This window comes from Psittacula echo (assembly GCF_963264785.1).
Source record: "Psittacula echo genome assembly, chromosome: 13".
NCBI classification, from domain to species: Eukaryota; Metazoa; Chordata; class Aves; order Psittaciformes; family Psittacidae; genus Psittacula; species Psittacula echo.
The window spans coordinates 4,867,360-5,420,789 of NC_137749.1; the positions used below are offsets into that span (position 1 = coordinate 4,867,360).

Genomic DNA, 553,430 nt, shown 5'->3' on the forward strand with positions numbered 1-553,430 from the left:
TGCTGGCTGAAACATTCGGATCCTGGATGCCGTTTGGGTAGAAGTCTCACCAGTGCCAGTGTTGTCTGTAGCCTCTCTGACACGTGCCCCATGAAACCTGCCTCTGAGTTCCAGCCTTGGTGACAGTTCTTGTGATGTTTGGTCACCCTTTGAAGCTCCTGATGGGGACAGCCACTGTCCCCACACTCAGCTCTTAGTTTAATCTTGTCCACAGCATCTCTTGGGGTGTTTCAAAGGGCCTCGTAGGCAGGATTATTCAGGCAGTGCGTGTAGATACTGGAACATGAAGGCTGGGATCTGAGCACTGATACATTTGTCTGGCTCCATCCTTCTACTGTCGCCAACCTCTATTCAGTTGTCCCTGCCCATGGCAGGGGGGTTGGAACTAGATGATCTTAAGGTCCTTTCCAACCTTAACTATTCTATGATTCTATGATCCTTGCTGCTGTGTTGGTCTCTCCTGTATAGCTCTGCCCTGGACACTGCCTGTAAGTGCTTTCACACAGGGTTCTAACTCTACATCTGTGCTGTGTTCGGAAAGCTTGCAGTAGGGTAAATAAAACCCATCTACCTCCAGTGCCCTGTTGCATGCATGTTTAACTCTGCTGAGCTCAAAGGGTGGCAGAGGCTAAGTGCACCTGCAGTGCACATCCAACAAGCTCTGTCAATTCCAGGAGAAAGCCATGCATCATGTAGGAGGTGAGGTAATAAAGTGATGCGGGAGACCATAGTGCAAGAAACATGCCACTGCTTGGAAATACTTCAGAATTTTTCCAGAAATGATTCTGAAATCTTGCTCTGTCCTTCTTGTTGTATACAAAGTAGTATTAGAATATGGTTTCAATGACTCTTGCAAGCAGAAATGAGAGTCCTACATCACTGATCACTTCCAGATTTACTTGGAAATATGAGAAACCTTTATTTCTGATTTGAGGATCACAACTACAGCACTGCCTTGTGCCATTAATGGGGAAAACTCGCAGGTTTACCAAAACACCCCAAGTCTTGCATATGATTTTCATAGATGTATACTATCACTTATATTTTTATCATCATGTACAATAAATACCAAACTTTGCTATTGTCTTCACTGCACTGCATTCAAAGGGAAGGCTGAACATGCAGCAGCATAGTGGGGTTCCCCCTTTCCTATCTCATAAAAGCAGAGAACTTGCCCAAACTGAGTAGCAGAACACTGCAGGCATGCAGGGAGGGCTGCTCTTGGAGAATGATTCTGTTGTGTTTAGTAACCAAGACAGAAAGGGAACAGCCAAATGCTCAGTCCCTCAAATCCCCAAGGTAAATCTGCTGCTGAAAGCTTTGTTCTACAGTTTATTGCCACAACTCCCTGTGTGGCAAATATTATACTGGGGTTTGTTTCCTTTTGTATTATAAATAGCTGTAAAGTAAGAATGGAAAACATTGGCAGTTAAAGGAGAAACAACTTTATGGATAAAATAGATGGTGTGTTGTTGGTCATGTCGGTATTAGCTTAATTATTGTGCAAGTCCTTTCTGAAAGGGATTGTAGAGCAATCTGCTATCATAAAGAAGATTAATTTCTGTAGTGGCAGTTCTACACGGTCTTTCTTAAATCACTTCTGGTGCATTAGGTAATAGAAGTAAAGCAGTGGTTTGTCTAAAGGTATAATTCTCCTTGATGAAGCTTCCTCAGTAAGTGCCTTTTGAATCTGACTTGGCTTGCATTTAAGACCATCATGAATGAAAAATGTCTGCCTTGAACCAAAACTTTGAATAAAACAAAAGCTGTTTGGGAAAGTTCTGTTCATTGTAAACCTGAAGGTTTTGAAACTCTCCAGCATGTAACAAGTGGCTAGCATGACACAGTATGGGTTTGGATAGGTTCTGTGCAGCAGGTGAATGCTTTAGGGTTGATTGCGGTTTTATTACTCTATGGGTGTTTTATTTGTTTAGTCTTTAGGGATCTCTGATGGTTCAGGCAGCGGATGCGCTTGTGGAGTCCTTGAGCAGCTCTGGCTTGTGCTGTTCTACTCTATCATGACTGCTATGCCCAGGAGCCACCTCCTTGGAAAGGATGCTGGTGGATGGTTAGGGATACGCATGGGAGGAAAGCTTTTCCCAGAGAGGTTGTTGCAGAATTAAGAAGGCTTGAGGGGAGGCAGGCAGGCAGCTCCCCTGCTGCTTCTCATAATAAAACAAAACACAGAGGAGTAGGAAGGGGTTTTGATCATGTTTTCCTCCTCTGCAGGATTTAAAGGTCTCTAACAAGTTGGCAGATGTTAGTGGAAGTCACTTTCCTGTGGCTTCAGGAAGAATCTAGACCTCCCTGTGAAGTCCTAATCACAGGACTGACCTTCTCAGAGGAAAACAGATACTGTAGAGGGCAGCCAGGGGTATGGGTCTGCCAGCTCTGACCCTGCTTCAGTCTGGTCTCATGCTTTACACCAAAGAGAGTCTATATAACATTCAACCAGCCAAAGATGTGAAAGCTTTATAATTAGATAGGCAGAGCACATCCTCTGTGAAGAGACTGCCACTTTGCCTGGTGTGAGCTGCCGTGCTCTCGAGCTGCTGGAGCAGCCAAAGTCACCGATCTGAATGGTGGAGGTGACAAGGAAGAGCATCAAATGCTGAGAATAGGTCTTGGTCTGTGCCTGCCTGCTCCCCTCTGAACACAACCTCTGCCCGGCCATGGGAGATCACTTGTGTAAATAGGGCAGAGCTACGTGGGGCTACTTAGGCTCAATCCCACCAAGATCAGGAGAGTTTGGGCTTGGCTGATGTGACCCACTACTGTTTTCTACCCAGTATTCCTCAGCCTTGCTCGTGCTCAACTCCCTCTTGGTAGTTGTGAGAGCTCTGCCATAGCAAACGCACCACAGATGTGATACCTGAGACCAAGCTTTGCCTTTACTGTGCATTTATCTCCAGGGTTGTAGCCTTGTGTCATGGTCAGCCTAGTCTCAGTTTCAGTTTCTGCTATGCAAAGATGCTTGTACTAGGGGCTTTAAAACAGAGAAGTTCATTAAATAGCATAAAAGGCAACTGTTTGTCCTCTTTAAAATGAAGGGAAACTGAGGCCGAGATACAAAATGACTTTACTCAGCATTGGATGATCCAGAGCTGCTGCAGGATAAGGGGGTGTGCCTGGTTCCTGTGCCCTCTCCGTATGCCTTGAGCAATGCTGCCTCTGGCTGCAAAAATGTGTTTGGATTCCTGTGGCTGGCCTAGAGCAAAATGTCTTTACAACATGTGCAGGTGATCCCTATGAATGTATTTTCACTGAGCAATACCCTCAGGTTCAGCTGCTGAATGACTCCATCTAATCAGAAGACCTCTTCCTTCTCCTCCCCACCTGAGAGTCTCTTCAGCAAGATTACTGCCACAGCAATTCTGCTTTCTGTCACAGAGGCTTCACTGTGCCATAAAACTGACACCTTCTGTGGTACGTGTGTGTTTCTGACACAGATACTTACTCAGCCCCACAGGGCCAGCCTCATTTCCCAGCTTCAAAGAATCGTCTGCTCTCTCCTTCATACATCATCACCAGCAATGCACAGATATTAATAAAACACAGACGGACAGAATGATGATCGTTGGTTATGTCAAGTAAATGTAAATGGGTTTCTCTCTTTGGTAAATCACACCCGGCAGGCTTATTTCATAACTTATGCTGACTCCCTGGGACGGGAAGGTTGTGACTAACAGCTGTTGTTTTTACACAGTGACTCGCCTTGGCTGGAGGAGAACAAAGGCAGATGAATGTAATGTGATTTGTGGAGTCGCTTAGCGGAGGCTTGTCAGATGGAGCCATCTAAAGCCCAGTGATACAAGTGGGCCCTTTGCTGGGTTGTCACCAACAGGAGCTTTTTGTATTGTCAGGCTCAGCTCCTACTTTGGAGGGAGCAGCATGTATTCCCCCTGTAAATGGCATCAGAGGCATGTATTGAAATAAACACCAAGGCTTTGATTAAGGAGGTAGCTCTATCTTGTAGGAGATAGAAAACACATTGCAAGTCGCTTGCAGAAGGCTGCCTGGTACCGAGTGAGGCAGATTTGTTTGATGCTTGTCTCAGGAGGCCAAGGAGAGGGGTACCGCAGCTCCATGCTCTCTGAGCCCACAGGGAGGCCCATCCTCTGCAGTTGTGTCGGCTGGGTTGAGTGTTTGCATTTGACTTCAATTTTAGGTTGAGTCTTTAAAAAGAAAACCTGAACCTAGTGGGCATCCAGGATAATCGGAAGTAAAGCACAACCTTATTCACATGAATAGTCTGCCTGAGTTGTTCTGAGTTCCCAGGAGGTTATTTTTGTTGTAAAGTATTTAACAAACGAAAATGCAAATTGCAACAAAACCAGGAACAGGAGCTTTCAGGAACTCATGTTAAATAATCACTTTGCCTCTTGTCTGAGCATTAAACAAACCACTGTTCCTTCCCAGAAGCATCCTGCCCTTCTCCATTCCCTCTAAGCATTTCTTGTATTCACTAATAATTCCTTTTCCCATATTATTTTCCTCTCCATGGCTGGCATGATGTACAGTCATCTTCACTGATGTACAGTTGTCTTCACTGAGGCCAGCTGTTGACAAGCTCAGAGTATCTCTTGGCTGTGCTAAACTCGAGGGAGCTCTCATGTCCAGCTGCCTGCTGGAGGAATGCTGCTGGGGTCAGACCTAGGTGCTCAGCTCACTGCCAGTGCTTCAGGTTTGGTGAAGCTGGTGATGCACGCTCCTTGCTCAAAGCTTCTCTTTCATGCTCATTTGCCTCAAGCAGCTCTAACAGCACCTTTTGCTCTGCCCCATTGTTTCATTAGGTAGTAACAAGCCATCCAGGCACTTGAGTTGGAGACTTTGACACTCGAATTGTTTCAGTGGTAAACTCTTTCCTGCACAAGAGGCTTGTTGCCATCAAAGCTTCTTGTAAACACTCTTGGTAATTACAGCTGTATAAAGCTGACTAAATTTTCTGCTTCACATACTGATGGCCTTAAAAATTAGGAAGGAAAACAACTGCTAGGGAGCTAAGAAGTTGCTTTCTAAAGCTCCGGCATGTCCTACAGCTAGTTGGTAAGGCTAGTAATTCAGTTCTAGTTTTCACTCACTGACCAAACTGAATAGTTAGGTGGCCATCCATCTCACTAAAAAAAGTCTGCTGTAGGTTCATCATTTGGTCTGTGTTTTGTGGTGTGAAATGCCCTAGTAAACTTCCCCTTGTTTAAACTAAGAACATTGAAAAGCAATGCTATTATTTTGATGTAGATTTTGATCCCCAAAACTCTGAATGCCTTTGTCTTTTGTAATGGTATCTGTTGGATGGTGGCTTTCCAGAAGGAGAGGTCTCAAACCTGTAGAGAGGTTGCTTTGCAGAATGCGACCTGGCAGATTTCTAGCTTGAGGAAGACCCTTCTCCTCTTGTGCCCTGAGTGAAACCAGGCTTACCTTCTGCTTATAAAGAAAGAGAAATCCCATCCCTCTCCCAGGTCTGCACTTAAAATCACAGTGGATTATTTGCTCTCAGTAAACATTTAATGTAGAGTTAACTTGATTTGCAGGGAGGAGATCTCAAGGCATAGAGCACAGTGTGTTTAAATGGTGCATAGAGTCATTGCAGCTCTCCTTGAGCACTCAAGCTCCAGAGTATGACACTGCTAACCCTGGAGAAGGATTACATTAAGGCATGTTGCTTTCAGACTGAATACTGTCTTGACAAAAGCATCCTCCGAAAGCAGACAATAGGTGTGTTATGTATTCAGGCTTGTGAAACGGAAGAGAAGGTAAAGAGAGCTCTTAACTATTGTGCCTAGGATGATGGGGAAAAGCATGGACTTCAAGACTGCTCTTGATTAAGAGCTCAAACCCAGAGAGCCCACTCAGAATATTTGAGTGGTTCCCCTTTTATTTCAGCACCAGCTCTGAGCAGCAGCAATGGAGGCAGCTGAGTGGAAGACTTAACTGAGCTTTCACTTCTGAGCTGTTCCCCAAGAGGAGAGGAAACTCTCGGCAAGGTGACAGCAGAGTGGGAGCTCATGGTGCGGCTGCACATCTCCGTGATTAATAGTGCTCTGCGATTTGAAGAGCTGTCAAGCAAGTACCTCTTGCTTCTGCTAGAACTCGGTGTTTAAATAGGGCTTCTTGCTGTCAGTGTTCCTGAGCTTATTTGGTATTCAAGGATGCAAAGAGGAACATAAATAATTTGATATTCATACTGACAACTTGAGGCACTGCCATAGCCCCTATTTCAACAATGTAATGGACAGTATGTTATCTCATAATGTGTTTTGAGATCAGAGCTGATTTAAAGGTTATTCATCCTGGGACAAATTATGCTGTAATTGAATTTATCTTGCATATATCTATTCAAGGAAACATAACTACAGTTTAAGGAAGAAAAATACATCAAGAAGCTAAATTTTTATTACCAGTTTGTATAAAAGATACAAATTATTCCAACATCCTTCCTCCACTGAGCTGTATTATTTGCTGCATAATTGAAGTCCAGACTGGAAAATAGAGACTTCTTTCAGCAGATAAAGCTCTACACCTTTAACTCAAAGGATAGCTGAAGATGATAGTGGGGTGAAGCAGCACAGAACATGGAAATAATCAGGTAAATGTAAAATGAATTAGAAAGTAGCTGCCTAGGGTTTAATGGAAAAAGAAATGTTCAGCTGTGAAACATGAAAGCAGAGCTATAGCATCCCCAGCCTGTGAAATGGGAGTTAATGCACTTACTGGGGCAAATGGGTACATGGTAACTCCTGCCCCTGTTAGCTGGCTAGGGCTCGAAGAAGCTCTTATTCAGATTAACACATGGTGATAGAGCATGTAAGAAGCCAGTGACTTGAGAGTTGTGTCCCAGGGCTACTCGTAACCAGCCTGTGCTCCCTCCAGGGTGTGCAGTCTCCCAAATGAGATGGCCTGGAAATGGAGCAAGAAGGGATGTTGGAGTGTGTTGTCCATCCTTGGCAAGTACAGCAGCACACGGCAGCAGTGGAGCAAAGCTCTCCCCCTTGGGCATCTCTGGATGCTTGCTTGACTGCAATGTGTTTAGTGGAGTGAAAGGGGTGAAGTGACAGGCCCAGGACCTTATAATAAGTAAGCCTGGGACAAAGCCAAAGCTGGAAGGTAGGAACAGGCAGCACATGCAGTAGCTTCCAGTTGCTGGATTTGCACAGAGATGCCCATGGTTTCCTTCCAGAAGCTTCCGCAAGCCCTGGCTGTGCTGTTTTCCTACAGTGGCCAAACCTCAGCTTGGACCAGGGGGCTTCTGCTTGTGAGTCCTGGCAAGTGGCTCAGGGGATACAGGAGGATGTCCTCGTGGGTACAGCACTGTCCTGCAGCTTCTTGGGGGGCAGTTTCAGAGCATCTCGCTTTGAGGCTTCACACGTGGGACTTCTAGAGCATAGATAGATAATGTTGAAAAACACTGAGGATGAATTGGATGTCATTGCCATGTCCAGATTATCTCAACAAGCTGTTTTGAAAGGGAAGATTGCCTTTAGCTGACCAAAACGCTCCTGAATGGGGATCTCTGTATCTTGGTTTCCTTGCCCAAATACTGCAATTTTGGTACGGGGAAAAGAATTCATTTATCTCTGAGATAACAAATTTTAGGCTAAATTTTAGCCAGATGGTTCAGAAAACAGCTGAGAGATTATAGCCCCCAAACCAGGCTTTTAATAGGAATTATAAATCGCTATAACGCTGCCACTAGCACTGTTCTAACAATGGAAGAATTATTTCCCTCATTCATTTCCCCATTCCTTATTATTTATCTTCCTGTTCTTCATTATGTATGTTGTTTCACCTCTCCTGCTGCTTGGTACATCAGAGGGAAGGATTTGAGCCTTAGAGAGTCTCAGGAGCAGCAGAATCTCATGTTTTGCTTAAAAGTTTTCTTCAAAACTCATCTTTAACTTAACAAAAATACCCCGAAGGATGCATCACCCTGGGATGTTGTGCATCAGATTTGCACCAGTACCAGCAAAAAGGTTCCTTGAATGGTCTTGGTGGCACCAGCCTTGCTCATTACATTGGAAGTTACTTGTTTCTGGAAATCTGCAGCCTTGTGGGTTTACTCTGGCTTCTGGAATTCTCCTTGCTGGGAGATCAGTCTCCATGTCCCCAAGTCCTGCTCTAAAACTGACCATGGGACAGTCGGGTTCTTCTCAAAGGGTTTTTAATAGCTTTTTTTAAAGCAGCACTCCAGCAAAATATTTATTCTCCGAGAGCTTCCCCAGCCTGAAGTGATTGCACAAGCATTGAGTGTTATTTCAATGGCACTTGAGCACAGTCAATATTTGGGCTCTTCAAGAAAAAACCCAGCAGCCTGAGCGATGCTTACACACAGGTTGGGAAGAGCAAGTCTGCTGTTTGTCCTCTGTATTCAGGGATGCTCCCTGGTGAGGCTTTTACCTTTAAGGCAGTCACTATGAAAATGAAGTGTCTTGAAAAATCCCAGCTCTGGGAGGCTTTTAGCTCCTCAGAGGTAATAAAAAGGCAAATAGATGGCAGAGCAGCCAGCGGTCCTATGAGAAACCTGCCTCTCATTCTGTGTTCCTGGGGCTGAGCCCTGAGAGGGGGACTCAGAGTTAAGGATTCCCCAGGCATAGGCTGGGGATGTGCAGGGGGAGGAGGAAGGGCAGGGAGCACTAAGAAGGGGTCTAGGGGAGCTGGCTTGTGTTGTTCATCTTCCTCCAAGCTTTCTAGGTGATCTGGGCAAATGATATACCCCCTTGAGTTCTGTATGTCATGTTAATACGGTGTCTGCTGTCTCACAGGCCTGTCTGGATGTGTCTGGTTAGGTTATGTGCTTATACAAGGTCAAGAACAGCAGGATCCTTTATTCCTGATCTTAGGCTTGAAGATGGTGATGAGTTGGGGGGGAGCTGAGTCTTGCTGCACTGCCCCACCAAGTGCTGTTACCTGCTTAGAAATGGTGGTATTCTGCTAATGTGTGACTTTCCTTGCCAGCTTAGGTTTAACCATGCTCATATCCTCGCCCTGATCAGGCTGCCTTTCTTTGTTTTACTTCTGATAGAATCTGTGATTGCAGTGTCGTGGCTATAAATGATGCAAGCGGAGTATGCATGGGTGAAGTCTAGGCTTTGCTTTAACTGGGGGGAAAAGAGTAATCTATCTTTTTGCTTACATACATTGATTCAGTTAAAAATTCCAGGATACTGGGAGTCAATCAATTGGCTGAATTGGTCTTGTGCCACTGGTGAAGCTCAGGAGTCCACCAACCTCTATGTGTTTGCAAACAACCTTTCCAATATTACATAAAATAGCTTTCCAGTCTAATGCATCATTGCCTCTGGATGACCATGAACTCCCAAAGCACACCCAAAGCCCAGATGATTGTTAATATTTTAACACATGAATTAGTTCCACGAGCATCTGCCTTGTCTATGTCCCTTCAGGTGACTGCAGCACTCAGCTTTGCTTCATGGTTCTCACACCTTCACATGAAGCACTGCACAGCATAGCTGTCAAGCAAGAGGTAGAGAAGCAAATGCATTGACATACAGAGTAGAGCTGGAAAATCAGCTTGATGGAAAACAAAAGGAGAATACCCCTTGGTATAATAATATTTGCTAGTGGCTAAGCAGTTCTCACCTGAGCCGCCCTGAGGGGAAATGAAGTTTGATTTCCCAGCTGGAAAATTTCACTCTAATGTCAGCAAAGGGAAACAACTGTGAGAAGGGAGAATGTATTTCCTTCAAATGCTTACTAATGTGCAGATAGCGGACTAACAGCAGTGACTCCTGCTCAGGTTTTTACTTGAATTCTTCATGTGAAGGAATGGATGTTGCTGAAACTCAGTCACAGCTGCATCTTGGTCTGTGGCTGCTGTGTAACCTTCAAGGACACTGAGACAGAGGCAGTGAGAAAGCAGTTACTTTCTGAATTAGAGTTGAGGTGAGTGGTGAATTGCTCAATGGTTCATCATGGAGAAGCTGCAAGATGTGTGTGAGTAGATTGAGGCCTTTCTGCAATGGGGACTAGGGGAGGAAGGAGAATATCCAGCTTATGCTGAGTACAGGCTTTTATGCAGTTGTACCACATTGGTATGGGGAGATGAGGCCGCTGTCACTCAAATGTGTAGAATTGTGCGAAGCTGGAAACAAGACAAAATACAAATAAAGCAGTGGGTTTGGTCACTCCCAAACCCAGTCTCAGGTTTGAGACTCCTCCATCAGAGATATTATTGTTTTGAGGAGATCCCTAATAGACAGAAGGATGGGATAAGGGTAATGGTTCTCTTCCTTCCTGAAATGCTTCATCTCTCCGTGCCGCTTAAAATGGGCTGGAAGCAATGGCTGGCTATGGCTGCAGACCCCCCCGCCTGGTTCTCCTGCACAGCAATAAGAGCTCTCAAGCAGCAGCCTGCTGGGTCACAACAACAGGTTCAAATTCAGTAGATAGGAATTGGTGGCAGTAAGATAAACCTCTCTGGCACCCTGGTGAGGGCCTGCAGGGTGCTGGCTGCGTGCAGAGCCACCCACAGGACTTCAGACTTCTTTTCCTTCCATGCTGGGGTGCTAAAGAGGCTGGGAGGTTGAGCTTGAAATAATGCCACTGCTGACATGAGAGTTGGAGTTCAAAGGCAGATTTGCCCAGTGACAAGGCATCGGCCTGAAGGTGTTACTTTATCTTGCTTCATTACATGAACAGAATTCAGTTGATTTTATTGAAGAAAAAGCAGTAGCAGAACAAACGGGCGTTTTCTAATACCATTTGAACCTGCCATCTATTTTAATTTCAGCTCATGCCAACAGTGATGGCTTAATTGTAACTGTCAGCCTCTCAGCAGACAGTCACTTCACTTTGCTCACTATAAACAGATCTATTTTAAACCCTGGCAACTAGGGGCAAACATCTCTAAAATGTCTAGAGCTGGGCAGACGCCTCAGCCAGTCTTTCCCTCCCCTCTGTAAATGGCACTGAGCACAGCTCTGGCTTCGCTCAAATCACTTTTGTGCTCTCTTCCCACGGATGCTCTAGTTTTGTTGCTGGCACATACAGGGCTTTTCGTGGGTGTAGGGAAATGTTAATATGAAGTGAAGTGTTTTTCTTTCATGCCTGTCCCTGAGCATCCAACCTCCATCAGAACTGGATGAAAAATGGCTAAAAATGTTCATCTGCCTCCCTTTTCCCCATGTGTTTCCCTGCGGTAGATAGGAAGCATTACCAAGACTACTATAACTTCAATAAAGCTCAAGGGAAAGCAAATCACTGCATTTCTCCAGCACTACGCCATTTCCCACATTCAGAAAAAAATCCCCAAAGCCACCCCAAAACCATTTCCTCATCCCAAAACTTTTTTCCTTTCCCTCCTTATACCTTAAGAAACCCAAGAGATCTGCCTACAGCAAAGTGCAGGGGCTGCAGCCTAACTCCTGTGAATGAGATGGTGCCTCTGCTCCTTATGGTTCAGTTTGGGTTTTCTGTGGTCAGACCTTTTGCTTTGCAGGTACCCGAGCAGTCAGGCAGTCTCTGAGGCAATTTCCATGTGCCCTCTCACAGAATAGGGAGTAGGAAGGGCTCATGGGCTGGGTGAGCACACACAGGACAGTTAGGGACCATAGCAGCCTCCCAGTATCTGAAGGGGGCCTACAAGGATGCTGGGGAGGGACTATTCATTAGGGACTGTAGTGACAGGACAAGGGGTAACGGGTTCAAACTTAAACAGGGGAAGTTTAGATTGGATCTAAGGAAGAAATTCTTTACTGAGAGGGTGGTGAGGCACTGGAATGGGTTGCCCAGGGAGGTTGTGAGTGCTCCATCCTTGGCGGTGTTCAAGGCCAGGTTGGATGAGGCCTTGGGTGGCATGGTTTAGTGTGAGGTGTCCCTGCTCATGGCAGGGGGGTTGGAACTGGATGATCTTAAGGTTTTTTCCAACCCTAACTATTCTATGATTTACCACTGCCTGTCTTTAACTGCTTGTATCTGCAGTTGGTCTGTATCTTTAGATTTCATTTCACATGCACATTTTAAATTGCTACATGTCTAAGGAAAGCAGACAAAAGGGTTCTTTGCCTGCCAGAGACATGAATCACATCAGGAAAGAGAGAATAATAAAATATTATTTAATATACTGCAATAGACACAGCAGATGTTTAACTTTCAATAAAAATGACCCCATATCATTTTATTAACTTCAGGGATGCATTAGTCTTCTCTTCAAAAGGCTGAAGAAAATGTATCTATTGTACCAAAAATTAGAGAGGAAATTGAAGGAAGATGTCATCATGGCATGTTTTCCCCACTACACAGTCTGTAGGACTGAGTGATGCAGTAGCACAGTTTTAATTAGAGGCAGCTCCTGTCAAGTCTTACTCGTATGTGCAATTTGAACCCCAAATCAGCCACCTCTTCCAAAACCATGAAAATCAGGCTGCTGGATTCAGCAAATATTAACTGCTGACAAACCATGTGAAGTGTCTTAGAAGGTCTCTGGTGTACGTGCAGGCAGGCACACTATGTGCATGGGCATACATAGTTAAGACCGCATATTCCAGTGATAGCTAAGAGTAGCCTCCATTGACAGCCAGCTGCTGTCTTGAGTGTGGACATTTGTAAGAGTTAACACCATGTAGAATCTTCGGTTTATGTCCTGTCTCCTTCTAGTACAGCAGAAGGAGATACTGGACTGCATTGGTTGGTGTTTGAGAGCAGTACTTCTTCCCTGCTCAGTTGGGTTCACTGTGTTGGTCAGATAACACTGACTGTGAGCATGAACTCCCACTGACATCTGAGGCTTGTTGAAAGAACTGATGGAGGTGGCAGCCTCTAGGAAGCTCCAAACATGGGCTTTGGGGTCACAAGTACCCCTCCTGTAAAAATTAAGCAAACACTTGTTTGCAGGATCAGGACCTGATCTCACATCCATAAGGGATAAATGTCTTGCTTTAACTGTATCAACACCAGGCTTCTGCTTCAGAAAGCTTCAAGTTGAAGATGAGGTGAAATTATTTTTTCAAGCTATTCCAAGTGCTTTTCTCAGGCTTTGGAGTGTGTTTTGATGTCTTCTGCTTTCACTTCAAAAGGCTTTTTGACCACATTCCAGCTTGACATCCTTATACAAATATGTGAAGTGTTTCAGCAATACGAGTGCTTTGTGAAGCTATTCTAAATTGTCATAGGACTTCATGCTTTTATATTGATTTGGGACAGTTTTGGATCACGTAGAATGATTTCATAACATCAGAGATCATCGGATTTGATGAGTTGGAATTTAGCGATGATGAGCATTGTGGACATGCATAATATAAGTTCGGAAAATATTAGACTCTTAAAATCTGCAGTAGCATCACTGACAGGCTTTGCCTACTGCCCTCCGCTGTTCCTGGGCTACGTTAGTAGCTGCAAATGATATTAGACCACTACCCAAGTGAAGTGTGGGCTGAAGACAGCAAAGAGGGGAGAGCTGTAAAGGTTAAACTACCACGATTCAAGTCTATTGAAACAGAACTTGAGTTCTTCTCTAGACTTCCAGCAGCTGTTTAGTTTCCCTAGACTGCAGAAGTGCTTTAAAATTCATGGGTTTGCTTATTTTCTGGTGTAATCATTCTCTACATTGACCCTTTCAGCTCAGAAACAAGACTGAATTGCAGCACAAACAAGGTTACTACCTGTCTGTTGAGCTCTTGTCAGTAGTTACAGGAGGGCTCTCAGCCTGCCCTCTGTGTGATTGGATACAGTGAAAAGAATACTTGCAGTGCAAGGGGAAAGTTTGTGTTCAGTTACATTGCTTCACAATTGGGAGATTAAAATGCAATTAGCAGGGCCTCAGTAGGTGATCACGGGGTTGACAGAGGTAGCTCTCTAAGCTCTCCTTCTCTCCTTCGTACTAAAATGCTTTTCTCATTTAAATTAATCCAGTTTAAAACTTGTAAAACTGGTAGTCCATACAGAGTAAGTATCAATAGGAGGAGTTCACGTAAAACAGCTACTGCCAGACTAATCCTCTAGATGTGCTCCTAGATATTGGCCATTGTAGGCAATCCCCAGCACAAGCTCCTACTCCATCTTTTAGGACTACTCTCTCTACTTCTTACTTCTAGTCTGATTTAGACTAGGTTTTCAGGCATTGATTTAAGATTTGAGCACCGTGCTCAGATCTACTGCTAATTGTCACAGAGAACCTCTGCATCATCATATCCAAACAACCTCCTAAGTAATTTGTCATTGTAGTTTGACCTTTGAAGGATGGGACAGAGCAGAGGTATAACCCAGTGGCCCCTGATTCCCATCACTACTTAACTCACAAAGCTAAGGTTCTATATTGGAATAGAAGTTATTTTTATGATCTGCGTTGCCCAGACTCTACACAAATAATTACCATAACAAGGAGTTGTGTTATCTACAGCAGGAAGAGAAGGCAGGTATAACAGTGTAACATGACCACTGCAGGGTTATACCTCATTGTAACTGTAGGGAGGAAAAAAAAGCCCAAACATTACCTGTATTATCTGGTAGCACCAATTTAAACTAAACCAAAGCATGGCCAGTCATTTGTGCACCTTTCGCAGTGCAGCCCTGTGGAAGTATCTCCAAAGGATTTTAATGTAGCAACAAACAGCGACGAACTTACAAGATGCAGTAATACTCATTAATTTTAAAGCCACTCACCTTTTAATTAAGTATGATGTTGTAAAATCTCGGGTTACAGCTGAGATCGCTTCTGCTGCTTTTATTCAACCTTTTTTCTGCCATTTTAAGTAATTTACCTCTTACAGTCCTTGTGCTGTATTTACAAGCAGAGGAACACCTGGTTCGTGTTTCAGAGTTATGCCTTTGAGGTGGAATGTCTGCTGTTTGACAGTAATCATCTGCTTCCCTTTAGTTCTTCGGGCTTTTACATAGAAACATTTGGGTTGTTTTGAACTCGGTTCTAGACAAATCAAGATTAAATTTATCAACTCTTAAACTGGAGGTTGCAGCATCTAGAAGCTTCTTTTCTATGCAAAACAGATGAAATACACAAGCAGCTTATTTCATCCAGACTAGTCTGCAGGGTTTCAGGCCTTCAGAAATGCAACCTTTTGAAATACTTTCTTCAGGCTTTTACGCTTCAGGACAGATGTCTCAAAACATATTTGCACAAGATGCCATACAAATGAAGAGCATTTGTCTGAGTGAGCCTAAATGGCAATCCTCAGGTCTTGTTCCAACTAACCCTACAAATGGAGCCCCCACAGAGGATCACTTGTCCAATCACAGAAATCTCTAATTACTTGGAAGAGAAGGGGAATGGCGCCCTCCCTGCCTTATCCCAGGAGCTCTAGTCTCAAACCCAGGCTACCACCTCTAGTCATAAACTGACCTAACACTGTACTGCTTCCAAGGTCAGTGCCAGCTGATGGGCAGAGGCAGCAGGAATCCACATCAGTGATTTTTGTAAAGTAAGTGAATTGAATTCCTTCCATCAGTGACTTCTGATACAGTACTAAATTCTGCATTAAAACCCTAGGAAATTTTGGGACTCTTACCAAAACCCACATTTCTTTTAATTGTAATGAGCTGACAGGAGGTTATCATCAATAATGTCTTCAGAAACAAGCAGAAAAATTCCTGATGCTTCACATAACAGCAATACTGGGATTTGCTGAAGTCAATGAGGACATTTGCATTTATCCAGCCAAGAGCTCAATGTGGGGTGTATTTGTTATTGTGAAAGCATACTGAGTCATCAAGCTGTCAAGGAGCTTCACTGACATAATGTTACACTGGAATAGTCATTTAAAAGAAGTAAATATAACTTCACTAATAGAAATGTGTTATTAGCACAGCTTTACTTTTTAAGCCTCCAAATACAATAGCCAAGACAGTGCTCCGCAGCCATCCCCCTCCTTCAGGTAATTTTCTAATGTGGCAGAAAAAAGCACCTCTCCCAAATGTATGGACAAAGCCAGAAAGGGAAGTATCAGTTCTGTTGCAACAGGCCATGAAGGATGCTTGACACCATATTTTGACCGACTGCTTTCCATTTTCTGACTACCACCCTTCTCTCCAGAGGTCACAGTGTCAGGAATTGAGGGGATAGAGCTCATCAAATGCTTGGGACATCCTTCAAAGGAAAAACAAAGAATTTAAATGTAAAGTTTCTCTTCACAGGAGTTGCTAGGATCTCACTCCTGTTCCTTGGCTCCAGAATTACTGCAATTCCATTATCCTCTGCCTAGCTACAAGCAGGAGGAAAGCTCGCTTCAACGTCTGCCAACGTGTCATTTTAATTATTTCACTTTATGTCCTTAATCCAGATTTTCCTGTGCAGGGTACTGCTTTGCTAGACAGCATTAGGAAGTTGTGCTTTAATTCTGGATCACTTTAACTAAGTTCTAAAATGTGAAATTAATTAATGGCGATCCTTCCCCACATTTTAATTATTGCAGTGGTGGCAGAGCAATTTGCCTAAAACCTGGGGCTATACAGCAGCCCTTAGTATCTTCTCCCTCAAGCCCCTTCATCCTCTGAGGAGAGCACTGCTCTTCACAGATGTTTAGTTTGCAGACTAGCAGTTTACAGCATCTTTGCCTAGCAGTAGTCACTTGTCATTATGATCATGTTAATAGTTATCACTATTTAAATATGCTAGTCATTTTGTGTTGATACATGGTATTGACTGGTTTCCACAGCTACAGCAGATAGACCTTGGTGTCTCCTGAAAGTTCAGAGCCAAGAGAAAACTATTCTTGAAAAGGTTAGGGGATAGGTAGGAAGAGATTGTGATGTACAGCATTAGATGTGGAGAAATAGTTATGTCTATCTCACAGCTTTCAGAAACATGTTCTCTGTTTGAAGTTCTATCTTCAAAAGCCTAAGCAATATTTACCTTGCTTTTCCTTGTTCATTAAAGTGTTCTATTCCCTCCCAAAAGTGATCTATGGACTCTGTTGTATCACTAAATCTCATTGCTGACTAATGCTTCTTAGTATGGGGGATGAGAAATCTTACCAGTCAAATACGGTAGCTGTGCACCAAAGGAGTACAGTATTGAAGTGTCTACCCTGCAGTCTCAAAGTGCCTGCAGTTTGCATAGACTAGACCTAAGACTGCTGTTTGGACGCTGATAATATGTACTGTTATCTGCTCTGCAGCTGCAAAGCCAGCCAAGGATCATCTGTACCAACCTGTGCTGTAGCTCTTTGTCTGTGTCTAGCTAGCTCAGGACTGTCTATGGAAAGTGCAGTCACAGCTCAGCTACCCACAGACATTCCTTCCACTAAAGGGCATCCATTAATGTTATGTATTTTGAACTTACTGTAGGAGAATGTCCTGATAAAGAAAGCATGCTTAAGAAGGATTAAAAAACCCCCAACATATAAGGGAGTATAGAGTCAAAGAATGGAAACAAAAGCAAGTTTTCATCATTCAGGATATAAAGTAGCCACTTAAACTTTCTAGTTTCTTCTGTTCTGGTGATTCCTCAATATGCTAGGTTATTTTACCTCCTTTTTCAAGCATTACTACAACCACTGGGAGACTGAACTTAGTGGGATGGATTGTAATTAATTCCCAGTTCCATTCTTGTAAAAGTGTAACGTTTTTCATCCCTCTTTATGATCTTTTACGTCCAACAGACTGTAGGTTAGAGATCACAAGTCATTTGCAAACCACTGTAAGTGGATCCAATTACTATGTAACTAGGTTTTGACAACTCTTCTTTCCACTGACTTACAGAACAAAACCTATGTTGTGAATACTGTAATGGAAAAGTTAATTCCAATATGGATAAGACTATTAAACCATGCTGTGTATATGACATGAAAAAACAGCCAACAGCCCGATTATATGAACTGTCACTAGGCAATCTTGACTGAAAGTACTGTTTATTGCTATTCTGAACTTCGTGCTACTTGGAGCAAGGTGTTTATTTACATACTTACTGTTGTGTAGCTTCTGACCTTAGTTCTCCTCTCTGTTCTTTCACTGCAGTTACATCCTTGCTCTGGAAGGCCAGCAAGTGCCATGCTCTCAGGTATGTGCATTATTCCTCCAGCAGCACTGAGCATTGGTCTACAAATTCTCTCCTTCCTCAGAAATGAATCTGCATCTCAAACTCTTGACTGTTACTGACTTGTAACAGGGTAAAAGATACTTGCCCAAATGTTGAGTGGACTAACATAGTATTAGTTATCTTTTTCCTTTAACAGTTTCACTAAAGTTTGCCTGCACAGACTGCCATGGCTACTATTAGACACCTCATTTCTTATAGTCATGTGCAGATTACTCTCCATTCTTCATTAAACTCAGTTTTAACTATAATTGGCAGACCCATCTCAGATGGAAAATCTATTAATTTTGCTGAAAAATGTTAAATCTTGGGGGGGAAAAAATAATGCAATGAATTAAGTTCAGTTACTGCAATAGGGATAAGTAAACAGGGACCAGAGGTGGTAACTTCTAACACCAGAAGCAATATTACTCCTGGAGGTTCCTTCCTTCTAAGGCAAGGACACTTTTAAAAGCAAGATCTTCATACAACTAGCAGAATAACTTCATGGACACAACCCAGTTCCCTCCTGTGATTATATACGCCTTAGAAGTGAATTAAATAAACATGAAACACTACAGCTTCATCCCTCTATCATAAGTGCCTGACTGAAAAAGCATACATAGAAATTATTTAGTCCCTGTATGTTCCTTATGCAGCTTATACAATCTTAATATTTTTAGCTGGTTATAAATGGGATATTCCAGAAATATAGCAGATGGAGCTCTTAAAGTTAGAAAAGGAAATCAGCTTTTCCTCATATGAGATACTACTTACTTACTTCTTTTTATATAGTATGATTTGAAACTGAAATAACTGAAAAAAAAAAAAAATGCAATAGCTAAATAGCATCTACACTGATTTACCTTGGTAAAGACAGGACAGCTTGCATTCAGCTAAGTTATCTGACAAAACTAATAGGATGACAGTGTACACTTAGAAATCTAATGACATTCCACTATATATTTAGGAAATAAAGGCTAAAGAAGTAAATAATATAATTTTATCCACCTAGAAACAAAGGGTCAAAAGTCACAGCATGGAACTTCATTTTATTTTGTAAACTCATTAAAAAGATGTCCATGTACAAAACCAAGATATTTTAACAATGTAAATGCAGACAAAGGAAATGATAAAAATTCAACACATTAATAAAAAGTTGAGTTTTTATTTTCTTTCTGCATAATTCCCTGCATCTTCCATACCATCTGCACACAATCTTAAGTACAATTGTTAGAATCATTAAAATTCAAGAGGCTGAACATAAAAACCATTTGCTCCGCTATAGGAATGTGTTGCTGAAAGATACAAACCCTGTAGCATGTTAGCTAGAAGTAAGACACAAGACTGAAGAACTGGCTGAAAGGCTTCTAAATTGTTATTGTGTATTCATCTTCTGAGAATTCAATCTCAGTTTTCTTCTGCAAATATTTATATATTCCTTAGGGAAATAACAGCATTAGATTGAACAGGGGTTTTTCAAAAGATGTTTGTTTCCATATTATCCTAATACATCTACTGCAGATCCAAAAAATAAAAGTGCTCCTGAAGTAAAACCACTTCAGTCCAAACAAGTGCTTCATTGTGCACTAAAAGTCACAGCCAGTTATATGACAAGCTACTGTGGCATATAATTCAGGCTTCAGTATTGGATACTTTCGGCTGCAAGTTTGGACTTAAATCCTTGAGACAGTGCCAGTGAAAGGTCAATTATAAAACTTAATTTCTTTTTAATCTGAACTAATCTGCAATTTAATTTGTCCCTGTTTCTCCTCCAAAAATGACTCTCAGGATTGAAAATTTATTCTTGTAACCACTACTTGAGGTTTATTAAAATGCTTTCATTCTTGTGTCTTCAATGTAGGCTTGAGACTGTTGAGTGTTCCTCTAGATCCACTGTTCTTCACTAAGCAGAGTTTTTCAGTCAGGAACAATTCATATCACGAGTCCTTCTATTCAATTTCCATTGTAAGTGTCCTGGCTTCCAGGAGTTTAGTAATCTCACGATTAACAAAGAGCAACTTGAATGCCTAGGCTAGAGTAAATACACTTCTGAGATCTGTGTTTGTTCTCTGCCACATCATAGTGGTAGTGCAAGAAACCAGCCCCGCCAACATAAGGCACTTACTGATGTTACATGAGAGGGGGGCAAGGGAGAGAACTCTTGTAACATGCAAGTCTAGTAAGAGTCTCACTGGAGAAAACCAGGGTATTGCAGACGCAGGGTGCACTGCCACTTCACTATGAGCTTCTGTAATAGTCTGCTCTGTAACAGATATCAGATCCTCCCATTGGCAGCCACTTCATTAATCTTTGATTTTTGATGATCATATTTCACAGAAACAATAAGGAAAAGCAAGAGAGTTGCTCCTTGGATAGCAGCCAGCAGAAAGAAGTAATAGTTTAATTGGCAGCCATTAATATTACCTAGAAAGAAAAAGATTGATACAGATTATACAAATTAAAATGTCAATCCCTTCAAGCTTAACTAGTGAAGACTTTGGCAAAACAAAACCAAATCACATCTCCATCTGACAGCACAGTTTAATTTTTAATTACCCAGAGCAAAAGATGGAACTTCAGAGGAAGACGTGCACAGTACAGGGATTGCTTTCGTTTGTGCTTCAATGCCTCAAACCAGGCAATGTCCCTGAAGATGCTGATATGCTCTTACTGCAGTATTTCTTACAATAAATTGCTGGAAGCTTGTCCTACCACTGTAAGACCTTTGTGCAAACAAAGACTATATACATGTAACAGTGGGTATGCTTCATGAAAGTCAACAATTTTAAGGGCTAATAAGTTAATAATCTTCCTTTCTTCCCCCTCTGCCATTTTTTTTTAAAGTCTGGTTTCTTATGCTGCAAACTTGCAATGCCTTGACTTCAGATAAACCTCAACGTGTATTTTCATATATGATTTACTTCATAATGGTAAGCAATAAAGATCACTTGTCAATTTTTGAGAAGATGCCAGATTTCAAATGCAGAAAAAAAGAAAACATCCCTGTGCTGTGGCCAAATGGACTAGAAAAAAAATTGCTGTAAAAAAAGCTCTGGATCCAAGATGGAAGCAAAATCACGGTGACAGAGATGAGTAATGTAAAGCCTTTACCATCTTTTCTAGATGTGCTTTTAAGGAGCCTGGAGAAAACAGTGCAGTGACAAGGCTTTAATGGCAAAAAAGGAAGTCCCTTCTGTTTTACAGCATAACTGAAACAGGTAAATGTATGATTTCTTTTTTTGTACTATGTATACTAGAGTCTCCTCCAGCACCCTTTTCACCACTACTATATGGTCCTTCTGCATCTGGAGGCCTATACTTCCCTTCTCTGCTAAGTCAAAATAAGAACAAAAAGTTGAATGTTTTAAAGGGAAAAAAGTTTGGCAATTCTGTAGATATAAAGAAAGCAATTACTGAGATGTTGTCTAAGCCTTCTTTTAGGACAGAGTTTAGAATTCATGAAAATACACATGGCTTTTTTTTTGGTTCAATTCACCTTTGACACTCCCTCAAAGTTGTTACAGTGATTTGTACCAGATTAAATAATGTTAAATTAAGAAAGCTCATTGCTCAAATATTATTCCTCTGTTAAGCAATATGCACTAACTATTGCTGTACTTCCAAGAGCAATGTATTGTGGCTCATTTCCAACATGCCACATAAGCCACAGCCAATTGGACCATTATGATTATCAAAAAGGTTAGAGTAAAAACAGTGAAGTATACATTGATCTTAACGAGCTGTTCATGCAGCATGCTTATAACTGTTAAGATTAAATTACTTTAATTACTGAAACTTAAGATCCAATTAAATGAACTTACAATAAAATGCAGAAAACAGTCTTTCCTTGACATTTAAAATACAATATACATGTGAATCTCCATCTCAATAGCAGCCGTGTTTAAAGAGTAGTAATTATCCTTTACAAGATGGGATATTAAGCCCATGAAATCTCAGTTTTTGTCAGAGAAATAACAGTCATTTCAATGGCAGCAACCAACACAGCAGTGCCAGCAGAGAGTGAACTTTCTCAGCAGAGGTGAGGCAGGCAGTTACCTCATATGGTATCACAAGTTAGCATAAAAAGCAGAAACTTGGTGCATGTGACTGTAGGTATTTTACAGCATCTAAAGTGTCCTGGGTTCAGCTGCAGCAGTTATTCTCCTTCTTAGTAGCTGGTGCAGTGCTGTGTTTTTGACTTTAGCTTGAGAACGATGCTGATAACACACCCATGCTTTTAGTTGTTACTAAGTAATGTTTATTCTGATCAAGGACTTTTTCAGTCTCATGCTCTGCCAGTGAGGACGGGCACAGGAAGCGGGGAGGAAGCAGAGACAGAACACCTGACCAAACTAGCCAAAGGGGTATTCCATACCACAGCACATCATGCCCAGTATATAAACTGTGTGAATTTGATAGCTTTCAATAATGCTCTACCAAATGAAAAATTAGTGATTAACAGTTAAACCAGTAGCTACTACAGATACTACAGATCAAAATCACCCACTGAGTTCTTCAGTCTTGAGCCAGATGAATACAGCTGCTGAGAGGGCTCGATTGTATGCTGAGTCTTTGCACTACGAAAGGTAGAAATACCCAGTTCTGACAGCTGTCCAAAGGACAATCCAGTGAGCTTATTCAAAACAGATGACCAGCAAGTCATGAAAGGTAACATCTTCCAGTTCTAGCCAAATCTGGATATATTTACCACAACCTAAATATCTTACAGAGAAAAAATTTGGTACTGTCTTCTCTTAGGTTGCTTCAGAAAACAAAGGCAAGAGGCTAAAAAAGCAACAACAAATATCACACTTATTAATTTGTATGAAATTCTATCCTCCTATTGAGCCCTTATTAACTGAATTATCTCTACACAGAATTGCAGAAGAAGATGCTCCTCTGATTTTGGGATTGACTGGGAATTTGGGAAAAAAAAAAGTCTCTATGAGATTTATTTTTCATTTGGTGAGGACACTTCCATAAAGTTAAGGCTACCTGTCACCTTTTGCAGATTTTTTTAAAGAGTAACTTACAAACAAAAGATGGCAATTTGAGGCATATGTACTGTTCCAGACAACATTACTTTGCAGTAGCATGCAAATCCTGTTTAAATGGCAAATTCTTTCATACCAAATTTAAAGTAAGCTTAGGCTGCGCTTTTAAGCGCTGTATATAGAATAGGTCTAGCATACATTTTAAGAGCTTTTTACACTCCTCCTGTTGGAAGTAATTAGCCCAGTGATGATGGGATTTTTCTGGAATTCCCAAGGTGCCACCTCCTGGTGCCAATATTTATTTTTAACTTTAACTGGCAATACAAAGCAGATTGGACTTTAAGACTATAAATAGCTAGCAGACAGAATGACCTCATGGTAATTTTGATGAGGTCTCTTGAAACTAGGAGGCTGAATAATCACTAAGAGAGATGGGTACATTTTACTCCCCATAACCGCAGAAAGTAATTTCAGTACTTTATACCAAATATATTCTCCTTCCACACAGAAATTAAGTATTTTTTACTAAAATACAAAAGTTTCTAAGTAATTTCTAGTGATGAAATACAGTAACAGCTGAGCAGGTAATTGACAGGCCTTAGCGAGGCAAAATACTTAATGCATCTTTCCCATGCTTTCATGAGGGCAATGTGGCATTTGGCATAGTCACAATTACTTCGTACTTGTATGTAAAACGAAATTTTATCTTTAACAAAACAGTAAACAAATGTATGTTTTTTTTAAATAAGAACTGCGCCAAGACTCAACAGTTCCACATGCTTGATGCTTAACTGCTTGTGAAGGAAGCCTCCTACTTGATAGACTATGAATTCACTGAAAATAACTTACCAAAGTCTGTGTGATTACTCATCCAGCCAATTTCTTTAATAGACACTAGTGCCAACAAGCCAGAGCCAACAAATGATCCAATCCCCGAGAAGAAAAAAAACAGCCCCATGATGGCACTCTGCATAGATTTGGGAGCAGCTGAATATGCAAATTCTAGACCTGTATTAAAAGATAAAAAATGCTTATTAGAAGATCTAAGAAACACTAGTGGCTTGTTCTCGTTTAGTGCCACAGAAATTGCAGCTGTATACTACTTGTGGTACCTTAAAGACCTAAAACCAACCTTAGATATCAGGAGACAGGGAATAGAGGTAGTGAATCTCTGTCAATTCCCTCTAATTGTTTTATGAACCCTGTTAAAAGTCATCAATGTATCAACCTATTAAACAGACAACATTTAAGACATTCACTTTGATTTTATTATTAGATGTGTAAAACCAAAAAATCTTCTGAGGCAACATATTCTTTTTTCTGTCCAAAATTATCCTCAAATTCATTAGACTAACTCTAACCTGGCAAATTCCATGTTCCCCGTTTCACTTGTTTCTATACTGCCTATATGATGTGCAGTATTTACAAAGCACACAACATTCCCTGCTGAGAACAAAGTACTCAGGAACTGAAGGGTCACTCTTGCACTGACCACAAGCATTTATTTCTCACAGACTCAGTGTCTGTATCTCTGAATGTGCAGACAGAAATTAAACGTAGCTGGAAAAGCAGTAATTAGTTTTAATTTAGTTTTGATCTAGAACTCTCCAAGCTCATTGCTTGCTACCCTGTTCTTTTTAAGACGTGTAGATATGGGATTTCAACATTAAATTGTCCTTATTCAAATTTCAACCAATAAAACCAAGAAAAACATACCAGTGACATCAGTGTGGAAAATCTGTGCTACTGAATTTGAGTACCAACAGAATACACTGGGTTAGGCTCTGCCTTGCAAAGACTAATGCCCATGATTAACTCTCCTTCTTAGAATAATATTCCTGTCAAAACTCAAATGGGATTATTCTCAAGAGACAATCATACACATTCTTTGCAGAGCCTTTTCTGACAGGTGAAATGCTTGTTTCAAAACAGTCTGCTTCATACTGAAAATTAATGCTACCTCATAATCATTTTTCTTGCCAAAGAGAGCATTATAGACCTGAAAATGGCACAAACCTTATGTCTTGCATAATAAAGGTATGCTTTATTTACATCATTACTTGGTATTTGACTTCTACTACTCCAGACAGAGTTTAATAGAAATACAGTAGCATTTCCTTTCAAGAAAAGGCTTGACGTTTCAAGATAGTGCCTGTTATGAGGGAGGAGCTTTGTTCTTCTGAAAGAAACAGAACTATATTCTCACTTATCTGACATTCTGCACTGACACCTGAGAAATCTCCGATAACCAACACACTGCTTCTCTTTTCTTTTGCAAAACACATTATCATGGGCCAACAGCAACCTATCTCTGATTCTAGAAGGGAACTGAAACATTCTTCATGCAACTCGGTTGTGTGGGTTCCTGTAAATTCAAACCATAACAAGAGAATCGCCTCAGTGATGGAGAGACATCTGCAAACAGAACATGGGGGAGGGCAAAAGTACACTTATTTTGGGAATTAAAAACTCGAAGTTTTCTTTCTAGGCTTTGCCACTAATCTAACAATTCAGATTTTTCAAGGCTAATCTCACTTAAAGAGAAAACAAGTATAATACTTTCCAGATACAGTAGCTTGGTTTTTAACCTCCTGTTAAGCTATCATAGCTGCCACAAGTCTCCAAAGGATCGGTCATGTTTTGGTCATGAGGCTTTTTATACAGTCTGTACAAGTTATCTCAAGTGTATCACATAAAAGGATCTGGCCCATTTCTTCTCTTATTTCACACATCTACTGGATGCAAGTGTTACTGCTAGAAAAAGATCTTAAGACACAAAACAAAACCAAAATGGGTTTAACACTATGCACTTTTTGCAACAAAATAAGGCATGTTTCTAAGCCTGAATAATGTTTCCAGCAACCTTAATATTTAATCTGGCATAAGGAACATAAAATCTTCTCTTTGCCTTCAGAGATATTTTTTCCTGCTGGCAGCCATTGATAACAATTTCATGCTACCTCAAACAAGCAGTTTTGTAATGAAACCCTCCAGTTGGTGTTGTCATGTGCGATTACAATTCCCAGTTAAATAAGGATCCTTTAAGAGGATCGACAGAATAATACAAAAGATTAATGCAATGTGTGTCATCTTTTTAAAGGTACCTCAAGTGTAACTAATGTGGCTTAATAAGAATATGCTTAGGCTTACAGTAAACAAGTGATATTTAGTCCCTTTTTATTCACAATAAACATTTCCAAATTACTATAGTTTTGTTACCATTAACACTTTGCTTATTTTAAAGCTGAATTTCATAGCACAATACATACCTTTATCAACTTTTTAATATCAATTTGGTAAAGTATACTCTTAGGTCTTGAGAGGCATTCTTAAAGATACTAAGAATTCAGTTTAGATAACAATCAGAAAGCAGATAAAAAAGCTTTGTAAAACAAATCAAATGAAAGAATAATAAAGCAATTAAGATCTGCACAGAATGGCTGGTTTAATGAAAAAGAGAAGCATCTGCATTTCCTATCATTGACCAACAGGTTTTGAAGTGAAAAAGCTCCTGGTACAGACCCAGTAACTGCATAACAGCAGAATGTTCACCTAGAATAGTGTGAGCCTTAAAGGCTTCTCATGAAGAAGTCCACTAAAGCAGCTGAAAAAAAATCAAAAAACAACCCTCTATTTGGGGTTCAACAACCAGGGACTGCATCAGGTCCTTGACCCTTCCACAACCTGCAGATAGGTTTGTTATTTTCTCCTTGCAAACACCTGTGAACTAGTAACAGTGCCTGACAGAGAAACTAGAATACATATCCTCTATTAAAGGATACCTGTTGACTGCACTGCTAAAGCATACTTTCCATTGAAGAATCTAAAGTGTGTAGCACCTTGGGTCATAATGTGCTTTAAAGATCATGAACTCTCCCCTTTATCTTTAAAGATAAATATATCTAAAGATATCTATCTTTTAAAGATAATGAACTAATGATAGGTGTTTATTGAAGCAAATTAATTCAATGACTTATCTATACATCACTGGCAGCAGGTGGAGAGTGGTGGAAACCAGAGACCCTTATCAGACATCAGACTCTTACCTCAGACCTTCAGCCATTCGACACTTACCCATTCATCTACAATGCTGACTACTGCAGTACAAGAAGTGAACTGCATTTCAGTTGGTGCAATCCAGTAAGACCTTATGTCCAAATCTTATGTTTACTATCATTAGGCAGTTTGTGTGAGGTGCTGGTTTCCAGGTACATGCTATGTGCAAGCAGAGAGCTAACTGCATTCACATTGTAAATGGGACACTCCCAAAACCAACCTGGTGGGAGACATCAACCTACCCTTCACCAGAAAGGGAAGGGTACACTAGTGATGCATTTGAATGCACATCACAAAACTACAAATATGCACAAGGCAAAGCCATATCAAAAACCCAATTCCTCCAACATACTAAATAACTAAGGTAGAGTTTAATATGTGATAGATATAACTCTTCCCATCACATGAAATCACAGGCCGGACAGCTGGTAGAAAAGCTTAGAGCTTTTTTTTGTTTCCTTAGATAGGAAAAAAACCAAGCCCACATTTTCACTTGCTGAGCAATCCAACCACCTTGTTTTATTTCCTAACAACTGTGATGGCAGTAGAACATGTGTAACCAGAAACTCAGAGTGGAGGTTCTCTGTTCCACTAAGAGGGGAACAAATGGGCCATGTGACAGCTGGGGCTACCGCCAGCAAGAGCTTACAGAATTAGAGAATCTCATTTTAACCCACTGTGCTTGCCCAGTGTGAGGAATGAAAGTAACCTCCTGCAGGGGAAATGAAACCAGGAAATTCTGTCATAAGGAATCGAAGAAAAAGAGCTATATGTAACGCCAGTTTGAACTGATGATCTTCAAAGTTCAATACTCTCAAACAGTATTTCAACACATTAACTATAGTTAAGCAAATACTAAATGATTTTTAAATCAAGACTCTGGAAGAGTTCCAATATATGCAGGTAGCTCTGCAATTCTCTTTAAGTAGTATCAGAGTAGCTACTTCTATGATCATGGAAGGTTTCTGTTACTGGTAACCAAGCATTGCTTCCAAGCACTAGATACAGAAACACTGTGCTAAGAGATTCACGGTAGATTTTCACTTGTTTAACTATAGTAAACCAGTGTTAGGCATACCACAGTGACAACAGATATGTTGTCTGTGCTTTCCTCCTCTAATGAGCCCTGCATGTATATGAAACAGAGCAGAAAATAAGATTTTATAGTCCTCTTCACCCTCTCCTCCCACTTCACTTTCCGTTTAAAAATCAATATGATCACACAGCTGTTCACTGCATCACACAGAACAGTATTAAGAAATATTTCTTGCATTTGTTCAAGAAAGGGAGGATTTGAACAGTGTTTCAGGTTGCCCAATATCACACTGAAGGACTAAAACAGCTCCAGAAAAAAACTGATCTATAAATAAAGCAGATAAAACTGTATAAAAAATAGCTACTTCATTACTAATGTTCACCAAAAAAATTTAGATAGAAGTTATGTAACACTCAATCAGAGATGTAAAAAGTCAAGTAACATGAATTTAAGCTGGTGATAAACCTTTCTAAAGATGGCTTATTTCTTCCTTCTTCCCCTCAGAAAGGTGTTCCCACTTACTGATTGTCTTTCTGAAGGTGAGCTCAGTTTTAAACCAAAAAAATTACAAAGCACAAATTTTATTTGTAACAGAGGAAGATTCAGAGGAGACAATACTGCATTAAAACTATTTTTTAAAATACGATGTTGAAAGAGTATATTGTTTTCTATTAGGGTTTGCAAATATCTTGTGCTAACTGGATGACACATGAATATTGTAAGTGTTGCTCTTCTTGAAATTCAGCCTTGATAACATACTCTCATAAAAGCCAATTTTCAAATGTGAAAGACAATAGTTTGCTTTGACACTTCTATTAAGTTATATTGTATAATATTGTATTTGGGAACATTAGAGCTTATTTATAGTGATTTGAGAAGGAAATATTTATTTTCTAAGAATCCATCATTTATGATAGATATGAAAGCAGCTTTAAACCACACAAAGACTCTTACCTGCTATACTTGCAAATATTTCACTGAATCCAATCAGCACATATTGAGGAATCTGCCACCATATTGGCATATCTGCAGCATGGTATGTAACATTTCCAATTGTCTGATTAATTGTTTTAACCTTTACAATTTTCAGTCTGTTGCCTTCCAGAATTCCTACATGAAAGGGGGGGGGGGAAAAAGAATGACCTAAGATGCAAACCTTGTTTCTTCATATTAAGAATTAAATGAGGATTCAGTCCTGCATTGCAATTACAAATTATAAAATAGGAATATGTATTTCCTTATTTCCTAACATAAAGCATTTCAGACTACTTTTGCTATTGATTTTCCAAAACATACAGTTCTTCTGCCACAGAATTAGTGATTACATTCTTACTCAGTAGCGATAATTATACAAATACTTAACCCTTTTCCAGATGGATTAGCTGAGAGCTCTCTCATATGAACTATGTTGGGTTTTTTAAAGGCAATCTCATTTTCACAAACTACTGCTCTGCAGTATTGAACCATTGCTTCTGCCACCATAGTATTAATAATTTAGAAACCATTTCACTTATCTAAATAGCTACACTAGTTCTGTAGAACTATGGAAACCCTCTGTGAATATGACCATGACAGTTATCATCCCAAGTGATCCAAAAGCTCATTAAAGCTTGATTTACAAGCAATTCTTTGCATAGGAAGTACTTCATACAAAATGAAAAATAGGTACTATAGATGGTAAAATATAACCATTTTTAGCTAACAACAGTTTAGAGTAGAAAGTGAGTATCAAATAATGCTGTAGAGGTTTTGTTGAAGTTGCCCACATTAAGGGATCTGCCTCACTGTTATATAAAATGCACAGAAACTTCCTGCTTCACCCAAAAAGAACATCTATAAAAGAACTTTCAATATCCTTGGAAATAAGGTGGATTTATTCATTGCCAATTCAGAGGAGCAACACCGAGTCAATGACACTACTTCCTACAGAACATGTTACACACATGGTGTCCTATTTAGTGCCTGTCAGTTTTGGTCTCTTTCTACTTGAGCCAAGATCTGACCTAATTTGGGGCACAAAATATCACTCCTGTTACCAAAAAAAAAAACCCAAACCACTGTACAAGGCTTAGATGACAGACACACTGCTTCATGGGTATCATACCATATACAAGTGATTACATCTGCTTCCTCACTTCAAGCTTTTCTTTCCTAGAAGCAGCCAAAGGATGACATAGATATTTAGTGGGATGTTGGCTGAACCTATTGACAGCACTTTTCATATAAACAAGCACAATCATTTTCTAACACACAACGTAATATCTGTTCTCCTGTTTATTCTCAAATCTGTGACATACAAACCTTGAGGGGGCCAGCCAGGTCACTGTCTCTGCTAAGTGACAGTGTTTCAAGGGAAATTGCTAATACTTGCAAAAAACACCTCATACCATGACATGAAGTTTCTTTATTAGCCCTGGTCATGGCAAGAGACCCAAGCTTTGAAGAAAGAATGAGGCAAGCTCCCTATAGCCCCCATGTATAGTCTATAGGTGAGGCCATAACTAAACAAGAAGTTCTAGAAATTGTTTGCTTAAAGATAACATTGTATTTCATCATTTTGGGGAGTTGGAGCCAGAGCTCTGAAAACCAGACTGAGGAAGCACACATTAAAAAGGGACTTACAGTACTTAGAAAAAGACGGAAAGCTGCATTTTTATAACTCGTGTTTGTTCATTCATAGCAGTTCAGAATCGATTCAACTTGAAATCTCACAACAGCTCTACAGTCTGATCTTCTGAAACACGAGTTGTACAGGGAAAACATGTTAGACTGACTCAAGTTTGTTTAAATATTACCTTGAGGCCCTTAAGGAGTGTTTTCTTAACACAGAGTGTTTTTCAGGTAAAGGCTGTTCTGAACTTAATACCTCTTAGTGCCAGGCCACCACTTTTTCCTCTGACTTCCACACTTTTTAGGTGACCACTTATACATCTTAAGTATCTTTTAGTTCTTCAGCCACCTCAGTGCCCTCTGAACTATGAAGAACTGATTTAATTAAAGTAAAGCTGGCTTTCTTTATGTTTTGGTTTTAATAGAGCTGTCAAACATTTTAGAGTGGAACTTAATTAAAACGTAAACAAAGCAATGCAATCAGCTAAGAACTTGGATGTAATTCTGTGCATATGCATTCAACACAAAAATCACTGCATCTCAAAATGATCCTTAATGTGCTTGATACTCTTCACAACATACGCAGATTTAGGAGGCATTTAGCCACATATGAGCATAACTTCGCAATACCAAACTTTGCCATAAATTACCTTCAAAGTCAAGTACTTCGGAATCCAGAATCTATTGATTCTTTCTCACACTTTGATAGACAAACTTCAAGTTTAATCTTATGGTTTTAGTAGTTAAAGGGATTTTAAGGTCTTGCTGTAATTGTTTAAACTCTATAAATGAAGTAGATTTTCCAGTTGAATAACCTTAAATACTGCTGCTTAGAATTTACGATAAAATGCATGAAGCACTGGCAGATGTTCATTAAATCTAATCAGTTTTATTCTCACAGTTTAGAAGATATTTAAAATAATCTAAACAACCTAATAGGCAGCCTAGGTAGTGTCCACAATTAATGTCAGTTAGATAAGTTAAAATGGAAATATGGCATAAACAAATTAAGATACTTCCAAGATTGCAAGTTCAGATATTACCATCTTCATACATTTAAGATTTTAATCAGTATCTCTCTCTCCAAGGCAAAAATGGTAGGAAGTAATGTTTTATTTTATGAATATGAAAATATGGCTTCTATAAATACACTTATAAAAATTTTATGAAACACAAACCAACAGAAGCATTCCACCTTGCTAGAAATAAAAAGAGTTTCCTAGGGCCCAAATTTGTCACAACTCAAGCTCTTAAACTCCTGTTATGATGAAGTGATGTTAAGTTACTCGAAAAGGTTAAACTTTGCAACCAGACTGCAGGTAACCACTCAAAGAATTCATCTTCTCAGATTCTATGTGGAAGAGTCAGGAGGGGATGAAACCAACAAAAGTATGAGTTACATTTGTAGGTGAGTAGAAAACAAGGTGGCATTTGAAATTTTGAAGAATTCTGCTATATGAACACATTCCCCAAATCAGCAATCATAGCTTCAGATGCTTTTCTTTCCCAGTACTAATAAAGACATACTGCTGGTTTTGCATTCACTTATATGTGAGCCAGCAGGTTCTATTTAAGGAGCTGACATTTAACTGTTTTACATCATCTTCTTTTGCTGGTAGCAGTGTCCTAAGTAATATGGAATAAGAGAAACATTCTTATTTTAAAGTTTAAATGACTTTGCTTTAAGAACTTTCCTTGCCTACATAGAAAGTGACCTTGGCCTAATAAGATAATTATCTCTCTTATTGAGAGAAATCTTAATAGCCATATAAAATGTCCCTCTCTCTAAAATATAGAAGATTACAAGTGCTGAAATTAATTTATTTAATGCTATAATGCTTTATCAATATGTTCATTACAGTGATACTAGGTGAAGGCTATAGGTTCTATGAAGCATTGCTCAGTTCCACATCAGCAGTGCTTAACAACTTTAAATCATCTCAAAAGCAGCTGATTTATGGTTTGAACGGAGTTGCCATCTTTTTCCTCTCATGCTATAGCTAAGCTATTTTACACTACAGTAATTCCTAAACATTAGGGAATATTAAAGTAAGGGAGAAAAAAACCTAAAATGTAAGGAAACTCTTGTTCAGCCATAACCTAACTTTATTATTTCAGATACAGGGAAAGGATTTTAGGTAAAACTTCTCTTTTTTAATACTCGGAAGTCAGATTGTATGAAGGAACATAATTATTTCTGAACTAATTTGTTTTTCAGATTAAATAAATTTTCAACTTAAAGATAGATTTTTAATGAATCAGAAAACATGGACTTCCATAATACCATGAAGTTTAATTTAAGATGACTAACAGCCTTATAAACACTGGACACTTTGTTCAGGCACTGATCATGAAGCTAAGGATTTGTTGAGAAAATATGGTCAGAAACCAAACAGTTCTTTCCTACCAAGCATACCAGAAACTAACACTATATGTGAAAACCTTACCAAACAAGTTGGTTTTAAAAGGTATGCTCAAAGTCTACTTCAGGCAGGAAAAGTGGTCCAATTCTATCACAAACATTCAAAACAGTTTAGTAAGTCCTTGGGTAAAATCTTTTTCATTGTGAGAAATATATCCATGCAGTTCCATTTAACTATCCCATGAAAAAGAATTCTGAATAATCTTAAAGATTCACAAAGGTTTTTTTTCTTGCAAATAGCTGAAAAAAATAACTATGTAAGTAGATCTCTAAAGTTGTTTTCTTACCTGCAGCAAATGCAGAACACATTACAAAGAACATTCCAACTGCAATCCTCTTCAGTGAGGATGGAAGCAAGCCATTCCTCTTTAAAATGGGGTCCACCAATTTGTCTTTTAAGGGTATTAGGATCAGAATAAGCACTGCATCAAACATAGTCAACCAGGCTGCTGGAAACTGAAAGGATAGATGACTTAAGTTAGGAATATCATACTTCAATGATTGATTTTTACTATTATTTTTTACAAAAGAAAAATATTTTTTATGGAACACTGAGAGCCAAAATAACCTGCAGTGACAGACATTGTGAAAAGAAAAATGTGTGTAAAAGCTGAGAAAAACAAATCAGTTATATAGGTTTTCATTTAATATGGCAGTTCACGATTCTGTTAGCTCAGAAGCACAAATGATTCCTCACCATAGTAACTCCAACCGTACTGCATATTCTCACTTCCAAGACGCACCTTGAGCTGTGCTGAGGTGGGTGGGTGTTGGGGCTGTTGTTTTGGGGTTTTTTTGTTGGGGGGGGGGGGGGGGGGGGCGCGAGGAAAGGTGCAAGAGCTTTCCATTAGAACTGAACAACATCAACTATTCAGAGTGAAAAGGTTCTTTTCACAAATGCAAGCAATACTGCACATCGGAAAATGAGGAATAAGGACTGGGCAGATGAAGAGTACTCTGAGAAAACAAGATGTAGAACTTGATTTTTGCAAAGGATTTTTTATAAGATTTCTAAGTTTCGGAAGGCCCATATTTTACAACCTTACTCTGAGTTAATTTTCATTAAAGCAAAAGTTAACTAAAACTACATGAATTCCTTTTGAAAGAAGAGACAGCCATTAGCATTACTGCAACATCCGAGTTTTTCTGCAAACATCCTGAAATACATTCACTGAAAAAAAACTACTATCCTTTGGGAGCTTTTCTGCCATTAAGACTGTTTTTAGCCATAGAAAACCTGTCTGAGGAATGGCTGATTGTGCCACTCAAATCTAGTAAACAAAATTGTGCAATTATTTAAATGAATACACCCCAAGATACATCTTTAAAAGCACTCAAAGTCAACATTAATGGCACACAAGTCAGGAACTGATTTAATGCAATTAAATAGTCCCCACTGTTTTGCTTCCAGTGATATATTCCAGTTTGACAGAATTAAACTTTTTTTCTGCTTCAGTCACGAGACGTATTTAATAGCTAGGTTCTGTAGATCTATTATTAGGCTTAGAACTTTCAGAAATATGCCACAGAATAGTAGAAACAGAGTTTTACTAATGGAATACAAAATTCAATTAAAATTAAATTACACTTGTCAAACAAATAATATGGTAGAATACATGCATCCTTTCTCATTTGCAAGAATCAGTAATTGACAGTAAGATTCCCGTCTGCATGAATGAGACAATTTCTACCAAGCTTAATAATATTTAGCATCTGTTCAGAGATAACAAGCCGACAGTACAGGAAGATTTATAAACATGTTCTGGTTTGGGGCTATTTTTTATATTGCATTTAGAACATTGTGATACTGTACTGTGCATTGCACTGACTCCGTGACCCAAAACACAAGCGCTGCTTGATCTATGTGTTTCAGATGCATTCAGTTTTTGGCACTAAACTGTTTCCGTGTGTATGGAAGCTCAAGGTTAAGACAGATAAATACTTTTCTAGAGATTATCCAGGATGACCAAGGGGCCTGTGGCAACCCAAAGCTACAGCTAGAGTAACTGAAGCAGACAGCCACATTCCCTTAAGGCTGCAAATCTCAACCACTGCAAGTATCTCAAAAACCCAAGCCCTCAGCCACTAACACAGTGTGGGCATGTATCTCTCATTGGAGATGAGAACCCTATTTCACTGAGTGGTTGTAGTCACTCCAGCACGGCTGACATGTTGACAAACTGCAAAAATATGAGTTAGCAAAATATGAACCTTTAGATCTTCATAAGCTAAGCATGACTTGGCACTTTCACAGGAGTCTGCACCAAGAGCAGGAAGTCCTTGACTGACACCAAGCCATGTCCATATTCAGCTTTGTCAAAAGCTTCAACTAGCATTAGAGCATATGAGGACACTTTTAGCACCCTCTGCATGCAGACATGTTGCAACAGCCACTAAACGTACTATTGCTTTCTTGCTCTGCATTACAGTTGTCATTGCAATTCTCCAAGGCACCCAGACAAATGCTTTCTGGTTCACAGTCTGCAAACCCCAAGAAGTGGGTAATGATGGTAGAATATGAATTGATGAATGGTACAATGATGATGGTAGAACTGAATTCATCCTAACCTCTCTTTAGTGTTTTCCAGGCATTTCGAGATCATGCATTTGAAAATGGGAGTAATAAGCTCATTTGGCTATATAAAAATATTCAGCAGTTTGCCACACAAGGTTACATACATTGCTTAGCCATCTTCACTTACTTTGGAAAATGCACAGTGAATTCTGCTGAGTAAGTAAAATTCTTGCTTATTTTAAAATATTCAGCAAAACTTCAAACCTGTCAGTTTCCCTCCCTCTCCCATTCACCTTTTTGTTTGCTTCAAATACCACACTAACCTTAACCTCTGTAACAGTTTGTACAAAGACTGATTTGTGTGATTGGAGTCAAGGACGTAGGAATTTTTTGCCCTTGCTGAATGTGGTAAGAAAGAAGAGAAATACCAAATGCCTCTGGCACTGCTGCATTTCATACAATCGATCACTTGGGTTTGTGGTTCTTTGGTGTTTTGGAGTTGTTTTTTTTTGTTTAAAAATCTATGTTTTTCCATTTTCTACTCTATCACGAGCCTGCAAATTAAAAGGGCATACACATATATCACTCTTTTCATAGCAAGAGGAAAGATATTAGTAAATATACTTGATTAATATTGGGCAGAGGTACCTAAAAGAGCTTAAAGAAAACCTAGACCTGATAAGGTACAAAGCTACTCAGGTAAAACATTATATTACCACTCCTTTATTATCTCCAAACACTTCCGTTTGGAGAAACCAAACTAGTCAGAATTGCTTTCAAAGATACTGCCTACATAATATAGGCTGCAAGTCAGCATCCTTCAAGTAGACCACATACAAGGGAAGACAGCAAAAATCAAATTAAACTTATTATTGACTTCTACTGTTAATGCTGTTAAACCATGGCAAAGTATTTCAAAATAAACCAAGAAGAGCAACATAACTGATGCACTGCAGAAAAAGGAGCCAGTCACTCTTATGCAAGATAGAAAATCATGGTTTAGAAGTATCAAGACAGACCAAGATTATTGTTCCATTACGCTTGTATCGAATTCTGCATACCCTAAGTAAACACTAAAACCAGGTAACTGACTTTTAAAGACATACTTTCAAGTTAGAAAAAGTGGCTACACGGCATGAGTGGTATTTTAGTCTTGTCAGCAAAAACCATAAAAGCCATTATTTTTCTGAACTAATGCCAATACAACACTCTACTTACAAATATTGAAAACAATTCTAATGCCCAAAAACGTGATGGGAAAGGCTCAGTTTGATAACCAAAGTTCCACGTTCATTTCGATACAATAAATATTCAGACTGGCAATGGGACTCTGAAGTCCTGTGTCCACTTTGTTAGAAGAAAGAAAAGCCACTTCTGTAGTGAAACTGACAGTGTTCCAACAAGACAGTCACATGTTTCATAATAACAGAAAAAACCCTAAGAGTTATCTTAAATGCAAGCAATAAATAAATATGAAAAGAACAAAATCGATTACATATCAACGTAAATGTGCTAACCTGTATTAAAGTAGAATTAGGTATATACTAAAAAAAACCCAATTACCTTGAAGGTAATCCTTAAAATTGATGCAACTAAAGCAGAAGCCTCAGATTAATTAGATTTTTTTTAAAAAGAGAATATCTTATGCTTAAATGAACATGCAACTCAAAACCAGCAAAACTGAACCTTGAAGGGAAAGTGGCAATGGCCTTCTGTGCCCAAAAGCTATGCAACAAAAGCTACACAAACTGAGAACTCAGCTGAAGAAACTGACCTTAGATCCTTTTGTTGATGCATTTAACTGAGGAAGTGTCAGACTACTCTTTATTTTTTTTAACTATGTAAAAGTAACTAACTAGCAGTGGGTTGGTTTAGAAGTCTTACTTAATCACCTACTTTACCACTAGCTTCCATTAAGCCTTCAGCTATGATTCAAAGCAGTTCAGTTTTCAAGCAAGTTCAAACAAAAATAAAGTACAAGCTTTTTTTTTTTTAGGATCTCCAAGGAGACTGAAGCCATTCTGTATTATTGATATTAATTTAAAATAAAAGAAACTGATCTTTAAGGTCAGTTCAACCCAAACTCTATGATTCTAAACTTAATTTTAAAAGAGTTTCCAGTAAGCCTGTTAATACATTTATACTTTGTTTTTAATTCTCAGTACCATTTCTGCAATTACGTGATGCCAGCCTTTCTTGAAATATACTGATCGAACAACTACCTTCAATATGCTCAACTGATTCAAGGTAAAGTGAATTAATATTAATTGAACAATATAAAGTTACAAATGTATTCAGTTCTGAATTTGCAAATAATAATGTTTCAGTTAAATATGGGTATTCCCACCGAGTCTGTATGAATGCTTTTGTACTACTAGCAACTGTGAAAATTTAGGGCACTTAGATTTAAAAGCTTTCTTCAGAGATCATACTTTGTTTACTGAAGGCCAAAGACACTCTTAATTGAAGCAGTGAAAGTAATCTGAATACATACAGAATAGGATGGTGTGAAATTCATATACTGGTAGGTATGCCAAAATCCCTGTACTATGTGTCATGTTTCTAAATACCCAATAGCTGTGGTCATTGATTAGCCACTACTTAGTCACTACTTTAACTTCATGGAATTTTTGTACAATACTGTTTTGCATTTCAACTAAAGAAACTTCTCACTGTTTTGCCAGCTTACCGTATGAATAGAGTTGGTGTCATTTGATATTTCAGGAATTTTCAGATGGAGACTTTGCAATACATATGTTGTCTGCATCTAGTAGTAGGAAATATGAGATTACTTGGAGAAGGACTACTGAGAGCAAGATATTTTTACATTTTAATCATTAACAAAGATGATAACAGAGGTAAAGTGCTACTATAGCAAAACAAAAAGAATTAGTGTTAGAACCTGGCAAGATTTTTTTAACCTCTACATTTATTTTTACTAAAAGCAAAGAATCATTCATGTCATTTTAAAAACAACTTCTGTGTATTTTTCTACCAAAACATATTTGCTATCCCAATTTCTCTTACTAAGACAGAAGAGACAGAGAGGAATTAATTAAAATGAAATCTGAACCACTTACCCTGACCTGTCTGAATAAGCTACATGATGAAACACAGCTCAAATATTTGAGACATATTAAATTGAACAACTGTTAGTTTTAAATATAATTTTATTTTCTTTTTTATTATCGAGTAAAAATACTTTTTGAAAGTATTCTTAGCAGCCATTTTTCATCTCTTAACTTCAGGATGAGTTTCATATTTATGAGAGCCCCCAGAGAAACGTGAAATTAGATGCTTTGGCATACTGGTAAGCCAATATAGCTTTCCACAATTTCATCTAGCAAATAAAAAAGATCAGAAGCTATCATCACATAGCATTATTTTTGCTAATATAACATTATTAAAATGACTCCTGAGATGCAATCCCAGATGTGTGAAAGACAAGTAGTTAACATTATTGAACACATGGGTGTTAAACAAGTCAAACTGCCAATACCAGAGTACCGAGAAATCTTCTTCGATACTCATCTTCTTTAGAATCACTGCTACTGAATGCTAAGTGTAAATAAACCTTACAGAACAGTTTCCCCGCAAAAGCTTTTGTGTGTATCCTCCAGGTAACTGCTCAGGGGGGTAATTTTCAGAAAGGAGTTAGATTTATAAAACAGAACTGCAACTGCCAAGAGATCTTTCAAATGCAACTGAGAGGAGGAAGTTATGGCCCTTAAATTATGGTTTTAGACATATAAAATAAAAATGTAATTATTTGGAAATACTCACTTGAAAATATACTGTCCAGTAAGGTATTAAAGCCAAAAAGACAGGGATAATCTTGACAAGAGCTTTCACATCTTCTACTTTATCTTCTCTGAATGGGCCCCCATGAGACAGCTTGGCCATCTCAAACAGGCTTTGCTTGCGAGGTTGCTGAAGTACTCCCTGGCTTTCGCTTTTGAAAAGAATTTGAAACGTTCAGTTAAGCAGTAACAAAACCTCAATATCTCATTATAAAAAGGTCACACATTTCCAAAAAATATTACTTGTGTAAGTTACATTAGAACAACTATACCAGAATGGATCATCAGCAGGTGAAAGCATCAGCTGAAAACTTCTATTATAAAGATATCTTTATTTCTGATCCTCACACCACCATGCATGAATAACTGGTACTGCAAATTCAGAACTTAAGAACAGTATCACAAAATACAGATCATTCTAATTAATGGAATTGTTTTGTATTCTGAAGGCCAACAGTATTCCATGGCCTTCTTAAGAGTGGGGTAACCATTTGGAAAGCAAAATGTCAGTAGACATTTTGGCTGTCCATCAAGCCACTTTGACTATTAAATGCAGATTATAGTGTTTTTAAATCAGAACTCATCCCATAAACATATCTAAGCAGAGAAGAAAGTTAACTAATGCTTAAAGGCAGCTTGCTTAGGTTACGTTACGCTTTCAGAAACTCTGATCTGGCAAGCCATAGCATTCAATTGAAAACAGCAGACTTGACCTTGCAGCACGCAGATCCAGTGATCTCAAGATGTGGCCCTCTCTCACTCCAGAAAGTATCTCCAGGACTCACATTTTCCAGTTCCACTTCTCAAAGCAAAATTGCATATTCCTGTGTATTCCCTAGTGTGACTTCCTGCCATCCAGTTTGAACTAACTAGTTCCAACTCTTAGGTGGATTCACTGAATCCAAACTATACAAAAGAGCTCAATACACACCTATTAGTTGAATGTTCCACATGTCTCTTTCTTGAGCAACAAGAATATGCAAGAATTTTAAACATGTCTGTGAAGGCACTACCATCAGGTGGTTTTGTGATGAAGAAACTCTGACCACATAAAAAAACCATGAATGAAATCCCAATGCAAACTGTTGGAATACTGTAGCCGATAACAAAGCTCACGTTCTGTTGAATGTATGCAATGCCTCCCAGAGACAGAATAGCTCCCAAATTAATGCTCCAGTAAAACCAATTAAAAAATCTTCTTGTGGCTTCTGGACCCCGATCTTTGACCTGGAAAAGATTAAAAAAAAAAGTCACTCACTTTTTGAAGAAGATGAAGCCTGTTTATTAGATTCCATCAAGTTCAATGCACAAAAGAGTTCAGGTTTAATTTAGAGTCATACTGAAATCATTTAAGTGTTTTGGGCTTAGCACGATACTTGATGAAATTACACCTTACTGAGCTACCCCATTATATCAGTAACCTACTGCTAGAAGTTTAGCATAGGGATAAAATAAGCCATATAATACTGTAGCTTCCCCATTAAGGCCATTATTATTTCTGCTGCATTGTCTCTCATTTGGCCATTTCTCTAGACAAAGCTCACTCAGATTAACATCCTATAGTCCACAGAAGTTGAAATAACTATCTTTTTTGGTAAAAAAAGTTAACCTACCTAAAAATTAATTATTAGCATTGTAAAAATTGCTTCTCAACTTGCCGTAACCAATAACCATATTCCATTTTCTAAGCCTCAAATGAATGCTTGGTAATTAAAGCACAAATTTAAACTTTAGCACAGTCCTAATGCCTCTCATCAGAACATAAACTGAAGACTTGCCAGTCTGACATTTAAAACCTAAATAAATAAATTTGGATTGCTTGAGGTGTCACAAAGTCCCAGTAAATCCTTATCCTTCTATTAAGTCAGCACTGTTCATAGTGCTGTTTTCCTGCTTGGAGCTCTCAATGTCTCTCAAGTGAAAGTAAAGACCTCCCTGGCTTACAAAACCATCCTGTAGTGTTCACTATCACTCTTTATTCTGTAGTGCCTACTGTAAGTCGCCTATGTTTTGTGATTAAGTCACGGGAACCTAACATCACTCATAAGATGCGATGTAAGAAAAATCATGCAAGTTACAATTTGAAAGACATTAAAAAGATCAACTAGTCTGTAGAAGAATTCATAATACTCTATTTGTCACTATTTTATGACTGAAAGGCCATTAATAGTGACTAGCAAGTCAGTGCTATGCACCAGTCCTGCTGAGTCAGTTGTTCTTGATTTCTAATTGCAAGTTTCCCTTCCTCATTTGCCAGATCTTCAAAAGACCTGTGTTTAGTTTGCAATATGAAAAGCAGGCTATGCCTTGAAATAAGTTTTTAATGTTGTCAGTTCTGATTTACAGCTTCAGGTTTCTCAGTGGTGCATAAACTCATCTGTATCATTTAACCATGCCTAACAAAAGAAACATTAAAGCATCTACTCCTATGCATAGTTAATAGCATTGTTAGGCATTCAGATAAGCCTGCTAGCATGTCAGATACAATCTTGGAGCCTCAACCCAAGAAATTCTGCATTTCCAGTTTCAACTTGGTACTCATCTCCTAATTTTAACAGTCAGCACGTGCAGTAGTGTATCAAACTAGGAATTCCTTCTGAACCCCAGATATTAGAAAACTATTACATTGTAAACACAGTGCTCTAAGTTACATAGAGTTAACAATCTATTTTATGAAGTTTCCATTTCTTCACTATAAAATCTTAGTTCTCTTATAATTTCTGCAAGGAGGATGACTTCCCATCCTCCCTCTTACAAATGACCTTGCTCACATCTATGTGAAGAAAAGCTATGAGATGAAAGCAAACTTTAATACAGGTAAGAACAGGACAAGTACAGCATGATGCTTTCATCAAGTTTTATCCCTGCCTCCAAACATTAGCTTATGAGAAACCTCCTGAACCAAAGATGGCTTCCATTACGTAACAAACACAGTAGATCACCTCTCCATGAACTTGTCCATCCCGCCGCTGAACACAGGTAATACCCTGTGGTAAAAAGTTCCCCAGCTAATTACGCAGTGAGAAGAACCACCTCCATTTGTCTGTTTTGAACCTGCCTTGTACTAGCCTCACTCATTTTACCTAGTTCCAGGAAACAAAAAAAGACAGCTGAGCTTTATCCCATCCCTGATCCATTTCTGCCTCTCTCCCTGATCATTATTTCCACAAACCACTGTCACATCTTCCTTCTAGCTGCCTTTTCAGAGATAGGAAGTTGTAGACTGTTTCGTGATCCCTTGCATGGAAACTAATGACCATGTGTGTGGCCATTCTGTGAAGTTTTCTTCTCCATGTCCAGTATCCTTTTTGAAACAGTGACCAAAAAAGAACGCAATGCTCAAAGGACAGACACATTGTCTGTCTTTCTTACAAAGAATAGAATCCATTTTCTGCTTCCTTATCAAAGTATATATACACACTAAAAACCACATCATAGCCACATCTGAAATGCCACTACGACATTTCATTGACAAACATTACTAAATTAATAAAATTTACACTGAATTAGCCAGTGGAATATCCTGTCAAAGTGGCAGAACTATGAAGTCTTACCAAAACCAAAAGACACAGTACAGTTAAAAGGCAATCCTTGTAGCTCCTTCCAAACATCACATGAGCCACATAAAATAGGAGCTGTATTGCATTTACAGTGAACTACTCAAAAATTCCCCCGCTGGGCTATTACTTGAGCTGTGTGACAGCACAAAATAGATCAGTCTACTCTTCATAAACAGACACTATATTCTAATAAGGGACCAAGAAGAAAACAATGCCACAATTTTATCAAGGATAAGTATTTTTCACAAAACAGCAGGAATTCTCCTTTTCCCCCTTATGCTTGCATTGTTTTCAATCACTCAAGCACAAAGAAAAATCTATCACTCCCTCTGCTCAATTTCATCTGTGCTCAAGCATAGCAGCACTAGCATTGTGGTACCAGCATCACCAGCTTCATTGTTTTCTTAATATCCTACCAGCAACCGCAGTAGGAAAATGATGCACATTACTGGCATAAGTATGGATTGGGTCCCGGATCGAATCTGTCCTGTAGGCTAAGGGTTCCACATCCCTATACTGAAAGTCAAAATAGGTATGTTTGAAAGATTCTGTACCCATCACAACACAAGGTATGGAAAAGGTCACCTTCTTAGATTTACCATGTTTCACTCAAACTCCTTACAACAGGAAAATACAAATACTAGCCAAATGCCATGGCTAGAGTGCAAGGTCTCCTATCACAGCACAAAAACCCTGCAGTAGAACTCTCCAAAGGTGCCCTGACTGAAATGAACATTAGCACATATCTAACACACACAATTTATTTGCTCTAGGTAACATGCTGCTTTGCAAATGAGCTGACATTCAGACATTCTGCACAGAATTTACCAGTGATGGACAGCTGTCACTTATTTAGTCAACTCCCACTGGAAAATATCCAGTCCTGAGTCTCCAGTTCACTGTTCTGCATTCTTCAAACCTTACACAGCTGTTTTCCCTAGTAAATGGGATAGCACATCATTCCCCAAGAACAATAAGAAACAAGCCAGTAGTGCTTCTGCATCCATAAAAATACAGAATGACCTCTTGTACCATACAAGGAGCACCCCAATTGCCCTAATTTTTCCTTAGACCAAATTTTAATTATTAAAAACATCACTCCCAAACCCTTCAAAAATTAAACAAAAAACTCACACCAAAACCCTCCAACAACAAAGAAATGAAGGAAATGAGCAGCTCTAAACATTCTAGCAGCAGCTGCTCTGCTGGTCTTTGGCCACATGACAATGCTGCCTGCATTCAGGTGGGCCTCTAAAGAGGAAATAAAATAATCTTGCTACTTTCAAGATATCTACCATAACTTTTGCAAAAGAAAATCTAACCTGACTCTTATTTTTCTAGTGTCAAAGAGGTGTTTTATTTGATCTGAGAACTATCCTTTACATGTAGTTAATCCAGGTGCAGAAAGAAAAGCACAATGACATTCTGAGTTTCATAACTGGGACCTATGCAGCACTGCAATTCAAAATAGTAAAGAAATAGTTCTCAAAATAAAAATTTCTAATACATAACATATATCAGACTGATTATGGCCAGATAAGAGGTAATTTCAAACACAGTTTTCATGATAAAGAATCCTGAGTGCCTGGAACACTGTTATGGGAATTGTGTAGTCATTAGGTTATTTACAGCCACTGTCAGCAGAGGACACATCAGCTGCATAACTCTGCACTGCAGCACTAAACTCATTTAGGATATAAGGTTAACATCTTACAGTCAGAACAAAATTTTAAACGCAACTAGAACAAAGAGAGAGGAGAGTAATTAGATCTTTAGTTCTGACACCTGATGAAATGTCATTACAGATATCTAACCAACGGCAACTTCCACAGCACAGCTGTCCCTGAGGTTAATACTTAGACCTCATTCTGACTTAGAAGAAAGATGATCCCTTGCTGAATTACCCCTCCCCTGGATTTTTAAACAGCAACACCTTTCTTAGGAGATGATCCAAAGCAGTTTGTATGCCTTGCAACCAAAAATATTATAAAGCTCAAACATTATGATTCTATTAGATTCTCCAGATTTTTATGCAAAGAGGCATGCATCTATATGAGCACCATGTCTTCTCCATAGTTCTCATTAGATGCTTTGCTTTGTCACAAAGTAGTTTCCTAGCTCTCTAAGGCAGTTTCAAAGAAATGGTCATTCACAGGATTTCTCATTTTTGCCACAGCTAGTGACTATCTGGTGCCTACCATTCCACTGCGACGTTTGATTTGGCGTCATCTGCTAATGATCTCAAGTATTTCCTAAACCACAACATTTCAGAGTTCCAGTATGTCATAATCTTCCTTCTCTCCCTCTTCACATCACAACAAATCCGAAGCTATGACCTCCTGTTTGACTCACATAAAAGGAAAAAGATTAGAAGTTACTGACATTAGCAGTTTCTGCAATCAACTGACAGTCACAAGTGACAAATGTAACAAAAAACCCCAAACTTATCCCGGCCAGCTATGTGAACAGCCACACAACAGGGCAAGGATGAAAACATAGAAGCCTGCCCTTGTCCTTAGCACACTAAAGGAAGCACAATAACAGTTTTCCACAGTCAAATTCTCACTTAGAGAATTCTGACCACCTAATCCATCATTACAGACACCAGTTAGTCTTTGAGAGTATCCGGAGAGAACTCAGTACCAGAGCTGCTACATAATTTCAGATTTTTATACTAAAATTTGGCTAGTCCACATTTAAAGTCTGCTTCCTGTCACTAATGTCACATCTGTTCTGCTTCTGCTGGAAATAGAAACAAATTAGTACTGCCCATGTGAGTGCCACAACTGCAGTTTTTAAACTGTTACCTACAGTCTTAGATGGTTGCAGTCTCCCAGGAAGTTCAACAACAAAGTAACTTGCAGTTAGTGATGTTCAATTCTTTATACAAGGTCCTGCATCCTTCCCCAGAGGCTGGAAAATCTAAGCTCTACAAGGAAATGCTGAAAAATCACTCTAAAGCCATCTTTCCACCAGTAATTTCCAACAGCACTCTGTGTCTGGTGATGCTACTGCAACAACAATGGTTTTAGCAAAGATAAATTTTTTAAGGTTATGGACTGACAGATTAGTGAATGTGGTCCAATTCATAAAGAAGATATAATGTGGGTTAAAACTAGCATCTCTAATCACTGTAATCCCAAAACATTGGTTTATAATTACTTCAATTATTATAGCTGATACTAGATCAGAAGCCTACTACTAATGTCAGTTTCACTGCTAAAGCTAAACCAGCTTTCACAATAATGAGGGATAATCATATTGTTTCCTAAGTACAGAAAGTCACAAACTGCTACATAGAACAGGAAGTGACAGCAAAACACTGGCACTTAAAAGGGGAACTGGAAAGTGCCAGGTTATACACATCACATGATTATAAACACTATTCTGAGAACCATCAGTTCAGATTTAGACCAGTATGACAGATCAATCTGAACTTCTAGAGAAACGGCTCTTATTTATAAACACAGTTAAAGTAAAGCTGGTCTGTGCCTAGTTTGCAGCCACTGTTATTTTGTTAACCTGACTGGGAAAAGTTACTCTATACTAAGCCTACTTAGTCACTTGTAACAGCACTTCTAAAAGTATCCATTTAACAGAAGTTAAGAAACTATATCCTTCTAACTTTAGAGGAAAACAAATATTGGAATTCAGTTCCTAATTTCCACAAAGTGATTCTTTTCTTCTAAAGAAAAACATCCTCATTATATTTGGGCTCAAATTATACATCGTACATTAAAACTAGAAAAAATTACATTGTAATTTTTAAGAGATCTGCAAACAGTATAACTTACAATATCTGAAAGTTGGTTCATGTCAGATAAACAACATTATATACAATTCATATTTTCGTTTGGTATTTAAGGGAAAGAGGACAAATCTCATCAGCATGTGTCCAGCCAAAACACATTTGCATTGTATTCTGGCCTCCCAAGAACGTGACTCTGGAAGACAGATTTTGTTCTCAGCAATACGTATCCATTTACCCAGCGGTTTGCTGCATTTCCATGCATGGAGAAGGCACCCAAGAGGGCCCAAAACTGCACAACAATGTAAGTGGTATGCTGTAACATATTTAATAATAGATAAGTCAGAAAACCAGAGAAGGGGAAAAAATTCAGTCTTTGGCAGAGCTCTACTGATTATTATGAACCAGAAAGGAGTATTTCTTTTGCTTCACCATACATAAATCACTGTGAATTATCTGCAACCCTATCCAAAACCTGCTTTCTGTGAAATCCTGGGGGGAAAGCCTTTAGAAAATCCAGCTACAACAGCTACACTTCCATTGGCAATGGTTCTTCTTTTGCTCTGTTCCTGCCATTATTTATCTCTTATATTTAACATTCACAAAGTGTTCTGGGGATAAGCAGTCAGCTTTGAAAAACACCTTACAAGATAAAGTCATATTAAAGCTATTTCACTTGATGGGCTCATGCTGGCTTAAACAGAACCAGCACACTGGGGACACACAATCCTAGGCTATAATAATGTTTTACATTTATATACTGCCTTTCACCCAGAGCTCCAGTATTTATAATATATCAAATGCCAAAGAATTACAGATGTAAACTACAAATTAGATAATAGAGGTATGTTTGGCAAAGATCCTGTGGTAGATTCTACCTGTCACAAAGACTTCCATGGCATTTCTCATACCTGCTCTAACCAGAACTTAATGAGCCATTAACATACCCACAACTGTATAAAGGTATTTTCCTTGCCTTGTCACCAAGAACAGTTTGGTTAGAAAAGCGGTTGGTCTCCAACCATCTGAAATTCTCAACTTGTAAAGCTGAAATTATACTCCAACATCCACTACCTTAGCAGAAGATTGTAAAATGAGTAAGTTTATATATATATATACACAACAGTGCATTCCAATAGATATTTAATTATGAGCTGTCTCTTAAATGTTTTCTGTAAAGCCACTTGGTTCTGTGGTGATGATCCAATGAATGACATCAGTGAAATGATGATCTGAATAAGGTCGTTTGACAGGACATGTCCTTATGAGAAGAGCTCAGGTAATATGTTTACCATGTTGAGAGCACCTTCCCATTCACCATGTGGTGCAGTATCATCCTGCACAAAAATATCACTCAAGGGCAGTGCAGTACACAGAGAATGTCTAAAGTATAAAAAACCGTTCTCTAGCCTTCACTTATCAGAGGATGATCACTTATCAGGATGATATCTGACCACTGCCATCAAGGCCTGTGTTATCCTTGTCAAAAGCTAAAATATGTATCAGATATTCCACCTGATGAACTCCAAGCTCAAATTAACTCCACAGTCAAGGATGCAGACAATCCACTTAATGGCCATTAATTATTCAACCCAACTCCTCAAGATAGTGATGGCTTAACCAAACCAGGTACCACATGTAAGGCAGGGCTACAAGGAAACCAAAAAGTCATTAAGAGGATCAGACACCACAGCCACCAAAATTGCATCAAACGGTACAACAGCTTACGTTACACGGGGAACAAAGCTGCATGATCTGATATCTTCTGAGACTTAACACCTACTGAGATGTACATCAGTAGGCGCACCAGCCACCCCACCAAGGTAAGCCCATCTACATGACTGACAGCCATCTCCTGGTTCAGATCTGCACCCACACACAATTTGGCAGCTGCCAAATAATACTTGACCTGGTCTGCCCCGAAAGGGGTGATGTTGGCCTTGACTGACCCGACGCCCAGCCCCACGAGTATCAGTCCGATGAAGGTGGCTGTGGCACAGTAGCGGGTGGCTCCCACCTGGGAGCAAGGCGTCATGGTGGCGTTGGCGGCCGGAGAGGAGCAGTTCTCTACAGGGAACAGGGGGATGTCCCCACAGAGGCCCTGGCGGGTGTGCGGTGCAGCGATGACGGGGAAGGCCAGCATGCCCAGCAGGTAGAGTGCCATGCTGAGCAGGATGGTGCCAAACTTGCCTAGGAGGGCATCAGCCAACCATCCACCGAAAGGTGACACCAGGTAGGTGATGCCCATGAAAAGCAGCAGGGCCTGGCTGGCTTGGGCACCCTCCCAGCCGTAGGGAGGCCCGTTGAGGAACAGCACCAGGTTGGAGGTGATGCCGTAGAAGGCCACTCGCTCCAGCAGCTCGGCCAGCAACACGGCAGCGCAGGCCAAGCGCCGCCCATGAAAGGCGCTGCTCGCCGCCCGGCTGCGCTCCGCGCTGCTCAGCAAAGGGCTACGCTCGCTCGGCTCGGCCTCCTCCATAGCAGCGCCTCAGTCCCGACCCCGCCGCGCACCCACCAAACGCCCCGGCCCGCCCCGAGGGCACTTCACCGCGGCCGCACGGCGGGGCCCGGCACGGCCCACCCGCACGGGGAACGGCGCGTCACCATTGGCTGAGGGCTCCGTCACTCCGCTGGCAGCGCCGTCACGTGGGCGGCTGAGCTACAGGGAGTGGCTGATGAGGCGAGAAGGGGCGGGGTTAGCTGGGGGGCGGGATGGGGAGGACCGGAAGTTGTGGGGTGGGTCCGCCCGGAGGTACCGGCGGTGGGGGAATCCCGGGTCGGGGGCTTGGTGAGCGGTGCGTTCAGTGCCGGGCCGGGCATTGGTTACAGCTGTGGCGGGCGGAGCTGCACCGGGGAATGGAGGTGACAGCCTTGCACCTGCAAGGTTCCCCTCGCCGCTTGCATTAGGTGGTAAAGAGAGCGGGGAGAGGAAAAATGATTTTATGGTTATTTCCTGCGTTAGTTCAGGCTGGGAATGACATTTTAGGCATTAACTGGAGCTGGGTGAGACTTTATTAATGGCACAGGTTCAGTGCTGGCTTCCATGAGAGCCCTCCTTTTCTGCTTAGGTTTATCCAGCAATAACAATGACAGCGAAAGTAAAACGCGGTTTGTTTCCCTACTTTGCTTCTCAGTCGGAAAAGCAACAGCGAGGAGTGTTCCTTTAAAAAGTCCATCCTGCAGAAAAAACGCAAATGTGCCTTGTTAGTGACTCTTTTGCCCGCGTTACACTGCCCCTGATAAATGAAGCATGCACACGTCTGTGCTTGGAGCTGCTCTGTGGGTACTCGTCCCACTAGACAGGAGAGCACCAGCTGGATGTGTGTCCTACATTTGGTGTTTGAGGTGAGGTATATCTGAGGTGTACCTGCAGTAATAATACGTCATAAGTACATGTGGAGAATGAAGACTGATTTGAATGGAACAAAGTGCATGATTAAAATGAGAAAACATAAATTAGTGGTTGCACAATCAAGGCACTAAGATGTTCTTTTGAGCCACTGTCACGTATGTTGAGGTAAAGGTCATGAAAGTACATAATTGTCTTCAACAGTGGATCATAAAGTCATATTTTGGCCAGAACAAAGTGGGAAAGATACTCTTGGTTGTGTGTTTTCAATGAAAAAAAAAGTAAATCGATTGCCGTCATATAGTTACACCCAACATGTGCGTATGAACATTTTTGCAGCAGCGTTGGTAATTGAGCAAGCAATGCTTGTAAAAGTCAATATTAATTTAATGATGGACCTTCATAAATAACATATGCCATTAAAATGACTCATTAAATGTATTTACTCTCAAGTAGTTAATTTTTGTGACATAGGACAATAAGGAAAATGCAGCTAGCTGTACAGATCACATTTTGTGAACTGTAACGTGACCGTTCTGTCATTTAAAAGAGTACATGTCAACTTTGCCCAGCTTAATGCAGTATATCAGTTGTGCTTACATTTTCTAAGGGGTCTAATAGTATTCGCTAGAGACTACAAAGTAATTTGGCACACTTTGTATTATTGTTTGTTTCAATATGTGCAGATCATAGAATAGTTAGGGTTGGAAAGGACCTTAAGATACCACATTCTAGAGGCCCTTCATAATTTAACTTCGTGAGTGGAGCGAGATTTTTATACTGGACTACCCAACAACTGTTACAAACACCTAGCAATTCTGAGTGGTATTTGAAATGTACATTATAAAATGTTATTTAAATCTTCAGGTACTGAGAAAGTAGGTGTTCTTAACTGAAATTCATAAGCTACTGTTAGAACCCAAACATTATTTCTGGAAGTACAGCAGCTTCAGGAAGGTGGGTTTAAATTTTCCTCTAAACAAGAACACTTAGGTACAGGATATGTAAAACTTATTCATTAAGATATATCCGTGACTCTTTTCTTTGAATACAATGAATGCACTTATGTCTATATAGTGATGCATTAGCGCATACACATGTTTTCAGGGACACAACAATACTTAATGCTGCAAAGCATTTTTACCTTTTTTCAGTCAAGGTCTATATAGCGTGAAAACCAGAGTCACCATAAATAGTAATAAAATGTTAAGACCTCTTTGAATGTTTCCCTTATTTCCTCTTTATTTCCCAGATGACTGGTTAAGTTTCCTCATTTGTCTCATGGAGCAGGCCTTGTTTTACTTTTGCATTTTTGTCTTTTTTATGTCACACGCTAAATGTGCTGGATAGCTGTTGTCTGGTTTTACAGCTAGCAGTGGTGAAAAGTTACAATGGCCAAGCTCTCTGTAATTAGGTCTCTCTTGCAGATATCAAAACCGCAGCTTCCTTTTAACCCAAAACATGTCTTTCTGAGCATCATCACGTATCCTGCTTTAGGTCATGCAGCTAGGAAATGTCCCTGTTTTGGATGATGTAGGCTGTTTTAGGTACAGGGCAAGGTATGTTTCTTGGTTGGCATGTACGCTGCCAACTTTGGTGCCATGCAGCGGATGGCAGCTGGATGAGCTACATTGTATGTGTGAGATCTTAGAACCAGAAGGAGCATCTGTTGGGACAGCATTTAGAGTGGCAGTGTATCAGGAGACTGAAAGCTGCATCAGCTTCATGCAGTAATGTGATACATTACAGCTCTGTTAAACTGACAGTTGTGCAGCAGTGATGACTGGTGCTAAATTTGAGGGTGGTAAGTGCTCTCAAAAGCTTGAATATGCTTCATATAGTCCACTTCCAGTGAAACAAACTGCAAAGCTAGAATCCTGACTGGACTGACAAAAGCTCTCTAAATTTCAGCTGAGCTGTGATTTCATGCCAGTAATGCTTTTGAAAATGGTCATGAAAATAGCTTGGTCCTGCCTACCCTTAAATTAGTATTTATACAAGATTTGTTGCTCCTTTAAGTTGTAACCATTCTTTTTAGCCTGGGTAGAGTTTAAAATGGTCTGAACAATGTTGTGCTGGATTATTTCTAAGTGATAACTCAGTGAGATGCAGATAGTTGAACATAGCTCTGCAGCGTGAAGACCCATTAGCAAAACGTAGGCCAGTGTACCAAAATGCTTACAATTTGCCAGAATATACTCAAATATATATCTTTATCACTTCTAAACCCTCAGTTCCTGCAGTCATTCTCAGAGATCCACATGAGTTATTTGAAGAAGTACTAATTTTCAAATTATTAACTTTAAAAGCCTTTCTCTGTATCTGGCACATTTTCCTCCCTCTACCTGACACTGAGACTTGGAGGAATGACTAAGCCACAGTACACAGGCAGTGCAGTTTGTAGACCACCCTTCCTACAGCCTTGGGGAAACATAAGCATCCATGTGGCCCTGTAGTGAATTCCATCAGGAAACCAGACCAGGTTATGAGTATACAAGCAGAAAAGTGAGTTTTCTGTTAGATCACGCCCTCCTTCTCATCTGTCTCCCTGCCACAAATGTCCTGCATGTATTCTCCATGTTTGCACAAGATACTGACTCAAATTCAAGACCATATCTACAGTCAGCCACCTGGCCCCTATCAGTCTCCCAACAGACTCCCTCAACTCAATGCTGGTGCCTGCTGCTGCACTCATCTGGTCTTTGCTGCTCGCTGTGTTCCCAATTGGGGTTTATCCTGAAGACTGGCTTGGTAATTTGGATACAGTTTTCTCCCTCCTGAGTTCAGGCTCTTCCTTTTTTATTTCTGCCTGCTGCTCTGGAACCTGAGGTTCTTCACCAAACCTCTCCCTTGGACTTACACACCTTTGGATCTTCATTATATGGCCTTCCTGACATTTAGTGTGGTCTTTGACCATCCCATTGCCTTGTTCTTTAGACTAGCAATTCCTCTGGCTTTTCTACTTGTTGGCATCTTACCCACAATTAGTATTTTCCCCATTCCTGCACATAATATGAACCACCTCCATCTTGGGAGACACATGGCAACTGCAGTGTTGCCTGAGGAGATGGTGGCTGAGACCGACCCTCTCCTCATGTTCTCTCTGGAGGCCTTTAAATTAAGGCTCCCCTGAAGCCGTACTTTGAGCCCATCATCTGTGCCGCTAAATGAAAATACACAGCGCTATTTACAGGTAAGGGGTTGGCACAGGACCGGCCGGGGCGCGGCCATCCCCTCCCCAGAAGGGTCCTGCCACCCTCAGGGCGGGCCGGGGCTGCGGAAGGTGGCACCCTGGCCCCGCGGCGCGGTTTCCGGGAGGCTGCGGGACCGCGTCCAGGCAGTCGGCAGGTGAGGGGGCGGCGGCGCTGCCCATCAGTGAGGTGGCTCCCGCCGGGCGGACAGGAGGGGCCGCTATGAGGCTGCTCTTGCTGGCGTGCCTCCGAGCGCGGACGGGCAACGCGACCACCGCGGCCCGGATACAGTAAGTGTCGCCCGTCACCCGCTCGCGATGCGATGGGATCGGAGATCCCGCTACCTGGCCTCCCGCTGCCTGCTCTTACCCCTTGGAATCCTCGCCACTGCTCCTGTCTGCGCTGCCCGCTCCTCAGCGAGCCGGCGGGGAGGGCTGGGGGCGGTTCCACCGCACGTTGAAGCTGTCGCAGCCCTCCCTGGCGGGCAGAGGGGGCTTCGGGCTGGTGCGGTGGGGCTGGGGTCCGCGGGTAGCGGGGGTCATGCGTCCGCCATTCGCTGACCCCGCTGGCGCACGGAGGCCGCGTCTCGCCTCAGCTGTGGGGATGGCTGGCGGGGGTCTGTGTGAGGGCCGCGGCCAGCGCTGAAGCAGGGCCCCTCCAAGAGTGTCGGCCGGGGCCTGCAGGCTGGAGGGGTGTCGGGGGCGGCCCCCGATGAGTCTTTGCTGTGGCTAAGCCTGGGCAACGTGTCCCCCTTTGACCCCGTTACTGGGGAGTAAGGGAGAGGGGGAGCTGAGGGGTTGCCCCACAAAAAATACCCCAGAACCAAACCGAAGTTGATTCTGCTCAGAGCAGGTTTTGGGCACAAGAGTCGGTTGCGTTTGCAGGGTGGCCCAGGCTCACAAGCCAAGAGCAGAGGTCCCCTCACTGGCCGCCCCACAGAGTCCCTGTAGAGTCGGTGTTAGTGGAGCAGCGGGTTTTTCGAAGAGGTGCCTGCTTTGGGGAATACCCAGGATGAGATGAGAGGTCAATGCGAAGAACAGGAGGCTCTAGGAGCTATGATGAGGTGTCTGAACTGAAGCCGTCCTTTAGCAGTAGTTGTACAAGAGCTACTCCAGTCAGCGCCCTTGCTGTGGGGATTCCACATGCGGCTCCACTGGGGGTTATGGACACGAATCTGTAGTGCTTTGGAGTAGTTTGGACTAACAGAACTGCATAAATATTCTTAATGTCCCTATTTGACTTTTTCTAGGACAGCTGGGAAAAGGATGTGGCTGACTGCATTTCTGAGGGCTTTGCTGTGCATGGGAGTGTTGTTTAAAAGAAATACAATGAAAATTAAAATGTTTCAGAATGGTTTTTGCCTTCTGAGGCATGAAATAAGGACTTTGTTGCTTTTTACCTGTTTGAGTCATCCACAGTTTAGTTGTTTCTCTTAGGATCCACTTTCTAGGGTAGCCTTCTTGTAGTAAAGTTTTCCCTGACCTCAGTCTGCATAGTGTCATGTTTTTAATGTTATGCATTCAAAATAGTCCTCTGATGTTAAGTTTTTGCACTAGTTGTGTCCTACCAAGTTCAGACTTAGATTTGTGCAGGGCTACTGCTTTGTGTAAGATAATGGTAGAACATACCTGCTGCCCCATGTCGGTCACCCAGGTGTTGAAGGTTTAAAGCAAATGGAGCATAAAGACCAGATAAAGCTGAAGTTTTCTGAATTTTTCAGTTAGCAAATAAGTATTAATAAACAATAAGTATTAATAAGATGTTGAGATAAAACAAATATGTTATGTTTATAACACATTTTTATACTTGTGCATACCAGAACAGAGTTCTGTGTGGTGGTTTGTGTGGCATTCTGCATTTCCTTTCATCTCTTACTTTTTGCTGTCACTGGATAATACAAAAGTAGTTATTCTTGGGGACATCAATGCTCATTCTTCCTCCATAAGGTTATTTCTTGTACCTTTATAAGTAAATATTCACTTCATCTTCCACTTGTGGAAAGTCAGACAAACATTTAGACTGTGGAGCCGTTCTGAGATCATCTAGGGGAGAGCAGGTTTTGCATTATTTCTAGTTAAGCTAAGCCTGAGTAACACAGAAAAACAGATGTCCACATATTATTTCAAATAGTTTTTCAGTTACACTGGAATGGATTGTGATCATGTAAGCATACTCTATCAAGGTATAGTGGTTTAGCAAGGTGCCCTTATGTGAATCATAGTAATGAGCACTTTTGGTTAACCTTCTCCAGCTGTGACTCCTGCATGGTGGCCTGAGATAATGTATTTTAGTATGAAAGATTTGGTGAGATGCAACAGCTCAGTTGGCAGATGGTTTAACATATTATCATGTTAATGCAATCATTTTCAGCTACGTGAACACATCTGCAGAGATCTGTGTAGAGTATATCAACTTGCTTTAGCATCTTCTTGCTTTATAGGCATACTGTGTACAAAGTGGATGCTGCTTTCACATACACCTTCAAACAGAAAGAAAATGAGTGAAAAGTCAGTTTAGTTCATGTTCACAATAAAGGTGGATAAAGGATTCTACCAGAAATAGTGTTTGAAAGTCAGTAATTTGTCATGTTCAGTTGCTATCTTATCACCTACCATAAGTACTGTTTGTCATAATAATATAAATGAGCTTCTTCAGGAAAAAGAAAGAAGTCTGATGAGGCAAGCAAGTAAAGAGTATTAGTTAGGAATTAAGTCCATTTTCCTGACTAAAAGGCTAGTCAAGGCACAGCTATCACTAAAACCATCCAACTCAGATACTTCCATCTAATACTGGTTTTCTTAAGACTTTATGCCATATAAAAATAATATATAAATTTTTCATTAGATTCTGTGATTCTGTATATGGCCAAAGGTCTGTGGAATGTCACTTCTTATACTAATCTGCCTTGCCTAAGGTTCATATGGTAACCTTTGTAGCATATGTGATAGTGCATTGAAAATATATATTTCAGTTAATATTGGGCTTCAGTTGTATCTGAGCACATGCTTATGAATGTGTTTGTTCACCTTTTTTTTAACTTTTGGTTAAGTATAAATGAAACAATGAAGGTGTCTTCAGGTTGGACATTTGCCAGCATAAATTTGTGGTTTAATATCACTGGGTATACCATGTTTATGATATTACAGCTGTTCCTATAAGTGCTTCATCTTTTCGTAAAGAAAATACTAATTTCCTGAGTTTAAATTAACTGGTGACAAAACTGACCAGAATCTAATTTGGCTAGAAATCAGCTTGCTAAAACAAGTGATATAATGAATGCACTGTGGGCTTTATTCCTGTATTGGTGTGCATAATCTTTAATCATCTTAAAAACTATGAGCAATGAGTAGAGAATAAAACACTAAGCAAAAGTCTTTGGTTAGGCTGTCATTCTTCAGCCTAAGAAATGAGATCAAAGACGGTGTTAGGAAAGAAAGCAAATGAATCTTCTCTGCCCCTTGAAATGTTCTGTTCATCTTCTATTATTTGGTAGTAAGGAGGAATAGAAATCTTGAATTAATTGGTTAATTAAAAAGATTTAGATTAAGCATTTTGTCAATAATTAAATATTTTTTGGAGAGAGAGAGAGATGGTTTCAGTTCCCATTTGAAATGGGAGAGTTGATAGAGCCATTCGGTAAATCTCCAGGTAATCAACTGCAAAAGAATTAAACCCACAAATTCAATAATGCTATTTGCAATTATTTTTCAGCTTAGACATTTATTGGAGTAATTCTGAGCAGCAGCTTTTCTTCTGTTTAGTCTTACCCTATCTGCCACCATTAAAATCATACAGAAGAGCAGTTGTACAGCAGGAGATCCTCCTCTGTTCGTGGTAGATTACAAGAGGTGTTTCACCTACTTACGTCAATTTGCATAGGTGCTGTGCAAATTTAATCCTGCTGTTGTTTGGCCATTCCCAGAGCAGGCAGCTGCAAGGCAGGCATTCATCCTGCACCTTTGGAACTGAGATGCAGTCATTTACATGGCCTGCACTTGATGTATGTTGCATCCCAAAATGTTTTACATGGCTAGACCTATTTATAAGGCAGGAATAAACTTTGCAGAGTTAGTTGGTCCTTCCAAAGGACAGTTACTGACTTCAGAAGGATTCTCTTCCTATTTTCACTCATGTTTTAATTTCTGTTCTTATTCATGGTGGATTTTATTCATACTTCATTCATGCCAACCATTTCTCTGTGTTGTTTAAGGGAGGAGGAATTTGAGAGAGAAATAAAATGAAGAATGCTTTGCTTTAACAAGTAAGAAAAAAGAGAATTTGTAATGCAAACAGAAGATCGAGCAGGATTTCAAGGTTTTCTTGCAATTTGATCAACTTCAGTGGGAATTGTGAGTATTCAGCTATGGCTGAGTTTCAGAAAGGCAGTGGAAGTGACTCTGCTCACTTAATAAGTTTTGAATTGGGCTCTATAGATTAGCAGTAGTTGATGCATAGCTGCTTTACAGAACAGGCAGCCTAGGGAAAAGAGATAAGTAATATTTTTGGATTAAGCCTATTCTGTGCCATTCAAGATGTGTCAGTGCCTACCAGGAACTTTTTGGAAATCAAACATTCTTTTTCTGCAAGTAATTCCATTGAAATACTGGTTGAAAATTAGAACATAAATGTTTCTGAGAGGAACACATCACAGAAAATGAAGGAAGTTTCAAAACTACAGTACTTTAGAAGTAAACATACTTCTTTGTGTCTTAGCTTCAGCCATGCTATGTTTGGAACTATAAAACTGCTTCTGTATATGAAGACCTGTGAACTGCAGATTCAGGTTGAAGCTTGGTTATAAAACATCATGTGGTATTTCATCGTCGTGTTAGAGAAAAATGTTTTTCTATAAAAATCTTTAATGAAGTGAAAACATGTCAGAAAATGGTTGTACCTTTTGGCAGTATCTCTCTGCAGATGGTATAGATCCAGAGCAGACAGAAGTCTCACTTACAAGCCTCATGGTTTCCAAAGAGTTTAAAAAATATAACAAAATATATTGATTCCATGAAAATTAAAATCTGTGGAGCTGGGAAATATTTTGTTCATTGTGCACATTTGTATATGTATCACAGTGTAAGCAGTGACTAATATAATGTACTCTAAGAAATGACCTTTCAAACTTATGAATGACTGAAGTTTTCCCTGTTTGGTTACTTCCTAGTAGAACACCCAAAATCTGGAACTTCATTTTTGAAACGTTATTATCCCTAAGCAGTGGTATTGGCTTCCATGAGAGTTTCAGTAGGAAGGATAAGGCAGAGCAAGGCAAATTCTGTATCAAGCAATAATCAGTGGTTGGTAAGACACTTGGAAATTTATCTACCACATACAAAAACTGTGATGGAGAGAAAATGTGGCCATGAGATTTAGCATTTTCAGTGTTATCTTAGATTCACAGACAGCAGGAGACTGTGAATGTTCATTTTTATTTTTCGTTCAGAAAGTATTTGTTTATGAAATGGCAAAATAATGTGAATACATAGTTTGCCAGGAGGAGAAAAGATGGGTAATGTATCTCTTATGTCTTGGCTTGATTCAGGGACATCTGTGACTTTGCAGACAGATCAGCCTTCAAAAAAAATCTGCAGTAACTTTGCAGCACCCTCTTATCATGTTTCTTGATAACAGCATATGTGTGAAAATCTTTTTTTATTATAAAGATGAAAAGTCATTTAGCAAATATGAAAATATCGCTGCAAATTTCAGTACTTAAATACTGCCCAGTAACTCTGCTTCCATGCACATATATTTCCATATATGCATAATCCGAAGCCTGTGACTGATCATGTTGAGCTCAACAGTATGTTTGAGATTAAAGCCTCTTTACATCTGGGAATTTGAATGATTCTGGGAATAATTTGATATTTTTTTCCTTGTTAAGCTATATGCAAATTTTTTACATGCTCCTGAGTCATTATGCATAGAAAAAAAGTTGAAGTAATAGAGGTAAAACACAATTTGTGAGTCTTGGAATACTTGAGGGAGTCCCCTTCTATTTACTGCAGAAACAGCTGCCATTCAGCTGTGAGATTTGGAGCTGTGGAAACTGTGGAGGAAAGAAGTAGTATTCATTCCTAGTATATTAAAAAAGATGCTTTAGATCAACATTCCTAGCTGAGTTTCTTGATTCCCAATGTCCTGAGAGAGTTATTTTCAAATTAATTGTAATATGCAAACATATTGCTTGTACATGATAGTGATTTATGGTAATTGCAGTACTGATGGGGAAAGAAATCTTTTAGACTATTTAATGAGCACCTGTGAAATTATGGAATACATGCATGAGCATCCCAACTATTTGCCCAAGAGAGTTTCTTTCCACAGCTGTGAGATTTGGGCATCATTATTTAGTTATAAATTGAGAGCCTCTTCCAAAAAGCAAGCAGGTACTTGGAACAAGTTCATGGGACAGCTGATATAAGTAATTGCTCAACAGTGTAAATAAGGAACTTACAATCTGGCTGTACTTTATTATTTACTAGTACTTATTATAATTTATTGGTCTTGTTTAAAATGGTGAAGTTAAAAGTAAAATGAGTTTCTTTTTAGAATAAGGAAGAAATACAGCACCATATGTTGTGCCAATGGAGCTCTGTCTGATATAGTGCTAATACATTCCTTCCAAGGCCTCTAGACATTTTACAACATTTTTAGCACCAATTTCTGCAGTAATGACTAACTTCTGCAGGACAGAAAATTACATTCCTTGGGAGGATATGAAATGATCAAGAAATGAAACAGCGACATTATCCAAGAAGCTATTGAGTTAGTAGGATTTTAATGCCAGAACAATTAATACGCTATGAGAAATAAATCAACTGGAACAATATGTAATAAGCAGAAAGCATTCTTGTGTTCTTTTTATAATACTGAAAATGTAAACAGTACATGTCAGCAGATACAATGTGCTAGTTTTTATCAAAATATGGATTTTCTCAGAAATGTGGGTTTGATCAATGAAAACATTGATAAATGACACTGGTTTCAGTGGGAGGAATTGTGAGCCTGAGTATAAAAGAAAAGGGTAAAACAAAGCTCACAAAAATGCCTGAAGTAAAGCTCCCTGTAGTCAATCAGTTTCTTGACTTTGACAGTCTTTGAATCAATGTTTTAATATTAGGAATCATAAGGATGAATAGGTAAGCTAAGGAGGTGTGGAGGTGTGGTGTTGTTGGTTTGGGTGTTTGTTTTGTTTTATGTTTTTTCTTTGTTAGCACTTGAGATGTTTAAAAAATACTGTGAAAATGTGTAATTACTTTTGTGTGGGTTTTTTTCTTGTACTTCAATTATCCTGTGCCTTTTTTACAAATGGGTAAATTAGGACAAGAAGCAATTAAAGCCGCAATCAAACAAAAAGGGGATACAATTTTAACTCTCCAGTTTTATTTAGGTATTCATTTATTTGCATATTCTGTGTTTTCAGTAGCATTGATCAGTTGGATGTATTTGTGCTATGTTCACTCGGTGGCCTTTCTACAGAACAAGAATCTAAGACAAGGATCTAACACACTCCCTTCAAAAGGAGTCTTTTCAGCATATTAAGCAGAAGCTCAATCAGGAAAGATCCTGATTGTACTTCATTTCTGCTAATTTCCAGAGGTGATGCTGTAGGCTTGGACTTTAAAATGGATGCAGATTGTGTTGCTTGGAAGTGTGCCTGTGGCTTCACAATGCTGAAGGTAATAAATGTTTTCCAGTAAAAAAAACACAACCTTGTGAATCGCTCCATGGTTGCTTGAACAAAATGAGTATAAATGTGCATGTCAGACCAAAATTATTAAGGAAAAACATTTTTATTAGGCTTATTTTATATATTAGCATGCCTACAATGTTAATAGTATCTTTTTTTGTTCTTTTTGCATTTGTTCCGATAATGAAGGAATCATCTACATGCTGCAGGTCACATCTGTGTTCTTAAAGATGCTTTCATGTATGAAAGTCAAACTGAAATAGCAAACCTAATCTCCACAGACAAGTTTGATGGAGCCCTGGCCATTCATCTTTATAAAGGAGGCAGACTTCTGCAAGGTAATCCTCTTTCTATTTTGCAATAAAAATACCTCTTAAGAAGGTACTGAAAGAGAAGAAAATGAATAGTTATAAATGGTTATAAATGTATAAACCCACACAGACTGTAGTTATTCTGTTTATCCACTTAAACAAATGTTCAGAAATGCTGAAAATCTTTCTCTGTGGGAGATCTGATCCAGGGAGGAGAGAACTAAATAAATGTACTTTTAAAGCACATAATGCATTTTATAATTAAGTACTTTAACTACATTAAGATAAGAGAATTATATTAACATTAAGATATTTTCAGAGTGTTCCTTCAGAGGATAATGGCTTGGCTAAGTATAGTTGAGGTCAAATAGAAAGTATAGAGTCTAATTTGATTTTTCTACTCAAAAAAGAGTCAGGGTTTTTTGGACATGAAATAACTTTGAGATGTTGTTCATGCCAGCTAAACTATAGGAGACAGGGTGTTACCAGAAAGCTAATAAAATTTTCTGTTGTGTCTAGCCACATAGCGCAAAATTTTAGCCTGACATTAGTGGTACACTAGAAGCCCTGGCTTTCAAAATTACAGGCAGACACCTACTGAAATTGCAGGTGTGGATCCGTTTTTGATATCATCTCTGTATTGTACAAATCTATTCACTTGGACAAAGACAAGTAATTTGATACTTTCATCAGATCTCAGTAGAAGTTCTGTTGTGCTGGTTTTCAGACTTAAGAAGTCCGCCTGCAATTTGTGCTGGTAGGTTTTTAGAAAGCCTGAATTATTACATCTGGCATGCTTGTGTATCTTGTGTTACAATGAAGCTCTGCTTCCGGTAGGGACCCTAGAATACAAATAAAGTAAGTAATTCTCCAAGATGATCTCTGCTAACATATGCATTAAGATTTCTCTTGTTGGAATATAGAGATGATTGGTTTTGTGACAAGATCTAGAATTGTTTTGGAAGATGCTTATGGAAGGTCTGAGAACTCCCTCTTTTTTTTTTTTTTTTTTTTTTTTTTTTTTTTTTTTTTTGCTAAGGAATAAAAAAAGAAGGTTGGATTTTAAATGTTTCCTGTAAAGCTGTATTGCAGTTTTGACTTGCATAGCGTTGGCCAAGTGCTGTTGCTATTAGCTTTTCAAAATTGCAAGTAACCTGCAAAGCTTGATACTTGAATGATTTACAAAAGCTCAGTAATTTAAATGAATCACAATCACACTGTTCGAAAAAGCATCTGCAATAATTGAAAGAAAAATAAAAAGAAATCTGAAAAGCAAGGCAGTAAATAATATGATAGCTGGGATGATCCTAGTAAAAGTTATTGTAGACTTCTTGGAGGGAAAAAGTGATTCGAAGGACATTCCTGTTTCATGGAATATGTGTTTTTCCATACCCTCTATATGATGAATTAGCTTAAAGAAATTCAGTGATTAGAGCCCTACTGCCATTACTACCATACTACCAATCTTTTGGGCCTTATTCTGGAAACTTTGTTTACATGATTGGGGAGGTATGATCAACACATGTAATGGATGACAGTAGTTATTTACTTGTTTTATTTATTAGAGAGACAAAGTATTACAGAAAGTCAGCCTCTTGAAGATTAATGCTGTGGTGCTTTCTTACAAACCTTAAATTAAACCTAAATACTTGCAAACATCAGAGTATAATATCTAAAAATGCCTAAGAAAGTCTTTAAGTAGCCAGAATGGCAATGAGTCTTTCGTTCTTTTTGTTTCTTTCATTTAGTAATGAAGCAATTAGCAATGCTAATAAACCCTCATCTTAAAGCTCACCTAATTTTCAAATATAAATGGGAAACATAGAGTACCTTTTCTATTTTTATCAACATATTTATTATGTTCCTCATTTGCTTTAAGATTTCTTTATATGCTTGATTTTAACCATTAATTTTAATCATGAATTATAAGAGCTCATTGAATTTAACTTATCATTTCTCTCCAGCCCCTTAAGACACTGTGGATATTTATAGAAAGTGTCACTGATAGTTTCCACAGTCATGAACATTCAAGGTCATTTATATTATCTCTCAAAAGGAAGAAGAAGAACCTGCACCAACAGAGCAACCCCTCATGCCTGGTTGTTGGTCCAGTGCTGAGGATAGTGTTGTCTACTGAGTCCCTGATCTCTCTCCCCTTCCATCCGATAGCAAAAGTGAAAAAACAAAGCACATTTTCTGCCTTTCTTGATACACAGTTTCTAGTGGCAGTATGGTCTAACTGCCTGTTCTTGTTCCCAATCAGAATGAAACCTTGGCTTCATCTGTAAAAACTCAGAGGTCTGCAAAATCCACAAAACTGGTCATCTTAATGACAGGTTTTGTAGGCTGCCTTACTGGAGACTGCTTCCTTTGCAAAACTGCAGTCCTGTTTGGAATTTAAAACAATGTTCTGCATGTAGTAATTAGCCACCAGGAGGCTGTTATTTATTAGCTTAATGTGGTGTAAAACTGACCGCTTAATTGGTTTCAGTGCTGAAACAATCAACAGTAAACATTATTGTCTGTTATCTTGATTAGTTTAAGGCGAGAACATTACTGGTGACTTGTCAGTTACTAAAAATTACTTGACTTGAAAAGAAATACTATTAGAAAGGAGTATCTTGCACTACTATTGGCTTTTCTGTTTTCCTCTTAAGTAATCTTTGGCCATGTCTATGTAAGTCTAGCAACTGTTAAGCATAGAACTGCTACACTACCTGTTCTGGTGGCTTTACCCTTACACAAATATGAATTTATTCTGATGCCATGGATCAAAACTAGACTTTTACCAGACAGCATACACCACAAGGATATGTATGATTTTGTTGATACTCTGAAATTTGAATGTTGATAAGGTCTTGTGCAGAATGTCTCATAGTCAATATGACTTCCTCTGTTCATACTCTTCTGAGCACTGTAAGGCATTGTAAAACAACTGCCTAACTTGGGTGATCACAGAGGGTCTTGGAACAACCAATTGTAAGCACAGATCCATCTTCTGGGATGGAATTAGGAAAAACAGTGGGTTTGTTGCGGGTTCACATATACTGCCTTATTTAATTTGGTGGCCTTTTCCAGTGGTGCAGATCCATCTATGTTTTTTGTAGCAGTAAAATCGGCTTCAGAAGTCAGTATTTAAAAAAAAAAAAAAATAAAAATAATCAATAACCAGCTTTGCAGGATGGTTACCCAAACCCCTCTATTGGAATGCTTGAGGAGGCAGTGAATGAGTGGCTGAGGCTAGATACCTGTGACCAAACCTTACAATACTTTATCTTATTAAAATGTGAATAGCATTTAAAATATATATGCTGTTTGGTGGGCTGCCAAGAAACTAATTGATTGGTTTTACTAAGCATGGCAAAGGCAAAGAAGTGTCTCATAGAGACACAGCAGATAATAGCTGTGAAAGTGCGTAATTGATCTATAGGGTTTTTTCAGTGCCCAAGCCATAAAAGTTCAAGTTTATCCAGGTTTCCTTTTCAAAGGCTTTTGCTTACATAAGTGGTACAGTATTATCAATATACTCTTATACTTTTAATGTTCCTGTCTAATTGTTGCCACTATATGATCATAAGTCCTTTCCAACCCAAACCATTGTATGATTATATGTTTCTATGTCGGTCAACTTTACATTGTAGTCATTGCTTTGCAGGTAGCAAAATTCCTTTTGGAATCATCTTTGGTGGGACAGATGTAAATGAAGATGTCAAATGTGAAGAGAAACATCGGGTAATGGGAGCAGTGCTAGAAGAAGCCAGGTAAAACCATGTGTGGAAAGTTTACGACAAGAAATTGCATTTTTGCAATGGCAGATCTTCTTTTTCATAAAACATAGTCTGAATGCAGTCTGTTCATTTTATATTTCCTTGTATTTGTCCGTGTAAGAGTTGGCAGAGATATTGCTGAAACTTGGTCTCTTGGGTTGTGAATTTTCAAAGAGACTCAAATTCCATTAAAAGCTAATGAAATATGTGCTCTTACTAACTAATCCTGTGCTTTGCCTACTGAATTCTGTTTTGTAGAATAATAGAACTATGCATGTGATGACGATATAAAATTCTAAGGCAGGTAAAAGAAAAGAGAGTAACAGCAGAAATAGTTAACCTGGGGTTTGGTAGCATATCGCTCTGTAGAATAATCTGCTTTATGGGTAGAAGTTATAAAGGCAGCCTTTGATGGTTAGTATAACTCAACAATGTAGCAGCTTGACTGTGGCTTATTTGACATATTTGTAATGGATACAATCTTATGAAATCAAGTTTAGATTTCTCACCAAAATTATTTTAGGCTATTTATATTTGCAGAGATTTAGGTAAAGAAATGCACATCTAAATATCTGAAACAATATTCACACAGTTCTCATTTGTACAGAACTATCGTGGCCATGAAGTGACTGATATTTGGTATTTAAATAGTGAATCTTTAGTAGTGGAGGTGGTTAATGGTGAGTTAGTGGTGGAGGTCTGATTATTTAAATAGCAAATATTTATTAGTGGTGGAGGTATGAATATTGTCATTAAATCTTATTGTAGTAATAGAAGCCTAAACGAGGTAAGACCCTGTTTGCCAAGGCCCTGTGCCGGAAGTGCTAAATGTTGCACCAAGTTGTTTCTTTTTCTTTTTAAACCTTTGCTTCTTAGTAAATTCTGGTTTATATTACATATATTCAAACATATAAAACATTCTGTATTGGAATTAACATTTTATGCACATACAGACCAAGGTGCTCAGCACACTTAAGTGAGATAACAACTAAAAATAACTGATGTTTGTCCTGTTCATCACAGAATCAAACCTCTTTCTTGGAGGCCTGGCATTTAGCTTGTTGACAGAATGCTTGATAAAAAAGCAGATGACTTGCATACAAAGAGTTTCTGTTCTTTTTTTTTCCCCCATGATAATGTGATCCTTTCTCTAGATACATGAACAAAGAAGCAGACTGAAAAATGTCTTTAAGCAAATTCTCTCAATTTTTTAGGTGACTTGACAAGGGACTATTTACAGGGTGTTTTAAAGTCCATAAAATTTCTAGTGACATGTCTGTGTAGTCATTGAATGTAGTTCAAGAAATCAGAGAAAGTGATTAAGAACCAAAAAGCATTACTCATTGTTTCAACATCTCCAGAAAGAAGTGTCCTTTTCCTTGCCTTCAGCGGTGTTTGATCATGTCCATGTTTGGCCAGTAAGCCCTTTTCTCATTGGAAACTAAAGCATTTTACATATGTAAAGATTCCAGTGGATGACATTAAGAAATAGTTTAAGTCTTATTGAGATTGAGGCCAATGTTACCATTTTATGTGTAGCCAGCATAATAGCTCACCGATGGCAGTGATGGCGCTACTGCTACCTCTCTTACTCTCTTTTTCCTTTCTCTTGCTTGTGGCTGTGTGATCCACTCTTCCTTGTGCCAGGACTGGACTGCTTTATGAGCAGGTTTAACTCACTAAATGGTGTAAAATTGGCTTTTTTTTTTTCTGGGTTAGTTTTCTACCCCTTTAATAAGAAAAGTCAGCTTGTGGAAGGATACGAGAAGGATGTCTTCTTGGTGGCAGTAAGTTGCTACAGCAGGTCACTCAGCTTCATGGACTGTACTGTGCCTGAGCCTCTGACTTGAGTATTCTGAAGAGTCATCACTCCAGAATTGAGCTCTACATAAGCAAAGGGGTCTCTGAGTGTACAAGGTGAGATAAAATTTAAGCATCTGGAACATCTTATTAAATCCAGTGGTACTGCTTGCATATTTACTTTAGGAGAACTTAAATACTTTGCTGAACAGCGCTTGATCAGGATACTATCTCTGTTCATTCTAGGTAAGACAGATAATTACAGTGGGTCAGATGCAGCAGTATGGATTTTAGTTTATGTTAGCAATGAGGAAACGCATACTGAATCTGCAGCAGGCTTGTATCTCATAGTTTTACCTTTGCCAATAGCACTATATGTTCTAGCTGTTATTAGCTAGCTTAACACTGGCATAGATATAGTCTTCTGTCTATTGTGCCCTATAAAATATGGTAGGTAAACAGATTTTAAAGACAGCACTTAATCACACTTATTGAGAAATCATTAGGACATGTTCTTACGTCTTAGCATGACTTGTAGTTGGAAAACAACTTAAGGACCCATTCAAGACAAAGTTTATATACTTGTTTGCTTTTGTTATCAGATAATCAGAAGTTATTCATTAAACAGGTCTGAAGGAAGAGAAAAAAAGGTATCTAATGTGTCAGCTAAATTTCAGCACTGTGCAAAATGAAAAGTATATAAAACCAGAATCTCTGAGTGCCAATTTGATCCAGTTCTGTGTTTAAAATATGATCTGTCACAAGTATAACTAATATACCTGTGCAAAAACTGCTTTACTGAATGTTTGGGGTTTTTTAATGATAATTAAGTTAGGAACTTGAAGTATAGCTTAGTAGCAGGGATTGCCCATGATGTTTCAGAATACATTACTGCATCTTTATTCAGTTGATAATATTTTCTCTGCTACAGGAAAAGTAATTCAGTTTTCTAGAACTTATTCTGATTGTACCTCTTACCCAGTATTATCACTAGTATTATTCATTGCATAGCTGCTAAATGAAACATTGATTTTATTTTTTTTTTCTTTATTGATTGCAGGGTTCTGAGGAGACAGTATCATGAATTGTAGATTACTTATCCAGTACAATATACCATCACATTCCATAAAACAAAGTATTGAACATTGTCTAGCTTTATGAGTGTTTCATTTTTAATCAAATTTCTCTAAAGGGTAGTTATACTCCTGTAAGGGTATTTTTTTTTTCTGTGGAACAGTTTTATAGACTTAGGAGCAACAGAGTATTTTCTGCTTGTTAATGCAGTGTATTGAAAGTGTAATTGCAAAAACTGGAAGAGGAGTATGTGCAACTTGACAAAACAAACATTTGCAAAGGCTTTAATAACCTTAAAGCTGTTAAGGTGTACATATGAAATTCATTGTAGTACCATAAAGCAGATACTACAAAACAAATGTATGGGAATAAGGCTTGGAATAAGGTTTGTTTCAACAAACAAAAGTAGAAGTTATAATTCAGTATTTATGTGACTTCTAATGAATGATTGTGATTTCATGTCCCCAAATTATAATGTCTCCAATAGAAAAGCACTGCTCTGGTTGTGACTCAGCAATGTGCTTCATCTCTAGCCATTGAAGTGTCATAGGGTCATAGTCATAGGGCCGGCTCAGGACAGAAACATTATGTCTATGAAAAATAAACACCAAATCAGAAGTGTAATATGTGATAACCTCTGTTTTATATTCAATATCTATAAAAGCAGTAAAAAAAAAAAAGAAACTCTGCTTAGCAGGCATTTTATGTCTCTCATGAAGGAGGCGTTCAAACAGTCCTATTCCACAGTACTGATAGTCTTCAAAAATGGTCCCATTTGTGGTTCCAGTTAACACTAAAATACCATTTAAGAAAAGTCAAAGTATGTGTTGATATTTCATCACAACTTAAAACCTACATTAAAGCCCAGCATGTTCTTAAGATCTCTTCTGAACAGGGAATCTTTATTAACTCTGACTCCATAAAAATATCTCGTATGACTTCTTGGTATTAGACCAAGCTCCCATTAAGCATAACTTGTTTATCTAGATTGCTTAAAAATCTGACTTTTGTGGCTAAAGTCTGTCTGTGCTGAGAAACCCCAAAATAAAATCTGCTGCTTTTAAATGTTGTCTGATGTAACTTTTCCATTATGTGAAATGATAGTGTGCCATGTCCATTTCATAAAGGCACGTAAGTAGAAGTCCAGCTGAGCCATTATAAACAGCCATAAGACAAAAAGTGGAGGTAAGGTTGGGAATTAAAATTCTCTTTTTGCTGCCAGATGACAACTCTAGTCATTAAGTTATTCAAGTATACTTTGGTTTGCTTGTTCATACGTTGGTGTTATCGTTTATATATTATTACAGAGGAGGAGTAGATGGTGTTAATATACTGTTCTACAATGCTTTCATTTAAAGGGCCTTCTCATATCAAAGAAGAGTCTTAAGGTGAGAACAGTCAAAGTGCCCTTCTATGAGTATTGTGTCTGGCTAGGTTAACGGTTTCCTTGCTTGAAATGATGACTGTGGTAACTCTAATTTCTGGGCACTGAATTCTTCCCTATTTATTATAGAAGAATATCAGGCATTTAACTCAGCACTGTAAATTTCATCTGCACTGCAGGTGCATAACATTCAGAGCTACGGAACTGAGTGTCCCAAGCCTGTGAGATTTCGGAGCTGAAGCTCAATCACTGGGTCATCTTCTTTTTTAGTTTAATTAATTCTGGTGTTTTTCCTGAAGAATAACATTTTTGTCTCTCAAATGTTTGTTACTCATTGACAGCTTTGACTACTTAGAAAGAAGGAGAGAACTTTGGGGAAAGGTTTAAAAAAAAAAAATCATCTACCCATTTGAATTAAACTCAATTGCAGTGAGTTGCAAACCGTGGGGCTGGGTATTGTCAAACAACAATAGTATGAAAGTAACTGGACTTAAGATCCCTTCTTACCTCTCTTCCTGATTGGGAAGAGTGCCAGTGCAGCTTGTAATGATGTAGAAACAGGAAATGCTAGCTCACTACTGCAGCTGTACATATTAAATAAATGGGGGTATGTTCCTATTAAATGGGTTTTCTCTTACTTTAAGTAATCCTCACTTTAACTCCCAAGAGCTCTAAGTTGGAAAGCCTGAAGGATACTGTTTGTTTCACCAGTATTTTCTGGTAAAACAAATAGAAAGCCTGCTTTCCTGTCTTGCATCTATAATAATGCTCTTTGTTCTTACAAAGATTTTTTCTGAAGTAATTTCCTGGTTTTATGTTTAAACACTTTAAGCAGATGTTTCCTACTATTTTTGTCCATTTAACTAGGTTTGCAGTGGCTTTCACAGTGAAAATGAAGGAACTGGCAGCAGCAGAGTGGGTATGTTTACATGATGATGGTGATGCTTATAGTATTAGTAACTATGCATTCTCCTAAAATGTTTTCTAAATAATGCTAGAGAATTGCAATAATCTTCATATTCTTTATTCCTGTTTTTCCTTTCAGAGAAAGCATTTCATATTTATGTACTTCGACAGGTCAAATAGATCTGGCATTTAGAAGCTGTTTAGTATTTGAAAAGAGTATACAGCAGTTCAGGAAATGTTTCTCTCTAACATTTAAAACTAATCATTGCTGCTGTTATTGAGATTCTCCTGATGCCATCCATACGCATATATTGTTTCTTTTTGCATCATTTAATAAACTCTGTGTTGCTAAAATTGCAGTAAACAGCTTTACTTACAAGAAAGAATTAGGAAGAATAATTTGAAAATACTTGTTTTGTCAACACTGGAAATAGAATGAACTTTTTAAAGTGAAATCCAGAGGTAGAACTGAAGTTATGCTAAGCCCAGCAGTATGTGATATACATCCCTGTTGACCAGGCCTTGAGAAATATGTAGCACATAAATAACTTTGTTAAAACTCATCTCTCCTTCTGAAAACTAAATGAAATACACTGTGCTGAACGGTACATGGCAAAAACACTGTATAAAATTATTTTCATCCAATAGTATAGTGGTTAAATACATTTGGCAATGTTTTTGGAGGAGATCATTTAGCCAGGAAAGGACTGGGAGTAATAATGGTTTGTTCAGTTTCTCTTAATTTAGTAGGTACCATTACATCTGCTGTATTGCAAGTCAACTTCAGAGATTCAGTGCAATTATTTTAGTATCTGATGCTCCTGTTTGAAAACAGACTGGGTCAACATTTTCACCCCTGCATGGTTAAGTTGATGGCAGACTGCCAGTGGGGAAAATTGAGACAAAGCCTTGAAGTAGGCAGTGCTCAGTCCTGGTTTCTGAAGACAATAGTGTCAGGCTGCACAGTGACCTCTGAAAAACTCCACACCAGGCAGCAGGGCTGATTTAGCTTGCTAGTCCTGCTGATTTTCTGTGCAAGGTTAGCTTTCTAACTAACTTCTTAGCTAAAAACTTGTGGTGGATCATAGAGAACTTCAGTGAGCACCAGATCCAGTGAAGGGCAAGCAATGACTATTTGGCTGACAGTAAGGGGCAACACACTGGGATAAAAACAACAAAGCAGGACGACCCTCTTGCAGCTGCCACCAGTTGTTAGCGCCACTCACCTCATCTTATGAAACATCAGCTAAAGGGGATCAATAAATGCAAGAAGTAGAAACTAACTGCTTGGTATCTCTGCAGTTCTAACTTGCATTATAATACAAACTCATTAATACACCCTTGCCAAAAAAACCCAAAATCACTTAGAGTGGAGCTTGTACAACAGTTCAAATTAATTTTCAATACGTTGTTTCAGCATGAGTTGACTAATTTTTTTTTCAGTCTGTTTGCGTTAGAAGGATAGCTGAGCAGACATAGGATCTGGTATTTACATTACAAATACAACTTGGTTTTAATAATTACTAACATTAACTTCATGATGGGTAAACATGAAAGGCTCTGGTTCTGTTGTAGGTCTTATGGCAGAAAAAGACAAAGTAACAGAGTATGAGGAGGAAAAACAAACTTGGACTTCAAAATTCCTTTGAAATCACCACCTCAAATGTTTTTAAGTATTTTGATTGTTTTTTTACCTAAACACGTTTGTGCTCTGGGCCTATTCTCAGTGTTTTGGAGAAGGTCTGTAGTAGACTGGGAATTGGAGGCAAGTCTGTCAAGTCCTAAACTGAAATACCAGCAGCTGATCTGTATCTTAAATGCTGCGGCTTGTGTTGTTTTTCTCGCTGTTATCTTCATGTAAAGGGTGAAAGCAAACGCCACACATTTACTTTCAAACAGTGAAGATAAGAATACATCTTTCCTTACTGAGGTCACAGAATATTAACACTTTTTATATAGTAACTCACACTAATCTGAACTGCATTATTTCTCTAATGTGTGCTTTATTTGTTAGATGGTCAATTAAGAATTTAAATTATGAACATGTAAGCAATTTCACTGTGCTCAAGGGCTGTATCTTCTGAAAAATTCTTTTCTATTACATTGGATAAATTATCTTTAATTATGAACTATATAATGCAGTATTTATAATGTTCTGTATTCCAGGTAAGTTTGAAATACTGTAAAAGACCTTGTGCTTACGGTCAGTGTTTTATTTCAGCAGTGTGAAACCGGTGCATAAGGATTGGAAGGTTCAATATAATTAAAAAAAAATTAAGCAATAGCATTAATTGAAATTCTTACAAGAATATAGTTCAAAACTGAAACATTCCAGGTTATATTTAGCAAATCTATTGGAGATTACACCAGCTGAGTAATACCTTCCTTAGCATACTCCTTTACAGACATTACAACCAGTGCTTTTTAGAGCAACTAGCACAAAGCTTTGCCCAAATACTGTGAGCTCAAAAAACCTCTGCTTGTTTGCTGGGGAGTGGTGGCATTGGGTTTTTTGACTTTGGGTTTCTTGTGTTTTTGTTGTTACATGTAGAACGTTCCCAAGGATACTTTGATGTTTTTGTGGAAAAGATATATTCCACAAATTCATTATTTGAGTTGTAGAAAGAGACTGAAATATGAACTTGCTATTTAATCACCTAAATGAAATAACTAGCTTAGTAGCACTTTGGGAGTAGCTTTGGAAGTTATAAGTAATTACTTCTTTTAAAATAGCTATTTTAAAATAATTTCTTATGCAATTTTTATTTGGGGATATTCTGCAATAACTGCTACTGGACAGTTTTCCTGTGTGAACAAGTCCACATATATTTGTCAGCAATTTCTGAAAAGTTTAGAGGTAAATGTGGTTTGTTTCATGCCTAATGTGTATAAAATTCTATTATGGATAAATGTAGACTGTGGTTTCAAAACCAGCTATAATTTTTTGGGAAGTAGGGCTGTTCTGTAGTTGCAAATCTTTCTATTCTAGGGCAATATTTTAATTTCCTATGCAATAAACAGTTAATGATTTTGATGAAGGATACAGAGATAAATTAAAAATACATTTGCACAACTTTGTAATTGTGTTAATTGCAAAATTGATTCATTGATACTCTAAATGTTCATTGTAAATGTAACTTGCATTGCTGACTGTTGGCTTTTGGTGTAAATGAAGTGTATCTCTCTAATTGTCTATTTTGATTTTTAATAGTCAAAAGAAAACCACACTGATATGCATTGTGTTATACCAGTTGGGGTTTTTTGAAGATTGATATTTTATGGTGAACTAAGAAAGTTACTTTTCTTCTCCTTCTCTTTAAAGCCAGATGCTAGGAAGAAAATATATGTCCAAACTCAAGGTGAGAGTTTTGAAATGTTGACTAAGGCATTCAGTTTATTAGTTTATTTTTACAAAAGAAATATTTTGCTGAAATGGGTATGGTATTTGAAGTCCTAATTCCACTGAAGTTGAGCTTTTTGCCATTTACATTAATTGAGGCAGTATTGCAGTCTCTTAGCCTAAATTTTCAGCTCTTTTCATTCTTTTTTTAAAAAAGCTTTACCAGATTCCTTACAGTAGGAGTCTGAAAGATAAGGTAACATCTAAGGTAATACTGAGCTTTCTTCAAAGTATATGGAAGTTCTGATGCAGTATGATTATTCTCTGAAACTAAATTCCTTTTGATGCTTTGAGTTCCCAGCATAATGATGCCCAACAAGTATCTTATTCAAAATACTTGGGTAGTCTAGGAACACTCAACTCAGTGTTTTAGATGTGATTGATCTACAGATTCCAAAGCTCATTTGGTATATTTAATTTTCAAAGAAAATAAAATTGTTTTCAGAACTATTATGTTGAAAAGCTCATTATGAGGTCTGTTTAGTCCATATTTTGTCTATATTTAAGACCATTGGGAGGTAATAGCTAAGATATTTAAAAAATAATAGTTTCATTAGTAAAATAATTGATCTTTAATGTGAGGCAAACCAAATAAATTAACATTCAGTTTAAATTAATATTTATTTAATTTTATATCATTTTAATTTGCTATCTTTGCCTTATGTTAAGGATTTGGGTCTCAGCTGACCTGCATCTGTTTTGGAATAATATGCCCCCTCAGATAATACTATTGCCTATATAGATTTTAAAAGGCCAATATGGCAAGGTATAAGTGAGCTTAATTCCCTGGATTGCTAAAGAATTTCATGCGCTGTGTGATTGAGCGAAATTTTCAATTGAATTTCAGCCTGATGACTACAGAAGGATTGTGCAGGCAACCTGACTCTGTTGGGATGGGGAAAGTTTGAGATGAAAACAGCTGTGTATGGAATTCAGTATGCTTGACAGAAATACTGATTTCTCAGGGCAACACTTCGAGAGCCATAGTTCAGCCATCCAGGGACCAAATAAACATGTTGTGTTTCTTGTTTTGTCTACCCAGGAATTAAGACTACACCCAAGGAAACATTTGACTGGTATAGATTTCTACAAAATGCAGGTAAAACTCACATTTTTTCTGTGCTCACCATATTTATTCTCAGTAGATGTTAATGATGAAAGAAATTTATAATGTGAAGGGCAACTGATTAGGTTGTAAAATGACTTAATGATAAAAGTGAAAAAATCTTCTATTAGATTCAGGCAGAATATCAGTCAGATTAGTCTGGTTAGTAAACTACATAGGCTGTCTCCACATTTCTGGTCTGAATAGCACCAAAAGATAAAATCATTATGACGTATGGGTCACTGTCTCTTAGAAAGTAAGTTAGACTGAAGCACCAACACCTGAGCAGCATGCTGTGCCTTAAAGTTTTGTGATAGAAGCTCTGGATGTCTTTTGCAGAAGAGCAGGTGAGGCAAAGAAGTGATGAAGAAAGGAAATACGTGTTGATGTTTTAATATATGGTCTTGACCTAGAGCCTATTTCTATTTTCACCAAAGTAACAGCATGTAAGGCAGATGACCTAATTTAAAGACACCTGGTCTTGGCAATGCTTTAATTGTTCCAGATGCCTTTTCCCAAAAGAAGAATTCGTAGGCATTTTACTGTGGTAAAAATATTTCAATATTATATTCATCAATCTGATCTCTGATAGTACAGCTGTTCCCTCTGTTACAAATGAATCCTTACTTGTCAATTGCTTTATCACATCAGTAAATGCGTGCCATTATTCAAAACTGATGCCACTTTTAAGCTGAGCTTGTGCCATTATTTTGTTCTCAGTAAATCACAGCACACAAGCACAGCACCACTAAGATTAATAATTTTCTGAAGTGAAAAGATTTGTCACTTGCTAGCACAGCCTCAGTGTTGATTTGATCTCATGTCCAACCACTTTATGATTAAAATATCAGTCAACAGATTGAAGAGGGGGAAGCTCCCCCTAGAGTGCATTTCATCTAATGTATTAGAAACAGTATTTTGCCTAAAGTGTACTAATGCAAAAGTGCAAAATAATTCATAATGTACATGAAAAGCAAACTAAAATGTGACTCTGACATCTGTGCCTGTTAAGTAATCACTTGAAAACTGGAATTAAATCTTTCAATATTATTTTTTATGACTGTTTCATCTCATCTTAGCAGTTTTGTCTCTATCCATGTGGCAGTCTACAATTTCCACTTCTTTTAATATTGCCCAAGGAGGTAGGTTTTTTGGCTGTACCAGTTAGGAGTCAGAGTGGATGACTCCTAATTGGAGTTTATAAGGATTTTCAATTGAATTGCTTTTCTGGGTATTTCCAGTTTCAAAGTCTTAAAAATTCTACTAAACTTGGAGCCATCAGTAGAAAACCATCAAAAATAGAAGGCAGTTTTGCTCAGAAGAATATGATTTTAATAGTGTGGGCTTGCACAATGAAGTGCACTTGAAAGGATTCCTAGCTTTCGTGCAGATAAAGCTGTCCAATCTTGTTCACCTTATGGCTTTTATGACTTTTTTTTTTTTTAAAGGCTTTTTTCATGAAGTTCTATTCCATATTTAAAAGACATTTAATGATTTTTGTGGGAAATATTTAAGCAGATAATTCTGGCCTGTATCTTTAGTAGTGTCCTTGAAAATTTTTCAAATTCAGGATTCCAAGGACTGAATGTAAAGAAACAGGACATGCTTCTACAATGCAAATTATAATACATTTGAGGCATGAGTGTTGAACATCCTTGGTGATCAGACCATACATTGTCAGGTTATTTAAAATAAAATAGGCTCTTCAGAATGTTTCAAGACCTTCTTCATAGAGCAGACTTCTTATGAATATTCTTTGTACTGATTTTTATTTTTTTTTTAGTCATAGAACAGCCTTAACATCTGACTCATGTTAAATATAACCAGTACATAAATAGTTTCTTTAAGTCAGTGTAATGGCTTCAGAAAGAATTTAATGGTAAATTTAAGTGAATTGCAGACTACATCTAATACATTTCATTGTGGCAGGCTTCCCCCCACCTCCAGCCCCCAAATGTGAATGATACTAAACCAAAAGCCAAGAAATCTCAGCTTTTTGTACATTTCATCTCATAGTTTGGATTGCTAAAGTAAATAGTAATAGCTTAACAGAAACTGAAGCAGTGCTGTGAAATGTTATTGTTACCGGTACAGTACAATCTTAGTACAAAAATCATGGAGTTAGTATTTTTTCACAGTCTCAGTAGCAGACTTGAGAGTTGCAGAGGTGATGTTTGTGTAGTGTTCATGTGCTAGCTGTTAGCTGCTATATTCAGTAGCTGGCTGTTAAAACATTTATTGACTAAATCTACAAAAACAGTGTTTAATCTGCATTCTGATTAACAGTCAGCTTCATAGTTTGTCCTATGAGGATGAGAGACTGTAGTCAAACCCGAAAGTTGAACCAAGTGCAGATTTCAACACAGACTTCCAAGAAGACAATGTTTTCAGTATATTTAGTAACTCAGGCTGTTTAGGGTAGTGTTGCAGCCTGTGTCAGTCTGGAGGTCAGACCAGATGATCAAAATGTTTTTCTCTGACCTTGTAATACAGGAATTTGTAATACAACACAGTCAGTTTTGTTACCCATTGTTACCCATGCCTATTTAGACTTGAGAGAGACAATGAAAGTTCAGGCTTTTGCTGTAAATTGATTGACAAAAAATTACAAGACAGGCTGAGTAGATGCTAAAACTGGGACTGATCTTCTCTAACAATTTAGCTGAGGGATTGAGTTTAGCTACTTGAGATCACAGGCAGGTTTGATGTCATCATACTGTGATGAAAGGCTCCTTTTGATTTTAGTGGAGTGTGGCTGAAGCTTGTGAGATGTAAAACCTAATAAACACTTAAGACATCATGTGATTAGAAGATGTAGATAGCTAATAACATCTATGCTAATGAACTGAGAAAGCTCTTTTACCCAACAGATAAGACTAAAAACTGGTTTCCTGGAAGGTGACATAGAATCACAGGATCAGATGCTTACTGCACTGTCAAACAAGACATGCAGTGTACATTTGTAGTTTGATTTTTTTCCTCTCGGATAGTATCAGCTTCCTAGCATGGCTATTTTCAGAGCTTGAAAAGTTTACATAATCTATAATAATACAGACAGGGTTTTACAGAGGTGTTATGTTTTCCTAAAGCTATGCTGGAAATAAAGAACCACGTAAGAAAAATTAAATAGTGAAAGTTTGTGCAGATATATAGTTGACCATAGAAATAATATCATAGCAGCAGTAAGCTGTGTTCCCCAGCAGATCTGAAAGCATAGAGCATTTTTGTTGTCTGATCTGTTAGAATTAATGAGAAACACGGGAGAAGAAGGATTTCTGGAGAATTTTGCAGTCGGATTTCTCTGCATTAGTATCCTGCCCCTGGAAGTTAACAGGTTCATATAATTTCTGTTGTCTTCAGAAACATCTCAGCAATTCACTTATTCAGTTATTCACTGTTGAACGTGAATGGCAGGATAAACGCTTTGGATACAGTTATTACCTTCACTTCTCCTTAATTTCTACAAAACAAATTGTAAAATAAAAGCTCAACTTCATAAAATGGTAATAAATGTTCAAGATCTGCAGGTGGCTAAGTGTATTTCTGAAATAAGACCTAATTAGGCTAATAGTTGTTGAAGTTCTGTGTCATCAGTAACTTCAATTAAGGAAACCATGTCAAACAAGTTGGAAAACTTGGCTGGTCTGGGCAGCTTGTTTTTAATAGTTGGCTTGTGAAAGAGACACAAAGTCAGACTCTTGATGCCAAGAGACTTAAAGAACCAATGATGGTATTTCTGTTGTTTGTAGGGAGATGAACGTGAAACATAACTACGAATGGAAAGATTTAGAGTATCAAAAATACATGCCAGCTTCTTTACCTCTCAGCAAGGTAATGCTTGATATTTCTTGCTCAGAGGCTTGCAGCTTTTCAGGAAGATTAAGGATTTGCAGTAATACATTTATTTTTACTGTACGTCTGTGATTACTACATTTTTTTTCCCTGGTAGTACCAAGGGGAGTGGAGTTAAATGAATTTATTCTTTCAGAATATGGTTAGATAACACTTCTACTTATTCTTGCCTTTCTTAGAAAAACAGCGTCCTTACTAATGTTGCAGAAATGATTTGGGGTTTTTCATTACTTGTGTTCATGTTTTGCTATCCTGGCATCAAAGTACAGATTTTAATAAAAGCCAAAGTATAAACTAGCATAGTGTGTCATAACAGTAAAATAGTTGATGTGACAAACAGTTAAACAGTTTCAGATAAGGAACAAACTAGGAGACAGTGAAATCTTAAATAGCAAACTGCTTATTTCCAGTGTTGCATTATGAAAACATTTACCACGTTTCACATACTCCATTCTCTCATTCTGTCCTGCAACTGAAGACCTCAAAACAGTTTACCAAAAGTTAAACCCAGTGCTGTTACTCCATGCTTGCAGATGATGGGTAAGTCTAGATGGATAAGTCTAGATTTGACAGACTTTTTCTAGGCCATGCCATGACTCAGTCATTGCCAGCAGGAGAACATGAATCCTGAGTATTAATCACATTTTATCTATTCACCACTATATTTTGTGCCAGGTTCCAATACGATCAACAAATACATTGGAACAGCACTAGGATACCCTTTTGATCATGCAATTCCTTTCTGAAATTTGACGTGCTAAAACTACATTGCTGTATTTCAATTTTGAGCAGCATAATACCACCTCTGCTCCATCATGAAAAAGGAGTTGCATGACCGTGGGAGTTCCGTGTCAGTTTTAATCTTCCGCTGTGCCTGTCTCATTTCAGCTCACCTGCAGTTCATTTATTACCATCCCCATGGTTCTGTATGGCATATGAGGACAGCATAACATCAAGTTGATGAGAGGATTGAGTTTTCATAACCCCATCGATCTCTGTTCTTGTTTTGACCTCTCACATATTGCTAAATAGGTGCCCTGCAGGCTCAAGACTAGCTGTGGCCAATGTGCAGCTGGTTTTTATAGATAAAGCCAATGTAACAAATCAGACTACAGCCATAGACAAGTACTGACAATGCATGTTTAAAGGAACATCTCTTACCAGCATTAAACAATTGTTTTTGACACTGAAGGAGATGTTGATTACAGTGGCAAGACTTGACTTGCATTTAGTGTGTAGTGATTCTGAAGGATGGCTGGAAAACATGGACCATGCAGTCTTTCTCTTTTTTTATTACCAGTGATTATGTACAAATCTTTCCATTTTGTATTTTCTTTGCAAAGCATGCAGAAGGATGTATGAACTATGAGAAAATGAAGCACAGTGTGGGGTTTCAAATCTTTGCTTTTGTAACACTAACAGAAATAGGAGAAACAGACACAAGCTTCTTTTTTTGTTATTCCGGTGTTTGCATATCAAACAAGATAGAGTCATAGTGAATGTATCAGAAGAACGAATCACTTGATTGTGCCATATTAATGTATTTTCATTTCAGAACTGAATCACACGAGGCAGTAATGTATGAAGTAGCCTATCTGGGAAAGGCAGAATGGTAGCAAAAATTCACATATCAAAGTCTTGTTTAACCTCTAGGAAAAAGAAAAACTGTCTTCTCTCGAATATCAGGTTTCATCCAGCTGATGGCTATAGCTGGTAGAGGCAACTACTGCAGTTATTCTCTTCATATGTTTCCCTCGTCAGTCTTCTTGTGAGGACAAAGCATACTAAAATGGTTGTTCTCTTGTACAAATGATTGTGTCCTTTTTTCACAGCAGGTGTGCTAGCAAGGCTTCAGGAAGCAACAGGTTGGAAAACAAGGCATTGTCTTGATGTGTGCATTTAACCATTTTCAATAAATGAGCAGAAAGCTAATAAGATATGCAAGTGCTGCTGAAGTTTGATCTTAAGTAGAAAGAGAATGAGTAAACTCCCAGCACTAAACAGTGGCAGTGATGTGCTGGGAAGGCAGTCTTCTCAGAATGTCTTTATATGCTTCTAAGTGGATTGAGTGGGGAAAGTCTGCCTGCAAAAATGAACTAGGTGATGACTAAGATGTAAAACATACAATAAAATAAAACCACCTAATTCTTACTTCACTAAATTGGATTGCAAAAGCAAACCTAGCTCTTCTATGATACGTTTTAGAAATGCCATCCAGTTTCTGGAACAGTGTATCCAGTATCTGCTATTTTGGAGAAAAGTACATAGAGTTTTGTGATAAAGTAGTGCTTTGTAAAGTTGCATGAAGGGGGTGGTCTGCAGTGAGAGTTCCAGGTTGTGAATGTATTTTCAAAATAACTGTCAGATGAGTGGACTATTTTCATTAATAAATACTATTTTAGGTAATTTCAGTAGTGAAATAATAGGATTCTTGCTGATGAGATGCTCGGGATAAGTACCTATAAATGCCACATGAACTGAATGGCAATATCCAAATTACAAAGTACAATTGCCATCTGTGGGGCCAGTTTCTGTTTTCTGTTTTGAGTTAAGGTTTTTGTACAGGGAGCAGAATGGCAGTCAGTACTGCACAGAATTGGTCTCTTAGGGCTTTTCATTGTCACAACACATTCAGCCCTTATCTAGTAAGATGAAAAGACTGAAAGCTGTAAGATAGAAACAGAAAGATGTTAAGAGAAAAAAGTTTATTTCAAGTGTAGTTAATATTGATTAGGTATCCCTGCCTGTAGCAGGGCGGTTGGAACTAGATGATCTTTAAGGTCCCTTACAACCCAAACCTGTTTATGATTTTGTGATTCTACGATTAGGGTACTGTCATATTGAAAGTACAGTAATTCTATAGTCTGTGTGAGAACAGGAAGACCTGTTTTCTCGCTACTTTCTAACTTTTCAGTGCTAACTCTAAGGTTGTTCCAAAATAGCCAGAGCAGAACATTGATAGGTGGGAGTTCATGATGTAAAATGAATATTTGTGCCATATGGATAGGTAAAATGTGATCTGAATTTTTATGACACTTTCTAGTAATTCGTTTTGTGTGATTTATGTTGTAAATTGAAACCAGTGCCCCATGTCTTAAAAACAAACTGTTAATGGTCCATTGCACCAGAAGAATGGCTTTTTTAATCCAGATGTTTGTGTATTAGAAATTACAAATTATTTCTTGGTCCAATAGCCAGAAAAATATTACTTACCATGTCTGCTGCAGCTGCTCTCGACAACTCAAGCTGTTTAAGTTAAATGAAATAGACTCAATAATGAACCCTGTGACAGGGAACATTTAGAAGTCTCTGAAATGAATTTTAATTTTAAAAGCAATAACATTTGAGTATGTAATAAGTCTTTTGATTCTCCCTCTCCCACAAAATACAGGTTTGATGCAGAACTCCTGTTAATCCAGTTCCTTGGCATGAGGGGAGATATTCCTGGCATATGTCTTCCAGGGTCTGACCCTGCCATTAAGTTACACAACACCGTAAGGAAACGTAAGCTGCTATCTAGTTTGAGTGATCTTAAATTACAAACTGCATCAGTTCAGTGATGCTGTGTAAGCAGCTGAGTTATTCCTGCAGCTGGTGAAAAATGGAAGGGAAAGGGAGGAGGAGACCTCAGGGAAGGGAGCTCGGTAGTGTTCAGCAGCAGCGGGTCACTGTGTCACCACAGCTGTCCTTGCGGCCTTCTGGGTAATCATAAATCTCACAGACAGTCATTCTGACCATACAGCACATCCCTCCTGGTACCTATGTGACATAGCCCTGTGTGGGACCCATGCATTAATGTCCCACAAACAGCCTGCTGATGATGAGCAGCAGTTTGCTGCTCCTTGTTGAACTGCCTAATGTTAGATAATAAGTGTCATCTATCCTTGCCATGAGCTCAATAAATAGGTGAACTGAAGGACAGCAAACTGATTTGTTTAGTACAGTAAATCAAATGTGAACATTCCAGCCTTCTAGTGTTTATTAAATTATGTTGTTGTTATGTGTGTTCATTCAGCAATTTGTGGATTATATTGTTTTATTATAAACACATTTTATAAGTTCATCACATAGTGACCCTTCTCCAGAAGTGTGTTCTGAATTAATTGTGCTGTCATAGAGCCCATGGCAACTGCAGTATCGTACATCAGACCTTCTTTTTCTAATATAGCCTACAAAATTATTTTCTGTGGGTTGTTGCTGTGTATTTACAAGATTTTTAATGTTAAAAACTTGCATGTTGAGGTTTTTTTCCCCAAAAATCATTTTTCATTTGTGTTTCTTAGCAATGAGGTTAGTATAAATGCTTTTCAATAATGTAACTTACAGTTAACTATTCTGTAGCAGTGCTGGCATATTAGGGATAGATACCTATGGGACATTTACCTGATCTTCTGTAATAAAAAGTGTTAGATTAAGAGGTCTAATCCCTGCAGCCATTGATTAACTAAACCTCTCAATATCGTTGAAATAGGTGGTGAGTTATTATATGGATGCAATTTTATGCTTCTTATGAAACACACGGGTTTGTATGGTTGCCTAGTCAGTCAAAGCTGGGTTCTGGTGTTCCAGCATAACAGCCATCTTTTTTTTTTTTGTCCAAATCCTGCGCATTGCCTCTGGAAGTGAACTTATGTGCCCTGTAAAATGATGCGCATGATTAAGTTCTGCACTAAGTTGATCTGAGGATTGATGCAACAGCAAGAAACAGAGGGAATAATAAGGAAGATTTTTCAGAATCTACCCTGTTACTGTTTTTACCGCTGTATGTGCTCATTCATGAAACAATTTGGAGTGTTCAGCTTTTTTATCTGCATTTGGACTATTAAAATTATTTGTTGCAGGTATTCCTACAGATACAGGCAGTTTACATGTTTTTCTCTTGATATGTGGACTTCGAAGAGTCAAAGACCCTCTGTATTTAGTAGATGTCTTTTCAGGTAGGTACTGGCTATTTGAATACCCTTGTTTTGTTACTGGATTCAGATGTGTTTCTTCTAATGTTTATAAGCTTGGCATAAGTTGTTTTATTCATTGCAGAAAACTTCGTAATATATTTGCATTTAAAAAAAGAAATGCTCTTGTAACCACTGATGTGTTCAACACATTTTTTCTGTAGTGCGTCTTTTCCAGCCTGCTGGGAATAATAAACCATCAAAATCAAAGCAATATTTGATTGTACTTGCTGGTAAAACGGGTTTGCTGTTACATATAATATTAATGGAAAACAAAAGATGAGTTCACCTCCTTCAAAATAACTTCTTTATCTTCCTGTCACATGGCTGTTACACTGATTTGCATGTGTGCTAATTAGTATCACTGAAGTTACAAGCAAATTTTACCACCCATTATTATGACTCCACACTGTAAATTAGGCTGAAGTTTTCTCATAGTCACATAGATGAATGTTTTGCCAGGTTCTGTTTATCTGTAAAAGGCTCAGGTATTCCAAGTTGGAAATTCAGCCTCTACTGTTCAGCTTACTTTTATAAGCCTTTATCACCTTGTGACACTTACTTAGTAACAAATTATGGTTTATTAAAGTAATTGAATTTGTTCTATTTTGGTATTGAAAAAGCAGCAGATTTCTCTTGTGCATATAACTGAGTATTTATTGTGATGGCTGGAGTTGCTTCTACATGTACCTTTACATAGAAGAAAATTCAAATAATTTTGTCTCAGCAGCCACAGCCACTGCATTATTTAGAGCATTGTTCTCTTGAGATGATTCAAATTTAATATCTGAGCTTAGTTAAATAACCCTTGAATCATAAGAGATTGCATGAAGTAGAAATGCTAAATGCTAACTTTCCGATATGCTAATCATTGGAATTCTGAGGAGTAATATGAGGGCTGAGTGAGAGCATGGCACCCATTCAGTCTTCTAAGGAGTAATATAATATTTGCTTAGTTCTTCTTTGTTCATGCAGCTGTTTGCATTGATTTCAGAGAAATAATTAAAAATTAATAATTTTGATTAATAAAAAAAATTTTCTTCTTCTGATTTAGATTGGCACAGAAAGGAACCCAGCATCCACCTGGGCATAATTGGACCTGCAGTAAGTTGTTGTAATTTTTATTTATTTGTATTTTATCCCTAAATACCTCTGTTTACTCACATCTGAGATACTGCAATAATTCTTCCAAACCGCAGTAATTCTTTCCAAACTGAACCTAAGGCAGAGGCCTTCTAACTGTTGCAGAGATACGCAAGTACAAACCTAGCACTTGTAAAGGCAGGCTATTCACAACAGGTCTAAACTATGGAAATGGAAGAAATTCCAGTGCTTGGACTTGCCAAGTTCAGAGTTCTGCTATCAGCTGATAGGCTCCCTCACTCAGCATCTGCATTGCAAGAGGGAAAGCAGCCAAGAGGATTTTTCTAAGAGGATATGCACTGAGGTAGCCCAGCTCCATTCAGGCAGGTTTTTATTAATGCAGACTGTTACCAGGAGCTCTAAAAGAGTTTACAGCAGGTGTAGATTTTGTTTACATACACTGATTGTATTTTTTGTTTGTTTAGAAGGCTTGGGCTAATTTTGTAAAAATCATTTGCAGCTGGATTACTACAGTCGCTGTCTAGCTCACACGTGTGACATGATAATGCCATTAGTCTATTATGGTCTCTTAGAACAAAATGTTTTGTGTTCCATTTGACTGCAGAAAGAACTTTTGAATATAAAAAGTATCAAAATATTTGGATTCTAATACTGTTGTGGGTTTATATACCTGTGGGATAGTACAAAATTGTTTAGTGTATCAGAAAGTACTAAAAATGTGAACTCTTTCAAATAAAATAGGCTTATTTCAATATGAATCATTTATAAATGAGCCTATCAAATATTTTGAAAGGCAACAGTTGTCATCTAGAAGATTTTTTTAGCAGGTATTGTTAATGAGGACTTTTAATACTCTGAAGGTGCTATCAGATGCTCATTATCCTTGTTCTTACATCTTTTGTTCATGTGGAGGATTGCATCTTTGTTCCTTTCCATTTAGATTTTGATGCCATTTCTGGTAGTCTCAATTTGTACACAGTTAACAGTTGTCAGCAGGTGCAAAATGATCTTAGGTTTCTGTCTGACACCAGAGAGCAAGAACAGAGCTTGGGCTGACAAAATTGGTGAAGTCTGTTTCACAATTAGAACCTGAGTGCATTAAGGCCTGGGATACAGGTACCTGAGAGGGAAGGTGGTGCTGACTAAAATAAATAAAATCAGAAACTGAGTTGTTCTTGTATATTCACATCTCAGATTAAGCTTAGAGTTGGTATCATTCCTTTAAATGAATTATATGTATTTTAGCAAAAGTGCTGGCTAATATTAATGTGAGACTTCATTTTTTCCCTGCAAGTCATAGAGATCTTGTTTAACAAATCTAGGTTTGCTTTTTGTGAAGCACTAGCTGCTAAAAGGGATTAAAATAATGACTATCACAGTCATTATTATGAATTGATCTGTAAATTGGTGAGAGAGAGGAGGAAAGATGCCTCAGAGCCACCAAAGTGCTTCTCCTAATTCTGTGCAAAATCATGTTCATTCCCACTGCTTCCCATAGCCTTGCATAGGGACCAGGTGGAGCTGCAGGGAGACTGTCCTGCTGTTTCTGCTTCTAGTATGTTGCCTATGCCAAGGGAGCATACTTTAAACTAAGAAAACTAATGGCAGGACTTCTCAAAAGAAATACACGTGTACTAAATATATAGCCATAGCAGAAGTCTTGAGAAGGCAGCCTGTAGCCTCAATTTAACCAGTGGAAAGGTATGAGTAGGCAGCAGTGTCATACCAAACAAACTCTAGCTGATGCTAAAAGGGTACTAAAAGCTTCACTGTTGCATCTGGGTAATGTGTTCTTGTCCCTCCAAGTCTCCTCTCTGATTCATCTTCACATGAGCCTGTAAACTTGTAGGCAGTCTGTTTTGTATGAAAATAAATAGAATCTGAATTGGCAAATAAGAACTATTTTTCTATTTTCTCATTCAGTTTCATTCTTTGTATATTTTGGGACACAGGTTTTTCTTCTTAAAAGTTGTTTTTTGCATTTTTATCTGCATTTTTTTTCCATGCTAAAACACAAGATGATGTGGAAGTGAACTGGTGTGGAAGGCAAATCTAGAGCAGGTGTAATGAAGCTGAGCTATAAATCAAAAGATGCACTTGCTGCCTCCAGTGAGGATTCTAAACATTTTAGTCGTCTTTTTACATTTGCTTCACTTCTTCATAAGCTAACATCTTTACAGTAAGCTACCAGAAATAACCCTGTAGCAGTGCATAGGCAGGATCAAGGAGTGAACCTCCTCAAAACAGTTTATAACATATTTCTGCAGTAGTACTAAAATATTGCTAAAGGACAAAAATAAATCTCAGCTCTATTGGTATTTATCTGTACTCTTCTTATTCATGTTGCTGCTCAAACTACAAAATCTTAGAAAATAACAGTACCATTATCTGTGAAGCAAGTCATGTTTATTGTAGATATGAAAAAACCCAAACATTAAGTTTATAATAATTAAGAATATAAAGAACGAAGGCACACACGCTATTTTGTGCTTTGCTTCCATAAGATTATAGCCTTTCAGTGCATTTACCGTGCACAGTTGTCACAAATGGTGCAATCTAAATCATGTTGCAGGATTGGTTCCTGTATAGTGTAAGATTTTTAGCATTTTTCTTCTCTTCCAGTTTTCTTTTTGTCCATTTCTATAATGAAATTCAAAACAGTGGCTGATTTTCAGCAGCTCCATATCCCAAGAATAGAATCTTATGAAACTTTAAAAAAGTTAAGGCCACAAAAATTACCGTCAGCATGCAACCTCTGGAAGGCCATTTTGTACTCACTTTGTAATTCTTAACCATTCTTGTGGACAGTACAGAATATTGCTATGTTTGTAATGCTACTGTATTCCATTGACAGCTATTTTTCCTCTGTCCAACTTCTTTTCATACCTACTGAGCAAGTTTTAGTGGAATAACTTGCCTCCACAGATGGTGAGACCTGTCCGATCATGTAGCCTGTCTCTTTATAATGGATTGCTGTTACCTACTCTGTTTTGTGGGCTAGTTCTAAAATGAGCCAGCTATTGACACAACTTACCTAAGCAACTAGAGGAAGTCGAACTTCCTAACTAGATAACCTGCTCCAGAATATCCTAGAGCACAATAACTGGGAAAACCAGTGAGGAGACAAAGAGACAATTTCAAATTCTTTAGCCTGCTGAGGACTACGAAATTCTGCCAGGTACATCCTGCCTTAAGTGTTACACTCACAGATGTTTTAAAAGGTAAGATGGCAACTCTTCTAACCCTTTGTTTGCTCGTTCTGCAAGAAAAACTTCCTGAAAATGACAGGTTCGTTAGAAATGGTGAAATGAGCCGTTCCAGTATCTTAAAGAGGTTATATATTTTTCTTTTAGACCCAAAGTTTTGTTAATTTAGATCCTAGTTCCCAAATTGTTTCAGCTGAATTAAAATTGGGGAAAAAATAAAAAAGCCAGAAGACATTGAATTTCCTTAGGCATTTGGCGTATGGAAAAGATGATGTAGAATGGTTGAGTTTAGTATGTTTGCAAGGATCTTATGTTTCTGGTGCAATCGCTGAAGCCAGATTGTGTAGCATCGCAGACAATACTTGTGTTTTCAGTTGTAGGCAAATCTTGGTCTTGCTGAGCCTATTCCAAGTAATCGATCAGATAAGAATTGTAATGTGGTGTCACCTGCTGCTGTGAATAAAGTGATTCCTCTCACAGTGATGCTGTCAAAACCTCACAATCCAGAGTAATTGAGCAAATTCTTCCTAGCTGTATTGAATATGGTTGCAGATACAGCTTTTCACTCTTTAGTACTCTGGATGATATTCTGACAGAACTTTAAATGTACTAATACCTATTTTTCCCTTCAAAGTCTAGAGTCATCCCAGCATTCTAATGAGTACGTTTCTGGACCATTGCTTCTGTCTGAGTTAATTCTTACATGGCAGCAATTTAATATAGCGTGTTTATAGACGATTTCCTAGCTTTTGATAATGGTAGGCTCTGTGCTTAACAGACACCTTCATCTTTGTGCAGGGTTTGATTTGTGACTTTCTGCACTATCAAACATGTCTCAGATATTTCTTTGCCTGTCAGCAGAGTAGAACTTCTCTAACAGTGTATCTGGTCCTGCTAGGTATGGTTTCTTGCCATGTGCCCACTCCCCTTTCCATGTATCAATTTACCTAATTTCTTCTGATATTCGTACAACACAGGTTGCTTTCCTCTGATCTTTGCTAAACTGATGAAATTTGCAGCTCCTTAAAGGCTCTTCCTCTGGATGGATGGTATTTTAACAAAAGTTGATAGGTAACTGATGATCATATTTGCCTGCTACGTGGACAGGTAATAACATAAAATGTGCCAACAAACACTCTACCTGTAGAAGAACTGGATCATGGAGGCGTTTTGAGTAGAAGTAATGTTCTTTTAGTTCCAGTACCTTTTTCTGAGACTATGCTAAGTTCCTAGGCATCCTGCCATAGTGTGTTGGCTTTGGAAGCATTCACATCTTTTAAGTGCATTTCCAATTTACCAAACAGCTTATGTTGCATCTAATTTCTGTTATATTGAGCCTGTGGTTAGATAACTGTGCCCCCTCAAGTTCCTAAATGTAACTCAGGGGATCACTTCTTTTAAGTCATTGGTACACCCATCCTGAAAGTAATACTTTATTTGAATTCTCATATTCAGGCCAAATTTCTTGGAATATTTACCAATAGAAGAATACAGCTTAAAGGACTGTTCTGTGTATGAGGCAGACGGCAGTTTCTTGGCTTCCACTGAAGTAGATGGGATAGAAATTAATATCTTGCAATATTAATATCACAGGCTGTAGTTTTCTTGTCTTTTTAAGGGTAGAAGAGCAAAAGACCATATACCACTGCTCATTATATCACTTGCAAGTATTCCATTGATTTTAATGGAAACAGAGTATAGGTTCTCATGAGAGGACCTCAGCATCACAATAGCACTTTGGAGAAAATGCTGAAAAGGTATTTGTACAGAAATACCAATTGTGAAGTTCAATGTGAAATATCCAAGGAACCTGTGACGTGACATACTAGCTTAGTGGATAGATCTATATAATGCCCTGTCATCAGTATCAGCAAAGAGTACTTGATTTTCTCCCCTGCTGTTACCAAAAGTGCTTTCCTAAGTAGTAATGCAGGCCTCTTATTTCTTGCATTCCTTAGTGCAAGAGTGATTGACTTGAATCGTTTAATTTATAAAGCCTTGTCTTCATGAAATAATTGATCTTCTGTTCAAAAAACACAATCATCATTATAAAAAAAATTCTGACTTTTTCCAAAGGTTTTCTAAAATGCTTTGTTAGTGTTCTTCATATTAGAATGTGAAAAAAACCCCAAAACAAAATGTAAGCATGCATTAAAAAACGCAAGCCATGTTGTTCCCAGTACTTAACAACTGCTGCATCCTGTGTAAGCTATCATAAATGAATTAATATAATCAGTCAGCCTTAAAAGCAAAAAAAAAAAATCTAGTTCTTTTCTTCATGTCTAGTTAAGGGTTTTCAACTTCTGTTTATTTCTTTTAATCATGTTAAATGATAATAGCAGCCATAGCTAAGCTTTGCAAATAAACCTGCTGGAGTTAATTGCTCAGCTTAGACAACATTTTAATAACTCTGACATACCGTCATGTTAGACTGTATTTTAGGGTTTTGTGTTTGTTAATTTTCAAACAAATGGCTCTGTCAGTGCATAACATCTATCTGCCTGTCTCAGTTTACATGTGGATTGCTTCCTGTATTAACTAAAGCCTGAAAAAATCCCTGTTCTTCCTCGCTTTGCTTACTCCATACATAAAATGACTTGCTTACTCCATACATAAAGTGACAAAGAATTGCTTGCACATCAGTGCATTGTTCCTTACTTAGACAGTAAGTTGTCAAATCGGTCATTTGAATCGTGTTAGCCTTAGCAGAGTCATCTGAAAACAGTCATTCATGTTAAATAGATCTAGCACTAATTGCAACCTGCAGCCAGAGAGATGTCATGGGAGAAGAAAGGGAACCTCCTCTTCTGACAGCAGCCCAAAGCTATGCTGCATTAGAGAAGTCATTTAAAGGTTTAGAGTGGAGTAGTCAATTCATGCTCTGCTATGCTGTGCACTCACCCCCCTAGCTGGGTATTCTGAGTGTCAATTACTCACAAGAGTGCTTGTCTGAAGAGTCAAATGTAACCACCAAGTTACGGATCTATGGTAGGATTTCAAAGCTCAGCATATTCATATCTTTAACTATTTTAGTAAAACGTGCTAAAATTTATTTTTCCTTTCTGGGTATTTCAAACATATGCTATAGTGCTAAAGTAGTGCCATATACCTTTGTGTGTATTCCTTCCTAGGTCGATCCCCTTTTTACCAGTGAAGTTAAAGAAAAGGTTAAAAGGTAAGAAGTTAATGCTAAGCCTTCTGTCTGCTCCAAATGAAGGCACTTGGCTGACTAGCACATGACAATCATGTGTTTAAATGCTCTTTCATAAATACAAATGAACATACATGCACAACTCTCTATGGCTAACAAAGGTGTTCTAATTACTTGGCATGTAATGTTCTCATACTAGATATTCCATACATTTTAAATTTTAGAATAACCAGTAGATCTCATGCTTTGTATTTAATCACATGTGGTTTAGTGTGATTTATATTTGTTATGCTTTTGAGTCTTTTCCTTTCTTTCATCCTGGCTTCTGCAAGATTCTGCATGCTTGCTCTTGGTGGGTGAATGAGTAGCTGGACAAGATAACCCTGTACAGCTTATTCTGTCCCTAGTTTATATGCTTCCTGATTGAAGGATATAAATGTTAGAGAAATTAGATCTTTGTGTGTGTCTGCAGAACTCAGAATTGCCAGAGTTGAACAGAACAACCATGTAATATCTGATTCTATCTGATAATAAAATCTGCGTAAGATTTGTGGTTTTCAATTGAAATTTTCCATTGAAGCAAATATAATGATTTTTGTTTTCTATCAGGTTATTCATGGGAAACATGACTCCTGCAATCATGCATTTGTACTCCAGTTGATACAGTTATCTATAGAAGCTGGATGTTAATACACAATCAGAAAAGCAATGTTTAACAAAGTCTGCTTGACAGGGAGTTAGCCTTAATGTCAATGCACTTGTGTTTCCATCTGGCTTAGTGATCTCATGTTGAGGTTAATGAGGCAGGAGCAGGCTCGTCAAGTGGAGGAGATGCTGGCTTTTCAGACATGATCACCAGTCTTAAAGATCTCATTCACTCTATCTGAGACTACACCCGTAGTTACCATCTTTTTTTAACACTTCACCCTTGATTCAATTGGCCTTGATTAATCAGAGGAACATGAAACAGTACAAATGTAACCAGTCAGAATAGAAAAGTGCTTATAATGAAAGTGGAAGCAGAAGAGATCTTTCAGAACCACATTCCATCCCCCAAAACCAGCAGCTGAAAAGTCAGCATCTCCTGCAGTTGACCATTCTGATTGTGCTCCATTTCTTAAGTATTTAAACTGTGTGTAAGTATTTAAGTCTCTGCATGCATCCTCCCTATATTGCACAAATTCTTTAAGGGAAAATCACACCCCTATCCACTGAACTCAGCTGCTTCATTTAAGTACTTAAAGTGGTTAACAGAACAAGGTGTAATTGATCAACACTAAAACTCAAGAACAACAGGTGATGAAGTGACTGGTAGCAGTGTATACTGTAGTGAATTTATAACCACATTTATCAATACAAAACTAACCAGAACATGGTGAAGTGGCAAGTGAATCTTAACACCAGAACCAAGCCTGAATTGCTTTGACCACCTTCCATCACTGCCATAAGTTGTAGGAAAAATTGTTAGAGCAGGTTCTTAGCAGGAGTCCTATTTGTGTGCATTTTATTTCTAGGGCACCTGGCGTACATTTATTACAGGAGATGCCCCAAGATGATCTTCATGCTGCTATGAAAAGGTGCTTTGCTGTGGTGAACAGCTCCATTTCAGAGGGGATGTCTGCTGCAATTCTGGAGGTAATTGCATCTTGGCGGTAAGGTTTTTCCATGAGGTTGCAGTGAATCTGAAATTGCCTTTTATCACTGGAAATGTGTGTCAACATTTTATGTCCATGTTTCAAAGCTAGGGAACACAAAGCTAAAATATTTATTTCTGCAAGTGTTAGTAATTAAGGTTTTCTTCTCTTGAACTGACAGGTTTTTTTGCTTTATTTATTTTTTAAATGACAATGTAATTTTATTAATCCTGTTAAATTAACAAGACAGACCTGAGATAGAAGAACCATTCTGATCTACTGGGGTTGTCATTCATTATTCTTGATTCCACATATACTTCCTTATAATGGTGCTAGAATAGACTTTCATTTATTCTTACATCCTTTCAAAAAAGCAATCTAAGATAAGATCTGTGTTTGGTTATTTAATTCTGAAATGATTAATGAATGAATGACACACTCAATTTTTTTGCCATCAGTATTGAAAATTAATAACAGGTATATTTCATACCTGTCAAAGTAGGGTGCTGCTTAGTATCAAATGCTTCCTAGGAAAAAAATACATGTACTGAAAATGGAAGTTATTTGGGCAGACACCTTTTACTATTCCATTTTTTTTGGTGACTGCTGAATGTTGGTTTGTGATGATCTCAGAAGACCACAGAAACTACTACGTGATTTGTATTAATGACTCTCCTATTTCTAATAAGTAATCACATACTGTATTTCAAGCATGCTTTTCTTCCACATGTCTGAAAGTCCTCATAAGTAAGACCGAAGTGAGCACTGTAATAATTAACTATTAATTGGGAATTTATCATGGAAGTTGTGTAATGGGGATAAAACCAGCTGGTATGCTTTCAGAAGCATAAGCATGCTACTTCAGGTGCACACGGGTTACAAGCAAATGAGTTACCAATTGCAGGTGCAAACTGAAATCTTGCATTATAGTAAGGGGAGTTCAGCAGACATGACATAGGTGTTGTGAGACAATATCTCCAGTCCCAAGCAAAGTCAGGTCTTCAGTTACTACTTGAGAGACTACCTAAAGCTTGCGTTTTTTAGTACCTCAGACTTGTCTGATTTCTTCTGAAGTTACAAGGGGTTTGGTATTGTATGTCTGTTTACTAGACAGTTGTACAGTGGGATTTGATGACATGCTTATAAAATATCCTACTGTAAAAATCCCTCTCTCAAAGGAAGTGTCAGTCTAGTAAAGTCAAGCCCCTGCTTCAGATGGCCAGCACTAGGAAGAGCCATCTGTTAAGTTCTTGTTAAATTAATAAGGCAGAAAACTGTATATAAAAATCTTCTGATCCTAGGCTGGAAATAACATCTTGCTTGAATTTGGAAATACTACTTTCATTCTCTTGAAAGTTCAAAATTTAACAAGGTCATCAATCTGTAAACAACAGTATTTTAGTATGAGATAAATATATAATAGATAAAAGAGATAAATATATAATCATATCTATTTCGACCTGCCTTAAGGTATGAAATCACTAGAAGCCATAACTAATTACTTTGTCATCTAGTACTGATATCTCGGAGATTTTGCCGTAACTGATCTATTTTCTGTTTGGCATTTGAAGAAAAGAAAACAAGCATTATAGCAAGTATTTAAAATACATCTCTTCATCAGAAAGCTCAGGAGTTCTGCATGTTCCTGGGCATGTGATGGTGAAAAAGGCACTACTACTGGAAAAGCTTGTATGTTCTCTATATAGTTGGTAAGAACAAGATTTAGATTCCAGCACCATTTCATTGGAGTACTTTTCCTGTGCTCTAAAGACTATTCCAACTGTTATAAAAATTATTAGATTGTTAGGCTTTTACAAAGGAAAAAAAAAAAGGCAATTAAAAAAAATAATCATAGAAAAGGAAGATGGCCAGACTTTATTCTGCTGTAGGGCAAAATCCAGTCTTAGACCTCATGTGAAGTTCAGGCCTAGTAGTTTGGAATATAAGTGTAGCACACTATAAAAATAAAAAGAAATAGAAATGAAGGGATTTTATAGAGCAGTAAAATTGAAGAGGGGCCAACAAAAAGATGCGTAGGCTAGGAGGAAGGGAATGAGGGACAGTCCAGACAAAGTAGTAAATAAAACCTGTATTTACTCTATAAGCTTTATACTGCTGTTTAGAAATGCTTATTGGATAAACATGCTTCCAAAGCTGAAATTTACATCCTGCGTCCTTCTGAAACAGCATTAAAACACATTTGCAGTCAGAATAATGTAACAAAACAGATGGCCAATGGACTAAATTGTTATTTTATGCTATTATTTGTGGAACCTAGGTCAGTAAATTATACATATTTTCAACAATGTAAATTATTCTTTTTATTGCTTAAAAATAGAATAAGTATCTAAATTAAATTCTAAGCCACTTCATGCAGTAATTATTTACAGCCCAATCCATTTGTTTAAAGCTAGCTGGTATAAAGGCCCCTCATCTCATGTATTTGGCCATCTGTTCTGTCTTTCAGTACCTATAATTCATTGGTACCTATGTGTTTTGGGACCTGAAAGCTTCCTTATGAAGCAGTTACCGCCTTCCAACTCTATGAGACAGAACAAATGTCTTTCCCTTTAGAGTTCAGAAATTACAGACAATTAAATATAAACTTAGCGATCAACTTCAATGAATCATCAACTATTCAGCATTCAGAAATAGAAGTGAATGAACATATCTTGAATACATCTTTTTTAAGTGTGTGCTACAGTCCAATCTAAACTTCACTACAGCAATACTGTGCCAGCCTATGCAACCACGCTGTTAGATACAGTCCAACACAGAACTGCCTCAGGCCATTCACACCCATACTTGATGTTCACTATCTATGTGCACAGTGTCCACTATCCACTGACATGCTGACTCCAAACTCTCCTCTGTCTTGCAGGTAACTGTTCTTGGGGATAGTAGCACTTTCAGCCATCAGCTCTCATGTGGTTGTGTTGTGGGTTTTGTGTTTTCTTCCTTCTTTCCTTGTTCCTGGTGCTCTTTCCCTTGAATGGACAATTGCTTGTTTGGAAAGTAGTCAGACCTGAAATACTCTTACAGTTTTGTAAAAGGAGAGATCCAGAGAGGTGAGGAGAAGGCCTTAGGCAGGTGACAGTGACCACTGCCACTGTCAAGCTCTTAATTTTCAGTTCAGACGTTCAAAAAAATGTCTACATTCCCAGTTCATTGAACGTGTACGAATGAGGTCAAGAGCCAGCACACTGAACACAAGGGCATTTAAGCTTGTCAACAGAAAGGTCTGAAAAAAAGGTGACTCAGACATTCTGTTTTGGAAGATGTTGATGCTTCTGAGGTAACCCCGTGTTAGGGCTGTGGTTGGGTAATGAGAGCCAAAAGCCATGTCCTTGGTCTGCAGACTGAAAATCTGCCAGGCAGAGTGGGGCACCGATCTCTCTCATTTCCTGGGTGAACTTCAAAGTTCTGTGAACTTTACCGATAAGTACATACTGTCATCATATTGTTTTTGTAAATCTACCTTTGGAAAACAGATTTGTTTAATAGTGAAGTCAGAGCAAATGACAAAATAATTGCATTTCCTCTCACATAAAGACTTTTGGTTTTTAGTTTTAAAAACCCTGCATCTCAACAGCTCTAGACACTTAAATTCAGAAATCTGGTCTGTAGTTTTTATATTTCTCATTTATTTAATCTGGGTTGTGTTCACTTAATTAATCTATTTGTCTGAATTGCCTCCAGCTGACCCAGTAGTTTCTGATACAAAGAGTAGGTTATTTCATGAAGTGTTGTTATTTTTAGTGCTAACTAGTGCAAAGCAGATGTTTGTTCCAGAAGGACTATAGGATTTCTATGTCCAGAGTATATTCATCTGCAGTGGTGATTCAAACAGTGTTTCTCTTAGATATTTTAAGCTATTAAGACATGTTGCTAAGTCTCAGAAGTCCCTCACTGTTCTAAACATAAATGGTTCTATACTTTATCAGCCAGGGTCTTTTTGTCTTCAGTTTTGTCTGAGCTATAAAATCCCATGCTTTTCTCCTTGGAGCTTTGTTTTCTTACTATGTAGATTGAAGCAAAATTGCTAGCCATCCAGGAGTGTAATGACAGTAATTAAAAATGCATTCACTTCGAAGTGACAGGGAATTGGTATGAAACAGACTGAAGATTTGGGGGAGTGAATTTGTTTCTTGTTTGACACTGTGATAATTGTACAATACGAGTTTTTGCGGTTTTACAGTCAGTGCATCTCAAGACTTCCAAATTCATCAATAGTAATTAAAGTTTCAGATCAGGATATGCATGAGTAACAGAGCTGAATGGCCAGGGTTTGCACACGAGTTACTTCAAAATCTAAGCTGTATATTTTAAAGTTGCTAGGCATTAGGGTGCTTGGAAGTGATTTATTAGCTGTGCTACCTCTCTGCTCCTGATTATGCAGGCAACCTGAAATGCTATCATGTTAAGATCCCACACTTCTTTTCCTTTTTTTTATGCATATGCATAAATGCACACATACATATGCGTACAAATAAATGAATAAACACATCAAGCAACCACCCTGTAATTTCTGTGGAATCAAATCCTGCTTCTTCAGATGTATTCCTTGGTCTGTGAGGAGTCCTGTAGCAACAGCTTTGTAGATAATATGTTTTGAAAGAGTAATGTGTTCTGAAAGCATAACCTTTTCTCTCCTCTCCTTGGCATAGTTCAGTCAGAAGCTGCATCACTGCATACTTCCATGCAGTCCCTGAATGCTCAAAGTCCAAGACAGGCTATAGTCACAGATGCTGTCAAAAGAAAAACTCTTTCCACAGTCCTATATGACCCCTAGGAATCAGAACTGAGGAGAAGGAGCCAGGCGATTTCCACGGTCACCTTCACTGTCGTTGAGCTGCCCACCTCTGTCCAGTTCTGCACATGTTACAGAAAACCTGTGGAAAAAAAAAGTGGTTTAATGGAACAAGGGAGCAGATACTTTGTTGGGGAGAAGTGGCTTTTTGTGCTATGAACTAATCTTCTCATCTATGCATAATAACGGTAGGAGTTACAGTGACAACCTTTCATCTGAACTTTCATTTTATCCTCTTCAAGCCTGTAACATGTCAGGAGCTTTGAATGGGAAACAAACTGCATACTTTCAGATGGAAAAGCATAAACCATGAAGCAGCTATTCATTGACTTTCTGGATTGATAATATGTTCAAAGTTACAGTACTAACAAAAGGATAAACAAAATATTTCAGAGAAGTTCCATATAGGAGATCACCTTAGACATGGTAGCTTTCAACTAAAAATCGGGAGAGATGGGAAAGAAAGAAATTTGTTGTTTCTGCCTTTCATTTTAAAGTTATCATCATTTACATCTCAGAATCCCTGAATCCTAATAAACTGTTCTTTCCTCTTTCTGTGTTCCTCTAGGCAATGGATTTAAATATTCCAGTGCTGGCAAGGAACATTCCTGGGAATGCAGCAATAATAAAACATAAGGAAACAGGACTGCTATTTTCAAATCCTCAGGTAAGAAAACAACAAATCCTTAGACCTTTCCCTTCCAAAGCTTAGGTTCATTTTCCATGTTTGTGTTTGGAAACTTGGCTTTTCCTCTCAGCAGTTTTTTCTCTGATTCTCCTAAAATCCTGTGTTAGACTGCCTTTCTTTGCATTCACTTTGCAATTCACTAAACTTTGACTAGGTGTCAGCCTTGCTGAATGTGTGCCTCGCCTGTGCTGCTATACAGTGTGCCATCTGAGTTGGGGCACTTCAGGTTTGAAGGTTCCATAAGCCTTCCAACCCTGGAAGAGATGTTATATTGTGTCACAGTTCCATTTAAGTAGTAACTGAAATACAAACTCGTATTTGACAAGCAGTTACTAACCAAAAGAGAACTAAGAGCCTGAAGTTTTAGATAATACATTATCTCTAATTTCTAGCAGTAAGTGTTAATATAAAGGACTATTAGGTTCAAGATATTGCTTGGTCAGAAAATAATTAATGATTAAAATCAAGTAAAGGGTTAGAATGGAGTTTCTGTGAAGATAAGTGAGAGTGGGGAGAGGGAACACTACCCATATTTAAATGCTGGAAATTTTCATTTTCCTGCATTATGGCTTTGCTGTTACACATGCATTTTTATCCAACTCAAGACTAAAAAAGCCCTTACTAGAATAGTCCATTTGTAAAGTAGAAAATGTATCATATTTATTTACTTTATGGAGTGTGTGTGCGGTTAATGCCTCCTGTTAAGTTGTGCTTCAGGAAGGTGAATTCTCTCAGTTAATTTTGAGGGCTTTTTAATAGAAAAATTCTATTGTTTGCTTGGGTTTTTTGGTTTGTTTTTATGGGATAGTCAATGTTTCCAATAGCTTCTAGGAAGAAAAAATTTGTTAACATCTGAAATTTTTTCCTCTTCTTGCAATATCCTTTGGAAATGGGATACTTCCAGGCTAGTGGAGGCTGAGATATAAAGCTATTTATAAAAGCCTTTGTATTCCCTGCAAAAGCCCATTGACTTCCATATGCTTCTTCAAAACTTGACGGATATATGATCATGTTGAACACACAGACTGATAGCTTCCTCGATACGTATTCTCATATGTTCTGTTGGTTCCCTCAATATGCTGGTTACATTTGGCTTGTAATTCAAATATATTATTCATACCATACCCAATTAGCTTCATCATACATCCTTGTAAGAAGCCTCTTTTGCAATCTCCAAGTGTCCTACATTCCAAGTGTTTCTTTGGAATCCACGATCAATTAAAAATACGCTATATATTTCCTTACTTGGAGGAAAGTGCAAATTTAAATACAGAAGTAGACCCAGTGACATCAGTGGCTCTGCACAAATGGCTAAGGACTTCCTTTTATATCAGAACTAGAGTCACAGGCTGTAAATATGTCTAGAATACTGTAAGCTTAGTTTATATAAGCCCCTTCTGTCTGAGTTCCCTTCTCTGCAACATGCTATAGCAAAGATCAGAAACTCCCCTATTCTGCTTTTTGATCCCCCTTTTGGTGTTATTCTATCTCAGAAGTCCACAGAATCTTTTTTACATGAAGGTGGTGACTTGCCTTACCATATTCATACTCATAGGTAATATTTGTATTGGAATCACTAATGTTTGTGCAGATAGATAACCTATCTTGGAAAGTAATATTCTTCTTTTCTGTAAAACATCAATTGTATCTCATTTAGTAAAAGTCCTTTTATCCTGTCACTGGTGTCAAATACAGTATAAACTATCAAAGTTTGCAAATGGGTCAGGAAAGTACTTGTTTACAACGGTAATACTCTTAACTCCGCTGCAGAGTTGTTGAAAACTTACTTTCTTCTTGCAGCGATGAGCTCAGAATGCCAATCATCATCACTCATGGTTTTAAAGTAACCATTTACTCTTGTTCCTTATCTCCCCAAACCATATCAAATACAATTTTTAAATGACTGGACATAGTCTATCATGGGTTGAGAGTTATATTAGATCAAAGAAATGTGATTAAGTTAAAACACAGTTTCAAAGTAGGTTTCATATTTTCACTGTTGTAAGAAGGAACAGTTTGCCCATGGCACTTTGGATACTGCCTTAGAAGATTCAGTTGACAACAGGGAGCAGAAAACATATATCCTGGTAAGAAGTTTTGTGGGGTTTGTTACTCTGATTATTTTGACCTCTTAAGTATCTGGTAAAGTATTTTGTGCTGTAACCTCAATCGCATCAGGTTAGTTAGGGGAAAAAGTCTTTAATCATATAGGGAGATTACTGCTGTGTTCAGGTGTTTGTGAAAGTCTCTCTGACTTGAGGAATCTGGACCACCAAGGATTAGAAAATGTCAAAGAAATTTTCATTGCTAAGTAAGTTTAGTGGATCCTGTCTGGTTGTATCATACCTCAAGAGTAGAAAGCACTCCTTATTTTCAAGTCATTACTGATCTGGGGAGGGAAAGCTTTACAATAAAGTTAGCTTAGATATGAGCAATTGTGTATGGTCTGTGGACTGTCTTATCTGTCTTATCTTTTGAAAGCTAAGAGGGATACAAAATTACCATTATACAATGAGAATTGTTTTAAATTGTGAATGCTGATGGTTTTCTTCTTTTGTTCTTGCTGAAAGTGAGCATTTGCGGCTTACAGAGATGTAGGAAATTCTGTGCATGACTGTTGTTATCATTATCCATTTGCATTTATGCTGAGGCTACTTGACTGGAAATAGAGAAAGCCTTGCCAGTCACTGAAGACAATACTTGCATAGAAACAGTTAATGGAGAAGTGAAAGCTATGAAACGTTTTGTCCTTGATACTAACTCATGACTTTTAAATCATGGTTTGATCCTGCCATTACTTGAATTTGCAAGTTTATGGAATATTTGACACTGAGTTAATAGGACCTGAAATAAAAAAATAAGTAAGAGATAAGAATAGGGCAATAAATAATGCAAAACCACGCTAAAAGGAAGACAGAGTTATTCAGCATTCTAAGTTTCAAAATTACATGTTCAGCATCTGTAAAAGCTCACAGAAGGAGCTAAATAAACAGAAGGAGGTAAATAAATTTCAAAGCCAATAAGAGAGGTGAAGCACCAACCAAGTTTGAGAGAGAGTGGGTCCTGGAAAGACTTGTGTTAACTGAGACAACTTTTGAAGTGGTAAGAGGGAAACACAGCTCAGCTGAGCACGGGCACCAATACATTGAACGTACATTACTCTCCTCTGCCAAACATGGGTCAGTGCCATTGCCACCAGGGCTTCAAGCCGGAATATTGCCCAAGTTTTTAGAGCTTTTAACCTTCACACTGAATAGACTAATTTGCAGTTTCTGGCAGTGCCAGCAATCGCTGTTTATACTCCCCTAGAAATACTGGCCCATTGCCCTGTGAAGTACACAGATGGGCCAGCTAACTTCTGAGCTGTGCCTGCCACTGGGTAGATCTGTCGCTATTCTGAATTTACATCTGGCGTTTGCCTTCCCTCGGGTGATTCTCTGTTGTTTAAGAATCATGTTCCTTTATCTGCTGAAGCTGATATGAAATGGTTTAATTGCACAGTTACTTTCATTACATAAATAATATATTAACCATGCATCTTATTTTCATGATGTGTGAGCTGCAGTTCCGATGTAGTTCTCATGGTAGTTGAAGGAATAGTCATTCTTTTTACTCAGTGCACTCACTTTCTAGCTTTATTTCCCAGATACCTGTATATCTGCATCTCTGCAAAATATTATACAGAATTTCTTTTAGGTACTATGTAGAGAAGCTGACATTTTCTTTAAAGATGGTAGGTCAGTTTAGCAGGAAAAAAAATGTATTAGGGATGCTGTTGTTGAAAAATGCTTGTGTTTGAAGTGAAGTACTAGACATAGAAAGGGCACATGTAGTAACTGTTCTGGAGGTACACAAGATGACCTTCTCTCCTGTTTGTTCCGCGTTGTGGCTAACTACTGAGGTTCAGCTTTTACAGTGTTTTTCTGTCACATGTGAAGTAATAATACTGATTTCTGTATGTGAATAAAAGGCTTACTACAAATATGGATGTCCCTCAATAGTAAATTAGCATGCGTATCACCTCTTTCATTCTGGTTGCTGAAGTGCATACCCTTATGTTTGGTAATTGGAAAGTCAGTGATGAATTTTTCCCCTCTTTCAGCAGGAGTGAAGGTTACTTCACATCTACAATAAAATATGAGAACACACAAAGTTTTGTGCATTATCACTTGCACAAATTCAGCAGAGCAGCTGACAGAGACGTGTTACCCACTGTAAATAGTTTGTGTATCATAAGCTTCTAGAAAAGAAAAATTGAATGTTCAATTTTCTGAAAAAGCCCTGAGTTCTGAATGTCTGCATTCTGCACATAGGACCTTCAGACTTACCACAAAACTGCAACTGAAATGCAAGTCAGTTGTAGTTAAGGGAGACACCTGAAAAATGAAGTTACTGCTTTCTAAAGCTGAACATCCAAAACAAGCTAAGCCAGCTGTTCAAACGGTACGAGGCAAAACCCAGATAAGTCAAAGTGAATCTTCCCACTGGCTTCCAGTCAGATTGCAAGTGACTTGTAGGTGGTCACATAAGTAGAGATAAAGCTAAGAAGTCCTTATTCTCTGCTTCCTGGTATTTTTCCTTTTGGTTTTTCTCCCTTCTGCAGTTTCTCAACTTTATGCTTTGGACTCAGTTTGGCATTTTCCTGAAATTATCTCCAGCACTAAATATTGTAACTGTGAATAAGGATCTAATTTCTTCTATCATTTACATGTTTCCAAGTTTTTGTCCTCTATATCCACATTTTAAAAGAATGCTAATAGGAGTACCTGTCAAGAAATGTTACATTGCTGCTTCTGTTCTTAGGTAATTTACATAGATTATTTTTAAACATTACTTTAAATAAAATCCTCCACAGGAACATAAAATTAAAGTTGGAATGTAGTTCAGTGTGAACAGTATTTATTACTGTGATTATATAGGCAATTGGATGAAGCCAGCATAAGTCATGTCTTTCCCACCTTGCCTGCTCTGTATTCTTGGCAGATATGGAGGAAGGAAAAGAGGAGAAAAATGTGGCTCTAAAGCTGGAGTCAGTGGCTGTATCTGCACTGTCTGAGAGAAGCAGCCTCAGGGTACTTACTGGACCAGCCTTACTTAGTATTTTTAGGGTAAGAATCACAGGAAACTGGATAACTCCCTCTTTGGGCCATGTGAGCTCCAAGGGAGAAACTGAATATAGAATCATAGAAGAGTTAGGGTTGGAAAGGACCTTAAGATCATCTAGTTCCAACCCCCCTGCCATGGGCAGGGACACCTCACACTAAACCATGGCACCCAAGGCCTCATCCAACCTGGCCTTGAACACCACCAAGGATGGAGCACTCACAACCTCCCTGGGCAACCCATTCCAGTGCCTCACCACCCTCTCAGTAAAGAATTTCTTCCTTAGATCCAATCTAAACTTCCCCTGTTTAAGTTTGAACCCATTACCCCTTGTCCTGTCACTACAGTCCCTGATGAATAGTCCCTCCCCAGCATCCTTGTAGGCCCCCTTCAGATACTGGAAGGCTGCTATGAGGTCTCCATGCAGCCTTCTCTTCTCCAGGCTGAACAGCCCCAACTTTCTCAGCCTGTCTTCATACGGGAGGTGCTCCAGTCCCCTGATCATCCTCGTGGCCCTCCTCTGTACTTGTTCCAACAGTTCCATGTCCTTCTTATGTTGAGGACACCAGAACTGCACACAATACTCCAAGTGAGGTCTCATGAGAGCAAAGCAGAGGGGCAGGATCACCTCCTTCGACCTGCTGGTCACACTCCTCTTGATGCAGCCCAGGATGCGGTTGGCTTTCTGGGCTGCGAGCGCACACTGAAGCCGGCTCATGCTCATTTTCTCATCGACCAACACCCCCTGATTAAATGAGCACATACCTGAACACCAAGGTAATTGTGGATGGAAAGCGGGCTGGATGTGAAGCATGTGGTCCTCCTGGCTAGTCCAAAGGCTGACTTGTCAGTGCTGTGTGGACACAGCAAAAACTGCAAGCAGTACTGTAAAATAAGGGGTTGTTAAGACACATGTATGAAAATCTTTCTAATACCTAGTTACAAACCTTTCTGACTATTCAAATTTGATGGCAGTGATGCATATATTGATAGTTTGTCTTGTCAGTGAGAGCCAAAGCAATGATTATAACATGTTTAATGTGATTTAACATACCAGCGTTTCCCAGGGGTCACTTTATAGCTATGTATTATGCATAGCCATCACTTGCATTACAACAGTGAAATTGATTCTGTGGTAACCAAAGATTTCTATCCGTGTATGTGTTTATATACACTGTGTACTTAGGTTTTTGAGTATAGCTTAGTAGTTAACCTAGTGTTGATATGTAACTCTGGTCTTGTTTGTGATAATGCCTTTCACAGCCAATAGACTGTGTAAATAACATACCTCTTTCTCCCGTCCTTTTTGTCCCCCGCATCCCTGTGCACTGATCTTCACTACCAATTGTGTAGTAATGCATTATCTTAATTTTCCATTGACACAATAACTGTCCGCTTTTCTGAGCTGAACCAAGACACAATTCTGCAAAGATCTGAGCACATTTATAATCAAGCTAAAGTATTGGAAGTTGTCTCTTGATAGAAAATTAGACCAACTGCTCAGAACAGATTAGTTCAGACATCAGATCTTCTTTCACATGTTTGAAGTTCACAGCTGCTCTTCCTAGAACTAAATTAATTAGAGTAGCAGAGGAGCAGGCAAAGGAAGAGCTGTAATATGTTAGGTCTAGTATTTTGGCCAGTACAGTTAAAGGAAATTAATATATTTTATTGCAGAGCTTGTTTTGCTAACTGTGTCTGTAAGTGCCCAGATGCATCTGCTCCAGAAGAGCCTGTTGCTGCCTGCCTGTGCTTATATTCATACTGTAATTATGTTTATGTTGGTTTTTAGTCTTACCATAAAACTAGCTAAAGATGTCACAGTAGCAGTGAGATACAAGTTCAGCTGAGCTGAGATCAAACGCCTGTTGCCAGTTGTCCTCTGTGCAGGAGACCAGATGAATTATTTAATTTATAATCAGCCTGGTTTTCTAACACTTGGGCAGGCAAACAATTTTTGAGTCATTAAATTTGTTGCTCTCATTTGTCTTAATGCTCTTGGGATTGTCTGTGATTTTAAATGTCTTAGTTGGTGGGCTGTGTAAAATGATATACAGAATAATTATTTATTGATCACTGTTTATAAATAAACTATGATACTTGACCTTGAAAAATTCATTTGAACAGCTTCATGTATTGGCTCACAGTTGAAGAGCTTTACTGAAATCACAGCCGATATGGGTACAAGCTAGTCCAGTATCAGAACTTTCTTTATCTTTTTTAGGAGTTTGTTGTGCTGTCCAGGAGTTTGATGAATGACCCCATTATGGAAAAAGAAATTGTAACAAAAGCCAAAGACTACATGAAGAAACATCATTCGTGGGAAAGTGAAAGAAAAGCCTATGAGAACCTTGTCCTAAGACTCCAGTGAATTGCAAGACCACAATTGATACCCACCGGTCTATGTAAAGCACTGTAATGGAGGATGTACAATTAGATTTGGGTTTCTCTTGTTTTCTTTTTTGAAGAGATAATAAGACATGCATTAATACTCTGTTCAAACATACCAACATCACAAGATTTGTCTGCTATTCAAACTCAGAATTTATCTAATTCAGCACACTGTCTCTAGTTTACCAGTTCATCACAGACCAGTATCATTTTGTAAGATCACATAGGAGAAGTATACTCTTTGAGCACAGTTTTTATTGTCGTAAGGCCTCAAAGGGAAGATTTCTTGTATACAGTGGAGCACACCACCACATAGAGCCTACATGACTGTTCTAATCATACTGCATCCTAACCAAACTGCAGCGTCAGTTTTCTTTCCAGTTATACCAATCCGAATGTATTTAGGCACATCTGACATGCACATATATGTTCAGAAAGCCAAGATTAGTTATATAAGCAGAGTATAAAATTATTAGGATGAAAACTTTCTTAAGACTGAAAGATCAACATTTCTATTGACTGAATAATGATCTGCAGTCATATAATGACTGCATAATTGCCAAAAAGCAAACAAGAGTGTTGCTGCTTGAGAAGAGTGAGTATAGGGCATGTTTTGTACTGCCCTCTGGGTACCTGAACTGCTCTCAGGTTAGCTGATGTGACCAAACTATCCTGTGCCTGCCTTTTCTCTTGGGACCAGAACAGGAAGGCTGGCACAGCACCTGCAGCTTTACATGGCTTCAGATTCCAGAACTGCACAGCACTGCCTACAGCAGCAAGACGTGCTCGCATACAGAGATGCTTTGTTATATGAACTACCTCTTAGTTTGCCAGTTTTGTTGGTGCCTCTGTGATTTATTCATTTACTAAAAGATTTATGAGAATGTGAAAAGGGAATCGGTGAGGGGGGTATTTTCAATTTACTATGTATTTTGGTACTGTTTGTTCTCATCTGTGGCTTTCAGGATATATTGCAATATACTGTAGCAGGCTATTTTAAAGTGAGACTTACCTGGGTTTGAAGTCCATACTAATCATTCCTTCCAGCTTGGTGCTTCTGGACAGATCTTTGCATCTCTAATTGGTCAAAGGATTTACATTTACAGAAAACAAACAGAAAAGGTCGTATTTTTAACTACTTGTTATTAGGAAACTATTTGCTTTGTATAGGCTTGATCCTGCCCCCAATGAAAACCAGTGAGATGTTTCCTACTGATGTAATGGCTGTTTTATCAGACTCTTCTTTGTAATAATGAAGTCCGCTGTGTATTTTAAGCTTTTCTCTTTATTTTCGATGTTTTTCAACTGTTGGGACAGTAAAAAAAAAAAAAAAAAAAAAAAAGGCAATTTGAATGTCATATATTGACTTCTCCAAAATCTCCCCCACCTTTTATTGTAATGGACTTATGCTCAGCATTGTCTTCAATAACACAGTCCCTCAAGGGCAAATCTGGCCTGGCTTCAAATCCAAGCATTGCTACACTCCCTTTTGAGCACAATTTTCCTGAATATTTCTGGCGTATCCTTTGGCATGCTGGGATGTAAGAACCTGTGCGCTAGTTCTCAGGTTAAAAGCCACCAGCCAACATCTACCATTGAACAATTGCTAAGCCTGCAGCTGAATCAGCCTGTTGGGTTTTCCCTGCTGTCTCAGAAGGAGCTGTGTTTCTTCGGACATCTCCATTACCAGTGACTATTGAGGCCTCTTGTGGGATGGCAGTGTCTCAGTTGGCCACTATATACTGAAGGAGGAACCCCAATGATACGGATTTTCAGCATGATGTATGTGGTATGGAACTGTAACAGGCAATAAAAAAACCCAAAATCCTATTTAGAGCCAACTGAGCTGACCGCAGGGAGTCCTGTTCCTCTCAAAACATCTCCTCTCAGAAGATCGCTGCCACTGTATCTCTGATACTGGTTTTGATCCTTAGCCTCCTTCCACCCAGAAGACAATCAAGTATTGGCTGTCTTCTGAAAACTACAAATTGTTAAAAAAAACCCAAACCAAATACATAATGTGTTACAGAAGTCTAAGCATTGAGCTAATGGTAAATTATCAGTCATAGTAATGATTAGAAAGCTTTTTCTAAAGCATGATACATTTATAACCAACCTTCAAGCAATTCAATACATTGATCTGGAATTTGTGCTATTTCCAGCAAAACAAAACATGTTCAAGTGAGAAATTCTGCTACACCCTCAGAATGTAATTAACATATGATTTTTCAGGCTGTATTTAATCTATAAATACAAAATCTGCATCTGGGAAACAGCATGCTCATTTGCATGTGATAACCATCACAGAAGCACAAACAACCCTTCTGCCATATATGCATTTAGGGAAAAAAAAATAGAAAACAACCAAAATAGTGGTGAGCTCAGCCCTCAGGACTGTTTCATAGTCATCAAATGAGGCAGCGTTCATCAATCAAGGGCATTCAGCTTTGATATCATTTATCACTGGGCTTGTGTTCTGCAACGTGAAGCCTGTCTATTAAGGCTAAGAGGTTGGGGCAACAACTGCTAGGGAATTTCATTGCAATAAATTGCTATTGAATTTATGTTTTAGATTTCATCCACTCTTATGTTCCAGGTCCATAAATATTCAATGAGATTTGCAAGTCCTTGTAAAATAAGTATTAGACCCATGCAAGCAATTTTAGGTATATCTTTCAAGCAACTTCATTCAAATAGTTTTATATGTAAGAATAATCCTTTTATTATCCTGCAGCCCTAATTATGGTATTTATCCTTCCCCTTCAAAGCCCCATTTCTTACCCTAGCAGCTTTTTAAGCAAGGCACAGCTTCATGAGCTACAGATCCAAAAATAGCACTTGGCCTGTTTACATGAAAAACCTGCATTGTGCATTTACCCTTGGCTAATTCTGTATTTCAGGACCTTAAAATGTAATGTTAATTAATCCAATTACATGGATTTTATTTTGCAATTAATTCTGCCATTGAATTCGGAGGAACTGAATGAAAGCAGTGGACCTGTCCAATGGGTACTACTATGCTGTTCCCTTTCTTGGCACAAGTACTTTAGAAGTGGAGACAATTTGGTAGTGTGTGGCAAAACCCAACTAGAGCCTGGGGAGTGTGGAATGATAGCTTCCTGAAGGGGGATTTCATTTTAATTAGCCCTAAAGCAGATATATTCCAGCTTTTAGAGGTTGTTTCTACTTTCCCATTACAGCCATAACCAGTGTGTGTGCTAGTTACACTGATACTGTGTTAAGTCTTCCCATTTCAGCCTGCTCCCAGGCAAAAAGTTGCTGTTGGCTTAAACCAGCAAGGATTTACCAGCTACCAGCTTCACAGCCTTGGCTCTGCTGTTCTCCCTTCCTTGGCTTCTGCACTAACAGGCAACTGCTCTTACTCATTGCAGAGGGCCTCGGTGGGAAGCAAAAAGCACTGGAGGAAGGAACCTGAGTATGACTGTGGCCGTGAGGATATTACTATTTCAATGTTCTAGAAAAGACTATATCAGAGCAGTCTGAGCTCCAAAAATAATTCAAATGATGTGGTACTTTAAGCATCAAATTTTAAATTCGTCTTTGAACACAACAGAAGTTGACTTACCACAGTTACTGGGGGTGCCAAGGACTGCAGGACTCATCCATGTTCAGCCATGGTCATTTTGGTAGCTTGGCTCGGTCAACAGCTTAATTCATCCTTCTGGGATGCGACCTGCAATCTGACCACTGTGATTTCACTTTCTAACAGAACCTCAGTGCTCCAAATCAGCAAAGGCAGTTGCTTGGTGATCTCAGGGAAAAAGTTTTGATGTTTTGCTATTAACTTTCTTGACATATCAGGACTTAAAACAACTGTCAAAAGAAAATGTTAAATAATATATTGGAAGATTTCAAAGTATTTGTGCTCCTTCTGAAAATCATTTACCATCAACTCTTCCTGAGTATTAAGCAATCCAAACATCTACAAATGATACCTTTATGTTTAATGAATACACAAGTAGCTCAGTCTGCTGTTTTCAATGTATTTTCTCCTGTCTCTATTGGGCTCATAACCCATTCTGTCCCTTTCTTCCCTCAGCCTATTTAATCCTTTGGTCAACAACCATTCCACATGGAAATAAAGGAAAAGTTTTGTCAAAGGCTTGTCAGAGGAGATGGGTGCTTCCATGTGGAAATCAATCATTTAGTGGCTCGGTGGGATCTGAGCTTTTTCTTTTCTTCATTAAGTTGTCTAAAGTAATTTCATCACTCCATGATTTATTTCAGTTCCACCTCCACTGTCTGCTTGGTCCAAGTCCAGTTGCTTTAACGTTTGAAACTTAAACCCCATATAAGAGCAGGCCTCTGCAGCCCTGCACATGCCCCAGTATTCTTGGAGGCCACAGGTAGCTTTAATTCTACCTGACATAGCCAAAGGAAAGCGTTGATCTTCCAAACTCTTAATTACATTTAGAATTTTAGAGTAAAGGGTGTATTATTAAAACAAAGGCCACCAATAGAAGAGCAAACTATAAGATACAAAAAAACTATTACATTCTCTAAAGGGCTGGATAACTTTTATGTGCACTTTAATCCTCTTTAAATGAACTATATTTTCATCAAGTAACTATTCCATGTCATTCCTATGATATCTAATTCTAGGTATTAAATATTGAGGGTACTTGAAACTTCTCCTCCTTTCCAAAAATGTAGGGCAGCACTTATTTTGTCCAGCATTTGTTTTGTCTGAAATACGATTCTAGAAATTCATTTCCCCTAGAGCATTACCAATAAGCTAATTTAAACCATTTGTTTAAAAATAAACAATACATTTTGTTAACAACAGCAGAAAACATCTGCTTACTGAGAAATCATAGATGTGGACCCCAACCTGAAACACCCCCACAGCACCCTTTAACCCTTCCTACTCCAGAAGCAAGTCATATCACCTCTTTCATGACATTTTAGCATTCTTCTCACATTGCAATTTCCATTCTTGTGTACTTCAGCACAAATCTCCTTAAGTCCAGCTACAACTGTAACCTTGCTAGATAGAGGTCACTTATTTCATTTGTCTGATTCAATCAAGTTACATCAGGCATTGAAACGAAATGCCCCTGTGCTGCTTCAAAAATTAATCCCTGCCGTTGAGACGCTGCACTGTTATTTTAGTGGCTTTAATGAAGTGAAATGAGTTAGGGAATCTTTAATTTAACTGGAGTAATATATCAAAAGCTTATATGCTTGGAGCGTGGCCTTTGCTAGCCCTTACAGCCACCTAGCTTCTTTCCACATTTTTCTTTAAAAGATACATTCAAGTATGCAGTCACCTGAAGTCACATCTAAAAGATATGATTTCCTGCTTAACGTGTACAAGTCACATCTAAAAGATATGATTTCCTGCTTAAGTGGGTCCTTGCAGCATCCACTGCGATGCATGCCCAGGTTAATCCCTATGCTTACCCACACTTGTTAGCACTAGTACTCAGTGTTTTGAGGAGGGAGGAGGCTGCAGGCTCTGTCTATGGCTTTTAGGCACAAGGCTGTTCTGGTCTGCCAATACCATTGGTAGTAACGATTGGCTCTACAGCCTCTGTTTACATACCCGTTATAATCCAGCAATGCCACCAGTTATTTGAAGAGCAAGGTAAGGCTGTCAAGGTAACACACTCTACCAAAGTAGTAATGTTTTCAAATATTGGTATAAAATATTAGCACTTCAGTCCCTGTTTAGAAATCAACCACTGAATTCAGACTGTGACACCGATGTGGCACCACCTCTCACTCCTCAAACAGCATCAGCAGCTGTTAGGTCACAAGGTGCTATCTGACATGAATAAAGGCATTAAAGGCTGTCTCACACTTCATAATGTGGTTTAAAATAAGTTTGTCTTGGCCAGATATTAGTGACAATATGGCTATTTATGAGCTGCAATGCAAGCCAAAGCAGCAGCATCTTCTTCTGTATGAAAGTAGAGCAAAGTAACAGGCAACGGGAAATTTAATAACCGTTTTCTGGAATAGGAGAACATTAGTATTACATGTTCTGAATATTCATCATCTTTTAATACCATTTCACTCTCTTTTGATCTCAGTATGACCCTAGTAATGATTCTGCTCTGAACAGGTTTAGTGTCCTTCACAAAGCCTGTAGCTCATCTCCAGTTTTTTATTTACTGTTTCTTACTGATTACATCTCTTCTTGTTGTAGCTTTGGGAAATGCTCCGAAGTGTCCCCAGAGTATTGTGCATCTAGTTACCTAGTGCAGCTTCCATCCTTTTTAGTTACTTTTCTGTAGCTTAATGAGATCATTCTTCTATCCCCTCCACTCTTAAAACATTTATCCCTGCATGTTCTTTGTTTGAATAAGACATCAGGATGTGTTTAAGGAGAAGTCTCCCAGCCATCACTGTCAAGTAACAGTGTTCTACACTGAAGCTACCTCTGTCCTTTCATTCTACTGCCTGCTGAGCTCTCATTTTGCCAGAAGACAGCTCTACAGCAGGATGGAGTCACCCGACTCAGCTCAAATGTGGGATACCCTTGGCAGCAGCAGCCCAGCACACAGGGCACTGTGCACTGCTGAGACACGGGAGCTGTAGACATGCCTGTGGACATACAGGGAAATGGGAAAGTCAGCACAGCAGAAATACAAGTGTGTCCTCAACCCTTTTCTCTGCTAAGCAACAGAAGCTTTGCAGGATTATTACTGATGTCATTCAAGAAGTTTGCATTTGTTTTGAGGATAACAAGAAGAGCAATTCATAGAACTCCCTGCTCCAGCAGGTGAGAATGAAAAACAAGGACTTGGGGATTTTCCCACCCTTAAGAAGTACTATTTAGACTCTTGCTCTGTGAGGCTGGGGTCTCCTGATGCCTGATGTGCCAGTGATGTACACACAGCAGCTCAGCTAAAGGAAGAGAGACAAATGCTTACCCTGCCTACAAAGAAATGAGCGGAGGCAATCTCGAATCCATGGAAAAGAAATAATTACTCAGCAGGGGAATTTCTGCATGAAGACAAATAGTCAGGAACTGATTTCCTCTAAGCTACTTTATGGGTAGCAAGATTAATCTCCCCTTCATACGAGGATCTCATAAATATAGAAAACTATTTTTCCACATTTCCTTTATGGTCAGTGGAGAGTCCAGGCCTCATCAAAACTACAGTTCATCAACACAACCTTAGGTGAGGGTGATCCGCCTACAGCAGACATTTGTCTCCACTGGGTGAGACCTTTCCAACACCCCCAGCTCAGTAAGGTAAATTCCACCCCAGATTCAGGTGCCACCTTTCTCACAAGGGGCTGGCACTGGAGGACAGCATCTTTTTAGAAAAACACCTGAAAAGAGGAGCCACAAGAAACAGATACCATGGAAGGGAGAAAGCTCTTGAAGACGTGTGAACTCTGCAGGTACAGCAGCATCCCGCACATGCGGTATGTGCAGGGTTGCTGGCAGATGGGACATTCTGTCCATTACAACAGCAGTGAAACTGGCTACAAATACCTCTGAGCTTCCCCTGATCACCCTGTTACACCTGGGTAGGGTGTAACACAGGGGTACAGCTGTTCTGATGACAGATGTACCTGGAAGAGCATCTGTCCAGTGAACACAGCTACAGACAACAAGCAGAACAAGTGTTCCCCAGGATTTATTCACTGCTCAATTTGCTATTTTGCCCTCAATAGTATTTTGTTTCTTTGACACTAATTTTTCTGTATTTAAATACATCTAAAACTACTAACAAATGTATCATTTCTGCTATAACATTTGGGGAAGGGAATGTAATTATTTTATAAAATTATATAAAAGTAAACAACAGGTAACTGTCCTTTAATTGAAGGAAAGTTTGGTTCCTGAATCACAGCAAACCAGGTTCGTGCTTTAAGCTAAGACACCACCAATGGCTTGATCTCAAATCCCACAGAAACCTGCATCCACTGTTAGCTTTGTGCACTGCAGGTGTGTAAGAGTCAGAACATGTCTACACCTTCCTAAGGTGTTGCACTGATGTAAATTGTGTTCCAGCACCACTACAGATGTCACACAAATAACATGCATACAAGGACTTCCAATAATGTGTCTTGGTACTGGAGGATTTCCAGAAAGATAGAAACTTAATCACGGGAAGCAAAAAAAAAAAACCCAAACAGAAGGCCTTTAGATGCAGCAGGTACTTTTGTGATGCTCTTTCAGAAGCTGTCACATAATACAGATGCTGTTCTCCCCAGCATCTTTGTAGTTTTGCCTGTAAATTCATGTCTCCCTGTTCCCGTCTATTTTTGGTAAGGCCAAAAGTCCCCCAGAGCACTATAATTACCTCTGTCAGAGATGTCAGAAGAGTTTACAGCTGAAGTAGGTGTTTTCCTGGAACAGGAGAACCAGGTACACCTCATGTGTGCTGGGGAGGTACTAAAAATCGAGTTGCTGCCACACCACTTTCAGGGGCAGACTTGGGAATATGGCTGTACTAGACAGTGAGACTTCTGTAGCGCGTCTGCTTTGGAAAATCAGAGAAAATAAGTCATATCATCCCTCTGGGCTTGAACTGTGAGCCATTAAAGACTGCACAAGATTAAATCATTTTAAATAAAACCTTGCTTCATCTGTTGGGACTAAAAACAGACGAGCCCCTTAATACAAATGCAATAATTGAGGATACACTGGTGATGTTTTCCCTGCTTTCCCCCTCTTTGTTTATTGCCAGGTCTCCCTACAACATTCCAGAGTTAGAAACTCTCTTCCTAATACTGTGAAATAAGTGAGCTCTTACTTTTAACAAGAAAAGTCAAATTTTGTTACGGCAACGTTAAAATTCAGTTGCATCAAGCTTTATGCGTAACTGAGTATCCATCCACCTAAGTAGTGAAAACTACAGTTTCAACAACACATCAATTGGCAGTATCTTGTTAAGAAATGTAAAACCACCCAAACCACATTATTAGAGAGAGTAAGCTTTGCAAAGGCTTTTCAGAAGGACACTAATGGCTTAGACCTTGAGTTCAGATTTGGGGAATGCAAGAATATCAAATCTTTTGTGTGTGTCTTTGATCCGAGGCACCAGGGCCTCAGGGCATTCCCATCTCCCACTAATTTTATTAACAATATTGGCTGTGCAGTACATCTCAGAAGCCAGACCTTTTGTGTCATAAATTGGGCACTCAACACTTACTACTGCTTTAAAACTGGGGTTTTTAACTGTTCCATCCCTCTAGTTCTCCTGTATTTTTCAGGCCAACAGAAAACACAGATAAATCCAGATTTTGCAGAAAAAAAGCAGCTGTGACAAGTGCATTGTCATGTACTTGTGACAAAACTCATCACGTAACCTCAGAGCAAAAGACTTCATCTCTGGCCATGGATACCCCAACTTCCTCTGTGGAACAGGGGATAGCTGTGGGCTGATACAAAAGCTGCCAGTACCCATTCACAGGGGAAGCAGATTAACACCCTAAGCCACCAAATAATTTCCATTGTGTATATATATATGCAACTGCATGAGCAAAATACCCATGTTTTGCTGTGCATTATGCTCCATTATTTTTGAATACAATGGTTTCCCTTGGCATTAGTACTAAATGAATGGTAAGTTCATTTCAGCTGAAAGACTAAACAAACAAGCACTAACAATGAGAATAAATCAGATTGCTGCAGCACTTTCAAGAAGCTGGTAAAAATAGTATTTTAATCAAATAACTCAGCCATAACTGCCATGAACTGCTGGGGAGGTTAAGGCTCTAGCTCAGTATTCTAGTAAGAAAACACACAGAATTATTCAAACCACACAATTTCATTGCCACTGCTTGACTTGGATTTAAAGCAGAAGATGGCAGGCCGAGTTCCCATCCCCCAACACTGCCAAGTTGAAGCCACCAACAGAACAAAGGTTAATGGAATATTCTGACAGATGAGACATTTAAAAGGGAATTGCAATGTTGCATAGGAATTACTGTGGCCAGGCTGGGGTGGATACCTTCAAAATAAAGGATTGGGGGGGGGGGGGCGGTATTTTGGTGTACTCCAAAATGAGGCATAAGGCCACAGGACTCTGGACTAGTGCTTGTGAGGTGAGAGTTCAGCATGCAGTGGCCACGCTTGCACAGAGGCGACTGCTCCTCTACAGTGGGAATACTGCGAGATGAGTAACGGGAAAGTCTGAGCTGCTCAAACAGAGCGATGCTGAAAATCAAAGCGAACGCTGCAGATGACGCCATTCAGGTGTGCTCTGGTGTGGCTGAAGTTAGAATGTGGCTCTGAAGGATTTAGCATTCAGTGGACTCTGGGAACAGCACTTCAATGAACTCTGTCAGGCCTCTTCATGGGCAATGTACAGTTTGAAACATATTCTCAGTTAACACCAGTGAAATGAGAAACAACGTGACTGCAGTCTGTGCACCCATGTCAGATTAAAACCAGTCCCTAGCTTGCCTTAGACATAACATAGTTCCTGTTCAAAGGAATTAGAGCTGAACAGAGCTGAGAACATTATTTTTAACCTTTTTCCTACAGAGAGCCTTACCCAGAGACTGCCAGATTATGTTTTGAGACCAAAAGACAATCATCTTATTCAAACTTAGGCACAGATCTTCTGAGTTCCCACATCCAGCCCAGCAGCAGCACCCAAACCAGAACCGCACTTCCAGAAAAGCATCTAAAAAGCCAGCATAAGCCTGCTGCAATCCTGGGTGACCTGTTCCTTCACGGCAAGAAACTTGTTTCTGGTTCTAAGTATGTACAGCTACAGCTCCATAGCCTGACGGTCACATCTTTGCCTATGGATTAAAGAGTCTCTTCAAATTTATCTTCACCACCTAAGTACTTCAGGGTTATGATCAAAGCACCACATAAGCTCCCTTTGATACATGGCATGGACTGCACTCCTTGACTCTCTCTCTTGCTCTAAGGACTTTTTCAACCTTTTAATATTCCCCTCTCTGAATCCTCTCCAGTTCTCAGTGGCTGAAGTGAAGAGGAAGATCAAGTCCCACACTTGTGAACATGTTTCACTTCTCTTTTTTGCTACCCAATACTAACACAGGGGTGTTGTCAGAGGCCTCTTAAACCTAGCAGCCTGAACGCTTTACTAGAAAACATCTGATGCTAACTCAGACTAACACCAAACTTACCAAAAGGATATGGTTAATAAAACCTACTTTGTGGATGTCAGCATAGAGTTAGAGGTTGATAACAGTGATGACAGCTCTGGCTTCAGAGGTAAAAAAGGACTAAACCATCAACTGTCTCAGTAAAAAAAGAAAGAAAAGGACACACTAATGCAATAGTGTTTGCTCAATAGACAGCAGTTGAAAGTGTTGCACTTTTCTGTAATACTGAGAATATTCCTCAAGTTCAACTGCCCTGCAACTGAAGCAGGTATTTATAATGAAACAAAACAGTCAGCAGGAAATCTATCACCAGTGCTGCTCAGCTGCTTTCCACTGCTCTGCCCACCCTCACCAGAGGGCCCTGCCTGGGCTGGGGTTCAGCTGTGCCCCACACACTGCCCCAGCCCCTGCTCCGTCTCTCACAGCCCAACCTGGAATAAAAATCATCCCCACTTTCCTCTCTCTGCCTCCACAGGCCAGTTTGTCACAGCACAGCGCAGCAGGGTCGGGAGCTGCAGGAACAGATGTGTGCTGCACCGGTGCCTTGAAGCAGGTGGATGGATGAGATGCTCTCAGCATAAATCAGCACGATCACAGCTCAGTGAGGATGAACACAGCGTCTGCAGCTGCACTGGCTCAGGAAAGCCATGGAGCCCAGAGAAACATGTAAGAAAACAGGTTCATCCCTGTGGAGCTGACACCTTCCTCACTGTGCTGGCACTCGCCCTGTGCCCAGCTCTGATGGCTGCAGACTGAAACTGTGTGTGACGGGGGTTTGCATGTTAGCTTCCTGCAGTGATAAGTACTGCCGGGGAGAAGGGTATATGCCCATGATATTATTGTTTCCCTGCCTTTTGTCCCATTAGGAACCTGTAGGTCTTGCTTGGAAGTGGGTGTGCACATCAGTACAGCCGGTGCCAGGTTGAGACGTGACATGACGCCAGCCATGATACAGCTCAATGGGTTTAATAAACCAAGTGGTTGCTATATGGTAATATTGTATATACCAAAAATTAGAATTCATCTGTCACTGGAGTAATTAAAATAATTGTCACTGGAGGAAAAAGCTCTGTGGAATATTGCTCCATATTGACTTTGATGGGAAACTACTTCTGCAACTGATAAATCAGGAGCTGACATTTGTGCCACGAACCTCTGCTTTCCAGTAAGATCTTTAATTGACTTCTCCATAAAGATTATGAATGACTTGAAAACTGGTTTATGTGCAGCCAGTGGTCTTTTACTCTTCCACACCAAGTATTTAAATGTCAATCTATTAACAAGTTGTCCATTGGGAACAAGGCCGCCCTTGGAGGCTGGGAGCTCAGGCTGTGTTCCTTATTAGCCCTTTCCTAGTCCCTCTATGGTAATTTAACCTAAAGTAAACCAACATGTGGATGATTAATTCACATACAAAAAGCGTATCACTGTAGTTTTGATTACCCACCTCTATTATTTCCTCCAGAAATACTTAATTTGAACAGTTGCAAACGAAGCCTTTTGAGTCCAGTTTTACATAATTAAGGTTATTTAAATGGCAAAAAACCTACAATCCTCCAAAATGTTATGGAACAATTCCCGTAAGACTTTCCCCAAAACTAAGCATTTTATTTTATATTGAATATTCATTTCCATAAGGAAAAAATTAAGAAAAACCAACCCCAACGCAAGACTTCATGCTTTGTGTGTAGCTGTATCAGCAGCTGGGCCAACCTGCCTCCTGCATTTTGATGCTTCATGCAGCTCCTGAGCTCACATCTGATAGCAACCGATATGGTTAAAGGAAGGAACAAAAAACCAGGTGGAAATTATTACTGCCTTGCTCTGCCTTGGCACCGCATGTAAAAGCAACTGTGATCATGTCAGATTCCCCTGAATACACAGCACGAGATCCTGAAACATCTCCATTAAGAGAAGTGAAATGCAACAGCAGCCTCCAAAACAATGCAAGAGAAACCCTAAGATGCTTTTCTATACTGTCACATACTAGTTAGAGGTCCTAAAGTGATCAGGGCCCCCCAGCCCTTGCAAGGAGAGGGTCTCTAGTATATAGCATCCACACTGTCATCCCTGAGCTGATCCCAAACAGAGCTGCCACTGACCACCAAGCCAGCGCGGCCATCCAGCCGGGCACAACTTCCAGAGGACTTAGGACAAGGCAAGTCCAGGCCCCTCCTGCCAGCTGACAGAATCCTCACACCACCAAGATGACAAATAATCAACAAGAACCTCTGACAGGAGCTGCTGGTAATGACTTGTTTCCTGTCTCTTGTTTCCTAAAAAGCTGTCCCAGCCTCTTGAGTAAATGCAACCAGTGAATCAACACACAAGGGCCAGGTATGAACCGTGCTCTATATTTAGGGGCAAATACAGTCTAAACAGCCAAATAATCATGCTCCTTTCTCAACACATACAGAATTTATGGTCACTGCAATATTTCAGCACGCTACTTTCTGAAGGAGGAGCGGGCTGCAGAGCAATTAGGATGAAAAAGAGTTCTGGCTGCCTTTGGCTCCATGGCTCTCATCTGTCACAGAAGGAAATATATATGCTGCTGCAGAAAGCCTGCATTAAAAGGCTGGGAGGAGAACATGCACCCCCAGCTGCTGGGTGTTGCAGTGGCCACAAGCTTCTCTGCAGTGCCAAAACCAGATACAGAAATGACAGGCTTTTATTAGTGCTGCTATCACAAAAAGTAATAATCAAGTTTTTACCTTGCCCATCACAATTGGTTCTGTCTGCCTCACATTTACAGAAGTTGTCCCAAAGGTTCTGAAGTACATTGTATGAAGCAGTTCCTTTTGGTCTGGCCTAAGGTTTCCTCACCTCTGTGGCTCCTGCTTGAGACCTACTGGCTTAACTGCTACATGAGTACAAAGTCTGACTCCTCTACTGCAGCTCTTTACATCCAGGGATAGTCCAAGAAAGCCTATTCTCCAGCTGTAAAACAATAGCTACTTGTTTCTAATTCACCAAGATCTAAAGTTACCTCCAGATTACTATTTATTTTCCACTGCAGACAAATACATACCTTTCCTTGGGTATTCTGGCTTTGGATGTTAACAGCAAAGATAAATATAAGGACAAATAGGTGAAACCTAATATCTGTTTATATACAAGGGGTAAACATAGAACTAGTTCTGTTTCTCCAATAAACTTAACTATGTACCTAAAATGGAAAGCATGTGTGGTTGCAGAGCCACAGCCTAATCTGGAGCCACAGTTCACTCCTGAGTGTCCTGGCCAAGGCAATCCTCCAGGCACCACCACAGGATCCATGGACCCAATACGTATTTATTTGCTGGTGGTGGTTTTTTATTCACTTCTTTTTCTTTGGACAACCATGCACAGAAGTGAGACTCCAATTCTCTGCAGAAGTTATCAAGTTTCCCCTTTCAGAATAACTGCTGGGGCAGCTGGAGACCACTGCCTTTATTGTGCTTTAATGACAAGGTGAATGGGTAGAGCTTGGAGGAGAAGGAAGGACATAATCATGTAAAACTGCTCAAAATGTAGCCAAACAGCAAGTGTAGGGGAGCCTTTATGCCTTTGAAAGCTAAGCATTGCACGGGCTGCTCTTATGAGAAGGCAGGACAGAAATCCCTGTTAAAAAATAACCTGGGAAGAACTGCAGCTCCATTGTACACAACTCATCTTTCCAAAATCCATCCTGCTCACTGCAAACTTGGAACTGCTGAGCCAACTCTACCCCTTCCCCTGGAGCAATCTGCACACCATAGCTGGGAGGAAAGCTCCCCAACATCCCTGGCAGCCCCCACAAACCCTGCAGTGCCAGGATAACAGCAGGCCAAGTGACCGGGAAGGCCAGGTTACATTAGTCCTGCCTCTGCTATGAACAAAAGAACTCATGAGACTGATCCCTTACCTCTATGACAACAGAGTGATGAGAGGGCTGCAGTTCTCCTTTCAGTGCTAGTAAACAGGTATGTATATATCCTGTCTTCCTCTGCATATCCACACCCTGTCTGTAAAGCTATGTGTTTTTTTCTTTGCCCAACTTAATTATCCTGAGTATTTACTGCCCATATCTACTACCCACAAATGATGTGTTTCAAGCTAGTTGTACTCTTTGGGGGGAGGAAAGGAGAAGGGAGGGGATCCTGAGATCAATAAGTCAGGTTAAGTAATTCACAGCTATCCGTTTTTATAGAAAACAAGTCTATTCCCCACCTCCCCACACACCATATCATTGTTGCTACATTATCTGTATGAGCCAGGCATTGGCAAGGAGGCTGGGAGAAAAAACTGACAGGACATTGTAAGAGAATTTAATGAAGTGGCTTCAAATATTGTATCAAAATAAATGAAGTGAATAATGCAAGAGCTCATTCCAGGTCCCTTCTACAACAATAACTATTGTGTGAGCAGCACATCTGAGGAGATGGGGATGGATGGATGAATACAAAGGTGACACTCCAGCACATTACAGAGCAGGGAACAATGGGCAGCCTGAATTGTGATATTTAATTTCAGTAATTCTTTGAGTCCAGACACTCAGGGAGAAAATACCAGGTGGTAAAGGAGGAGGAGGAGGAATTACTAGCCTTTCTGATCTTACTTAACTATTTTGCTTCTGCTTAGGATGGAGGAAGAGGGCTGATTGCACGCCTGCCTCTTTGAACCCCCATGCGAGGCTATTGTGTGTCAAGCAGCTTGGTGACAGCCATCAGCAAGCAGAGCTGCTGGCCTCCCATGAGGAGGACATTCGCTTGGCACTTCCACTCAAATTACCTGCCTTTTATTAAGCATATATGCAACAGCATGCAACAGGAATGGCCCAGAGCCAGGACACTTGGTCCCAGCTCCAGCAGCAACCACTGGCCTTGTCTTCAGCCCTGATCCTGCTGTGGATTCGGTTCAGAGCATCTTCTGGACTTGGCAGCACTTGCAGCTGCACTCAGCAGACACCTTGGAGCTTGGCATGGAAAAGCCCTGCTAGGACCCCGCTTCTGCAAATGTGGCTGCTTATTCACGTCCACCTGATGGTACAGGGGGAACAATCCCCTTTAGTATGTGTACTTGTGAGGTAGGGACCTCTATTTGGACTCAGAAGCAAGGACAAGGATTCACACACTGGCAGATTACCTATTCCCAAATTACTGTGCTTTCCTGTCACTGTCAATAGCGAGGGAACACTTGATATTCCCTGGCTGTTTGCAAAATACCTTTTTATTTCCTCTCTTTACATGAAAAATCCTTCACACTGGTACCACCTTTCTGGGAATGGCACTGAGCACTCAGGTAATGAACAGTGCTGACAATAACGCTCTTGGTCAAGCTTCGTTTAAGCCCTGTCCCTGCACTCTAACACTGGCTCTGTAAGAGGCTCCGCACTGTTCTCATCTGGGTGCAGGGGCGCAGTCAGTAACACGGCAGCACCTTTCTGCAGAGGTCATGGGAGCACCACACTGCCAGCAACCAGGAGCAACACATTCCTACCAGCAGTGACAGCAGAGGCTCATTGGGGAATCAGCAGCAAAAGCCATTACAACTGTTACCTTTGCTTGTAAACACTCCCTGTGCCTCTGTTCTCATTTTGTCTGACTATTCCCTGTAGGTCTGGCAGAGAGAAAGCAAACAGTTGGCACCTACCCCTTCCTGCCCCCCAGCTCTGCCACCCACAGCATCCTTCCCTCCTGGGTTAGACAGATCCTGCACCCATCAGTGTTGTCCATCAAGCCTCTCCTAACCCAATTGCAATTCACTGACAGCTTTACTTGCAAATTCCCTCTCTGCACAGCTCATGCTAAGAACCTTAATATTCCTGCAGATTCAGAAAGGGGATTTCCAACAAGCATTAGGAAAATTAAACTTCTCAAGAGCTGTCTCAATCTGACAAGCTATTTCTAGCTCTTCAAAGTACGGTAAGTGAAAATATTAAAATGGGGGATGGGGAAGTGGTAGTAAGCAATTGATGAATTACAGCTAGAAATGAGGGCAGCATAAGTCTATTTCACACATATATAAGGCACACATACGTATATATACACACACACATATACACGAATATGCATTAAGGCTTCCTGCTACCTTATAACAGAAAATTATAATCTCCCACCCTTTGCTTCCACACAAAGCCAAAGCAGCAGATAACACTAATGAGTGGGGCATTCCCAGGCTGTTTACACCTCATGAAGCCCAGAAATGGCAGGTCTTATTGCTGTTCTCTTCCCCACAAAATACACACCATGCCCAGCTAAGTTCTCTTTGCTCCTTTTTCCCCCTCCCTTCCCCTTTCTCTTTTCCATCCCCTACAGAGCTTTCAAGCCTACACCCCAAACAGAGAAGCTGTTTATAGCCCAGGCCATTGCTGGGTGAGAAGCTGAACCAGGTTTTCAAGATGTAAGGGTGTGACTCTGAAGGAGGAGAGGGTGATGCTATGTTTTTAGGAGGAATAAAGCAGCATAATTTAGCTGGTACCAAGTTTTTCTGCACCCTGGAATGGCTCTTGCTGCAAAACCTTGACATTTCCCCTGGTTTAAGGCCTGATTTGAGTCATGGTGCTTAGCTTGTCTGTCTGTCTGCTCTCCCTCTCTGCTGCCACTTTGCAGCAATTACCCCCAGTAGCCTCACAAATCATATTAAAATTGGGCTAGAAGAGCATCCTCTTCAATTACAGCCCCTCATCACAGGTGCTTTAGGAGTAGGGGACACAGGTTCTGTACTAGACCAGGGGACAAAGCAATTAGAAAAGCTGATTAAAATCCTATTGCTCTTTAGGGGCTGGTGTGATTGTGTGAGGGCTGTGCCGTGCGATGGAAAAAACCTTTCTGAGCTCACAGCCTGACAAAAATGCCGCTTCAGCTCTATGAACTGGTCTTGCAACAGACACATTGAGTGCTGTGTTAAAGCTACAGTCAAGGATATGCAGAGAGCTGGGTACAGAGCTAGATCTGATCAATACTGGGGATTTTTCAGCATTACAAAATATCTTGCGTTAAGACATGCAGCCTGATACTGTGTAAGGGAGAAACACAAAAGGGACTTATGTGACCTTGGTATCCTGACTGGCGGAACAGAAGGGAATGCCAAACACTAAGAGCAATGCTATTGATTAGACCTGAGAGGAAGAACTGGTGAAAGAAAGCAGTAAAAAGTTATTAATGGCAGAGAGGAGCACAGTGATTTGGGTTTTTGGCTTGCTGACAACAGGATATCAAATGGGTGCCCCCAGTCAGTGAGACAAAGGATTTGCTGGAGAAACAGGGAGGCTTGAGATGCATCTGTACTGGTGGGAGAATCCCATCAGGAGCAGAGCACACGGATACAGATTATCCTGGGGGAACAAGCACCCCAGGAGCATCTGGGGCACCAGCAACATTGCTCTCCCCCAAGGAGCACAGCCCCATTGTGCAGCAATGCAGGCAGCGCATGGTCCTGCAGCCTTTAAGCAAGCAATCCAGAAGGTGCAACAGAGAAAGCAGAGGCACACGGATTATCAGTACAAGAAGAACTAAAGCTCTTGGGGACCTGTCTAGAGCCTGCTGTTAAGCTCACACAACTCTACTGATACCCAGTGAGATACCCAACAGCTTGGGCGGCCACAGGCAAAGGTAGGTGGTGATACCTATCAGATCTGCAATGGGACCTCATGGCATAGCATAGGGTAGAAGAAGGGATCATCAGAGGAACTTCTGACTTTGATGGCTCCCTGAAAGGAAGTTGCTCTATGCTAGGCTACTGAGCATCACCATGCAGGGATGCAGCTGAAGCTCTCAGGACCAGCTCCTCACACTGGCCTCTATGAGAAGGCTGAGATACAAACACACAAGAGCAGATGGGGGATAAGCTGCAGTGAAAATCTGCCACTGGACAGCCTTCTGCTGAAGGCAGCTGGCCACATCCAGTGTGTGCTTAGATAAGCACTGCTCATGGAGAATGTAGTCCCTTTACTCCCATCCTTATTTCTCCTCCATTCTGTTCATCTGTGCTTACAGAGTTCAATAAAATGTTGAAAATGGGACTCTTAGTCATCTTTGCAGGCTTCTATCATCAAGGCTGAGAAGTAAAGCTCTTTGGATTGTGTTTTAGGTCATTAATATGTTAACTGACTGTAGTAAGCTCTAATTTAATTATCAGGAATGAAAGTCTGAACATGAATAACCAAATTCCTCATTACAACTAAAAACTGCAGCTTTCTGTTGCTGGTAATACTGGTTTGAGTACTCAGGTACCAAATATCAAGCCACTGTCAGCGTGCCAGCACAGCATCAATCAGAGTTAGAGAAGCATCTGTGACTGCAGAAGGGAAATGCAACAGGAGGCCTCATTTGCACCCACTGAAACAAGGAACAAGTTAAGTTCTGGAAGACATTGCAAACAACTGTGGTTAAGTACTGAACGTGTGCTTCCAGGCTCCAGGGGCTGTTTTAAGGAGGTAGATGCAGAAACTTGTCGTATGTAATTTACCAGCCACCTTTATAATGTGACAGGAATTTCTTAATGAGCATTGGCAGTACATACAAACAGAGCAGCAGTGCTGCTTCTCCAGCCATTAATGTTACATACGTGGGCTGCTTAATTTGCTGCTTCTCACAGAGCTGTCGCAGGAAGCCTGCATAATGAAGGATTTGTTGACAGAGGTCTTCATATCAAATCAGCAAAAAGATAGAAAATGATCCAGTTTTAGGCATACTTGCTTGATTCATGTAACCTTGGCCCTCCTAACACTCCTGATTATGGGCATGATGTACCAGGCATTCTGCTTTTCTCAGGCCCTTACTGTTGCAACTTTTGAACTTCATCTGCTAAAGCTTTCACCAAGAAGCCAAGCAGCATACTCACTAATTTCACAGGAAAGAGGCATTATCTATGCCTGAGGAAGATGATGGCTGTTGGAGACCAAACATACATTCAGAAAGGTGTTCAAATATGTGCCTGTTGCCAAGTGCTCAAGCAGACCATCCTGAGAGTTTTCTAACAGTAAGAAGTAAACTGGAAACAGAACAGAAATCCTATCTCCTCAGCACTTTGTAAGTGATACCCTGACTTGTTTCAGACCTCTCTTCTACCTGTACCCAAGAGGCAGCTCATTCTGGGGCCAGACATGGCAGTCCTACTACTCCTGTGTGGGGAGCTCAGGTTGGCACGGTCTAACTCTCCTGCAAGACATAGGCCTCTCCTGCTTCAAACAGGTACATTATCTTGTGTATTTCTGATAGTGTGGGATGGGAGTATCACAGAACTGATTTTATATTGTAGCTGCACTACAGGTAGCATCACTACAGTACCCTAATGCTGTGCATGGACAGGATATGGTACTACAATAAACACATAGAAATAGGTGACAGAGCTCCTGGGCTTTCAAGGACTAAATAAACTCATCTCAGAGGTCTTTTTTTCACATTTGAGGCATTTTCTAAACACATCATTTGACAGCAATAGCTCCTTGCCTGAGTTAATTCCTCAGTGATGCCTACTGGACTTTGCTTGATCAATACATACAGGAGTCCAACTGACACTCTCTTAAATGACACATGAAAAACTTCTCTAAGTTATAGTACCCGAGTCCTTCAGCTCTTGCTAAGGATCTTTCACAATGAAGCAGCCCCACAGACCACAGGGGAATGACAGCAGAGAGTCTTAGAGAAGCTGAATATATAGAACCAAATTAAAGTGTCTCCTGTGTGCTCATTTCATTTACATCTCATTCATTATGGAAACAATGTGTGAAAGTAGATTCTAGAGCTAATGAGTGCAGGCTGCACATCGATTTAATACCTATTCCACTTTTTCAAGTCACTTACCTCCATAGAACTCTAGTTCCAAAGTAATTATTTAGCTGCATTGCTCAGACTTTGAATTCACTGGTGTATTAATGCAGCTTGCTCTAAACCACTATATATTTAAGACTGCTGAAGGGGAAGCTCTTAAAACGAAGGAAGACAGGAAAGAACCAGCTTACCTGATTTATAGGACAATTGAGTTTCTACTCCAGATTGTATTCATGCATAACATCTCTAAAACAAAGGAGCCAAATTGCATCAGATACATTTGCTGTTGTTAACATGCCTGTATCAGTCTATCAGTCTAGCTACTCACATGGAAAGAGACTCAAACATGAAAATAAAGAGACAACTGCAAAAAGAAAAAGGAAAAGTAATTAATAACACTTACAGGAGACTTCTTCCTGTCAGCAGGGCTCTTTATCAGGCTCAAGAGATAGCCCATGGGAACCACAGCTGCAAACTGTTACATGTAAGCACCATCTAAATACCATCACTGCTTTTATAATGGGGAACAGAAGTTAGCCTCCTTCATTTGCCAATGGAATTCTTGCCTGAAACACAATCTTTTCCTTCTTGAGATGTCCCAGAAGCTCTCACTTAAAAGTATGGACTCTGTACTGTAAGAAAAGTGAATATATGCAAACACCCCCATCAACAGATGATAGGTAGATACATACATACAAAAATCTCTATAGGAAGTTGATTTATTCTGCTATTAGCAGATTGATTAAAAATGTTTGCTGGCATGTAGATGGCCACAATTCACTCTGGCTTCTCCTTGAGTAGAGCTCAGGATCCTGTTCAGTGACTGATACATTAAAGGATGAGGGGGGAGAGATGCCTCTTCCTAGTTTTGTTAGAGATTGCCTATGGTACTTTGAGCAAATCACTTAACCTTTGTGTTCTCTGTGTCAATAAGGAATCTGCCCTGCTCAGAGCACTCTGAGATCTATGGACAAAGAGCACTGTAAATACTATGTATTATTTATAGTATTGCCCTATGGATAATAGCAAGCTACAGCTGCTAGAGACAGCAGGGACCTCTGAGCAAGCAAAACGGCATAAATCTGAATGTCAGTATCCTTAGCATTGTAGCTGCCGGCTGTTTTGTCCTAGGAGAACATTTTGGTGGTTTGTGCTACCAGATGAACTTGCTGTTAGTTCCTCATGTTCCCCAAAGCTAACACAGAAATCTGGATTTACCATAGCAGCTCATTGGTAAAGCAATTCTGACAGCCTGCTCCCAGCATGGCTTGTACCTGCTCTTTCCAAAGGAGAAAGATTGGCCATGCAGTGATGCTTCTGCAAGACAACCTTGCACGCACGCACGCATCAGACTGCCAGCTGAGATTTGGCCACTTCTACCCTGACCTCCACATTGCTTAGGGGAAGTCTCTGTGAACACAATGTAGTGATGTGTAAAAAGCACCCAAAATAGCTCCGGAATTGGAGGCAAGTGGGCTGGAATACTGCTGAACCTGCTGGGAGGCTGCAGTGCTTTGCTACAGCACTAAGGCTGCTTCCCTCACCTGAGAGCTCATCCAGAGCTAGAGTGGGCCCTGCACTGTGCTGTCCTCACTGCCGTGCTTTGTCCTTGAGCTTGCATAGCACTGAGTAATCCAGGCCTTGGCGAGAGGTGCTGAAAGAAAGCAAAGACCATCTGATGTGCAAGTATTGATCTCCAAACTTTTGGGTACATTTGCCCTATTTACACCAACTTACTCTATTAAATTTGTCATCAAAGGCATTTAGCCAAATATGGATCTTCCCAATAGCACCAAACCCAGAAACTCACATATCAGGCTTTCAGGCTACAAATATGCATGTGGATTTATTTGCAAATAGTTTCAAATCTTGGAAGGGTGACTCAGTGCAAACACATTTGTAGCACAACATGTTGTTCAAGTTATACCTTCTCCCCCCAACACTGCACAATGTAAAACGTTGTGACTAGATTGTGCCATGAACCTTAATTCACCGATTCATCAAAGGACAAGTCTCCATACTGCTTCCAGTCTCTTTCAGGGTAAATGTTCTGACAGTGAAAAGAAAAAGATGTTCAGAATAGAAAAAAAAAATGAAGCCACTAAAATGCAAATTTTATTCACAGTTGGCATGTTTATAAATATATATATATATTACATTCTTACAATCTACAGTACATTCTATATATAGAGGGATTCAATCTAAGTGCTTGTGGGAGGGTGGGTGTGTATTAAACTGAGCAACCTAGATTCAATGACAGGAGACTTAATAATAAAAGGAGGGCAAGGGCTCACTTTGGAAAATAAAGGGAAACTTCATTTTAGTTAGTGCTTTGGCACGTTGCCACTGGTCACTGAAGACTGCTTTTGGACCTCACAAAAATGTCATGGTTTTAGGGCTGGAGGGCACATCGGATTCAAAGAGTAATCACTGAAATCCCACCATATGTACATCCTTATCAGAGGAAAGCAAAAGATAATCATCACCTCTGGGAGAAACAAATGTTATCTACCAAGTTTAGCTGTTCAGGCTTCAGTGTTGAATGTGCAGCACTCCTCTGTGCCCTTTGAGTGCCCTCTAAATGTGCTGAGCAGGGGTCTAAAGAAGCATGAACAAAGAGAACAGAACAACCGGCCCTCTCCCAGGGAAGGGGATGGACAACGAGGCAATTGCTGTTGGTGTTCGAGTTCAGCACAAGCTACACTTAACCCAAGATAGTGGCCAACTTTGGTAAATGACAGCATGTAAAGCAAGTACCAGCGTGGTACGAAGATGTCTGTGCTTGGCAAGCACACACTGTGGAGAAGCGAGTGTGCATGGAAGGGAAGGAGGAAAACCACATGCTTCCAAAGTTGACTGATGCTAGTAAGTGCCCTCAGGGTAACAGATGGGGAGTGCTCCAGGGAAATGGCTGGGAATACAAATCTGAAACAGGACAATCAAATAAAGTGGGCTTCTAAAAATAGCTTGTTCTCTCAAACTTTCCAAAACAGACCTTCCTTTATATGAGTGATATTCTGAGTATAGATAACATCTTCTATTTTACAAATTAAGAAATACTGAAAATTGGCTGGCAAAGTTTATTACCTTGGCATCTACTTAAAAAGAGAGTTTCAGTTTTAACTGTATATGTGTATCCATTCTCAGTGCTTGGGAGGCAAACATGCTGGTTTGTAAACAGCCCAGTTACTCCTTTTCCCCCTCCAGATTCTTTGGAAATTCCTGACTTTTCAGCTCTGGGAGCTGCTCTGCTCACACTGTTGGATTTTTTGTCAGCTTTAAATTCATGTTCTTGGATGGCCATTCTCTGCATGTGGCTTGACTGACATACTCTCTTTGTGGATCTATTTATTCTGAGACCAATCTTTTGCTTTTAACCAAAGCTTGCAATATTGAACAGCAGACCTGTGTGAACTGGAGTTTGTTATATTTATTGATTTCCTGGGAAAGCTCAGAGAATGAGACAGTATTATTTTGCTAAGGTTTGTTTTTTCATGTTACCATGCATCAAAAACCCCCACACATCTCTCACTTCCATCTCTGAGCACAGAGAAGACTTGCATTTTAAGAACTGTCCAAGATCTCTGCTCTCCCAGTTGCTTTTGGGTGGCTTCTTGGGGCTCCAGTGAGTTATTATCCACCAGCTGATTCGTGTTATCAATACAACATTTTGCCCCACTACCCAAAATTAAAGGCAGAAGGTGAGTGAAAAACAAACAAACAAAACAAACAAAAAGAGTCTTTTGTGTCTCACTACACATTTTCATGTAATCGCTCCATATAGTTTTTAAGTTCTTTGCACTCCCCCAGGTCCATGTCCTGGCAGACCCATTTAATGTCATCCTCACTACTCATCAAGACTGAGTTGACAGTTGGACACCCATCATCAGAGGAGATGGTGGTAAAGGTGGTGAATTTAACCCGTTTCCTCTTAGAGGTAGGAGAAGCAGTTGGTTCACTTTTCTGTTCTTTCCCTTCAGTGAATGTGGATTCAGTAGATCTGAAAGATTGTCCATTAATATTTTTGGTGGCATTTGTGTTGAGGAGATATTTGCTCTCTTCATAGTCCACTCCTCTGTCAATGGCTGTGATATGTTCATCTTGTTGGGATGAGAAATTTATGTGGTTCTCCAGAAGTTCTGTCCTGTTGCTCAGCCCAACCCAGTCATGGGAGTGGCTCATGCCTTCTTGCTCTTCAAAGGGAACTTGTTTGTTTCTGTACTTCAGAGCAAAAGTGACACAATTAATAAGGAAAACCAGAATTGCCAGGCAAAAGACTCCCAGGAGAGCATACATCCCTATCTCCAGGTCACTGAGACCCCTAGGTGTCTGGACTAGGTCATTTTCCTCCAAGTCTCCATTGCTTCTTGGCAAATCCACCTGTGCAGGGAAGCTCGTGAAGTCTATTGGGATGTTCTGCAGATGGCTGTCATCATCCAGGAGGCTTTCTCTGTCTTCTTTTTTACTTAGAATAGACCTTTGAGTGGTGGTTCCTTTGCCTTGCTCATGGCCCATTGAGGAGCTGTAATACTGGCCATCTCGTTCCTGAGAAGTAGTTTTCTGACGCCGGTCACTGGCATGATTTTCGAAGTGGACAACAGCACCTCTGTGTTTACTGTCACTGATGTTAGGGTTGGCATCACTCTGGCCAAACTTGACTTTGATGCTACCACTTCCAACAGCTAGGATGCTCTTTCTTTTGGATTTCTGGCATGATTCACTGATCACCATCTCTACCTTCACCAGTGTCCCCTGGCCTTCTGTCTCAGCAGCAATCACAGGCCACTTGAATTTGGGGTCATGGTGAACGGAGACCACCTTCTCATCCAGAGATGTAGCTGACAAGGAGAAGTCTTTGGAGTCATAAATATCCAGAGGCATGACAGATCCATCACTGAACTGGATCCAGCAGCTGATGGCTGCTTCCTATAATATATAAAACAAATATATGCATACCCAGAATAAACATCAAGGGAAATATGTTCTGTCCTGGTCTATTCCCTCCTCCTCACAAGATCCATATACCACTTATAACTAGAAAAGAAATAAAAAGGGAGAGCAGTAAAATTAATATCTTGCCAAGATGTGAAGAGAAATGCTAGCTTAAAACACTCATTGATAATAAGATTTGTTTCCCCAAAGGTGCTTAAAGGAGCTGTATCCCCTGGGCTCTGCAGAGTCTACTTCAGCACCATAATAAATTGCATGTCAGAAAGCATTACCAGTGACTGAGATCATTTACTATTGTATATTCAAATGAAAAAAAAAATTACATTATTTCTAAACTGCTTAAAATACAAAGTCTCCTCTTATTACATACAACACATGTTAAAAAATACCTAATATAGCAAGTACGTCCATGTATGGCTCCATACCTGCAGTCCTTGATTTTTGTCTCTTGAATTAAATAAGCCTTTTGTACAAGCAGAGGAAACCAACCTTTAGGAAATAGCCAGGGTAATTTTCACGCTCGTTAGCAATTAAAAGCAATATCATAATGAGGTTTAATCTTGTGTCACCAATGCAGGCTGTGTATTTCAGAGTGCGTGGAGGCTTACTGAGTCTAAGTGGGTCAGACCTGAGTACTAATTGCCTGTTGCACGTGTGTAATGGTGCAGCATTCCTGGGAACCTTGACTTTTGGTTGCTAACTTGAAACATTTTAAAGGATTCTTAGATCTCAGGAAACAAGTGCTCACCCATTTCTGAAAATCAGATCCCATAAGGGCTCTCACAAGGCCATCAAAATGGCCATTCAAAATTGACATATATACAGAGAATAAATATATAGTATTGTCTTTTAAATTGTTTCTAGCACATAGTCATTCACCTGTTCAGATCATGGAGAATAAGCCTCCAGTCTTTTGGGATTGTATCGTGCATAATCTATTGGCCTGATTCTGAAATCCTTACAGCCACAAAGCCCCCCATGCTTCAGTGGGAGATTTGCTTCTGTCTCTATTTCAGGACAGAGCCCTAAGACTTTGCTGACACTGTTATAAATCCCAGCTTTGTGTTTATTAATCTTTGGATGTTTCTTGAAGGCTGCAGAGAATTTGTGTCATCAACTTTCATCCTCCCACTGTGTTGCTTAAACCTGCATAATCATTTAATAATTTTGCTTTGCTTTGGTTATAGGGATTGTGCTTGGAAAATCATTTACTAAGCAATGGAAGGAATCAGATGCCTTTCAAAATGAAGTCGGTCCCTGAAGGGTGTAAGGCGCACATCTTCCTCGCTGGTGTAATTCTGATCCAAGGTTGTTCTGAGGTACCCCTGCATCTAGAAAGGGATTCATCTACACTCCATTTCTGGGAGCTGAAATGTCAGTTCTGGGCAGCTTACAGGTACTAAATGCCATCAACCCCAGCTTTTGGGCTGATTTCAAGGTATTTTGTTTAACTCCCCCATGTCAGCATTGGATTAGCTCATTCATCTTATTTCTAGCTGCCTGGCATTGATTTTTTAACTCCCTGGAAGACTATGGGAGCCTGATTTTTATCACCCTATAAAGACAGCAGGTCTGCATTATTTCTCACCCTGCTTCCCAAGGATAAGACCCTATGATGAATTAAAGCATCTCAACAGTTGGCCAGATTTCAAATGTGCATGTCATGATCATTTACCTTTAAAGCTCAGAACATGTTTAAGTGTTAAGAGCCCAGTGCATCCTTGATGTACGTCCCAGACTGATGGATTTGGGTTGGAAAAAGAAGTTAAAATTTCAAGTGTAGGCAGAAGCACAAAGACAAATATCAAGCAGGGACTGATGGGGACATTTCAAAGTCCAAAAGCCCTTGGTGACTGTTGGCTCCCTAGTAAAGGAATTAAGAATTACAGGGGAAAAAAAATAGTTTATGAAATCACAAATCAGGAAATGAGTCAATGATGCTGATTCATATTCTAGTAACAGGTTGGAATGAAAGGGATGTTCCCCAACTTCTTAAAATGCTCACAAAACGTAACTAATAGAGTTTGCCATAAGGCATTACACTTCCTTACTTAAAGATGGACTTAAAGGATTGATTTGGATACCTGTGGTGGGAGGCTGAACTTGTCAACCTAGCTGCCTGTATGTCATGTGATCTAGTAGATGTTGGATGGGTCAGAAAGGGGGTGTGTGTAAGGAGACTGCTGTTGCTTAATTATGACACATTGAGTTTCATGCGTTATTTATAGGATGCAGCCATGACAGATGGGGGATGCCTGTTTGTTGACTGGGGTTGTTTAGACATACTGCCATTTTTCTGAGATCTTTGTTTTTCTGTAAGGGCACCTGGTGGCCTTAAATAAAAAGTGCTCATAAGGAAAATGTTTTATTAGCACAGTATTAATAAAAATCTGCTTGATTCCATCAGCTTGTAATGTCAGATATATTGAACCAGAGCGGTGTCCTCCCACAGCACAATACATGTGGGCAATAGTACCTGCTTCGGAGACTGGAGCAGCTCTTGTGCTACTGCAGTAGCAAAGATGGCCTTATTGCTTCCTGGACTGAGCTGCAGAGAAAGTGACAATCCAGTCACCAGCTGCACTCCCAGGTCAGTTATTGTCACCTTCTCATCCAGAACTGTCACTGTCTTCTCAGCCAAGATAGCATCTGAGAGGGGGGACAGTATCTGAAAAGAAGAATCAAAGTCAGCAACAGCCATTTTGCATAGCACCAAGCAAACCAGCTACACAGAGCTGCTGTAATACACATAACTGGTATTTATGTTAATGGGTAGAATTACTCTTAGCAGACAGACATTATTAAAATATGATTAAAAAATGACTAGTCATATTTTGTAACCCTTCTGCAATAATAGGGTGCTTATAACAGCTTTTACCAGCTTAATTGTAATCAGCTATTCCATTCGCCTCTGCAATATGCTAACCACATCTGCTTCAGATGTATTAACTATTTGTAAATGTAATCTTTATGTGAAATGCAATTATTTTATAAGTGATTGTAGGTTTAGGTAGCATACATATAATGCAATCTACAGATTTATATAAAATTCATTGAATAAATGACATTTATTTCTATCCTATAGAAATAAAGGCTAATCTATTGCTGCAATAACCACTCATGGTATTGTAATCAAAAACGGCAGAGAAAACTTGTTTTGGTTAAAAAAAATGTGCAGGGAGATCAGTGCACCCGATACCAGACATGCAAAGATGCTCATTAGGAAGCCAGTTGAATTTAATGATCCATACAAGGTACCACGCATATTTGAAGCAGTTTACAAGAAGCATTCTTTGAATGTAACTTGCTTTCAGGTTTTTTCCCCTCAGATTTTTCTCTCCACAGCTTTATGTGAATCTGCTGGAGCACTGAAGTCCTAGAGCTTTAGAAAGTCATTCGGAAAATCTTAACAGATTTTGCAGACAGTCAAAAATCTCATATCTCATTTCTCCAGCCCTGACAACCTCCGTTACTGACAGTGCGATGGTTGTTTTCTGGTTTGACAGTTGGAGATGATGAGCGTGTTTGGAGAGTTAGATTTTCTTTCCCTGTTCCAGTGCTTGTTAACACGTTTTCTACTTTGTAACCTCTCTCTTATTTTTAATTAATCTCTCTTATTTTTTCCTTCTCTTCTGGCACTCCCTTTTCTAGGCTACTATTTCTCTCCACAGCATGTGAAAAGCTGCCAATGAGATGATGCATAGGTGAGTTACTATGCATCATAGTAACTCATTATGAGTGTTACTTCAGACATAACACCCATATGCCTGTGAGTTACTCCAGAGTGGGGACACTAAGGTACAGCCACATATACAGTGGTACTTACAGGCCACAGTGTAAGCCATACTGGCTGAAACTGATGAAGCTAAATCTGTACCCCTGGAGAACATAACATAGTTGTCACTCTCAGTGTTCTGAACATCATTGTAGAAGCGCCAATGATTATTATTGCTTTGTGCATATTCTGAAAAATACCCCATCGTTTATATTCTGTAACACATGCCTTGATCGTGCCAGGTGTGCAGCGATTTGATCCAAGGGAACTTATATTCCAGTCTCAGATCCTCAACCAGCACTAGTTAATTTGTATCTTACCTTTGCTCTGTCAATGTAGGCTTTGAAAAGACTGAGTTGTTTCACCAGGTGCACTGTGATAGCCCATAAACTAGCTCCAGGTTCAGAAACACCCTTAGACAAAATTAACCAGAACTTCAATCTACATTACTTTGGGGCACAAGATAAAAGAAAACCATCTCTTTGAGTCCCAGTCCTTGCTGCAATTCTGCTCCATTCTGTTGCTAATGCAAGAAGCTGCTGTACACCTCAGCTCCCAAGGTGGCGGGTTAATGGAGGAAAAGGGGTAAGTAATTAATTTTCCCTACCTGAATCGTCGTCATTCCAAGCTCCTGCCCAATCAAAACCTGTCCATCCTGCAGCGTAGCGATTCTTGGCTCCTCCACCTGCATGAAGTCACTCACCAGGTCGGTAATGTCAATCTGCCAGTCAGAACCCAGTAAATAGTTCAGCTGGCCACCAGGGTCTGAGGCTTCAGCTACAAACTGCGTGAGGACTCGCACCATTGCATGCTGGTACTGAAGAGCGCAGCCTCTTCCCTTGCGTTCATCCTCTTCTTCATCATCGCTGTCCCTGGCTGGTCTGGAAGGACACCACAAATGAAAAAGTAATTTGAACTGGTGCTGGGAGTTGCTTCAACAAGGGGCCCTTGCCCCTTTGGGTTGCTCTGCTGAAGCTGCTTCCTTCACAGTGCATTTGTGAAGTCAGCTAGGTTCCCCCACTTTAATCCTATTTTCCTTGTTCATAACTGAGACCTCCAGGCTGCCTAGATCTCCAAAACAGCTGCTGAAATCACCAACTGCCCTGCTAACTTTGGCACCATACTGTCCTCTCCAAATATCTCTCAGTATTTTCTATATTAAGTCCTTACTTTCAGGACCTTTCCACTTTTTTTCTTTCTGGATCTTTTCATAAACATCTTTGTGTTGCCATGGGAATCTCCTCTTCCTGTGTGCCATTCAGGTTGAAATCATGTCTCCATCAAGATCCCCGTCTCTTTGCTGTGATATTAACAGAACCCTGGTAATAAATGACGTCTTCATAGGTAGGTGGGAATAGCAAGTACCTACTTTATCAATTTGTTCCTAATAACACTGACAATAGACACAAACAATCTAGATCTGCCTACGTCCATCCTCTGCCTTGTCATTCACAAACCACTGACCTGTGGGCATGAATAGAATCTTTAAAGCTCTAGTTACCAATGTCCTGACTCCGAGACACTGATCAGTGCCACTGGACCTTACAGTTATATGAAACAAGTATGTACTAGTTGTGACAATTGACAATGAATAAATTAAATGGCAGGACCTGTGAACCAGGCTGCAGAATGACCAGCCTTGCCAGAACTGGTCCTTGTTGATGTCTTCCTGCTGCCTCATGGCCAATCCTGCCTAACTTGACCAACTGGCTCTTCCCATCCTAATCACTAGCACTACACAAGGAAATTGATTTCCAATGTAGGATCATACAACCTGCATCTTCATTTCCCTCATAAGGCCACTGCAGGAGCCTATTGAATAAATGTCTGCTTGACCTTCAAATTTACACCGGAATTGCATTAATGCCAAATAAGCATGTTCAGATCCACTGGCCCTGACAGGACTTTGGCAAGTGTACATTCCAGAATGAACATCCTCTAATGAAACCTACCTCTTATTGGAGATGATGGGGACTCTCCACCCCTTGATCTGATTTAGTTCTGTGTCAGAGACCTCTATCTGCAGCGGGAGACGAGGAACCCAGACTGTCATTTCTAAAGGGGCACTCAGATGCTGGTAAGTGAAATTAACTATGACATTCACTTTGCCTTTCATTTCCTTCCCATTGACAAAGACATAGTCACATCTGTCAGAAACCTGAAGAAAGGAGAAAGAATAAGAAATCAGTGACTCTCTTCACAAATTATAAAGTACACCACATGCTGGGAAAGTGAGTGGGAGAAAGAGAAAGGATACAGGTTTAAAGTAGTTCCAAGTTCAGAGGACATCTAGGAAAAACAAAAAAGGTGACTGGCATGACCCCTTAACAGCCTGTATAATCTCGCATCATTTTAAAAGGCAGGCTTTTTCTGCTATAAACATTTTCTAGTTTAATTTAAGATAAAAGAACAGCTTCATTCTGTTCTTAATTCCCACTCCAACACTAGGGTAGTCCTCTCCCCACGGCTCAGACTCTACTATCCTCCTCCTCCTCTACTTTGCGTGCAGCCCAAAAAATACCACATACCCGTGGGGAGGAACAGACAACTGCCCGTATACAAAACTGAGTAGGGATCAGATTTTTCTAGTCAACCCCAAATTGAGACAAAAGGTTCTTCAGGAATCTCATTACATGTGCCAGGGCATGGGCTGGTCACATCAATGAAAAACCAATCACAGGGAAGAACTCACTGATGCCCGGTGTTTACTGGTGCCAAACACCACCTCAGCTGCAAGCCTGACACAAGTCTTACACAATGTTCTGCTCAAGCTGGTCCTGATGTCATTTTATTTATTACCTGCAGTTTTGGACATCAATATTGTCAAGAGTTACTAAATCTCACTCAAGCAATTTAGCAGCTATTGCAAAGATCTAGGCGAGCTGACAGGACCTGTTCATTACATCTGGTTAAAATATATGAGTAAATGTACACGTCTAATAATTTATTAACTACCACTTTACCGTGCTGATGATCTGAAGGAATGATCTATTAAAACTCTGAACTCTTTTCACAATCCATTACCATCCAGACCTTCTATTCCATTCTGTAGATGTATTTAATATTTCTAACTCCAGAATGCATAGTCTCATCCCCATCAGAATTTAATGCCATTTTCTCCTTTTCTGTTTGAATGCTAAATGAATTTAAATCATATTTAAATATCACCAGCTTTCATAGGATAATTTGCATTCCTAATATTATTATCTTTAAACAACAACCCCCTTTACAGACAGATCCACAGCAAATCCATTTCCATCCTTGCTTGTCTGAGCACAGGTTATGTTCCAGAAAAGGTTATCATGACTCTTGCAATGTCTTTCTTGCAAGTAATGGCTGTTCTAAGGTCAATATCTTATAGTAGCCATTGGTTTCAGCAGGAAGGTAAGGAGTTTATTCACAGACAGAATTATGGTTTTGGGGATTTTCTCATGTTTAGCATGTTTTACATTAGCTCTTAACAGCTCCTGTGAGGATCCAATCTCATTGTGTTGCACAGAAATAAAACCTAGTTGCTGTCAAAAAAGCCTCAGAGCATGGGGCTGTGCAATGCAGGGAAAGGACCTCACAGCAGGCAGCTGAGGACAGACAAATCCTGCTCCAGCTGGGGCCTGTGGCATTGCTGTGATACCCAATTCATCATAGTGTTCATCCAAACTGGCCTGAGCTGAGGAAGAAGAGACTCTGCAAAACTCCAAGAGAAGCTTCATAAGCATAAGGCATAAGCACTTTTCCCTTCTGGGAGCAGCATGTCTGGGCAGCAGCAAGAGAGCAGACATTATTCATGCATCCTTGCAGAAGGCACACTAATTTTAAGTGTAGTCTTTTCAGGGTGAGAACGACATCATACTTCCCACCTGCACGGTCTAACAGTCTGTCTGATGGGCAGGAAGTCAGAAAACCTTCAGCCAGTACTTGGTACATTTTCTCCTTCTCCCACCCCATGGGGTACCTTGGTAAGTGGAGATCATCTATTCCTTGCTGGCACTGCATTTTTCCCTGTTGCCTTTTTGCATTTTAAGTGCCCTCCTCAGACCAGACAACTCTCCAATGCACCAATAGCCCCTGCCTACTGCTTCCTACCTCTCCTGTTCCACTGGGATGCCAGTGAGAATTAAAACTGGGCAGAGCCTCAAAGTGCTGATTCCCACCTGAGAGGCAACAGATCAAACATGGAGGCAAAGTGGCTCTGAGGAAAACATTTTGCCTGGGAGCTGATTGCCCTGAGGTCCTTCACCTGTCTCTGTGCTCTGCAAGCTGCACCATACCTACAAGTGAATGGCCTGAAGACAGGGATTTACTTTAATGGTGCGTGGAGCCAGGTAATAGCTTTCAGTGTGACTTCCTCATCACCTCTGCTTCCAGCTAGCAACACCTCATATTCTTGAATATTAGCTAGTTAACACATCAGGCAATTAAATGTCTGCATGGGTGATCAACCTAGGACTGAAACCATCTCCTAGTGATTTGAGGCAACAAATATTGTTTTCATTTTTGCAGTATGAAAACCATAGTTGGGGGATGTTTCCAAACACCGCAGAGAAGAGGGCTGAGCCCATGGGAGCCCTCTCCCAAACATACCCCTTCAGCCTCCCCTGCAGGTCTCTGCTCTGCACTGAGCAGTGGCTTTTAATGCACCCATAGATAGCACAGGAGGGATTTGGCTGTTGTTTTTATTAGACTCTGTGTGTGTGAAAAGGAGCATATAGGGACTGGAAAAAGGCTGAGACTCTCCCATGTAACAGAGGTAATTGCTGTATTATGCTAGCAAGAGATGGGAATCAGACTCTCAGATTTTAAATTCATTAAAGCTCAAGCAACAGCAAGAGAAAGAAAATTTGGCAGGCAAACAGATCTCAGTTCCAATTTTATCAGGGTATACTACAGAAAAAGAGAGTTAAAAAAAGAATCCATCCCTGAAAACCTACTATATGAATGATTCAATAAATACCATGACCTTGTGCTTTCAGGATTATGATTTATAAAACAAACTGATGGTCAGGAAAAGAATGACTACACTTGGGATACCCATTTCTTCTGCTTTCCTTTCTGTAACTGGAGATGGCAACAACTATGAGCTCATTCGGTTCCCAGCCAGCCCTTCACTCTTTGAATGAATAAGCATCACTGTTCACTGCAGTTTGCATGCAGTCCTAACAGAGGAACAACAAAACATGGTGCAGAGTACAGTACATTCTCGTAAATCAGGCCAGGACATTCAGAAACAGGTCATCAATAGAAAGGCAGATTAGCCATGTACGTGTTACTACAGACACATCCAAACAATCCATCTTCCAGCACAACAGAAAGACTAAGATGTAAAGAAATAAAACTGAGTTTCTCCATCTCCTTTGAGTTTTCTAAGCTGTTTGTTGGAAATGAGTGAATATTTAGTGAAATGAGTTTGGTGAGACTCAGCTGAGCCTCTGCAGGACGGATCTGCACATGAGCACAGACCATCCATCCATCACAGCTCAGCAGCTGGCAATCTCTGGGCAGTCCTCAGGGCTGACACAGGCGGAGAGAGTGATGGGCTCCCCTTCACACACCTTCTCCATGTTAATGTTGATGCGGGCAGCACAAACAAGCTTCTGCTGCCACTGCCTTTTCTGAGCCCACATTTCCTTTTCAACCTGTAATGGATTTCAATTCCTTGCTATGTCAAGCAGCTCCTTTTCTTTAGTGTTAATTCTCATAAACAGCCTTTAAATACCAGCCCTCCTCTCTGCTCTCCAGTCCTTGCTTTCCACGCCTCACCACACACAACAGCAACGGCTGTGGTTCAACTTTATTAAACGCATGAATGGAGCCACTGCACATACCCTTGGATGTGTGTGTGAGCCAAAGAGAGGACCTGCACTAAATCAACAACAGCTCCCCGACAGCGAGCTATTAAGGGAATTATGGGGTTGCAAAAGCTTGGTCTCCACAGTGACAGATTTCAGAAAACTATTAAACACATTATAAAATGCAAGAGGGGAACTACGAAGGGCTGGAGGAAGGTGGATGACTGTGGGGAAAAACAATTTGTTTTCTTTCCAAAATCCAGCAATCCCACCTATATCTCCTTTTCCTTTCCTTCTGCCTTTGAGTATTGGTATCTCAGGGATGGCAACTCAGTTTTCAGTGAAGGTGACAAGGGTTCAAGAGTGAAAGAGCAGATTTTCCTTTACTGCTAATGTAGTGCTGGGATACACCTCTGTGTTGTGATCACTATAATTCAAGGGCATTATAATGCCAGTAAGCCCTTCTGGTGCTCTGCTCCCTTGCTGAAGCCTTTCTGGGCTTTCTGTCACCTGAGCTTTTCACACAACGAAGCTGAGCTGACTGCCATTAATTAAGGGAAGCTGTACTCAGTGCTCACAAGATGCTCCAGAAATCCTCTCAATACAGGGGACTTTTATCTCTTGAGGGAACCGGGATTTGAATGGCTTTTTTTGGGGCATGAACTTGGTAGGTCATAAAAGTGCTTTGGGTTTCATTTGGCTCCTGCAGCTCCACCTCTTTTTTGGTGAACAACTCAGACAGCTTTCTCTGAGTCACATACACGTATCTCATCTCCCTGCACCAGGGCAGCAGAGGGCAGAGGCCCATTCCTTACTGCCAGCACAGCACAGAATTAAGAATTAGATTTCTAAGTGCACCATGTCTGTATCGAACACGTGGCTTCTGGCAAGCTGGGTGTCGAGTTCAATCATCACTGCTAAAGAATGTGCAAAGTGGAGTATTTCAAATGAGCTCAGCATTGCATTTAATTCAAACCCTTAGTCCTATTGTCAGAAGCGGGAACAGAGTTAACTCACTGCTGCCTCTTTCCACAAAATCCTTGCTGTAAATTCCTTCAGCAACTTTCTACATGGGGTACCCCAAAACTGAGCCCAAAACTCAGCTGATCACCCTGCAACTGTGAAAATGATGTGGCTGTGTCACTTTAACACAGGATTGTTTCCTTGGCAAATACTGACCAGAAAAGAAGGCGGGCATTGCTGGTCCAAGGCATATTTTTATAATATAAAACTTTTTTTTAATAAAATACTTGTTTATAATAAAACTTTTAAATGTTTACTTTTAAAGCCTGTTTGTGTTATTTGAAAAGAAGTCAGCTCTGTCCTTTAAAGCATCCCACATTCTGTACGTTCTTCAGGTGTGATCACAAGCAAGAGAAATTAGTTTTTATTGATTTCTCTTATTTTATTTCACTGTTTGCTAGACTATCTGTGGAACAAAACACTAAATGCTTTGAAGTCTTGTACAGCAGGACTTCAGCCAGCCTAGTCACAAAAGGGAAAGAAGCAAAAAGGCCCCTCATAAATCACACACAACCCCTATCCCACTGACCTCCTGGCATCCAGTTCTCCAGTGAACATTATTCCCATCCCTTTCCTGAAAGGATTTTACTGCTTTTCCCATTACCCTTTTGCAGACGCTGTATATGGTAGATATGAATCTGTGCGGCTGACTATTCCTTTGGTCCCATAAACCCATGTTAGCTCTGGGCTGAATAGAATCCAAAGATCTAATGGGAGGGAGGGTACATCATAACTCCCAGAAGAGGTACCCAGCATTTCACTGTTAGCTCTCAGAAATAGCTTTAATAGTCTTTTCACACCACATTATCATCATTAAATTCCCATGGGATAATGGTAAAACCCTCACAGGAAACTGCTTTTCTGCTACAGTAATTCTGTAGAGCTCGTACAAAGTCACAGCTAATAAGTCTTTGAAAATAAGGTGCACCTAGAGCAGTTCTGGTTTAGGCATTTCAAGGGTGGCCTATTAGGAAAGTGTCTGATATTTCCATGTAAAATCTGTATTTCAGAAACACTCTGGGACTCTGGTCCCCTGTGCATGTTCTGTAAGTGATCCTTCCTCCATACAAGCATTCTTGCTTTATAATATACACTTCAAACAAAGCCCTGCCACCTTGGCAAGCTCATGGGATCTCCTCTGATTTAGCACTGCACACATTTTCCTTGGTCTACCAGCATAAATGGTGATATTTAGTAATGTAAGTTATGTTAATGAGCCCTGCCTAAATCACTGCTGTCAGAAGAAGAATGGGGGAGTCTCTTATAACCATTAAAATTGAATGAGGAGGGAAATAAATAAGCAAAACCAGCTCATTTGAGCTATAAAAGACTCCAGAACACAAGCTGTGTACCAAGGTACAAAAGGATGAGGCCATTATTAGCTCTATAAGTCACTTATAAATGACTCTGGGGAGGCGGAGTCACCTTTAATCACCCGAGCTTAACCCGCAGTGCTGGAGTGAGATTCGTTACTGTGATAACTGAATCCAGCCTGAAATGATGCAAGGCAGAGATAAATTACTATAACAAAGAAGCAACGCAGGGGGTAGATCAGCCCTAAGCCCACTATATGTTCCAAAAAGTGACCTCAGATTCTGTGAGGACCCCGAGTTTGAGAAATCTCTGTCCTCAGACCTGATGGCAGCAGCAGAGCCATTAACTACTCTGAATGCTGCTGGAATTAGGAACAACCACTGAACAGCTGCTTTTGAGGAATAATTAAAGCACCTCCTGTGTTGCAGAGAAAAGAAGATTTTGACTTTCTCCCCCAGGAAGAAACAGTAAAGGAAATGGATATTGCATCAAGTTTAGGGATGCTCTTCCCATTCCTCAGTCAGTGACTTGTATGTTCAGCAGTGTGAACATCTCAAGCCAGGCTGCTCCACAGCTGCTGAAAGGAGAATGACTTGTCTTGAACCCTAATGATTGGATTCCAGACAGACTTTAAATCTAGCATCACCATGACAGCTTTCCCCATGTGGGGGGATGTACACTGTATAAGGTCTTCTTAATTTTAAATATTTTGAATTTTGACTGTAAGTATTGAAGTATCTGCCAAAATAGTTGCTAAATGATAAGCTACGTTCACAAGGCTTTATACCTCATTATCCCTTTATACTGGTTCTCTGCTCTGTGCAGAAAGGTTGTGCCTCCTTTAGAGGTGACAAGTGACACACCTGAACTCTACAGAGTAAGAAAAACCAGAGGGTGCTCTCAGATTTGAAAGTCCTCACCTTCAAAGAGTCCACACTTTCCTGCAGTGTTTTTCCTAATGCAGCATGACACCAAAAAATGCTGCGATCCACATCTGTATCTGCTTTTTGACTCAGAGACAAACATCTCCCTTAGTTTCTAAGGGTCTTAAGAGCTTATTTTCTATTAGGCATCTCCATAGTGTCATCATGGAAACACACCTAGCACTGCTCCAGAGGAAGTCCAGCAATAAATAGATATTAGCAGAGACCTGTGCAAATGGAAAATGTTTTTTTACTGCTCTTATACACCTGAAGCACATCATAGTGGATACTGATTAAGAGAACTCTGATACAAATTGATTTATATGAAATTCTTTAGTTTGTTCTATAGCTTTGTGGCAAACATCAATATATTACTCTCAGCAAAATGCACCTGAGTGCAATATGCAATGGCATGTTTTAAAAGGATTTACAGTTCTGGTCAAACATTCAATTCTAGCTGCAAGTTTAATACTTACTTTGTGAAGTTACGGATCTGATCACAACACAGCGTGTTGGTGTTACCAACTGAGAAATCCCCTCATTGAAAATCTCTCTTCAGGAATCACTTTTTGGTTTTTTTAGATCTAGATTTGGTGCATAAGATTTTGGTGGATTTTTCCCTTCCATATAGCTTTTGCACTCATTTCCACAGTAAGAACAGTTAAATTTATCTCTATGCAGTGGATCTGCACAGAATCCATACATTTGTCAAGGATGTAGTAAGAGAAGAGCAGTTGCCACGCAGCCATTTATGGAGACATCACTAAACCCCCTTACACACCATGCCTAAGTACCTGCCTAAGTAATAACTGCAGTCTGGAAAGAGCTTCATCCTTGTCCCCAGTCTGCTGCAATGCACAGGACAGCCAGGAGCCACCTGGGATTATGGGTTCCCAGAGCACATGGGACTCTCCTATGGGACAGGCAGTAGATGAGGAGGATGTATGCTTCATTTCACGAGGGCTTTCAAGACACCTACATTTGGTTTCATTTTTGGGTCACGAAATGCGTTTTCATTTCAATTTCAAATGATTAAAATTATGTAAAGATACCATAACATCAAGAAAAAATGTTATTTTAAAATGAAAAATCAAAAAATTTCATTTTGGAAATGTCAAAACAAGATGTTTCTTTGACACAACAGGAACCTGCTAGCATCCTTTTCTTCCCTTTTCTGTCAGAGATTAAATTCCTGGGAAATCAGCATAATTTCATGAAGCTGTTTTACAGAGCTACAAATCTGACTGAATATATTGTGCCAAATTTTCCCCAATAAGCCATAATCAACTGGGGCCACAAATCAAAACAAAACCTTCACAATGAAACTCTGCTCAATTAAAATCCAATCATATGAAATCTGGAGTACCTTTAGCGCAATGAATAGTGCTATTCTCATCTGCAGAAAGGAAAGTAAAGGCACAGAACAGGCTTTCTCAAAGTCTGGGATTAATTCCCAACTCCATCACACACTTACTAGATGACTGTGTGCAATTTATTGAGATCCATATTCTCAAGGATATTGAAGTGTTATCTCCCACTAAACTCAAGGGGAGTTTGGCAGTTAAATCTCTTTAAGAATCTGGGCTTTAATCTTCCTTTGATGTATCTGTAAAATGAGGATACTATCCCCTTGTTTTACAGCGATTTTGCAAAGCGTAATCTAAAGGAAACAAGAGCGAGCTCAGGTGCTAGGGTTACACAAGTACATCTTTCTCTTGCTTGGAATTTGCCTGTAGTTAGAGGACAGTCCTTCACTTTTTTCACCTGCACCAGCACTCGATCACAGCCACACCAAGGGCACAATACAGTTCTGTGGGATGTGGTGTTAAGGGTGAAGCTGTGTCCCTGGCAAGCAGGCAATGCAAAGAGAAATCAAATGGCTCCATTCACCCCTACAGTTCTCCACTCCTTTTGCTGCTATGGCCATCCCTCATTTGCTGTTGGCTAGGCTGCAATTCCTGCTTTCCTGCTGGAAAAGGAAGCTGGTGACTTCCTGTCCACCTGCTGCTCTTGATGTTCAGCAAGCGGTGTTCCTGCCAGCACAGGATAAGCAAAAGAATGAGAGATGGCTTTGGTGTCTGTGCCTCTAAGTCAGTGAGACATGGGAATGTCAGCACTGTCATGCAGGAGAGCTTTAGACAGGCAAGTACTGTTTGACAAGTAGCCAGAAAGCCGCTGGACTCAACCCACCACATCGTGCTTTAGATTTTAGAAGCCACGATTGTTTGTAATGAATGTGTCAACACTTCCTTGCCGATGCTAATTAAGCTACATCTCCCTGTTTCTCGATCAGAAAACCACATGCACTCTGTAACACTCACTGTATCACTCACTGCATCACTCACTGCAGGCATCCAAGCAAAGAGAGAGAAGAACGATGAACACATCCAGTACCCAAAGCTTTTTATTACTAAACTAAGAATGGCATTTCTCCCCTCCTTCCAGGAAAGCTTAAAAAGGAGTAACGACAATAGAACAACTCTGCCTCACACTCAGGAAAAGAAAGGAGATACACAGGCTGCTTGTTTGTGGGTAATAAATACCTGACTTCCAAGCAAAGCAGAGCAGATCAATAATGTGACAAATCAGACAGACTAAACACTGTAACCACGCTGCACAGGGGATGGTCAGTCTTCCTTATTTGTCAGAACCAGTCAGTGAAGCAATGCTGGAGAGAGAAAGGTAATTGAGAGCACACAGCTTGAAACAGCCTGTTCCAAGGGCTGCTCATACCGCATGCCAAACCTGCACCTTTGGGAGCAGCTGGGAGGAAAACAGACAGAACTGTGTGCACCACGAATCTGACCGAACTCACAGGAAGGCAAGGTATTCTCCCAGGGCACCTGGGACCTGAAGAACCTCAGGAGATGCTGAATCTCCACAAATGCAAAAAGGACTGGCAAAGGAATGCTGTCAGTGCCAGTGTGAAGCAGTCCCACCTTTCCCCAGCATTCCCAGCACGCTGGAACACTCCAGAATCAAAACACTAATGTCAGCCCTAGACTGTAAAACGAAAGAACCAGCAGCATTAACCTGCAGTCAGTAACTTTGATTTTGTCTATAATTACCATGTCAGTAAAACTAGGTGTGCAAAGCATCTAATTGTCATATCTAGGACATTTTATACTCCCCTTGTCTACAGGAAACTAGAATCCCTGCCAACTCTTTTCTGTTCCACAAGCAATACCACCTGCAATTCAGCTGAAGTCATGATTATCTCATTCACAAATGGCCAAAAATATTTATATTGGCTACCATTATACTGATTTTACACTGCTTTGTCCTATATTAAGCAACAAATCTATATTTGCATGAATTTACCAGGTACGTGTTTTATTCCCTTATATGCTGATCACAGAAGGTGTGTAATTCTCTCTGGCATCCACCAGGTTATTCCTCAGTGAGGCATGGTTTCAGCAATGTGGAGATCACTCCCTTTTGATAATCACCAAATCCAGCATACTGTAGCAACACTCTACAGTCAGAGACGAGACCCCCTGTACCCAGTGATGTTCCCTTCATACAGCTCTTACGGTATCTAACCAAGGCAGGGAATCAGACTTGTATTTATTGTTTGAGATAGAGAGCTGAATCACACAGAGATCAGAACACATGCCTAAGGTTTCCCAGTACATGTGTGACCCAGCCCAGAAATGATTCCCAAAATCCTGGGCTCTCCTACCACAGTGCCCTGTTACTCCAAACCAGGGTAGACTCTGCTGTGGTAATGAGGAGTTCCCCTGACCCCACTAGCTGTGAGAGCTCCACACTTTTGCTATTGGCACACACACTGCTGCCACCCTCTTGGCATCTTCCTGTGGCTCAGCAGCTGTGGTACCTTTTATCTTTTGGGGTGATACCCTTGCAGGATCATCACATAAGCAGATGTAAGGATTGGACTGTCTGAATCTCTGCAATATTTGCTTAATACAGTATTTCCATTGGCTATGTTGAATTTTCTCTTTTGGCACCGCCATCACATACATTACAATTATGTTAACAATCCTGTCTTTCTAAAGAACTCCTGGTTTTCTCTTCATTACCCTGAAACACATTTCCAGTAATTTCTCATCTATCCTTACCAGGTCATTTTTGATATATTATACAAGTGCAAAGGAGAGCGCTCCTTCACCAGCAAATTCAAATGACTGTTACATATACACTGCTTTTGAGGGTGTAGGTGGGATGGAAGTGAAGTATGCATGATGTGCCGAGTAGCGTGTACCGCAGCTCCTTTGCACACCCTGCTGCACAGTGTAAGATCCCAGGGCTGGGCAAGCTCTGTGCTTCAGCTCCCCTGGTTCAGACTGGGCTCCTAACTCAGGAGGCCCCCAGCTCAATTCCCAAATCTGAGCACTAATGGCCACTGAAAGTCACTTATCACCTACAAAACATTCATATCTTATTCTGAGATTTGTATCTGTTACTCAGAATTGAGAACACGGCATGATGTAACACTGACTCCAATTAAATGTATTTTCTCTCTGTTAGAAAAAATAAGATCCTCTTTTATAGGGTTTTCATAATTTTACGGAAAACAACTAAAAAACTAGAAAATGAATAAAATATAGAAGTTCTTTCCGATCAACTGAAGCTAAATGAAACTACCACCCTTATTGTGGTTTTAAGTGTGACTGCTATGAAACTTGCTGCTAGTTTGGTCCAGCAAAGAGAAGAGACATAAAAAAGCCAGCTTAAAATACATTTTCTTTAAGGCTATAAGAGAAATGTAAATCTTTATAGACCATTTTTGACTTCTAAACTAGTTAGAAAAAGTCACTGGGCTGATATATTCTCTGCCTCCTTGGATTCACTCATCTTTCATCTCCATCACTGCACTGCAGGCTGGAAGCACTGCTTTTTTTTTTTGATAACATTCTCATTTTTCCAGTTTCCAAGAAATCTCTAGACAGGGATTGTCAGTTCTAATTATGCAGCTCGTGGTGCAGCGACAGGTGGTTACTGGAGACTCAGAAATGACACTTTGACACTTGCAAATGGATTATAAAGTTTGGCCTGTGTTCTCAACAAAAACAGCCATAAAGGAAGGACAGCAGGAGAGTGGTGAAGGCTACTGCATGGGACTGGGAAGACCTGGTTCTGTTGGTTCCTCTACCAATACCACATGTGCAAGGTGCACCTGCACTATGGGCATGCCAGTCCTCAAGCTGGGAGATCTATAGAGACTTACAACATATCTAACCAGCTGAGCACTAAAAGCAATAGTATGTATGCACAGTGCTGTGGCCACGATTTAGCTCTGTACCTTGTTCCATAGAGTACAGCACTGGGTAGACTCACTAGCGTGGGCATCTCTGTGCCACAGGCCATGGTATGCCATAGACGTTGCAGGCATGTCATGTCTCTAGCCCTCCAGCAACAAATTCGATTTGCATGGTCAAGGATTCAGTCTGTAGTAGAGTCATTTACCATCCATTAAGTGGAGACAATGGCACTTTTCTATTACATAGGACAATCTTTGTGCTTGGAGCATTCAAGATGCAATATTTCTGCCGAAGGATTTCATCCAAACCTCAGACTTTACTCTGACTCTGGTAAGCTTTCATTCTGGCATAAAAGGGCCAGGACTTCTGCCCTCAGACAAGAAGTGTCCTGCTCTTCTAATTTCTTTCCAAAAGAGTTACGGGTTATACATAAATTTTAATTAGGGACACCACTGAGAACTGATCTGACCTAAGCCATGTATGAGACCAGACCTCTGCAGACTTGAAGGAGGTGAGAGCCACACAGAAGTGAACGAAAAGACCCTGCAGTGAGAAGAGAATACCAAGATGAAAGGAGAGGAATTTGAACTCTTCAGTGCTCTCAGATTTCAGTGTCCCACAAGCACAGATCTGCAGGCAACTTCAGTCTAGCCATGTCTCAGCTAGTACTTAATAGAACAATGACTTATTGCTGCTGAAATTACCTGTGTAACTTAGACACCATCCTGAGCAAGGGCACTGCATTTCAGTCACTCCAACGCAGGGAAAAGGAGATTACATGTGTTTAGCAATGGCAGGCTTTAGAGCTACAGGAACAAAGAGATTTCAATCTTGGTAACAGGATGACTTCAAAGAGTCTTAAAGATCCAGTTCTCTTTCTGATACTGAGTTTGTACAGGCAAAGCCTAGTTCTGTTCCTCTGGCAAGTATCCAGACATCCACCATTACCACTTAGAGGAAAAAAGGAGAAATCTGTTGCAATATACATACACTCACGCATGCATGCCAGGCTCTGGAAAGTTGGCCAGCACCTTGCAGTGACTGGAGAAAATAACGAAATAGCAAAGCATGAAAAATTTCTCAAAGAGACCTAAGCCTTTTTAAGCCAAAAATCACTTGCAGAGAAGCATATATCTAAGCAGGACTATGCCCCAACAGCAGAGCAGCAGCCATAATAAACAAATGCCAGATGAAAGCTGGCATCAAGCAACATGGGCATGCCAAAATGCCAGGGAATGTTTTCCAAACAACACTTGCTGTCAAAGTGACTGCAAAGTTTGTATTGGAACGGGAGCATCCTTCCCAACTGGAGCAGTGGGCTGAGTGCTGAGCAATGAGGGGATTTCTGCCCTCACTTGACTCACTAACACAACCGTCTCTTTCTCCAGTTGCCTATTTCTGGAGAACTGAAGATAAATGAGTTCCCAAGCTGGACTGCAGAATGGCTGTGAGCTCTTCACCCCTCACACTAGTAAGCTGTGACACATTCAGGTCAGACTGTGACCATACTTGCATGAGTTGCAGATGACTGGCATGGCAAGGGGGGTCACTGCCTGATACACTTGCTTTTAACAAACTCCTCTCTGCACTTTGCTTGTTATCAACCAAGATCTAGACAGGGCTGTCTGCCCTTTTGCCCTCTGCTTAGGGACTTGCTCTCCTTGCACTCATTTAAGAAAGATGTCACACTCTCAATGCCTTCTGACTTCCTTTTAAAGGGGAAACAGCATTGAATCAAGTGGTGCATGCATACGTGTGTGTATGCATGTGTGAGTGCTTAAGTACACAAGGCCAAAGCAGGGAACAGGACAGGTGTGATCCTGGCATTCCCAAGTATTCCACAGACTGTGTAGCAGTGCTGCTTCCATCAGGCTAAAAGGAAAGTGTCACCTTCATCATTCTAACATGTCTCCCACCATCTGCAACCACCACTGCTACTGACGCTTACCTTTCATTTTACATCTCTAAACAAGCCCCTTGTGATGGCGCAGATCTAAACCCATGCTCCTCCAGTGTCTCTCTGGGGACAGAAATAATCCAAAACCACTTGCTCCCCACTGTGAACAAAGGTCATTATTTTGACAAATTAGTTAAATCTCTCTCAGTCAGCAATGATGACCCTGAATTATTTAGCATGCATCTGTCTTCTTGCTTACAAAAAAGACCTGTAAAGCAATAAGTGTATTTCCCTTGAACCACTTCTTAAAGGTGTAAGACAGTCTGGATTCACTCCAATGCCCCTTGAAGTCAATGGGAGTCTTTCAGTTAATTTTCATTTAATTAATTTAATTAAATTTACAGATGATGCCAAACTGGGAGGGGCTGTAAGTACACTGAAGAACATCTTTAGAATTCAAAATGATCTTAATAGAGTAGAAAATGGTTTGAAATAAATAGATGCAATTCAAGGAAGGTAAGAGCAAAGTATAAAGCTGGATAAAAAAATCTGAATAAAATACAGGTGGGGAAATATGGGAGAAAGGAAACACGTATTTCATCTTTGTTCCTCAGATTCAATATTGATCACAAAAGCAAGAATAAGTCCTGTTATACTAGAAAATATATTTTGCTCACTAACAGACAGAACAATGCAACCCATATGAAAGCCACCACTGAAAGCTCCTCTGAACTTCTAGACAGGAGACAAAAGCAGACTGTGGTGCTTGGCACCCTTTCTGATGATCTGGAGTGAACTACGGTCTTTGTAGCAACGTAATTTATGTTGCTAGAATGCACTTAAATAAGTCTGCAGTGCACAAAGTAAACTTTTTTCCATACTTTCTTCTTTCCTTGTAAGATGTGATAAAATGCTAAATATATTATCCTCACCTGTATTTACAGCAACAACAGTGACAATTTACGTCACTTTGTGAAGTGTTCTGATGTGCAAGACAAGCCATTGTCTAAAAATTGACTGCATTTCATTAAACCCAGAAAATTCAAGGAAAAAACATATTAAAAAGATGGGACAAAGGCATTCAGCTTTCCTCATACAGCTAAACAAAAGCCTGATTTAGGACAAGGTAAATTACTACAGCTCCATACTTTCATTTCCGTGTCTCTTCTTTTGTACAGTCAAATAAAATAATAATAACAATGGTGATAATGATGAACATTTTATATTCAAACTCTTACTATTATCTAATACTGTCTCAGCATTTGCAAAGAATATATCTCCCAATAACACATTGTAAAGCACACCACTGTGAAGTCTCAGTGCCTCTGTATGCACTTTTTTCATAAAAATACTTGTTTATATGGTATAGTTATCATTATGCTCTTTGTGCAAATGAAGGAATGAAATGGTTAAAAGTTTTCCCATGGTCACAAAGTGCTGGGGAATCTGCAAATGTTATCTGGGGCTAGAAATGAAGTCTCATTACTCTGAGGTTTGATAATAATCAACAACAAAAATACAGAATCATAGAATAGTTAGGGTTGGAAAGGACCTTAAGATCATCCAGTTCCAAACCCCCTGTCATGGCCAGGGACACCTCACACTAAACCATGGCACCCAAGGCCTCATCCAACCTGGCCTTGAACACCACCAAGGATGGAGCACTCACAACCTCCCTGGGCAACCCATTCCAGTGCCTCACCACCCTCTCAGTAAAGAATTTCTTCCTTAGATCCAATCTAAACTTCCCCTGTTTAAGTTTGAACCCGTTACCCCTTGTCCTGTCACTACAGTCCCTGATGAAGAGTCCCTCCCCAGCATCCTTGTAGGCCCCCTTCAGATACTTGAAGGCTGCTATGAGGTCTCCACGCAGCCTTCTCTTCTCCAGGCTGAACAGCCCCAACTTTCTTAGCCTCTCTTCATACGGGAGGTGCTCCAGTCCCCTGATCATCCTCGTGGCCCTCCTCTGGACTTGTTCCAACAGTTCCATGTCCTTCTTATGTTAAGCACACCAGAACTGCACACAATACTGCAAGTGAGGTCTCACAAGAGCAGAGTAGAGGGGCAGGATCACCTCCTTCGACCTGCTGGTCACGCTCCTCTTGATGCAGCCCAGGATACGGTTGCTTTCTGGGCTGTGAGCGCACACAGAAGCTGGCTCATGCTCATTTTCTCATCAACCAACACCCCCAAGTCCTTTTCTGCAGGGCTGCTCTGAATCTCTTCTCTGCCCAACCTGTAGCTGTGCCTGGGATTGCTCCGACCCAGGTGTAGGACCTTGCACTTGGCATGGTTAAACTTCATAAGGTTGGCATCAGCCCACCTCACAAGCATGTCAAGGTCCCTCTGGATGGCATCCCTTCCCTCCAGTGTATCAACTGAACCACACACTTGGCATGAATAGAAAAGCCAGGCCTGAAACTATTCCCTCTCACAGACATATTCTAGAAAAAATAATGACACAAAAAGCACACTCACTGAATGGATACAGGTCTAGGTGAGGACTGAAGAGGTGCAGTTTCTGCTTCACCTCTGCCATTTGACCTCATGAAAAGTTTGTTTTCTGCCCATTTTGTTCATTCAATGATGTTTTATTCACAGCAGTTCAGATTGTGACACGACTGATAGGGAACTGGAGCTCCTGGTCATTGAGACTCCATGCTCTTGGGAGATGTAGGTGTCATAACACAAATGTACTAAAAGAGACAATAATAAACATGGAAAGAGCAAATGTCTGTCTTGTGTATATAGCCCTTACAACGCAGAAGAGAACAGACATGTAAGATTCAGGCTATGATGTGCCTGGGGCTAATAGCAAAGCAAAGTCAGTTCTTAAAACATACTCAGGGACAGCATAAGATTAGAAAAACTTAAACTTTTCCCACCATAATGAAAGAGAAAGCCAAATTGTGCTCTAGCTCTCAACCTGTCAGCCCCATTGCAGCTAATGGGGTTACATGGCAGAGCAGCCTAGGTGCCATTTGGCCTGTAAGTGAAAAGCAGTTGATCTTGCTGCTAACCTGAGACTACAGTTCCTCTGAGCTTCCTTCCACTTTCAAAGAAATGACAAGAGAAACACATTCAATAAAAGATTTCAAGAGCTGGTTTCAGTGAGGATGGGAAATCAAAGGTGGAGGATAATTTGAAAGCATTTTGTAAGATTTTAGCTGCTTGTTCCCCATTGACTCTGATGGGATTCATGCTGCTTTGATCTTCCAAACGCTTTCACACTCTCTCCATCTGACAAGCACCCATACCATCTATCTGTTTACTGTTAAATCAAGGTGAGCCCTGAACTTTGATTTCAGAACTATCTTCAAACAGAAAAGAAGAAAGAATAGCCAGATTATGGAAGAGACCCCATCTGAAAGTATATAACCCTGTTGTATTGACACATCTTACATATTCTCAGTGTTTAGGAATTGATGATGTTAATAACAAAGCTGCATAACTGATCCAGAAGCTCCTGCGAAGCTGCATTTCATGTGAAGATACTAGGGTATAGAAGCTACAGGAAAGAGCAGGCATGGGTCTGTGTACTCTGTACCTGTATTTCTTCCAGCAAACTCCTATTTAAAGCCTATGATGAACTCTGGACAGTTAACGGAAGAGCTGTACCAGTCAGCAGCTTGTCTCTCCCAGCACAGTTTGAGAGAAGCAGAGCAGCTCCGTGCATGCATTCTCCATGCATACAGGCAGCAAAGACATGAAGAGGAAAACAGAGGAAGCCATGATGAAATCTTTAATCTGGATTTGGCCTAGTAATTGAACAATGGTCTAATTAGTTAGCAAAATCTTCCGAATTCACATAACAGTGCTTGGATTTCAAGGACACTAGATGGACTTCGGTGCTGAGGTCCCAAATGATCAGGTACGGATATCAAATTCTGCTAGTTCATGCTGAAAATCCCTCTCTGGAAACCAGGCTTACACTACAAAGGATGGATGACTACTCATGTGTCTAATTCATTACAGATTTTACACTCAGAGGCATAAGCGAGGGACTTCAGAACACCAGGATTTGCACCAAGTTCTGCAGTACCCTGGATTGACCTGCATCTCCTTTCAACAGATATATTCACCTCCAGAGAAACACTTATGAAAACATGGAACAGAATTGTCGAGCAGCTGCTTCACTTGCTCTTGCAGTGCTTAGAGACATGTTACACCTTCTCTAGTCCCTGAAAGAGTACCTGCTGTTACTCACACAGGAGCTGGCAGAAATGAACCCTCTAAAATAAAAGATCTCCCGAAAATAGCACATAGGGGAGTGGAAAGGGGAATGAGCAGAATTTGACAGTCAGTTATTGTTATTAATTTGAATGAGGCAGGAGATGGAGCCTTAGTCCTAGACTGTCTCTCATTCTGCTACAAATCACACAAACACACAGCCACAAGCCTAAGACCACTCAAAATATACAACAAAGCTGAGGCACCAACTCCTCTTTCTTGACTCTCATGTCTAAGTAAGCTCAGAATCAGGCCAGACCCATCAGACCAGGGTATGCTGACTGCTCCCAAAAGCAGTGCTTCCAGAAGTACTACCACAGCACCAGCTAAGCATCAGCACTTACCTTTGCAGATACTGCTCTCAGGAGAGGAATAAAGCTTGCAAGAAAGTGCATCTCATGAGGCTGGTGCTTTTTAGTTCGGCAACAAGTGCCTACATTTGTGAACTGTGTTAGAGGTTTGAGTCCCTCATATAGACCTACATGGAGGAGCAGAGCTGTTCTGCTCACTTTTTAGCAGGATGCTAAGATGACTTTTCTTCTTAAGCTTAAGAAATCCACCAGGAGGCTGAGTGGAGCAGTTTTTATAACAAGGCTCTTCAGGAATTCCAGTTAGGTGGATATGTGTTTCACTTCTTTACAGGGTATGCAAGTGATAAGACAGTGCAGCCTGTCAGATCTTCTCTGCCATTTCACAGCCACACTTGCTCTTTTATAAAGACCTCATGGCCAAAACCCAGCAACACTCATGTATTTAGTGTCGCTGCTGTGCCAGATATACTCAGTCTTTAGTGCTTCACTTATGCTAATCTGCAAGTCCCCTGCATAAACATGCCCTGGCCCACCTTTCAGGCACCAAGAGCAGCCAGGCAGCTGCACCCTCTCCTCTTGGTTTCCAGACAATGTGAACGAACTGGACAGCTCAACTGTATGGAAAGTTCCTTGGAAAAATGTATGTAATTAATGCCAAGCTCTTGGCATAGCGAGCTGGCAGGAGCTCGCTCTGGTTTTATCCCTCATACTCACCAGTGGGATGAGAAGACAGCTGATGACAAGGGCTAAATATTGCTGCGATTGAGCCCAACCTGGTGCATTATTCCGGCTGCTCGTAACCTTACATGTTTTATTTAGAACAGACTATGCTTGCTAATCACGCACTTGTCACTGTGGCTTCAAAGCAGCAGATTGCAAGGTTCGTTGGTGTCCTGTCACTCTCTTCCTATTTCCTGATGGAAACCCAACTGTGCCATCACTCAGTGCACCCAACTTCAAGATCTACCATATATCTGATGACTGACACTCATCCATTCCCAGGGAAGGTAAGACTGGGAAAGAGGGTGCACTTTGTGTGGTACAGCACTGAATGGGCTCCACAAAGCCTTTTGAACTTCTCCAAGAATTACCTGTTGTGAGATTTTCAGGTAACTTATTAAATTCCTTATTTCCCCTCAGGTCAGTAAGGGTTGTCTGCCTCAGGAAGATGATATGAGGCACTTGCTAAGATTATCCTCACCATGCAAAATCATGCTATAGAAAGAGAAAAGCTGATTACAGGATATGTACAGTTCCTCCTTGGGCTCTTCCTTGCTGTGTCTCACCCAGTCTCTGTGTATGCATGTGTGTATTTCAGTGCATTGAGATACAGCAGTTAAGAAGAGGTCTCCTAATCCTTTTCATTTGTTTGAAAAGCAGGACTCCATAGAATGGAGGGAGAAGGAAAATGAAGTGCGATATTTCCAGCAGAACTATGATTGATGCAAAATCTCAGTGTGTAGTTATTCATGCCTAGAGGACTGCTTGGGATGAAACTGCACTTCAAACTTGTTGGTTCCACAGGTTTTTTTGCATAAAGCAGTACTAAAAAAGAGTCGTTCTATCACCCTCAGAAACTGAGAGGAGATCTCAGCACAGTTTCATCTGGATCTTTGAGCCTTCTTCCCTCAGACATGTGCAGACAAGGGAGATTTTAGGTTTCTTTGCACTTATAGATGGATATGTGCGAAACCTGAAAGGCTTTCACTAGCTAAAATAAATCTTGCCACATTAGCAGACACTTAGATGGAGACATCACTCACATGGCATCTGTGTCTGTCCTACCTGCTTTTTATGTACAAAAAAACATCCACAGAATTAGCCTGGCCAACTCATTTCACAGAGAGTGCTTTCTTCCAGATACTTATAGCTGGCTAGCATGTAAATGTTGCTATCTAGGCTCTTTGAATTACAACAATTTTTCTCATTCCCATACCTACTTGTAAATCTTCCGACAAAATTTACGGGCACAGATAACTTTCCAATGGATCAATGTGAGCTTCTTCCTCTTTTGCACAACTTCTTAATAGACTGTGTGTACTGCAGCTGCACGTTCCCTTGTAATATGTTACTCTTCATGCAATTTTAAAGTTCATCTAGTTTTAGTAAATCTGGCTGTTTCAGCTAACAGTTGTGCAGCCTTAGGGATTTTTATCAGACGAGCAGATGATCTTTTTAACACCTTCAGTTTCTGGCTTTCATATCTTTCATTAAATCTATCTCCCTTTCATGATTTATATTTATGCCAATGCCCAATTCTATTACAACTCTCTCTTCTGCTTTCTCAATTTCATCTATTACTCTTTTTTGGTCTATAATATAATTTCAGTGGCTAACACATGGACTGTCACTTCACATTTATGATCTGAAACATGAATGTGCATTATTACTTTATTTTTATGAAAATCCATGATAACTAATGCACTGATAAAATTTCTACCAAGCAGCTTTATGTTCAGTTTCATGATATCTAGCCTCTAACCTCCTTCTCTCCAAACAAACTTTTACATCCATATTTACATATTGAGATGATTACAGTTCTTTTATCTCCCTGTCCCAATGAATTCAGAAGCTTATAATGGATTTAGGCGGGAGTTTAATTAGAAACTGCTCTTTTCTGCATTTCAGGCTACATTTCAAGTGAAAGAGAAAAATATGACTCTAACAAATAAAACACTTGATGTAACTTCCCAAAAGGCCAAGGCTAGCTAGGTAAGTATTTAGTGGAACAGACAAGTGTACAGTGGGAGATCATGGTGGTGCCCCATTCCCTAGGAAGCTGGCATTCATTTTATACTGCTGTATATCTTTGTAAGAACACCACTTTCAGCAGTTTCCCTCTGGTTAACAATGACACCAGTGCAGGCAGAACTGGATTATTTTCAGCAGGTTTTTTCTTTATTTTCCTTCTTTGATGAGCAGGGAGGATCTCCAGGTATCCTCAGAGATAGACTCTTTGGCCCGCCTGCACTCCTGTCTTGCTATGGAGAGGAAAGAAAACATATGAGGGTTTTCCACTTACACATAACTAAACTGCTCACTGCAGTGTCAGCTTCTGATGGAAGAGCCAAGCTGGGGTTGTTCACAGGATGAGAAAACATACCAAACTCCAAAAAAGCTTGCTGGAGTGATCATCTCATTATGACTTAGCTCATTAAAACTCATTAAAAATTAGGGCAGCCCTGAAGCAACCATAAAATCTGCTAGCAGCAAACTGGTCTGCAAAGGGACTAGATTCCAGAAGACATAAACATGCTTCTCAGTTCCAACTTGTGTGCTGCAGGTACTAGGTGGGTCTGAACAGAAGGCTTTGCATCTAAAGGGAAACGTAGTGATAGCTGAGTAATAAGTCTGAGGATTCAGCAAAATTTTCTATTCTTACTGCAGCTGGCTGGTGGATGAGAGTGTTTCTGCTTTTGGGTTGGTGGACATCACCTGACTGCTGCCAGATCTTGCCAGAGGTAGTTCAGATTTCACCCTAATCATGCACTTAAACTCATCTCTTGAATTATATTTTCCAGTGAAACTTGAAGTTGAGTGCTCAACTCCCACTAGACTACACCAGGTCAGTGACCTTAAATCACACTGAAAACCTCAGCCTTACAATCAAGTTGTTTTTCTAATCCTTTCACTAACCAAAAAATAAATGACAGACCAGACAAAGCTAAGTATTACTAAATCTGGGGATAGCCATTGTAAAATAAGGAACGATTTATGGCTCTAAAGGATTGACATCATCTTGACATCAACCTCTGGCAAAAGTATATGATTAAAAATAATTGTTTAAACTAGAAGTTTGTAAATCACTTCACCCTTGACAGTGTGTAAAGCAGGTAACTCATCTTTTGCTGATATCTGAATGGGAAAGAGACCAAGACTCTTCCACGATGTATCCTCCCTCCAACAGCACAATACCAGATTATTTCTGTATTTGTTTCCTGTGCTGTTGAGTGAAGGAAGTCCTCACCCAGTTAATGTGCTTCTGGGATCATCTTCAAATGTGCCCTAGTAATTTCTGATTTATCTTTTCTCCAGTTTTTCTGTGTTGGGCACACTTTATGACATTTAATGTCTCATTTTATGCACTCAGTTTTCTCAAAGCCTCAACAGCAACAGAACAACCACCCAGTCCATGCGAAAATTCTTGTCCGTAATTAGCCCTGCTGGAGATCAGATGATAGCTGTCAGATCTGGAGACTAAGAAGTACAGGACAAGGTTACTCATACCTACGTACAGCTTTCCTTGCAGCCTGAGCTCCAAAGACATAAATAACAGTGAACACAGCCCAGCTTAATCTATTTAGAACACAGCAGGAGATGAGATTAGACACACACATTGTTTAACCTGGGAACAAAGGGCAGAATTTGGAAAGCTACTTGTCAAGGTGTCTTCAAAAATTAGTGTAGTTCATACAACTGTATTGCCAGAGGGGCTGTTTCTTCTCCTGTCTGCAGGCCTGTGTGAAATCCTTGTGATGAAATTCTCAGCCCTAGGGAAACAGTTGCTTTCAAGATTTGTTACAAGCTTGAAACTCAGCTCAGCATCATCAAAATGTGTGAAGAACTTTCAAGGAAACATGGGCTGACTTATGGCTATGGCACTGAAACAGCTAAAATTGGCTCTGGCTGATCTTTGCTTTCAGCATCAAGCTGATGCCAAACTAAACCATCCAGGGATAGTGAGAGCTGTGCTTAGACACAAAAAAATTTCCCAGTAAGGAACAGACTTTCTCTTCTCTTCATCAAATAAAGAGGACAGCATTTCCATTAACTGCACTCGGTTAACTGCAGATTTTCAGCAGTAGAAATCAGATCTAATCATTACAAAAATTGTATGTGTGCATGTGAGACTGGGCCTGATTTTTTCTGTTAGTGACAGTCAAGTGCAATTAATCCAGTGCTTACAGATGATGCCTAAAACGTAGTTCAGTACACATTCATTGTGCCTTTAGATGCTAAGTCACCAGGGCAAATGATACTTTCCTTCATTACTGAAGTTTCATTCTTCCCTCTCTGGCTGTTAGTGGAATGAAATGGAGCATGTAATGGAACGTCATGTTCATAGGTTTCATATTGGTATCAGCTCCAGGTCTGCACAAAATCTCAAACCCTACAACAGCTTTTCTCATACTCAGAAATGCTGAAAAAAATTGCTGAATCCTGAAGTCTAAAGAAGGTGCCCTAAATTTACTCAAACAAAACCCCTTTACAGTTGCAAAATAATTACCTGCTTGCAAATAATCTGGTTATTTTAATAGTTATTATATGGAAGAGATTATATAAATTGACAGAAAATATCAGCTTTCTATAATACCCACCTACTCTAAATACACACACTTTCAACTAAAATTGAAGAGCCATTAAGGCCAGTTTTTATAGGTGCTTAGGTTTCTAATTCCCAATTAAATTAGTTGGATTTGAACTCCTAAACAGCTTCAGAAATCAGGCTTACCATCCAATAACCAGTTAAACAAGACAATGCTGTAAAACAAGGCTGAAACAGGAAAGTTGTTCAGCATTCCTAGGGGTAGCTGATGTGGGAAAAATAATAGCACTAATGTCTCCTACAAACAGACGTAATACCCCAGCCCCAGCCTTAGAAAAGGCAGAAGACCAGATCCTGTCACGTGTGTACAGCGTGAGAACTATTATAGATAACTATTTTTGATAACAAACTGGACTCGGATAACTCTTTGTATTCTGACATCTCAAAGCAACTTTCAGATGTGTTTTACTTGTTTATCTTCTTAAGCTCTTGGAAATCCTTCAGAAGTATTACATCAATTTTGTAAGTAACAGCAGAGAGAGCAAGTAAATGGGTAGCCAAAAGTCATCACGAGAAACCAGGGAAGTGCTGAGAGCACAAGCCAGGACTACACTGCACTTGATAGAATGAAACAACACAAAAACATCTGCCTCAAAACATGCTCATTCTGAGCTATTTAAGGATAGCAATTTGTAAGATTTGATTATGCCACACCGAAAACATCTCTGGAAAAGAATAAATTGGTCTCTTATGAGATATATTTGTTTTGCCCAAGCTTACCTAGCTCTGCAAGTGGAAGTTGAGCACTTCTGCAAATGTTAAATGAGGAACTGTAGGATCTGGACATGCAGCAAATGGTGCTTATAAGACATTAGGGTACCACTAGATACTTTGTTGTCTCAAAGCTTTCAGAAAAGATTAGAAATGGGGCTGACATAAGGCGGCTAAAAACTGGCAACCCAAAGGGTAAGTAAGGGCAGAAACATAGAGAAAAATATTTAAGATGCAGCAAGCACAGAAAAATAGCAAGAGCAGCAGCAACAGCTGGAGAGCACAGCTGGAGAGCCACTACAGAAGAACCGCAGGAGGACTGAGAGATGAGGCTGAGTTGAAAAGATGGGTGGGGTGGGTACCATTAGCTGAATGTTAGCAACAACAGTAGCTAACAGACAAGAACTGAAGAGAGAAGCCTATCCAAAGATGGACAAATCATCTCCCATGTACTGTCTTTACATTCATTTTCCTGCACATATATGGAAGGGAAGAGAGACATGAAAACCTGCTCTGTGGATAGAGATGTTTCATCATTAGAACTGTAGCAGGACATTGATGTCTAAATGCCTGAATCTAGAAGTGCTCTGGACTGCACTCACAAATTCAAGTATCACTCTCCATGGTTTCAAAGGGAACTGTTCACCCTCTAGATCTGTGTCTGCATTTCTTTACTCCTATTAATTAATGCTTGGTAAATAGTAAGCATGGTTACCTGCCTAAAGCAGAATAGAAAAGTATTTGTGATTCAACCACAAAGGTCTGAAACTTACCTTGCCTAAGTCAATTCATTTAGCCTGTGGCCTGATGCACAAAGTTCTTGCCATTTAAGCTTCAGGCAAAGAGGATTACATGCTTGCCTCAACAAGGGCCTAGAAAGTAATGCAATATGGTTCAGACAGTGGATGAAAGGGAAGAAATCTTCAGTCAGCAGACCTGCATGGACTCTTTTACATAAGAAATCTGGAAATATTTCTAAATCCTTACTCAGCCACTAATATTTTATCATGACAGTAATTTTTATGTGCTGTGATTAAGTTAAATTTAACAGGAGTGCTTCCTTAAGAGTCTGCCTCTGTCCTAGTTAATGTATATTAGTAACAATTGTAATGCTGATAGCACATTTTATATAAAGATCTCAAAGCATTTTTCAAGGATTTAGTATTAATGCTCTCTATCTGTCAAGGTAATTCAGAACCATTATACATCTTTTGTATACGTCTATGCTGAGACAGATCAAACAAATGACATGCCAATGTTCACAATAGCACATCGATGTCACAGCTGAAAGCATACGCCAGAGCTCCCACTATAACCAGCACATTTCAACGCAGTGTCTGAAAACCCATCCAATAGGTTATCCAACTGTTATCCTATTTTATTAAGACAGAGGCAAATGAAATGAAAATCAAGTGTCACACACTGTATGCAGGCTGAGTCCTTATTATAACCTGTAATGCCTAAATCCCAACCCAGGTTTAACCACTAGACCATATCTCTTCTCTTCATTACCACTGAAGAAGAGAGAACAGGCCATGATTACAGTCATGGGATCTAAGTGTATTTAAATCAGCTGAAAATATCTTGTCACATATATTTTTGTTTTAATAAGACCATTCCCTTCCATAGCTAATACAATATTGGAATAGTCTCCCAAATGATAAGCAAAAGCAAAGTCATTTTGTGGCTGAGACATCCAGAATTACATCCACCTGTACCTCAGGCATCCAGAAAAATCCTAAATTGGTCTGAGAAGACAGTAATTTATATGGCATATTGTAACTTTCCACTGCATGGTAACAAAGCAACACAGAATTTTATGTCACGATCTGGAGGCTGGCTTACAGCAGGCACAAAGAGCTATAAATACCACATCTTCTAAAAGGAAGTGGCAGACGGTCACTGAAACTGAAGAACCCAAACAGTTTTAAAGCTAAAGGGATCTTCTGAAGAGAAATAATCACAACTTACAATGATTAATGCAAGTTTTGGAGACAGGTGCTATTGGATGTTGTGAGCCCAATTTAGCTTTCATTTCTATCAGTGTGACATCATGTGTTTCAATAATGCACTGCTGGCTTAGCCCAGTGGAATAAAGAATTAATTTCCCTTTGTATTCAGCTTGTCTGTTCCTTACTTCCTTGGCACATTTTTTCTAGCAATCAACCAATCTCTTTCCTTTGAGATAATGGAACACTTCTCAACACTGGCAGTAAAACTCCCAATCCCCTTTGGAAGGCAAGGTGGTTTTGACATTCCTACATTGGTATCTTTCACTGTACAAATCTGACACTCAGAAATGGGGTGAGCCACTTGGAATATCTTCACAACAGCTCCTGAGCATATTCACTGGGGGGATTCATAGCCACAGGGCCAGGTAAGCCTTTTACGTAGACGGTAATGATGCGACAGCATGAGAATGCCTGTGCAAAACCGTAATCCACATGTCATTTAAGCAACTACATAAGAGAAAGAATCACTCCTGACCATTTCTCACCCTCAGCTACTGATCCTACTCTGATGTCACTTCTTTCCCAGTGCTGGCACAAGCGTTGTGAGCATGTGAAATGAATTCAGTGAGGGAGCAGGGAGCCGAGCAGGCAGACAGCTCATCCACAGGAAAAAAGAAGCAGTAGCAAAAGGACAGATTAATTTTCATTCAGCTGCACTCACGGCCAGCAGAAAGACAGGGGTGGCTGCTCCATGTTAGTTCCTTTGAAACAGTCACAGATTTGCACCTTAGCAATGGTTTAACACATTAGGGACATTCATCAGCCCCTTTTGGGTTTGTCAAATGATCAAATCTGCCCACTCAGATCTCCTTTGGCATTACTGACTGGATATTGTTTAGATTTTGCTTTATTCTTTTTATGAATATAGACATATTCCTCCTAATAAAGGAACAGAAATACCCGAAGAAAAAAGCGATTATCATTCCTGCCTCTACAAGAACACATATTCTTTCCCATTAAGCACAAAGAGACAGATTTCTCGATATCTTCCGTATAATTTTGAGGAAGCCTCCAATCAGGAATTATTTGGGTTTTTTTCTGTTACAGAAAAGTTCTATATCTTATAAGCTTATAGGCTTGCATAAATACAAAGAAACTGTAGACAGCAGCAACGGTAGCAGTCACAGAATCACAGAATATTAGGAATTGGAAGGGACCTCAAAAGATCATCTAGTCCAATCCCCCTGCCGGAGCAGGAACACCTAGATGAGGTTACACAGGAAGGCGTCCAGGCGAGTTTTAAATGTCTCCAGAGAAGGAGACTCCACAACCTCCCTGGGCAGCCTGTTCCAGTGTTCCGTCACCCTCACTGAGAAGAAGTTTCTTCTCAAGTTTAAGTGGAACCTCTTGTGTTCCAGTTTGAGCCCATTACCCCTCGTCTTACCATTGGTTGTCACCGAGAAGAGCCTGGCTCCATCCTTGTGACACTCACCCTTTATATATTTCTAAACATTAATGAGGTCACCCCTCAGTCTCCTCTTTTCCAAGCTAAAGAGACCCAGCTCCCTCAGCCTTTCCTCATAAGGGAGATGCTCCACTCCCTTAATCATTTTTGTCACCCTGCGTTGGACTCTCTCCAGCAGGTCCCTGTCCTTCTTGAACTGAGGGGCCCAGAACTGGACACAATATTCCAGATGTGGTCTCACCAGGGCAGAGTAGAGAGGAAGGAGAACCTCTCTCGACCTACTGACCACCCCCCTTCTAATACACCCCAGGATGCCATTGGCCTTCTTGGCCACAAGGGCACAGTGTTGGCTCATGGTCATCCTCCTATCAACCAGGACCCCCAGGTCCCTTTCCCCTTCACTGCTTTCTAACTGGGATTTTCAGTATGGATGATTACAAAAAGGCAAACAACTCCACAAAAACCTTGTTACTTGTCAAGATTCACATCCAAATTGTGAATTAGCAGTACAAAAAAGCAACAAACCCAGTAACTTCAACAGCTTTAGGTAAGTTTCAGTCGATTGCTGGGACATGTGGGACTGTTATATCAGTTCTACACTCAGAACTCTCCTTTGCTATGTCTGCTCTTCATTTCAGAAAGAGAATAAAACTGGTCCCACTCCCTTTATAACCAACACTAACAGCACATGCACTGACAATTATTATTACAACTTCTAATTTAGATACCACATTTTCCTGAGTTTTTGCTGTCTCCTGATTGCTAGAGCAGTTGAAAGAAGTATTTTGTTCTTCACAGTTGCTTCATTGTAAGGTGAAAAGTTCAGAAAGACTCTGATGTCAGGAATACTGAAACTGAGTTGAAATGACAGGACATGATTTCATCATTTTCTATCAGAATGAAATGTTTGGACATTGCAGAAAATAAAAACATCCATTTGCTGACTTAAATCAAATGTTTGTTTCAAGACAGATCAAAATTATTTGGGATGGAAGAAGGTAGTTCAGCTGGTGAGAGAAAACACATTATAATGTGGAAAATCATGGCATGAACTTCATCTTCACTGAGCCCTCAAGGCAGAGATTTATTTTCCCATTACAAAATTCAGCCCTACACAACCATATTCTAGGTAAGTGCTCAATCTAGGCAAAATACCATTTGCTGATGGGAAAGTATTTTCTTTGATATCATTCAACAAACTATGCTGATTACATCTGGCTTTTCCTTCTATGTGTGTCTTCCGAACCCTGAGCAAACAAAACCCATGTGACAACTTCACTTGAATGTGATGTTGCACATTCTGGTTAGCTGGTTTGATAGATTATTGCTTCTGAAACAGGGGCTTGCTCTTGCTCACTCTTTGTCTCTCACTTTGCTTTGCCCCACTGCAGGATGCTTTCTCCTCCTGTCCTCCCGTCGCCAAATCACTAGAGCAAGCACCAGGGAAGGGTGACTACTTGGCTTCCCCCTTTGACTAGCTGAGCTGTTCAACTCCATCAGGCCATAACATACATCTCCAATCACTCTCCGCTGGGCTTAAACTCCAGAGATCACAGGAAAACTGTGATTCTTCATACTCTCTTGTGTATCTTTGCAGTACCTCCATTTTGGGGCCCTATGCCTTTGACCTGCTGTGAGGGTTTTCTTTTCCAGTTAAAAGCTGCAACTGAAAACTTGTGTAATCACATGCATCTAAGAATGTGTTGTAAAAAGAATATCAAATGGACTGCCACTAGCAATATGATTGTGAAATCAGCAGCACTGGAACTGTCAAGGCTAAACTAAGGAGCAGATAAAACCCTGAACTCAGTTATCTCCTTTTGATTTTTTACTCTGTCACTCCACTAATTGTAGAAGAATTCAACTTTTCCCTGAAGTGTAAGTAAGAAAAGAAACCAGTGTAAGGAAGAAAAGAAACAGCTGCTAAAAGTTTAATGTTTTAAAACACTGTCTGCTTCAGGCTATTTTAAATGCTCTGACACTTCAGTTTTCGTAAAGTCTGTCACTTGTTTAAAAAGAAGGCATTTTGCCACTGATAAAACCACACTAAGCGTTACTGAAAGATTTATTAGCCTGCAGTAATATTTTACAAGTTGCCAGGTGCATTGTTATCCCCTCCAATAGAGTCCAAAGTGAACAGAACAAAGTGGGTACCAACCCTTTGCTCCATCAGCAGTAGCATCCTATCATGTAGGAGCAATCTGGCTTTGCAACTCTACAGCTGCTTGATAAACAGCAAGCAGGGATAAAACATCACTGCTTCACTCCTCACGCAAAGCCAGAAAGATGAGATGCTGCAGAGGACAAGCAAAAATGCCTGCCAATTGTCCCAGAGCCAGAACTGGTTGTAGAGCTTTGGGAAATGGAAATTCAGAAGGAGAAGCCACACCATAACATCCTGTACAACCCCATGGCTCGCCATTAAGTCCCAGGTTGTGCAAGAGATACCAGAAGTCACAACTCTCCTTTCACTTCTTCTGTCCCAGGTGTTTGCTTGTAATACAGACAGAAGTTAGTACATTTGCCTCCCGTTTGCACCTTTATCTGAGATCTAAGAAAGGAACACGATGTTCTAGAAGGAAATAAGCTAAAGGTATTTTGTTAGAAAATTACACAATTTTGGATAACACACAGATTTTGAATGGAATCCTCTACAAAATACACAATGTATTACATAAAAGAGGCAGAGAAACTGTATCCCGTTCCCAGTGTTGGCACCATTCACTATGTTACTTCTGGCAAGTGGCTTCTGGAGAGAGCTGAGAATAATTGGAATTTTTAGTTAACTGATCAAACAAAATGAACCTAAAGGAGTTTTCATTTCAGGGCAACAAAAATGCAGATTTTCAATTAATTTATCAAATTGGAAACCCAAAGCATTGGAAAGTGTTGCTTTGGAGACTTTTAGGCTTGGTTGAGCCTTGAAAACAAAAGCCATTTTGGATGGGAATGTCTTTTCAAAATGACAGAATAAAAGATGTTGATTTTTCCTCTCTCCTCATTTTTGATTCAAATCATCTTGAGAATTTGAGCCATTTTAACTCAGCAAAAAAGTCTGCTGACCAATCTCTTTTCCATGAGATCAGTAGGTGTTTTACATGTACTTCAATGTTCAGAATCCCTTCACAGCACTTTGAAATTCTCACTTTAACTTTTCTGTGTCTTGGATTTCTCATTTGTGAAACAGAGCCCACACCATGCCTCCATGGGTTTTTTTGGTATGGTTACTCTGTCATGATGGACCAAATAATTTCAGATAATGATTTGTCAATAAAAATATTGTGTCAATGGACTAAATTCTGTCCTGACTTATTGAACCAAGTCTGGCAGGAAACAAGTTAGTGCAGAGTTTGGCCCAGCTCTTTAAAGATCTTTGAAGTCTCAGATGAAAGAACTGAGTAATAAATGTGGTCCCTGAAAAGAAAAGAAAAATGAGGTATCCTCATGCTGCAAGGAAAATGAGCTTAAACTCATCATTAATCAACACCAAGGAAACAGGAATAAAAGCTAAGCCACGAAGACGTAATCAATCTGTTAGATGCTACATGACAGATGCATTGAAAAACAGCAATGGGAAAGACACAAAGAAATTTAATCTTTCTTTGTATTTCAATGGGCATCTTAAGCAGACTTTTTCTTCCGTTTTCTATTCACTACTCTAACGTCCAGAGAACAGAAACTCTAATTACTGTTGCATGCTGAAGGCTGGCCAGTAATTATGTATCTTTATCTTCATTAGATGTCTGTGAATAAGGCTTGAAGTGAAACCGAGCAGGTAAACTGGAAACTCTGAGACACATTTTCAATTAAGAGCTCCCTTTAAACTCAAGTTAATGCTGCTCAAACCTGCCTTCCTGCTGCAGAGCAGTGAACTCTAGGGGTTGTTTGCAGAAGCCCAGAACATCTTGATCTCTGACTAATGATTTCCTGTTTTGACATAGGGCCTACCATTAGCATCATTGTGCAATGATAAGCACACAAGCCTCTATTGGTATATTCATGTACTTACAATCAATGTTAGCTATTCACTTCAGCAGTATTACAACTTTAATTTCTTTGCCAGGGTTAGAGTTGAGCATATTTATCCTACAGATTGTTGTAGATTTATATCAGACAAACCCGTTGCACAAACATCCGATGAACATGCCAAATAATTCTGATAAAACTCCAGAAAACAAACCTGATTTTTAAAATATCTTCCAAATGATGTATGTGCTTTCAAATTCTTTTTATACAGTTAAAAAGTTAGCTAATGAGTGAGTTAGTGAGTGAAGACTTAGTCTATTAACTTCCACAGAGAAGACAAGGACCCCAATTAATTTCTTTCTGGTTTTAAACCTAGATTCAATCTAAGAGTTTGCTATACTTGGCTGATTTATCAGGTTCAAAAGGGCTTCATAGAAGCAAAAAAAATGTCTCTTTTAAGACAGCTAGACAGACACATTTAATCAGAAAATCCCAACATGGTGCCTGTTCAGAGAAATAGAAACCCTGAGCAGATTCTAAAAGGGAAACATAAAAAATGCTGGACTTTGAAATTGCTTGGGTTCATCTTGTGTATGAGAAATTATCATGAAGAAATTACTTGAAGCAAGTCCAGTGAGCGTAAAAAGTATATTTGGGCAAAAAACCCCATCTGTATAGACAGCGCAAGAAAGATCATTTAAACCTGTAGTGAGCTCTATTCTTCAATTACCCTGCTCAAAGTTATCACTCCTGTGACATGAAGTTACTAAACCTGTATGTATGTCTTAACCCCCCAAACAGTTTCCCTTATGACAGTAACAACCAAGCACCTACACCCATCTTTGCCTATAAAAGCAAAAAGTGGTCACTAGGAAGAATCTCTTTCAGGTGATGGGGCCCAGAGAGGCTTGCTTTGAAGCTGAACACTACCCTCAGCTGTTTGAATTCAAATTAAAATGAATTATCATAGCAAGGAGAAAGCTTAGCAATCCAGCCAGCTTCAGGCTAAGGCAAATTTCACAAAGGCCAAGTCCTCAGTATGGTGCAGTTCACAAAAACTAATGGGATAACAGGGATTTCCAGCAGCTGCAGGGGCAGCCTGTAGTATTTGTAATGGCTTTGCAACATGCTGGTTATGTTAAAAAACATTCCATTTTAACTTTTATGTAGCCATGTCTCTCACTTCCTCTTCTCAAGTGACAGCCCCAGATGAGTTTGTGAAAAGATAAAAGCTGCCGTAGACAAGCCAACATTTCTGTCACTATCCTGGAATACTTTCTACCACATCTCCCACAGTCACCACTGCTGACCATGTCCTTCCACTACCATTAAGGTGTGTTAACCATTAACCAAGCTGAGTAGGAATATGCAGGACTTCTTACAAGCTTTGAGTAGCAATATTGTTACAAGTTGAAAGTTCCAAGAAGCAGCAACCTTCCTGAGGATCCAGTCTGCCCTTATGATTTCAGTACTGGAAAGGCTCTTGAAGACACTCTGGCAAGCTCTCTCCTCAACACTGACTAGGAATGTACATACTCTGAGTCAGAACTAAGATCAGCAGTATCTTATTGTCTGTCATTTATATTTCAAGGAAGTTTAGTCTATAGTGCTGTTGTACAGAGTAAATCTACTGGTCAAATGTCTTATCCAAAGTTCCCAGTCCAGGACTGGCAGTCAACGTGTCTCCTGTGACACATCCTAGGAGCAACTGTGATCAAAGAAAATTCCAAATTTGAAGCTAATGCTGTTTTCAATACAGTGATGGGTCAGGACCATGAAAAGACCCAAACTTTGAGCCAGACAACTCCTGTTCCAATGTGAACATCTAGAACATCAGCTGACAACATTCCTACACAGCCCATATAGCTGAAAACTAAAAGGCAAAGGTAGAGTGAATCCAAAAATACTTTAAAAGTGGGAAGTGACAGACAATTCCAAGTATTTGGCATGCAGGATGAAAAATGTGTGATTTTGTGTTTGCTTTATTGCTCCACCGAACCAATCTGTACCTAACAGTGATAATAAACCTTCATCTTCCAGCAGTAGAACAGTTAGGAAGATGAAAGAACTTGTCACATTAGAGAACAGCACTGGTTTGCAGGGCCTCTGTCTTTGTGTAATGGAGCAGAGCAGTATGATCCTACCTTAATGACATCTTCATCTGATGATCTGCACTCCACAGATTCCAGAAGATCAGTCACAGTGCCATCATCTTCCACGGAGATCACTTTGACAGGGACAGCCACTGTTTTGCCAGTCAGAATAGCTGTATTCAGGATCTCTGCTTCCTAAGAGACAAGAATAAAAGCCTCTTTGGTTAATCTTTGTTGCTATTAATTCACTAGTACCACCTAGATTCAAATTCACTTTAATTTCTAATGGCTATGCCAAACACCGTTCCAAGCACAGCAGGCAGGAAAGAAAAATTTCCTTCCTTCAATTCCTGAACCAAACTCCCAGTTCTGATTCAGGCCTGTTAAGGTATTTGTCATGCCCTAATTGCTATTTCATGAATGCTTATCAAGTATCAGAGAAACCAAACGTTGGAGGAATGACCCTGCACCACATAAACAAGATGCATCTTGCATCTAGCAATAGTGAAATCTCCATCCTGAGCAGCTCACTAATAACTTCAATGATCACACAAAATTCATGTCTTAAGTCTTGCTGTTTTACCCACAAAACTGTTTTCAGAAAAGTTTTCTAAAAATATTGAAATTCTGTGACACTATTGGACACATAATGTCAATGTTTAGACCAAGAAATCCTGTGTAATTGTTAGGGAACAAGTTTGGTTTGGGAATTAGGGAACTGGTTTAAGACTGCCACCATTTCAGTTAAATGGGAATCAGGCCCTGATCAGGTTTTCTAGGATTATCCTGGCTCTTGCTGGCTAATGGTGGGCAAGCACTTGTTCACAACCATTTCTTTACCTGTAAATGACTCTTATGCAAAACCATGCTCTCCAAAAAAACAAGGATGCTGAGAATCATTTAAACAAAATGAGCTCTGCTGTGACCTGTGTCTCTGGTACATCATTGTTGTGATGGTTATTGCAAAATACATTCCTTCTATTTGATTTATCACTTCTAACTTAAAAGCATTGAGCTCTGATTATATGAAGATCATGAGACCGAACAGTGCTCTCAGGCACCTGGGTGGCACATCAGTCTCACACAGCAGATACCACTGGCTTGTACCAAGATACACAGAGTGCACAAATTGGTGCCTGAATTCTTCGTCTCCTAATCGCAAGATGCCGCTCATTCCTGGAAGGGTCTCTGAGCTACTTAGAACTGTGCCTGTGAACCATGGACTATCCCATAGAACAAGAAGCTCTTGACTTCAGTTGGTTCTTGTGAAATAAAAGCTTCCAAAGCCCTCCAAGTGCTAACTCCTCATTATCTAAATAGCTCACGCTAGGAGCTCTGAGGCTGACCTTATTTTACTCGTGGAAGACAACAAAGGAGGAGGTTGAAACCAAGTTACCAGGAGAAGACGACTCCCCCTACTGCCTCGTGGGCTAAAGAGAAGCTGAGATTTCCCTCATGTAAAGGACACATCAAAAAGACCTTTTCCTATTACTTAAAGAAACAGAGGCACTTTATCCAGACTCAAAGCAATATTTAAAAAAAAAAAAAAAAAGAAAGGAAAAGGGGTCTTTTGACAGCTGCTTTGCTAAAGTTGCCCCATCCTCAACATGATTTTTAGGGGAGGGTGAAATGAGATTTCACAAAAAAAGAGAGCATAAGAAGAAAATCCTCTCCCTCTCTCAGCACAAAAGCCCTTCAGACATTTTGATATCATAATTCATACAAAGGTGAGAATATCTGCCTGTACCATAAAGCCCTTCTGTCTTTAGTGCACATTTGTTCCCAGTATGAACTGAGATCTCAGGAAGATTTGCAATTAAGTTTCCAGGTTCTTTTATTTGTTTCTCATCTGGGCTTTGTAGCAAAGTTACTGCATGCAGGATATTTAGATACTTCTGCCACTCTCCTTTAGGCTCCACAGAGCTGCAAATAGGAGCAGCTTCAGCTTAACAGAACAAGTGCTATTATGCATTCACTATAATTACAGAATCCTAGCATTAGGTCCTGATTTTGATGACATTTGAGCATGAATCTCATTTCATTGGGACTATCTGAGGCCATACCACATGCCTAGCTACTAACACCTTGTACTAAGCTGAAAAAACCTGCTCTCCCATGCAGGAACAGCTTTCTTCCTCCACTGACACATTACAGTATGACCCTTGCAATTATTTTATAATGCAATGGGAAGTCTAATAATCAAGCCTTTGAAACAGTGTGATTAATGAGGTCTGCTTACCAAAGGCAAATGTAATTTCCCCTGGTAAGAGCTAGTAACTGAGAACGGCTCTCACAAGCTCCATGAATTTCTTTCAAGTTTCTGAATTTTCCAAGTGCTAGTTTTGGATATTCATAATACAGACTGCAGTCTAACACACCAGTTTCCTGCCATTTTACGGCAACACATGCAAAACCAGGCTACTTAGGCCATCTGCTGCTTCACCACCGTTACCGTCCTTTCCTTCTCTGCTACCTTCTAAAAGCATGTGCACAGCACATCTAATCTGCAGGCAATTCTGCATGTCCAGAGTCACAGCTCGCTTCAAAACTCAGTAACACGGTCTCAGGTCCTGCCTCAGAGCTTTCTATCTGGGGCTGCAGTCTGGCAGATCTGTGCTTTACCCAATTGTGTGAGTAATCCCAATTACTTTAATAACAATACTTAAATGCAAGAAGATGAGTGTATTCATACTTGATTCTAAGGCAAGGCAGCAAATTTATACGTTGTTTCTATCCAAAGTCAAAGGTTCCAAATTCAAAGTTTTGTAGTTTTTGTCTGTTCTACATCTATGTTCAGAAGCAGAGCGCTGCCAGAAGTGTGCACAGTCCTTATTACATGTGACAGCACTGCTGATTCTTAGGCAGCCATAAAATTCTCCAAACCAGGCTTTGTCCCCTCTGTCCCCAAAAGAAATGAGGGCCGTGGGGGGCAAGAAGCAATGCCTGGAGGTCATACAAATTTCCTGACTTCCTATCAGCAAGTACTTGTTCAGTCTTAGGAAAACAAATCCACCCAATACCTCTTTACAGTAAAAGAAGGGGAAAGCGAGCTGGTGATGGTCCAAAGGTGTGCTAACCTACACAAGAATAACTGAGCTGTGCATTCTGTTTGCAGTACCTTTGCATCTATGGATGTGGAGGATGATTTCTTTAGGCACCTGGTTTGCATCCCACCCTTCAACATTGAGGCATAATAACCATTTACACCTATTTACACAGCAGGAGCAGAGTAAAACACTTCTTCAGCCATTTGTTTAATAGCTAGAAAGGGCTTAGTGTTCCCCTGCTGAATCCATATAAAAATTATTTCATTTTCAGAGAACAAACATGATACTTATTTAGCTACACAGAGATTTACAGTTCAGAGTCTCAGTATGTAAATGCTATAAATCTGTATAGTTACTAATTTAAAAGTGTTGCTTTTTGCTGCTTAAGAGATAAAGGAATCTTCTGAAGAAATATTATGTTCTTTATCCATAACTAACACAGATTATAGGAGATACGATGTCGGGGCACTGCAAGATGGGAATAGCTATGCTTTTGCAAAGCTATAGCCAAATATTCTATCAGCCAGAAGCTGATAGAATAGCCCGGGCATGACGTGCTGTGGTATGGAATACCTCTTTGGCTAGTTTGGGTCAGGCGTCCTGTCCCTGCTTCCTCCCGGCCCCTCCTCCTCCCTGGCAGAGCATGAGACTCACAAAGTCCTTGGTCAGTCTAAACATCAGTTGTTATCAGCTCTTCCCAGGCCAAAAGTCAAAAACACAGTGCTGCACCAGCTACTAAGAAGGAGAAAAACTGACTGCTACTGCTGAACCCAGGACACCTGAGCAGTTATTAAAAAGATGCTGAACTTTCTCTAACTATTATGTAGCATATCTCTGTAATTCGATCCTCCCAAGTACTAAAATGAAATAAGAATCAGCGAAAAACATTTTTCTCCATGTAACAGAAATGGAAGCTCAGGTAATATTTATTCTAATATTGCTACCACGTTGAAAAAATAGTAATAGTTTAAAGAAGATTCTGGAGTGAGTGTTCCTTACTTACTGAAGAGATTCATATTAAATAACTGAGCATATTAAGCCCTCCAGCAGAAACATATTCAGAAGATGTACACAGTAAGCATCTATTTAAGTAGAAATGCAGAAGTGAATACCTATTATTTTTTTCAATTTTAATTTGTAGCTTCCCTGCAATTTAATTTCCCTTTGGACATATTTTGCCTTATAATTCCTGTGGTAAAAGAAAGGACTTTAACAATATCTTTACAAATCTTAAGGAATTTCTTTTTCTCCCCTTAGTTCTCTCTGCATTTACACAATATTTCCTAATGTTTGTATTAATAATGACATTTAAAAGAAAAAATACACGACTAACTCATGCTTAGCTCTGGGGCCCCAAAAAGACAAAGGAAAGTTTAGTACTAGCTGTTCGCACCCTTTTCCAAAAGCATTTTAGCATGATTCCACATCAGATAATTGGTAAATTAATTAGGAATAAGCATACTGAAACTTTGAAATCTTAGACAAGTGATACAAAGGATTAACTGCCCATTTATAATCCTTTAGACATAAACCATTGATTGAGTCTGGATCCAGCCACACCTAAATTCTCCTCTGAGGAGGAGTTCAGAACACAAGGGGTCCTTTCTGAACCTCATGACTCAAGAGGAGGGTGTCCCTGACAGTTTTGCCTGGCCTTGCTCTCTATGCAGTCAATAGTTAAGTGTATTTTGCTGTTGGACCTTGTTAAACCATTCTTGCATTTACCATTGAACTTTGTTATCTCACTGTCTTATCTCAATAAAATATATTTTTGCTTCTTTCTTGCGAGTGAAGTGCATCACTCCATCTGCAACACTCATACCCTTCAGAAGTACTTGCCCTACTACAATACACAAGGAATATGTATTAAAAAGTCCCCACAACACTGTAATACATGTTCTATAGCACACAGATCTCCAGTTACATTTTTTTATTGCAGTAGTGGAATGTATTTTTGCAGGTAAAATATCTAACTTGTAAAATAAAGCATGGTACTTGTTTTCAATAGGAATATGGCTTTTGGGTTTACTATGCACAGGCTGCAATCGGAAAGGGAACAAAATGCTCACTGAAATCTCCTGAAGTCCAGGGCATGCCATCAAATGGGAATGAATGGCTGCTTGAAAATCCATCCCATTTGGCAGTCATTAATATGTTCCATTTTACTATATTTTTTTTCTTTTCTATTAATCAGCCTGTAGAGCATTATTCCAGAGCACCACCTTGAATCCTTCTACTATTTATTTGAAAAAGACCCAGACTTTCTTCCCCTTCAGCTAGCAGCCATCTTATTTATATCAGAGAATCCATGCTTCAGTCATGCATAACTAATTTCAAATCTTATTTAGCATCAAGTCTCAGAATTAAGAAGCTAAGTGACAGCTGTTTAATTAACTCCTTAAGCTGATTAGAAAGCATTACAGAAATCCCCCCAAGGAAGACTTTATAACTGTCAAGAGAGCCTAAGGCCATGTTAATGCTTCTGTTTAAATTTAGTAAGCTTCTAAACCAATAAAGTCCAAACGCCTGACATCCTCATGGATGTGGTCAAATTCAGCTTTTTTCCTCATGTTGCCACTGCAAGGACAAGGAACAAAAATAACAACATAGAAGGGATTTGAAAAGGCAGAAAGCAGCAGCTGAACAATAAAGCAAGTAGATGCATCTCTGAAGGAGCTGCTGTGAGTTCACACCATCCTTACTCAGTTATACTGGATTAGTACCCCATGCTGGAGTAAAGCTGAGCTTGCACCTTCAATGCAGAGTCATCTCCCAGCTTCTGGTTGTGAGTACAAGGGTTTGTTCATGGGTTCTTTAAACTTAAATCCACCTTTAATGATAAGATTATGGCAGCAGAAATACAAGTTTTAGAAGCAGCTGGTGGGGCTAGATACATGGTGGTCCAGAGAAGCTGAAAATGCTCCAAAGCAGATTTCCTTGGTTGTAGAACATTACTGTCAGCTCTGAGCTTGCAAACAGCTTGAAATAAATAAAATTTAATTGTAATTTCTTTATTTGCCCTGTGGTTTCCAAGCCTTTAGGATGCCCTAAAAAAAAAAAAAGAAACGAAAAATTGTCTGCAATTCTTCTGGGTCTAAAAGAATAAAGGAACTGTGGCCAGAAATAACACAAAATGATTTGTGAGGCCTTTACCATACACTGAAGAATTGCAAGTACAAGTTGAAATACTGCAAAAGTATGAGAAATGATGGTGAAGCCTTAATGCAAAAATGTGAAAAGACAGACATGAACTTCAAAGTTAGCTGTTTAATGTGTGCACCCTCAACTGTGCAGAGTGAAATGTGAAGTCACTGGGAATGGGAGAGAGGAGAGAGATATGAAAGCAAATTAATCACGTTTAAATTAAGCACTTGCTACTTAATCAGTTTCCTTTTTCCTTGGTACAGGCAAGAGAGCTGCACAATCAGATGTGCTGACACAGGGTTAAAAAGGACCATCAACAGAACCCCAAATGTGTGTTTCTCTGCATAGATATACCTGCTGACTCCTAGTCTTTCACACAGCTTGTAGGGAGGCAAAAACTGATTTTTGTTTTAATAGCAAAATGTGACTGCAAACCCACTGTTTAGAAAGTAATGGGTGGCACAGTAAGTGTCTCAATATATATTTCTTTCTTTCTTCTTCAGTCTGTGATCCCTTGAAAAGCTCAGGCTGCCATGGAATGAGGTGAACTCACCTCTAGCCACGCTCTTGCTCCTCCTCCACTGAGGCACAGTCAGTGCTTATGGAGTGAGCAGATCTGGCAAGGGTGAGCAGTGAAACGAAAGCACATACATATACAAAGCACAGCAATCACAAATTTCCAGTTAAAAACAGAGAAAAGCCAATGGCTGTATTTTGCTGTAAGGAAAAAGCAACATGGGATAATCACAGTGACTATCTACTCCTCCTACTGTCACACATGAAGCATTCAGGAAAAAATATCTAATTATATTTAATCTGAGAGTTAACTTTTGCAAAGCCTTTTAGCTATTTTATATTTTTACTAATGAACTTTCATCTCTGTATAGATAGAATCTAGCACTGCTAAGTTTGAGGAGGAGGAAAGAAGAGCTAACTACTTAAGACATTGTTGTGTGTAGTAAATAGGGGAGAAGGGACAAATAACAGGCAGGTGTTGCAAAGGAAAAATGGGATCATTAATAAGTTGACCAGCAGTGAGAGGTCTCTCATTACACAGACAATGATATTCAGTATAAAGCTCAAGAAGGAGAGAAACACATCTTAGAAGCAAAATCGAGGTGCTGCTGTATCTGCCTCAGTGAAGTGAGACTGCTGCTCAGGCTTGTTTCACATCTGTATGGTGTTACAATTAGGCAATCCTGGCTTGCAGACACTGCCTGCTATTGTGGTCCATAACTTAAAGTGATGAAAAAGCCAGGAAATAAATCATCTCACACCAAGGGAGAGAAAAATGTCTTTGCCTGTTTTGCCTCTTTTCCCTGCCTTTGTCTGTCTCATGTATCCGGATGGGCATTGCTCAAAACAGGGATCTTTTTTGGGCATTTGTGCAGTGTCCAGTTCACAGTTCAGAGCTGAGCTCAAGCTGCTGGACCAGTAACAAGAGGTAACGGTTTTCTTTAAAGTGAAACAGCAAGCACACAACAAATGCAAGAGCAAAGTCGGAGTGAAAACATTGCCCCTGTTTTCGGTGCAAGCTGTTCTTTACAGCCCTGCTGCTGCGATAATGGCACACAAGGTTTAAACGCTTTGTGCAGTGACTTCCCGAAGCAGAGGTGTGTAATTTTAAGCCTGTACTTTCTTTTAAGGATTTCTGGGAGCCAGCACCACACACACAAACTATCTAGAGAGGGTAATGAGCTATTTAGCAACGGGCAGTTTGTAACATTACCAGTAAGCTACCCAAACCATATTGGATTTCCTTGATGCTCAGATAGCTGAGGAACCAAGTCCTCCCATGTGAGTTCACTTTCTTTTAGCTGTAGAGTCAATGCAAATTCTAATTTGTTTTAGGTTTAAAGTCCCTTTAACGCTTTGATGTCTAACATTTAGGAGTTATGTTAGCATACTTTCGGCAAGTCCTTTAATGCTTTGATGTCTAACATTTAGGAGTTGTGTTAGCATACTTTTGGCAAGTTCTCCTTTGGTGCTTTGGTGGTTTGCAGCACTAAGTAGGCTACCATGAACCCAGGAAGCTCTCATGTACGTTCTCAATTTATCAAAGTCAGAGAGCTATAAGTCTGTGAATTGTCAGGCTGCGGTTCTTCAGAGAAATTGCTAATTAATTCACAGGCTCCAAACTGTAACTCCATGAAGGTGCGTGTGCATACGTGATTTTGGTCTCTAGACAGACTGCTTTAGCTGATAATCAACAAGGTTTGCTCTTAAAGGCAAACAAACAAACAAACAAACTCGTGGAAGAGTTCTTTGCTTTTCCTAAGCAGGCTGCTTTTAGACATCATTGCAGGAGGGAAAGGCACGCCTCATTGTCAAAGGAAGACCTTTCAGAGAAGCAGAGATGGGAGATCTGGCCCAAGGTACATGGATACGCTGTGTCTGATGCTGCTGAATTGCTGAGACTGGAGAGACTGGTAGGGACATGTCATGCAAAATTAGCTAAACCCAATCAGAATTTCACACATGCGGTCAGTATCTCAGCTCCTGGATTGATGTGCCAGCATGAAGGTTCTTTTGATGCTCAGGCCTGCAGTTAGAAAGCCTAATGCAGAGGTTTGGTGCCTGCAGGGGTTGTGGAGCTCTGTAAGGGGTGGACTATGGGATGTGATGTAGGAATTTCCAGCAACAAAATGAAAGCTCTAGGATATCACTTCAAAGAAAAGATGCCAACGAGACTCTAGCAATGCAATTTAGCAGAGCAAATATTTGGTGCGACGTGTAGCAGAGCCAGAATGACTGGGGTCAAAGTGACTGAAACAGCTTTGCTTTCATGGAGAGAAGTATGAAAAATCCCAAAACAAATCACTGCCTTGCATAATACATTGAGGTTTTAATTCTTCTTCTTTCTGCTGTCACTCCCAGGCTGTACTATGAGCTGCACATGAATCCTCCCCATCTTCCACATCATGCTGTGAGCTCAGTGGTCTGAAGGGAATACTAAGGGACACGGTTGGGGAACCCTGTCTGCATCTGCCATACAGCTCCTTGGGGCCTGGCCAACACGGAGCAGATTAGAGCAACCCTTGGGATGCAGAAGTATCCAGCAGAGATATTTGTCAGGGTTTTTTTCTGTCATTCTCTGCTTCCCAGAGCCAGACAGCAACAAAATCTGCATTCTTTCCTGCCTGCACACCCTGCTCCTCTCACCTCCTGTGGACACTGCTGCCCCTAGGGTGGGTGACCAGCAGGGCTCTGTGCCACCAGGCCCTCCCTCCTGCCCCAGTCCTCACTGTCTGCTCTGGCCACAATCACAGTTCAGCACTCTTACAGCCAGCAAGTGACAAGATGAAAGAGCAGAGTCTGGGAAGGGTGGGAGACAGGACTGGGAAGGAATTTGAGACAGATAACAGGGAAAGGAGTGAGAAAAGAGGGGGACTCACAGTTTCTCCAGGGCAGGTTAGCCCCTGGCTAAAAAAAATACAGGTAAAGTACTGTCCCCTTGTTAAAGGGCTTGGCAAAATAAAGTACAGGTACCCGGTGTTTCAGTGGATGCTAGGCACAGCTGAAGAGTGAAGCTGTTTTAGGAGAGACCTCCCTGCTCACACACGCTGTTCTCATACTCTGTTATCTGCTCCCTTCCTCCCACATAATCACACATGGGATGAAGCCTGCTTCTGCACTGAAGGGAATTACCGATACTCTAGATTAGGAACGCACAAGTGACAATGATCACAGCAGCTTCCTTGGAAAAATATTTCTCAGTACGTATCACAGAGGTGTAAATGATGTGTCTTTATGGTACTGAGGAACAAGCTTTCTGTAAAAGGCTGTGTGGGAATCAGGCCCCACCAGAGTCACCTGAAATAAGCAAACCAGACTGAATAAAAGGAGAGCCCATGTTTTATTTTCTGACTGAGTTTAGATTTTCTACTCTTTTACTATCAAACAAATTGACACCCGAAAGCAACTTCAGTATCATCCTGTAATGTGTGATGATGCACCTGCTGAGGTGTGCCTGCCAGTGCTTTGTGCAGTTTTGTTCCTATATTGAAACCCTCCTGTGAAATATTCCATTATATTCATGTATCAAACTACCCCCAGGGCCTGTCTTGGTGACTCCCGTTTCCTTTATTGGCCAGATGTTTGCACTGACCCATCTGAAGCCTGGCTGACGTGGGCAGAGGAGCAGATGCAGCCATCCTTATTCTGGATCTCAACAGAAGCATTCCCTCCTCTGCTGCTTGCCAAGCACCAAGCACACAGCATCTTCAGTCTTGTGGACTTGAGAATCAACACAACTCAGGCACACAATACAAATACCTCATTTTCACCTCAAAGCCCATGACGTTTTTGCCCCACCCTCGCTATATGCTTTATTATCTCCAACAATTTTCCCAGCTTCTAATGTCTACGAGCCAGCTCTGTCGCCAGCACATCTGTACTTTTACCCAGCACACCTGCAGAGCTAGTTACTTCACAACCTTTTTTAATATTCAGCTCTCCCATAGGGACTACAGGATGTTGCAAGTCTTCAACAGACAGGTTTGTTCCTCTCCTCCCATCTCTCACAACTTCAGTTTAATTCTGTGAGGTCAAGCAAGACCTGTCAGCAGAACAGGTAAATCAAGGTGCACATATGGCATTTATAAATATATATAGAGATCCAAGTCCCTCCACGTCTACAAAGTACTTCTCCGACAGGGAATCCATTTAGCACCATCTATCACAGCAACAATCCTCACACATTTATCAACTCTGACTTGGTTTCTCCCATCATTTTAAAAGTTCTGCTGTCACCCCTGCAGTTTTCCAGAGGCAAAGCCTCAGAAGCAGTAAGGTCAGAACAGCTGCCCAAGCCACCACAGTGCCAGCTGCAAAGCCAGGAGCATCTCTGGAGCTCTTGGCATTCCACTCCCTTTGCTGCACATGGAAAACCCCGATAGTAACACAGATGATGTACCAAGCACAGTGGGCAGGTAAGGAGAAAACGATGCAGTGACAGTGAGAAAAAAGCAGATTTGAAGGATGAAGTCTGTCCCAATGTGGTAGTTACTGTAAGCTCCCATGGCAGAGACAGAGAGCAAGGACCAAACTATTTTTTCAGACTTCTAAAGAAATAAAGAGGTTTGTAAGGAATAAGAGAAGTCATGTTCTCCTGGTCACTGTGTGGAGGAGAAGCTATTAAGTTGCCTATTCCAAAGTTTCCTTCCAGATTGGCCTTGGTAGTTTTCATAGCACATTCATATTTAGTAATGTCAAGCAATAAGCAGTCTGAGCTAAATTGGGATCATCGCAGGGGCCTGGAAACCTGCCCCAGAACCAAAAATTCATTCATGAGCAGACTAAGGGCGAGCAGCAGGGAAGCCTGCAGCTATCGGGCTCTGCTGGGTCAGTAATTTGCTCTTCATTTGAACTTTAAACAGATACACAAAAATAAACATGAGAGACATTCAGAAAAAATTTGATGTTCCAGCTCCCATATGGCAAATGGGGACAAAGTCTGCTGTGATACATGTGATCATGACCTTCGTGAGGACGTCATGATGCCCAGGACAGAATTGGGGTCACAGTATGTCCTTAGAAAAAATCCCTGACAGGGACTTGGTGAGGATGCTGGTCCCTGTCTGCAGCACCTGCAAAGGCTGCACCCTCCTGCCACTGTGGGTACACTCATCCCTTCGCTGGGTCACACCATGTGTTGACACTGCAATTCTAGGAGCAAAAGTAAGCAAGTGCCTTTTATCCACACATACCTTTATAGTTATAAGACTGCCATGTCTACAGGTGAAGAGCCCAAAACTGCATCTCTTCACTTTTGATCTTGGTAAAGATACATATATATATATTCATATGACACAGCAACCAAGCTTTTATTTCCAAACCCTTCCCCAGTTATAAGTTCCATGCCCATAAAGGTATTTGGTGCCTGGATTTTAGTGGCACTACTGATTTAAACTTTTTCTGTGTGATTAGCCTGTGACAACTGCTGCCAGACCCTCTGCAGATAAAAATGGGTGCAGTGTTGCTGATCTTATACATACTGACCCATACATTAATTTTCCTTGCCATATATAGAGGCTATAGAACAGGGCACTATAAGAATCTGAACGAAGACAGAATATTTTTAGGTCTGATGAAGTAGGCAGAGATAGAAAGTAGTGAGCCCACAAGCTCTGCCTTGATCATTTATCCTTCGCAGATTTGTGACAAATTGTTTTTTCTGCATGAATCTGAACTGATAAGAGATTTACATGAGTAGTTAAAAAGTAATACCAACTGGGAAATAAAATCCCTAACAGCACCACAGAAAAGCAATAAACTTAAGAAGTGGTTAGACAAGACAGAAGAGTGATCAGAAATGCTTTGCAATAGAAAAGAATTAATAACAGAGAAAAAGAGCGGTTGGACACTTGTAAAGCTGGTTGTGTCAGGCTGAAATCAGAAAATCCAAAAAGCCATTAGAAAAAAGACATGAAGAGTCTTGTAATAATATCCCGGGGAACATGCATGCTGTTGATTCAATGCCTTTAAGACTATATTGTACATTCTGCAACTGTTGCAAATCAGTGCAGCAAATCAGTGCAACAAATGCATCTGGGATGATTGGTAGAGAACTTATGTTAGTGTCAGTCCAATGTCCTCAAAGAAATAAATCTGGACTTGACATCAAATTACATATTTTGTACCCAGGACATCTGAAGTATTTTCCTAATCTGATGTATGCAGAGATCTGTATCCACTAATTCTTCTGATGTTACTCCCAGAGTAACAGCTTCCTTTTCTTCCTTCAGATTCTTCTCAAGTATGAGAAAAAAAATCATACGGATGAAGTGCTAGTCACTCCATCATGATTATGAAGTTGTGAACCTGAACAGTTCTAGGCTGCAACACCCACACTGACAATAAATGCTGTTATTTGTAGTGTTAGATAGCTGCACAGGAGGCTGTTTTCAGGGTCAGGCATCTAGAAGGGACTGGGACTCATATTGTATGGTGATTTCAATAGCAAAATTCTCACTGGTTTCAATGAGTGTAACCCTGACGACTAACAGATCATCTGTCTTACTGTGATATGATATTCCAAAATCTTAACCAAATGCAAGTACAAGTATCTCAAGGTTCTGGCCTTTTTGTGCGAATCTGAAAATTAAGAAAAAGAAGCATCAGGAAGGAGTGCTTTCCAGATAACATGTTCGAAGGCAAGCTTACTGTTAGGAAGGAAGGGGAAGGAACACAGCCTTTTAAGATTATAAAGCTCTTGTCTGACAAATAACTGCCTCCAGATGCCAACACTGAGCCTGGTGTGACCATTTATCACCTGTTACCAGCTATATAAGCTGCCTCCAGACACTGGCTCCTGCAGGAGCCACACTGATAAACGGCTGCAGTAGGCTCAGTACTGGCTTGTGACAAGCTTATTTATGGGGTTAAAAAGAATAAAATCTTTAGATGACAGCAATAAAAGCCTGGTTCTTCTTCAAGGTGCTGCCAGACACATGGGACTGAAACAATCTGACTTTTGCCTTCATTTGCTTAGGTTTTCCTGTTTGTTTGGAATTTACTACAAGCCAAGGGCCCTGCAGCCAAAAGCTGCACAAAGCTCCTGACCTACCTTGATAAAATGACAGTTTTGCTCAACAAAAGCCTGTTTCCAAGAATCAGAATTCCTGTGATGGCTTGCAGTGACTTTAGTGAGATCTAGTCTGAGCTGCATTCATAGCTTATCAGTGGTTAGATGGTAACCACAATATCGCCATCATTCAATGCTTCTTTTATGCCTTTCTGCTTTTTACATTAGGAATTCCCCTCACTGTCCCCAGCATTTCAACTCCCTCTTCAAAAAAGCAAATAATAATTTTTGCTTTCCCTCTCTAACCTTTAATTTTTTACTGTTCATGTCTAGGAGAACTAAGAAGGGCCCCAAAAGGGCTAAAAAGGTAATACAAGAAAAAAGGCTACAAGTGAGATCCATGGGATGATCAGTGGTCTGGTGAAAGGGAGCCAAGACCAGAGAGTCATAGTCTTGCATCACAAAAGAGGAAAATTACCAGATGGCAGAGCTCAAAACAAACAGAAGATGATTTTTTTCCACATAATGTAGCTAATAATGAAATTCCTTGCCACAGAAAACAGGAATGTTTGAATGGATTAAGCTCCATTGCAATTTAAAAGCAATCAGATAAGTTAATGAAAGAAGGAAACAGATCACACTTCCAAATCACAAACATGCTGAGCTACACACCCTTGAAAGCAGCTTCTTTCACTCTTACATCATTCCCATGGCATCTGCTATCAGCCCCTGTTGCACATGGGGAAACTCTTTGTCCTTAGCCAGTGTGATTCTCTAGATAGAAACAGTACTCTATTTACTGCAACTGAAGTTTAAAAGCAGAGTTAAATTCCCAGATACGCAGATTTGTTCATCTATTGTCCTGCTTTCAGGGACTCATTTTACAGACAGACTTGAAGAATTGTATTGGTTAATGTAATGGATTTTGGCGTTAGTGGAAAATACAAGTCCTCAATATCAAATATTAAATTATTCCTGATTAATTCTTTTATAGGCTTGGACTTGCAACTGATTTAAAACTTCTGAATAATTACTTCTATTATAACGGTGGCTTTGATTTTTAATTAACTGTACAAAGTTTCTCATTCAAATCTAATATTACCTCTGTTAATACCATCAACTCCCTGTTTAGAGATTTTGTTCATATTAAACTGTGATGCTCAGACCTTAAAGTCTGCTTTTCCACAACTCTGTGAACAGATTCCATATGAGCCTTACTTATTCTACATCATCATCTACAAAAATGCTGTCTCCAGTATCCTGAACACTGCTGTCTGACAAGTAACCCCATTCTCTTAGTACTACTGCTCCCACATCACCTCATTTAATTCACATGATTCCCCAATACTAATTCTATGGCCATTTTTCATCTCCTGATTTTCAGCTACTTCACTGAAACTACTGACAATGTTTAAGTTAGGACATGCACAGAGTTTCATCTTTTACTGGGGACAAGAACTTCATCTCTCTTCCTGACTAATAAAAATCTGGAATAGCTATCTCTACAGTACTTTATGATTATGCTGAGATAATGAATGATGCTGATACAGTGTATGATGACTGTATGTGTATGATGACTTTATTTTTGTTCTCTCTGGCCAGAGAGAAGCCTCTCCTGCAAGAAGCTTTATGATTAAAAATACCAATAACCTATTGACTATGTCTCTTTGGGAGCAGATGAGTGTTTAACCACACTGCATCTGCAGCAGCATCACACATTTGTTGCAAGGTTACTGGACAAGCCAAAGCACATTCTCAAACTTGTGTGCCATTGCTCACCTAAACCCATATTTACAGACCTAATTAAGTGACTTTACTCCATTAAAATTCAATACAAGTGAGCTGCCTTGTAATTGTATGCTGACCACTTCCAGTGACCAGGCTCCTTATAATTCAGAGTCTGGATATGAATTTAGGTGGCATACTTGAACCATTTACATCAGAATTTGATCCTTGCTTTGAAAATGTCAGTTTTTACTTTAGCTTCCTTGTAATTAGACTCACATTTTCCTATGGAGAGAGGATATTGACAGTACTTACAAACACCCTTTAAATCTTTGTTTGGATAAAGGGGTGAGACACAGCATGTAAAATGAAAAGTGCCAGCATCACTTTGCAAACTATCACATTGTGACAAATAGATGTAATCTTGCGTTTTTAAAACCCATGCCCTTGTTGTGTTTTAGGGATCCCTTGAAGTCTCTGTTATTTTGTGCATTTTCTGCCTGCCTACAGTCAGTGTGACAGTAGCATCCCTGCCAGACATCGCTGTTATTTCTAGAACAGCTTGCAGGGTGACCCAGAGCTCTTTTATCTTGGGGGTCAAGCACACCCCTCAGTGCTTCCAATCACAACAGGCCAGTAATGAGGATCTGAACTGAGTCTTGGATGATCATCAGCCATCTGACAATTTGTTTCACCACTGCAGCACGACCAGAGTGGCTATACAGGAGGCACATGTCTCTGTCCAACACACGTGGGTCTTATACCACCCTACACACCTGCTCTGACACAGGCTACCATCTCTTCCAGCCAGAAGCTAAACAGTCTCTGCAGAACTCCAAAAGCCGGTGATGGTCAGTTCTCACAAATGCTAAAGAATTTCTGAGAACACATGAAGATCTGGCAAGATTTCTAGAGATTTTGAAGCTTTCAACTATTTTTCCATTAGGATTCCTGAAGGAGTTCAACTGAGAACCAAAAGCTTTGCAGAAAAACATTTTAAAACAAAAACGAAGACAGAATGATGTGCTGCTGCTCTACTGGCTGGCACCTCATTGAACTGAGATGGGGAACATCAGGCCTCAAGCTGTGCCCTGGTTCTGCCCAGTCACTGAGCTGCCTCTGCACCTGCCTGCACCCAGAGAAAAGATGCTATAACTTATTTCAATTTATGTTAACTTCCAATTACGTTAACAAAAACAAGAAAATGGAGCCTAAGAACTCAATTATGTTGTGCTTGAGGAAATATGGAAATAACCGTGAGCTGCTGCATTTAACAGACTTTTTGAAATGAAATTATTTGTATTCAAGTAAGTGCAAAACCAATGATCATTTCTGGTTTTGATCAACTCAGCCTGTTCTTTGGGGAAATTAATTCGATGCTCTGGGTGTAAACAGTCTTTCAAAGTGCTTACCGTAGAGCAATGTTTTCCTCCTGCTCTCCTTCGCACCAGAGCAATTTTCAAACCATTCCCGTAGATAACACAAATGAAAAAGAAAGACCACTTCATCAGGAGAACCAGAAATTGCAATCAGAGAAGTAATACTTAACATAGAATTTAATCTGTATTCACATCATCTCCTAGTCTTTTCCAGGGCGTGTGTGGGTGGCATGCAGAGACTTTAAGCAGGAACAGGTATATTTATGATTGCTAAAGAATACAAGTAGACGTGCAGCAGCTTTAGACAAAAGATGGTTTGTTAAGCTACACCACCAGACCTATGAGAAAGCAAACATCAGTGTGAGAAGCTCAATCACAATGAACAGATATCAACTATTTCTAATTAAGTCACAGTGACAAAGCATTTAAATCTACTAGTACTGGTACTATCCTACCAGAACTTTGTACCAGGTCAAGATGAAGTACATTTAATGCCCTCTCAGGGAGTGCTGTTCAAAGAGGAAGGGACGTTCATATTGGAAATGGATGTTTCTGAAAGCTGGCCATGATGAACGCTGGAGCTGAGCTTTGCTTCCTTGCAAGTAGAATGAATCTCACAAAATATTTCCATGTGCTGCAACGTGCAGAAGTGACAGCTGTAGTTAGAGCAGCATCATGCCAGAGGTTAGATGAGGCATTTTGCTCATGACTCCAGCCCCAGCATGCTGACAAGAACATTTCATCAGGTCCATAGCAATTCAGAGGACATGGGGATGAAAACCTCACTGTTTGTGACTTAGACAAGAAGCCATGAATCTGATATCCCTGCTGGGAAAGGGAGAAACATGAGCCAAGGATGGATGGCAGTGAATGAGCAGGCAGAGCTGAAGCCTGGGAGCACTTTTTCAGCAGAAGCTACAGGATCACAGTTTTATGTTATTGACTGTGAAATAGGCACACAATACACCTTCCCCAAGGAATGCAAACCCTGGCTGCGACAGCCCTCCCCTCTCCTGCTTCTCAGCCCCTGTGCTGATTGTTTGGTCCTGCTAAGACAGCAGAGAGTCAAGTGCATTTTAAGGGGACAATTTTCTGCTGACTTAGCTGAAATGGCTCAGCTTTGGGTCTGATGAGTGCTGAGCCACCAGACAGGACAGGATGGCATGGAGATTCCTCATCAAGATGGCCAGGGAGGCACTGAGCAGTTAAATGACAAGAGCAGCTTGAAGAGAAACAGGAAGAGACACCCGAGCACTCGTATGAACTCTGAAGTGCTCACCACCACCTCAGCACATCCCCATCTCCAAAACAGGTTCAGGATTGCCCAGCTCTTCCCTTTGCTAGACGAGGGGCCTAAGGAGGATGAAATAGGCCATTTCCTGCCCATCTTTAACTTCCAGAAAAGAAGACAGAGTGGAATCTGAACTTCAGCCTCTCCCATGTATAACAGGAGGACTTAATTTTCTTCTTAGCTGGTCTGTGATGCCCTGAATTATCAGTGTCAATATCCTCGTTCATCTTCCTTCATTTTCCTTCCATTCCTTCTGTAATTGCTTGGGAATAATAAGTGCTGCCAACACAGAGATCATTATTAACCCTAGGCAAAATGTGCATTGGAAGACCACAAATCTTAATTCTTGGCTTGTTACCATAGTTATACCTAAGAGGTGACACTTGAACGCTGCCTTCGAGCTCTAAGTAAATGACAACTGATGAAGAATGAAAGAATCAGAAAATGAAATGACAGCATTTGAAGAAGGGCAAGCACATTCATGGTAAAAACTTCAGAAATTAAGGTCTCACTATCAATTTCTACAAACAACTTGTCATCGCCCTGCCTAAACAGATCTGATAAGAGTATGGGCCTCCTGAACTGGCGGAGTAGGATTTTCAGAGCTCCTCATTTTGAGAAGGAAAACAGTACAGAACAGTTTTCCCTGATGCACTTGAAATTTTATTAATTCAACAAGAAACACAGACCCAATTCCGAAACTTATTTCCACAGTGATAATAGTAACACGGTGATAATAATAAGCACAGTGATAATAATGCACACTAAGGGTGTTTTTGTTCATGTGTACAGTCCTCTACCTCTGTTAATGTAAGAGATCTAAGATTTTAGATTAGTGAGTAGAGCTTGCTTTACAAATCCACAGGTCTTCAAACCCATCTCTAGAAGTCATTCAAAGGTATTAATCCTCTTGATTTTCATTAAAATGGCAATAAACTGCAAGGAATGTGTCTTAGTGATAAAACACATAATATCTGTGTTGTGAATTTTTACAGCTGGTGGAGAAGGGTGCTAAGCTTGACAAAGGGTTTTTTTCCTCTCTGTGTTCCACAGTTGAATTAAATGAGTGCTAACTAAAGCATGTCAGAACCAGGACTTAGATTAATCTGAGCACAACCACTGTCACTCAGTCTGCACCCTCTTTTCAGGTGTGACATATGTCACTTCTGTATTGTCATGGAGTGTTTCAAGCTAGACGAGACCCGAATTTCTAAAAATGAATAGGAAAGAAACTTTGAAATCAGATACATTATTTAAAATATATTCCTAGCATGGAATAGATGACCAGGCTCTGAAAGGCTCACAAATTCCCTATTCAGAATATGGAAGCTGCTGGATTATCTGTATTTGAAGGACATTTTTTTCCCCTTTTCTTTATATTTTTTAATTTTTAAAATTAAAGCTAAGGAAAACCAAAGAATGTATCAGGAAAGTATGTCTCCTTTCACCTAACATCACCCTTCTTTTTGATGTTCCCAATTTCCCTGTCTCCTGTCTTCTCCCCACACAAACCAATCAGTCTCCTGGGTTTCTGAGGTGCATCTCAGTCTCTCACTTCAAGATTTTAACATTCAAAAACATGAGTAGGAACAACTTACTTGAGTTCCAGATAAATCAGTCTGGAAGCCATGCGACCCTACTACTGACAGAGTTCACCTTGTATGCTCAAGGAGGTTAGATCCGCATCCTAGGAAGTTTGTATTCTGCACAGATTCACATTCCATTATTGAGCAGGTCTTTTACACCGTGTCTTACAGGAAAAAACATGGATGTAAAAAATCTGAAAAGCCAACCTGTCAATCTAGGCCCAGGGTGTTCATTTTTTTGGATAGCTTTCAAGGACATTTACTATAAATCTGTGAAAAGAGAGCTACTTACAGGTCTGGGATTTATAGAAAGTGCTGCCTATTTGTGCTCTGTCTTTTGTCAATAGCGTTGAGATTTGCAGGTTGCACTGAATTATCCAAAATTATAAAAAATTATAAAAAATTATCCAAAATCTGCTTCCCAGATAAAGTCATAATAGAGTTTGATACATTTATCAGTGCCAGGCACACAGCAGTGCTTACAAGCATGCCTATTTCTCAAGTCGTCTTCAACAGCAGACAAAAGGGAGGTACAAATGAATTAAAACCTATTCACTCCAATGATTTAAAATAATTATTAACCATTGGAAACACAGTAACACAATTCCTGCCTCTTGATTTCACACAAACTCCTGAAGATAATGAGACACTGTTTATTTACCTAAGGTAAAGCAAGCAAGTTTTATGCTGACAACTCGAGAATGATTTATTGTTTTCCTTTATGCTAAATACTTGGGATAGATAATACCTCATTACACAAAATATAATCCATTGCCATTCAGCTGAATAAGACTTGATATGGGAGAGGCAGGGGGCTTGCTAGTTGTCAATATAGCTTTATGGTGACATACTCTTTCAGCATCAGGGCTGAAATCTTTGACACAGGAAACTTATCTGCCTTCACTCCTCTCCAGCATCAGAAGAATCTTCCTGAAGCCCCAGGAAAGTCAAGTGGGAGCTGGAAGCAGCACTTGAGTTTTTAAGTTTATACAGCTCCTTTCTAACCTGAAGAGCTCTACAGGTTATAGCCCTGATCTCACAGGAGGTTTTAGGGAAAAACTCCTACCAGTCATGTCCTGTTAGGTAGGCTGCACTGCCAGAATAACGAGCTGAGTAATGGGACTTCAACAAATGGATCAACTGGGCAGAGAATTCTTTCATACTCCTCAATTGCAATTTATTCTGGGATAAACTTTGCTTTCTGTTATTTTCTAAACTGGCAGAGGAATGTATGTGAGGGTTGCTATCATAACCAACAAAATTGCTAGTGAACTGTAGATATACACAAAGCTACAGCCATGTTCCCTAACACCAGCACCAACAGACTTCTATCATCTATAGGTCAGGCTCAGAAGACATCTATTACATATTCACCACCAGACTGCACAACGAGGTGGACGACTTGGCTCACCTTGTAATGATGGCAAGGGAGAAGAAGGTTTCCCCTCCTGAACCACCAGTTTACAACCTCTTTAAATTCACCAGAAGCTTGAACCCTGTCTGAGACAGTTTACTTTACACCCACACCTAAGCTTTCTTATACGTAGTATAATGCTCTCACACAGTCTGCCCTCAAAATTAAACAGTAAAGACATGTAAGTGGGGTGACAGATTATAGCTATGGATAGTGAGCAAGGCACAAACTTTAGAGCTCAGTTTGGAGTTATGGAAGCAAAGAAACAGAAATGGCTTTAGAACGCATGAGAAAGGGAAAGCCAAAATGAGACAGATACATCTCTGTTGTGATATTAAGAGGCTCCTCATATATTTTTCTCCTTCTGGCCAAATGCAATCTGCATTACAAAAGGCTCCCAACAATCTGAGGCCCTGGGAATGCCCATCTGGTAGCAATGCAGGCACTGCTGAGCACAAAGAGCACTATTAAAGCCTTCAACAGATACAGCCTATTAAAGCAAAGCCACCAAAACTCCACCCAGGCTTCCTGAGAGACATCAGACCAAAGGCTGCTGCTTACTCTGGGACTCATACGTAGGGCCTTACGCTTTCACAAAGGTTGAAGAGCAAAGCTTCAAGTCATAAAAATACCCATCTCACACCTGCCTCAGGGAAGGACTGTCACCCGGGTAGAGGAAATAGAGGAAGAGATTTCACTGAAAAAAGTCCTGCACTGAGAATTTAAGGTTTTTAAGTGCCTATGAGAGATTCTGAACAGCATTTGGATCTTTCTAAACTCTAAAGTCTGCTTTAAGCTAGGTTTATGTTTCATAAATATTTGCTTTCAAATTCATTACTATTATGGAAGACACAGCATGAACATAATAAATGATTGTGGTATTAAAGCACATTTTACAGCATCATCTTGAGTGCTGTTTTCTTTAATGCTCTACTTACGTGACATGGAGGGATTTGCTCTGAAACTGCATTATGATGCAGAAAATTCAGTAGTATAGCCCATATATTTTTTTTCTCTTGTCTCTGAAAAATTCGTAAAAGACAAAACACTGTGAAGAATACAGCTTCAGTTCTGAAATAGAGACATGTGGCTTGCTACTTGGTGAAAAGACCTTTTGAACTGGGGGGAATCTGGCACTAAAGATCCTGGCTATACTTTTATGTCCATGTCCTTTGGCTCATGCCTGAAATAGTTCACTTACAGAGCCAAAGCAGAAGCAGCACAGGTTAAGAAGTGGGCAAAAAGGTACTGAACAGAAGAGGATTTCTATATAGTGGGAAATAAATTAATAAACTGGAGCTTGGCCAGAAGACTCCTTTGGATCCAAGATTTTGTCACTCCTCTGCTTTGTACATTGAGAGTAGCAGGAGCTGGGGCTGGCTGTGTTCCCTGCTAAGGGGTGTGCTGGGCTTCTCAGATTGTCCCCTGGATGTGGCTGCTGTAAGCTACTGAATCTATCAGTTGTAATTTCAGCTGTGATCCCTGTAGCAGCATATTTAGCACAGAGCCAAAATAGGGCTCATGCTGCACTGTTTGTTTAGCAGTCTTATAAAACGTAATTAGTTAAACTTCTCAGTACTCCTGGGATGGAATAGCATTATGATTTCCCTTGTCAGTACTGGTCACATTTTCCTACTGAATCGAGAGAAAACCTTTCTTAAGGAGATCACAGTTAGGAGGAAGAAACCTTTCAGCTCACATGAATGTAGACTTCAAATTGTATTCAAATGGATGGCTCTTGAAAGTACCAAACAGAATTCTGGTGTCCAAAGATATTACATTTATTTTGATTCTTACTGTCCTCTATTTTTTCATCTTTTTTTTTCTTTTCATTTTAATAATAGGAAAATAGAATACAATTTTCTAGGAATAGCATTATGAAATTATGCAGCATGCCCATAATGTGCAATAATAATACACAACATCAGATAACAGAAAGACTGAGTAGTACATGTCGCTACACACTCCCTGTTTCCCCCTGCTCCTCCCCCTAGTTAATCTGCCTCTGATTGCTGTAATGGTCCCTAGAGACAGCCAAATTGTTTTGGTTAATGTGCAGCATGTACATTATTTTTTCATTTGTGGCTGTCTCAATTAGCAATGTCATCTATTTCCTAAAGCATTTTACTTTTAAATAATTAGGGCTTACCAAAGAGGTTAGCACAAAAAAAGTATTTGAAATGCTAATCCAGTATCACAGTCAAAACTGTTCAATCAAATTTAAATCCTGTTGTTTCTTAAATATATTGTAAGATATGACAGTGTCCACCGAATACTGATAACGTCTGTGCAATACAAAAAGGTAGAGGCCAATGTATTACATATGATGGTTATTAAATGGAAATGCTGACAGACCCTTAAATATGCTGAGACCGGGCACAGTGATTTAATGAGAGAGATAATGGGCAGGTGGGCTGAGCATCCCTGCTAAGATTAGACCCAGAGCAGCAAACGTCTCTTTTGAAACTGTTTCTTAACACAATCTGTACACAGGACCAGCCTGTGCATTACAGGAAAAAGCGTTTTTTTTTATGTTAACTTTATCAGCCAGGCCTCTTACAACCTTGTCGCTAACACACACACACATATAGATAATGCCATAGTGATCAGAGGTTTTTTTAGAGTGTCTTTCTTTTTCTAACTACATTCAAAATCAGAAAATAGGATGAAATCTGTTGCTTTGGTGCAGACTATGTCTTATCTCTGGAGTTAAATGCTTTTGCTCTTTTTCTTCATCTATTTCATGCATTTGGGCCTAACTCTGTAAATCAAAGCTCAGCCTGAACAGCTACATCCACTGAAAATTTGCTAAAATAAAGCAGCCGTGTTAAGGCTTTATTCTATGCCACATACCTAGTGGCTATTGTGCTTTTTGCCAAAATTTAATTAAGAAGATACACTTTGAATGATTCTATGGCTCATTCCCTTGGATAGCAGCAAGTCCGTGGGTTACTCTTCTGCAATGTTCTAAATGCTCCCAGGAAAGCACCTTGTGGTGCAGGTGCCAATTTCAAAGGCTTCAGCTGGCAGCCAGATGGAAACACAACTTTACTTGTCCCTAATGTTTTCCCTGTTTCCGAACCCACAAGAAGTTTTGCTTCCACACAGTGAAATGAGCAAGAGAGATTTCATCTCCTCCATTCCACTGCTCTTACAGAGCACAAGATTTGATACCTGTCTTGTACTTGGGAATGATTACAGTGCCCATCACCAGGTGTTTTTTTCTCACCTACAGGTTCCTTGGATTTTACCTATGGAGTCAACCTGAGTCCAAATAGGATCTTGTCTTCATATACACATTTCCCAGTAGGTGTTTGTGCTAGGTTAGTACCATAATCCTCTCCTCTTCTGAAACACACAGGTCTTAATATGCGTTTTTTCCCCTATCCTATTTTTTCAGCTACATTAGAAGTCAGACCTCGCTCCCACTCCTCAGCCTACTGGATACTCCTATACAGCCTGAAGAGAAGGCAACTGGAGGAAAGCATTACATGAGATACATCCCTCCTGGCTTTCTCACATTTAACTCAACCATTAATCATTGTTGCACCGATTATCCTGTGATGACCCATCTGCAGCTCACTTATATAAAACAGCCTGAAATCAGACCCTTGGTTGATTACAGCAGGCAATTAGCTGGTCCAAGACCAGCCTCTTGGTCTGAGTTAAACTCAACTAACTTATCTTAGAGATTCCAAGCTTTGCTCACTGTGATAACTGTCCAGGGCAAAACATATCTGAAAGTATGTTGAGAAGGAAAAGTTTATCAATAAAAGATACTTTTGCATTCATGATAGTTCTGTGATTATTCTTGTTTTCTTGCCCTAGAGGCAGGTGATGGATGTGGAACTACTCTAAATGCCAAAATCAAAGACACATTGTAAGTTCGCTCTGAATACTGATTTCATCCACATTCTGCAGAATCTACCAAACTCTGTTCTTTGGTACGTAAAGAACAGCAAACCCCCAAATTGATCACTTTCTATAGGGCTAGAATAACTGCTGCAGCGGGGCACTCAGCTCTGCAGAAGCAGAGGGTGGTGAAGGTGATCATTTGCGGCAACTGTCTTACACTGCTCACTCCTGCTTCTGAGGTCTCTGGTGGAAAATGAAGTTAAATTGCTGAGCTTTTCACTGTGGAAATGTCTGATCTCTTCTAAAGGCATGTTTTTCTATAAGAACCAGTACATTTTGCTGTCATAATACAGTACTACTTGAGTTTATCTCCCTCTGCACACCTGCCATGCCTTCATTCTATCCCACTTATTTTTACAGTGTTACACAGGGAGGTTACTGATGTAAAAAGGTGCTCCCAATAGAGGGCAAAGCAAAGCTATAATCACACCGCAGCCTCTCTTCATCACCCTGGTTATTATTGTTTCACATTTGCAGGTGCTAAAGTTTTGTCCATGGGAGATATAGAAGAACTGAAAAACAACAGTGAAACACTTGACTTCCACAGACAAGCTTCAGGGTCAGATTGTGACTTCTGCAATCAGAACGAAAAATGAAGCACCAATGAGTCACTCCTGGAAAAGATGAAGATTTCAGAGGTCTGCTTTGCCACTTTCTGTTTTGGAGGTGTGTTCTTGGGGTGGGTTGATGGAAGGTGAAGGGAGGTTCATTATCTCACTGTAATACCATTTATGGTGATACATGTCCAACAACTAGCTCAGGGTGTGGGTGAAACACTGCCAACAGCAGCAGCAATCAGAGTAACTGCTAGAAAGAACCTGGAACAGTAATTGATTAGGAATTTATTTCTTATTTACATTCTAGCATTTTCCACAGTAGAGAACTAGTCTCTCAGTGCTAGACCCAAATAATGTGGGGGAAAAGAAGTGTTGTTCAGGGACCCAGAGAGGAATGTAATAGAAGCTTTAAGATTATAGTGGGTGATGGAAAATGTAAATTAAATGTGGGGAAATGTCTTCTAACGAGCATCTGACTGAAAATCCCAGTGAAAGCAGAGAAGTCCCAGTCAGCATGGAACAGATATTTAAATCAGAGTAGAGAATGTCCTTTAAGGCTCTCATCCAACATATTTCTGAAATGGTTTTACTTATAGGCTGCTAAGGCACTAAAATATGCCACAAATGTATTGCCAATGATTCCATAATTGTGCTACAATGGATGTAACACGTACTGTCGGTATTTTTTTGGGGCAAAAACCTCAGATACAATTGCACAGCTGTAGTCATTGAAGATAACATAGCTGATGGAAAGAAAGTCCAACTAGAAAAGGTTTTCTGGCCATCGTTCACATGTGGAGGGATGTAAACCTTGGCAAGTTTATGAGCAGCAGCAGCTGCTCTGAAATGCTTTTTACATTCTGTCCTTTTCACAAAGTGCATACACATAAATACAATCCCATTTATCAAGCACACCCACAACCAAACCACATGACTTCATAAAGGACACGTTAGAGTTATCTTCTGTCATCAGATTGTTTCATTGTATTTGAAGTTAAGTACGTTAATGTATCTTGAATTAATTTTCTTGGTGTTAAAGTGCAAACTGGGCTAATAAAAGTGACACATTGACTTTTTCCAGAAAATGATGTTCAGCTTATGGAGAATGGCAGCATAAATGAAAATTAGCCTCAAGACAATGTTAATTACATTTTACCCATTAGTAGGAGGGTAATTGAACCACTCATTTTCACTGCAAAGAAAACCCTTCTGGCTTCATAAAGGGAAACTATGTACCTAATGCTCTAATTAAAGGCTAAAATGTAAAAATATGCAATATAAAGAAAAGCATAATGCAGATAATGTATATCTATAGTGTACTGAATTACCATCTTGGACATAATACATGTGACCATCTTGGACATAATACGTGTTATTGCCCTCTTGCTGTGCTGAGAGGGACTTCAAAATACACACGATGCAGAACTCAAGCATCTGAAGAAGCAGTCACGAAATACTGACATGAATATGATATATCCTTAGAGATGTGTATTCAAAATAAAACAAAGGCTTCATATAACCAAGTAAACACTATACATATATCTGATAGCAACAGTACTATTGGAACTAATATTACTAACATTCATAATACCAATTACAGAAAGTGGTCTCTTGCAATTCTAAACTTTCCCACTCATTTCTGTTAGATATGTATGTGTCTGAAAGGCTGCTATTTACTTATTCTTAGATGAAAAATACCTCCAAACCAGCAAATGCATATAGGTAAAGGCCAGCCAATCTCTTGAAATAAGTAAGGTACCCATTCTTTTTCAGTAGCTATATCAACAAGTGTTCTGGTATTTATGAATAGTTACATTAATGATTTTATTTTTTATAAACAGAGGATACATTAATAAAAGGATTTTTTGATTGCTGGACAGCTGGAAAGGTCTTGCAGTATACCTATATGCTATGATATCCTACTGCCTTTGGACCTCCCAGGGTTAAATAGAAAGATTCTGAGTTCTGAATATTAAGCTGTTTTATAAAATTCATATTGCTCCATCAACAATCCCCAGCTTCTTTCCAATACTGCATATTATCTATTCTGGACTTCACTGAGATACTAGAGAAAGAGAAAATTTATTTCTTGGATTTCTTTTTAAAGGAAAGAAGTAAAATAAATAAACTAGGGAAGTGCAACCCGTCCTGGGCTGATGAAATCTGTTTGTGCACAAATACCATAAAGAAATCCCACAAGAACCATACTATCATTTTCAACTACCAGAAAAAGTGTAGGGGGAACAAGATTAGGTTGCAGATAATGTTATGGAGTATCTGCCTACTGGGCTCAACAGAATCTGTATAACATCCTTGAACTTACTGACCCAGGAGCAGCATCTGGGCAGACTTACAGTGAATCCAGAATACTTGCTTCTATGAAAGCCAAAAATACCTTTCCCTAATCAAAAATAATAATTTTTAAATCAACCTTTATCATAATATTACCATGAGCATTGAAAAGGATTATCTTATTACAAAAATGAAATGACTTAAATTTACCCTCATCATTGTTTCACAGGGAAAAAAGAGGCTTTTTTTTTTTATTTCATTGTGGATGAGGCTGCTATTTGCATTTAAATGAAGGCATCTGAAGAAGAGGAGCTAGAAAGTTAGGGGATTTCCTTTTGAGGATGAGATTTCATTTCATTTCAGTATGCTCCTATAATGCAAACCTAACTCCACTTCCTGCTTCATTAAAGAGTCAATCACAAGCTGCTTTCCAAAAACTGTCATAGAGAGTTAGACACTGATTATTCCCAGTTGAGGCTTGGTCATGATGCTAACAATACCGTGTTGGCACCCCCAAATATCAGCAAATAAATGAGGCACTTCCCCATTTGCTGTATAGCATGGAATTTTTTTGACTTACTGTAACAGACACATTTAAACAATCTGCTTTCTTAATATTCTGATCAGAAACAGGCTTTTATCAAAGGAATCGTTCACAACCTGTTCCAACATAAACATTCAGAAAAGTACATAAACACATAAATATTTGTTCCAATGTTATAGATAATATTACAGAAATCAAGTAGAGTTCCCAACACTGCACCAATGTCATCTGTTGGATACCTGAATTTACCTAAATGGGAAAGAAGATGCCATGGAACGGGATTTCCCTCCTGCATTAAACATTCGTAACAAATTCCATTCCATTTTGAGCATTCATATCTAGCTCCATACACGGGGGAGAAAACAGACCACTTTCAGACATTTCACCTTTCATAGGCAAAGTTGATTTTGCTGACTAACAGGTACTGAAAAAGCCAAGGACATTGCAATGTCTGCTTCATCCCTGGAAGCATTCAAGGCCAGGTTGGATGGGGCTTTGAAAAACCTGGTCTAGCGGAAGGTTTCCCTGCCCATGGCATGGGGTTGGAACTGGATGTGCTTTATAGCTCCTTTCAAGCCAAACCATTCAGTGATTCTATGTCATCTGCCATTTTCATTGTTGCCTGCAGCTGAAAGCAGAGGTAAGTTTTAGCAGGGAAAGACAAGAAACATTGAAAGGTGAGGTTAAGAGAAAAGGTTAATAGTGAGCAGTAATACAGAAAGCAAAATAAGGGCTGGTTTTCTGAGTCAGCCCAGATGGGCAATAATTTAAGTCCTCAACAGAAATACTAAAACACTAGCTGAAACTGGGATTGGAAACATCTCCTTTCCTTTTCTCCTCTCCTCACACTGAAATGGGAGGCAGGACTGATGACAAAATGTTTTTTGTATTGCAGGTCCTCTAATTTTCTAAGTTTAAACAATGTACTTTAGCGCTTGGTCATTAGAAACAATCATCTTTGCAAGATAAGATTACCTTATCTCACACAGAGAGATGAACATTAATGCAAGACGACAGCTTCACAGCCTAATGTGTCATAGGGAAAACCTCTGCTTACCCCATTATGTCCTTAAGAGAAGAGAAGAACTGTCCAGCTCACTCACCTGGCCATCTTACAGAATAAGAAAGATGGTTTGAGATAGGCACTGGGACTGGCAGCGGTAGGGCAGCAGCTGTTGATTGAAATGTTCATCAAACTGAACAAGTCTAACAAGATCTCAAGCCTCGCTGGAGGTGGGGCTGCATCAAATCACACCAGTGGGAGTCAGTGGCTTAAAAAAATCAATCTCTCTTAGTCTGCCACCTGGCTCCAGCTGATTTGTTTCACTCAAGCATCAGGCTCTTTCTCATTAGCTGAGTAGAGCCTAATATACAGATCCAGTGGCCAACAAAGATAAAAGGTTGATGCCCAAATTAATACATGGAACTCCTGCTTATGTTAGAGATTTCAGGCAGGTTATCTATACTCAATGTCCATGTTCAGAAAAACACAATGTTCCTTGCAGGTGTAACTATACATGGCAGTTTCAAAAGCTACTGTGTCAGCTACCTGTCGAATACACAGATGTAAAATAAAAAGATTTATTTTATTATGGTAGGCATCTCATTTAAACGATTTTCAAGAATAAGAATTTTAAACTGAGCCATAAATTCTCCCAAGAAAATGCCTTTTAATGCAGCAATGCAGGAATATTTCCATTAGCTAAACCAAGAGAAGAAAAAATGTGAAAGCCAAGCAAGAAGCTGCAGAAAAGAAAGGGAATTTTAAGGATGAAATTCTTTTGTCAACTGTATTCATGCACCACCCATCAAAGTCAATGGCAATTCTGTGTGCATATTCAAGGACAGAATTTGTTCTAAAGGGATAAATTTTCAAAGGATGCTGATTTTTTTTTTCCTCACACCCAGCATTTGCATAGACTCATTAGTATTTGTGAAATGGGTACCTGTGCCCTTAAACAGGCACTGCAGAGTGTAATTACCTATTCTGCCTGCATAAATGTAGGGGTTTGTTGGTGCAGTCTTTCACCATGGTCCATTTAAAGAACAGTGAGGAAAAATAGTGTATTTATGGATATATTCTAGAAATGGGTTTTCACATTCAGGTGCTCTGAATCTTCCAATCTATTCTCCAGCTATGCTCAGGAAAAACATTCCACATGCTCATTTTTGCTTTTTAAAATAAATGATGCAAAGAGCTATATTTAAGCAATAAGGATGTTTTCAGGCCACAGTTCATGCCCTCCAAGTCTTCAATACGTGCATTCAGTTTTGCATATGCCAGACAGCAATAACTGGCTGTACTAAACTCTGCATTGCTTCACTAATCAAACTCTTTGCAGCCAAACTGAAGTTGTAACCCTTTAATGACATCCCACAAGGACTGTTACAGAAGCCTCATCTACAAAACGCTCATCCCAGAGAATGGGTTGCAAGTGCTGACTACAAGTACCTGAAAACATAACTAAAGCTGACTATAAAAATAATGCATGCAGTAGTACTGTTTTATAACTGAAAACACATGATAATGATCCGAAGTTTTAAGGACATGAGAAGGAATACTCTACAATACAAAACAGTATCGATATGATGAGATATTTAGCAGGCAAGGACAGGAGCAGTAAAACTCAAACTCGTACGAGAGGAAGACTGTATTAAATACCTCTCTAGTGCATGAATAGCGTATAAGCGTTTTAACGGATGATGCACTAACAGCAGTTTTGCCTCTGGTGAGCAGTTAAAGCCAGAGCTACCAAGATATCACTCATATATATATATATATATGACTTTCTTTTTATTTCCTTTTTTACTCTCTCGCCCTCTCTGGATATACCTGTATGAAACTCATAGGTGACTATACACCTTCTTCCTTTGCTGTATCCTCTGCATCTCTCAATGTCCCTGCAGGCAAATTCATTCCTTTCCTTGGTCATTCCCTTTCCTCGGTCATTCCCTTTCCTCCTTTACTTGGGACTCAGAAGCAAACTTTCCTCAAACCAAGGCTGGATCGCAGTCTTTGTGCTTTGCAGACATATTCAAAGAAATAATAAGCATTACTATTTCTCCTGGTTTTGTCTAAGAAATAGTAATAAAACTGCAACAAGCATATAGACACTTCTGAAGCTGAATTCATGTTTTCATATGGAATGCCACTGGCAAGAAATAATATAAATAACACTCCCAGGAGAGGAAAAATACACCTTCAATCTTCTAAAATAATTTTCTTCTTCCATCAAACACATTCAGCCTCTGCTAATTATATAGCTACCATTTTCTTGCACACTAGAAACTGCATTTTTACCCATTTACTGAGTTCTACAGATAAAGGCAATGGAAAAGCTGTGGTCATTACCTCTCAATTCTGATGTCTTTAACAACAGTTTTCATCAGATTCAGTGATGCTCACTGGAGATATGGTTACAAAAATCAAGCTATACAATCCTCTTAAAGTGCTAAAGAATAGACCACTTCTGTTAGGGAAATAAAAGCCACATATATTTGTAACTTCCATGTTCCACGCTAAATGCCATGATTCTTAAGTGCTCTTTCTGGTCCTGCTTCTTACCTTGAAAATTTGAATCCTGCAAAATCTAACTATACAAATGTATACCTCTTAAATAGAGTAGAGCAGAACAGAATATTGCAGTTGAAAGGGACTTACAACAATCATCTATTCCAAATAAACATTCCTTATTGACAGCTATAAAGAAGATTTGCAGAATATATAATATGGCTTCTTAATTTACTTTTAAGCAAGCCAAGTAAGTTTTCCATAGTGAGTGAGCGGAAGATGGAGGGAATTTGCCATCCTTTTAGAATAACCTGTTTTCCCAGCAATAGGGCTCCGAGGCTTTTGATCACTACACCCGTATGTGAGTCACACACATCTGAAAGCAGAAAATTCACACCTGAAGAAATGAAGGAGCAGAAGGAGGAATGACCTGTGAGGATTTGGTGATATGAGAGAGGACTGACTGATCTAGGCTGAGCTGAAATGGGGGTCCTGTGCCCGATCCCCAGGTAACACCAGTTAGACCTATTACTACCCCCAAGGTCTTAACAGACAGTCCCATTCGGCTCTTCTGCAGAGTAAAGAGTATCAAGAAATTAAAAGAATAAAGCAACACAAAAGAAGGTGTGCCCGCTTTCCCAGGTTTGGGAAGTTCCTGGAAGAGTGCTTATTAACCACCTATAGTTGTACAAGCACAGGCACATCCTTCCTGGGGCTGGTTGGTGCAGAAAGGCAACAAATAGCTCACAGCTCTGCAAAGGCACAAGGGGCAGTTCAGGGGAGTACTAAACACTGCCTGTTCCAATTAATTTCTCCAGTGCCGACAATATACAAATGGAAAAGTATTTCTGATTAAAGATCACCTGATTATCTTTTTGTATCCATCTACACCCATATCTAGGGCAGAAGTAGGGCATCATCTTCTTCACATAAACACGAAACGGGAATGACTCCGACTTTAGTAAAAGTAAAAAGCAAGCTGATAGTCCACTTACAGATACGTTCAGGTGGAAGAACTAGTCAATAGGCCTGTGGCTCACAGCTCTTATACTGATACCTTCATTAATAAACTCGTTTTCATTTCTTTCCAGTGAATTCTGAAAATCAATCCTTTTCTCTAATGCCTCATGAACAGCTTAGAGGAGGGCAGCTGCAAGTAATTTGTGCAGCCATAAAGAATTGTAGTCACATAGTAGTACAGCTCCCGTGGATCTCTTCTTACATAAATAATTACATTTGCTCAATGGTAGGGATTTTTTCAACAATATGAACCATTTATGCAAGCACGGTGTGAAATGTTCACTTTGGCTTTCTCTCCTGAGTTCCAATCACAAGGCAGAAACCTCATGTAGAAAGAGAATCAGACATACCCAAAAAGAAGCAACAGAACAAAAGCTGCTCTTTGGCCATAAAGATATCTATCTTTCTTTAAATAAAGCCAATTGGAGCTTTAACTTACATTATGTTAAACAGCATATTTAAGTTAACATACAGTTACATACATTAACATAGAATTTTCTTCTTTCACAGGTTTCAAAGGTGCAGTGACAAGGTGAAGTGCTTGTGTTAGGTACAGCTGGACTAACACTTGTTTTCCACAGCAGCTTTTCTTAAGTTGACATTTGAAGTTATTTGTCAAATGCCTCAAGTAAAACATGAAACTGTAGTCTAAACCAAAGCTACTGGTCTAAAATCTTCCATGCACTCAGAAAGCCGCTGTCGGAGAAGGAATTAAAACTATCTCTTTCTGAATCTATACCTAATGTTATCAAGATGTGCTTCCATACTAATGCTTTTCCCTTCCATTATCTAATTGGTCTTGCCTAAAACCTGTGACAATCAGAAGTTTCAGGTAGTTTCTCAAAGATAATGTGCTGCACTTTTTACACTATTAAATCTATGTCACCTGTTATTGGAGTTTTCTATGCCACAGTTGTGACTGCATATAAATATCCTGGTTATTTTAAGGATAAATCTGTTACTTTCCTAAAACTGTGCAGTATTAGGACAGACCTGTACAACACTCTTCTGCCAGATATGCTGCTCAACAGTATGAAAAGTAGCAAGAAGATCCTAGTGCAGCTCTACCAGAAGAAACCATGGTTGTATTAATACAGCCAAACTGGTTTTTAATGACATAGATGCTTTCTCACCTTGGGGAATAGCAAAAGGAGCATCTACTTCATTATCTATAGACACAAACAAATAGCCTGTGAATCTACAGATATTTTGCCACAATGTAATACTGGCCTACTAACAATTGGCATGTTGTTAAGTCTTTTTATAGAAGATTCATATTTGCTAACTGATTTCAGACATCATCGACATGAATTTTTACAATTAAGATCTGCTTAACAAAGCCCTCACTGGAAAGCGAACAAAACCACTATCATAAACTCACTGAAGTTTTAAGTGTTTCCACACCAGACACTCCAGAAAGTAACAAGAAATTCTGTAAATCCAAAAAGGATATAAACAGAAAATGAGCACAGGATCAGAGCACCACCACCTGCATGTACACTGAAGACAGCAAGGTGGGTGACCTTGTTCTTCACAGTACTGGATCAAACCCAGCTCACAAAGGAGCAAGGGCACTTCTTGGCCAGCCAGATGTTGCAGAGGTACTAACTGTCCAGCTGTTTACATAGGCATGCAGGACCGTTCAGTGCAGCAATCATATGAAGGGGTGGCTTGCTGGCAATACAAAAGCAGAAAAAACCTGGCTATCAGGCAGCACAATGCCCAGAGGGAATTTACTACACTGATGAAATCAGGTCAGCTCTCAAGGTCCTTGGAAAAGTGCTGGCTTCTGTTTTATTCAGACCCTGCTTGCCACAGGACTGGGAAAGGTGACAGAGCTCCAGACAGAAACCTCAATGCCCATGATAAATGACCAATGCAAGAAAAATAATTTCAATTCTCCCCTTACTCTAGTTCCTCTGCAGATTACATTGTTCACTGATGTTCCTGTGCAATTTTATCAGTAGAAACAGGAAAGCATATCCTCTTACCTTAATCTTTGAAGTCTTCTGGACTATGACAATCCCTAAGAGACATGTACAAGGCAGTAAAAGCTACCTCTGTAATCTCCTAAAAGATCCCTGATGATGCTTCCTCCTATTTTGTTAATCTGGATTATCGAATGTAGCAAACTGAAAGGAAGATTTTGTGCAGGGGTTTCCCAGTCTTTTCCAGTTATGAGCCTAGTTCTTTATGACTTATAGTCTGAAATATCGAAAACCCCTCAGTTTCTAGAGGGCTTAACCTATTCTTGGCTGCTGGGATGCCAGCAATTGGCATCTCAGTCTGCTCTGCAGAACCACTGCTTTCCTCTGCCTATGGTCATTTGGCTGAGCTTATCCTGGAAGAAGAATCACTTCTTCCAGCTGCAAACCCTTTCTCTTTTTGTATCGTGCTGCACTTTTAAATAGAAATGTCACAAAGCCAGGCTAACTTGGCAGATCTCCCTTGTAGAATGAAAAAGGTAAAATTCATGTCTGACAACTCATCAGGTTATGTTTTCCTTTCATAGTACAGATACTAGCAGACAATACAGAAGAGCCTTGTGTTGGACCAGTATAAGGGCAACCAAAGCAACCTGAGCACATGGATTTTTCAAAAGTGAAACAAAAAAAAAAAAGGCAGACTGGGTTCTGTCACATTTCCATGGCAGACAAAGAGAAAAAGCCAGATCTATTTAAAAGGACAGAAGGTTCTGGCTTTTTGTTTCTTCCCTGCATATAAGTTAATTTCTCAGAATCCCAGGGACATGTTCTGCACACCAAGGCTCAATCACAGGGCCTTAAATTACATCTTCAAGCCCCCATGGAAAAACTGAGGAGGCAAACAACCTCCATTACTTGAGCTTGCTCATATATTGTTCTTAGCATTATATTGCAACCCAGCATATCCAACTGAAATCAGAGCCATGCTGTTATGCACACTATATATACATAATGTATTTAAAGCACTTGCTGCCTCAGAAAGCGTACTATTTAATCAGGCTGTAGAGACACACGGAAAGGAAAACAGAAACAAGGAAAAGCAACACCTTCAAACTCACAGAATAGTCCACCTATATTCTGGCTAAATACCAACAATACACTTTCTCATTCTTTATGTACGTCTTCCCAGTTTAATATGGAAAATTTACATTAGAAAGTAAGATAACTGCAACTGTACGTTTTCTGTCTATTCAAAACCTTCCACTCATTCTAGAGAAGCCAGAAGAACACCGACTGGGGCTGGGACAGAAAGCTGAGAATTGCTTCAGAAAGCAAAGTTTTAAAGAAAAATAAAGTTTTTCAGAATAAAGAATAAATAAATCATTTAAGAGACCACAGAACAAAACATGCCCCTAAACTACAACATTTGACACTAGCTCTTGTTGCATCTGCTCAACCAAGTCCCCAAAGTAGGAGAGCACTGGCTTTCTTGGATGCCAGCTGCAATACAGATCTATACTTTTCTGGTTTTGTTTATGACAAAATTAGATATATACTTTTACATATTTTTACATATGTTCAGTTTTTTCCTCTCTGTTTTAAATGTTGAAATGCTTTGTTTTTCCCCTCATATCTACGCTTTTTACTTTTTATAGTGGTTCTTGTTATCACCATATCAGCAAAGAGCTACATACATATATTAGCTTGTACGCAGTTATGACAAGGAAACTTAACTCTATTTTCTGACATCTTTTTAAGATCAAAGAGCAAATGCATACGTGAAAACAACACACCTTTATTCCACTGAAACAGGCAGAATTATTTTTAAATTCAAGGATAATGTGCCTCACAAATATTACAAGCAGAATTTGGGAATTTTTTGTATGAATTACAATGAAAAGACTTATCATTGTAGTGTATTGCTGTTCTTTGTGAAGCTGCACTACTTTTCTATATATTTTAGCACTTATTGTTTTTTACTCTTGGGTTGAACATTTGAAAGTCCTGCAATCTATTTTCAAATTGTCAGGACTGACTCTCATGCAAGGTACGGAGTGGCTTAAATACGTACTTTCTCTCTGTTTGGAGCTGAGGGGTTTAGGAAATAGAAGTTTAGCACTGCAGAAAAAAGTCACTTTGAACTGTAACTACTGTATCTCCAGGGTAGTAATTGTGCAGAATCCCACTCCAGGGTAGCAATTCTGCTATCTTATGATAGAGCTACTAGTAAGTGGTATGAAAAAAAGAACCAGATTTTTTTTAATTTCACATTTACATTTCTTATATGCCTACAGTTGAGTCTCTTTAAATGTCAAGCTTTTTTAAATGAATGTTTTTCACATTTTGATGTTGTTGGGTTTTTTGTGTTCTTCCCACAATTAGGAATGACATCAGTGATTATAAAACAACGTCAGGTACTCTGAAATCTCAGCTACACAGATTTCCTATTTTACTTTTGCCCCTCATCCCTTCTCTGAAGGTCACAATACAAACAAAACAAATGTCCTCTTACAAATATATTTCTCTACATTCAGTAAACATTAAATTCTGAGATCTTAATTCTGGGTTATTTGGGTCCATGTCATCTACCTGTAGGCAAGTCTCTACTGTTCTTCTTCCAAGGTGAATAGGACCACTCTTGCGGAGGCCATGTGTTCGTATTGCTCCTCCCGACAACACTTGGTAACACGTAAAAATATACCTCTGCACATCCCACAGTTTAAATTTCTCTCTAGGCACAGAATAAGGTGCCTTGTATCAGGAAGAGCCTTGGGAGGTACGATGAATGACTCAGACATCCATCTGAATCACAGCTGTCTGCTCTGCTTTATTCTTTCCTGTCTAAACAAAATTATTTCTCCCTCAGAGCCTCTCCTTTGCTGCTTGCTGTCCCACACAGAAAGCCGTTCTAACAGCCAATGTGAAAGAAAGGAGGAAAAGGAGGTATAATACTGAAGCTTATACGTATGCCTTCAAGTTCAGAAACATCCTGCACATAAATCCAGACTGTCAAATTTGGTTTACACTGCCCCAAAATCTCCACCAAGGCAACAGCTCCATTCCCTCTTCTTGGAGAGGACTGGCCCCAATCCCTGCTCTTGGAGAGGACTGGTCAGAACCAAGTGCTTTTCCATCCTGTTCAGCTCTCTGTGCCCTATTCGTGTATGACAAAGGATTAAGCTTCCCTTCAGACCTTCTAGGCTATTTGCTAGCATTTGTTCCTGAACCTGTCAGTTCAGCAGCCATGCTGCCTGAAGTGGCTTCTGCCTACAACTTTTAAGTTGTTCTTTTGATTGTGCCACTGTTCCTTTAGTACGGGCAGGTGATGAAGCGAACTGAAGAACTGAGCTGGGTTCAGAATGACCCAAAAAATCCCAGAATGGTTATTTTTAGCCAAGCGCAGGTCCTCAGCCCAGCTCTGCAGCAGCTGCACAAGGCACTTGTACCAACCCAGCCGGGAGTGTTGGTGGGGAGGAGAAAGTGTTGCTTGACTTAGCAATGCTGCAGAAAAGCATCATCCTCATCTGACCAGGAACCTGTCCTCCTTTGCTGTTTGCCTCCAATGAAGCAGCAGCTTTAGGTCAAATGGATAATGAATCCCTCATGAAGCGAGTCAAAGTCACACCCAGAGCTGGTGGCCATTTCTTCTGAGTCCTGGCCCACTGTTCAATCCACTGTCCCTCATCCTCTTTCTGGCATCCTGCCTCTGAGTTCATCTCACATAGAAAAAGGAATTCTTACTACCACTGGCTGGCAATTAAAGGAAGGATGGAAAAGTCAGAGAATAATTCTCTTAATTGACTATTTTTCTTACTACTTGTAATCTAGAGGAAATCTAATTAATTCTACATGAAGAATGACTATTCTGCAGCGAAGTGTAATTCCTGATCTCTGGGGCTTCAGCTTACCAGTTGTCAAATTATCCAATTACACACTTGTTAAAATCCATTTTGGGGAGATTTTCATGGCTCATAAATAAATAATTTCAAAAGCTTTAATCCTTAAAAGAAAAAAAGGAAAGAAGAAAGGGAAGCTCCTGACCCCCAAATGGTACCTCAGAATCAAAAAACTCATCTAAAAATAATGGCAAGAAGCTGAGAAGAGTGATCCACACCTGGTTTGCAGCACGGCAGTGGTGATGATCTATTTTAGTAGGAAGAAATTTGCTGCTTCTTTTTCAGCTATGCTTTATTCAAATAACTAATCTGAAGGGGACCAATTAAGGCAGCATCCCTTTCATTGTGCCAAAAGGGAAAAATCTTTTCATAACCACATCAATTAAGAGGTGGGAAGCCAAGGGAGGCAGTAGCTCAAGCCAAGGGTATTGACGCACTTGAAGCTAGGCCAGCATGGAGCCACCAACCTAGCTGGGGGCTGGAGCACAGAATGTTCACAAACAGCGAGATGGAGAGAGCTGGGCCTCAGAAAGAGAAGGCAAAAGAGAGATCTTTCTTCTTTCTATAGCTACCTTATCAGAGGATACATAGAAGACGAAGCCAAACTGTCCTCAGGCCTGTATGGCAATAGGATGGGAGGCACATGACACAAGTTAGAACATGGGAAATTCCATTTAGATGCATAGGAAAACAAACAACTGTGAGGCTGAATCCAATACTGCAACAGTTTTCCCAGAGAGACTGCGGGCTCTCCATCTCTGGAAGCATTCAAGACTGCAGACACAGCCCAGAGCAACAGGCTGTTTGTGCACAGCATGGGACTAGCCTTGGGAGCTCTCTTCAATCTTGGCTGCTCTGCGACTTAACAACTCTTACAGAGAGATTCTCTGATTGAAGAGAGGGGGACAGACAACACTTCCATCAGTATATGGTTGAAGGAATAGTCTTAAATCAGTGTAAACTCTGGATCCTGATGTGACCAGATTTGCCAAATCAGAGCACAAAGGAAGACTTTCTGTGGTCTTCTGTATTCCAGTGAAAACAATTTAGCAGTCAGAATTAAAGATTGTTTTGTAATATTTACTTCTGTGCTGTATGGCAGCATTGTGTTACAAAATCCTGTGAGTGAAACTTGACATGAAACAAAAGAGGAACAGAAGGCAGTAATCTGTTTTCTATAAACCCAGTCTCACTGGATTTCAATAAAAGTAAGCAAACCCCATTCTTGATTTTTATATTTCAGCAAAAAGCCTTTTGCAATGTGTTTAATATTGAGTCTGATTAACTGAAAGATACAAAGGTATTGGAAAAATAATCCAAATTAGGTGGTGCAATAACTGCAGTGATTACTGGTGCTTCTGGGCACCAATGTGAGACATCATGATTTTAAAGTCATTCAAAGCACTTGCCTACCGAAGACAAGGTCCCTTTGAGCTGGCTGAAACTGGCTGCACAAAAATCATCAAATTATCAATTATTTATGGGACCTTTATTCTGAAAACTCAGTTCACCAGCAATCTTCTTCTGCTTTAAACCCATAACATTTTTAATACCTGTGGCTCTACAGCAGTGTGGAAACAGGCCAGCATTTCTAAATCTTGTGTCCACTGAGGCAGGTACAAGTTTTAAGTGAAAGCTTGCTCTAAGTTCAGATCTGCCATGCTTCCCTGGGTCTTCTACATCTCATATCATCGTGCAGCTTCAGAGCAACACAGAAAGAGTGTCAGGGCTGAAGGATTGGGCTTGTTTCAAACCAGTTCAACTGCATGTGTCTAATCAAGAAAAACATATGTAACGTGCACTTAAGGAAGAACAGCAGCTGTTATGCAAAGCCATTTTTCTTAGGCTTTAATGCATAAGAAAAATATCCTTGTGTTTGTTCCCACCTCTCTAGGGAACCTAATTTTCAATGCTCCACAGCAAATTATGTGGCTGCAGCAGCTTTGCCAGCAGCCAGTCCAAACCCTCATTACTCACTGCCCCACTCAGACAAAAACTGGGTGACTGTTGCTGTTATTACAGGTGATTGTGGCATTAGTCAGCCAGCAACTGCAGCTGCAGATACAAAAACAACGTTTCTATCCTTTTGTCTTCAACAACATCATCAAGATCTTTTTCCATAAGCCTCTAGTAACCTGTGGCAGAACAAGAATCGGATTAAACTGGAAGATCTGCTTGATGGTTTTCACTGCTTGGGAATTTAAGCATCAAAACGTCTGCATTGATGTTGCAATGAACACAGTTACGGTTTCATTGCATGCTTCACGGTCAACAAAATGTCTAATTGTAAAGGGAAAGAGCTATTGCTTGTTATTTCAAATGTTAAGAACCCCAGGGTTGTCATTAATTCTGGAAGGAAAAATAAAAAGAATATGGCATTTTCTGGATTCTGGAGATTGCCAAGTGCTTGTATTATTTTCTTATTTCATTCCCTGTATACAAAACAAAATGCTATGTGCTAGTGACTCATGAATCTGTCAGTTTGGTGGTAGTTAGACAATAAAGCCTGCCAGGGTAAGGCCAACGTTTAGCATAACAGTGATAATAATAGCTGAAGACCAAACCAAGCCTCTTTTAACAGTCAATTCTAATTGGAAAATAAATGAACCCTACACATGAGCCCTGTACAATTGAGTATATTCACTTGTGGAACCCAGCCATGTAGGAATATCAGAACGGTCACACCTGATGGGACTACTCAGCTGCCTGGTCCATCATTTGGGTACAGACAGATGCCAATGTCTCATGCTCTGAAAAAGCATAAATATTTGACATCTACACATGGGAAAGTAGTTTCAGATACCTGTGATTCAATTAGTTTCTGAACCATAACTGATTATGTGCTTACTGCATGAAACATTTTCTTCTATTAGCTGCACAGTTACTAGAATGTGAAATAGAATCTGACTCATGCACTGCATAAAGGCTGATTAATGACCTTGTGAATACAAAGTCCATCCTGTTGAAGTTGCCTGAACCACACAGAACCAATCCAATGGTTTGGGTCCAGGCAAAGCTGTGAGATCAGCAGTCAGTAAGACTGGTACAGCAACAGTTCAGAATTAGCCTAGGGTCAATAATGACCGTGGAACAAGATGAAACAGAGTACTACTAAACTTTGCCAACAGTTTCAGTTTGGGTTCAAACCAAAGTTTGAACTATTATAAGAAGCACCAGATAAACCCAAGGATTCAGGAAGAAAAAAAAAAAGGAATGAAATGCAGTCCCACACAATGCGAAGTTTAATCATGGGGACCAACAGCAAGAATTTCAGACAACAGGTAAGACGTATTCAACCTCAAACAACAGACCAAAAGAAAGATTGGATATAATATTCAGTCACTGGATGAATGTATGCCAGTGTTAAAACAAACCCCTACCAACCAACCAAAAACCCCCAACAACCAGAGCCAAATATCATTTCATATGGAGAAAAACAATGTATGTCCAGACAGCAATGGTAAGGGACATTATCTGGTATCCTGTAGTCATCTTGGCTATCTGTTTTCAAGAAAGATGCATTAAAATCAGATCTGGTAGTGACAAGAGATCACAGAATCACAGAATACCAGGTTGGAAGGGACCTCAAGGATCATCCAGTCCAGCCTTTCTTGGCAGAAGCACGGTCCAGACAAGATGGCCCAGCACCATGTCCAGCTGGACAAGAAATGTTCAAGAAATTGTAAGGCCGCCTATGACAAACTGCATGACAAGAAATTGTAAGACCTTGATCTACCTGATTTTGGGAAGCAACAGGATATACTTGTGAAAAGAAAATGGTTGCTTGCAATACCAAAAAAATCCAAAGATTTCTCTCTTTCCCATGAGCAGATTTCATCTGTGATTCACTAATCATTTTGATTTAAAAGGTCCCTCTTCAGAAATGGGTAACATTTTAATTAAATATTTGAAAACTTGTCGAATTATTGTAATTGCAATTTAAAAGCCATGAATTAGGAAGGTAAAAGCTTTTAACTGCTCTCTAGACATCTTTTCCTTTTTCATAAAGCTGACTGTCAGTGAAGTGTTTAGCAATATTCCCTCGTTAAAGCTGAGTAGTGCAGCTGATTCTGGCGGATGTGATCCAGCACGTCTCAGCTGCCAGGCAGAACACAGGCCAGTGGCAGCCAAAAGCAGATTCTCCCTGTAATCAATTTGTTCATCTATATCATACACACGGATGGAGATTCACATTTCAGCTCTCCCACAGAAAAGCATTAATTTAATCCAAAAGCATCTAATCGTCAGCTTAGATGCTAAATAGCAGAGAGAAGGCTACAACAGCCTCCAATACTTCATTCCACTACCCCAGCATGGATCCCCACTGTGTTCCTGAACAGCTCATCGAAAACAGCAGCACTCTGCCAACCTGAGGAGCAGCAAAGCACCAGGGCAGAAGAAGGGGCTTAAGGAAAAGGCAGGGAAAGCCATGTTGTCTTTAGACCTACGTATGGACTGTAAGCTTCAACAGTGACAGCACTTACACAGCTAGGTCTGCATTCCCAGACCATGATCCACCCATTACATCCACTATAATGGGAAAAAGAGCCAAACTGAAACCTTGGACTAGGAGAAGGCAGTCTGTGGACTTCAGAAGGAACTTGAGTGAACTGCCCATCCCCATCTCTTCTTCTGTAGGAAAGGACCAGTACTTTCTTTCTGCTTTTATCATTAGTCTGCTCTGGCTTCTAAGTTTTTCAGGGTGAGGCTATAATTAAATGCAGCACTGAGCACTCTGGTCACTAATTCTGAGCTACCTATCCAGTCTCCAATAGAACATAATTAGCACTAGCTAAATAATTAATGTTTCAGATACATGTATTTTTAAGGACATTAATACCCTCAGCATTTTTAAAATCCAGTACTGACTGGCACTGCCATGACAGCTGATTCCTGTAATTATTAGAAATAATTTTGATATGGAAAAGCTTCCTACATAACAGATAGACTCTTTGCTGCAGCAATTGATTTTACTTATTTATTTGATCTATTTATCCAGCCTCTTATACTGATGGTATGTAGAACAGTTTACTTTCTGTCAACATTTTCATTACATTTTTATGAAGAACATCAGGAGGAAGTTGAAACAAGAAATTATCTAAAAGGTATAATGTTAAACTGGTGTTCAGGTTTGGGATACAATTTATTTAATATGACTGCCATAAATACAACTTCTCACCGACCAAAATGGCTCTAATGGCTCTGAGGACAAGATCATCTCCCATCTGCAATGGGACAACTGCTTTACAGTCCATGTTGCTTTGGTAACTTTGCTAGGATGTACCAAAACAGAGCTTTTAACAAAATACCATCTTAAACATGAAGTTTCCTATATGCTCTGCAACATAAAATATTTCTCTTCAACAAATAAAGACATTTCCTTTTTGCAGCTAGTTTATTAACCTGACCTTGTAAAATAAACACTCCACTTGTGTTTTGTACAACAGCAGCTGTGGAGACACAAACACTGCAAAAATGATCATGCTGGTTTAGAAGGTTTCTTAGCTCTACCGCTGCCAGTGACCCTTTCCTGGGGGGTACTAACCTTGTAAGTCACCTGAGATGAAGAATAACATGATCTTTCTAACAGCTCACCTGAGTTTGTTTAAATGACCTTCACTTGCGGCTTGAAAAAGGGTCAATTTGCTCTTCACCAAAGCAGCCTTCCTCTGCAAGAACCCTCCTGAGTGCTTCTGAGAGCAGGGACAGCTCAACAAGTTGGGACTCACTGGTAGGGTCAAATGAGTAGGAATAATTCTTTGCCTTCACTACAACATGTTTGTTGCAAAGTAATGAGTTGGACTTTGGTCACTGACTCTGTTTAAGCCTGCCATAAATCAGGAGTCTGTTCTCAAGAGTTTTCTCCTACATGTGATTTAAATCTGCCTCACACCCCATTTGACTGTCTTGGAGGCCGATGTTGCACTGGCTTGAGGATAATAAATAATGGACCAAAACCAGAGAGATAATGGCAGCTCAGTTGCTGATACAAGTCTGTAATTCACGTGTTCACCACTCACCTTTGCCTGCTAAAACATGGCTGAGAGCGATGGAAGGTCGTCTTTGGAGATGTTTCCCCTGCCAAGCAGACTGCAACCCCATCACTGTACCATTAATTAAGTTTCAAACCCCATCTTTTCTTCCTGCCCATTTCAGTTCTCCAACGATGAGGTTATTTTTTAGATTGATGCTGACTAGATTATAAACATATCCAAGGGCTGTCCCCACTGTATTCAGTAGGCACACTCCACAGGCATATGGGCATAAAACTCACCAAGGCCCAAACTGGAGGTGAGTTTGATAAATACTGTAGGGACCCTGTCCTGCTTTGCCCTGGCAAGGTGAGACCTGCTAATTCAGCCCTAGTCCTGCCTGCCAGCAAGTCTGAGATTCTCTGCGTAGCAAGGGAGCTCAACTACCAACCTCAAAATATCAATACCATGGTTGGTATGAGGTAATCCCAGGCTACTCAGCCACTGCTACCATAACTCTGCTGTACTCAAGGATTCCTGCTCTGCAAGGCAAAACTTTTCTGCTGTTTCCCAGTTGCAGAGATCATACAGGGCAGTCTATTACATTAAGGTCAATTCATCTGAAAGGGTTGGGAGTCTCTCGAGAAAGCAATCCAGATTCATAAGCTTTTTATATACAAGGGAGCTCATCATCCAGTTGCCGGGCTTCTGCATCATCTTCCTATGTCCTACCACTACCTGAAACATCGGGTCAATGTTGGTATCTTTAAACCTGATAATGCCTTGAATATCAGGGCAACTACATTTGTGTGAGCCAGGCTGACTCTAATATTAACCTGTTGATTCACAAATTTAAAACACAACCTTTAATTTTAATTTTAAACCTGCAACCTTTTCAAAGAATTTCTGAAGGGACACTGAGCATCCTGCAGATACTTTTTTCTGGATTCTAGGAGAAAGTGAAGTTAATACAGTGTATTTTCTAGTCAAAGGACTACTCTAATAATGGATTTATCAACACTGGGACCAACATCTCCCCCATGAGATTTGCAAAACAGGTGTTTTGCCCTGATTCCATATCAGATTATTAAATAAATGGAGGGCACATATAGAATAGGTTTAGGGCATCTACACAGCAAGACAGGTGATTTCCAGATTCAGAGCTGGTTCAGTTAAGAACGAGCCAGGTATTTTATTATTCACCATTTTTATTATTATTATTTACAGAAGAGATTTCAACTTATCCATTTACCAGCATGTCATATCTGCCCTCTGCCTTTCTCAGCAGGAATTATCTTGTATGTGCACAGTTGGCTACAGAGCTTGTCTGTATCTCATCCTCACCTAATCATTAAGGCTCAGCAAAAGGTGAACACCGTAATTATGAAAGAGCTGACAGAATGTTTGAAAAGCAACAATAATCAATAGCAGCAAGTGTACAATTTGAGTGATTAAAACTGTGCCATTCATCACCTAACAAAATGAGAGTGAAATAAAATAGGGAAGAAACACCTGAAAGAAGTCAAACAGGAATTGGAAGCTGGTTCTTTAGGATGCTAATAAAAATAATTCATATTCTAGAAGATTCAGGCATATTATTCTCACTGACACTCACACGACACTGCAAGTCCTCAACTCAAAAAGCCTCAGCAGTTTTGCATATTCAAGACAGCTAATGAACAAATGGACCATATCCCTTCTTAATATCATATTTCAAAGGTCTGAACTGAAGAGGTGCTGGGTTTCTGTCTCAAAGGATACCCTGTTCAAGGTGAATGTTCAGAGAATGATGGTTAAAGAGAATTACAATGCATGTTAGTTGACAACAAAGAACGCCACAGAGGGCTTCTGCTTCTTCACTATTTACTTGTGATTACACCTCCCCCATCAAAGTACCAATTTTTCAGTAACTACCATGGAGTAATCATCTGGCATTCCTTGTTCAGAGTTCTCCACCTAGAATAAAGCACTCTCTGTTTCTATAACCCCTGTACCAATCAATGAATTCTTAAGACCCCTCTTCTTCAGTTCCCCAGCCACACACTACCTGGAGACACAGACTTTGCAGGAAAAAACTGGCAGGGAAATGGGAAGAGTTTTGAATACTGCCCATGCAAGAAATGCACAAATTACAGTGTAAAACTGTGCTGGTGAAGAACTTTATACCATATAAATATCTGCCTCTTCCATGGGGTTTAGTGGATGGTTTAGTTTCTGTCAACAAGGCAAGACACTGCTGTGTGGCTATAAAAGCCACTGCAAAGCAATCATGGTGAAAGGCTAATAATTTTTTATAACCCTGGATAAACATCTCTGCCTGTATTTCATCAGGCTTAAGGGAAAGGATCATACATTGCAAATATCCAAACAGGAGCTCACAGTTCTTACAGTGCTCCCGTATTAAATATCTTCTCCCATGCTATTCCCACTCCACTACCAAAGGCTGGCTGGGGTCCCATGTACAGCTTACCAAGACAGGTTCTGTTACACTTTATAATTAGAAAAGGTGTTATTGAAGTATGAGGAGTATCAGCCTTTATGGTACTCACACAGCCATAAAACACACCCTACAGCGTTTCTCATCAATATCCTTGAGTGCCCTACTGTGACTTGTGTTGCCATTATTGGTGTAGGACCCTTCACGGGGCTCAAAAGCTGGAATGTTAATACACCATAGGGAAAACCAAGAACAGAAAAGAGCACTGGAGAAAGGTAAGGTGAGTGCAGCAAGTGCCCTAATAACTTCAGCAGAAGGCAGGCAATTCCAGAATGTCCTGATGCCGATACATACACTTAAGTCTTTCCACTGCAATGTTTTGTAACTCAAAAAAAGAAAACAGGAAGCTCTAAATCGGCCAATCTTCTGCTTTGCAATTTACAAATCCATAACAGCTAGTAGAAAAGACTGTGGAAAAACAAGGATGGTGCAGAGGTGGTATGTGCTAGTCTATTAAAAAATCAAGACTCTGCCTAAAGTTAAAGCAATAAAATTGTTCTTTTGAAAAATCAACCTGTAATGGAAATATTCAACATCATTTCTGTTTGGTGCTTCTAAACATGAAATTACATGTTCTGCTAAGAAGCCTACAAAAATTGACCCATATTAACCCCAGAATCAGAGAAATAATATAACACTTTGCTTTCACTGTGGTTCTTCCTAAATAGAAGAGTAGAATTAATTTTGTCTTTTTTTTTAATTTTTAAATTACAAACTGCCTTTGCTAAGACCCCAGGGAAAGCTGAAGTACCAAGCTAATCTAAGTTAGACATCTTGAAAGGTCTGCACCTGAATCACAATTTCCTAAGCACAAAATGAAGTATGTCAAAGACCTGGAGATTTGTGATACCCCAGAGCTGCTTCCCTGACACTCCAGTTAATGCAAAGAAGGTTAAAACTATTCCCAGTCTGTCAGTAATTAGGGGACCCCTGTCATTTATCTTCGCTTTCTCTCTTAACCATATCCCAACACCTGTTGCTTCCAAAATGCCATCTACTAATAACTTTATAGACTTCATGTGACCTTTGAGCACAGAACTTTGAGCTTCTGGAAAATGACCTTCTTTTTTATATTTAATGGAAATGAAGAGAGTGAGTTGATTTGTAGCAACTGCCCAAGAATATATCTTTGTTCTTATGAACTCGTTTTTGCCACTTATACCACTTGGTATACTACTAAAGGAATAATGGACATATATGAGAAGAACTGGTGTTTTCTGCAGCTACTGGAACTACTAGAAATGAAATCTTTTATCTTCCCATTAAGGGATGGAACAAATAAACCCCCTACGTTTCACATTATGTAAATCAGATCACTTCTACAGCCTTAACCCTCAACACTCCATAACTCATGTGACTGTGCATTAGGGTCCCATCTGCAGACCTGAAAGCCTCTTCTCTTATCAGTAAACCAGCAGAGATGAGCCAGCAGGAACTAGCCCATGAAAACAGTCACACAAAACAAAGGGATTAGTCACACAACTTGGATTTCTATGATGGCCACCCTACCAGTTGGAAAGAGCTATTTGAACTGGGACATACGCCTTGGTAATGAAAGCATGAACCATTAGAAAGGAAGTATTTTTGGTGAAATAAAGAATCACTACAGCTGAGTGGTTCTGAAGTTGGTAAATAAAAGTAATAGCCAGCTCTGTGAGTTTGGAAGTGCAAAGAACACCGTCAGCCTTCAATAATGGTATAATTAAGTGGCTCTCACTAGGGAAACATCTAGGTTACATTTTTTTAAATGCTCTGAGATTGATTTCTGTTTTTTCTTTCAGTGTTAAATAATAATGTGTCAATATTTTCTAACAGATTGTCTAAGAATGAAAATGGGGCACAGCCAGACCTTGGACAAGTACACTTCATCCCTAATGATGAAGAAATGTGATGGGGAGAGAAGCCGAAAGAAAATTTCTGTTTGTACTTAGAATTTGTGTATCCAACAGGCCTTTTGGGTAAGAACAAGGCTAAAGGATCAGGTGTTTTTCAAGCCCTATAGTTTGCACACTGTGACTTTAGTTCTTTTCTCACTCTCAAAAGAATATAGAGTCAGAATTAAAAAGCCATGATTCAGGAAGTCCTTAAAAACTAAACCAAACAGAAAAGTACCTGTGATTCAAGTAAGGCATATACCACACTGGACTGAGTGTCCAAGATTACCACTTAACAAGAAGAGAGAGTTCTGAATGCTGGAAATGGCATGAACTGAGTTTCTGTCTTCCAAGTCAAAGAGAGCAGAACTGTGCCTGCTATGGGAAGCTGTGGTCACCCCTCATGCGGTTTCACTGCTGAATGAAGTCAGCATCTATTTTTCAAAGGGAAACGTTCTGTTCCTCCCTGCCCTGTCAGCAGATTATTTGCATCTGTCAGACACTCAAGTTGGAAAGCAGTATTGAAAACCTGCAGAATGTGAGACAATTTCTTACCATAGCCAAAGGGAGAACTCCTACTAGATCCTTCTGGTTTACGTAGATCTTGGAGATTCCTAGATCAGATGTTGTATCTCCAGGATATTCTACCTGCCATGTGATGAGCTGGGTCTCAGGTAGGTCAGTTAGGTCTTCAATTTCAAAGTCAATCTGCATGATTTCAGAGGAAGGACCATCCGCACTGCAAGAAAGAAAGAATAAGAAATGTTCCATTCACATGACTGATAAGGCAGCAATATAATTACTTTCATATTAATAAAACATTGGATTAAAGCTCTTCCAAAGAGAGGGTTTGGTGGGATGATGGATTTAATAATGAATTAACCACTTGCACTTAAGTTTTCAGGGTATTTCTCACACATTCAAGTGACTAACACTATGACACGGATCAGTAACGGCTGCTCCATTTCACAGGTGGAGAAACAAAACCAAATCAAGGTAAAGCTAAGGCTAAAGCTACAGCCTAAAAAACCTGACTCCAAGGCTTTCCTTTAACAAGCACATTGCATTTCCTCCCTGTTAAAGCAACACATGAGCAAACCTAAAGGGAGTCACTCCTTCAAATGGGAAATCACTGCATTGAAAGCATTTTCTGCTTTTTAAAGAGAGAGACACAGAAGAGAGGTCAAAGCTCAGGATGTGGTCTGTGAACCGGGGCAGCAGGCAGCAGAGGATTGGAAAACTTGGAATTAATTTTTGGCTCTACTGCTACCTTGCTGTGAATGTTTGTCTGAAGCTCCTTTTGTCCTTTGCTAAACTAGGAGTTACAGATAATTGAGCTTGTTGCAGGACAGGAGAGTTACAAAACTGGATTATTTAATATTGGCCAATACTGCCAGGATCCTTGAGTAAAAAAACATTAGAAAGAACAAAGAGTTACGAGATGTGATTCCCCAGGATACTCTGGCAACATCAGGGTAACTAATACCTTATCAATGCTGCTTTGTCTTTACATGCTGTCCTTCCTAAGGATACATGGTTCACATAAGTGAATACCACAAAGCAGAAACCTGAAGAGGGAAAACTGGAATGAGGTTTATTGGTACAATTCCTGCAAAGCTTGTTATAAAATCAGGTAGTGTACAGAAAGCAATGCAATGACGTTTCTGCTGTGTTTCTTGCTGTGTCTAGTTGCATTTATAGAGAAAATACTCAATTTACCGCAAAGTTGTTGAGGAATGCAGAATTTTGTAGCAGTACAGAAATCCAGGGGACACTGAGAATGACAGTGCATTTACCTCTGAAGCACTGAAGGGAACAGATCTTCAGTGCTTGTGTGGAGGGGAAAGAGCAGAATTTCTTTCTGTGGGATAATACTCAAGGGGAGAACAGACAGCACGGCACTGAAGGGTTACAGGCCGCTTGTGTTGGAGAGTGCCACTAGAAGAATTAAGAATTACAGCAACTGATTAAAGAATCCCAGAATGTGCCCCAAATCCAGCAGATTTCCCAGCTGTTGTGGAACAAGAGCTAAAACTGGGCATATCTTTTTACAAAGATCAGTTATGACAACAGCCCTGGTTTGGGATTCTTCCCAAAATACTCCAGAGATTTTTATCATGCTGGCTAAATGCAACGCTTTGTCCAAAGCTACTGCTTGAAGGGTTTAATCCGATCATCTTTAAGGTTCAGGTTTTAATGGATGCAGTGAGATCTAGCTATCCTGGACGGAATTTCAAAGGAGCCTTCGTGTTTCCAAAATGGAACACATTGTGCTCCATTTCTCATTTTTCATGTCAGAAAGTTCAAAAAAACGAAAGAGCACAACTTCTAATCTAGCAGTGGATGCAGTTTTAGCTCACACTGACCTAGGTAGGATCAGAAAGCTGTTTTATGCAGCTGTGACTACTGAAACTCAATTGCCTTAATTGTACAAGCAGGAATGTGCAATGCAATGCTTATAAATACCTGACAGTGATCTTGGTTTGTAGCGTATGTTCTATCACAGTTTCTGTGTTTAAAAAACTAACTGAATCGTCATATAACAAACCTTGCGTTTGTGATTCTATTCAGGGCACCTTTCTTTATTGATGCATAGTCTGCTGCTACCAGTCACTGGCTTTGCAGGATTGGTGCTGGCACCAGAAACATCTCCTGTGGCAGCAGCAAGGGACTGCTGCACAGGATGGGGCTGCAGGGCAGAACACCATGGAAAAACAGAATCGTTGTCAGAAAAGGCAACCAGCTTCATCTTTTCCAGGGATGTTGGCAATTAGGAGAAAAGGAATAAAGTGACTAGGGCACAAGGAAAAAAATGCAGCAGTGAAAGGCGCTGGAAATGGGGAGAGAGAAGTGAAGCACCGTCCTTATATTCTTGGCACAAATACAGTAACCCCAGAAGAATGGAAATATTTCTTTTAATTTCTCCTTCAAAGCAGGTATTTTAATGCAGCATTTCTTGAAGCAAAAAAACCCTCCACTTTGCTACAAATGTGATCTTGACAGAAATTATTTGAACTGCTTCCTCTTAGAAATACCAAATACCTCCAAATGACAAGATTACAAAGCACCTCAAAACCCAGTAAGAATCTTATTATCTTTACTAAAGATGTATCAAAAACTTTTGAAAGCATTGCATGACCTATTGTCAGACCCAGGCTGTCAGCACCAGGTCAGGAACTTTTGGGTAATTAGTTTACTCATCACTTACTATGATGATCCTTCCATGTGCAAGTCCTATGGATCTGCCCCCAATTTACAGTCTTCCTAAGTAGCATTTAGCAGTTGAAGTATTTCAACAGAAAAGTAAGTGTGAAAGTTACCCTTCAGAAAATAGTTTAAAAATAGAAATGGAGAAACTTGGACACAGAGTATTCATTACTGGAGTTCAGTCACAAACAGTATTTGTGCCTTTTCTTTCAAAGTCAAGGCTAATGGCACAACAGGAATCTATCGGGTAGCCAGTCACTGCTACTTGAAATGATGCACTGCCTAGTCCTCCTCAAGGCAGGCATACATTTTATGATCACTGTAATGCAACAGCGTGTTCCCATTACCATTTTGCTAATGGTAAAACTGTTATTGCTATCCTGAACACCGCAACAGTGTCAGTTACAATATGGGAGGCTACACGATTAGAAAGTGTAGGATGGACAAACTCACAGGTTCACAACAGACCAATCCAAGCTGAGCTGAACAGTGGTCAAAGCAAAATGATTTTTGTTACTACTTTAAAGTCAAATCCTTCACACAGAGCTTTGCTGTTCGTAAACTGTAACGGAATTCACTGCGGTGCCAATAAACTCTCCTTGCGAACACAGCCCTGCTGAGCTGTGTACACACACTTTTACAGGGTTTCAGCCCAACCTGAAGACAGGGAAGACAGAAAACAAGGAAAACTTCATTGGAACAGAGTAGCCCAGCCTTTCCTCCTGTCAGCCAGGACAGCGCAGGCATGTTCCTACTGTATTTCTTTATCTGCTTTTTATTTCTTGTCTAACAAAAGATCAAGCAGCTCTGACAAATTAAGAACAATAGGAAACTCTCTCTTTCCCCTAGAGGAGTGTTTCCTACCTCTCGGAGCCACTCTGCACTGGGTTCTTCTGACACAGCCCTGACTGAGGCAAGTGATTTTGGTTTTCAATTTGTCTTCTGCCCTTTCAGCCCAGGAGTCCCTCCAAACCCAAAAGGCTGGTAGCAAAGCCCTTGGCCAACTGCTAACACCTCTGCCAGTGGTGAGAAACCTTCTAGAGAAAGAACCAGCCACTCTCTGGGTCTCTAGGGATGCTGTGCCCTGCAAGACACAGTTTTCAAGAGGAGACCCTGTAAAACCAAGAGAAGCTACCTGGTGTTGGCAGTGTTAGTCCATCCAAGCACCTCATTCCTGATTTCAATCGCTGTGGTATCGGCTTTGATCTCTATACAATAAGATTCTTTCTGAACCTCCTAAAATGACTGGGCATGTAATGTTTCTCGTAATATGATGTGTAAAGTTTTATCACTGTCTTTAGAAGGCTGCATCAGACACAAGAAGCCTGAAGCCATAAATACATTAAATGAGACATATCCTAGGAATGTTAATGAAAGAGCCTTCAGAAGAGAGAAAGAAAGTAATCTTTATTCTTTTTTACCTCCACACACATACCCAACTCCAGTACATCTCCTGTATCGAAGGAGTCTGTGGCCTGAGATGCTGCGCAGGCCAGGCTAAGAGTGCTCAGAAAAGGGAGAAATGTTTCCAGGAATAACTGGAAAAGCTTGCCAGCATGAGAGAAGGAAGACAGCAGCACCCCGTGAGTCCTGAGGGAGTCTGTGAAAACCGTTATCCCCATTTTACAGGAGAGAAAATTAAACTGAAAATGACTTTCCCATAAAAAGAGGGATAAGATGATTTATACATCACAGAGTGGCATTTCAGAAGGGAATTCATTTAAAAATAAGTAAAAATCTTGGAGCACACAGGTGCTTTGTGAGAAACACCTAAAAATGCAGATGAAAGGGAAAGGGAGCCAGTGTAGACAATAGCCAGAAGAGAAAACAGTTTCAAACTGCCTTCTCGGTTGAGTCAGTTTTTCCACTTGTATTTAAGGCAGTCAGGAAAGGATCTTGATAACCTTTTAGTTTATCTTCACCAAGAAAACGCAGCCTGCTACTCTTTGCTGAATCCTTAACAAATACCCACAACTCTTGTTTCACATAATTCTGTGAGGGTTTTTTGTTTCAAGAAGCCTTTACATGAGAGTCAAACTGTTGTGGCAGGGGGACACATTTGCATTCCTCTCCATATTTGCCAGAGACAGCGATGACATCTCTTCTGCATAAACAGGTACTTGCAATGCAATAAACTACTTCTGCTTGGCATGTTTGCCAGCATCCTAGAAATTAAATGTATGGGTTATGTAACTAAAAAGTGTGGGATCACAGACAAGGAGACTATACTACTGACATGCGAGGAATAAAAAGCTCAGAATGAGAAAAGAACACTGTGTTATGGCAGGCTAATTTATTTCGGCTTTTCTTTGGTGCTCATCACTACACAATAAGCCATTGCTTTGGAAATGCTGGTAACTTCTTCCAAGTCAGCCAGTGGTCGTTCAAAATTGCCTTTGCAAGAGATGATGACGGGTGCATGCCTCACATGCATATTTTATCTCCTTTTTATGTGGTGGGGTTTTTTTATCTTTAGCAATCAAAATGTGCTGCCTTTTGGTTTCCTGCCCTAAACCAATGCACACAAACATGTCTGCTTTAGGCAGGATTTGAACTCCCCAATACAACGTAGGAGGACAAAGCTGGGAAAAGGGGTCCACTACCGACTGCAGTCCTTGGAAGCTTTATGTCTCTCTTGTACCCATCACCTAAAGACCCTCAAAATAACCCTACAGGCAAAGAGGCATCCTTTATTTTAATGAATCTGTTTGACTTTTCCTTCTGGCTTCTGAGCAAGAGTACACCCAATTAATATTTACCACCTTTTTTTTTGGAAAAGCTTTTATACAGGATAAAATTTGCAGAATTTCAGTGAACTATTTTATTCCTACAACTAGGATTTAAGGAAAAAATCAAATATGGCAAGATTTGACGTTAAGCATAATCAGTTAACAGCATGATACTGCCTTTCCCAGGCTGAGGAGCTGGCTCAGCTCCCAAACGTGAGCTCAACACATCCAGCACTCAATCTCCCAAATCCATTCAGCAGGTATGGATCTAGCTGGCAAGGCCAGCAGGTTTTCCACCCCTCCTTTGAATTTGAAAATAAAATGCTTAATTTTACCCCAAAAGTTAGAAATTTATTAAAACAAAACCAAAGAATATGGTGCAATACCTGCACCATGTGTTGGCAATGAACTAGTATATACACACTCTGCACACCAGTCCCTGGTCCCAGTCTAAGCAAATAATCAAAAGGAAGAAATACTGTGTACAAGATGAGGCATGAAGCGTGGGTCTCTGACCTTTCTTCCAAGATCAGAACGAGTATTCAATAAAATCAGTACCTATAGAACCTAACTCACTGCATTACAGCAAAGATCATTATTCACCATTGATATATCAAGATAAGGTGATACACACAGCAGTACATTAAAATATAATTTTATTCATTGTCATCTTAATATTAAAAATTCAGTGATGGGCAGGCTAAAAAGTAATTTTTCTTCAGGAATCAGCGTATGAAGTGAACCAACTAGCAAGAAAAATCACGAAAAATGACTCTGCTAATCATGTAATAAGATTATTTTTAAGAATAGCTCCATCTCTCTGGAGCATGACATCAGCAGTGCTGGTCGAGAAATATTCACTGAATTATTTATTTGACTTTTTTTTTGCTATTTTCAAATGAATTATTCACTATACAATTTTCCAGCTGTTGATAGCACTTTTCCTAAATAACTCAAACCATTCTAAAGTGGGTAAGAATTAGCAAACCTTTTAATACAATATAAATTTAAAACATAATTTCCCACCAAGTGAGCATTTGAGTTCAGAACTATGATTCTGAGCATCTCTTAACATAGTAAATCCACTGATCATTTACCACATCATGCTAAGGGAATGGTAAATTAACATTGACTTTATTACATCCAGTCGAATCATCATTCAATAAATTATTCAACACAGTAGTGAGTAACCATCAAGTACTTTTGAAGCAGCCCAATGAGGCTCCAGAAGAAAAACCGCAGTTACTATGCAGGTGGGATTGAATTGCAGGGCTAAGAAAACACTTCTACTGACAGTAAGAAGCCTAATAAACCACTGCAAATACACTGTCAATCTGGGCTTCTCTACCTGCTGGTTTTATTGTCCTCAGCATAAAAATAACAATAAATATAACATTAGGCACATATAAGTGTGATAAAACAGTGAAAGAGGAAACCAGACATACAGCCACAAAGGATCATTATCAATTGATAAAGTTCCTACATGATCCATCTACAGCTCGGGCTACATTGAATGAGACAACTGCAGAATGTGATGGCTGTTTTCTTAACTGACAAAAGCAAACAACAGGAGAAGGATCACATAGTAAGTCATTTTACACCCAGAAAGAGCCAAGTATAAAGGCCTCAATTAAATAAAACTTCATGGAAGCAATGTGTTGACTCCATACCCTTGGTTTGCCCAGGGTTGTCTACACTATAGGAATTTGACCCTTATATCATGACCCTCAGATCAAAGCTTTTAGATCAATTCCTGAGTGTTCCTTACAAAAGCCTTAGATATTTCATTCACATTATGATTTCCCAGACAGTTAACACTATCACTATTGCTTCACTGTCACCATCTCCTAAAAATGAAAGAAACCTTTTGCTGAGTGGGAAGAGTCATGCAAGCATAACACTGATTAGCAGGGAGTAAGAGCCACTATTTTAATACTAAAATATTACAGGGCCAGTGCTGTGAATATTTGCTATTGAGTAATCCCAGTGTACTAAATTGTGAGATCAAGCACTACGCTCAGTACACTACCCTGCAGCAAAATCCAGTCCTCATATATTTATCCACCTAAAAACCCTTATATATATGAACAGCAAATTTATACTTGTGCATAAATGTATGTGGGATTAGACTTGCTGAATTCAGGTTAAGTCTTTTTTTAGTAATTATTTATCCCTGAAAGGCAACCATATAGATGAAGTTATCTGCATGTGTGCTATACAAGCAAGCTTCCCCTGAGTTCAGGAATCCTGTTTAACATAGGCTATTTGTTCCCATGCTTACCACACACAAGCCCAAGGGGAGTCCTTGGCTCATGTCAATCGATGTGCCCATGCAGGAGGCACTTGCTGAGTCTGAGACTTAACTCAATACCTTGTTGCCAAACTAGTCTACCATGGTGAGGCAAAATTGAGGTGAACAAAGACGTAATCCAGTTGTTGACTTTGGTCCTATGAAATCCACTCCCTGCAACAGGGAACATGCAGAATAGGTATGAACAGCCTTAATTCTCTGTAAGAGTGCCCATCTGTCCAGGGTCCACAGCAACATTTTCCACGCAGTATCATAGGCCAGGGTAAAAGCAATCAAAGAGGCTATGAGGTGCTAAAGAGTAAAAATCTTACTCCTCTGCCTCCACCTGTTATTTCCTTTCATGATTGCATGTTCTCACCCATCTTCTGAAATACACACAAAATAGATCTCTTATATAAACTTATCATGGCTACCTTTGATAGAGTACTGATTTTTATTTTTCTAGCAAATACAATACATTTAAAGGGCTCAAGCAAGGAATCACCAGCCTGAAAACGCTGAGAAACTGCTTTAAAAGTAAATTCTAGAGTGAGTCTCCCTGAGAAGTGATAATTTACCACGGTAAGTTACTATTTTCGCATTCACATCAAAGACACAGCATTTTGCTGCTTTATTCCATGCTTCAGACATCAGTCGCTCTCCTTAATGCCCATGTTGGTCATTTAACTTTGGAATCCAAATGAGTTAAAAATTATGTCACCTACCCATTTCCAAACAAATTTAATTGTAGTTTTAAATCTAGCATGGGAGATCCAGTATCTTAGCATGTAGCTCCATTCATGTCTCCAAGGTGAGATCTGTAACTTATCTTTTATAGGCCTTGCTTATTAGTGTCCACACTGGTTCAACAAATGCAATTACATCAATGTTACATTTCACTAGATGCAAGGCCTCAATATATTTCAAAATCAGTGGTTTCTTTGGAGACATCTGCCAAGGCATATCCAATATACAAGAGAAGTATCCTCAACTATAGGAACTTCCTCTACTGTGAACTATTCAGCAAGTATTTTTGCTGAACTCATACATCTTGCAAAAGTGTAAAGTTCTTTTCAAATTGAAAAAAAAAGAGATGTTTTCTTCACCCATACGTTCAGTATCTGCCAAGTCGAGAATTAAGCCAGAAATGCTTTCCAGCTTCTTTAATAGTAAAATAAAAGAAGCTTCCAGAATCACTTTTCGTTCTTATTTTTAAGAGACAACATGAAAAATCAACTAAAGAGAGGAAAGTGGAATACACACCCTGGCTCTCACACCCCTCCCAGGTTTGTGAAAGAGCTTTAGGCTGAAATATATTTTTAAATCACAGAATTATAGGGTAATCATGGTTGGAAAGGACCTCTGACAGCCATCTAATCTAACGCCTTTCTCAAAGCAGGGCCAATTTCAGCGTTGGATAAAGTGTGAATGGTTTAAATTTTCTCCCATGTTTTTTCCAGAGGTGTATAATTTAGAGTCTTTTTTGTGTTCCTATGGAAATGCTGGGATAGTCTGAGCACTTAGACCATCAATTCATACACTAACTCTAATGTGTAAGGGACACAGGCATAAGAAGTCTTCTATCAGCTCTTGAAGATTTGAAACTTGGCCATGACCAAGTAACTAGAAGTTCTCTTGACATCTGTGAGGCTTCTGTTCTCTTCTACCACAAGTGATTTGACAAACTATTCTGTCAAAGTTAATTTTAAGGCATTGTTAATATGCAATGATAAGAAAGCTCCTTTCACAAATTCTTCTGGTGAAAATAATAGATCTGGAAGCATGCTAAAAAAGGTGATGACAAGAGGCTACATTTACTAAACTCTGAAAATTAAATTATACCATGCTTTGCCAGGCTATTTCCAAGACGATCCTACAGCAAAGCAGTATCTGATCACCAGCTCTAACTGCCACCCCTGCTTTCATACAAGCACCTTCCCAAACCCATTTGCCAGCTGTACAGCACTTGTGAGCTTCAGCACAACCAAGCTGCTTGAAATGCAGCATCTGCTTCAGCAATGTAATCAGTCTCTGCTGTGTTGTAAGGAGAAACAAGACCCTAATCAAAAAAGCATACAAACCACAAAAGGGCCTAAAGACCTGGTTGATAACATGAATATTAGAAGTTTAGTAAAATATAATTATTTTGTGAATTACATGGACATAGAGAAAGCCATGTTGTTCTCTACCAGTTTTTATTAATTGAAGACATGGAAATGCTGATCTCTGCTTTATATACTATACATGTTATGGCAGTAAGGAACAGGTATCTCTGGGTATACACTGCACTATGTACATTTGTTTTGCTTTATCCATGTATTTCAACCTTGGCCTGGCAGGCTAAGAGGTACACTTATTAAATTACTTTGGCTGTAAAGATCAAGGCACAGTACACCTTCCCTGCTCCAGCTACGGTACAGTTTTAGTATCTAAGCAGATTTTTCGCCTCTGTACACCTTGGGATAATCTGATAGTCATGATGAAATCATACAGACAGGATGACAATATAGGTCTGCAGCTGAGTCCTAGGTCCTGTCACGTCAAATCATAGTTTTTGATGTACTTGTGACATTAAAAATTGTGTGAGTTCAAAAGCTCACAGAACTCATGTTCTCACTGGCATAAACTGTTCCATCAGTCAAGCAATGTCATCAGTTTGGGTTTGACTACATCCAGCACTGCCACACCTGACTTTTCACCACTGTGAGCCTAAGGCTGAGGTACACTTGAGCTCAGGACTGGTGTCCTGGCAATCCTTGGGTATTGTCTGAGGAACTGCAATGAAGAAAATAGTATGGGCAAGTTATTATGCTGCAGAGAATTATCAAATAGAAGGTGTACTGAGACCAGCAAAGTATAACAGTGTAGATAGCAGCAATTTGAGTACAGTCAGTCCCTTGGTGAGGTCTAGCTTTTCTATCTGACCATCAGCAATTGCTTATCAAACAATCCTAATCTTATTTATGCACATGGTCCAGGAGCTACTAACGCAAATACAAACTGTCCATATGAAAACTGTGATCATTCATTCCAGATGAAAAAAATTCTGCACCGGAAGGAAGGCAGAGCTGCATTTATGTGCTGGTCTGGACAGGAAGAGATCGGTCCATATGGATAGCTCCATGTTACAGCAACCACCACATCATGTAAGCTCTTCATAAACTTATCAAGCTCCATTTTAAAAGCACTTAGGGATTTTAAATCCCTATTCCCCTGAAAGGCTGTTGCAGAACCTGATTATTCTAATGGTTAAAGCAGTCTGAGGAGCCACCCTGGCTGGAACTGAAGCCTTCTATGAGCCATTGCTCAAAGGGACTGGACCATAGCACACTTCTGGCACTGAAATGGATAGCATGTCCCAGTGCAGCTTTACTTCCCACAACAAATGCGCATAGCAAAATATTAAGTAACTCTGCAGACCTTCTGGAAGCATGTAATGGCAGATAATAGCTCCCTCATTTAAAATTATTCTTTCCATGTTTCTGTGCCCTCAAATCACCCCCAGACAAACAACTCCTTCCCTACCCCAATATAGCTGTAAACAAAAGCATTACATTACTGCAGACAAATTTAAGTGGACTTTAAATATTCACCAATCTAAGTCGGCAAGCTGAGAAGTGGTAGGTTCTCACTACCTTATCTCCATACACTGTCAGAATATGAATACAGCTGTTTGTCATTTCCAAAAGTAAAGAAATCTTTCAGTAAAACTAATACTATCATCAAACTTATAAATTAGAAAACTGGAGGAGAGAGGTAAACAGGCATGGCATGAATTAGGGAAATGCTTCATGAATACTAAAGAAACACACTGGTGTGAATAAGAAGTATCACCTAACAAGAGTGAGGCTCTCATTGTCATCAGCTTATGTGATGGACCTATCACATCACAAGCTTCCTTACTATGTGGCAAACTTCCATGGAATGTAATTTGGTCTTTAAAGCTACTTTTATTGATATGTTTGAAGACAGTAATATTGGATCTTAAAAGAAGATTCTGTGGAAAACAAACCACTAACTCTAGGGCTGAGCAACAGCACAAATGGCATTGCTTCTACTTGTACAAATCTCAGGACAGTACTTAGAAATCTTTGTAATTGACTGTGGAAAGATGTACATCCACCCCTTTAAAAAGACATACTGATTTTATTGAACTGAAGGCAAGGTAATAGAGACCCTAATTATTATAATTATGAATTCAGGAATGCTAGCAATCATTAATAGTTTCAACAGCTTCATAAATCATTCACATAACAGGGAAAAGCTGTAAGCGATGATCAATTTCTACTCAAGCAGGATTTCATCTCATGACAGGCACCTAAATATCAGATAGCTTGAAGTACTGACTTTTCTTTGGTTTATACTTACTGCTATTGCACTCTGGTTTCATAGTACAATTTTTAGCCTTAATGACTTAATTGAATGTAAACTCTCTTTATGTGCAAGGCAAACCTGAAACTATTGCAAATACACATACCACTCTTCTTTCATTGCAATGTTAAATCCTCAAGGGTGTACTAAATGGAAGACACAATCACCAAAAAATGTAGTCATAAATACCTCCTCCAAGCAAGCAAGATGGAAAATTCAGCGAGGCAATGTACTTCAAACCTCACAACTAGGAATGTGTGTGGAGAAATCCAACAGGCAGCTGCTATGAGTAATAAAAGCAACCAAACAACATGCAAAATTAAAACATAGCACTGCCAAAATTATCACTACGGTCTATGAATATAAACAGATTTTTAGGCACGGCTTTCCATTCAAGCTGCTTGCCTTTAGTCATGCTTTCATTGCACAGCAGGATAAAGTACAAATAAGAGCCACAATGATTGAGGGAAATGGACAAGTTATTCTAAAAACAGTAAAAGAAATAACCTGCCAGATTTTCAGAGGGCCTCAATGAGTAATACTTGAAGTAAGATCAAGAAGAGCAGAAGGTAAGTTGGTGATTTGCTGTAAAAAACAGTAGGTGAGGTTTAAAATGCAGAAGAAACAGAAAGCACTAACTTTCCACAAATACTTCAAGGATTTAAGCATCAAGGACAGAAAATTACTAGAACAGGTAGGCAAGAGAGTATAATTAGAAACAACAGGAAACACAGACCAAATTCAAAGCAAAAGGACAATGGGAGAGTCGGAAAAGGAAATGGTAGAAAAAATAACTGGAAACATTTAAAATTAGATAAAATGCTTAGAAATAAATATCTTTTGCAGTGGCAGATATGGCTGTAACAAGCGTTTTCCAGTTTTTTCCTAGTTTCTGAATAAAGGATCATGCAATCAGTGCATCTGTGTGTCTGTCATTCCCTCCAGTAACATTAGACTAATTTCAACAAAACCAGGCAGGGGATAGAGGTTAAGAATTATTAAGCTTTTTTGAAGCAGGCAAACAGCAGAGGAGAGGAGACTGAGAGATTAACCCCTATGCCAGAAAAGATGCAGTATATTCCCTATGAATCCAGGTACACACTCATTCCTAAGAAGCAAGCACACAGAAACCAGGCTACTATCTTTTGGCTGCTCACTGAAATACTCCTTCAGTTTTATGGCTTCCCGATTTTCTTTAAAGCTCCAGTTCAGAAGCTGACCCCTGCTCAGCAAAGCACTGAAGCAGGCTCCTGCAGTCTTCTGGGACTCAATCTCATTTTATAAGTTAAGCATATGTGTAAGTACTCTGCTAAATAGGAATGAATTTAAATACTCTGCTGAGCTAGGCTCTCATTTATCAGCAAAATCACCAGTTCAACTCAATAAATTCACCAAATTATATGTGGAGAGAATTACTCCTGACCCTTATTCAATGCTGTATGGAAATGACCCCTGTAGGAATATAGAACCCCTGAACCAAGTCTCCCACATAATTAAGAGCATGACCTACACTTTTGCTCCAGACATCCTGACTAAAGCAGTAAACCAAAATTCATAACGTTATCGTGAACAAATGAGTCTTAGTCTCACTACTAAGCTTCCCAGCATTGAGTACACTTGATATTTGCTAGGTTGCTTATGATCAGTAGCACAGATTATTGTCTATGTCACAGCATCCTAGGACATACAATGAGCAGCAGCAATTCTGAAACGTAAGGAAGGGAAAAGAATCAACTATTTATGCTAAAACCATGCAGTAACATGAATGAATAATATTTCTCTTTGGCAATTCCAAAGCAAAAGAGCTACCAAGTTTCTCCCTCTTATTTCCGTATTTAATAATTTAGAACTCTATTGTTCACAAAAGAACCATCATGCTCTGCAAAATCTATGAAGATGTAAAACAAGGAGCAACAATTTCGTATCTAAATCTCTGGTGCACACTTTTCCAATGCTAAGGAACAAAATATTCTCAGATATGAAACAGTCAAGGACTGATGACAAAGTTTTTACATAAATGTGAGAAGTGAGCAGATGAATTGTGTGGAGAAAAAATGAAACAACGTGGAAACCATTTCTGTAAGGAAGGGAAATGAAGAGGATCGAAGCACTTAGCGGTTCCATAGGAGATATTTCTTCCATAGGTATGAAAAAAGTGACATCTCCATCAGTATTGATGACTGGAAATTAAGTGTGCTTCTCTTTTCAGAAAGTCGTATGTTGAAAATATGCTGATCCTTTGCTCTTCTCATCTATCTCATAAAATACAGCTAAATTCATAGCTGGCGGAGGGAGAAACTTCCACTTATCCTATGCCACTGCTGAAGTTCCAGGCAGTACATGCATCAGAGTGGAATACCTCGAACAATGGTAAGTTTTTCTGTATCATACCTTTCTAGTCTCCTTGAGCTGCAAAGCCCATGGTAGTCCATGAACAAAGAGATTAAGAATTACATTTCAGAAACTGAGTTCTTTTCTAGCTAGATTATTCCACTCCATTGCATTCAAATGTGTAATCTGTCACTGGAAAAATGGCCTTCTTGTCAGTCTTTCAAATAAAGATATTAAATCCTTCATTAGCTTGTTCTGAAGCCCTTCAAACCTGGGGGCTGTTTAGGTGGCAATACACCAATGCAGCAATTCCACAAGATCCAGCAGGGAAAGATGAAAAATAAAAGCAGTAACTGATACAGTTTTCTAAATGTCCAGAGATCTAAGATGTCTATTTAAAGAAGTAAAGTTCAGTGGCGTATCACTTTGTAACTAGATTAGGTCAGTAGCACTAACGTACAGTATCAGCTACCCCAGCTCCCCCTAAAACTACAACAGAGAGAATTTTTTGCTGTGCTTTGCATTCCTAGACAATACAAAGCCCCCAGTGCTATGAATGCTGCTGGCTTTATGAAGATATACATCATTTTGATGTGGCTAAAGCAACCCCAGCGAGGAGCCTGTGCCAATTTGACGTCCCTTCCTTCCTTCAGTTAACATCCATCACTCACAGAGGCACACTGTAACACGCAGTGACACACACACAACAGACAGAGCAGAAGAAAGCTTTCAAAGCATTTAAGCTCCTCTTTTATGAAGCATAAACACAGGACACTGAATTCAGTCACAGCAGAGTTTCCAATGTTTGACAACAGAATCCACTCTCTGCAACTGAAATATTTATTCAGGCACAATTACCATACAAGATTAATATTTAAATCAAGGGTAATTTGCTTTCATTATTGCTTTTATTTCTTTTTAAACAACAGTTCAGATTATAAACTGAATTGAATGATTTATTCTTAAAGCGGATCTTTAACATTCTGCATTTATTAACACCAGTCTGAAATGCTCATTCATTGATCAAACTTAGTATGTTCCAGAGTGATGGCTTGAAAAAAAAACCTAGCCCCTGAGCTCTGGATTTTACAGCCATTACTGTCAATTATACACCCCACCGCAGGAGCAAAACAAATCTTCATACATGCCAGCTGCAGCCTTATCCCTGAATTTTGCAGAGTTGATTGTTATTTCAAACACTGAAGGGGGGAGAGAGAGAAGAGGGGAAAAGAAACCAAGCTAGCTGTAATGCAGGCAATTGAGATTCTACCCATACACTGGGAGACCTTGGCATATGAGTCTGAAATTTCTTTGGAGAGAATACATTTTGATAGTCGTAATAGTAACCATAACACTGAGGTCTCCCTAGTCTCTTTCATGCAGAGATCTTCAGCCAGTTCATGAAGATGTCGGTATAGCAACAGGCATTGCGCACATTACAGAAAGTACAAAACCCAGAACTGCAGCAACACAAACAAGATGATTTGGGGAGCTCTGCAGGGGAGCAGGGTGCAGCACTTACATCCCTGGGCTGCCGGGGCCTGTCTGCCTCCAAGGGCAGAGCAGCAGAGGTCCTCAGAGCATCCCTGCCTGGCACCTCACTAATGTCATGTGTTACTCTGCAGACAGGATTTAGTAGCTCCGCATGGTGCTGTGCTAATCTATCAGCATTGGCTGCTGCCGGCCTGGCAGTCTGCACAGCAATCCATTTGATGGCATGGAGGTGCCAGAGTAGATTACTAGAAGAGGTAGAAGAAGAGGTAACACCCAGTCCCTGGCTGAAATAAATGGGGATCTTACCATTTCAATGAGGAACGCAGTTTCCACTGTAATAGTCTTGACTACCTGGACTATTGTCATATCGATCAGACCATGCTGCAGAGGCTGTCAGGATGTACTTTGAACTCACTGTCACCCTAAAGAAAAGCAGGTCTCATGTCTCACGATTCCATACCAGTTCTTCACATCCTGACCCAATATTTTTGGGTCATTTCCAGACATAAAAAACACATAATCACAATTCCATATATCTCTTCCCTTTGCCTTCTCTCCTTGTACCTCAATGCTAATTACCAAAAACATGCATCACTTCAAACAAGAAAAAAAATAGCTGCAAGTCTGCCTGCCTGCTGTAAGTGAGGAAAGGGCCCACTGGAGATATTCTTGCATAAATCTGAATAAAGCTGTAGGGACTTACACCTAAGATTATCCTTTCCCCTGCCACCGACTCCTCTCCCCTTTCGTTATGTGTTTTCTGACAGAAGGCTTTTGTGTGATTATGCAGCAAGCTTTTGTTCAGGTGGAAGAATGGATAATCAGAAACCTCCTTGGATGTCCTGAACCCCATTAGATTTGCGTTAATTCCAGCCATCACTTCCAAATGCTTCAGGGCTCACTGCCCAGGCTGGGAAACTATCAGCTGGACTCTTCATTCTAGAGCCCTAAGATGATGGAAATACCTCAGTGACTGCGTTAACATGATGATCTCTGACACAACTTACCTCCAATTATCTACTGAAAGTACAAGAGATACAGCTTAAAAGATCAGGGATAAAAAAGGCAGAAATTTATATTGCAAGGTGGCTATTATAGTACTCAGCTGTTATCTCACATCTCCTAGGTTGGTGTACTGAAATAGTGATGTTTATTTCCAATTCCTCATACACAAGAGTTTAAAGAATGCATGGCTTGCATACATATATATATGTCTTTAACTTCAATTTTTAATATAACTTCATGATAAGAAATACTGCAGAATTTATTAACATTCTTCCCTTCCCTTTTCTATTTTTCTCTTGTAAATTACAACAATTCTAAAACCATCCAGGTATAAAAAGTGTTGTGCGTTTCAGTTTCAAGGCTTGGTTTTTGTGTACTCTTAGCCTCTCAAGAGGTATTGCAAAACTCTTGGAGGCTCTTTAATCCCCCTCAGAGCTGCTGGTGAGAACAGATGAGAGTTAAATCTGAATGCCTTTAAAGCACTGCCTGTGGGTGCACAAGAAGGAATTCCATCACAGGCCTTGAGGGTCATACGCCTGCTACATGCTTATGCGTACTCTTCCCTACACTTAGTATTTTGTTGTTGCCTCCCAAAGAATTGGAGGAGAAAAGGAAACAAAAGCCTTATAATTTATGGGAAATATATATACTACGTGTTGCTAGGAGGAAATGTCAAGAGAGAAAAATAAATGCTTTCTGACAATTGCTAGTCATTTTGTGCCAGCAGCTAAACAACATGAGAGCTACGCTTTCCCTTCTAGAACACAAGAGCACACTGTAGATGAATCACTTCACTGAATTATCACTTTCAATAATTTGTGGTGGTAAATTGCCACTGACATCACAAAAACAATGTGTAAGCTTCAGATTTTATTAACAGATAGTGAAACATTGCTGAACCACACTGTGTTAAGAGCATCCTGTGTAAAGCTCATCTGGCCTCTCAGCATATGTCAAACTACAAACACTGAGCTGAACTCAGTCTCTTAAGATTCACTTCTTTTTATAAAATACATGATTTTTTATTCCTAACACAACATGAAACATTGTTGTAAATTATATGAACTAAATGGCAACCAGGAAAATATCAGCACATAGAATCACAGAATCATAGAATAGTTAGGGTTGGAAAAGACCTTAAGATCATCCAGTTCCAACCCCCCTGCCATGGGCAGGGACACCTCACACTAAACCATGCCACCCAAGGCTCTGTCCAACGTGGCCTTGAACACCGCCAGGGATGGAGCATTCACAACTTCCCTGGGCAACCCATTCCAGTGCCTCACCACCCTAACAGTAAAGAACTTCGTCCTTATATCATGAGACATTTATATGACACTGCCTTTGCTTGGTTTATATGCGTGTTTGGTAACCTGTTAAACCATCTGCCACAGGCTTATGCAAGATTTGCCCCAGGTATTCAGAGCTGCTAAACCTCAGTGAGGCACCGACACCTACAGGGTGCTCCATGTCACACCAGTGCGTACTCAGCATGGGTCAGAGATGTTCTCTGGATGCAGAAATCTGCCCCTCTGGAACCTGCATTGTGTCCTGTCACTGCTCCCTCGCACGCAGTGGGAGAAACCAAAAGCCTTTCCACGGAGAACAAAGTATTCTATGATTGACAAAGTCCTTTGTTGAGCTGTCAACCCTTTTGTGAGGCAGTCCTGTCACGTACAGGGACCTTCAACATCACTGAGCTTCTAAACCTAATAATTCTAGGCCCAGCAGATGTGTGGGTGTTTCGTTTTCCAAGCGTTTTCAGGGAGACTGAAATCAAAGTACAAGCTCCTGATAGTGAGGTAATTTTATTTATTTATAAGAAAAAATAACCCAGATTCACTGTCAAGTGCAGCATCTTAAAAAACAGTCTCACAGCTTGAAGAATGATGGAGAAGAAATCATGTAAAAGCAAAGAGCAACATAACGTTTAGGCACGTAAAATGTTCCATACCATGCTCCACACTGGGGTGCTTTTTTTCATATCCTGAAAAAATTAGTGTGATATTTACCATAGACTAGACTAGAAGCTTCTGTTAGTCATGTTGATCCTTCTTCAAGACATGATCGATGCCTGGAAGATCCATAGCAGGTATGCCAGCCTGCAGATTGTTTGCTTATGGGGCACACACCTCTTTTTTCTGCCCTGTCTCTTTAATAAACTACGTTAATAAACCTTGGGGTATGAGTAGGGCAAGTTCTATTTTCAATGACAATTAAGCAGCATGAGCACACCCATGCGCACAGAAGGAATGCAGATTCCTTTATAAGCAATTCTATTGTGGAGTTGTCTTTATAAGAGGAATTACTTTCACCTTGTGGGTGAAGCTTGAGATCAATCTTCCTCAAGCCTCTTTTAAAATAACACCACCATGTGTGGCCGTTCCCCGCTGTGTAACTGTTTTCTTTCCTGTAGCCCTGCAAAGAAGCAATGTGATGCTGTTAAACAGACTGCTGAGACTACCCAGAGGGAACATTCTCAGTGCTTAACTGTTGAGGAAAATAACCCCAAAAGAGACACTGCTCTTGGTTAGTCACAGAATGAAACTTCTAAAACAATCACCAGGAGACTGAAATGGACAGTAGAAATCCAGGATGGTAGCAGGTAACACACAACCTCAATGAATCCTTCTCCAAAGCTAGGCTTTTGCAGAGTTCACACGTAATCGGGGCACAGTCAGAAGAGCAACAGCGTGTGTACCTTCTGTCAAAGCAGCACAGACTACAGACATTAGGCAACAAATTGGCAAATGACACAGCCCTGTAAATCACCTTCTCATTTTTGTGTCCAAAATGCAATTACACATTACTACCTACTGCAAGGTGGACTATGAAGACAGATTATTGCAACCTAAGATCCCTTCTTTCTCATGAACCACAAAGAAAGGTGAACTGGTCACCAGCTCCAGAGGTATTTTTAATTTTGAATATTTCCCTCAATAAAATATGATGTGGTTTTGGTTTTGTTCGTGGAGGGGTTTTTGGTTTTTTCGGGGGGTTTACTCTCCACAGCAACAACAGCCAAATGCCAAAACTACAAGAGAAACCACTCTCTCCTTAGCACAGTAGTGCCGTATGAGACTTGATTTTTATGACATTTTATACAAGCAAAGCCTTTACCTAAGCACAGTTAAGCTTTCAAAAAAAATGTTTTTTTCAATATAGTGATTTCACTGTGTGAACAGTTTTAAGCCACTAGGGACGAAGCATTCTGTCTGCTTAACCTGCATCAATGTTTGCAGTGCAACACGGGCCTCAGGTGCTAACATCCAGGACCATTTCAGGTCAGGAACTAAAAGGAAGAGACTAAAAAGAAATGAGCAAATGGAGGAGAATTTGCTGCCTCCCAGCAAGATCTCAGCACCGGTCAGAGCAAAGCCATGCCTAAACTGCCTACAGGTCTATGCCAACTGTTATGGTAGAAAAGAAGTTTGATTAGTAACACTCTCTGGAAGTAGGTTGATTGTTCACTGTTTAGACTTGTTCATGTGCCAGCAAAGGGGAAGTCTAAGCGCTCTGCAGTGATAAGGTGCCAAGTTTGTTTTCACCTCCATAAGGAAGCGGAAATAATGTCTAAGTAGAGGAATGCGAGTCAGCACAAAGGGGTTCTGCTCCAGGACCTGCCACCAACCTCCTGCGTCACCTTCAACATATGACCCGATGCCAAATTCTCTCCCACTTGCTATACAGAAAAACATAAAGATAGCAAAAATTTCCACCAAGTATTTAAGCCCTGTAAAACATTTCAACTTAAGATGACATTAATGCACAAAGTAGTTTAAAATTACATCCTTAAACCTATCTCCACTTGGAAAACCACTTTTCTATGGTTAAGCCCATTTTCATGTTGGAGTTGTGCATAACAAGCCTGAGTGTGACTGTGCTGAAGCAAGGCTGAGCCTGCTGCAGTCAAAAAGGACTTACATGATTAGGTACAGCAACTAGGGAACTTTCCTCATCTCAGTATTCCTATGTGCAACACAGGCCAATGTCTAATTTGTACCAGGGATTAGCAGAAATCTCAGCTGTACTGAAACAATAGTGTCAGGTATACAGTCTTTACCAGAATATACAGGTAAATTAAAAACTGCCCACATCAACTGCACTGCAATTATAGGGGAGAGAAGGAAGCACTGAAAAATACCTTTCAAACTCATAAGGGTGAACAGACGTAGACTGGAGAATAGATTGGAGAAAGTTTATGTTCATAAGCAGCAAAAACCCATCATAATAGAAATGGGACATCACCAGAGACAGCTCCTGCCAGCTGATGTACTGAGAGGACTGGGTGCTGAAAATGCGATGAGTACCACGTAATCATATTTTCACAAACAATATGTAGGAAGTCTGCAGAGCAGTTTACAGCTCTTCACTTCGGCAGCAGCTGTACACTAGAGGGAACCAAGCCTCTTATTTTCCCATTTGCAGCAGCCCATTAGGATCATGGAAGAACGAGACAAATGGAGCACATAAGATGGAGACTCCAGTGGAACATACAACTCCATGATACCCAAAGACATTCCTGTAATTACTCTCTGATAACATTACAAGCATATCTTTTCTAGAAGGCCACATTTAAAGTAGTTTAAAAATCACATGCTTAATTTCTTGTCCACAATTGCAAAATATAATTGGTTAATCTATTGCATTATGCATTTGATCTTTCTCAGTTTTCTCTGCACAGCGGGCCATTGCCTTGCACTTCAAAAACCATTTTTGTCCTTGAAAATGGAGCCAGTAACTGAACAATACATATGGATTCCTGAAAATCTAGTATTAGAGGGTCAGTATTAAAAGCTGAAGTGTTTTAGAAGTGGCATTAAATCTAGGAATCTTTAGATCAGCAATCTTGGGGTCTGCTGTAAGTCACTGCATCATTCTGTTACTAAATCAATAAACCCAAGATCTCCTGTGACAGTGGACAAATCATGGAGTCTTTCTGAGCCTCATCTCCCCATTTCTGCTTCCCTACCTGACAAGGATGTTACAATGATAACCACATGAAACGTTATGTGCTGTTCTGACAATAAGGAAAACAGAGCGTGTGCAAAAAAGAAAAACTTCAGTACAGGAAAGTCACTGTTTTAACAGAAATGCAAACATATGATGGGAAACCAGAAAGACTAATTAGCATCACACTGCCACATCTACATTGCTTCTGGCCCCAGCATTAACCCATTCAACACTAACTCAAATATCTTACAATCTCAAGTGACAAATATGCCATTTGTGACTGAGCCAGTTTATGCTCTGTTTTCAATAGGGGTCCTTCACAATTAAGTTCCCAGTTGAGCCCCCAAATCCTTACAGCAACAGTGATGGGGGAAGCTGGATCCTCTTCCAACATTTTCATTTCACGGATGTTTAAAATCCAATATTGTACCTGAACCATATTTTCAATGTACCCTTGTCAGCTGTTCTTTAGCATCACTCTGCCATGGCTGTGATATTGTGTAAAATGCACTCGTGCCCTTCTTTACTTGCTGTCTGGTTTCAATCTCCTTTGGAATTAATAAAGATCACTTTTGAGCTCCTTATCTTTTAAAGGATTTATGATAAAAACTGTTTCCATCAACACACAGAAACACAAGAGTAAGTAAAGCCCAGCAAGAAACATTAAGAGAGTATCAGGAGAGAGAGATGGAGCAGATGGCTGTGCGTAAGCATTTGAATTTCTAGTTAAGACAATGAGAATTTATGGTCATGGCAGATGAGACATTTTATAGTACTGTTTTTACATATTTCAAATATTAATATCTCTTTTGTCAGGGTCAAGGTCCGAGTGGTGGGATGGGAAGCGTGTATTAGCACAGACACAGTTATTCAGCCTGCTGACGTTGCAGACAGGAGTCGAGGGGTACAATAGTAGACAGGCAGGCTCCTCACCTAACTCCCACTGATATGTACCAAGGACAGGAATTAATAGCGCTCAGGGACAATTTTTAAGCCTTCTAAGATAAAGGCTATGTACCTGAGAGCCTGTCAGTAAAGCAGGAGAAGAGCAGATTACTCTTCAAGTGGCTTTGGTGGAGATGCCTGGAATTTCACAGTTACTTTCCAAGCACAGAATTACTACAGATTATACTGGCAGGCGGAATGCATTCATCCTTAGGTTTTCTGGCTTTCTGAGGCCCTAAGTCAATCTTTCAACAAAGTGTCTCTCTTTGCTTTTCTATTCAGATTGGTTAGCAAATTAAAAGTACATCTTGTAAGTAAATATACTACAGTGGTCTAGAAATGGCCTAAACTGGATGAGATTCATATTTGATTGTAATCAGTTGCTAGAAGCTAAGTTACATCTTTGCCCATAAAAGATATTTACATACAAACAAAAAGTTCATACGCAATTATTTAAAATTAAGACTTTGATTTAGCTTAAACTGGTTAAAAACATACTCTTGAAACAATCCACATAAATACTACAGCACAGCAGATAGGAATAAACAAATCTGTGTGATGCCATATACTAAAAATTGAACAGATGAGGCTGCAAAAATAGCGAATAGCCATGAAGTGCATAAACCACTGATGGCTTCCACTGTCTGAGGCAAATATTTTGCTCTGCGGAAAAGGATTGCAAACTGCTGCAAAAAGTGTTCAGAATCACTGCAATATATATGTCAAGAAATAAATTACTCTGAAGTTTGCTGCCCTGCCCTGGTTTAAAGAGTTACATAAATCAGCAAATTTCTCACTTCCACTAAAATACTAATTAAAATAAAGCACGAAGAACATTATCATTTTCCATGGAAAACTTGCCCTGGCCCCAGAGAGTTGCAGTATTTCAGAAAGCACAGTGACAACATATACTGGAATTCACCAAGGCAATAAAATAAGGTACTATAGCTGTTCTCAAACAGGAAAGCTATCCAGCCTTTCTAATGCCTGCACTAGTGGACATCTCTATGCACTAAGGGGTAAAATAGCCTTTTGCCATTGAAGATACTCTTTACTTGGCTTTTCCTGCATTTAAAGTCAATCTTCCAAGTCAATGAATTATTACAGAGAATCACTATATGAACTGGCACAGCTCAAATGGCATGAACAGATACACACAGGTAGGTGTGAAGTGCATTCAAGCTCACATCATGGCTCAAAGGCATCCTAAGGAATCTGAGAGCTACCATCACCAAGTCAAAAGTCTTGGCTGCTGAGCTGGGACTTGTTTTCCAGTTGAAGTACATTACAGGTTTGATCCAAACTCCTACAGATTTAAGGAAAGACATCGGTGGACTTTTCCTCAGGGTTGTGAAGGTTAAGGAGTAGTAGAAAAATGGATGGAAACACCTTCTGCTTCCTTTGCAGGACTGAAATCTCTTCCTGTCTTGTCTGGTAGAGATGTCCCTTATGTCACTGCCAGAATGCTCCATTACCTTTTCCTTTCCTGACCTACTTTGCATTCCTCTCTGGTTCATCTTTGACTCTCACAATGAAGTTTATTCCTGTCTATCACCACATTCATTTGCAAAAAATCTGCAAACTGTCAGAAGTCAAGGAAATGTAAAAACATGAACTCAAAGAAGAGGAAGAAAATCGATGCTTCTGTGTCAAATGTCAACTTGCCCATTTCAAAAAAGCACTCCACTGGATTTTATACTTTGAAAGAAGCTGTGGCCCTCGGCTCACACATGTACTCAGATCTCCTGAAATCTCCACTGCTGAAACAACACAAACTCAACAATGTGGAACATTCAGCTACAGCACTTCTGCTCCGAGGCTCAGGAACCTGTTGAGACCTTGGCAAAGTTTCCCAGTCTGCAAAAGCTCTCACTATTTGATATAGAAAAGCTTTAAATCTCTGAAATCTCTCTTTAAAGCAGGGTTTTAAACGTGAAAGGGTAGGAAAAGCTCAGCACACACATATACATACAAACCACTACACTGAATCTAACCAGCCACAGAAGCTACATATGCTGTGTATGTTCACATTATACACACCAGCTGACCAAAGTTGTACTTTACATATCACACAAGAGTAACAGCTTGCAGATCACAGGTGTGCTACAGCATCTGGCATGTATTTTTTGACTCACAGGAAGAATATGGATGATCCAATCTAAAGGGAATGTATAAAGCCTAAATTCAGTTTTAAGATATGCTATAATGACTGATGTAAAAGAAAAATCAGGTATTCTGGCAAACTAGGAATCATATCAAATCATTCCAAGAGCTAACTACACTGCTTGATACCATTAACTCAATGCCATCTGTAGAGATTTGAGGTTCCTGAGTCACAGTTTGCTGAACAGAAGCAGCAGCTCTGCTTCTACCAAGACCTCTTTTGATTTGTACTGTACCCACTTAATGAAGCACGCATTTTAATTTAGTCTGACACTTGGATATATTTTTAGATTTGATTTTTGCATCTTTTGTACACAACTTGAGATGTGTTGCAGGGTGCTAGAGCATGCACATTAAACCCCACTTGTTTATATAGACCCCTGCAGCACACGTATAAAAGTTCACCCAGAGGAAGAGGTCACTAGCACAGGAAACTGGCCTACCTGTGGATGCAAAGATGACTTTAAACAGAAAATCTGCCAGTTCTTTAAGCTTCATTAACACAGGCATTTGCCAAAAGGTATATATTTTAATGGTAAGATTTTCAAGGTTACTGGTGTCTGTCTGCTGCATTCACATCTAAGGTCCATCAATCTTTGTGCATTACACGGAGTATTTGGACAGTACAACTTTATTACAAAGTTATCTGGAAATGATTGAAGTACTCTTTGATCATAAATATGCAGGAGCAGCAGAGGCAGCCAAGAGTTCACTCGGAAAGTAGTATCATGTGGGAGACAGACTTTTGGATAATTCAAACGCTATTTTCCTTGGTCCCTACACAGCTTCACAGTAAAGGGAAGACAGAGGCATGGGATGGAGTGGGCAATAAATATTGCTATAGTTTACAAACCTAGTTTGTCCTCTGCAGCACTTAATTTCCACGTCATTTATTTTAAGGTAAATAATGACCTAATAAGTGATGGATGAATATGATAAAGTCAAAGGTAAATTAACACCAAATACTGTCACTCGCGACACCAAGATTAGAAGCAGTGCAAGCCATCTGATGAATGCTGCTCATAAAATTTTTTCTCATCAATACACACTCCCAGGAGGAGCCCAAGTGATGGAGTTAACTCAGTTCTGCACTCCTGGACACACACATATTTAATTATTCCTTTTTTCAGCAGAGGTCATGCAGAACATGATACAGGCAACAGATTCTAGTACTTGTGGGAGCAAACACAGTGCAACAGATGGCTCCTGGCCCCAGAAGACTGCAACGTGATTCTAGAAGAACAGAGTAAGACTGTACACAGATACTTAGGGAAGCACAGGGATGATACAAGGTGTGGGTCTAGACATCCCAAAGCAGATTAAGGTAAAACGGGTATAGGAGTATCTTTTAAAAGACTGATTTAGCACTTATAAATAAATAGGTTCTGAGCCCATTTGAAACTTTAGGCCTTTGAAATAACATCACACTGAATAACGTTACAGTAATAAAATACTTGGAAAATCTCAGATTAAAAGTGCTACAAATGGGTTCAGAATTAATATTGTTGTGCAATTAACCTAGCTTCCATTGTAATATGATAAGGATTAATTAAATGATGCCTGATGTCTAATTTAGCTAAAGGTATGGACATAAAGAACCCTTTCATCTCTGGACTGTGAAAGTCAACTCCAGTATTCATATCTTGCCTTTCCATTCCCATGCTTAGTCACTTTGGTTGATGCTGGTGTGCTTCAGAGCTCAGCTTGGAGGTTTGGGACTATTTTTGTAGAGCCAGCGTGGATCAGGGTTTGGCAATACACACTGAGCAGTGGTTCACATGCAAAGTAATACATGAAGGATGAAAATTATAAAGCTTCCACTGGGAAATCTACAACGTGAGTAAGACTGGAAAATCTGAGTCAATCAGCCCATTAGAAGGTCTAGAATAAATGTGCCACAGGATTATTTTATAGCAACTGTGGCATGGCACTCTCCATAGACTCTCCATCCTCTTCTAATAACATTTTGCATAAGTTAACCTCTGCACGTTCCTAATTTCCGGGCACTCAGGTAAATGATGGGTAATGAATATATTACCAGTATTATTGTTTCATATGTTACAGTGGTGGCAAAAGCTGAGCACTAGCGATTAAATGTAGGAAATTAAAAACTGCTGTCAACAGCTTCTTTCTCTAAGGGTTTTATTTCTTCACCATTCTTGCTCTTGTTGCTTTAAGTAGGAAAAATGCTGTGGTAGTGATTTCTTTATTAGAAATGTCAATAGGTCTGCCAAACTTTAATCAGCTCGCTTGGCTATTAGACCAGACTGACATAAGCTTTCTTTATTAAATAAATGACTGTCTTATTGAGCTTACTATTAAAATATTGCAAATATCACCAATATGTTGAATGTAGCATTATCTAACTATCAGTTCCAATGTCAAATATGTTAATCCCCAGAGATGGAGAACCACTGTTGTCAAAGATTTCAGCCAGTGGGCAAGATGTTTTCCCCTTTCTATGTTTATACACTTAAAGCTCTTATGTCCATTAATTCAAAACCAGCTGCAGGTAACCTGACAATCAGTAACCTCTGAGAACTGCTAAGAAAGCTGTCCATTCACGACTTTGAAGTTGACTGATCCGCATTCTTATTGTGAACCCAGCGGTATTAAGTCCTCAGTGAGAAAGTCTGATACAACGGTCTGTCCTAAGACTTGGCAGATTTATCTCCTATTGGTCACTTTGGAACCAGGTAAGAAACAGGGAGAATATTTTCTTTTCTTTGCTCTGTACCAGCACTGCTGAACAGCAGTGAAAGGAGAAACTGAAAAAAGCTTAGAAAAAAAGAGAGAAAGATTTTAATTCCATTTGGTCAAGACTGTTAAAGAAATAATGATGCATGTGCCTGACTGGGAACACTGTGACTGAACTTGTTATCTCTGGCTCTGAAGACAGTATTGAAACATTTCTGAAAAGCAAATCTAGGTTCAGTTTCTAATTTGCAAACTTCAAATTTGATGCAGTCAAAATCACAACTCACTTTAGAATATCTTTGTCTTGCTTACTATATAGACCCTGCATTATTTTAATGCTCTAGGCCTATCTATCAAAATGGCACTGGTCTTAAGAGCAGCCCAACCCAAAGCATGTGTAAGTCCAGAGGAACCCACTGACGTAGCTGGTATTTTATCCAGCCTTTTCTATACATGAGCATTATCCTATTAAGCAATGGATGTCCAGTGTCTTACTCTAGCTAAAGATCCTTACCAGTATCTCTTGTCATAAAGTCCTAATAGCCAGGATTCCATAGCTTGCATTTCGTTCTTGTTCTTTATTCAATTCGCCTCCATTTTGAAACATGCTCTTAAATCCATCCCACCAATGGATTAATTTAAAATATTTCAAGAAAGCACCACGCTGAATTTCAAGCAAGTGTTCAAGTCTCATTGATGCCAGTAAGATTTAAGACTAGACTTAAATAGTTCAGTGAATCAAGAGCTGGAGAAGGAGTATAGTGTGTGTTGTAGGTCAGCCTTACAGAGGTAGGTTACCAAGGTGTGAAGATAGCAGTAGAGTAACCCCACACTTCCAAATCTTCTTGTAGAGCAAAACGAGGTCTCTCTTCTTGGCTAACCCTATCAGTCTGTGGTGCCCTGTGAAGGGCATTCACATTTCTTTCTTTAGCTTTACCACAGTCTTATCTATTGCCTACAAGATGAACATTAGTTACACTGACTGACATCCCACCTCTTCTTGTGTTGTAGCAAGAGTAATCAAGAGGAGACTAAGTATGTGCATACTAATGAAGTGCAAGTAAATAAACGGTGCCAATGCTAACTGAAGTGATATGTTTTTCTATCTGAAGACAAAAAAGAACAGAAGCCCCAACAGCTTATGGGACTTTAAAGAAAACAACAGAGGCAAAGAGAAAGAAGTTGTGAATTTCACCATATCAGCTTTATTGTTTGAGACTGTGTTGTTTGAGGTCGAGCTAAAAGAAGGAAATGCCATCTTTCAGCCTGGGTATATTCTTCCTAGCTACTCATTTCCTCAAAGACACTAAGAAGGAATCATGACAGATGACTCCTCTGCACTATCCGTTTGCCCCAGTTTTACAGCAGAGATCAGAAAATTTATTGGATTTTGCCTGAGAAAGAGACAGCGTGTAATAACCCTTGTCTAGGGAGAATAAATAACGTGCTGAATGGAGGTAGAAAAGCACCTTATCTGTTAATTGTAAGGAAAACTGTAAAATCAATATGGATATAACAAACCAGTCAAAAGCAAGTTTCAAATTTCTGTTCAGGTGTGAGCAATGAAACAGTTCCCATTTCTAAGGAAGAGATCATTCTTGTCATATTCCATGGCGACAGCGAACTGCTGGTTAGTCCTCTCTCCTACCTTTTAATTCTGTGGCTAATTTGTGCGATGACTTTTCTCCATTGTCCACAGTGGTACCAGCTACAGCATCTCAGGTGTGTTGATTCCTGGTTCCCTGGCATTCACCACCATGCTGGGTTACATACATCTTTGTACATCAGTTTTACTCATGCACAAAGAGAGCTACTTCTTGTTTCAGGCAGCCAGTTCAGGGTAGCAGAAGGAATAAAAAAGCAGTATCTAAATTCTTATAAAAAACCATAGTCTCTTAATTTGAAGCAACTGTACCTCCACTGGAGCTCTGTACCTCCACTGTTTCACTCTCTCCCCAAAGAACCCCCAGACTCCAATGCAGCTGGATAACTGTGTTCCAAAACTCTCAGGTTCAAGCACACTTCTTGTCTCCACTGCTCAAGACTCCATTTAGCAATTTCCACAGCAGGGAAGTAGCTTAGTTCCTTTATGCAACACTGCTAGACCTAAGACAAAGGAACTGCTATGGTGGCCCCCAGAAAAGAGACGATCTGAGAGTGAACTTACTGCCCAAGGTACAGGTAGCATCGCATTCAACATACTTTTCATGAAATGTTACAAATTGACACTTGTGGCTTATTCAAGTACTAAGCTCTCTAAAGCAGGTAGAGAACCAGAGAACACATGAATATACCATCAGAGCCATTAAACAGCTTCCAATGCATATAGGAACATGACAACATAAGCACCTACATCAGCAGCACACTTCCATTAAAGGCCCTGAAAAAGCTCTTACAATTTTGGACAAGCAGAAAACGAGCACAAAGCTTCCATTGAGAATACATACACTGAATTAGCTCATTAAACGTTGTTTCCCTGACCAAAAAAAAATGTTCAAATTTAATCTAATGCATCTAATATAGTTAATTACCTGACAAGGAATTTAGATACTGCCCCAAGAGAAGAGGAAATAGAACGTTCTAAATAAAACACAAGTATAAATGGGGTGGAAATCACAACTTTCCCTAGATATAAGAGATGTTTCCTTCGCTAGGATTTATCTAAGAGAAGTGGGAAATAGTATGAATTCTAAATTAAGCACTAGAGGCTATTCACACGGTCCTCTACATAAACACCCACTCACAGCTTTAGCAAACAAATTAATGTTACAAGTGAACACAGCAAAGTGTTTTTTTAAGAGCTCTGTGTCTTGATCTACGCAGAACAAGGGGAGCTGGTTGGGTTTGGGGTGGACACACAACTTCTTTGTACTCAGAAATCACAATTAAAAAAGAAATAAGTTAGATCAGCCAAGGTTTTCCTGGGGTTTTTAGCTTTAAGAGTATACTTTATGTCAATCTCCCCCACCAACACTGAACATTAAATTCAGTTTAGCAAAAATGCATGATTAAAGAAAGCCACACAGGGAGCTGATTGCATGTATATTTTTTTCAGGTGTATTCTAGGTGCAGTTTCCATTTTCAAACTAGGCTAATCACAAATATCAAAGCAACTGGACTACCACTGATCCAAAGACCTGATGTGCGCCAAAACTGAAATGCCATTAATATAGTCACAGTGACGATTACTAAGTAAAGAAAACATTTTAACTATTCTGTTTATTCAATCATTCTGGAATGTAAAGCTGACCAAAGATAAATCTTATTAATTTAACAACAGCACTAATTATTCTTTTTGAAATGGAAAATTCCTGCATACACAACAGTCTTCAAAATCAAATTACTTAATTCCCACTAACTATGAGGTGGCACAAAACAATTCCTTTGACCCAGCTGTTGTTATTTAAATTAATTACACATCTAATTTCTATTAAAAGAAGCTAGGGAAGAATAAACAGATTTAATGTGATTACCCTAACAAATAAAACACTATTAAAAATGTAGGTGTGGCTTTCAGCCTCTGGGCAATAAAGGATTTTGAAATTGTTGCTTGCACAACTTGCCCCTAAGTTTAAGCCATGTCTTGATGCCAGTCCATTACAGGGTCAAAGCAATACAGAACAGGATCCGTGACAGACAAAAATGCTTGTTACTAAATTATTCCATGCAAATGAAGAAACTCAAGGAATCTGCTGTTGGCTTGACTCTAGTGAACAAAAATAAGAGGCAAGGGAAACTAGTTCGATTCCCCACACAGAACACGACAAGAAAAATGCTGCACTGGCTGCTGGGACACATTAACAATTATCCAAACCAACTGGTTTTTTTGCTAGTGCCAGCAACTATATCATAAAATGTCCTTTCTCTCATTCAAAGTTTGCTGTTTCATGAACCAAAATTCAATGATGTAATTGCTTTTTTAAATTCATTTTTCATTGTTACAAGTCAATCTTCCATTTATTTGCCTAAATTAAGATTGCCTCTACTTAAACACTCTCTCCAGATAACAAGCACTAATAATTTTTGTTAGGTAATGTTCTCCCTTTGTTTCAGACCTTTTCCATCTGTTTATTTATTGACAGAGGAAACCAATTCAAGGCAGACAGCAATACTGAATATATTTTTGCATTCTGTGTGTGTTTTTTCTCTTTCGTGTCTTCCCCAAATTATGTATTTGTTCATATGGTCTAAAGGTAGCAAGAGGGCAGGGCCTTTTGTTATTATTTGAATATTACTCAGAAAGTAGCTTAATATAAAAATCTTTTTTAATATAGAAACCTTTGGCAGAACTCCCATCACAAAGTAATAAGATTTAGCCTCCCAATCCTTGTTCGCGCAAATTCATAATCAGACCCAAAGAGAACAAGACAGCAGTCTGCCATGCTTCATACCTAACTGCCTCCTGTGTTTGTTCAATAAATGAGGACTCCAAAGTCAGCAAGGTAGCATCCATATTAATAATAGAAGGACTTGTCTGTACAAACATCTCAACCACCTTTCTTTCTGACTTCTGGTTCTCTATTTTCCCCTCTTAGTCTCCTAAATGCACAGACCTCTTTAGCTCTATTTATTTATAGCATTGCCCACTATCAGCTAGAGGGCACTCAATAAACGTTCCTAATCATAAAGAACAAGAACAGCCAGATGGTTCTGTTCTATTTTAACCTGGTTCTCCCATGGAAATAATCGTACAGAGGCAAATTATCTGTCCATTTACCTGTCAGGCCCATCCTGTCAATTTGACAAGAGATGTTGTCCACTTGTGTTGCTTGCACTGAGGGAACATGGGAAGGAGCTGGGAATTTCTGAAGGAGGATGTTTGCAATGTACAATACTAGCATCACTGCTGAAGAATATGAAAATGAAAGACTGTAAGACAAACCTATAACAAACCAAGTTTCTGAAGTCCTGCTGCTTCCAGAAAAAACAATTTACTTTTCCCAGGGAGAATAAACCACTATGCGGTCACACTTCTGACCTTAAAATATTATATGTGAATTATTCTACAGGATGAAATTCTTTGAGATGGAAAGACTCAAAATAGTGTGTTTTCAATCCCATAACCTACATTAGTATGCATTTTTGCTAATATAATGCAAAACATGATTTTTGGATGTCACCAATATGCTACTTCTACAGTCATCTGGGAACAAAAAGTTACAAAGTTCCTTCTTTCCTGCTGTCCACTTTGCATTTAACTAGTAATGTGATTTTCATTTCCCTCCAGTAATGCTTTATCATATGTTCTTTCCTCTTCTCCAAATGGCTGAAAAATAGCACTGAACCAAATTTAGTAGCTATCAACAAAAACAAGCTTGCTATCCCATTTGGGGGAATACTTTTCATGTAGTTCTCTTTCTCACTCTTTCCTTCCTAAGGTGTTTGGGAAAGCTTATTTTATAGGCTTCTTTGCCAGCCAGACATCTTGATCAGGTGGAATGTTTCAATTTCTGCTGGATTTTATTTAGTTTTTATGATCCTCTAAACGAATTTGAACGTTACCTTGTAAAACAAGAATTCCTTATTGCTAGGATGGGTCCCATACTTTTTGGTTTATGCATTCTGGTAGAAATTAGACAAAGGTACAGACAATATACATCAAGTTCTATTCCAGTAACCCCTTAAAAATAGTACAGGAAATTTCCTCTTAATCTCATATCCAAACCATTTTACAAAGTATTTGTGCAAAATGCTTTACCGTTCAACTTGCCATGTTGACATCTGCACAGCATTTTAACCAGAACAACTTTTGATCTCTGCCTTTCAACCTGAGATTGAAAATATTTCCCACTCCCACCCCTGTCTGCAGGCTCGGTCTCCATGGAGACCAGAGGACTATCACTTTTTTCTCTTCTCTTTTTTTCAATTAACGCCATGGCCACGTGCCGCTTGAGTGCAAATGCAGTGAAATTTTCATGGGCTTTCCACTCCATTTCAGTAGGATTATAGGTCAGTGAACCTTGAACAGGGAGAGCTAAATACGGTGCTTCCTGATAGACTATGAAAGCAAAGTTAATGTGCCTAAGGAAAGATTCAGTGAAAGCCAATCCTTACATGCAGGACTTTCAGAATGATGTTCACTCTCTCTATATATTTGTTTTTTATAAGCCTTCCATCCAAGGTTATCAAAAGGTTTTATATACACTAAGCATGTAATGCTTAATATTATCACCTCAGTCTTAGGATCTAGCCAGTATTATTGTCCCTACTATTACATGTGAAAAAACTAAGCCATAAATGTATTATTACTAGTCTAAGGTCACCCTGAGAGTGGTGCTGCTGCTGGACTGTACCTGTTGATTTACCATGTTCACTGGGACTTTCAATAAGCCATTTTGGGGAACTAACAATATGTTTCTATAGCATTGGCTATAGAAGCTGTAACCATATAAACCCTGTAAGGTCGGGTCACAAAGGAGAAGCAACATATAAATACAGCAACTCTTATGGTTGGTAACTGAATATATACAAATAAAATAGCTCAGCCACTATTTTTTTTTTTCCATTGGAAATCATTATGTCCAGCAATCTCTCTCACAACAGTATATGTAAAGACTCCATTTTCCTGTAAAACAATCTGCCTTCTCTGACTGGTGCAACAGGAGCAGCCCATGACACTGGCCTAAAGTGCCTCATGAGATTCCACAGTTGCAGTGGGCCAGCAGTCTTTTGTTATCTCACACTCTTCTTTTCCCCATCTTCAATTAAAAAAAAACAATAAAAGAAAACACGGAGGAGTGAAAGCTAACAGCATTGGCTCAATACCTTTTGTTTAAGGAGCCAAGAAAAGTTTGGCACAAAAATCAGATTTTTCTATAAGGGAAAGGCCCCAACACCAAAACATGTTCTTCCCCTCTTGCCCTTTGTAACATCAATTGGGGTTGTACTCTCAAGTGCTTGCAGAATTGCACAGGGAAAAAGCTATTGACTATATGATTTTGAAGAGGGATGAGGTGATAGTGTTTTGCTTTGTATACTGTATGTGAATCAAGCCAAGATCTATACAGCAGAAGCAGCAGGGCTGATCAATCTTTATTCGTAGGCAATCAAGCAAAGCTGCATCTTCAAGTCCCTTTACTGACAGCTCATAAAATGATGGTATTGATCACAATGCTTGAATTTGTAGTTTTAACTATAAAAGCAATTTGTTTAGGGAGGAAAGTAGCTCTATGAGGTGAATGCCTGTGGTTTATTAACTTTAAAAAATAATTCAGAGCAATAATGTGAAAGGTTAGACAGAACTTTTTAACCTTGAAGATTTGACTTCCATTTTCCCTACTAAGATATTTTCCGCTTGAGAAAATTTATAGTTTAGGTTTTGGAGTCAAGAGAGATGTAGCAGGGTGTGCCTCCATGCCACAGCTCCTGTCTGATGTTCTTCAAAGTGAACACTGCTACGTTCAGCACAGCTCAGGTGAAACTGCAGGGTTCAGACAACAGTAACTTCTGAAGGGCTCATTCTGCCTGGTCCTTTCTCTTGCTGTCAGGCAGAATGAAGTACAGTTGTTAGAACCAAAAGGCACTTAACCAACCCCGTTCTTCTCAAACTCCAGATACATCACCCTGCTTTCACATCCTCCTGAGAAACTGGGCAAGTAGCAAACAGGTGTAAGCACGAAACTTGCTCATCTGAGTGGATAGGGGAATAGCAATTACCACTGCTTGTCCTAACCCCATACACCTCCTCTGCCCTGAACCTCTTCACCCAGGGTCTTTTCTCAGTAGGATTCTACTGAACCATGTTTTACCAGCTCTCAGCTGTGAGTGTGCTACAAGGAGACATGTGTTTATAAATAAGTCTAATTCATGGGAAAAATGAAGAAAGGATAAAAAAGGCAGCTGCACAGTGGAGATACCTCCTTTGCATTCCAGTGAAATGGAACTCTCATATCTGGCTTCCAGAGCCATGGTGTTTAGCTTTTTCCCAGTCCCTCCTCCTGTACAGCATATCTCACTGGAATGACAGACCTGTGGTTACAGGTCTCAGCTAAGACACAGCTCCTCCAAAGAGGGGCTACAGTGTGCTGTGTTTGTGTGGAGCTGCTGTAACAAGGTGGATCTCTGGACCCCTGTAAAACACACAGCAGCAGCTTCCAGGGCACACACCTCCCTGTGCTCCCATAGGCATCTGGTGCCTGCTTCTGTGACTGTTCTCTACCCAATTCCTTGTCTCCAGCATTCCCAGCTGTGCTTGGAAAAGATAACACACTGCAGGATTCACTGGGACTGTTAGCATCCCAGCAGAGATGACCCAGCTCAGGAAGAGAACCTGGTGTCAAAAAGTCTGGGAAATTTGGGAGCACCTAAATTGAAACACAAATGTAATTACTGTTATTCTAGGTCAAAGGCTCCACTCAAATACAAAAGCTTTACACTGTTACCATTTTGGTTTGGCATTTTAGGCTAACCCCCCCTTCCTCCTTTTAGGATACATCAAAGTGGAATTTTTACTGAACTCCAAATCCAGCCTATCTTATTTTCAACAAAGGGCCCTTTCAACATTGCAACACACAGTCAGTTGTTATGCACTGAAGCCAGGACTGCACTACAGAGGCAAGATTTTCTGGAAATTACATAAGCATGAATAAGAAGCTCCATAAGAATGGAGTTTCCTAGAGAGATCTGTCTCACAGTTGATTGACTCTCGTGTCCAAGAAAGTACAAGCTGTTATTGAAGATCTTGCCGTAACTGGCTATTGATAAGAATTCAGCTGCCTGGGGATTCTCTAATGTCTTTTTCTTCTACTGCCTCCATATTTTCATGCAATGTGTAAGAGTATAACCATCTCTGAGCCAGCTCTGCTGCTGTCAAATTTCAAACACACATGCCCAGGAAGCATTATAACATAAGGCTCATTTCCTTAGAAAACCTGGATAAAGTCCTTCTTTCTCCCTCAAAGAAAAAACAATGAAATTCAGGAAAAATTGACCCAGCTGTAGTTACTTGCTTTATTTACTTCATTAAAAATGATGAATGTAGTCTTGAGTTAGCCCACGTATAGTACTGCTAGCTGGATTTATGACATAAATAAGCATAAATTCTATATGCTGGAAAAAAGCATCAAACACCTATTATTAGTGATGGATCTGCACAGCATACTAAAGTACTTGAATATATGTATTTGCCTGTTGACATCTTTCTAAAATAGGAGGAATATTATAGTGTTAAAAATAGAAAGCATGAATATTGTTGATGTATAAACAAAAACGTAATATCCACAGAGTGCAGAAGCAGCATGTAAATTAAGATCTAATGTAGCTACAGAAAAAACCCTGGGATTTTAGGAGACGAAAGCTTGAAAAATTAACTTGACAACTTTATGCACATTCACTGAGATGTAGTTAGCACAGCATGATTTTCAGGTAAATTTAATCTGTGATATACGGAAATTGCAATCACCTAATAATGCATACATATATGTAACTTAATTGGAATTATTTATTAGCCATAGAAATAATTCGTAAGGCTTGATATGCAGCTGTACTACTTTCTTTTCAAATTGCCACCCAGGCCCTTGGGGGTAAAACCCAGCAGAAGTTGCGGGCACTTCTTTGCAGCTAAGTCACATTTTTTCCATCAAACTTTCTGGAGCTTTCTAAATCCTCACATCTCCAGCCTCAAGTTTTGTGGAAGACTATGGGAATTCAAGCTGCTTATAGTCAGTACTTTCACATCTACTTAATACCTCCCTGAGCAACCCTTTGCAATGACATTCGCTTCTATTATAAGAAAAACCACACAGATTCTCACATACCTACAGTAATGCTAAATCCTTCCCAAGTACTATCCATAGAAAATCAAAAGCATTACATTATTGTCTTTTTTCTAGGTCTATACTATATGAAAGACCTCCCTCTGCATTCCTGTTCTCCAGTAACACCTTCCTCTACAGTAACAGCACCTTTTAACAGAGCACACAACTCTTGTTAACTTTAATGTCTTAGTTTTGTGGCAATTAAGGAAAAGATATTCAGCTGAATAAATTAAAACTTGACACAGTAGACTGAAGTGTCTTTTATCTTCTGGATGATTTTAAAAGTTCAGCTGGTTATTTCATTTAGAGATCAGACCAAAGCAACTCTCTTTCCCCTCCCCTTTTTCCTCTTGTAAAATAACTGTGACAGCCTGGAGAAATATTGTCTATCTTGGTTCCAGCCACTGCCCTGAAGGTGTAAAGCTATAGATGAGCTCAATACAGCTCGTTTCATTGCTAATTTCAGAGGGCATGTAGAGCTTCTTGTTCCCCTGGCTTAACAGACAAATTGACTTTCTAATTTTAGACCAGGAGAGTTCTGCACAATCACAGACCAAAAATGCTACTTTTCTGAAGGATTTAAGCACAAATTTTTGCTACTGAAAACCAGAGCATCCGAGTGACTTAGATCTTGCCATGAAAAAAAGTATTTAGGAATGTTGCCCCACAGGCAGATGTTTAAACAACAAGCTTCAGATTGCTTGTTCCTTGGGAGGTGACTGTTTAAAATAGCTCTGGGTAACCTTCCCCACAGCACGCCACATTGAAGCGGGTAATTGCCCTGGTTTTAGAAGAAGGCAGCAGGCAGCTCGTCACAGCCGATGTGCTGTCACCAGGACATCAGTGCTCACAGCTTGGCCAGGAGGGTCAGGCATGCTGTGGTACTGAACCAACACCCGACCTGAACGCCCCTTGGGCCATCAGAAAGGCAGTGTTCCCTTCCCTTTACTGCTTAGTTTCCCTCTTCAGCAGTGTTCTGGCGATGCCTCGTTAGCACTCTGCACACAGCTGCTCTGATAATGTCCCACCTCTGGCTCAGCTCTTCAGAAAAGGTAAATACAGAAAAAGAGAAACGAAGGCTCAGACATACACAATTCTGCTCTGCCTACATGTAAGTGAATGCCCACGTATCTGCCTTAGTTCTCGGGAATCCCTCTCTGGCACCTCAGCTTCAGGAGCCTTCTTCAGGAGGAAGGCTCCTGAAGAGTAGGAAGGGCAGAGCATCCATAGCTCTACAGAAGTGGGCAGCCTGGCCAAACACCACAGCATGAATATCCATCAGTGAAGTGCTGCAAATGTTATTATCAAACCTTTAAGTAGGATTTACAGACCAATCTAACCAGCAATATAGAAAAACAAATGCATTTATTAAAAGTACATTAAAAGAATGTCAGCATGGCAAATGAAGCAATGTAATTTAATCCTTCCTGTGTTAGCATTGCAATGATCTTCATAATACACATACTGCTTTTTCTTTTAGTCTTCATGTAAATATTTTCTTTATTGTGGCCCCTAACAAAATTCTTCCTTCTCTGCTTTCAAAAGTTCCATTTATTGTATCTTTTGCTATGGAAAAATAAATCCTCAATCTCCAAAGAGAAAGGGGGGCATGAGCATCATCTTCCACCCCAGCTGGCCAGCAGCTCCAGATACACAGCACTGTGCTTACCAGTAAGCAATTCTCCTAAGAGTTTTCACCTGTCTGGTAATTGCACATTCCTTTATAACTTAATTCTTCTGATGGAAGCATCTGGATTATCATTAGCAGTTCATTAGGACTTTCTCAACATATTTGCAGGTAGCGATTACAATTGCACAGTAAAATCTTTATTTGTGGTTTATCCAAGGAGCAGAAGCAGCATTTCTTTTCATAAACAAGATTAATCCCTTAAACCCCTAAACAGGAGATATTTTACTAGAGAGTTACATAAGCATGATGAGAGTGCCAACAACCTAAAGTAAAGAGCAAAAAACTGCTTTTACAGAACAATTGCCAATTCCCATCACCTCAAAGGCTTGATCGAAGGCTGCATTTTTGTAACTGTACATTTATCCCCATGCACTAGAGCCAGCTAAATCCTTGATCATCTGCTGCTTAGAGCTGCTGCAAACAAGATTTAGATTCATGTCATTTATGAGAAAAGTCTTGGTTTTTTACTAAATGGTAATTTTTTATCAAGACATTCTAATTCTCTTTGAGACTCTTAAGGACTAAGTCAGGAGTTAATCTCAATAAAATACATAAACCAAATATAGAATACACCCACAACCCCTCTCTCTTCCAGAGTTCTTGGTATTGAATGTGCATAAAATTAGACCTGATTCAATCTATTAGAACTGAAAAAAGATTTGCAATGTAGACAGTATGTCTGCACCACCGAGTGTGTATGTGTACCTCTAACATAAAGATATCACTGACAGCATGGGAATGCATCATTTGTGGGTTTGATAAATGCAAATGTAACTAAGACCAGTCAAAACTACTTGTTGCACAGTCCTGACAATCTTGCCAAAAATGAAGCTACTCAGATATAAATCTTCCTATCAGGGGTATGTCTTGATTGAAACTTTTGGGGAAAACCAAGCTAACATTGTAGCCATTCCGGCATGCGCAGTAGGGTTCAGGAGAATGGCATTGTCTGTTCATATTAAAAGATGTTTAGAATTGCAAATAAGCATTTCAAAAATAAAAGAACATTGTGATGTTTCTTACGCTTTCAAGCAAGGACTTCAAATCTGGCAAAGGACATATATTGTTTAGATATTTGGATGAACTTTGGATTCTGCATCCAAGACGCAAAACTGCACTGTTTTCACTATAAAAATCTTCCTACATTGTTCCAAACTGTAAGTCTCAGTGGGTGACGGGGGGGGGAGACGTTATCTTGACAAATACAACATATAGAGACTTGTCAGAGTTTGTCTGCCAAATTCTCCTCTGCCCATAGTCCTATGGAGGAAGTACCATGTGTTCTTGTAAGAAAGACCGGTTTTAATGAATATGCATGAAAGATTAATGCTAAGATGTCCTAATTTCTGCTTTGGAATTTTGAAAGTTTCTCAATTATGGACGCTGACAAAAGTATAACGTATGTACAACATACATAACACACTGTGCATACATTATATTAATTCTGTGTTAATATTTTATTATTGCCTTTGGTCTCTTGTGTGCCTTTTGCTTTTCTTGCATTCACTACTTCATGCAAAGATCTGCACGTGTCTGTAAGAAAATTAATTGCTTCAAGAATTAACAGGAAAATGTATCTCAGAGGAAACACTTCATAATTGATCTGTTTCCAGGTACAATATTTGCCACTTAGGAATAGATTAATTGGATTAAAAATTATTCAGTCTAATTATTTGCTTTCCAGTATAAATTAAATGTAAGATTCAAATAAACTGCAAATGAAGAAGTTCCACTCAGTACTTTACATTCTCATGAGCTCACAGTGATATGCCATGTATGATACGATACATAGGCCTGTTTACTAAGAGGCTGCACCATGTCACAGCCAAGTTGGCACACTTATCTACACATGGCATTACTCTGTGCCACACAGACTTCCATTTCTTGGTCTCTTGGTATGACAACTTCATCTTTAATGTGGCGTAAGACCACATCTGCACTTGCCAATGTTGTTATAAACAAACCTATGGAGACTTTGGTGCATTAAGGTATAGCTAAAAAGGGAATTATGTAAATACCAGAATCAGATGTTTTGGGATTGATTTTACAGTTGATTTAGAAAGGCAGTGTAAGAAGATGAAAGTAATATAGTCTCACTTTCAGCGGTATATATTGAATAGCTATCCTGTTCCCCAGACCCCATGCTGAAGTTCACAAAACTTGGACTTAGGAAAGCTTCCAGAGCATCAAGACTTAAAAAAAATACAGTATCTTGTAAATATTGAAGGTATTCTACAAGCATTTCAGTTAAAGCTGAGGAAAAGGCAGGCACGTGCTCTTGCAAGATTCCAGAGAAAAAATTATGTCAAGAAAGGACAGAGATAGTAGTCATCTGTTCAACTAATTGCACATTTGAATATTAGCTTCAGGTGATCCCTGAAACAAGGAATAATATTAACACATTTACACAAGTCCAGGCAGTCCCTCAACTACCACACTGACAATGAATTTCAACTACAGAGACATCACAGCCAACTGATCCCTTTATCTTTTTTATACCATCAACAGGAGTGCACAGTAAGCGCTAGACGGCTCTGTATCAGCTACGTCAGGACCAGCCAAGGCTGGGCCTGTATCAAAGGCAAAACAGCAGAGCTGTCAGTTACTCAGATTTTGAAGTGTACCAAATATGAAGTCATATTTGTGCTTCTTGCATGGAAAAGCTCTCAGGGTTCCTGAGTAACAAATGGAAATGTAGCCTGTAATGGTCCCTGTACTCTTCCAAAGAATTGCGCAACAAGCCAGGCTTGCTGGCTCCCTTATTTGCCGTAGAAGATACAGCCTGGCTCCCCACTCCTACACACTCTGAAATGCAGTTTTGTCTAACATCTTACATAACATCTTTTCTATGCATTCCTATGCTCACTTTTGTGTCAAGCTATCATACATAAAACACATGATTCATAAACTTACACAGTGAGGATGGATTTCAAATTGAAAGATTCAGAGGCGCAAATTGAAAGTGTATTGAACATTAAAACAGCTCTATATAACACTAAAAATTTATACTCCAGATTACATCCTGGGTTGGAAAACGTTTGCAGAAGGAGGAGTGTGTTGGTAGAGGTAGAAGTACTGCTTGTTGTTGCAGATTGCCATGCAGAGGGAGGAATGAATCACATTACACACTCCTTCTGTGTAACCCAAAATATCCAGTGATGACATAGACAGCTCTGCCTATGGAATCTTACACCTCAGTTTTCAGTCCTGTTGCCGATTTTTATATATGTCTGTGTGTATGTATGGTGGAATCAATGCTGCCCACAAAGACAAGGCATCCTACTATGCTAACAAAGTCCAATTTCTTCTATTGGTATGGAAACCAACAGAAAGTCTTCAGAAAGAAGTTTAACTCACACTATCAGTTCCTGATAGTAGACTGGGAAGGAAGGCTTTTCCTGACTAGAAAAAAAGCAAGCAGTATTTGGTGCTAGTTGACCCTCAAGAGACTAGTTAGCACACGAGAAGACACACTTCCCATGTGACACGAGTTATTAGGGCTCATGCAGTTACAAGGGGTCATAAAACAACCCACTGCTGACTTCTGCATCATCTTAGTGACAGCTCAGAGCAGCTCATGCTATGTCACCCCACTTCACTGCATGCACATAAACATTAATAGATGATGTGGTGTATTACTGTCAGTACACAGCCTTAAGGTTTAGCCCATATCACTTTCTTACCTCATTAGAGGCGATTAAAAGGCCAAGAGGTGACTAAGGCAAAATAATTAGAGGATGAGTTCTATCTGCATCATCAGTTTGTATAAACCAAACACAGATTTTTAATATTGCAATCCTGACTTGTCCATGTCATCAATAAATCTATACATTAAGCCATAAAATAACTCAAATGCCCAGTGAACTTCAGCTTTGTACTTGCAGATGTAATTTAGTTACGATTAGTTTTATTATTTACATGGATGCTAACATCATTCTGTTAACCTTCCAATCCACACATTGCTGTCTGTTGACTTGTATGTGTTAGCTAGATTTAATTACCTTTTTCATCCAAAACAAGGAAACCCCCATGCCTCAACAGCAACAGGCATATTTTCAGGCTCAGCTCATATTTAAAGTCATCCGCTCACTTTCTCACTCTCTCTGTAATTAGTATTACTTCTTACAAGATTTCCTCCAAGGAAAAGAAAATCAACAGCACCATCAGAGATACTTTCACAAGACGCACTTCTGCATTTAATATTACATTTTCAATAGACAGGAGATTACTCACCTGTGATCTATTTTGTGACACATAGCAAACTAGGTTTGTCCCACTGGAATTGTTAGTTTGAGCTTTGGGGATACTAAAGTTTAAGGACCACAAGCACAGAGCAAGCATGATGATGATACCTTAAGACTCTTACGGGAAATCATTGCCCTCAAGTTTAATATTATGTTTATCACATTGGATCACACCAGGATAAAAATAAATAAAGATAAAAGGACATCTCTTCTACAATGGAGGTGGCAGAAATACCCATAAAACACCTACATATCACCCAGTGAGAGAGGAGAGGACAAAACCACCCCAACGTGTCTGTGAATGATCAGCTTACTGTAATTTCTGTCAGCAAAGTACTTAGGCTTAGATTGTTTCTCTCAAATTATTTCATTCCCAGTTTTGCACTCCAAGAACTCTCAATGAATGGGGATTAAGCTCCTAAAATCATTTACTGTTTGCAGGTTTTAGAGGCAGATTACTTAATCTGAACAATAACAGTATCTTCAGAAGCCTGCCTCGAGCCAACTCCTTTGAGCACAGTGATGCGACTCAGTTCTGTTGTGAACTGTTAAGACATATGGAGTTACTTCTCAGGGGTATTTCCCTTTAACCACTTTCCTTAAGATGATATGCATGTAGCAGTGATGTAGCCCTGAGCATCACTAACTGCAAGCCAACAGGAGATGGTAAATGCTGTCTTAACTGTACAACGGTATTTCTAAAGGATAATCCCCAAGTGAGGGAATTATTATTTTATTTTTAACTGCTTCAAAAGGCAGCATCAGCAAGTCAATGCTAATTGTCACTTTTCTCATTTCCAGTAACATGCTCCCAAAGAAAAGAACACAGGAATAGCCTTGTTCTCTAAGGAGAACCCTAAAATTCAGCTGAGATAAAAGGCAATCTTCTTCACAATGACAGCTGAATTGCCCGGTGGCATCTCCTTCATGTAAATGTCAGAGACAGAGGAGCAGAGTCCATCCTTAAGATGCCAGACGGCTATCAGCATGTCTTTGAAGTGCCTTCCTGCAAGCCTTTTGTTTTTAAATGAATTGAGTCTCTTTCAAACAGGTGGAAAAGTTGGCTAATAATACCTTTATCTAATAGTTGTTGGTTAATATTTCACCACTTTTCTTTTGATTTGCTTCAAGATGCTAACCATGAACCTTTTTTCTTGTCTATTAGCATTGAGTAGGATGGCTTCAAGAGAGATTCTGCATTTCTTGATAAATAAAATAGTTCTCTTCTTAAAAAAAATGAAAAAAGTGGGTCAGCATGTAAAAGAATGATGCACTGATGCTTGGCTCACACCAATTTACTTTCCCTCAAGATCTCAAAGGGTTCTCAGATCTCAGAGGGTACATTTAAGTTTTAAAATGAGAAACAAGAAATGGAAGTTTGTGACTAATTGCTTTCAAACAGTGCGATGTAAACATGACTTCTGAGATGTTTACTACTTTCACATCACCGTAACATATAACCTCTTAGAACCTGAGAGGTTTCAAATAATACAAGAAAAACCTGTGAAAGAAAAACCCAAATGGCACACAGCATAAAACACTAAAGCTACCCAGGATAAATACGTCTGCATCTGATCATTACCCATATGCCTTGGAAGTATCAGCCTAACCCAACCCTTCACCCCCTCTGCCTGTCCAGCCTTTTGATATCATACTTGAATATATCCTACTAGAAAGCATGTATGATGTCTACAGTCTTTTTCTTGCTTTGGTATCATCATGGTAAACTGAAGCTCATGGGAATCACACATGATGTGATGGGACAAAATACACTGGGAATTATTTTTGCTACATCCTGTACCTTTTCTGTAATTCCACTGAGCAGAAAATTTTCCTTGCCAGCAATAACATACCTCTAGTTGCTAAAGTCATGTGAGCACAGAAATAGCAAGGGAAAAAATTAATGGTGATCTAAACCATAAAACTATTTTTATGAAGTATTTTGATGAACACCAGCAAGAGGCATAATGTAATTATTGTGGCTATTAGGCTGTTATTTATGTCAAATTTGTTGCTTTTGTTGTTTCAGAAGCGTTTTAGGATTATAGCACTCTTGAGAGTCTATCAAATGTACTGGCAGATGCAACAAGTAAGACAACGAGGCAGTAGCTCACTGCTGTTACAACATGAAAACTAAATGTTAAATAACTAGATTTGAAAATAAGAAATATAGGGCACTAAGGATAATGTTATAAACGTAATAAAAAGAATGTATTGTGTAGGAAAATCAAAGGCAATGCTGTCACAGGTTTTCCTGCCCCTGTTATTATCTAATATTGAGCTAAGTCCTTGTATTATAAAACTGTTAAGGAAATTAAGCATTAAAATACAGTATCATAAAAAATGAGACACAGAGGAACAATGAGAGATACAGCCCAGAAAATACTGTCATTGTCTCTTACTGTGTCAATATTATCACAGACTGATTCAGCCACTCGTACTTCAAAATGAAAATTACTTTCTCTGCGAAAAGCAGGACCAACATCTGGTTTCAGGCAGCATAAGCCGGTAACTCCTTCAATGCTATTAGAACTGCAACGCAAAAGTCAAGTGGGAAAGTATCAGAAGACATGCTACCTTGGTAACATTTCCAACAACAAGCATAGGGAAAAGGAAATTGCCAAGCAAAGCTTATCCATCACATAATTCAAATACATCTGGAGATGAGGCAGTAAATGGTCACATCCAGACATTTAAGCTTCTACCCACAGATGGCCAAGTTTTTTCTGCAATGATTTTGCACTAGCTTGGATCAACGGCCTCATTCCTGCCTTAAGCACAGAATACAATAATGTATTCTTTCATGGAATAACAAACTTTTGTACACAAAAATATAAACATGAATAAAGTATTTCAAGAGGATCATGAGCACATTAGTATCATATCAGAACAGATGCACATCAGAACAGATCCCGTGTATCTGCATCGTTAGCCAGCTCAGTAATTTTTTGAACCTATCCCACCTGGGATGCTTCTCATCCAACAGGAAACACAGGATCCCAGATCTTCCACTTTTGGCTGTTGTCAATCATCACTAGCGCAGCAGAGATGCTCAATTTCAAGTACAAAGAGAAAAAGCACCAACCCAAGAAAACATTCAGAAAATACAGGACTCCTTTAATCTCATCTTTTTAGTGTATTCATCTCATTACATGGGGAATTAAGAAAGATCAACCAACTTCCAAAGGGAGTGACACATATCAGGATGTATCTCCCTGATTCACTGCTCAGTGTTTCCCAAGCCACATTTCTGAGCCACTGGTTAATTCCCAACATATCTTTTTCTATTTGGGTTTTTTTGGTCATCTGCATGAAAACAGCGGGACGGAAGATAGATGCTTCACTGAGGAGTAGCACTGTACAGATGCTACAAGAAGTAAGCCCATCTATTGATCTCATGGGTCAGGATTCAGAGTGTTACAAAATGATTATTGCCTGTGAATGAAACCAGAAGAACTGGGGAGAACTTTATAATTGCTTCACCATTAATCTGGAACACTGTTGCAAGCCCATAATAAGCAAGGCACTGAGAACTTCAAATCATATTTGACAGATGGGCTTAATTAGTTATTCTCAGACAGACTCACAATATTTGCTGTTAATATTCATTCTAAAACACCCTGCTGGCTGTGATAATATTTGTATAGTAATCCTGTTACGATAAGCTTGTGGTGCCAAAACCTCTCCAATCAAAATGACGGATATATTTCAAACTCCAATAGAGAAAAGCTCAGGCATCTTGGTTGACTTTGTCACTTGCACAAGTGCCTCCTTAATCCATGAAATTACACCTGTCACAGTAAGTTAGCTTTATTAACACTATTTTCTGATCCATGTAAAACCATCAGAAGCACAAAGGTATCGAATCTTTACTTAATTAACATTGCCACCTTTTCATTCACATGATCAGATCGCTTGATTTTTAGAAGTAATTGCACAATATACAGACAGAGTTTGTCAAGTTCCTAATTGAACTATGGAAGCAAACAATTTGGTAAGAGACATCAATATTTAGCTGTTATTCATTGTGCAAATATAGTGACAAACAACAGATCTAGATAAGGAAACAGAAGTTTTCCCCAAAACACTGAGCACATTCCCCTTCCCCATATAATGCCTCATCTTCTTACAAGGAATAGCAAAACAGATGCGACCAAATTCGATAAGGAAAACAAAATACTGAATAATACAGTACAAATATTTACATTTGTTTACAAACAATGAGGAAGAAGTTCTTGAATGTGAGAAAACCACAAATCTCAACTCCAAACTCAGATGGAATAAGTCAAACCAGAATTTCTACATATACCTTGTCTTCATTCAATTTTCTTTCCAGTAAAATCTTACAGGAGTATAAATTTCTTTTAATAAATATGAAGCAATGCTCATCCTCAGCACATGAAAGTACACAGAATCCACAAATACTGCATGACAGATGACATCATAATTTACTTTTTTGTGTACAAGGAAAGATTTTGAAGACTTGTCACTTAATGCTGAATATTGAAGGGAAGTAAGTTGCCAAGCTTCAATTCACCCATGAGGCTGCATTGTATTTTCCTGATGAGGAAAGAAAATCAGGCAAATGCACTGCATGGACCCAACAAGATAAAGTGTGATGGAAAACTCATTGTTGAAATAATCTTTGGTTTTGATCCAATGCCAATTTCAGTCAATGAAAATATTCACACTGTCTTCAAATAGCTTCGAACTGGGATTTTAAAGAATCTGTCTGACAGATTGTGCTAGACAGTAGGAAGCTCTGACCTTGACATTGCTTCTTTGACCAATAAAATTCAGTCAGGTATGAGACAATATATGGCTTAGATGGGAAAATACAGGATACTATAGCAGAGAAGATGGGTAGAATCTGAGTTACAATGAGGAAAAAGTTATTAATGTCATGGTTACAAAGGGAAATACTTCCCTTCCTCCTTTTCCCACATACCCAGATTGCAAAGACATGAAGCTTCCTAGTTATTAGGTTCAGAGGGTATTTGTTTAAAAATTCTAAACCACATAATAAATCCACAAGGCCTCTCAGACTTTGTCAAATTTCAGAAGTAAATCACAGCACAAAACTCCATGTTATATGGCAAGTTTTCTAACAGCAATGCCAAACACAATATATAGGCAGGCAGTCAGAGCCTTATAAATATGCACTTGACATACAGTTCCAGAAACAATGAACAAGAAGCAGTAAACGATATAGAAATGCATTCATTAAAGCAATCAGTTGTGACTGGAGAAGGAACATCCACCTGTCAGATGAAGGCTGTTTAAGACAGGTCAGTGTCCTATCTAAGCTGTTGCACAATGGAAACAGAAAGTCTATTCCTTTCTGCAGATTAGAAGTTCCTATCAGACTCACCATCAAGGGTTTGATACTTGGAGTACATTTTAGTTTCCTCTAGGTTAGAAAAAACAAATAGACAAAAATCCCCAACCCAAACCAAAACAAAAACCATTCTGTAATTCTGTGACTCCCAAATATCCCAAGCAAAAACTACAAAAAAAACCAAACTCAAAATAAAAAACCCCAACAAAACCAGCCCTATATAATTACCCCTTGCTATAATGCAAATCATTGGAAGAGATTAAACCAATCACAACCAAATTTTAAGATATGAAACACTCTGTGGAACAGTATTTCCTGCTAGCTTTAACTTCCTTTGAATATTAGGATGGAATAACATTTTTTGTGAAGTGTATGTGGTAGAATTAGCAACGCATTCCAAGATAGAGACGCAGCTTCTCCAAAAGCATTTTCCGTGTGCATTATAATAAAACTTATTAAAATCATGGCAAAATGCTCTGAAAAACAGCCGTTGGGTTGTTAAAAGATGGGGTGCAGTGACCTACCTGTTTTCAGAGGCAGCAGATTTCCTCTGGCAAACAATAACAGCTGGTGAGTATTTCCCAGTATAATCTACACTCTCTCTGATGTCCCACAAGTACGGGCTGCTGGCTCTCACACTAAAAATGTTCACACCTTTCTTCACCTTTGCCCTGGAAGGAACAAGAGGATATTTCACCAATTAGATACAGAATGTCAGCTCAATCTGTTACTTATTTCTTCATTATTTTCTTATTACTGCCCCACAGAAAATGCTACCACTCATTAGAGTTCAACAGCGTCACAAGGAAAAGAGATGAGAGAATTAATTAAGAATTGCATATTTTGAAGAAATGTTATCAAGATAGAAATCTTATTGAACTATGGTAATTACAGCTTTAGTCATAGCTAAATTAAGGAGTAGATAGGTTCTGGAGCACGCTCCTCACTCCTGTGCTTCCATTACCGACACTGCGCACACTGGACACGTTACGGTTCTCGCTTAACTAGAAGTTATTGTATTGGAGATGGAAATACCATTTTTGTCACAAAAGAAGTCAGGTCGTTGCTGGGTCATAAATGTGGATTAAGGAGTCATTGCTATGTCTCACATTACAAGCAAAATTTGCCTTTTCTTCTCTCCCTCCCCGGATTACATGAAGATGACATTTCATATCTTTGCTCCATCTTTCATCATCTGAGTCCACAACATCTTCATTTCCTTTTAATACCGTTGGGTTTAACTGTTCTATCAGCCCTGATCCTAAAAATACGCAGAAATATCCTGATTTTTTCCAAAAGCAACTGGTTTCCTCAGAAGTCTGTTTCTATGGATGAGGTTAAACAACAGGAAAAGCTGTGTGACAAAATGTTATGGTCATGACAACTGAACTGGCTCCTACTGAGAAGTACTTTTTGGTTCTCATGTGCACAGCACTTCTGGCTTTGAATGGAGAAGATGGAACTATACATATATATATAAATGTGTTTTATTTACTCTTAGCAGGTGTTGCATTCCTTAATTCTTTTCCTCCCTCTCCCACACCTATATACCATTGGCCAACTTACTGAATTATGAGAGTTTCTGGTGGTGTTAACTTTTGGGTTGTGAATGTGTTTACAAAAACAAAAAGTCCATTGTGGTCAAACAGCCTCATATATGAGCTGTCAGGAAATGACAGTTTAATTACATTTGCTTAAAATCTCATACACAAAATCCATTCGGTGTTATGGCAAGTTCTCAATTCTGGGCAAAAAACCAAGAAGGTATGTGATTTTTTTGTATAAACAGCTGCTGCCATGCAGAGATGCTAATATCAGTAAAACAAGCACCATCAGCTCTGCCTCCGCATGAAATTACTTGAGAAATCTTTGAAGGACAACATCCACACAGATGTTTTCAGAATAAAAAGCCAAAAGATTCTTTTCAACTGTCTTGGACAAAAAGGGTTATATCTCATTTCTCCTACCACTAACTCAATAGCAGTGGCTGCAATTTCCTTCGCACACCTGGAAGGATTAATACATGAAGGCTGCCAATTTGTGCTCAAGTTCCTCTTTGCTGATTTCACAAAACGTACTTGAAGCAGATGCAGTTACTGCTGCCACACCACAAACACTCCTCAGGACCAGAGATCAACGGCTAAAGAAGAGTGGAAATTAAACTGCATTCCTGGCATCTTCGAGAAAGAGAGGGACACAGAAAAAGGCCAGACCATACACGTGAAATGTTTTTTGCTATATGTCTTCTGCTATTCCCAGTGACCAGCATTTGGCCCCACCTTTCTGTCTACCTCAAGAAAGGAAAACTGCTGCATGTCAACCAAGACCAATGACAGAAAAATCATTCCCATTCACAGGGAAATGAGGGTGGCTCAGATCTTTGCAAATTAAGATGGCCATGATTAAGAAACTCATATCCACCCTTCAAGCTCTCTAATGCAGTCACTGTCTCTCTAGCAGTTAATCATGGCTGATGAGAAGGTGCCATATGGGATTTGGGTCACCTAGCTGAGTTTATGTATTTGAGAAGGCAGCTGCCTCAATGGAGCCAAGTCACTGTGCTGAGCTGTAGCACAGGACAGCAACCAAATTGCTTAAAGCCAGCGATGGGTTGCAAGAGAGCAGCTGATTTCACTTCACAAAGCCATATATGCCTGGAGCTTGTGCTGAAGGGTTGGCTTTTCAGGTTTTGTCCAGCACTTCCAAGTCCCAGACAAAGATATTTGTCCCTTGAATTCTCCTGGACAAGACTTCAGGGCAGGAGGGGGTAAAGAGTACACATCCTAGAAAACCCAAGCAGGCAGTAGCCTTACATAGAAGTAACCATTTTCCCATGACTGGAGGTTAAAAGCAACTAGTGTATTACAGTTCCTACCTAAGAACACACAGCAGATTATACTGACTATACAACAGTTATGTCTTTATGTGTTTTATTAACAAAACTGGTGGGGAATCAAGAAAAAAGCAGCTTTAGACCATAGCACAGTCTACCCTGCTCTGCTGGCACATATGCAATAATAGCTTTACTGCGATAGAAAGCTGTGCAGGGTCTCAGTACTGCTGCATAGACAGCCACACACTGAAAATTTAGGAAATTTCTCACTTTTGTTTTAAACAGCATTAAAAACCAGATTAAAATAAGTGTACAAACATAGACACAAAACTGAAAGCATCCCCTTATTTTCTGTCTGGGTTTCTTTAATTCCAGAGTGATGAGGTAAACCAGAAAAAAGGACACAAAACCAGTGAGGCAAGCTGAGTTTGTTTATCCCTGATGTTCCCTTTATCCAACAACAACTGCCATCCTGCACTGACTTCTGATGTTTCCAAACAAATGCAGATTCTTGTATATACTCCTTGGGGTAATTGCGGTCTATGGATCAAGACTTCTTAGAAGAGCTTTTGATAAGGTCTAATTTAGTCATCTATTAAAAGCCCCAAACCCCTAATTTTCCTGAAACAATAACGTGACAAGATTGTTGTTTTCTACAGAATTAAGAGGTTAGGAACTGTTTTTGAAGAATCAGTTAAATATACTTTTATAATTAGCACAAAAGCTTCAACTCCACAATCCCAGGAAATCCTTTTTCCTTCAGCATACATCGAAGCTGTGTTGGCCACTGTTCAGGAACAGCAGCACCTCACAATTACCAAAGAATGACCTGGATGAAACAGGGTTAATAATAACTGCAGGTATGTTATTTGTCAACAGGTAAACCTGAAGATCCCCAAGCTGAAAACACTATGGCTGCTGTCAGGGCTCAATTACTTCTTGCAAATCTGCTTTATTGAACTGCCTGGCTGTCACAGGGTAAGCTTCATCTTCAACCCTTCAGCTGCTCCAGAGTGCTCCTGAGACAGCCCCTTGGTTCAGCCGCAGTTCAGCCTACCAAGATTTCTCAACTGCAATACACCAAAAGGTATATGCCAAAGCCTCTTCGTACATTTGTTCAGTTAACAGGCTAAGTAGACCAGATTGCACCTTTGCTTAAAACACTGTGCCTGGGCCACAAGTGAAGTTGTTTGAGCATTTTGGGCCAGATTCTACTTTGGAAAAGAAAAGGAAAGAAAGGCCTTATTAACATTTCAGTAGTGGTTTAGTTTGGGTTTTTCAAACAAGGACCCGATCCAACTGAACACTTCCATAGTTATTTCTAGAAGCTGTTACTTACCCCTGGATCACTGCTGATAGTGCAGCACATCAGTTACCAGACTCATAAGTGGCTCATCCCTTGCACCAAATCAATCATGGCAAACAAAGCACTTGGGAGTCCTCAATTCCTGAAAACCCATCAGTGCTGACAGGGTACAAATCAAGGAATGGAGAAAGAAAAAGATCATAGAAGGAACTCCTAGAATCAATACATCACACCTGAAATCAAGGAAATATATTTCCTAAGTGCAAAAAGGTAGCGATTCCCAATTCTATCCCAGGACCCACTAAACACTGTGTTTACTCTGATGATAAAAGAGGCTTCAACACTACCAATTAAGATGCAGGCAATGTCGTCTCTCATTTATCAAAGTGTCTGGTTTAGCATCTCCCAGCTTTCGCAGTTTACAACCAGCCAGCGCTCAGCTTTCAGCCCATGTCATTACTGCAGGCTGGTAATAGCTGTGAAATCGTTACTTAAGTGTTGTATAAAGTGGAACAGCTGGCTGGTGAGAAATAACAGCATTACAGCACGTGTGCTGCTAAGTGCTGCGGTACAATGTCAACAGAGTGTCTGGTTTGAACACTGCAGGGAAGGCAAAGACAGAGAGAGAGAGCACGAGTGCAAATTCACCCTCAGGATGTGCAAGAGATCAAAGGGAAGGAGTGTGCAGACCTGCAGATAGCCTGCCACAGGCAGGGCTCCCCATGCTGTGTTTTACTCTTGACAATGTGCTGCATGCAGCATACAAATACCACCCACCCCTGCATTCCAAAGCAAAGTGCAAATAAACAGGTATCTAACCCCTAAACAGCTCCAAAAAAAGATGTTTTAAACCCGTGACATTGCATCTAGTTTTTTATTGCTGTGAGTGCTAAGGGCAAAGATCTGTGGGAACTTTTCATGCTCCTTCCAAACAAGTGAGCTCCTTTCAACATCAAAGGAATGACAAGCAAAGGGAGGCTGTTAACACAGGCGCTGCCACGGTTATCATCTTGTTACCAGTGGTGACTAGAAGGTGCCAGATTGTGTGCAGAGGGGTGGGCACATTTTTGAGAGCTTCCGGGCACATAACAGGCATGGCAGTGGAATATGAATTTGCCTTGTCATTGCATCTCCCCAAAGCACCTCAGAAATAACTCGAGGAGGTTGCTATTCCTGTTTAGTGTTTTTTCCTAACCAAGGCCTAATCTTAACCCTGCAATGGACAGAGACCACAGCAGTGTTTATCTGTACAGGATGGCAGTCTTCACTAACATTCCCCACCTGTGGACAGCAGTGACAGGAGTGGGAGAGGCTTTTGCCCCACCAGTCCCTTGCAAGCCAAAGACAAGCAAAATGTGAGTGAAAATGGCTCTTCGAGTCATAAGATATAGAAATCGGGTCCATTTCCATCCACTGGAAAATCTAATGCACTGACAACAGCAGCAAAGTGCTCCCTCCAAGAAACCTTGAAAAGTATTCACGCTCCCAACCTGCTGGATGTGGAAACATCCCGTCTGTGCTCCACTGATGGTAGCTTTGAAGAGGCTGAAGAGCTACAACAGCCATCCTCCAGACTGAGCTGACAGACCTCATCAGCGGTTTTCTAAAGACCAGAATTAAATGTCACAGCTTGAGAATCAGGTAGTAGGGAACTGGATGCTCCCATGGGATCCATTGACAGCAGTTTTGGCATGACTAAGCTGCTGATCTATTCAAAGGATTCCCAGGTAGCAGTCTCTTGCTGGTGAGTCACTAAGAGCACTAAGATCAATGTCTCAAAAGCTAACACTTTGAGTAAATTAAGAGTCATCCTCTGCAGTACCTTGAGGTCACTACTTTGTTGCTGCATGTTGCATAAATGAGACCATTTTGACGCCATAACACTTCAGTAAGACATTTGCATCCTGATGTCCCACTCCCGGCAAACAATCCCAGTTTGTAAATGCCAGAAAAGTTAGCAAGCTAACAAATAACACTGGAATAAGAATTAAGTATGCTAGCTAGAGAGCACACCAGACATAACAGAAGTAGAAAAGGAGCAAGCTTCCTAGTGAGAGCAAAAACCAGTGGTAATTCAGTGGTCAGCAGGCTCTTACTTGGGGCAGGCTCTCCACTGGTTTGAGAAGTCCTCAACAGATTAGGGATTCTTGGTAACACCTCTTCCACTCCACTGGAAGTGGCGTTACTGCAGAGTGGTGAGGAATCAGAGCAAACAAGGAATCAGAATAAACACTTTCAGCAGCAGCATCCCAGTCGCTTCCTTTCCCAAAAGTTTTTTTATCCTATTGGCTTCTAGCAGAGCTGATCAAATTAACCACTCCACAGTGCAAGGAGGACTGGTTGGAATTTGCCTTCTCAGCATTTCCACCTTTAATTTTATGTACAACATTAGGGTGATGCTAAATTCGTACACTTTAAGGCCATACCCTTCTTTTGCCTCCCTCTGCAGTTTCATTGTTTTTTATGGCTGAAGCTAATATAGGACAGAATTTGAGCCTGAAAGAGATTTATCTCTTTGAACATCAGTCAAAAATAAAACGTGTCTGTCATTGAGGAAACAGGCAGAACTCAGCCTGCTTTTGTTAGACTTAAGGCTTATTTGCAGCAAGCTGATGAAAACAACATGTACAGAGCCTTTGTGTATTTATACCTATCACAAACCCCTGAAGAAATAAAGATCATTAACAGGAACAAACCTTCATATTTGAAACTCTTTCAATGGAAGGGACTGTAGTTGAGAGGGGCCCATTTAAACAAACTGGCTTAGAACTGACTAAACAAAATCAACCAGATGATCTTTCAGGTCCCTTCCAATCTAAACCACTCTATGATTCTAAAACTGCAGGCTTCTCAGGCCAACACGAATGACCTATCACAAAATTAAGTCATTTAGTGAGACAATTCAACATAACCATCTCAATGTCTGACTTTTAATATCATGATCAATTCTGGAATGGCTTATAAAAGGTAGGATTTGGATACTAGGATTTTACGTGCAGAGCTGGCTTCTGAAAGCCTTTTTTAGTTCTGTTTTCCCCATTGAATACTTGCTGTACAAACCAGTGTTGTCAGTTGTTTTAAGAGAAGATGCCTCGAAGTTTCTTCAGATTACACTAATAGTTTCACTGATTGAAAATCCACAGCAGAAGAGAATCGGGACTCCCTGAGATACTGATGGAGTTAGAATAATTTATGGAGAGCGGTCTAGCACAACATAAGCTATTTAAAGCTGTATAATATACCCACAAACTCTTATTAAGGTCTGTGGTTTTCAGCCCTGTGAGACAGAAACCAGTTATCATTATGCATCACCATGAAAGCAGATTAAAATTAAATCAATCTGTTTATCTATGGGTTTGCAATGCAGCTTTTCCAAAGCATAACATGTTCTCCATCTAATTAACATTTCAGGAGGAAAACCCATTCCACCCAGACACTAAACCAACCTCATTCAAATGGAGAGAGTACAGAAATACAGCCCAGGTGGATTTATAACAAAATTTAATTAGTGAAAGGGCACAAGACCTATTTAAGCTTCAAAAGTGGAATTGTGCATAACAGGAGTTAAATAAAATAGATCCCCTTGTAATATGCATCTCTCAGACTTGCCTCAACTGCCTATTGTGCTTACAGTTTATGTACATGCAAGCAGTTGCATATATATGTATACATGGAATCATTACACACAGATTTAGACCTTATTCCTGTGGCTTTCAAAAAGAAAGTTCTTATGAAAAATATGTTTTGCAAGATGTAAACCGCGTAAGTCCCCGGAGAGTTAAAAGGAAAGAATGCACACAAATCAATTCAAAGCAGAAACAAACACAGAGTTTGCAACTCTGACCTCTATTCAAACTCAACAAACCATGAGAGGGCCCAATCCTCAGTGGGATCCAGAACCCTGTGCAGCCTGCACAACTGCATCTTCTTGATTTAGAAAGCCCCTAAATTATTGCTCAGGAAGCAAACCGTGGGAGTTATATGGATGATAAGAATAGCACTGTGCCTAGCCAGGGAGCCAGCAGCAGTAATCCTGGGACTCTCAACATGACGAGAAAGTCGGAAACAGGTCTTTCATCAACGCTGTGCCTGTGTCAGCCAGCACCCTGGCTGGTGCACCCTCCTAATTTCATCACGTTGACTGTACGTGATCCCACGTAAGTGGCAAAGCAGTGAAGAAGAGGAAAACAGCAGCATTATAACCTGAAGAGGCACTACAGAAATGTACACTACTAGCAGGCAGAATCTCAGTAAGATGACAGGTAAGACACCACTGTTACAACTGACAAGGTTACTGTTTGCTTTGTTCGAAGGAAATATTATTGTGTTAAGGGACAGAGGCTGGTACTCCTGCACATAGCCATATCTCAACAGGAGTTACGAAACAAGCACAGAGATGCTTGAGAGGAAACACAGTCACAAGGTTGGTAGCTGGAGGTCAAGGTGAGGAGGTAACCTATCATCTCTTTTTACCCTGAACTACTCAGCAAAGGCACTGCTGTGACCTAATAGTGACTTGCTGTCACCTCTCCCAGCTGCAGGGCACTTTCTCCTACAGGAATGGATAATCTGGCAATAATGAGCAACAATACTAAACAAAACAAAATATTTATGTATTCAAGAGTGTGAAGGAAGGTGTTTGTTTACTGCAGTGAAAGACAAAGACAAATAGTGCTGCCTGTGGATTTAAAGTGGTTGGGAGCCCTGTGGACTGTTTCCTGCTACTGTTTCCAAATTAAATGCAAAAATATGATGTAGGGTCTGAAATGCATCTTTCTAAAACGCTTTTAAAAAGAAAACAATTCAACACATCCCTTCCCGTCCTGCCCAAACATCAGCAAAGCCACTCACAGCACAGCCTGTGCAACCAGCAATTTTTTAAAATTAGATTTAAGAAATGGTAGAAAAAACAAAGCCTAATATTGGGGACTCTATGCAGAGAAAATAAAGTGCCATTTGCCCCATTTCACAGATGAAAAACATGGTAGGAAACAGCTGCCACACTTCAAGCATGTGAGAGAAGTTGGTTGTGAGCAACCCCCAGAGAACCATCTAGACTACAAGATAAGGGTAATGAAGGATTCCCCAGTTATGCGTTGCAGATACAGTAAAACAGAACATAGAACAATGAAACAGTTTTTTAAGTGCTGTAGGGACATTTGTAAGTGTGTGTTTGTGTATGTGTACATGTATTTTTATGCTGAACGAGCAAGCAACAAGTGGAGGAATTCTTCTGCATTTACTTAAACTGGCTGAGAACATTAGATCAGTGAACAAAGACGACAAGGCTGGTGAACCGTGCAGTACAAGTTTTCCAAAACAAAGAGCTGCTGACACAGGAATAGAACTATATATTCTCTATAATACCAAGAAACATTCTTGGTGAAGGGTTTGCTCCTTGGAGGTGATCTAACAAAGGTTCTTCGGCAGAAAGTTTATTTGAAATTCCACAAGCAGGATGCTGCTGAGGTATTTCAAAATCACATCCTAATGCAAAATGAAATGGCAGTATCACTGAGCAATAGTGATATAACAGAAGCGAATATTACCTTGACAGTGCTAACAAAGACCTATCAGTGAAAATGAGTTAGCGCTGTTCCCTAGCAACTTCTCACAGCTGCAGATAAAATAATTTTCTGGACATCACAGAAATTGTGAATACTTAGTTCTCTTACACAGGAATTCTCTCATCCATTGCCTATATGCAGCCCCCTCTAGGAGGTAACACAGGAGCAATTTACAGCAAGCTGTACCATTACATTCACTTGTCCAAAAATTTAGTAAAAGACCTATGGGTCCATGTGGACTGTGTTTGTCCTTCATTCAATGACATGTATGTCAGATGGTCAAAGAATAGCATTAGAGAGATAGAAACACAACATCTAACAGTCTTCACTGCAAATATCCGGAGCCTGCAAACCCTTTTACACAAAGGTGTTTCCTCACTCCTGGGAGCAATTCCACTGCTTCCTGATGCCATTACTTAAGGTTTACAGAATCAGGTCTACAGTAAAGAAAATCTAAGGAAGTGTACAAATAAAGGGTTGGGGTTCTTTAATGGAAAGAAAGCACTGCTCCAGGGAGTTGCTGTTGGCATAAAATAGATACTCACTAAGCAATTCAAATACCTGTTTCTGGTTTATACACAGAATCTCAGGCTGAACACTATACCCCTATGCTGACATATTTAACCACCTTTCTGTCATCTGCACGAGCGGCTACCAAAGCAACATTTGCTAAATAGCAGCAAGGATGTCTGCTGCAGGCAAACCCTAACAGCTCAGGGAAGCCACTGATGCAGAAGGGAGTTCAATTAATACAAAAATGACACTGCCCAAAATTATTCTGTGTCCTTAATGTAGGGTACATGCAACGCTGCCTGTGTCCAGCTGCAGCAGTTAACCCTTGTGCATGTCAGAGCGCACATATGGTTATGGCTCTAATACTGGAAGCGCCATGGAAGAGGGCCTGGCTGATCCAAGCAAGCAGAAGCAGAGAGCACTTGGAATTACACAAAACCCTCCCTGTCGATTGCTCTCCAAGACAGAGCTATTTTGCTAGGAACACAAAGGCAGCTGGTAATCCTCTCCACATAGAAATCCTGAAAAACCAATAATTTCATCCCCTCTCAGCCTCAAATTTCATGCATATCCTTGGACTGTTTTATTGCATTTGTGAGTTTTAATAGCAGAAAGATAAGAAGGAGTTAGAGACTTCTCCTCACAGCATACAATTGTTCTAACTACCCTACTGTGGAATTCAAACGTGTGAGAACCCCCTATTGCCCACCAATTGGTGGTCAAAGTTAAATATCATAAAACAGACTATGGGAACTTGTAATACAGACTGAGCAAGAATTAGAAACCTTTATAGCTTTAGGCACCAGATTTAAAGTGTCACAATTTTTGGAAGCAGATTGCTCTTTTGAAAACAGAGGGGTTTTAAAAGTTTTAATGAACTGACATACAGAAATCTTACTTGTGGCAATGACATTTTTGCTTCTGCAGCAAAAGCCCAGCAGCAATCAGCCAAAAGCATTAACACTAAATTATTTACCACTTTTTTAGGCAGAGGTGACCATAAGGCAGTTGATTTTGCAAGTAAAAAGTTGTGTCCTTGGCTACCAGCTGGTAGGAGACAACCTGCTACGAGTTGGTTTAACAGGTAACAAAAGCATCTACACGCTGGATGAAATGGCTAGATGATTAAGTGCTGAGAGTGATAGATGACATGTAGGCTGGAGAAATCGTGATGGAGAGAGAAAAATTGCAGAAAGGGAGCCCAGGAAAATAAACCATAAGTTTATCAGATATTGACTTTCCCTCATTCTTTAAACTACAAGAAATGTGAGCTATCATTTCAGGAATCCCCATGCTCCTGTTACACAGTAAGGATTTTACAACACAGCATCACACTACCATTCAGCATGGAAACCCACACAGTTGCAGTAAGAAGGAAATTAATAGTCTGCCCAAGGGTTAAAGCATTGCTTGGACTCAGTGAAATCCCAGCACCTGTTTGCTGAGCTTTGCCTCACAGCAATGAACTCCTTTTGCTCTTGCCAAGCGGATGTGCACTCACAAACTCAAACCTGTTTGTGGGGGTTGACAGTGTTGATAGACTTGTGGTCACAATTACCATTCAAATAAGATTCTCTGTTCCAGCCACACACAGCAGTCCTCTCCTGATTGTGCACTGAAGCAAGTCTGTGCCACGCACTGTCACCTCCGAACCTGGGTATGGAGATCAGACAGGAGCCACAACACAATCCGGGTACACCTTTAGTCAGACCTCAGCAAGCACAGGTCATCAGCATGAATGCTGCATCTAGTGCTGGTGTAGACCTGGCACTCAAGCTTAAGCCACTTGCTGTTCTGGTGTGGGGCTGCTGCAACCCTCAAGCATACACAGACGCTGCAGCTTGCCTGTCTGAGTTACAGCAGGCCCTGCAGGCTTTCCTGTGGGCTTCAGCACTGAGGATACACTTCACTTCTTTCACACATGCCATACATTGCCTTTAGTACCAGAGTCTCTAAGGGAGCCTTGGAGAGGTGTCCATAATGCAAGAGGAAACTATGTACAGAGTGAAATGATACAGAGGACACCATGTCAAAGAATCATAGAATCAAACAATAGTTAGGGTTGGAAAGGACCTTACGATGAACAAGTTCCAATCCCCCTCCCATGGACAGGGACACCTCACACTAAACCATGTCACCCAAGGCTCTGTCCAACCTGGCCTTGAATACTGCCAGTGATTGAGCATTCACAACTTCCTTGGGCAACCCATTCCAGTGCCTCACCACCCTTACAGTAAAGAATTTCTTCCTTGTATCTAACCTAAACTTCCCCTGTCTATGCTATAGAAGACTGAGTGGCTGTACCTGCTGCTGTCCCAGACTGGTTTTGTGGTTTGATATTCCTTTAGCTGATAGAGCGTGTTAGGTGACTGCATCTTCTGGTTTAGCTTCATTGGGAAGGAATCTAACCTGTGTACTTCACAACTGCTCTGTGTTATAAATCAAAGCACAGTAGGTGAGGACAAATAAGAGACTCTAAAAGTATGCTTAGGATGCAAACTGAACAGTAATGTTTACATTCCAACTGACACTGCAGGATGGAAGAGATACAAATCTGTCACCAAAACCTGGATGTGACTGAATACCATCCTCTAAAAATCCTCACTTTTCCAACTAAGATGCCAGTAGCAGCAGAGGCCTCTTGGGTGGTGAATACCCCACCTTCCCCCTTTCTGAGCCATGGTCTTCTTTTGAATATCTGTCTTCATAGTAACTGCTTTGAGACATTCAGATTGTTCTATTCCCATGAAAGGCACTGTAGAATCCACAACCTAGCTTTATGACCCACTGAAATATCACAGGCAACTGAGGCTGGCAGAATAGAATACATGTTGGTATTTTGATAACTGGGTTAAATTTCTCAGTATTGAAAATCCTGCAAAACCTACTTGAGCTTTCTAACACAACAGACAGAAGTTAACAGTAGATAAAATCCCACAGATGACAATGGGACGACAGAGCCATGTTGGTTTGAAAGGAAAGTAGCCTCACTCATAGGAACCCTGGTACAACACAAATCTCTGAAGATTTCTAGTACAAAAGCAGAGCTGCCCCATCCCTGCTCAGCTTTTAGATCATGGTATTTTGTCATGGTTTGACCTCAGCTGACAACTCAGCCCCACTCAGCCGATCACTCACTCCCTCCCAGTGGGATGGGGGAAAGAACTGGAAAAGGGAGAAAGCTCACAGGTTGAGAAAAAGGCATTTCAATAGGAAAAGCAAAAGCCACGCAGAAGCAAAGCAAGGAATTCCTTCACCACTTCCCATGGGTGGGCAGGTGTTCAACCATCTCCAGGAAGGCTCCATCAGTTGTAACAGTAAGTTGGGAAGACAAACACCATCATTCTAAATGTCCCTTCCTTCTTCTTCCCCAGCTTTACTGAGCATAACGTCCTACAGTCTGGAACATCCCTGGGGTCAGTTGTCCTAGCTCTGTCCCCCCAACTCCTTGTGCACCCCATCCTCCTTGCTGCTGGGGTGAGGTGAGTGGCAGAAAAGGCCTTGGCTCTGTGTAAGTGCTGCTCAGCAGTAATGAAAACATCCCTGTGTGATCAAGTCTGTTACCAGCACAAATCCCAAACACAGCCCCATGCTAGCTACTATGGAGAAAATTAACTCTGCCTGAGCTCAAACCAGCACACATTTCCTGGCAACTGGTGAAAAGTAAAGTCACAGATCCCACTCTCACCTTTTAGACTGCTTTAGGGATTTTGGGGGGAGTTTTAATGAGTTTAAAGACAAGGGAAAGGCAGATATCTGTTTCATAAAGAACATTTTTCAAGCCATAGCTGGAATTTCTCCTGCACAAACTGTGCACACAGTGCTGCTGTTCTGAGAATCACACTGTTTTACTCCCAAATTGCAGAGAGGTAAATGATGAATCAATAAACATGGCAATGAAGAATTCAGTCCACGGTTCGTTCAACTGCATTGAAATTAGCACTTCATGAGCTATTTTGCACACAGATTCTTTATACAGAAAAGTTTTCTTTGAAGACCTATTTCAAGCCCACAATAAAGGTAGCTCTGTGTGTGTCACACTCTACTGCATGTCCCTTTGAACAACTGCCTGCACAACTCGAGGCAGTTTGTAGAGACTAATTAAACAGCAGCCCCTGCCATCAGGGTCCCTGCTGTGAGGACACTGGTGATGCCATGACGCACGTGCTGCAAGCAAAGGGCACAGTCGAAGCATCAAAATAACCATACATACCAAAGGGGCAGAGGGAGGAAGGAGTAGTTGATTTAAGCATTTAAATCCATTTTTTATCAGTGTGTGGTAGTGGGAGTGTATAAAGAGCCTTGAGACCAGGGACTCCAAGGTGACTATGCAGAGTTGCAGAAGGTCAGCGTGGGGCTGGGGAAATAAAGATGTTGCAGCACAGACAGTTATAAAAAGACAGATATAAAACCCACTCCTCCTGTGGTTACAAAGGTTTCCTTGGAACTGCCTTTCTCAGTCAGCAAATATGGGAAAACCAGTATAATATGTTATTAAAAACTCCCAACCTTTCCTGCTGGCTGAAGAGCTGGCTGCTGATAACAGATTGAAAATCTCTGGTTTTCTGTTGATTTATTGCTTTTGCTTAAAAGATAGGAAACAAATTGATTAAAAAAGAAAGATGCCGGGGTAAATATTTTAGTAATCTCAGTTACAAACCTGTCGTATTATAAAGATTACAGTCCATTAGGATTTTAAAAAAAATACATGGCAAAGCTTGTAATGCAGCTATATCTCAATGACAAAAGCCTCCGACTGTGTTTTAGGAATCACTAATATTGAAAACATTACCAAGAGCTACTTGTTGTAACAGGGCTAGTTTGCGGAAAGATGGCATAAATGCACCAGTCACCACATGTAACATCCCACTCTGCCCCATCCATGGGGATGAGTAGCCCGTGAGTAGCCTCCTTGGGAAAAGCGGTTTCCTGAGCAAAAAGCCCTGATGTTGCATTCGCTTTAGAAGTTCCTTGCTCTAATGTTGAAAAACAGATGTTGGGATCAGCTAGAACAGCAGCTGTCATGGGCACACCAGGTCTCCCGTGCAAGACCTGCACAGAACCCAGTCAAGTAGAGACAGAGTTGTTGGTACAAGGGGCAATAACTAAGTCCCAAGGTTTTGCTAAATAAGGAATTTTTTCCTCTTCCAAAAATATCTGCCTGGAAGTCAGGGAGTGACTGCTGGAGGAGATGTACTAAAATGGTACATGCTAAAAAAAATAACATAAAATAGAGAAATCTGACAGGCCCTTCTGAAGGCTAATTCGAAGACCTTCCCTCCAGGAAACTGTTTCTGACAGAACTATCACTATACATATGTATGTACTGCAACAGTGTAGAGGGTATGCTAATTAACTTTCACCCCACCCAGCCAAAAAATACCATTCTGAAGGGAAGCAAAGCCATGAACACCGTTGGAGAGTCAAATACTAGGTAGTGCTGTTAGCAAATCCTATTTGCATCAGCAGGTAGGCAACAGCTCTGGTATATACAGTTAGAAAGCATTACCTGATGTCAAATGTTCATTAAGTTTGTCCTTGAGAAGAGCAAAGTTAGACTGAAATTTAGAAACTGGGTCACTCAGTATGGTATCAGAAGCATTATCATATTTGGTTATGTGTTGACTGATCAGTGGCATAACACCGCTTTGAGACGTGCTCTGCTTGGAATAATGCATTAATTAGAATAGAAACTAAATGCTACTGATACTGGTGATGCAGGAAAAGACTATTACCTGGTGAAAAGCGAAGAGAGCTAAATGCTACATTAGACAAAACACAAACTCGTAGTAAAATACCATTTAAAGAAACAGAATCCAATTTAAAGTAGATTTTAGCCCATTATTTCAACAATTCATATTCATCTCTTTCACAGGTAAAAACAAACATCATCTCTAAAATGTTATTTGGAATACATACACAATTTAATGTCATACTAATATCATACTAATGATAGTACAGCAACATGCTAGATTCACATTTTCAGATGTTCATCAATTTCCCAGCACTGCTGAGAAGCACACCTTGATACAATGGGATATTTTTAGTTCTGAATAATTGGACTCAAGCAAACAAGAGAGACAGAGAAAACTATGCTCAGAGACTGAGGACACAGACTCCATGAGGATTTTAAAAACTCTTCTATATACCCTTTTTCAAATTGCCATGTCTATGTAAATTGCTGGCTCTCATCCGCACTGCCTGATTTGAATCAAACTGGCTCTAAGTCAGTTCAGAATTAATTTGAGCAAGATATTAGAAATGTTATTCTTACTAGTTTCATGTTCTGCGAAGTCACTCTGAAAGCAAAGAAGCTGCAAGTCCCATCAGGGTATCGTACTTCCAAAGGTCAAAAACGTAGTTTCATCAAGCCAATAGTAACAAAGAAAACTCATCAGCCTTAGGTGGGTAGTTTAGAGCTAGGTGGCCTTCCTGTTGACTCACTCACACTGGCTTGGTTCCTGCAACCACTTCAGCCTGCAGTCATGACACTGTTTTTTTAATGGCATCATAGCAGAGAATTTCCCCTCAACTAGAACAGAGGAAGGAGAGAAAATGAGCTCTGCTGTCCTCAGTATGCCATGTTCCTGCAACAGTATTATCACTCGCTTTGGGGAGTTAAATAGAGAAACTACAATCACTTCACCATAGCCCACGGTATGCCAAGTAAGTGACTATTACAGTGACATAAGGCAGGATGCCAGCAAGGCTCCAAGAAAAAATGACATTTCTGTACTTCTCCTTGGAATGAAATATTTACAGGAAATATATATACATACACATATATATATATATATTAGCTGCACCATCCTGTGCAAAGCAAGTGCCAAAGGAGGTTCGGGTGAGACCATGCACCAGAAATAGAGACCAGTTACTAGCAGGTCTCCTATCCTGTCACATACTTTACAGGAAAAAAGTGGAGTCAGTCAAGTTGGACTATAGTGTTCTAGTGTTTAACATCCAGGAATGGCATTTTCTTCAAAAGGTGCTACAAGCTACAACTCCACACTTGCCTTTCACAGAAATACACTAAAAAATGAGACACCCAGGATGAATGTTCACATTTGCAAACGTGTGTCTCGATTTCAGCTTCTCATGGGTAAGATCACAGCAGATCACAGATTAGATGGAATCCCCGCGAAGTTTACTTAGTTTTATAGCAACCCTCAAATTCTGTAATGCATTCATTGTAGCTTTTCAGGGATTATCCAAATCCCATTTCCCTCAACATAGAATACTACCTTTTCTGTGTGTTCTTGGCTGCTCAGAAATTTGCAAGCCTCATTCTCCCTTTTATCCCTAAGGAGCTCTCCAAACCATCTCCATTCCATGTTTGTAATTTCTTGCCTCTCTTTTCTGGTCTTGTCCTTTTAGCATTCACCCAATAAAAGTATAATATTTACTTATAACCAAGGAACTTCATAGTCCATTAATTTCTTTCTGGCCTCCTTAGAAATTCCTTCAGAAATTCTGGCTGTTGCCACTGACACTAACTGGAGCTGCTTCAAAACTGTGCTAGCTTGAGATGAGAAAGCTGCCCCTTGCAAAATAAGTTCTAGGATCAGAAAAACAGAACAAGGCTTTTACTGGAGAGCACTCAATTGTAAATCTGCCATTGCTATTGCTAGAAAAGTGCCCATTGATTTCATTGGCCACTGAGGATTTCTCAGGCTCATTGCATGTAAGTTTATTTTAAGACACTGGTGAAACAGCAATACATTGCAAAGCTGTACTAAATCACATAGCTTTGCTCAGTAATGGCTGTTTGGAAATCAAAGGGTGTAATACACATATTTGCTCCTGTTCTGCACAATAAATTATTTACTATGTCTGCATCTCATGTCAAGATTCCTAGACAGGTAGTTAAAAGTATGTGAAATGATTTATTCAAGGTTTGGAACACTTGCAGCATCCACAATGCATCTCAAAACAAGCCATGTTACTTCCAGAACATACTTAATTTTCACCAGTAGTTGAGACACCTATAAAACTTCCAAGCAATTTAATAAATCTTCTTATAACTAGATGGGCATGGGTGATCTTACAAATTTCCCACAGAAATAGGAGGCACCATTCATTTTTAAGTCCTGAGAGGTATCATGTTTATTAGTGTTTGTAAGGTCCTAAAAGCTTCTCAAAGTATACTCATCTAGATAAAGATTTTATACTTTGATTTGGCTTTTGTGTAACTACCTTCCCCCCCTCAGCTCACCTACTGAATACACGAATCTATTCTTGTCAATTCTGTATTTCCCTTCTCAGGAAGGGGTTTCTGGCAGTTTGGTATCTTCACAACTACAGTGTGTTTTTAAGGCCTTTGTATTCCATGACAATGTTCACAGGCTGTCTCCAGTTTGCACTCCAGAGAAAAGGACCTTTTCTAATGCTGTTGCCCTATCTTCCCTACATTGTTACTGGCCCATTAAAGATAGGACTTTGCCATGTAGTTACTAATTACTGCTTATTAAAGATAAGTACAACTTTTGACAATGCACAGTAGTACATAATTTACATAAGATAAAAAGAGGGCACTTAGCATACACAAAGGAATGTAGAAGAGATGGCACTACATCTATTATGAATAAGTATATTATTATTCTAAATTTATTTTCACTCCACTAAATTAATCTTTTCCATTATGAACCTATTTTTAAATTCCTTACCACTAAACAGAGAATCTCTAGTTTTGGATTCTGCTTGAAACAGACTTTTTATTAATACCTGAATATAGATAACATGTATGTAAGACTAATTATGTCACATAAGTAGAACGTTTTTGAGATTCCAAGGATATTTGATACTTAATTTCTTTGTGTTACTGTGATGTATTTTATCAGCTTGAGCCCCACTTAACCTCATTTGCTATAGAGGTTTCTACTGCAACAACCCCCAGACTATGAATAAGAGTGCCACTGCTGGTAACCTTTTCCTGGTTTCCTCTGTTAAACAGTAACTACACATTTGTACATTTTTCTAAATTATTAGTTAAATCTTTGAAAAAATTTCTCATTTTACAAAGATATATGGAGATATTGAGATGTAAAGCACACGCATACAGCTCCTCACCAAATGGGGCCCAGTGCTGGCTCTGTGACAACCTGAGTAATCAGGCTTATAGCTGTGCAGTCCTTTGTCAGTAACGTTCAAGGCAGAAAGATGTGTACAAATAACTACTCCCAACTTTGCAGTCTCCACCCCAAGATGTATCTTTCCCATAACACAATCTCAGGAGCTTTTAAACACAGTGGGGACACAGCACCATTAGCAATCAACAGGACCAAAGGCAACAAAGTCACCTGGGTGCTGGAAAGTGCTCTGAAAGCCTTACCCATCAATTAAAAAGGGAAAAAAACCCCAACCCAAACCCACAATCTAAAAACGCATTCAGATGCAAAACCCACATCGTATCCCTTTCTGAGTCAGGCTGCAATCTACCCTAAAGACTTTCATTTACAAAGTAAGTGTGATTGGAACAGAACAAGGTCTCATTTTTTACCTTAGCACAACACCATTTTTCTCTTCCTGAGACTGTATTAAGATTTGAGACAATCAGTTCTTTTGGCTTAGTAAGTTCAGTTATCAGCTTCAAAGAAATACATAGCAATTCTGACACATATCTGAAATGAAGTCCATTTTATTGGGATTGGAATACAAATATATATTGTCTTCTCTCACTGTTTATATCTATTTTTTTTTACTTCAAGCCAATCTTTCCCTATGGACTACAAGATTTAGTGGTAGCTTGCTGAGTTTCCTATGGCATCTGGGCAGGTCTTAATTCCCCCAATCTGCTGATAACATATTCTTCAAAGATAAATCACTGTATCACAGGAGCATTGTACCCAGCCCCTGGTTTTACACTGGCTGAGCCAAAGGGAAGTCCAACATCTGAACAACTTGCTTCTGTTTCATCCTGTAAAATATTGATTGCCAGTAAGAGGAAATAAGAGACAGTGTATTATAAGGTACATGAAACAATTTTCTGTAAAACTCAAACCTTTAAACAATAATCATTGTGAAGGAAAGGTAATGCCTCTCCCAAAGATTCTGAATGCTGCCTCCCCTGTCACTGGACAAATCTGAATCTAAACGGCTGTTCTCTTAACACCCACAGGATATAAATGGCCCAGCTGAGTTTACAACAGTAATAAAGAACAGACTTTCAAACTGAGTGTGGACTGAAATATACAGAGTGCAAAATAAACATGCTAAAGCTGCTACATAATTCTGTCAAGCATATGGTAAAGTTATGATTTTATTTAGTGAACAGATTGTAAGAGTGAAGTGATGACAGATTAGGGTATATTGGTCAGTCATAAATAAGAGATTATTCTAATAGGAACTGAGATTGTTACTGATCATGCTGCCACCCAGATTTAGTAAGATCTAATCACTTACAAAATACAGCTTCTTAAATACATATTGCAGCTCATTTGCAACTTTAGGTTGCTCTGCTGAAAAATCCATGAGCAGTACGCTACTGCACCCAACTTCAAAGAGAGTGATGGGGGAGTTACGTTTATGGACGCAATTAGACATCCTTGTTCTTTGTAAAACGGTCGAGTTACTCCCTTCAGAATGGCATTCTCAGCACAGAGTGCTCTACATTGAGATGACTAAACCAGACAAAAGGAAACACTGAAGTCAATCTGAAATCCTTTTTCTGACCCTGATTGCTCTACAGCATTTAGATAGGCATCACTAGCTATGTCAAAACCAAGAGACCAGGGAGCACATTCCAAATTCCTGCTTCTGTGTGCTCCATCTGCACTTGAATTTCTTCTGGGACAAGACCTAGGTAGATACTAGCTCGCTCCACTGCTGAAATCTGTGCCAAAACCAGCTTCATCAAAGCATTATTTCTTCTGTTCTCAGTGTATCATCTACCCAAAGACCTTCTTAGACTGTAAATACCATGCAAAAAATATCCCATCGGTGCTTGTTCAACAATTCACATTTCTCAGTAACGATCAGAAATACTGTGAACACAGAACTCAAAACATTAATAGTTTATAATTAATCCTGCCATTTCATATTGGTTCCAAAAGTTATTGCCAAAAGAATTAAGCTGGATCACCTATTGGTGTTTTTTCCCCCTCAAAATCAGAAGTGGTTACAGTTCAGAGCATATGCAAAAGCTGTCAGGTGCCAGTTTGACACCTCATATTTTAAACTCTAAGCAACTATGAACCTCCTCGTAGCTATAAAGTAAAGCAGGGGGATTTTGGATTTCTACCTAAATCTCTGAGACCAAGTATTTCTGAGACCCAGACAACTCCTCTGTTAGGTTTGCTTTCACTGTACTTCTTGTAATGCAGCTCATTTCCAAAGAGCAGAGAAAGTCAGATAATGCTGTCCTGGTTTAGCAGTAGCAGTCAGTTTTTCTACTGGTGCAGTGCTGTGTTTTGACTTTCGACCTGGGAATAATACTGATAAAGCCGATGTTTTCAGTTGCTGGTCAGAATGTTTACCCTGAGCAAGGACTTTGTGAGTCTCATGCTCTGCCAGGGAGGAGGAGAAGCCAGGAGGAAGCAGGGACAGGACACCTGACCCAAACTAGCCAAAGAGGTATTCCATACCATAGCACGTCATGCCCAGGATGTAGAATGGAGAGTTCCCGGAAGGGCTGGATCACTGCAGGGTGGGGGGTGAGGTACCGGTTGGTGAGCGGTTGTATTCTCTTCCTTGTTATTTCTCTTATCATTATTACTATTAGTGGTAGCAGTAGTGATTTGTGTTATACCTTAGTTATTAAACTGTTCTTATCTCAACCCGTGGGAGCTGCATTCTTTTGATTCTCCTCCCCGTCCCTCCAGGAGCGGGGGGAAGAAAGGTGGGGGGGGAAGTAGACTTCGTGGTTCTGATTTACAGCCTGGGCTTAAACCACGACAGTTCTTTTTTGGCGCCCAACGTGGGGCAGGAAGGGTTGAGATAACAACAGATCTGACCGAGGCACAATGCTGATTTATGGGCTCTCAAAGTTGTTCTTTTTGATGTCACAGTTTCTGTATGTTGTAGCTTGCTTGGAGCTGGTATTTGCTGTGTTAGTGTTTATCAAGTGTGGGCCTTGGGCTAAGGTTCTTGTTTCACTGTACTTTATGGTAATGGCTTGTAATGCGGGCGGGCTCCGGCAGCAGGGCGGGATGGACGTGGCCGTGGACTTGTACCTGGCCGTCCCGCTGCTCTTCACTGTCCTGGCCCTCGTCCTCGCGTCCGTCTTTGTGAGGCTGCGGGGAGCTGAGGGGGAGCAGCCCCGGGAGCCGGCGGCGGCCAAAGCGGCCCGGGAGAGCGGCCCCGGGGACCAAGCGGCGGCGGGAGCGGGGCCGGAGGCTGGGAAGGAGGCGGCTGCCGAGGAGGGGAAGGAGGCGGCTGCCGAGCAGCAGGAGGAGGCGGCGGAGGAGCCGAGCCCCATGGCCGAGCCCAGCCCCGCGGCAGCCGAGAGGATTCCCCAGCAGCCGTCTGCCGAGCCCCGCGAGCCTGAGCTGCAGGAGGATGCAGGAGACCCCGCAGCACTTTCCAGCAAGGCAGAGGAGGAAGATCTGGACTTGGAAAAAGAGAAGCTGGTGGTGAGAAAGCCTTCAAGCACAACAGCTACACCAGCCCCAGTGACAAGTACAGCAGCATCATTTGAGAGTTTTGAAGGTTTTGAATGGCCTTTGGGTACCCTTGGGACCTGCCTGCTGATTGTGATGGGGATCACCATGTTGGCACACACACAGGGTGTGTTCTACCCACGACCATTTTGTCTGATCCCGAGAGTTAAGCAGAGTCAGGTCTGGGTCTTGTCTGGGTTTAGACAATACAGGGGGACCGAGAGGTTTTCCCCAGGGCTGGACAGTCATGAGTGTCACGGTGTGTGGGACAGCATGGGCGAGTATCTAATCCACTGGGCCCCTCCAGTGCTTTGGAAGCGTCGGAGATGGAAGGCAGCTGTGTGGAGTCCCCGATGACAAGTTGCAGAGACTGCTGCAGGGGAGGGTGAATTATTTTGAGCCTGATGGGCCCATGACACTTCAGGCCATCAGGGCAGAGATGCAACATAGAGATGGACTCATGATCGAGGGGTGGACTTTGCAATGGGCCTCTCCTGCTCTGAAAGACTGTTACAAGTGATGGTATATTGAAAATGTGGGATCTGAGCATGACGTGAATGGTATGGAATAAGGGGTGGATACTGTCCTGGTTTAGCAGTAGCAGTCAGTTTTTCTACTGGTGCAGTGCTGTGTTTTGACTTTCGACCTGGGAATAATACTGATAAAGCCGATGTTTTCAGTTGCTGGTCAGAATGTTTACCCTGAGCAAGGACTTTGTGAGTCTCATGCTCTGCCAGGGAGGAGGAGAAGCCAGGAGGAAGCAGGGACAGGACACCTGACCCAAACTAGCCAAAGAGGTATTCCATACCATAGCACGTCATGCCCAGGATGTAGAATGGAGAGTTCCCGGAAGGGCTGGATCACTGCAGGGTGGGGGGTGAGGTACCGGTTGGTGAGCGGTTGTATTCTCTTCCTTGTTATTTCTCTTATCATTATTACTATTAGTGGTAGCAGTAGTGATTTGTGTTATACCTTAGTTATTAAACTGTTCTTATCTCAACCCATGGGAGTTGCATTCTTTTGATTCTCCTCCCCGTCCCTCCAGGAGCGGGGGGAAGAAAGGTGGGGGGGGAAGTAGACTTCGTGGTTCTGATTTACAGCCTGGGCTTAAACCACGACAATGCTAAAGAACAAGAAATATTCACACATGACTTTATGAGGAGACATAAAAATTATGCTATGGGAGTATATGAGCTGTCTAAGAAGACGTACAGCAATTTGCGAAGGTAACTTTTTAAGAGCAAAAAGACACTGGTGAAAATGAATCCCCTGCACAACCCTCCTGCACAGCAGAGAGACACCAACATGAAGCCCCAGACAGTTCCTCTGTGGCAGATATTACACATCCATCAGTGACTGCTTGCCAAAGCCATTCATTTTCAAGGCTTACACACCTGCTCCTCCTGGATAATGCTCCATGGGACTTCCACATTCACTTCCAGGGTTCTAATTGAAGTGATGTCTCTGACTTTTCTGTGTATTTTCAAAGCCAGGAAGGAATTTCACACATCTCAGAATGTCACTCAGCCTCAGGTAGAACACTGCAGTCCCAGAAATGTCTGCAAAAGCAAATTCTAACTTCTCTTTTCCTAAACCCCTCATGGATATAGCTTCAAGGTGAGGAAACCTGACCCGAGAAGTCGTAGCATTGCTGTTTTACACCAACTCGCTTGTCATTAAAAGCTGAGGTACCTAACGATGCAAACAAGTCTCAAGGGGAATTTATTTACAAATACTCTGAAGCAAATTATCCATTAAATTTCTTTGGAATATCATGCACAGCCCTCATTATGTTCAATTATACGACCAGGCTAAGATGGGTGGCAAAAGAAAACTGCAGTACAAGGCTTGCTTGCCGAATATGCCAAAGCACAACTTGTGCAACTGGAAGAGAAGCTACTGCCCAGTGTTACAAATATGTGAAATACCAGCACCGTAGCAGCAAAGAATCTCAAATACGAAATTCACTTTGACAGCACTGCAATCAACATTGGTCTATCAGCAGTGATAGTTACTGAAAGCTAGTGCTCAGGATTCAGCCTAACCTGAGTTGCTCTTGACAGCAAAAGGTCTAACATGTTTCAGTTGACGGGGGTCTCCTACTCTCCAGCTACGCTATGCAGGAGCTCCAACTTTGTTCCAGCTTACTGTGGGGCCAGCTCTTGAGGCTAACAAATGCATCATCCCTACTTAGGACAAGGAGAAGAAAATAAGACTGATAGTTATAAAGTTCTGAGTGGGAATGGACCCAGTGTAAGACCAACTCATGCAGAGCCCCAAACCTACACTCAGACTCAGGCATCCCCCAGGCACAGGGCTGCTTTTGGAAAAAGGAACATCTCTGAGCCCCACCTTCTGCACTCTTGATGAAAACACGTACTATGAAACATACCATATACTGTTGTATGATTCCCAGCTCCAGCCACTACAGTTAATTGTTCCAAATGGCTTTATCATCAGCACTCTTGTCTTGTGCAGGTAAGGATGATGACTCATCTCTTTGCTATTCTCTTACTTTTTTGTCTTTTATTGTTGTTAACAAATTTGACGCTAATGAACTTTCATGAATTATTTTTCTTGTTTTACATGACGTTTCTTTTCTGTACAAGCTCATGAGGGTCAGAAATAGATGGCTGCATCCTCTATCAACCAGAACGTGCCCTTTGCTCTTCCAACATTTTTGCTTGTGTGACACATACAGCATTAAAAGCCTGTCATTGCTGTTAGACATGTAGGACCACAGGTGGATCAAATGCCAAATTTTGGTTATTCACATGGTTATGTATTCAAAGCAGCGTATTCCAAATGGTATTCACAGGGCACTGAAAAGGGCCAAAAACGTTCCATTTCTTTGGTTCTATGGTAAGAACAAGCTACACAAAGCTGTCACTGGTTCACACTAAGATGTCTCAGTGTGGTACATTCCTACTACTGAAAACAATTATTTGAGAGAGCAGACAAACAAATGAAAATTAGTAGGCTTTACGTGGCACTTAGGTTAAGTATTCTTGAAAGTATATTCATCTGGCATCACATTTGCATTCTGATGGCAGATGAGAGAAACTGGATATTAAATTTATTGGTTCCCTTAGAAGACAAAGAGAGCAAAAGAGTCAATTATATGACAAAAGGAGAAAAAAATTCCTAGCTATTCCCCACATATTGTCTGACCTATCTTCAAAGCCTGCTAGTGTGTTTAATATACCAAACAGAAAGGCTGCAAGGCATCCTGGTACTGTGTAAAAGGAAAATAATCAACTCCCTTGTTGACTTGACACTGGGCAACTGAGCCTCACATTTCTTTCTTCCTTCAGCTCACAGCCTGCAGAATGGAGTCAGAGATTTTTCTGAACAACTATGAAACCTAAGGAAGAGTCTTATAAATGCAAAAGTCCCTTTTAACTATTATTATTCATTTGGAGGGGGCTTAGCATTTATGCTAGTCTTTAGCAACACAAGGCATCTGATAATCCCATACTATTAATTTCTAGGTTTTCCAAAGCTTCCTAATACGTTTAGCAGTGTATTCATTAGGGTCCTGCAAAAAATATATTTTAGTTTGACTACCAAGGGCCTAGAAGTTTCTTGTCAGCACTCCTATGAATGTATTATATGCTTCATACACGCATAGGTTGCTTTTCCTGACATTCAGATCCATCAGGAGACACCTGACATGATTTCAAAGTTACTGGTACCTGACTTTCACATGGTATTGCAGTCACCTATGGAAACAAATACTCTATCAGTAGCAAGCTTGTGATACGAATGAATTACCAAATCATCTTCCTCTTCATGGAGATGTCAATCACCTGCAGACTCTGACAGTACCAATGATGCACGAAAGGGCATGCATTACATTTAAGCTGTTTATTTCAAGCTTGAGCAAAATGTCTCACTAGAGCAGATAGCTTTTGTTTTAGCTGAGCTGTCTTTCCAGGCTTCAGCAAATCCACTTCAGCTTCTAGAAAAAGCCACTACAATACAAAGATGAGAAGTTTGCCATAATTTTAAAAGACTTTGCAAGCACTGCCTTAAGAAACAAATGCTCAGTCAATCTTACAGTGCCTTACAAAAAGAGGAATATCAAAAAGCATATTGCACCCAACAGGTTTCTGTCTTACAAGACTATTGTAATATATGCCAAGTGCTGTGTTTTACAATTTTTTCTCAAGACAAGTTCAGGGGAGGAAAGGAACCCAAACAGACTAACATCAAGTCTATTCAGGAGCAGCTATTTCAAATAAAGACGGCTGAATCTGAGTACATAATACCTGGCTGGTCTGAAAACACAGAGAAATACCTGAATTAAACCAGAGGGAGCACAAAATATCAAGAGGGACTATTTCCATGCTTGAATGCACTCATTCAATTTCAAAGGCTAAAGACTGCCTACTAGACAATGACTTAATAAATTGCTTACATCTTTGAGTAGCCACTGGAAGAATCTTTCACTGCATTTAGATGTAGTCTTGAAGGAAATTCCAGAGGTATTCTAGACACTTGTTATGGATAAATGGCTGTAGAAAATTCAGTCTGCTCAAAATGGCCAGTAATCCTATGCTCGTAACAACAAGCATGAAGCAGCTACCTATACAATTCTATACAGGACAGATTCTCAGGTCACACAGCTGGAACACCTTCAAGGTCACCCATTCTACAGTGTTGGATAGGGACAAACATTGGGTGCCAGTGCTGTAAGTTGCAAGCTCTGGAAATAGTGTTCTCTTTATGGGTTCAGGATTTACACCAAAGTAACCCGGCTCTATTGTAACAGCTCCTGACAAAGACAGGGGTTTCTACTGGAGACACTTGTAGTCTGTATTTCTTTACTGCAGTTGCACAATAGGCCAATGCCACAAGTGGAAGAACCTAGCACGGTTTCATTGACTAAAGAGCAATGGGCACCATACTCAATCTCAAAACTAACCCCAACCGCTTTGCTTTGTTCCCAACTCTCAGACAGCTTGGCTCAGAGACCACAAAGCTCAATTCAGCCTTCCTCTACTTCCAGTTCTCCATCTGTAAATAAGGATGGTGACACTGACCATTCTGTACAGACGCCTCAGCAACTGTAAATGAAAGTACTATATCAGAGTTTGTTGCTATAGTTATTGTTGAAGTAGGCTGATTTACAGCAGGCATTACAGGTTTGGGGCTTGGGGTTTTTTTAATCAAATAGATAAATAATAATACACAGTAAAAAAAAAAAACACATTAAGTACACTAAGTGGAATACAGTGAAGGAGGATGAGATCGGCTCTAAGTAGGCTGCTGTCCTATGTGAACCTTCCATTTGATTGTTATTTATCAAATCAGCAGCACTTAGTTGCACATTCAAAGTGCCTGAGAACACTCAGTACAAAAGCTTTGGTAAGTCATAATTACAGTGTCATAATGAAGAGGGGAAAAAAACCCTTCTAACAACTAAATTCTTGTTGTAAATTGCATTATGAAAGTGGTAATTCCCTCTGAAGTAGACATTATCATGTCTTACTGCCCACGCCAGTTCATTATGGTGCCTCCGCTATCCCAGTGGAGCCTTTGCTTAGTAAATGAATGTTTTGGGATGATATTGCCAACTCGGGACTTATTACTTAGTTGAATATGGAAACATTTAAGCCATTAGCATACATTTAGAAGTGTCTTATTTCACAGATGTTAATTTATCTTGGGGGATGCCCTTTTTTCTTCCCTCCTCCTTTTCCTCTTACAATTCTTTCCCTGCAGGGCACTTATGTATTCAGTTAGGTCCTAGTCCATCCATTTGCAAGTTTGTGAACAGCTTCCTACTTTGAAACATTCCTGAACTGACATTTGGAGTGTATTTTCCAAAACGTGAAGATCCAAGGCACTGCCTATCTTCCTCACAGCTGAAAAGTATCACCAACTCTGGATGATTAAGAAAGTCTAAACCTGTTCAGCTAAATAATGAGATTTTTCAGGTATTCCAAATTGTTTAATTCATCTAATTATTACAAGATTTCAAAGCCACACATACAGCATTTCTCCACAGATATCTGGCTTAGAGAATTTTTAACTGAAAGCTAATATATTCCCTCTATCAAAAGGGTCAAAAAGTTAGAATAATACAATGATGGAAATTCCCCCTATTCACTCATTATTAATATACATTGGAAAACTTAAAGTAAATTAATATAGATTCCTGCATGTCCTAAATTAAGCTCCCAGTCGTGACAGCTAAGTGAAGTCCTGGGGTTTGGTTTCTTTATCATGTGCCAGCAAAGACTGCACATCTGCATAGTTGCGTGTGGATGTCACAAGCTGGTAGGAAGCCCTGCTCTCCACAGTTTGACACACCCTGCATGAGAACTACTGAGGGTCTCCAAAAGCCTGAAAGACTGCATAACACTAGAGCAAGATGTGTTACTTACAATGATTTCCTGGGTGTAATTCTAGCAGCACAAGCTGCCTCAACTGTGTCATTTGTTTGGAGCTCAGAGAGTACAAAAATCTCTGACCATTCCTTGGGCAGTAAGAAGTAAAACACTGAATGCCTCAGTAGACCAGAACTCCGTTTGTGCAGCCAGTTCTGTACCAGGTCCATATCAGCATCATCTCTTAAAAAAAAAAATATGCAAATACTCAAAAGCAAGAGGTAATTGAAATTCTTGCACCCTGACTTATCTCTGTGCCATTCCCAAATCACACAACTCGATTAGTGAGTGTGCACAGGTACTTGCACAGGTCATCTCAATTTGCTTCCATGAATTTGGAAGTGCGCAACAAAACCAGTATGCTTATGTTGGCATGTGCTATGACATGCTGTCCCAGACAAAATCAATCCTCTGAAACGATCTCCTTTCTACTGATTTCAGGTCATTGCTATACGGTACAAGAAGCTGCTTTGCCGCCCAGATTTGAATTCCACCTTGGACTCTGAGGCCTAGCAAGCTACTACTGGTTTCCCAAAACATTGTGCTACTGCAAACCTTCCACAGCTCCTGCAAACAGCACTTTGAGATTAATATATGTCTCAAAAATGCTGTAAATCAAATGGTTGCAGCCTTTCCAGACAGACACTGGAAAAAGCCTTCCCCTGTAAAGCACACACTGACCCTCTTTGGCCTGGAAGCTGAGCATCCTCTCTTGGTTCCTTCCCTCTCCCCTGCTCCAGCTCACTGTGGCCCTCAGAATATGGCCCTTGTAGGGCTGAATCTGGCAATTGTCTGAACGCTTGGAAGGAAGGGCTGCTTTCTGCTTCTCCAGCATCTGTGCGAGCAATGGAAACGATGCTGGATGAGAGAGCATTATCACAAGAAGGTGTTTTAGTAAAGGGAGCCAGAATATATGAAAGAGGCAAATACAATGGCTGCTTTTGCTGAAACTCTATTACAAGTTTATATTATTCCTTCCAGCAGCTTTGATGTTTATTCTCACCATTGTAGCTCCTTTCTGTCTTAGGATTGCACATACCTATAGCTCACCTTCCTCCCCTTTCCATTTAAGCAGTGGAAGCCTTATTTAAACATCTCTCTGAACAACAGTGGTAATGTTAAAAATTGACTTTCCCCTTCTGGGTTTGAATTTGTCCACATACAATCACTTCAGCTGGTGGCAACTGACATTTTTCTTTCGGGTTTTACAGATTGCTCCAACCTACAGACTGGCAAAGCAATTACTGTCTGCAAAATCTAGATCACAGGCATATTTTTAAAAGGGTATTTTAACACAGAAGTTGTTGGGTTTTTTTAGTTTTACATTGCTAAATCAGTGCCAATTAGCATTTCTAGATGCAGAGAAAAAATAAAAAGCCTTCATACATGGACTCTAAAAGTTCAAGAACTAGAGGCAAGCAATCCCATCCCTTAAATAAAATAATAAGCAAAGCAAGCAAGCAAGGAAAAACCCATCAAATGATTTAATGCCATTTTCAGTACCTGTTAGCTTGAGTAATGAGTACTTAAAACAGGCAATTCCTCAAAAAGAAGACAATCCTTAAACCCAAACACTTCGGAGCTTCTAGGTATTGGATCCAAAGATTTATAAAGAGATATCCTTTTGTCGATAAGCTTTCACAAAACATGTTGCACCAATGTTCACAGGACACATTTGAGAAAGGAATGGGAAGATCACAGTTAAAAAAAAAGGTAGGAAAATCAAGTCTCACTGCAGCTTGTATGGTACCAAACCCACTGCACATCCTTGTTAGAACACAGGGAGAATTGCCCCTTTTTTTTTTTGAGAGTATGAGAAAAGTTTATACTTACAGAGCTTTTAACAAAAAATAATTAATGCAAACAAAATAATAATCAGATTTGGATACAGGGTCCAAATATATCAACTTCTATCAAAATACTGAACACAAACTCTATACTAATGGAATATATGCTGTACTAAGCATTCAAGAACATTATCAATTTGGGCAATCATACTAGATAGCTTGTCTCAGGGTGTGAAGTCTTTAATATCCTTGAGGCAATACTTCCTGTGTTGACAGCCAGTATTTAGTTTCACAATTTTAAATTAACTTTTACAGATTTAGATCAGATTATAGCTACTATAATACTACTGGATCAATTGTTTTGTGCAAGGGAATATCTACTATAGGCTATTACTATTGACATTCTTTGTGATGGAGTTAAATAACTCATCCCGTATGGACACTGATTTCACAACAGCAGCTCCACTCTCTCCACTGGGAAAAAAAATCTTCCCTGTGAGGGTGCTGAGGCGCTGGCACAGGGTGTCCAGAGAAACTGAGGCTGCCCCATCCCTGGCAGTGTTCAAGGCCAGGTAGGATGGGGCTTGGAGCAACCTGCTCTAGCGGAAGGTGTTCCTGCCAGTGGCAGGCAGCTGGGGCTGGATGAGCTTTAAGGTCCCTCCCAGTACAAACCAGTCTGCAGTCTGGATTTCCACACCATGGGAAGCAGGTGTTGATATGGCAGCCAGAAAAAAAGATGGGAAAGACATTGCAGAGTGACAGGTTGGGAAAGGCCACCAAAATGTAAACAGTATAGAGAGGTGCAGAACAAGAATACTGCAAGATATGCTGTTAAGATGAGTCTGACTGGGTTCACTGTAGGCTTCAGCGTATGATGCTGTAACGCAAGATCCTACTTAGGACTGTAAATGTAACAGCAGGATGGGCTCCATGCAGGACTAGGAAACTCCTGCCAGTGCATGAACTCACTTAAGGAGAAAGGAGTGGTCAGGCTGACACGACTCTCCTGCACAGAATGGCATTCTGGCTACACCAGTGGCAAAAATTGCATAAGGACCTCAGAGGACATAGTGGAAGTACCCAACAAAAAAAGTCAAGAAAATTAAAGGGTTTTTCCTATGAAAATTTACCTTTTTTAAGGCTCTGCTGAATGTGGAGGAGTAGAAACAAAAGCAGTTGAATTTCTGCCCTGCTGTTGAATTTTTAATCAGGAAAATAATACTTTTAGGATTAAGATTACTAGAAGGTCTAGGAACCAATCACATTCCAGGAATAAAGGAAAATAAAACAACTCAATGGATACAAAAAGCAATTGCCTCAGACTTAACATTTGTCAAAGCTGGAAAGCGCAAAGGAACAATAGATGGTAGTGACAATAAAACTGTGTAAATAAGGTCGGGTAGAAAAATATACAGATCACTGGCTGGAAAGCAGTTAGTGCTGAGAACAGATGATAGTATCATTCCCAGCAGTGGTGGTGGCAGGAATAGGAAGACATCTCAGTGACACCGCTTGCAAGCAGCAAGGCGACATAGCAACAAGAAAAAGAGAGAGAAAACTGATCTGAGAAGTGACTGATGCTGCAAAAACAGCAGGAGGAGAAGGAAGAGAAAGCAGCTCCTCAGGAAGCAGAGCAGGCAGATTGAAATGGAACAATTCTACTTGAGATGTGACGGCACAAAGACTGTCCCCAGCTCCCTCAGGTCGTGGGATGATTCAAAGTCAAATGAACACCAGCAGAGCAAACAGTGCTTTGGGACCTTGCTGCTGTACCAGTTTATAATCCCCATATCCACTTGGTTGAGGAAGTGCTTGTTGGGAGAGGATCTCCAGGCAGCATTCAGGACACTTGGAGAGGTCAGCTTCCAACATTCAACATGGAGAACAGGAAAGGGCTATGAAGCAGATAATCCTGATTTTCAAATTGTACTCACTTTGTTTGATTTTTGCCACTGTTCTGTGTAGAGTGAAGCTGAGGATTCCCTTCTCAGTGCTGTATTTCAACAATGAGCAAGAACAGATGGTGAATTTTATGATTTTTGCAGACATGAAAGAACTTTTGTTTGGAAACTGGATATCTGTGAATAAGTGGAATTTGATAAAGTAACAAGACGATCTATTAAAATATACCATGGCTTTACATAGGTATTACAAGGATGTGTCAGATCTGTTCCATCTGGATGGAATTTCATGTTTTACCAGGGTATAGAAGAAGAAAAAGGAAATTCATTGATGCAAAGTTTTACATGAATGTTCTACATATTTGGCCACCTAGATTAAGACAACAAAGAGAGCAATACATAGATAGCTTTATGTGAAGACAGACATAATTGGGCACTCTGCAAGAATACAGGAAGAGCATATCAATCCCAGTATCCAGCTCCTAAACTTGTCAGTAACGACCAGAGAAGTACAAGAAACTGGAATGGACACTGTCATCACAATGACCTGCGCTGGCAGAGGGCTCTCAACAGACTGCTGAGAGAGTGATAAAATACTTCTATGACTTCTTGCCACTCTGTGACTTCATGTAGTGGTTGGTGCACATCAGAGCTAGAAAGAAAGTTTGCGCAGGGCTTTCCACAAGCCTTGCTTTAGAAATAGACATCCAAACCAGACATGAACTCAACACTGTGACTGCCTCTGGACTTTCTCACGGGGCCTGTTTCCCTGTCCCACAACAGCAACATTAAACTGTTTTACTCTCAAGGAAGTGGGAGGCAGGTTGGCAGTGACCCACTCTGAGGGCTGTTCCTGGCCCCAGGCTCAGAGGAGGCATTGATGCGAGACATATAATCCCCTGGTGCTGATAAAGCAATTAGAAATCCTTGCACAGACCAAACAGCATTAGGGGGAGCATGTGCACAGCAAAATACTTCGTGTCTTATCTCAAAACACGATGTTTGATACTTCTTTATCTGTGCTAACAGACCTTAAAGTCACACTGTTCCCAGTATGATGCCCTCACCCAAACCCTTCTTCCTGTTGGCTTCACTTTACCAGTCATTTGGGGATTTAAGTACATCACAGTGACATCTCCCATTATTAGGTGAAAGTGTGATGGATGACAGGAGCAGCACCTGCAAACAAGGCGGCTCACACCTTGTCAGTGCCAATCACACTTACCATCTGTCTTCCATTTATCTAGCACAGACCTGACAGCCGCCTTTCATATTGTTTCATTTCTTACCACAAAGGAGACTCTAATGTTTTCTCCATTGAGAACTCAGAAGTTCTATAGGAAGAAAATCAGACCCAAAGACATTGATTTCAAAAATTTAACTTGTAGTAATACAAATGTCCCCGGTCCTAAAGAAAAAAAAAAACAAAAAAACCTCATCACAAAATAGTAAACCAAAATAAGCTTGTATTTCCCAGATGTTCATGTTCTTCATCTCCCTAAATTAATGAATTATACTGAAAACATAGTTTTCCCTAACTAAATCCCCCAGTGTCTCTATCATGTAGCAGGACAAGCAAAATAAAGCTACCCAGTCTGTAACTGCATGGAAAGACGAGTGACCCTACAGCCCACTCTGACTCCTGGGAGCACACCTGTACACAGCAGCACTGGGACTACCCAGTGTAAGCAGCACAGTTATCCTGGTATTTGTTAGCCGAACATTAATGTACTGATCACACAGCTTCACATTTATTGATGGTCCAACCAATGGTGCTTACTCCTTGCAAAGGCTAGAAGCTGGTCTTGAGTACAGTTGTAGCTCTTAGGTACTACTGCAATGCAACAGACCGTAACAACAGTCAGCTATAAGGACCGCTCATGAAGTAATGGTTGGCTTCAGGTGACCCTCAGCTTTTGACATCTGCTTGGTCAACATGACTTTGATTCTCAATGCAGTAGATCTTAACTGGAATAATTTTAACAGAAAGAATAATTTTCTTAACACAATCTGTCAGTGCAACAGCAGGTTAACAGAGTGCCCTCGAACTCAACAGTTCTTAAGTACTTGCCTCCATACTGCTACTGACAATCTTGGGGCCATTAGCAAGTCACTTCAAAATGTAGGAAAGCTATTTTCCCATCTAGAAGATGAGGGAAATTGTATTTTCTTGACTAGCTCATAAACAGGCTATGAAGGTTAATTCATACTTGTACAGTATGCTGAACACAGCAGAAAAAGAGAGAAGTCTTGAGTGAAGCCTTTAACCAGCCAGTAGCAGAGGTGTGATTTCCCCTTAGCACTACTTTAGAAAGGCCATCACTGTACAAGCTTATATTAGGATATAACATTTATTACAATGAAACGATAAAGACACAAGACTGCCATCTTCAAGGTGCCAGCATATAACTCCCACTTACTTCAACATGTCACTTACTCAGTTTATGCCACTGAATACAAACTGACTGAAGTGTCAGCCCAGAAGACATCAAGTGTGATTCACCTTGTTAAAGGCCACCTTTACAAAAAGGGCAAACCAAGCTGCAAGGCCTGGGAACCTTGAGGATACTGTGAGCTTGCTGTTTAAAATGACAAGGTGCTGTTAAATAGCGTCAGGCATTGTTACCTCTTCTAAACAGTTACCTCTCCTTCAGTCTGTGTAAAAAAAGGCTCAGACTACTGTATCTTTTATCTTCTTTTTCTCTCTGAAGGATTAGGCGGGTTTTAAGTTTTCAGATTTCCTTAGCACCAGAAGCTGTCTTTAGGTCATTCATTTCACCAAAGACATTTACCAAGCTTTGGCGAGGGGGAGAGGCGAGAAGGGGGAAGAAAGCTAAGATCTTCTGAAGTTACCTTAAATGCCCTTTTTTATGCCTTCTAAAAATCAAACTCATATGCAGCCACTAACGTAAGACACATGAATTCTAGGAGTTGCTATAATCAGAGATAGACTTACTAATCTGCTAAAGTTGCATTGCCAAGAGAAACTTCCTTTTGCCTATGGTACCATCCCTTAGCAAAGAGATTATAGTAAAAGCTCCAAAAGAGTGACTAGGCAAGTGAAACAACACAAGCTGAGGAGCTAATGCTTGCTGAGGGGCTGTGTATTTCCAGTTCAGTAGTATGTTACTGCAGGACAAGATAAGGACCTGGAGACCATCAGTCAGGTAACCAACTCAGTGATCTGGGGTCTTTTTTAAAACTGAAGAAATAACCATCAATAGAAACTTTTCCATACCCTACTCTGTTCTTTGCAAGGACAAAGAACCCAGGAAAACCATTAAATTCATTTTTACATCAAGACTGAGCAGTGGAACAGCTGAAATTTAGAGCTGTTTGAACCAGAATGTGGAAGGGAATGTTTAAGTAATAGAACAAACTGAAGCTACAGAAGGATGAAGTGAAAAAACGCACATTAAGATTCTTTTTGATCTGGCAGAAGAGGTACAAATTCAGGGTTGGGATACCATGAAATAGCCACATAATCCTAGGCCTAGAAAAAAGCCCACCTCATTACAGAGTTTTATGTGGCTAGTAACCTTCCTGATCACCACTTACTGCCTGATTATTTCTACCACTAGAATATGATTTAGTTCAGCACCAAGAACAAAAATTTGATTTAGCTCAGCACTAGAAGAGCACCAAAGCAATTGGATAAAATATCAGCCTTGCTTGAATTCTTTTGCTGTATAAATTGAGTGCTAATGATCCTGACTCTGCTCCCTTCACGTATTTATGCAGCCTTTTTCATGCTTGCTGGATTATCATTTATTGATTGTGAGACAAAATGACAGATTAGAGAAGTTCATGTAACCTAAACTCTAAAGGCCTTTTAGGGAAAATTTTCCTGATTATCAATGGGCACTGCTTATTCACTACCACAATTTCACACTACTTACTGTATTCCCACAATTACTATCAGAAAGGTGACATTAAAAATATCACAGACAGACCACAAAAACTCTCATCGGTTTATGAAAGTGGTACCTACATACCTCTGACCCCCAAGTTTGGTTTACAAAAGCAGAAATACCATACCTACAGTTTATACAAAAGTCTCACCTATCTCACAGTATCAGTTTTACGTGTTTCCATTACAACCTTCAGTCATTTCCTAAGAATAATGGTATTTTACACTTTTTACCTTTTTCCTACAGAAATCTGGTGATGGAGTTTGACTGTGAAACCCCGAACTATATATATAGGTTAGGATCAACTTAACAGTATAAAATCAGGACGTTTCTTTGAGCTAGTGCAGCCAAACTGGATTTCTTCCAAATGAAAAGATTTTCCAAAAGCTACTCACTCAGCAGCAACAGCTAAAGGTAGCATTTAAGGCCACAATGATATGAACATGGAAGAATAGGCAGGATTCTTTAACTGGAAAACCAATCTGGATCTCTTCCACTTAAGTGTTTATTCTGATTGATAATTTTTAATGTTGATTGAGAAAATATATACACCAAAAAGAAGATCCTATGAAATGTTAAAAAAATCAGCACTGCTCCAATTCATTGCTGATAAAATATGTTTCTCTCTCAAACACAAACAGAATTCAAACCAGTAAGCAAATCAATCCTTATTGAAGAAGTGAGCTAACAGATGACCTGTGGGGTTTGGTGAATTTTAACTGTCTTTTATATTTACTGCATATCTCCTAACGAAAGATCTCAGATTAGTTCATTCATCTCAGAGAAACAACACATTTTTACCAAGATAGATATTACTAATTTCTTCTTAGCAGGTGAGGAAAGCAAAGACTGGGACTTCATTTTTCAAAACCTGGGGCTGCATTTATTTTTATTACAAGTTTCTTTTGCCTGCAGCCATGATGCCCAAAGGTTTTCTTGTCTTCCAATCCACCATGCCCCAGCAGGCTTTTCACTGGCGCTGCCACCTCGCAGGCCATAGGTTGCAATTCCTCTGAAAGTTAATTTCAGATATCAGCATACCCATAAAACATGCAGTGATTTCCACATGGGATGCAAAGGAAGCCAGAATTTTGGTTTGATGAATTCCACTGCCTACTTTCAAAGGGTTTAAATTTTAAGATTATCTGTGTAGATCTGTACAGGCAAAGTCAGTAGGAAATATCAGAGAGCCATGTCTACTTCAAGGCTTGCATTTTAGTAGATGCCACTACCACACTGGTTATTAGGTTGCTTTTATAACCTGTGTGCCTGTGCAAATGGACAGTCCTGGTGAGCTGCTCACTTGAATTTAGATAACGAAATCCTATTTAAGTGTGATTTTGGAACATGGAGTTATTTTTTAGATTGGTCTTGGACTTCCATGTCACAATGAAAAGTCTATGAGAGAGGTAGAAATAGCAAAGCTGGTCTCCCAGCTTCCAATCACTTCTGTCAATCACAAGATTTTCTTTCTTCTTTGGGAGTTTATTTTTCCGCTGAAGCAGAATCTCTTGAATGCATTAGGTCACATATATAAAGGAAAAAGCAGAGCTAAGCAGACAGCTCAATCAACTAATTTTCTCTTTTTAGATCTTCATATAAACCTATTGCAATTTATGGCAATAGAATGCCAGTGAAAAGGTCCTCTCTTCAAAACACATAACTCCCACACCCCTTTGCACTCCTACGTGTCCTCTGCTGCAAATACATGTTTTCACTTCTTACCATCATCTCCCATACTTAGTGAGGTCATCATATATTATAATATAAATTTAGCTGATCTCGGCAGGGCAGAAAACATGTTCCCAGGAAGGAGAAAAGAATGAAAGCCTCAGGTAGGTAGGTGAGCTAAAAAGAACGTTTGCAAGGTATGTATTTTGCATATAAATCTACTTGCCATAGGAGTGCAAAACAGTAGGAGCACCTTCACTCTGCAGGCACTTCTGTCAGCCCACTGCAAGCTCACTTCAAGCCTAACCCTGGTGCACCTTGGGCTGCAGCAGTGGTAGAGGAACATTCTACCCTCAGATACCACCCAACAGAACATACAGCTGCCATGAAGCCACATCCCTCTGCTGAGCCAATGTGTGAGCAACTCTGGGGAGATCCCACGAATGTATGAGGCTTATGAAGCCTAAAAATCTTGTCTTATTACATGGCAATATCCAAATTCCTCTTACCAACCAGTTTTTAGCAGCCCTTTCTGGAGAGCTCAGCACTTAGATGCAATGAAGCTCTACTACTGGAAGACATGAGTGTAGGAATTACAATAAGGCAGCACACGCTGCGAGCTCTGCTGCAGGGAGAGGTGAAGCTATTGTATGCTTGGTAAAAAGCCTAAATACTACAATGCTTCTGCTGCAGATACTTCTGGCAAAGCAGATGAACTGGTGGAAAACCAAAAACAAAAACAAACCCCAAAACAAGCCACAGTGGGGGTGGGCTCCACCAGATAATCAGAGGATACATCTCTCCCCTCATATACTAACCAGTAAAGGACATGCAAGAATAGCAACACAAACTACATTACAGCATAAATAAAACTAGAATACAAATCAGAAATGGGAGCAGCATCAGATCCTGCATCCCTCCCTGTGCACCAGGATGCTTCCTGCTGTCCTGACACACCAGCACACTATATCATGCTGTTTCTTTCTGATAAAAGTCCACATCACAATGTGAAAAGAGACAGATGCAACAAAAAGGCACATTTCCAAATGCCCTGATAAACTGTTCTAAGTTAGCAGACAGGATTTACTAAGTATAATTATAAACTGAATAGCTTTAAAAAGAAGAAAAAAAGCTACAACTTATGTACCTATGCCTGACATTAAGTACCTGAAGTTAATTCCTTGTCTATCATTTCTTTGTTGAGTCATCTCCAGAAACAAGAAAACAAATTTAAAAGATTGCAAGCAGAAAGTACCAATACTGCCAACTTCTAAACAAAAAAGAAGGTTGTATTTAGCCTTTATTTTAGCATTAGCAACAACAAGCTAATGAAAAGTAACTGGCTCTACACTGTAGATTCAGAAAACTCATGTTCCTCAGTTTGGAAAACTACGGCATCCCTACATATATTAATTGTAATCTATGTAACACAGCACAGTGTTAATAACCAGCAGTAATTTAGGCTTGCAGCAAACAGGAATTGCAATTGCATAACACTGGAAGCTTTGAAGCATTAACTACTGAAAGCGTTCTAAAGGACTGACATGAAATAATACTTACATGCTTTCCCTCCTCAGCAAAACATTTCAGACAAAGACTGTCCTCAACTGCCATTTCCAGTATACATATCTTGAAATTTGGAGAGAAACAGCAAACCAAAACAGACTAGAATACTTCCCACAAACTTTAGGGATCTTTCAACACCTTTTGATGGGAAGGATAGAGAGTCTTTAGCCTTCTCTGGTCATTCACATGTGAAAAGATGACAGAACACTGTCTGGTACTGCACAGTGTCTGTCCAGGGCTGGTCACTGGTAGAGGACTTTGAGGTTTGCCTTTGATCACAGAGCCCTGCTGTGGGCTCTACAGCAGCTTCCTTTAGGCTAGGATGTACAATTCTATTTGTGCCTTTGCACTCAACCCTCTCATGGGGCCAGTTACAAAGAATACGATGAATAATTAATTTGCATTTAAAATGAGAGTAGATAATAGGATAGAAGCACAGGACATTCAATCACTTACTTTATAAAGGCGTTTAATACTGCTTCATTGGGAAGATAGAATTGCTCAATGCTTGCATATTGCATGTCATATTCAAGTAATTGTTGATATTAGCAGTGATAAAATGGCTTCAGAGAGGTTAAGTAACTTGGCTAAGACCAAAGAGGAAGCAAGTGTGTGAATTAAGATCACAAACCAGTCAGTTTCATAAGGCTTAGTGCTCCAAGCTTACAACCTGGTGCTTACAGCAGTATTCCATCATTACCCATCATTTAGGTTTTATCTCTTTCCTTCCTTCTTTTCCTCTCACACCCATAAAGAGTCAAGATAAATATTTTTAATTTCTCTAGTTCATTAAAAAACAAAACCTAAACCTTGGTCCTTATGGTCCAACTCTTCCACAAAATTAAAACCGTCCATTAGGTTCATGCTCATGATTCTAAATCTTCCCCTGCACACAACAACAGCATGAGGAAAAATCACAAAGGCACCTTTCCCCATATATTTTAGTATTTAGCAGTTTCTAGAAGGTTCCCCTTGGAGACAATTTCCTGTTAGAAAGGGGATACAGTTTACTCTAAATATAACCATTTTCAAACAAAAAAATATTCAGCTGTGATAAGTAATTTTTGCCTTTCGGTTGTTTTGCATGGCTGTTTCCTCTTTTCTGACCTGTCTATCCTATATTTTCCATCTGTTCAAGCCTTGATTTCCAGTCCACTGGAGCAAAAGCAATGGTAAAAGCATTTTGCCAGCAGCCCTTGGCCTCACTTCATGAATACAGTTCCAAGTCTTGCTGCCACTCAAGGTAGAACTTCTAAAAATATGGGACTTTCAAAATAAAAATTAGTACCATTTTCTCAGAAAAGAGTTATACTGGGGGGGTCTGGGGCTTTCCTCTCTCAGAGAGGAGCTCAGAGTGAGTGGAGACCAGACAGATGCTGCACAAACTGGCTGACTGATATTTACAAACTAGGAGCAGAAACCACAAAGACCAATAACCATTACAGTGCACACAGCCACCAGCACAGCACTTTCTGTCCAAAGGAGCTCTTCCTCTCTTTGTCTCCCCATTCCTGTCTGAGGTCTGTTATGCTTTCCTAAGTATTACAATCAATCACTTTACTGATGATTTACACAAATGGTTCATTTCTGCTCCTTTTTGCTCTATCTTAACTTCCAGGAGAGAGGACCTTTTGTATGTCTGTTCAAGCTGTTGTATTTATATGTTTTAACAGGATGAAGTTTCTTCCTATCTATCTTGATGCAATGCCTGTACCTCTGCAAACCAAGAGAATTTAGAGTTTATGGAGACTTAAAACTCAATCAGGTCACAGAAGAGGTCTCTGATAGCTTTTACAAAATGCCAGCTAGAGATTCTTTTTCAAAAACTGAACAGGCAGCATATCTCAAATGCACCTTTTGTATAGCTGACCATGTTAAAAGAGAACCCTACATAATGTAATCACAGAATGGTTTGGGTTGGAATGGACCTTTAAAGATCATTTAGCTATGAAAAATGGATAAACTAGACTAACGTAAGATTGTAAATCCTGAAACAGAGCCTTACTTCAGTCAAATGCTATCTCAACTATCCAATCACTTGGACAGATGTTTACTATAAAAGGCCATGAAAGAGGCTTTAGCATCTTGTCTGACACTGGGGTTACAGGAGAAGCCAGAGGAAGAAGAATTTTTTAAGCCAAAGCATTTAATAAAGCTCAGATTTTGCTCTTACCTGGTACTTGCTTTTTCCCCTCACAGAAGAGGATGTTTATAAATTAGTAACCACTGAAAGTTGAATTCGCTGTGTACATGTCATGGAGAGATGAATGCAGAACATGGATACTACAATTCTGACCAAAAAAACAGCCAAACAAAAACTCAGACATGCTGTAGCTAGATCAAACACAGACAGGCAACAGTGCTTTAGAAGCAGAGCAAAACAGGTATTATAATTACTCTGATATTGCAGCAGATTGCAGTCTGAAATCCAGTTACTGGTGGAAAAACAGGTCAAGAGAAATAAAAACTCAGGAAAGCAACATAAATAACAGTAATCTGTTACAGGAGCTTATATATTAAAAGGTAACAGTAAACTGATGTTTTTGAAGGAGAAAATGCCACATTTTCCATTTTGAACCAATTTCTGCTATCCATTTTAACTTTTTTTTGTTGTGGCACGATACCTTAGATCTCAAAATAAAGAGCTAAAATTCAAACACGTTTCCTTTTTGTTCCAGAAAATTAGTTTTAGCAGCAGTCAATTAAAAGTTTGGGTGTTCAGTTTTCATCCTAATTTAAACAAAGCAAGAGTTCTGAAAATTTTATAAACCTACAAGTAATATAATTATCATGGTTATAACTAGCTCTACTTTAACTGATAACAGCTCACAGAAATACAGATGCTTTGAAGTCACATTTCTAAGACACAAGAATTTACAGAGTAAAAACAACGAGCAGTTTTTACCTTAGCTCTCTAAGACAGAAAAGGGTTTTAATGTTTATATTACAACCAACTTTCATGTATAGCAGAAGTTTCCATGCAAGTCTGAAGTAATATATCTTTAAAGCCATTAGTACAGAGAAAGAACGAAAGAAAGACATCCCTGAATGTTTATTATGAGGAATCACATTGTCTGTCTTGAAATTATCAGTTTGGGAAACAACTTTAATCTCAGCCAGATCGACTCAGAAAATCAAAACCTGGTATGTTAAGGAGAGTAGATACCCTACTGGTGTTTGTCCTCACCAGAGAAGGAGGAAATAACAGTCCTCAAGCCAGTACCTAAGTGCTGCGGTTATTCAGTTTATCTCTCACACACTTGCAAAGGAAAAACAACCTGATTCTATAGAAAACCACTTTCCATAGAAATCCCCTACAAATCTCCCTGGTCAAAAGGCGTGGGGAGGAAACAAACCATATCTAGGCGACTTCAGCCAGAGATTTTTGGTCTTAGAGAGAGTTTCCCACTGCAATGTCCCAATGCCTGGAAAGCCATGAAGTAAATGAATGCGGCACTTGATGTTACATTCAAAAAACACCCACCACCATCATTCAAACACATTCAAATACATTCAAACACAACCACCATCTATTATTTTTCGTTTTCAGAAATGGTTTTGCTGTATCAAATATCCTGTATTTGGATAAAAGCAGCACCAGGCTTATAACAAGTTGGGAAGAGATGTTTAAGCATACGAATCCTACTTAGATGCCTAATTCTTGCTCACTTCCTATAAATACCTTTGTGGATTTGAGATGTACTAATCTTAACATGAGTTCAGCAAGAGATTAGGAGAACTGCAAACTCCAGCTCAGGAGACTTTAAACGTTATCTCCTATTAGCACGTAGATAGGTCCCAGCTCTACTATTCCAATTTTTGTAAGTACTCCTCAAAGGACAACTTCAAGAAAAGGCCTTTCTCACTCACAGAGATCACATCTCAGACAATTTATACCATATTAGACTGAACAACAGGAGAAATATTGAGTCAACCAACTGCAATACAATTTCTGTAGAGCAGCAATTGAAGGAGTGTTAGGCAATTTATACATGTGAAATTGACTTCCCGTACCAAGAGTAGAGAAACAAAAACTAAGGTACCAAAGAAACACAAAACAGCCTTACCTCAGTGTGAACTGATCTTCTGTTGAATTTTTAGCAACAGATACAAGAAAAGTCAAAATGTCACCTTGCTTGACAGTCTTTGGTGCATACTGGATGGCAATATTATTATCCAATCTCATTTCATTTAAAGAAGGGACAGCATGTGTCTGGTAAAGGAAAACACTCCCAATCCTCTGCAAGGGAGGTCCTGACTCATCAATGTCATTGCGCCCCAGTCGGATCCCATTACTTTTCCTTACGTCCTCCTTGGTGCATTCCCCTTTCTCATCTCCTGGTTGTATGGCATAGTAAAGCTCCACAGGGCTCCCTTCAGACTGATCCATGGCTTTCTTACGGCCAGCAACAACCGTGGGAGGGTTAAACCAGCTTGGCAGGAGCTCCAGCTCTGCCACACACAGCCCCAGGTCCCCTTTCAGCCTGCAGCTGCCTCTGACTTCCCGCGTCTCTCGGAAGGCGAACACCCGCAGGCAGGGCAGCCGCTCCGTGGTGCTGTAGTCATCCCAGTCCCTGCCCACGATGTAGAACAGCACCTGCACTTTGGGCTTGCTCAGGTAAATTTTATCACTCATGATGAAGGCCTTAAGGTTCCAATTAAAGGAGAACTTGTTAGTAGATCCAAATGGATTTGAAGACAACATTAGGTCCTGGGGCACTACTTGCTCAACAGAAAAAGGTCCATAGCTGGCATTTAACACAGGTGGCCTCTTGGATTTGTAGATCAGAAAGGATTCCACTCTGGACTGCAAGCTAGAATTCCTCATAATATCCTGGTTGGCTTCCTTAAGAAAGAAGGAAATATCCGCATTGTGGATACGATAGGTCACAGGCAAGTAAGTTGGCAGTAAAGAAAATCTCTGTATGCTCTCCAGGATCCCTCGACTCTCAGTCACTGTTGAAAGGAAAGGAGAGTTTACAAATCAGATCTCCAAGTCATACTGTGATAAAACCTCACTGACTTTACTGAGGGGATTGACAGTGCTATGGTTGGTATTAGGGGCAACAGGAAGCATCATCAATCCATGCAGAATTCACCTACGTAGATGAGGATCTGTCTCATTAGCTTAGAAAACAACAGGTTATAACACATTCTACATGGCAGCTAGATTAAAAGAAGTAGCTTATATAGGTTTACTCATGCCCAAAGGTCACATCTTCACTTGCAATATGCATTTACTGTTGGAGAGCAAAATTACCCCATCAGCATCTGCAATGTAAGATCACTGCACAGGCACATTTAAAAAGCTGTGAACACTAAAGGCAATCTGCACCTGTACAGGAAACCAACAATGGTTTTACATCAAATGCTGCACGTGGACCACTTAGAGCTCACTTCAACCTTTTTTGTAGCACTCTTAAGCAACACATGGACCTTAAGTGGTTTCCTGCACGAGGCTGAACTTCCCTTTAAGAACAGTTAGCACAATAGCCATTTACACAAAAGCTTCTTTACAACACTCTGGTCCTAGAGGATTTCAAAAGGAGCTTTATTTGCATCCAATTTATAGTCCCTTCCATTTCACTTCATCTACAAAAAGAAAGCTTTTCTCCTGTAAATATCAGGATTCATGGCACTGTTGTTGCCTAACCCTACACTGTTCCTTAATACAGCTGCATTATCTGTAGGCTGTACATCACTGCACACTGAAAGGACATTTTCAATGACTCTGAGCCTCTCTTACTGCAAGATAGCTATTTTAACTGTGCCATCGAGCAATTACCTGAGGCAGGCTATCACATTAAAGAATAAGCTCTCCATCCTTTCTAGGAACTGTCAGTCCCGAAGAGCAAAGACATATTCTTAAAAAATACAGATGCAAATATAGAATGACCTTTTGAACATCTTACTTTCATGTTTATGTCTTCACAACCTAGAAGTGAAATAAATATCTTTTTTTCATAGCAAATTCAAATCCTTGCCCTCATTCAGAAGAGTGACAAAGGGTTACCATAGATGGCATTCAAAGGCAACCCAGTTTCCAAGCTCTAGTCCACAAATGCTTTACTAGCCTGTATTTTTTGTTTGACATCTGACCTAAATATTTATTTGTTCATTAAGTACTTCAGTGGCCTAAACTGATATCTGTTACTCCCAACCACCAACCTTCAGTTTATGTACTGCAATTCACTGCAAATCCTAGAACAGGATGGAAGAGGCTTGTTCTCTTCAAACCCTATGGGAAGGCATTGTTAGTTGCTAAACCCCTCCAATTTCAGACCACAAGTGTTCCCTGAAAATGATCTGGAAAATACCTCTCACAGTGAAGACCATCTTACCTCCCTATGGGCTGTATAACTCAAATGGGGAAATCACCTTTGGCACAAAGGAAGCCCCACTGATGCCACCCATAACTGACACGTCAGGCAGGGCACCCGGACAACAAAGCAGCTAGTGCAGGGAATCTCACTCTGCCACAGACTTTTGGCCGTAATGATCTTTTTTTTTGCCAACCTAGTTGATTTTAGGATTCCTGTGCTCCTGTTCTATATCCAGCAAATAAGAGTATCGCTATTTATTTCCCCTCACCCTTTGTGTAAACTGCAAATGCGACAGACTTACCTTACTACTTATGTAAGAGCACCACCTACAACAACAAGGCTGTGATCTCAGCTAAGGTCTCCAGGCACTAACACAATGCAAAAAAATAATCTACAAAACTGGAGCAAAAGCTTTCTATAAGGAAAAGCAAAACCTGGCAGCTATTAAAACCAAAATGAAATCCCACAGAAATAAACCAATACCAAACCCTACATAAACGGTGGGCATCACTCAGCTGTAAGACAGAAGGAACAAACCTCAGCATGAAAGAGGTCAGGAAGAAATGACTGCAGAGAAGAGCTCCACAGTTACGCAAATCTTTCAATCTTGAAAACCTGAAATGCCTCACCCAATAAGTAATTAAATAAAAACCTTACTTTTAAAAGTTTAATTAATGTCAACTCTAAAGCCCCACCTGGAATTAGAAATAAAATCCATCTAAAGAATCAGGAAAATGGCCTCAGCACACATCCTCATGTGAGACTGCAAACTGCAACAGCAATAAAAGGCAGAAATCCTGTGATCCCTAGAGGTGGAAAACTCAGGTTGGATCTTGTCTGGATGTAGAGGAAGTTCCATCCAAGCCTTTTCTGCTTGTTTTCAGTCAAGAGTAAACTGCAGAGATTCTTTGCATACAAGAACACCCTTTATTTTAGTCTTGGCCTTCTCAGCATTCAGCTCCCACTCTTTCCCCAGATATTCGCTGAGAGCAGATGAAGTTTTTAGAGACCTTTTTTGAGATAATCCCCCAACAAAGATTTCTAACAACTCTAAATGGCTTTGCTAGTACTTAGAGTTGCAGGGATGCATCTCTTATATCCAGCCCCAAGGCAAAATCTGTTCTGTTGTTGTACTCCTCAGATCCCCCAGCCTATAACATTGTTCCTCCATCTAATGTCCCATTTATAAATTCCACACTCATTTTGTACTCCTCCCAACAGCCTGGCAAAGCACCATTAAACATAGTGAGGCATCAAGGAGGCAACTTAGAGATAGGGGAAAAAAGCTCAGGGTATTCAATTTTTTATTTCCCTTATTTTGATTGCAGCTCCCTCCCTTGCATTCCACAGGGAGAAGTATATTATTTTTATATTAAAGCTAACAGTGTTTCGCCTCATAATTTTTTAATCATTTATTTTAGTGCTTAATTATCTCAGGGATTAAATATCTTCCTTATGTATTCTCCATCTCCACAGGACAATGTTTCTCAGAGTTTGTAAATCAATGACTCTTTGGAAATAGGAGAACACCACAAATGGAAACACACAGGCTAACTGCCTATTACAAAAAGGAAACCATTTCACCAGCCAGAGCAGGGCCCACTGGGTTTTAGATACTGGGGCAATGGCAAACTGGTCTGCTGGCTGTTGCACTTCCCACTACCATCAAACTGTGGATGTGCACGGAATATGAATTGGCTTTTGCTGGAAGCAGATAGCAGCTTTCCAAACAGCCAAAGGCCAAAAATTCAACCAATTTTACACTTTTATCTGGGGAGAGTTATAATCAGCACAAACAGAAAAAAAAACCCTCAAAACCTACATTGAGCTCTGCAGTACCATCTGGATTTTGACCGTGACAGTTTATTAAGGATTCTGGAGGATAGGAAATTGAAAACAAAACCAACTATCAGTGGTTTTAATTGCAACCATGACTATTTTGGTAAAAATTATGCATTCTTTTCCTTTTTTTTTTTTTTACCAAGGCAGAATCACCTAAGATTAGAATCCCTGTGAGTTGTTGGGTAAGACCCAGCATAAAAGTGGAGTTATAAAGATTTCAGTCATATCATCTACCCTAAATATTGTATCAGATCTGTACCATCATAATACAGGTATAACCCACCTGAATAAATAAGACAAGAATCACACAATGCCTCAGCTTAAATGTGTCAAACAAAATAAAAGATAGGTAACTGAAGTGCTGATACAGAAAAAACATTAAGAAAAAAAATACGGAGTTAAATTCGGGAACTGCAATTTATCTTTACTATACCACTATATCTGAAGGCTTGTGTACATTGGGAGCTTGGCAGCAGGACTGCAGAACATTAACCCTCCTTACTAGTTCTATGTGTGAATGTATGGCGCAGAGCACGCCATACTCTGGGTCTATAGAAGAAGGCATGCTATCAGACTGAAACAAACTTTGAGTTTAATCTGTTCATATAAGGATAGATTCCTAAAATCCACAGAGATTCACTCAGCTTTGAATTGATTACTTGTGGCAAGCTGTAACATCAGTTTATCTTAAGCCAAGACACTGCAGAGGAAAAAGCAGCTTCTTGCAGAGGACCGCACCAAGCGATACCTTGCAGTACTATGGAACCTCAAGGGGCAGACCCTCGACTGGAATAAGCTGCTTCACTGCAAGGTCTGGTGAAGACAATCTACTGCAACTGCAGGGTCTTGTTATGGCATTCTAGATTCAGGAGATGCACCCCAACAGCTTGAAACAAACCGATAAAATCTAATTTTGATGCTCTGCTTATGCCAGGAGCTATTATTTCTCAATCCCTTACAACGGCATCTGTGTTTGACCTCTCCTGCTGTGAACGGTTTGTTGAGGATTTCAATCAGTGGCCACCTGGGAAGAGATGATGTAGTAGGGCAGTTTTCGCTCCTCTCTCCTTAGTAAATCTTCCCCTGACTGACACTGTTTTAAAAATACTTGTCATTGATGGAAGAAGCAAATTCTTTGCAGGTCAGTGAATATGAAAAAAATCCAAGAAAAAGGCAGCATGATCAGTCTCCTCCCTCACAACCAAAGCTTGTGTGTATGATACATCCCTGAACACAGCATTGTAAACCTGCTGCATTTACCTTATAAGAGGTCATACTGCTTTCTTCATTAGGCTATTAATTTCATACTGCAGTCTGGCTAAAAATCTTCAATCTTTATTTCTTTAATATCATGTAACAGCAGCTTTCAGTCAGTGACAAACACACTGTTCATAGCTCAGTTTTATTGCAAAGTTATTGACCATTGCCTCAGAAAATTGAAGAAATCTGCCAGACCACTAACTCCGTTCTATATTGCTACATCCTTGGGACTTCATCGCCCAAACAGTTACTTTATTGTTAAAGCTGTTCAATCCCCAATCATCCAGCATTCATGAGAAATAAAACACTCTTCCAATCAATTATATAATGCTACTAGGAAAAAAAGCCTTTTTCTTCTAGGTTGAAGGGAACAACTTCTTAGGAAAACTGCCGTACCAGCTGCAAGCTCAGATGGGCAATGCGACGGATGAAACTTGTTACTGTACTTTGCGGGTTGAGATAAGTGCTTCTTTTCAGTCTGACCAGAAATTTTATTTAGTTTCAGCTGTTCTTGAATCTTCTGAACACTTTCGCTCTCCTAAGTTTGTTAGGAATTCAAATTGGTTTTTAGCCAAGCTCTAGGAAAACAACCCCATCCAAATACCAGTCTGGTAGGGTGATCTATTTCCAGAGCTGGAATCCAGTATCACAAGGATACATATTCCAATAAAACTTTTTGGCCTATAAGGATTCTGGGAAGGGACTCTTCATTAGGGACTGTAGTGATAGGACAAGGGTTGATGGGCCTAAACTCAAACAGGGGAAGTTTAGATTGGATATAAGGAAGAAATTCTTTACTTGAGGGTGGTGAGGCACTGGAATGGGCTGCCCAAGGAAGTTGTGAATGCTCCATCCCTGGCAGTGTTCAAGGCCAAGTTGGATGCAGTCTTAGGTGGCATGGTTTAGTGTGAAGTGTTCCTGCCCATGGCAGGAGGATTGGAACTAGATAATCTTAAGGTCCTTTCCAACATTAACTATTCTATGATTCTAAGACATTTTGGTCTTAACCTAGTTAGGTGGCTGAATCCACTAGTGCCCCTGTTTAAAACTCACCATAAAACCATAGTGAATACCATCCCCAGGCATACCTCAGTCAGTTCATAACAGAGGGATGATCTACTCTGCCAGGATGTATCACTTATTATGTCCCCATTTCTTACAAGTAAGTATTTCCTTATGAAGACATTATGACATGTAAAAATCTTCAGTGATCACATTATTCTCTACACAGCTGTGTAACACAAGGTTGAAATAACGATTGATGCGATGCTATCACTATTCACACTGGAGCACTTATTTCCCATCATTCTTCTCCTGCTTGCTTGGAAGAGGATTATCAGCATCTATCTTTCATACCAGGAGAAATAAAAGACTCCACCCTCCCTGCAGCAGGAATTCTAATCTTTAGTCCTAATGTGGTCACACCATCAGAGAACAGTTTCCCAAAAGAAACTCATGTTTCGGTAACAAACACCCTCCTTCTAAAGGACAAGTACCAAAAGAACAGCGATAAGGCTAAATTAAAGTGTCACAAATAGGAAAACAAAAATAGAACCCTGGAACCCAAGAGTCACACATTTATCTGTAGCAAACTAAAAATGCCTTGCAAAGCCAAAAGTCATCAATTTCTTTTGAAGTCCTTTGCTTCTCAGCATTTCAGTCTGCTCTACCTGCTTCACTTGATAATGCTCTCTGGAACTGTTTCATCCTTGTAGGAAATTATAATTCCTTCAGAACCATGCTGTTCCCAACCTGCCAACATCTCCCCTTCCACCAAGTTATTACAACTCATGCTCCAGTTCTGTATGCCTGTGTGGAGCTTGTTACAAAGCAAGTGAAAGATTACTCCAACATCAAGGCCATAGACCATGCAGAATAGTGTCTCTGTAAAAAGGTGACTCCTTGCTCCTTGCAACAGAATTTCAAAGAAGTTGCAGTTCTGTTCCATAGCACAACATACATCGAGTGACAGTGAAGCAGATGCTGAATAAAGGAAATTAAACTTTTTTGCAGAGATACAGACAAATCCTTTGGATCATCATTTCTAAGAGGAATACACACTTGCAAACCATTCTATGAAAACTAACAAGCATTACTACTACAGTCAGAAACAGGAAGAATTTTTAAGTGCTGGGTCCTGCAAAGAAGGAAGTACTCTGATAGAATGGGCTTAAACTACATGCGAATGTTCAGTGCAGAAAGACAAAGTAGTGAATACTTTGCTGAAACAGAGGCTGGAAGCCTTTGCAAGAGGCAATGTTAAAGCCTGTCCATCAAAGGACATCTTAGCCTCTTTTTCTTCAATCATGCCAGATTGCTCCTCTTGAGCAATCTTGTAATCCATCTTGCAATTTCTCCAGTAACTCCACAATAAAGTTTCCATGACCCGAGTAGGAAAGGAAGAAAACCTAATGAAATACAGTACAAAATTCATCCCAGAAGTGTCTCCAAATACAATGCTGGATCAAAAAACAAGAAACGTCCGCAGAGCAATTCTCAGTTAAGAAGTATGCTCCATCTTCAGTGGTGAACCACTTGTACCAACTCAAAGAATTGTCACACAAGGGTTTCAAGGACTCATGCTTCTGATTTTATCTACAGTAGGGCAGCAAACCTGGATGAAAGCCTTTGTACCCACTATCATGGTATCCCGGAGCAAGTATACACTGATAAGTGTACAATTGGACTATTTGCCTGCTGTGATCAGTACAGGGGTATTTACGTTGTCAATCAGGTGTTACTAGACCACAATGACTTTATCACATGGTCTCTCCACACAAGATCTTTCACACAGGAACAAAATGTTTAATTTTACAGAAAAATTTAGAAGTTACAAACATTCAGAAAATGGTCTTCTAGAAAGGAAGCTCTTTTTCCACCAAAGCAACTGCCACCACAGAAATGTGTTCTCAGTCTTAACATGAGCCACTATCAGAATCTTCAAAAGCAGGGTAATAAACTAAACCCAAAATGAATCTATCCATTCCACAAGCCTGCCTGTCAGCAGCCTCTTGTGATCTACCATAAATGATGAGTCTGAAAGTTGAATCATGATATCAAAGGACTTTCACGTCTGCAGTGACAGCAGGCATCTGATCTTGGCATGCATAATCTTATAGGCATGACTTCAAGGATCATTGTAGGTCACATATTCATCCAGCACTTTTCATACTTTAACTGTTATTTGACTTGATGGGTTTGTAAGTGCTCATCCCTGATACACGCTTGTGGATGTAGATTGCACTCCCAGTTGCTGTACCAATCCAGTTGATGAATGGGCCTGATTATCAGTCAGGTAACGCTCTTTTCACAACAGCGCTATAGCCTGATGACACAGTTATTTTCTACAAATATCCCATTTTACTGAAGTTTAAAGAAACTTTGGTAAATTAATCATTGATGTCAGAACAGACTACACCTCATCATTGGAGAGAGATGAACAATCCTGAAGTTATTTTATTATTCACATTGACAGACAGATAAAGAAATAATTTAAATAAAAGGGCTGCCACAGGAACACACACACCTTTACAGTACCAAGTGATACAAAAATGATCAGAGAAAGTGCATATAAAAAAGGCAAGTTCCCACCTGAAAAGGCAGCAAAGTAATAATTACAGAGAAAATTATTAAGATAAAAGGCATTGTTTCACACAAGACCTGATGTCAGCCTGAACATGAAAGAGCAAAGCAGTGATGGGCACCACAAAGTTAAGAAAAACAGGGGAAAAAAAAAAAAAATCAACCCACAGTTACATTAACTAGTGGGGAACAGGGAAGGAGTAGGAAGGAAAATTTTTCTGACACTCCGGATGCAAAGCATCAATAATGACACAGGGGGCTGCCCCCAAACCATCAACTGCATGCGATGCAGGAAGTAAAAGGTACTAGACACAGTAAGATGCATCACTCCCTCGAGTGTGCCACTGCTTACAGCCGTGAGCTTTTGTCTCTAACTCACTGGGCCACCTTGACACATTTCATCTCTTTGCCTTTTCTGGAGTTTTGATGTATTTATTTAATGAACTATTAACAGACAGAATCTCTCTTCAATGAAAATAGTACTAGGCCAGGTGCTGTCCACTATGGCTCAAGGAACCCCTATGGTCAAAGGGCTAAGAGCCAAGGGCTTCAGTTTCTAACATACTGAAAGATTTCTCAGACTTTCAATGGTAATACTTTGTGTCCTCCCTCCTCTCCTATGCCTCTGACTGCGGAGAAAGAAAGACATTATGATTTCAAAAATTTAAAGAACAAAACCCACAAACTTAGAAAGCTGAAATTCTTGCCAAGAGTATCTTGACTTAAATACTGTTTCTAGTGTAATTATGTTCAGGAACCAACAAAAAGAAAGTAAGGTGGGGTAGCGGGTGAGTGCAGTGTGCCAGTAGCCCAACATCAATTGTCAAATTCCTCAAAAGCGGGACAGAAATACAGGACTGTGCAGTACAGAATAGCCTTAGACTGCTTAAATATATACAATCAGAAGTCAACCAGATTCTGCCTCAAATATTTGCCTAACCCCCCCCTTCATTTTCTGCAAGGATACCCAGCCATTATCTATGGCAGGAAAAAAATTCTAAGCATTAAATTAACACCTGACTCAGCAAAAGTAATAGGCCAGTTTCTGCTGCTGGTCTTTGATGAGACAAGTCATGTCTATAGATGCTAATCCAATTCCAGTGGAATGTGAACTGCAGCACAAAAGTGTTTGTGGCTGCTGGCTGATCATCTCCTCCTCCAGAGTATGTTCCTTTAAAATTAATTTTAAATTCGTAAATCCATATTGTGCCTCTACATTTTGCTGCAGTCTCTATCCCTAACACTGAATTTGTACAACCAACAATAACAGTACTGATCGTCTATTGCTACATTCACTAACAAGAGAAAAAGATTTATTTTTTATAAGTCTTATTTAAATAACACCATAGTGATGGTACATGCAGTAAATTTCTGGGAATGTCAATAAAACTAGTCATATTTCACTAAACACATAACCACTTTGGATTCTTAAAAGAAAGCGCAACTTATAAATATTTAAGTGTGTTCTCAGAAAGAAGTGAATATATTAATCCCTGCCCATGGCAGGGGGGTTGGAACTAGATGATCTTAAGGTTCTTTCCAACCTTAGCTATTCTATGATTCTATGATTTGTACCTGAAAAGTCTGGAATTGGAAGATGCTATAGAATATATGTAAGTTATATACACATATATGTACAAGCACAGATACAAGAATGTATGGCACGAAACACAGCCAGAGCTCATTAACACTGCTTCTTGGGTATTTCTACTCTTCACTATGATCTCTGGTATAGACACACTGTGGACACAGGAATACATGTTGCCCTGAATCTACACATCCTCCTTCTTTAAAGTTCCAGGCAACAAAGGTTTAATTCCTGTCCTATAATGCTGCTCTAAAATAACACATGCAGCTCAAATCTTATCAGCTTTCCCTCCAATACAATGGCTATACTCATTAACAGAGATGAGCAGGAACCTTCTTGACATGTTCTTATTAGCTTTTGAATCACAAGGTCTTTATCCTTCACATGAAATTCTTTCTTTGCTACAAACTTTCTTTCTTTGTGCATCTATAACCCTAACACATTCCTCAACCTTTTCATCTTGTTGTCATCTAAACAGGAAGCTAAAGTGTCTCGGAAGAAGAATTTGTCTGAAAAAAGGCACATAAACATCAGTGTAATTAAACAGGCAGGTTTTCAGGAGTCTTATTCCAACCACTGAATGACACCAAACTTCTAGAAGGCCTGCAGCATGCTTAAAGATGCTCAGCTATCTCTAACAGCATCAGGCATGGCATCTTGTCTGCCTCTATGTATGCCAGAGAGGAAAAATGAATATATACTTTCTCCTAAAGGAAGTTTTGCAGGGCTAACAAAAGCAGTGTGTGCAGCTAGCTATACCTCAGTTGCTTCATCATCCCTAAGAGTATCCATGATAATCCATTCCCAGATCGTGACTGAGAAGAGATGATCTAAAAACTTGCTGCTAAGTGGCTTCTCTCTTCTCATTCTTCTTTTGCTTCCTCTCAGTTGCAAAATCATGCTCCCTCTACTCACCATTCTCTAGCCACTCACTGAATGGTCATCTCTTCTTTCAGGTGAGATCACTCAGCTCATCTACATTGGCAACAACAATCTACTTTTTCCTGGCTCAGAAAAATCTTTCCAGATTTAAAATACCTTTGAAAATCCGACCTACTGTTCTAACAGAGCTGTGAAATACTATTATTTCTTTAAAAACAATGCTAGTTTGCAATTTGACAGGTGATTTTGTAATTAAGTTTTTTGCCCTTCAGAAATATACATGCCATATTACCATGTATATATACATGGCATATTACTTTATTTCCAGCACAAGAACACAAAGAATATTAAAGCAATGTGCTATTCTCTCAATTCTCTCTACATCTTAAGAGACAGAAAAGGTAAGAGCAGTGAAATTATCATTTTATAGCCCCATAACAACTTTTTTCCCCTACGTAGACAAACTGTGAAGGGTGTGAACTCTTGAACTTACCCAGTATTCATCCAACTAAATCCAGGGCAAGTTCTTCAGTTATACAGATCTCCAAAGTCTTATTCGGAAACTGATTACACCTTTTCAAATCACTTTCCTTCTCTTCCTTCTCATACCTATTTAAAAGTGGTTTATAGATAAGCTGATACTAATAGAGATGCTACAGCATTTGACACTCTGTAAACACCTAAAAATGGAAAGATAAGCAAGACTTTTTGCGCCCGATGGTCTCCAATGTTTTCTTTGGCACTTCTTTGGGAGTTCATTCTGTCAATTTTGAGCCAGTTTCACATCTCCTTGCAGATTCTAAAGGTCATATTAATATCTGCCTCAGCTAAATACCTTGTTTTCTTGAAGCCTGACTAGAAATTGGAATGTTATACCTGGGTGTCACAGTCAGAATCCCCTGAGGAGGATGCCATGACACGTGGAGCCAAAAACTCTGGCTATTTAATTGCAGTAAAGTTCCTCCTGGAAAATGTGGAGGATATTTGAAATTCAGCAGCAATAAAGACAGCAGGGGAGCTGTACAAGAAGCACTGGGAGCTCAGGATTATTTTCCCCTACCCTGCAATTATCTTGGATGCTTAAAAATCCCTGCCACTTGGACATGAATAGTTTTGCATTCTAGTCCCACTGAGAAGCTTTGAACAAAAGATTTCAGAAGCACTGGTGAAAAACATACAATAGAAACCTCAGAAGCAATAATCCTACATTTAAATCAAATTACAGATACGCTTTCTGCCAAACAGGTCTTCCACTTACAAAGAGCACAAACTGAAGCCCCTGTCATAGTGAGCACTTAGAGGCTGGTTCTCTGAGCATACAAAACAATTGTCCTCATGACTGTCTTGATGCATACTTGCACATGTGAATCCATATGCACATTTGAAATAGTTTATTTTTAGTGTCCATATTTGTGTGTTGTTAAGAGCAAATCCTACTGCAAGCAAACCTATTAAGCTGAATATATTAAGTCTGCGCCAAGTGGATTCTACAACTGTATAATTGACAGATGTTTCACATCACTGCTTGGAAATAACAGATTAAAAGAAGAGGTTCTCTAATTGAATGTCTACAGTACAAAGAGCAGTATCTACTAGGTAGAGCAAGACAGATGGTAGGATTTGTCTGCAAGCAGAAAACCAGCAGAAAGGCATTACTCAATTTAAGTTGCATTTGTAACATCCACTGGCCACTACATTTTATTCAGTGGGGCTAATTTATAGACTGAATAACTGATTTTTCAGCTGCCCAGCTAAACTAATCAAAACCCAAACCCAATTCTCTCAGGTCAATCTGAAGGGAGATTCAGTTTTTTACATTGCATCACTACAAAAGGAAGAAAACAAAGGAAAAAAAACCCAAAGCAAAACAAAAACCCCACACCATAATAAAACCTTCAGAATAGTTTTAAAATTTTAAGAGAAAATTAAAGCTTCCAACTTTTCTTGTCAAACTCCATCTTACTTTTTGAATACTACTTTCACAGGATAGCTATTCTGTGTCTCCATTTTAATCCACAGCCTTCCTATCCAATTGGTATGTGTAAGAGGTACTGGAATTTTTTTTCATTTAGTACATTCATAATAAAGGCAGATCATATAAAACTTGACATTAGCCATGCTTAGGGAAGCACTCTTAAACATACAAGCTACCTCTCATTAGTGTATTTAGATAATAATCAACTCAGTGGATAAATGGAACAAAGTGGAGCAAATAATTCTACGCCTAGCTACCAAGATCCACAAATCACTACCAGCTGCTGTGTTATTACATAATGAAGATAAGGATTAAACCTGTATTTGGAAGACAACAAATATACAATTAAGACCAAACAGAAAATTACCGATTACTTAATCTATGTTACTATTTCTAAGCTTCTTTACATATCTATGTTATGCATTCAATAAATACTTAAGATCCCTTTCCCGGTTCCTGAAAAATGGTTTGAGTTGATCAAACAAATCACAGATTGTATAGACATTTACTGCCTGGCACTTTAGTAAATATCCAGGAATAAATCAACCAAGGTAAAACACTGAAAGTGAAGGAAAGCAAAAGCATTAAAATGACACATTAAAAGTGCTCTCCCAAATTGCATATAGTTCACAGAGATGCCACGTACAAAATTTAAGACTTGAGGGCATTAAATTGTATAAATAGCAAGTAGCATTATTGGTACCATATCAGAAGAACTTCTAATCTTAAGTAATTTTGATACCTTACTATACTACCTGAAGAAGACAGATCAAATTCACTGGTAATACCTTGGGAGGAGATACCTGTAATAGGTGAAGAATCTCATATAGTGTACAGAAATAGGAGAAATGCTCCCAATAAAAAGTTCATCAGATAAAGTGCATGCAGTACCCCATGGGAATCAGCAGTGCAAGCAGTTTGTGTGCTAAAAAAAGTCATATCTGGTCCTTCCAGATTGTTATGTCTCTGCTGCATGTGCATGCGAGTCCTTCCTCAGCACAGAACAATTAAATTCTACTTGATAATGCAACACCAGCTGAAAAATAAAATACCTTGAGCATCTCAGCATTTTTATTGTTTTCTGCCTGTTGCTTCCCTAAATCACCCAAAATCCACAATTACCTTATATTGTGACCATATCAGGACCCACAGGCTACTTCTGAACAGCAGAACATGCAAGGAAACACACCACAGTAGCCATCACCAGCACTCTCCTATGAGCATGGAACAGCTCAGTATTTCAAAGATGGTGTGAAACAAACCCCTTCTCTTTCACGTCAGCTGAAGATTTCAGCTTGGATTTTCTGCACAGTACCTGCGGTTTTGTTTTGGGAGGAGGCTGTTTTCTTTGTGCTTGTTGTTGCTTTTTGTTCGTTATTTTTTGAAAGTAGTGATCCTGTCAGGATGTTCCAAATTATTTACATTTAAGAGAACGCACAACCATCATATGCGCTTACTGTCAGCTCTACTTTCTGAAAAGAGGACTCTTCTCATTTCCCCAACAGAGTACAACGTGATCCTTAGGATCACTGCTTAGGAACAAGCATAATTCCATAGGCTGAATAACTGAAGGCTGCAACAGATCACCTTTCCTCACAAATACAAAAATATCAACTCCCACCCTTGTTCATGCAGAAACATCCCTTAGGGCTTATGCCCTCTGGTTTCTTTCAGTCTCTTTAAAGGTCACAGTCTGACATTTCAACACTGTTAGAAGCCATATAGGAAGTCTTCCTTCTTATATGTGTGTCCCTGCTTAAGTATTATTCCCTGGTAGTCACAAGGGCCAAGGGAACAAATTACTTCTTTGTAAGAAGACTTGATCTGGTAACTGTGCTTGGAGACTGATTAAAAATAAGTCAAGGCAGCTCAGCTGAAATAATGCTAGATGGAGAGAGATTAGCCATAAAACCAACAATCCACAGGAAACATGTAACTAAAATAGAAGATGCACCTTTCTCCTACTTAAGCTGAAAAACAAAACCAAAGATGATTTCAGTTTCATTCACAGGCCAGAGCAGCTCATCTCTTTTCCATCACAGAAAGTTGTGTATTACCAGTTATGATTAATATTTCAATTTAAACAGTTAGAATTCTCCTCTCTCCGCTAAACCATGACCAAAAAATACACCCCACCACCCCCAGAAAACAACTTACTTTCCTTATAAACCAAGATTTGAAGCTTTTACTTCCCCCCTTATCCTTCCAAAGCCATTGTAAGTGGTGACTGAGATCACCAGATAGCATAAACTGCTCTTTAAGTGAAGAGGAGGACTGAGGGGAGGAACTCTGTATTTAATTAGAACCCACACCAGGGGATGGTTTGGCTAATTGCATAACTTAGCAAAACCCCAAGGCTGCTCCAGGTTAAATTAGTTTGTGAAAGCTTTCTACAAGCTTTTATGCTCTTACAGTACTCAGAATGTCATGTGCCCCAGTAACGCCTTTCCTGACATCACCACCTGCCCAAAGTTATCAGTCAGAAAATCTCCTATGAGATAATTTTTCAGAATGGTCTACCTCCCCACTGGAACAGATAGCACTGAGCAGCCACAGCAACCGGAAAGTCAGGGAGCCACCTTCCCAAATCCTTCTGAAAGCATTTTAACAGGGAACGGCTGAAGTTGTAGGGGGTTTACTGCTTTTTATTTTTTAATTGTAGGAAATACTGCAGAAAGGTTGTTCTTGGAAAATTTCTGCAGCTGTAATTAGGAAGTCTATCAAATATGTTGCCAATTAGCTTAATTGGTGTGCAGGCTGAGTGAGACCTGTGGAGGAAAGGTTTCTCATTACTTAAGGGGGATGGGGGAAGAAAGAAGTAAAGACCAAAACTTCTCATAAGCTTGCTAACAGGAAGAGGAGCAGAGGAAGTTTTTGACTGCTGCTCATGACAAAGTAACAGTTCTCCAAGTATTCAAAGAGAGTAAGATCTCTGAAGAATGGTTTCAGTTGCACCTTGCTACATCCCACACAAAGTGCTGGGATAATGATGATTTCCAGCTGGTTCTACTGGATTCCATCACAAGAGCTAAAGCTCTGATATGGATTGTAAAGATACTCAGCTTTATCAGGACAGATACAAGAGCTGCAATCTTTAGGCACTCTGTACCTTCCAGTACCACGAATAGATCACAGGAGTTCTAATACTGCCCAGTGCCTATTAGTTCTGGAATGATGGATAATGAAAAGGCTAAAGTGAAATAGTGAAGAAGTATTTATGTTGCTTTTAAAATAAATTTCATAAGGTTCACCAATAAGGCAAATGTCAAATATATTGTTCTCTCTGGTGAGCACTATAGATTTGCTGGATATCACCTCCTGGAGTGTGTACATCCATGTTTACACACAAACACTCCCATCATAAATGTGCTAACTAATACACAGCATTAAAACACTATCCAAACTATAATTTTGCACAGGAGTAGAAATCCAAACCTGTTCCTCTTATTGTCTTACCTACATGAACAGCAGATTGTATGTATACACATAAAGTGTATAAAGTATTAAAAGTAAAGCAAAGTACAGCTATATAGCTTTTGAAGCTACATGCCCTGCCTGCGACTTCAGGGACAAGAGACTTCAGTGCCATGCAGCTTAGCTGTGGTTAAATTTATTCCAAGGAAGCCAAGAGTGAACCAAACAGCTCAATAAGACTTAGTTGGCATAAGATCAAACTCAGACAAGCAGAACGTTAGAGCTGACAGTGCCCCATGATCATACTCAGAGTCTATTTCTCCACATCTTTAACTACTTTTAATTTATGCCCTGATTTAAGCGCAGCTCCAAGCAATGGAATTTTTCTGGGATTGCCCACACGTTTGATCTTTGCATCTCAAGAGAATATATGAAATTTAATCTCAAACCAAATCTACACTTCTTTATCTTAAACCTACAACTATGTCCAAACACCGTCAAGATCCAGAATCAAACAGCTCCTCTTTGCCTCAACCTTAACTAGGATGGCTTCTTAGCATTAGTATTAGTATTCTGCATTCATAAGAAGTCAGTGAACTAAAAGAAAACAATGTCTGAAGACAAAGAATCTAATCAAAGCTACAAACCATAGGGGCTTTGCTTCATGGCTAGTGTCTCCTGACCAAAATACAGCTCAATTCACATCACTGCTTCAAGTACTTAATGATTTTCAGTCTTTTATAGTGCAGATCAATTAGCTCATCATGGTACCGTGGTGAGATTAAGTTTAAGTAAAGTTGTTCCCCTGTGTTCATTAGCCTATATGAAGGTTTAGTCTCTGACCAATTTCCAGTGTGCAGGTTTTAGCAGCATACATAACTGATCAGAGACAGAGGGTAACCTTTAAGAAAACTGTTTCCTTCATGACAATATTCCCAAAATCTGTTCAAGTATCAGATTTTCATGCCAATAATAAAGCCAAGCAATATTTTTATAAATAAAGTTAAAGGAAAAGACAATAAAAATGAAGCTATGTATTCCTGTACCCCAGTGCAAACTTTATACTAATGGAAAAAATAAATGCATAGCAAGTTTCTATTCACAGCCCTCATATCCAAAGGTCACATATATCCTACTCAAAAATACACAACAGTGCTTACCAAACACAGACATGGAAATGAGCCTATCAAGAGCAGAACAGCACTTACTAATGCATGGCACACATGTCTGTCTGTCTGTAAGTAAAACTGAAATGAAAAGAACTAAAGGCAAATGTACCACAATTAGGTGAAAGAATAATAAATATCCTCCCTATATTATTTTAGTACTCCTCTGAAAATTTTATATTGCTCAATTCTGCAAAAAATTTCAGAGGGGCTGTTGGGATTTTGACCTTTCTTGCAGTGTTACTTTCCTGACAAAGGTGTGAGCATTAACTGGTAACTACTCCCATTCATACAAATAATGTCCATTTTAAAGTTTCAGCTGCAGTGTAACACCTAATCTGAATTGCTGTCTGTGAAAAGAGTGGATTCAGCACATCTTATTTATGTGCTTATCTAAATAGGAGGAAGCCTCACAATATAATTTAATGTATAGAGCAGTTTGCTAATAGGAAAACTATGCACCGAGTAGCTTTTACTCAGAAGGTTTCTGTAGCTTGAAATCTCAACACTTAATACAGCAGAATTTAATTTTCTGGGGCACAGTTTCTCACTGACACAGGTGCCCTTATAGGAGAATTTACAGTGTCCATTATCTTCTCAAGTAGGAAGCACAATAAATGACCAAGCAAGAAAAGACATTATAAAAGACTCCACTTAATCTGAGATTTGTGGGACTAGGGCTCCAGTTTAAACACCAAAAGCTAAGTTCAAAGTCCTACTGAAACAAGACCTGTAGGTGATAGTGTGTAACTCCAGGAGCTGCCCTGCCTATTTAGACAAATCATGACTGGAATTTCTACACAGTCATTACACAGCACCATTTATCTTGCTTAGTGTCTCTGAGTAATGGAGAGGACACAAACATTGACAGTCTACAGAAGATTCATTACCTGGGCCACTGAGGAGGGGAGTAAAGAACAAACACAACACTTTTCATCTCACTTTGACAGAATGGCAGAGGAATAAGTAAAACATGGTCAATACACTCCTGGGAATACCTGTCAGTTTGCTAAGAAGTATGCACACTTTTTGCCTTAAGCTGGAAAAGCAGCTCTTAATTGGAATCAGATTATGACCACCACACTCACACAGTAGGGAAGTCACAAAGCCCCTGCTTTGTGAGCAGTTCAACAGATCTCAGCCAGGCCACCTGAGAAGTAAGGTATCAGTCTACTCTGATTTCTTCACAGTTCAGTGGTATTTTCCTCTCTTTTGGGCACTAAGAACCTTTCAACTTTGCACCAGGGGATGAAGTGTGCTAGACTGTTCTCTAGCCTGGCATGGGCAATCAATATAAAATTCCCCATGTCAAGCTCTGCAATGGGTTTCACCTGCAGAATAAAAGCATGAGTCAAAGCTCTCCTTCTCAGGAGGCCTTCAGTTACCACTGGGGAAGCATCTGCTTCCAAACAGTGCAAGGCTGTAACTTTCAATCTGTTATTTTATGATAGAAATACCCATCAAGATGCAAACAGCACAGCAAATCAAGACAAAATCTCTGTGTAATAGAAATACACATGAGATGTGACTTCATCACGTTGAGACACCACATAATCCACAAAGACAGCAGAAACGTACTTCTTATAGTAGGAATCACTGAAGAGATGCAGGATTATTTCTATTGAAGTTGACATCCTGTTATTTGCCTGCTTGACTTCCTTCCCTGGTTCCTGCAGGTCTCCATAACCACATAGATGTACAACTACTACGGAAACCAGCTGACTGGGCAGGTTCAACAGGAGCTCAGCCTGAACTAGCTGACGTAACCAGATACTGGGAGGTCCTGCTGAGGTACAGAAAGGAGTTGGTAACTTAAGGATACTTAAAGGTAGAACTTGGAGGTCCTAACAGAAATATCCCAAGAAACAACAGGATGAGGAAAAGCCTAAACTGAGGTTTCTTCTGTCCTTTTTCAAGTTAATAAGAAAGGGACACCACAATGAAATAGGCATTTTAGGATAAGACATAGCATATATAAACTGCACTAATTTACACATAATTGCAGTATACAAAACATTTACAAGCACAAATACTCACTGAACTAAGAAAAGAATGCCAGTTCTAAACAGGAATAGGTAAATCCTGCTAACCTAGTTTCCAAACCTCATACATGGAATCTACCCTTACAGAAGTAGATTCAGTTTTAAAAATTATCAGCTGCAGTTTGCTTTAACAACCCACTAAGTAAAGAAGCTCCTGAATGCTGGTAAATGCCATCCTGGGTGGGGAAACTTACTCTGCTTGAAACAGGACAAATTACTCTGTTAGCTATGTAGAGCTCTTAGGAAGTTTGAGTCCCTGTCATAGATTCTGCTGTTGCCAGCACTCTCATGGAAACCAAGGCTAATTAACAAAGAAAGCAAGAGCAGGATCATATTTAAAGGTGTACAGGTAGATAAATATACTTTCTACATGCTGGAAAAATTCAAAAGATGAAAAGGATAAAAACCTACCACAAGCCAGCATGCAGTGGCAATCTGTCAAAGGTGCTCTGACTTCATTATCACCTCCAAAGTACAGTTCTCCCATTGTGCTTCAGCCATGAATGTAGCACAGGGAGATTTCAAAGCAGACTACATAAAACATTTTTTTGGCAAAGATCCATGGCTTTATGCTCTGAACCATCTTTTATGTTATGTTTGGTTTCACTGCTCCATTCTGATTTTAACAATACTGTGGATAATAAATGAGTATGTTTCACAACTTGGGAAGATAACCAAAATACCAACCTCTACCTAATGAGCCTTATAATTGAGTTGTAATGAATTTTATGTAGTGCAGTGTAACTTGAATGGTGCAAGAGACACTGGAAAGGTATTTAAGGAGGGAACAGTTCTAACACCTCCATTTTCAAAAGAAGAGATAAAAATAATCACTAGTTTACTCACACATTTGTTATTCCTGACAGCGTTCAATTTAAGACCATGAGATTACTCATTTGAGTAAATCTGTCACTTAATAATACTTACTAAGGCTGCAGAAATAAGCCCCAAGAGGTAAAGGTGACAGTATTTAGAAAGCTCTTCTTCTTGCAGTATCTAGCTAGAACTGTGTGACGCACTCCTGTGAAGAAGGGGTTTACTCTAACATGACATGAAAGCCTGGGAGTTCTGAAAAAGCTAACAGGTACTTATAAACATATTTTCTACTGATCAGGATTCAGGGATAAAAGTGAGAAATCTCTATTCTTTTTCTTGTTTCTCTCTCTTTGATGAGTATTACCTCACTTGGATTTCACCTGGAAAAGCAATTAAAAATGAAATTAGGTCAATGAAATCAAAGAAATACTTTCAGGTCTCCTAAATTGCTGGCAAACTTTTTAACAAGAGGAATGGCAAATGACAACTAACAAATAATAAGCTTTCACACAAAACATTACTTGAAGCAAAATGCATGAAATTCAAACAAAGAGCACTTGTGTGAGTACCCAGAATATTCTGAAATATGTTTAATGACTTAAGAATAAACAGTGGAAGGTTCAGTATTTACTCATGGAAGAGTAAATAAAAACAAGCAAAGTAACAAAAATCCCCACTTTTCATTGTGTTTTGCCCAAAAAGTACCTGTAGCCATTTTCAAAGAAGGTATTGAGATTTTCAGCCTGTAACCACACATAGCTACAGACACATTCTCAGGAAAAAGCAGCATCTAAACACATTTTAGAACTTCATGAAAATTCATGACACACAGAAGGTCTGCAGCACTGCCGGGTGGATTTCAGATAGGTTAACCCAGGAGGAGCAGGGGTGCTATGTAGCTACACAAATAGGCATTGTACCCTCCGCACTCACTGGGGCTAACAGGCAGCTCAGCCTTTTTATTCCTTCCTCCATGCCACTGCCACAGGATTAACCCAAGTTGAAATACTTTGTATCTGTAAAAATACTACTGACTACTAAAACCTTATTCAGGTAGATCTTTGTTTAGATATTAGAGCATATTCCTACATGGATACTTTTCTGCTTTAGGTTTTTATTACGTTAATTTTTTTAATTGAGACTGCACACCGCTGGGTTGCCACAGAAAGCCTCCAATTCAGTGGGATGCAAAAACATGCTACTAAGGAAGATTATTAATGTCATGGTTATCTTGTCAGCACAAGTCAGGATTGGAGAATCCCGAAAAATTTAGTTGCTCCAAGCTTTCTTGTGTTAAAAGTATGCAGTCGTATGAGCCGAACACAAACCAGTAATTTCACTTCATAGGAGTCTGAGTCAATATCTTGCCGGGGTATGCAATGCCATCGGAATTTTGTATTATCAAAGGATTTCAAAGAAAAACTGGATGAAATTCAATTTTATGCAACCTGTGTGCTTTTGACACATGTAATAAAAAAATAGTCTGATCCAAATCTCCACACAGTCAATTAAAAAGAGCTCCAAAGGACTTCATCTTCAGATCAGCTTCTCTGTCTATATTTTGTGCCATGATAGAAGCCAAGACAACAACTGAAGTACTCTATAAATTCACTACTTTACAGAGAGGTTCTGTGGTGCCAAAATGTGGCATCAATAAGCATCATGTAGCTACGCTGATCCAGGAACAAGAGAGGCAAAGGTAGTAATTGTTATGATAGGCATGTTCTGAGCTCTGCTGGGACTGCATCTGAAATAAAGGCTTTGTGTGCTGTCTAGGGAATGAGCTGTGCCTTACAGCCAGGAGACTCATTTTTGTATCAACAAAATATTCAAATATTGGGATCAGGTAATAAGTGATTTACATATACCTCAACTTTCCCAGCAGGCACACTAAATTAAAACCAAAATCTTCCCTCTGACACTATCTGTTCTGTTATCAGGAAGCTCCTTTTCTGAAGTTCATGAATAGAATACAGCTGGCTTTACTCAGCTTTCCTATTTTTTACAAGTCTGATGCTTGGACAACCTGGCAGCTTTTTAGCTCAATCATATAAATGTCTTAATACCCTGGATTGATCTGGAATCAACATAGTTGCCGACACACAGATAAAAAGCACCTGGAGAATTTGCTGGTTGTTATTTCAAGCTGTTTATTATTCCTTGAGGACTCATATGAACACTCAGAACTATCATGCCTGCATTAATATTGCTCTCCTACACCTCTGGGTACAGTAACACTGTACATTAAAGATGTTTTAGAAAATTGTTTGCGAGTTGATATTGCACTGGGATTACTTTGCACGGTCTGCAGCTTTGCACTAAATAAATACTGGAAAACTGCACGCTGCGAAGTAGGCTGTTTGAACTCCTCAGTCTGGCCTTTGGAACACAGTTAAGAATTAAAAAAAGCACTGATATTTACCAAGTTATATTTTAAATCTTGGATTTGGCAGGGCTGTGATTAATAAAGACTCAAGGAACTTTAGTAATGCTGTGCTTACAGGCTAGCACTGGAAAACAATCGTTCACAGGCTAGTGAAGGAGCACTTTGTAAGCTGTTCTTGTTGCCTGTATGGAGGCAGAGATCCCCATTTTTATCGCTATGGTGCAGTATGACAATGAATTATGAAAGAAAAGGTATCACAAGGAGAGCGGAATGAGATGGAAGCATCAGGAGAAAAGCGGGAGAGAGAGCATTCAAAAATTCCCTGCTGGACTGCCTCTGATCTAGTGGGAGACCATCAGGCACAATTATACAAATAAGTTCAAGTCATGCACTCATGCAGTAAGAAAAATCCTATTAAGTGGAACAGATTCTATCGCCATGAGGAAAAACAGGCGCAAGGAAGCAAGAATGAATCAAAACAACCAAATCCAGACACCCAAATCAGTCCTAATTCCATTACAACCACTAAAAATAATTTCATGCTGAAGTAGGGCTATAAGGAAAATCTGTGGTACCAGTTTTTCAAGACAAATCTCAAGATATATCAGCACAGTCATAAGCAAACTACATTCTGTATATAAGTATTGAGTAATACACAAACTTGCATAACTACAACTTTACAGATGTGCTGATGGATATTTTAAGCAAATGAAATTTCCACTAGCGCCCTGACTGAGCAAAAAATTCAGTTCCCCTTGGTCAAACAAGCAGTCAGTGACACATTGTTAATCCTAGCCCTTGTCTGAAAAGACTTACACTCATTCTCCTACACCAGGTTTCCTTCAAGCTACAGCTGTGAAATGACCAGCTGGATAAATGAAACTGTCCTTCTAATGAAGAGCTTTGAAAAAACAAGTCATTAAAAATCTCTGTAAAGTTTAGATACAGAAGTAACCACATCAAGTTGAGAGCAGGCAAATCTCTTGGGTCCTGCAGAACTGCTAAAATACAGTTTAAGTAAGACATTGCCCCAAGCCATTTCAGCAGCGCTTCCGGAATTTCAGGACAAGAGTGGTTTGTTGCTTATTCAAGCCAGAATTTTCAGGTATCCTAGCACAAGGTTCAAATTCAACTGAAGCACAGAGAGAATTGAAGTTGCAAGTTTAGGCTTTTATTAGACTCTAATGAGATGAGATCTTTATATCTCATCATTCTCCAATCAACCACTTGTGTTCTGCAGCCCAACCATGAGATACAGGGTTATCTCAATATTCAACTTCTCAATTTGCTTACTTCTGAAAATCACACTTTACACAGTCCAGATGGACACAAGCTCCTATGATAACAAGTCAACGAGACTTAAATGTCATTCCTGAATCTAAACACAGATGAAACACTGAATTAATTATAAGAGTCCTAAGGGAATCTAACTGCAAAATTCCTAAGCCTAAAGGATGAAGCTAAAATAGCTTTTCACAGGCTCTTAGGAATATTAAGCTTTTATCCTTGTAAATGTTAAATTTTATCCAAATGGGGCTTAAAAAAGATAAACAAACAACAAAGCTGTAAATGGTCTAACACATACTGATTTACTGTGATCTGCAAAAGCATTGTTATTATTGATGATAATATTTTTTTGAACTGTGCAGGTGGGAACACATCAAATCCCTACTGTATTTGCAATGAAACCAATACAGAACTCAAATTAACAGCTATATAATAACTGAAATTTTACTTCTTTATTACCAGTTCTAGCCAGTATCACATATCTATAAAACAATTTCGTAACACATTATGCAAACGACACAACTGAATTCTGTACATCACAATTGTCAAACCCAGGAAACACATGCAGTTGGCGGTAACATTATAGAGTTCTGGATTGTCAGCTGTGGTTCATGATGGCAAATAATCTCACTTCATTCATCTCAGAATTGTTTTAAGTCTCATCTGTCCCAGTTCCTTGAGAAAAAGACAATCCAAGATATCTTTTATGATCCTTTTAAAGCAATTTACTCTTTGCCTACTTCTGCTCCTTCTGAATGACTCAGTCTTAGTACTTCTTAGAGTTTTAAGTAATGAATTTCATAAACTCCCCGTTCAGTTAATATGCAAGTGCCCTATTCATTAAGACTGGAATTTGCTGACTGCACCTTTGGGAATATCTTAAACAATTCTTGAACTCTTGTAATAATGGCGTCAGCAGCCAAATCAATTAGAAACCTAAAGGCAATCTAAAGAAAGCAGCAGTTTGTAGTTTTATAAAGCACCCTGCCCCAAGCGAGAGGCATCCTTACTGCGAACAAAGTGCATGTAGACAATTCGCCGTCTCGACAAGGCAAAACATTTCAAGAAAAGTCAGCAAAAGGTTTTATTCAAAAGAACTTGGCTCTTTTGGCTTGGGCATAGATTTTCAATAGTGAAGCTGCAAAATTCAAAACTGATTTTACATTCTACACGCAGAATCTTTCATTTACAAGTTTTTAAGTGCTCAGATTAGAGTTTTTGACTATACCCCATTCTGCTGTTGCTTATTATTTTATCTATCCTGTCTCCATATTACATTATATATGCATGAACTCTCATAGTAGAGATACTATATCTACATGTCTATCGAGACTATTATTAATCGTCTAAAAGGGGAAATTAAAATGATTTGCCAGATGTTATTAAAACGTCCAAGTCATTTTATCATCTAGCAATGAATAAAGAAGCTTATGGTTGTTAATATATAGTAAAAGGAAAACTACTGCTTCTGCTTCAGGTATGGAAACAAGCCTTTGCAAAGTCAGCTAGTAAATAAAACTGTGGGAGAACTTAATATTTAAGGATTACATCCAGCATTTCTTTCATACTTCATCTGAACCAGGATTAACAAGAAGAAAACTCAATGCCTTGAGCAAGCAGACAGAGTGAAGAAAATAAAAGTGATCCTGTACAACAGTGTTACTTTGCACAATTACAACACTTAACATTAAGCATTTGAAAGAATTCTGCAGTACCAGTTAACTCCTTGAAACAACACAGTATCAGACTCAGTTTTAAGATCTGGAAGCAAAGTAGGCAATAAGGTACGGAGTGCAGCAGTTCCTGGGGCTTGTGCTAGACCTCCATCAAGTGTTAGAGTCAAACCTAACTTGACTCACATGACAAAGAGACCGTTTCCAAAGAAAGTCTTCTGTGACCATCAATCCATTAGCCCTGCAGGTAAGCCTAGATTTCTCCACAGAGTTGTCTGGAAAAGTGATTCTATATTAGCTTTCACTTCCTAGCCACAGATTACATTTTAAAATCTTTAGTATCTCTATTTCATAACAGATTTCAAATTTCCCATTCATGGCTGGATATTTTACACCTGTAATACATATCACATTCCTGTCTTTAAATTTCAGAGTACTATTTGAGAGAGTCCACAGCAAGACACAATCAAATTAGCCTCAACTGTCCGCAGGACCTCCTGTAACAAAGCTGTAAAAAGAATCAGTATTCTAAGTTCAATACAGCTGTGACAGTAAACACTATGGATAGAGGGTGTGCTCCAGACATCCAGAGCAGAAAGACATATGAAAAAATGAATGAAAAAATGTGCATGTGGATGAAAAGAACTCTTCTCTCTCAATAAGGAAAATATTTTTGCAGTTATTTACAGCACTTAGAGCTAAAGTTGCAACAGGGTTAGTAAGACATTCTGGAAACCAAAAGTATGGTCTCCAAAAAGCACAAGCAAAAACATGCTGCAAAATGACTCTTAAGTTGCATGTGCATTCACATAGGTACCACATCAAAAAGTAAATACTTGAAGTGCTCTTCCCTAACCCCCAGCCAATTATTTGCACAGGCTGAAATTAAACATTAAACAAGAAATTAATGGAGAACAAATCAGCCTGTCTGTAATACTCAGATGCACCACAGCCCTTTTGCACTCCCACAATTTCTTCATAATATTTCTTCATAACATTCTTCCATAAATTTCCAGAAATGCTGAGAATGGAGAAGGAGAATTCTGCTCTTTACAACTCTCACGCATAAATCTGGGATGACAGACTGTGAGCTAGAACTCCTACTCTCTTCCGATTCCTCCTCAACATCTCCCATTTCTTTTTGTTAATACTCCTATACCATTTTGCAGTCTATTGTACTTGTGCACACTTGATTTCAACTGCAACCTCCTAATGTTAGAGAACATGCCTTATCTATGTTTGCAAAGCACAGCATAAATTAACAGCATTATATACATACTGCTAATAATAATAATTAATATTTACTCACGTGAGCAGAAGCTCAGATACAACATTCCATTTCAGAGATGCCTTTCTATTTTACTGGAATCCCAGTGGGATGACTCAAGGGCAAACATAAGAAAACTAGTTCAAGATCTGAACATAAGCAAATGCTTTCATCAAGGAGAAGCCTCAGACTACTCATGACTTTGGGAACGATAGTTACTCCCCACAAAACACAAAAATATGTGCGCAGGACTCGGTGGGTTGGCTGTGGCTGGCTACCAGATGCCCATCCAGCCACCCTTTCAAAAGGTTGGGGTTAAAAATGAGATGAGAAAGCTTGTGGATTGAGATAAAGTCAGGGAGGTCACCTACAAACTACCATCAGCAGCAAAATAGACTCAGCTTGGGGGAAATAATTTAATGCATTGACAATTAAAATAGATTTGGAAGTGAGAAGCAGAGACAAATTAAGACCACACCTTCACCACTCTTTTTCCAGGCACAAATTCACACTTTCATTCATGCAAGCAAGTTAGTTCAAACAAGCAAGTTTCTGCGTTTCTACTTTTCCCCTTCATAACTTTTAACATCGTACAAGTGGATATTCAGTCATGTACTCTTACTGACTAGAGGAAACATTTTAAAACAAAGTTAATATAATGAACTTACTTCTCCCTTATTTCCTTCCAAAAAGCTACTCCTATCGCTGTTTAGAGTGTAGCATAATTTCCAACTGTTGAAGCAGTATCCAGAGGTATATATCAAAGGAAACAAATGGTGCAACTAATATTTGTTTTGGGCTTCTAAATACCTCTTCAATAACTTCATTTTTTTGACTCAGCCTTATAATCTTGTGAAGGAGAATGTATATTTGTGCTGAGGTTTACTCCATAGTAACAATGTATTACAATAACATGCACTGAAGGAGGCCAGGTAAGTTACCTCAATGCTTTAGATTAAATAAAACATTGGCTTATTTAGTAAGTGGCAGATACTGGAATTGCATTTCCATCTTAGAGATCTATTCTCCAACCATGCCTCAGTATGGAGAAAGATGTCCTTTCAGACAAAGATACTCAAGACCAAAATACATTCACTGCAAAATGCTGCACAGTTCTAATCAGTCACCCACTAGCTCTGGCTCAGCAATTCTTTTCTCAGGACAGAAAAAGTGGAGCTGGAGTTAGAAGCGAACTCCCCTTTTATCATTCTTCAATAACCTTGGAAGAAATACACACCAAGAAAATAAATCTTTTCCCTGTTTTGTCATAATATGATTTTGCATTGTTAGAATGACTCAGAATTCCTACTGGAATTAAGAAATGAGCCTGAAGTAAAAACTGCAGTGAGTGAAACCAAGCAACTGAAACTCTACAGCTTGAGGCTGCATGTAAAATGCGACTATACAATAGTACTTCGGTATTTAACTGCTTGGTTTTCAGAGAGAGACTGGCATCTCACTGAAAATTTGTGGCAGAGATACCCATATGTATGATGATCTATATGGCAGATGTGATACGCAGAGCTTCTTGATTCTTCCACAGCTTACTTGGGTGTTGTGCAGCCTTTTTTCCTGCGCATCCAAGACATAAAAATTGTCTAAATGCACTAAAAATCCTGCACAGAAGCAGCAGAAGCGAAGATATTAGGGTCACGTCCCCAGTGTAGCTCCAGAGATTCGGTTACTTTATCAGCTGTTGAGCATTCTACAAAAACTGGGTAACTCTTTCAGTTGAGCCTGAGAAGGAAATGCATACTTAGAGTAAACATCTGTACTGTCTGTAATTTCAGGTTTGCAGGCATCTTCCACATTTTTTCTTGTCTACACAGACCAGAAATAAAGTCAGTAACTAAACAGTATAATTTGAATTTGTATTCCTGTAACACCCCTTATCTGACAGTGCTGGAGGCATAATAAATATCATTGTTCCAACAAACTTTGCAGAAGTAACAAGAAGTCAAACTGACCACATAGAATTTCATTGCTCTTCTTGAATTTCTCCTTCCACTCAGAACATCAAGGTAAAAAAAAAAGCAACCCCACAAACAAAGCAACTGCAGCTGTAAAGTTTCAGTCTGTACTTACAGGCTCAAGAGTTAATACATCTCATAACTATACTCTCAGTTTGTTTTCTTCCTGCCTAAGAAAGAAGGAATCAATAACTTGCACAGAAATATTAAGGATTCCTTTTTATTTGTCTTTAGATAATAAACCTTAAAGACTCAAATATGTTCAAGGTTTCCTCCACAACCACAGAAATGTGAAGGTTTTTTAATAAATGAAAGTGGGATTCATAACTAAATCCATAACTTTGAAAAGCACAAAATACCATGAAACTGACTATTCTACCCTAAGCAATCCTCCAAATGCACTATATAACCATACTTTTAATCTTACCTATCAGTATTACTGCATAAAATTTGCCAGGCTTTGAGAGCATGGTATTCATGATAGCCTTTGGTAAAATGGGAAGAAATGTTGTGTTCATGCATGAATGATCGCTGCTGTTAGAAGGGATTTCACTTTAAGGGAATATGCATGATACACAGATGGACAGACTGGAGAGAGAGAAGACCTGAATCTGCTCTGTAGAAATTCCACACCCAAATAATATTGCATAGAAGAGGAAACATACATTCAGATCAACCACCCTGCTTCAAACAGCCTTTAAGGAAGAAAGCTCTGAAGAAAAATCTTTTCAACGTGGAAATACAATGAATGATGGGAGGGAGACATTCTCCACAGTCTCAAAGGGAAACAAAAGACAAATGTGAAAGAGAGATGTGATTTGGAGCTGTGCTGTCTCAACCTGCCAGAAGCAGTAAACTCACGAGCTAATGGATTCAGCATATTCTGTAGCAGCTTTCCAGTGGCTGAAGTCTCACAGATATCGGTACCTACATCAGGTAGATGAAAGCAAATTCAGGTTTATCTATCTCTGCTGCAATCACATCTGTATTTGTAGCTTCAGTGTATCACAAACCCAACAAGAAAACCCATACCTTGCAGTTAACAGTGAAGACTAAAATTCCACTTAGATCAGTGGAAGGAGTATCATCTTCTAATACATTACGAATATCTTTTTCTTATTTGTTTTGGGGTGGGGTGTTTTGCCTCATAATCCTCTTCCTAATAGATCTGGAGCTACCAGAAAAGAATCACTGGCAAGTTTCTCTACATTTAAATACAAGTGTGGAAACAGAACACATCTATTAAGGACAACATACGTAGAAGTGCTTGCCAAATCCCCTATGTGATTAAAGGGTAATAATGAAGAACTGTGCCACGTATTTGTTTATATTAATGTAATAACTTGCTAACTAATGATAAATGTATGATAATTTATTCTAAGTGAAATGAAGTGTGCCCTTACAGACAGTCTATGCAAATGACAGCTTCTGCTCACACAGGTCTAGAGCATGAACATTAATAACAGTGTATCCTGACTGCTGTGAAAATAATTGCATGAGTGATATGTGAAGGCAGAACAGGATGGAAGAAGACAAAGTATTACAGGGTTACCTAAAAAGCTGTTCAAGCCCTCCAGTCTGCCACGCTACCATTCCCAATATTTCAAGTTATACAAATGCAAACCAAGTAATTATTTCTCCATCTCTTAACAAACACACTTTCCAACATATAGTGACATGCTTTTTAAAGGCTTCCTACCTTCAAGGTTTTGTGCAGCTTATAAGGTCAGTCCTCTTTCCTTGCAAATGGTGATGAGGACTCCATAAGAGTGGCCATGACTAGCTCTGTTACTTACCTCACAGAACCACCAAATGAAACATACGCTCTCTCGCCCATCTTTGGTTTCATATCTCTACTGCTGTTATTCGTGTTCTGGAAATATTTGTTGCTGCTGAGACAAGGATGTAATTGTGCAAACACGTAGTTGTTGTCTGTACATCTTACATGATACTCCAGGTATGGCTCTACACACTCCTCTTTTTGTTGTGTTTAAAAAAGGGAAGGTGGCTTCTGCCATTATGTTAGGGATACGTCCCAGATTCATGCAGGAGGGGCAAAAGGTAACTAGAAGATTTCCTTCAATCTCAGTAAAATTCCAGGACATCTTTAGTCACGCATCAGAATCCTTCCAGTGCAGCAGACTCAGCAGATATGGAAAACTGAACCCATAACTGTCATCCAATAAACTCCACAATATTCCTTTCCACAGATAATTATACATGGAAAGATGATGCCATCTCTCCTTATGCTAAGTAGTCCCTGATTACCACTAGCATCATTTAAGAGAAGGATGCTAGAATACCTCCTCTCTCTGCAATTCTTCCTACAATAAAGATTTGTGAAACTCTGGAAATCAAACACAAAAGTGAAGTTGCTTCCTTTCCCTAAAGAGATATAAATGGGAAAGGCCATGTCAGGGAAATTCACGTTTAAATTTGGAATGAAGTGAGGATAGCACAGCTGTCAGGAAGCAAGCTGTATCTATTCAAGTTATTTTCAAAATCAAAAATAATCTTCACAGCCCAGCCACACTTATCCCCTCTCTCCTTCCCTTTTCCTCCTGTACCTTCAATCCAACATGCTTGCACAGGCCAAAATGACAAGGTATGAAATGGCACAAAACACAGAAGCAAAGTTTAAATGCAGAATTTCATTAAACAAAATGCTTAGATTTTATATGGCTCTTCTTCCTCATGCACACTCCTTTCAGTATACAGTAACAGTCCATTTTCCCTTGAGCTTTGTAAGCACAACTTTCTTCACAGAGACAGACCCTACCATTAATACTGTATTTCTTTTGGAAAGAACTGGAAACGTTAAAATCTGCATATATTATGTAATGCTCTGGCCTATACAAAGTGAGGACTAAGTTCTGAGGAAGGTCAAAAGCCATCAGTAACAGTCAAGTTTCCATTTCTGCCATAGAAAAGTCTCTGATGGTCGTCATCGGTATTCTGATAACAAAATCATTTTGGTAGGAAAAGACCCTTAAGAACAAGAGAAAGATCATCATTTACGACTCTTCAAAGAGAAGATCACTGACCCACAAATTTACTCCTGCCACTTGGCCAAGCTTTAGTGAAGTCTCAGCAGGAGGGAGCTCCTCTAAAAACCAAACTTACAAAAATCTTTGCAAAGAATTGTCTTTTTACTTGGTGTAATTAATTCCTTGACCGCTACAGACAGATACTCTGAGTGAAAACATGCTCCCAGACTGTAATGATTATGCTAATCTAGTGAAGAGAAAAGATGTGTTGTGTATTAATCAAAGTCACGAGTTCTTGGACTAAGCGATCAATATTGCAACACTCACTTGCCACAAGTACAGAAGGACTCTATTACAGGATTCTGCATTTATCTTGCACTTGTGAATGAAATGCAACTAATGAAGGTTCATCATATAAGAAAGTTAAAAGGATAATTTTCAGGAAAAATTGCACTGTCAGAAGGTATCAAGTCCACAGTAAAACTGTTATTTCACCTCCACACTCTACAATATCGTGTACTCTAAAAAAACAAGGGGATTAAACAAAGGTCTTTGGGGAAGGTTCTTCCTTCATCTTTTGAAGAGCATTTGGACACCATTTCTATAAACAAAGATACATATTCCCTTTCTCCTGTCTACCATAACTTGTATTTTCATAATTCCCAAGTTATTACTGCACTACCTGATAGGAACACACAGCACAAAGTATGATGTACCCATCAGGCACTAAATACAATCCTAATTATATAGCTAATGCAATGAGCTCCTGTGTTGTCCTTCTGGGATAAGTAAAGCATTACTGCTGTATGCCATCCTCTCTTCTGGCTAGCCTTACGCAGGCAGCTGGCTGCACTAAGGTGCTCAAATCTCAAATGGTTAAGAATATGCTGTTAACAAACCCCTGTGACTTATATATATAAACGTACGATGGAAAAGTGAATACAAACCAAAACAAAACGAAAAGACAAAGGCTACCTAACAGAGTACTAGTTCTAAAGTATGCCTGATTGTAAGCTTGGAACATTTTTCTCTTCATAAAATTAATTTCAAACTCCAGAATCCTACCATAATTTTTGAATACCACTTCTTAGATTATTTAAGTTACCAGAGATTTTTGCTACAGAAGGCTTTACCCAGTACTCAGTTGCCAGAAAAGTCGGTCACATACTGATTTGAAGCACGCTGTCAAAGGACAGCTAGGCGACCACAGACAAGTGGGACTTCATAATGGTCTCAAGGCTCTGTGTGTGTTCTGTAACAGACTGAATTCATAGAAGTTAAGAGAAAAATCCCAGAAACCTCTAGATCTAGTTTTACTCTGAATAACACTGAAACCTCTTCTGCTGAAAACTGGTTTCAAGTTCAGGTTCAGACTATCAGTGTCCCAGTAAACCCTTGCCCAGCCCTCTCCAGCACACAACAAGGGGAAGGGCAGAATCTGCATCACCGCCAAGGCCCTACTGTGTCTGTTCTCTCTCTCAGTCATCTTTCAGTCTCTGAAGGATACACAACTACTTTATCTTCATCCTGCTTGTCACACAAATGGATCCCATCATAACCTAGACACGAAGGATTTACAACGCTCTACAACTTGCTATGTAGGTTAATAGCTCATTTTGCCTCCCACTGTACATATGACTCCCATTAGTACTAATAACTCATAAGAAATAGACAAATGCCTTCCAAAAATCTGAATGAGTTATCATCTTCAAAAGCTCCTTTTGTTAGCAGTAAATCTCTATGTATTTCTTCTGAATACAGTGTATAGAGACCAATAATTATTATACTCTTCCCAGCAGGAAGTAAAACTTATGTAGCCAGTCTTGTAAATATAGCCATTAACAAACCAATTAAAGGAACCATTAATAAATCCATCCAAATTGATTTCAACGTTTCTAAAGAATAAGGAAATTTCACAGAAGAGAAATCTGCTTTGAACATTATATCAGCTTGCAGGGGGGAGAGGGAACACTGGAAAAAAATCGTTTATGACTGCTCCTATGCTGGAGCAGAGGAAGAATGTGAGGAGTCCACCCCGAGGAAGAAGGAGCAGCAGAAATAACATGTGATGGACTGACCACAAACCCTATTCCCCTTCCCCCTGCACCACTGGGAGGAGGTAGAAAAAATCAGGAATGAAGTGGAGGCTGGGAAAAGGGAAGGTTGGGGGAAGGTGGTTTAATATTTGAGGTTTATTTTGTCATTACCCTACTCTGATTTTATCGGTAATAAATTAAACTCATTTCCCCAAGCTGAGTCTGGTTTCCATATAGTGTTAATAACTGAATGATCTCCCCATCCTTATCTCAACCACAAGCCTTTTGTTGTTTTTTCTCTCCCCTGTCCACCTGAGGAGGCAAGCAATAGAGCAGCTTTGGTGGGCATCTGGTGTTCAGTCAGGGTCAACCCACCACACCTGAGTAGAAACACTGAAAAAGACTGGATTATTTTTGCAGCTCCAAATGACTAGTATGGATAGGCTCTCCAAGATCAAGAGTTGGATTCTGCAGTGGTGTAAAATGAGACAGAGTAATGTACTTATTTCATCAGTTAACTCTAATGGTGAGAAATGATCACACTGAATCTCCCAAGACTCAGTTTTGTGTTGCATCTCCACTCCAAAAAACCCTCCAAGAAATTTTTCAATTCTTCTTTGAGGAAGAATCCTCTCCTTGTGCTCAATCCAGAATCTGCTGAAGTCATTGGTTTAATTTCACTGAATCCAATTTTCCTGAAGCATCTTTTGAAGACATCTCAAGAAAGCTTTTAGGAAATAATTGTACAAGAATGTGTTCAGTTATAGAAGATTTTGCAGATTTCCTATTCTTAAGATGCATTATTGTCTCAGTAATTCTTCAATTTTCTGTGAAAGAACTTTTTCTTAAATAAAAAAAATACGCAGCTCTTGTTATAATTGGAGAAAAATCAATTTTCTTGTTATAAGCTGCCTGTACTTAAACCTGCTACTTATCTGGTGTAGTTAGTTTTTTCATATATTGGAATATTTGCTGAAAAATATATTTTAATACCTCCTTTTTTTAGTGAATGATAAATAATCTGACCTCAACAAAGATATTTTGAAAGCCCCAAATAAGATTTTCAAATTCAATTCTTCGATACATCAAAACAGTGAAAACAACAAGAAATTCAAATGCAAAGTTTTCTTAAGGTAATTTTTAAAGTCAGAAACAAAGCAGATGCCAGCTTTTAAGGAAGAGATCTTAGAAAGGCTTACCACATTGGAAATAAAATCAGGCAAAGCACATGTATCAAATATATGTGCTGTGAAAGCAGAAGTGACTCTAATTAGAAAGCTTCTCCTCCTGTTAAAACAAAGGGGATAAATTCTGTTTCCCATTAAAGCGAAGTAAATCCACAGTAATTCCCCAGGAACAGCTCCGCCTTTACATCAAGGTAACAAGTAGCTGAATTTAGTTGGGGTTCTTGGAAATCGGATGACAATGAAGCTCCAGAAGTGCTACCTACACACCAGAGCATCCCATTTTATAAAAGGTTTGTCATGTTTTAATCAGGAGAGGACGATGACCCAGGCTGACATAAAATTCATATACTGAATACAACTTGAGAAGCGTCTGGTTCATTAAATGCTCACAGAATGCCCTGGTGCGCTCAAGGGGTGAAAGCAGACTGTAACACAGATTGGAACATTAAACCTGGACAGCATTCAATTTTTGGGTTTAGGCAAATCAAAAGCATACACAGGGGTTTTTTTTAAGGGTTCTTTCCTTTTGTCTCCTCATTCACATTATAGTCTGAGGCAGAAATGCCAGAGAATGCGTCTTTTAACCATATGTAAGTAGTATATAACTTCACAGCAAACTTGGAATATTTTATCCTATCTGAGAAACATGAAACATGTTTCATGAAACATGCGCGGAATGATCTCATGCCACCTGCAAATGAAAAAGTCAAGTAAAATTTACAGTTCAGAGAGGCAAAACACCAAAGGCTCCGGGAAAGGCTAATTTAATACATCTGTCATATACAATTACACAGTGAACTGTAATCTAAAATGTCTGTATTTTCCTCTTCAAACATAAAAGAGCCAATTGCCCAGGCTCAGAATTAAACATCTGTTTCGTGAAACAAAGATATTAACCTCCAAGATTTTTTTTTTTTATGAATCAATAAAATTCAATCATTCAGCACTACTAAGTAACAGTTGTTTTCTCCATTACACAAATCGCTACAGCCAATTCCTCAGCCTAAACCACTACGGTGATTGAATTAAAGGTAGTGGGTGGGCTGTTATTACCACAGGGATACAGATGCTTCTTTTACTAATACAATATATTTATTAAATACAGTTTTGCTGCTGTTTCTGTTATTGGATACATGGATAACACTATGTAGACACAACAGAATCAAGAAAAGAAACAAACACAACTGATAGTTTTATGTTGGAAAACCTGCAAATCATGTTTCCATATTAATCACAAGGGTTTTAAATGTTATCACAATTATTTCATTGTTTTAATTCTTATCCATCCTTAGTACATACAAACCAGTCTCAAATAAAACAGGAAGCAGCCCAAACCATAACATCTGTCTTTTCAAGTTTCTCTTCCCAGCTTTGAAAACAGAACCTAGAGCATGGAGCTTATACTTCAAAACCTGCTCTTTCTCTTCCTGATGCTGTTTTGTTGCAGAACACATTAACTATTTTAGTCTGCAGGTATGGGAACACTGAGCTTCTCTTCCTTCTAAATTTTCCCAGACACCAAACTAATTAAGTGGAATGTGTGCAGTTGTAATGTCTTCTTCACCAACTCAGCTTGGCAAAAACAAAGGGAGTAGTTCATGTAACAGCAAACACAAGACTAGCAAATAGGCATTAAAACAAGTACAACCATCATAAATCAAATTCTATTTTGAACTTTGTAGTAGGTTGCAGATAAGAAATTCTCCTAATTCAAGAATATAAGAAATAAGAGACTGTGAAAAGGGAAAAACATTACTCACACTTGTTAAATCTTGTGACGTACTACGCCACAAGGAATTTGCTTGCATAAGCAATGTTCAAATAAAAAAGCTCTCCCTGGAGGCTTTAACTAAAATGTGCACAGCACCTTAGTTGATATTTCCAGATTGCCAAGCTGTCCAAACAAATAGAGATTTGACAGTAAAGACATATGCAGCTTCTCAGCTTTTCACAAATCACACGAACATAGATTAACACCAAAATACCAAAGGAGACCAGCACTGGAAATTGTTCTGCAATGTGAGTGGGTCAGCTGCACCACACACCTGGGAACAAGGTTCCTGGCCTAAGCCTGTTTATCATGGAGTTCAGTGTGAATTTTGAAGCTTGATAAATTACAGTAAATGAGAAGATGGATAGTCTGGAATGACTCTATTAAACCATCAAAATTAATGTATACCTCTCTCTAAGCAGAAACAGCATCTTCGCCAGAAGTTCAAGGGTCATTTCAAAACACACAATTACAATTTGTAATTGCATGTCCTTAGCATATAAAAGGGGTGACTCCTACTGGGTTTGCCTGGCCAGTATTCCAGACTCTTTGTGAGCATCTTCTAACAAGAAATACAGCAGGTAGCACAAAGGAAATCAGTCAAGAAAAATTAACAGCAGCATTTCCTCCTGAATATCTTTTTCTCATCAAAATAGAAGCAAAGTATTTGACTAAAATATAGACTTACACCAGGAAAAATTACAGAACAGGCCTCCAGAAAGCCTGTGTATTTTAGTAAGACCATTAGATGCTTTTCTTCAAATTTTGCTATGCAAAGTTATCAAAAGGTTAGAATTTGAAGCCAAATTCCTTTGGGAAGCAAAATAATTCTAACAAAAATAGTTACAAACACCTCCCATAGATTAAAGGTTATATAAAAAAACAATGGGTCAGAAATACCTCTCTTCTTCCTATCCCTCCACAATACTATCTCATTAGATTGAATGCCTTTTTATTTCACTCAGTGCAGAGAATTTCCAAAATCCCAGTTTAATCAAGCTCGAGTCCTACTGCTCCTCTGAGACCCCATTTCCTTTAAACCCATAAACTTCAGCCAAGGTTGTGTTAACACTCTTTTTTTCCCCTCCTTGAATTATTAATAATCAAAGCCTAATAGTATTCTGGTGTCTCACCTACTCTTTATGGAAATACTTGATTTCTGATTTCTTTAAGTATTCTCCTTTACACCAAGATCTATCTCGTATGTTACTGAAAAAAAAGATGACATTCAGGATAGATGAGCACTCTGAGGATGTTGAAGGGGATGTCAAATGCTAGGAATGTAGCTCCATGCTCTAATCTATTGCATCCAACTATAAGCAGGTGCTCCCGTAAGTAGTTTAAAGAAGGTTGGGTTTCCTTTTTTGTAACAACAGAATTCTGATATTGTGCAGAGTAGCTGCAAATGTAGAACAAATTCACTGATGATTTTTCATCCACCCATCATTTCCCATTTTGTATGTCCACTGTAAGCTCTTGGGTCTTAACAACTCTGAAGTCAGTAGAGTCCTACTTCCCTGTACTGATCACACTATAAATAGCATGGGATGAGTCATCCAGAAGGACCTTTGATATAGGAAACCCCAAAGAAATTGTGGCTATGGATGCAGATGGCTGTCCACAGACACAGTTCCTCTTTAAAACCAACCACATAACCATCATGGTATCAAAAAAACCTAAATGTGCTTTTTTAAGGCTAAAACCTAAATGGGTCTGATATGGATTCAGAAGGGGATAAAGAATTTCATATGTGATCTCAGACAGGGACTGTACTCAACTCCAGGGGAAAGACAAGCACATTTCTTAGTGTTTTCATGGGAAATAGTTATACAGAAAGAACCATTGTGGCACTGTTTTCCACCATATCATGCAAAGTGGCCAGACAATGAGATCCTTTGGTTCTAATGTACTATACAATCACTGTATAGTACATTATATCTTGCTCCATGTAAAAGCCTAAGACTTTGTCATGCTTGTTTCTTGAGGTAAAACTAAGAGTGATTACAGAGCCCAAAAACCACTCAAAAGCAGACTTGATTTGTTCCTTAAAATAAAACTGAGGGCCAAGTTATAATTTTAATGGTGGCTGTATTCCCACAGATGATAATAGGTTGAAATCCAACCTGACAGAATTAATTCTAATTCTAAAAACATTAGCAGATCTTTACATGATAGCTGCATCTGGCTAAGAGGGACTGGTCTGTATAAAGTCCTGCTTGTCACTGCCACAGAAGGACTTGGATACGAATTGATTTTGATGTATTAAAGGGTCTGAATACTAGGCACTAAAGATACCCTTAGCCTAATAGAAAATGACCTTTATCAAAGCAAAGCAGGACCATTTTAACTGGAAACCAGAAAAATTCAAACTGGAAAGCATGTGCTTCTAATTTCCAAGATTATCATCAACAGGAACAAGCTTTAAAGACAACAAAACAAGAGTAGGTCTGATTTTGTATGATCCTTTTTACATGTACAATACTAGACACAGTACAAAGGTAAAACAATGAAAAAAAAGTCTTAATTACATGTTTGATATTATAAATGGAGAGACTCAATGCCTTTCAAGCCTCTCTGTCCACAAAATCAGCAGAGCTATAAATTGGGTTACTAGCTTTAAGTCCTGAACTCTGAACAACAATGTCACATATTTATATGTGGCCAGGGCAGGAAAACAAACCCAGAAACCTAACAAAACCACACACAACCACATTAATATACTATGAGGAGGCTATAGAATTATTATGTTACAGTCCAAAACCAGTAGCTAAATTAATCTCTCTCAGCATTGTTTTCTTTTCCCACTTTTTTCCTGCTTCGTCCCTCCACCCCCCCCAGCTAAACAAATAAAGCGAGGCCTTTGTCATGATTAACTATGGAGTTACTTAGATAAGCAGCCTCCCCAGGAGGATTGCCTCTGAACAAGATGCTCACTAGATATTCCAAGGAAAGTCACAAGGGAAATAAGAAATGAGTTATTCTGGTGTTTTAAATCATGTCTCAACAGCCAATGTCTCTGAAATGGTATATAAACAGCTCACCTGCCTGCTGCTTGTAAGAGCATATGAAAAAAAAAACCCAGCAGCCTGTAAATTTCTTAACAATAGAAAAAGAAATTTTTCTAAGAACTGGAAATTTGGTCAGCTTGGAAGTGTCTGATTTAACAGAATGCTCTGAATGCCACCATTAGAAAGCAAAATGAAGAAAACCAAGTACGTCCCTACTTCCAGGAGCCGCTACTGCAAGTGGGAATCCAAATAAGAAAGTGTGTTATTAGCCAGCTCTGAAACAGTGTAAGAACAACCTAATTTTAGGGAGCAGATACGGAACGTATTGTGTGCACAACAAGCATGAAAGCTTTATTTGGGAAGGATAAAAGCTATCTTACAAGATAGCAGTCATTTGTGTAGTCCTGGATAAAGGAGAATTCAGTTCAATTCTGTGATCAATGAAAGTCTTAAAAACAATGCAATCAATGTGATTCTGCTCAGAAAGGACATCAGGGCTGCTGGTGTTCAGCCCCTTCCCTCAGAGAAACTAGGAAAACGGAAGGCAGCCTCCCCCAGCCCTGCATCTCCTCATCCCCCTGGAATTCCTAATCCTCTAATCCAGTTTTAGCCTTCAAATACTAAACTCCCACCTAGGCAATGTAGTGTAAGTCCTTAAGATTATTTTTTTTGGTAATCTTATTAATATCACTATTAGGAGGTATTTTCTTCCACTTCAGGTTAAGACACTCAGGACAACACCTGATTATTCTCTTGCTTTAAGAATTTTGCAGGGATGCAAATTTATTCTGGTATTTCATTTCAAGTCTGGTTTTGGGCTGGGTTGTTTTTTTTTAAATCATGGAAACTTTGAGTGTGTATCTTAACAGTTTATTGCATTTCTTAAAGATCAGCCTGAAGAATAAAGTTCAGAATAGAGCAGAAGAACAGAGGCTGCACTTCTTCCTTAGCTTTAAGAACTGCTTAAGTAGAATAGTCTGTTAAGTGTGAGATCACTTTCTCTAAATCAAGCAAATTAAAGCCAAAATTAAAAAGACATCTTCATCAACTTTTGTTGTTGTATCAATAGTTCTTAATACCACATCAGAATCCTTAAGCTCCAGCCAGGATTCTATCCAGTGAGCTGGGAGCTGAACTAAAGTTTTCAAGAGTCAAGGCCTGGATGTTCTAGTGCTCTGCTCCCTCAGTTACTATGGGAGGGTTCAGAAGCATTCAGCATTCACCATTTCCCTCTGCAACATTTCTGGGTGGACTTTACAGAAAGCACAAGTCAATGTTGAGATGAACTGAAAATCTCTCCACTCATTTTGGTACTGAAATGTAGAACTAAATGCTTGGAACAACCTAGCCTTCATCTACAGAGTAAAGAAGTACAATCTCTAAACAGATGTATTCATGCAATTTTGTTACCTGAAAAGAAAATGAACCAAGATAAGAACAGTTCATGCCTTACATATTCATTAAATATTATACGCTTCCATTTTTTTTAATCATGTGGAAATAAAACAGATTTTAATTAAAAAGAAGGTGGCTACCATAAACCAGAATTGGAAAGCAAAAAAAGCCTCAAGCCAGGAGTGCACAATGTCTGACAATTTCAATCTATTAGCTGTCATTCTGCCCATGGAGATCATGGTTAGCCAGTAAACTTGCCCTTTCAATTCACTCAAAGCTTCCATCTATTCCATCTGTGCTCTCTGAACCTTTCATTTCCAATAGGTTCAGGCTAATTCAGAGCAGCCAGGGAGGCTGATGAACTCTACCTTTCTTTCACATCCTCAGGGCTACATGCTGACATTTTAAAAAGACCTTAGAAATAAATGTAATGCCACTTCTTTCACATAACACAATCATTTATTTGAATTCCATTAAGGAAGCACACAGGTGTAATTAGGAATTGGTCCACGACCCAAACAGCTATTTGCCCCTATTCTGGTCTAACTATTCCACTGTAATAAAATAAAACACTCCTGGGAGCTTATAGACTTTGAGCTAAAAGCTGGATGCCCTAAGAATCAAGATGGACATAATTTAAAAAGAAGAATTTGTAAGAGTCCTTGCATCTTGATACATACAAACCAATAGTGGTACTTGTGACAGATTTACAATTCCCAGATGGCATTTGTCTACTACTATGTACATTCTGGTGCTGGAAGAGAAAACGGGGGTCGGAAGCAGGAAGCCTACACAGGACATGATGAGCCATTACAACTTCCAAATTTAGTCACAGCACTAGTTCATAAGCAAAGAGAAAACATAAGTGACTAAGAACTGGGAGCTGCCAGAGTGATAGGCAGATGTGAGAGATTTCATACAATAGTAGTCTGTAATGCTTTGCACAGAACTGAAAGCCAAACAGAAAATGCCCAGATCCATGATTATGAAAGGGGGATGCCTGGCTTTTTGGAAATGGCTGCAAGAGCAGCCACTGCTGATGGCTGAAAATGACAGCAGCAACGCAACTGGGGCAAGGAAATCCAAATTTCTTCCTGGAAACTCCTGTGTCTTACATCTTCTTGCAGCCTCTACCATCACTGCTACAGAATGCAGCTACTCAGAATTAGTTTGGCTGGATTAAGAATATGAAGAAGTTTATAAAGTCTTAATTCACTCATCGAAATAATCTGGTAAGTGTTGTCCACTTCAGTCTGGAGTGTTACAGCTGAATCCAAAAGCATGAAGTATAGTAATCATCACATTGTCAACAACAGTGGGAGGCTTTCCTTCCCCTTCAAAAATGTCAACCAAGCCATGAAATGGAGTTTTCTGAGGGAGAACTGTGACTGATACTATTTTTTATATAAAATTATCTTTGTCTAACTTGCATGGTTTACATATTACTATTACACTTAAAAAATGTTGCTGTTTTGTAGGTGGAATAGGATGTTTCTTTGGTAAGGTTTATCAGCTGAAAATAGCAGTTACATTAAATGACCACTGTCAATTTTTTTCCCATTTTGACTGTTTCCGTGCTACCCCATTAGGTTGAAAAACATTTAATTTCCATAATCATGATCTTTTTCTACAAGAGAACAAAAAAGCCTTGGAACAAATTACTGGAGGTACAGCTTGATATTACAAAGAAAGCGTAATTGCAGGCTACTGAGGCACACACTCAGCCTTTTTTCATCTCGGATCTGGTGAGCATTTGGCCTTAGGGTGAGATTACTCACAGTGCCATATCTGTTGGAAAGCTGTTCTTTCTGGTGGGTTAGTTTTCCATCAGATTAGGGAGGTGAACCACCTCAATATGCAACTGCAGTAGAGTTGGAGCTGGTGCCTGCAAAAACACCCTAACCTACATAAATGAGAAAAAAAGATTAGTTTTCAGCTGGCTCCGTCAGCTCTCTGCATGGTTCATTACTCAACTGCATAACTGCCAGTGCCAGACAAGAGAGACTGCAGCAGCCCCAGCTGAGGCTGACTTCACCTACTGAGGAACCACACCATCATCCATGCTCCTTTGCAGATTAGATTCAATCTAACAAAGACTGATGACAAATTTTCTTCTGATTGCTTCCAGTTTAGATTTAAGTGAACAACATTCAATACCCAAACCAGAGGATGGCACCAGTGTTCATACACTGTGCTAGCACTATGCTTGTAAAATACAGGTTTTTAATTTCCAAGATCTGTCATAACCTTTCCATACAGCCAAATTATAAAAATTCTGCACCTCTCTCCTTTAAATCCAGACCTTGACTTCAAAAGACTTATTGTTCTTTGCTGTGTTTTCACAGCAGTTACCGCAGTTTTCATTGCAATAGAAAATACTATGTCATTTCATTATTTCTTTCTCTTAAGTTACACAGTATCTGTAGTGCCACATAATGCCTCATTTCCCCATTACCAGCACATTTGGTGACTACTTGTCCAGGGCAGAAGGCAAGCTCTATTGTGAGAGCTGTGCAATCTACTTCAATTGAGAAGGAAACTAAGAAATTTTCAGTATCACCTTTTGCCAGCAGGTAAAGGAAGGACAAGACGGGTGTTTGCAAAGTGTGAGAGCTTCTATGATACCGAGCAAAAAAAGCTGAGAGAAACTTTTACTATTTACTACTGGAAAACGAGGTGAGAATTAAGAAACTCACATGAATGAGAAAATATTTTACTGAAAAAAATTAAAAGGAATTATTTTCAATCACTGAATATAAAGAAGTGAGCACCAGTTACTTTAGTCTTTCGTTCATGTGGGTAAAATAAAGTACAAACCATTTCCCACAAAATTATTATGAAAACAAGAAAAAAAAAAAAAATCTATCTTGGCTGTTTATGACTTGAATTTATGATAGGTAAAATTAAGATTTATTTATTCCATAAAAGAAATATTGAACCACGATATTTTTTTCAAGTCTGAAACTGAATTAAAATTTCAGTTCTCACCCACCAAGGATGTGCCACTGATGTAAAAAATCCAGAGCATTTCACTTGTTTTGCTGAACAAAGCAAAGCCTCTTTTCCGGCTTTTCCATATCAGACTGCATGGTAGATGCCTGATCCCCCCCATTCCCACCTCAGCTAAGCTCTTTAGGCAGAACATAGCTGCAAGAAGCACAGTGATTTTGGGAACCAGCACAGAGAAACAGCTCTGACCCATGGCCATTCTGTGTGGAAGGGATTGTGTCCTCCGAGCTCAAGCTGCTTTTAACTCATGTGAGGGGAATGTTGCAGTTCAGTAGGATACCAGTTTTATAGGATAAGGTCAAATACACGTGTAACTTGCCTGTGGACTATGGTACATGCACATGTGAGGGAGTCTGGAGACTCTAGACCTCCCGGGAATGTTCTGTTAATGGTCATAGTCTTCACTTACTGTCTGCCTGAAGCAAGCCACAGAGTACAGGCAGCAGATATCCTGGTTCTCCTTACTATGCAGTATTCACAATCCCATTCTTCACAACCAGTTCTTACTCTACAGAGCAGTAGCAAAGTTTGATCTTTACTTGTTCTTGTCATCCAACTTTCATAAATTTCCTCTTGCTTGCCCTCAAACTTGATTTTCTGGCTCCCAAACTAGGTTTACAATTATTTTCTGATAACTCCTATGGGTCAGTACTACAAGTTCAGTATCATCTCAAAATCTAACATGATATAGTCTGTTTACTTTCTGCTCATGTCAGTGCTAAAAACAACACTTAAACTTGCAACTGAAAGGAAAATAGTAAAGGCACTGACCTATAATTAAGGAGGCAAGGAAAAGTGCAAGAAGTATGGAGGAATTCACGTACTAAGTACCTGAGAGAAACATTTATTCAGTCATTGGAGAAGAAAATGAAGAGGTAGAAGAAAGCAGCACTTGCAAAGGACCAGTTAGATTTAGACAGAGAGGAATACAATAGATGAGCTATTCCTAAGACAGATGTCACAGAAGCATAAAACATAACTGAAACTGCTACAATAATTCCATAGGCTCCAGATGAGATTTTGATAGTGCTTGTCTGTCAGAAGAAGATAAAACAAGGCTGAGAATGTGTAGTTCCTCTGACAAACCGATCAGACTAGCAGCAACAAGTCAAAGTCCAAAGACAATAGGCTGAGAGAATAGTGCAGTGTCACCACAGACAGGAATACTAGGATGGCTGCTATTCCCAGATTGAAAACACAAGTGAGAAAAAACACATATTCGGAAATAATTATGAGCTTTGGCACTCCACATTATGAACTGAGACTCAACAAAAGTCCCATTACACCAAATAACATCCTGCAATGCTCTCTCTGCATTTTGGGGGGAATTTTTCTTCATCCCTTGATCTTCACTGTCTCCCAACAACCTCCTAGGTAGAAGTTGTAGGCCATAAAGACAAGGTCTGACACAACTGATTAACTGAAAGATTATCTTATGACCTACTGCAACAGCTAAAATCACCCAAGGTCTGTGAATGTTCCCCCTGCACCTAAAGACAGTTACTATCAAGACGTCTCTGTGAGGAATCTTCAGTTTTGAATTCACTGTTCCTGATTTAGGCTGCCAAAGCCCAAATTTGTTAGCACTGCAAATATGCTGCCAACTTCATCGTTTTTTCTGAAGCTGCTGAAAAGAGAACAGTTGAAAAGAATCTCTTCATGAACCATCTCTTTTATTACTATTGATGCAATTTGATTATTTGATGAGAACCTATAATACATACAAAGACATTCTAAACATCAAGACTATAAATACCATAACAAAGGTCTGCTATGTATAGTATCCTCTACTTAAAAATATTTCTCTTTTATCAGGGTCTGATCCAAACCGCATGCATAATTCTGATAGGAATAGATGAAAGGATGAAAGGAACCTATGACTGCATAGAAATAGAAAGAAAACAAACAAATAAATGCTTCAACAGTGATTACTGTACCATTACTCTGACCTACTGCTACTCAGATGAAGAGTCTAAATAAAAAGGCAAGAAAAGACACAGCTGATGCTGATACATGTATTTTAAGCTAATGCAGCAGAAACAGCAGGGAACATTTACAGCAATACCCAAAGTTGTGATAAGACAAAGAGGGAAAAAAAGGTAACAGCAGCAGCAACCAACTGTGTAAGGATCACAGATCTTAGGTATCTCCCTTAGTTAGCATTTCATCCACAGTAGCGCTGAAGATCATTTTTTGAGGGGGACTGCAGCAACTGTTATTCTTGAGTAAATGAGCAACTAGAAAAAGGTTCAAATATCTTGTACTGGCTCCCTACACAGCTCTACAAACTAAAACTAGCACTATATAGGGCATAGAGAAGACAAAAGAAACTCACGCTTCAATGGAAGCCTTCATTTCAGCTGGAGGTAAAACTATAAGTAAATTACAAAACAAGAAGCTAAAGGATTGTGTATGATTCTCTGTGCATTCTTATCAAGTCAGCTCAGAAGTTAAGAAGAAAGAATCCATTTACATTGTCTGCTTCAATTTTCATGTCCCAGCAATAACAGAAACCACTAGCCAACAGGTTTTTTCACCAGTTCATCTCATCACCACCACCGCCACCCGCTGTTTGCAACATGAAGGAGCTTAAAATAAACCCCAAAGATTTGAAGAGGGAGAGAATGAATTAAGCATTTCTATGATCTATATCATCTGTCAAAAACTACATTTTTTCACTGTAAGTGGTTTGTTGCATTAATATGGATATTCAAAACCTTTTCTAATAGTTTAGAACATGGATTATAACAAAAAATATAAAAACATCTTTATGACATCTTTCCATTAGAAGCCTTTTATGTGCCCTTTATCACGCTGCTGTTTGAAAAGGTTTAGATAGTTATTAATTGTAACATCATGTGATGGGATCTACTTATGCTCTTAGAATTTTTTAATCACACAGATTGTTCATTATTTCTTTATTTTTTTCCCCTTACACTGCTCTTCTATTCTTACAGGCCTCTGAGTTGTTCACGTTGTCCAGCAATCAGGACAATCAGAATGCCATATTCCTGTTTCTAACTCAGCCACCAGTAATTAATTAATGTGGTAAAAATGTATATTCTCATCTGAGAAGAGGGACAGATGCTCTACAAAGAGCAAGTAAAACAGGTCATTTACTCTGAGCAGGCAAGGCAGTTTCAAAGGAAAAGGGAAAGCAGAGAACTGATTTTCCAAAGGTTACAGAAAGCCACTGGGGTACCCTGACTCCTAAATCACCATTGTGAACCACTATATTGCCCAGCTTTCATAAAAATAACTCGAACAAGGTAAAATGATTGCAATTCTCTAAAAAGATAATAATACCTGACTAAAAAAAAAAAAAAGGGACAAGAAATCATGCTTTATAAGGTCATTTAAAAATATAAACTAGCACTATTAGAATACCATTCCAAGCCATCAGTCATTTTCCCACTTTAAAGCCTATCAAACAGAGATATTTCTGCCTCCACAAAATATCAAACAGCATGTAATCCTCAATCTCGTTGGAGAAGCTTTTCTTCATGGGTATGGGTAGCTTTTCTGAAGAGATTTTGTTTACTTTTGAAGATACAGAGCATGCTGTCAGGTCTGTAGTATAGGCTGGCTCAGTAGAAACCCATTAAAACCACTTTACTGGGCAGATGGTGTCAAAGAGTCAGAAGTATATAACAGAATCCTACTGTGCACAAGTGTTCAGTATGCAAGAAATCATCTTGTATCAGACAACTGCTTCAGGGGAAGACAGTCAACCACAAAGGTTAGAGCATAGCACAGCTGAAGTCATGATAGCCTTACAACTATTTGCCTAATAATATGGAAAAGGATACAGAATAAGAGAACCTTAACTGATAAACCCGGAGTAAACAAGGGAGGATCTATGGAGAACATCATATCAAAAAAGCAATACACCGCTTTTATTGTCCTTCACTAAGGGTATAACTACTCTTTGTCTGTAAGAGGGATATCAAAACTCAGAAAGACTAAACCAAGGTTTTAAAAGTGTCTACTATATTTTGGATTCCCAACTTTTCCCATTCTGATTTACAGGACTGCTGAGCAGCTGGTATTTCAGCAGGATTTCTAAGAATCAGTACAAAGAATCTCATTAGAGATATCAGGAAGTAGCGGCCTTGCCTCTCCAGTCTTAGAAGATGACAAATTTCAATTAGTCACATAACAGCTATGCGCTAGCACACCAGCAGATTATGAGACACTCCTTTTGCATATGTCCCTTTTCCATTCCCTTTTACAGAAGGCAGCCCGAATTTTTCTAGTATTTTCAAATTTTCAGGTGAGCTTGACACTTAACAAAGCACCTGAGTTATAAAGATCTTGTGAACAGAGTTAAATAGTTCCTAAAAATAGTAGATTCAGTGAAAATTAGTGCAAATCGGACATATTAGTGAAGACAAAGTATTCATTTAATGCTGCTTACAGTGTAACAAAGCATTGTAATAAACTTGCAGAATGTGTATGCCCCTCTGCTGGGCAGAAAAATTGCTCAATTTTGCCCCAAGTCCCATGCTGTTGATCACAAAGATATCCTTCTCCAGCTCAAGAGCTACCTGACCAAACTACTTCTATTTCTGCAACATGCTGAAGATGACAGGAGGGTAACTGCTGATGCATGGTGGGTTTACATGTTTATTACACTGGGAAGTTATGCAAAGCTGAACAGTTCCTTCAACAGTAGCTCAAAACACAGTTCACTGAAACAACATCGGGACTCACCTTCATAGAAGGGAAAGCTGACAATACACCCTATATTGCTAACAGCAATGTCAGAAATCAAATGTAAGAATTTGCCATGCATAGACAAGAAAACTAACTACCCAATGTATATTACCAAATTAAAGTTAACCAAGCAAGACTGATTACATTAACACAGAGATGCACAACTCTGAAGGATACAAATACTTCATCTTTGGCACTATTTTCTTGAAGACAAATGGAATTAGTCACTACGGCTCAGCAGAAAATGGAGGATACAATTATGTGCTAATACAGAATCTTTGATATGTGAGTGGATTGAAAATTAAGAGGTATTGTTTCCTTTCTTATATTATGGATTGGATTAATATTAAGAGACATTATTAGCTACTTATCTCTGGCAATTTTGGATTCCTCCTCTTGTACAATGAGTTTACAGAATGCACACTGAAGACATACAGTTTTAAAAATATAAATAAAAAGCAAGCAAGTGATGATGAAGACCAACAAAATTAAGGTCCTGAGATCATTTAGCATTAGATGAGACTAATCTCCCTGGTTTAAAAATCTGAGGATTTTTTCAGCATGTAAGGCATGCAGCCTCACCTGTGTTAACATCTGGACACTGGCCTTATTCCTTAGCAAGAAGTCCGCAAACTGACTGCTCAACAGTCTGCCTACCTTGAAAGCAAAGAGAGCAAAAGGCATGCTGTAGAGCATCCGGGTTCAGCTACAGAGGACATCTCTCCTATTGCTTCTTAGTCTGGCCTTGTAAAGTCATATACACCAAGAATAAAAAAGTGTGTTCACATCTTTCCACACTGCTGCTTGGTATGCTCAGTATTACCACTGCTACTTTTTTCTCTTTAACTACCTAACTCATGTACTTTGCTCTTTTTACAGGACTTACTTTATTCAATATCCTTCCTCGTGTTTTACAGTCTACATGGTCAATTTTACATGTGGTTTTATTTTGCTTGCTCTAGCTGCAAAACTGCAAACTAATGAGGCCAAATGCGTTTCACCAAGAGAAGAGGTGCTATTAAGAGACAGCATTAGCAGAAAAGCAAGTGAGTATAAAATTGAATAAATTAGGCTGGAAAATGGTTAACTAACCATTCCCATATCAAATTCCTGGAAAGCCTTATCCAAAGCATCTTACACAGCACTATGATGTCTTTATTTACAAATAAACCCCCAAATAACTAAACAAACTAGATCAATTCATAGGAACTTTAAAAACAGAGTTCGATGGGCCTCTGAGAAAGCAAAGTGACTACAGCAGGAGAGAACAGGCCTTCTATTTTGTGAATTTGGGGTAGTGTGGCATCAGCACAGATAATCCACTATCAACCAGTTCTACATGATCTGTACAAGAAACAAAAATGTGTGCATTCTGCTGTGCAGCTTTCAGGGAGACAAACATCTGCAACAGAGAAAACTTGCTCCAGAAACCTTTCTGGAAACCTTAATTAAAAATACCCCAACAACTAACTCTGAGGGCATAAGAACAAACAAACATCCTCTGTGAGTACAGCAGAAGCCTTTTAGGAAGTTAATTGACCATTAAGTGACTGGCAGACTACTCCTACATTGCTTCACTGAACCACTACTCAATGTTGATTTAAGTGACCCCACGCTGCAGTGGATTAGAAACACACACCATCAGCAATTGTGTCTGAAGTACTGAGGCAATACCACACAGCTCAGAGAAACACTTTAAATTACTACAGTTAGTCTTGCTACAGCAGTTTTTTTTCAATCCTTTAAAGGACAAGAGCTATCTAACTTTTTGCAAGAAATCCAGACCATCTTACACATTGTCGCAAGGTCTCTGTTTACAACCAAACACAAATTGGGATGCACTCTGAAAGAGGCCTTGTTACTTCTATTTCCTCCCTTGTTTTTTCTCCTAGCTTGCACGCATAAGGTTTCTGGCACTGGTTTCACAACATGGCTCAGATGTTCTATGAATCACCACTAGTGTGTGGGCCACAGGCGGAAAAATACCACTCCAGAAAATTGTCTACGCTCTGAATTAAAGCCTGCTAAAGGCAATGAAACTCTATGCAGTGACTGTAACGGGCTCTGGATCACTCCCACTGGGGATCAATAGATGGATGTAATATCTTGTATCATAGAGCCGGAAGTTACATCATTCTCTAGGTCAAGTTTATTACTAAACTAGAAAAAACTAGGTCATACCACTAAACTAGAAAGTGGAAGCTTGCATAGATACTACATAAGCTGTACTTCTTTGAAGGAGATGAAGACTTTCAATCCATTAGCTTTGTGGGGCCATCAGACTAACACCTTACACTGGAAGTAAGTCTACTCAATAAAAGATGAAATCAAGAACATGAAGAAGCCAATCCTCATTCTACAGTTAATTTTTTCCCCCATGGAGGAGGGTGAAGTAGCCTAACATCTTCAAATATATACTTTAAACATATACTTTAAATATGCTCTTAATAATTAGTGTTATCTAAATGTCTCTGAACTATTTAAAATCCACTTTGTTTTGAACTGCCATTAAAAATGCAGCAGGCAATATTACAAAGACTGCTGAAAATGAAGTAATTTAATGTAATACTTTATAAACCAAACCTCCGAACCAGAATCTCAGCTGCCTCTTCAGCTTCTCTGCAATCAACCCATCTGGAGTCATGTTTATGCATCCTAGGACCTGTGATAGACTGCCACTAGACTTGGCATCCACAGCAACCTCAGGAGGCTGATTTAGTGCAAATGCAGCATGAAAAATCAGATTATCTTTTGATTTTTCTCTTTTATTAAATAAAAGTGATCTTTATTGAATAAAGCTGCTTTTATTAATATCGAAAACATTGGTTGGTGTCAGAGAGCCTGCCAGTCCTATGGAACTAATAAAAGAAAAGACAGAAGTAAAAAATGAGAACATTACAGGGAAATATTAGAAACAAAATCACATTAAGCCAGTATTGCAGCTGACAAATAAAACATGGGTCTAGCTGTAGATTTTTTGTTGTTTAGTCTGAATTTATTTTTACTGAAAGAAAAGAAATAAAAATGGGGCTTCTCCCAGAGGTACACAGTGGCAAGAAACACAGTAAGAGCAAAAAAAGTGCAAGTTAAATTGCCCTTCCCTTGTAAAATGTCTCAAACAACACTAAGTTAAATGCAGCTGGGACAAAATACAAAAACTTTGGGTTTATGGGAACATCTTTAACCTTAAGGTAGAAAGATTTCCTTTACCTTTTGGGTTTTTAAGAAAGCTTTCTGGGTTTCCACGCATGGGCAAAGCCTACAAGAAAAACTACTGACCAGACCTGTACTTTATGCTCATGTAAGTTGTGGTCATCTGAAATCAGCATGCAATAAATGTTCTATACGTATCAATTGCACAGACAGAGCAAGAGATGCCTATGATGAGTCTGTCCACAAGCAATGTCAGCACTGTTACTTTCAGAAAAAGAATGTGCCCCTCATCATCACAATCAAAATCTTTTAACATGAATTGAGACTCAGCTATGAACTCCTTTCTAGTCACCACCAATGAGGGGGAAAAAAAAAAGAATATGCATCTTAGACCCCGTATGCAGCACTATTTTACATTACCAATGTACTATCAGCGTTCCAGATTAATGAACTTCAAAGTAGGAAGTGCTGAAGCACAGATTTTTGCACTCTTCAGCTTTTCATTTTCCATGTTTCTACTTCTCTTAACTCCAAAGTGCACTTCAGTGTCAGCAGAAGATCTGCACATACAGATCTTCAGAAATGGCCTACAGCCTTCTGGAAGACAGAACATAACTCATAAGCTCAGCTGTGTAGTTCTTTGTATACCACTACCCCCACTGAAGCCAGCAGATGCACAAGTGAGATTAAAATGAAGTGGCTTCCTATACAACTACAATTCACAGATATAATCCACTAAAATTGTAAGAGAAATTGTTATGTGGACAGAATGATACATTCTGATACTATGCATAATCACAGAATCAGTAAAATTACATAGAGTAAGCCCAAGATAGAGTTTGTCCATAAGAAGACAAACAAAATACATACTGTAACATTCAGTAGAAATCAAGAGGGTTCAAACAATATTGTAACATGGAAAATTCCAAAGGAAACAGAAGCAATTTAAATCAAAATATCTAGATATTTATTATAATGTAACCAAAACTAAGCATTTGGGGGTTTAGGTTTCTGGGAGATTTACACACACACACACAAGATAACAGAGGGACAGCTAACTTCAACAGCTTGCAGATAACAAGGAGATTGGCATCACTGCATATGTACTATCCACATCTCTAGGCTATGAGTAACACTCTTAGGGGTATACAAGAAAATCCTTCCTAATACAGTTGCCAAGCTTCCACTTTCATAAAACAGAGAAAAAGGAAATCAAAACAGCAGCTGTGTGGCCTGAGATCTCATTAGAAAGCAACTCGCAGGAAGACTGCAGCCCAGGATGACAGAGAAGAACAAGGAACACTCAGCAGAATGCAGACAGAAAAAAAATCATTAAAATGGTCATTTGTTTTGTTACTGTGAACTTAGACCTGAAATTTGAAATTTATTCAGGAGTTTTATCTGACAACAAACATTCATAATGTAAAAGGCTCCTCAATCTTAAGTCTCACAACATACATCCTGAAATTGTTTAGCATCTCACAGGAGACGCTCAGTTCATTACAGACTTAAGCCAAGAATGGAACCTGAATTTCAAGTAAAATATTATAGTTTTTATTTTGCTCCAATGAGTCCAGTGAGAGGTTTTCCCCTTAAACAAAGGAAAAAAATATCCACTTTACTGTGCCTGCTGTATCACTCTGTGTTTTCATTAATGTCAACTGGACTTCAGTTATTTTTTAATTGAAGATTTCTGAAGATTTTGTTTTTATAGTTGATACCAAACAGCAAAAACCCAAGCTGGCTGAGGATAAGCACTGGCTCCCTAGAACTGACTGCAGAAAACTCCTAAGTGAAGTCAAACTGTGAAATGCAACTACCCCTATAACTACAGTTACACTGTCCTATAAACTGTCCATTGTCTATATATATACACATATATGTACACACACACATGTATAATTAGGCTGACAATTTATTAAAATACATGGATTACATAAGTAACAAATTGTTCTGATAAGAACATGAAGCTCTATTGAAAACAAGATTTCATTTCTCAGGCTGGAGCTGTTTTCTGCATTTACAAGATACAAGCAAAGCAAAACCAAAGTGTTCAACCTTATTATCTGAAAGATTTGGAAATATGGCAGTAAAAAGGTGTGTTGCCATGGTTCTGAGTAATCAGCAACAGACCTATGCACAATAGACAGCTGATTGCTGTTGCATGTTAGAAGATGTTTTTTACCCCTTTAAGAAAACTTTGTCATCATGTCATAAATGAGAGAGGTTTTCTATTAGCCACAGAAAGGCATCAAAGAAACATACTCTGTAGTAGTAATCAAGTCTGATTACTACTACATCTATCTTCTTATGGAGGGGAGGGGAAATCAACCTTTTATGCTGCCAAATTTATGCTGTAGATTTCCAGAACACTCTGGTCTTCCCAGAGTATGCAAAGGCATCATAGTACAGATGGAATCTGCTACTGAATATGGAAATACATTACTCCATTAAAGATAGACACTAGACAGCAAAGAGTCACAGCAATCACGCATTAATATACTGGATACCTGAAGTGCAGAATAAATAGCACAGACAATAGCAGTAATTCTAATGGGTTCTCATGTATCTGGTTTCATAAAATCACCGAATTGTTTAGGTTGGAAAAGACCTTTTAAGATCATAGTATCCACCGCTAATATTGCACTACCAACTCTATCACTAAACTATGCCTCTAAGTACAACTTCTACACATTTTTTACATACCACCAAGGATGGTGACTCCACCCACTTCCCTGGGCAGCCTGTTCCAATGCTTGACAACCCTTCCGGTGAAGAAATTTTTCTCAATAGCCAAACTAGACCTCCCCTGGCACAACTTGTTTCAATACATGTCAGATTTAATGAGACTTCACAATCACAATACACAGAAAAATCTCACTCATCGGTTTTTATAGAGGGTTTTTTTCCACCCAAAAGACCTCCTTTCCAAGTCAAGTTTTCTGCCTATGTTTATCATTCAAAGGAGATGTAAATAACATTTAAGAATAAAGTCATATGAGTGCTGCAATTGCTGAGCTGGCAGTAAAACAAACACTGTAGGACTGAAATGCCACTCCTGGAATAGCTGAAATCTCAGCCAAACACTATGTTAATGCCATGTTAAGGCTGCAAACTGAAACACACCAAAAAACACAGGAGATGAAAAAGTTTATATTCTTACTGCATTGTCAGCCTACCTAAAGTACTGATATTCCTTATAATGAAATACATAATTTGCAGCCCAGCTGGGAAATCAAAAGCTACTGGTGTGCAAAGTGAATGAATCACTCTTTTGGAAAGACTCAAAACATCCAATCCCTGCTGATAATGCATTTCCAATTGCAACTTTAAAACTGTACTTCTGTAGGCGCTGCGTTTAGGTAACATTTGAGAAGACTTCTAATTGTGTTGCTTGCTTCCTTAGCCTGTTCTAAGGAAAAATGGAGAAAGGAATGTGATACAGGGAACCACTGCAGAAACACAAAGCTGTGTATTTTGCCTTCTGTCCGTAAGTTCAGTTCTGGGTCCAGTAAAATAAGTAACTAGTAAAACCAGCTCAGTTAAGAAAAAAGAAAGGTGCTGGTACCTGGAAGAGTAAAAAGATGTTGAACTTTTTTAAACAGTGATGTTTATATGAAGAACTCTTTATAAGCATGTTTGCAAAAACACAGATGAAATACACATGCTATTATTCTCTTAAGATTAACCAAGTGTGAACTTCAATTTTATTTCCCTGCTAAAATGTAACTGTATAGCTGTTGATGAACAATCTCTGCTCAGTTAAAATGTGCATTTCTCCTAATTTATATTCCATAGGAATGCTCAGAATCATCTAAATTAAGTATTACAAAAATTCATTCACCTTTTGGAGAGGCTATCACTGAAAACTAAGTTCAGAGGAGGACTTGAATGCACACAAACACATGTGCATTGCCTATATGCTGTTTTTTGATTCTTACTATAAACACACTCGAGGGCAACAAGAAGGTGCCACTGAGTCATCTGAAGTCACGCTGTCAGGACATTCTCTCTCTATTCAGCATGAAGAATACCAGACACCTGATTCAGTCTCCCATCAAAGCTTCTGAACATTTCAGTAAGCACGTATACCTCTGGATCACTAAAACCTTGCCAGCCAGTCTGAGATACAGGATTTTTTTATTAAAACATAACAGAGAGGCAGCTAACTCCAACAGCTTGCACCTCTCAAGATTTCACATTTGCAGGTAACAAACCATTTGCCATCCAAAACAGTTACCAACAAACCTCATCAACAGCATTTACTACATGATCGAAAGTGCAATATCCAGGTAACAAATACATCAGTAAACGGGCAGACTTTTGTCAGAGTCAATCAACAAAACCCCAGCCACACGGGATTTCCCATCAAGGTATCTCTGCTCCTGACTAGCACAAGGACTTTCCCTGAGTCTTTCAGTCATGAACTGTGGGTATTGACAGTCAAGGCATTGCCAAGAGAGGGGGCAGAGGCTGTGGATGCAAAATAAACAAGAAACAAGATGCAGTGAAGAGATTGAGACTTACCTTTGGAAAAAACTGCTGCCAGGCTCAAAAGGAGAGGTGACAACAGATGCCCCAGATGCCCCATATTGCTAATCCCAGAAGTGCACATCCTAGGGTGTGTTCAGTTATGATTCAGTTTTGCACACTTTGTAGTCAAAATAAAACTCGGTCAGCTGGAGAGGCTACATTATCAGAACAGGTCATCCGGAGAGAGTAAAGCCATTTCCTTCAGAGAGAAGACTTACTTCTTTAGCTTTAACCCTCCCCTTCTCTCCCTTCTTTCTTCAAAACAGAAGATGCTGTGAAAGAAAACCCCTCTCCTCTCAGTAAATAAATAGGAAACAGTTCAGGCTGAAATCTAGGTCCGGGGCTTCAGTAGCCTGAAGCAGGGAAGCAGCCCCCGACCCCACAACACCCCGAGAGGTGAGGTCAAGGTGCTGGTCAGGGGCCGTGGGGCTTTGGCTCCTTGGACAGAGACGCTCCGGCTGCTCGCGCCTCACGAAGCCAGCGCCCGCATCCCGCTGGAAAAGCACGGCTGCTCCCCGGGCGTCACCAAAGTTTTCCTTTGGGTGATGCTGATCAACCCTGAAATCATCCAGACACGGAGGCTGGGGTTTGTTGTTGCGCGCCCTCTCTCCCTCTCTTTTTATAAGTTCTCGATTTCCTTATTGACTTGTCTGACTTTCCGCAAGAGCAGGAGGGGGCGAGCGCGGCTCCCCCCAGAAGGTCATTGCCACAGACGTGCCTACTGCTCCCGGGGCCGGCGGGCGCAGCGGCCGGCGGGTACCTCCCGCTCCAGCCGATGCTGCTCGGCTTGAGGCCGTAGCGGGGCGCCGGCCCCGGCCCGCCCGGCAGCCCGCCTCCTTCGGCCCCGGCCCATCCTACGCGTGCCGCGGTTGCTGTTTACACAGAGAGATTTAAGACTGAGATTTAAGCCGGGAGATGTCGCGGAAAGCACGAAAAGAGGAGGGAAACAAATAAATAAATAAGCTCCCGAGCCAAGCCCCGCCTCGCACCAGGCAGCGCGGCAGCCCCAATCCCCGGGCAGCGGGGCGCGGAGCGGGGCGGAGCGGGGATGCCTGGCCCGGCCCCGGAGACGGTGCTGGGAGAAGGCTAGCACCGCCGCTCCTGGACGCTGGAGCCCGGTGGTGGCTCAGCCTCGGCGGGGGGGGGGGGGGCGCACAGAGCGGCGGCGGCTCCTCCGGGGCGACGCGGCTGCTCCATGCGGGGCGTTACGGCGCTGCAGAGGCTCCCGGAAAGCAGCGGCTGAGGTGGCACGGGGAGAGGCGCCGCCGGCGAGACTGGTCTCCCGCTGCCGGCAGCGCACCGGGGCCGGCACAAGCCTAGCTGCCCCCTGCACCCGAAGAGCTGCCATCGCTGAGGGTGGCGGCAGCAGCAGAGCCCGCCGCCGGGCATGTGTGCTCTCATGCACGTGGTTTGGCGACGGATCCTTCCCGGATCCAAGCGCATCATGTACTGAGCATCCCTAAGGCACTCTTTCGAGTGAGCCGAACTATGCCGGTACGGCCGGCATTGGGAAACAACGTGAGGACGTGTAGTACAATAATGCATCTGTATTGTACGAACAGGGAGAACACCTACATTTGGTCTAAAAAGCAGTTCTGGGGACAAACAACCGACTTCAGGTTTTCCATTACAGAAGGTATCAATGCAAGAAGCATTCAACCCATTGGCCAAGCCTAATAATCAGACTGGTGTTATCCTTGGCAGACAGAATGGCAGCAGAATGCGATTTACCACAGCCCAAACTTAAAGTAGCTACAAGAACTTACCATCAGTATTTTCCTTCACAGAGAACATGTTCGGAAGCAATAAAACCACTAATTTAATCTTAACATCCACAATGCTGAAACTTTAAAATAAGTCTATCAAAATAAACTTTGTACACTTCTGTTTGCCAACACCAAGAAATACATCTTAACCATGCAATGAGAAAAGGCTGTGGTTTGCGTGATGCTGTGAATTGATTTTAGAAGATCACATCAGTTCTACCAATCCCAGAGAGGTTCCCCAGACCTGAAATTAAGCATGCAACTGGCATTGTATCCAAAACAGAAGTGTATCATCTCAGAGCATCCACTGGCTGAAAGAAGATAAATAATTGTTATTGACATGATATATAGCATGTTGTGGCCAAAACCTTTGTTGTCCAACATAGGAGAATTATTATAAAATAATACTCTCTATCCAAGATAAATCAATCATCTGGAGGAGAAAGTCAATGCCCAGCTCCATTCAGCAGCAGGATGAAATATGCCAGCATAATACACTAGTTAGTCTGTGTTCTGATGGACACAGAGAAGCTTCTTATAGTCTACAGAAAGTATGAAAAAGTGCAAAAAAGAAGAGCTTTCTCTCCAGATAAAGGTGTAAGCAGGGCTGCTACCATCTTTCCAACTTTTAAGAAAAACCTATACTAAAAAGAGAAAAACAAAAACAAAACAAAAAACCCCAAACCCCTAAATAAACCAAACCACCAAGATTCTCTTCTCTGCACTTCTACAGTATCTGACTCTGTGGCCAGTACCTGGCTTTTACTTTTTGTTATTTGTGCAACATATGGAGATGTTTTATACACACAGTCTTACTGCCTTCCAAGCACTCAGGGGTCACCTCCTCTTCCATTACCCTGTTATCCCAACAAATCAGGTTTGAGTCTCAAGCCTTCTCAAAGTCAGCTGACTCAGGAATAAACTATTGCCTCCAGTCCCTCTGGAAATGAGTAAGTCAAGTCATTTCTTGCATGTGCCCTGCACAGAAATCACATTCCCTTTGCTTTGGTGGGTGTTGTAGTAAAGTGACAGCTGAAGATTAGGCCACTTGCCAAACTCCAGTCTGCAAGAGCAGGTGTCCCAATGCAAGTTTCTTCTTACAAGTGCAGGTGACAACACTTGTACTGTACAGTCTCTGGCTGGGCTAACAACTTTGTGATGAAAACACTGCCCATGGAAAGTCCCATCAATTCATACTACTCCATAATGAGAAAACATCTTCCTGTTTTATTAGCAATATGCTATTTTGGCAAGTATGTCTGATCTTTTCTGGGTAATTAACACAACTAATTGTGAATGAAGAACTGGCTTTAGGAAAACACAAGGAAGAATGAAAAGACCTTCATCCCCACAACTTGTGGCTACCTGTAAAGGTGGCAAACCCATTAATCCGCATCCAAGAAGTTAATGAGAAAAATCCATCACTACCCTGAGACTTCTTATTTCGTCTCCAATGTGATATATCAACTGATACATATAGTCTGCTTTATGTAATTAAAATTGCTAATTGTTCTAATCAGTTTATCAATTCATATTTTTGTTTGAGGGTTGGGGATTTTTTTTGAGACAGTAACATTCCCTCATTGACAACCTAGAAGTGCAACTCTGGGAGAAGCCCTGTTAACACAACAACAAACAGCAGACTATAGAAAAGACTGTAACGAGGTGGATTACACATTTTTCACTAAAACTATTTTTCATTCTCAATTAAACACTAAGAGAAGAATCCTGGTGCTGCTCAAGTCAGTGTATACTTTACCACTGATTTTTAGAAAGGCAGATTTTTACTCCTATTTTGAAGATCACACAGAGGGCACTGAAATAATTACCTGGGTTTGCTACTGCACAACATCCAAAGTAAAGAACAATTCGAACTGTAGATTCAGAAGATGAAAAGGAAACTCCCAATCAGTTTGGCCTCCCTGCAACTTTATATTATTTAATGCATTTGTCTTCAAACCATTTAGTAGCCATGAAGTTGTGACCGTCATTCATAAGGCAAAGCATGACCTGTTCCAGTCTTATTTTATGTTTGTGTCACTCATTTCTTCACCACACATACCTGCAGACTTTTCTCTTTGTTCAGGTAATGCAGAATCTTTAGCTATGGGACTTCTTTGCCACATGTGCACACTACACCCTGGCCAGCAGTGGCACAGTCACCAGCTGCAGTCTTTTTGTGATGCTCCCACAAAAATAATATGAAAATCAGAACAAGATAATGGGAGATGCCACAAAGACCAAGCTGAGTCGTACTCTTAAATTTCACCTTAATTTCTGGATCTTACTCTCTTTTGACATTCACCAGCACTTTGATTTTTGTTTCACTGACAGCAGAATGACACATTAAACTTTGTAAATTTGTTTAAAACTAATTCACATCTGTTCACTCATACCAGATAGGAAAATTAAAAAATAAAACCACTTCATTGCTTATAATGCTTCTGTTGTAGAGAAAAGCAGATTCAGTTCAAAATCTTTACCAGGCTGAAATAATAAAACCTATTTGACAGCTTGCAGTTCTGCTGTCAGTGGAAATACCCCTTAGTGCGCCTATCTCTTTAATGATCAAATGCTAGCCTTAGTAGTGAATAGTATTCCTATCAGGCTACTTTATGTTGCAGGGCTTGCTGTCAGTTCACAATAGCTGAAGAAGCAGATGATGTCAGAGTTTTCACTCTACTTGTTTCCAATGAAGACTCGGAAATAGCTTAGTTACAAATGAGTTCTAAAAATTACAAAGAACCCTATTGCAGTACAGTTAGGCTGTTACCAGCCAGAGCAGCATCACTCTAATAGACAAAAAGTGTATCTAAGAAGGCTTTTTTATTTGAATTCATGAGCTAATATTTTAACCTGCTTCATCTGAAGGCCTTGAGGCCTTCTTGAGGCCTTGGGTGGCACGGTTTAGTGTGGGGTGTCCCTGTCCATGGCAGGGGGGTTGGAACTAGATGATCTTAAGGTTCTTTCCAGCCCTAACTATTCTATGATTCTATGATCTGATGGCAGAATTTTAAAAGCTGCTTTGGCTGCAAGTTACATACTCATAGTACAATAAAGTGCAATAAGTACCAAGTCTTGTAAAATACATAGGCCAGCTTGAATAAGAGCTCAGTAAATAAACTAACCAGTATGTGCATATCAGGAGAAAAAAAAAAAAAAAAACACTATAGGAAGAAATACATATCTCATGAGAAAATTAAAAGACACAAACAAAATTGCTTCTTCCTAGTTGGATTGAACTCAAGCCTCCACAGCAGTGAAATGTGATGTATTAGTACTAGTACTTGCCAAGTTACAACAGGGGAAGCAATCTAAATGGCTGGAATGTAACTGTTAACATGCAACAGTGTCCAATCTGAAATCTGGTACCATTCTCAGTGGCTTGTAGGAGCAGATAACATGAAATAACATAACAGAGAGCGTTACCATGACTGTTCTGAAACGTAACTAGAGACAAGTTGACATGATGCCTTAGAAGTAAAGAGGGCAAAGCCATTTAAAATTACTATGGAAACAATGCACACACTTGCCTGCATGCACTGCCAGCTTTTTTTCCTTTTTATTAATAATATCTTTGTTTATATCAAATGAAAATGAACAGAGGAATAGGACAGATTAGCATGCCATGCTGTCTTCCATAGTGGCTAAAGCAGATGCGTAGGGAAGAACATAAAAATAAGGCCAGAATACACAATAATTCCCTTGAACGCTCTCTCAGCCTTCAACACCTGAACCAGGGGTGGTATCTCTGTTCTTAGAAACCCTCAACAGCTTTCCTTTTTACAGATCTCTTGAACCCACGTTAACTTTGGCCATCAACATCTTGGTTCACAAGGAAAGGATCTCCACAGCCTGACTACACCTCACATTCAGAACCCTCACTACCTGCACCCAAGAACTTCTGACCTTTACTATATGCTCATGTTATTTTGCTTTGAGAAAGAACAGGACTCAGCTGTCATCCCTGAAAAACCTACAGCATTTTCAATATGAAACAGAAATAAAACCTTTGATTTATAAAAGTGTCTCTATTGTTACACAGACTGAATAAGAAAAACTTAATGGTGTATACAAAAAACTTATTTTCAGTCTTTTCTGGTAAATTCCATCCCAAGACTTTTCCCATATTTAATAATCTACTACAGATAGTGTTTTTTCATCTACAGAGGATTTCTAATTCCTCATTTAGATCTTCAATTTAATATAAAACCCCCTGAAAATACAGTAATTTTATTAAACAGGATTAAAATGCAACTTTTATGGTTCATCAACTGATATTTTTTAGTCTATGGCTCATTAAATACACTAATTATATTTTTGTAACACCATACTGTGAGCAGGGGCTAGATCTTCAATGATTAGAAACATTTTTGAGAACCAGTTCACCTTCTGTGCCAAACATCTCTTAGAATCAAAAGGAACCCAGTCCTGCCAAAACTCTCAGGTACAGCATTTATTAATGCCACATACTGATTACTGTGACTTAGATTTAAAAGGTACCTAGTTTCTCAAGACCAAGTGAAATATGGGTCCAAATACACAAACACAATAATTTGGAAGGAATGAGAAATTCAAATACGCAAAGAATAGTAGCTTTGAAGAGCTTGCAATCTTTCATAAACATATCTTTGTAAACACATATGGTGTCTACTTGTGTGTATACATTAGACCTTAAAACAGTTGCCTATTTGGCAGTACAAATATTACTCAGCTTCATAGCAAAACAGGCTTACTGCTACGACAAACATCAACCGTGTTTTCCACCAGCTGCTTGTCAACGATGGAGTTCTAGTGACCCCTAGTGCTGGATTTATGCGTTGAGGCTCCATACAACATGTAAGACTCCGCAGGAGGTGCATTTTAGAGAAATGAAATTAAACAAGAACTGCATCTAAATAAATGACAGAAGTGCGAAGATGAGGGAACTAAAACAAAGATATTGGAAGAAAAAGTAGAACTTCCAGTTTGTGAAGTTTTCTATTTATAGAAATCAAAGATTAGAGTCAGAATAGTTCCTTAAAGCATGCTGACTACATTGCTTAGTAAAGTTTCAAAAAGCATGGGATTACTTAAATTAGCTAAGCAAATGGCAGTTTGAAGGACAAAATAGTCTTCTGATTCCCTTCCTGAATCTCTACTGGCTACTGAAAAATTGGTGTTGTCCAAAATACTGACTTCTGAAAAATTTTTGTCTGCCTACTGAATGCTACATATTTTAAATCTCACTGTACAGTAAGGGTTGATCTATAAAGTGTAAGTCAAATAGATTTTTAATGAAGGATAACCATTCTGCATGATGGGTTCTTGTTACTTGATTATAGGTACCCAATACTGAAGTGCTTCTTAACATTTTTAGCACTAAGTATGTATTGTAGTGCTATTAATTTAATAATCTATTGGCTTGTTATAAACTATGAATGGAAGCTTAATTACAGCAAAATAAGTAGCTATACAGAGCCAAATTCAAACCTAATATATAAGACACTATGCCTTTTAACACCAAACATAGTTTTGCTCATTTCATTCTTTCAGTATGATAAGAGCTAGGAATAACAAACACATAAAGAGGGAAAATATTTGTGATATAGAAACTTAAAGAGTTTTTAAGGTAATTTCCATAAAGCCATTTAAAGTTAAACAGTTCCTCTTTTTCCCTTCTTCTGTGAGCGTTTTGTTTGAGGGGTACGTTTAAGATGCAGACCTACATACCTCTTCCTGCTCTTGCCTCACTTAGATTAGAAACATCAGATGTAACCAGGGCAGGCATGTTTTGCAGAAAGCCTTAAAAGAAGTTATGTTAAACATCAGTGCAAGCACTATTACATCATTGTGATTAATCTTTAGCAAAGGTATATACCCTCTCCCAAGTGGAGTCACTAAGGTCTAAAAGCCACTTCAATCAACTGAAGTGACTGCAAACTGTTTACTGAATTACAGCTCTTGAGATGTGTTCAGTTTCTCTAATTTTCCAGGCCTCGTAGCCATCATATTTTTGCACAGAAAATTCTTGATCAGCAATGTGGAATAAACAGGAGGTAGAAGAATTCATGACATGTATAAACACACATATTTACTTTTCAAAGCTTCCCTAAAGCAGGCAGCTATTGCACACAGTTCAACTCCAGTCACACAATGAAATTTTTGCCTTTTTTTCCAAACCCCTCATTCTTATCACAGATGGGAGAGCATATGGTAGAAAGCCCTTATAGTATATTGGAAACAGCTTCCACATTATAGTACATTTCATACTGAAACTACAGAGTCAGTAACTAGGAGTAATCAACCAAAGATCTACAATATTTTAATCTTCTCACTATAAACACTTGCTGTCCTCTCAGTTGGAACTGCAGGAGAAGGAATGACAGAAGGGGAAAATTACACTAGCTCCATGAATGTGTGGCAAAAAACCTCACCCCAACCTCAAAAACAAGATTCCATTAAAAAAGATAAAAAATTACATGAAAAATTAGAAAACGAGGGATTAGAACCCGCCAGGAACTTACAGTAACAAAACTGAAAGAAAAAGTAAAGGGAGAGAATAAGATGGTTTAGGAGATCCACACAAAGTTTAACTTTTCTTATGGCTTGCTATTAAACCAGGTTTTTAGGGACTACCTTATGATGCTTAAAATTTCACCTGAAGGGAGCTGCTGGCATTCAGTCTGACAACACTGCTGTTCTAATTACAGTCCCCAACCCACAGAATGCACAAGTTTGTTGGCTGTTACATTTGTTGTGTAAATAAGAGCTGAACAGTGACTCCAAGAGTCTACTAAAACCCATATGGCAAAAGTGAAAGTCTGGCTTTCTCTTTCAGTTTCTAGTGGGAAAATGGAATGTAAACTTTTAAATACACAGAACTGAGTTGATACTGCACTCCAGTGTATCATAGGAGAAACAGTCCTGCCAATGGAGGCTGGCTGATAGAGAACAGGCAAAGGAAGTAAACAGTCTTCTTCCTGCACCAATCACAGATTAACATCAAGCCAACTTAAAGCACGAACCAGATCATTGATGCATTAGCTTGACCCTCTATCCTCCACAATAGTCTGGTTTTGTTATTCCCCATGGCAAAAATCACATAGGACCAAAGTCTTTGCCAAAGAAAATCTCCATATATGAACAAAAAGTTCCCAAATAGTCAATTAAACATCAGTCAGCACGTCTTACTGGAAACAGGTGATTGTTCTGTAGTTAGAGGTGTTCCACAGGTGCCATCCAGCTAAAATGCCTTAGAAATTAGTATTCTTTCATTGCACTGAACAATGTTAATTCTACTGTATATTTGCATCTGTGAATTTCCTTCCTCCACAGAACTTGTTTTCATTATTTGGGCTGTCATCCAGGGTGTTATTCGCACACTCACACAGAGGCTTGAAAAACACAACACTTTCTGTAGTGTTAACCACAAAAAACAAACAAACAAAATACTTATATTCTCATAATGCTGAAAGATATCTGTGACTACTTTAGCCATCAAATCTGGAGTAAGTCTTTGATTTTGTAATATGAAGCTGCAGCTATCAAGGATGCTGGTCTATGCATTACCTATCCTGTTTCAACCTGTACACGACCAGTGAGGGATGCCTAGGCTTGAGGTCACCAGAGTGACCTTGATTAAAGCTTTCTGTGAAGTGCCATGATTCTGAGTATTTTAAGGTCACTATATTTTTGGGGAGTACTAAACTGAATGCTGTCACCTTTCAAATCACTTTTGTTCCACCTAGATCAGCCATTACTAACAGAGGCTGCCTGAATTTTGATCTCTGCTTTCTGATGTGCACAGGCCCTGGTCTTGGACATAACAGCCTTGACTTTGCTGCTACAGAACAGCTCTTCTCCAGAGGTCCTCCATTGCAAAGGTTCTTAGGGCCTCACTGGTAGTCTGGTAGTCCTGTAGGCACAAAACCATCTAGTTTTAATTGAATCTAGATTACTTTCTCTGAAACCTTGATTCAGTCTAACATGTGAGGGTATTAAGTCCACGCAAATGCCCAATAATGCTACAATATTAGCACAAAAATAAAATCCTCTGAAAACATAGACTGAGTCACCAGCTACCACCTCAGAGCCTACTGAGGACAAACACGCAGCTCAGAGACCACATTAGTGCCTAAGTTTATTAACAACCAGTTTTTCCTGAGGTTAATGAACAAGAAGCAAACATCTTCTGTGGAGTTAATGCTCCCAGGAAATGCCCTGAGTCATGATCATTATTATGATTTACATTCAGTGAATCCTTTGTATTCAATTTATAGCATTTTCTACCTCGGCATCTCAGAACAGTTTACAAATGTAACAGCATTCTTCTCATGCATCTTAAAATGGAAATTTTAAACAGGATGGGAAATGAAGTAACAGCTAGATCACAAAGTGCTGTGTAGTACAGTTAGATGCAAAACCTGGATTTTCTTTGTTATATCTAATCTTGAGAGGTTTTTTTAGAAAGTCTGTTGTGCCACATTCTCATCTCTACAATTAGCTTTATGTGTGCACAAACACTATGCAGAATACTAGCTCAATTTCACGAAGGATTTTACAGTTGATTCACTCCGTAAAAATATTTTCTTTCTGTATCAACTTCTATAAGAAATACAGGGATGATATATAAAAATGAAGCCATTACAAACTGAAAGACGAAAAACATTTCATGACTGCAGGTTCAACTTTTTACTAGTATTCTTCCAAAACAAGAGTCCAGCTGAACTGACCAAATCTCAGTCTCAAATTTTTGTATCAGTGTAGCTGAATACAGTTTCATCTCTGTTTCCCTGCCCAGTGTGATTAGTAGCATAATGCCTGCAAGCAGATAAAGTGCAAAGGGATGAATATGAGGAAAAACATACTGTAAGACTGACACTAGCTCTTAATACTTGAAAGACAAGATATTAAAAGTCATTTATGATATTTTGGGTTGAGTTTTTTTTAAAACATCAGCTCAGTGCTCAGTAGTAGTCCAAAAGTCTAATAGGAATTTAGGAATGCTTATTAGTAAATGATGCTGTAATCACAATAGCATAAAGACATGAGGAAGACAAGACACAGGTAGAAGCAACATTTGTCTAAGTTTGGAAAGTAGGCAAAGTTTGAGGTAATTAGTTTTCTTTTCAGACTTGAAACAGATTTTTAAGTTAAATGGAAGTTAATATCAGTATCTCTGGATGTTACTAGACACATCACACATCTGAAAATAGATAAACACTATATGTGGAATTAGAAAAATATTAATGCAAAGGAGATGACAGTTATTCCCATAGAAAATGTAGGGAATTCGTTAAAAAACACAGAAGTAGAGGACAAAGTTAAAGCTATTGTATAAATGTATAATGTACCTCTTAAATACTACATTCAGGTCTTGCCATTGCCTCAATAACACATAGGAAAGACAGAAGAAAGTTTGACAGGAAAGCAAGATCATGTGAGATGTGAAATAACTTCCCAACAAAAATAAATCAACTATGACTCAGTCTTAAAAACAAAGTACTGAAGAGAGGCTAACATTGCAAATAGTAATTACTTACACCTTTACAAGGATTTACAATCCATTCACAGGGATTACTTCTGAGCCTCATGGCAGGGGGAGTGGAACTAGACCTTTAAGGTCCCCTCCAATCCTAACCAATCTATGATTCTATGATTTACCAGAATGTAATATATTAATATAGTGTTATCAGCCTCACTAACCTCACAGTTTCACTGTCATAATTCACTGTCATAATTCACTGTAATATAATCATAATAAGTGAATGGAAGCACTTAAAGACCCTGATTGACAGACTGAAGTATTTATTGGGGTAAACCTAACACCTGTACAGTAGCTCTTATTGCAAATTTTGCTTATTCAATCTTTCTTACCATAGACAAGATGTCACTAGTATCTCTGCCTCTCTCCAAATAAATCTTCAGAAGTTAACATTATCTTCTTCCTATTTTTCCCAAACTGGGCAGAATTGCTTCACTGCAGTTAGGACAAGGAATTACAACATGCAAAGAGTACAGGATGAAACCCACAGATTTTACTTTGCAGGCATATAGGAACTGGCCATGATAGAAGCTCCTGTAACACCTATTTCTTTGAAGACCCCGCTGACTTCAAAATTGAATACGTGTTTTCCCAGGGCCAGAAACAAAGGCTATATTTCTATTAGCATCTCCATTTTCTGAATGTAGAATTCCTATGAAAATCTCATAATTGGACTCATTACAGATATTTTAGGGAAAGAGTAGCCTTTATGACAAATTAATTGAAAGTACATTGCACTGACCATCAGGAATGGGCCACACTGTGACTGTATTTTGTCAGGTTGGCATAACTCAACTTACCAAGAGCCTTCAGCCATCTAAGAGAGATTAAGGCAAGTTATGAATTACTTCTGGTGTTTTCAGAAACCTGCCCAAAAGGCTTTAATGATGTAGCCAGTGATCTGATAGTTCTTGTAAAAGCTCCATGAAGATCTGTAAGTGGTAAAGTATAGAAGGGTATTTGTTTTCTGTTAGGAAGATCAACAAGAACACTCAGCTCCTTCAGGTCACAAGAGAAGCAGCACTATTAAGTCTATAGCACATTCATGATCTTTCTTTGGAATCAGTCTTTGAGCATCAGTGAAATGTACTCAATACATTCTCACTTTGATCACTCAGGCACATTAAAAACAGTAGGGCAACTGAGAGGCAAGAGTGTCAGAAGTAGCAGGATTCAATTAGTCCTCTGTAGTTCTAATTGTGTGATACCTTTGAAGGTCCTGTGTTTTTTTAATAAGCCAGCTGAGGTAAAGTCCCGATACACATAGTTTGCCAATACCGTTGGCTGGTATTTTGCCATAAGCATACTACAAGCATTGCAGTACAAGCACAACAACCTACTGCATCTCAAAGTCTCACTTGCATATAACCAATTTTACTTTCTTGCCTGCATGCTACTGGTTCTCAAATAGAAAGAGTAAGAATTTTCCAAGCCAGGAAGAAATAACTTCTCTACTACAATCGTTACATGAAGATAATCAGCCCTCTCATAAGTAATTAAGCCTCCGCTAGGATACCTGATTGCCCATGAGGAATCCTGCCATTCCATGAGGAATCATGTCCAACTGCCTGCTCTCCCTGAGATTTTAAACACTGCCAACCCCCACCAAGCAACAGCTCTAAACCACTTACTTCAAATTTCTGAGACACTCCATTTCTATCACACAGCTGGTCATATTGCTTATTGATATCAGCTTAACTTTCTTTCCTAGGAGAAGTATAAGCTTTGGTCATGCTCTTAGCATTTGTTTAATTCTTAAATGGGTATTCTGCAGCATTCTAACTCTCATTCAAAGGTCAAGAATTTGAACTCTCTACTTCTATAATGAATATCAGCTCATACAGGTGGTTACAAGCAGGTCAGAAAGACTTTTGATGTGCATAGCTGCTTATTAATGGGAGTGAGAACATTCCTAATCTGGCACTCATCAATTTTCTCATCTGCGATTTAAAAAGAAAACTGCCTCTAAACTTATGTCCAGCATCATTACAAGTTGTTTTATACTCAGAAGCTTAAATTGACAATAGTCAGGCTAGTGCCACCATTACACAGTAATAATCTCAGCAATGCACATTTAGGTGATTTAATCAAACAGTATCCATTAGAACATGTAATTGATGCAATTCATATTATTTTATCTGAAGTGATGCTGTATAGGAATGTAATGAATACAGTTTTTCTCTGCTTTCTGTAGTGCTGAGAATCTCATAGTCATGTAGTCCAAGGCAAGTGCAATTTTGCTTATTGGACTATTTACATAAAGTAACAGCTTTTCTGTCACTACCTCATTTTTTTAAGTTCGCAGAGTTTAACAATCCTTTCCCAGTGCCCATTTCATCTGCAGAAATAAAGCTCTCTTCCTGGAGCATTATTGCCAGCTCTTAATAGCTGCATTTAATCTTTGTTTAACAAGTAGTATTCCAGAAAAATTTACAAGTACTTGTCAGAAAACATTGCAGGATCTTGTTACATTATTAAAGTTTTATATTGATTAAACACATGGTCAGTAATAGGCGTAATATAATTATAAAATGGAACTCACAAGCTATGCTACATCCTTTTCCAATTCTTATTTAAGAGCAGCTGATTTCATTTATTTGTTCTACTCCCTCTACATGAGCTTAGTACATTTTAACTTAAGAATGTGGCATAGTGTTGTAACAACTCTTACACTGCAGGACACTAAGAGGCATTGTGCTTAGCAAAAATTACAACATTTGAAACAAGTACTGGCACTTCATGAAGTCTGTTATAAACATCACTGGATTAAATATTAAACCATAGCAGTTTAGATTATGCTAAACTTTGTAAATGGTCTGATCAGGAAAATGGTCTATTTATGTCACCCAAACAATGACACGATTTGTTTTGTTTCTAAAGTAGTTCATGATAGAAATTAAAGCTGTGCACTCCTCAAAGTGAGTTATTAGCCTATCAAAAGCATAACAGTTAACACACACAACCATTCCATCTAGTTAAAAAGATGAAAATACATAAAATATTTGTCATTAAGGGCACATGTACGCTATGTGCATTAAGCAGCCAAGCTATTCAATTAAATGTGCCATTAATAAATAATTTAAATTATTTTGCCTATCTTAGATAAACAGTACTTGCATTACAGGAATTAAGAACTTCTGTATTAGTAAAAGAAAAAAAACGGTTTTAACCCCAGACTATACAAGAAAGTTGTGTCTTTTAGCATCAAAGACAACAGTTTGAGATATGCCTCTCCACTCATTTGACCTGGCCATATCCAGAGACAATAAAATGCAAACCAGCTGGCACGCCATCCATCAAGCAAAGTGTGGTGGGACAAGAAAATACATTGTCCTCCACAGCAGTGTAGGGAGCAGACTTTGTCAGCTGCAAGTCTGCATCACCACATTCATACTTCTGGGCCAAAGCTGGCCATCCCATGGATGGTACCAGTGAACCAGCTCACAGTCGCTGCTGCAGGGATCTGCCCACTCTCCTCCAGAAAGCGGAATACTGATGGCTGCCTGAAGTTCACCAGCCCTAGCACCTCATTACTGGGATCATACTTATTGTAACTTCATAACTGGGGAAAGATTTAGTATGTTTTTAACCTAATTAAACTTTATAAGGTCTAAGTGGCAGCCCAACAACTCTAATAGATTCCACAGTTTCTTCTTAAAATGCTTCTTCTAAAGCCCCATCTTAGAACTCTATTTTCTTTGTGTAAAGAGCCATATAGTAAAATACATACAGACTGTGGAAGCTCAGCAAAAGTTTACAGAATTTTTAAATCTGAGTTCAATTACAATTAAAAAGAAGGCTATAGCTTGTTCTTTAATTTTACTGGTGCAGCCAAATTTTCCAAAGCAGTTGTTTCTTTCCTTTAACACTGTCAATGCCCATCAAATCAGTTGTGGAAGCAAAATTGGACTGTTTTTCAATGTAGTCTGTCTTCTGTATTTAAGAAATACCCCAAGCTTCTAGAATTGCCAGCACAGAAAACAAAAAACCCCAAAAAATGAGAGGGCTCTTGCCATGGAATGCTATCTGCCTTCCATTAAAAATAAAGCAAAACAAAACTAAAATTTTATTTATCCCGTGTTCCATTTTCCTTTTTAAACTGTAACTATACATACTTGCTTTATGCAAACTATCATGGTGTGCATACACATCACCTTCTGTAAGATGGGCTATTCTGCTTGTCTTTTCATAAAAGTTTCATTGACTATAAATAGGAGTTATGTAAGTGCAGAGCAGAACTCCTCTGGACCATACTTTTCACCTACACTTTGGAGATCTAAGTGTGGGGGTTTTTTTAAACTAGAGACTGCAACAGTTTCTTGTCATTAAGTTACTTTCCCAAGCCCAGAAGAAAAAATTATGATTTTAAAAACCGTATCTTTTCATTCCAGTTAACATTTGTTGCTGCTTTTTCATCTAAGCTAAGACTGCATGTCAATAAATGGTTGGGGCAGACTTGATGTATGTTTTTCTTCCCCTTCACCTGCACCTAATAGAGCTGTCCCCCTTCAACCATTAGTCACTCAGAAAAGAGCATTGCCTTGTTACACCTTTTGTTTCTCCATTAACTCCATCCAAGCGACCCCTTGAGTGTTGTAAAAGCTTATCATCTATTTCCTAATTGAATTAAAGTGAAACCAGACAGCAGACTGTGTACAAAACCTCAGTCAGATCTTTGATCCTTCAAAAACAAAGCAAATCTGAGCACTACAGGATTTAGATGTGTGTGAAGACTAAAAGTACAAATCTGATTATCCACTGCAGGGTTGATGGGAGCAAGCAGTTCCAAATCAATGCTACTGGAAAAGGCTACAACAAAATCTAATATTCCTTCCCAAGACTTTCCCCTCTTGTAGATTCTTATCTACAAGAATCCTCATATATTTTGTTCTAAAGTTTTGGTTTATTTGTTTTTTTTTTTTTTGTTTTGGTTGGGTTTTTGTTTGTTTGGTTGGTTTTGGTTTTTGTTGTTGTTGTTGTTGTTGTTGTTTAAGAGAAAAAGCCTAAAACATCAACTCCCTACCCTGATTAGAAAAGTAGTTTAAACATCATGATTTCATTCATCTGTGAAGATCTACACTAAACCAAATCTTCTATTAATTTGGTGATTTGAGGGACCCCTAACTACCAAAAGAACCATTTTCAAAGAAATTTAAATATACATAATACACACAAATAAAGCACACTAGCAACTGCTTACAATCAACCATGCTTATGAGCTATGGTTCTTTCAGCATCACACACAAAAATGGTTAGGGATGAAATCTGGTCACAGAAAACATCCTGTTCAATTTCTTTTAAGATAGCCATCTTACAAAGATATACATGAAAGCAGATTTTGGCCTGTAGCACATACTTGCATGCAGACATAACTTCACAGGATAAGCTGTTAAGACTAGAGGATGAAAAAATCTTCTTGCTTAACTGAACTGGAAATGATACAGTATGCATAAAGTAGCTATTTATAGATTATATTTCCTTTGCAAGTAGCTTGGTGGCATTTTTAATTTAGAAAAGCTATAACATTAACTGTAAATATAAATAACAGCAATGTTGCTATCATACAAGGACTCTTGGCCTGTAACTCACTTATACATTCTCTTATGCCTCTGCAGAGAATTGAGCACTTTTTCAGGTATTTAGATTTCATAATCCTCTGTATGCTTGGCAGAAAAACTGAGAGAAAAGAAGAGAAGGGGCATGGAAGGTTGCAGTTAATCCAAGTATGAGGGGGATTGGTTTAGTTATTTATTGTTCACTGCATTAACAAGACTTTTTAAAGCTAGGACAAAAGGAATTATTGCTGCTGTGTAGTTTTTGCTTCCTAATATTATAGAAGAAAAAACAAAAAATCATTAATATGCAAAAGATTATAGACATTTTCTTTGAGTGACAAACCTATGGATTTATAGGTTTATCTAAACACAGCATTGGTGAATTTATACATGAATTTTTTATTGGGATACTGATGGGATTTATTTCTTCCGATTTCATAGAACCAGTATTTTTAACTTAAATGGACTTAAATCATCTGCATGTCTTATAACAGATAATTCTGGCATTATGTTTCACTTTGCACCTATGTTTGTCATAAATAAACAAGGTAGTACATTTACAGTATCTCTAAGTGGACTAAAACTTCATTTTCTGCACTTTCCTGAATTATAATTAATTTCTACCTTGAGGCACTCACTGATAGAATAAAATGGCTCTCACAGCAGAACTGTATTTTATATAAGGAAACCACAATTTGCAGACTTTGTACAGTACCTCTGACATAATGATAGTTGCAGTAGTTGTTTTTAATCTGTTTTCATGTACTGTGGAAAATAAGTACAAGAAACATCAAAAGAAAGCCTAAAAAAGCCCCTTCTGAGTTGACATTCTGCAAATTGGGGATTTGATGTGCATTTCTACCACGCAGACTGGGCATCACTGAAGTAAAAATTGGTCCAGCCAGATAATGCAGAAAACAGTCAAACAGAAAAATTAACTGTTACTACAATCCCTTCCTTCACCTTTGCGACCCAGATAGCATTAGTTTATGTATCATTTCAACTGCAGCAGTGCATAAAGCCTTAGCCGTAACTAGGACTCCATTGTGCAGACTAGGGCATAAATGCAGAACAAATTAATCGTATTTTAAATATCTAACACTTGCAATGAGTTGTTCTTGGATGGAGTCAAGGCATAAATGTATTGCCTGATGCATTTGGTGAGGTTTCTTTACAAACCAGCAGAACCTTCAAAGTAATCAGGTAAGAGATCAGTGTATGAATACTTGGATGGGCTGGAATGCTGCCAATTCCCATGGATGTCAAGTCATATCCTTTGCTGCACACTACAAGCATAGGTGAACACAGGGCATAGCAGCAGCTGTTACACTGAGGAGACAGGAATATTGGAACTACTGTAGATACAGAATCTTCAACAAATAATAGCGCCTAACTCTGCATGAGGACCTTACGTAACTATAAGATGTCTTTGTAGATGCTGCATTAAATCTGAGGTTATTTGTCTATTCTGTAAAAGGATGTAACCACTGCCATTTGGGTACCGTAGCCTACATATTGTACAATTGCTGAGGCATTACTCCCTTGACCTTAGAAAAAGGAGGGGTACTTGTTGAAGTTGCAGAGGTTGTTTCAGTCTTGAACCTGTTACACCTGCAAAACAGTTCACAGCTGATTTGCAGGCCAAAGGTGAATATACATATGCTGATATGAAATGCTGGCCTGCCTCTGGAAAGTGATGACCTTGAGTTGCTACTGTCTGATTCAGAAAAAGGAACTGAATTTGTTCATAACACCAACAAGCCAAAAACTCTGGCGATAACAAAAGCTTGGCTGTGTTGTTTTCCAAGCAAGATACATGGGAAGAAGAATACCCAAAGGCTACCCTATCTAGCAAAAAAAAAAAAAAAAAAAAAAGAACCTGCAACTAGCAAGAGAGGTCTTGAAGAGTAAACAGGACCTGTACAGCTCTTGAACTGCACGTAGCTGTCTGCTACCAGGAGGAAGATAATTCATCATGATAAAAACAAACATCCATTTTAAACTTGCTCAGCAATGATGACGGTCTTATTTGCATAATGATGGTTATTTGAATATGATGAAAATTTGCCTGAGCAAGACTCAAGCTCAAACACATTTAGATGTGATACAGTCTGTACAATTTTCTCAAGGACTGCAATTTAATACTATTTATCTAATGAAAGAAAAATAAATATTGGCTGTAACATGCCATTATGCTTGAGAGCTGGTTTTAAATTACACTTGAATAAAGTAACTGAGTGTGGGATGTTTGCATTTCCTCAGGGAACGGTAACACTTCCCAAAAACAGTGAAAAATATCCTTCTCTGAGTAGCCTCCATCTCAATAATGGGACTCCAGAGATAACACTAACAAAGTGTGGCCTATTGTATTTTCAACACTGAATATCAGCCATAGCAGCAATGAACCAAACAGCATTTCATTAATATAAAACAGTATCAAGGAGTCCTAAAGCCAAGTTTCAGGAAAAAAAGACCGAGTACTTAGAGACTGGTGAATAATCATTGACCATGTTTATACTGGAAATCTCACACAAATTTTAACAAAGAGGAGCACTGGTCACTGGAACCATTTAGTAAGGAAAGGTATGGATGTGACATTGTTTAGTATGTTCAGAGTGTTGCCATAAGTTCTGATAAAGGCATTTCTGGGTTGGAAACTGCTGTTACACACACTACCAGAAGACAGAAGTTCCTGTCAGGATTATGTATATGCAAATGTAATTGTGAAAAAAAAAAAAAAATAGAAGGAAGTACCCCCAGTTACCTTTAAATTTTGTACTTTCATCTGATCCAGACATTGTGACAGCCTCTAATAGACAGGGCAAATTCCAGTTTCATTTCCGAACACTCTTAAACCCTTGGTGAGACACAGTTCTAAATCAGAAGTTTGCCAAGTCTGTATCAAGTATAAGAATTTTTTTCTATTTCATTGCAGGAAAATCTCTGTATTTTTCAGGATCTCAGATCCCACCTCTAGTGAGAATTGATGGAATTTCAAGATTTTCAAAAGCATATCTCAATGGGCAGCAGAGGCATGGATAAACTGGTGTTGTATGTGTACTCACTGCAACAGATATACCTACATATAAGCGCACCAAATTAAGCCAGCATTTGGCTCTTGGTAATTTCAGATGTCAAAAGTGCTTTTAGCAAGGATGCAACTGTCTGATTGCAGAGCCATATATTTGCCTTGCCAAACCTTAAATAGCAAAAGACTGAATTCTGTGCTGCAGATGATGTGGGTAATTAACTAGCAAATCCATCCATGTGAGAGGTTATTTTAATTGTGTCTTCAAAGGAATAAGAAAAATTATGCCTAAGCTTAGTTCAGAGCTGATCCTGCTCCTATTAAAGTCCATGCAGGTTTTTTCTGCTGCTGAAGTTAACCTAAAATGACTTAATTGTTCTAATTAAGAACAGACTATCAAGAAAGCTTTGTTCTTGTAAAACAAAGTGCCCTTGAGAAACAATTGAACCACCTGAAACTATCATCTCAAAAAGCTAATAATGCATCCCTGAAAGAGAAAAGGACACAAACTAGTATTTTTAGTGCAATTCTAATAAAGAGTCATTTGTAAAGTTAAACAAATTAATTAAGTAGATTTTTTTTTTTTATGATGGCCTGCTCTTCTCTTTGTGAACTTCCACTGTAATCTTCCAGTGTGAAGCATCTACCACTGACTAAAATTCCTCAAATCTTAATGGAAAGTTGCCACTCATTTCAATGTGAACTGAGGCTGCCACCCTGCCACATGTAAATGCCTCTATATGAAACCATCTCAAAAGTGGTTATCACTTCAGACTTGTTGCCAGAAGTTCTGGCTTCTTCCTTTGAAACTAGGGTTCTATTCCTTTGACATTAATCTAGTTCATCAAGATCAGCAAGCAGATCATTAATAAAGACAACTACAAACCCAGTTCAAATTTCAGAGACTTAATTTGCAAAATGTGGCATTATCATCTAACATAAAGAATAATTTGGCGTTCTATACATCCACTCAGTCAATTCAAGCACATTTTAAAAAACGAAAACAGATTTCTTGACATTTAGGGCCTCAATACACTGATCTTTTTGCCTAAGCCGAGCCCATTGGCTTTCTCCACCATGGTGTACAGAGTTCATGGCTTTGTTGACAATTAAATTTCAAGACATTTCAATCAGTTTTTACAGTTCAGTAGTGCCATTATTAGAGTCATTATCCTTGCTATTACCTCTAGAAGAGTTAAAGGAAATGGAATTTCACTCACACAACTTGATAAATCATTTCATTAAAAGAAGGAGAAAAACAAAGAATTGTTCCTTGCACAGTGGCACACCAATCGAATGCCCTGCTCAAAAGAGAAATCTGAAGAGTGCTTGGAACATTGAAACTACAGTTTTAGTTAATGTGATGAAATAGAAGTGACTGAAACCATAAAGTGCATTAGCACAGTTGAAATAATAATTTAATAGCACAACATTACCTGTCTGGAAAGCAGCTTGTCCCTTCATCTGTTTATCTATTTAGTCACACATGAATGGCCAGTCTGCACTTACAGAAATATCAGTTCCCTTTCGCACTGTGACCCATTTTTAAAGCTTTAATGTTTCCCACAATATTTTTGGTGGAGAGTGTATGTTACCTGTCTCTTGCTAGCTCCTAACATCCCATATTGCAACTCCGCCAGCATACCCTAGATTTTCTATGAAAAATTTAGAAGTATTTAATATAAACCTATAAACTACATGAAATCTGCTAAAATCCAAGTATAAAAAGTACTCAATGTGCTAAGTTGCTCAGTACCTCAAATATACTTTACCAACTCCTAAACAGTTTTCTCACATGCTCATGTAAGACAAAAGTAGTAAGTCCTTTTTACTGCCCTTCTCTTTGAAAATATCAGCTCCAAAATAAATTTCAGAGAGCGTTACGAGCACCTGAATGCTAGAGAGCTGCCTTGGGAACAGTAAGTGGCACAGAGAACTTCAAAGGGAACAAGAAGCCATTGTTAAATGAAGCACCATTATTATTAAATGGACAAAATTGAGGCAGTGGCACTACCTGGATCTCCAGGTATTTGTGTATTCAGTAGTCTGCTGGATTTGAGAGGCTTCCAGAACTGAATCTCAAAGTAGCTTGTCACTGCCTCTAATGGAGCAGGCCTAAATGCTAGCTCATCTGAACCAATCCAGCTACATAGACCTCGGTAGAGCTATACTGATTTACATCTGACTAAGCACCTGGCTATGTGTCTCATTGAGGATGCAGTTCTCAGCAACACTGGTAACCAGCCACATGCTGCCTTGAGTAGGTATTTCCTCTACACTTTCTGCATTTTTATTTTCATATATACTTAAATATTCCTTCCAACTGAACTCTGGTTTTGCTTCTTCTGTGTTTTCATGGGGCAGCTTTTTGTATTTAAGAATCTATTATCTTTACCACAAATTTACATCTCATTTGGTAATCAGGCCCCTAACCTAGGTAACTAAATTTGAGTTCAAATCTTCCAGCTTCAGCTTCCTGCTAAGTTCTCAGGTTATAAACATATAAATAAATACCTTAAACCTACTAGAGGGTAAAGGGGCAATACCCATTCTATTTGTCTTTTTTTTTCTTTTTTAAGAGTATATAGTAAATAGAAATTATGGGCACACCTAACATGCCTAGATAATATCACAAAAAAGAATTTAATTACCTCCATGTAATCTGGCAGTATCAAAGTCATCATGATTATTAACTTTTCATAGCAATGCAATCAATGAACCATGCAAATTTACTGTTCCACTAAAATTAGATGAAATAGGAGTAGGTAAGAAATTAATCTGAATGGCATTTATGTCTTCAGAGAGCTCCACTGGCAAACAAAACAAGGATAGGTTCATGCTGTGTAGGGAGAAGTCAACCTGCATTCTCCCTTCTGCCATAGCCATTGTTCAGCATATGATAGTTGCACAGAAACAGGAAAGAAAGAGCTCCTTATGGAGCCCTGGAAGATAAAAGGTCTAATTCCCACTTTTTTCACAAGACATTTCAACTGTCTCATGTTCAACTTTCCCATCAGTGAAGTGGAGGACAGTGCATCTGTATTTCAGAATCACATTCCAAAGACAAAAATCAGGAAGGGGTAGTGTATATGAGTTCCTGATGTGGCTTGGCTGTATTTTTCTATCGATTTCTTGGGTGAAAGACAAAAACTGTGGAGTGCAGGGTTCAGTAGGCAATGCAGTAGCCATAGCTCATGCGGAATTTACTCTAGAAAGCAGAATTTAATGTGTCCAAAGGCATTTGCACAAGTGCTATAGTCACCACGAATCCCATTGATGCTAAAGCTATCATGCATCCAAAATAGAAATATTTTTCTGTATGTTTTGTATAAACACTTTTTTTTTTTACACAGTCATATTTACGCTAATTTCTAGTATCTGCCTATGCTCTAATAAATGCATTAAAACTACCTCACATACACTGACATTTTTCATCTGACATACACGTTAAAAACATTTTAAATCAGAAAAAAGGTCAATTTTTGTGACATAAATACCTCCAGTGTCCTAGCCATTTCTGCTCTACCATTTCTCATCTGTCGTTTACAATCAGGTTGTTTCAGTCTTCTAAGCAACCTACTCCCCTGACATTTATATCAAGCTTTAAAGAGGGTTTCAACAGACTATTTTCCCATGAGAATTTTTAAAGAGCAAATTCTTCATTTAATTGGGCATGCCTCTCATTTTCTGTCTTAATTCACTTCAATTTTCCTGATAGGCTTGTAACAAAATGACTACAATGGATCACACTGATTTTATCTGATTCTTTACAACGGAAGAAAAGATAAGCCAAGTAAGGCTTTTTGTATTTTCCTAAACATAATACTGCTTAAAGAAGAAAATAATGTTTGCCAGAAGGCTTCAGAGAATGAAATCAAATGCTTCAGGTTATTATCTTCAGTAACAGTCAATGTTTGTCCAACTTTTCTCTCAATTTCACAGGTACAGTGAAAGTTATGCTGACACATCAAGAGACCTTCGGAGGAAGGCACCACATCAGAGCAACAGCGCTTTAGATCAAGCCTGCTAATTAATTCAGTTATCAGAGAAACTGTCACAGCATCAAGGACTCGCTGAACTCCGACATGTGGAGATAGCAAGACTGTTAACAAGATACCTTGTGCTTCCCCAGATGTTCGTGTTACAGAGTTCCATCATTAGGCAGAACAAGTTCTGTGCTTATTAGCGCAAAAGACAGTAATCAGCTGAAACAGTCTGAAGAGGAGCTGATGTCTCTAAGCCAGATGGGAACAGTTTAGACCAAACAGATCTGAGCTTGCACGGGCTGGTAAATAACATGCTCAGAGCACACTGGATTTTGGGTCTTGTCTGATTATTTGAAACTTTCTCTACAAGGGGTTAGTGTTCATCATTTAGATGCATCAAAATACGTCTAACTGGAAGAAGAAAACTACACGTCCACTGCAATAGAACTACACCAGTAATGAAAATCCACAACTATTCCAGTTTTTCCCCAGATAATTTTTAAGTTTTAAGCAAACAGCAATTTCCTACTTCTCTAGCAAATTAAATTTTCAAATCAGTTCAGGAACACTCTGCAAAGAAGGAACTTTTTATTCTTTGTTTTTTTCAGATTTCTGTTTACATGGCTGTATGAAAGTATTAATCACATAAAATGATTTGGCCTCCATGTAAGGCTTGAGATTAAAGACTTAAAGCCTTATAAAGACACTGCAACTGCCACATTTGAGTAGAATATGATCCAAAGAGTACCACTCTTCAAAGAAATAACATTTAACATGGTGCTGCCCAAGCTTAATGGGTTGGTTGTTTTTTCTGCCAGCAATTAGTGATAGTTTCAGAGTTGATTTGTAGGCTGGAAAAATAAGGTTTTAATACTGCTGCAAAGAGATACAATCTTTTCTTCATGGGAGTTTGCTAAATATTTATTACTGGTCTTGCTTAAAGCAACAGAGTGGGTAAGTTTTACTTAATAAAAAACTGAAAATACAGATGAGCCTTCTCTGAGAGTAATACAAATTCCATAACATCATTCAGGATCAGAAGAGGTTTATGCAGCCAAAGACCAGGTATAAGACAAGGAGAGAAAGGGTTTTACCTGCTTTTCACAAAGCAGTGGTAACACTCACATACCTATTCCCAAATGGACTACTACATGCCAGCAATACAGATAAACTCACAACATGTTTATTACACTTCTGATCCCCAAAAAAATTTTGTTGCCATTTGGAAATAAGCAGTAGATTATTATTTGTGATTATATATTGTGATACTGATAGCTTACAACTGAAAGCACAGCCTAGATGAATCAAAGCTGCATGGAGATAAAAGTTATAATTACTTTAAACTACTGTCTTAAATAGAAGGTTGTATTATCTTCTAGAAAGTAACCCTACCAACAAGTCTTCGAGGATGTCAGCAGCATCATTATACATCAAGATCATACACCCTAGCAGAGTCAGGGAGTAAGTCATTAGGAAATAGGAAAAAAATAAGGTTTAGTTGGTGTGGGAACATAGTAACCCACCAGTGCATAAGCTTCCATCAATTTACCATTTACACATACTTCAGTCAAGTATCTACTCCTAGTGCAAACAGGTGTCCCTGGAGGGTTTACATGAAGATCTAAACTGCACCAGTCTTCAGAAGCTTAAGAAACTTTTAGAGCTAGCTAAAACCTTTACAGGTCTTCCATCAGTATAATGACCAAGATCAGACTTCCTAAATATACCAAAATTAATGACTTTTAATTTGAAGTATTGTAAATTTTATATTTGTTTGCTTAAATTCAATAGCTTTTATATTAAGAATGGCTTCATTGAGTTCTTCCTGAACATTTAATAATTTCGCAAGAGATGTCATGCATCAATGTTTATAATCATGGTCAGAGCCATCCTAAAGCAGAATGACTGCTTTAGGGTTAGCTTTACTGCAGAGTCTGGAGCTTGAAGGATACTGTAAAGGAAGTAACAAAACCTGAGTTTCAAATTTTATTCTGAATATTTTACAAAAATATTTGTTTGCTTTCTAAACAGGAAATAATTAATCTGTTCCAGAAAATATTTCGATAATTCAAAATGTAAAGCATTGACAGTGGTAAGGAAATGATTCCAGCAGCACTTCTGCATAATGAAGCAAAGTGTAACAGTTTCAATCTGTAGGGTTATAATACACTGAAGCAACTATAGATAATAAAAACAGTAGACATTTTGTGGTAGCTTTTCCTTTCCTCACACTGGCTTATTTTTGCTCTGGAAATGCAGTATATTCATTAGCATAAAAATTGCCACCAATTAAAAGGTATATAAATGGTCTAACAGCATATTAATAAGGAATGAGGGGGTGTAAGTTATTATGCCTTTATGCAGTGAAGAAAGAAGCGTTTTTCTCAACTGTTGATATCTAGTTCTTGGACTGTTCTCCAAATCAAAATTTCCACCAGTTGAGTAGAAGTCATTGAAACTATGGAAGCAAGACAGGTATAGACTTAAACTGACTGTTTGTTGACCAAGACCTGACCAGAAATGCTTACTGATAAGACATCTTTGAAGCTGCTCATAATTTGCTAGGTTTTTGTTCAGCAGTTCTACCTGTGCTTGCTGGACAGTTAAAAAGAAAAAAAATTGCTGTGTAATCTTGGTCTCAAAATACTAACAGATTAATCAGAAATATTGCTCAGGCAATGTCTCTGATTACTGTTTACATTCATGTATCACCTAGAGTTAATGTATCAAGAGCCTGTTGTATTCAGTGTTATACACAGAAGTTGTTATGCCTGAGAGAACAGCTTATGAATACAGTGTATTTTGTGTCCTTGTTCCCTACAGCACTGGAAGGATCTGTTAAAGCACCTACCACCTACTCTGGAATCTGTTTAAAAATTTAATCCCCAAGGGCAAGTCTTTGTCACACAAAGCATGGTCCATGGACAACTGAACAAGCAGCATCCAACACATTACCAGAATGGGGAATAGTAAGAGCTGTAGCAGTTCAGTCACAGCACCCTGCTAAGATAGCTGTACTGCTTCCAGACCCAAGCTTATATCCCTTCCAGGCACTCCATAATGCAAGTATAGAAGAGCTCAAGCCTGCAGAGGTTGGCACTACCTAAGGAGATTCCACAGATTATTCTCTTGCATAATGCAAACTCATCTTGTGTCCCCTATGCTTCAAGTTACTTTAGCAAAAATAGTGCACTTTCTGCCATCCCTTGGAAACAAAAGCAGATCACTTTCACTTCAAAAGAATATAAAGGTTATTTCCCTTGCATCAGTTAGCATTCCCCAAATAAAAGCACTCTGTGCTACAAAATACAGCTGCATGGGACCGGCAGCATGCTGAATTTCAGGGGTTGAACAAGCTCAAGGATTTCATAGCATCATCTCAACTTATTATACAGCAGAGTATAGTTTAGACAGTATACTATATATAGTATAAACAGTATAACCTTTTTATGTTTTTACATATTTCCTCTGTGCATGGGCCAGTCTCTCAACTGGTGCTAATAAGCTCCACTGCAGATACTGCTACATAGCTTGATGTCCCTTTCTTTTACGCACCATACATTAGATACTTGAGCTAGGATTTCGTACATCCTGAAGAAAAGGATTTTAGGACTGATTTTGAGAACAGCCAAAATTATGCCTTTGTACAGCTTATGCTTGGAGTGTACTACCACAATGACTATTTCTGCATACGCTGGGGTGCCCTTCTTGGGGGGCAACTGAAATCACCAAGTCTTAAGATTTTATTATTATAGTTGAATTCAGCAGAACTGATTCAGTCATGTCTCATACACAGAGGCATGATGACAACTCAACATTTTGCTGTTGAGCTAGAGGGCTTTATTCATATGGCACTATTTTATGATAACTCATTCATTATACAAGGAAAATAAATATTTTATTCATATTAAGTAAGTTTTAAAGCCTGATGGAGGTTCTAATATCACAGGATCTAGTAACGTAACCAGATGGTATTACTTGTACTCCTATTGCCAAATAAAACCTGAGCATCCTCTCTCAAACACTTACTTTAGAGAACTTAATTTGGGTGCCTTTGTTGTCAATCACTCTACTTAAACACAGTTACCAAAAAAAAAAAAAAAATCCAACAGACATTAGCACACACAATAAATCTCTGCTAAACTACCAGCTAACCCTGCTTTTCTCTAACATCAAAGACTGCACTATAGTAAACACGGCTTCAGACTATTTGCCTTGAGGATTCTGTGAGTACTTGGCTTCAGACACATACCGTACAAACTAAAATGGAAGGCATTCGAATTTTGTGCATGCTGAATTTTTAAGGAAGCTTATGGGGAAACCATTTTATTTGGAAATGATAATCCTTAGCTTAAAAAAGTTCTGTATTAGTTTGGAGAGATAGTGGCTGACTAGGAAATAAAAAAACAAAAACAAAAAAAAAACCAAAAACAAACAAAAAAACAAACACAAAAACAAACAAAAAAAAAAAAAAAAAACAACAAAAAAACAAAAAACAAAAAAACCAACATTTCTCCTCCTGATATTTTTCCAGTTAACACATGCATTGGATAAAGACTCTTCTGACATCTTTTATCAGTTGGAGTATTTTTCTGTTTATTAAAATTGTAAGATAAAAAGGTTGTCAATACATCTACCTTCTCCAAGGTAAGACATATAGGTCATTCACGACAGATGGTTGTCCAGCCTCTTCTTGTGGTCCTCCTATTGACGAACACTACATATACAACCATATGCCCTCCCAGGACAATTCATTCCAGGGCACTATCTCTGCTGACATTTAAGTCTCTTAGCTGCAATTTGCTTCCAGTTTTTTTTCCTCTTTCTGTTCACCCTAGGCATGAAAACATTATCTTCTTTGCCTCCACAGCAGCAAAAAAAGCATGACCTAGTGTGTTCACTTGTTTTTAAGGACTGGACTTGATCCCAGACTGTCACTGAACATTTTTACATTATTTTTTATTGTTATATGTCACTTCAATATACATCTGTCTACTCTCTTATCAGCTGCCTCGCCCAAGACTTGACTAATCTTTTGATCATGACATGCACATTTACTTCCTGTCTCATACTGCTTCACAGCTAAGTCTCATGTTTATGCACTGCAATAGTTTACTGACCTCTTCTTCACACCAACAAGTGCCAGAGAACTCTGTAGTTCTAATTTTGATACAATTCCTATTGTTATATTAACAAATGGCAATATTAAACTCCAAGACATGCAGAAAATGTGAGATTTCCTAATTAAAGATTATAGTAACAGAATCCTCTGTCAACTTCTACTGATTATGCAACAACCTAACAAAAAAAACAAAACAAACAAACAACCCCCCCCCAAAAAAAAGAAAAAAAAAAAAAAACAACAAAAACAAAAACAAAAAAAATCCCAACCCTCCAGGAACCTAATTTGCAATTGAATTGAACATGTCCTTCAAAAAGGCCATGACAAGTTTAGTGAACTGTTAACTGAAATTAAATCTTTGCAGGGAAAAAATACAAGGAAGAGAGAATGTGATGATTAACATAACTTGAAAAAGATATGTTTCTTGACTAAAAGTTCAGCTGCCAGAAATCTGAGGGCTGAATATTAACTGTCTTGGTTAGATCATCATTTAACAGAAAGGTGAAATGATCTTCCAAAGCATGCTTTTGTTTGTAGCAAAATAACAGTTTGAACTCTAAGTACTGGACTTGTATTAGTCATGAGTCAGTTTTGAAAAAAAGAAGAAAAAATTAATACCAAGCTAGCTGGAAATACTTTTGATTCAAAAATCCTAGGTATATATTTCATATTTCTCCTGATGTGAACAACAGCTTTGAGTGAAGTAATAAATGGAGAAAAGGTTGTGGAGGGTTTTTTGCAATGTTTTTGCACCCTGGTCTCTGTTACAATCATGTAACAAATCTGTCATAATCATTATTCTCTCTCAAGACTGAGTCAGTTGGAAGTTGTTTCATTTATGCTACACATTATTAGAAAACACAAAATATCACAGAAAGTAATTACAAGTCATCTGTGAGATACAATGACAACTGTTGTTGATGGTTATCTGTCATTTTGTAATGACGTAACTGCAACTTATTTTTTCCCCAGAGAAACATCGATAGAAAAAAGCAGTGAACATGTAACAACTACAAGATCTGTATATGAGGTATAAAAAAAGTTTTATCAAAACAGCATTTCAAACTGTTCCCTATTCCTTCCTCTTTACAGTTCTATTTATTTTTATTTTCCCCTTGCTTAAATGGGAAAAAAGAATTTGCAGATTAATGGGCAGTTAGGACAAAGTTCTGCCCCAGTCTTCAAATGAAGATAACAAAAACCTTCATGTCCTAAGAGACTGCGCATAAAGTTTAGGAAGATGACCAATTTCAACCTTCCATGTGCAGCCTAATACAAATGTATCAAATATTTGCCAGTGTCAGAACCAATGTGGGAAAATACTAAATGTTTAGATTAAAAGAATTAATAATCCCGTAGCACAGGATTACCCCCTGCTTCAACCTAAGCACATTCTTAGCAGCTTTGCATAACTTTACAGTTGATGAAATATACCCTATATGGCCTTTATACTTGTTTTAGCTTTTGAAACCTCTATAAGGCAGTATATCCGAGGACTGAAAAAATTAGTGGATACCATGAGCACACTAGTATCTTCTACCATGAACACAGGTTTTCCTAAAGCAGGATTGGTATATCCAAAGCACATTTTCTGCCTTTTGCCCGTATATCTGGATTGAACATCTTCCTTGAACTCAGTTTTGAATTTACCTCTTTGCTCAGGAAATAGTGCATAAAGGCTTCTTAGTCAGTGCTAAACCAAATGAGAAAAAGACAACCATTTTACCCAATACAGATTCAAATGCTTTCCATGCCTTTAAATATAATCCCTCATCATGCTGGTTCACTCTGACACCAATTTCATTAGATGACCTAACATTTCCTTTGCTTTAGTTCATATCCATTTTCCCACCAAACACTTATTACCAATATTTAAAATGAGAAGATATTGTGAAACACTACTGGAAATTTGTTGGCTAATAATTATAATCTTTTTACAAGAGAGATCCCAGTTCACTTCAGGTTTCCATAATGTAAGGGTATTTCAGCAAGGATGAATAACTGACAGCAACCCTAGCAAGTGTTTTCTTCCCTGTAAATATTCTCTGGAGAAAGATATATAGTAAGAATTTTATCTGCGACTGACATTGTTAAAGTCTTTTCTGATACATAACATACAAAAATGTCAGATACTGTAGTTATTCCCTCTTCTAAGTACAGATTTACTACCATAATCCAAATACCTTGTTTTCATTTCAAGTACATATTACATTCAGTATGCGTTAAGCACAACTTTATTATTTGTAACTCACAGTTTACAAGAAGATTCATATGTCTTTCCAGCCTTCTGCTATTCCGATTTCTGCATTACAGCAGGTGACAGGCATCTCTGGAAACCTGAAGCAAGCTGAGAGAATTACACATAAAAATCAGTATTCTTCAACTGGAAATGGAAAGGTCTGCTCCTAAAATCCAAGCTTTAGCACCACATCTAGTTAACAGATGCATGTAGGATGTGGATAATTGGAAAATAACAACCAGGGTGCCAGACTGTGGTACATCATATACCCAAAACAGCAGCAGTTTGAAGAACTGTACAGGCAAAAGTTATGGCCCTGGTGAAGACTAGTTTTTTTCCTTAAAAAGTGAGCAATAGGTCTTTTTCTCCAAGTGACAGGTCAGAGACTATGCATAGGGTGGCTCATGAAAGTAAAACAGCACACTGTGCCTAGAGTTCCTAGACTTAGTGCTATTTAAATATTTTTTTTTAATTCATGCTTGCTTGAAAGTATGCTAGATTTAGGTAAGAAATGAAGCAGTATTTTAATCTCTTTTTATTGTTTAGATAAGTCAATCAAGCTCTAAGGAGTTCATAGCTGTATTATAAGCAGGACCCTCACATTTGTAAATCAATATATGAATTGTACGAAACAATTAAAATCAGTACAGCAGAAAAGCTTGTGAAAACTTAGACTTAGTATCTAAAAAACTTTTTCTAGAAAAAGGTCTTTTCAAAGTCAATTTTTCTAGCTATCTTTCTGTATGATCTTCCGCCTTCTTCATCTTACTTGTACAGAGAGTGACCTAGCTCAGACTTGAATAGCTAGTAAGCATGGCTATGAAATTTCCAGGATTAGCTCTGCTTTGGAAGCAACACAGACATGTCAGCACAGAGCTAGCTGCTGAAGAAATAATGCAGAAAGCTCTAGTTTTTTGCATAGAGGACTGTGTAACAGTCAAACTACAGCTCAAACACTTCTAATGCAGTTCATTTCAACTGGATTTGAGGGTATCCCTCCAGGAATCCCACAAATCAATTCAGGCCAAAATCACTGTAGCAGAAAGTGGATTTTTAAGCTATTGTATCAATCAAGATTTTGTGATACAGCTTTCTTTCATAATCGTCTTCCTAGTTAACTGCATCTACACATTTGTTTCAGCTGTATTATTTTAAATGAAAATACAGCAAATGGAAGAACTGGGAACACTTGTTTCATTGAATTATAAAAGTGAACCATAATTCACATTTATGATTAGATCTGTTCCGTCCAGTTGCTTGGCCTGTTGTTGCTTCTCATCTCAATTAAACCCAAAGAAGGTAGCATAGAATTTTGCCAAAAACACAAGGGACATAATAGAATCTGTTTAGGGAAGTCTAAAGCGAAGTCAAATAGAAGCAGAGCACAGTTAATTAAAAAGTAGTCCCTAATGCTGGGGAAAAATCACTCCTGTAGGCCTTAGGGCAGTTCCCTAGGAGCAATCAAAGTGAGAAATGGGTATCAAAACCATTTGTTCAAAGTAAATACTTCAAGGAATGACCTTGCCAAGGAAAAAAATACATCCTGGTTTTGAAAAATTTATTTAGCTCAGTTTATTCATTTTGCCTTTGAAACATGAGTTCTTGGCTGCAAAATTACTAGGTAGCTCCTCTCAACTTCAACTGAGCATTTTAAGTTACTAGAAAACCAATAAAGCCATGTTTTGTAAAGAACTAAAATAAAAAAAATAGAAAGTAACCCAATTCACCTCCAAAACAAGCTCCATCTTCTCACAAAAGTAGTAATTGAAATACAGGTTTTGAGGAAAGCAAAAGTTTTCATGAGCCACTAATCTAAATCTAGCACTATGCAGCTGTCAAGCTGATAATAGGGGGAAGTCTTATGGGATATTTCAGTGATTTTTTATTTTTTTTTTTTTTTTTTTATACAAACACTTCAGGTAATAAAACAGCAACAACAGTTCGGTATTGAATACTTTTCATTTGATTTAACATGAAAAAGGCACTTCGGCTAAAAAGCTGCAGAGAGTAGAGGGCGCTCCTTTCATGATGGTGAAGTAACAAAAGCCTAGGAAAGACCCATTACTGCAAGGTAAAAAGGCACACTGATGCTACTTTAACTGTAATAAATTCCATGCAATTTCACATCTGCATCACTTGAACAAATTAAGGCACAATCTACATCAACAATGTTAAAAAAAAATAAGCTTGAACTTTACAGACTTTAGCATCAATTATTTCAATCATATATCCCTGCAGGTATGCAAAGAATAACATCTCAGTTTAATTTCATGTGGATATAAACATAAACCAGGCTGAAGGTGTACATTTGTCATAAAATAATGCTGTTTCTTTGCCCCATCTGAATGCAGAACTGTAGCGAGATTTATAGAGACTGAACTTTGGTCTTAACAGAAAACCATGGCTTACCAACATAAAGAAAATGTTGATGTTATTTATTTTTATATTGCACATTATCAATTTATAAAGTAAGTCTTGACAGATTCCCTTTAACAAATCTCAGCATTTTACCCATCTTTTTGAAATAAAAGAATTAAAAAGCAGTGCTCCTATGAAATTTCACATGAAAAAGTAATATATTAGGCTTCAGATTTCATTTCTTCTCTATCATCTGGGACAACAGTAATTGTGAAAATATTTACTCATATGAATATTGGTGCTAAATTTAAAGAATAAAATTAACCTAAATGCTTTCAACATGAGAATTTTCACTGGGACCTAAATGTATGCAAGTAAACCTAAGGTGCACTTTGTTCATGTCTTGAGCATTAACTGGAAAATAAAGGGATGAGAGAAGGTATGCAGCTAATGTAATGATGAACCCAGGAGATTTTAAAAAGCCAATGAACTGAAATACTTTCAGACAAATTAACTAAATCTTAACTGCATATTCAATTATGGATAACTAAGAGCATGTAACAAACACTTAGGAGCTTCAGTAGATTTGAAGCTATTACCTTTATGTCTCAAAAGTCTATTCCAGTGCAATGACTTTCTGAAATAAAAAGAAACATTTCAAATCTAACCCACAAAACAAAGCAGGATCAACAATACAGATACTGTAAAGGATTTGTTCCTTTTCAAACGCTTGTGTTTGGATTTATTCCAAGAAAAATTATCAGCAAAATAGATCATTTTAAGTTAAATAATTCAGTTTAAGGATGTGGGAAAAGTTTGCTACTCTCAAAGAATTTAAGTTCTGATCTTTTTCTACATGATGCAAGGTTTACCTCAGTCAGCAATTACACTGCTAAATATAGCATGCTGAGAGAAAAAGTTTTGCATAAGTTTTTACAAATGAGATCAGATATGTCTAATTCCTTCTGTCAGAAGAATGTTATCATGTATTTCAAAGGATTAATGTAACTGTGGCTGAACAGAAAAGGTAAGCAGTCTTTTAGAAAATGAGGGCAGCGATAGGATGAGGGGCAATGGTTTTAAACTGAAAGAAAGTAGATTTAGATTAGGTATTAGGAAGAAATGCTCTACTGAGAGAGTGGTGAGGCCTAGCACAGGTTGCGCAGAGAAGCTGCAGCTGTCCCATCCCTGGAAGTGCTCAAGGTCAGGCTGGATGAGGCTTAGAGCAACCTCGTTTCGTAAAAGGTGTTCCTGTACCAAACAAAACCCACTGCTAGCTCTAACACCAAGATAAACAAAGCTTAACACAGGCAGAAGTGGAGCTGCCACCTTGCTTCTGCAGACTGGTCAATTTTTTCTTCTCCGTAACACTTACTCGTACTTTAATTCTAGCATCCCCCTCTAGGTCCCGAATTTACCTCACAGCACAGCACAGCCCAGCCCCCCTCAACTTCTCTCCCTCCCCTCAGAACTGCAGCACAGATAACCCAAACACTACCCACTAAGAGAGTCGGCAACAGAGAAATTTACCTGATTTCCTGCAGCAATTCCTCATCCTCCAGCCGCTCCCTGAGCCCCTCAGCACTGCCCTCACCCACCTCTATCCCCAAGACAATCCTCTGAGAGCCCAAAACGCGAAACACCAACGGAAACAACCAACGGCCGCTGCCTCCCCGGGCTAAAGGGCGGGGGGGGGGCAGCCGGCAGCCAGTCAGGGCTCGGCAGACGAGACAGAAGGGCTGCGCGCGAGGGTCTGAGTTTTGGTGCTGGGCGGGAAGAAGCAGGGGCGCGAGGCGAGGGCGGGAAAGTGCTGTCCGGTCGCTGTGGTGATAATGGCGGCTCGTTTGAGGTGAGCAGTTGGCTCCTGTCTGCTGTTAGCAGCCTGCTTTAGCCGGCTAGTATGCTGCTCCTTCTGCAGGAGAGAGATCCTTCTGGTTGTCTGGGTACCTTGTGGTGTTCCTCTAGACTGTGGCTTCAAGCACTTGTATCCTTCCTGTTTCAATAAATAAGAATTCTCTTCGTGGAAACAGAAGCTGTAGTGCTTGAGGTGAGTCAGGACAGCAGGCTTTAAGACTGATTTTCCTTCTTCAGGTAACAGTCATCTCTATCTCTGCTGAGTATGCAGGAGGAGGGATATTTCTTTGCATGTTTCTACCTGCAACGTGACCAGGAGAAACAGAGCTAGCTTCATTGCTGGTGCATGATGAAGCTAGTCCTGCAGGGCCAACATAGTGCCTGTTGGTCTAAAATTACCTGTTGTATACTGCAATCGAATTGTGTTCCCGTCATGTTTAAGCTGCTTTGTCTTTTTAAAACAGTATTCTGGCATGTTGGTAATCACACTTTATGGCACTTGTTATATTTCTTTTTTGCCAAAAGAGTTTTCAAACAAAAGGGGAAACGGAGCTATATTTTTTGTGTTTTTCCTTTAACTTTAACATTCCAATAGAATTTTTGTTGTTGGTTGGGGTTTTTTTGGTATCCCAAGGCTTTTTTCCTGAGTCTAGGTAGGTAACTTATAATTCTTTCAAATCTATTTTTCTTAAGATGTAATGTAAATATCACAGAAAAGAAGGATGTACTGGAGTGGGTGATGCCAAAAGAGCCTGAAACTTTAAAGTTGCTTCTTCAAAAGTGCATAGCTACTACTCTGAGACATCTTTTAACAGGCAATACTTAAGAATAGGGCTTACTACAATATGTTCAAGTGCAATAGAAATAAGAAACCTCAATAAACCCATGTGTTTGTGTTCAGACTGCTGGCATGGCAGACAGTTGCTATGTATTATGGGACTGAAAGGTCTGAGCTCAAAACTTAAGGTCTTTTAATACATAAATAATTTCAACCTGACTTGCAATCATGTTATTTAGTCATATAGTGTATGCAAGTGATAAAAGATTCCCCATTGAGTTAACTTCCTGAGAGCATTTTATTATAGTAACAATCTTCAGGTAAAAAAAAAAGTCATGAAGCAGCTTTAGGAAGTTGACCTTCTAATTCTAGAGTTGCAACCCTAATTAAATCTTATTTCTCTTTAATAAGGTTTTTACACCTGATAACTATATCTAGTTATTGTATTGCTTGTCAGTACTGCAAATGAGCAAATTTAGCATAATGCTGCTTTCTAAGTAATTGCTGTTTAATCCTGACTTTTTTTAAAAAAAAACAGTACCAGTGGTAATTGGAAAGTTTTAATTTTGTTAACACTAAGTTCTCTTTGGGGGAATAAATCATACAGTACATTTGTGTACTTTATAAAGTTTGATGTCTCCATATGGTAGTAGTTAGATGACTAGTATGTTAATAAAAATAAAATCCGCCCATATTGAAATTGAGATAAAACTTGCTGTTGGTCTTGTCGGGCTCAAGATTTCACAGGGAGAGGTTTTGGCAGTGGGGCACCATGGCTAAAGCTGCTGAGATGTTTCATCTGGTAAAATGAATATTTACATTAAATGAAATGCACAAAATACCAAAGCTTGGAAGTGCTCTCCTTATGTCACTGCTGAAGTTGGGTAATCCAACATCCATAAAGTATCTAATAAAATCTTAAATGTTTTCTTATTTCTTCATTTTTTGGAACAGCTTTACTAGTATCAATATGCATTTCTCCTTCAGCCTCTAATATATGGGAATGTCAATAATGCCTTGTGCTCTAAAATGCATCAAGTACTTTCATATTGCTTTCAGGTGTATAAAAGTGTTCTTGAGCTGACAAACAGCAGCTGTAAAACAGGTTGTGTTGAACCAGGAAGAAAAGTGATTTTTACTTATTGATCCAAAGGTTTTAAGGAATAGGCCTAGCTTCTTAGACTTGAATTTCTGTCAATGAAGTTTTGAAAACTCATTATCATTGTGCATCTTAATTTTAAAGCTTGTTTAGGAAAAAAAATAAATCAGATCCCAACCAATAGGGGACCTGATGTTTAACTGATCTCTTTTTGAAGTCTTTTGCTATTTTAGCATAGGATGAATGAAGGCAACATCTCTACTTGTTATTTCCATATGCTTAGTACTGTAAGACGTGCGCAGAATAGAATTAACATTATTTTTAAAAGCAAAACTATTCTTAGATTGTTTTCTCTACAACTAAAAGACAGTGGTAAGAGGCTGTAGGTGAGTTCAGAGTTCTAATTTCTGCCAAATAAATAATGAGACCAGACATTTTAAGCTTACTTTGCTATTTGGGGTTTAACTTCAAGTCTGAGAACATGTATTTTTCTTTTCCTTGGTATGTCTTCCAAGAACAATCTTTCCTTTGTTTGAGGAAATAATTTTTGACATACAAAGGACTCTGGAAAAAAATACATGAACTATAAATGTTTTGTGCTTCATGTCCTAAAATAGCTTTGCAGTTTCTTTCAGATACTTGCCACAAGTTAGTAAGTCTTAACTATCATGACAGTATATTTCAAAGTGAATAAATAATTATAGTCATCAGCACATGAGCTATGCATGGATTTGGTGTTGGAATGGGATATTTCCTTTCCAGTAGTTTTTTTTGGAGCTTTTTTCAGAAATATCCTCAGACTGTCATGCATGGTTGCTCTTGTAGATGCAGGAGGTACCAAATCTTTATTAGAAATTCACTTAAGTTTCCAGGAGCAGTCTGGAAATACTAGTTAATTCTCACTGTGGGGTTGCAGGAAGGGCACTCAAAGGTAAAATGGCGTGCCCTGTGCTATGCAGTAAAGTAGTTGCTGCATGCTGGCTTGAATAACTGGTAGTACTGTCACCAGTAGAAGAGGAACACTTGAAAGTGATAACTAGAATTTTAATGTGCTTTATGTGGGCATAAATGGAAAAGTGCTGAAGCTGCTCCGTGATACAGACCAGCACAAGGCTCAGGCGGCTTCCTGCTAGAGTTGGCATAGAGATATAAGGCTCATCATTTCAGCTATGTAACATGAGCAGTGGTACCTCCTTGCATAACACACAAGATGAATCATGAATCGTTTTTTAGCATCATTGAGGGAATTTTTTAAAAGAAATTTAAGTTGATTGTCAGAAATAGTTGTTTGTTTTGGTTTTTTTTATGGCCCAATTTGCAAATAGGCAGTTCCAGGTGAAGACAGTTGGCTTATCTATGATATCTATATGTAACTTTTCGTTATCAGTAAATAATGGAATTTTCACTATTGACTATATCCTGCAGAGTAGGATCTATAAAACTTATGGTTCATCATTCTGCTTTGTGTGTACTTGTATCTTTTAATATCTAATAAACTGCTTTCAAGTGAAAAGGTAAGTCGTCTCACAATAGTACTAAAGGCTTTGTAAACATCTATACTGTACACTTTGGAGGCAAATGCCATTATATTGGATTTCTGTAGGTATACACAAGTTATGGTTACACAAGTTCAAAACACTGGTGAATCAAAAGCTTATTTCCTTAGGATTTAATGGACTTACAGAAAGTCATTGGCTGTATTTCCCTTTGAAGAGCCCTTGTCAAATTCCTGCTTGCGGGCTCCTTCTACAAGGATCCAATGTTTGAGATGTCAGGGCCAAATAGGTTTTTAAGGTCATGTTTAAGAATCATCCAAATATGAGGGTCTTTGGGGATGATGCCTGTGATGAGCAGATGAAACAGTGTAGCAAAGGTGTTCAGTTGTAGCCTTGCTCCTCTTTATGCTTCCTACTTCTAAAGCACAAATGTCAGAAGTAGTAACTGGAGTTTCCCATGCTGTCAGTCCTGTGCCTGTAATGGCTGTTTATGCATCCTTGCCAACAGGTGTAATTTAAAGTAACTGTGAATTGGCATAGACCTTGGTGTGCTACAGGTAGCCTTTAAAAACTGCTCTGATGCTTTCCTCCATTTTACTGTGGTGGTCCTGGCTGTAGATAAGAAATTAAATTGTCATATTGCCATTTATTTCTGCTTATATCTCATAAGTAGTTAACTCTTATCTGTTCTTAAGTATGCAGAGTATGTTCTCATGGACTTATTGGAAAACTCTATTTGGTATTAATGTACAAGTTCAAGTATAAACGAATGCAAAACTAATTAACTTTTAAAACTTTAAATAATTGCCTAAGTCACTTCTGTTTAATTCCTGTATTTGATTTTATGATTAAAATGTCATAGGAACTTTAATGTCTTACTGCCTTTAGACTTAGCACATGCTGTTTTATCTGGTAGTATTTTCAATTATACAAATGTGGTGGTGTATTAATTTGGATCTCTTACTTTAGTAAGTAAGAGAGCTTCTTTCCTGTCTTTAAGAACTCTTCTGCGTCTGCCTTTATTTCTCATGCAGTTATTCTGGCTTTTGACATGCGCAAATCTTATTTTCCATTCTAGCCAATACAACATTGCCTATGTGAATTCAAAGTCTGATTCTGTATTCAGAATTTAAAAAAAACTTCATATGAGAGCTGCCTAAAGTGCTGCTTTGTCATTTGAACAGGGAAAGATCTGCATGCATTATTACATGTACCTCAAAAAGGTCTCATGTGGCTTGCACAGTTTTATTTTGCTGTATCTACAGTTGTATATTCATGGATTGGAACAACATTAAAATGAGTCTGAGAAGAAGCTGGAATACAGGATACTGCCACAAGCACATTGCCATACTTATTGGTGGGAAATGGCAACTGTGAATATCATTGACAGTGAGGCTTTTTATGCTTATGGCAGTCCTTTAGCCCTGGTTTAAGGTGCATCTGCCACTTAATCCCAAGTGTTTTGTACAATTCTACAAGGAACATTAACAACTGTAGCTATCTACTAAATAAAATATTTGTCATCTTCGTATCCAAAAGTAGCTGAGTAAATAGCAATTTGTGTGAGTTTTTCTCAAGGGAAAAATTGCAATCTAGTGAAAGGGTCACAAATAGAGAAATTGGAAATCCAGATTCCTAGGTGTGGCTGATACTGATCTACTGTGCAGCCTTGAACAGAATACATGAGGGACAATGTTTACAAATCCTGAATTTACACCAATTGTTAAAATCACAAAAGTGCCTGTCACTTTTTCAAGAAAAATATTTTCTAGAAAATAGATGTAATGGTACTGGTGTGCCTTAGAAGAGTTCTCAAGGCTCTGGAAGGTTCTTTTATGTCAGCTGGGATACTTCCTTGGCTTTTCTTCTGAAACCAAAGAATCTTTCCAAAAAAAGTGGAAAATGAACGATTTTTTTCTCTGATCTTACAACTAAGTTTTCTGGTTTATCACTTTAGAAACAAAAGGATATTAACTTGTAACTTTTTTCCTCATAGAAATGCTCCTAGAAGAACAAGAGAAGTGAAAGGTTTTCATGCTTCTATGGGAAGGTAAGAGTTTATCTTACCGAAATGCTTTTTATGTGCTTAGCAACTTTTGGAGATCTGTCTCTTTCCCCTGCTTAAGTATCACATGCAAGAAACCAGAATTCACATTAGCCATCAACACCTGTATGAACTTTCTGCTTAAAACCAGTGTAGAATACCTGATCCCTAATCTTCAGCATGAGATGATTTTGAGAAAGATAAGAAAAATTCTGGCTTCTATCATATTGCCTATCACTTTTTCTCCTTATATCTCCAAGAGTGTTTTCAGAAATAACTTCCTAATATTGAACAATAATTGAGAATTTCGTTAAATAGTTACTTTTCTACCAAACCAGCCAGGTGGTTAAGTATACAAATGTAATTCTCTTTAAAGGGTTCTAGTTTTCTAAAATGTGATTTCTATTAATGATAAAAGCTTCTATCATTAGGAAAGAACTATGCATACATTTGTCACTCTGAATGCGAAAGTATGGAGCTTTAACAGCACCCTAAATCACTTTTAAAAATGAGATTGCTTTGCACTTTATCAGCTTATATAGTGATAGATGCTAGCAAATGCCTGCTGTCACTGAAATTTGCAGTGTCAAAGTCCATCAGGGTAGGAGACAAAGCCCTTGGCCCCAGATGTGTTATTTTAGTTTGTTCCCCTAAGAAAGACTGAAGTAGATATTTGCTTTCACCTGTCTCTACAGCTGAAGTCCCAAAAAAATCTAGAACAGGATGATTTTGTCAAATATTTGCAAAAGATAAAGTTAGTACAGAAGGGCTTTGAGTATCACACTCCTTAGTGCATAAATTCCTGGAATAAAAGTAAAAAGGGCAAGTGAGAAGATTGAGAGCACTGTCTGGTGACTCTTCAGACTAATAGCAGCATACTGTCCTAATCTACTCCTAATGTTGATGTTCATGTCATTATGTAGTTCCAAGAGCTTTCTAGATAGGTGCACAAAACATAATCAGCAGAAAGATCTTGTGCACCAAATGACCGGATTGTACGTATTAAGAGTGACTTTACAGTTCTGTTCTGTATGAGTTGCCTTTCTCCTTCACTGCTCCACAGAGGAAACAAATCTACTTTTGGTATTAAAAGGAAAAATGGCTGCTTCAGCACAGGGATGGGCCAAGATACCAGCTGTTACACAAGTGTATTCCTTACAGCTACATCTGAAACATCAGTGTTTGCTAGTTACCACTGACCCTCCCTTTCTGTGGAATTTCTCTAGGACCTATAGTTGCATTTTTTTTCCTCTGAAGTTGAAGTGGGCTTTTGTCTGATCACTCCATATGTTGTGTATTCTGGACCATCCCCACCACAGATGTTCCTCTCCATGCATTAAAACTGGATTTCAGCTCATTCTGCTTAAGCACTTGACTTTAAAAGGCAAACAAATCAAATCCCTTTCTTGAGGGTATAATGTATCATTTTCCCCTCTTTGACTGTGTATTATCATCCTTTACATCTGACTGCATCATCAAAATCTAACTTCCTGCATCTGTGTTGGCTAATTAGTGCTTTGGCTTTAAACCTCCTTTCAAAAATATACATTTTCTGAACTAGTCAGTATTCTTATTTATTTTATACCAAGTGTTCTGAGCATGTTTAATGAAAAGAGGAAGAGTGATGATTTCTCCAAATTGGATGCACCAGAGTGAAAAGGCTGGGATGTGGAACCAAACAAATCAGTAATGGGGGGGTGGGAAGGCAGATCTTAGGAGTGAGCGAGTAACACTAGTGATGCTTCAGTGGCAGCAATCAGTCAGGTGGACTAAGTGTAATGAGAGATTTAAAAGAAAAAAGAGAAAAAACCCAAAACTTTTGCTCAAAGCATGTGGACTGTTAATGAATTGACTGTAAACCTTTTTGAAAATGCTGTTTCCCAGAGGCGGAGACTAACTGAAACAAAAAAGGAATGAAACTGTTCTGTAGACGAAAAACTGATGTATATTTGGTGTACTTGGCTGAAACTCCACTAATCTCCACTGATATAAGCATGGTATATGATATAGGCCACTCTTACTTTCTTCAGTTTAAAATCATTTAGTAAATTAGAATACTACTTTTTAATGGCATTATAGACTGGCTTTATTTTTGAGCAGGTTTTTGTGTTGCTGTCAGATGTGTCTAATGAGTTGCACAGTGTATTCATTCAGTTTAATAAAAACTAAATGATTTAAGACTGGAAGCAATTTAGTGTTAAGTATATGCTGTCATCTACTGGTCATCCCACGTAATCTTGTTTCTTACATATAGCTTTTATGTCACCCTTACTGGAAAAATAGGGGGTCAGCTATGAAGTTGCTTCCTTGCAACTATCTTGATTGCTGTATCTCCTCTAAGTGATGCAAAAGGTAAAAATTAACTGGCCAATTATATGAACAGATAATTTTTTGGGGCTTTAAACAAGAACGAAATTGAGTGGAAAGGAAATGAAGGGCTGCTGTGATAATTGTACCTTCAGAAATAATGTTTAGTCCCATCTTCTCATTTTCAGTTAATCAGGAGGTGGAAGCAAGTGATAATGTGAGATACTATGTATTCTGTGTATACAGAGGTGACTTGATTTTTACACATGCTGAGAATTACTTTCCAGTGAAGCTGATTGTTTTTCAGACCATGTTCAAATGTTATTTTCTTGCATTTCTTGTTTGGTCATGAAGCTCAATGCCCAAAGTCATGCCTGCAAGAGCTCACGCTCCTTTGGCATATTAAGCAATGTGATTACATCTGGTTTTAATTGTACTATTTCAGATATGCTAAATAAAAAATTACAAGTAGCACAAAAAGAAATGTTTCTGCTACAGAACAGTGTTAGCAGGTGATCAGCTGATGTGTTCTTGGGAAATGAGGCTGTCCACAGAGAATATAACTTCATCTGTCTCCATTGGAAACAATAGAGTGTGGAGTCCTTGGGCAGAACCTATTACTGAGCCTTTATTGGAAGATGGGCAAAAGAAATGTTAATCAACTCTCGATTAAGATGTGCAATTCAATCTCATCAACTGGAGGAAGCTAAACCCTAACAAATGAGGATTTCCTGAATGAACTTCTGCTCAAAAAGATCATCATAAATTGCTGGGCTTGTTTTATGGATATGAGTTACATGAAGGTTTGAGATATGCCTTTCCTCCTATGCTGTAACAGCAGTAGGAAAGGCAGTTTGGACATGGTAGTGTGGAGGAAAAGATTTCTTCATACCCTTATTTTTCCTTACTTTATGCACATGTAGACTTTTATTTCTCTGCTTTCTTTGAAGGTTGAAGACTAGTGCTAAAAGTTTGAATCCTAGTGATATTACTATTATACTTTCTCTTACAGTTAACCTCATGCAGAATTCTTTGAAGACCTACTTGCTTCTTTTTTATTCCTTATCCACATAAACAGGGATCCATTTCAGCAGAAACAAAAGTGTGTGGAGAATCAAATGGTAATTACAGCTGGGGAAGAAAGGTGTGATGTGTGGAATTGTGGTTCTTGATGATGCCAAGATATGCTTGTGTATATTTACATTTTATGGTGTGTATCATAGTTTGTTACTAGCAGAATACTGGAAATAGGCACTGTTAATGACAATCAGACCTCAGTGCATTTTCTAATGATATTGTATTATTAGCAGCAGTTGCTTTAACAGTACTTAGAAACCGGGTACAAATAAAATGACAATGCTTTTAGACTGTGAGAATTTAGTCCACTTAACAGCCTTCTGATTGTGTAGCCTACATAACTTGTGTACTTTATTTTACTACCTTCAATAGCAAGTATTCTATCCACTGAGCAAATGTAGAGGGACAACTTCATTCAGACTTTCATGTCTGAAAATCAACATAAGTAACATTCTAATTTTGGGCATATGTGCTCTAAAATAATATCAAAGTACTGGGTCTTAGAAATCAAGATAGTATCTCTTTTTGATAATGTCTCTGAAAGAAGTATCTTTGCTTGGTTTTTTGAACAGAACACTTCTGAGTATGTAATTATCACAATAGGATTAACTTTTTCAAAACATCTGCCTATAAAGCAGTATGGACAGAATTACTTTTCTAGAGTGGGAAAGACCAAGCAGAACTTAGTTTTTATTTTCTGCTTTTCTGTTAGAGCAAATCATACTTGTTGCTCAGCAGCAAGGTTGTTTAATTTCTAGTTTAATTTTAGCCAGGACTCCTGGATGAAAGTATAAATCCTAGTACTTTGATGTCCAGACATCAGAAGGTTCTTACTGTACTCAAGCCAGCCAAATTCTATATTAAATTTCCAAATTTACTCCTGGATTTGTTACATTTCCAGTAAAGATGATCCTGATGGAAGTACTGCAGGCATTTTAACCATGGGGTTCTAGATGTGGTCCTGAATTCACAACTAATGGCAGAAGAAAAAAGATCTAAAGAGGTCAAGAAACAACAAGTGTTAGGTTTTGGATTTTCAAAGCCACATACTGGAGTCAGGCCTTCTGGCAGTTAATGGGACTTGGCACATGGCCCAAATTCAAAAACTTTTATCTAAAGTGCCAGTGGCCTGTGTAATTCAAGACTGCCACTAGCTGAGCTGGTGCAGCTATGTTATAGCTGGGGCGAGCAGTATAAAACAAGGAATCCAGTGTAAAAAAGGCTGTTGGGGGCAAGATCTGCAACTCCTCCCAGGCCCCTTCTGTGACCTTGGGCACAATGGGTGGGTGCTTTGAACAGGCACAGTGTTAACTTACAGCAGGGCTTGAACTGAGTCTGTCTATGAGTTTCTGCAGTAAAGGTTGTGGTACACAAATGCCAGTACTTAGTTGACTAAGGAAAAGAGGTGAGATACAGATGTTGTTCATTGAAATGAATGGAATTGGCACGTGTAGAATGGCAAATTTGCCTTTACCAGTGTAAGTAACTTAATGTAGTCCAAGTACGTATAATGATCAGTGACTTTTTCCCATCACAGCATCTTTTGCAAAATATTTGTGTGGCTTAGGAAAAAAGTATATGAAAAGTAACTCACTAATATGTTAAAAATAACTTTAATATTTCTACACAAAATATGAAATGGCCTGCAGTGAACATCAGGCTAAATCTGATGCTGCTGCTTTTCATCTCCTAGTATACCACTAGTAGATAGAAATATACTTCAGATTAAGTCAAAGCCCTTAAATTAGGACCTAATCTACTAATATTCAATAAAGATAATACAGATTGACTTCCTGGTGTTTTAAAGAAAAAGGTAAGTTTTAACAGACCTAAATTGGGTCAAGATTTCAGATTAGGGTAAGTCATGGTGCTTTTATTTTTTCACCTTGTGTATTTAATCAGTTATTCTTAAGTCTGTTGTAGTATCCTTGTGCTGACATGGTTGATCGTACTGTCATTGTTCATTTAAGGAGAGAACATGTTTTCACTCCTTTCTAGAATCAACTCTTTATATTTTTAAAATGCAAAGTTGAGTGATTTGCCTTGTTTGAAAGGCACAGATAGAATTACAACCCAAATTTGTTAACTTTGGTTAGGGATGAGATTGGCACCTTGCTTGCACCTACAATCAGTGCACAAATTACCGTGTCATTTCTCAGCAGAAAGATTATCTTGGATTCAGTTTGGGAAGTGCTCTGTAACTTAGGCATGCCCAACCAGCCTACCAAGATGCCGTTTGTCAAATTTCTTCCTGTAAATGCAGCCTTTCTTAAGTAATGTGGCTGAAAGAGAAATGAATGTCAAATAATTCAATGAGATTGAATGGCAGGACTTTGGACACTTATGGCTTCTGCAATGCTTCATATCTGAGCAAGGAAGAATTGCTAAGTTCAGAAATGCCAGGACCATTCATCCGCCCTTTGTTGAAGTGATGTGATAAAATGTTCATAGTTTGTAGAATATAGGATTTTGTTTTACCTGGATCTGCCAATGTATTTTATGTTTGGTTCAGCCTCATTGTAAAATTTGGGAGAATTAAAGTAACTGAGTTCATTGATCTATGAATTATTTCTAAAATGGCACATAAAATGTAACAGGGAAGGATATATCAGCTTGGAGTACTTTTTATGCAAATTACATAAGTAATTTATCCTTTGGCATTAGCTGAGCAGTGTGTATCTGCCACAGCAGCCTGAAGGTGCTGTAAGTCATGGGGCCTAACCTGCTGCCTGTTGAAAACAAATTACAGGGCTCTCAAATGACTTTGTGGAAACCAAGAACTGTTTGAAAATCTTCTAAATGGAGAACTTTACCAATTGCTCATAGTGGCTAGGAATTGTATTCCGTGTTATGAGAATACAAAACCTTCAGTTCTGTGATGTTATAGACCTGATTTCACTTGGGTCAGACTCGTGAAAGAGTAAGACTGGTAAGAATAAGATGAATTAAGGCAAGTTCAGCTATGTTGTGTAATTCCAGTAAATGATTGCTTGAGTATCTGCTCTGAAGCAAAAATAGCTGACTACTGTTAAGCTAGTCATGTGTTACTGCCCCATAGAACTGCCACAGTAATCCATTGTTCTCCATTCTGTACACCCAGTACACCTTAATGTACACCAGATAGTCAAAACTTTAACAAGATCGAAAAAGTCCCCAAGTCTTGCACATGAGTGCATGATGTCAGTTTAGGATTTGAAATACAGATGGCTTTTTCCTTCTTTAAATCTTCTTGGAAGGTAGGAGATTATATATAAATATTTTTTGTATGTACATGTGGCTGCTTCTGAAGAATGTCTAGCCAAAATCTCAGAGATCAGTGCTGGGTAATAGTTATACCTACACAAAGATATAAATTTTATATCTGAAGATCTGAAATGTCTTCAGAAGATCAGGATGAACAGTTATGGGGAGATACCAGGATTTTGTGCAAAGCCGAATTCCCTGTGCATGCCATCCTCAGCCTTTCACTTGTTAGGGAAAGCTGTTTTCAAATGATGGCCGTAGTGGATGCTGACATCTAGTGGTTATAGAGCACAGGGGAGAATTCAACTTGGTCACCTGTATTTTGTTAAAGGATTGAACGATGCTTTTCTGTGCTGCAGCTGGGTAGTAAGCTTTGTTTTTTAAATGCAGTTTCTTTCAGTGTGCATTTTTTACTTTTAAGGGCTTTGTAGTGCGTGGTTTTAAAAATTCTCAACTGCATGTTTCTCTAGCTTCTCATCATGTAGTCTAAGTACTCCGTAAAAGAAAATACTTTGATTTTCATGTGAGTTGAACATATGAATGTATGTGGTTATCTAACTTGAATGCAATAGAAAAGCCTTTAAATGGTTCTTAAATTTTCATGTAGGAATAGAATGGTATTATAGAGAAGGCATTAAGAGCTTGCAGCCCTGACCAATGGCTGTTCGAAGATACAGAGACAAAATCCTGACATCCTGTTCAGAGAAGTATGTTAAGAATTTGCTTTCTGAAGCAATACTGACAATATATGAGTTTGGTGTTTGTCAGTCATTAGTGATTGCATGTAAGAAACAATTACCAAGAACTGTTAAATTCAAGCACATTTACTGTTTTGGAAGCTTGTATAGTCACAATTTTGTAGATACTGGAGAAGTGTTCTCAGAAGTATCACTATTTCTGTGCCTTATTCTTATGCCTTTGCTGGTGCCGTGGCCAGAGATGTGGTACTAGGCTACTGTGTCTTTGATATGACCTAATAAGTCATTCCTTGTGAGTAAAGGAATAATATTTTCATTTTCAAAGTTGTAGCATCCTTAACTAAGCATAACAACCATTCTTTTCCCATTTTGCTGCTTTGAGTGAAATAGTTTTTGTCTCACATTTTAGAGATGTACTGTGCAGTTCTGTCATATGAATAAAAATCTAGAAAAAGTTCTAATATAGAGAAATGCAAAAGATTGTGTTACATTCTAAAGACCACATCAATCTGTGTTCCCTGGCATGTATGGGCTGCTGAATTCAAAATTGCCTGATGCGATTAACCGTTTTCTTCATCTGTATTCTAAGTTATGTCAGTTTAATTTCCCTCTTTGGAAAGCGATCAATGGTAAAAGGAAGTACAGAGAATGTTAAGATGCCCCCTTTAGCATTTAATGGTATTGTGTGCAGAATCTCAGCTAGATAAAACTGAAAAAACATTTGCTGTTTTGCAAAATTCAGAACTGTGACATTTTAGGCCTGAATGGTGCCAGAATCAGGCATCTCAGCCTGGTAGAGATGGTTTTCATTGTGTAATTTTGCCAAGATTTTGGATCTGTTTCTGCAGTGTCAGAAGGGTTGTCATCCACCTATATTCCTTGATGTTTAAAGGCCTTAATCCACTCTGTTATGCACTGTTCTGGAGCAGTGACACATAATCTTGCAGCAATCCTGGGTTTGCCAGCTTTTGGGAGTATTTGCTGTGTTATCTTAAAGCAAAATGAGTCATAATTTCTGTTGGTATGATTATATATTACATATATATTACACGTGGATCATAGCTGCAACTAAGCTTCATTTTTATTTGAAATTGTGTTTAGGGAATAATCTAGATCTGGAAATAGAATCATAGAATCATAGAATAGTTAGGGTTGGAAAGGACCTTAAGATAATCTAGTTCCAACCCCCCTGCCATGGGCATACCAGAACACTTTGCAGTTGTATTGTTAGAGGGTGGTCTTAAATTCATGGTTCAAGATTTTTAATGTAAAAATAACATTTTGTTTTTAAATTATCTCTATTTTACTTCTGTTGCTTGATGCTGAAATTAAAAAGTGGGTTTTGGCAATGAAAGTGAAATGAAATAAGGTAAGCATGTATTTGTTGCAAGGTGGTTCTTTTCGGCGAATGCTGATGCAGTACATGTGTTAGACCACTAGGTAGAGCTACATCCAATGATTAGAATCGGGTTTGTGCTATGTAAACTTTCAAGGGTTTTGATCACTGTGACAAGTATGTTTTGAGAGTGGCTTTTCACTGTCTGAAGTAATGTGAAATAATGGCTGTGTACTTATTAGTGGTGAGATTTTGCTTCTCAGTCGACAAAGTGAAAAGATGAAAAAGGACATGCATGAAGACCATTTGGTCACCAAAGCTGAAATAGACTGCCGTTTAAAAAAAAATTTGGGGTGGGGGTGGTGTTACTACAAAGAGAGATATACTTGTGACGGTTCAGAGGCTTTCATTAGGAATAGCATTTAAGATGATTCAGGTTCCAGTTCGTACACTAAGAGTGAGTATTTTACATTTAAGATAGGTTGTTCTAATTATGAAGCAGCTGAAGTGTAGGATATTGCTTGATTCTGACTTCAAATCTCCTGAAATATGTTTGCACCCAAGAAAAGAATAACTAGGTGATTAAGGTAATATTTTTTTAGACACAATGTATCTAATGATATATTAATGATAAACTAATGGTTTGCTAAGAAAACAGGTTGTCCTCTCAGGAGTGCAAGAGTATCTTCAGTGCTGTTTCACAGCTGTGGACTTGTAGGTCAGAGAGCTTGTATGCTTTTCCTCAGTGTGCTTGTATCATTAGGACATTAAACTATTTCTTAATACATATTTTGAAGAAGTTTTGTTGCATAACATTAAATATTTCACCAAAAGTCTAGAATGATTAATGTTGCCCCCCGTTGCACCTTCTTTTACATTTCTTTTCTCATGTAATCTCAATCTATAAAGTCAATATATCTCTTCTTTCCCAGAAAGCAACTGTTTGTCAGAAAGGAAAAAAAACTTTATTTTCCTTATACCTTCATACCTTGAAGTTATATAGTATATATTGAGTTTGATCTTGAACTGTGTGATGTGTAGCAGTATATGCAGTGTTTATCTGGCAAGGCAGCTCTGAATTTGTCCTGTAAAAATGTTCTTTTTGCTTCAGTCAGCTTAATACCTATGTGCCATTCCAGAATATGATGTCTATATATTCTGACAGTCTGTTATAGTGAAGTACTGCCCTGAGAACATTCTTGCGCAGAAGGTAGATAGCCTGACTTTTCTTGGAGGCTGTGCACCTGTAGCCTGTGGTTGGAACCACAATGTGATAAGTAGAGTTTTGGTGCTGAGGAGTTTATAGTCATAGCTGGGAAATCTTTGTTTCTCTGAAAATGATGACATGGGTAATGACAACAAATATGTGGTTGAATGACCTGAAGTAGTTAAGATGTAATAGAGCTCCACTTATTTCTTATTTCAGTAGAGGAATAACAGCTAACAAGAGCTCTGTTCTGGGACTGTATGTACTTTCTCCAGATTAAGTTAAATTTGTTAGATGTAACAGGGAATATAATTTTTTTCATGTGCCTACATCTAGTTTAGGTTCGTGTATACATAGTTCTTCACAATTTTCAAGTTAAAACAAGCCAATAAATATATTGCATGTACTATAAGCATAAGTTTCTGATGCTGGATTTTGATACATTAAGCTGTCCAGCATCTTGCAGACTATAGGTGTAGACCACAGGTTTGGCAGTTGTAGCTGTTTTAGAGCACTGAAAGAGTCTGCAGTGACATACTGCAGGTAATACAGGGGAAAAAAATATTTACAATGCTTAATTCCAATATGAAGTGAATTGTGGAGAGTTTTGCAAATTTCAGTGCAACATGCTGCAGTTTCTTGTGGAGCAGGTTTTGGTGTGGAAGGAAAGCTTCTGTTATATAGGAATGGTTGTGGAAATAAAGTATGATCATCTTGAAGTGCACCTAACTTTTAAAATGCAAATAATGCAGGGATTCTCTGATTAGAGAGCTGGTGCAGTTTTGCTCATGTAATCGGTGGTGTATGAGGAGCACAGTATGGTGAGACTAATGTAGCTCAGAGACCAAAGCATCTTAATATACATAAGATTGGCAAAGAGAAAAGGATTAGGCTCTTCTTTTACCCCCTACAAACAGGCTGAGCAGTACCAGGCATGCATTTCATCACAAAATATCCAAATCAGACATTAAGAAACACTTACTGATGGACATAGAAATGTATTGGAATAGGTTTTTCTGTGGCAAAACTGCAGTGTCTCCAGTGTTAAAGGTCTTTAAGTATAGGTAGGCAAGCGTTTGTCTGTCTGGAGTGTCTTAAGTGGAGCTGATCTTGCAGTAGAGAAAAGGGTCTAGATGACCCCTGTGGTTTCTTCCAGACATAATATTTTATGGAGATTTTTGTGCATGGATTCCATCAGGGCTTCACCTGAAGAAGTGGAAATGACCCTTCCTCGCAACTTTGTTCGGTTCTTTGAGTTAGCGTAATCACTCACGTATGCAAAGCAAGAAGTTCAAGGGCTTTTGTGGTTTCTCATCCCTCTTGCATTCCAAGCATTTGTTTGGCTTAAATGTGATGGACTTTGTCCACATCTTTTCCCTGCTTTCCACTTCCCAGCTCCTGTTAGTCTTAATGCTTTTCATTTGCTGTATCTGGCACACACTTGTTTCTTTTATCAAAGGACTTTCACACCTGAGGCCTCCAGTCACATACTTGCAGTAAAGTAACAGCTTAAAAGCAAATCCTTTTGAATCCTGAGGCCAAAGACTGTAACAAACATATCTCCTCTAGGGATCAGTTTCCAAATGTGCTTTTGAACCTAAGTCCCAGCAGGCATTTGGCTTTAAGTGTGTGATAGGACTTTCCTCTTTTCTTTTCTTTTCTTTTCTTTTTTCTTTTCCCCTCTTTTCCCCTCTTTTCCCCTCTTTTCCCCTCTTTTCCCCTCTTTTCCCCTCTTTTCCCCCCTTTTCCCCCCTTTTCCCCCCTTTTCCCCCCTTTTCCCCCCTTTTCCCCCCTTTTCCCCCCTTTTCCCCCCTTTTCCCCCCTTTTCCCCCCTTTTCCCCCCTTTTCCCCCCTTTTCCCCCCTTTTCCCCCCTTTTCCCCCCTTTTCCCCCCTTTTCCCCCCTTTTCCCCCCTCTTTTCCCTTTTTTTCCCTTCCCTTCCCTGTAGAGCCATCTCCCCTTCATTGTTCACATCTCAAGGTGTGCTATTTAAACCTATACCTCTGGTGAATTCTGCCATTGAAGTGTAGATTAGCAGAGTGCTGCTGGGTGGTGAAACATTGCAGGACAAAAAGATTTATCAACATAAAATCTTATGAGTATCAGTTACAGGGAGAATGCCTATCTCTTGTTTCAGGAGGGAGGGAGAAGGTAAATCTTGGTTGTGAATCAACACTTTTTAAGTGTGCTGTATACAGGGCAAGGCACTCAGCCTGTGGCAGTGTGAAGGAGACCTTTAAAATATGAGTGATCTTTTGAAATACTGCACAAGATGTGCTGTAAACTAAGGCGCAGAACGGGTCTCATAATGAGGTTACACATGAGATACTTTTAAGTAGTAGTTTCTGCATTCTGCAGGTCAGTATGCAAACTGGGACCTGCAAAACATACTACATACCTCAGGAGACAGCATACTTTATTGTGTGTAACATTATGTGAACTTGCAGATTAATATTGGCACTTCCAAGGGCCTGTTCAGACATGCAGCTTTGCAGTTTTCAATTAAATGATGACTTCTATATTTTTTGTGGGTATTATTTCTTGGGACATTTAGCCTTGTGTGAGCTCAATGGTAGGTTGCTTTATATATCAATTGTTTCTGTCCATGTTGAGTATTGCCAAACTGTAAAACAAGATCAACCCCACATACAGGAGCACAGTTCCCTGAGGACAGGGCTATATACTAAGTAAGGACTGATTTTTATCTTGCTTTTTTCAGCTGTATCTGCTGACAGTTCGTTTTCAGGTGACTCTCTACTATAATACCACCACTCACATTCTGTTCCTTACTCTCACAGTCATGTTAGGTTGTTATTCTTGTTTGAGGGAAGATACCAAGTAATCACAATGTGAAGCTTAAAATTAAAAAATGATTGCACAGTTTCTTCTTTTTTGGATCTTTCTATATCTTGCAATTCAGAGCAATTCCAGAACTTCACTATCTGCTCATGTTCTCTCAGTCTAGTAAACCTTTGTTCCTTCTTTTCCCCCTCTCACTCTTAAAAAAGGGTTTGTTTTTTCATGCTGTGGGACTTAAAGTACTAAGCAATCTCAATTCTCCCCCTTTCCCTGAACATTCCTTTGGTATTATTTTACTAAGAGGGTAAAAGGGGGTTGTTAGAGACAAAAGTTAGAAAGTCCAGTTCTTTAATTCTATATAAATCTGTCTGTCCAAATACCACTCTTCCATTTGCCTTAGATACCCTTTGACACTTTCCAGACCTCTTACATAATTTTGTTACTCTGTGTGTTGTTCCCCAGCTTGGTGGGCATTGAAAATCTGGGATTTACCTGCAGTATATTGTAACACCAAAATAGTCCTTAAGATTTGTTTCTAATTCAACTTTTTCACACTTGCAAATATCTAGCTCAGTTGATCTGATGCTTTAAATTCAAGCTAGTTAGTTTGGTGAAAAGTAGAAGCTTTGATTGCAACTGATGCTTGATGTACTTGGCTCTCAGCAATTCAAGTTACCCAGCTTATAAAATGTTAATTTAGCTTCTCTTTGCAGACCAATTCTTTTCAGTTTGGTTATTCTTACACAAGACATAATAGTTTGAAATGCAGTGTTTCGAGAAAGTAACTTGTGTAAGGTGTTACAGTGAATGAAAATGCAGTAATTGATCCAAGACATTGAATTGAAGAAAAGCAGGCAATTCTAAAGCAAAATGACTCTTAACACAATGACTTTAAAGTATTAAGCCCTATGAAAATATAATGAACTTTTCAACAGAAGAGGGAAAACAAAAAAATGCTTAAAGCTAAATATGCTACAAACACTATGATGAGTCAGAACCCTGTCTAGATTTTTTCCATGTTGAAAGTTACCTAAATGGGGCATGTAAATAAAAGAGTGGAAAAGAGTGATTATTTGTTCCAACTGTTTTGCACCAAAAGAAGATGACTATTTCAATCCTTTCTTCTAAAGAATTGGAACCCTAAAGGCAGTCTAATGTAGCCTAAAGCAAGAGATTCATAATAATATTAATAGCCATATGCTCCATTTCAGCTAAGTACCCCAAGGCAATGTGGTAATCCTCCCTGATTCTGGAAGTTATATATAAGTCTAGATATGAAAACTAATATAAATTGAATCTATAACAGAATAGAACAGATTGTAACCAGGCTGAAAGCACGTCCTTTGGGCACAGTCAGCAGAGGGGATATATTGAAATGTAAATTAGTTGGAACACAGACTATTGTTATCAATTTGTTTGATAGAGTTTAGATGTATATGTTAGTATACTACCATTTCCCTCTGTGCTATCTCCTTAATCTAGTCTGCATTTTGTAAAAATGATGATGATTGTAGTTTTAGGTAGTCTCACATCGATTACAATACCCAGTAAATAGTTTTCCCATGGGAGCTCAGGTCTAGCCATAAGGCTTTGACCTCTTCAACACTGTAATTCAGATCACAGTTCCAGTGCAGGTTGTGTCCAGATCTTGATACAAAATAGCTTGTACTAGCCTAATAAATACAACCAAGCTATGTCATGGGAAATGTGCTATGTTGCTGTCTTGTGTTAAAGATGTCATAAACACATGGGATTTCTACTCTTTTGGTCTGTTTGTTTTTATTCTTTTGGTCTTGTCAAGCCGTATGAGCATGTCCCCAGAGAAGCTATCTTCTCAATGTCTCTTTCAAGTAGAACAGTTCCATTATTCCCTTTGTGCAGATTTTTTTGAAGCTGCAACTAAGAAGAGTTTGAAACAAGTTAAATGCCAAACTTTGCTGAAATCAGTGGAAGAATAAAACCTTCTATCTGCTACTTTCTCAAAAAAAAAAAAAAAAAAAAGTTAATCCTACAAAAAGATTATGAAAATGTAAAAAAAAAAAAAAAAAAAAAAAAAAAACACAACACCAAACCCAAAACACTGTAAACTGTAATCAGCTGGAATGGGTTACATATTCAAAGCTTTATTTCCAAACTCACCAAAACTTGTGGAGGAAAACCATCTGGAAAGTATGCTTTCCAGGTCTTTATTCCTGATATTGTCAAACTTGCTATATGTTTGCAGGTCAATTCTACAACATACAGATATTTCTGTACTCATTCTGATAGCCACTTGTTTGTGAATTCCAGATGTGTGGCAAGCTTATGTTGCCAGTAAAAGTAGTGTTATGGTAGATTATCAGCAGACTTGTGACGGGATTGACATGCATGAGCACAAGTACTTGAACATTCTTTTTTTTTGTTTTAATTTCCTTTATTCCTATTATTCCAGCAGTCTGCATGTGAAAGCTTAAAAGTAAGAATTTGCTCTCATAAACTTGTCCCATGACTATTTCCTGTATTCATTCAGTGCTTCAACAGATAAGTAAGATTTTTTTACGGTGGCAGAGATGTTTTTGGAAGAGACAAAGGAATGAATTTGTGTTCACCCTGGTCTTAGCTTCCAGTGAGCATCTGCTGTAACTCGCCTAAGATGGGTTTCACTAAATGTTACCTTCATTAAATGAAGAGAGCTAGGAAAGTCATGTAAAATACATACTGCTTTTTATCTTCATGTATTTGCAGCCACATAGGGGCAGTGTTACCAGTCTAACATTGCCTAAAGCTGAAACATACATCCCAGGTGGATACTGACACATGAACGATTTTTCAGAGGTTAATTTAAAAATGAGAGTAAAAAGGTGTCTAATATTTTTCCTTTCTTAAATTTCTTACTCTACATAAGAGATAAATATACCTTGGAGAAGTCCATCTAACAACACTCAAGCATACAAATGCCAAACAAACCTCCATTAAGTAAAAAACCGAGTATAAAATAAAAAAAATGAAAGATTGATTTCCTATCAGTGAATCTGCAAATACTCTACTGTGGGGTGTCAGTGACGTGATTTCAGATAAAGTTGATGTAAATTAGATATGTAATAATCTGGCCAAACATGCCCTTAATCCATACTTCGTTAGGTTAGTTCTTAGATTCCTTAGATTAGGAGCTCATCATATTTTTTTAGAAACTAATAGCATGGTCCTTTTAAGAAGATAAACTTTTATCTTGCTCAGATGGTGTTCTCAGACTGTCTTGCCCCTTCTGCCCTAAACTACTGAGTTTAATGTCATTATATTATAGTGATGCTGCCTGCCCTTATCCCACATTCCTTTTCCTGCTGTCCTTTCTTTGATGTAGCTCATTTTGTTGTTATACACACTATATGCCACACTTCCATTCAGTGATTATTTTATATTGAGGATGCTTTCCCATTGGCCTTGTTTAAAAAAGGTAGTAGGGGAGTACTTGTTGTTGGTTCCACCACATATGTAGCTGTGAAGAAGCAGGAGAAGTAGGATTCTGCAAATCATAGTGCCTTTTTTTGTTGTTTACCTGCTCTTATCAATTAGTTTAAAGACAAAGGCAGAAAGACAAATAGAGAGGTTTAGGGGGTTGTTGAGGTTTTTAATCTTTAACGAAGCTGTGGTATAACAAAATGAACTAATTTAATCAGTGCAAATGTTGACAGGCATTCACAGGAACCCAGGAACTTCATATGCTTTGACTTTCAGACAGAGTTTTAAAGTTTATTTCAGAAACTTTCACCTCTTTGCTAGCATTTTCTTTGTTCCACACTAACTTTTTTTTTTTAAGTTGTCTAGCTGATTAGCATAATTAGGTTAAACCTGGTTTAGCTGTTTGTTGTCAAAGCTGATGGAAGGACCATGGCTCCATATGTATTTTCTAGTCAGCAGATCCAACAGAAGATATTCACTGTAAGCCTGGTGTTTAGTGCTGTTTTGTGGTGATTACAGTTTGGGCAGAATTGTGAACAAGTCAAAAAACTGTACAAAAGCAATGTTACATGACTGCATATTAAAAGTATCCATTTTGGGGGGTTTTAGTATTATGTATTTTGAGTTTGTTTATATGTTAATATTGCCAGTAATATCAACAGTTCTCATTTGCCCTGCCTTTCAACCAGGAAGCCTACTCTTGTAGGCTAACCAGTCAGCACACCCACAATTTGGAACCTGTGCTGCCTCTAACCCTCTAATGAAAAGGGCGTGCATGGAGCTCAGAGAAATGAATACTGTGCTGGTGTTGTAATGAAAAGAAAGGTAAAGAATGTAGAACATGAGAAGAGCTGGAGTTTTGGTGGGTGCATATGAAACCATTTTTAATAAGAATATTGACATCCATTCAGCAACTGTGCTGAACTGACTGCTAATGTGCAATAATAGTTTCAGCCAGGCACAAACAAATATTTTCTCCTTATAAAATAGAAGTAATGTATTTCCTACATGTGAGAGTTTTATCCTATTATATCAAACACGGAGCAGTCACCCTGCTCACCTGTAGAAATAAAAGCTTCCACTTAAATTATAATACTTTAGACACCTAGGAACCAAAAGAGGAGACGAGGATGGAAATAATTCACAATGCATCAGAACCTCAATTATGGTTCTGATTGGTAAAGCTGTATTGAAGTCATTGAGCTATATCTAGTTACCACTATAACTAGACTATAGCTCAAAATGTGTATGGATTAAATCCATCCTCTGTGGCACCAGTTCAATGATTACTGTCAATTTACAGTATTGATATTAATATTAGTAGCTCCAAGGGTCCTCAGGGATCAGGAGACTGCCAATTAGACACCTTGGGGTATGTTTTTTAAAGTAGTGTTTCCAAATCTAGTTTGATATAAGATCAAACAAAAGAGAAATCAAACTTTTGTATAAAAAATACACTGCAATAGTATGTGAGAGATGGAGAAGAAACTACAGACTTACAGTGCATACTGAGCCTGCAGGAAAAGATCACTTGCCTCTAGTTGTTGAATGGCATTAAGGTGTGTCAATGCCTGTGGTAAGCTGCACAGAACCAGGGAAAGGAGCAAGAGACTTTTTGACACCTTTTGATTTCTCCATTTTTTATATACCATCCACTTATGTTAGTCCCAGGTTACTTTGATTGAAATCAGAAGCTGTCTTGTGAATAGTGTAGGTACATGTTTAGCTTTTCACACATAGAGCAGTATCTACATTTCTCAAGAAATCCTCTAATTCAGAGAAATCTTACAGTGACATCTAGACTTAGTAGAAAGCACTTCACATCCTTAAATTTTTTTATACCTTCTGTATATAAAATAAATCTAATTTTAAAAACCTGCATTTCTTTTCAGACACAGTTCCTTTGTACAAAATCTCTATGTGGAAAGCAAGGGTTAGGCTTCCTGCACTCACTTCACACCTGTTTGATTTACTGAGCATTCCTTAGCTATACCTTACAGAGCCAAACAAAGGGCTGTTACTGCAGCTCTGTTGTGGAAGGGCAGGAGAAAAAAAACTTTGAAGAGAATCAGGACAATGGTATTCTTGACCTCAACTTCTTTGCTTCCTTGATTTTCTTATTGTTTAAGTACATCATCATCCTTGTACTTATCATTCTCTTTAATATGACATGCCATAGGGATGTTTGCAGTGTAAGTAGTCCTTTTAAGTTTCCTAGAACAAAACTGTAGCAGCAGAAAGAGTAAAGTTGCTGCATTTTAAGCCCACTTTATATTGGATTGTAGAGTAAATGAAAGGTAAGAATACACTATGAGAGAAAGATACTGTCTTGTCATGGAGAGGGTATTTATGGGTTGGTACAGGAAGCTGAAATTGCTGTCATTCTGTGGTAAAATATAGGATTTCTATTTCTCTTCCTTGTCCTAGTATTTACATGTTTTTTTCACCTGATGTCTGTCTCTTTCAAAGACAGCTTAAGAAGCTATGATATCCTACACTGGAAAGCTATACAACCACACAGAGCATACTAGGAAATATTTGCATCCTCTTGACCAGCTGGGATACAGCCATTTTGCAGGAAAAGCTCTGTTAAAATGTTCCTGCCACAGAGGTGTGTGTATTTCTAACCTTCCTGCAAACTATTGAGCTGTTGTCTAAAACATATATGAAAGTAGCTTCTCTTAATGTCTGTCTTAAACCTTTGGAGAGCTGAGCACACCCTTAACTACTTTAGCGCTCTTACCTGGATTTGGTTTCAGTCATTCCAACTGGCTGTTTAGATTGAAAACAATTATGCTAAACAGAGTTCATTTCTTTCATGTTTTCCAAATGCACAGTATATGATCATTATCTGCTTCATATGGGCTTTGCAAAATAAAATCCTGTGCCTGTAGCTTTCTGGATGAATGGCAGAATTGTAGAAGAGCCAAATATTGGGATCTTTAGAGCAACGATGCAGTCCAGTGGCTGTCAGGAACCAGGATTTCTATTCCTGATTCAGTCACTGACCTGCTAAATAAACTTGGGCAAATAACTCTCTCTTGTCTTTCTGCCTCTGTACCTCTAAATGTTTATCTGCTGCTTAGATTAAAGCAGGTGGTAAGTCAGGCTGTGCTATGCTAGGAATAATTATCACAGGAAAAACCTGCTGTTTTCTCGAATGTAATAACCTCAAATTTTCAAGAATTATTAGAGAGGTTGCTTATTGACTATAATTAAAGCTGGGGCAGTTTGTCTCAAAACAATTACAGTCTAAATGGCCACACAAAAGGGAATGTGGTGGAAGTAGAGGAATAAAGTAGTCTGTTTCAAGGCTCATAGCAAGTCAGTGACAATAAGGATTCTTGTTTCCCCATCTTCATCAGCTCCTTATAAATGTGTTTCCTGCTGGACTACCTAGCTACTTTGGGTCAGATTCTGTCTTACTTATAATCCATAATGATATAATATTACAGATTTACTCGGTCATCTAGAGAAACTAGTACAAGAAGTATCTTTGAAAAGATGGTACCTTTGGCTTTTGGCTTCCTTTGTTCTCTGAAATATTGTTCATTAAAATACACAAAGACAAAACTCCTTTTATCTGAGAATACCAAGGAATGTGATAAATACCAAACTGCAAATCACACCTGATAAGTAGCTGGTAATTATCCCAATTTTATAGCTGAGAAAATAAAGCAAGGATGGAGTTGTTTAATTTTCAAGTTTTTGTGTGTCTGGTTTGTATTGACATGACAGCTGAGTGTCCAGCCCTGAAATTCTGACTGATTCTATGCTATTGCCGTACTTCTGAGAGGAAGTAGTCGTCTTCGTAACAGGATGAAGCACACAATGTAAAGCAAGCAAAAGCATTTACTCAAAGAGCGACTGATACTGGGCTGCAAGTAGACTGCAGAAACTTTTCAATAATGTTACAGATCAAAAAAATGTTTCAGTGGACATGATAACATGTCACAGGCAAATAGTGTTACAGGCTTTCATTACAGGCTTATTGATACATCAGACTTTGCACTGCTCTGTAAAGCAACTTCAACTTCAGATAAGGAGCTGAAGGCATAGTGCTTAATCACTGACCATTCACAATTCTATTTCCTTTGGCAGTTTATGTAAAGACAGTTTTGCTTCTTGCATTGGTTCATAAGCGTCTTTACTAGTATATTGGATAAAGCACTGATAACACAGAGCTAATTTGTTTGTTGTTTCTAAGTATATTTTGATTATGAAGGCTTTTGCATTAACTTAAAAACACAAAATGTTATAAAAAAGAGTACAAACCCAGTTGCTTCAGTCTTTGTCAGAAGAAGAGTGTATTACAGAGAATGGAAGAAATCAGGGAAAAGTGAGCATAACTGTTCTGCTGTAAACCACTACTGGAGGCATTTTGTGTTCCTTTTTCCAGTGAAGGCTAAATCTTTGAGTATGTGAGCTGTACTCCAAATTTTGAAGGAAGGACAAAGGATTTAGGGCAGGAAAAAAGATGGAAACTTGCAGAAATATTTACTTGTAAATTGAATGTGTAAATTTAAATAACTATGTCAGTGTATTCAGCACAATTCAGATGTATGTGTAATATAAAATAATTCTGCTAGTCTAGGAGAGGCATTTTGCTGCTGTTGCTCATGTAGAAGCAAAGACATTGTGTACTGTTAAATAACAAGAAAGCCTTCTACGAGTTCCAGCCTTGCAGTGTGTTAGACAACTCTGAGGCACTGTCCCTGGGACAAAAACACACAAAAAGGTTCTTTACTGCCTCTTCCTGCTCCAGTGTTATATGTGGGCTGCAAGTCTCTCAGAAGTATAGCCAGAGCCTAGAGGAGGTTACAAACCATGGCTGGATGGAAGTAGCTGCTAGGATGTTTGCTGAGCTGGCAGCTTTAATTTTGCACCTGAGCTGTAGCTGAATTGAAACCCAGTTCAACTTCTGTTTCCCAAGCTCAACTTTGAGTCCAAAGTAGATTTATTCCAAACCATAACTAGAGGCTCTTATAATCCATGTTTTCCTGACAAGCCTGAAAACTATCACTTCTGCTCTTCTTTCTTATCACACCCCAAAATGTAAACCAGTGGAAACAGGCTGGCTTTCCCTTCATTATTTTTCTGAGTTTCAGATTAATTTTGAGAATTAGATGAATTTGATAAGACATGCCTTTTGGAGGAGGCATTGGCAGCTGTAGGAGCTCTGAATCAGCTTTCCTCTCCTTTTGGAGTATACATTCTTTTATTTATGCCAACTGCATTTGCAGCCGACTGCCTGATGACAAGAGATAAGGAGATTCATGCCTTAGCGTATCTGAATTCTGGTGAATTATGAGGCATAGTATGAATTATGTTATTGAAGTCTTCAATATGCCATACTCAGTCTTGGTTTCAAAATAGTTTTACTCTAGATCCTCAGTTAACCTATTGCTTGGAGAGATCTGCTGTTATATACTAGATTCTATTGCATACATATACAAACGAAAATTTAGTGTTCCTACCCTAGAAACATAAGGCTTCTATAATGTTTCATATTTATTAATATATGTGGGAAAAAATCAACGCTGGGGTTCAAAGTGTATTAAAAGAGGCTGAGCATCTAAATCTTCTGGTCTGCTCTGAAATATATCTTCAATATTGGTACACTCCCCATCAAATAATGATTTCCTTATTTCTTGAAGCCATTTATTACAATAGCAGGATCAGATTAGGTAAGGATATAATTCTTTAAGCTATGTAAATTGCATAACATGTAATAAACATTTACTGTCTTGAGCTGTCATGAGATGTTCGTTTGTGATATTTGCTAAAGCCCATATATTGCTATTCCATTCCACTGTGATCTGAAAGACTAGAGAGTGCTCAAAGCATTGCTCTGAGCAAGAATTGCATAAACTGCATCCCTCTCCTTCAGGAGGCCCCGTGATTCAAACACATCCCTCTGAGTCAGAATTCTCTCCTTGCTTTGCTGCTGCTCTTAGAACATATAGCAATTTTCCTGCTGGTCTGTGCTAGTGACAGATTACAACACCTAACGCGCAAATGCTGGCTGACCAGTACTGGCCACTGAGAAAGAGCTGGATGAAAGTCAATTAAAAGAACTAGGATTCTGTATGAAGGTATATAGGCGCATCCTCCTTGTCTTGAGGTAGTCTGAGGTTTGGGGGGCATTTATGCTTGTAAGAAATATATTCTTCACTCCTCTTCAGTGTCATTTTCCATACATGAATCTCCAACTAGAAACAGTTTTCCTTGGATGACTCCTATTGATTGATAGGAGCTTGACTAGAGGGATACATGAAGTGAGCTTTTTCTGCTTATCAAACTAATGGGAATTTTTTGCATCTGTGGCATTTAATAGGTGCAGGTCTGTTGTCATGAGCACATATTACCTGAAACCTAAACCTGGATCAGCTGTTGCATCCACTTTAAGAACAGTATCTTCAAAAAAATCAAAACAAGACTTAAATTCGGTGCAATTTCAGGTCATAAGTAGATCTTCAGTGCAGTACAGTCCTGGGTTTGTATTGATATCTTCATAATGACTAATCAAAACAAGATAAAAATGCTTCCTATTTTAGTTCCTAGTTCCTGTAACAAAAAATTTCTGGGAAATTGTTCAAGGCTGAAGTCCCAATTATAAAAGTACTAAATTCTCAAAGCAGTAGCTTGTTATTCTTGCTACCCTTCCTGCATCCCTCTTCCTCCAGGAGCAGCAGTCTTCCCACTGCCTGATATTGTGTAAAAAAGCCAGGGTCATGTAGATGTCACTTCTTTGCTCTGTTACTTAGTTCTTTGCATGCTCCTTGAGGTTGCTAGAGTTTGGCATTTGAATTTTGCCAATTGCTAATTACAGAGGAATTTGAGTATCTCCAGCAGTCAGCTTTCTGACAGCTTTCATTATTGCAGCTGTGATATGTAATTGTAAGATTTGCCTTAGTAAATCTATAGACAGTCCATCCCATTATCAGTCTGTATGCTAGGTGGAATAACCTGATATGTGCCCCTTTAAAGAAAATTACTAATGGACAACGTAAAACTCCCCACTAGGAAATGATGAAATCGTGAAAGTTAGGCTTTCACATGAAATATATTGGTGGAGTATGAAATGCTGTAAAGATTCTAGCGGGTGAGATGAAAATGCAGTCCCATGTCTATCTTTCAAAGTTTTAGGAAATAGTAAAAGTATTTTCTTAGCTTTGTTTTAATTTTCTCAATTTTATTTTTTTTTTGTGATCTTTGTGTATGTATGGATTATGCTGGAAACTGCATCTGTTCAACTGAGAGCTTAATCAAATGTGCTGTTTACTAGTGCAGTTTATAGGATTACTTCTTTTTTGGATTCCTCATCTTCTCTGTGTTCTTGTGAAATGAGCTATTTTGGTTAGTTGTTCAGATTTTACATGCACCTGAAAGCAGCACTGCACAGCATCTCCTCGTTTGGAACCTGGCTACAATGATCTCAACAGCATGTATATCCACTTGGTAGCCTATAACTCTCCATCCTTTCCACATTGGGAAGATGCAATAAACTTTACAAAAAGTGGGGCTTACTGATTCTTAAAGAATTTGAACCATGAACTGTTTGTTTCTAACTTCAGCACAGTGGGCAGCACAAACTACTTCCCAGTTCACAGCCCCTGTGGGGTTTTCAGAGTGTGCACTTCACACAGCATTGCCTGTAATATTTTAAGAGATTATACATCAAAACTTCTGTTGTGATCAGTTCAAACAGCATGTCTGCACCATTACCTGGTAATATGCTTTTTTGCTCAGCAGTCAATTTTTACATTTTTTTACTTTATTTTTAAAGAGAAAGTACAAGAAGGTTTATATGCAGCTCATGAGTTTTCTGTAGAAGTGTGTTTCATTAGTAGGCTTCAGATCTATAAAGCCTTGTACATGTGCTTCATTTTACTTGCAAGTGTTGTCATCTGATTTTTGAGGTGATTATTCGTTCGCTGAAGTTCAGTGTTTGCCAGGTGCACAAATCTGAAATGGTTTTCTTAACTTTTTCATTGAATATATGAGATTGGAGCTTTTGCAATAAAGATTTTTAAGAAAACATCCACAAACCAGGCTGCAATCTTTGCAGAAAGTGTTAAATTCAAAATAATCTCTTCACCACCATATCTAAATACCAGATGCAGTAGCTTCAGGATCAGACTCTTGTCAGCAGGAAGCATTGCTGTCCATAGACACTATTAGCAGTAGACTGTTCATGAATGTACATGTTAGAAGATTAAATTTTCTTGCAAGCAAGGTAGCCCAGGGGTTAAAATCATGTCTCTTGAAACATCTGCGTGCTGGTCTTCTTCAAGTTTTAGCATGCTATCTTCAGGATTATTCCACAGATTAAAGAGTTTTATTTTACCATCAAAGTTCTATAACTAGAGTCTCTTGGAATAAGAAACATGATCTGTTTTGCTGACTGCTCTGGGGGATTTCTTCTTTTCACAGGTTTTAAAATTAATGTTCTTTGACATTCACTTTAAATTGAGACCTGATATCCAGTAAATCAAAATAAAGATATAAATTTTATGTGCGGAAATCAAGATTAGTTTAAGGTTTACTATGCTCATGCAAATTGGATTTCTCTTCCTGTCTACAGAGTGACAATTTCAGAGGTATTCCTAATGTGTATGTTGACATCCTACAAACTAGATCAAGATTTAGACTAATGAGTGTTTGTTTAATGCCTGTCGGTTCATACATGTATGAGTCTTTTATACATTGTTAGTTTAATTTGCCTTCTGTTTCACTATGTGAAACTATAATATTTCTATTTTTATGTCAAAGCTTTTCCCTGTACTGAGAAAAAATACAATGTATGTTGATGTATCTGATACGTATTTCTTTAATTACTTCATAGCTTCTTAAGTTTTCATTGTAAGCAAAATGTTAAAACTGAGATTATAATTTGTTTGTTTGGTTTTTTTTTTAAAGAAACTTAAGCTTATGACTAGCCTATCTATATGGTGAATTGAAAAAGTGGCAGAAATTTCCACAAGCAAGCTGTGGAGATCTTAGCAAACTCTTGTGCCTCTTCTCTGTATCTTCATAGGCCATTCTTCCATACTGTCTACCTTCAGTTCTACATCTGCGGCCTTACTGTCCTGCTTGCAGGGAAGTGGAATCACAGGTACCAAGCTGCTCAAACCAGCTCTCAACACATTCTACCCTAGAAAGGCTTGTTAGACACACAGACTGCAAGTGGTATGCAGATGACTGATTCTGCTGTCAGCTCAGATCTCCATTCAGCTAAGACTGGGCCCAAGGTAATAAACCTACTCAGATATTAAGACAGTTTAGGTGTGCCTGTGCCATGTATCTGGAATCAGAAGCTTTGGGGATCTTGTTGTAGATATACCTGAGCTGGCTTTGTGCATTTGTATGGCTCTGTGCCCAAGCTTGTAAACTTTCCTGGAAACAGCCGTACTGGGGGCTGTGTGCAACACACAGGCTGGCCTTTTGGGACTTACTGAGGTCTAGAAGCAGTATTGTCCTGAGATTTCTATTACCTCTGGAGTGAGATTTGCTGTATATTCTGACAGTGCATAATAATAATATAGTAATACAACAAGTCCTGAATATGCGATGGACCACTGTGCTATTGTAAATGCAGCTAGTATTTTAGAAAGAAGTTTTTCATACATTTGCACTACAATTAAAATTATGAAAATAATTGTAATAGAGTTCCTTGAGGGTAAACGGGTAAAACAGGATTTGCCTTGTTAATAAGGAGTAAAAAACCCAAACAAACCCAAACTAAAACCAAACACCAACGAAAAAACACAGACATCCAAAAACAAGAAAAGAAAGAATAAGCTACCACACACCATTTTCTTCTATGAAAAAGTGTGCTTGGAAATGTATTTATTTGAAACCAAGCATATATATATCAGATTTGTGATATGCAGAGATATGAGTTTGCGCAGGATGTTTTCACATATTAATATTTTCTGTGCTGGCACAGAAAAGACCATTTACTGATCCAGATCTCAGACTATTTTAGAAAATGTGCAATTAAAAAGGGTGTGTGATGGGGGGAGGAGGTAGAATTGCTGGAGTGGAATCACTCTTACTCAGGTTGCTAACGTACTTTTGAAAGGTGGAGTAATTTACTGCTGTACCATGGCCATCAGCTCATTAATGAAGCTAGGAGAAAGAACTATAAAGACTTCAAAAAAAGATAACTTGGTGGAGTTCCTTCCCTGTTACCATGAACTGAGAAGGAGCAACTCCTTACAGTGAAGAAAGAGTAAATGTGCAGCCTTGTGAGCCCTGTGATGGAGCAATATAGGAGATACAACAGTAGTGTGTCATCAGTGAAGGCTTCTGAGAACATACAGGATTGGCATTATCTGGTTTAGTCTTTACTCACTATGCTATTTAGCTATTGCTGTAAGTTGTGTGCTGGTACATAGACTATAGATATCACTGTCCTTTCCTGAGAATTGCCTGTACTGTCATAAAGCATAATAAGAGGTTTGATATGATGAAATAATTTTGCCTCGGATACTGCATGCTGTTATGCTGCAGTTGCTGTGAGTCAAGTAGAAGTTCTTTCTAGTATTTGAGTTGGATCTTCAATGAGGGTAGGCAGCTGCTGCTGTGAAGTCAGCGGAGCTAAGCCAGTTTGAACAAGCAAGGATTTGGTTCCGTACACTAGTAGTAGATACAAGTGATTGCCGATGTATTTGAACTATGAGAGCACTACCTGCTTACTGAAGGGGCTTGTAGGAATAGGTTTTGTTGTACAAACCAGAGAGGTGAGACTCTCATTTTAGATACAAATAGCAAAAAATAAACAAATAAAAAAATCTAATATTGAATATTGACAGCAGGAAATCTTTTGTTATACAGAAATGTGATGAAAAGGCAAACACATCACTCCATGGTTGATATGGATAAACTACTGGCTAAGTGGAAAATTGTGAGCCTGTCTGTTAATCAAAATGGTACATTAAGTGTCACTTAGGAAAATTGAAAAGTTAATACTTAGACACTCCTAGTAATTGAATGGTTCTTTTAGTGTAGGTGAATAGCCCCACCTAAAACCAGGCCCTATCACTCCATATTTCATTCATTGGATACAAGTTCTCCTGATAAAATTCTATATGGAGCAATCTTATGGCATAAAGACATAGAAAATGATGTAAGAGATCCTTCCTTGATTTATTTTTAAGTTAAGCAGAAACACAGGTTTGATTGAGTGTTGATATCAAGTGGGTGTGCATCATCTTCAGGCAGGTCGAGTGATATTTCTAAAGGGTGCAAGTACAAACTGGATGTCTCAATACAGCAAAGCCATGGACGCAATAGTTAGGCATGTGATGGCATGCATGATACTCTACCTGACGATCAAAACGGGAGAGTGCTTCTTGAAGCCAAACCAACAGGTATATCAATATATTGTGAGGACTGCTGGGAGGGTGTGGAACACTAAAAGGATGGGCACACACAGATGGTTATGGATGTACCCCATTGAGTCCCCAGACTTTAAAATGTGAACATAAAATGTATCCAAGAAAGTGCTGCCTTTCCTTTATCTCTCGAGGAGCTGATGTGCCCATACAGTGGCTGGATACTTTAACCTGATCAATAGAGCTAGGCTAATTTGGGAAAGTTTTTGTCTTGCTGCAAACTCAGAAATGGCAATACCTTTTCTGTGAAGCTCTTTCAAGGCCACAAATGCTAGATCCAAATACTGTTAGTATCAAGTTTTTATACGTATAAGAGAGGAAGCACAGTCTTTGTTAACAATGTGTAAGTTTATCTGTGGGTTTTCTGAGAGTGCCTTTTGCTGCTGAAATTGAGATAACTGTTAGGACAGCATTTCTATTTCTAATACCTTGGGAAAAAAGGACCATATGAGTCAACACAGACACCAGGATTAGAAAAATAAAGTTAAATACAGTATTTGAATTGCTGTAGCTCAGCAATTGACTATTGAGGGGACTAGTTTTGGACGAGGCTGACACTTGGGCTAAAAGGCATGGCACTGAGTGAGTGTGTCATTGCAGTGCAGTTTGTCAGGGTGGTAACGGGGCAGCTTCAACAGCAGCTTGTGCTAGATGGCATTAATGGACAGGTTCTGATGTGTAGCAGCTACTGTTAATTTTCTATTACAGATTTTCAGTACCTTTTAATTTGTTACACTTACTTTTGGCTATAATCTAAGGACTATTAATCGCAATAGCTAGTTACAAATTTTTCTTGTGTTTGCAGGAAAACAAAATACACAAAGATATGCTAACATGTATGTTCCAATGGGCTTTTTTTCTAAAATACAGCTTTCTAGGCATTTTCTTTAAACCCTCTCTTGTGGATGGACAATTTCACCTTTCGCTTTCTTCCTAGCCTCTAAATGGCATTTTCTTTGCTGTGGGCAGTGCAACAGCTATGCTCTGCTCTACTTGTCATGTCCCATTTGCTGCCACCCAAATCAAAAGCAAGTGATTTGGCATATCTCTGAGACAGCTTTTTAAAAAAAACAATGTTCCAAGGACATAACTAGACACCGCCATTCCTGGGAACCAGCCTGCCTTTCAAAGCCCATTTGCTTTATTTTATGTGCTGCTTCCTGTTCTTTTCACATTCTCCTCTCTTTTGTCTTTTAAGCTTGAACTGTAGAGTTTCTCAGGGACAGATTATAACTTTTCTCCCAGGTGAGATCAAAGAGGGTCTGTTAGAGGCTTGGTTGTCTCTTTTTCACTTAAAAATAAAAAGCAAACTTTCCACCATCTGCTAGAGCCAGCAGATGTAAATACATTGTAGTGTATGGTAGAGGATCTAAGGTAACTTTCTGAAGCTGTTTTCAACACCTTCCTCTGCCCTTGATAATTTATTTTAAAGGATCTGAATGCAGAATATGAATTTGTGGATTATGGCAAAGGAATCAGTGGGGTAGGCTCTTGAATTCCTCATTTCCAGCTGCTGTATTCCTGTTGAGATACCAAAGTACATAAACAAACTGAGATCTGATTCATTAAAAATCAGGCAATGCAATGTAACTTCTAAAAGGTATTCACTGATTTGGAAAATTCCACTGTTAAATTTAGAGTAATAGGTCAGTATCTCATGCATGCAAGTGTTACCTGGGAAAAGTTTTATAACTGCTTTCCTGGAAGCATTGTCCCATTTTATCTCAAATTCTAAAAATCTGCAGTGTCAAGGTCAGCTTTTCCAGTCAGGAGAAGGTAATGGATACAGGATCTGCTCATTATCAGAACCTCCATACAAAATTGATCCCCTTCTCCTACTTATCATTTTTCAGCATTCTGATTTGTATGATGTGTTTTGGTTCTATGTGGAATAATTGGTGTCACACACCGATACAGCTGAATTACCTGGTTTCTAGTCCCAAATGGAGCATTCAGAAGCATGCAGTTAGTTGCTTGTTCTGAAAGAGTCTTGTGTTACTAAACCCATAGTTGACAACTATGGCAATAGTTAAAAGAAGGGGAAAGTATGGTCACTGGATATGGAAATCACTGTAGAGTCTGTATGTTGGTTTTGTACAGGAAAGAGGAACAGGAGATGGCAAAGCTCCCTTGTTGTCAGCATAAGAACTTAGCAGGAGAGAAGGCATGGAAACTTGAGTTGGGGGTACCGGAACCTTCAGGAAAGAGACTGAGGAGGGGAAGAAAATCTGCAATAAGACATGGAATTTTGCCCTCAGCTGCAGAGACTTGAACAAGTATTTGATTTTAATGTAAAAGAAAATGCAGTTGAATAAAAGAATTGGAGAAGGTGGGAAAAGACAGAACAGCAGGAGCTTAAGAAAGCAACAAGTTCTCAAGATGGCTTGAGTAGAGGAGGGCAGAGGAGGCGGCTGCATTGGTACATTTATTCCTTCCCTGTCATTAGAGGTCGTGCGTGTGTATCAAACATCATTTCTCTTACAGCTTTTTCAAACCACCATCTTTAGCTAGCAGCATTTGTATGACTTCCACAAAAGATCAAAACCAAATTCCTGTGGACTTCATAAAATCCCAGGAATGTCCCCTTTGGAAGGGTCAAACCCTGCTGCGGAAAGACAGGATAGGAGTTGGGTTTAGATTTTTTGTTCTGCTGTTACTCTGTAGGAGTGCAGCAACCTAAAGGCTGTTAGTTTGGTGACTGAAATCTTGGACATGAAGGGTTCTTCCTCCAGCATATGCCACTTCTTCTAATAGATTTGTAATTATTCTTAGTGTCTTGCTTGGTTGTCCACTTCCAGAAGGGCAAAGCACAGAGAGGGCCAGAAGAACTTACAGAAATTCTAAGGAAAGTCTTCTAATTCTGGAGAAAATTATTATAGCAGCTGAGAAATACCACTGGGGTGGTGGTAACTGTGTGGTGTATTGTTACCTAAGAATATTGCATGGAGATCTTTGTCATGCTGAAGGCTTCATCTAGGGTAACAGGCTTCATAGCTGCAGTTCAGTCAATACAGCAAATGATGGTAGCTGTGATACAGACTGAATACTGGTATTTTTCCATGTTACCAAAATGTTTATGACCAAACTGCACATTATAGCTTCAAGGCTTGCAAACGTACATGATGCTTTGAAGAAGAATGTAGTGTATGAATTCCTTCAATGTGTACTCCCTGATTTCCCCTTCAGGTATAGACTCCTGCATTTCTTCATTTGAGACTTCTTTAGCACGTTGTATGCCAGACTGCATCAGACAGTTACTTCAAAGTTTTCTTTTTTGCACTGCACTAAATTTGTTTGTTTGTTCTGCAGCCAAATGCAAAACCTTCTCCAGCTGAGGAGAGTTTAACTGAGGATCATCCTTCTGAACCTTCCACAGAGATTCTGAAATGGTGCGCTGCCATACATGTGGAATAAGAGGTGAGAGAGCACAAAAGATTGTTATATGGCTGGTTTTGTTTGGCATCTGGTGAAAATTGGGTATTATTTTATTCAGCATTGAGTTTCTTAATTGGTGTATCCTGTCAGTATCAAAAATGGCAAAGGATCATACTGTGTATGGCATGACTACCCATGGTTTGTAACATCAACCTTGATGTGCCTCAGAGCTTCCCTATAGAATACTTGTTGTAACTACTTAAATACATTTCTGGGTAATCTGTTACTGAGTTGGGCAAGGATCACTGTTGTATAAATTCTGGGACAGAATGTAGAGAAGCCAGTTTTACTTGTCTTCTGGGTGAAGCTGGTAGAATGTAGATGTGTTCTGCTCTGTTTCTGAATTTCTCTGAATTGTTACCTGTATAAGAGTAGTAGGATTACCCTGTGTATACCTGAGAACAGAATTTGAATTCTGTAACTTTTTAGACATACCTCTAGATTGAACCTCTTGATATTAGTTTGTGGGATTGCTTTTATCTTATGCAGTACTCCTCACATTAGGTCTCCATGTGGCTGGTTATTAGTGAGATGATGGTTCGTGGAGCATAAGTCCTAAGGGAAGCCTGGGATTTCTAAGTGGGTAGTCTCACAATAGCCAAAAGAAGCCAATTATTGCCTTTGTGTCCTGCTGTCCACTTAGCTGAACATAATTGTTCAAGCACAGAAAGGCTTTTCAGCACAGTTTCCCTGGGTTTGGGGTGCTGCACTGTGACTAGCAAACATGAGAATGGTGCAGCCACTATTGCTATATCCCTTTGGTCTGAGACCAGGTACTCAACTACAGCTGGGCTGACTGGAAAGTAGGGTTTGGCACAAGTCCAGGCTGAAATGGGTTGTTCATGCTGTCCTGCAAAAGCATGTGTCATTGCAGCACCTATTTCTGATAACATAAAAGTTTATATTTATGCAAAATGTTGGCTGTTCTAGTTGGAATAAATCTGTGTGAGAATGTGGGTAAAGGAAAGGCACTTATCAAAAGAGGCTCAGTATGAAAGGAACTGTAATTTCAGTTGCCATTGGTACTCATTACTAAACTAGTGATAAACTCATCTGCTCAGGAAATAAATGTCAATGTACTTTTGTAATTTAAATGAGAACTTGTAATATGGAAAATATGCTTCCTGTTCAGATCCTTGAAGGTTTGCTTTGAAATGGGAGTCCCCTGTGATGTCTATTTCATTTTCTTTCATTGTTAAAGTGTTGTGTCACTGATGACATTTCTGCTGAATGCTGCCCAATTATAACATTGAACATCTGCACAGGGACATTATACCTTCCCAGGGGAATTATGGGAAACAAGCAGATTGGTAAACAAAAGAGTAACTAAAATTATTTGTAGGAAATTTAGTCACTTTGTTGGCTGCCAAAGGTTATGGCTTACTAACAAAACATTTTTGTCTTTTTGCAGCTAGATCAAACAGTAAGGGAAAGAAAGCTTTTATAATAAATGCAAGGGAAAAGTTATGGTTTGCACTGTACTTATAAAAACAATTTCCATGGGTAAGTGGGTGTTTGGGGGCAAATTGCTGTAAAATGTTTGTAATATCCTTACTACCACCATATAGGGCAACTTTTAATTTATTCTTTCTGTGAAGAAAATTAAAATCTACTAAAATGCCCAGGATTCCATAAGATAATGCATAGATGTAAATGTCATGTATTCAGTCTAAAGCTAAAGCATATTATCTTGGTGCCAATGTTCTGGATATTTAACAATTCACTTGATGTTTTAATTCCAATTATGGCTTTTGTGGTCAGACACTGAAATGATTAGGCACAAAATTCCCATGCAAGTCGGTGGGAATCTCATGTGTGCAAGTTTTGCAGGCTTGGGGCCATAACCACATGCAGGCTATTTCCAGTGCAGCTTTTGCCAGAATCCTTTGCATTCAGACCTTTGCAAGGGGGAGACTGAGGATGTAAGTGGTACCTCTCTGTCTCCCACTGCTCTTTGGCGTTGGGGTAAAAGTATGGAGGGAAGACAAGTGTAGAGTCCAGTCAGTCCATGCTGCAGGGACCTTTGAATATTCCAAAAGACCTGCTGTCATGGCAGGATTTTGTCTGTCTGGCAATGCCTGTCCTCAGTCTTCACTGTTTCATCACTTGAGTTTCAGATACTTTTCCCAGTCTTCCTTCTGCTCTATCACTTTCTTCTGGTTTTCTTTTTCTTTCCTTCTAGTTTATTCCCTATAAATTGACAGCATTAGAAAACCTTGATCATCTAACTTGCTGCATGCTGCATCACACAGTGATACAGACTTAAATTATGTATGTGTTTTCGTAAACTGTTATGTCTATTTGGACTGTAAGACTGGAAGAACAGGAACTGATGACCACTGCCTAGGGCAGTGGTATCAATTCTTGCTTGGTCATTAGGGGCTGTGTTATTAAACCTGACTTATACGTATCTGCAGTGGAAGCTTGATACTTTCAAGAATTTGTCTCCATTCACATTTTTTCTTCATCTTTGTGTGTTGGATTAATCAATAGCTTGCTCCCACCCTGGCAGTATTTCAAATGTTAAATTAGTTTGATTATTTTCTTTCAGTGAGTACTGAAATGATCTGTAACTATTATCCAAAATACTACAATTTAAAGTCTTACTGTAATGTTCAGGACTGCAGCTGAGAAGCATTGCTCTTTAATTCTTGCCTATTAATTTTTGAGGGATAGAGCTGTTAAAATGGGTGGGAGGCATTCTGTCACACAGGAACTGTTCTATTTTTTCAAAATGGATAAATATTGAATATCTTTTTGTTTTATCTCAATATATCTGTCTGCAGTTCCTGCTCCCTTCCTGCCCCAAAATAAATAGACCTGTTGTTGAAATAAGAGAAAGTATGTTTCTATATCTTCAAAATAACACTAAAAATACCTGCTTGACCTGTGGGTTTTAAGGCAGCTCACAGTTGTGGTTAACACTAGCCCCCCTGCTGAGATCAAAGTCTGGCCCCATCCAGCTTGAAACACCACTGTCAGTACCTTGTTGTTAGGCAGAAAGTAAGAAAGTGTTCTCCTCTGCTGTGGAAAAGCAATGTTTATTTGATCTTGGGCCTCTTCTGAATAATTTTGCTAAATCTAATTGCTCTTGATGTTTAGCCCAGTACATCATGGGCTTTTTCAGAAGTAGCTCTTTATGCAATGAAGCATCAGAATACAGTAAGGAGCACTTCAAATATCTCTCATCAAGGCAAAGAACTCTAGATAGATTACTGCAGATCAATCTGTACAAACCCTGCATAAACACTGAAGCTCTTTTAAGTTAAAATGTGCTTAAAAAACCCTTATGTTATGAAAGATGAAATACTGTAACTAGTAAGAGTTATGCAAAAAGAGGTAGAGAGGTCTGGTTAATTCACTCGTTCCTGTCAGTTTATGAGGAAAAAAAACATATGATTAAAAATTATATTTATTACCATACATTCAGATTTTATGTTCCCAAAATGTAAGCTTCCTGTATGTCAAATACCAACCCTCTTCGAAAAGTGAGGCATGGTTCTAACATGAATGATGGTGTTGCTGCTGCGTATTGCTTGTTTGAAACCAAAACACTTTTACTGATAATTATTGCGAAGGACTTTGCAATGGGCTGTGACATTTGGTTGCTGTTCACACTTCTGGCATGCAAATGATTTGCCAAGGTTGCTGCTCATACCTAAGAAGTTTCAGGGTGAAACCATAAATGAGAACAACAACAAAGTAGAAATTTCCTTTGAAAGCAGAAAATGTAAGTGAGCTTTGCTGATGTAATATCATACTGAATGATCGTACACTAGGTGTTAAGCAAGGGTGATTTTTACCGCCTCCCTTAACTGTGAGACTGGGAAATGAGGGTCCTCTTGCAAAGTTCATTGCTAGTTTGGTACATGACATAATCTCTGTATTAAAAATCTCTCTTCTTGACACTTTGGACACATCTGTTTGACCTGTATATGTATGTGCATGCTTGCATCAAGGATGATGTTCCCATGAGTCAGTCTGAATGCAGGAGGGTGCTTTAGGCATATACAGAGCACAGACTGGCGGGTACCAGATTGTCTCCCTTGGCCAAGAGGAGACCAGCTGCTCAAGCACCATTTTTTTCCTCCTTTCTATTACTTTTGTTGTAGCCAAGGAAGCTGTTAAGTTAGATATAGAGTTGACAATATCTGGGGAAGAGAGTGATCAGGACATGATCTGCAGTTGTCAGACCCATTTTTTAGTAACTGTAGAAGTAAAAACACCATTAGTAAGGGCTTTTGGTTCCACCTCACACCCTCTCCCTTGTTGAGACAGAAGCAGGCTCATCCCCTTCCTTTCTTTTTTTCTTCCCAATAAAGTGTTGGATGGCAACAGCCAACAGTACGGAAGAAAGAGTGGGGCTGCTTTGAGGTCAACTTCAGTTTTCTCTCCACCTACACAAAGCCATGTAAACACACTTGGCCCTTGAGCCTTCTTGCTTAACTTTTCCAAAACTCTACTTCTCACCCCTGGCTTTAATTTTCTCTCCCTGTTCTTTCATTTTACTTCACAGAGCAGCCTCTTATTACCCCTTTCTCCAGCCCCCAGCTGGTTAGGTTGCTGCCTAGCCTTCCCGTTTTTCCTACTTTTCTAAAGATGTTCCTACAGTAACTGTGTGTCGCTTCATTAATAAGGTGGTGTTCTTTAAATCTGGACCACAGAATTCTGTTTTGTTTGCTTAATCTGATCTGTTTTGCTTTGCAGATCAGTCTTGGTCTGTATATGGTTGGCTGTGCCTAGGGAGAGTCACTTACACAGAGCTGAATGGGATGCTGCGCTGCATGGACCTTAATCTGAGCCAGTATAGCCGCTTGGATTTTGTGTGGTGTTGAGAGGCTGCAGCAGAAGTAGATCTATTGCTGCTTTGTGACCTAAGGGAAAAGAAAACTCTTTACTGCACTAAGCCTGTCTACTTAATGAGTAAAGGAATTCAGATCAATAAAAGAAAATAGCAGCAGATCTAGAGGAATTCCCTGGGGCCAGATGCATTATCTCACAGTCTTTGTATGGTATTTTGCTTCTGTGCAGTTCAGGAAGAGCTTTTCCACTGGTGCTAGACATTGGACCAGGTTAAGTATTTTGGGTTTTTTTCAAAGGCTAATTTTATTTTGGGAGATTGGAATTCTTCCAATCTTTCCACAATCACTGGTGGAAAACAGGCTGCTCTCAGCCAAGGATCAGAGCAGGAGCTTCTCAGGCTGAAGTTTGCTATTTTTCCCCTCTGCTCAGTGCACAAGCTCTGGACTTACCGTCTGTACAGGACTGAGTTTTGTTCTGAGAGGATGAAGTGATCCCTCCTGGTACACACTTGAGAATTTCACCTTCCTTTTTCATTTGATGGGAGATTTATAAAGACAGAACTCCTTTAGTCACCATCCTTGTCATTTATTTCAACATTAGATAGAATTTGTGATTAAAATCATGGCTCTGATATATTAAACCAAAGTCCGGGGGGGGGGTGGTGGTGGTGGAATTTCTCTTAAGTGTTATGATGAGTTGTTTTATTTCTAGGTTTTTCAAAGCTCCTCCCAAAAAACCTTTTAGTTTAAAGACTTAAAATTCAAAACATTTATTAATAATGTAAAGGGCTGCCTGTCACTCAAAAGCTATAAAGAAACTCTGAAATCAAAGTGAAATAGTTTTTCATCAAAGCATAAAAACCCTGTAACTTTGGTACCAGCTTTGGTGGTGCTTTGCTTTGTTGGTAAACCCACTCAAAAAAAAAAACCCATATCATAGTCGTCAACACACAGTTGCAGTCTATCTCAGCTGGTCACTACTAATCTGGATGGTACAAAGTACTAAATTGTAAAATTTCTGGATTCTATTTCTTGTTATTGATTTTTGATTTTCAGGTAGTAATTATGTCCAAATTTTTAAAAAGTTCTCAATTTTTAGTGCTTTAAAATTTGGGGTATCTGGGGAAAAACATCTTCAGTCACTGCAATCCTGCAGTTTCCGCAGAGTTTTAAAGCCTGAACATTCTGCTGGTTTTGAAACTGATGCTTTTGAAAAATACCACATTTGATCCATATGTAAAATGGATGTTGTGGCCAAAGAGCAGTAAAACACATCTAGCTCTATATTTACTAAGTTGTTCGAACATCTTTGAGCAAGGGGAGTGCTGAAGTGTCCAGCATAATTCAGCCTTGTTAGTACACTTGCTGGTCAATTGCCTTCCCCTGAGAGCCATTAAGATCCTTGCTGAGAGTAGATGTTAGTATCACATTACAAGAAAACAATGTTAAGGCAACCTCAAAAACAAAAGTGACTGGCAAAATGTTTTCTCTTGGTGGAAATGAGCATCACATTACATTTCACTACTATTTGTTTGCTTTGGAAAGTGGGGGGGCTAGGGATTTTCACCTTGTCCTTAGGGCAGCAATTTGCTCACCTTACACTTTCTAGTACTGAAAACATTTGTTCAGATTACTGTGTTTTCATCTGATCTGCTCTGTTGTTTATATAGAGGTTGCTTTTCAGTAAAATCCAATATAATTATTGACACAACTTGCTCTGCTGTCTAGATTATATCAAACTGACCAGAACACACAGTAGAAAATGGGTTCTGTTTGTTGCTTTAGGTCACTAAAACTCCTGTTGAAGTCAGTTAAGCCAATAGACGTTCCAAAGGGATGCCTTGCTGTACTTCCAGAACCTCCACACACAGTGTTTGAAGATAGATCTAAATGTACCTGACTGACTGGAGGCTTCTCAGCAAAATGAATGTAATTCTGTTTCGTGGCAGCGGCAAATTATGTTGTAGCGGCAGACAGAAGAGAGGTGTTGGAGCAGTCAGGCAATGAAGCTGGAAAATGTGGATAGAGGTCTGAGGGACCTGGGGTAGGCAGGTGATCCCCAAGAATAAGTTAAGAGATCAAGAAACCAGGGTATACTTTAGAGTGTGTTTTGTATATGAACAAAGAAGCTGTGATCAAATCTGCATGCTTTGGTTCTGGATTGGATTTGAAACTACTTTCCTGTCCAATAAATCTTTTATCTTTTTCTCAATACATTTCATGTAAGCTCCAGTTATCTCCGTTTCTCTTCACATTTTAAAACTCTGCTTGCCTCGGTGGCCAAATTTCTGGCCAATCCCTAGAGTAGAATTAGTTTCTAGTTTCTAGATGTACAAGAATGGATCATGACTACCTTGATTTGGAGAGGACCATTTCTGGATCTCTAAAGTTTATTTTGACTTACATAATGCTCTTGTTGATATTTAATAGAAATTATCTTTTTTAATAATAAAAATGCATCACAACTATATACATTGTCAGAGATCAATGGGAGTTTAACTAAATTAAAATGCTGTGATACTTTACATACAGTTATATTGAAAGTAATGACATAAAACCTCTGTAAGAACTGCTGAAATACCCATTCTTTTGGTCCAGCAACAGTGAAAACTCATGACTGGTACTTTGAATTTGTGCCTGTGACCTGAATCATTGAAAACATTATCTGCAAGAAGAGTGGAAATCTTCAAAATGAGTTTCCAGCACCAGCTTCCTGTTTACATTGTTCAGGGACAGTTACAGATTGTAACATGTAGTTGCTGTTTATGGTTAATGATACAATTGAGGCATCTCTGTGCAGTTCTCAGCCGTTTAAAACTGTCGTAAAATAACCCAAATAACAGGATGATCAAAGCAATATTACTGACTCTGCATGATAGTGTGACTGCAGCATTTGCAACCATTACTGTAGAGAACTATAAATATATTTGGAATAGCACAAAAGAGATGTTCAGGTTACAAAAACTATAGTTCAGGCCAGGATAGAATCATAAAATAAATATCCAGCTCTATTTGCTGTCCTTGAATATTGCCAAAAACTGTCTTTCAATGCCTTGTATAATATGCCTAATTTGCAGTAAACAGTTTCCCAGCATTTATTTGAGAATCAGGATTCATTAAAGCAGCACAAATCAAGCATACAAACATGGAGATTCCAGAATAATTAGAAAGCCTTTGTTGTTTTGATGTTTTTTTTCTCCTTCCAGTTGGGTATTTAAAGCAGGTGACTTCTGATTTCTTTGTGAGGGCTGTGATACATATGCTTTGCTGGGTCTGGATGATTTCAGAAAGTAGTGTTTTATTTTTCATGAAAAGCTTTTAGTTGTCATTGCACAGAGTGTTGCATAAGTCAATGATAAATCAAACTAATAGATTTTAAAAACGAAGCGTTAGAAGGTTTTGTAGTTTAAAAGAAATCACAACAAAGCATGAGTGCTGACTTTTTATCACCTCTCCTTTGAGACCCAGTTTATTTCATCATTGATGTGAAGCATGTAGAACAAAACAAGATGACCTGTTTTCATCCTTGGTATAATTCCACTAAAGTAAAAAGCCTTATGCCAGGAATGCATTGGTCCCTATGTAAAAAGGTCCTCACTCTTCCCAAGAGAAGACTGAAACTGGATTGTCTGTTTTCATCAACACCCTTTATCTCACATCAAGGGTAGCTGATTGAACACAAGGAATTCCTAATATGAGTCACTTGTCATTCAAGCCCTTCTGGTTGGGGATACAGTGTTTCTGGCTTTCTTTGGCAAAATGAAAATTACCTTGTTTAGCAGGGCCAGGGACTGAATGTGAAGCTGGCAAGTAACTTGTGTGTGTTCAGTTTCTGTAGGTGACGAATAATACTGGGGTGATTTTGATGTTTGAATTATAATCATAATTATGGTGGTTTCTTCTAAGTATATTTGCAGTATTGGGATGAATTTTCCATGCTTCATTCAGGGAGCACTCCAAACATGACTGCGATAGCATACCAGTAATAACAGAAAGGATAACACAGCTTTTAGATTTTAGTAATTGTTTAACTGCAGGATTTTTGATTAACATGTACTCTACAACAGCATTCACCACATATATCTCTCAATAGATAAATTGTTATTTTCTAGCATGTGCTAGACAGTGAAGTGATGGTTATTAAAATGCTTCCTTGCTAGCTTCCATATATATAAGTATTTTATAGCTATTTCACATTACAGCAGAGTTTGCTCCTCAAAATAGGTGCACTTCTTGTAGTTTTCTGTGGATCTTATAACAAAAATTCTTTGAATGTAACTTTATAGGTAGACTTTTAATTTCTAGGATTGGCAGTGAAAATGACGATACAAGAGAAGCAAGAGGCAGGAAATGCCTAACATGGTTGCAGTCATTTGCCTTGCCTTTTTTCCATCATTTTAATTTCTTGGTACAGTGAGAACCCTTCCAAAACGCTCTGAAACAATCTGCCACTGCTGCTTGCTTGACACTGCCAGAGTCTGAAAGGGACATTGGTTAAAGTTAGCGGGTAAGGAAAACTTTCAAGATGTTCACTATTATAATTTATTTTGAGTTCAGCGATTTAGGGGGCAAATAAGTTGTCTAAATCCACGTGGGGTGATAAATCCTCTAAATTTGTAATAGATCTGAATAATTTTTATGTTTTCCTTGAGAACAGCATTTGAAAGAGCAGATGTGAGGATCGTTATCTTAATGACACCGCAAAAGTCTGGGCAGTCAGAAAGGCTTTCTCACATAGTCAAACTGTCCTGGGAGAATCTAATTTGCTGTTGAGGTATAATACCAAACAAATGCTTTTCATTAAGGAGCTGCATGAAACAGTATCAGTCTAACAAGAGGACTAGGCCTTTGAAATGTAAACAAAGTAGCTCTCAAGGTAACATCCATTGCCTTTAATTGAATCTGCCTTGAAACCAGCAGTTTCCTTGGCAGAAGAAAACAAACTTTTACTGGCACACTACTTCACCCCTCCAGCTTTTACCTTACCACATTTGATATCAGGGGAGGTTGTAAGAAAATGAATAATTTTTCTGAAGTGCTACAAAACCTTATGCTGCTATCACAATGTTTGAATTTAGCTTAATGGTGGCAAGACATTAATATGAGGGTCTGAACTGCAGCAGTCTTCTGTTTGAATGCAGACCATGGGTCTTTGCTCTGTCACCTACTCAGTGGAAGCTGAACACATCTTGGCCTTGCACAGCATTTGCTGGGAACAAAGTCCAAACTTTTGGCATGCTGCTTTACCTTGAAAAATCATGATTTTATATCCCATGCGTGTACCTCCAGTAAAGCCTTGAGGTTATTCAAGTGAGGAAGACATTGCAGGACTGGTGTGTTTTTTCCTGCTTTGTGACAGTCTGAGGCTTGACTATCAGCAAGTATTCAATCCCTGATACAGGACTCTATGAGGATTTTTCTGTACAATCACAGCTATATAGGTATAAAAAGAACCAAGCACAAGCGCATATACAAATTTAATTTATTAGAAAGTCTGTGCATTATGATAAAGAAGTGCAGACACTAAAAACAGGGAATGAATTCGGTGTCATTCTGAAGTCATGGTTTCCCCCACTGTAATGTGTTTTTTGTGTTCCTTTCTTCCTCGTATTGGTGCCAAAGGATACAAGGGATAATCTGTTAGAGTAGACAGAAGTAAGAACAAACACTCAAGCTTAACCAACTGAACAAATGAAAAGAGGTCCGTGGGCTACCATATATATAGACCAGAAGAATAAGGTATCCGACATTAAACAAAGCATATGCAAACTTCAGATAACATAAATGCAAAAAGATATGATTCAAGCATTGTGTGTCTATATTTATTTTTGTATACGTACAACTAATTGTGCAAATGTAATTGTGTTGGTATTTGCATACAGTAGAACCATGAATTGAAAATGCATCTATTAAAATGAAAATTAAATTAAGTGACTTACCTATAGGAAAAGAAAAAACATTTTTTTGGACCTGGAGACATAGTTGATGGTTTTTGAAATATTGTCTGTGTTGACATTGTTGCATGTATGGAAAGAGAATTTTATTCAATCTGGTTCTCCTAATGATAGTTCAAGTCATAAGACTTAATTCTCACTGCGAGTCGTCAAGATAGTCCACTGCACAGTGCTGCTGTTTCAGAGCTTGGAAACTGTGGCAAGGAACAACAAATACATTTCCTATAGACATTAATAACTTGCAGTTATAAACCACCTGTCTTTTAAATTCTGTAATCAGCAACTGTCATGCATTAACACATTGTTCATTAACTGCTTGTAATTTAAAGTGGAATGTAAGAGAATGTATACATTTCCACAGTGCAGTCTGCATGCACACTCTTCCGTTTTGGGTGGGATGTATTATGGAAAATGTGAAGACAACTCATCAGTGGAAAGTGGGTGTTTACAGTCATCATGAAGAAATGTTCAGCTAAGTGGAAGTGGCCTAGTATTAGTGTAGACTTTCACTACATACTCTTGTAAACTTATTTGTCAGTCCTGCGCTTTTAACGAGCAACAACACCCTAAGAACTCCTGGGGTTGGGGTTTTTTTTTGGTTGTGGATAGTGCTGTTTTCTGGTTTGTGAGGGTAAAAGCTTGGTTTAATGCTTTGAGAATGATCACTAAAGTCAGTGAAGAGCCTCTGGAAGTGCATTAAATCAGATTCAAACCTGCAGTGAGGATATTTTGAGAATGTAACTTCCAAGTTTAGTCTCAGCAACTGGAACCTTTTGTTGGGATTTTATTCAGTGTGCAGTAAATGCAGCTTCAGCCTCATGAAGAATGTGTTTCAACTAATTTTTTTTTATGGGTGTCAGTTAAGAATACCATGTGTTTTGATGTCAGAAGCTGCTGCTTTTTACTTTGTGGCCTTGTGGTTAGCAGCTTGTCGAACTGGGGGGTAGTTTTCTCTGTTTGAGTTATGTCTAATGTTTATGGGAGGTTTTACACCTGGACCATGAAAGCTCCTAAGAAATGTGGATCTGATTTCAAGTGCAACATCCTCCGGATTTCTGTTTGATTCTTAGGCTCCTGTGTAAGCAATAGAAGGGTGCATGCCAAACCTGATGATGAATTCAAAATACAAACTACCTAGAACTAAACCCAAATCTTCATACATGTAATAGGAAAGGATTTTCCTAGCATTTTCTTTCTGCTCACTGACATGGCTTACATCTTATATGGGTATGAATGTGCTTTTACATTTCTTTAAGTATGCAAAATCTTGGTACCAATTTGCTTTTTTCCTGTAGCCTTGTAGTAAAACCAAGAGCTATCCTGAACAGAATGGAAAAAACAGTTTATGAAATGTCATTTAAAGCTGAAACTTAAATTCAAGGTGAAGGAAAATGCTTGCTGTGTCTGTCTTGTATTTGTATGCAAAGAGACTTCCTTGGATTGTTGCCTGTGTTCTGGTGGGCATCTTTGTCTGGTAATTTAAACAGTGAAAGTCCACAGAAAATAGCAGGTTCTTAGAGGAAGTTAAAGAAAATTACAGAACATACACAGCACTATGGAAAATACAGCACAGGCACATCTGCCTACCTGGGAGAGCAAAAGCAGATAGAACCTGGACTCTGCTGAGAGCTGGTGTATCTTTGAGGGTAAACTGAACTGCTGCTGTCAAATCTTTTCTACATGACCACTTTAGACTGAGTTCTGATGAAGACTGATTTGCCTAATTTGTAAGATATTTACACAATGTGTATGTCCTTCTCATGCTTGAACTGCATGTTGACTACCTGCTTACTGGGCAGGGAGGCAACACAGGATAACTTACACTGCATGTGTGTATGCTCAGCTATTTGCAGGCCATTATATGGGGTACTAGTATTGTCACAGTCAAAAAGATAATCCTTCAGTAAAGCCTCATAATTTAGCAACCCTATGTACCTTCAAATGTTGGGTAAATTTTGGTGTAGTATTCCTGGAACTGATGTGTGGAACTCCAGTTATGAACCAGAATACCTCTATGGTATGTTCTGCATAAGTGCTGGGGGAAGGGGAAGATGATCAAAGGAGGTGATGATCAAGGATCTTATTTCTTTGCCTTATTTAGTTCTTGTTGCTACATAAATAATGCAAATATAAGTGCAGTCACAGGGATCCCAGTCTTCCCTCTGCTATGAATATATTCCAATAGATTTAGCCGGTTATAACAAAGAGACAAAAATGATGGAAGTCTCTGTTTATTGTAGTGGAGCTTCTACAACACTTAAACAGCACCAATAAACCTTAGTTCTTCTTTAAAAGGTTTATTGTGTGAATACCAGGCTTTGGACCATTCTGGGACCTGAATTAAAACCATCCGTTGGGCAGTAGCATTGCTGGGTAGGAATGGGAAGGTGGGTAGCTTGAAAAGAAAGAACAAAGACATCATTCCAGTGGCTTTAATTTGTTAAAGATCTTGTTAGGGCTATAAAACTTTACCAGGTACTGCGGTCTCTTAGCTTAAGGAGGGAGGTCTGGTCTGATCATTTCATACCAAGCTGTCGTTCAGCTTCCCAGCCTTGAGGTTTATAGGCTGTCATGTATTGAGCTGTTCCTGAACCATGACTTTATTGAATACTTTGAGAGGTTGAGGTTGTCTTTCCTCTCCTTCCTGCCTTAGATTATTAGTATCTACTTGAACCTGAAGCAATTCCACCAAATATGTAGCAGGATTTTGTACATTATTTTGGAAGAGAGAAAGGGTTTTCTCTCTCTTCCATGCAATAACTCAAAAGAACGAAACAGTCAGGTAGCATACCATTTTTTGCTGCTTCTAAACACCATCTCCTTCTAATAATATGGTTAATATCTCTAGCATTCATCAAAGGATTATTTAAAAGAAACAGAGCCTGTAGGTGTGATACTAATTACATATGTGAAGACGGATGTTGTGCCAGGGCTAAGTGTCTGGCTTACTGGTGATGAATGTAAGAGGGTAACGCAAAGGCAAGGCCACACCAGGAAAACTTCTGGTTTGCATCTCAAATTACTCTTTGCCAATTACACTCCCAAAGTCCACAAACAGATATTTATCATATTCTTATCCTGACATATGTAGGGCCTGAATTATAGGTAGTTCCAGTAAATGAAGAGATTATCATTTCGGCAAGCTTTGGATAATGCCCAAAAGCACAATTCACTGCAGGGACAGGTACAACTCTGAGTCAAATGTGATCTAATTCATAAAAATATGTATGTTTGCACAAGGACTAATGCAGAGAAACAGGCCTTGCTCCCTAGCAATATACTTTTTTTGCATAAAATTTCCAATTAAATGTCTTGGAAAAAGCATTCTCCCAAGAGCAACATCCACAACTGTTCATGGCCTGACGTAACCCTGCCCTGTAGAGCAGGTCTGGGGTTTGACTCCTTTTGGTGGCCTGGGTAGAGAGACCTGCAGTAGGTATGAAAATACAGCAAGTGTCTTTCAGCCATAATGAGTATCCTTCGGCCTTGCTAATGGAAGAGTTTGAAAGATGCTTCTTACGCCTGAGAAAAAAAAAACTTTTTGAATTTCTAGGAACTCTTTCAAGTTTCCTGAATTCAGTTCACAACCAGTTAGAGCAAATAGAAAGATAAATCTCAGGAAACTGATAGGGAAAAAAAAAAAAAAGCAACTTCAGAGAAGTTCACATCAGGCCTTCGGAGGCAGCGAATGGATGAGTGTTCTTGAATTCATGCCTTCTGTGACTGTTAGCTTCAGAGAATTTGCAGAACAAGTGAGTTTGACCCATTGTTTAGTAAATCTTGCACTGAGATTGGAATTAGATACCTTAAGCTGCTATTCTGGTTCCCTTATCACCTGTGTGTAAAGAATTTGACAGTCTGTATTTAAAAGTATTATTAATAGGATTTTTAAATGACACTTGTGCTTGAATGAACTAAATGCTTCCACATGACAAATTGATATGAATGGTTTTAATAAACAGAAAATGAGAAGTACGTTCATCTGTCCCTGGGGGCTTAGCTGGTTCTATTCATTCTTCTTATTAAATCTTGTCTGTATGGCACTGTTGTTCGCATTGATTGATTACCTGCCTTAGCCCATAAGCTTGAGTGGATTTCTACTGTGCTACCATTTCATAAGGCAGTGAGATCCCAGGCTTGAAGAAGTATCTCCACTAATAGGGAAGATTAATAGATAGTCTGTGGACTAAAACTTGCCTTGGCTACAATAAACATTCTCAAAGGAGACTGGACAGCAACAGTTGAGTCAGAACTGCTGCAGCTTAGACTGTATTTTGTCGGTATAAATGCTTCTAGCTAACTCATTTGGCAAGAGATTAGAAGCTGAGCAAGATGAACTTCACTCTTTCCCTCTTAAAAAAAAAAAGAAAAAAGCCCCAAACACTATAATATCAGCTAAATAGTAATAAAATCAAACTGACCTATAGAAACAAGAGCAAGCATTCCTCTTTTCTTTCCTGTGAAAGATAACCCCCACTACTAGTAGCAGGCTTTTGTCTGGAATAAACGCTACAAAGTTTATGACCTATGTCAGCAAGCGTTCATCATAAGAGTCAAGAAGGGATGTGTCTGTTTTCTGCTTTACCTTTGACAGGGTATTTTTGTGAGCACTTGGCCTACAACTGGAAGAAAGACTCTGCAAGAATACCTGGGACCAGTAGAAATAGGGAGATTATGGTAACTATATTATTTTGCTGTTTGACATGGAGAAGCAAAATAAGAAGTAACCAAACTGACGATAAAATTATATTTATTCTAATACCATAAAGTATCATGTAATTGAAGTTAAAGTTGAATTTTTAATAAAGCTAAAGCCAAGGACAGTGGAAACATCAAAAGCATTAGACTAGATTCTAGGAACTGTAACTGTGCAAAATTAGGGATGCTGGAGGAACTTCCCAGTTGTGTCATGGACTTTGAATCGCTTCTGACTTTAAAATATTCTGTTTTAGAGACAAGATACAAGAGGAGCCCTGTTTCTCATGGTGGAATTCTCTACTGTGCGTCACTTAAGCATTACTTAAAGAGCTCAAGTGATGCATAAACCTTGCTTAGGACCTTACAGAAAGATGATCTTAATTTACAGTAAATGTTATCATTTTAGATGATAAATTGCATTATTTGGATTCTCCTGTCACATCAGGGTAGATGCATATCTGTGTCATTACAATATATGAAGTGTCCCACCCTACTGAAGAACCCACTGCTGATTACAAAGGGGGAAGATACACTGTGATGACCTCAGATTGCTTAAACATTGATGGGATTATAGTGCTGTGACTGTTGGTAAATACAGGTAACTTAAGGTCCTTTCCAATCCTAACTATTCTATGAAACTATTTAGATTATTTAAATCTTGCCATAGCTTAAGATAAAGTCACCAATCTTCCTCCAGGTCATCAAGGGTAACTACATCTTAAACTAGGCATAATAGATAGAAATTCTTGTTTCTATATACTGGCACTCACACCTAGTATCTGAATGGTTTGCCCTTTTGGATCTGTCACTCACTCTTGAGGTGTGGTCTCACGGTAGGCTCCAAAGTTGCATTTGAACACGACCTGTCCAGCTACAAAGTCCTGATTCTATCAGTCAGCGGGAGTTTTAATGTTGATTTCCATGAAGGTGGATTTGGTCTTTTTTTGTCTGCAAGACCAGCAGCCCCATTTCTCAGAAGGCTCCTGCCTGTGGAGGTTTACAATAGAAAGCTCACACTTCCCTTGCATTTGTTCCCTCATTGTGCTTGGGCAAAGCAAACATCAAATGCTATGAAATCAGGATTTTAGTATTTTACCCTTGCAACATACCCCTTATATGGAGATATTTAATGAAGTGAGAGGCCAAAAATGAGTATCAGGCAGACTGAAAATAAGTAGCTTGAAATCATAATCATTGTGAGTGTGTACTTTGATATTTGAGTGGTAGTTTGCCAACCACTGTAGTGGAATGGCATAATGGAAAAGATGACAACATCAAGATTGTTGTGACAATGTCTGATTATTATTTGTGTGTAATTTAAGGAGTAACCTAATCTTCTGTGCTAGCACACATCAAAGAAACAAATCAGTATTGCAAAGAGAGGGCCGTTTTATAATTTCCAGACTGTCATTCTTATAATATGATTCTTGTACAAACTATCATTAATTTTGTGCCTAACGTACACGTTCAGAATAGCTCATTTGCCCTCTCCAAAACTTTTCCACCAACCTTCCTTATAGCCCTTAGTTTCAAGTTCTCTAGCTATGTATCATCTATAGTTGAAGGACGTCATGTAACAAGAATTGCATTAAACCTGTGTGAAGAAACGTAATTCAGTTTATATGTGATAAGATTGTACTTTCATAGTTATGTCTGTGCAAGATAAGACAGTGACCAAGTATTCTCAAAACATTGTCCCACCCTTTTTAAATTATATTTACCAGTTTAAAGCTGCAAACCACTTTAATAGCAGGACATAATCAATCCCAGACTAGCAAGAACTTACAAGTATCCACAAGTAGTTCACCCATACCAAAAGACCCTCTAGGCATTTCAGTGCCTGATACATGTGCACATAGATATTTATTTATAAAACACACATGGTTGTACCTATGTTATGTGCATGTAGTATATGCTTTGTAGTATTTAGGTGAGCAGTTAATTCAGTTTGCCTATTTACTATTGATGTTTATAAACAAATCTGTGTCCAAGAGCAGGCTTTCCATGGGTAAAGGCTATGCAATTTACTTAGAGTTATAAAAGAACTTACCTAACTAAGGAGGACTGCCTTAGTTTTAAAAGGCGGTATTGTAGGAGGTCTGAAGTGGTGGGTATGTACATAGACACCAAAAAAAATATTTGTCTTACAAACATATTGCTTTATGTATCCACACTCACAGGCTGCCATTTGAGAACGTGATGATTCCAGAATCAATACTAGCTTAATGTTCTGTCTTGTTTTGGTGTTAAAAACGTATAAATATTGTTAGGGTTGATTTTTAAGATGACTCGATTTCCCGATCCTGCTCCCAGCATGACCCCACAAACAGCTGTGTTAGCAAAACTGGTGGAATGTGAGCAAGCCTGGGAGCAGCAGCACGCAGCAGAGGCTCCTCTGGAGGGAGGGTAGGTACGTGTTAGGTCGGTATTGCTGCTGGAGACAGCGTATCCTCAAGCCACAGCCTTGGAGATCCATACATACACTTTAAAGTACAACCTTCCTTTTGCATATAATAAGGGAATTCTGACAGCGTATTGGCACACCCACCAGGAACAAAGCTTCAACAGGCACTGTCAGCTGCCCCAGGGCATTAACTAAGAATAAAAGATTGAAAGGTGTGCTGTGGGGATGATTCATATACCTGAGGCTCTGACCAGGTGCTCTGCAATTAACTGCATTAACCTGCAGCTGGAGTGAGTTCAGAGCGAAGGTTAGCTATGCTCAGTTCAGTCGGTTTAAAATCTGTGCTGGGGATTATATTCAGTTATTTATATGGCTGGGGTTGGGATTTTTTGTTGTTGTTTTGGGGGCTTTTTTTTGTCTGGCTCTGCTGAAATGTTAAAAAAAAAAGGAATGCTATCTGAATGCTGAGCTCTAATAATATTTAATGCAGGGTGTACAGGAATTCTCCTTCTAAAGTTAGAGGGAGGCACCACAAAATGACATTTAGAGTTAGGATGACATTTATTTGGAATATCCACTAACTTGGGGTAGGTGGAGATAGACGGCTTTGAAAAGCAGACTGCTCACAGGGATAACCCTTTTTCAGTTTTACAGAACATGGCAGGGCTTAAAAAATGTGCCTGCCTTAGCACATGGACAGACTACATGATCTCTTTTGAAATCTGCGCAGGATCTTTTTACCCGCTGGGTTTAATTTCAGAATCCAGTGCAGTCATTAAAGAAAATAAAATTATGTTTGTTCTTTCATCTGGAGCACAGAGCAGTATCAATTTTTCATTCCCTCCTCCTTTGCATTCCCCCTTCCAAAAAAAAAAAAAGATGTATAGATGGAGGAATTCACCCTATAGCTCCCCTAAAATGTCTGAACTTCAACAGCTGCTTTGAATTGATTCTGTATACTTGGTTGCCTAATGTGTGCAACATGTAACACTGGTTCTGTGCTCTTGAACAGGAGATTAACAAAACTGGACTATTTTGTGTACTAAACTTGCAATCAGTCTGGAAAGGTCTATGTGTCCCATTTGTCCCAAATGTCTGAATTTTCTAATTACTTTCTGATAGAGTAACAGTATATTCCAACACTGCAATGTCTGAGCACTTCCCACTCACTAACATAAAGCAGAATGTTCTTCATTTAAAGACAGGGAAACACGAAGTTAGACAATGGGCTTGTGTACACAGAGGCATTTTCCAGTAATACTATATCATTATAGTTAACCCATGCTGTTGTCTGTGCACTTCCATATGCAGAAACAAGTATTTCATACTAAGTGGGTCCTTTCTCCCACCTTGTTTCAATAATTTCCAAATAATAAAACTAAATATGAAAAAAAAAAAAAAGTCTGGACATCTGAAAGTGATCTAAATGTAACACTTCCTCACCCTATTTTGTGCTGGTATAACTTCACTGTATAGGACAGCTTTGTGTGTCTTACTCTGTACCATGCTGGCAGTTTGTGTATTTAAGCCAGATTGATCCAGTCTTGTGCTTTGACATGGGAAATACAGCCCTGTTAGGTTCTATGTGATGAGTTGGGTTCCAGGATTAAAGAAGGTACTGGATTTTGTGACATGAGGATGGACTGTGGTTTAGGCTGTGAGTGAATGTGGGGCTCAAATAGCTTACAGATACTCTGGCCTAAAACACAGGCCGGTCAGGTCTCTCTTGTCCTGCAGCCTGACATCCTGGAGTAGAAATTCTGCCAATTTCTATTGCCAATTTCTATTCAATAACTACAATAGTTTTTAGTCTCATCAGATGAATGACAGGTTGCACTACAAATACATCAGCTGTGGCTTTTGGACAGAACCAACTTCTATACGTGACCTTTATTTTGTGAAACTTGACATGCCTGCCTTAGCTTCTGGATCAATCTCTGTAGTGCCTTTTACTTGCAAGATACACTATGCATCTCTTTTTTGTGATCTGGAAATAATAAATAACATTCCAAACAATGGCATTTAAATTTCTCACTTTTCATGCTTGCTTCAGAGAATGTGTGATTGTCATCACGCCCTTAAAATGCCAGATGGAGAATGTCCAAGAGCAACACACAGCAGTGACTAAACCCATATCACCCATTTGTGGTACCTAAGAACATAGGAATGTGATTTGGATATGTAGGTCAGAGCAAAAGTCTATCTAGCACGATACCGTGTCTCTGACTGTGCCCTCTAGCAAATGCCCAGGGTAAAGTCTGAGAATGGGTAAAACACAAAGCTATTGTGGATTTGGTACTTTCTCAATATATCATACTATATATTGAGGAATAACATATATCTATGGGGAATATCATATACCTACCATATACGGACAGGAAACTTTGAATTACTAGATTTTAGTTCAAATCCACCACAGGAGCTGCATCATGGAAGTCAGATTTCTTTTGGCCCTAACTGCTGGATACTAGTGAAGTTCAAGTAGATATTAATTTATTCTGGAATAGATGAGGGTAGAATTTAATGTGAAGCTACCAGGGCATGCTCTCTATTTTGGCATCACCAACAAAGAATCCAATGCTGTAAGCAGACAAGATAGCCAGTCCTGTAAGTCCACAGGCACCTTATGTGCCTTTCAGATCTGGCTTTGGAGGGTTGTCCAGTGACTAGCAGGTGTTGCTAAAGATCTGAGAAAGAAAAAAAATCATTCAGGAGAAGGAGCAATGTTTGAATTAGAATGGCAGTATTTTATTTCTCACTGTGTTCTTCTTTCAGTTTCTTACACAGAGTACATACCCTGTATCACATTTTATCCTTCTTTATATTGATTATAAAAGGACTTACCTGCAATACTGAACAAGGAGTTTATTAATCCATACCTGCAAAACACTGAGAGATGTGGGTCTCTAATATAGTCTCTTTTAAAAGGCTCTTATGGAGAGAACGGAACTTGAGACAGGAGGGTAACTTATGCTAGGATTGGTTTCTCATGCTAAGGCAGCTGATGTATCAGGCTGGTTTTATTATAGTGGTCTATATGGAGCATGAGAGAAGGTACATTGCAGGTTTCCAAACTGATTATTTCAGATTTTTTTCTTTTTTAATAAAGTTAAGAGTAAAAACTTTCCAAAGAGATAATATGATAAATCAAAGAAAACCAGTCCAGTATTAGGAAAGTAAATGTCTCTTACCCATCTTCTGAAAAATTATTTGAAAACCTTTATTCAGAACTTCAGAAAAGGGTGCTGCTGTGGCTGCCACCACCTTTACTGTGAACTGCCATACAATGTAACATGTAGTGCTGTAAAAGAACTCTGTTGGATAAAAGGACCTGAGAGATCTTTACCATTTACTTCATGAACATGTAAGAATCCTGTATCTCTGCAGCAGGCAAATGAGCTGGCCTAGGCCTCTCTGGCTCACATAGTGGAGAGTCAAGGACAAAGGGAGGATATGTCAGCAAGCTGCTGCATTTCAGCTCTTGTAGTGCTCTCAGGGGCTGAAGTAGGGCCAAAATGGCCCTTGGATTAGGTTGCAAACCACTTTCTAACTTCCAGTATGCTTTTGTCCCTCCTGCAAGGATCACTACTATTAATTTGACATTTAGCTAGGTAGATAAAACTGGCTCATGGACTGTTAAAGGTTGAAATTGATACTATTGTTAAATCATGCAAATATAAATTACCTTAAGACAACAACTTAAGTTAAAGATGGTTAAAAGGCATGAGGGTTTGCATAAGGAGGTCTGGACTTTTAGCCTACTTCCCAAAATAGAAAATCACCTTCAATTCATTAAATAGAGTGCTAACCCGAGTTCACTGCGTGACACTGTAGAGACTACTGATAAAATTCTAGAATTGTTCTCTTCTTCTTGTATGGGACAAACATACAGGCATTAAGAAGTGAGGCACTGTAAAAGTCTAAACCAGTCTTCTGAAGTGACAAAGACCATAGAAATAATACCAGAATAATCAGTGGTTTGGGAAGACACAGGATAAAGAGAACTGCCTCGTCTATCGCATCCCAACTCTCTGCTGCTGAGCAGTTGATGAAAGACAATGCCATCTTCTTATGAAATAAGGCTATTGCAAAAAGCATGTAAGAGAATTAAAGAGTGTAGTTGTCAATGGTTTTCAGTGAGGGAGATTTTTCAAGTTTTGTAGGTCAAAGCTTCTAAGTCATTGGGTATTTTCTTTCTTTTTAATATTATACCAAGAAGTGTAGAAAAAGTGAAAATACACTGATTTTCAGATTTTTTTCTTTGTTTCTGGATAAGTGCATCATCTTCATGCTTTCTTGAATCTGTATAGTTACAGAAGTACCAAAAGAACATATCTTATTTATTGCCTTCTAGGTCACAAGTTGAGTGATCTTTATAAAGCTTTAAACAGCTTTCTACTTGGATGTAGAAAATGTGAACGTATCAAAAATGAAGACTTGAGATACTGAAAACAGATTACTTTGGTAAGAAACAGGTTGTGAGTGATGGACACAGAACACTTGGTGGCATCTTTGACACTTTTAAATCCTGGGGTTGAGGATGAAGACGCTTCATGTCAAAGTACCAGTTCCGTTCAAGATAGGTGATGCAAATATTTGCACTGGAATTTTACTGTAAAGATACTTTAGTGATGCTTTACAAAACAGTATAGAATCATAGAATTGTTTAGGTTGGAAAACACCTTTAAGATTATCAAGTCCAACTGTTAACCCAGCACTGCCAAGTCCACCCCTAAACCGTGTCCCCGAGCGCCACATCTACACATCTTTTAAATACCTCCGGAGATGGTGACTTCCCTGTTCCAATGCTTAACAACTCTTTCAGTGAAGAAATTTTTCCTAATATCCAATCTAAACCTCCCCTGGTGCAACTTGAGGTCATTTTCTCTTGTCCTATTGCTTGTTACTTAGAGAAGAGACTGATCCCACCTCACTACAACCTCCTTTCAGGTAGTTGTAGAGAGCAGTAAGGTCTCCCCTCAGCCTCCTTTTCTGAGGCTAAAGAACCCCAGTTCCCTCAGGCCTTCATGAGACTTGTGCCCTTCACCAGCTTTGCTTTTTCTTTGGACCTGCTTCAGCACCAAAATTCCTTCTTGTAGTGAGGGGCCCAGAACTGAACACAGGATTCAAGATGCAGCCTCACCGGCGCCCAGTACAGGGGGATGATCACTGCCCTGGCCCTGCTGGCAGTGCTGTTGCTGATACAGGCCAGGATGCTGTTGGCTTTCTTGGCTACCTGGGCACATGAGAGCATGAGGAGTCAAGATTCTTCTGTAGCAGGGTAGTTCATTTTTTCTTAAATCAGAGATGATTAAGGGCTGCAGATCAGCCTTTTTCTTTTCTTGCATCATCCGAGTTGTACACAAGTAACGTAAGTTATACAAAATAGTGCCCAGAAGTGGGAGTTCCACGGACCTGGTTCATGTGCCTGCAGTGCCTGATGCAAGTGCAGCAGTAGCCATGTAGACCCTTCAGACCCAAGAGACTGTTTGCTTGAGATTTTAATACTCCTATCTATTGTTAGCTGCTTGCATTTTTATTTGTGAAGAGGTACAGAATCGTGTCTGAATGAGAGTTTTAAAAAGATCAGGTTTATCTTGAAAAGTAAGAGAGGGAAATTTCCATATGGAAAAGAAGGGAGAAAGTGACTGGAAGAGAACTAACTAATCCTCACTATCATATGCGGCTTTCTGTACATTTATGCCTTGCCGAGCCTGGATTTGGCTGCAAGACATGCAAACAGTGCATGCAAAAAGAACAGTGAATGAAGTCTATCGAATGGTGTATATAGGAAAAGAAAATCTGTGCATTTTCTTTTTTACTAGGCCTGTCCTTGGTTTTAGTCTTTATAGAACTTTCTGCTGTGGCCTATGCTTTAAAATGATAATATCCCTGTAATACTAGATTGTAAGTGAAAGGATATTCTCCTATCTTTGTGTCATTTTAGAATTATTGGATTTATTTCTGACCGAGGATCTTTTTTATTCTGCTTTGGCTTTAGTTTTGTTTGTTGTTTTTGTTCCTATGAGGAGAAAAATGCTGTATCTTTAAATTAGGAGTAGCTGAATAATGAATCTTGGGCAGTGAAAAGGCTAATGTGCTGTGGAAGAGAAGGAGTTTAATCTAATTTAGTTGGAGGGTGTCTATCTGTGGTGTTGTTTTCTGGACTGTGGGAATAGAGGAGGGAAGCTGCCCCAGTGAATGGTTCCTCCTGAGCCAGAATCAGTGGGGAGTCCCTTAGATGCCACTGATCCAAAGCCAGGCCATGAAAAGGGGATTAAAGAAATGTTCTGATTTGCAATTCACACTAATGCACCCCGTCGAACCTTTGGTAATATTTCAAACCACATTTCAAGGGAAGTGCCCTTAAAATAGCCAGCTAAATTGTATTAGAGCAATACTATACAACCCACTCATCCATTTATGATTTGTTTTTGGTTTTAATTCTTTTAACTGGTGGTGGTGGTGGCTTTCTAAGGCAATCAAAACTTTTGTGCATTGTGAATATTTGAGCTTGCATGGGAATATTTCTCAGTATGCCTGTCCTATTAGGCAGACATGTTTATTTAAATATTGGAGGAAAACTGCTACAAAGACTTTGGGGCTATGAAAGAATAAGCCCATCTGGTTTAAAAATAAACATTTTTGCTGCGTGCTGTTTCATTTTGTGAATAGCCAGTGGAAATGAAGTAAGAAAGGCAGGCTTCTAAAATTGCTAAAATAGTTCCCAGCTTGCTTTTTCTCGTAGGTGATGTTTTTCTTTTACAGTTGTTATGTTATAAATGGATACATTTATATATATACACATATATATGTGTGTATATATATATTTTAGAATTTGCTACCAGAATGAACGATGTGCCAGATGCAAGCTGTTCAAAAGTGCCTGAATGAATGAATACAATTATAGACGAGGACAGGATTATTGGATGAGACTAACATTAAACTGATCTCTATATTTTGTGTAATAAACAGCTGGCTAAAAATATGAAACCTGAAAACCAGGTATAGGTAAGAGCTTCAGTATAAGATTGCCAATATCAGTTCATGTTCTGCCGCAACACTGTTGTTAATCTTAAGTAATTTAGACTATTTTACTTAAAATCTTTAATGTATTAATTAACTCTTCAACTCCCTGAACTTATCATTTCATTCCTCTCTGCTGCTGAAGTGTCAGAACATTTTATCTCAAATGGATTATTTGGGTTTTCTTTAATCCCATTTCAGAAAAACATGCCCCGCACTGTAATTTCCATTGACTCTAACATGTACAGAATAGATGAAACTTTGATTTCTAGCGTCCCCCATATCAAAGTATTTTATTAAACTCTCACTGCAATAGATTACACAGCTTAAACTTTGGCATTGCAGCAAAGAGTGATGTCTTTTTTTCTTGTCTTGTTTATGGTTTGCTTTACCTACAAAATATTTAGTTATGGTTTGAAATATCACAGGCCTTGTTAAATATTCAGGGTTTTATAATCTTTTGCTTATGGGACAGCAAAGCTGGACTTTAAGATATAGATGATTCCTCTGCACATTTTGGGGAGGTGGGGAGATAGCTAGAGGGAGAAATGCATCTTTCCTGTGAGTTGGCACATTATTTGAAATCATGTTTAATTATAAAGTTTCATTAAAAATCTTTTGCTTAAAATTTTAGAAGCCTAATAAGATTTCCATTAATTTAAACATATCACTATTCCCACAACGGCCCAAATGCTTTCTTTTTCCTCTTTCATCCATGGTTAAATATGTAAATAAAATGTCTAAAGTCATTCTTCAAAGAAGACAAAAGAAAAAAGAGCTGAGGGAAAAGACAGCCATAAAATTCCTCCCAATTCTCCATAACATTTGCCAGAGGGGGGCCAACTCCTAGCCAGGGCCTAGCAGCAGGGGTGCCTGGCTGCTCCATAGAATCACACATCTCAAATCCCACACACAGGAGAAAAAAAATAAAATAAAATATCTTTTCAGCTGGAGCCATCAAAAGGCTCTTTTCATTTATTAGTTACAGAGGTATCTTCCAGTTGCTGATTTCTCAGCGCTCTAATTTTTTCTATAATAACATTCTATTTGTTGGTTTCGCTGACTCCAGCTCCTTGAATGGGAGAGAACCCCCAGACAGCTCTTTAAAAATATAGAAAGTAAAAGAAATGATCTAAAGCAGGATGCTAAAGTAATGGCTGGAAAAAACAAGGCTGGTTTAAATTGCCACATAAAAGATCAATTAAGAGAGACACAACTACAAAGGTTCGGGTTCCCCCCTGCCCCCTTTTTCTTTTCTCACTTTCTTTTGTATTTCTTTTTGCCCCTTAGGAAAAAAAAGGGTTGCTGTCAGTGCTGTAGAGGAAAACAGGCCATGGTTTAGTTCATGTATTTAGATTAATATGAATGGTGATATAATGTGCTTTATAAAAATACTTGTTAAAAATACCCCATATTTTTACTAAAAAAATAAAACCAAGCTTCCAAACAACAAGTTGAACAAACCAAATATTGAATATGTTCATCTTGCAGGTTATTTCAATTCTTCTTTTCATTATCATTTAAATCCTACTTTTTAAAAGTAGAATTTACTTGTCCCATGTAAAAGCTTTCCCCACACTTCCCTCCTACCCCCAACTGAGCTCTCCAGAAAAGGAATCAGGATGCATACAAATACTAAGAAAACAGGCTTAGATTAATGAAGAATGGAGATGCCCCAACACACACTCTCTCACACACATACATACACGCAGACACACTAAACTAAATAAAGGGGGTTTGCCCATAACCCTGCCTGCTTTTGTAACATTCCCTGAGGAATTTCAAAGTGCTCAAGGAAAGGTCAGCCCCTAAGACCAACACTCTATAAGTATAATCTCCTCCATCCACTGAAAAGCCAGAAGAAGGAGGACTACTCATTTAAAACATTTTTATGAGGGCTTTTACTTTTAGGCAGAAACTAGCCACATCTTCAGGGGCTTAAAGACAGCCATTAGCTCTGGTCTGTTGTCCTTGCTTGGCTCCATGTCACCCTTATCACAGTTGAGGAAGCCAAGAGTTTCTTTTCTAGAGCCTAGCGGGGTATTAACTCCGACCCTGCGGGATTTGGTAGTTTCCAGGAGAATCCGTGTTAGCTTCGATAAGAAACAGGCGCTAATGGAGAGGAGCCCGGGTTGTGTGGGCGAGCACGAATGCAGGGAAGGGAGATTTTTTCTTCCTCATTAATATGTTCGCTAAAACTAAGCTCAAAGGAAAAAAAAAAAAAAAAAAAAGAGCTAATCTTTTGACTTCTGATCACAGTGCTCCTTTTTGGTCTGTAAAACTGGGAATTCTAGTTTGGAATTTAACTTCCTTCTTCTAGCTCTGATAGACTAGTAAGCAGGGTAAATCTCAAAGCTTAACTTAAAAAGTAAACACAACTCACTTTAGAACGATCCCTGTCTGCAAAACCTGTTAAGTACCTTTTCTACAGTGGATGAAGTAACTTTCCCAGGGGGATGTCTCTAGTTCTCTTAGGGTTCCTTATTTAACGAAGAGGAAAAAAGAAAGGGGGAAAAAAAAAAAAAAAAAAAAAAAGGCAAGCAACTTTTGAGTGATGCCATCCTGTGATTAAAACCATAACCAGGTACTTGCAAAAGCCTGCCTGTCCTGCTCATGTAGGGAGTCGAGACAAAGCACGACATTTGAAAACAGCTGAAAGCAGCCCTGGTTTATGGCCCTGACAGCGAGGACTTTACAACACTCGCCATAAAACACATCCTCCGCCCCACATCCTCCTCTCTGCTACAGCATCACACCCTCTGCCCCGGGGGGGCAGCCCGGGAGGCACCACGTCCCCCCACCCCGGGAGGCACCACCCCCCCCGGCCGCGGCTCCTCCTCTCCGCTGCCTACCTGAGCGGGAGCTCGGCCGGCGCCTTCTGCGGACCGGGGCTCGCTAAACTTTCAAGAGAGGGCAAGTAGAAGGGACGCGAGGACAGGCAGGAGGGGAGAGAAACAAATGGGGCTTTTTTTAATCTGTGCTGATCAAGGAAAACCTGTAGGGGTCCTTAAGGAGGTTTCAAGGCGTTCCGAGTGATTGGAAAGTAATCACCGTGTCAGCTTCACCTTTCTCATGCAAAGTGGATGTCGTATGCGAGGCGGATCCTGCACAGGGTTGGTTTTTATGGGGTTTTTTTTCCCTATTTTATTTTATCCCCGGACTCAGCCGCCCCTAAGCCCCAGCTGCTCGGGCCTCGGGAGCTCCTGCTAGGGCGGGGAGCGGAGCGGGCAGCGCTCACACACACGGGCTGGCCTATTGCAAACCCAGAGCAGAGGGCGGCGAGACGGAGCGGGAGGGGTGTGGGGGGGATTTAGGCCCCCCTCTGCAGTGGCTTAGATATTTCCTCCTCCTCCTCCTTTATTCTGCGCTCGGATAAACCAATCCCCACCTCTCGGCAAGAAAGTCCGGAGCCGTGACCCGCTCTAGGGAGAGGAAAATCCCCGGAGGAAACCCGCTGCACCGAAATGCTGCCCGGGACGTGTGCAATTTGAAGCAGTGGTCGCTCGGATCTTCCCAGACCCGCACTGCTCCGGCGTCGCTCTGCCAGTGTTCCGAGGACGCAGCGGCGGGAGGAGGAAGGGTGGTGAAAAGACGGATCGTAAAAGTGAAAGCCCAGGGAAAAGAAAGTTGCCGGGCTCCCCGCAGTAAGTGCTGCGCATCTGTGGACTGCGGGTACTTTCTCTTTCCCCGGCTCTTTGGGAAGTTGCCCGCCCGCCTCCCTCGCTGCCTGGCCCGGGCTATGGTGACCTACGCGCCGCCGCCGCCCGCCGCCGAGCCCCCGCGGGCGGGCCGGGCCCGGTACCGGTGTCGCCCCGGGCAGCAGCCGCTGAAGTGACTCCGCCGCCGGGAACCGAGCTCCGGCCGCACGCGTGGCGCCCGCGCTGCTGCGGCCGCCGCAATGGGGCCGGCGGCGAGGAGCGTCCTACAGCCCCTGCTGGTGCTCTGCGGTCTGAGCGGCCTCTGCGCGGGGATAAGCTCCATAGACATTGACCGCCCCGGTGACGGAAGGTGCCAGCCGATAGAAATCCCCATGTGCAAGGATATAGGGTACAACATGACAAGGATGCCTAACCTGATGGGACATGAAAATCAAAGAGAAGCTGCCATTCAGCTGCACGAGTTTGCCCCCTTGGTGGAGTACGGTTGCCACAGCCATCTGAAATTTTTCCTGTGCTCCCTCTATGCCCCTATGTGCACAGAGCAGGTTTCTACGCCGATCCCAGCCTGCAGGGTTATGTGCGAGCAGGCCAGGCTGAAATGCTCTCCTATTATGGAGCAGTTCAATTTCAAATGGCCAGACTCCTTAGACTGCAGCAAACTGCCCAACAAGAATGACCCCAATTACCTTTGCATGGAAGCCCCCAACAACGGGTCGGATGAGCCACCCAGAGGATCCAGCATGCTGCCACCAATGTTTCGGCCACAGCGGCCCAGCAGTGGCCATGATCTGCAGCAGCATAAGGACAGTCTGAGCAGAACCTCCTGTGAAAATCCTGGGAAGTTCCACCATGTGGAAAAGAGTGCTTCCTGCGCGCCTCTCTGCACGCCAGGGGTTGATGTTTACTGGAGCAAGGATGACAAAAAATTTGCTGTCATTTGGATTGCCATCTGGTCCATTCTGTGCTTCTTCTCCAGTGCGTTTACTGTACTCACTTTTCTGATAGATCCTCAGCGTTTCAAGTACCCCGAGAGGCCCATCATCTTCCTCTCCATGTGCTACTGCGTCTATTCAGTGGGGTACATTATTCGCCTCTTTTCAGGTGCTGAAAATATTGCCTGTGATAGGGACAGCGGCCAACTCTATGTCATCCAGGAAGGACTGGAGAGCACTGGCTGCACCATTGTGTTCCTGGTTCTGTATTATTTTGGTATGGCAAGTTCCTTATGGTGGGTAATCTTGACTTTAACTTGGTTTCTAGCAGCTGGGAAAAAATGGGGGCATGAAGCAATTGAAGCAAACAGTAGCTACTTCCATTTGGCAGCATGGGCCATTCCGGCTGTGAAGACCATCATGATCCTAGTTATGAGAAGGGTGGCTGGAGATGAGCTGACAGGGTTGTGCTATGTTGGAAGCATGGATGTGAATGCCTTGACAGGGTTTGTACTCATTCCTTTGGCTTGTTATCTAATCATTGGCACTTCTTTTATTCTCTCTGGTTTTGTGGCCCTTTTTCATATCAGGAGGGTGATGAAAACAGGTGGAGAAAATACTGACAAGTTGGAGAAACTTATGGTCAGGATTGGTGTCTTCTCAGTCTTGTATACAGTGCCTGCAACTTGTGTGATAGCTTGCTACTTTTATGAAAGACTTAATATGGATTATTGGAAAATTGTGGCAACTCAGCAGAAGTGCAAGATGAACAACCAGACAAAAAATTTAGACTGCATGATGAATAACTCTATTCCAGCAGTAGAAATCTTTATGGTCAAGATTTTTATGTTGTTAGTGGTGGGCATTACTAGCGGGATGTGGATCTGGACTTCCAAGACCCTTCAGTCCTGGCAAAATGTTTGTAGTCGAAGATTAAAGAAGAGGAGCAGGAGAAAACCTGCGAGTGTTATCACAAGTAGCGGCATCTACAAAAAACCTCAACATCCACAGAAAGCTCACCTTGCAAAATACGAATCGACATTACAACCACCCACTTGTGTGTGACCAGGTTTTAGAAAAGACTTTATCTCACCTGGCAGACTTACAAATGCCCACAGTAGCAGTCAGAAATTAAACAAGTAAATGGTGCTTTTTTTTTTTTTCTCTCTCAGAACAGTTTAATATCTCAAGGCAAAAAATGTATCACGCTGAATTCAGGACCTGGTGAGAAGCTGAAGGTAAATGTACTCATGGAAGGGTTTTCAGTGAAAGCAATATTGTGTATTAAACCAGCCTCTTCTGTTACTAATCTGTAGTTAAATACTTCATCCAGCCCTCAGATTTATTTAGAAGAGATAAAAACACCCTATTTAACTTTTTCATGTAGCTGAGCTGGATTTCCTGCAGGTTTCTGAGTAACAAGCTATAGTCGAGTTTTCTGGAGCAATGACTTGATTTTGAAAGTGCCCAGTGAGCATTGACTCTGCAGGGAAACTAAGGTCCCGAAGAGGCCTGTCCTCAGTGAGTGCACTATCCGGGAGAGCAACTCTGTGCTAACTTAAAAAGAGAAAGAGAGAAATCCTTTACAGCTCATCTCAGCCTAGTGGGTTTGGAGTGCCTAAAAATAGGTTCAATCTCTAATGCTCACCAATATTCTTTCACTAAAAGAGAAACTTCCTGCACCAGACACAAACTTTGTGAATAAGAATAATGTGCAATACATTTTTTTTCTTACCATGACATGAAAAGAGAAACAAGTATTTTGCTGTACATAAAGACAACAAAAGAAATCTCTTAACAAAAGAACTAAGAGGTCTAGTCCTCAGAAACCCTTTAGTGTTACATTTTGTGGCTTTTTAATGGAAATCAAGCCAATGTTATACACGTTGGGACTGATTTGTGCAAAAAAAAAAAGGGGGGGATCAATTCAAAGAGACCCAAAGGGCTTATTGACTCTTTCTATTGTTAAACAAATTCTCACTATGAATAGATCAAGAAGCACTAGATTCTGCAAAGGGAAGCTTTGTATAGAGTGATGCTCTTTACTGTGCTGGGGTGCACAGTGTGTGCTGTACATATTTGTAATATACAATTATTTTTCATGCTCCACTATTTTATTAAAAATAAAATATGTTCTTTAGTTTGATAATTTCGTGTGTTCTAAACTTTCTCTGATGTGCTATGTGGTTAATAAACTTGTTTTCTCAATAACTTGCTAAAAGCACACATTGAATATAATACTTGTTTTTATACTTGCCTGCAAGTATAAGCAGACAGAACAAGAATTTCCTCCGAAGATATTGCAAGTTGGAATTAAACAAATGGGATTTTGAAGTTGCATCTTTCCGTGAGCCCCTGCAACTGAGAAAACTGAATGGGAAGGAGCTTTAGTGATGTAAAGAAGCTGCAGAGATGGAGAGTGGTATCGTGTTTACGGAGCGCCGAGATTACAGCAGTGACCCTCGGTTAACACCCCTTTCAGATTTGCATGGGGTATGTTCAGCATGTTAAAGATAGCCGGCTCACTTCAGCACAGTGTGAATGCGACTCTTCAGGGATTTTTCTTCTACCACTATTGAAAGTATCGGTGTTATTTGGGAAAAGACTTAGGGAAGATTGGGAGAAATAAGAGGGGAAATAAAACCACACTATTTGAATACTGCTTTTGGAAAGCTAGCTGTTAAAACTATATATGCATTTTCAAAAAGTTTAGAGTGGAGCATGATTTTGAATGAACCTGAAGTTTTCCATGCAGTTGACTGATGGCAATGTGATCACCTGGGGAAACAGTAACATAACCTTACTTTCTCACACAGGCTGTTCTAGAAAACCCTTTATCAGGTGTCTCATCACAGAAAGAAGAGAGGTCTTAATGGGCTTTGGTGGAGTGAGGATCCCTGTGACAGTCATCTTGTGTCTAGGAACTCTGTGACAAAAGGATCCTTTTTAGTGGTCTGGTTTTTCAGTTTATCTGTGCAAGTGTGACAGATAAATGTTTGTGTTCGTGTAGGCTTTTTAAATGATTCTAGCAGGAACTAGGAACTTGAATGACAAAAATTAGGTTGCAGGTATTATTAATAATCTTTGCCTAAATTGCATATGTGCAAAGCAGCTTTCAATGTAAAATTTATCTCTTGGGAGAAGAGGAAATATGTTTTTCCTCCTTTATGGCTATGTGCACTGTTTGATACACAGCTTTCAGATGTCCTGGAAGTTAATCCTGTCAGAGGACACCCTGCTGGAGCCAAAGTGGGACATTCCACTAACCAAAACCACTCCTGAAACTACTGAATTAATGCCTCTCCGTCTGTGTATGTTCTAGTTGAGATCAATTATATTAGATCTGAGAAATACAGTTTTAAAATCACCTGTGTATTGCAAATTGCTACAGGAATCCTTCAAGTATGTGTTTGTTATGGTGCGTGTCACCTTGTCAATAACCTACCTGACTCACACCAATTTCATCTCTGATATAAATGTTAGTGCTGGTTTTACCAGTGGCAAGATTTGTTTAGAGAATGGTTTCAGGCTTCACTTCAAAATACATTAGCCACTGAAGTAAACAGCTCACTATTTTTGTAGACTATAGACAATTATTTGCTTTCATTGTTGATCATGTATTTTTACAGTCTGCTACTAGGAGTCTGGAAGAGGCAAAAAATGAAGAAAGATGTTCAGCAGTGGCTGAATTCCTGCTGCCTTTCTGAATTTAATCAGTTGTCAGCTTAGGCCCTTCATTGTCACCAGAGCAGAACTGCAATTTCTTCTATGAAAATACCAAATATGAATGCTTGGCTAGATGTATCATGTTACAAATAGATTCTCCCTGAACCGTAAACTAAGTATTTAGATTTTATTTCAGCTTTGCAGTTATTCAATTATTTTGTTTTATTTTACTGGTAAGCAAACTAGATTCTTCAAGTATATAATGATGCTGATTTCATTACATCAGATTTAATGTACTGTAGATGCAGCCAAGTATAATGATTGTCTTCAAGGACATCTTAAGAGTGAATTATTTCAGCAATTGTACCTCTTGCTGTCCCATAACTCCGAACAGCCTTAACAGTTTCACACTGAAGTTGCTACTTACGGAATTGAAAGCTTACAACTGTAAATGGAAAGTGATATACTTATTTTCACAACATTTCAGTGATTGAATATAGCATTATTAATAATTTAACAGAGAATCTTGTCTTAGAAGGCTGCATATTAGTAAAATGATAATGATAAAGAAGTCTAAGAAAATATCACAAAAAATATTCCATATTAAACTTATTTACTTGTCTCAGTAATTTTGTATTTTAGTAAAATCATGTTCAGACTTGTTGAATTTTATTGGATTTTTCCTTAGTACTATCAAGGCCTGTTGGGTATTTGCTTATCAGCAGACTTTTAAGAAAAGTATCTCCATGTAGATGTATTAACAATGCAAAACTCCATTGCAGACTTGTTGAGGAAGGAATATGAGTCCAAATGTCCTTCTGGAAAGGAATTTTCATCACAGTCTAGTGGCATTTATCAGATAAAAATAGCCCCAAAAAAATCATTCTGTTAGTGTATAGATACACTGTAAATCAAGAATCAGATGTTTGCCACAGGCCTGTGTGCAAGTGCTCTGTTCTCTTTGGTCAGAGCTGTAGATGACCCATGAGGGTAGAAATTGACTCAAAGTAGGTAGGTTCTGAGGATGCAGACTGTGTCTCCACATTAAGTACAGTGCAAGCACCGTGGTTGAAAGGATGTGAAGAGCTCTATCAAGGAACATTCAGATTTCTTATCAGATTTTTTCTCCAAAGTTGCATTTAATATGTATGTTATTAAAAAGCTATTTTTCACATATGGCTGTCATCCCATGGCCTCAAACTCTACGGAAAGCCCGGTAACAACAACGTCTGTAACATATACTTCTCCTATTCTAACACTTAAAATCCATGGCTTCAAGGGGATAGTTCTGTAATGATGGGATATTATGTGCTCAGGTGGTCTTTTGATGACAGGTGGTCTCCAAAAACAGATGGCCTCAAAAGAGGAACTTTAGTTCATTTTAGTTTAAAACATTTATACATTTCTTTAAAAAAAATTTGAAATGTTATCCTTGTGTAATGTTCTTAAGTATTTTAGACAGAGTAGCCAAGTTATTAACACTGACAGATGATAAATCAGGGCATCCTTTAAAAGGTGGGTGATGGTGATTATGTGGTCTTGGAGCTTGCTTTGATCGGAAGTGACAGGCCTGTAAGGTCTGTGCCACTCAATCCCCCCTGAAGGGAGATCAGCACCTGTTTGCACTTTGAGGCTCCTCTACCTCCCACTGCCTTCCAGCACTATTTCATCTTTTCTAACACACTTGATGTTGATTAGCTATAAGCAAAGTCATTATTCATTTACAAAACACTCCTTGATGGAGCTTACTCAAAACTGTATTTGAGTAGCAGTGTTTGTGCTGTTACAGTTAAGGTTGTATCAACATTCCCATAACAAAAGCTTTATTTTCAGTAAGCTGCAAGTTAAATTAGCCTAGGTGCTCATATGAACCTGTTTGGGTTTTTTTTTTTTTGTATGAAGAATAGTATGTATTGCCCATGAATCTGTTCTGCTTGAGCTTTCTGTATCTTTGCATGTGTATCTAGAAGAGAAGGATGATCAGATTTGAGAAACAAAACAGGTCCTGGTTTGTAAGGTCAGATTTTAGCTTTAATAAGTACTGTTCCAAATAGCTTTTTCTTACCTGTGAAATGCAATGGATATTTCTACAAAATAGCACAAAGGAAGTCCTTGACTTCACCAAGGGCTATATGGCAGATCACATAAGCAAATCTCTACAGATTGTTTAATGTTGTCTATGGAGGACTTTGGTATGGACTTGCCAATCTAGATGCAAATACATGCTGCAGTCAGCAGTGTCTCATTAGTTAATTCTGGTGTGTCTGAGAACAGATGTGATTCGTGCCTGTCTGGTTTGGGAGCCCAATTCTGCTTTTCCTGTAGTAACAAACTTAAAGCTTTGGAGAGCTGGACATCAAAGGCTGGACTGAGTGATCATTGTGTATATTTGTAAGGCATTGTTTAAAAAGGAATTCCTTTTATTTGTTGTCACTAGTTTCTTCCTTCTATTCTTCAAGATCTCCTCACAGATCTGCTCCACTGAATTCAATGGGTGTCCAGCTAATTTCAGCATATGCTTTGAATTGGACTTCCTATCCCAGGGAAAGCATGTGCTACAGGAAAAGTCATTATTTTGACTTTTTTTTCCCCACATCTGGGCATTATTTTGCAAGTCCTGATAGGACATAAATTCATTATGTAAAAAAAAAAATAAATCACTGAGGGAAATTATTTCAATTATATTTTCAAAATGTGAGACTGTGTTAGAATGCACAAAGAATAGTGTGTTGCAAAACGAAATGTCATTTCAAAATGGATGTTGATCATGTTGGGATGGAGTGGAAGTTTTGTGTTTAGTTATTTAGCATAGGCTTTTTGAAAACACTGCATTCTATTTATTGCGGAATGCTCAATATTAATAAATCTGGATTTCCTGTTGGCAGGATACCCTATCAAGCATTCTTCACTCACTTTATATCTCTGCTCATGAGCCTGCCTTTTACTAGGGGGCTTAGACCTGTATTATCCATGGGAGCTAATGATGAGCAGCAACATTTTGAGTTGAGCCCACAATGTGCTCCTTGTTTCCTGCTTTCTTCACTGATCAGCACTTCTGTTCCCCTTCCCCTCTCTTCCACTGCTGATCAGTCTTTCATCATCTGCATGTGACTTGCTTCTCTTACCCTCCTCTCAAGTGATCCCGTCCTTTTAGTCTCTAATCTGCCCACACACAGCTTTCTGTGGTACTGGCCAGTAGCTACGACTGCTTTGAGGTTTTTTTGTTTGACATAAACGAAAAGATATTTCAAAACTTATGTTTTATCTTTCTTTTTGGGTAAGGACTGTGGTAAGAAATAGAGGTTCAAAGTTCTGAGCTACCAAAGGTGCAGATGAACACAGGCGACTGTTGAGAAGAGACTGCCAGCTCTGAGCAGGTGCCTCAGACTTCAAAATACACTTTGTGAAAGACAAGCATTGTTTGGTTCTGTCTTGTATATTTGTTATTTTCTATTTCCTTTATCTGAGACTAATATCTTTGTGAAATAATAAACAGCAAAGGGAGAAAAAACATTTGATCAATTGATAAAACGGGAAAAATCCCACCTTGCACTCAAAAGCTTTTAGCCTGAGGAGAGGTTTGTATGCCTCAAAGCTTGCAAGTTTTTCCCAGTTATACCCAGCTGGTCTAATAGAAACATTCTGTCTGCTTTCAGCCCATCTTTCTCATATCCTTAGCTCCTCACAGCTATAGCAATGCTACCCTTACAACTGCATTACGAATAGCATCCATGAGACTGATTTTGACCTTCATGGCTCTTTAAACAGATTTAAAAACTAGACTATGATCCCTACAGTAATTTGATAACATTAGAAGTCATGGTATTGAAATCTGAACCTTTGATATTCTTTCAGTTAGTCCATTTTTCTTCTTTTTAAGATTTTAGTGAATCTGGCAAAAAATATTTCAATTTCATATTGTCATTATTTTGTCTTGTAAATGGATTTTTCAAGAAAGGATGGATTTCTATTGAGGTTTTAGGCTTTTTAATTACTGTAGGTGTTGGGGTTTCTTTTTTTTAATCCTGTCATCCTTTTTTCTTTTTAAAATTAGATAAAAGAACCTTTTTTGTTCTTTGGGATACTGATTTTAGTAATGAGATATGACAGTTTCCCTAAACTTCTCATCCTTTTGCTACACTCTCAATGCAGCCTTTTAGTTTCTTCAATAAGCCTTTCTTGTTTGACATCAGATGTGTTGGTAACATTTTCATAAGTTATTCATAGAGACTCAGTAGAGAATAAAACCCAAGTTACATGTCTACATGTGATTTTTATGCTAACTTAACCTGATCAATCTAAAACCAGATTAAAAAAAGTATTTCATTAGGTTGATGCAATTCCCAGTGTAGGCATGGTGATAACTGTAAAGGTAGTTTTAAGGACAGAGCACTGTACCATGTACCGTGCAGAGTAAATTTGAACTGTAGGGTTTGGAAGATCACGTCTCACTTTAGATATTTTGCAGATATTTTTTTTTTGAGGGGAGAGGGGAGTTAGTGATTTTCCTCTTAGAAATTTTGTCTGTTGAAGCATAATGTGAGGACCATACGCTCTCAATGCAATAGTACCGTTCTGCTAACTAACTGATGGATGTTTTTGAAACAAATTCCAGTGAGGTGACAGGGGAAGGTTTGAAGAATAATCCAATTCAGAACTCCAGCTATTACTGGTTTTGTTAATTAACTTATCTGGGTCAACAGGTTCTCCTGCATGGTGCTTTCAAATTTCCACCCTTAGAGCCCACATAGTTTGGTCTGTGAAGGGCTGTATTATGCAGCTCTTTGATCAGTTTTAAAAACTACTCAAAGCCCTTCATTTGCAGGATATGACAAAACCAACATTTTAAAGGCAGAAAAAGGTATGTTGTCTACTCTTTGTTTTTTAACATCCAAATTTGGCTTCAGATGAGCTGTTGATGGCTAGTGACCTCTGAACAAGGTACTTAATAAACTAGCTTCTGCTTTTATTAGGTAGTACAGGAAACACCAATGAGACTGCGGTATTGCTGCATTTAGAGTGAAGTGGAGATCAGCATAAGAATGACTGGACAGGGTCCAACTGTTTGTTTATTTCAGCCCTAGATAATCAGAAGCCGCCCTCTTCTGTGTGTATGGGAAATATTATGAAATGGAACAGATGTGAGTTTGCCTTACCCTCTTCCAACTGCCATCATCCACAGGGTTGCAAGGCATGACACAACACCAAAGCAGAATCACAGCCAGAGTAAGTGCTCAGTGGATCATACACTCTCTGATAGAAAAGCAGATTCCATTTATCTATAAATATTATGTTTCCTAGAAAAGCAAAACTCTGAAAGCAGCAATTCAGAAGTTATTTTGAGAACTCAAGCTTCTGTTTCCATTGTACAAAATCTGCACTCAAATCTCTGCCTGCTGAAACTCCCATGTATCTGTGAAGCCCAGAAAGCAAACTAGTGGTTTTCTTTTTAACTTGAGAATCATAAGGCTCAAAAGGGCTGAAAGTGTCAGTGACCTTTCTGTGAAATTTGCTGAAGTGTTGGGACACAGTTTGCAGCTTTCATCTCTGCACTGCAGCTGTGCAGATTGGAGATCTCCATTGTGCAATGTGGACATGCCCAGATTCACCGTAAAGCCAGTCAGGAGCATAGCTCAGGTCCTGTTATTTCCCATCCTGTGGTGAATCCTATAGTACCTAAGCCACAGTCCATGTGCATGGAAGAATTCCTGTTTCCAGATTGAAGAGGACCAGGACTTCTTTTTTTTCCACTTTTTCACTTACAGTAACAGTGGATGTTTAAAATATCAACAATGGCAGTGACAGGTTTTGGTTTTGTGTATGCTTTTGTGCTAGTCTGAAGTAATTTTGAGTTATAAGCTGTTTCAGTTTGGCAACCCTTGTTGGTGTCCCTTTCCTGCAAGTAATCTCCATTTGACTGCATGTTCCCACCTTCTTGTGTTAATGATCACTGTTCAGCTGGGTATTTACAGCATCAAAGAGCTGCTGTTTGAAATGCAACCCTAAGCAAACTATCCTTGTCTACAGCAGAACTCAAAATGCAGGAGACTGATGTTCTGATTACTTGTTTGATGTGTTTAACACAACAGACATATCTACAACTTGGCATTTAAAAACGTCAACAAAAACAAACAAGTTGGTTTCATCTGCATAACAAAAAGTTTCTTGGACTTGCAGGGAGGTTCCTTTGAAATGCACAATTGTTTCTGTCACTGATGGGAGAGGGATCTGACCAGTCAGGGACACAACCATTTCAGTGAGTCAAATCTATACCTGCCTCATATTAGGGCATTTAAAACAAAACAAAAAAAACCTGCAGGGGCTCTACCATGATACGTTTTTCTTGAAGTTGTCTTTTTAAAGCACTGATCCAGGGCAAGCTTTGCAACTGATTTTAACAAGTATAGAATCAGTTTGTGACTGATTAGAATGCTACACTTCATAACACGATTTCAGTAACAACCTCAGGTCACTTCAGTGAGCGATTCCTGACTTGGTTTTACATTATATCTGTTCAAAACCATACAGTACTCAAATAGCAGTAGTCTGTGAGTAGTTTAGTAAATGTATGCGACAGAATGTCCCTTTCTATCATCACAGTCTGACCATACATAAAACTCTCACTATGAGAATATTGAGTATGTTGATATTTCACATCAGTGAATCATATTTCAAGGCAGGTTTATCTTTAGGATTTGTACCTTGAATGTACAAGCAGCACTTCAGGAAACCATGTGGTGAGTTTTTTCTTTTTTATTTTTACAAAGGCCTCCCTAAATTATCTCCTCTTTATTCTGGTTATTTGCAGAAGTAGTTTCTGAAAACAAGAAAACTAATTAGCAAAGCAAATTCCCAAGTTATTGAGACCTGTTCGTGTTAGGAAAGGAATGGCTGGTTTCCATTTCTTTTCTGTGTTTCCCATGGGATGAATGACACATGACTAATGTGTTACTGGTATATATCTTAGACCTCTGATGAAACATCAATGCTAGTACAGTATAAATGACAGTAAAATAATCCCTTTAAGTATACTGTGGCACTCTGTGGTGCTGTTGAGTAGGGCCCAGAACCATGTGGCAGTAACCACAATAATTGCTCAGAATTTCACAAATTTGAATATGCTATCTTAGATCTTTATATGGCTTCAGTTAATGTAATATCTGATTACTTCAAACTAGCATTTGCTCATCTAAATATTAACACCAAAGCTACATCATCCTATTACAGATAGTGAACTGAAAAGCAACCAAGTGTGGACAAATCGTTCCCAGGTAGTAAGGCAGGAACAGGTTAGAAGACAGGCACAGCTGAATGGCTGCAGGCACTGTGGGGCAGCTGACTCACACGGGGATGGAGGGAGAAATCACCCCCAGTCAGCTGAGCTGGGAGCCCTAGTTTTTAGATACAGTATCAACAATATCTTACATCTGCATGGAGCAGTGGTTCCCACAGGTGCAGTGGAAGATGTGCTTTGGGATCACAGCAGGAGCAGAGTGTCACTGTCTTTCAGGAACAAGTTAGAGCTAACTGATGATATCTAGCCAGTGTGCTCCCAGTTCCAGAGAATTTGTAAAGCAAGCCACTAGACTTGTTGTCTCTCATGGGGCAGGCTGATATCTTGGCAGGGCTCCCATATCCTCCTGGATTCCTGTGGGTAATGGGGAACCAGCTTTTTTGTATAAGAGCAAGACAGATATCTTGCATTGTTGCTGGCTCTTTCATCTTCATAAACTCAGTGAGAACAAAACCTTGAATTACCAGTTTTAAAAGCAGGAGTGGAGCTAAGGCAGAGCAAGAGAAGGCGTATGGCTTTTGAAAGGGAGTTTGAATGGTAGAAGGTTGGAAGAGAGTGGAGCTCAGTCTACGTAAGATATGTGAACGCTTGGTGACTTACTGAATTCTCATTGTTTTATAAAGTCAAAACCCTTATTGAGTGTCTAAAATTCTATATTCTTATTTTATAAATGTTCAGAAAATAATATCTAGGATTTTCTGGGAATAATCAGAACTTCCTAACATGGGCAGTAAAGATAGCAGATAGCTTTTCCTGTGACAACATGATTGTGACATATTATGCTAGTATCTCCAGTCTGGCACTTCATGAAGTAGTTGCACCTCAGCTTTGGATGTTCCAATATAACTATTGATTATTGATGATATATTCTGCTAGCATATAGTTACTGTATAGTCAAGAGATTCTTCATTGCAGTCGCTCCTTTTTGCTGGAGAAGTTTCATTCATCCTCCAAATCTAGCATTTGCACAGGTTATCTAAGCAGGTAATCTCCATCGGGAATTTAAGACTTAGTTTTCATTAGTTCATTTTGTATATATACGTATGATGGTACCTCTAGAACTGAGTTCAGAACTGCAAAAAGACAGGCAAAGTATCCCTCTTTCCCTTTGGAAAACCGAAGCTTGTGGAACATTTCTGAGAAAGGATGTGAATTACAAGATGTAGGATTATTTGCAAGCATTCTCTGGAATTTTCACAAAAGAAGTGGTGAAAACCAGAGATGATCTTCACTGCATGAAGAGGACATCTTGTTTTCTGAGCCATTTCACAGGCAGTGAAGATAGCAGCCGAGATCTGCTGCCATAGAGTCCATGCTCTGTCCAGCCTCTAAAAGGTAACTGTAAGAGAGATTTGAGGTAGCCGATCCCATGAGCACTCTGAATCATTCTTGTCAAGAGAAGAATAAATTATAAGGCAAGTTTACAAAATCCTACTCTAGCTCTTATTCCCCAAATAGGAATCTTCAAAACATGCTGGAAATGATGTGACCACATTGTATTTTACTACAGTGACTGTAAAACTGCTGTAGGTTGAGGGGTTTTTTGAACTGAGTTCTCTTTGTTCATGCTTCTGGCACAGGCTGGGGTTGGTGGCTATGCTTTGGGAGTGCCTGTGCCAATCAGAAACAGTGCTGATGCAATTACTGGAAAAGCATCTTTTCCTGTCAGTTAGGAATTTTGTCAGTGAAGAAAAGGAAAAAATGGCGTATGTTTCTATTTTTTCCTTTAAGCTGCTCCACCTGTTAATTAGGCCACACACCCTCAGTAAGCACAGTATGGACAAGAAAGACTGGCCTCAGTAATCTCAATAACTGCAAAAACCAGTATGTCTATTGCACTTGGGCTTCAGCAGATGAATAACATTCAGGGACACAGGAAACGCAGAGCATTTAGAGAAAGCTCAACTCATATATAGGAGGAATGAATAAATGAAAGGGCTTTATCGCCAGTGATTTACTAGTTATCATTGTGGTTTGAATTGCATAAGGGTAGGAAAGGAGCGATGCCCCTTTCCACCCATCGGTCTCCACCCATGGCAGCATGGTGCTCATGGAATGTTAGGCATGGGAGATAATTAAAAGCATTGTAATAACTGTATATAATGTGTCACCATTGCCTGAAGCTTCACCATCATCTCAGTTCACACCCTACCCCTTTCTTTTTTTGCTCCACCCAAGCTTTGGTTTCCGTCACCCACTCATGACTTTTGCACTATCTTTCCATGCTGCTGCAACAGCCTCCCACTTTCTGTTGCCTTTCCTCCAGAATAACAACTGGTCTGTTCATCGTTGTGCAGCTGTATACATAACGACTGAATTCATGGAGTTATCAAACAATTCAGTATCAGCCACAATCAATATTCTTATCTATTAACAACTCACCGTAATATACATGCAGGTAGGATAAAAGCTGGGCTGAAAGTACATCATACAAGTTGAGCAAAATCAAAGAAATAGGCATGTTATTAGTGAGGAAACATGAATTTCAGCTAGTCTATCTCCTGTGCTGAGTTGATGTTCATGCCAACCCTTTTACAGAGGGCAGGGTAGATGTGACTGGTTTATGACATGGATATCCACATCTTGCCCAGAATAATATGTGACTTGAAGCCATTGAAATCAATTCCTGTGGAAGCAGCATTTGTTCAGTAATGCTTCACTCATCTGCCTTTTCTTTTCCCAGTATATTGTGCCTTACAAACAAACAGGTTAAAAAAAAAAGAGAATGCCACATAAGACACAAAGGCTCAATTCCTAGCTCAGCTAGGATCCCAACTGCTAAAGGGTTCCTCTGGTGAGCTGCAGGCTTTAAGACAGCCACCTGAGTTTTAGGTGGGCCATATAATTTCTGAGAAGTGAGTGCAGATTTCTACTTCAATTATCCAGTTTTTGAGATGAAATGCATCAACTTGAGTAAAAAGGCAAAGCTTTTATCAGTAATGGACCATACAGAATGATCATACGTTTTCAGGCTGACAGGACCGATTCTGTTCTTTCTGATAGCAATATCATTGAGAAGTTATCCCATCAGCTTCAACAAGGTACATAGATGCATTCTATGATAGCTGAGAAAGTACTGTTATAAACTATGTATGTGCCTTTTCTCTTAGCTTCTTTTCCTATTTAGATTCTGTTGGAAAGCAGGCATTGTTTTCCATTGGCGAGCTCTGAAACTAAAATAAAATGAGCTCAGTAAGTGTATGGAAGGTATCATAGCTTAGAAGGGAATCTGGAAGTAGGTATTTCACTAGCTAAGAGACAGAAAGGATGTTTTCCATTTTTATGTATAATTTGACTACTTTTTGTCCTCAGGGGTAATCAAAACTCACTGAAAAAAACCCTCACGTTATTGGATTATTATTATTTTTTAATATGGGCTGTTCTGACTATTTTAAACCCCTGAGTATTAAATGTTGTTGTTTTGCTAATGTGGGGAGGGGATAGCTCTTACAAAAGAAATTCCCCTTCTATCCAAACTAAAATCTCATCACATCTTTCTGACAACAGTTAAAGCTCTGGTTCTTTTTTTCTCCAAAAAAAAAGGAGTGGAAATATTGTCATCCTCAGAGAGTACAAAGTGAATTCTATTTTTTACCTTTTTTTTTTCCCTTCTTTCTAGTCCATGACAATTAAGCTCTATGGAAAGTCCCAAATTTCTTTTTGCATGGAGATTCTAAAACCCCTTTTCTATCTTTCTCTGAAGCACTGAGAGAGATGAGGTTGGCCACAGCTTGAGGGTGGATTTGACAAGTGGTATTAAACTCTTACAAATTCCTGGCTGATGAGTCTTGCTCACACACCCAGAGTTAGGCTGATTGCCTGATTTGGGGTCAGGAAAGAAGGAATTTTCTCTGGGGTCAGACTGGCAGAGATCATTGACTTCTTTAGACTGCTTTTTGTTTGTTGATTTGGGTTTTTCTCTTCTGCAATGTGCAATACACACTTGTAGAGTAATTGAACAAATGCAGTGCTTAGCAGAAGCATAAATCACTGGTAATGTACTTCATCTTTTCTGCCCCGTTCCTCATAGTAATTATTACTGTGTCCTTCAGCCTTTTATTTCATGTCTAAGCTTCTCTATGTGATGGTGGGAAGTGTCTGTGGAAGGTTGGGAGCAACAATTTTGTGGACCCTTCTGGATGAGCATCAATTGCACAAGTACCTCTAACTGGAGGGTCCTGGGTTTAATGATTCAGATGCTCTTTTCCAACAAAAAGCTCCTATGAGGAAGAAAAAAACTGTTTGAGACAAACAATGGTATTTTTATTGCTATGAAACTAAACAATTGATCTATTTATCTTTGGGATAATTATAATATAATAATATAATATAATATATAATAATAATTATATAATATATATAATATATATAATATAATAATATAAAATATATATAATATAATATATAATATATATTATAATATATATAATATAATATATAATTATATGATAATATAATAATATAATATAATAATATTTTTGGGATACCACTATTTTGGTATTTTGCAGATATAATATGTTGGTTTTAACCTCAGATGATGCAGAATTTTGTCGAGGCCAGGGAGATTTTGGGTCAGTGCTAAGTTTTGTCCTACAGTAGAAATCTTCAGAATTGCATCCTTTCTGATATCTGTAAACATGGCAATATCTGTTTCTGCAGATGATTAGTTCCCAGTGAGAATGACTAATTCCATGTCATTCCTACTCAGGTTCCTGTGTGACACAACAGAATCAACAGGTGACTCAGCCTATATAAGGATCTAGAAGCCTCTAGACTCTCTGTCCTTTGATTCAATTACTACACTCAGTGAAAGTACAGGACACGGTTATGAAGGCTGTTGTTGGTACCACAAAAATGCAAATTGAATATGTAGATCACCTAGTTACAGATGCAGGCAGGTCACTGAGTTGGTAATTGCCCCAATTACAAACTCAGATGCAAGCATGTGGAAATGCAAGAAGAATGTTTATTTCTTTTCTTTGAGCAATTTGAACTCTGGGTACAACCGTACAGATACCCAAAGTCCTGGTGAAGCCTTTGGCACATCATCTGGCCTCCATGAGGTTTCCTTTCTGCTTCTGCAGTTCTATAGATCATTTCCCACACAGAATTTATGTGCTGAAAAGTGCATTTTCTGGATCTCCAAGAATGAACATTGACCTCATTCTATATGTCACTTACTTCCTTCTATTCACTTTCTGTACCAAAAATTCCTTTTTGGCTTTGGTGGATTAAAAGAGCAGTATCTCTTCATCATTCTTAATAAAGAATAATAAAAATACTCAACATTGTGTGTGTTCTAAGAAGCTGAGTACTTCACATAAGTATTTGTTCAACAAGATTTTTCTAGCAGTTCACTTTTTGTTGGGTTTATCCACATTAAAATATTATCTGCTAGGCGATTTCTCAGTTCTTGTAGTGTTATGTAGTCCACATAAATAATATTGGCTTTCAACCATATTAAAAAAAAATAAAAGGTAAAGTGGTAACCAAGGCACATTCAGCTCATTCAAAGCTTCATTGATTTTGTAGGAGATTCCCCCGTTTTCATCACTTGAACATTTCACTCCACAATATTTAAATGAATATTTCATGTGGTTTATATTAAAAGTAGACACGAATTGCACAGAATCTTCTGCTTTTTTTCTGGCTCATTGATTTCCATGGTAAATGTACCAGTTGCACAGTTAAATAATGCTTTTTTGACTGCCAGTCCTCCACATTCATTTTGGACTGTGAGAGTGGGATTCTCACCAGTCAGTACTTCATCACTGTAATTAAAGTCTCATATGCAAGAGTATACCTTTAGTAATAGTCCTCCATTACATTGATTTCATCAACACTTAAAAGGTTCTTTTGCAATTAATGATTTTTCAAAAGCATAAACAATTGTCCTGTGATGGACAGAAAGATGACAACTGACATTATTAAGGGTGGCCAAAACAGAAATGATGGCCTAACTGATTTAATTTCTTTTAACTGGAACATTGATTTCATTCTGTTGTCTTTTTATTTATTTTATTTTCTTACCAGGATGCTATTTTTTGTTTTGGCTTTGGGTTGCTTTTGTGGGTTTTTTTTTCTGCTTACAAAGGAAACTCCCGCCCTATCCAAGTTAAAATCTCAGCACTGCTTTCTCACAATAGTTTGCCAATAAACTTCGGTGCTTCCTTTCCTTTTGTCACCCTCAACCACCACTGGGTATACAACCTGAACTCTATTTTTGCCTTGTTTTTTCTGCTGTAGATCATCACATCCAAGCTGTATGGAAAGGCTTAATTTTCTGCTTGCAAAACACATCTAAAATCCTTCTTTTCTTCCTATATATATGGGTGAAATGCAGGTACTGCATGTTGTACCTTGGTACGTATAATGTATTTCTGCCCATGCCAATGAATTCCATCTTATCTCAATTTTATCATCAACATGTTACTACAGAGATTATCTTCCTGATATCTTGGTTGGATTGTGTTGTGGCATGATCTGCTTGTGGCTTGCCTTTACAAGATGCCCCTTCTCCACTGCTTCAAATATTTACAAGGCTGTTTGTGGATTTCATTAGCTAACTTCTTTCACACACTACCTGTGTCATATCCACAACTACCCCTTTTGGTGTCACCTTTATCAATCATTACTTTTCAGTTAAGCCCCTTTGCTTTTTTTGTATTACCTCTGTGTACAGGTGGAACATCTCTTAAACATCTCCTAAGTAACTGCATTGTAATCCCCGTAATATCTTTTAAGATGCCTACTCTGCTGTGACGTCTATGCAAAAATAGCGTTGGTTAAACATCTGGTGTAATATAATTGCCTCTTGTTGTGCTGGCTGGTATCAGTGGCCAGGATGAATGTGTTTTTCCTGGGTAGAACCCCCAGTTCTTTTGTATGTGTTGGGGCATTGCAGAGTGGATTCTGATCCATTACCGAGGCTCTCTAGCGTAACTGCAGTGAAAATAATACATGATTATAATTATTTTGGGTAATTGTGTGACAACTGGCATTGTGTTTTGTAAGCTGGCTAATCAAATGTTCTGCTTCAGGATATCAGCTGATTGCCTCTTTGGTTGGGAAAGAATTATTGTAACACATGTAACTAAGCCTCACCAAATCAGTCAGGTGCATCCTTTCCTTTTTGCCTCCCCCTAAAGCATTTGTTGTGTTTCTGACTCATAATCACACTCCATCACATTTAATGCTTTTTCAGAAGTGACAGCCTGTAATAATAGCTCTTCCCCTGTTGTCCCAACCAGGGCCCCATTCAGGTCTGTTTTAAAAACACTTTGAAAATCCCACCCTTTGTTACCTTACTTTAATCCTGTTCATCTTTATGGTAACAAACCCTTAGATATGAATCAAGTATAAACTATGAAAATGTGTAAAAATGCTCACAGCTGCATGAATCTTAAGGTTTTGTTCCCTCTTGATTAAATATTTGGGGTTTTTGCTTAGCATTCATTAATGCCAAAAGAGCCTTTGATCTTTCTTCCACGAGGGCATGGAATCTGCCTCTTGTTAGCCAGTACCAAGGCTAAACAGGTACTGAATTACTTTTGATTACACAGCTCAACCTCTTTAACAAAAGAAGGATATTTTGTTTACTTATCTATATCTTTAATAAGTCAGGTGCATCAAAAGCTTGTGGAGAGACTGTACAATGAAAGCCTTCACCGACCTAATCAAAATTGGATGCCATTTTGGTTTTCAAAGTATAAACTTTTTACAGAGCAAGGTCAATAGAGCCTCTTAAGGTGGAAGGCTAAGCATTCTGAATAAGGAGGTCCCAGAGCCAAGGGAGAGCCACTGATTTATGACAAGCATAAAACAATTCAAGAAAGCTACTAATAGGAAGTTTTTCCTGCCTTTGTGGAGCCACAGGTGTGAGCTGGAAGGCTCTGAGTCAAGCTCTATTGAAACAAGCTCTTTCTCAAGTGCTATAGATAGGAAATGCCTCTTTTTAATGGCTAGTTTAATAAGAGAAAAGGAAAAATAGAGGAAAGAGCAGTAAAATATAGAAATGGAACAGGAAAGAAAGGAGAGTGAGAAATGGAGCAAGAAACTAAAACCAGGTCCTGATCTGATTACCTACCATTCTGCTCTGCGTTTGCTCTTCAGCATCAATGTGGCAAGAAGAAAGTGATGTTATTTTTGAGGTGATGGTTGCTGAAGGGAACCACACCATAGGACAGGTTTCTAAGGTTTTACACACAATGAAGTGTGCTGTGTGCTGCGGTGCACATCTCCCTTTGCTTAAACCTTTCCACGCTAAGGCCTTAGTCTCTCTCTGGCCCAATTCCTACATTTGAAATTGGGAAGACAGTATTGTTCATCTTCATTGGAGGGAGACGAGGGGAATCTCATTCATTAAGTGGTGTGAGGATGCTATTGCTTTGGTAATAGAGACCATATAAATATATATAAGAAACAGAAAACCTATTAGTTTTAAAGGGTAGACAAAACTGTAGGTGAGGTTTTTGACCCATTTTGAACATGCTATAGCAAGGAAATAAGGCTAATATATTCACAGTGTTTGTCTGTTCCTTCCCTATATTTTTGTTCATCCTATCAGCTAATTTCCACTAAACTTAAAAGAAGGGTGGAGATCTGAAGAACTGAAATTCCCACGTATTTCAGGAGTTCAGAAGTCAGTGAGTCAGGGAAGTCTTTGTTCTCCTATGCTCAGTACAGGCAGCCTGGTATTGCAGGCATATCTGATGGCCTAGCAGTACATATATACCGGCTGTTTAACCAGTGCAAATGTTGATTTGTGCCTGTCAAAGTTTTTCCTATTTCTTGCTCATCCAGGAGGGTAAACAAAGATGGATGGGGAAGGTGGGAGAAAGCTGTTTTGGGGAATCATAAAAGCAATGATAAAAACCAAGGTGTATTATGGAAAAGGGCTTAAGGCTTGGTTTGGTAGTGGGAGGATCTTTGGAGGTATTGCAAGGGTTGAAGTTGTTTTTACCTAGAGGTATTGTCCCTGGTGACAGAGGGAGGCAATATGAAGACAGGCATACGGCTTGCTTTTCATTCTGGAAAGAAGGCAAAAACATAAGACAGAAAACTGTAAACTTCTATTTCTTTAATTTTGCCTTTTTATTTTTCCTATGAGAATGTTAAAATCAGAAATAAAAAATCAAGAGGGACAACAAACAAAAAAGTAAGGGACAGATATTGTAGATCTCCACAGTGATTTGATAATTTATTTGTACTTTTCCTTATTCAACAAATTCAAGGCTCTTATTAACTCTGAAGTCAGCATTGTTGCCAAAGAGCAGCTGGTACAGTGTAAACATGCCTGCCTCACCATAGTCTAAATTAAAGAATTGGAAGCAAACCCACAAAAATGGAGCCATGGCCATCTTTTATCCCTTTCGCCTACATTATGCATGAACTTCAAAATCTAATTAAAACAATTTAAATACTAACATGATTAAGCACATTCAGTTTCATTTCATTTTTTCCCTTTAGTTAAAATGAGTTTATTAGTGTAAAAATATTCTATTAATTCAACCTCTGAGTTAAAATCAGAACAAGTTAGAAAATCCTAGAGTCACCATAGTCTAGCCTATGAGCTCTCACACTTTGCTCTTGAGAGAGCTCTCTTTTTCATGCAATTCTGCCAGAGACAGGGTAGCTCCAGCTGCTTACAGATAAAATATGTTTCTGTTTGTGGAAGAAGTTGTGTTATTAACCTCCACTGTCTGCACCGAGGTAGAACAGACTCTGTACAGCTATTCATCTAAAGAGGCAAGTGCAAGCAAGCAAACCACAAGTGCAGTAGGATACCACTGAAGACAAATGTATTTGAGCCCTACCTCCTCCTGCGGCCCAAGAAGAGAAGCTGCACATCTAAGTTATGCCTGAGAGAAGGGAGATTAAGTTTCTGCAAGTGTTTGGAGAGGAGGGGAGTTCGAAGATGGAGCCAGGCAGTAAATGGCAGAGGCTGTGTTTGTATGGATTGTTTAACAGGCTCCTGATCCTTATTTACAAACATCACTTTAAACTGTTTTCATTAATCTGTTTCCTAAATCATTCTAATAATAGTCAGCAAGTTACAGACTAAGGTATGTGTGATGTGCCTGCCAAACAGTCCTTGCTGTCATGCACGAACACGTATTTCACACACGCAGCCTGGGTGAAAGAATAAGTGAATGGACCGTTCTGAGAGCAGGGGTTCAAAAGGTTTTCTTCTCATAACACTGTAAAGTACTTGGAAAGTAATTAATGACTTGCCCACTCTGATACAGGAAGTCTGAGTCCCCAGACAGATTAATTTTTAGGTTTTCTGATCATAGTCTGAAGCCAGGACACGACTATATTCTCCTTGCAAAATATTCTGACAGCACTGAGTGCCCATCCAGTCCATCCCATTTCAGTGTGAACCAGATGCTTTTCAGGTATCAGTGCTTTTCAGATATCAGTAAGGATTAAATGTTCTTTTGTCCAAAATAATTTAGCACAGAGAAATGATACCAATGGAGACATATGTCTGTTTCCAACCCTCCCTGCATCGCTTGTCAGCATTTTCACATAGGTCCCCTGCAACACTCAGCAGTTATGATGCCAGGAATAATTAATATCTGGGTTTATTTATTCTGTATTGTTTGTGCTACATAGAGGCTTACTGTGTCACAGACAGACTAAATGAAATCAGCCTATATGGGATGATTAGCCTATACAGTTAAAGCCACTCAAGAAGCTGAGATCATCCATTCTGACACAGCCACTCTGTCTCACATACACGCACTTAAATAGAGAAAAGGATCTTTAGCTTACCAGGGAACAAAGCTTGGTATCACATCCAGCAGGCCCCATTCAAAACCCAAGAAGAGGATGCTATCTAAATTCCTGAGACTTTCAAGCTAGTTTGTTGGATGTTATGGATGCAAAAAGCCCTTTGATGATACAGTCACTCGACTGAGGGGAAGGGAACAGCAGCTGTTGAGTTACTTGCAAGGTCTTCAAACAAGGCTTCCTTTTTTTTTGCCTCTGCATACTGTTAGCCCATGATTCTGTGTCCTGTTAGAACAAGTTAAGATGAAAATCTCATTCCTGCTTATTCTTGGCCCCTTTATTCTCTTCTGCTGAATGAGTGCTTTATTTTGGTTGTGTCCCAAAACAGAACTGTGACATTTTCTGGTTTAAAAATAGTAACTAAAGTAGAAGCAAGGTTCACTTTTGTTGGTTTTGTTTTCATAACTGATACAAGGCCCAGTACAGAGCTCAACCATCCAAGCACTGAATCAGCAAAATGGAACAGATGGTAATCTGTGACAAACATGGAGAAATGAGTGGCTGTTGTAAGGGAAACCAGGAATCGGTTTTGCTGGACTTGTGACCAGTGGAATAGTAATACCAACTCCTGCATGGTTTATACTGCCATGTTTGTGCATTGTCCCCTTTAGACTGCTTTGGTACACTAGAAATTTTAGCTAAGTGTTAAGAGTTGTTTCAGTGGATCATTACCATTGTTACCTTCTGCTATGGTGAGTAGCTGTGAACAATACACCAATAATTCAGGAGCAAGGAACTTAAGGAAATAAAAATGTTGAGGGGTGGAGGTTGTAGAAGGGCAAGTAAGGAAGTAGGTGAGCTCTGAAAAACTGGAGGAGAGTAGGGTCATTATGGATCAGAAATCAAGTGAGTAGACAGAATAGCTTTAGTTCAAATTTTAGACACATTTACCTTCCCCTTTCTCTATACAGTTACAGTTATACAAATATATTTAGCTGTCCTGCTACCACTTGTATTGTAGCAGTACCTCAGAGTTTCAGTTCTGGCTCAAGACATCTGTGTGCTAACATACACCAAAAAGACTGTCCCTGCCCTAAATAACTTTTTCTAGCTAGTACAATATGGTATTAGCAGGGCTTTGCAGCTGCAAGAATCAGCTGTAAAAGGATATTAAATCTAGGCCACTGCAAAAGAATCTAGTGAAATAAGGGGAGGGAGGGAAAAGGAAGGAAAGAAAGCGAAATAGTAAAGATTATCACTGGGAAAATATGTCCCACTTTTGAAGGTTTTTTCCCCCATGTTCTCCATTCAGAAAAGGGCACAGGTGAAGATGAAAGGGAAATACTATAAATCACATCACAAAAAATGGCAACGTGACAATGTGAAAAAACCCAGACAAATGGTTTTTGAGACAGTCGCTGCAGCAATACTGGAGACGTCAGCACTCCAGACACAAGTGTTCACTGAGAGTAGGGTATAATTAAAGTCAGAATTTGTCTTACCTGACAGGGGAAATAAAGTGAATGTACCAAAACCTGCTGTCCTGCACACTGATGGGAGGACAAAACAAAGCTTGACACCAACAGCCTCTGATGTTTGAAAATTACTGAAAGTGTCATGATAAGAGCAAATGTTAAGGAAGGCTTAAACAGTTTGACTAAAGGGTGTGATATATCTCATTATGCAATGATAGGTAATTACTTGATCCAGGCATGCCTTCAATCGTATTACAGATCTGTTACTTCTTTGACTTGAGCACTAAAAAGTCTCGTGGAAAAGCCCAAATGTGAATTTTGGAGCAATGCAGAAGTTCTGCTTGCACAGCTAGGTCAGGTACAGCAATGTATTGGCTAATGTGAATTTTTTCTAGGTTAGAACAGATTCGAGATGATATAATATATAGTGATGGTATAATATACAGTGGTAATGATATAACTTGTCTAAGGGAGTAGAAAGCTAATTAAGACAAGATTGAAGCACTCGCTGCCAGATGACATGCCTGCCCATCATAGTGTGATGCAGGTCTCAACCTGGCAGATCACTGTGTGGCACTGTCACACTGAGTAATAGTACCACCAAAGTGGGGTTTTCCCTGTCACTGATCTGAGTTGCTGAATTCCCACATTGTGGAAGAGGCTATCACCTGAATCAGTCATTGCATATGGCTGTAAAATCAAAATATTCATTATTTTTCTAGCTCAGATCCAGCTCCTGCCTGCTGGGAAAACTCAGTGCAGCGTAATGAAGTGGGTGGTGTGGTATCAGTAAGGAAATAAACTTATGATAACTTAGTTGAAGCAGAATATTTATATTAATCAGATTTTACCGGTATATCAGTAGGAACTGGAGTTTCCAGGTGACCTAAAGGAGAGCTTGTTGGCCCAAGAACACCCGTATTTTTCCTCCAGCTGTATCTAATACTCTGATAGTATTAATTACTATCCCTTTCCATGAACCCGGTCTGCCCACACACTGGGAGGACACTGCAGAGCTCTACTGCCATTGCATCGAGTGCAAGCAGATGCTGGTGTAAGTTATTAACTGTCACTTTCAATTGAACCTGACAAGAATGAGTTAATGAAGGAGCTCCATTACAATGGTAGACAGGAAAATAAAAGCCACACTGAATCTACTTTTCTTGTCTTCCTTGTTTTCAAAGACAGTGCTACTGGCATAACACAGAATGCCTTGTGCATTCATTTGCTGATAATGCTTCTCCCTTTGGGGGTGAGACACAGCTACTTCATGGATATAGAGTAACTTATTCAACCACAAAGGGAAACCTTTTCCTTCCTTTAAACTGTTCTCAAACTACCAAAGCAGCTACTGATGATGACCTACATATTGCTGGCTACTTTTCTCACTAATAGCAATTGAAAACTGGAGATAACAATCTTGTTTTTTCAAGTAGCTAAGATCTTACTGCTTTCATTTGTGTTTCTGTTACATTTGCCAAGTAAAACTAAGGGATGTATTGTACTGGGTGAGTCTACACCAGAGAATTTTAGAAAATGCTTGACCTGGGGTCTGATATCTGTATTTATAGTTAAAAATACAAATTAGCAGGTTTAATAAGCCAGACAGAGAACATAGGACAAAGCCAGTCATATCATTTCACCAGTGGAAATGCACAAAGCTTGCATTCAGACCAAGAAGTTCACTATGAAATGGAATAACTAAGAGAAGGCTTTTGCCTACTAGTTAAGCTTGGATGAAATTAGGGGGTTTTGTTGTCATTTCACTGTTCTGATTTTAAATCACATAGACCCATGCCAGATTATATGCATGGTAAAGTATTTGAGGAGTGGCTGTGTCTTAGACCACTCTTCTGCAAAAGTGCCTGCATATATTGTGTCTTTAAAATTAAAATATTCTTCAAGAGACTTGAGAGAAATTTCATACACGTTTAAAGTTGAATATATGTGGAAGAGTTTGGAAGTGTGTGTACATTAGTTGTCCTATGCAAGTTTTCCTGCTGCACCCATGGGATTTTGCATTGTAAAGTCAAGATTTCTACAGATACTTAGATTTAACTACAATTGCAGTATGACAAATTGTATAACAACATAGTGCAAGAACAAGTATGTCTTGTTTTGGAAGTTTTCTTTATGCCTCTTACTCCGAATGTTTCTTTGAAAACTAATTTCTTTAATTGTAGCTACTTCCACAAAAATGCTGGTGAAGTGCTGGGCATACACACTTAGGCACTAGACATGATCAAATACAACATATTTCCTCATCTTCATGCTCTGTGTCCTGTATATTGTAAGAATAGTCACCAATCCCAAATCTTCCTGCATTGCTATAGTGTTGGAGCACCTTGCCACCAGCTTTGCTTTTCTGGTACCTAGCAGATCAAGCAAAATTCTTGAAAGATCACCATCCTCTTTGACTTTTTCCTGATACTGTCTTGTATTTTTAGCTGACATCCATAAAGATAATGTCTTTATGTCTTTAAGCCTTTCTAGTAATCTTTATGAAGATGTTACACCCATGCACAACATCTGCTGAGCCATTAAGTCAGCCCCATGCATAGTGTTACAAGTACCACCTACACCAGTTGCTGCAGGTGGTTCTTAAATTTCAAAGACTGTCTGTCAGGACTTCTTAACAACTGCCCTTCAATTCCCAGCTAAAACTCATTTTCATCTTGCAGTTCATTCCGAGGCTCAGCCCACGGGAGGTTTTTTTACTGGGGCGATGTGCATTCAAAAACCTGAAAAAGTTGAGTTCTTTTGAAAGCAGCAACACCCCTCATCTCCTTTAGAAGTAAGTACATATGGATTCAAAGCTATGAGCTTTTAAAACTCTCTTTAGTCCTGTTTTTTTCCTTCCAAGTTGCCCTTGATTTTGCCTCTTTGTTGCTGATTTCTTCCCCTTTCCCTTTAGTACTGTCCCTGATTTATATGTCAGAGCGGAGTGCATCTGATCAAAACATGGCAAAGTTGCTGGTTCAGCACTCGCAGCAGGGGATGGGAGAAATGGGCTATGTCTAATCCTACTTTGTAATCACTGTCACAACGCTGTGACGCTGCCAGTTGGCACGTAGGAGCAACAGCGGAATTTGGAGGAGAGAATAACAGGTGCTCATAGCGCATCTAGGACAGCACGTGCTGCAAAACAAGTCCTTTACCTACCTGCTCAGACTTCAAAACGAACAGCATATTGGTTTCAAACAACAACATGCTGTTAAAGAGTGTGCAAGATAGTGCAAGTGACAGGAAAACTGAGCAGGCTCTAGAGCAACGTCTGGGTATGTGATTGTACTAAATGATATCTATATTCAGTTCTGCTTAGAATGAAGTGACTGTAAGAAGCTCAACTAGGTAGGGTGGTGGGGTTTTTTTAACTTCAGCCCAAGAAAATTTTGTGGGAGGAGTCACTTTGGAAAGGTGGGAAAGCCTTTACCCTCAGGTTGCCTCAGTAAGAAGCTCCTGCTGTGATACTTGAAAGCCCAATAGACATGTCTGAATTTATAATACACTCTTGAAGTATTCATTCATAATCCTGTAGGGATTTTCAAAGCCACAAAGAGGATGTATTTCTTTTAACTGGCTACAGGGAAAATATTAGTTCCTGCTGTAATAAACAAATAGTCTATTTTGGTGCAAGAGGAAAAATTTGAAGAGTCAGAGCAAAGAAAAGCGAACAGTTCTGACACTCCTGGAAGTTTCTGTTTTTCTAAAATATGTGATACCCCATGAACTACTTCTATTTTGTCCTCATTCTTTACTCCCTGAAACTTCACTGGTATAACCTGGTGCTTCACCAGTGTAAATCAAAGTCATTGTATTTACACCAGGTAAACTCTTTAGCCAGATTGCTGTACAATTAAAAGAAAGGGAATATGCAGCTATAAAAAAAAATGAAAGGGGTCTATTTTTCCCTTGAATTATTTGTCCCACAGTCTCCAGGCATATCGCAAGAAAGGATCTGTGGCACTGCATCTCTGCTTCATGCAGCCACTTCTGTTGCTTCCACAGTTTTGTACGGGCTTGTGCAGGCAAATTATGGTCAGAATAACACAGGCCTCCGAGAACATGGGCCAGACTGATGATGAGTGGAGGCTGGGATGAGTATGCAGTGGGATTCTGCTGCCGTAAGATTAAAACTGAGTTTGTGTTGCTGAAAACAAAAATAGCCATTTCTAATCATGCTTTCAATTTATAACCCGTGTCAGCAAAGTGCTCCTGCAGACTTTTACCTCTTTTGCAGCATGCTGGGACAAGCCTTAGTATGCATCACAGATGTTGGAATTTAAGCAGTATATATCCTTTGTGCTTCATGTGCACATGAAGTGAATGTCAGAAATTAGCACAGATGCTTGCTAGCAGGTGAGGTGGCTGCAGACTCTGTGCTGCTACTGCTGAAATCCCACACTCAGTGGGACTTGACTTTTCTGACTTTTGGCCCTCTGCCTTCAACACCCCTGCAGTGAAAGTGAGATGTAACAACATGTGTTTTTAGCCAACAACAGCCTACACCTTTACCACTAACTCATGCCATCCTTCTGAAAGAAGGGGCCTATCCCATTCATGTTTATTTTGATTTCTTTGTGAATGATATGATTTGCTTTTAGAAACAGAAAAGGAGCCAAATTTGAATTTGTTCTTATATTTATTTATCTACTCTAGATCATTTAATATACTTCTTAATCCATACTTCAGGCAAGGCATGACAACTACTTAGATTTATCCAGCCATAGCAAAAACAGAGAGAGAGAAAAAACAGTTTATCCAAGTGAGGCTACAAGGAAGCTTTAAGCAGGCACAGTCTAACTTCATCCATTTTGATGAAAAGAATCCAAAAAGATCTGCTCAGAAGAGAGTGTGCAGAACCTCAGTTCCTACTGAAAGTTCCAACAAATCCTCTGATGACCATATGTGATCAGGACCAAGTTGAACTTGTTATGTCACCACATTTCCTGTAGCTCAAGTTGGTTTTGCTAGAAGTCTGTTAATCCAGTGTGGAGTCAGTCCAGCTTTGTTCAGCTTGCGAAATCAGAGCCCGAGGTGGAATAGATGCAGATCATACTATTTGCCCACATCAGAGATCCTTCACAAGATACCTATCTAAGAGAAGATACGGAGAGAGAATTAACCTACTTGAATAACTAGTGGTTTTAACTGCCCTGAATTACAAAGGTTTCCCTGAAGAAGGAAACTCAAGTTTACCTGGATGACCATGCTTTAATTATACATCAGTACAGGGACAACATTCTTACTGTTGTGTCGTAATTTTACATTCTGTCAGGCTTAATGAATCAACATGCACTGCTGCCCAGTCTGAGGGCTTACAGACAAACACATTGTAGTCACCAAAAGAAATGTGACATTCTAAAAGCTTGGGACAGCAAAGGGGAAATTGGTGGACTAAGCTGAGCACTAAGAATCCTTATCAACAGAGGACAAGGTTTGTTAAATAGACAGTAAATAAAAAAGCACCCAGAAACCAGGTAAATGGCTGAACTGCAGACTGCAATGTAAGCACTTCAAATTCACCACGGCAAATTCACTTCGCCATCTGAACCTCCCATCACCCAATCTTCCCTTACCTTATTTAGAACTGAGTAACAGCAGGGTCTTATCTTGGGAAGTCACTCTCAGCTCAGCTGGGGAACAGTATACTGGAAGCAGCATTTTCCTCTATAAACACATTAATTGGAGTCCATTTTCCTCACTCTCTATGTGCATAACTTGCACTACTAATGGGAGCTATGTGGGCTTGTCAGTTTGCTGGAAACCTCCTTCCCTTGGGTCAGTGCAAGCTCAGCTGTCTTTCATAATGTACACATTCATCCACTTTATTCATTTTCCTCTTTGAAAATATTGCTTTTACTTCTGTAGTAATACAGGTATTGAGATGAAACCTGGTATGTCAGGTCCAGGTTCTAAACATCATTGCTGGTTGTTATGAAAGACACAAGAAGTCACTTGGCTGTTGAAAAATGCACGCGTTTGCAGAACTGAACATTATGAATTGGGATGGCCAATGAAAAAACAAAGAGGTTAGAAGACGTTAGAGATCAGTAGATATTGTTTGTAATGCAGAAATCAGTCCATTTGTAATGACTTTATAAACTAATGTACTTATACTTCATTTTGGATTTTATGTGAATTTGGACCACTAGCACGTTGAAAGTGTGCATGAAAATACAGGTACAGGAAATCTACAGCAAAATATGCTGACATTTATTTTGCTGCAGATTTTGCTTCCAAGCCCCACTGAAAGAGAATTTGGGCATGATGTGGACTCCAGGCCAAGCCTGCATGTGCCAAACTAGCTTTCTTTTAGGATATGCATAGATATTTTACAGCTGTGAATTTCACCCTGAGAACAGAACTTGTTTCTACTCTTTATAAACTGGCTCATTTCCTGAAATCCCGGACACTTAAACTGTTCTTTAACTGCCTAGATTGGAAAAGTTAACAGTAAACTATCCTTCTTTATGAGCAACTTCAAATTTTCATGCATATTTCATGTAATAATTTTCCATCTTAGTGAACTTCAGTCCACATTTAAATTCCTTAATATGAATTCTGCTATTAAGCCTTTGGTAGGAAGTCTTTCTTTTCTCTCTCCTTTAAACTACTTTGTATTAAAATAATTATTTTTGTTTCATACATGATCAGAGACTCACCTGACCTGTCTCTGCAAGAGATTTGACAACGCCCAGGTCAATGTTTTCCCTAGTAAGAAAGCTCTTTGTACAGCTCACCCTGGGAAGCTGCTGAAAAGTCTGAGCTGCAGCTAATAACAAGATTAGTTTTCCCATTTGGCAATTACAACTTCCGTGGTGCTTGAATGGTGGAGGAAATTACTGCAAGTGGAAAACGAGCAGAGCAGAAAGGATGGACACTTCAAAAGACAAAGATTTTCTCTGTCACAATTATATTGCAGCTGCCATGAGCTAATCAGACCTCACTGATAATGTGGGGAAATATCATTTGTGGATCTTACAGCCAGATTACAAAGTAAAGTGAAAGCAAACTGGAATCCTGACTTCAATTTGAAAGGAAAAAATTGTCTTTAGATGCATACATGTGGCAGCTACAGATGTAGATAAAAGGTGCAGATATGCCTCCAGGAATATAACTTTGTCTGTGGATTCAAAGGCTTGCATCATAGGCAGAGCTGGTATTGCAACCTATTATTAAAAGTGACCAGCACTAGCCATAATATGGTCCTGTGCTAAGAAATCTAATAATTTTTACTTTGAAACACTCTAGATACTTTATACTTTGGAGTAAAGACTTGGAATTTGGCAGGAGGATATTCTTTGCATTGTGCATAGGCTTTTTGATTTTCCTTTGAAAACTCACATGAAGTTATTGAAGACAAAACTTGCTATGGTTTATCATCCATAGATGAGCAGTATGAATACCTGAATGTCTCAGCAAGTTTGGATTTGATCGAACTGTCCTTTCACCTCCTCCATCCCTGAGAATGACTGGACAAAGAATACTGAAAATAGAGAAGGAGGTCGCTACAGAGTGTCAGGAGAAAGCATAAGTGTCAAGGTGAGAGGGAGACATGAAGTTGCTAGAGAATTTTAGTTTGCATAAAGATCTTTATAAGACTGGAATTGTCAGGATAAGGAGACTGGCACTTGGAGTCAACGGGTCCAAGAATTAAAGAAGAGTTCATGAAGAATTTAAAGTGCGTTTAATCACAAGCTTGCATAAAGAGGGAAGATGGTTTCCTACTTAAGGAAGCTGTCCTGGGGAGCTGAATTCAGCTGTGGAGCGTGATGCCAGTGCGAACATTTAAACCACATTTTTCAGAAAACATTATTAATTTATGTATTTCCCAGTCCACATCTAACTGGAGACTCTTAAGTCTGATTTGCAGAAGAGCAAAGCAATTTACACTTAATAATAAAAACTACTATGAAAAAGATCAGGCTTTCCATGTCTCAAAGCTTTAATTAATGAATATTTCGAGACTTCATACCTCTGCAATTCTCCATCTGTTAAAATGGATAATATTCTCTCGTGTCAATGTCATATTGTAAAAATAATTCATCCTATGTATTGAATGATAAAAATAATAGGGAAAATAAGATATACAAGGAAAAATAGGCATCATATTGTAACAACTGCTACTAATGGTGCAGTGAGGGCTCTATAAATGCCCCTTTTGTTCAGCAGTGATGCTGCTATTTGCTGGTTGATCCTGTTGCAATAGAACACACCTGCAGACACACCTGATGCAGTGTTGGTGGCAGTACTGCTGGTTCCTGCTGAACTGCTTTTGCATCTCCCATGTACTATTGCTCAAGATTAGGACAGCCATTGTTATAGCAATGGTCCACAATACAGTGTCATCATTTCAGAGAGACTGCATAACTGGAACAAAATGTGCTGATAATGAGACTTCATTATTGGCTGAGAAACCACAGAAATTAATGACTTGAAGACTTGACAAGTCCTCTTAGGTTTCCTCCTCATTCCTCAGCCAGAGAGAGATTCTTCTCAGTTCACCTATCTTCAGAAAATGCTGTAATACCTTCTTTATTAGCTGAGTTTGTTCATGCCTTTAGAAGCATGATGATCATAAAAACTATCACCCTGTCCTCCTCCAACTCCAAAATATTTGAAAATCTGAAAGCAGAACTTTGAATGACAAAAGTGAGACATGTATTAGGATAGATATTGTAAATGTGAGAGCCATGGTCTAAGGGTGATGACTGCAATTTATTGTCAGAGTTATAAGCAGCCACCATATCCATCCTCATGGAGAGAAGGCGAAGTGGTCATAGTAAAAATAATGCTTTAGAATCACAGCATTAGGGAAAAGCTAACCAACAGCTAAACCAGACATTATATGGGTAAAAGAGAGCACGAGACATGAAGAAGGGTTTGTTTCTAAGATAGCTGCCTATTTCTTTTCCTGTTTATTTTGAATTACCAGCTCTTACTGCTTTCTACCACCTTTTCTATAATCTTTGAAAAAACAGCCAACATTCTGGCTGTGTACCTTCTGAAAGAGTTCTGCTTCAGGATTATGAGATGCCTTCTTGCACTGCTTTGAAGAACAGCTTGTAACATGTGCATGTCCGAGTTTGCAATGCAATTGTGTATGAGTCATGATGTCAGTGCTCCAACACACGGGGAGAAGACCTCGAGTGATAAAACCCACAAAAGGGTAGATGTCAGGGATTGCTGACTCTTCATGGTTATTGGTTTATATTCCTTGTGGCTAGAACCCTCCATTAAGTTGCAAGGCATGAATCAAAGGTGACTGTGAAGGGGCAGATGGTGCTGAATCTGACCGTGATTTAAATGAGACATCCATGGTGTATGAGCCTTTTTGCTATTGCTTTATACTAGAGTAAATTCCAGTCTCCTAAGCATAACGTGGAAATTACATTTTGGTCTAACTGCTCCTGTCCTTTTCTGATTTCCAGGTGTTCACTGTCAGATTAATGTTAGAGGTAGGATGCAGGTTAGGGCTTGTATCCATGTGATTCTGTATCACAGTATGGCAGTCTGAAACTATTATGAAGTAGTTTTACAGATTAAGTTATCTATATCACATCTTTGACTCCTGTAAGTTTAGTGATAAGTGAGAGGTACTTTTATACTGAGATAACTGTGCTATGCTAAGAAGGATGACACATCAGTAAGCAAAAAAACTCGAACCCAAACTCATAGATAAAATAACCCCCCAGTAGATCTAAACCAGTATTTACAGTAGGCTTTATGCTTACCCTTGCAGAAAAAGATGTTCCACAAAATGTTTGTGTTTCATTTGATAAAAGAACAAGAGCGTAAGTGCTGACTGGTTCTGAGTTTTGGCTTCTGCTATCCTTTCCGTCTTGCCTCTAATGAACATTTAATTGGTTCAAGCTATGTTTATCCCTACAGTGAGCTGGCAAGCCCAGATAACTGTCTAGATTCTTAGGTGATATAAATAGGCACGCTTCCAGTGAGTAAGGGAGAAATGCTGATCTACGCAGCTGAAAGCTTGGCCTGTTACATTTCATGTTTTATTTTTTTTTATTCTTTTTTCCATATGGAACTGTATCTTCCGACTGAATGCAGATGCTTTCTAAGCATAAGCCTTAGGATGGCAGATTGAATCTGCCTAACATATCTTCTTCCATCCTGCAGCATTGTAGAAGACAGAAGGGAAGAGGATTTCTTTAAGTTAGATATTTTCTCATAATCTTGTGTCAATGGGAAATCCCTATAGTTGCAAGTTTGATCTCTATGTCTACGTATAGAAACTTCTAGGGAATAAATGAGAGAGCAGCAAATGCTATTCAAAAATAAATACTGTAATTCCTGGGGATTGTATATCCGTAGAACTAGTTGTATATTGCAAGCAGCTTTTTCTTGCAGCACTTTACATGATCTCCTAACACCCAGGTAATTGCACACTCCCTGCCAAATACACAGTCTTTGGGGAGAGATTTTTCAGGGTTGCCAATTTATAACCAGAAGTCTCTGCATGCATTGACTAAAACTGGAAATTACTGACTTGGTTGCAAATACATGTGGATGCATGCGAGCAGAAGTTGATTCTGGTTTGATTTTTTTTCCCTCCAGTTTTTTCAGCTTCCCATTGCAAAAAATTTTGTCCATATCAAATGGACAAGGAGCAATGTCTGTTACTCTTCTTTTTCCTTACACAGGTATGTACAAATAACACATCATGTCTGCCTGAGTAGATGAGCTGCAGGCTTTTGCAGAAGTGGCAGGGAGATAGTAACAGACTGCCATGGGAGAAAACCAACATGCTTTAACTCAATGCACATGTTGAAGAAAAAAAAAAATTCAAGGGAAGCCTTCCTGGTGATAGGAACCCAAAGCTTTTTGGAGGGGCAATAAGCATTTATAATGCTACTACTATTATGTGTGCAGGAGGATTTTAGCTACTATACCAGAATTGAGTCTGCAATACTCCTCGGTGTTTGTGGAAAGGAACAGAAAGGCTGCACCATGCTGAGCAAGGACCTTTTGTACTCTGTAACTGTCAGATCTGACGGAATGGAAGCCACTGAACAGCTCTGTCGTAGCTGAGGTAATGATTCTTGTTGACTGTTTTCCTGTTGCTGCAAAGATAGGAAGAGTCGCACTGTGCCTGACATCTAAGGAGATTCCACAAGCAATTCGCCTGAGTCAGCAGGCCCTTTGCTGCTGCCTGCAGATAGAAGACATGAGCCAGAATTGGGCTATCTAAAGCACACCTCTGGGGGGGGGGGAGGTGTGATGGAGGCAGCCTGTGTCGTGTCTAGAAAAGCATCAGCTTTCATTATGCAGTTCAAATATCTTATAAATATATGTAATATAGTGTAGTTGTTTACAGTCCTGATCAGCTTTGAGAATCCCACCCTTTTCTAACTGCAGTCTGTCACTTCCTTGACTAATCCTCCCTATAGCTGCCTTAAGTTAACACCTCTTTATTTCAGAAATTGGCTTTTTTAGATTTATACTCCACTAATTGGCTTTTTCACCCTCTGAACCTTTTCTGCTTCCTCCTGCACGCAACCCAGCCCCTTTCACCCCCTAATCCCCTCTTTCCACACTTCGATTCCACCATTCTCTTTTCCCTTCTTTTTATTTCCTCCTGAAATGAGTTTGTTCTCTTTTGCTACAGCCCCTGAGGCTCTGGTGTTAAAAATCTCAGACTTATGTTGTGGTGTAAAAAATGTCTGACTTTCCCTGACTTTCATTATCTGACACTTGCAAAATAGGCTCTGATCCTACAAACATGTATGGACATGCCAATCTTAAATTTGAGTGCAATGAGACTTATGCCTGTGTTGCCAGCTTTTATGGTTTTATCACGAGTTGTATTGTGTTTATGTTTCTGTTTCTGAGAATCCAAATATAAGGAGTCCATGTTAGAAAGGTTCTGCTTCACATAGGGAAAAAATAAGGAAGAAAAGAAATAACTTCTAATCCTCCTACTTCTAGAAGGAGATGGTTCAGTGTAAATAATATAAATCTGAAAGTCAGAGGGAAAACAACTCAGTTGTCTCCCTTTATATATATTTTAAATATATATTTTAAATCTCTTCATTGTAATCTCATAATCTTATTGAAGCTGATACAGATTTTGAATACCTGCAGTGGGCAATGCTGAGCATGCAGTTAAACATATCTGCAATTATTTGCACTCACTTATTAAGTTATCGCTGGATTTTTCTAAGCAGAAACCAAATCAGTCAGAAAGATGGATTGCCTATGCAGTAACAGAACAATGCTGTGCCCAACGCATACAAAAGATTCAAAGAAAGGAAAACAGAACCAAAGCTGTGCTGTTCCAAAGGGATATTTTAGGAACATCTGGTCTGTACTGGAAGAAGCATTTCTCCAAAAATGGGGGGGGAATCAAACAAAAAAGTAAAATCTTTACATGTATTCAAAAGCAAAACTTTAACGAACAGGCTTTGATCTGCAAATGTAATTAGCATTAGAATTAGAGATGGAATGGAGATTTGTCTAAAAGCATTAATTCAAATCCCACGCCTGATATTTTCTTATCACTGCTGTAATTCCAACAGTGCCTGTGGCAGATTCAGAAATCAGAAGAAAGGGACAAGGGCAGTAGGTCTCCCACTAGCAAAAAAAAAGGGGGAGGAGAGAGAGGAAAAAAAGTGATATGGAATTAATCTATAATATCCCAACCCAACTCTATTTTCAATGTATGAATTATTTATCTTCCAATCTCCAAACGCCAATATATCTGTATGCACCATTACTTTGATCTCATGCCGCTACCCAGCACTGCAACGCCTAAAATAAGATGGCTGTGGAAACCTATAGGCTTCAGGTATATTTAATTCCAATAATAGACCTAAACATCAACTACAGGTTGCTTTTGAAAAGTCTGGAATAATCTATTTTCTTGAAGCTATTCCTTCTTTTATCCTCCTGTCATTGTGTGTGTGTGCATTAGGATGCATTGTGCCTGCAGTTACACCTGGGTAAGCCTTATTGAATTACCTCTGACCACAGTTACAGTAACAGTGAGCAGAGTTGGCCCTAGTTGTTTGGTAGAAAGTGAACTGAGGTAGAAAGGTTAAAATGGTCTCCTTTATAATGTGTGGTCCTTTGTATTAAGATAGCTAATCAGTATTTGAAGGGATGTTTGAATTTAGGATTAACCTCGTTCCGGAGTCCCGTGAGCATCAGAGCATACATACGTTCAGACAAAGCTTTTTGTTTGGTCAACAGTAATACCTTCTATGCCTCTTTCAAAGGGGAAGAGAAGGCAGCTCTGTGCTTTGATTCCTGTGTCACGGGGCCTCCCAGTTTAGTCACATATGTTTCTAAATGTGCTTGTTTCTCAGTACTGGCAACAAGGCTGCAAAAACTTTCAAACCTATGACATCCATTAAACATTACAGATCGTGTTCAGGCTAAACTAGGTGGCCAGGATACTACTTCCAGACAGAAGTCAGAGTTCATATGCAGACACCTCTCAAACTCCTTTCCAGCCAATTCATTCATTTTCTAAATTGTGCTCTCTTTAGAAACGAAATAAACACATGATGATTAAGCACTTATCAGAGGATTTGACCAAGCATTTATAGTTTTCAAGTCAATATTTTTATTGTTGTTACTATTACTAAATTTGCACTTTCACTTGATCGTGTTACAGTTTTTACTTTTTTTTTTTTTTTCTCCCCATTTCTTAAGAAGGAAAATAACTTTAGCAGGAACAAAGGCTGAGAGGCTGAGCAAAAGGCAGCCATAAGAGTCTTATCAAAGCCCCAACAGAGTGGGAATAATTATTCACACTCTGTTGGGGGTTCTAGAAAGACCATCTGAGGAAAGGGATCACTCAGTCTTTTCAACATGTGAAATTAAAGAAAACCACTAGAAATCCAGTACAGGGTTGGGAGGGGGAAGTGAAACAGGGGCAGCTGAGAAAAAGACGTGGCTTCTCCTCTCACAATTCATTCACACCGTTAACTGACCACTAGCCGAGCAGGCTGTGCTGGACAGTGCTCACAACAGTAGTTTCGTAACAAATCTCTCTTAATAACTTTAATGAAAAGATAATAGCAGAGCTGAAAACATGAGTGGATTATAAATCCCATTTAACTGATGTGTGCTGCTCACTGTCTCTCACTGGTGTGCTGGTTGTTTATTCTGCATATGTAGAAAAATACATAAGCTTTAACTAACCAACCCAATTGTTTGATTTCAAACACCTTTGTGTTATCTCCCACACTTGCCTTCATTCTTGAGAGGCATCTCTTAAATATTCATGGTACAGCCTTACATTGCACCACTGAAAACTTTCATTTTTAACTATTTGACTGCTGCTTTTTGAAGATCACAACCTGTCATATTGATTAATATAGTTTCACCATTGTGCTGGCCTCTCCCATCTGTATCCATTTCTTATTTCAAATGGCAGCTGTCTCTTAGATAAACTCTCTCATTTTCTTATGTTTTTCATAAAACCTCCCTCTGTGGAATCCAGTGACACATCTTCAGCACCGCAGTAATGCGAAAGACGATAATCTAAATAGGCTGAGATTTGTCAGATTATCGAGTTCACTGTCTCCCTGGGAGTTACACAAATAATTTTATCTCCATTACACAAATGGGAAACTGAGGCAGGGAGGTGTGAAGTGACTTACTCAGGGTCAGAAAAGAGGTCTGGGGAGGGTAGGGATTTGAATATACCTTTTACAAGTCCGGGGCTAAATATGTTGACCACCATGTCAACTTTGAGTTTATTTTAGAAATTTTTTAATTTTTTTATATATATATAATTAAAACTATTCAAAATCAGTAACTAGGTTTGACATCTAAAATGCTAACAAGAATTGAATCAACTCTAGTCTTTTGTAAAGCAGGGTCTATCTAACTAACTGTAGATAGCCTTTGGCATATCAGAGCTCTACTCAAAACAGTTTGGGAGTGTTTCTCCTCCTGAATTGCCTCTCTGAAGTTCACCTCAGGGTAAAGTAACAAATTGCCACACTGGGCAAAGCCTGTGATTTTTTGAGCACTGCTGCATTGTTGCATGCTGAAGAGCCACCATTGCCTGTAGCTAACTTCCATTCCATCGGTGGCCCTGCGAAGAGAGATGTGGTTGCAGCAATATACAGAAATGATTATTGAAATGATGAGGTTTATGATCTTCTGAAGAAAACTGCTTGTACAAGCTGGGCTGAATGTTCCACTCCAGCCATTCACAGAGCTCACAGTTTGCTAGCTCAGCATATTAGTTCACTTTGTGTTATGTTTAAGAATTATTAATGAGGGGCTTGTAAGGCTTGCTTTATTTTAATATATGATTCAAGACAACACTGGCAGGATTAAAATCTCCATTTTAAATGAAAACCTGTTACTGGTTTTTGTTTGCTTGGGAGTAGGTTTTACAGTAGCTTCACAGTTGGCTTTGCATTGAAGATTAGGCTGGTTATTGCCCAGATGGTACCTCACCTGCAATTACAGCCACGCTGAACGCTTTTCTTACTCAAATACCTTTCCTTCTGATTGAAGTAGCTTTTGAATAAGCACAAGTAAAATTAAAGGTGATCTCTCTGTCCTTTGGGTTTCCATTATTAAGCTGTTTCTTGACTATGTTAAACAAAAGACACTAGGCAGTTTTCTGGCCTGGGGTTTTTGCACATTTGTTGAGAAGCAGGTTAATAAAGTGCAGATTGACTCAATAGGTAGAGTACCAACCAGGTACTGAGTCACTGCTTCATCTCTGACCAGCTTCTGGAGATAAAGGATACTATTTATTCTTAAGAAATAACAGGTCTTCATCTCCCCACTGTGTCTTGGGAGCTCTGCCACATTTTTCTGAAACGTTGGCATCCTGTTGCCATGTAAAAAGCCCTTTTTCATCTTCTTTTCAAAATCTTTGGGAATGAGCATCGTTTGCATTCACCACACCATTTCTTACAGTGCTATGACTGCTGTTTGTCTGCCCTTTAATAGGCTGGCAGGGACTTCACTGCCTGACCTGGGTTTCTGGGCGGTGACAGCACAGCACTTCTGCCACCAACAGGGGACCAGTGTAGACAGCCCCTGATCTTAGGCCTGTGACTTCCATGAGCTGGCAGCTCTGGAGGAGAGGTGTATTGGGTAAGGTAGAATACTAAGCTCAAGATTTATTTTATATGGGGGAAAAAGGGGAAAGTTTCCAGTCTGAATTTATTAAAAAAAAAGGCAGACCAGAGCCTGAAAACAGCCCTACACTGGCCAAGAAAATGAACTAGGTGATGTAAACGAGTTACCTACATATCTAAATATTGCAATCCTAAGAACAAATAGAATCTAAACTGTTTACTGATGTGTGCCTCATATTACATCATATTTTACTACTTTAGTCTATGCATTCTGCTAGTTTCTAGCTGATATGCCATGCTTGCCAAGGTGGTGACAAATGACAGGAGGCATAGCAGAACCAGAGATTTGGGAAGTGATTGCTACAGGTAGAGGTTGGAGGCAGAACCAGACCCTAGAGTGCCTTGCTAGCTAAATGTCAACTGGCCTTTTCCTGCGTGGGCTAAATCTTGATGGGTTTATGTTAGGAAAATTGCAGATCCCCAGCACTATATTTTACCCGCAGGGCTAGCTGAGCTATGTTAGAAATGTGCTGTGTACCAAGGGAAAAGTATTCTCTGGTGTCAAAAAATTGTTGGTGTTGCTTTGATTATTTCTTAGAAAAAACACTTTCAAAGTAAAAAAGAGGATTTCTTTTTCTTTTTCTTTTTTTTTTAATCTTAAAGGGGAAAAAAGCAGCAGGGAGTTGCTTTCCTTAGTCTATCTGCCCTTTAAAATCCAGCACAGAATACCCTATTAATTTATTTCCTCTTTTCCAGAATCACATTTTGAAAAATGCCCCTCATATTGTAGATTTGCAGCTGAATTATTACTACACCCAATGCAAGAATGGAGGAATTAGAAACAATTTCTCCCCCTTTCTCCCCAGTATCAGGGACTGGTGGCCACATGGCAAGAGCCCTGCTGATTTTTCCTCCGAAGCGAACTAAAGCAGATAAGGTCTGTCTCTCTCCACTGACACACAATGTAGGGATGTGCCGCTGTTATAACCCCTGTGCCACAGTTATTGTTAGCAGGTCAAAGCACTGAATATCAATAGACTAATTCCTTCACCCCTCCAACCCGTCCTCTGACTGGAATGTACACTTCTATTGCACAGCTTTCACCTTTGGCCCTCACCATCTTCATGGCTCCACACTTCAGAGAATCCTGCTCATGTAGAAAATGCCTTATTGAAAGAATGGTCATAGCTGCACAATTATTTCAAAAAAACTCGACATTGTATTTCAGCTGAGGACAGGAGAACTGGCGAAAGTCTGAATCACTTTCAAGATTCAGATCTAAATCCTGAGGTTTAGAAATATGAAAGTCAAAACTACAATAGTCCAAACACACAGAGCCTATTCTTTGCGCCTTGAAATGTGGGAAATTAAAGAGCTGCTCTCAGTTTGACTACTCACCTTTCCATTTTCTGAGGCACCCAACAAAGTTCCCTGTGCTAATGAATACAGGTTTTGATTGTTGGATTACACAGATTATTTTCTGTCATCTTCCAGTCCTTTAAACAATTGCTTCCTTTGAAATCCCTTATGCAAGAAGCATATGACCTTACAACACTCCTATTTCTCTTTTGTATTTAACATCACAGTCCTCTCTGTGGTTATATACAATATGGGGAAAGCTATAGGTCAGGGCTATGAGGTGGTAGCTAAAAACGTAGGGTGCTCAACTACTGAATTTAACACAAAATGCACAGAAGAAAAGAGGGCTACATGGAGAATGATCTAAAGGTAAACATCATTTTTTATATCAAATTTTCTTAGGGTTCCAAAACCCAAGGAAGAGATGGTTGCACACAGGATAGTATATAAATCTGGGGACAACAGAAAATTAAATGAGACATAAACTCAATTGCTGAAACAACCTGAGATTAAAACTTGTTTGAAATGTGGTCAAGAATACCCATGCTTGTTGGAATTTATACCGGAAAACCATTTCTACCAAACCAATTTTTCTCTGTCCCTCTCTTTCTCTGTGTTTTCTTTTCTCCCTGAAATGTTGTCCTGCTAGTGCACCACTACCAGTCTGTCATGAATTTTCCATAAACATTTTCCCATAATCAGCCTTTCTCCCACAGCATCTTTCTCCCTTCCTTGCTGGTATCCAGCCACCTTTCCAGCTCTCGTACCTTCAGTTTAGGTGTTATGTTGTACAATGGGGGCCAGACTGTCTATCACAAAACAACAGAGGAATATCTGAGCCTAACAGAGAAATAGCTTCTCCCTGAATCTAGTGCTAAAAATGTTTCACATTTCCATAATATCTTCCATTAGTACAATACTGCACTTCACAAATAGAATTACCTATTTTTGATTACTTTCAGAAACAGATGGGCAACATTTAGAGAAACTGAGGCATTACTATTAAACACCAAGAAATGTTAAGTGCCATGTAAGAGATGAGGAATATTTTCAATTCCCTGTGAAGCCACAGACATGCTGTAAACACAGGGAAACTTTACATACCTTCTGAAAGGTGATTTTTTTGTGAATGTTTATTCTGAGATTTGTTGTGCAGTACAGTTCCTAGACTGGGATTTAAATGCAGGAAAATGCTGTGGGCACAACAGTCTTGAAACAATAAATGTAACCTAACTTTGTCTAACTCAGCATTTAGAATTTTTATTGGCAGAGACTTGAAGAAAAGAACCAGAAATCATAATTCAGCAAATTCCTTCTATCACTGCTCAACTTTCTGTCCCCGTAGTAAATTATTCACCTCAGCAATGACTCAGCAAAAACTTACAGGCTGGATTCCAGCACCCTTGCTGTTATTGGTTGGCATTATGAAGCACCCTGTTGAATGCTACAAAAAATTATTGAAGGTAGTACAACTCTATATCAAGAAAGGTATCAGTAATTGTGTTAACAGTCACAGTACAAGAACTCCTTGAAATCTCATTTGACAGTCAACTCACAGATTTGTATCACAGTGGGGCTGTGAAGCATTACTAACTTCACAGCCAAGTTCAGGGTATTGGAAAACCATACCTGGCCCTTGATTTTCTCAGTCCAAGAACTTAGGAGGGGCCTTATAAGGAACTCTCAACCATCGCACTCTATTTTATGTCATAATTCTCCTTTTCTGTACAGGTAAATATAAGTATCTGTCATTTTACAATGATGTCTGTGTATTCCACACCACTGCTTTAACCTTTGGCCATATCTTCTGAGGGGGTTTAGGTTGTAATGACTTTAGCAATGTTCGTGTGCCCTGGCATGACAGCAATTTTTGGAATTGTTTCCCAAGGCTTCCTGATAGGCACAACCTCTTTAGCAGAATACAGTGTTTTGCCTTGTTACTCACAGGATCAAAGCTGTCTGCAAAATACAAAAAATTGACCTTTCACATGTCAATATATAGGCAACAAAAAAATACAACCCTGTTGAATGGCAGAAGTATTTCATCCTAAGGCTTTTTAGTAGAACTGTAAACTCAAATAGTTGCTCAGTAACCAGCTATGCATTTGGCTATTTGTAGCATCACAGTTGATTCTTCTTCGCTTTGTATCTTGAGCAATCACTGTGGAACAAACTAGTTGTTAGATACTTCCATCCCGATCATTCTAAGCTTTTCGTATCAACTGTGTCCTGCTGCGCAGAAGGAAAGAAGCAATGAGAGATCACATTAAAAATGTCCAAGATGAGCAATTAGACTCAATAAATATAAGCACCAGCACCTTCCTTCATACGCAAAGCGTGTCTTAGTGATAGCACAGCACCAGTAAGTCAGAGGTGCTCCCAGAACACTGCGCTGTGCGCTGTGAGTGTTTTTGGTTGGCAGTAGTCCTTAAGAAACACAATGTTTGCATTGCTCTGTTGAAAGTTGAAATGATAAATTTCCCATAGAATATTTTTGAAATCATATAAAATAATCCATATGCTACATAGGCACAGACGTTTCATCTCTTACTTCTCTCAGCTATCATGAACTGAGAGTTATCATTTCAGGTTTCTGGAAAGCACTTGATGCAGTCAGTTCCTTTTAAAACATATTTTGTTGGAAGCTGTTAGAAAATTCAATAAAGAGACTTTGATCATAATCCATTCATTGACTTTTTTGGACTAACTTTTATATGGGATTTAAAGTGGATTTGAAGCTTCTGTTTCAAAAGCAAAGCATATTTTCCAAATTCCTGCAGTGCCTCATGGCATCAGCTTTGCTTTTGAAATAGAGTATGAGGATGTGGAGATATTAAAGCTAAGCTCAGAGAAACATGATTTTTTCACCCCCTCTAGAAAAACAGGAACATCCTTGCTCTTCCTTTGAATACATAATTAGTGCGAATTGAAGGCCCATGACAGAAATTTATACAGCAGGACAGGATGTAGAATGCACAGGAGGTTTTGATCAGTGGCAGAGACAAGCAAATGAAGATCTGCAGTTTTCCTCTTGATGGAACCCCATGTCACATGCGAGACCTACATGTCATAAGTTGTCCTCTAGTCATACATAGTCCTCATAAGTGGTTCCCCAATACAACTGTACTGGTTCAAAATCTTCATCTGTTGATGCCTAAATGAGATGCTTGCTTAAAAATCTTAGACTATTTCATGAGACTTCATGCCAGCACTGAACTCACTACTGTTCTTTATAGCATGCACACGGATGTATGTGTGTATCACATACATAGCTCAAGCTAGCACACACCAAGACCTTGAGGGAGCAGTCTCCTTTCTGTACCTACTAATGCAAGGGTGACTTCCACGGGTGCTAACTAATGTCTGATTTCTAACTCCCCCATTCATCAAGATGAGAAAATTGCATAACACAAAATCCCCATTCTGCTTTTAAAATTTTCCAGCTGTTAAGCAATTCCCTGGATCCAAATCAAAGTCTGCAGATGCTCTGGGAGTAAAGTCTCTGTTGAACTAATAGCATATTCTGGATGCAATTACATTATTAAGAATGTTCATGATGGCTCTGTGAATTTGCCTGTATGCGGATCAGCTGCTCCTAATTCAGTCATATGCTAGTCCTTATGTCCTTGGTACCACTATCCTTTTCTGATATCTTATGTTCTTGCTTCCTTCAGAATCCTTTGGTCTCCTTCCTTCCCCCTCAATTTGACGTTAAAAAAGTATCCTACTGCAGAGGTATATCCAGACTAATGTGAAATCGAAATGGCACCAAATGCCATTGCCAGCTTTGGGAATGTGTATGTACAAGGCAGCTCCATGTTTGGTTAAACTAACAAGCAAAAAAACTACAGCTTACCTGTTTTCTGGCTTTTCCACTTATGGATGTTTGCTCTAGATCCAAATGAGTATATCCTTTACTCTGGAACTGGAAGAATAATGCACTGCACTTGTACAGTAAGAATTAATGGAAAAGACATTTAGAATGTGATCTGCCTTTATGCATTTGAGGCTCAATTCAGCAAAGTGTAAAACAAATGCTTAATTTTCAGATAAATTAAAACATATTTTTAAATATGCATTGGATAAAAATTCATCCTAACATTTACTAAGTCTGTAAAGACATCAAACACTAGTAGTAGTCAGTATTTCATTCACAGAATGAGATAACTTGTGAATTTTCTAATTGCAGGCAGACATTGGCTCAGGCTTTATGGAATTTCTTTAATCTCTGCCTTTATAAAATGTGGATATTGCTATTGGAAAGGTATACCAGCAAATTTCATTAATAGGCTTTACTGGTATAAATTAATTATATCTTTATACAGGGCACTAATGACATAAAACACTGCAGAAAGAAATTGCAGTGTTAAATGTAATCTCTGCTAGAAGGAAACAAAAAAGTATTAAGAAGTTCTGGCCTGGAAGGCAGGAGGGCCAGCAGAGACTCCTCCTTGCATTCCCCCAGGCCCAGTTTTCACTAGGCTGTACCACTGAGTTCCTTAATAGGAGGGCTTCCTTCAACATCTGAGTCTTCCGAAGGGATTTCAATGGAGCTTTTTGCTCAAGTCACTCCAAAAACATTGCACACTGTCATGGATGGTAGAAAGATCTAAGAGACTTACGAATATTTCCTCAGCTTCAGCAGCATCAGACTTTACCTGGGCTCATTTGTCCCGTTGCAAACTAGTGAAGATTCAGTCACTTGCTCTCAGTTTTAGGTTTTTTACTTTGCTAATTCATGTGGATACTTCATGCATTTAGAACTGAAATGGCAAATGGTGAATTTTGGTGTATTAAGTGTGATGAGTTTTACCATATGTTCCGCTTTATGTCAGTGTACATGTAAATGCTATAATGAGTAAGTAGCTCTTCTACATCACACTGACCATTTAAAACGGTTGTTCTGAAATGGCATTATTTTATTTTCCTGTACAAAACATGTCAGTATAAAGATTTGTGTTGCAGTGGCTGATAAAGAAAATCCAATAACCAAGCAATGTAAAACCTTCAATGAAGTCATAAGCTAAGAAAGACTTGAAGAGAAATTGTTTAGATGTTCAAAAGTAATCATATTACATAGTGACTATAGCTTGGTGCAAAGCAGTTCTGAAAAGTTGAAGAAATAGGATGTTTTGGACAGAGAGCAAATTGAACTAAAGAAATATTTCTGAGGTTAGCAGTTTCATTCACTGTCAAATTGTTCCTTCTTCAAAGATGAATTATTTCAAAGGGTAAAAATGGACATAAATAGGACAAGTCTTCTTCTTTTTTAGTATGAGGACTTAAGTGCAAGGTTTTCACTCCGTAAAATATGTGAATTGATTTATTTGGCCTGATGATAGCATAAAAACATTAGATTTGTATTACATGGTTTGGTGAGGGCAAAATAGAATTTCTACTATACTGCAAAGAGAGTAAAAGAATGGAAGTAAAACACTTTGCTGTGCTGCAAGAACAGTTATCCCTTGGAACAGATACATAAATGACACTAAAACCTTTGAGAGAGTATGGGGAAGTGAACGATAATCTCTGATGTTCTGTTAAGCAGGTTGAAATAAAAATCTTTAAAAGGGTTTGCTTTGTGATACATGCATGAAGTTGGACATCTATTGGCAGATAATAACAGCATGTGATTTCTTTTAATTTGCTAGGAAGCTTCTGCCATTGACTGTAGTCAGAAGCAGGAAACAGCACAGATGATCTGTCTGATAGAGTCCCATGTCTGCAACATGTTCCAAGTAAAATTCTGATACTCTTATGAAACCCTTGTGCACATGTTCTAGGTTCCTTCAAAACCTAACAAGAAAGTTAGTTCAAATTCAATTCAGTAGTTAGTAAATTCAAATATTTATTCCCCTTGATGTATGTTTTAGCCCTGCTTTACCTTTAGTCAGATTATTTATTCTCTCTTGCTATTTAATAATTATGCCGTGCCATCAGAAGATAAGCTAGGAATGAACCATGGATGAAAATCCCAATTGATTTTCCCAGGGTGGGTGTTTTGGTTTAGGAATGGTCTCCCTTGGAGACACCAGTAGAAGTGTCAGTACTTGCACAGTACTGTGCTTCCGAGGCAGAACCTGGGTGTCTGCAAATTCCTGCAATTCAAATGGATCTGCAATGTTTATAATGATTGAAGTTATGTCCTATATTGCAATACCCAAGAGTCTTCTGAGTTTTCCAATGTGGTTTACGACTGTGCTATCCACTTGAAAAAATAAACAAAACCAAAAGCTGGTAAATGAGACAATTAAATGTCTTAGGTTGAGATGCTCCATAATTTATTGCAGATCTATGAGAGAACATTTGTAGAATCCATTTAATTCATTTAATAGTAATGCAAACATTGATATAAATTAAAACTCCGGAATGCTCTCTCACATCTTTTCTCTCCCCATGAGAGGTGAATGAAAATGATGTATTACTCACAGATTATAATTGCTTAAAATAGGTTATGATGTAAGAAAAAAAAAATCTAATCCCTTCTACCAGGCAGGAGTAAAATTCTACAGACAGAGAAATTACATCTAACGCCAGTGTGTTAAGGAAGAAACATTCTTCTTCTCCCTTTGGGGAAACTCTAAGAACATCTTTTTAGAACTGTCAAAATTCACAAGCTGTAATAAATTATTCTTTTTCATTACCCATTTATTAAGTAGGCTGTTTGGTATAATAGCAGAAAAAATCTGTCTAATTTTTACAGCATTACACTACTGTGATTTCTCATTTGAAACAGACAAGTTATCAAGAGCAGTGATGTGTTTTATTTTGTACATTGGGACCATCTTTCCTCTGAATTCTGATGAAGACAACTTTTGAAGCATGTAATACTCTGTCTGTCAGGACGGTTACATGTCAGGATGGTTACATGTCAGGAAGGTAGACTGGCTCAGTGGAATTGCCAACCTTAGGGCTAGCTCATACACAGAACTTCAGCTGCAAGCTTAGGTAAGTCATGCAGACAATACCCACTGCTGGATTTCTGCTATCTCTTTGCTAATGTACATCACAGTGCTCAGTACTTCTCCCCCTTCAAAATGATGCATCCCATCCTCTTTCTCTGACAGACACTGAAGGACAATTTATGAGAGAGTTAATTTACTGCTTGTAATAATTGTATTGATGTGTCTGATTCACTGTTATTTACAATTACCTGAAGAGCTGAAGTGGACATCAGATGCAAAATTTAGTACCATGTTAAACAGGAAATCTGAGGTAAAACAGACCATCAAGGAATTCCACAAACTTTAGCAATGTTGTAAATACTGGCTATAAGATGCTGCAGGGATCTCACCAATTGTAATGCTAATGTGAGATTCTGAATGAAACTTTATGCTGGATAAACAGATAAAACCCTGGCTTAGCAGATGAGAAATGTGGAATAAGGTCTTGGCTCTGTCACAAATCTCTGTATGATTTTGAGAGAGTAATTTATTGAATATAATAATTTAGTCTAGTATAAATATATGAAGGTATTATACTATAATTACATGACTATAATTTACATTATATAAAATATATAAATATAGTACAGGTCTGCCCAGGTAAAGCTGCCTTGCCCCTGGTGGTGCAATTGAAACAGTAATGACTTTGGTTTCATAAAATGAAAGTCAAAATATGTATTCTTCTGGTTTGCTTAAGCTGGAGCAAATGTGCACACTCTACCCGAGGTTTATTATGTGCAAAGAGCTTTTGAATGAAAGATCCAAAGTCAAAACCCAAATTGTAAGTGGTGATTATAATGGGTTTATTTAGAGCACTGTCAGGTGTCTTGCTCATGGGCCACATTCGCGTCCATCCTATCCATGCTCAGAATTAAATGTCTGAGGTATAATACTAAAAGTAACAACTGCATTTTCATATTCAACTGCTCTGCAAGCTCAGAGGAGGTGTCTGGCCAAATCCTTAGCTGGCAAAATGAACTCTTGTGGGTCACACAACATTACACCATGCTTCTCCCGAGGTTCACTGCATTTTCTATATGGGGTTGCACACATGGTAACATGTAACTACACAATGTAGCCCAGATAATGTGACTACGAAAGCAGAGTGAATAGATGGCTGCAATAATATTTTTAAGAGGTGTGTGGGAGACCTACAGTCCTTCTCCACCCCCTAAAAGGGACACACAATGAGAACAGAAAGACAAAATAAAAGCTACCTATCTCCTATGCCCTGAATGGCAACAAGAAGCCAGGAATGCTGCCTTGTTGGCTTTGGTTGAAAATATATAAATAAATGGTGGTTATAAAACCCACATTGTATCTTCACAGCCAGCAGTGACATAAAGCTGCTTTCTTCAGCTAGGAAGTGGATTACATTTTTATAAGTAATCCACAGCTCTTGGACTGAAAAGATTTTCTAAGCCCCATCTTGCTACTCTGTCTTCTAGGTCTGTGTACAATAAAAGCTTCCTTCCACCTTCTTCCACCCACTTCCCAAAAGTATATCCATGGTTCTTTTTTTGGACTTTGTGCCTCTGTACTACTTTGTGCTGCCTTTTATTGTCAAACAGGATTCACAGACAGGGAAAAAAAAACCCCAACACCCAAACAATGCAGTGCTTCACTGATCCATAAAACCATTATAGGCAACATTTCAGTTTCAACAAGTGCCAAAAATTCTCCCACCCCCCGAGTATAAAAAATAAAGCAGAAACAAAAATAACAAGGCTATTAATCTTTCATTAAGTTAAAGGGATGAAAAGGAATCGCTTAAAGTATCATTCTTTACTTGCACCACAAGATTGGATGCCCCCTGCTAACTTCAAAGGCTAGAGAAGAAGCTGGTTAATATTGTTGGCACAGAACCAGATTGTGGTTTACTTTAGTTTTTCTGATTTTTTTTTCCCAACAAAAGAAAACATTAAGGCTTGGACACTGATTGCTGAGTAACAGCTATTGAAAGAGAGTGCCTTTTGTGCTGCTACCACTAATATGTCAATTTTCAGACATGTAATAGCTGTTCAAAAAATCGTGTCAGCCGCTGCATGAGGGCAAAAGTCTGTAACATTGCTCCTGTTTGTTCTGTGGTTTCGGATCAGATACAAATCGCCAGTTTTCCCTGTATGCCAGAGTGTTTGGATTTGCAATAGCTTCAGTGAAATATGGACTTTATCCATCCCAAGAGAAGTAATAGATCCCCCATAAGCCACAAAGTCATTCACCTGCTTCCCCGCGCAATTGCTATTACATTTTAATTCCTCCCCAGCCCCAAAGTTTGTGTATATTGAAAACAAAGCTAATTGCTACTGAGTGACATAATTTTGTGGTTACTTCCATTTGTGCAGGGGTTTCTTGTCAGTGTAGTGCAAGCTGTTAAGCTGCAGCTTGTGGTTGCTGCTGCCTGGCAGAGGGCACATAACAAGAAGCAGGGAAAAGGAAGGCAGGAAGTGTTTGTGATGGTTTGATGATGTGCTGATAGCTTAATGTGCTTGGCTGAGTTGTGTGGTGCAGGCTCATGTAAATCCATGTTGCTTGGTGTGCATGTGTGGCAAAGGGAGAAAACATTCCATGTATTTTGCTCTTTTTCTGATAAAGAAATAGCTCAGTCTCCATTGCACGGTCAGCCTTCAGCCTTTTTCCTTAAGTGGATAGTGAGGAAATACATGCGTGACCATGCAAAGCAAGGCCTCCTGGGCTTTGAGTACCTTAATTCCCCGGGTTTCAGCGCAACTGGTCTTGGGCACAGTAATTGTAAAGCCCAAAGAACCTTCCCACATCCACACAGAATAGCTGCTTTGCCAGATGCTGCATGTGTAAGCAGTGGTGTCCGGTTGGTCAGCTGAAAGCAGACAAGGCTACCCAAATGGCATAGGCACAGGGAGATGGAGAGGCCTGGCTTTACCCACCAGTGCAGCTGGCTGTGCACAACTGGGAGGACAAAAAGCCCCACTTGTGCTTCTGCACAGATCAGATGGAAAGCCAAACCTTGAAGTTAAAATCTGCAAATGGCCAGTCCTATAGTAGCTGGAAGTTCTGTTCCCGTAAAAGCAAAGCACTTCCAGCGTCAGGTCTGGCTAGTAACAGCTATGACACTAACTTCTAACATATAGGCACTGGACTCCAGACCTCTGCTGACCGGCTGCAATGTCTTGGGTGTAAAATGGGATGAGAAAGTACCAGCTGAAAATTTCAGTGCAGTTTATGGAATTATTCTGCATATAAAGGGAGTAGATATTTTTAAAATACAAACTATATAAAAATAGGGTGATTGGAAATATCTATTTTATTTCATCTTCTGTCATTCACTCCCCTAAGGCAGCACCAACTGGATCTGCCATTTGAATCCCTATTATCAAATGACTCAGATATATCTCATTTGTCCCTGTGAAGTTCTTTTTCTATTTACACCAGGCTATTAATGCATAACAACTGCAAATAAATTTGGCTACTTTCCCCAGAGTGTATTTCCCCCAACATCTCCCTGTCATGCTCATATTCATTATCTCCTCTAACTATTCCCTCTGGGCAAGATTCAAAATTCATCCTATAACTTACATTTAATCCAGCAGTGTTTGCATAAGGCGTATATACATTCTTGTGTATGCCAAATACGACAGATATCTTAAATTCCTTCTTTAAAACCCTTTTCAGGGGAAGTCTATTATGCTGTTGCTATGATGAATAATGGCTCCCTGACTTCTAATAAACTATGTATTTTATTTGTCTGAGTTAGCCCATAAATTCTTTGGGGCAGGAGGAAAGGGCATGGCCATTATCCCTTTTGGATTTTTCAAGAAGCAACATACATTTCCTGCACAAATTAGCAACTGGAGGCAGTTGCACTGTTTGAGAGGCAGGTTGCCCAGCGCTTGCTATTACCAAACACTTTTCAGTTGCGCCTAGTTCTACCAAATTGTATCTGTTTGTCCTGAAATGTGGGATCTCAGCTGGCTGGCTCAGGCATTTCTGGGAGTATGATGAAGGGTAAGTTTTTAGTGGTTTTGTGTTAAAATATTCTGTCAAACAGAGCAGGAAAGCATAAGTTATGTTTTAAAAATACTGATACTTCGGTGTTAAGTGCTACAGAAAGGTGCATTAGGAAATAAATAACTCTGTCTCAAGGCCAGTTAGTGCTGTGTACACACCAAACACTGGAGATAAAGAGAAGCATTAGCCAGCGCCTCCATGTGCTGAATGAGGCCTGGGTTCTCTGGGGGAAAAAAGTGATCATGTAATTCAGAGCTCTGCCATAATGTATAAGGAAGAAGGAGGCTTATCCTGCTCCACGAGCACCTCAACTCCTGGCATTTTCTTATTTTTAAGTGCTTGAGTTTCACCTGAATGACTGTCACCTAACTTGTTTCTCTGTGTATATAATAAATACTAGAGACTAGTGCAACAATACCAAATGCAATTACTTCATTTGAGCAGCTGTATGAATTGCATCATTTTCAGACAGAATGGCTCCTTCCCTGAAAAATTAATTTTCTCCATCTCTCAGATTTTCTGATGGGGTTTCCAGCTGGACAGGACAGGGAGTAAATTCTGCAGAACCTGAGCAGGGATGCAGAAACAAGAGCATCACTGTGGTGTCCTTCCTGGCCATGGGATCTGCGCTGTCCCATCAGCAGAGACATTTTCCTGATTTTTTTGTTAGCAAACTTCCCTCTTGCAGTCCTCCTGACCTCAGTGGCCTCTGGATCAGGCCTGGGCATGTGTCATGGATGTAAGCATAGGGAAAGATTGTATTTTAACAGTACATACAGTCTGGCTGCATGCTGCAGCTTTGTGACTTTTACTGCATTTATGCTTCACTTTGTGTAATGTTTATCTTGAAAAGAAGAGGTTTAAGCTTGGCTAAGCAAAAAGACTTTTCAAGAGGGGGAATGGCTGGTTCAGGCTTGAGACGGCTGTCTGTTAAATGTTGTATTAATGATAAGATCCTAAAAGAGCCGGTTGGGGGTGAGCAATCTTTTTCTTTCCTTTTTTACGCTATCTTTGCTGAAGTTTCTTTTCCGCTTGTAGTGAAGGGGAACAGTTTTCTTTTGCTCTCTCTTTATCACCAACTTCAACCACAGGGTCAGCTTTGATTTGGGTGAGTCAGAAACATATTTATCTCTGAAGTTCCCCTTCTGTGCCTGGGAATGAAGTGTTTCTCCTCATCTCAGAAGAAAGAGACATATTTTAAATAACAGCAGTGCCAAGAAAAAAAAGAAGAGGTAATGATAGGTGTTTGTTTTACCTGCTGTATAGCAAGCCCATTTTATATGTTGCTGGTACATATATGATTTTAAAAGACTTTTTTAGTTTCTTTGTGACACTGTTTATAGTTTGTTTATAGAAAGAGATCTGTACTCCAGATTTTGTTCTAAACTCTGCTCAGCTCAGACAGTTGTTACAGCAGATAGACTTGACCTAGTACTCACCCTGTTTAAGATGTGTTTTATTTTTGCCGGCATTCCATAGTTGCAGGAAACACACAAGCCTTAATCTGGACCACTTGTCAGGTAGTGAAAGAAAAAAAACAATTTAGGGAGCAATCCTCTTGAGAAACCATACATGGGTTTTAGGGAGAGCTCAGCAGGCCTGCAAATGCTGCAGGCAGCTTTGAAATCCCCAGTTTAAGATGGGCCAATGAGGCTTTGCTGTTGATGCCCCAAGGGAAAAGCCAAATGCAGCACTCATCACAATGTGAATGCCTATCAAGAATAAACTGAGATTTTGCATGGTTTGATCATCCTCTTCCTGCCTCCTTCTGCAGTTCTGGTGGAAACAAAACTGCTTAGAATCCTGGAAACATGCTGGTTCTCAGACTCTTAACAGGTATCTCCACGGTCTTCAAGACTGAATTCTTTCGACCCCATAGCTTCTGCCCTTGGGCAGGAGGAGTGCATGCCATCAGTGCAGCTGCCTATCTGTTCAGAGGGCTGCGTGCATTGAGCAGCAAGCATATGCTATTCTTGGCTGTGGTACTTTGTGAGTATTAGACGTCCTGACAAGGGTCTTTGTAATGTTCTTAGCTTCTGTGGTCTTCCCTTGCTGTACCCATAGTAACTGGCCTGTAAGTATGCCTGGTATCACCAATGCCAGACTGTTATACAGGATCTCACATGGTGTAAATTTAGTCTGGTAAGAAACTCCTAGCATTTTGAATCTCAGAGCAAGCAGTATTTGCTTCATCTTCGTTTAGTATTTGAACTATCACTCTTTTTTCTTAGTAAGGCTAATCTAGAAAGAATGAATTTCAAGTATACTTCAGAGATACTGCTGTGAGCTTTGATTTCCTTATTTTAAGCAAATGCACAATTTGAAAGAAGAGAATCTTGGAGCAGATGCAGAATGTAAGCAGTGGGTGGTGCTCAGCATCTCTGAGAGTTAGCCACAAGGATTTTACACTACATTCATGACATAGGCTTAGTAAGTAGCCTGCTAGTTCTACAAATACAAACAAGAAGATTGGATATGTAGTTTCAGATTACTCTGAATTATGCAACAAAACAATTCAGATGTACTTGTGGCAGATTTGGAGGTGGAACTTGCTTTTTCTATTACTTATCCAGCTGCATTTAGGTAGATCAGGGAATTAGAAAGTTCTTCTGGTAATTTTTGGAGGGGATCTTTTGATTTCTTTATTGCAAATCCCAGTTGGAGTGTTGCAATTGCTACGTTTCTGCAAGGTATATTCTCTCCAGTGCCCTTACTATATTCCCTTTCACCGGACAATCCTTTTGGAAAATGAACTCATGGAAGGAACTGGGTTGCACAAAAAAAGGAGCAGTGGGCAAGTAATTCATATGCATGTGTCCCTGGGGAAAAGCTACTGTATATGCAAACCTATTATTCTGTACAAGCACTAATGATATATGGGGGCTGCATTACTGGAATATCTAAAGTGTACAAGCTCTGTATAAGTTTCTGAATTACTTGGGGTTGAATGCAGCTATGTGGTATATCCACATGAACTTGAATTAACTAGATGAATGTTATGGTACTAACAATATATAATTATAACTTGTTCTTACCGTCGTTAAAATGAACTGATTTGCTGAGGTGATCAATCATTTATGTCCACTTGGGAAAAAACACATGCCTATAGAGAGATATCATACAAATTCATATTAAAATAGTGGTCATAGTGCATTTTGGCTTAGAATAGAATAGAAAGCTTTTAGAACTGCACGAGTACAGTCATTAATGGCTAAATAGAGAAGGACAGATACTTAGCAGATGCAGACTGCTGTCATGTATTTCCACTGAACTGCTGCAATTTATGCCAATTGAGAGAACCACTGTAATGGCCACTTCTGTCTTCATGCTGAATGTTGCTTCAGTAAACAATTAGTTTTACTAATTTAATGGAAACTCTTTGCGTGTTTTCCCACGTGCACTAACCTCGGTTTCAAGATAAGAAAAGCACACAGTGGAGATCAGCTCTGGCACAGAGAACATTATCCAGGCTGAAGTCAAAGGGTGACAGCAGTAGCTGCTACTTGCACAGTTTCTCCTTGGATGGGAAATTTGAACAAAGGGACAGAAAATTCCACAGTACTGATAAAAAATAATTAAAGAGTATGATGCTAACAAGTATAGCTTCACTTTGCAATAGCACTGCTTTTCACTGTCTATGCTCAGCGCATTTCCACCACTGACTTGCCAGGTGTTGAAAAGGGTGTTGATCCAATTGCCACTGCCTTGTGCTCCAGACTCTTGTAAACTTGGCAGTGATTTTGTATTTCTGAAAGCTTCATGGAAGCCAGCCACTTCTAGAGCGCTTCAGGGTAGTTTTCTCTCAGGCCTTGTTGCTCCATGACTTCTACAGAAGATCTGTTTCCCTGCTTTCCTGGAGTGCTAGCTTTCAAGCTACATACCTGTGAACACAGTATGGGAGGAAATGGGGTTCATGTAGAAATGGAAGAACTAGCATGACCAAATAATAACCCATGTATAGTGCAATTTCCAGTGAAATTGATGGTAGGAAAACTGCTAAAGATTTCAGAATTAATTCTTTTACCCTTCTTTCTTGGACTTTTTTTCTATACTCTAAGACAGGATTTCGACTATTTAGCTGATGTCTCTTTTTTGTGCTTTCCTTTCGTTTGACCATCCTGTGTTCAGATTTACTGACAGAAGCACATATCCCTGAACACCAAGCATATGCATAGAAAATAAGACTTCATAGATGTTTTTGGATAATGTTTAATGAATTAATGGGTTAAAGAAGGGATGGAAGAAGTAGAAATAGTTTCTGTTTTAGTATTTTGTTCAAGAAACCCTTCACAGATGTAAACATCCTATTCTTATCATCCTGGGAAAACAAATACAAAGTTACTGAAGCAAACCACTCAGCCTAATATGAAGATTACTAGCCACCCTGGAAAAATGACATACATGAATAAACAGGCTTCCTTTTCCTTCCTCTAGCAATGCTCCCTCACAGAGACCTGAGACCAAATGTAGTGTGATAAATCATTCCTGCTAATACTGAACATTATGAAAGGTTAAATGTAGAATTGAATGGCAATCCTGTCAGACCATTTCTTTCTTAGTTGCAGCATACATACCATGATGCATTCCTCAACTGTTGTTAATTTAAAGGTTTGAGGCTGAAGAAAGGAGATTCTGGAAATGTCATGCTGGTCCATGTGGGTTAACTTAGTCTGAGGTATCTGCTTTTTCAGCTTGAGGATTCAAAGTGACTTGGTGGCAGACTTATTTTTTTTTCTCCACTATTTCTCTTTAATCTGAAAATCAAGAGTGCTAAGATTTAATATTAGAATTATGTGCAGCAGATTGTTAGCACTATTATGAAAAATAATTCATACCTTAGATCATAACAAATAGAGGAGTTTTTAGATGTGCATAGATACTTTATGTTTGGGAGATTGTACAGTGTATTTCACTAGGAATGGTAAGAGGAAATGTTAGTTTTGCTAAGAGGAAATCATGCAGATTTCAGATTTGCCATGTGCCACAGGAAAATATCTGTATCCAGATAGTTAAGATTTTAGATTATTTTGGCTTTTGCTTTTATAAATGGAAACCTCAGGCCTATATCATTATCTATCCAACTATCTAGACTCATTGTCATCAAGCTTTTAACATATATTCTTAAGTATGTTTTCAGGAATCAGTGTAAATACCTTGGTTTTGGTAACACGTTTCCTCTTAGTCCTTTCTCCATTTAGGAGCTGCACAATTCTGACTAAACATCCCTGTACAGAAAGAACATCCTACTGCTCAAAACTTTTTTACTTTGTTGAGTTCTGTTTTCATTTAGAGCATAGTCAAAATTCCATACTTGATCAGACTAGTGGTATAGTTAGCCCAGTATCCTGTCTTTAAGAAAAGCTAGTAACAGATGCTGCATAGGAAGGGAAAAGGAATGCTTCAGTTAGTAACCCCGGGGTAACCTGCCTGCAGGGAGAGATTTCTCCCCGAGCCACAACAGTTTGAGACAGAGTTATGCCCTGAAGTGTAAAGTTTTATATCCCTTTAAAAAGCAGCTAGCATAATTTCATACAACTTTTTGTGAAGTATCTGTTTTTTCATAGAGTCCCATTAAGTTCCTGTCTCCACAGTTCGTACAGTTCAACAAACCAATTATGCTCATTATGAAAGAGATCTCCTTATTGTCACTTGTCTGTTTGATCCATTTCAATTTAATTAAATGGTCAAAAATTAAAGTGTATTTTTCCATCTTGAAAATAAATCCCTCACTGTAACTTTTCAGAAAATAACCTATCTATTTCTGTATATTTCATTTGGAGTAATTCTGAGTTTTTACACTGAGGAGAGATTATTTATGCAACCACCTCACTGATCTGTTGTAAAAACAGTATTTTAAAGTTGCAATTTTCTGTGAAAGAATCTAGTTCAACATGTAATTCTCTTCGGTCGGTGTAGGATCGTTTGCTCAGACATAATAAATTCTGCTGAATCTGATAACTTTATTTCTCATAAAGTAATCACAGTAAAATAATGAGTTACTACTGTATCATCATTTTTGCTTGCCTTTTTCACTTGAAAAAGGTCCTTGAGTTCTTGATTAGTCTTCTTGTTTTAAAGGACTTGTCTTCTGCCAGGTTGAAAGAAAAGAATTATTCAGATTCTTTACATTTGATTCACCATTGCTCTGAAATAATGAACGGTATCCTTTCTTATAATGACCCAAAACATCAAGGGTGGCTTCCTACTCACTATGAAAAGGCATAGGTCCAGCTTTTTCATTGGGATAAAAAAACTAGTTAATAAAATCAGCACAGTAGTTCAGATATGTTAGCCTGTTAGAGCTCTGACAGGAAAGTCATAGATCTTAAGAAGAAGAAGAAGAAAGGGAAGGAGAAACAGAGATTCATGGGAGAAAGAAAGGGGGAGAAATGTGATTTTAGATGGTATCAAACAAAAGAAAAGAATGTTACTGTCAGTCCTCTCCCACCAGATTTGTCTCTGCCCAGTTCAATGCTGGTTCCACTGCTCAGGTCAGAGATGCATTAAAATGCAATAAAATGATAATATTTGTGGAAAACTGGAACCATCTTGGAACTACTTGAAGAATTCTTAAAGGGACTGATCCCAAACCCACAGAAGTAAATAGGACCTTCTGCACTGATTTCAAGAGGCTTTCAATTACCCCACAATCCTGCAGTGTTGAAACAAATGCTGAATTGGTTGTTGTCAAGGTATTTGTGGGGAAGCCACTTCTACTGTTACGAATAGAATTGATCATTAATAGAAATGAAACACCACACTATTCCTTGACATGGTAACACCACCACTCTGTACAATAACTTTATGTAATGAAAACCATCACAAACGTCAGATTTTTTAAATGTTTGAAGAATTGAAATTCATCAGAAGTTTGAAACCTGTTGTATTAAAACTATCAGAAAGGGCTTGTATATACTTCCTAACCAGCACGTTTTAGAAGTCTGTGCGCTTTTCCAAGTGCTATTTCATGTCCTGTTCCCAGTGATGACCTCTACTATCTGTGCTGGACTTAGGTATTATTTTTTACTGAAATGAGATCTCTTTAATCAGCTTTAAAAACATTGTGAACTGAAACTGCTCTTATTTAAAAGTTTAACTTTACTTTCATCAATTTATAATCAGAGTTCCTCTGGTATGTTTGATTCCTGACAAACAAGGATAAAAGTCTTGTGCCCCCATTGCTAATGAGATGATAAAACAGCAGGGATCAAGTTTTTAATTACTACAGGCTATGCACTGGAGAGGTACCAATGATATTTTCTATTGCATGTCTAAGTTGTAACTTCAGGCTTATGACAGTCATGCTGTGTTCCTCTGCCTTTGATGATCACTCATCTTTGTCTCCTGAGAACATACAAAAATTTCTGAGCTTGGATCCTGGGGGGCTTACAATTATTGCTGTAACCTGGCACAGGTTCCAGTGTAGTACCATTGCTGCTCAGTGAGGATCCGATATCTGAACGGAGGGTAGGACATGCAAAACATCTATAAACTTTTATTCTCAGACAATCTGGATTCTCAGTCTAGTTGCCCCTTTAAGAATTATGCTTTTAATTAAACTGAAGAATCATTTAATATTGGTTCATTTTTTCCTATTAGAAGCACAATCTATTTATTACCTTGTCATACATAAAGGATTATGGCCACAGGCACACAGCAATACACATTTTTGGCACTAGGGGACTCAGGTCCTGGAAAATTGACAATATAGTTTTTGGAAACGATCATGTTTATAAGCTTGTTGAGCAAGTTTTTTTCTTTGAATGAAATTAATACTGATGTAAGAGATTAAAATGCATTTTCTAGTGATAAATAGCTCCATTATTAGAAAGACGGAGCTGAAGCTGATGATTTTGCAGAACTGCCCTTCCTCACCATGGTTTTACAGATCTCCATCTCACTGATCAGCCTGTGTATATTTGGGCATTACTCTGGTTATTCAAATGCTTCTTTTTTCTTTTGCTCCATTCCACTCTTACATAAGAGTGACTATTTCCTTTGGCACCAATGCAAGGCAAACAAAAGAGCCACCAGTTGTGCTAACATAGACAAAGCCCAGATGAAACCAGAATGAGGATGTTTGTAGGTTACATGGAAAGTCACCTCTCCCGGTTGCCTTAGGACTGAATCACTGATTTAGATCACCAGAAATGTGTGGGGAGGAAAAACAAAGAGGAAACACATTGAAAGTATCTTTTCACTGACTTGCTACGAGGTTTTTCTCTGAGTTTGAGAAATCTGAACATAAACCAACCAGATTCTTCAAATCAAGAAGAAGCTGTCCTCATACAGGCCATGTACCCACCTATCAAATTTTGCTCTGAACCCACTGCTGCTTCTTTTCTGCCACAGCTGCACAGCTCGGCCACTGTCCCACGGAAACCTACAGACATAATTTCCTTTAAATTCTCTTATGCTGAGAGAGCACTCTGTGAGAAAATTATTTCCTCCCTATTTTGTGTTGCCCTTTCTGTTTAATCTGTGCTTGATATGACAGAGGTATCTCTCAGCCTTCTTTCCTAACAAAACAAAGCTGCTATTCCTTTCCTCAGTTCCTTCACTTTGTACTTCTTCTCCGCAGCTAAATCTTAACCAAGGAGGGAGTTTTCCATTTGGGGAAGGAGTTAAGAACACAGAAATAGTGACATCTCCAGCATGAAGTGGGGTCAGGATGGGGAAAAGAAGAGTCTGGGAGGACCTAAAATACAAATAATGAGGAAGTACTTGTTTAAACTTGCAGATTTTACAATAATATCATTTGTGTATGGGCAAAATACCACAGGATGTGCCTGCATTCAGAAACACTGCAAAATACTGTATGAAAGCAAACTTTAACTAATATATTCATTTCAGCAAGAATTGTGAGTTCTGATCTGACTTTGATTCTCCAGAGACTCCATGTCAGGCAAATGCTACAGATATCAAGAGACCAGATGACCCACTTCTCTCTAGCTTGAGTATAAAAACCCCACTGTTTTGGTAGCCCCATCCAAACTGGCTGTAAATAACCATTCTTAAGAAAAACAGGGTGATAACATTAACTTCAAAAAGTACGTCACAAATTTGAAAACTTCTATTAAATAACCAACCATGATTAATGCACTTGGCTGTAGAATTCAATTACATTTTAAAAGCAAATCATGAAGGAGCCTTCATACTTGTTTTCTTTTACAACTGATATGACAGATCAAAAGTGTTAATGCTACAAATACTGAACTGACTAGAAACCAAATACAGCTTAAATGCACTCATTTATTTTACAAATGTAGGACATCCAAGTGGTAGCCTATTGTTCTGTAGAGGCAATCAGTGGCACTTAAGAACTATACAGCCTATATCAACTCAAACCAATGCATAAACAGAATGAAGAGATGTTTAATATGCTACATAATGGAACTTGAAATGAAGTTGACCATAAAATGTGTACAATCTAAACTGCAGAAATCACTCCATTTTAATGATTAGTTCCCTAAAAAGAAAATGTAAAGTGTTTAAAAGATTTAGCAAAATGTGTGCATAGATTGAATAAATCATCATGGGTATCAATTATATCTTGAAAATTATGTACTGCTTTTATAACATCAAGGACTAGTCTTAATCACAGCTGCAGTGTAACTAACATTTTCTTAATGAGTGTTGTTCTATTATAAGAGTAACTTGTGCTGAAGCTGAAAGAAGCTAAAAGAACTTTGAATTAAAAGAATTCCAAAGAAATTTGAGAGGTACGCAGGGCAGCAGATTGTTCTGAAATATGTTGGATTTTTGGCCCAAATGCTGTTCTACTTTCTCACTCTATGAGATATCTCATGGGAGTACAGCAAACAAGAGCTGGCTTTTTTTTCCAGAATTGTAAAATGTAAATATTGCAGTGGGCTACAAGAGCAAAATTGTAGTAAATTCCTGTCTATATAAGAAAAATTTGCATAAAATAGGCACATTACATTATTATAATCCTTAATATAGAGGTACATCAGTTACACCGACTCTTAAGTTTCTGTGTTTAGTCATAAATCATGCTTGATTGACATACTGTATCCATATTGAGTGTGTACCACTGTAATAGCTCTGACACAGCAGCATCATTTCATCAGCTACGCAAACTAGTAAGTGAAGGCCAGAGAACCTGAAAGACTCCTGAATCAAAAAAACAAACAAAAAACCCCAGTGAATTCATGTTTATCATCAGCATTACAAAACACTCGAAGATTTTATTATTAAAGAATACTATTGTTTAGTTTACTACAGAGCAGGGCAGACAACCAGTAGTTCAAGTGACAACAATCCATTTTATGGGCACTCTAGTTCTTGCCCCCCTCTTTGCCTGGCTTACCCAAAGGGGCATCATGGTCAACTGCTTGCTGTTTGTGTTCAGGATTTTGTTAACTTGGTCCATTCTCAGGCTGCTGGTCACGAATAAGATCTAACATGGGACATAAAGAAGATCGACTTTATGATCCACAAACAATTTATGGGAAGCAGCGGTTTAGTGTGAACACATAAAGTGTTAGTACAGAGATCATTCAGCCCTGAAAACAGGCTCTTCAATGCAGGAGCAGAATACAGCATCATTTTCTGTTATACTAAAACTATACCACTATGAAATTAAAGGAAGAATTCCAAATGAAAATATTCATGTTTACAGAAAAGGGAACATAACTCTTGAGGCTACTGCCGCACCCCAAGCCTATGATTTCTATATGCTGAGAAGAGAAATACTTGCATTTGGCATCTCATTTTTCTTCAGCAAATTTCTTTCCTCTGACTTTCTCACTAAAAGAGCTGTAGTGTGTATCGAGAACATTATGGTACTTATACAAAAGGAAAACTAGATGATAGGTGGTTTTTATGTCAAAAGATTGTATTGCTTTTCTCCTACTGCTGGGTGGTCATAATATTTAAGTCATAAATGGGCAAATGTCAAAGCAGGTCTCCTGCTGTGCCTGACTCCCTCTAATAATTAGGTGCTGTTTTATTGTTCTGTGGCTTAGTTGTGAGTACAGCTGTCAGCTGACATAACTGGTAATGGAAGGACCACATTCCTTATAGCTAGACAACTCCCTTCAAAATTCACAGCATATTTACAGCCATCAGATTTACAGTATCAGGTTCCAGACTATAGCTGTGCACTGCAAAATAATATCTGAACTGATGTGACTGCACTGTTAAATATGTGCATTTAACATAAAAAAAATATATTCATACCAAATAAGAGGATCATGTTGAGAGCTCATCCACGTGTAGACAGAAGGCTCCCATCTGTATTTGCCTAAGGAAAAGTGCAATAGCCATTTACGCCTTGCCTGTCTTACTGCTGTTTGAAAGGTGTTTTACCATCCTGCTTCAGACTCTCTCTATAGGCTCCTGTGATACTTCGAAGGTCAAAAAGCTTCTGCTGGGCCTGATAACTAATAAGGGACAACCTTCCTGTCCTGACATATCTTTTCTTTGAAGGCTTCAGGTGGCAATGCCAGAAAAGCTTGCTGTGCTAAAGTCGTTTCCTGGGTGAAAGGAAATAAGCTGTCTTGGGAAAGAGGGCTTATGGAATGATTGGTGCCTCATTGCATGGGCCACACCAGGAGCTGACCCACTTGAGGTGCCTCTTGGCAAGGTGTACTTCAAGGAGACAGGTCTGTGTTTCCCCCTGTGCAATCAGTCATGGGGTGGCCCACAGTGATGATCATTCTAGACACCTCTTGTTGCCTGAAACAATTTGGATGCAACAAGAAGAAAGCATAGATGTAGGAGGTGCTGTTCCCTCAGACACAAGCAGGAGATTTCCTCCGCACTTGAAGGCCAGGTGTGAAATACGGTAAGGGTGGTTCTCAGAAAAGAGCCACTTCAAGAGGCATTCTTGAAAAGGAAGAAGTTACAATTTCTTGCTACTCCAGCCAAAAGGTACACAGGTTTAATGCTGCAGGATTATTTGCTCTTTGTGTATTTAACAAAACATGTCAGTAATGTGCTGTATGAAAGCTTTCCTGTGGCAGCTGTCAGACTTGTTACAAGTTGTAGTTGAGCAACCAGTCAGAACATGTGGTTTTCTTGGGGAGAGGATTGTTACGAAGATTGTTGTGTTTATTCCAGAAAATTAAATTAGCTCCTTGCTATTCTATACTCTAGCAATAACTTCCTACCAAAAAGGCACCCTCCTTCAGTGGGGACTTAGGAAAACAAGCAGAAAAATAGCTCATTCAAAGCTAGTAGTGTACAGGAAGGACATTTAGAAAGAACTGAATCCTTAACATCTCAGTGCCTAGCCTTTATTCAAGGAAACAGTCTCTGTGGCACCTTTTTTCCGGGGCAGAATCCGTAAGGCAGTCCCTTGTTGCCAGAAGACAGGTAAGAGACCAGGCTTTGGACAGAGAATTTATTTGCCACAGCATGCTCCGGGACACAGAAATGATAAGAAAAAGTTTAGTGAGAAGAAAACCAACCAATAGTATATCAGTAAATATTAGGGGTTTACTGGCAGTCCCATACTGACCCTGATGATGATGTTAATTCACTTTAGCTGTTATTTGAATAGGAAAAAGCTAGAGTGAAAAAACCAGCAAACATTAGACATTTTCCCACTTTCTAAACAGTGGCTAATCACCCACCCGACTTTTTGCTAGATAAGAAAGTTCTGGTGGTGGCTGTTTGCGAGAGGCTTCATGCAGTGAGAGGTTTTTTTAATTATTTTTGCCCAGGAGACAAATGTGTAACCATATGATTTCTCCCCCTGCTATGTTAAAAATGCATTTGTATTTTTTCAAGCACACCCCGATTAAAGAGGGCACATCTGTTTTAAGTCCCTCTTTATGAAAATTACTGAGCTTCCTCTGAAAGCTTATCTTTTAATTTCAAAATTCTTTGTAGCAATAACTTAGATAATAACCAACCATATTTCTGTCTTCTTTAGGAAAAAAGGGAGAGAGAGAGAAAGAAAGCACCATTTTGAGCTTTGAACTCCCCCTCCCTCCCCTCCTTGGGTCTCCTTTGAAAAGGCCCCCCTCATTTGCGTTTAAAATGGATGTTTCATACTGGTTGATTAGTGTTAGTATGGGATACCAGCCGCTCAGAGCCCAAGGCTCAGCTTGAGATCTGCGGATTATTCATCAACTTCCCCGGCAGGGGGGACCGTTCCTCACTCTCGCTGCACAGCAGCAAAGTGTTCAGCTTTGCCTTGCAAGGCTTTTTTTTCCCCCTCTTTTCACAAAGTTTTTTTTTTTTCTTTTTTTCCCTCCCTCTTCTTCCCCATGAAGGGGTTACTTGAGTGTACATAACACCAGATCACTTTTCATACCGAACCTCCCCCTCCCTGACCAGCTTGCTCGCTCTGAATAGCACAGAATGGATCAGGAGGTATTTACCATATGTCTGTCTGGTTACAACCATTGTTTAAGGCAAAGATCATTTAAATACGTAAATTGAGGCTTGGAGAGGCACTCGGTTTTATCACTGTACTATGGCCATATTATAGCGTCTTTTTTGTTCTTTTTCCTTAGGCCTGCTTGATGTTTTGTTTTATCATATATGAAGTTAGAAAAGATGTAGAGGACATATGTTAGCATGTGTCTGCATTAACAGTATTTCAATAACATTCATCATCATCACTGTTAGCACTTTGAATCCAGATCTGAACAGACTTTATAAATATTTTGTTATTTGACATTAGCTACCTGTGTATGTTTGTAATATTTGATTGCTATTATTACTCATACCTATTAGATAATGCTTCAGAATCATTGAAAAGGAGTTCTCCTTGTGCAGAACAAAGATAAATAGCGGATAGTTTTGTGTGCCTGAAATCTAGCCCACTTTTTTGTCATCTGATCTCACAAAAGACAAGTTCCATACAAACCTGGGTCTCTCAGTCCCAAAAGCCATTATGGATACAGGAATACAATTGCAACATGAAGAGTTTTTCCAGATATTAGTGAGCATATATATTTTCCTTTGCTGCTTTGTCTGCAGCTGCCTGAAGGCATTCCTCTTTCCTTGAACCTACTGACTACACACAAAATTATAATGTCTACAAAAAGGCAGACTTACTTTCTTTTAACTTTAGCCATCTAAAACAGGCATGAACCTTGATGATTAGTTTAGAAGAATGTATCACTAATGGAAAGAAACCAGCACCTGCAGAATGTGACCATTCTATCAATGCTTACAATGGAGAAGAATATCCTCTAGATATACTATCCCCACTGAAAGAGTCCAGATAACTCATTTGGATCAAACTCCTAACTTGTAGATAGCAGAGACTGAATGAGATGATTCACTCTTACTAAGTATGATTTGATGCAGTGATCAGAATCATTAATTCTTCTTAAAATTAACAGCTACCATAAGCTGAATTTCCTCTTTTGTTTCCTATTTTCATCCCTGAAAACTCTGAAAAAATATTTTTCTTCTTTGGTACTTTTAGTGAAATATATTTCTCCTTTGGGACATCTTTAATCTGCTTACAAGGAGGTTACTATGAGTAGCAGACATAGCACAGCACTGTGCAGACTTTGATAAGAAGAACTTCTTCACACCTACATTGGCACCCACAGTTTTCCATTCCTAATGAATATAAACTAATGATATGTTTTCTGAACCTATAGCTCCTTGCTGAGCTTTCTCACCATGAAACCATGGCATGTAAAAGTCAGATGTGTTATTTTAAAATACAAATGGCCACAAACACTGCAGTTGTGCCAAGCTCAAGACTATGGATGTGTATCTGGCATGTTCCTTCAGGAATCGGCACTGTACTCCTACTAGGTCCTGTGTTCCAGGAGGGCTCAGGCAGGAGCTGTACCCAGCTGCTCAGCCACCTCTGTCCAGAAAACAAAACTGTGAGGATCTGGAAACTAAGTGGTCAAAGAATGCTTTTAGGCCTATCCAGGGTTAGACATATGCTGAAGAAATTATGCAGACTAAAGCTAAGGATTTATGTGCCCGTTTCTCTCTGAAACTTGTTTAGGGCACAGGAATGTTTCTTTCCACAGCCCCTAATGCTTCCTTACTCTTCTCAATTTGGTGTCTGCTGCAGCATGACCACAGCAGTATCTGAGAGCCGTTCAGAATTGCCTCATATGAACTCTGCCTCTTTCTTCTTTTTCCCAGGAGGAATCCATGTAATAACTACAAAAATTTAAATACATACATAGATATATCTGCATATATACATATGTATACGGACCAGTGAAACTAGCAACCAAGATGTTTGACTCCTGCAGCCAGTAGATGGGTGTTTTCATCACAGACATCAAAAGAAATATATGAAGGAGGTGGGGATGACAATGAAGCTGATAAGTCAAAGGATATTGCAAAAGATGTTGCAAGAGATGGAAAGGCATATTTTACGTACTGTGCTGCATTACAAATGATGCAGTCCACATAAAATACTCTAGGGACAACTCAGAGAATACACTATGTGTCTTGATTTCTTAGGGCCATTTTAGCAGGATAGTGTAAATTGGCACAGCTCCACTGACTAGAACTGATTTGGGCAAATAAATTGCAACAGAAGAGACACCAAAAGAAAACTTAATGAGCTCTCAGTCATTTTATTCAGCTGTGTTTAGAGCCATGGTGACACTTCCGAGGTATTGCTTATAAAGCATTAGAGATAGTGGTAAAGCCATTTGTCCTAGACTCATTTAACATGTATTTACCCAACTCAAGTCAGCGAATCCATGTACGTAAGTACATCATCTGCTTGATGCGATAAATATATGATTATATATTTGATAGTACACCTATATTTGATACATGCCGAAGCCATGCAATGGCTAGCAACATGGATAAGAATTTAGAACAGATTTAAAATACAATGAAGTTATTATATCTTCAAATTACTGTTACTGAGATCAGGATCTCTGCCATCATGTTGATCACCATGCTTTCTCACAGAAGTCCATGTGGAAATTCACTGAGCAGGATCATTTGTAACAGGGTCCATCAGGCATTTGATGTTTTAAAAGTTACACAAAACAGAATTTATGAAGTCATTACCTGCAAGCATTCTAAGGGAGGTGAGTGAAATGGTGACATGTTTTGCATGTAACTAGATACAAACTTTTTTGAACATAACATAAAATGTGTGAGAATTATTAATATAATATAACTCAATTGCAAAATTTATTATTGTCGGTTTAAAATTGTAAAGCACCATTTGGGCTTTAAAGAATCTTCAAAATAAAGAAAATAACTCAGGTATTTATTGTTTTGCTTTAATTTACATTGGTGCTATAAATAGCTGACGAGAAATGATGACAAATAAGCTATTGTAACCCTTTGGGAGTTTATTAGGTCATTTGTGAGAGGGTTGAATAGAGTCATTTGTTGCCCTCAGGTGTTTGAGAGTCTCTTTACCCTTGGGAAAGGAATTTAACAAAGGAGTGTATTTCAAAGAAGGCACTCTGTGTTTTCCACCCTTTTTCTGAAGTGTTTTCAAACACACTCCAAGGTAAAAATTCTCAGAAGTGAGAAAAGGAGGTATATATCAGATGACCCCTGAAGCAGCTGACAATCCTAGGGAGCAGAAGATATGGTCAGATCCTAGAAGCTTGAATCCGAAATACATTTTCACCGTAGGAGGCCCTGATTTATTTTTGCCCCACCCACTGGGTGCAAACTTTGAAATGCACAATACAAAAGCCTTGGACTAATGCCCTACTTGCATTTTTTTTTTTTTATCTGGCTGAAATGTGACATGTCTTATATTTTGTCAGCTTGCAAAAACACTGGGCAGGCTCTTTGTTACAAAAAGACATTGCATCTGCCTTAACCTATATATCTTCTTAATTAAGTAAAGGATTAGCACTTGTTTAGGCTATAATAAAACAGACTGTCAGGCAGTATCAATATAGCCATTGTAATGAATCTGCTAAACGGCTTTAAGGAAAAAAAATAAGTGCAGTTTTAATTATCTAGGTAGCATCTACGTAGTTACCTGTTCCAAGAGCAATGATCCATATAATCCCTCTAGTTTTCCACTGGAGCTGACAGGGAAGCCAGGGGGAAAGGAAAAATGGAAGTGAATCTGTGTATATGGTTTTTATATATGTTTTTTGTATTATGTTTTTTGTTTCTTTTTTCTTTCCTGAACAGTAGCAATGACATTTAGCTCATGATTCCTATCTAAAATGCACAGAGTAAGCATTTCTAGCATCACCCATCTTGTTCTTGGTTCAGGAGGTGTTATCAAGTGAATTCATTAGTCCATTATTTCTGCTTAATTGAAATACTTAGAGATGAAAATCTATGGAAATTAAAAGGTTAGTAATGACAATGATGAAATAACAGCACAGTCTGAGTAAAGCAAAGACAGCACAGTCTTGAATGCAACAACAGCAGTTGGAGACCAGTTGATAAATATGATTATTATGTTATTTTTCCTTGAAGGCTATTGCTGATGGGTCCAAGGCAAGATTGATCATCTTTGTTTCAGGAAAAGCATCTTTCCTGTACGAAAAGGCATCCTTCCTTTGCTTAAAAGAACTTCAATTTGTAGCGTCTCTCAGAGAAGTGAGTCACACAGAAATAAGGAAACACCAGGCTAAAAAACTAGTACAAAAACCTGATTTTGATCAGCGAGCTGGCACAAGGCCATTAGTTAAGACTAGCGTCACCAGTGTCTTTGGCTGAAATAGGGGCAAATGCACTCTATGAGATGAAATCAATGAAATGAGATTCATTGGTCAGGTCAGGGATATGTAAAACGATATGAAGTAGATTTTAGCATGAATTTTTCTTCATTAATCACAAAGGATAAATCTTAAGAATTCGTTTTGTAGCTCATTTCAGATTAATGCTGATCAATCTTCCAGCATCACTGTTCTATCCTTTACCTTCCTGTTTGCTACTAGCGGTACAGAAAAACTGTAATGGCTCAGAGATTTTTCTGGCTTGGTATTAGGACTGATCTGTAATTTTTGCTCTGTACAACCACATGTTCTCTTTGTCATTGTAAGACCATAAACCTGAAATTTGGTGGGAACCATTAAAAACTCTTGAAGTTTAGGAAAAATTTGTGTTCTTCTAAAAACAAAAATAAATCTTTAAAAATGTAGTTAATGACTTCTAAGGGCTGGAAGCTGGGGCTTTTTATCTTACTGGGAGGCTGGAAGATTTCACTGTGTTTTTAAAGCATCTGCCAGTCTCCTTTCCACAGCACAGTGTCAGGCAGGAGTTACTGTATGTTTGAGAGTGAGAAAAACAAAACAAAGCAATGTGAAAGGGAACCTGTTTTCAAAACATCCTTCTGTGTTCTGGATGGGGTTTTGTTTCCCTTGACAGAAGTCTGAATGTAGTGGGCATTTCTGACCTACATTTCAGGGAGCTGACTATTGCTTGTCTGTGTGTACATAACACATAGCAAAACACTGCCTGTGTCCTCCCTGCGCACTGGCGGGCAGAGATTTGTACATTCCCAACACCCTACGGGGGTTCCCAGACCATCTCAGAGATGCTCCTGCAGATTTGGACACCGTGTAATTTTTCTGTCACTGAAAGGACCCACTTCAAGGAGTTTATAGCTACAATAGAAACTAACAAAGTATTGCAAACTTTGCACTGAGTTTAAAAACCGGGTTCACAAGGTAATAAATATGCCTGGCTATTGGCCAGAGTTCCCCTGCACAGGGGGCGTCCCAAATAGCCAGCCTAACATCTGCATGCTGGACTGCCTCCCTCTGTCCCCTTCTTTGCATTTATAGATGGATGCAGGCTTGGAAAGCTCTGCAGAGGAACAGTAGATCCCACATCACATCACCTGAAGCACGTGCAGTAGCACATGCCATGGAGGAGGCTACAGTCCTGTTGTCTACCACTCTCAAAAATTATTTCCTGGCCTTGTTCAGGGCTTCAAGAGTGTACTGTCATCCACTTAGATTCCACTTGAACCCCCTCTCAAGTGAATGCCCTCTAGCTCTTGTCTTCAAATAGTGGTGTCCATCCTTTTTGATCATACAAGTCATGTAGATTTTTCAAAGGCAGAGCTGATGCTTATGGTCCCTCTTCTTTCTTGTTTCCTCATTTCTTGACTGAAATGTCACTGTGCAGTCAGTTCACAGGTAATTCATGCAAATCAGGCACTTGCTTGAAAGATGTCCAAGATGAAGAATGGCTAAGGTCGGGCTGCCCCTATGGGAGTAAGCCCATGTAGCCGGCACATCTTTTGCTTAGGCTGAATTTGAGAGCACACAGAAATTAGTTTTTCAGAAGACAAAATATTCTGACTGTGACTGCTGCTCACTCCTGGTTACTGTCTCTCTTATGGGCCTTTCAGTATCTTGCCTGTACTGTCATGGATGTAATCCACAGACTGCATGCACCTGGCTTGGGGAGACGTGCTTTCTCCTAAGCTGCTCCTTCAGGATCAGTCACTGTTCAGGATCAGTGTTGTCAAGGCAATTTTATGCTGGGAAAGTACAAAAGAGTAACTAGGAGTGCTTGAGGAAATAGAGCATCAAAAAGTTAAGTGCATATGAAATAGGCACTCTCAAGAACAGGCACCACCTAAGCAGGAGATTCCAGTATCCGTTTGTATTCAAGTTCTATACACCATATACACCAGTTCTGTACACCATAAGCACACAGTTTGTCACATAAGTGATTTAGGTAATTAAAATCCATGTGTTTATTTCTGTAGTGCTTAGAATAAATTAGGAGCTCTGCGGAAACCTGCCACTTTCCCACTAGACAAAGCCCTACTTGCTACTGGTTACCAGAATGACCCAGCTGCTAAGGTAGGGCTGTTTAAAAACAGTTGCTCATACTATCTACAGCAAAATTAGTTCACTTGTGACAGCTGATTCCCATCAGAGTCCAGATAATAACTCCTGTGAATTCCCCTGTTATTGACATCTGTGTCAGTAATTCAAGCACACAAATGAAAGACTGAGCTAATATGAAAACCAAACTAGTGTCACAGTAAGCAGTAAGAAATATATTCACACCCTGAACTGAAATGCATCTTTGGTATCCGATGTTACAGCCATACCTAGGAAGTACCTAAAAAAAAGCCATTCCAATTGTTTCTCATTCTCCTAATCACCACCACCTTCCCAACATGACCACTACCATGGAGATCAGATGCCACTCCTGCAGAGGGATCAGCACACCAGAGCAGCCTCTGTTAACATGTTTATATATTTTGTGCTCTCAGTTCCTCGATAGCTCTGGTTTAGCACATTGCCTCACTCCTGTGCCCTGAGAGGAAGGTCTAGGCTGAAACATTTCATAACGAAACAATGCACTTGTTTTTCTTTCTTATGCAATCTTTGCATCACTTTATTCTGTGCTGCTGGTTTAAATTCATTTTACATGTAGGAGGAATATCTTTCCATAGTGATAAATGTGCTCCCTTTAAATATGTAACAGCAGAGATTCAGGCCTATTAATTTTAACTTACTGTATTATATATCAAATCATTGTGATTGAATAATTCTAAATGAGAGATGCTAGAAGAAGATTTAAGGAAAAGGTTTAAAATTGGGATCAAGCCTTCATTATTTTGCTGTTCAATAATTTAAAATGACATCCTTAACTATGCAGCAATGCATTTAATTTCAAGGTACTTACTAGACTGCATCTGGAGTGAAGTTAAATGCTAAGACACCACTGAAATATTCATGTTGTTGTAGAGAGGGTGCAATATAAGACTACAAAAGTGACTTCAGGTCTTGACAATCAGACATAGGAGGAAAAGATAAGAAACTTCTACTAATGGCTTTGACATGATCTAGTGAAGTTTCTGAAAACTGAATCTTTGAAGGAAGTCTGCAACTGCTGGTCAGGATCTTAAAGCATCCATCTATATGGAATCCCACAGAACTGGGGGTGGGGTTTGATATCACAACACTGAATTCACAAGCACCCTAACTAAAACCTATTGCCTTTATAGGCAGCCTGTGATAGATTCACTGGAAATGTGAAAACAGACATGTGTCTTTGCTTAGGTAGACTGCAGATAATACTTCTGTCCATGCTTCCTATTTGTGTAAGAGCTATCTGAAGCATACCTTCTATGCATGCTATATGAAGTACACAAGAAAGTCAAGTTTTCAAGAGTACAGCAGTCAGTCTTAAGAATTATATTTTACCTGGATCACTTATGAATGAAGCCATAGAATAAATGCTGCCACTTGTGGAAAGAAGTACATGTATAATGCAATATCCTTTGAAAAAGGTCAGGAAGCACCAAATGTTCATATTTTATTTTCCTTGTCAATTCAGTAAAGACAGTTGCCTCCATGCAATGAAATATTCTGATTAAATAAACTGCTATGGAAACAGAATACAGGGGGTGTGGTTTGGTTGATGCAGCTACCCAGGTGTAGGAGACATGTAGAAACGCGTTTGTAACTTAGTTGTGCTCTTCCACTCCTTTCATCCCTGCAGACCAGACCTAGTATTTGTACTGAGCCAGGAGCAAAGTGCTTTTTCTAATACTTTACTACTATATTGAGGAATTTACTCTGCACTTCTGTAACTAAGGATATCAGTTGTGCATTTGTGTTATTGCTTCTCATGACAGTGTATTTGCCAGATAACCAAGATCTCGACCCATCTTTCAGAAGCAATTCTTAAAATAGTGTACTAAAGTTGTTAATTCACTTGCTAGTGCTCTAGATAGTGACTGTGGACTTAATAGTGTGCACAAAGGAGCAGCCACCCTGGTGTCCCTGTATCAGTGACACCAATGCACAAACTTAGTGCTGTGGTCGCACATAAATGCTGTGCTGCAAGGCCACTCATTCTCATGCACAGCGCTGACAGAGGTTTCAGTGAAAACATTTCAAAAATGATTTTGCAACTTAAGAAAACATACTTCAGCAATTACCATTTCCTTTACCATGAAACCAAATTCACTGTACATTACGGCTTTAAAGCTGAGATCTAAGGTTCAGATCAACTCTTTAATCCTGACTGTGGCTTCGGGTACTTCCTGATATTTATGAGAAATGCTCCAGGCCTGCAGCTGGGCTTTGAACAAAAAAATAATGAACTTCGTTGACTGTGAACAAAGTTCTACAGTATTTTAAAGAAAGTTAAGCTGTGACATTTTTTTAATCCAACACTAAATCACATAACCCAAATTCTCTGCATAATTCAGGAATGAACGTTCAGAGCAATAACAAGACAATTAGATCAAACTGGGTTGCTACATAAGCTGAAATCAATCTATCTAAACTTAGAATTCTTGCTAGTCTCTCTCCTGAAATACATCCCATTGCTTTTTGGAATAATACAATTATTTTAGTATGTAACACCTGAATCAAAATACTGTTTCCATTCTATTTTAACATGCTCCATATACCAATTCTCCATCTCCCCTTATTAGTTGAAAGATGTAGATAATAAAGGATTGGACCACATCTTACGGAATTTCCTACTTATATATACAATACACTTTACAAATCTAATTATAGTTTTAAGTTCTGGTAGCCTTGTTCCTGTCTGTTTAATGTGATCTCTCCATTTAATATGGGCTATTTACTGAGAACTTACATCAAATCAGTGCTTGCTCACTTCGCTTAGGATTTGGATAAAAATTAAATGTCAGCTATGACTGATGTGAGTTTGTAATGGGCAGAAATTAACAGAAAATAGAGTGAAGTTGATATAGCGCAGGAAATTTTGGCAGGGATGTGATGGTTGTAAATGGGGCCATTTTCTTGTCAGGAAAAGAGGGCTCAGGGCACAGTCTGACAAAACAGGGCTTGGAATGAGCAGTGATGATAACTGCTGTGATTAGATACCCTGGTAAAAAGGGAACACATGAAACAGAAAAACAGTTTGCTTCCGTTGAAACAAAACACATTGTTGTCAAGGGGAACAGGAGAGAGTCCTACACAGATTCCAAGAATAGAGTGAGTGATGTTTTAAGAGTTTGAAAGAAGGGCTCAGACCAAAATAAAGATCTGAAGTGACAAACAGAAATTAGGGATAGAAAAAAACATGCCCCCGAACAGCAGAGGAAATGCAATGCTGAAAAATATATTTTTCCCTCTTCCTGACAGAAAATATGTGCATTTTGTTTGTTGTGCTGAGAATTGGGTATTATCTCCTTAGTAGCAGTTTTTTTCTGTAACGTGCCTTTTGCTTTCTGTTTAGGTATGTAAATACTAGACTCCCATACTCTACCCAAGGTAGTAAGTAAACTAGGCTTTACTGTGTATTCAGATCAGTTTCTCTATTCAAGCATAATTATAGTAAATTAAATGTGATATTAAAAACTTGCATTTGGAAGAAGCAAGGCTATTAACTCACAAGATATTATTTTGGATAGTAGGTCAGTCTTTAAAACCTTGAGCTCTCACTTCAGAAGAAAACTAATTAAGAATGCAAAAACACTGTGGTCCAGATTTGTGCCTACTTAACATCTACCACAGGAACTTATTTTAAAGGTGAGTTTTGAGCAATTCTCCTTTGAATATTTTTGAACAAATATTTAATAAAATTCAGGAGCAAGATGTTGGGCTTTTAAAAATCTATTCGCACGTGTGAGTTGCTCTGTTGTGAAGTGTTCTTTACTTCTCTTGCTACATCACAGCAGACAATACTTTTTATTCCAGTTTCTTGAGGTATTGCCTTTTCTGAGGCTAGAACCAAAAGAGCTATTGATACCTGGACTTGGGTGTTACAAGACAGACATGAAGGTAAAAGTTCAACTTATATTGCTAGGAGTTTGCAATACACTTAAACATTACACTAGAGATATTGCAGTGAGTGTTCTTCACTCTGTGCATTGGACTCATTTATTTACCATTCACAACCCCAAAGTGCTGCTCACTACACAAGTTAACAGCTGTCTGCTAGTACAGTTCCTGGCTCCCACCTCCTCAGGCATCTTTTTCCTGTTTATACTTGTACATCAAATGGGCCTTTGGAAAAATCCCTGGTTTTCTTTTGTTCTGTTTTCTTTGTTCTGTTTCCATGCGGTCTTTTCCCTTTTGGAGATGACATGTATGGGAAATGGCTTATTGTAGCAACAGGAGACAGAAGGCAAAAACGATTGCATCATGGGTAAAACAAACATCAAAGCAAAGCGTGAGCCAAGTAGCTGTGAAAAAGTTATTTCATATGTGGTATTTTGACGTGCTGAAGTCCAGCATTGGTAGGATTTTGGCAACACACAAAAAATATGAAGCAAAAAGTTACCAAACAGTTACCATGGGCAAACTCTTGTTTTTCTCAGTGTCTCTGAGAAACCAGCCAGGACAAAGGACATGCTGCACCTGCTGCAATTGGTGCATTGCCATTTCCCCTCTGAAAATTCATTAAGCCTACCTGCAGAGTCACAGTTCTCACTGGGCTTGGCTTGCTAAAAAATAAATATATAAAAAAAGGCAAGTTTGAAAGACTGTGAAAACCAAATTGGAACCTATCTTTCATTAACTACTAATTAACTGTCTGACAGCCCACATATAAAAGTGAGGGTGCTTATTGTTGGTGTTTGTTTTCACTTTATAAGGAGTTGCTGTAGGTAGCCAGCCTGATCTAAGTACTTTCAACAACTTCCATCTAAAGATAATTAAGTTCTGCATGAAATGTAAGGAATCTGGCTTAAAAAAATAAACATCAAGTACAGCAGATATTTTAAATGAATAAACAAACATTACTATTTCCTACACACACATGCTGCATTCTCACGATTTACGTACGTTAAATGACTTTGGCAACCTCTTTATATTCTGTTTATGTTTATATACTGATCAGCCAAGAAAATCTGCATCTTGTGTTTCTGCAGCTTTAACCCGCTGACCCACTGGAGAGTTCTGCAGGCAACAGAGCAATAAAAGCTGCCACTGTGGGTGAACAGCCCTCGGTAAGCAGTAGTCAGCACTCTCAGAAGCACTGAATACGCCCCATCTAAGCGTATGTATTGAGTTTCTTAAATATTTATCCAGATTTAGATATCAGTAATAAAAATCACACGCTAACAGTACTCCAGCTATCTTTAAGCAGCAATACCTACACTTTCATAGTTTGAAAGCTCTGCTTTTTAACTTGTAAAAGAAAATTGTGCTTAAGTGGGTACTACACTGGTGTCAGTACACACAACAAAACTAGCTTTAGGGACAATCTAAATAAAACAAAAAGATATTTGTACTAATTATGCTAAGACTTAATGTTAACAGTGTCACCCATTTCTACCTGACTTAACAGAGAACAAGGCAAATGGAACCTTGTCCTCTATTCACTGCAGGTACCTGGAAAACTGTAAATGACCTCATGAGATCAGACTAGTCTTTTTTATAAAGGTAAGTTTTTAACTAGACAGTGTTATCTCTTGTCCCTTGAAGTCAGGCTCACTTAGAAAGAGATGTGCACTTGAGCCCTGGTGCTGTCTAGACATCCTGTCTTTCCACAGAAGCATGGAAAAGCTTCCCACAGAGCTCATTCCCACTTCAGGCCACTTGTAAGTCATAGGATTTGCTAGTTTTATTGTGACCTATCTAAAATACAAGTTGTGATTCTCTGTAACAATCACAGCGATTGAATCAGTCTCAGTACTTAGAAAAAGGTGCTTTTTTCCCCCCCTTTTATATGTATCTCAATGAGAGGACAGATGCTCATGTGTTTTGAACTGTCCATGATTGATCTGATTTGTCAAGCCATTCCTGCTGGCAGTTTAGATACCATGCACACTGTGCTCGTTTCCAGCCGTTTCTGTTCGTGTTCGGTACACCTCTGGAAAAGAGCATGAAGTGCAAGCGGCACGGTTGTTAAATGTCGCCGACAAACGCAGGCCTTCACTAAAACAAGTTTTATTTCTTGTTTTATTGCTCCACCTTCTGGTTAACTGAGATTTACGTGGCATGAGAAGAAAACGATTTTCAGCAGGAACCTCACCCTCTCCCAGCTAACAGTGACAACCGCCACCCTCCAGCCCGGTGCTGCCCGGGGACCGCTCCTGCCACAGGCTGCCCGGGTGCACAAGGGTGCCGGGGACACCCGCACCTCACCGTGCGGCGGCTCCCTCAGTGCAGCGCCTAAGGCAACACGCACGCAGCCCTTAACGGTCACCGTCCGCCCGCCCGCCCACCCACCAACCAACCAACCAACCAACCAACCACCTTCAACTCAGTCCGCCGCTCTCGGCCCCACTGTTCGGGACTTTCCGACAGCGCTGAGGCTCAGGAGTCAATCAGAGGAGAGTGTGCGTTCCCGCTTGCGCTACTAGCGCGTGCCGGCCGGAAGCTGTGCGTCTGCGCATGGAGCGCTCAGCCTGAGTGGTGGGCTTGGCGGCGGTAGTCGGCCGCTGTACGGTGGGCAGTGTGAAGGGGTTTGTGTCCGGAGGAGCGGCCTGCGGGCAATGCCCAGTGTGGAAGTGGTTGTTAGTCTGAGTGGGAACGAAGTTCTGTAGCGTCGTGAAGAGGATGGCCGGCTGAGTGTGGCTGTTGCGGGCGCAGTTCCTTCGTGGCCTGAGGGCAGGCTGAGGTGACGCTGAAGGCCCGCAAGGGTGGGGATGCCTCTTGATGAGGATTTGGGCCGTGCAAGCTGTTTGAGGCTGGTGGAGGACTTCAGGCTGAGCACAAGCAGAAAAGAAGGGTTGCTGGGAGAGGGAAGAGGACAGACAGGTCTCGGAGGCTGGTTTGCATCAGTGGGGCACTGCCCAGGCAGCGAGGGCTGGTGTGTGTTTTGCATGCGTTGTGTGGTAATGGAACACATTAGGCTGAGCTGAGTCTCAGGTGTGACTTGCACGTAACATCAGTAGACCCTGAGTTAACACCTGTCTGAGGTTGCAGATCTGCCGTGCTTTCCAGTCTAGTTGACTTTCTTCACAGCTGCTGCCTGTCAGTTCAGACTTGACTACAAGAAGCTGTAACTTTCCCACGCTACCTGTTGTGGCTGTGTGTGGAGATTCAGCAGCAGGGATTTTTACAGAGGGGTGTATATTTTATTATTTGTTTATTACAAATACAAATACAGTAGTGCTGTTAATAATATTTATTGGAAGAAGGATGGGGGAAGGAGAAGGTTGAACACTAATGTTGTAAGTGGTTTGTCTTAGAAGATGACGGGAAGAGCTAGAGCCAGATCAAGAGGAAGACCTCCAGGGCAGGAGGCTGCCATTCCTTCTGTAGGAGCTGCATCTGTAAGTTGATTTCTTCTTTAATAAATGACACTAGGCTTTGAAATGTCATCACTTAACTACTTCCTATTTTAATATTGTGCTGTTATAATAGAGCTAGTGGAAATAGGTAGATATTTTCATAGCCTGTTTTGTCCACTGTGATATAGAATCAGAATAGTTAGGGTTGGAAAGGACAGAGAAGCAGGACATACAAGGCTGGTACTGCTGCTGTTGAATATTTGAGCAGAGCCTGTGTCTGTCAGGTGTTCTGACCTGTTGCTGTTGGTTTTAATTTTAATGTGCGGGACTTTGTCTCTGCATTTGAACTAGTGTCTAGGGCTGGTCAAACTGTAGCTTGAAAATGGCTGATCTGTATTTGAAGCTATTGCCACGTAGCTGGAGATTTTTTTTAAAGCAGTTTCTCAAATCTGTCAGTTGTGGATAATCATCTTTCATGTCATTAGTCTGGAGGAGTGTTCCTAGTCCGTTTCTTGCCAGTGTCAGATGAGCTTAAATCATGATAGAAGATAGTTTATAATTCTCTTTCTCAAATGTGAAATACATGGAGCTCTGATGTGAATCTTTAATGGATAGGAAAGGAATGTAGCCAGCCCAGGATAGTGGGGCTCAGTGCTTAGCTAATGTTGTGTTGCAGTGACACTTCTTAATGTTATTTATTCACTAGGCACTAAAATTGCAAAAGCTGTTTTTGTAAAATAAATAGCTAATTGAAGTATCAGAGGGGTTGTTAAAAATTAGAAGTCCAGAAATTTTAGCTATAGAGTTGGAAAGAGATTTGAATTTACTACTATTTAAATGAGTATTAACTTGCAAAAAAAAAGAAAATTCCTCGACCCGCGTTATTTTGGAGTTTGAGGTACAAAGTAATAACTCTGCTGCTTAATACAGGAGAAAAGATTTAAACTTCTGTAACTGTTACACTTGAGTACTTGAGTATTCTGTACTTGGTTACTGACTTTGTTTTGCTTTACTCTTGGGAGTATGCTATTTCTTCAGTTGCAGTAGGAAAAGTTATTCCCAACTATTGCAGGTTCATCAGGCTTTGCCAATTCAGCCACCTGGCCGTCACCAGCCACGTGTTTGTCCATCACTATTAGAAGAACCTGGTGGCCGTGGATGCCAGAGTGTTCCGCAGGGCCAGAGTGAGAGAAGGCCAGAAGGTCAGAAAGAGTGAAAAAGTTCATTGCCCTCAAGAGCACAATTAAGACATTCCTTAGACTATATTTCAAATTTTTCTTCTCAAAATGAGATTTATTACTGAGATTTGGAAACATTCGCTCTACATCCTTTATGATAATAATGTTGTCATTCTAAGGTGCAGTGTAACTAAACCAGGAATTACGAAAACTACCTTAAGTGTGCTCTACTCCATCTGTACCATCTCTTCTATTAAAACAATAAATTAGGAAGCAGTTGGCACAATTACCTGCATGAATACCCATCGTCCATTTTATTTTGTTACGCTTCTTGAATCTTAATAAGGAAATTAAATTTTCTTACCTATTTCAGATCACAGTGTATTTAAACATTTTGGTGCCAGCTGGAGCTTAAATGAAAGATCTGTTCTCCCTGTGTTTGCAAAAAGATTGATTTGAAGGATTTACATATCTTTTTTTTTTTTGTCTGGCTAGTGAGCTGTTCTATTTGCTTACTAGTTAGCTGTCTCTAAATCTTAGGAATTTGTTATGTGTTACCTGAATGTTATTATGAGATGGATTTACTACATAGCAAAAGCTGTAGCTTAACGTTTCATGATTTCTCTTGATCTTGTGTATATCTGATTTTCAAAATGGAATTGTATTTATTTTTATTTGTATGTAAGTGTTGACTGTAATTCTTTCTCTTCCTCAAATTTTGAAACAATAGGATTACAGATTTCTGTGGGATTTCAGGAATTGTCTTTAGCAGACAGGGGTAGGCGTCGCAGAGATTTCAATGACCTTGGGGTGAACACTCGGCAAGCCATAGAACATGTTCAAGAATCAAAAACTGGTATGTTTATATTAGACTGTAGGCATGTAAGCAAGTTGAAATGAAGTTTTGCTATATTTCTGCTTTTAGTATCCTCTAGAGGACCAAGTAAAAAAAAAATCTTTATTGTGTACTAGAAAAAGATGCAAGTTGCTCCCAATATCTGAAGAGGAACAGTAAGATGACATGTCTGATGGCAGAGGGCTTCAGACAGAAGTTGTGTTGCATTTTCAATTGCAATTGTTGATATATAAGTGATGATCCTTATATGTTCCTGATGTCTACTTCTTCAGGCAGGACTCTTCAAGACTCTGTAGGTTTGCTTGTAGAAGTTCTCGTTTGTAATGCATTGGCCTAACCAAATTCCTAAAGATCTGATAAATACGGAATTTGGGACTTCTTCTGAAGAAACTTTGTAGTGTAAATAACAGGTGATGCACTCCTCTCCTTGAGATGAAATTGTGCATATGAAAAGAAGCAAAAGCAGGCTGTCACATTTGTCCTGCCTTCCTGGTAGAACACAATCCTTCTTAATGTTCAACAGCGCAGTTTCTCTGCTGACAGTAGTTTTGTATTGCAAGTGAATCTGTGA

At 39.3% G+C, this 553,430-nt stretch overlaps 4 protein-coding genes across 5 annotated transcripts; 2 read left to right on the forward strand and 2 right to left on the reverse strand.

Annotated features, from left to right (window-relative positions):
• Nucleotides 1–19,012: 19,012 nt before the first annotated feature.
• SLC15A4 (solute carrier family 15 member 4) lies at nt 19,013–49,294 on the reverse strand. Of its 2 annotated transcripts, XM_080628467.1 has the most exons (8): nt 48,634–49,294; nt 40,348–40,643; nt 39,400–39,568; nt 38,306–38,383; nt 33,389–33,557; nt 29,024–29,179; nt 23,827–23,985; nt 19,013–20,407 (listed from the first exon to the last, which is right to left on the reverse strand). In XM_080628467.1, the coding sequence occupies exons 1-8, from the start codon at nt 49,201–49,203 to the stop codon at nt 20,259–20,261; spliced, it is 1,746 nt and encodes a 581-aa protein (XP_080484593.1). In that variant the 5' UTR covers nt 49,204–49,294; the 3' UTR covers nt 19,013–20,258. The 2 variants fall into 2 exon arrangements, with proteins under 2 accessions (XP_080484593.1, XP_080484594.1); XM_080628468.1 differs by lacking the exon at nt 29,024–29,179.
• Nucleotides 49,295–53,486: 4,192 nt separating this feature from the next.
• GLT1D1 (glycosyltransferase 1 domain containing 1) lies at nt 53,487–107,061 on the forward strand (the record flags this gene model as incomplete). The annotated part of the gene is made up of 12 exons (XM_080628469.1): nt 53,487–53,554; nt 61,147–61,295; nt 64,924–65,029; nt 70,161–70,212; nt 73,522–73,558; nt 74,642–74,698; nt 83,398–83,493; nt 84,563–84,612; nt 90,950–90,993; nt 92,484–92,604; nt 97,982–98,080; nt 105,429–107,061. 12 exons carry the CDS (start codon nt 53,487–53,489, stop codon nt 105,573–105,575), a joined length of 1,026 nt encoding a protein of 341 aa, XP_080484595.1. The 3' UTR covers nt 105,576–107,061.
• A 23,091-nt stretch (nt 107,062–130,152) lies between these two features.
• Nucleotides 130,153–371,065, reverse strand: TMEM132D (transmembrane protein 132D; the record flags this gene model as incomplete). Its single annotated transcript, XM_080628514.1, has 9 exons — nt 130,153–131,325; nt 133,826–134,017; nt 135,732–136,005; nt 137,077–137,282; nt 171,398–171,541; nt 221,016–221,199; nt 270,197–270,343; nt 313,783–314,671; nt 370,978–371,065. 9 exons carry the CDS (start codon nt 371,063–371,065, stop codon nt 130,153–130,155), a joined length of 3,297 nt encoding a protein of 1,098 aa, XP_080484640.1.
• A 100,492-nt stretch (nt 371,066–471,557) lies between these two features.
• FZD10 (frizzled class receptor 10) lies at nt 471,558–473,315 on the forward strand (the record flags this gene model as incomplete). The annotated part of the gene is made up of 1 exon (XM_080628537.1): nt 471,558–473,315. The coding sequence occupies one exon, from the start codon at nt 471,558–471,560 to the stop codon at nt 473,313–473,315; it is 1,758 nt and encodes a 585-aa protein (XP_080484663.1).
• Nucleotides 473,316–553,430: the final 80,115 nt, after the last annotated feature.

Bases quoted from the DNA above. Each gene is read 5' to 3' on its own strand.
- SLC15A4 (XM_080628467.1), bottom strand. From the start codon at position 49,203: ATGGAGGAGGCCGAGCCGAGCGAGCGTAGCCCTTTGCTGAGCAGCGCG. The intron at 39,569-40,347 runs GTGTGTATTGAG...TCTTTTCAAAAG, and splicing joins GTGGAACATTCAACTAATAG to CGAAAGCCAGGGAGTACTTC. The intron at 20,408-23,826 runs GTAAGTTATTTT...TTTTCTTTCTAG, and splicing joins GAGTAATCACACAGACTTTG to GTAATATTAATGGCTGCCAA.